At 32.5% G+C, this 576,716-nt stretch overlaps 8 protein-coding genes and 2 long non-coding RNA genes across 22 annotated transcripts; 5 read left to right on the plus strand and 5 right to left on the minus strand.

The window, feature by feature from the left end:
* Positions 1-58,658: 58,658 nt before the first annotated feature.
* LOC127728282 (hephaestin-like protein) lies at positions 58,659-89,647 on the plus strand. The gene is made up of 12 exons (XM_052235592.1): positions 58,659-58,858; positions 61,911-62,098; positions 62,443-62,582; positions 63,107-63,213; positions 67,831-68,002; positions 78,636-78,901; positions 80,203-80,420; positions 81,547-81,667; positions 82,895-83,110; positions 86,291-86,510; positions 87,392-88,329; positions 89,472-89,647. Exons 1-12 carry the CDS (start codon positions 58,837-58,839, stop codon positions 89,495-89,497), a joined length of 2,634 nt encoding a protein of 877 aa, XP_052091552.1. The 5' UTR covers positions 58,659-58,836; the 3' UTR covers positions 89,498-89,647.
* A 70,372-nt stretch (positions 89,648-160,019) lies between these two features.
* Positions 160,020-300,634, minus strand: LOC127728273 (transcriptional activator GLI3-like). 12 transcript variants are annotated; one of them, XM_052235560.1, is made up of 23 exons: positions 300,540-300,634; positions 293,743-293,906; positions 267,024-267,071; positions 264,511-264,555; positions 250,745-250,856; positions 214,814-215,086; positions 213,308-213,428; positions 208,224-208,399; positions 206,700-206,735; positions 205,416-205,451; positions 204,399-204,533; positions 199,505-199,708; positions 185,479-185,723; positions 184,487-184,598; positions 182,677-182,819; positions 181,637-181,786; positions 181,086-181,250; positions 180,471-180,632; positions 171,921-172,010; positions 171,204-171,386; positions 170,545-170,668; positions 169,221-169,298; positions 160,020-167,526 (listed from the first exon to the last, which is right to left on the minus strand). In XM_052235560.1, exons 5-23 carry the CDS (start codon positions 250,827-250,829, stop codon positions 164,942-164,944), a joined length of 5,103 nt encoding a protein of 1,700 aa, XP_052091520.1. In that variant the 5' UTR covers positions 250,830-250,856; positions 264,511-264,555; positions 267,024-267,071; positions 293,743-293,906; positions 300,540-300,634; the 3' UTR covers positions 160,020-164,941. The 12 variants fall into 12 exon arrangements, with proteins under 12 accessions (XP_052091520.1, XP_052091521.1, XP_052091518.1 ...); XM_052235561.1 differs by lacking the exon at positions 267,024-267,071 and having other exon boundaries at positions 214,814-215,083; XM_052235558.1 differs by lacking the exon at positions 267,024-267,071.
* Positions 198,191-440,707, plus strand: LOC127728368 (uncharacterized). The gene is made up of 2 exons (XR_007994103.1): positions 198,191-198,637; positions 440,498-440,707. It is a non-coding gene; the product is annotated as an uncharacterized LOC127728368 (long non-coding RNA).
* On the plus strand, positions 334,669-368,048 carry LOC127728327 (elongation of very long chain fatty acids protein AAEL008004-like). The gene is made up of 7 exons (XM_052235674.1): positions 334,669-334,964; positions 345,081-345,268; positions 346,138-346,221; positions 349,885-349,941; positions 361,505-361,610; positions 363,267-363,403; positions 367,702-368,048. Exons 1-7 carry the CDS (start codon positions 334,910-334,912, stop codon positions 367,948-367,950), a joined length of 876 nt encoding a protein of 291 aa, XP_052091634.1. The 5' UTR covers positions 334,669-334,909; the 3' UTR covers positions 367,951-368,048.
* LOC127728328 (uncharacterized) lies at positions 391,762-395,828 on the minus strand. 2 transcript variants are annotated; one of them, XM_052235676.1, is made up of 4 exons: positions 395,717-395,828; positions 394,469-394,882; positions 393,953-394,125; positions 391,762-393,477 (listed from the first exon to the last, which is right to left on the minus strand). In XM_052235676.1, exons 2-4 carry the CDS (start codon positions 394,665-394,667, stop codon positions 392,980-392,982), a joined length of 870 nt encoding a protein of 289 aa, XP_052091636.1. In that variant the 5' UTR covers positions 394,668-394,882; positions 395,717-395,828; the 3' UTR covers positions 391,762-392,979. The 2 variants fall into 2 exon arrangements, with proteins under 2 accessions (XP_052091636.1, XP_052091635.1); XM_052235675.1 differs by lacking the exon at positions 395,717-395,828 and adding an exon at positions 395,023-395,128.
* On the minus strand, positions 411,113-437,667 carry LOC127728304 (activin receptor type-2A-like). Its single transcript, XM_052235645.1, has 6 exons — positions 437,412-437,667; positions 433,694-434,035; positions 428,073-428,205; positions 421,539-422,106; positions 420,238-420,507; positions 411,113-417,592 (listed from the first exon to the last, which is right to left on the minus strand). Exons 1-6 carry the CDS (start codon positions 437,467-437,469, stop codon positions 417,413-417,415), a joined length of 1,551 nt encoding a protein of 516 aa, XP_052091605.1. The 5' UTR covers positions 437,470-437,667; the 3' UTR covers positions 411,113-417,412.
* Positions 440,708-499,106: 58,399 nt separating the features above from the next.
* On the plus strand, positions 499,107-537,952 carry LOC127728296 (membrane-associated transporter protein-like). The gene is made up of 5 exons (XM_052235634.1): positions 499,107-499,135; positions 521,096-522,255; positions 523,968-524,423; positions 536,400-536,575; positions 537,668-537,952. The coding sequence occupies exons 2-5, from the start codon at positions 521,097-521,099 to the stop codon at positions 537,902-537,904; spliced, it is 2,028 nt and encodes a 675-aa protein (XP_052091594.1). The 5' UTR covers positions 499,107-499,135; position 521,096; the 3' UTR covers positions 537,905-537,952.
* A 5,672-nt stretch (positions 537,953-543,624) lies between these two features.
* LOC127728335 (uncharacterized) lies at positions 543,625-547,601 on the minus strand. Its single transcript, XM_052235685.1, has 4 exons — positions 547,500-547,601; positions 546,017-546,127; positions 544,932-545,007; positions 543,625-544,130 (listed from the first exon to the last, which is right to left on the minus strand). The coding sequence occupies exons 1-4, from the start codon at positions 547,546-547,548 to the stop codon at positions 543,695-543,697; spliced, it is 672 nt and encodes a 223-aa protein (XP_052091645.1). The 5' UTR covers positions 547,549-547,601; the 3' UTR covers positions 543,625-543,694.
* A 12,168-nt stretch (positions 547,602-559,769) lies between these two features.
* Positions 559,770-565,050, plus strand: LOC127728300 (uncharacterized). Its single transcript, XM_052235639.1, has 3 exons — positions 559,770-559,929; positions 562,349-563,276; positions 564,152-565,050. Exons 1-3 carry the CDS (start codon positions 559,875-559,877, stop codon positions 565,017-565,019), a joined length of 1,851 nt encoding a protein of 616 aa, XP_052091599.1. The 5' UTR covers positions 559,770-559,874; the 3' UTR covers positions 565,020-565,050.
* Positions 565,051-568,478: 3,428 nt separating this feature from the next.
* LOC127728369 (uncharacterized) lies at positions 568,479-574,901 on the minus strand. Its single transcript, XR_007994104.1, has 3 exons — positions 574,816-574,901; positions 573,795-573,937; positions 568,479-569,526 (listed from the first exon to the last, which is right to left on the minus strand). It is a non-coding gene; the product is annotated as an uncharacterized LOC127728369 (long non-coding RNA).
* Positions 574,902-576,716: the final 1,815 nt, after the last annotated feature.

A 576,716-nucleotide genomic window follows, 5' to 3' on the forward strand; every position in this document is an offset into this window, starting at 1 on the left:
TTCGATTTCAAATAATTAGCTACACTTTGTCTTAGCATTTTATTTAACTGTTTCCTGTATACAAGTTAAAAGCTTTTCAGAAAGCTTATGGAATTTTGAACAACCATTTTATGATTTGGTATAAGTACAATATGAAATAGGAGATGTGGTATGATTGCCCATGAAACAACTCTCCAACAGAGACCAAATGACGTAGATGATATAGCATAGCAAATATAGGTCACCGTATGGCCTTTACCAATAAGCAAATCCAAGACCGCATTGCAAGTTATAAAGGTCCCAACATAACAAAACAGCAATCCGAACAAGCAAACAAAAGCCTGTTTTTTTTTGCCAGCCAATATTTTTGTATATTTTCAAGCGGAATGGCTGAAACTATGTAAAATTTTTTTTCAAATATCGATTACTAGTTCCCAACTAAATCTCTAAATATCTCCGTTTGGAATAAAATTTTTCCCCATATTGACAACTATCTGAAGTCAGTTCATAGGACATCATTTGTATGAAGGCATGGCAATCTATCCTTTATGACAAAGATTGACGTTCGATTGTAGTTGAAGCAATGTATTTGATATAATGTTACATTGTTTTAGGACACAGTTATGTCAACATCAAAAGGTATAGTACTATATTGTGGAAGCTGTGGACTACTGGTTCAAAATAAAATTGATTTCAACAAGTTGCGTTGTAACCACGGTTATGATGATGGGTTTAAATATAACTTATACATGTATTTCTCGTGCTTTTTGATTCAAATTCAAAACTAAAAATATAGAATAAAGAGGTGCAAAAATATAAAGATAAGAGATTAAAGGGTTGCTAAAATATAAAGAAAAGAGAAAAAAAGGCTGCTAAAACATAAAGAATAGAGAAAAAAGGGGTCACCCGTGCTAAAATATAAAGAGGGATTCTAAAATATAAAAAAAAAACAATTATAGAAAAAATTGCCTCCAAATTAATAAAAACAATGCACAAAAACGAATACCCCTACCCAACGCTATCCAGAACCTCCGTGATCATATTCACATCTCTGAACAACTACAAAAAGTCTATGGTGCATGAAACAGATCTATTTTTTCAAAACAAAACAAGCCCAGTAAATTCCAGAAAAAAAATAAAACAATACTACAAAAGTGATAATAATAAATGTACGAGATGCAATGTGAAAATATTGAATACTTGCGTGAATGATACGTTTCAAAAGGATTACAACCGGCAAAAATCTGTCACTTTAAAGCTGTGTTTGTTTGGTACTTTACAGGTACGTTTCTTCTACCTCACAATCTGAAAAAAGTTCAAACTCTTTCTATAAAGTCTTCAGTAAAACTACGGATTTTATGTATTGTTCATTTGATAAAATTATATACTAGTTATTCTTACCAAGGAATTGTATCATTAATACAAACATACAATCAATCAAACAATTGAGAATGTACGTAATAAGCGGCAAAAATGGGCATTTTATTATATTATCATATAAACTAATATTTGTCTAACCATGATATGTTAATGCTATGAATATTTCTTTTTAAAGATTTAAAAAATAGGGAGTCCACGTATGCGTTTCTTGCTATCTAAATCATTAAATATTAAAGATTTATGAATAACATGAAAAGACTATGATTTTGCGGCGTGACGCCGTTACGACGTCATGTTTTCTTTTCTTTTCAAGCTTTACATATTGGATGAAATCAACGAATAAGTTTAATATTTACTTTCTTTACTTTTGACAATGACAAAAATAATTTTCACCGGTGAAATGATTTATTTGACAGACTGTTATATATTTTAAAAGTCGTTCTTCTATATATATACTTAATTACCCTCAAGTTAAGGTCATCATCATACTTATAGTGGAAGGGTTTATTCCTTGACTGTCTACATCCTTTGATCTGCCGACAAAATACAGTTTAGAATATGGTGGCATTCAATAAATTATAGTGGCCGAATAGAATTAAAAACCAATTGCTCAAAGGACATTTGAAGGTCTTTCCACTTAGCACGTTGATAATTGAAAAAATGATAACAAAACTACCGTAGGTTTAAATGAACTTTTATTCTAATATGAAAAAAACTTCATTTTTGTCAATATTTATTCTTGTTTCTGAGGAGTAAAGATAACAATGAAAAGTGAAAATTTAAAATATGATATTGACCTTTAACCTTGACTAAAATATCTTTTGATGACTCAAGGACCTCAAATCAAGCCTCTATCTTTCACGGTTAATGAGTTAAATTTATAAATCACTTGTGTCAAATACAAAAAAGTGAGTTCCCGTGTATCTTCGGTCAAAATTCAATAGAATATCCTGAGGACATAACTAACAATTTGGAAAAATGTATTTATCAATTTCTATTATGGTTAAAAAGGAGTAGTGGTAACAGGAAAAACAGTGTTCGGGTTTAAATTCTATCTAATAGACGTGTTGCGACATTTCTATGGCAACACCGCCTTGTATAGCGCAGCTGCCTTATCCCCCCCCCCTTTCTCTCTCTCTCTCTCTCTCTCTCTCTCTCTCTCTCTCTCTCTCTCTCTCTCTTTTTTTCTCTTTCTGTATATATATATATATATATATATGTCGTAGAGATGTCACCTGTTTAGACGTACTTATCATATAATTATTTCTGTGACTGCATCTTACGATCCTTTACGATAGATAATTTAGCTAATCTGCAATCAATTCCATCTTCATGCCTAATATATCATGTACTGTGTTACAACTCTAGATTCTACTTTTTAGTAAAATTTTATGTATTGTTCATTTGATAAAATTATATACTAGTTATTCTTACCAAGGAATTGTATCATTAATACAAACATACAATCAATCAAACAATTGAGAATGTACGTAATAAGCGGCAAAAATGGGCATTTTATTATATTATCATATAAACTAATATTTGTCTAACCATGATATGTTAGTGCTATGAATATTTCTTTTTAAAGATATAAAAAATAGGGAGTCCACGTATGCGTTTCTTGCTGTCTAACTCATTTAAGTATGAAAGATTTATGAATAACATGAAAAGACTATGATTTTGCGGCGTGACGCCGTTACGACGTCATGTTTTTTTTTTCTTTTCAAGCTTTACATATTGGATGAAATCAACGAATAAGTTTAATATTTACTTTCTTTACTTTTGACAATGACACCGGTGAAATGATTTATTTGACAGACTGTTATATATTTTAAAAGTCGTTCTTATATATATATACTTAATTACACTCAAGTTAAGGTCATCGTCATACTTATAGTGGAAGAGTTTATTCCTTGACTGTCTACATCCTTTGATCTGCCGACAAAATACAGTTTAGAATATGGTGGCATTCAATGAATTTTAGTGGCCGAATAGAATTAAAAACCAATTGCTCAAAGGACATTTGAAGGTCTTTCCACTTAGCACGTTGATAATTGAAAAAATGACAACAAAACTACCGTAGGTTTAAATGAACTTTTATTCTAATATGAAAAAAACTTCATTTTTGTCAATATTTATTCTTGTTTCTGAGGAGTAAAGATAACAATGAAAAGTGAAAATTTAAAATATGATATTGACCTTTAACCTTGACTAAAATATCTTTTGATGACTCAAGGACCTCAAATCAAGCCTCTATCTTTCACGGTTAGTGAGTTAAATTTATAAATCACTTGTGTCAAATACAAAAAGTGAGTTCCCGTGTATCTTCGGTCAAAATTCAATAGAATATCCTGAGGACATAACTAACAATTTGGAAAAATGTATTTATCAATTTCTATTATGGTTAAAAAGGAGTAGTGGTAACAGGAAAAACAGTGTTCGGGTTTAAATTCTATCTAATAGACGTGTTGCGACATTACTATGGCAACACCGCCTTGTATAGCGCAGCTGCCTTATCCCCCCCTTTCTCTCTTTCTCTCTCTCTCTCTCTCTCTCTCTCTCTCTCTCTCTCTCTTTTTTTTCTCTTTCTGTATATATATATATGTCGTAGAGATGTCACCTGTTTAGACGTACTTATCATATAATTATTTCTGTGACTGCATCTTACGATCCTTTACGATAGATAATTTAGCTAATCTGCAATCAATTCCATCTTCATGCTTAATATATCATGTACTGTGTTACAACTCTAGATTCTACTTTTTAGTAAAATTTTATGTATTGTTCATTTGATAAAATTATATACTAGTTATTCTTACCAAGGAATTGTATCATTAATACAAACATACAATCAATCAAACAATTGAGAATGTACGTAATAAGCGGCAAAAATGGGCATTTTATAATATTATCATATAAACTAATATTTGTCTAACCATGATATGTAATTGCTATGAATATTTCTTTTTAAAGATATAAAAAATAGGGAGTCCACGTATGCGTTTCTTGCTGTCTTAATCATTTAAGTATGTAAGATTTATGAATAACATGAAAAGACTATGATTTTGCGGCGTGACGCCGTTACGACGTCATGTTTTTTTTTCTTTTCAAGCTTTACATATTGGATGAAATCAACGAATAAGTTTAATATTTACTTTCTTTACTTTTGACAATGACAAAAATAATTTTCACCGGTGAAATGATTTATTTGACAGACTGTTATATATTTTAAAAGTCGTTCTTCTATATATATACTTAATTACCCTCAAGTTAAGGTCATCGTCATACTTATAGTGGAAGGGTTTATTCCTTGACTGTCTACATCCTTTGATCTGCCGACAAAATACAGTTTAGAATATGGTGGCATTCAATGAATTATAGTGGCCGAATAGAATTAAAAACCAATTGCTCAAAGGACATTTGAAGGTCTTTCCACTTAGCACGTTGATAATTGAAAAAATGACAACAAAACTACCGTAGGTTTAAATGAACTTTTATTCTAATATGAAAAAAACTTCATTTTTGTCAATATTTATTCTTGTTTTTGAGGAGAAGAGATAACAATGAAAAGTGAAAATTTAAAATATGATATTGACCTTTAACCTTGACTAAAATATCTTTTGATGACTCAAGGACCTCAAATCAAGCCTCTATCTTTCACGGTTAATGAGTTAAATAGATGAATCACTTGTGTCAAATACAAAAAGTGAGTTCCCGTGTATCTTCGGTCAAAATTCAATAGAATATCCTGAGGACATAACTAACAATTTGGAAAAATGTATTTATCAATTTCTATTATGGTTAAAAAGGAGTAGTAATAACAGGAAAACAGTGTTCGGGTTTAAATTCTATCTATATACGTGTTGCGACATTACTATGGCAACACCGCCTTGTACAGCGCAGCTGCCTTATCCCCCCTTTCTCTCTCTCTCTCTCTCTCTCTCTCTCTCTCTCTCTCTCTCTCTCTCTCTCTCTCTCTCTCTTTTTTCTCTTTCTGTATATATATATATATGTCGTAGAGATGTCACCTGTTTAGACGTACTTATCATATAATTATTTCTGTGACTGCATCTTACGATCCTTTACAATAGATAATTTAGCTAATCTGCAATCAATTCCATCTTCATGCCTAATATATCATGTACTGTGTTACAACTCTAGATTCTACTGACGAGAAAAGGTAACACTAGGCCACCGAAAGCTGAAATTTTTAGTTCAGTTTAGGTGACCGAGTGATCTAGAGCGCTGGACACAGTGCAGTCGGTGTTGTCTCGATATCCCAATAGCATGTGTTCGAATCCCGGCGAGGGAAGAACTAAAATTTGCTTTCGCAAATTTGCAGATTTAACATTGTTGTGTTGATATTTATAGTAATTATGGATATAATATGTGTTTTCAGCCGTGTATCACATTCACTGGTGATCCAATGGATGGATCTTTCGTAAAGTTGTCACTTGTGTAGACGTACTTTATATATATATATATATATATATGTCAGCAGGGTTTAAGAACATTTGTTGTTCGACCTGTTAGTCAAATGCGTTTTGTTAAAATATACTTTTTCACTTTTTCGGTCTTTTTGAAAATGTTGTTTGTGCTGTATTTAGACCCCTCTAACAAGAAATTTCTTTTGCATGCACACGTATAAAAATTGCGGTTTTTATCCAACGCAATCATAGGTTTGAACGTTGTTTTCAATTTAGACTTGTTTATATTTTTTCGTTTGGGCTTGTATTATATTTGCCTTCGGGCTTATATGATCCGTTCATCCTATTTTGACTCCTCATTACTCAAGAGTCTATCCTAAATTGAGGTAAATTGTATGGCTTTCCAAATACAGTTTCGATTCCTTACATCACTGAAGAGACATTAATTGTCGAAATCCGGATATGGTGTACAAAAACCGTTGCACCTTTTGTTTGTGGTATACCATCTTTTTCGCAAGTTTATTGTTTTCTGTTTAGTATTAAATTTATAATTAAGATCCATTTTTTACATCGGTGATCCGTTTATTTGGCAATCGCCATTAGCAGTCAGCAGGGTTTAAGAACATTTGTTGTTCGACCTGTTAGTCAAATGCGTTTTGTTAAAATATACTTTTTCACTTTTTTTGGTCTTTTTGAAAATGTTGTTTGTGCTGTATTTAGATCCCTCTAACAAGAAATTTATTTTGCATGCACACGTATAAAAATTGGGGTTTTTATCCAACGCAATAATTGGTTGGAACGTTGTTTTCAATTTAGACTTGTATTAAACAAGAAATTTGTTTTGCATGCACACGTATAAAAATTGCGGTTTTTATCCAACGCAATCATAGGTTTGAACGTTGTTTTCAATTTAGACTTGTATATATATATATATAAACAAGTCTTAATTGAAAACAACGTTGAAACCTATGATTGCGTTGGATAAAAACCGCAATTTTTATACGTGTGCATGCAAAACAAATGTCTTGTTAGAGGGGTCTAAATACAGCACAAACAACATTTTCAATAAGACCAAAAAAGTGAAAAAGTATATTTTAACAAAACGCATTTGACTAACAGGTCGAACAACAAATGTTCTTAAACCCTGCTGAATGCCATTGGCGATTGCCAAATAGACGGATGACCAGATGTAACAAAATGAATCTTAACTATTAATTTAATACCAAACAGAAAACAATAAACTTGCGGGAAAGATGGTATACCACAAACAAAAGGTGCAACGGTTTTTGTACACCATATCCGGATTTCGACAATTAATGTCTCTTCAGTGATGTTAGGAATCGAAACGGTATTTGGAAGACCATATAATTTACCTTAATTTTGGATAGACTCTTGAATTTTAATGAGTCGAAATATGATGAACGGATCATATAAACCTGAAGGCAAAAAGAATACAAGCCCAAAACGAAAAAAATATAAACATTTCTAAATTGAAAACAACGTTCAAACCTATGATTGCGTTGGATAAAAACTGCAATTTTTATACGTGTGCATGAAAAACAAATTTCTTGTTAGAAGGGTCTAAATACAGCACAAACAACATTTTCCAAAAGACCAAAAAAGTGAAAAAAATCAGTTTTATGGTAATAAAAACATTTGTGGCATGAAATTTTTATACACTAATAAGCTATATAGGATACTGTTTCAACTTGTTTAGGTTTTGTTTCTAATCAATGTTTTAATAGGAAACCGAACATTTCCAGGGGCTTTATCTAGGAATTATGCAAGTTTTTGATTACGGGCAGTCAAGATCAGCATGGTCATGGCAAGATCAGGGTCAATATTAATTATCATTGGCTGCAAATATTTTAATTGACCAATGAGGATAAAGTGCATGCTAACTCTTCACAAGCGTCTAGTTGCGCCTGCATTCTCGCAATTGCACTGAATGCTACTAGACGCTATTTTTGTTTTGCCAGAAAAGTAAAGATTTTCAATTTTGTCAGAAGAAAATTGTGTTCCTGAAGAGAGGCATTATTCAGTTTTGGACAGAAGATAACTGACGATTTTGAACAGAAAAGATTAGTCACGATTACAGAACTTGTTCAGAAGGTAAAAGCCATCTTAAATATTACTTAGTTTAAAAATATTCGTTTGATAGTATGTACATTCTTAAATTTGTATATTATGGTTCATCGAATTAAAATTTTTGGTCATTCATTTGTACATAGATTAGAATCCTTTTTGATGAGAATCGTGCAGAGGGTCGATATAATTTAGGTTTCGATGGTACCGAAATTCAGGTTGAATTTGAAGGTTTGGGTGGAAGTACATTGTGTCCGGGTCGTAAAAGCATTCAGAAAGAAGAATTTATGCACGTTTTTCACACTTTTAAACCAGTTTTTATATTTATTCAAATTGGCGGCAATGACTTGACACGCGAAAGGAAACCTAAGAATATGGCTCGAGATATCGCGTCATTCTGTGGTTACATAATTACAATGTATGGTGTTAGTCACGTGATCGTTGGGCAATTACTGCCGAGGTATTCCGAAAGGTCGGGTCCCGATTATAACAACAAAGTAAACAAATTGAATCAGGTATTGTCTTCAACTCTAAAATCACGTACAAATATTACTTTCTGGAAACATCGGGGCCTGTGGAAAACACGAAAACTTTGTTGTCAGATAAAGTTCATTTAAATGATGAAGGTATGCACATCTACGCTAAAAGTATTCGTGCAGCTGTCGGTAGTGCACATCGTATGTGAAATAATTAAAAATTAATACAATCAGAATGACATATCGAACGATACGTTTACATAGTTTGCTTATAATAATTAAAAGGCTTTATAGTTAAAGTATTCTATTATCTGTACATGTATCATTGTTTTATTATTCATGAAAAATTATGCATCAGTTATTTAAATCTTTATTTAGTATATATACACATTCTTGCAGACGATCCACTGCTCTTGTTTAATTTATGCAATTATTGTGGCACACAAATGTATCATTATACACATGGTTTTATTTGCCATCATTATGGCTATGGTTATCACAAATGTTAGTGCAATTTTGTAAAATGGTATCAATTTGCACTGGTTTTATATGGTTATATTTTGTATCATTATACATACATATGGTTAACCATCATTATGGTTATGGTTCTGATATACATAGTACACTTCTGTATTTATACACTAACATGTTATTATCATGTATGGTTACAATGTAGTTGTCATATAATATTGCATTATTGGGTGCCACATTGTTTGTTGTGTGAACTTTGTCTATGTAAAATATACAAAGAAATAGTATTAAATAAGTGATACATGCACATTTTCTGATTTTATATTGTAAGTTAACACACATTATCGGGTATTCAAGAATTATTTTGTTTTCTTTAAAGATGCCTAAACAAAGAGCTAGATTGAAAAGAAGAGCTGCTCCTTCTAATCTCACAGAAATGGACCTGGTCATTGGTACTGACTGAAACTACTAATCCATCAAGAGGTCGAAAACGAGCCAGAAACAATAGTCCAACTACAACAACTGCTCCTGTGAAGAAAAGTGCAAGTACAACAGCACAGCCAACATCGGATGGAATAGTTGCAGCAATGATCACTTAGTTGAGGGTTTACATTTAACCGAAAGCAGTGGAGTCAGAATATCAGATGATAGATTGTCAAGTGTGTTTGGTATACGCTCTAGTGCACCACAGGAACCGGTCTTCGGCACTGATTATCAAACAGAGAGACAGAATACATTGCAGTCTACATCCACAAACGCTGTCCACTACTCATTGATACCACCTGTGACTTCAGACCTATCAGTTGCAGGATACTTCACAGCCAATATTCCAACAATTCAAGAAGACCAATCATTAAGTATTGACAATTCTGTTATAGGGCAGACAGCCAGTTACTTATTGAGAAATACTTTACCCTTGGGCTTTAATGTCAGCGAAAAAATCAGAAAGGACATTATGTCTGATAGTTATGTGGATTTTGTCATCCTTTCTCCAAATTTTAATGGCGATGAAGACGATGATGTTCTTTTAGATCGAAAGCAGTTAAAATTTCTACTTACGCAAAGCCAAAGCAGGTATTGACAATCCACCAGTGGACTGCAGCCTTTGATATTTATATGTCAATATATTATGTAAACCATCAAGAACATATTTTAAGCCTTATCAAATAGGCATGTAATGTTAGAGCAATGTCAAAACAATTTGGGTTTAACATGGCAAAAGCATATGATGAAACATTTAAAAAGGTACGCAGAATGATGAAATTTGATTGGGCAGTTGTAAATGATGATCTTTTGCGGACTGCCTTTTATGATCGTTTCAATCATGCAAATATCAATTATGCATCAAATTATAAATCTAATAAACAAAGTTTACAACGGCGGGTTCAACAACAAAGCAGTCATTTCCCACCTGGTTACTGCTAGATCTACTGTAGAATAAGCGGCTGTTCCAGCGACAACTGCAAACATAAGCACCAATGTGTGCAATGTGATAAAAAAAAAAACATGACACAGTCCTTTTTGGGTCTCCTTAACATATTTAAGGTGAAAAAAGAAAGTTATTCTTCGAGAATTGCAGTCTCTTTTAGGTTTATTGAAATTTGCCTGTAGTGTTCTAGTTCCAGGACGAGCATTTCTGAGAAAGTTATTTGATCTAACGATTGGCCATACATGTCCCCACTATGGAATTACACTATATTCAGAGGCGATGGCCGATTTGAGGGCATGATTTGATTTTATATCTAATTACAATGGGAAGTCTTGTTTTTGTTTCAAGAATCATTGAAATTGTATTCAGATGTAGCTGGAGTACATGGGGATATGCTGCTGTTTTTTGCAGTACATGGTTTGCGGGAGAATGGCCTCAAAATATGCTTCAATTAAACATTACAATAAAGGAGATGTTTCCTATTGTTCTTGCTCTGTAAATATGGGGGCATTCATTGTCAAATCATAAAGTATTGTTTTAGACTGATAATCTGGCTGTTGCTGATATTATCAATAAAACTTCATCACGAGATAAAATTTTAATGAAATTGGTCCGCAGACTAGTTTTGGCATCGCGAAAGTTTAATATCCATTTTAAATCAAAGCATATTGCGGGTAAGAAAAATGTAGTCTGCAACCTTTTGTCTTGTTTTTCTTTTCAAAAAGCCTAACACATAGCTCCTTGGTTAAGTCCAACTCCAGTTTCAGTGCCACAGCATCTTTTGAATCTATGACGAGAAAATTATTGCAAGCTTCACTATCATCATACTATGGAATTATATGCGACTGTCATACAAGTGAGAAGTTTAGCTAGCTTTAAAACCAGGTTCAATCCACCATTTTCTACATAAGAAAATGCCTGTACCAAGTCAGGATTGTTACAGTTGTTATCCATTCGTTTGATGTGTTTGAGCTTTTGATTTTGCCATTTGATTAAGGACTTTCCTTTTTGAATTTTCCTCGGAGTTCAGTATTTTTGTGATTTTACTTTTTTCTGCAACAAGAGCATCTTATAATAGGATGTTAAAAGCATACGAACAATTTTGTAAGGAACATTTTCCTTTATCACAGGCATATCCATTCACACACATGATGGTATCTCATTTTATAAGTTTTCTCTTCTTGCAAAATTATAAACCATCTACAATAGCATCTCATGTTTCTGCTATAAGTTATGTTCACAAGTTAAAATGTTTGCCTGATCCTACAAATTCCTTTTTTATAAAAAAAAAAAGATTATCAAGGGTCCACAAAATTTCAGGAGACAATATATTGCTTATTACAAAAGATATATTATCAAAATTATTGTTAGCCGTTTCCCAGGTTATACAGGGTCAGTTCAATCAGTTTTTATTAAAGGCTGTGATGCCCTCGGCATTTAATTGTTTCTTTAGGATAGGAGAAATTGCTGTTTAAAACAAAAATGAAAATTACAAAATTTTACAGTTTTCAGATATTTCTATGGAATATAAAAATCAGGTCCAAATAAACATGACCGTCACAATAATATTCTATAAACATAGCGACTTGCGTGCCAAGACTATTTTATTTACTCGCAATTTTGGTAATATGTTTTGCCTTGTAAAAACTATGATGAATTTTAAAGAGGTGTCAAAACATAAGTCTGGTCCCTTTTTTCAATTCTTGTGTGGTATACCAGTATCATACACTTACTTTAATTCCTCTTTGAAGTCCCTATTAATTTTCATAGGTTTAAGCCCAGAGCTTTACAAGGGTCATATTTTCAGAATAGGTGCTGCAACAAGCGAAGCAGCCAAAGGCACATCTTTATCTGTTATACAACAGATGGGCAGATGGAAATCAAATGCATTGCAAAATTACATTAGAATAATTTTTAAGTATGATTTGGCAGAGGTCAACAAGGCTTGCTCTGCCAAATAAAGTATAGTTTTTTCTTTGTGAATTTAGCTGGTAGAGGTCAACAGAGCTTGCTCTACTTTTTATTCTTTTCTTTTAATTGCATCATTGCATTTATTTAGAGTAAACATTTATGTCCATATGGATAGAGGTCAACAGGGCTTGCTCCATCCATTTTTTAAAATTGTTTGCAAAATTACATGAACATACTGTTGTATTGTATTTTATATGTTTTTGCTTATATTTTATCGATGAATATGTATTTTGTCTGTGATTATATTGTTACACTCTGCGTACCTTACACATATAAGTTACTTCAATATTGGTAATAGGTTGAATACAACATCAAGTTTAATGATTTAAATTCAAACAGTATGACATGGGAATGTAAAGGTCAAAAGAGTTTGCTTTACTTAGGCATGTCTACTTGCCAAACAGTTAAGGTAGAGGTCAACAGGGCTTGCTCTGCCTAATTTGTAATTTTTACTATGTTTTTGATTTTGAATAATATGAATTTTTCTGAATTTTTCTTTTTGTCATAAAAATAGTATCCAAGGATGTCTCGGGTGGCGGTCTCCCCAACTCAGGGACTTGGGGATTGTGGTGGTTATTATTTCCCACCTTTGAAATTGCTGTTATTTATTCAGTTTTGTTTTATTACATAATTGTCTATAACTGTCAGTTGTATAATTCTTTTATGATATTCTGAATAAATGACACTTTTCAAAAATCTTGAGTTAGATACTCTGCAAAGGAACTTGCATCCTTGGTATCGTTTTCCATGTCATTTCTTTGGTCAAGAATAAAAATTTAGCTGACAAAAAATCAGTTTTATGGTAATAAAAACATTTGTGGCATGAAATTTTCATACACTAATTAGCTATATAGGATACTGTTTCAACTTGTATAGGTTTTGTTTCTTATCAATGTTGTAATAAGAAACAGAAAATTTCCATTGGCTTTGTCTAGGAATTATGCAAGTTTTTGATTACGGGCAGTCAAGATCAGCATGGTCATGGCATAATCAGGGTCAATATTAATTATCATTGGCTACAAATATTTTAATTGACCAATGAGGATAAAGTGCATGCTAACTCTTCACAAGCGTCTAGTTGCGCCCGCATTCTCGCAATTGCACTGAATGCTACTATACGCTATTTTTGTTTTGCCAGAGAAGTAAAGATTTTCAATTTCCCACCAACCTACATCCTGAATAATTAGTATAGTTTTATTATATTATTATATCTAATGTTGATTGTATAAATGTTTTTGTTTATGTTTTGTAGTTTGTTTATTGATGGGTGGCGGTATTTATTCCCCACCATTGCAATTGTTGTCATTTATTCAGTTTTGTTGTATAACATAATTGTCCATAACTGTCAGTTGTATAATTCTTTTATGATATTCTGAATAAAGGACCCTTTTCACAAATCTTGAGCCAGATATTCTGCAAATGAACTTGCATCCTTGGTATCATTTTCCATGTCATTTCTTTGGTCAAGAAGAAAAATTTAAATGACAAAAAGTATATTTTAACAAAACGCATTTGACTAGCAGGTCGAACAACGGATGTTCTTAAACCCCGATGACTGCCATGGCGATTGCCAAATAAACCGATCACCAGATGTAGCAAAATGGATCTTATTTATTAATTCATAACGAAACAGAAAACAATAAACTTGCGGAAAAGATGGTATACCGCAAACATGAGGTGCAAAGATTGCTACACCATATCCGGATTTCGACAAGTAATGTCTCTTCAGTGATGTAAGGAATCGAAACGGTATTTGGAAGGCTATATAATGAACTCGATTTAGGATAGACTCTTGAATTTTGAAGAGTCGAAATAGGATGAACGGATTATATCAACCCGAAGCCAAATATAATACCAGCCCTAACGAAAAAATAAAAACAAGTCTAAATTGAAAACAACGTTCAAACCTATGATTGCGTTGGATAAAAACTGCAATTTTTATACGTGTGCATGCAAAACAAATTTCTTGGTAGAGGGGTCTAAATACAGCACAAGCAATATTTTCAAAAAGACCAAAAAAGTGAAAAAGTATATTTTAACAAAACGCATTTGACTAGCAGGTCGAATAACGGATGTTCCTAAACCCTTCTGACTGCCATGGCGATTGCCAAATAAACGGATCACCAGATGTTACAAAATGAATCTTAATAATAAACTCAAATATTCTTTATTTATCTTCCGGCATGTTCATTTTTGGTTTGTATAAACGACTCTTAATGTCATAATTCAACTACATTTCTTACGTCTATGCTTTCGGTGACCATCAGACTTTAGCGTATGGAGGCATCGCACTTTAGCGTCCCCATCGCACTTTAGAGTCCTACATATATATATATATATATATATATATATATATATATATATAAACAAGTCTAAATTGAAAACAACGTTCAAACCTATGATTGCGTTGGATAAAAACCGCAACTTTTATACGTGTGCATGCAAAACAAATTTCTTTGTAGAGGGGTCTAAATACAGCACAAACAACATTTTCCAAAAGACCAAAAAAGTGAAAAAGTATATTTTAACAAAACGCATTTGACTAGCAGGTCGAACAACGGATGTTCTTAAACCCTGCTGACTGCCATGGCGATTGCCAAATAAACGGATCACAGATGTAACACAATGGATTTTAATTATATTAATTTAATACCAAACAGAAAAGAATAAACTTGCGGAAAAGATGGTATACCGCAAACATGAGGTGCAAAAATTTGTACACCATATCCGGATTTCGACAATTAATGTCTCTTCAGTGATGTTAGGAATCGAAACGGTATTTGGAAGGCCATATAATTTACCTCAATTTGGGATTGACTCTTGAATTTTGAAGAGTCGAAATAGGATGAACGGATCATATAAACCCGAAGGCAAATATAATACCAGCCCAAACGAAAAAATATAAACAAGTCTAAATTGAAAACAACGTTCAAACCTATGATTGCGTTGGATAAAAACCGCAACTTTTATACGTGTGCATGCAAAACAAATTTCTTTGTAGAGGGGTCTAAATACAGCACAAACAACATTTTCCAAAAGACCAAAAAAGTGAAAAAGTATATTTTAACAAAACGCATTTGACTAGCAGGTCGAACAACGGATGTTCTTAAACCCTGCTGACTGCCATGGCGATTGCCAAATAAACGGATCACAGATGTAACACAATGGATCTTAATTATATTAATTTAATACCAAACAGAAAAGAATAAACTTGCGGAAAAGATGGTATACCGCAAACATGAGGTGCAAAAATTTGTACACCATATCCGGATTTCGACAATTAATGTCTCTTCAGTGATGTTAGGAATCGAAACGGTATTTGGAAGGCCATATAATTTACCTCAATTTAGGATAGACTCTTGAATTCTGAAAGAGTCAAAATAGGATGAACGGATCATATAAACCCGAAGGCAAATATAATACCAGCCCTAACGAAAAAATATAAACAAGTCTAAATTGAAAACAACGTTAGCAAATATAATACAAGCCCATATATATATATATAGCATCAATGGATGGAGACTTAAGAACACTTTTTGAATTTAATTTTTTACTTGATGAACAGTATTTTTCACTGATGTGAATTTCAACTTTTTTTCTAGGCAAATTTTATATTATAAAATTGAAAATGGAAATGGGGAATATGTCAATGAGACAACAACCCGACCAAAGAGCAGACAACAGCCGAAGGCCACCAATGGGTCTTCAATGCAGCGAGAAAATCCCGCACCCTAAGGTGGTCCTCAGCTGGCCCCTAATTAAAATTGTGTGCTAGTTCAGTGAAAATGGACGTCACACTAAACTCCAAAACATATAAATGAACTAAAATTAAAAACATACTAGACTTACAAAGGCCAGAGGCTCCTGACTTGGGACAGGCGCAAAAATGCGGCGGGGTTAAACATGTTTAATATAGACGATTTGCTATTCTTTTAATGTTCCTTTCGGTCATATAGCTCCTGAAGTATTTATATATATACCGCCCTCAAACATCTTTTAAGTGTTCCTGATGAAGATCAATCCTAAAAGGCGTTTCGGACGCACCACATTTAGAAAGCGTAGTTTTCAGTTTCTAGCACTGAGTGTAGACCGGTCTACCGTTTATACCGCGCTACTGGAATGTTAGTCCCGAAGGTATCAATAGCTTAGTAATCAGTGCAACTAATATAATTAATAACATACATTTCATAAATGTTTAACTGATAAATTAAGAAAGTATTAAGGTTCCCACTCTTTCAGGCTAATTGACATAAGATGCATTTGGTTTTTCTGTTTTTGTTCCTTGAGTCATATAGCTCTCTAAGTTTTTTATTGATACATCCCCTACTTGCATTTGTTTAGTTTTGAGCGTTCCTGACGCACCACATCTAAAAAGTGTTATTTTCATATTCTAGTACGGGATGGATACCGTTGTTGATGAATTGTTAGTCCTCGGGGGTATCATTCGCCGAGTAGTCAGTGCTTTGCCACTGATATGATTCTGATCATGTAACTCCTCAAGTAATATTATTCATTCCTTGCTAGCATTTCTTTAGTGTTTCTCATAAAGGCAAATCCAGACGAATGCTTCGGGCGCACCAAAATTAAAAAGTATTATCTTCTAGCACTGGATGGACAATGTAGTTGGTGGACTGTTAATCCCGAGAAAATGATAAATAAAGACAACAGTAGTATACCGGTGTTCAAACGCCATAAATCGATTGAGAGAAAACAAACTAAAGCCGAGGGAAACACATCAACTATAAGATGAAAACAAAGGAACAATAGGAACACTGAAGTGCAACAAAAACAAACGCCAACATACATAGAAACGAACTCTTTGATAAAAACTGCCATATTCCTGACTTGGTACAGGACATTTTGAAGAAAAAATGGTCAGAAGTTTCTGCTTTGCAAATAAAATGATTTATAATATAAATTTGATAAATTTTCCGCCGATCAATTTTAAGTTATAATGAAAAGTTCAGACTTCCTAAACCAAAGTTGACATCATATGGTTTTGGCTATTCTGTTTATGTTGCTTTTAGTCCAAACTCCTCAAAATTTACACATCCCGCTTTAATTTTGTTTGGTTTTGTAATTAGAATTTACAAAACAATGTTTAGTTGAACATCTTGACGACTCTGTTATAGACTTTTCTTTAGTAGTGTTGGTGTCTAATATAAGACAGGGATATTTTCAGCTGCCTTTTATAATACTAGCGATTTGTGATGTTCTAAAATCTCCTTTTCGTGATTAATGTAGATTTAAAAGTGGTATTCCCATATTTGATACAATTCCAAGTTCCTAATATACAAACCTCACCTGTATACGGGATATACATTTCCCAACTCATTCGGTATTCAAGAGCTGGCAACGGCTACTCAAATTTTATGAAACGTCACCAGTGTCTGACCCAAAGTTATGTAAAAGAACGTCTCGTCCTTATTCTAAAAAAAGGTTCAATGAAAGATACCAAGACCTTATTGATACATATTCCGTATCAACTTCACAAATAATACATGATGGTTTTGAAGTATAGATTCTAGATACTGACATTGTTTATCATCTTAATTTTATGTTATAGTGTTCTTTTTATTTGTCCTTATACAATTTTAACCTTTACTGATTATAGATATAAGAAGACGTGGTTATGAGTGCCAATGAGACAACTCTCCATCCAAGTCAAAATTTCTAAAAGTAAACCATTAAAGGTCAAAGAACGGTCTTCAACACGGAGCCTTGGCTCACACCGAACAGCAAGCTATAAAGAGCTCCAAAAATTACTAGTGTACATTGTATAACCATTCAAACGATAAAACCAACGGTATAATCTATATAAAAAACGAGAAACGAGAAACGAGAAACACTTATGAATCACATCAACAAACGACAACTACTGAACATTAGATTCCTGACTTAGGACAGGTGCAAACAATTGTTTAGTCCATTTTTTGGTAATATATTTTTGGCGTGGCTCGGTACTTATACATCCCGCCATTGTGTTATTGTGCTATTTTGTTTTCTTGCTTTTCATTTTTGCTTATTTACTTTGTCTATAGAGTGTCTATATGCAATTTTGTTATTCTTAGTTGAAATAGTTACTTATTTTTATAGTGATTAAGATTATATTACAATGTTGACTGCTGTACCCCAATTTTTGACATTTTTACCTATAATGTCTCTTTGTTTTGCGCACACATTGTTGTCAATATAATAACATTATATGCGACTGTCATACAAGTGAGAGAATTATTGTTACATTTGCTGTTATAACTGAAAATGTATGATACTAGTTTCTCAAATAAGTTGTAAACTGTTCGCAAACATGCTACTTGAAATACAGGTATTTTACGATTTAAACTGATTTCATTCATAATAAAATAGGGACAGACATATGAAAAAGATTCATATTTATAGGAAATAAAAAAAAACATTACAAATCTTCCAATTGTCATCCTTCAGATATTTGAAGGATACTATTTTTTTCAAAGATGTCAGTATTATTCTTATTTCTTTTGTATAACATACATGCTTTTGGTTTTTAAACTTCTTGCAAATAAGAAAAGTCTGTACAAATGACAAAATAGCATCAGTTTTAGAAGACTCTAACAAAAGATATTCACTACAGAACGTCAAATACAAAGATGTTAATGTTAATTAAAAAAATAACTTTATCGTTTCATTTTTTAAGAAAAATCCATATGATTTTGAAAAAATGATCAATTTTACAATCATTGTATTGTCAGAGGCAAACTGATTCATTTATTCATACTTTTCTTCTTTGTCGTTTTAATTTCGGATTGTTCGGGACATCTATTATATATGATCACCGGTAGTGACCTATTTTTGTGTTGAACTTTATTTTGGTTCTTTTATTATTTAGCCTCCTCAGGAAGGATCTTAATAATCTATTTCTTCTCAACAATAAATCATTATATTTTTAATTTTTTTGAAAAATACCTTACTGTACAGTAATTTCATAGAACAACAGAATTTAGAATTAAGTTTATTTAAATTAATAACTACGTCACATATGTGTATCATTATGTTACTATGTCTTATATCTGCTTAAACATAAAAGGATATTGTCTTTATCAACTAAATTATAGAAATGAAAGAATGTTCCTTTATTGTCCTCCGCGCGTTTTTTGGTGGACATAGAAATACCGGGCTTCCGTCCGTCCGTCCGTACGTGTGTCTATCCGTCCGCTCTCACGTGTACAATTCTTGCCAGATTTTTTAAAAACTTATATCATAGATTAATATCAGCAATGTCTATGATTATTTCAAAAACTAGTGCCGATAATCTATTTAAAAAAAAGTTATGCCCCTTGGAAATATTAATTATATGGAAATTGAATCGTTAGCGCTCTCATTTACCTGTAAACTCGTCCAACGGGTTGAGTGATACCTGTTCTTGATGAGCTGAGTAGTCATCATAAGTTTACACCTTAAACCGAAATTATATTTTTTATGCAGCAGTTCAACGTTAAATAGTGAAACAGAAGGAAGAGTTTAATTTGAACACCCGGTGATATGTCTAATTCGATAGGTCACATTCGGGGGAAGGGGACGAGATTGTAGTTACGACAATTTGAACATATCCGTCGTCATCTGTGAAAGAGATATTCCATAACTGTCAACCAACTCGTGATGGCGTCAGTAAAATTTACGAAGGGATGATTTCAACTTCACCACTTGGAACTCTTGATTTAACAGCTTCCTTGTGAGCAGCAACCCTCTATCAAGGAAATCATGATAGGATAAAAGATTTGTGGAATTTTTTATTATCCACATCTGATTTACGCTACCTCTATATTACTTTTAATTTGAAGCCCGAGTTTTATTGCTGATAAAATAGATGTTAATTATTTAGAAGGAGGTTTGGTGGAGCACTTGGAAGACCCAGCAAGATAACGTTGTTTTTAAGGACACTTATGTATTTTAGGTATACACTACAGTGAAGGAAGATCCAGTTCTTCATCTTTGATTAAAATTCCAATGGAACATAGAACAGACCTATGATTATTTAGGATTTCCTACTTGTTAAGTGTCGTGGGGGTATATGTTGAGTTTCCAAGGTAAGTGTCAATACCTAATTCATTAATCAAACTGTTTATGAAATGGGATTTACACACAAAACGATGTTGTTTGGGGCTTCATCTGCGGGGCAACAACATATTTTTCGTGGAGGTAGGACAGGTGCTTTCAACATTTGGGTTTTTTTAAATTGACGTAGCATTGGTGTTCATATACCCATTCAGTTTTTTAATTCTGATTTGTATCAACTCTTTCGGAATGAATTATGGCTGTGAGGTCTACAGCCTTAATTTATTTCAAAAAGAGTATCTACGTATTCTTTCTCGCGTTTAATCCATTGCCTGGAATAATCCCCGACTGAATCCATCAGTATTTTGAAGTTGTGTTTCCTATTTGTGGATTTAGGCTCACGATATTTGGATAACACATTTCGCAGAGAAGTGTTATGGACAATGTTTAGGTCACCCGTAATAACGTTGCCAGCTGGATTATATATGAATTGGAAACTAGCACAGGTGCAATCAGGAGGTTTAGACTTGAAGTCGTCAATATTGAGATTCTGCAACACGTGTTTGTTTTTGAAAATTTTAGTTGCATCTGGTTCAGTATAGGCATAAGAAATGATAGGTAAAAGTTTCCATATAATTAATGTTTCCAAAGGGCATAACCCTTTTAAATAATTGATCGGCATTGATTTTTGAACTCGTCTAAAACATTGCTGATATAAACCTACAATATAAGTTTCATAAAAATCTGGCAAGTAAAAAGTGGACACCACATAATTAACTTCATTGTATAATGCATGTCCACATTTTACAACTAATTAATTAGGTGGTGTTTACTTTTTACTTAGGCGTTTATTTATTGTTCTGATGATTAAATGATATTTATTTTATTTTACGACATTGTAAATTTCATCAATGAAATAAGTTAATTAATGTTCTATATAATAATAGTTCAGTAAAGATGCAATTATCGAAACTGTTTGGTATTTTTTGTACGTTTGCATAGATAATGCAATGTTGTATGTATCTTCATAAGTATGTAAAGCATTTAGCAAAGTATAGGCATGACTGTATATACAGCGTTAAAGCTATATGTTAGGTGTAGTAATTATATAATGACATTATACGACATAGTCAATTATGTGACATGTAACGTAAGGCATTATGCGATATGCCGTAATTATTGATTGTGTAAAGGAAAGCATTATTCGATGTGCCGCAATCTTCTATAGATTAAACACATACTAGAACAAGAAGATAACCTAGAACACTGATGATTTAAACATTTCTCAGTGGTGCTAGCTTGTAGTATTTCTTTTTTTTTCGAAAGGTGCGAGTCAAGTTCTGTCTCTGTGTGATACGTGTGCTCCAAGAACGGAGGAAATAACTCAGAGAAGAAGAAGACAATCTAGAACTCTCTGATGATTTAAAACATTTCTTCATTGGTGCGAGAGTTTGTAGTATTTTTTTTTCTAGTGGTGTGAGTTCTGTCTCTGTGTGACACGGGTGCTCCGAGAAAGGATGAATTTACTAAAAGAAGAAGAAAACAATCTAATGATTAAACACATTTCTTCGAGTTTGTTATATTTCTTTTTTTTTTTAGTGGTGCGAGTTTGATAAAGTGATGCAAGTTGTTATAATTAGTGAGAGTGTTTGAGTGGTGCGAGTTGACCGTGGGCCGAATTGTCGGGCAGTACGTCGACTGAGCATGCGCGAAAGCGTATAAGACAAGGATCGATAACGGTCTCCGAATTTGGATATTTTCTCAAAGATTGGCGTTTTCTGTGGAAAAAATATTGTTTCAAAGGCAAATTTAGGGAGTACAAAACACTACATTTATACGTCATATCACAAACATTTCCGAATTTGTATGGTTTCAGAGGAGTTGCGGCTCAATGAAATCGGTCTCTTCCTTTAGTAGTATAGAAGTAGTTGTACTAAGTATTCATAATTATTTATGCGACATGTGTAATACATAAGCGTATGTATATGTCTTTTGTAAATTAACGTATTGTAACGTATAGTATGTATTTCAATAGGTCCTGGTCAGAGGGTTTAGTAGTATGATGTAGTTAGTAGAACGTAGTATGGAGATAAACAGCCAACTGGTAGAAGTAGTGGACAGTATAGTATTGAACAACAGTATTGTATGAAAACGTAAACTTTATGGTTTGAAGACTTTAAAACAACCGTCAATAGGGCAGCCGTAACCGTGATGTGAACATGATATGTTGTACAAGTTTTGAAGAGTATTCAGAAACCAAATCCGTAAACCGGAACTATTTTTTTTATGCAGCAGTTCAACGTTAAATAGCAAAACAGAAGGAACAGCTTAATTTGACCATTTATCAGTACTAATTAATTTGATTATTTGTAAATTTGTACTATATTAAATTGTTATTTTATCTAAAGTATTAGTCATTTCTTATATAAGTAGAGACTCTTTCTTAGGCAGCACTCGCCTATCCGTGACACCCCCGTGATCACCCCCAGTTTGTTTGTCTTTTTCTTTTTTAGCCATGGCGTTGTTAGTTTAGTTTCGACTTATAAGTTTGAATGTCACTTTGGTATACTTTGCCTCTCTTTTGCATCGTTAGCGCTCTCATTTATACAATTCTTGCAAATTTTTATGAAACTTATATCATAGCTTTAAATCAACAATATCTCGGACGAGTTCAAAAATAAGTGCCGATCAATTTTTTTTTTTAAAGTTATGCCCCATGGAAATATTTATTATTTAGGAAATCGCATTGCATTTTCTCTCAGGCCGTCATTTCTCTAAGACATTTCTAAACAGTTTTAAAGAAAGAACATCTGTTTTTTAGTTATTGCCCTTGGACTATGGACAGATAAAATATGTGCAACGCACGGGACATTAGAACTCTGTTATTTCTTTTTTGTAATGTATACCCTTATTTCTGTACTATATTCCTTTATGGTTGTGCATGAAAATTTGAGGCGTATAGAAAACGATTTAATGAGTTTTTTTACAACTGGGTGGACGCCACTGCTGGTGGACGTTTTGTCCCCGAGTGTATAAACAGCCCAGTATTTAGCATTTTTGTGTTGACATGAAATATCGTAGATATGTTCATTTTCTGTATATTTAGTTTGTGTATAAAATGTTGATTTACTAGAAAAAACTAATGTTTTTCTACCTCCATTATATTGCCATGGCCCTTTTTGACACATTTTGTTACAGAATTTTCGGTTTTAATGCTCTTCAACTTCGTATTTGACTTGGAACTCCAATTGTTTTGATTCGAGCGCCACTAGTGTGCTTAACGTAGACAAAACGCGCGTCTGGCTTACCAAATTATAAGCCTGGTATCTTTGATGAGTTTTTATTTAAACGAAACTTTTTGTATGATAAAATTAAGAGTTGAAATGACACAGAAGATTTTTAAAGAAAAATTGATATAATCTCGTTAATGACAACATTGTTCAGTCAGTACACAATTGTTTACCATTATAAGTATTATAAACATCTTGTAATGAAGCAAACATCTGGACATTTATATGGATTATAGTTAAACTGATTTACAGGAAAACAATATTCTTTCTTTTCAATTTACTGTTTGAAAAAGACCATTTTCAATTTCACATTCAAACATAAAATAGCACGTTATGCACTGCATTTCAATAAACCTTGGTAACTATGGTGTGTCAGCTTATTGAAATTCACTACATAACATACAAAAAATACTGAACAAGCGAAATCATAATATTTTTGCTTCGAGCAAACTTTTATATCGTCACATATTTCTACATTATGAAAATTTAATGGTTGATAATCATTCTTAAATTGAAACACAATGTATTACATGAAAACAAACACTTTTATTATAGGCATCCGTCATTCACTTTACACGTGTACATAAAGCATGAACCCCTTGAAGAAAAAAACTGTTATCTTTCTTATGATTATCTCCCTTATTTCAAGTAAAATAATAAAGAAACCATATATTTTTTGGAATAAGTGCAAAGAAAGCTATTAAATGAGACAGGAAGTGACATTTACTTAACCGGATGTAGCAAATTATCTTCCTTATTTCAGACAAATGTTTATAGCAACCATAAAATTTTTGAATCAGTATGAAGAAACCTATGACTGGACACCAAGGGTAACTTTAAGTAAATCAGAAGAAGCTTTTTGTCAATTATTTAAATTCAATGAAGAAAGACCTTCAATTGTTCTCTGAATAATTGGGTTTTAATTCTATTTGCTTCCGTTATATGTCTGCCTATTACAAACCCTTTTTGGTCGGTGTGAATAAGTTTTGGAAGAAATATTTTTAATCTTTCTGTTAGTAGTTTTGCCATAATTTTGTAAATGCAATGCAGCAGTGTAAGCGGGCTCCAGTTTCGTATATTTTCTCTGACCTTAAATATCAAATATTTCTTGCAATAACATAGAGAATTCTTCTTGTATGATATTCCAGACCATTATATAAAATTGAGAAACAATCCCGTTCTCCCCTGGGGATTTATTTGTTTTGATAGTTGTTAAAACTTTCATTTTTTCCTCCGCGGTAATATCACGGTCTAGTAATTTTTTGTCGTCATCATTTAGTTTATTTTTTCTATGTGGCTTGTTAAATCTTGAGCACTTTCCAAATGCCATCCGTGTGAGGTAAATAAATTGGAATAAAATTTAACTTGTTCATTTAGTATTTCGTTTCTTTTGTATTTATAACGGACATTTTCTGTGATTATTTGACTTCATAATTAATTTTTTCCGTTTTGCTTTTCGAGATTAAAAAATAGCTTGACGATTTTCCCTTTCGTCCGACAAATTTTTTTTATATTTACCTGTGTGACGTCAAACACGCGATTCTACGCCAGTACTTAAAATCTTTCAATCCTTTATGGGTGGATTTTACATAGATAAATAAAATCGTCTAATAAAAAAGCAAAATGAGGATGTTTAATTTGATGTATGCCTTTTTGTGCTTCTTTGTTACATTTGTTTGTTTTTATAGTGATTGATATTAACACAATGTTGACTGCTGTAGCCCTATTTTTGACATTTTTACCTATTGTGTCTGTTTGTTTTGTTCACGCATCGTTGTCAATATAATAGAATTTGATGCGACTGTCATACAAATGAGAGGTTTAGCTAGCTATAAAACCAGGTTTAATCCACCATTTTCTACATAAGAAAATGCCTGTACCAAGTCAGGAATATGAAAGTTGTTATCCATTCGTTTGATATGTTTGAGCTTTTGATTTTGCCATTTGATTAGGGACTTTCCTTTATGAATTTTCCTCGGAGTTCAATATTTTTCTGATTTTACTTTTTTCCGCCCATCTAACGCGCCCTCATTTTTGACGCCTCTGATTTGTTCTCATAGTAGTTTTTTTGATTAGTGATTCTATTTCTGAGACCTTATTTTAAATGACCCCCACGTGATGCTTTTTAACTTGAGTCTTTCTAATTTTTGTTCAAAGTTAATGATATACTTTTTTTACTATTTATGTTTAAGGTTTTACTTACTTTCATTGTTAACTTTTTAATTTTTGATTTTGTGACATCCAACCTATCTTGAATTTTTTCGAACCTATTTTTCCTTTTTTCCAAGTTTCTAACCAAATTTCAAATGCATTCTTTCAATTCTTCACTTTTTATGGTAGTCATATTCATTATCCAGATACCCGGTCCTCTTTGTTTTTCATCAAGTTTTAATTTGCACGACATAAGATCGTGATCGCTAAAAGAACAATGTGAGATACCAACATTATAAACTTTATTTGTAAAACTTTTATCTCAAAAAATTAAGTTTATTCTAGACTAAGAGTTACCTCTCTGAAAAGTATACCGTTTGTTCTTTGGATATCTGCCGCTCCATAAATCTGTTAGATTATATTGTGTCAATAAAAAAAGTAGTTCTTTTGTACCAATATCATCACATGAATGAGAAGGGTTTTATTTCATTTTTTTTTTGTCAATTGTGCAGTTAAAATTCCCTACTAAAATATTGTAATGATCTACACTATCATCTGTAAAATTACCAGAAAATTTATGAAACGTTTCAAAAAGCCGTTTCCTCTCGATGCCATAATTGTTGCATATATATTTGATATATTTTAAAAAGTAAATTAATAAAGATACAGAAGGAAAATTCAAAACGCAAAGACCTTTTATCAAATGGCAAAATCAAAAGCTCAAACACATTAAACGTATGGAAAACAACTGTCATATTCCTGATATGGGAATTGAAACTCATTTGATTGATTTTCCTGGTCCTGTTGAAAATACAGGGTTCCCTAAGTATTCGACCTGGGCTACTTATATATTTATATATCAGGAAATACTTGAATACAAAAACATGTTATCGTTATAAAAAAAACCATTTCTACCTTCTTTGATAAAGAGTTCCATATTTATTGTTTAATATCAAGTGAATATCCCCTGATACAAACAAAAAGTAATCTACTTAATTAACAACCATTTTATTAGCTATCAAAGCTGGCTTCAGGTTTTCTGTGGAACTACCTACTCAAGGAGCGTTGTGAATCAGACGTGTATACTAAAAGATTTTTAATGGTATCATTCATCTTTTGTGCAGGGCAGGTGTTTTTTTCTAAATAAATTGTTGGTTTCCATTGAAAATTAAGGAAAAAGTAAATACGACATTGAGTTTCCAAAAACATATTCTTGTTCCTGAATGTTATTGAAAAAAAAAATATTTGCCCCGTGAACACAACTCGCCCAATATACACAAAAAGATGACTGTTCTAGCTGTTATCAGGGTGAACGTTTTTTTTATATAATATGTAACTGCATTAGGCATACCCATGTCGATATCAACAAACACAAAAAATCTGAATTGACACTTAACATATTTTTTTTAAGACTGATTTCGGTTGGGCATTTCTTTCCTAAACACTAAAGATTTGACATGGTAACATTCCTATAATATTGGATTACCAATAGAAAATATTCGTATTCTTTTTTTTATCAGCATGTAGTTAATAAAAGCTTTTTGAAATACAGATCAATGAAGTTGTAACCTGTACAAAGGGTTTACTTGGAGCAGACTTATTAACTGCTTTCCAAGTTACTACTGAAATTTTAAGCAGACAAGCACGTTAACTTCATCGAAGGTAGACCAGATATAGGTCTTGGCCTGTATGCATAAAGCTACTTAAGTTAAGATTTTCCTTAGTAAACACTTAAGTTAAGGAAACTCCGCCCTTTTTAACTAAGTGGTATGCATAAAAAATCTTAAACTAAGTATTTCCTTAGTAAAATCTGATTTGGTTTAAGTCACGCCACGCCAACACAACTTAAGTGGTATGCATGAAGCCCCTTATACTAAGAAAACGCCCAAGATTATACTTAAGTATAAGGTACCTATAGAGCTACCTTAACTTTTCTAAAATATATAAAATCAGTCGAATGTATGCGTTTTTTGCAGAACATGGATAAATTAGCTCCTATTTAATTGAATAATAATTATATTCAGTAATATTTAGGTTTGTTTATTGCTAAATGTTAACGATCATTGTTATTTTCGTAAAATCACCTATGATCAGCAAAATCAAGAGATAGCAGAGGGTAGTTTTATAATTTCATTCTACCCTTATTTCTCAATCTTGTTGGTGTGTATTCCGAAAAGTACTCACAGTTTTTACACGCATGGAATTCATGCAATTTTTTTTCTTTTGATTTGTTCTTGCCTGCTTCTTCAAATAACATTAAATGTTATAGTGATGAAATACATCGGCTCGTATTGATTGTTACTGTTAGTTCAAAACTGTATGAAGGAAGGAAGCGATGAGGATCTTTAGGCATGCAAAATCCTGATTTCTTTGGGGTAATTGGTATAATTTTCTTTTATATTGTTTTTTTCTACATATATTTGACAAATTTCCCCTGAATTTGTTTCACTAACCTGGACAAAATCAAAACGTTTTAAGACCTATTCCGTGGAATTTGAAGTTTATATATATGATATATTCATGATACTTAATCCTTATTCAATATTTTTTTGTATTTCCTTATATTTTCAGTGATATATTGCGGTTAACGAATATATTGCAAATGTTGCATAGAAGGAAGACTTTTACTGAAATAAATTATGGTTTATCTGAAAGAAATTTATGTTATAACTTCCGATAAATTTTTGTTTTGGTTAAGAAAATCCATTTCGACAGTTTTAGATAATTGCTCAAATTTTCTAAAATGTAGCAAGAATACATGCAGTTTTGAGTCATCTTTACGCGTTGATAACTTTCAAGTGAAATATTCAGAAATCCTCAAAGATGTTGATAATACCTTACAGTAAACATATGAATCTAATAATGTGTGTTATAGTAATTGAAGGGCTTTTGAAAAATCACAATTGGGACGTTAAATCTGATGCCTCGTGCAAAGAGGTATTGGTAATATGTTCTCGTCTTGATGATGTATGACATCTTTGCCATTGGACTTTAGGTAATCATCAATACATCAATCAATTTCCTGTCAAGCCCGTTTCATCTCTCATTTAGTAACAGTAGAGGGAAGTATTTTTTAATTGTTTTACACACAAACATCCATTTAAACCCAGTTAATAAAAGTATGTATTGTTCAATCAATGTAAATAATCAAAGCAAACTTTTACACGGATGAGTACATGCGATGAGCTACATATATCATACGGTAATTAGAGAAAGGTTCCACCAATTTAAGTATTCCTTAGTTAAGTGATGACTTAAGAAATTTATGCATACCACTTAAGAACTTTACTTAACTAAGGGAATTCTTAGTTAAATCTAAGTTTAAGGAACACTTAACTTAAGATGTTTTATGCATACGGGCACTGCTGTTTTAGGACTGCTGTAGACTTATTGACAAGCCTGTTCAGTACCATCCATTTGGCTATGTCTGCTTTTGACGTTCCTGAGAATAGGTCAGTTCTTGACCAGACCTAAGGGCAGGTCTGCTTTTGATAGAATGCTGTGTTTAAGACTTTACATATCAGACCTTACCTTTGATTATATAAACGATAATCTTATTGTTCTACTTTCCAATACATTAAACTACTATATTCTTTACAGTGTGACTCTATATATGCACACATAAAAATTTCTATTTTCATTTATTCTTCTACAAATACAACTAGAGGCTCTAAAGAGCCTGTGTCGCTCACCTTGGTATATGTGCATATTAAACAAACTTTAAGGACATTCTTGCTGCTTACAATTATCTCTATCTATAATGAACTTGGCCCAGTAGTTACAGTGGAAAATATTTTGTAAAAATTTACAAAAATTTACAAAATTTATGAAAAAATTGTAAAAAATTGACTATAAAGGGCAATAACTCCTTAAGGGGTCAATTGACAATTTTGGTCATGTTGACTTATTTGTAGATCTTACTTTGCTGTACATTATTGCTGTTTACAGTTTATCTCTATCTATAATAATATTCAAGATAATAACCAAAAGCTGCAAAATTTTCTTAAAATTACCAATTCAGGGGCAGCAACCCAACAACGTGTTGCCTGATTGGTCTGAAAATTTCAGGGCAGCTAGATCTTGACCTGCTAATCAGTTTTACCCTGTCAGATTTACTCTAAATGCTTTGGTTTCAGAGATATAAGCCAAAATCTACATTTTACCCCTATGTTCTATTTTTAGCCATGTCGGCCATTTTGGTTCGCAGGCTGGGTCATCGGACACATTTTTTAAACTATATACCCTAATGATGATTGTGTAAAAGTTTGGTTAAATTTGTCATAGTAGTTTCAGAGGAGAAGATTTTTGTAAAAGATTACAAAAATTTACGAAAAATGGTTAAAAATTGACTATAAAGGGCAATAACTCCTTAAGGGGTCAACTGACCATTTTGGTCAAGTTGACTTTATTGTAGATCTTATTTTGCTGAACATTATTGCTGTTTACAGTTTATCTCTATCTATAATAATATTCAAGATAATAACCAAAATCGACAAAATTTCATTAAAATTACCAATTCAGGGGCAGCAACCAAACAACGATTTGCCTGATTGGTCTGAAAATTTCAGGGCAGATAGATCTTGACCTGATAAACAATTTTACCCCTGTCAGATTTGCTCTAAATGCTTTGGTTTCAGAGTTATGAGCCAAAAACTGCATTTTACCCTATGTACTATTTTTTAGCCATGTCGGCCATCTTGGTTCGCGGGCGGGGTCATCGGACAAATTTTTTAAACTATATACCCTAATGATGATTGTGTAAAAGTTTGGTTAAATTTGTCATAGTAGTTTCAGAGGAGAAGATTTTTGTAAAAGATTACAAAAATTTACGAAAAATGGTTAAAAATTGACTATAAAGGGCAATAACTCCTTAAGGGGTCAACTGACCATTTTGGTCAAGTTGACTTAATTGTAGATCTTACTCTGCTGAACATTATTGCTGTTTACAGTTTATCTCTATCTATAATAATATTCAAGATAACAACCAAAAACGGCAAAATTTCCTTAAAATTACCAATTCAGGGGCAGCAACCCAACAACGGGTTGTCAGATTCATCTGAAAATTTCAGGGCAGATAGATCTTGACCTGATAAACAATTTTACCCCATTTCAGATTTGCTCTTTATGCTTTTGTTTCAGAGATATAAGCCAAAATCTACATTTTACCCCTATGTTCTATTTTTAGCCATGGCGGCCATCTTGGTTAGTTGACCGGATCACCGGACACATTTTTTATTTTTTAAACTAGATACCCCAATGATGATTGTGACCAAGTTTGGTTAAATTTGACCCAGTAGTTTCAGAGGAGAAGATTTTTGTAAAAGTTAACAGACGACGCCGGACGACGACGACGACGACGACGACGGACGACGGACGCAAAGTGATGAGAAAAGCTCACTTGGCCCTTCGGGCCAGGTGAGCTAATAATGGATATAAAATTTCTCACCCGTTGATCGACATATACAAAGGCAGGTATCGACAATGGAAAGTTTTTTTGTTTTTTTTTGTTTTGTTTACTTTGAAGGTTTTCCAACGCATTGGAGAAATAATTTTATATAAAGGGATATTAGCAACAATGTTTAAGTTGCTTCGTTTTCCATTTTTAGCAGTCTCCCTTAAATATATATCCTATTTATTACATTGATTTTTCATCATTCATGATCAAGATAATACCGCCATATGCTTTTCATTACAAATATGGTCAGTGTTGTATGATGTGGGCAACTAGTTTTGTTATACAAACAATCCATATATACGAAAACTACTAATGTTTGTGTCGGTTCAGTATTTTGAATATAGAGAGGAAATGCTGGCACTTAAAATATGAAGACACAATTGTGTAGTCATTGTTAACCAATATTACTGTTATTTGTATTATACAATCCATCCTGTGTTAACAATTTACTGATTTATGATGCCACCATATAATTATCATTACAAAGTGCAAATTTGATTAGTTTTGTTGATGCGGGCACACATTTCGGTTATAAAAACCGTTTTGAGATACATATATGAATATTGCTGATTTTAGTGACGGTTTAGTATTGTGAATGAGAAGAGGAAACGCTGGCACTCTAAATTGAAGCGGACAACATTTTGTAGTCATTGTGTGCCAATATTGCAGTCATGGGTATTATACAACCTATCCGGAGTAAACAAATTTACTGATTTATGATACAGATATATAATTTTCATGATAAAATGCAAATGTAATTAGTTAGGGTTGATGGGTAAAAAATATTGTTGTTATACAAACCATACTTAGAGATGTGAACTATTTATTTTCAGTGACATTTTAGTCATTTTAACAAACAGAGGGAAATGATGGCACTCTAAATTGATGCGGACAAAATTTGTAGTCGTTGTGTACCAATAGTGCTGTCGTGTGTATTATACAATAAATTCTTAGTTTACAACTTTACTGATGTACGATACGGCTGCATACTTTTCATAATAAAGTGCATATATTGTCAATCCTGGTCTATTCGGTCAAGGAGAATAGTGGACACTCTGAATTAAAACCGACGATAAATGTCAGTAACTATACACTAATATTGTTTTCATTTTATATCATGTTCCTTTTATACAATCTACGTACCCTGCGTTTTTGTCATTGTTAATCGATGACATGTGATAACCAAGTTTTTGAGCTTACAAATGTACACGGAGGGGTACATTTTAAAAGGATTCAGAACTTAAACATTTTCTATAAAATATAATTGACTTGAAGAATTTGATATTTATGGAATACAAAAAATGCAATATGTATATGTTGAATGCACAGCTTTTATGGAGTATAGCTATTTAAAAAAAAAACAAAAAATGTTTCAACAGTGAAATGCATAAACTATATAATAAATTTTATAGATAAATGAAACACAAATGTAATCTTATTTCTTTCAACAATCTTACAGTTTTGAAGTTCGAAAATTATTGGTTTCTTTTGTGGAAGAAATAGTTGTATCTCCTCAAAAAAGGTTTTGATGTGTATTTACCGGAATAAATCTGTCTGTCGATTGACTTATCTACCGGTGTGCAAAATTGTAAGCACAACGTACCCCTTAACGGCTGGGCAGATATTTGTTGAAAATTTCCACATTGGTATAACACTACTTGGTGATGTGCAGAAAGGATTATTATCCCGGTCTAACATGTTAAAGTTGAGAAAATTTATTCTTCTTTTTTTAATAACTCACTCACAGTTTTTTTTAATTTTTATCTCATATGAACATGGTTATTGTCATAACTTGGCGAGCGTCGTCGTCTATGTACACTTTTTGGAAACATTTAAAGATAGGTCTAAACTTGAAATTATCAGCAATGCAAAATATATTTTTGACAGGTGAGCTATTCAGGCTCTTATGAGACTTTCTATTTTATAGGTTTATAGCTTGCAATTTCAGTTTGACGAAGAAAAACTCTATCCGAAAAATGAAGGAAAGATGTTTTCTCTCGGAAATACTTGACATACAATATAGCTGATTCTGAATATAGTATAATGTTCTACTCTATGTCAATACTCTTATCCCGGAAATATGAGTAAGTAGTCTTTGCTGGAAATTCTACCGACAGCTATTTTTGAAAAACTACAAAAAATGCAATTCCTCCTCCCTCACCAAACTCTCGGCCGCAAAAAGACGCCGATCTATACAGAGATAAACACTTAATAAGATCACAGCTTCATCTGACATATTCATTCTGTAATAAAAACATTTTTTTTTTCATTCTCTGTGGGATACTCAAATAATTTTACATTTTGAACTGCCATTCGTGTGGGGACAATAACTCTTTTTGAACTCAAAACTTTGTTAACAACACGTATTAATATTCAGAGACACTAACTTATATAATGATAAGACTATGCTATACTTAATGCGTGAACCCTTGAGGGTTCACGCATATATATTGATTGTTTTTCGGAATACCCCAAATGCCTACTGTCGTTTCGGAATACATCTTTTTTCTATGGCCGCCTGCGTTATAGGTAATTAATTGATCTAATGAATATGTATTAGCGTTTTACAGTTGTTTTAGAGATAAGTGTTTATCGATGTTGATGGATATTCTACATCAGTAGTTAATTAAGTATTAGATACAGAACAAAGGGTACTAGTAGCAAAAAAACACTGCACGAGAAGTGAGGTCAAGTCCGAGGCGATAGCCGAGAACTTTAACCTGACTACATGTGCAGAAAAACTATACGACTTGTTGTTACCATCCCGTTTCTTTTGTTACTTTTGTTTTGTATCTGACTTGGACGACGTTTTTGATTAGAAAATAATAAATTTTGCATAATGATAAAGACGATCGCATTATTAAAAAGATTGAACATCTGAAAAAAATGTCCATACTGGTTTCTGTACTACGATGTTTGAAGATACTTAGTCTTTAATAATTTTGGAATTTTGCGTGAACACTAGCGCTTCTATGTTCTTAAAGCTGTGTGCGGGTAAAATAATTGCTTATTTCTTTGATACATATCAGTGACGATAAAGTGACAAGCAAAAAAAAATCTTTAATTTATATTTTCGATGACAACAGTCTAATAGTCTAGAAATAAGTCAATGTCCTCATTCAAAGCCCTTTTATAATTTAATAACAGATAAATTGCGAAAAATGAGGGAGGGGGGGGCTTATGGTTTTGCCCCTCACTTTTGCAAGTGTGTGGAGGGGGTATGTTCCTCTTTCCCGGTTCCTACGCCCCATCATTTATATATACCCCTCCACACCAAGAAAAAAACGTACATACGTACAAACAAACAAAACCAAACAAAGATATATGTTTTGCCCCCTCCCTCCCCACTTTGAAAGGGGGCAGTATGCCCCTTCTCCGACTCAACCCCCTCCTTTTTCCCCCCAAAAAAATCAATTCGAATGACATATTTAAGACATTTAAAAATTCAACGACGTATGAAAATGAAATAAGAAAGAGTAATCAGACAAGCGTAAATACAAGATGTATGAATATGAAATCAATAAAATAAAGAAAAAATATATAAATATAAAATAACTGTTTGTCTTTATTTATGGCGAATAACATGTAATGAAAAATAATTGATCTTGTCTCGTTTCAAATATTTTGATCCACATATATTGAAATCAAATTTTTCAGTTTATTTTTATGTTCATACAGTAATGTGATATTCGAGTAGACCCAAGTATTGATCACGTGACGCAATATTTTTTTCATTTTCCATCCCAATGTTCAAAATGGATGGTAGTTTGAGATTGATTTTGCGCTATCACAATTCGACTTAAGCGAATTCCTTTAACATAAAGAGAAAAGAGGAAATCCTCCGTATATTTCGATTTAGCCGATTGGCAAGATTTTAGCTTAACTGCTAAGCAAAACCAAAGGTTTGTACATGGAAACATTTTATGGTTGCATTTACTCTTGCAGTCAGAAACTTCTTAGACACTTTAAATATTTAAGCATTTTGGGACATAGTAAGCTTTTTATAAATATATTTTTATGAATACTTTTCATATAAATTATATATTTATAAAACCAGCTAATTAGGTCACAAGGTGTACGATAAAGTGCCTTTGAACTCACCGAACACACGAGTGACTCCATTCATAAAAAGTGTCCATGTAACATCCATTAATGTACTGTTTTTCTATAGCTTTGCTGGGAGCAAAGTTGTACAAATTAAATTCGCATATGTTAGATTTTCTGAAATACAAGCTGAGTTCACATTGGAGATTAGGCGACCTTCAATGGATAAGCGTTTTTAAGATTATAAAACGGAGCCATTGTGGCGTTATTAAAAAAAGGAGACAAGTCCGTTTATGCAGCAATCAAAATTATACGTCCAGGTAAGAGATGCGAACAAACAAGGAGTTTCTAAAATTGTTCCTATTCTAATTAAAATAGTAAAAATGAAATTATTATTAGAAGGCCATTACTTTAATTGGTGAAATATTGGAACAAACTATCCTTCGTCGTTATCAAAAATACAAAATAAAATAAATAGAAATAAATAAAAGAAAAATAAACTGAGCCTTAGAATCGTTGACATATGTAAAATGCAGATATAAGAGGCTATGTACAACGAAACATTTTATTTTTCAAGTTATATAAATATTTTAGCGGTATGATGTCGATTCTGAAAGAATAATTAAATGTTTGGGCGTGATGTTTCTGATGTCGGAAATAATGCATATGAAATAGCAGTGGTGAAATACTTATACAGGGTCAGAGATAAAAATAACTTTTATGTCTTTTATAGAGCCTGAGTGATGATAGATACATTCAGAGATTAAAAAAAGAATATCTTTATATAGTAAGTAAGCCTCTACATTTTTATCAAACTATTAATAAGGAAACAAAAGCAATCATAAAAGGCAACTCGATGACATCAGGTAGTTACTTTTCTCGTCTGAGTTTTTTTACATTTGTCATTTCGAAACGTTTTATAGCTTGCTATGCTGTATGTGTTTTGCTAATTTTTGAAGGCCGTACGTTGTCGTATATTTGTAACTACTACGTCATTTGGTCTCTAGTGTAGAGTTGTCTCATTTGCATTCATACCACATTTACCTTTTTTTATATAATTAAACAATATTGAATGTTATTTGAAAGCGCAGGTTAACCGAGGAAATTACTACGAAATTTAAAGGCATCTTTTAGGAGTGTTAAATGCAGAAATTATATGTCATACAGAACTAGTTCATCAATGAATATACGTTCAAGTTCTATAGATAGGAAACGTTTAACAGACACACTGAATGATATTCTTTGTGGTACATGACCCCCCCCCCCCCCCCACACACACACACACAAGCACCCACACACACACACAAACACACACACAAATTCAGACTTACAGTTGAAGAAGCAGGTGCACAACTTTATGTACCATCTATAGAAGAATCCGTGCAAATTTCTGGGAATTCCGTCAATTTATTTTCAAGGAGTTTAGGCAATCTGTAATCATAAGCGAATTTAGAGGGTCTAGTTGACAGAAGTTCTGTGTTTGTAAAACGTATGAATACGACACAATTATCAGAAATAACGATTAAACAATGTTTCACTTATATAGAGATTACCATTATCTGAATCAGTTTGAAAATATAAGCCTACAATTTTATTTTATATGCCGGTACTCCTAACACGGAAATAAGGTATGAAGATCGGTATTTGTTGCAGAGAAAATAGTTAGTAGCTATGATGCTTTCTGTTATTTCCCTTTTCTTTCAAAAATGACCCAATATTGTTTCTTATATTCTGCTCAAATAATACCTTTATAAATGCTGTATGTTTTTGTACTCGTATGAAGCAGAATTCATTCAAAACCTTCTAAAAGACAAAAAGAAAAAGCACCTTGCAAAATTCATAATTTAACTTTCAGATATATTGATGATGTCCTATCACAGAATAACCTATATTTCAGTCAGTACTTGCATATCATATATCCCAGTGAACTTGAAATTAAGGATACTTCTGATACTAGAAGGACTGCTTCATACCTTGATCTTTTCCTCAATATTGACAGAGATGGGCGACTTCACACTAAAATCTATGACAAACGGGATGATTTCAACTTCCCAATTATCAATTTCCCATTTCTCAGCAGTCCCTCTGCTCCGTCGTATGGTGTTTACATATCTCAATTGATACGTTATGCTCGTTCTTGTTCACACTATACGGACTGCATATACAGGAGTGTGCTCCTTGCGCAGAAACTGCTCCAACAGAGTTATGAGGAGGAAAGATTAAAAATGACACCGTAAATTTTTGGACACCATCACGAATTGGTTGATCTATACGATGTGTCTGTGTCTAAACTTACTAATGACATTTTTACACGTCTTAGATTGTGGTTTAACATCTATGTCGTCTGTCTTCTAAGTACCGAACGCGACCTATTCCCGAATATGACTGTTTTGCCGAGTTGCTATACGACGTGTCTCGGTATTTATACATCCAACATTCATGTATTTATTTATGATGTTTTTGTTGTGGTTTCGGTTGGATATTGTGTTATGTCTTATCGTTTGTTGTTTGAATTCTGTATTTTCGGTACATTTCACATATGTCTTATTTTTCAGTATAGTCGAGTTACTTTCCATTTTCCATGGATACAGTATTGTGTTAGTCCAAATAATTATGACGTCGTCACAGCATTTATTTAAAATAGCCTTTCAATACCGTCATAGTCTTGATAATTGTTTGGACTAGTATTGTGAAAATAATTGTATGAATGTCAAGATTATATATTCGTTACAAAGATATGTCACTGTTTGTGATGTCCTGTGCTGTCGCTAATGGAAGATGTTTGTTGTTATTCTGCGGTTTACATGTTGTAACGACTATTATATTATTTATTTGTGCGTTTCTCTGTGCTGAGTGTTCTTGCGTTTGTTTCAGTGTTTTTGTTGTTCCGTTGTTTTCCTCTTATAGTTGATGTGTTTCCCTCGGTTTTTGTTTGTAACCCGGATTTGTTTTCTCTCAATCGATTTATGACTGTTGAACAGCGGTATACCATTGTTGCCTTTATATATATAGTAATAAAAATGTTCAATTCCGTTTAACCATATAACTATTCTGAGAACTTAAACTTATTACAGATTTTTGTAGTTCCTGGTCACGGATTAAATTCGTTATCAAATTTATATTTAGGGATTTTATAAAGGATAACTCATTCTAAAATTTTTCATACTGATTTATAAAAATCGTGAAAAAGAATCTGTAATAATGAACTTAATCCGTAATCACGAATAACAAAAACTAGTAAATAAAATATTTGGTAGCAAGAATTCATATAAATCCGTGTTAAAGAATAATAATACGTGATAAAGGATTATACAATGATTGATAAGAATGTTTTAATCTATGATTACATTTTTTTTAGTTCAACGTAGATTCTGGGAGGTGCTGAATAGAATTCCGAAGTACATAGACTAATACCGTGTTCACTCTATGAAATCTGCTCCGGGTCGAACCCGGGATAATAATCCGAATTAATTACCCCAGTTCACACTTAATACAAATTTAAACCAGTTTGGGATTTTCCCTCTAAACAGAAATAGAAAAGTAAGCACCAAATTGTAACCCGCATCTGTCCACTGTCCACTGCTCATGTTTACATTTTCTTTTTCATCGCAGATGCATTATTTCGAATTCTGATTTTTTTATAGTACTCCTGACTGCCTCGGAGGAGTTCCACATCAACAGCTTTCCCTGTTTACGTCACTTTATCCAAACTGCACCAATATTTCGCCCACATAAAAGCCACGGAAATCTTATATGTTTCATCGTTTGTCATTATGCAGGTTTTTCAACATAGATAGATACACGTATATCCCTCTTGCTGCCGCTAATTTAATATGGGTTATATAGTTCGTGACCCAGTAAATACGGTAACTGGACGTCTACCAAAATATGACGTCATTCAATATGTGACGTCACGTAATTGTTACCATTGAAGACCTATTTAATCAAACGTCACTATAGCAACAACCTCACATTAACTTCACTTTGCGTTCACATACACATAGAAGTGAGGTAGTTAACCCGGGCTCGCCCCACATTAACTCCACCTCAAATGAGGGGTAATTTTAATCCGGGTTAAGGCGTTCACAGTATCTAAATTTAACCCGGATTAACTAATTCGGGTCGAACCCGGTTTAAAAAGGCATAGTGTGAACGGGGTATAAATCGTTCTTTAGTTATTATAGAATTGTTCATAAGAATGCTAAATAACATACCGTTAAAGACCTTTATCATAAGTAATTGGTTCGATTCCGTTTAACAGGTACATGATAGTCAAAATTTACCATACATATACAGGTACATGTAAGCGCCGCCAAATTTCAGATAATGTACGTCTGTCTGTTCATTTTTTTTATATTAGGAACATAAATATATCCAATATGAAGTAGAATAGTATGGGGTAAAGTAACTTTTTAAAAATGTACCGATAATTTATTAATTTACCATAAAAACACTCACCCTTAGTGATTTATATCTCAATTTAATATGCAATATCGTTTCTATTTCATCATTAAATACTGGTCCATTTTTACTCGGTATAACACGAAAGTAAACAATACATATGCATGCATACTATTGATTATCATTTTTGCTTAAACCAAATCATGGAAAATAAGTCGATGAATTGAAATAGAAAATTTATACAGAAAAATAAGCATTACAAGGTACATTTTCAGAAGTTTTATACGGCATGTCCGTAATAGCATATGATTTATATAAATACATCGTATATGAAGGTTAAAAGGTATTCTCTAATTCTTTGACAATTTATACCTTTCTGCACTCATTGTATAAAAAATTTAATCAACGTGTGGTTGCCGGTGATCTCAGAAGATGATTGGATGAATTTAAGGGTCATAACCTTTATCAGCTCAAAATATGCTAACAGGTGTTAATGAAATTGACAACTTTGTGAAATGTGGAAGGCACTCGAAGGGGGTTTTGGTTTAACAAAAAATGAAAATGTATTATTTAATCATTTGAGAAACAGATTCTTACATAGTTACTCGTGAATTATCGGATTTATCCAATCTCGATAGTTAAATTATAAATTTTAAAGTCCTCGCCAAGGCTCAGACTTTAAAATTGATAATTTAACTATCTCGATTGGATAAATCCGATAATCCACTGGTATCAATGTAAGAATCTATATGTAATTAACTGGCGCCACCTAGTTTTTACATCCAAGATAATAGGTAGAAGTAAATTTATTTTCTGCTGTCCTGTTTATTAAAAAAACAAAATTGATATAGTGAGAAATGAGTGTTGGCTTTTGGTGTTGAAAAAGTGAGAAATTTGGAGGAAACTCTCTGTGAAGAACAACATTTTCCGTGCAAAATTAAGCAAGGGGTATTCTTCATTCATACTATACATATACCCTTAAAAAGTGCCATTTTTCTATCAAAAAAGCTGCGGCACCATATGTGTTCTGCAGTTTTATTCACACCCAAAGGTGTTGATTATTCAGAATTTGACAGTTTTATCAAGGGATCATTCATAGTAAAAACGCAGGACCCAAAAATGCTACCATTGTCGCCTATGTAAATAATTACTTCATTTCAACATGAACTTGCATTAACATCTGTTGAAATTGTCGGAACGCAATTGCTAGTCAATTTACATCAGATAATAACCTATGTGTTTGAAACGCGTCGCTAGATTACAAAGTCGTTAATGGCTCTTCCTTCACTTTTATTTGTTTAAAGGCTCATTAGCAATGACTGAATGGTAACAGATTTATTTGGTTTAATTGCACATACATTTATTTCGATACATAAAAACAAAAGAAGGGAGTTAAGAGCTGTGGTAAAAAAATATTTGAAAATTTCTGTTGTATCAGTAATATTTAAATTTGGTTTGTGAATAGTTCGTGTAGTTGTATAGTATTTGAAACTGAGGTTTTCCATTTAAGATTTAAAATTACTGGCCGCAAAAAAGTTTTATTTTATCGAGTTAAAGATATCATACTTAAGGATCGTCTGTGTTAGATTTATTATTTTATTCTTCTTTTTTAGATTATCAATGTATGCACAACATATTCTCTTATCCACAACTTAAGTCTAATATCAATTTCTTATTGCTTTTGATTTGATTGATTTGATATATTTTGAACAATATATAAATAAGTACTTATTTATAAAAACTGCAATGCACGTAAGACATTTTAAAGTGATTGGTATGATATATGTAATAAACCCTCTATTGTCAAGAACCAAATCTATATAATAATCAGGAGTTGTGGCATGACTAACAGTTAGTTAAACCAATTGACGTGGATATAAGCAGTTGAACCATAGGTTGTCATCTTTCTTTTAACAATGAGCAAAAGGTCATCATGCGCCGTTTAACAACGAGCAAAACCCATACCGTATAATTAGCGATTACAAGCACCGATATTACAAAATATTAAATAATTAAAACGATTTGTCTGGTGTAAGACAAAAAAATAAACGAAAAACAAATATGACAGACAGCAATTATTTCTGAGTTATTGACCCTTGACGTGGGACAGGCACATACAGAATGTAGCGGGGTTAAACATGTTTACGGGCTCTCAATCCTCCCCGAACCTGAAATAGTGATGTAACAGCACAAATTAGATCAACCTATTAGACCATATAGAAAAAAAAAAACAACGATAAAAATGCGAACTTTACGAACTGTAAACGATGCATTATGAAATATACTGATATATGTAAACTGAACATATATATAGTCTACTCGTCATATTTTCGATTCCACAATCAAAATTGGAAGGACGGTGACTAGATCTAATGAAAATCGAACTCAAAATACCATTAGGAAGCTTAACTTAAACCTGAGATGGAACCTTAGCCGAACTAGTCACTTCTAGCTCGATTTCAAGTCTATATTTATATAGTCACCTCATATTAAATATTTTCATGCAATAAATACTTTCCCATCACAAATGAAATAAAGTTTTATCCTATAAGATATATTTTGTACCGTCGGATTGTTTTTGTCCAATAAGACATAAGTTATTCTCGTAAGATTTTACCTCCAACTATCGGATTGTTTCAAGATACAATATCCTGTAGAATTTTCAATTCTCCTATAGGCATAATTTAATCCTATAAGATTATTTAATAAGGAAAATCCTTCTGAAGAAAAACTAAGAAATTTGATTTATTTTGTCCTAAGGGAAATTACTGTCCTATAGGAGAAACCTGATCCTATGGCAAGCCGTTCTCGTCAAAACTATGTTTAAACCATTTTTTCGAAAAAATTACACACCGAGAATTAAAAAAATCACACTGAGATTTAAGAACCTAAAATAACACACTGAGAAATCGAAATTACACACTGAGATTTAGAATAATGAAAAACACGCACTGAGAATTTAAAATTACACACTGAGATTTTAAAAAGACGCACTGAGATGAAGTAAATTGAAAAACACATACTGAGAATTGTTAATTACACAATGAGATTTCAAAAGTACACACTGAGATTAATATGCAAATTACTTATGAATATTCATGAGATGAACAATTCAACAGATTAATATCTTGGTCTCCCGAACACTTGTCATTATAATGAAATGCGTTTCCTACAACCAACATTCGTAATAAATTTCAAGACTTTACAACTTTTTTTGCTAACTCATATTCATAAGTTTGTTGCCTATAATTCAGATTATTACTGTTAATCTGATTTCGCAAGGTAATCTTTTATATTTTTGTTACGTTCATATGCTACAATAGGCACTTGGGGAAAAAAGTTCACTGCATTGTTTGTATTTTTGCAGATTGTTCCAATGTGTTCTTATAATTTTAATCAAAGTTTTTCACCATTTGGTTATATTTTATAATGAGAGTAAGTAGATATTTTTCTTGTTGTATCGGTCGTTAATAATGTGGTTTTTCTATACGTTGTATTTTTAATGTTTTTTATAAAATATTTAGCGCGAAATTGAAGGACTAACGAGTCCTGTCCCCTAGTTGTTTTAAGCTTGTAATAGATTCAGATTAAGTATGCTAATTGAATATGTGCGCACAAATCTCAGTGTGTAGGCCACAGACCATAAATTAAATTATCTATTAGTTCTTTATAACGTTTTGTTTCATTAAAAAAATGCACCGATTCTTTTTGTCAAATATTTTGTGTGTAAAGTACAGTACTAGTCCAAACATATATCAAACATTCAGAAATATCGCTCCCCAGCATCTTACAAATTTAGCCAATACACATCCATACCCCTATGGACAAGTCAAGAGATGTTCCGAAAACTGTAAATATCACCTTTTTGCACCTGGCCTAATCACTCTTTCCATATCAAAATCAGTTAAAATACAACATCCAAAAGTGTATTTCACCTCTCTTCTTTCATTTCCATCCAAAAAAATCTAAGAAATGAGTGAGGAAGGGAAAGAAAAAAAATTAAGAAAAAATACACTCTAATTAAAAGGAACTATATTCGTAGGTTTTCCATTTAAGATTTAAAATTACTGGCCGCAAAAAAGTTTTATTTTATCGAGTTAAAGATATCATACTTAAGGATCGTCTGTGTTAGATTTATTATTTTATTCTTCTTTTTTAGATTATCAATGTATGCACAACATATTCTCTTATCCACAACTTAAGTCTAATATCAATTTCTTATTGCTTTTGATTTGATTGATTTGATATATTTTGAACAATATATAAATAAGTACTTATTTATAAAAACTGCAATGCACGTAAGACATTTTAAAGTGATTGGTATGATATATGTAATAAACCCTCTATTGTCAAGAACCAAATCTATATAATAATCAGGAGTTGTGGCATGACTAACAGTTAGTTAAACCAATTGACGTGGATATAAGCAGTTGAACCATAGGTTGTCATCTTTCCTTTAACAATGAGCAAAAGGTCATCATGCGCCGTTTAACAACGAGCAAAACCCATACCGTATAATTAGCGATTACAAGCACCGATATTACAAAATTTTAAATAATTAAAACGATTTGTCTGGTGTAAGACAAAAAAATAAACGAAAAACAAATATGACAGACAGCAATTATTTCTGAGTTATTGACCCTTGACGTGGGACAGGCACATACAGAATGTAGCGGGGTTAAACATGTTTACGGGCTCTCAATCCTCCCCGAACCTGAAATAGTGATGTAACAGCACAAATTAGATCAACCTATTAGACAATATAGAAAAAAAAACAACGATAAAAATGCGAACTTTACGAACTGTAAACGATGCATTATGAAATATACTGATATATGTAAACTGAACATATATATAGTCTACTCGTCATATTTTCGATTCCACAATCAAAATTGGAAGGACGGTGACTAGATCTAATGAAAATCGAACTCAAAATACCATTAGGAAGCTTAACTTAAACCTGAGATGGAACCTTAGCCGAACTAGTCACTTCTAGCTCGATTTCAAGTCTATATTTATATAGTCACCTCATATTAAATATTTTCATGCAATAAATACTTTCCCATCACAAATGAAATAAAGTTTTATCCTATAAGATATATTTTGTACCGTCGGATTGTTTTTGTCCAATAAGACATAAGTTATTCTCGTAAGATTTTACCTCCAACTATCGGATTGTTTCAAGATACAATATCCTGTAGAATTTTCAATTCTCCTATAGGCATAATTTAATCCTATAAGATTATTTAATAAGGAAAATCCTTCTGAAGAAAAACTAAGAAATTTGATTTATTTTGTCCTAAGGGAAATTACTGTCCTATAGGAGAAACCTGATCCTATGGCAAGCCGTTCTCGTCAAAACTATGTTTAAACCATTTTTTCGAAAAAATTACACACCGAGAATTAAAAAAATCACACTGAGATTTAAGAACCTAAAATAACACACTGAGAAATCGAAATTACACACTGAGATTTAGAATAATGAAAAACACGCACTGAGAATTTAAAATTACACACTGAGATTTTAAAAAGACGCACTGAGATGAAGTAAATTGAAAAACACATACTGAGAATTGTTAATTACACAATGAGATTTCAAAAGTACACACTGAGATTAATATGCAAATTACTTATGAATATTCATGAGATGAACAATTCAACAGATTAATATCTTGGTCTCCCGAACTCTTGTCATTATAATGAAATGCGTTTCCTACAACCAACATTCGTAATAAATTTCAAGACTTTACAACTTTTTTTGCTAACTCATATTCATAAGTTTGTTGCCTATAATTCAGATTATTACTGTTAATCTGATTTCGCAAGGTAATCTTTTATATTTTTGTTACGTTCATATGCTACAATAGGCACTTGGGGAAAAAAGTTCACTGCATTGTTTGTATTTTTGCAGATTGTTCCAATGTGTTCTTATAATTTTAATCAAAGTTTTTCACCATTTGGTTATATTTTATAATGAGAGTAAGTAGATATTTTTCTTGTTGTATCGGTCGTTAATAATGTGGTTTTTCTATACGTTGTATTTTTAATGTTTTTTATAAAATATTTAGCGCGAAATTGAAGGACTAACGAGTCCTGTCCCCTAGTTGTTTTAAGCTTGTAATAGATTCAGATTAAGTATGCTAATTGAATATGTGCGCACAAATCTCAGTGTGTAGGCCACAGACCATAAATTAAATTATCTATTAGTTCTTTATAACGTTTTGTTTCATTAAAAAAATGCACCGATTCTTTTTGTCAAATATTTTGTGTGTAAAGTACAGTACTAGTCCAAACATATATCAAACATTCAGAAATATCGCTCCCCAGCATCTTACAAATTTAGCCAATACACATCCATACCCCTATGGACAAGTCAAGAGATGTTCCGAAAACTGTAAATATCACCTTTTTGCACCTGGCCTAATCACTCTTTCCATATCAAAATCAGTTAAAATACAACATCCAAAAGTGTATTTCACCTCTCTTCTTTCATTTCCATCCAAAAAAATCTAAGAAATGAGTGAGGAAGGGAAAGAAAAAAAATTAAGAAAAAATACACTCTAATTAAAAGGAACTATATTCGTAGGTTTTCCATTTAAGATTTAAAATTACTGGCCGCAAAAAAGTTTTATTTTATCGAGTTAAAGATATCATACTTAAGGATCGTCTGTGTTAGATTTATTATTTTATTCTTCTTTTTTAGATTATCAATGTATGCACAACATATTCTCTTATCCACAACTTAAGTCTAATATCAATTTCTTATTGCTTTTGATTTGATTGATTTGATATATTTTGAACAATATATAAATAAGTACTTATTTATAAAAACTGCAATGCACGTAAGACATTTTAAAGTGATTGGTATGATATATGTAATAAACCCTCTATTGTCAAGAACCAAATCTATATAATAATCAGGAGTTGTGGCATGACTAACAGTTAGTTAAACCAATTGACGTGGATATAAGCAGTTGAACCATAGGTTGTCATCTTTCCTTTAACAATGAGCAAAAGGTCATCATGCGCCGTTTAACAACGAGCAAAACCCATACCGTATAATTAGCGATTACAAGCACCGATATTACAAAATTTTAAATAATTAAAACGATTTGTCTGGTGTAAGACAAAAAAATAAACGAAAAACAAATATGACAGACAGCAATTATTTCTGAGTTATTGACCCTTGACGTGGGACAGGCACATACAGAATGTAGCGGGGTTAAACATGTTTACGGGCTCTCAATCCTCCCCGAACCTGAAATAGTGATGTAACAGCACAAATTAGATCAACCTATTAGACAATATAGAAAAAAAAACAACGATAAAAATGCGAACTTTACGAACTGTAAACGATGCATTATGAAATATACTGATATATGTAAACTGAACATATATATAGTCTACTCGTCATATTTTCGATTCCACAATCAAAATTGGAAGGACGGTGACTAGATCTAATGAAAATCGAACTCAAAATACCATTAGGAAGCTTAACTTAAACCTGAGATGGAACCTTAGCCGAACTAGTCACTTCTAGCTCGATTTCAAGTCTATATTTATATAGTCACCTCATATTAAATATTTTCATGCAATAAATACTTTCCCATCACAAATGAAATAAAGTTTTATCCTATAAGATATATTTTGTACCGTCGGATTGTTTTTGTCCAATAAGACATAAGTTATTCTCGTAAGATTTTACCTCCAACTATCGGATTGTTTCAAGATACAATATCCTGTAGAATTTTCAATTCTCCTATAGGCATAATTTAATCCTATAAGATTATTTAATAAGGAAAATCCTTCTGAAGAAAAACTAAGAAATTTGATTTATTTTGTCCTAAGGGAAATTACTGTCCTATAGGAGAAACCTGATCCTATGGCAAGCCGTTCTCGTCAAAACTATGTTTAAACCATTTTTTCGAAAAAATTACACACCGAGAATTAAAAAAATCACACTGAGATTTAAGAACCTAAAATAACACACTGAGAAATCGAAATTACACACTGAGATTTAGAATAATGAAAAACACGCACTGAGAATTTAAAATTACACACTGAGATTTTAAAAAGACGCACTGAGATGAAGTAAATTGAAAAACACATACTGAGAATTGTTAATTACACAATGAGATTTCAAAAGTACACACTGAGATTAATATGCAAATTACTTATGAATATTCATGAGATGAACAATTCAACAGATTAATATCTTGGTCTCCCGAACTCTTGTCATTATAATGAAATGCGTTTCCTACAACCAACATTCGTAATAAATTTCAAGACTTTACAACTTTTTTTGCTAACTCATATTCATAAGTTTGTTGCCTATAATTCAGATTATTACTGTTAATCTGATTTCGCAAGGTAATCTTTTATATTTTTGTTACGTTCATATGCTACAATAGGCACTTGGGGAAAAAAGTTCACTGCATTGTTTGTATTTTTGCAGATTGTTCCAATGTGTTCTTATAATTTTAATCAAAGTTTTTCACCATTTGGTTATATTTTATAATGAGAGTAAGTAGATATTTTTCTTGTTGTATCGGTCGTTAATAATGTGGTTTTTCTATACGTTGTATTTTTAATGTTTTTTATAAAATATTTAGCGCGAAATTGAAGGACTAACGAGTCCTGTCCCCTAGTTGTTTTAAGCTTGTAATAGATTCAGATTAAGTATGCTAATTGAATATGTGCGCACAAATCTCAGTGTGTAGGCCACAGACCATAAATTAAATTATCTATTAGTTCTTTATAACGTTTTGTTTCATTAAAAAAATGCACCGATTCTTTTTGTCAAATATTTTGTGTGTAAAGTACAGTACTAGTCCAAACATATATCAAACATTCAGAAATATCGCTCCCCAGCATCTTACAAATTTAGCCAATACACATCCATACCCCTATGGACAAGTCAAGAGATGTTCCGAAAACTGTAAATATCACCTTTTTGCACCTGGCCTAATCACTCTTTCCATATCAAAATCAGTTAAAATACAACATCCAAAAGTGTATTTCACCTCTCTTCTTTCATTTCCATCCAAAAAAATCTAAGAAATGAGTGAGGAAGGGAAAGAAAAAAAATTAAGAAAAAATACACTCTAATTAAAAGGAACTATATTCGTGGACAACCAAAAGCGGGATCATTAATTGTGGTCTTTGGCCTATGAGGGGTCTAAACCTTGATCAATTCTAATAAAACTTGGCATGATTTAAGCTTAGTGTATTATAAAACAGTTTACAAAGTTTCAAAGCCATATGATACCAATTATAAAAAATTGTGGCATTTTTTATATCTGAACTTTGGGTGCAGAATTGTGGCGTTGAATTAGAATAATTTCAACTATCAAATTTGGCTATCTAAAAACCAAAATATACCAAAACTTACACTTTTTAATGTCTCTATGTATAAGTTATCACCTATTAAAAGCAACAGATAGCATACTACATGTTTCAGACTTATAAAAAATGGCCAGAAGTAAATTTCATATGGGCCTGTGCCAAAAAATAGAGGTTTTCAAATGAAGTGAGGCCTTATATGAAATGTAATATTTTTCACTTACCACAATTTTCTGAAGTTGCTTAGTTATAAAAAACCCTTTTACATGTTATAAATGTACTTTTAATGGAAATATAAGTTTCAAATAGCATAACATATGTGAATAAAATGGTCTTCAGCAATGTCAAGCTTAAAAAAACAGGTTGTCAATTTAGGTCGTTCCCCACATTTGCATATTAAAAAGCATATAAATGATATGGGAGATGGAGATATGCTTCTTTTTGCTCAATTCTTGCTCAGATGTGATAAAACATGGAGCCTGGATGTAACAAGACTGTCACTTTCAACTATATATGTAGACAGTATGATCTGATGCAAAGTTATTTACTTTACTTTTTAAAACCGGCATGAAATTTCAGCCTCAAAAGGCCAATATTTTAACCACTAGCTATCAAACAAAAGAAAATAAAGGTAGTCTGTGAAACAGACAAGGTCAAACAATCAGTAATAAGTGCTTTTGATACAGGTTCAGTGAAATCTGCTTAAAGGAATTCAACTTGTATGTGCATAGAACCTCATTTTTCACTTGCTTCATACTGACCGTTAGACTAAGACCATTAAAGCAGCACATTTTGCACTCTTATTCTGATTTTATCTACTTTTTTTGTATGTTTAGTGTTCAAAAATGAGTTAATTATCTACATTAGATACTACAAACACAAATAGAAAATCAGAAAAACCTGTCAAAGAGAAAGTAAGCATGTTACTTTTGTAAAAATATTGAAACAACTGAAAAAGTTCAATTTTGGGCATGTAGGCTGAAATGTCACTTTTTTACAAAATTTCTATCAAATAAAAGTGGAAATCATTTATTCTCATGTAGTTTGACAAGTTAATACCAATAGATCATTCAGGGAAGTTGTCAAAGTACAAATTTAATATTTCCTGAATTCACCTCTTAGGCCACAGACCACAATTAAATTATCTATTAGTTCTTTATAACGTTTTGTTTCATTAAAAAAATGCACCGATTCTTTTTGTCAAATATTTTGTGTGTGTAAAGTACAGTACTAGTCCAAACATATATCAAACATTCAGAAATATCGCTCCCCAGCATCTTACAAATTTAGCCAATACACATCCATACCCCTATGCACAAGTCAAGAGATGTTCTGAAAACTGTAAATATCACCTTTTTGCACCTGGCCTAATCACTCTTTCCATATCAAAATCAGTTAAAATACAACATCCAAAAATTTATTTCACCTCTCTTCTTTCATTTCCATCCAAAAAAAATCTAAGAAATGAGTGAGGAAGGGAAAGAAAAAAAAATTAAGAAAAAATACACTCTAATTAAAAGGAACTATATTCGATCATTAATTGTGGTCTTTGGCCTGTAATTTTGAATTCTCAGTGTGTAGTTTCAATTTCTCACTGTGTGTTTTTCAGTTTATTTCATCTCAGTGTGTCATTTTGAAATCTCATTGTGTAATTTTCAATTCTCAGTGTATAATTTTCAATTCTCAGTGTGTGTTTTTCATTTTTTGTAATCTCAGTGCGTTTTTATGAAATCTCCGTGTGTAATTTTTAATTCTCAGTGTGTGTTTTTAGGGTTTTTAATCTCAGTGTGTGTTTTTTTAATTCTCAGTGTGTAAATTTTTCGAAAAATGGTTTAAACATAGTTTTGACGAGAACGGCTTGCCATATAATCCCTTAGGATGTTTGAATTCTAAAGGAGAAAAAAAAACCCTGAAGGTACTTAAATCTTAAAGGATTATAGCTTTATCCTTTGTTTGAAAACTCCTATAGGATACTAAAATGTTTTACAGGAATATTACTGCTTTTTAACATATCTTGACTTACATCTAGAAATTGACAATGAGGGTCGGTTGAAAACAAAACTTTACGACAAAAGAGATGATTTCAGCTTCCCAATTGTGAACTTCCATTTCTATGTAGCAACATTCCTGCAGCAGCTGCATATTCTATATTGTATTTCCTATCATGATTTCCTTGATAGAGGGTTGCTACTCCCAAGGAAGCTATTAAAACAAGAGTTCCAAGTGATGAAGTTGAAATCATCTCTTCGTAAATTTTACGGACGCCTTCAAGAATTGTTGACCATTGTAGAATATCCGTTTCACAGATGATAGCGGATATGTTCCAAATGTCGTAACTGCAATCCCGTCCCCTTTTCCCCGAATGTGACCTACCGAATTTGACTTATTACCACCGGGTTTGTACTAACATGAGCAACGCGACGGGTGTCACATGTGGAGCAGCAACTACCTACCCTTCCGGAGTATCTGAGATCACCCCAGTTTTTGGTGAGGTTAGTGTTGCTTAATTTTTAGTTTTCTATGTTGTGTTTTGTGTACTGTTGGTCTTTTTCTTTTTTAGCCATGGCGTTGTCAGTTTATTTTCGACTTATGAGTTTGAATGTCCCTTTGATATCTTTTGCCGGCATTGCTTGTATCATGGCAGACATTTTCGTCGAATATGAATAATGTACCTTAAACAAAAATGATGTACCTGAATTGCACTCATGAGAAGTACAAATAATTCAAAGAAAAATCATAGATTACGGCTTTAGATTAGGTTCAACCATAGATGTATAAACCCATAGATGTATAAACCCATAGATATGGGTTTATACATTATACATCTATGGTTCAACTCTTCTCGCGAAATAAGGTTATGGGCAAGACAAGTAATCAGTCAGTTATAGCTACGGAGAGTAATTAACACATCGCCCCATACAGAGATTGATCATTCAATTTTCTTTGAAGTCGGTCGCGATTCCATTGCTTCTATATTTACAGTTTGTTGATAATACTATATGTAGGTCATCTCAAACGATATAAATAAAATAGAAGAAGTGTTTGATCAGACTTGTTTCAATACTGGAACATCCAACATTATAAAGGTAGGTAAAACATTAACTTGGAGGGTAAGGAAACATTTAAATGTATTTTGTTTTTGTAAATAGGAGAAAATGCTAATTGTTTTATTGTCTAATTTTCTTGAATTCCCGACAGCTATTGCTAAAAATATTTTCATTGTTATGTAAAAATTTTTTTTATAGATTACGGCTATAGATGTACTGCGCTTACGACTGTTTTCTGTTCAAATCATGTCGCTCTATTCACAGAAGCGTACTAAAGTACGCGCATGATTGTAAAAAATCAAAAGAAGCAAATGTTTTTTTCGAGACTTCAATCTATTAATTAAATCAATTAACGTCATGTTAACATTAAATAATTAAGAAAATATTTTACATTCTGAAGAAAAGCAAATCATTTTTTCCTGAACTGACATGTATCTCACATTAGGTGATTTTTTTTACGCCGAACGAGTAATGATATGATGAAAAAATAAAACCTGTTCCATAAAAACTGTTCCTTATTACTTGTTAAATATTGTAAAATAAAAAAAAGATTTTAATTACAGTATATTACTACTACTTGGTTTTTACTGCTGCTGAATGACTCCTACACTTGCACTAGCGAACTGTGTTTAAATGAAATCACTTGTTTTAACAAAAATGCTTTAACATTTACTATTTCTTTTTAATTTTAGTCTCACCACCATGATTTCATTTCATATTGTATTATCGATTGTAATACATGGACTCTGTGTTGAATCGAAGTACTATGGTCAACCTGAATATTTTGCCAAAATAGGACAAGGAGCTGAGAGGAATAACCTATTATTTAATAATGGTAAAATTACTTTTTTGTCGCTTAGATATCATGTCTACTTATTCTTTCGTTGTTATTTCTGCTTTATTGATCCTCTTTGAATCGTCAGAACAGAATATACAGGTGTAAATCACCCATTATAGATCTCTCTTTAACCATTCAAAATACGCGATGTCTGCTTGTGCAGATGGGTACAATGATAACGTTTACAAACGTAATTTTGTGAGTAAATTTGAAATATTTGGAACAGTCAAGCAATCTAACATTATAGGCGCCAGATGAGAGCTATAATCTCACACCTTTATCGTCCTCAACATGCATGAAACATTTGCCACTGGATGTTAAGCAACCAACAATCAATCGTTCAAACATCTATCAAACAGTCACTTTTGGGAAGTATTAAAATAGACCCCTCAAGAGAGTTGACCTTTTAAACGCGATTCCGAATTAATCATATTCTGACATCGCCCGTGGTCGGGATCGGACAAATTATTTTAGTGTTTTCAATCGGCAGAGTTATCATTCTTTCGGGAGTTAAATAAAATGTCGGATTCCGGCACTGCAAATCTGAAGAAAACATTATGCAGCACATGCCGAAATACTAATATTTTTGGAATAAGTAATTTTTTTTTAATTAGAATTATGTGTTTTGTGTGAGCTGAATGAAATTATTATCTGAAAGTAGAAATTGAAGTCTAATTACGGCCTGACTATATCCATATTGAGCTTGTCTAAAGTATCCATAGCAACCTTTAATTCCATCATTTGCATGAAAGTCAAAAGCCTTTTAAAAAATATCAAAAATGTTTCTCTGTGTTTCAATCCTACGCTCAATTTAGGAAAACGAAATAATACTTTTTTTTTAAAACAAAAGACCAGCAAAATATCGTAATTAGATTGTGATTTATCTTGAAATAAGACCGGATACTTTTGATCAAAATCCGAAATTTGCTTCTGTCGTGTTACCAAAACCATTTCGGAAATGCAGCAAGGATATAAGTAAGAAACCGATTCTATAAGCCAGTCAAAATACAAGCTTTATAAAAACAACCTCAAATGCATATCAATCAATATATACGGCATAATACGATAAAGGCTGAGACTATAATATTAAAAGGAAAAATACAGAAACTATTTTGCATATAAGCGGGAGGTTTCACTAGCCATAAAATCAGGTTCAACACACCATTTGTTCTTAAAATGTCCTTTACCAAGTCAGGAATATGGCAGTTGTTATCAGACAATTTGTTTCTATGTATGTTGGCGTTTGCTTTTGTTGTAGTTCAGTGTTTCTGTTGTTCCGTTGTTTTCCTCTTATTGTTGATGTGTTTCCCTCGGTTTTAGTTTGTTACCCGGATTTGTTTTGCTTAATCGAATTGTGACTATTGAACAACTGTATAATTCTGTTGCCTTTATTTGGAACCAATTATTTCTTTTTTGTTCATTGAATACCATAAAATTTACATAGCTGAATTTCCGGATTATATAAATCGAACGTTCCGGAAATTTTCTCAAACGTAAGCTCTAGAATATCGTATCAACTGGGAATAATATGCTCTATATGAATGCGCTGCTGTAATGTTGCTTCACGAACGAGAAAGTTTTGGAGGAAGTAGAAATCATCTCTTGTGTCGTTAAGTTTTGTACCCATCCGGCTGACATTGTCAATTTCTATATAAGGGTCAAGATATAAGGAATGATTATTGTCTCTGAAAACAACAAAGAGCACAGAAATATTTACTTAACATAATGTATTATAATTATAAGATCGTTTCATTAGCTTGTTGTGATAAAAGTTGTAAAGCCATTTTTGAATGTATATGATAAAAACAATATCAGCCAGCAAATATGAAAACTTATAGAAGGACACTTTCTCGTGTTTTGTGGCGAGATGTTGCTAAAACTCGAAAGAAACTTAAAGGGTGAATTAGATAACACTTGACTTGCCACTGAATAATGGTAATATAACAAATGCATCTTAATTGTCGATTCCTCATTTTGATTGATGATCATCTTTCATTGTGTCATTCTCCGATTTATAGTGTAATGATCACTCGAAGTTGAAAAGCTATTTTTTTGCTTTTTAAAGTTTTCCGTTTTCAGAAACACGTAATTTGCATTCTCAAATCGGCATTCTACATCCGTTACTTAAAACATTTCATGTAATATTTTGCTGTTTTTTGTTTTTGTGTTTGAACAACTGGTATTTATTATTATATTGAAAATGTTAAGGTTTATTAATTTAATTGATAGCTCCAGTACGTACCTACTACATTGCTGCAATAGAAAAAGAATGGGATTATGCTCCTTTAAAAGAAAATACATTGAATAACGATATGAGGTAAGTTATTTTTCTTTCTAGGACAAACTTATTATAATTATGTATATAATATTTTGTTCAAATATTTCATTTTAGTAAAAGTAATGTCCCGTTGGTTAGTTGTACTTGTTATTGGAATTCAGTCTTAAGTGATCATTTTTATTTTAACTTCATTTGAAAGGTCTAAAACTACAAAGCGTTAACTTTTGTTAAGAGTTTAAGTTAACTCTCAGATTTTGTCGTGATGTAAATTTAGCACTGTTCAGTCATTGTAATTGCAGTCAATTCAGTTTAGTTCAGAAGCTATTCAGGCAATCCAGTATTTTATTGTCGTGTCCAGGTAAAAAAACAAAACAACTAATGAACAGTCTTAATAGAGACTGAACAGAGACTGAACAAATCTAAACTGCCAATGTTATCTCCATATTTTTAGATGTGGAAGCAGATATTTCTGTGTTCAGTAAAGAGTGTTCTGACAGTTCGGTGTCATTATCAGGATAAATTATATTGATTAAGCATCAGATAAGTTATTGTCATAGATATCCCCCTCCTTGCTTCATATCGTCCATCTCGGACCAAGGACACTGCGGCAGAAAATTTGTATGCTCATCTATTTTCCACAATTGAAGCAGAAGACAACAATGCACTTTTAACGTTAATGCATAAAATATAAAGTAAAAAAAGAAGACATGAATTTTTCATTTTTAATTCATACTACTTGAAAGAATTAAATAAAAAACATAAATGTAAAATAACGATAGTTCACGTAAGGCCAAGCAGTACGTCTAAAAATGCATATGCAATACATAAATCTATAGGTCACGTAAGTTCAAGCAATACGACATTGGCAATTAATACACAAAAGTAGTCCGGCAGTTGGCGGAGCATACACGTATAGTACTAGTATACAATTACTGCAGAGCGATATCTGCTAGGTTGTTAATGTATGATAGGAGACCCAATTGGAGGATAAATATGGTTTCCCTGAAGATTGATATGTTTTATTAATAAAATAAAAAAAATACCAAGTATACAACTTTGGTAATATCTACAAATCAAGAACAACGCCTGGTTGAGATAGAACCTTTTTTAAAAAGAGAGGCGAAAGATACCAAAGCGACATTCAAATTCATAAGTCGAAAATCAACTGAAAACGCCATGGCTAAAAAAGAAACAGACAAACAGAGAAACAATAGTACACAAAAACAACAAAGTAAAGACTGAGCAAAATATGACATTTTTTTTTTTTAATTATAAATTTTCAATTATGTGTAACAACATTTCACTAGCACCTGCGTGTGAATATCTATACGTTGATACCTTATTTGTGAGCACTTGTAGAATTTATGAAATATTGCTTCTTTCTTGAAAGACCGCGAATCAAGGATTCTTTATGGTATAGTTGAAAATTATTTACTCAACACGATTTGGTAGACCTTTATAGAATACCTGCATCATATATGGTAGCAGATACGTCTGATATATCATTTCGAAGTTCTTTGCCTTCCTTGGCCTTGGCATGCCTTTTCACTCAATGTGACTTATCACAGACGATGGATAGGGCTTTTGATCTGTTTAAGATTACTGTAACTCGTATTAAAAACTTCAGTAAACCCATGAAGACAACGTCGCTTTTGCTCAAATTTTTATTCAACTGATACTAATATATAGTTTTCAATTTCTTTTGATTGTTTAAAGCATTGCTAAAAGATTTATATACAATGGAGGCAGACAGATTGGCAGCAGGTATAAAAAAGTTATTTACACGCAGTTTACAGACGGAACATTTACAAGGGAAATACCTTCACCGAAATGGAGTGGCTTCCTTGGTCCAACACTTAAAGGAACAGTTGGTGAAAAAATACGTATTCACTTTAGAAATTTTGCAAGCAGGCCATACACTTTACATCCTGAGAGTAACGTTTGGTACAATGATGATAGTGAAGGTAATTATTATTTGAATAATTATATTTCAATTTGATAAGGTTTTGAGTAATTCTACACAACAGCGGAAAAGAATTAAACGATTAAAATGTCTAATGTCTCAAAATCTTTCTAATTTTGAGTATTTCCATACAACTTTTGATTGATTTCAAACTTTAAAGTTTATAGTAATGTCTATACAACTCTAGATTGTCCTAAAATCTTTCAAGTTTTGAGTAAGTCTTTAAAACGGCTGATAATAAAGATAACAATAGCCACGAGTATGTTGACCGTTTTGGAATATTAGTCTTACTCATACCTACGGATGTGTTCGACTGTAGTAATCATAACACCGTCCTCTATTCTTCGTGTAGGCATCACCAAACTAAACTGATTACAGAGTTAGTACTTACATGAGCAACACGACGACGGGTGTCACATAAACAGCAGAATATGTGTACCCTTTCAAAGCACCTTGATCACTCTAATGTATTGGTTGGGTTCGGTTTGATCAGTCTTGCATCGTTTATATCATTATTCTCTTGTCAGTTATACCACTGACATTTCTTACATGCATGCAGAAAGAGTGTGAAAAATATGTGTACAGTATATTTTTTCCAAATTATGATTGTGAAATTTCTTTAATGCAATATTTCCCTCATCAAGATACATGAATATATATATATATATATATATATATATACATCACTGAAGAAACATTAATTGTCGAAATCCGCATATGGTATACAAATTTTTGCACCTCATGTTTGCGGTATACCATCTTTTCCGCAAGTTTATTGTTTTCTGTTTGGTATTAAATTAATAATTAAGATCCATTTTGTTACATCTGTGATCCGTTTATTTGGCAATCGCCATGGCAGTCAGCAGGGTTTAAGAACAACCGTTGTTCGACCTGCTAGTCAAATGCGTTTTGTTAAAAATATACTTTTTGACTTTTTTGTTCTTTTCGAAAATGTTGTTTTATCCTTTACTTTGTACTTATACATAAACAAGTCTAAATTGAAAAGAACGTTCAAACCTATGATTGCGTTGGATAAAAACCGCAATTTTTTTTTACGTGTGCATGTATAAAATTGCGGTTTTTATCCAACGCAATCATAGGTTTGAACGTTGTTTTCAATTTAGACTAATACATAAACAAGTCTAAATTGAAAACAACGTTCAAACCTATGATTGCGTTGGATAAAAACCGCAATTTTTATACGTGTGCATGCAAAACAAATATCTTGGTAGGGGGTCTAAATACAGCACAAACAACATTTTCCAAAAGACCAAAAAAGTGAAAATGTATATTTCAACAAAACGCATTTTATATATATATATAAATATATATATAAAATATATAAACGCCTAAAGGTGTACAAAACAACACCAATATTTAAAATAAGGAAACATTAAATGTAAGTATCTATAAATATTTCGGATAACAGATATATATAATATATATATATATATATAAGTCTAAATTGTAAACAACGTTCAAACCTATGATTGCGTTGATTAACAAATTTCTTGGTAGAGGGGTATATACATATGTATATATTTCCTGTAAAATTTGTGTTTAAATGACACAATTTACTTTCAATAGGTGCTCTGTTTGACGATGGCACATCTGAAGCTCAAAAACGTGACGACCAAGTACTACCGGGTCAATCTTGGACATATGAGTGGGAACTTAGAGCAAATTTTGGTCCGACCGATGATGATGAAAATTGTATTGGAGTTCCTTACTCCTCACATCATAGAGCATATAAAGATAGGGATACTGGTTTGGTAGGAATGATGGTGGTTTGCAAACCAGGTAAGCGGTAATGTTATGAGAGGTATTTGTCAACAAATCCTTTAAACTGAAAAGTCTACTTAAAATTAAAAACTATTTTTCGCTTAATTAGTAGGAAACTTTAAAATTTCAGAAGTAAAATGACGTACAGCATTAAGGAATAACATCACTAATTAATAGCCCCATTGCTTTCTCGGTTATATTCTGCAACTTCAAGACTTTAAGTTAAAAAAAGAAACAGTCCAAACTTTACCTTATCCTGATTTGTGCTGAAAATTCAACATACCTTTAACAGCATATTAGAACGCACTGGTTCCCGGAAGATCGGTAGTACAAAAACAGGAACTTCTGATCTGAGCAACATGACAAATATGCTCTCCAAAATAAATCTATATATTTTCTTACACTTAAAAAAAAACAAGGGTTCTGCAGTGATCCCAAGTCCTTGAGCTTCGATTTGTTACCAACATTATTCAAATATTTCACGTATTGACAAAGAAACAGATATGCATATGCATAAGAACTAAATTGTTTCAAATAGGTAATACTTTCTTGAAGGTTCTTTCTGACCGGGTCATATTTAATGGCTCTTTACCTGAAACGACATAAAAATAAAGCACTACAAACCAGTAAAAGACTGAAATGGCTTATATCTGTACTCGACTGTACTGGTTTTTACTCCACCATTCTGAATTGTTCTGAATGCTACTCGATATTACTCGACTGTAGTCTGAACCATACTTAACAGTCTGAATTTGTACTCGACCTTTCCTCGACCAGTACTTAACCATTTTATACGAGTCAGAACCATAGTCGACCAGGTCTTTACCATTCTCGACCAAGTATGAACCATACTCGACCTAGTCTGAACCATGCTCGACCTAGTCTGAACCATACTCAACCCAGTCTTAACCAACCTATACCTATTTCTGTATATATCTATATCTGTATTTCATCAATTAAGGAACTATTTTCAACAACATTTATTTCCCTTGTCTAGAAATTTGAATAATATAGCATTGAAACCAAAATTTCACAATAAATATCGTATAATGATCAACACAATTATGATCAACACTTACATAATATATATCAGCATAGTCATTTATATCTCTGTAATATTGGCCAAAGGACGTTGCAAACGTCAATCAAACATTTTGTAATTAAATTAATAATCTTGAACTTCATCCAAACTTTGAATTATTTACAAGGCAGCAAATCTTTGTAAAAAAAGTACCTGGATAGATGCACGCTCTATGAAGCTAGTTTTTCTTAGCAAATCATTTTTATTTTTTACCGCATTGTAAATATTTTTAACATTTTAATATTTGCATACCAAATAGTGTGTTAAAATTACGTTGTAAGGCAATTTATAATTTTATTTGTGTAATTGTATTAATCTTTGTACTGATTAATCCACACTCAAATAGATTTGTATGTTATGTGTTGCTATATATATATAATTATTTTAAATATCAGCACAACGATGTTAAATCTGCAAATTTGCGAAAGCAAATTTTTGTTCTTCCCAAGCCGGGTTTCGAACTCATTTTATTGGGATATCGTGACAATACCGCCTGCACTGTGTCCAGCGCTCTAGACCACTCGGTCACCTAGACTGAACTAAAAAATACAGCTTTCGGTGGCCTAGTGTTACCTTTCCTCGTCAGTAGAATCTAGAGTTGGAGCACAGTACAGGATATGTTAGGCATGAACATGGAATTGATTGCAGATTAGCTAAATTATCTGTCGTAAAGGATCGTAAGATGCAGTCACAGAAATAATTATTTACGTCTTAACAAGTGACAACTCTACGTTCTTCCCTCGCCGGGAATCGAACTCATGCTATTGGGATATCGTGACAACACCGCCTGCACTGTGCCCAGCGCTCTAGACCACTCGGCCACCTAGACTGAACTAAAACATTCAGCTTTCGGTGGCCTAGTGTATATATATACAATGTATACCCTCTAATATAAAAATAAAAACAAGATGATCAAGGAAGTTATTTCTGGTCGTATTAAAAAAAAGTATGTAATAAATTAAGTTTTCGGCTAAATGAATTTTCAAATACATGATAATGTTCACAGTGCATTATGTACATCAAAAGTACTTGAACTTTCAACCATTATTCAAATATTTTAAATGGTATTCAAATTTTTTGAAGGTTTCAGATATATTTTATGGTTACTGAAAAATTTTAAACACTAACTTGAGCCTGGTATAAATTTATGGTATCTGTCGAGTTTTTCATATTGTATATAAAGGAACTTAATGAATTTTGAATATGACGCCATTGTTTTGTAAAACCAAAAAATTAATATAATAGAACTTCCATAGCAATTCCTGATAACCTTTTAAAAAAGGAACTTGTTCCAATTCCAAAGTTGCAGTAAATATTTAGGTTGATTATTTAAGTTTTGTCAAATTTAAGGACAAGGCATACAAGAAGCACCTTAATAAGGTTAAATTACCCTCAGTTCAGTTGTGTTTTTCAGGGAAAAGAAAATCTTTTTTTCACCCCTCAGACTTTAAAATTAGATAATATGACTATCTCCTTTTGATAAATCTGAAAATCATGTAATGATGTATAAATCTGTAGATATATCTTTACTTTATTGTGGCTGTTGCCATGTCAGTCAAAAAGATTGTTATATAAACAGTTAAAATTACAAAAAGTAAAGGTTATTTGGTCAAGTATGGTTCAGACTAGTCGAATATTGTTCAGACCTTTGGTCGAGTATGGTTAGACTGCAAAAATAGGCAAAGAAATGGTCGAGTATTAGTCGAGTACAGGTCGAGAATGGGTAAAGACTGTTTTATACTGGTCGAGTAATAGTTCAGACCAATTTTTAATGACAAAGATAAGGGTCAAGTACAAATCAGTACAGTCGAGTATGTTAAAGATTGGAGTCGAGTAGTATCGAGTAAAATTCAGACAAATTCAGACAGGTCGAGTAAAAATCAGTACAGTCGAGTACATATTTAGGCCATTTCATACTTTTACTGGTTTGTTGGTTTGAAGTGAAGGCATATACAGAACATTCTAAACGATTTTCATTTTATACTGCAGGAATTTTACGGAAAGATGGCAGTCGCGTAGATGTTAACAGGGAATATGTTTTGTTCATGGGTGCCGTTAACGAAAGCAACAGCTGGTTGATAGAAAAAAATGTACATCGCTGTGGAAACCCTGCTGAATGTAGATCCTTAGTGAAGTGTGGGAATAAAGACTTTATTGATTCTACTGTATATCAACAGGTAAAATTCTTTAACTGTACCGAATGTTTTAAATTTCACAACTGCAACACGGCAATATGCGCCTTTACTATTGAGTTATTTGTTTGTATTTTCATTTTTATTTCATGTATTTTTGTGAGGATTAGGGAAATGGGAAGATATGGATGTTTTCAAGTTCGACCGAGAAACAGTTTAATAATTCAATACAGATATTTGGATTTACTTGATATTGATACAATAAAATTTATAATGACCGAAATTTGTTCAGGTCTTTAAACAAACTATTCACTGTTGTCATAAGAGCACAAATGAAATGCTACAGAAAATGTGAGTTGCTGACATTAAGAACTATATATTTTTCACAGATAAACGGGTATATTTATGGAAATGGTCCGGATTTTGAAGTTTGTTCTGGAGAGAAGGTGGTTGTTTATGCCTTTGGAATTAACACTGGAATACAAACATTTACAATTTACGGAGGAACACAATCATGGGTAAATAAAAGGTAAATAAAGCCTAAACAAAAGAAAAGATTCAAGTATATTATTTTTTACATGTTTGAATGTTCGCTGATAGATAAATTACAATGTTAATATTGACATTGTGTTACAATTGGTCTTCATTTTTGAAGAAAGTGTTCCAAGGCCTGAGTGTATTAGCTACGGACATATAAATACTATTTGCAAGTACTTTCTTATCCAAAGTTTAAACTCATCAAGAGAAATATTAAATTCACTAAATCTTTTTCAATATGTTTGAATTTCTACGAGGAAATTGTTTGATTATATATCATAGAGAAATGCAAGTTTGTCTCTGATAGAAGAGATTTTTTGAATTGGTTTTCTTTTATTATTTCAGTTTTTTGTTTATTACATGTTTTTATAACGGCAATGGGAAAGCAATCTCAAAATCAAAGTATTTATTTACAAATTATAGTTCATATTATGAATTTGCAAGGTAAATGCATGCGTTTTATTTTTAACAAATGTATAACATGATATGACACAAGATTTTTCATTACCAATGTAGATCTGGGGGCATTAGTATACAACCTGGAATTGCTAAAGTAATCAGTGTTAATCCAGAAGGTACTGGACGTTGGTTGATGGGTAATACCAATCTCCACAGTTTTCAAAGTAAGTATGCTAAAAGTTGTTTGTATGCTACGTTGTAATTGCATTATATTCTAATACATGCACTCGCCACAATAATTCACCCTGTAATAACGTATTTGGTAAAATATTTATTTAGAATGCTCATGAAAAGTGAAATACACGATATATATATATATATATATATATATATAAACACGTGCATAATATGAAGAAGTTGAGACAAGATGTTAAAAAGAATTGTCAGTATAACATATCTTTCAAAGTAAATTAATAATGGAAAGATAAATCGCAAGTTTTTAAGTTCACAATTTGAATAAGTTTAATCTTTTAAAATGACAGAGTAAAAGACAATGGATATTGTCAAACATGTTTCTCTAATTATACGGTATTGTTGGAAGCAGTTCAGTGACAACTTTCTTCTTTGTTTTAAGGTACAATACTACCTGTGACATACTCTGATTGATGGTGGCCATAAAAACTATGTCCACCATGATGGCCCTATATGTCCATCATTATATCTCATGTTGCTTAATTAATACACAAGGTATTAATAAAATACTAGTCGAGGGTAAAGGGAAATCATGATTGCATTTAAGTGATGAAATTGAATAGCTTACCGGTAAAGTGTCTCAGGTACACTGTAAATGTACATGTATTTGATATGTCTCAGGTAAAATATATGTGTTTGTCAAATTTAATTACTGTGATAATAACAAGAAAATCATAAAAATGAAAAATATAATAAAAGTAATTGACCATATATCTCAATAATATTTTAAAAAAAAATGTCTCATGAACTCAGTTTTTATATGTAGCTTATACTGCCATGACTGTTTGTTTTGCTGTTATACCTTTTAAATACCTCTCAATTAAAGTTTAATTGAGTTATTTCTTACATGTATTTTTTGGCAAATGAAGAATAAAAGAATTTCATCTATTATTTATATAATTTAATGCAATTTGCACAGTCTCCAATTTCTCTGGATCTTATAATGATTGCCTTTAAAATGAAAAGGTGTTTCTTAAATATTTTTTTCTAAAATCAAAATTGTTTAGATTTAGAGATACATGTACTGATATCCATTCAACATTAATTAACAACTGTTTAAGATTATCTTTAGGACTTTATTGTTATAAAATTTAGGCAATTCATTTTTTTCTCTATTGACATTTCAAAATATTCCTTACTTCAAAATTTTAAAATATCTTTATTGTCATACAAATATGATTATCTTGTGAAAATAACAAAAACAAACATAATAACGCAAAGAAATAACAATTCTTTAAGGAATGAACACATGGAACAAAATTATAAGACTTCTGTCCTCAGTTCTAATGACTGTTTTATAAAGGAGCCAATATTTTTAACATGTTCCATGAAAGATGGGTTAAGCATTTCTTTCACTTTTTGTTCTTGGGTAAGAGACATAATTATGAGAGGATAAACAATTTTCAAATAGATTATCCCTTAGTTTTGTTTGTTAATTTTACATTCAAGAAGGAAGTGTTTTTCATCCTCCAGCTAGTGGCACAGTTTACATATTCTATTCTTTGGAGGAATTTTATAATAGAGACCTTTTTCTATTTCTAAATGATGGTTACTAATTTTTTACTAAGTGAAGCATTTTCTTATAGAAAAGTCATTGGACGCTAAATAAAATTCTCTATTCAAGTTTAGTTTAAAATTTTTATAAAGTAACAGTTTACTATTTTCATCATAACTTTTTATTCTATTTCTAAAAATATTCTTATATTTTTCTTTAAATTCATTTTTAATCAAGGACTTTAATCTATATATGTGTACTTTATTTTTCCTGGAGAATATTTTTGCTGTTAACTGACAGAAATTAACCAAACTGAATATGTCGTATTTGATTAGTTTTCAATAGTTTCAACAAACAAGACAATTTTTTTTTAAATAGTTCCTTTCATAAGATTAACTATATTTAGAGATGAGGAAATTCTTCATTAGCATTTTTATTGAAGATTTATCTAAGTTTCATGATATACTATAGTATATTCTGAATGTAGGACAGAAAGTTACTGAACAAAAAGTACAATACTAACTTATCTGCACTAGATGGGCATTTGGAAAATTAAAGTCTCTTCAGTGATACTACAGACACAACTCTTGTTTTGAGATTTGAAAAAATTTTTTTTTTTTTCAAAATCATATTTGTAGTTTTCCTGATTAGTAATACATTGAACATCTTTGTAATCAAAATTTTTTGTAAAAGAATTGTTAATGGTCATTTTATTGTTAAGAATACAAGCTTGTTAAATTACTGACTTCATGGTGCCTATTAGCATATCATTTGCATGATTAAAAGTTAATAATAATTCATTTTATAATGAAAAATAACAATTGATTATAATGTACGTGGTGTACAATAACTTTTTTTTCCGAAAAAATATATCATTTCAAGGATTCTCTTTTTTTCAAATGCTAGTCATTTATTTATCTTTGACTTTTTGTCTTATCTACTTTGTGGCTTTCTGTCTGTTTACCTATATTTCTTAACACCATGAAGCCAGTCAAATAAAAACTTTAAATAAGCCACATTGACAGATAGTTTTAATGTATATTTTTTAATCATTATTATATTTTTAGAAGAGGTTTTGTATACCAGTTGTAGTTTTAGAAAAAAAAATTAAATGAAGTAAGTCTTTTGTAAATCACCGAAAGAAACAAAATATCATAAACTGAATTGAAGCTGTTTCATTTGACTTTTTTCCTAGTTAGTCCTTGGGGAAATGTAATAAAAACACCTTACTGTCTACGTCATAAGCTTCCATTATGAAAAAGATTCAAACGAATTTGTTGCAATGTATACACTTGACACTGCTTGAGAAAAGGGAATTAATTTGCATCATATGAACATTTTGAATGATAAAATTAGTATGTACAAAAATGAAAATTACTGCATTTTTACCTATGCATGTAGATGATCTCTAACCTTTGGAAATGAATAAATATATAAAAAATTCTATTTCAATCTTTAAACTAAACTTATTCACATATTGATAACTGACAATTTACCTGTACAAGTAAAGTGTTGATGCAGGATGTCATTTACACACCTTTTTTAATCAATAGATAAAATCAGTGCATCTCTCTATGTCACCTAACTAGATTGACCACCAGCCAATGGTTTATGTCCCCTATAAATGGCCAACATCACAGGTTTTATGACCCCCAATAAATGGTCACCATTTGATTTTCAACATAGCAGATGGTGAAAAATTTTCAGAGTATGTCACAGGTTGTACTGTAGCTAGCTGTCTCATTGGCAATCATGTCACATCTCCTTAGTAATCCTACGCACCAGTAAACCAATTTTGATCTGAAAAGGTCCATTCGATCTGAACAGATCTTGAAAAGATTGAAAAATAAACTATACGTCATTTTCAATTTTTCAGTCATTTTCCTGACCTATCTACTGCGGTAAACTCAGTGTTGTTCGACGATCCGCCTACCGCCAATTACGATATGTTCATTCTATGTTTAGACTGCTCAGTAGCTGTTATTTACCTGTACACATAACCATCATGGTCATTATTATAAATTAGGTAATTGCAAAACTTTCATTTTTTCGAAATACTAAGGATTCTACCCCAGGAATAGATTACCTTAGCATTATTTGGCAAAATTTTTCGGAATTTAAGATCCTCAATGCTCTTTAAATTCTTACTTATTTGGCCTTTTTAACTTTTGAGCGTCACTGATGAGTTTGTTTAAGACAAAACCCGTGTCTGGCGTTCAAAAATTCCATCCTGGTACCTATACTAAGTTTATTTTCATACCGAATTGTCGAAAATGCTTCCGAACAGTACTGAACTGACTGTAAGCGAATTGTCTGAACAGTACTGAAATTACCGCAGTGGATAAGTTTGAAAATTGAATCAAAGACTGACAATTTGTTGATAGTGTAAAAATCAAAATGACCGTATTAGACTGAAATTCATTGACTAGTGAAGTCAATAGTGATCTGATTATCTCATGCATATCGGTCTCCATAGAGATTCTATAATATTCAATTTCACTTTAAAATTAATTTTTGTAGTTTGATAATGGCTGTTTAAAAAAGTAATTATTCGAAAAGGTCTAAAAGTTTAAATTAAATACAAGACTTAATGTATTGGTAGAAAGTTTAGTATAACCATGTTTTTGTTCCCTTCAAAGTTGAAGGTTGTTAACTAAGATATTTGTCTTTTGTAAAGTTTATCTTTAAGTTTAAAGACATCATCTGCTCCTTGATTCTTAGCGGTGTGTGACTTCGAAAATCAATCGTGCCTTTATTTTTGCAAGGAGTGAAAACAATAACAAAAACAATAACTTTTCATACATTATTTAAAATATCTAAAATAAAGGAACAATAAGTCGTTATATTAAATAATCGTATACCTATCGATGCTTTTTTTTAAATTAAAATTTGAAAGGCAGATGGTATACCTCCTTACAAAGCAGTTCTTATAGGCAACGTTATAGAAAATTTCATGCATTATTCAGATTAACAAGAAAAGCACTTTAAAATCACATTTAAATATGCTTCTAACATCGCTACAAAATTACCCGGTAATTTATGATGAACCAGAGGTGTAATGTGTGCCTTTGAAAATAAAATTATTATCTTCTAGATGGTATGTTTGCATTTGTGAAAGTCAACCAATGCCCATGGATAAAACCACTTACAACAATACCTTCCGGTAAAACTGTTCGGATTTATATGGCAGCTGAAGACATTATAACTCGCTCTACACCAAATGGTATATTAGCTAGAGCAGGTCAGCTAACAAAGAAAAGAGCTATGTAAGTAAATATTTAATAATGTAGATTATGTTAAATGTAAAAAAAAACTACAAATAAATCTGTCACTTTGTTATTGAACAATATAATTACATTAGTATATAGAAACAATCTTTTTTATAGCTTAATACAGTATAATCATATTATAGCGTTTAATTTAACTAGTGTTCTAACAACTGGAAATCGAACTTTTTTTCAAAATTTCTGACAAATCATGTGATAGTAGCGGTATTACCTATTTGTGAAATTTTGTATATTGTTTAGAGAAAAAAGAGAAGAAAAATAACAAAGGGCCAATCCAAAATCATATATAAGTAATTTTTTGAGAGTTGGTGTGTTTCGATTGATAAGTTAGGATTCCTGGTTACAATACTGCCATATGCTTTGTTTAACCTTCTTCGTTTAATTGTATCAGTCATTTTAAGACCATTAAAGAATTTCTAATTATGATATTCATAACACAATTTGTGAAAAAGGAGACGACTTCTCAATCCATATGGCAAACTTAACTCACCTTGATGGGTTCATTCTGCACCCCCTACCGTTGCGTTTATGCCTAACAAGTTTTTAAGTAACGTCTCCGATTTAAATCATTTTTTTCTTTGTTGGTATATGCCTGTTCTGAGTCAGAAGCCTGTGATTCAGTGGTTGTCATTTGTAGCTGTATATCATATCTGTGTTTCGTTAATTATTTTGTACATAAATCAGGTCTTTCGACTTACATTTGCCATCTAAATGCCTTTTATAGCTTCTATGCAGTATGGGTTTTTATTCATTGTTGAAAGCAGTACGATGAATTTCTTTCTTTCTTTTATGAACATTTTTCAAATGTCTCCCTTACTTGCAGAGTGAGTGTATTTTTGAGCTCCGATAAATCTTCGATTTTCTGTTGTAAAACAGTCTTGGAGTCAAATTTTTTTTGGATTTTCGTATGCATAGAGGATTTTGCTATGTATTTTCTGTGTTTATAGACTTTCTCAGTCAGGAGATAGTGAGATTCTATTGACATTTTATCTTTGCGACATCTGAATTCAACTCACCAGTTTTTCAAAATGGCCAATATACAAAGAACACTATCGGTTCATTTTTATACTCGTGGTTTTAAGGGGATAACACACGATGAAATAATAAAGGAACTTGAAAAACAAATAAAATTAGAGAGTGTTAAATCCATCCAATTGACTGAAAAAAGCTGTGTTGTTACTTTAAGCAACCTAGATGCTAAAGAAAGGTTAGTACAGTGTGATTTAACAATAAAAAATAGAAGCGTCAAATTTATTGATGTAGACAACACAATAACAAACATAACAATCAAAGACCTTCCATATGAACTAAATGACTGCTATCTAGCTACACAGATGCTTCAGTATGGCAATGTCGTCCCGGGTTCAGTAAAGCGGGGATATATTCGAGGAAAAAATATAGAAAATGGTTCAAGATACATTCAAATCATTAATTGTGTTCCGACAATACCAAACAAAACAACATTTGGGAGATATGATGTCCGAATGTTTGCCGACAATGGTCGTACAGAATGTAAACATTGTAAACAAAGAAACCACCCTTCCTATGCTTGCAACGATAAACCAGATCATAGTAAGCGCTGCTATAACTGTTCAGAAATTGGGCATTTTGCACGAGACTGTCTTAACGAATCAAAATGTTCCTTCTGTAAAAAAAACGGACATGTCCGTAATGACTGCGTTGACTTTAAACACCATACTATGATCAAATCATATGGTAATTATGCTAGCGAAATTCTCGAAGGTAGAGAAGCTCAAGAAAACGACAAAAATGAAAGTCAGTCCACTGACCCCTTACAAGTGGCAACAAACCATCTACAAACACCTGATACATACCACACCAAATCAAAAGGGACAAACGTAATGTTAGGAGCTTCAAATTGTTTGAGAGTGGATCGATTTGAAGACAATTTAATCAATGCCTCTATAAATGGTGCTACCCTAGAAAAAATAGATCAGTGTTTGGGTGCGGCTTTTGAAAACCATCGTGTGAAAAGCAATGGTTCAAATGTAGGCAAGGTCATCATAAGCTTAGGTACTAATGACTTGAGTAAAAACAAACACGACAGTGATCAGGTGAATGTTTTTGCAACACAAGCTATAGTCAAAGTCAAACAAGCATTTCCGAATGCGGATATTGGTGTGTGTGGTATTATTCCGAGAAAAGGGAACAGTAACCATATTCACACAGTAAATGAAACAGCTACACATGTTAATAAATTTTTGGAAAAATTATGTCTCAAAGATGAAGTGCTGACCTATATAGATGTAGAACACATATTCACAAAAAATGGTAACGTGGTTAAGGCGCTTTATGAAAAAACAGATACCAGTGGAGTTCATATCACAATTGAAGGGGCTCAAACAATTCGAGTCAAACTACGTGAATTTCTTCACCCTAAGCTGTCACAAATCCAGCACACACCTCGTCCTGGTGACACCAAGCGCAAACTTAGTGACATATCGCTGACGCCAATGTCTGCAGAGAAAGAGAGTAAACAAAGTAAACAAGGTTCTCCGAATGAATATGAGTGATAATAGACAAACCGAAATTACTATCATATTTGTTACTTTTTAAGTAAATCTATAAAAACAAATCAATCTAAAAATGTTATTTGTACATATGTTTTATTTTACTGAATTGCATTCTTTGAATTATTATTATAGATTATTTTTCAATCTATTGTACTTCAAACTGAGTCGATGTATCTGTATTATTATATTTTTAGGTAGACAATTATAAATGTGTTCAGTAATAGTGTATTGTTATGTGTGGTCAATGACTCGTAAAATTGAAAGTAAACATAAAACGGTAGCGTTGATCGTGAACTTTCAAATAAATCAACGAGGCATAGCGGTGTTAAAATGTAAATCAAATCGTGTACTCTAAAAAAAAACTACTAAAGAATGTCGATCCAAATCATAACTTTGAATGTAAACGGCTTACGTGACAAAAAGAAACGTAATTTAGTTTTCAATTGGTTAGCTAACAAAAAATATGATTTAATTTGTCTACAAGAAACACATTGCACAGTAAATGATATAATACAGTGGCAAAATGAATGGAAGACAAATGGGGGCAATAAAAGTGTTTGGAATTGCGGAACCAGTGATTCGCGTGGTGTCTCTATTTTAGAAACCAAAAGTTGTCCCGGCGAAGTTGTGTTTGATAATACTAACTCGCAAAACGGTCGAATAATAAAATGCAGCATCAAAACGGAAAGTGCATTTTATCATATATCAAATATATATGCCAACAATAGTGGCATCGAGAGGAAACGGCTTTTTGAATCATTTCATAAATGTTTTGGTAATTTTAAAGACGATAGTGTAGATCATTACAATATTTTGGTAGGGGATTTTAACTGTACTCTTGACAAAACAAATGATAGAAATCCTTCTCATTCTCGTGATGATATTGGTACAAAGGAATTACTTTTTTTATTGTCACAATATGATCTAACAGATATATGGAGGGACAGATATCCAAAAGACAAACGGTATACGTTTCAGAGAGGAAATTCTAAGTCTAGAATAGACTATATCTTTTGTGATAAAAGTCTTTCAAATAAAGTTCACAATGTTGGTATCTCGCATTGTCCTTTTAGCGATCATGATCTTGTGTCGTTCAAATTAAAACTTGACGAAATACAAAGAGGCCCAGGTACATGGATAATGAATATAAATACAATAAAAAGTGAAGAATTTAAAAATGCATTTGAAATTTGGTGGGAAACCTGGAAAAATGAAAAAAATAGGTTCGAAAAAATTCAAGACTGGTGGGATGTAACAAAATCACAAATAAAAAAGTTAACAATGGAAGTAAGTAAAACCTTAAACAAAAATTCTCAAAAAAGTTATATTATTAACCTTGAACAGAAATTAGAAAAACTCAAATTAAATAGTATCACGTCTGGGGAGGTTGAAAATAAGATATCAGAAATAGAATCACTAATTAAAAACTACTATGAGAACAAATCAGAGGCGTCAAAAATAAGGGCGCGTGTAAAATGGGCGGAAGAAGGGGAAAAATCGTCAAGCTACTTTTTCAATCTCGAAAAGCAAAACGGAAAAAATAAATTATGGAGTCGAATAAAAACAGAAAATGGGCATTATAAATACAATATAGACGAAATACTAAATGAACAACTTAAATTTTACTCAAATTTATTTAGCTCCGAGGGATGGCATTTGGAAAGTGCTCAAGATTTAACAAGCCACATCGAAAACAAACTAAATGACGACGACAAACAATTACTAGACCGTGATATTACCGCGGAGGAAATAAAGAAAGTTCTAAAAATTATAAAAACAAATAAATCCCCAGGGGAGGACGGGATCATATCTGAATTTTATATAATATTTTGGAATATCATACAAGAAGAATTTTGTACGTTATTGCAAGAAATATTTAATAAAAAAACATTGTCGGACTCACAATATAAAGGAGTCTTAACATTACTATTTAAGGGCGGGGAACGAGAAAATATACGAAACTGGCGCCCTCTTACACTACTGAATTGCGATTATAAAATTATAGCAAAAATACTAGCAGAAAGACTAAAAATAGTCCTTCCAATGCTTATTCATCCCGACCAAAAAGGGTTTGTAAAAGGCAGACATATAACGGAAGCGAATAGAATGATACAGGATATCATAGAATATATTGATGATGAAGATGAAGAGGGTATGATTGTCTTTTTAGACCAACAAAAGGCCTTTGATAGGATGGAATGGGGATGGCTAGACTTCGTTATGAAGGAATTTAATTTTGGAGACAATTTCCGTGGTTGGGTTCAAATGCTATTAAAACGTGCAAAGACGTGTATCAAAACAAATGGTTACGTCTCAAAATATTTTTCAATTTCTAGATCAGCCAGGCAGGGGTGTCCTATAGCCCCTTTTTTATATATATTACAGGCAGAGCCCTTGGCCTGTGCAATAAGGGCAGAAAAAGACATTCAAGGCATTATATTGCCTGGGGAAGAAAATGGGGAGCTACTAGAAACCAAATTGAATATGTTTGCAGACGACACACAATTATTTAATAAAAATGAAATTTCTTTTAGAAAATCTTTTGAAATATTAGACAAATATGAAAAGGCATCGGGTTCTAAAATTAATTACGAAAAGACTAAGGGAATAAATATTGGCGCAAATAAACACAAACGGCCTACTTTTCAAAAGATAAGCTGGACAACAGATAACATAAAAACACTAGGTATTCACCATGGTTATAACATTGATAATGACAAAATTTGGAAAACAATATTAGAAAAAGTACAAAATTGTGTACACGTTTGGAAAAGTAGAAAATTGACATACACGGGAAAAGTCCTTATTGTTAAAAATTTAATTATTTCAGTGTGTGGTTATGAGGTAGAAATAAGAGGTATACCTGAAAAATACAAAAAAGATTTGAATAAGATAATATGGAATTTTATTTGGGATGGTAAAGTGAATCAAGTAGACCGTAAGGTTTGTTGTTTAGATGTTAAAAAGGGGGGCATAGGGATGGTAAATTTGGATAGTTGGATAGAAAGTAAATATATCAAATCGTTATATTCGATATTACACAAGCCATTATCTAGTTGGAATGCAATAGGTAAATTTTGGTTAAAAAAATACGATAAGAAATTTGCAGATGAACTTTTTTTGTGTAGATGTTCTGACCTTTCAGGTCTTGAGATCAAAAACCTACCACATTATTACAAAAGCGCTTTACAATCGTGGTCAAAATTGACAAGTATCACACAGGGTATCTTTAACGAAATGGAAGTAAAGAAACAGCGATTATTTGGAAACTCAAATATTTTATTTCAGGGCAAATCTTTATTTTATTCTTCTTTTTCAAAAAGTCAAATAAAAACTATTGGTGATATATGGGACAATAATACCAAAGATTTTAAATCGTGCAATGAAACATATCAACAACTAATAGATAAACGTAATTGTATTTCGGAATACTCGCGAATTAAAAGTTCCATACCACAAACATTCGTGCAGATTTTAAAAAACAACGATGTTCAACGCACTTTAAAAAGCCACAAAATCAAAATTTCTGAAATCTTTGAATTTCTAAATCCAGATAATAAAATCATTAAAATCAAAGATTTGACATTAAAATATCTACAGTTAAACATAAACATAACTGAGACCCCTAAGTGTCAAACAAAATGGGAAAATTTGTATAGCGAGTATATAGATTGGGAAAAAATTTGGATAAATCTCAGTAAAATGGATATTAATAGAAAAGTTAAAGAATTTCAATGGAAATGTATACACAGAATTATATATACCGAAAAGAGGCTGCAAATAATGCATATGTCAAATGGAAAATGTCACTTATGTGATGAAAATAATAATATTGAAACACTCGAGCATTTACTTTATCAATGTAATAATGTTAAACCATTGATAGAAACAGTTGTCAGAAATTTACAACTTTGTAACCTAATAAATAACGAGACGCTCGTTGAAAAAGATATTTTAATAGGAATCTGTACAGATAATTCGAATAATATAATTGTTAATGCAATAATACTTTATTTTAAATGGGCTATTTGGAAAATACGTAATAAATGCAAATTCGATAAAATTAAACTGAATATGCAGTCTATACAAAGCCTGTTGAAATTGCAAATGAAAAACGAATTAAAACTACTCTTGCTACGCTCGGATATAAAGTATATATGCAGATCAAAAATTGAACTCTTTATCGAAAAAATATAAGAAGATATACTAAGTTCTACTGCTCTAAACTAAAGGTGTGTTCGATTCCATATATAATAATCTTATTGTATTTTAGAAAGAACGTAGTGAACAATAAGTTATTTTTACAGAAAGAAATATTTGTATTGTAATCGATATTTGAATCTATGTCTGTGCATATTATGTATATTAGTAAATTACCACATATATCATGCTTCTTAATACATTAGTACTTACCACATGTGCTTTATCCTTTTATAATCCATACTTATATATTACAGAATAATTTCAATTTTTGTTCAATCACATCAATAATTTCCAATTCAAATTTTCTCAATCAAATATATAGTTTTCACGTTTAAATAAACACATGTTAGTCAGTGAACCGGATATACGATAGTGATTATGTATTACAGTGATGCTTAACAGGTAAAATCGATTGTATTGGTTATTTAAATATATGTATGTAAATCTATTGTAAGTTTAAATTCATTTGATTTTTTCCCTGGTCAAGTGAGGCTGTTAAAATACAGGGGCCCCTAAGTATGCGACCTGGGCTACTTAGGTATTTATATATCAGGAAATGATTGAATAAGAATATTTGTTATCGTTAAAAAAAAAAAAAAAAAAAAAAAAGCCCGGGATTTCGGGATCAGGACCCCTCCGACCCCCCTCCCTCTACAATGTGCTCAATTTAAAGAGAAATTAAACAAATTCGAGGCAAGGTTCACTCAATTCAACATTTTGATGTGCCTTTTTCATAAATCTAGATCGGAGGTAGAAAATATTACATCACACTATCGAAAATAGTTATATGTGTATGTATATTTTTCAATATCATTAAAACAACATATAAATAAACAGAATTTCTACCTTTCTCTGTCTGTTGATTGTCCGTCACCGTACTGGACATTAGATACTATTGAGTCCAAACATTTTTCGCCGGGGTAGTTTAGGCACAGTGTGCATATAATTATCATTATCATATATTGTAACAGACAGTACGTATAATTATGTAATTGTTATTTCCCTTGTTTAAAACTATAAAATTTCATATTTCTTTATTTAATAATTTACATGAAGCTTATTCAGTATATATTTGTTAAATTGAATAGATATTGATATTTTGAATTCATCAGTTAAAGATATTCATTTATATTCTACAGTTTAGTTTTTGCATCGTCGCAAATCATTTATAACCTTCTTTGAAAAACTTATACATTTTATATAAATGGTTTGGAATTATTATGTTGAATTGTCTGAAGACTAATGTTCAGTCCAACGTAATGAAAAAAAAACGTAGGAAAGCTGTGCTGTTCCAATCCTCCCTTTAAGGTTAGTGCATACGCCTTCTTAATACCAGTAAATATTGAAGTCATTGAAAGCTCTACTTCTTAACTGTTTAGATTTTAAGATAAAAGTTGTATTTATTGAACAAATTATATATTGTTTTCACTGAAAAAAAAACAAAAAAGGATTAATGTTTGTGTCGCCTTGACGGAATCAAAAAAGGAGACTTAATAGATATAAGAAGATGTGGTATGAGTGCCAATGAGACAACTCTCCATCCAAGTCAAAATTTATAAAAGTAAACCATTATAGGTCACAGTACGGTCTTCAACACGGAGCCTTGGCTCACCCCGAACAGTAAGCTATAAAGGGCCCCAAAAAATTACTAGTGTAAAACCATTCAAACGGGAAAACCAACGGTCTAATCTATATAAAAAACGAGAAACGAGAAACACTTATGAACCACATCAACAAAGTATGCTTTTTCCGGTGTCGGTGGCGGCGTAAACAATGTATTAGTTTGTGATTAGGTCAGTGTATGTGTAGGCCAATGATATTTTTTATGCAGTTGTATAAGCATGGCTTATCTTATTTGCTTCGAGATTCTTTGTCCCTACCCCTCAGTCATGGTCTATTGACTTTGAGTTGTTTTCTTACTTTACATGTATTAGTTTGTGATTAGGTCAGTTTGAAGGAAACCACTAGTGGTAGGTCAATGAATTTTTGGTATGTAGATGTATTAGCATTTTCTATTGAGACATTAAATGGTCCCACCCCTTCATTGACTATCATTGACTAAAACTTTAACATTGGTTACCAGTTAAAGTTTGTGTTCAGGTAAATGTAAAGTGAACCACTTGTGATTAGTTAATGGTATTTGGTATGTAGTTTTATAAGTATTGTCATTTCTCATTTCTATAGTTATTTGGTCCTGTTACCCAAGTAATAGTTCATTGACTTTGAATTTTTTGCATCGTTTACATGTTTCAATATTGGCATTTGAACTGAATATTTGAGTAATACTATCAATATTACAAACAGGCGAGACATATCTCTGTATCAGTGAACAATTTTGTTAGATAGCTAACACATTTTGAAATTGTGCTTTTAGTATCTTTTTTTACGTAAACACTTAGTATATAATATATTATCACAATGTTTCCTTTCTTTTCTCATTTCTTCTTCTTTCTCTAAAATATCGGTCTTTCTTTATTGAACCATACTATGGAAACAGTGGAAACATTTTAATATTGTAATGCACATTTCAAAATGCAGTTTACTAACAAGTACTAACTAGTTCTATTTGATTATATACTACTAATGCCTAACGAGGCCGGGATAAGATATCGATGTTTTCTGTATCCAACTTACAAAAGTACGATGCAATTTTAAGTTGTTGAAATACTATCACGTTGTTGTTGTTTAATTATTGTGTTTTTTTTCCACACAAATGTACGTGTTGCATCCCAGATCGTGTCGGCGTCCATTGTTACTTTGCTGTATGACTCTTGTTTTCCAAGTATAGACACCGATATTGACGTGTATGATGAATTGTTTCAATATAAGATTAAGTTTTTTGATCTTGCTTTCAGCGACTGCAAGCATTCTTTTATGCGGTATATACTTTGGTCATGGTTTACATGTAAATATGTTTTTGTTGTCCACAATACCGGTATTAAATCGTACGTTAGTGTTAGCACTGATTTTAATTATATCCTTTTCTGTACAACTTTTTTACATTCACCGAACGGAATTAAAAATGGTATGGTATAGTGCTTGAGGCAATTATAGTATAACACTACCATTTAATTATATGCCTGTCAAATATTGAAAATCTCGTCGGTTGTCATACCTAGCAATAGCTTCAGTAGACCTTAGCTTTATCAACATTTTGTGATGGTGTCATCTTTGATAGTTTTTTTTAGGTTTTAACAAACCTTTTCTATTATCGTGGGTGTGGTAGGGGAGGGTTGGCAAGTAGTTAAATTTCTTTATCACAAACCTGTCAACACTGAGGTTGTGCGCACGTGGTAGGTGCGCTCGACTACAATAATGCTAAAAGTGGCGTTTAAAACCAATCAATCAATCAACATATACTCGGGGCGAAGAAGAGATTGCAGAATGTACCATCACTTGTGTATTGTTTAATTGTTGTTCAATATTTGCATGATACTATCAACATTACAAAAAGGCGAAACATATATATGTGTCAACAGTGTATTCAAATAGCTAACAAATTTTGAAATTGTGCTTCAAGTATTGACATAAGCAATTAGTGTTATCCCAATGTTTTATGGGGTTGGTTTTTTTTCGTTTTCTGTTTATTTTCTGTCATTTGCTTGCTTTCATTTACTTTAGTGAAACATTTCTGTTTATTCATATTAAAAATATATTAAAAAAAAAGACGTAAAATGTTTGAACTTAATCTAAATACAGACATTTCATTTCCACATTTCCATTCTTTTTAAGATTTAATTTTCATTTTGAATAAGCATAATCAAACAAACCAATAAAAAATAAACTGAAAGTTCTAATAACTTCTTATAGACAATGGGTCTTCAAAAATATAGCATATGTACATTTATTCAATATACTTAATTTCATTATTTCAGACGAGAACAGAAATTTCTTAATGCAGGAAATATACACCACGGACGATTTACACAGTATACCGATGGAACATTTACAACTCCTGTCGCAAAAACTGCAGAAACAGAACATTTTGGCGACTTTGGACCACACGTTTATGCGGAAGTTGGTGACGTCTTGGAAGTTGTTTTGAAAAACAAATTAAGGAATCGAAAAGCTTCTTTTGTTCCTGTAGGCATTGATATTGAAAAAAAATTTGAAGGAATTTTATATAGAAACAATAGAAAAAGTAAGTTATAACCTATTAGATCTTTAATTATCAAAGTTTAATTCTGATTTCAGAGCACGTGACAGTATCCCTTGATTAATTTTCATCTTAATCAGGTATGTTTAAGTTGACGGCAAATTAAACACATGCCTAAGATGACATATTTTTTATATCCCTTTTGGTCATTTAGTTCATCACGATTTCAAGTACTTATACATCCTTGGCTTTAAAACTATTGGTTTTAGGCATTCCTGATGAAGGTAAAAAAATATGTTTCGGACGCATCAATTTAGAAAGCGTTATTTTCTTTTATAAGCCCTGGTTCGATACCACTGCTTGTTAACTGCTAGGTACCTGACAATACTATTAGATCAGTAGTCAGTGTTATTAGGTACTAACTGTTTAATAGTATCAGCATCAACCATGGAAATCGTATTAATGTCTAAATATATATAGCAACCGAACGCAACGTGCCTTAAAAGAAGCTTCATTATGTTCGCTCGATACAAATCTAACTGCCTTGAGTGATTAAGTTGGTAATGCAACAGTAATAGAATCTGTATGTATATATCATTGTTTTTTACCTTATAAGCATTGGTGCTAGCATTGAGAAAAACGCACTACTCATCGTTTTATCTTGATTTTTTTTTTTTTTTTTTTTTTTGAATTCTTGAAATGGAGGGATGTTATTTGACGTATCAATTGTAAACAAATAAAAAAAACATTGACAGTAGAATTTACATGAAAAGTTCCATTTTGAATCATTTGTATACATCAGAACAGTGACTTTTTGTGCATAATTGATGTATCAATTTATAATAATTTTCATTTTTAAAAACCTCATTGTAACAAGCGATTGGGGCACTCTTTACCTCTCCAGAAAAATGCCAGCAAAAATATCTTGATAGCAAATTCATGGTTTTAAAATTGGAAATTAAGCCTCCATTTGACTGGAGCAGGATAGATATGAGGGAGTAAACGTTACATTGCTACTTGAATAAAAGATGATGTTAAGTAGGAACTACAATTTCATCCTTCAAAAGGACATTGCAAACAATTAGTAAAAGCATTCTTTTCACGGTATTTATTGAACACAAAGACAGGCTTTTATTCCGAACGGTCATAATTTTGTGTTTATTCAAGCAGCAGTGTGCTTCAATACAGACTTAACAGTCGGAAGGAACATTTCGTGGTGACTCTGTTTAATTGGAAAATACATAGTTTAGACATAACATTTTGTGGGCCATTACAAAATGACCCGATGTATCAAGGGTCCCTTTTGCGTGAATTCTATCAAACTAAAACTAAAAAATTTTTTTTAGGTAAGAAATTATGCGGTCGTCTTACCATGCCAGGAGAGACAAAATTATATAGGTTCGTAATTCGGGATAATGTTTCGCCAAATTCTAAGTCTGGACAGCGGTGCTTTTCCTCATTCTATCATTCTGCAGGCGAAGGGTATGCCGAAGATGTTAATTTTAGATTGACAGGACCATTGACTATATGTAAACGTGGAGGATTATCATGTAAGGGAAAACAGGTAAATATTAAAGCATGTATTTATTGAAATGTATTTGCATAAACAAAGCAGATCGTGACGACGTTTGATGGATTTATGCACTATAATAATAGAATTGTAGTTTTATTTATCTATCAACTGAACACATAAATTCACCATTTTGAATATGTAGGTACGAGGATATTGATATAATTTGAAGTTATCTTTACAGCTGTCTCTGATATTAATTTAGTAAATGTAGTTATTTTGATATATACTATTTTTAGTCTTGTTTTACTATGGTAATTTCAACTCAAACATGAATGGAATTCGAACAGCGGTCATAGTAGTTCATTATTGGAAAATAATGTTTTCAAGAACTACTGCAACTGTTCATCTTCTTTTTTGATTCATAGTTGTATAAATATATTTATTATTTTTAACTTTTAAAGGAATAAAAGCTAAACATATTATTGATAACACGGGTTTTGTTTTAGAGCTAGATTGAATTTAGTTTAAATGTAGATTTTGCATTCCTGCTGAAAGATGTATATTTGTACGACCGTCCATGTGTGACCGTCCCATGAAAATCTCGCCCCATTTGTTTGAGGAACTACAAATCAGAGCTTCTTGACATTTTGTATCAAGCTATGTGTGAGCATGTTGTAATGTGTTTTTATGTCTATCGATCATAACCTTCCTAACCTTACCGATAATTATATATTCTTGTACATAATGACCATATATGAAATTGCCTCGCTTTTTCACAAGAAAATACAAATCAGAACTTGGTAAAATTATGCATCCAACTTGACGTAAGCATGCATTACTGCATTTCATTTCGATGCATTATCAACTTTTTATTTAACGATTATTCATCTATTTTGACACATACTGGCCATGATTGAAATTTGAGTCACATTTTCTGCTGTTTATTATCCATCTTCCTCTTTACCGAATACTTAAAGCACGGTATCATAAGTAAGCAATAGACAGTTCATCTTGTTAAGAATATAACTATTTACCTCTTTTTAAAAAACACAAAAGAAGTTCCCGGTGATTTACTTATATTTTTTAAAGTAAAATCTCATTTCACTGGTAGTAATAGCTTTCGTAATCTTCCGGAATTAATAGTCAGTCACTAGTGTTGTTGATTTTTGTTTTGTAGGTTGGATTTGACAAACAGTTTTTCCTTCAAGCAGCAGTTTACAACACAAAGACAAGTTTGGGTACTCCATTTAGAGGGATGCATCCTGTTCATAGGCCGACGAAAGTTACACGATTTCCAAGTAAATATCCCATACACGGTGTTGAACTTGAATGTGTGCAAATATTAACAAAGATACAAAGAGAAAATACAAAATTTAAAATAAAAAGTCAGATAGAATCACCATAAGCAAAACAGATAAGCCGAATATGTTTATCTATTAATCAAATCTCCATAGTCCTTCACAAAAAACTTAAGTGGGGGAAACATGAGCCACATTAACATCTTGAAAGGGGACCATGATCTCGAAAAGGGTAAACTTTTTTTCAAATAATTAGTTTAGAGCACCACCTCAGCTTAATGCGTGATCTGAAAATTTGAATGTTTCTACTATGTATTGGTTACTAAATAACACGAAAACACGTTCAAATTTGTCTAATACTCATGGGGTGCTTGTATATAAAAAACGTGCTTTTAATGGTTCGTTCAATTTGGTTTCCAGTTACAATTTTTCGACCCTGAACACTTAACTACCACATAATCTTATCACACAGAAGTTCTCTTTTCTGATCGCAAAGATTCGTTTTTATTTATATAGTATATAGGAAGAGGGAAAAATTGGAACGTCGGGTGACACTTGAAATAACAGTCGTCTAAACATAACAGATATGTTGTCAATAAAAAATCAAGCATTTTGATAGTGTCAGTTTAAGAGATCTTTGATTTGAATCAGAGTACATTTTACAATATCTGATTTATCACTTCCTAAAACAGGATATTTGTTTCTTAGTTGCCAATTCTTGTTCATGAAAAATCTTTAAATTTGTGTTTAAGTTAAGAGTGAGAAATACTTGTTTCAAGTGTAGAGAAGCAACATACTTTTAATAGTATTGCACGACAGACTTAATTTATACATACTCTCAGAAAGTGTTTTTGTCTCCACAACTGATACTGTCGATAGAATATGCAATTGTTCAGTGGTTCTAAAGCCCTGAATTGATAGTACATTAGAAGTTATTTTTTGCAAAGAGATTTCGTGAACAATTTAGAACACTGAGCAAGTATTTTGACGTTGTTTGGAAAGACCTGCATGTAAAAGCCGTGTATAAGATTGACAAAAAAATCTTCTTTGTTTACCTTTCATGTTCGACATGAGAAGATGCGTACATTTTGTAACCATTTTCTAACATTATCAAAAGATGTCTAAATATATTAAATTGAAGGTAACTTGGTACTTGTTGTTTCCTGATCTCTTAAATATATGAAAGGAAGTATACCTAATTCATTTCTAATCTGTATATTTGTATAGCAATAAATGGGTTGCAGTATGGAAATGTCAAAGGACTGGAAATGTGTGCTGGCGAAACAGTCATATTTTGTATCTTAGGATTTGCAGGGTGTAAAGATATGTATCAGTCTATAATCTTTGAGGGTAACAGTGTGGGATATAATGGACAGAATGTCGATGCACTAACTGTTGGGAATGGAGAAGCAGTCACAGTTACCATGACACCGGATAATATTGGTAAGTAAGAGGAATATCAAATGCACTGCAATACATAGTAGTTATCTTAATGTGTGTTGATTTTCTATGAGAAGTTCTTTTAATGTTAAGAATTCTTTTTTCTAAACTAAAGGTATGATATGGAAGTACCATTTATTCTTTTACATTTTCATAGTTTAAAAGTTTTCACATTTTTATAATGTCTATATTATCTTATGTTTTATTTAAAAAATAAAGCAGGTGATCATTTTGAGCTGATGAAAAAAAATATTTCTGAGAATCGTAGGTCCCTTCATGTAAACTGGTTCATCATACTTACACGAATCATATTCTAAAACAAATTTATCTTATACAAGCTCATCCCATGCCCTTAAAACACAGCCTTGACAAGCCACAACAGATACGAACTCGAACTTATGTAAAACGCCTCCAGTCAATTCTATCTCATTTGACTACCCTTAAAATATAAACTACTTTAACCTAAAAAAAGCTTTTTTTTTAATTTTCCTCTATCTTGTTCAATTGTTTATGAAGTTTATGAAGCAAGCAATGATAGAAATAAAAACGTTTGTCAAAACAAAAACAAGTGAGACGAGGACGTACTGTTAAAGAGAGTCGAAAGATATCAGAGGGTCATTCAAACTCATAAGTCGAAAATAAACATACAACGCAATGGTTAAAAAAGAAACAGACAAACAGACAAACAATAGTACACAAAACACAACATAGAAAACTAAAGACCGAGCAACACGATCCCCACCAAAAACAGGGGGTTATCGCAGGTGATTCAAAAAGGTAAGAAGATCATGCTCCTAATGTTTCATCCGTTGTGTTGCTCATGTTAGTATAAACTCGGTGATAAGTCTTATTTGGTAGGTCACATTCGGGGAAAATGGGACGGGATTGTAGTTTCAACAATTGGAACATACCCGTTGTCATCTGTGAAACAAACATTCCATAACGGTCAACCAACTCGTGATTGCTCCTGTAAAATTTGCGAAGGGACGATTTCAACTTCACCACTTGAAACTCTTGGTTTAATAGCTTTCTTGTGGATCATCAGTATATATTTCCTCAGATAGAATTTTCTTTACTTTTCCAAAATTGTGATTTTACCATGCTTTTTTTCAGAAATATGATAAAAAGTATGAGTCACCATTTTAAATATTTAAACTAAAAGTCGTGAAAAATTGCTCAAATTTGCATTGAAAGAGAGGTGAAGGATACCAAAGGGACATTCAAACTCAGAAGTCGAAAATAAACTGACAACGCTATGGCTATAAAATAAAAAGACAGACAAACAACAGTCCACAACCACAACATATTCAACCAAAGACTGAGCAACCATTCTACATGTGTTTAATTTAGTTTATCGGAATTCTTCAAATTGTATTTAAATTTGTCGATGTATACGTAATCAAACTCAAAAAGCAATCACCGGGAGATACTTTCTCGGGAAGTTATTTTTTTAAATTTTTTTAATAGAATCCCAATTATCATTTATTTCATTACAAGGATTGACATTCATAAGAAATTTAAGCTAATTAATTAGTTATTTATTATGTTTGAGGATTTTTTAAACAAGTTAATTCGAGATCAAAGGAGACTAATTTTCCTCATCAAATGAACTTTTATTCACATATTTATTTTCTTATGAAAAGAAAGTGTTTGTTTTTATATGAGTTGTTATAAATGGTCCCTCAATATATCCAAATGCCTGCATGGTATACTTAGCCAGACGTTTTTATTGTTTTGGTGGGTGTAAATTCAAAATTGTTATACGAATAATGATATATTTTTTATGGATACCGATTGATTTTAGGGAATCTGTAGAATCAATGTCTCGTTGTCATATCTCTAGATCTGACGACGATAGGTTAATGCCTACATGCTGTGCTAAGCCATGTAAACGTTACTAATTGTCTCTGGTGTGTACGTTTTCAAACGAAATTTGAATAATGACATTAAATCCAAGGCTCCTTAATTAAAATGATTTATGTGAAAAATAACAAGTACTGGACGGGGTTATGACACAAAGTCAGCCAATATCTACCCGAATTAAAAATCTTAGCCTCTCCTTACTTGTATGATGGTTTAATCCGAAATAATTTTGTCAGATAAAAAAAGCGGCTTTGCTTAGGACTAGAGTTGAAATATAGCATTTGCTAATAATCCATGCAAAATAGAAAGACGTATATTCCCGAGCGTATTATGTACACAAAGAGGGTTGTTGTGTACTCTTATATTTAGTTAGGTGGTATGGTTCCCATGCACCTACTTGTTATAACAGATGTGATCGGGTTGCACTACAGCAGAATTACGGCTTCAGTTGTTAAAGTACACACAAAACTTAATTGGGCTAATTGTGTGTCTTCTGCATAGTTTATCACATTGGCAATCACAGCCCACATCTTTTTATTCAAGAAAAGTCGTAAATCTTGAATATTCTGAAATCAATTTATGATGCTTGATTGAGACGTAGCTATATTTATTGAGATACCGATTGTTCTCTTTGTTTTCTAATCCATAAAATGAACCGCCGATGTCAGGAATTTTGAATATGGCAGTTATTATTTTTGCTCAGTTTGCATATAATTCGAAACATTATCGAACTATGTCAGCCTAATGGACTTTCATTTTTTAGAATTCCCTTTGTATTAAACATCTATGTTATATATATATATATAACCTTTTATATAAATGAGGTAACAGAGGGATAACTTGGAGTGTATACATGTGTAAAAAAAACCAATAGCAATATTTGAAGACGATGATAATGATTGAATGGAATGTTAACGTCCAGTGACATATATTAAATGCAGAAACTTGAAATTGACAATAGGTATTAATATAACCCTACTATTTACAAGTTAGTCACGCTAAGTCGGAATTACAGGTGTTATATTACAAGCTTCACATTATAATACAATATGAATAACACTTGTGCTGATATTTTTATGCGGATATTTGCAGATTTAAGCAAAGAATAAGACCAACTGAGTCTTGTTTTTTTTAAATCCAAGATGGCGGTATACATTTAATTTACGTTAAACATAACATTATTGTTGTCAAACGCCGTCTTCGGGATTGTTTTCCAGCTTATTGCCATTCATATATGCAGTCTGCCTTCCAATGTCAGTACTATAATTCATTCGGTATCGATAAATTCTTTTCTCATCAATTGTTTGTATCAACATTTAGGGATTTGGCTGATTAAGAGTGGTCAGACAAATTTACAAGAAGATGGAATGGTCGCTAAATACATTGTTAAAGACTGTGGACGCAAACCATATGTTCCAAAGTCAATTCGGCCAGTTGGTAAACTATGGAGATATTACATAGCTGCTGTACCTGTTGAATGGGAATATGCTCAAAGAAAAATTCATCCTGTCACACTTGAAGATCTTCGAAATCCAAAAACGTGAGACAACTTTTAATTTTTATAAAACAAAAAAATTGAGATCTATTTATTTAAAATTTATCATCAGCACTGAACATGGAACTGTAAAATCATTAATAGATATGACTTCCACTTCAAAAGATATGAGCACCTGAAATCACCCCCAGTTTTTGGTGGGGTTCGTGTTGCTCAGTCTTTAGTTTTCTATGTTCTGTTTTGTGTACTATGGTTCGTCTGTTGTCTGTTGGTCTTTTTTCTTTTTTAGGCATGGTGTTGTCAGTGTCTTTTCGACTTATGAGTTTGAATGTCCCTTGGGTATATTTCGCCTCTCTTTTAGTACAACACAATTGTATTATTAGTAAATTAATGAAAATACTTATGCAATACTTCATACAAATTTTCCGATCCAAGCCAAAGAAGATACTATATCTTGCATTAATAAATGTCTCCTAAATTTTTGCCAAAATTTCTAACGGGAATAACGATACAGGTATAGAGATTTGTTTTGAAAATTGAAGGAAACTAACAATTGCTTCGCTACAGAAATATACATGAAGAAATAATTGATTTACGACTACAGAGCATTGCGTTGCGATATGTGTACTACTGTTTTTGTCCTAACATTGATTTGTGTATTCTGTTCCTGTTCATTTTGATAATATTACTTTTCATTTATACAAGTGTTTATTCATCCTAGGATTTTAATTTTTAGAGGTTTTTATTGTTTCTTTTCAACTTTGCTATTATGTTTGTTTTCCCTTTGCCAACTACGAATCATGTTTGTTTTACATTTTTTAACTGTTTTCACTCATTTTTCTTTTAACTTTTTAAGCTACATTCAATCTCATGTTTTTTTTACCTTTTCCAACTACTTTCAATCTCAAGCATTTTTTATATTTCAGGGATGGTCATTTATATGTAAGGAACACTAAAAAATTCATTGGAACAACATATACCAAAGCGGTTTACAGAGAATTTACCGACGCTTCATTTAAGCATTTAGTTAAACGAAGTTTTAGAGACTACCATCTGGGAACTATGGGACCATTCGTCCGAGTTCAAGTTGGCGATACCCTTGAAATAGTATATAAGAATATGGTTAATTTTCCAAATACAATCAATATGAGAAATCTTAAAGGCGATAACCACATGGTTCGTGCTCAATCAGAAAATGGTGTTCCACCTGGTCAAACTGCAACTTTTAGATGGTATGTTCCAGAAAGATCGGGTCCTTGTGCAAATGACCCGAATTGCGTTGGGCGATCCTATGATTCTACAACTAATCCTCTGAAAGACTCTAATACTGGCCTTTTCGGACCTTTGGTTGTTTGTAGAAAAGGCGTACTTGATAAGAATGGTAACAGGAATGATAATGTTGATCGTGAGTTTGCTGTTAATTTTCAGACCTACGATGAAACAAAGAGTCACTTTTTCAAGTTAAATACTCGCTTATACGCACCTGGCCGAAAAGATTGTGATGATCCAGCTTTTGTCGAATCAAACCAAATGCACGCAATTAATGGATTCATCTATTTCAATACACCTGCAATGAATATATCTGTCGGAGAACAGGTTTCTTGGTATATTATGTCAAGTGGGGACAAAAATTCTCAGCATTCCGTAAAATTCAATGGCCAAGCACTTACTACGAACGTGTGTGGTAACACCAAACGCACAAGTGTAATAAGTAATGAGGCAGGAACATCTATTACAGCAGAAATGTTAGCTGACCATGCTAGTACATGGCTATTGAGTGACCATGTAGGTGAAAATATGTGGAAAGGTGCAATGGCAACCTATACCATCGCCGAAGATCGTAAATTCCATAAATCCAATTTAGGTAATATTATAAAGAAATAAATATTTAGATACAATATATATATTCATATTGAAAATTTATAAAATTTGTCAACGCTGTGCATAAAATAGGAAAAAATGCACTGAATATTCATATTTAATATTAATAATCACATTTTGTCCATTAAGGCATCAAATTGTTCGAAAGGCCATTTTCATCCATCATTGATATCTTCAACAAATGATATTTAATTTTAGCTTGGTTTTCTGATTAAATATTTCGATAATTTAAGGAAATAAACATGATATGGAGGCGTCTTGAAATTAATAGAGTGGTTATCGCGTTTGACGAATTGAAAATTAAAAAAAATACACTTATAAAATCGATTATTCCGAATTATAACATAATGGAAAGCATACATAAAGAATACTTCTAACTATATGTGAATAATTTTAGATGACTCTTTCTTTACACCATCAAGAGAACTTTTTGACAGATTAAATTGGTTAAGTTTCCGAGACAGAATTTCATATCCTAAACTAATTCTAGTATATGAAATCGTACACGATAAAACGCCTGATTATCTTAAAAAGTTGTATATTCAGAACTCTGAAATTTATGAAAAAAATTTGAGATCGGTCTCAAAAACAATTTGGTAGTTAATCGGCCAAACACGAAAATAATGAAAAAATATTTTGCATACAGTTCTGCAGTTCTAGGGAATAGCTTACCAACGAAGATAAAAACAGCAACATCTGTATGTTGATTTATATCTGAATGCTTTATAAAAAAATGAAAACAACACTTGATAAATTTCGTTCGTCCAAAGCGCTTTTCTGGATTTACCTTCATTAGGAACGCTAAAAGCCGAATATTTGAAAGCCAATGATGTATAAGAACCGAAACATTAGAAGAGCTATATTTCCAAAAGTACAAAAAAAATAGCATATATATCTCCGTCAAGCCACACCGAGATATAGTATTAATTAATACAAATACTATGAATCTTATGTTTATATACTGCTTGGGTAATTATATTTATATGTAATATATCATGTTGGTCTTACTTTATAACCTCCCAATGTAAGATTAGTAGAAACTATTTGGGTTACCCTCTAAAATAAAGAATAATATTATAATTAATATTATGATTATTATGAATAATTTCTTTTGATCTTTTTTAGGTTATAAACAAATGGTCCACATTTGAGCAGTCAAAAACATGAACAAAGTGTCATTTATTTGTCTTTTTTAGCATATTAGGAAGACAACGTATCAAACCAAACAAAATTAAGTTAAAAAAAAAGACATTAAGAGCTTGAAATACAAAAATATCTGGAATAAAATTATAGTATACGAAGGTGACTTTTATTTCATGTAGCAAATCCCAAAATGAGCCTCCTTGTAATTTGTTATATATTAACTCTTCTTAAAACGTTTAAATCACTTGATACGTTAAATTCCAATTTTTCGAAACAATAAGGCTTTCTCTTCACACAAGCATCGAGGGATATACTCAGATTCGAGCACACTTTTTGAAATTGTTGGTTATTACTGCTCTCCAGTTTTGTAAATGCTATTGGCCATTCAACTATTTTGTTTGGCGCGCAACTGATGAATCTGATGTAGATGAAACTCGCGTTTGAAGTACCCAATTAGAGACCTGGTTTCTTTGATGAGTTTTTTATATGAAACTAAGTTATCTTTAATCAAACGATGTATCATCCATTGAAAGAGACACTTTTGGACTCTTTTAAGAATTGGTATATCTGTATCATAGATGACGACGGATTTGTCCCAATGGTCGTATTCACAACCTCTTCCTCTTTTTCCGCGATAGTGGATTTTTGGAAATCACTCTTCACATTATTACAATGAAATCTTGTAAGGTTTTGGGAAAATTGAACTGACACACAATGGATTGAAAAACGAAGTTATAATATTTCAGTGATAAGCAATAGGCTGTATGTTTTTGGTTTTCAAATACAAACGTCAATATTTTAGAAATATTATTTGCAAAATCATATTAAAACAAGCTTATGCTAACAGAAAACCTACTTCAGCACAAAGATATTACTCAGATTGTGACAGACTGTTTATCTTTGGATACATTGAAATAAGCGTCTGTTCGTTGACAAGGGGATGGTTTAGTCTTGGGGAAGGAAATCAACGTGCGTATTATAATTGTGATTTGTCAAATCGTCCCCAGGATAATCGTCCCATACTGAATATTACCGATTTTCCTTTCAAAGTTAACTACTGTTATTATTCGACCACTCTATTTTCACTAAAGCGCACAAATATCATGCAAAAAGAGAGTTTATAAAATTTGATAGAAAAAATTATGAATTTTGTAAAAAAAAAATCTTTTTTTTTTTGTATGTCCGTAAAAAAAATGGTTCAAAGATTTCGAAATTTTAGAACAGTCCATCAACGAGTTATATCGTACGAGACGTGGATACCTTAATAAAACGGAGAATTATACCTGAAATGCGACAAATGACATCCAATGGAAAAACCATTATGAACATCACATACATTCTGAAACACGTGTTGATGTAAACAAACACAAAACAAATATGTGTACTTCCGTACTATCAATAAACATATAACATGTGAAAATGATACTCCATGAAAAATGCCTAGCAGTTGTTTTACCCTATATTTTGGAGTAGCTCGCTATTTCATCACATGTACTAAACTGATTGCCAAGAAAAGCATATAAAATGATGCAAAAAACTGAAAACATCACCTTATATATTTGTTGCGTTCGAAGCGCTTTTCTGCATCTACCTTGATCAGGAACACTCAAGGCCGATTATTTGAAAGCCAAGGGTGTATAAGAACCGAAACAGTTGAAGAGCCATAGTATCAAAAACTTTCTTTATAATGATACATAACATTTGTGAATGTTTCAAAACAAATAAATGAAATGATTAATATGAATAAATGCCTTTTATAAATAAAGGCAACAGTAGTATACCGCTGTTCGAAACTCATAAATCGATGGAGATAAAAACAAATGCGGGTTACAAACTAAAACTGAGGGAAAACTACTTATAAATACTAAAAGCTATCAAATTTTACAAAATTTGTAACGATTAAAAAGAAAATCAAATAACAATATGTAAAAATGAAATAATGAATATATTAAAGGGAGACAATAAACTCATCGATTTGCTAGACTTGTTGGAATTGGAACACAGTAGAAAGTGATGTCATTTTTGTATACAAATCACTTATCAAAAGAACTTATTAACATTGCATTCAAGTTCAAGCTGTTATTCAGATTTCATGTCATCAATATAACCAACAGTCTTTAATCTAAACGTTAGTGACTGCTATCGAATGGTTATCCACAGTGAAGTACATTTGTTCAAACCTATCAAAACAGTGCTCGCACTACTTGATGTTCATAGTTCATAATTAACGTATCTACTTATATGATATATTCTTTGAAACATATTTTGCATCTAACTATCTAGGAAACAATAAAGATCGCATGCTTGCATCAACTAACTCAAATAAAGATTTAATTAAAGCTTGAACATTTTGACATTGTTTTCGTTTTTCATCCGTTCCGATTTTTTAATATTATCACAACTTCCGGTTAAGATTTACTTATTACCGATATCCCGATATGGTCAGGTAGAATCGCTATACAATGTGTAGCAAATGTCATGTCGTTTAGTATGGCATAAAACAAAGTGATATTACTCCTGTTAAGTAAACAACTGTATCATTTAATAGCGATTCCAAGATTAGTGATTTGATTTATACATACATCAGACCGTCAACGGAACTATTGGATGTATTATACCTTTCTAATTTTCCATGTAACATTATTCAAATTGAGTTATCTCCCATTTATCTGTTACAATCAACTAAACAATTGTTCCGTCCATAATTATCTTATCCGTAGCCTCAAACCCATAAAATGTACTACGAGAAAAAAAAACATATCTACATTCATTAAAAATTCAATACCAAATGTCACATTTGAACCTTTACTGCAATGAGCTTCGAATGGTCAAAATAGAAAATATCTGTTCAATGTAAACCGCGACTGACCAGTCCGTGCTATCATACAAAGAAACTTTTAACTCTTAACTATGCTAAGGTGACTTATTATCATGCTAAATAATTGAAATACTATATCAAATATTAACACATGTTTACCGTAGAATAACAAACCCATGTGATACGTATATGTAACAGAATGATAATCCCTTTCCTCATGATTAAGTACGAGCGTTAGCGAATACTAATCATGAAGATAGGAATTGTTATTCTTGTACAAACTTAAAATATTGTAAAGTGCTCCAGGCTCAAATGATCTCTTGATTGCTTTTAATCAAGAATTCGTTTCATTGTTAGTGCCATGTTTATGATTAATGCATGACTTCCTATTTAGGCATTTCATTTATGGTGAGTCATGGTTATGTAGTGACTTTTTATAATATCAGAAATTTTAATAAATTGTGTTTAAGACATTAGATGACACACAAATATAATGAATTTGTAGGTATGGTATACTTTCTCAATTGTGAGTATGATGTAAATTATGTAATCTTTTTGTGAGGAAGTATCGTTTTATTTTTTCACAGTACAAATCAATAAAATCAAAATTATAGTCACAGCTAAATTATATTCCAGTCAATATTGTATTCCAGCTCTTTAAATGGAATACTATTTCATATATCGAGGTAATTAACTAAAATTTTTATTGTTCGAATTAAATGCATATATGAAATTCAAAGGTTCATTTAACCTCTTATCTTAATTTTTATCGGAATATTTAAAAATACTATTCTTTCCAACCGCAGATCCAGTAATCGGAGCTTTTGATGAGCGTATTAGCTAAATATTTAAGTTATAGTCATTCTAAAAGTATTTTTTCTTTCTTCTTTTTGTGTTGCTTTAATATTGATTTTTCTTTTAGTAATTTTTAAGTTTTTAATTATTTAACGATACCAATGTTTACTGCTTCAGTAAACTTCAGTTTATTTTGATTTTTTTTTGGTTTGTTTAACAATTAAATTTTTAAACAATTTAAATCATAAAATTTAAGCCTTTGAAGCTGATAAATTTGCCTTGGCCAGTTCTATCTCATTTATATATATTCTATGTTTTAAAAAGTAGGCCCAAACAATAGAATAATCCCTTACTAATATTAACATGATTTACATCCATTCTTCACAATTAAAACACATCTAATCCTGCAATTGCATTGGTTGACAGTACTTTGCTATATTCTAATGATAGTTAATACATACATTTAGTGTATATATGTGTGACCTTTGATTTGTATTAAACGTAAGTATCTGACATTGGACGATGCAACATGATCCACATTGAATTATCAATAATCTAAACAAGAAAAAAACAACTATGATTCGTTGTGTAAATGGTAAACAGGAGTTTACAGAATTCTGACTTTTTTACGAATATGCCTTGCAAAAAAGCATATATCAAGTAGGATTAAAATATTAAAGGCGAAAATTTAATACAAGACAGAAATATCTATAAAAATATAAAGAATAAGAAGATGTGGTATGATTGCCAATGAGACAAATCTCCACCAAGGCCAAATGACATAGACATTGACATTAACACTATAGGTCACCGTAATAAAAATCTACAACTGCCACTGCTCACCGTGATATACTCAGCTTCTTGTTTAATATTTGACACACTTTCCAAACTTATTCTATGAAATTGAATACAGATTTAAACGAAATTGTTTTCATGCTTCTGAATCTTTTAATATATTTATCATTCAGCGGTTTTTTTTTCATACAATTTGATTTTTCGACAGTGTCGATATTTTTTGTATCCTGAATCAATAGCACATAAGCAGATTGGATGAGGTAATTGTTTTTACTTAAGTTATATAAATATGTTTATATATGAACACACGACTACATGTGTATATTAAACACGTAGTAGCTCGCAAATCAGCAGAACCGTTCATGTGAAACAACATCAGAAAGAGACACGTACTTACATTTTCTTTTTGTGAAATCATCTTTTTATTCAAAAAGTAATGAGTCAATATAACGATGCACCCAGTGTAAATATGATTAAGTGGTGGTGTATCATTAATGATACATAGTTAAGTATTTGTTTAATCGACTTCACTAATAAAATAGAAACGAGAACTAACAAATTTGATATCAATTGCACTAATTGCTGTTTTAACGGGTAATAAAATTAGTTATATCGGAATTTTATATTTATAACTAATGTTTTTGTTCTGAAGTACATAATAAAAAAAGGGAAAAATACTAATGGGGCAATATAATTCATGATTCGAAAAAAAAAAGATAATTCCTTGGCTAAAAACGACGATAAGACAAATAACACTGCAAAAAAGCTAAGTAATGAGCAACGCAAACCATACAAAAAACGGAGGATGAGATAAGTTATTAGACAGGGTCAGCAGTTGCTGCTATGAATTTGTTAAACAAATATAATAATTCGTGATAACTAAATATAATTCGTTTATGCATATTGTAAAGACTTCGTTTTTGCAAATTTTTTTATTACTGGTTTTGTAAAATCGAAATAAAAATTTTTAAAATTGGTTGTTTCAAGTAATTATAAATCGTTCAACGAGTTAATATTTGCTATTTAAATAAATTCTTTAATATTTTCATTAAAAAAATCATTGTTAATTGTCAAATTAAGAAAAAATATAGAAACGAATGAAATCAATTATGATGATTTTTATAGCAATCATTACAAATCATGACACTCGTAAATGAATTCAAATTTCATATTTGATAGATCTTTAAGTTCGTGGGAGGTTTTTTTATATATATCTTCAGACGAAACACATTATTTCTAAACAACATTTTTTTCTTCGTTTACTCAAAAAAAATCCCCAAAAAGTTATTTAAACTGAAACACAAAGCATTTTCGCAATGTAGAAATATGTAGCGGTATGAAAGTTTGCTCCATGCAAAAATATTACGATTTCGCTTGTTCATATAAAAATAAAAAGATGTGATATAATTGCCAACTCTCCACAAGAGACCTAATGACACAGAAATTAACAACTATAGGACACCGTACGGCTTCATAAATGAGTAAAACCCATATCGCATAGTCAGCTCTAAAAGGCCCTGAAATGACAAATGTAAAACAATTCAAACGAAAAAACTAACGGCTTGATTTATGTACAAGTTAATGAACAAAAAACAAATTAATATGATATACAGCAACAAACGACAACCACTGAATTACAGGCTCCTGACTTGGGACAGGCACATACAGAATTTGGCGGGTTAAACTAGTTTGAAGGTGCGCCAACCCTCCCCTAACCTAGGATAGTGGTGTAACAGTACAACATAAGAACAAACTATAAAAATCAGTTGAAAAGGGCTTAACTCATCAGATCGATACAAGGCAGAAATACATCTAACAAAAACACAGAGTGAACGTGGCAGTGTACTTCCCCACAAAAAAGACACTGTTCAGTATTGTTTGTATGTTATGTAGTGAATTTCAATAAGCTGACTCACCAAAGTTACCAAAGTTAAGGGAAATGCAGTGCATAACATGCGATTGTATGGTTGAATGTGAAGTTGAAAATAGCTCCAAAGCGTCGGTGTCATTTTTACCTATAAAATTATCATAGTCAAAACTTCGAAGTATCAGTAAAAACTCATCAAAGATACTAGGCTTATAATTTGGTACTTCAGACGCGCGTTTCGTCTACGTAAAACACACCAATGGCGCTCAAATCAAAACAGTTTGAGTGCCAAATCAAATACGCAGTTGAAGAGCATTAAAAAACCGAGAACTCCGAAAAATGTGCCAAATAGGGCTAAGGCAATTTATGCTTAGGGGTAGAAAAACATTATTTTTTCTAGTAAATCAACGTTTTATACACAAACTAAATTTACAGAAAATTATTAAATCTACGATATTTTATGTCAACACAAAACTGCTGACTACTGTGCTGGTGATATCCTTAGGGAAGAAACGTCTACTAGCAGTGGCGTCAATGATCAATCTTTTCAAAATTATATTGGTTTTTCAAAAAAAAAATATGAGACTATAAATATTATTTTTTTTATCAACATCAACATTTTTGTATTGGACGTCCTGTAGCAAATACTTTTCGAATCATCTGAAACTGATGCTAGTTTGTCATTTACAAAGACTTTTCTTTTTTGCAAGAAGTCCTAAAACCAAAAGAATGTATTTATGCTGTTACATGTTTAGTTATATCAGAAAATGTGACAATAATCTTTCGATCTAAAATAAAAGAGGCACATATGGATGAGCCATAGCCTCTTTTGTTAGATTGACGACTAGATATGTGTTCATACATTCAGAACGACAAAGAAAAACACAATGTACTAAAAGCTTACGGATTTCTATTCATTTGCAGAAACTTGGTGTCGTTGATGATTTATCCTCTCTGTATTACAAATCGCTATTATTCTATCAGACAAATCCTAAGATAAATTGGTTTTTTTATGCAAATATTTTATATGGTTTATATAACAAAGGAACTTTGAAATCGTATCAAATATGGGAAAACCACTTTTAAATCTACATTTTTCATGAAAAGTAGATTTTAGAACATCACAAATCGCTAGTATAAGAAACAGCCGCTGAAAATATCCCTGCTTTATAATAGAAAAATAAAGGTAACAGTAGTATACTGCTGTTCAATAGTCATAATTCGATTAATCAAAACAAATCCGGGTAAAAACTAAAACCAAGGGAAACTAATCAACTATAAGAGGAAAACGACGGAACAACAGAAACACAGAACTACAACAAAAGCAAACGCCAACATTTATACAATCCACCCTGACATAAAAAAAAAATACTGATTTATTATGCAGCTATTTAAATCTTAATAATAATGCGCAAATTTGGTAAGATTTGGATGATGCTGTTAAATATTTTTGTTATACGAGCCAGCCTGAGATATCAAAACTACTAATTTGTTTGTGACGAGTTAATATTTTGAATAAAAAGAGGACAGCTGGCACTCTAGATTGATGCGAACAAAGTTTTGTAGTTGTGTTCCAATATTGCTGTCATTTGTGTTATACAAACCATCCTGAGTTAATAACAATCACTGATTCATTATGCAGCTATATAAATTTTCATAATTAAGTGCAAATATGGTCAGTTTTGGTTGATGTGGTGAAATATTTTTGATATACAAGCCAGTCAGTGGTATCAAATCTACTGATTTTTGTGAAAAGTCAAAATTGATGCAGACAAAATTCTGATGTCATTGTGTTCCAATATTGCTGTCATTTGTGTTATACAATCCGTCTGGAGTTAAAAAAAAATACTAATTTATTATGCGGCTATATAAATTTACATAATAAAGTTCAAATATGGTCAGTTTTGGTTGATGCAGTCAAATTTTTGTTATACGAGCCTGCTTGAGATATCAAAACTACTGATTGTTTGTAACAAGTCAATATTTTGAATAAAAAGAGGACATGCAAGCACTCTAAATTGATGCATACAAAATTTTGATGTCACTGTGTTCCAATATTGCTGTCATTTGTGTTATACAATCCGTCTGGAGTTAAAAAAAAAATACTAATTTATTATGCGGCTATATAAATTTACATAATAAAGTGCAAATATGGTCAGTTTTGGTTGATGCGGTCAAATTTTTGTTATACGAGCCTGCTTGAGATATCAAAACTACTGATTGTTTGTAACAAGTCAATATTTTGAATAAAAAGAGGACATGCAAGCACTCTAAATTGATGCATACAAAATTTTGATGTCATTGTGTTCCAATATTGCTGTCATTTGTGTTATACAATCCGTCTGGAGTTGAAAAAAAAATTATTTATTATGCGGCTATATAAATTTACATAATTAAGTGCAAATATGGTCAGTTTTGGTTGATGCTGTCAAATATTTTTATTATACGAGCCAGTCTGAGACATCAAAACGAGTAAATATTTGAATAAAAAAAGGACATACTGACACTCTAAATTGATGTGCACAAAATTTTGTTGTCATTGTGTTCCAATATTGCTGTCATTTGTATTACACAATCTATCCTGACATAGAAAAAAGTTACTGATTTATTATGCGGCTATATAAATTTACATAATTAAGTGCAAGTATGGTCAGTTTTGGTTGATGCGGTCAAATATTTTTATTATACGAGCCAGTCTGAGACATCAAAACGATTAAATATTTGAATAAAAAAAGGACATGCTGTCACTCTTAATTGATGTGCACAAAATTTTGTTGTTATTGTGTTCCAATATTGCTGTCATTTGTATTACACAATCTATCCTGACATAGAAAAAAAATACTGATTTATTATGCGGCTAAATACATAATAAAGTGGAAATATTGTCAGTTTTGGTTGATGCGGTTCAATTTTTGTAGTCGAGCCTGCTTGAGATATCAAAATTGATGATTTTTCATGACGAGTCAATAATTTGAATAAATGAGGACATGCATGCACTCTAAATTGATGCGGATAAAATTTTGTAGTCTTTGTGTTCCAATATTGCTGTCATTTGTATTATACAATCTATCCTGACATAGAAAATAATTACTGATTTATTATGCGGCTATTTAAATTTACATAATAAAGTAGACAAACGACTTTTTTCCTTAACTGTTATACTTTCTTTCATTTAATTAAAACAATGTATGTCGTAAACTTAATACAGTACCAGTAATTCTATTAAGAAATCTAAACGTAAAATTCATCATTTCCACCACTTTTTATCAATTACAAAATTCAGGCATATGATAGTCATTTAATATTTTGTTAAGGCCCCGCATCGAAGACATTTTCTCGGGCTGATTGTTAATGAATTGATGATATCTTGGAGACAAGAGACATTCACTAACTTGCTATTGTAAAATGCATCATCACCTTATATAACTCATAAAAGAATTTTAACAAGAGTTACATGGCGAATGTTGGTACTAGAGCAGGATCTACTGACCCTAACAAAAAAATAAACATCACCACGATTTTTCTATAGAGTTAGTGTTGCTTAATTCTTAGTTTTCTGTGTAGTGTTTTTTAAACTGTTGTTTGTATCATATTGTTTTTCTATTTGGCCATATTTCTGTTTGTTTTTCTTCTACTTAGGATTTTGAACTTTTCCCTTGGTATGTTCTGCCTCTTTTTTGTATAGAGATTCATTAATATAAGTTGTTTATCAATACAATTTTATATAGGCAATCTTAGCGCGTTTTTACAAAATAATTATCCTGCAAACAAACAAAAAAACAACATATAACTCAATCTAGATTCATTTCTTTGAACCCGCTGCGTCGAAAACTGAAATAAAGAGTTATTTGTTCCTGAACTGACATATACCTCACTGTAGGTGATAATGTTTTATCACAGAACGAGTTATAATATCATGAAAAAATAAACCTGTTCCATTAAAACTGTTCCCAATTACTCCTTTTTATTATCTTTGCGCTTACCAAATGAACGGGAAAGAGGAACAATTGATTATAAGTTTGAATTTATGTGTTCTTAAATTGTATAGAAGATTGTAAAATAAAAAACAACGGTTTTAGTTAAAGTATATTATTACCACTTTGTCGTTACGGCTGCTGAATGACAGCTACACTTACACTAGCGGACTATGTTTAAATGAAATCTCTTTGAGTTTTAACATAAATGTTTTAACATTGCCGAATGACTGCTACACTTGCAATAGCGAACTGAGAAATCTCCTGAAGTTTTAACATAAATGTTTTAACATTTACTATTTCTTTTTCATTTCAGTCTCACCATCATAATTTCATAGTATATTGCATTATCGATTGCGATACATGGACTCTGTGTTGAATCGAAGTACTATAGTCAACCTGAATATTTCGCCAAAATAGGACAAGGCGCTGAGAGGAATTACTTATTAGATGATAATGGTAAAACTACTTTTTTTCGCTGAGATATCATGTTTACTCATTCTTTCATTGTTATTTCTGATTAATTGACCCTCTTTGACACGTCAGAACAGAATATACTATATAATGTATATTTCTCATTATAGAACTCTCCTTATCATTATTAATTTTATCCAGAGCTTTACCAGAATTTTTGCGTTTTGGCGATTTAACCATACAAAATACGCGATGTCTGTTTGTGCAGATGGGTACAATGATAACTTTTGTAAACGTAATTTTGTGAGTAAATTTAAAATATTTAGAACAGTCAAGTAATGTAATATTATTGGTGTCAAATAAGAGCTATACTGTCAAACCTCTATCGTCCTGAACATGCATGAAATATTGCCACTTGACGTTAAGCAACCAACAATCAACCAATCCATCAATCAAACCTCTATTAAGCAGTCACTCTTTGGAAGTATTAAAAGTGACCGCTCAAGAGAGGTGACCTTTTAAACGAGATTTCTAAATAGTCCGATTCCGTCAACGCCGATGGTCGGGATCGGACAAATTATTTTAGTGTTTTCAATCGGCAGAGTTTTCATTCTTTCGGCAGTGAAATAAAAAATGCCGGATGCCTACGCTGCAAATCTGAAGAAAACATTTTGCTAGTACAGGCCGAAATATTAATATTTTTGAAATATGTAACTTTTTAGAATTAGAATCACGAAAAGAAAGTTATGTGTTTTGTGTCAGTTGAATGAAAATTGAAGCATTGGTACCATACTGGATTTATTTTTTCCTTTCTTTCTTTCCTTTTTTGCATACCTAGAATCTGAAGATCTACTATCAGAATCTGAATCTATAAAAGATTCTACCGAAGAATCATTACTAGACGAATATTTCTTACAACTTTTTTTTTTGTAAAAGCAACTTTACGTTTTGCCGATTTACTCTTTCTACATTTTTGTGATTCTTCTGACTCAGACGAAGATGACTCGGAAGTTGAAATAATGGACTGTTGAACAGAACTTAAAATTTCATTTATTCTAAATTCACTTGAAGATATTGGAAAGGTTGTGATTTTACGCTTCTTTGACAATTATTTTAATTGTTTTTCTGTCAAGGCATTCAATATATCGTCTGCTCTTAAATTATTTAAATCGATCTCTGCTTCTTTTTATTTACTCTTCTCCTGTCGTGTCTTTTTTTATTGTTCTCCTGGATTTTAACCTGAACATTTGTACGATATACTAAACGGTGTAATCGATTTGATTACCTTAGGTCTGGCACCCTGTTTTCCATATTCCCTTTGAAAGTTTCTGTCAATTTCACGCTCAGTCTGTGTAATATCAATAGAAAGGGCTTCTGTTTCATTACGAATTTGAGCAGTCTTGTTTACCCGCATTTTGATTATTAGTCTGTAAATCAACCTCAGAATAAAAAATATAACAGATCAGATTGCTGACTTGTAAAATATTCTCCACAGATTGAAAGCCAAAACCGTCCTTCTTTTTAAAATGTGTACGCTTCTTTGCCGCATAGCCATAGAAATAGTTTCCCGAGTAAGGAAAGTCTAAAGTTTAAGGCGACAAAAAAATTAAAACAAATTAGCACAAAAAAAATAAATGAATAAAAAATTACTTTCTAAAGCTAAACAAAATCCACTGGATCAATTAAACACAAACACTTTTGGCGCCAGTTAACGATATATGGACATATTTCAAACGTAAATTTGGAAGTCAAGATCAATTGAATTTCCTGCATTTGATACTTTTACTCTTTTATGATATAAACTATCTTGCATGGGATCCTTATTCCCCTTATGTTAAAATCTTAAATTAAGTCTTTGTTTTACATTCTTATTTACTGTTTATCATTTTATAAGTTTATAAAGTCCTTTATCAGCCTTGAATGTCTGTATCACCAGCAGCTGTTTAGGATATCTTTTCATTTTCTACATAAGGAAATGCCTGTACCAAGTCAGGAATATGACAGTTTTTTTTTCCATTCGTTTGAGCTTTTGATTTTGCCAATTGTTACTGGACTTTCCGTTTTGAATTTTCCTTGGAGTTCTGTATTTTTGTTGATTGACGTTTTTCATGTTTACAACATCGTCTAGTGACCTGGTTCACTGAAAACTGTAAACATCCAGGTGCCACCGAATAGTATGCTGCTAGACAAAAGGCAGAAGATATTCCAGCTCAGATGATGAAGACAAACTGGTTAACAAAACTTCATGGTAAAAAGACAAAATAATAGTACAAAAAGACAACATTGAAAACTTAAAATTGTTACATTCGAGGGAAAGGTGACGGGATGGTGGTTATGACAATTTGAACATACCCGTTGTCATCTTTGACAAGGATATTCAATAACTTTCAACAAGCCCTTGATAGTGTAAGTAAAACTTTCGGAGGGATGACTTCAACTTCACCACTTGGAACCGAATTTAAAAAATCACAATAAGAAACTCAAGCTCTAGAATATCGTATCAACTTGGAAATATATGCTCTATATGAAGGCGATGCTGGAATATTGCTACATGGAAGATAATTTTTGGAAGGAAAGCAGATATTATCTCTTTTGTCGTAAAGTGTTGTACTCATCCAGCGCTCGTCGTCAATTTTTAGATGGAAGTCAAGATATAAGGAATGTGATCTCTGATAACAACAAAGAGCACAGAAATATTTACTTGCGAACATAATGTATTATAATAATAAGATCGTTTCATAAGCTTGTTGTAAAAGTGGTAAAGTTCTTGTTGAATGTATACAATAAAAATAATATATGCTGTAGCTTATTCAGAAACTTATAGACGGAAACTTTCCCATTTTTTGAAAGAAACCTATATGGTGAATGAAAATAACACTTGACTTGCCACTGAATACTGGTAAAATGAAAAGTCCATCTTATTTGTCGAATTCTCATTTAGATTGATGCTTATCTTTCATTGTGTCATTCTCCAATTTATAGTTTAATACTAACTCGAAGTTAAAACGCTATTTGTTTGCTTTTTTAAAGTTTTCCGTCTTCAGAAACACGATTTTGCAAACTTAAATCGGTATCCTACAACCATTACTCCTTACTTTTAATTTTACTTTTTGCTGGGGTTTTTGTCTGTTTGAACAACTGGTACTTAAATTGAAACGAAAAGATTATTTCATTAATTTAATTGATAGCTCCAGTACGTAACTACTACATTGCTGCAGTAGAAAAAGAATGGGATTATGCTCCTTTAAAAGAAAATACATTCAATAAAGATATGAGGTAAGTTCTTTTGCTTTCTAGTACAAACTTGTGATGATTATGCATATGGTAATTTGTTCAAATATCTCATTTAATAAAAGTAATGTCCCATTGGGTAGTTGTACTTGTTAATTGAATTCAGTCTTAAATGGTCATTTTGGTCTTAACTTCATCTGAAAGGTCTGAAACTATGAAAACGTTAACTTTTGGTAAGAGTTTAAGTTAACTTTCCGATAATTTTGTTATGAAAATTTAAAACTGTTCAGACATTTTGATTGCAGTCAATTCAGTATTGTTCAAAAGCTATTCAGGCACTCCCGTATGTTGTTGTAGTGTACAGGAAAAATAACAAAACTACTAATGAACAGCCTGAACAAAGATTGAACAGAGACTGAATAAATCTAAATTGCATGCAAGCAAATTGTCCGGATAGCACATAATAAACTGCAGTGGATGATTCTAAAAAATTGACTGACATAATAAACATTACTGCTCATTCTTATAAGAGCTGTTCGGATCAAAATGACATTTTCATTGTAAAATTGGTTACTAGTGTTGGTTTTCGTATCGGTTCCATCATTCCAAAAGTTTACTATCAGACCAGAATTATGCAATTCTACTTATACTTAATAAAACCTAAGTCTATAAGATGATAAATATTCTTGTTATCCCTTTTTTTGGTTTCGTACAATAAAATAAAATTATATGTTTGACTCTTCAGACATGCTACAATGTCCACTCTTCGTTAAAATATGGAAAATTGCTTCCCTTATTTTAGTTGAATATAGTTGTCTCATTCAACTTAATACTTTTATGAATGCAGAAAATTGTTTAGCATGATTGCAAGCTTTTAATGTATGGTGATTATGTTTGATGCTGAATTGTGTTTTGAGGCAAATGTGTTTCAGTGCATAAACGAACAATTATATTGCGACCATTGTTTTAGAAAATGCAGTGTTACGAATTAACTTGTTAGATTGTTAAACAATTGCATAATTGTTATTTCTTTTTCTTCATATTTTTATACAATTCAAAATTACATTGGAAGTGAAAAGTACAAGAGTCTGTTCAAGTCACATTTATAGTTTGAAATAAATAGTCGGAATAAACGGATTTGCCATTCGGATTATACTTTTAGTTCTGTTATCTACAAATGCTTAATCTCAAAGTGCAGTTATTAAAATATCATATTGAATCATAAATATAAATTGGTAGAAAAGTTAAACAGATACATAATAGATAAATGACACAGGAATTATATGATTCTGTTGTCTGTTTTTCATCTAAAAGTTCAAAATTGTTATGTGTTTAATACTTGCGGCGGGTGCCACATCTGGAGCAGAATCTGCTTACCCTTCAGGAGCACCTGAGATCAACCCCAGTTTTTGGTGGAGTTCGTGTTGCTCAGTCTTTAATTTTCTTTGTTTTGTTTTGTGTATTATTGTCTGTCTGTTTGTCTTTTTCTTTTTAGCCATGGCGTTGCTAGTTTATTTTCGACTTCTTTTTTTTACTTTGAATGTCCCTTTGGTATCTTTCGCCTCTCTTTTGCGAGCTTTATTGCTGAACTGTTAAATGTTAACAAATGCAGAAAAAATACATTTTATTACTACTGAAACCGCAAAACACTCTTATAAAAAATACAAATATTCTTTTTGCAGGACCAGCATTACAACTATTTTTCGACATTCATGTGTAATCCGAAATACCGCTCTTTTACATAAACAATAAGTCTTTAATGGCATTAGATATCAGCTGTATTTGTACGCGGCTCAGAAACAATACAAACTCGAGGTTCAGTGATCATTTCTCCTGTTTCGAACCAAGAACACAAGAAAATACAGCGGATATTTAAAGAAACTAAATAGTTATTGTCCTTATCTTACAATTTATTGTGTGCAATGTTGTAGCTTAAACAGATAAGAAAACTCGTATTATTTTTAAAGGCTAACCTGGGTGTATAAAGCTCAGTGAATCCTTGTAACCTTAAATGAATTGAGTTGTTTTAGCCATATTATGTTCAGCAATGCCTGTGGGTTGGAGCACCTAAGAATATTTTTTTTAAATAGAAGATTTACCTCCTTTTCGGTAAAGGTTTCTTTCCCTTTCCTTCCCTTTTTAGACTTTTATGTTTGGCTTTTAATATGTTTCTTGTAAGATTAAATAATATATCATTATTATGATATATTTGTGGTATTTCAATGTTCTGTCTTTGCTTCCTATAATTCCTTGGAGTAAGAATGGCTCCCATCTTTTTTCCTGACTGTTACCAGAAATTTACGAGGAGAACAACTTATTCTACTGAGAAAATTTTGTAAATATCGCTGTCCTCATTTTCAGAAAGCAGGACACCAGACGGATGTCAAATGCAGTTTTAAGAGTGTTTTTATTTTGTTGGCCATCAATGAATTTTCTGACATCAGTTTCATCCATTTCAAAAAAAGACTGATACAAGTGTGGGTTTTGTGTAGCAGCAGCTTTGTGTGTGTGTTTGAATATTAGTTGATTGATATTCTGAGTTTCTGTGTTCTGTAATTGTGTTTCACTGTTTTTTTGTTGTTTTTCTTTTTGCCAATGTTATCTCCATAGTTTTGGATTTGGATGCAGATATGTCTGTGTTCAGTAAAGAGTGTTCTGACTTGATGTCATTATCAGGCTGCATTATATAGTGCAAAGCATCAGATAATTTATCATCATAGATATCCTCCTCCTTGATTAATATCGTCCAGCTCTCACCAGGGCCACTTAAGGCGAACATTTGGATGCTCATCCATTTTCCACAATTGAAGCAGACGACAATAATGCCTTTTTAACTTTAATGTATAACATATAAATTAAAAAAAAAGGAGACATGAATTTTTTTATTTTTATTTCATACTACTTTAAAGAATTAGTTAAAAATAAATAAGATGTAAAATAAACGATAGTTCACGTAAGGTCAAGCAATACGTTTAAGAATGCATATACAATACACAAATCTATAGGGTCACGTAAGTTCACACAATACATCATTGGCGAGCAATTGGGTTGTTAATGTATGATAAGACACCCAATGGTAGGATAAATATGGTTTTCTTTGAAGATTATAATATAAAAGATATCACGTATACAACTTTGTCTTCATATCTACAAATTAAGAATGATACCTGGTTGAGAGGCGAAAGATACCAAGGGACATTCGAACTCATAAGTCGAAACAAAACTGACAACGCCAAGGCTAAAAAAGAAAACGACAAACAGACAAACAACAGTACTAAAAAAACCACAGTAAACTAAAGACTGAGCAACATATGGCATATTTTTTCTGTAATTATGAACTCTCAATTATGTGTAGGAACATTCCATTAGCACCTGCGTCTGAATATTCATAAGTTGGTACCTTATTTCTTAGCATTTGTAGAATTTATAGAATATTGATTCTTGCTGGAAAGACCGTGAATCTTGGATTCTTCATGTTAAAGTTGAAAATTATTTACTCAACACCGTCTTTATTTGTTAGACCTTTATAGAATACTTGCATAATATAGGTAGCAGATACGTCAGATATATCGTTTCGAAGTTCTTTGTCTTCCTTGGCATTGTCATGACTTTCACCAAATGTGACTTATCACTGACGATATATGGTGTTTTTGTTTGGTTTAAAATCACTGTAACTTGTATTAAAAACTTCATTAAACCAATGAAAACCTCGTCCCTTTTGCTCAAAACTTTATTGAACAGTTACAAATATGTAGTTTTCAATTTCATTTGCTTGTTTAAAGCATTGCTAAAAGGTTTATATACAATGGAGGTAGACAGATTGACAGCAGGTATAAAAAAAGTTGTTTACACGCAGTTTACAGACGGAACATTCACAAGGGAAATACCTGCACCAAAATGAAATGGCTTCCTTGATACAACTATTAAAGGAACAGTTGGTGAAAAAATACGTATTCACTTTAGAAATTTTGCAAGCAGACCATACACTTTACAGCCTGAGACTAACGTTTGGTACAATGATGATAGTGAAGGTAATTATTACATTTCAATTAAATTAAGTTTTGAGTGTAATTCCACATAACAGCTGAAAATAATTAAAAGAGAGGCGAACGATACCAAAAGAACATTCAAACTCACAAGTTGAAAATAACTGACAACGCCATGGCTAAAAACCAAACAGACAAACAGACAAACAATAGTACACAAAACACAACATAGAAAACTAAAGACTGAGCAACACGTTGTGTTCATTGGTGCCGTTAACGAAAGCAACAGTTGGTTGATAGATGAAAATGTACACCGCTGTGTAAACCCTGCTGAATGTAGATCCTTAGTAAAGTGTGGGAATAAAGACTTCATTGATTCTACTATATATCAACAGGTAAAATTCTTTACCAGTATCGAATGTTTTACATTTTACAAATGCAACTCGGCAGTACGCGCTTTTAATATTGAAGTATTTATTTGTATTTTCATTTTTATTTTATGTATTTTTGTAGGGATAAGGGTAGGTATGGATTCTTTAAAGTTCGACCAAGAAACCGTTTAAGAATTCAATACAGATATTCTGATTTATTTGATATTGATACGATAAAATTTATAACGACCGAAATTTGTACAGGTCTTTGAACAAAGCATTTACTGTTGTCATAAGATTATCAATGGAATGCTACAGAAAATGTGAGTTGCTGGCATTAAGAACTATATTATTTCACAGATTAATGGGTATATTTATGGAAATGGTCTGGATTTTGGAATAAACATGGAATACAAACATTTACAATTTATGGAGGAATACAATCATGGGTACATAGAGGGTAAGAAAAGCCTACAAATATAACAGATTCAAAAATATTATTTTTATTATATTTCAATATATTCGCTGAAAGGAACTATTATGATGTTAATATTGACATTTTGTTACAATTGTTAATCCTTTTTGAAGAAAGTAGTCCAAGGCCTGAGTGCGCTAGCTACGAACATATAACTACTATTTGCAAGTACTTTCTAGTCCAAACTTTTAACACATTCAGAAAAAAATCAAATTAACTACATATCAGACAAGGTAAGAAGTTTAAATAGATATAGCAGTGTCTTCTTTTTAATCATACTGGAATTACCTCTAGGAAATATTTTGATTCTATATCATACATATGTCTGAGAAAGGTTAGTCTCTGAAAGAAGAGATTTTCCAGATTTGTTTTCTTCTTTATCATTTCAGTATTTTTTTATTGAAATACGAAAAGCAGGGACTGTTTTTTTAACGACAATGAGACAGTAATCTCAAAATCAAAATATGTATTTACAATTTATAGCTCATATTTTATAATTTTCAAGGTCAATGCATGCGTTTTATTTAAAAAACAAATGTATAACATCTTATGAATAAAGATTTTTCATTACCAATCTAGATCAGAGGACGTAAGTATACAACCTGGAATTGCTAAAGTAATCAATGTATAACCAGAATGATACTGGACGTTGGTTGATGGGTAATACCAATCTCCACAGTTTTCAAAGTAAGTATGCTAAAGGTTGTTTGTATGCTTAGTTATAATTGCATTCTAATATATGCACTCGACACAATAATTCACCCTGTAATAACGTATTTGGTAAACAATTTTATTTAGAATGCTCATGACAAGTATAATACATAACAAAACCGTGAATAATATTAAGAAGTTGAAACAAGATGTTAAAAAAATTGTTAGTATAACATCTATAAATGTAAATAAATAATGGAAAGATAAATCGCTTATTTTCAATTTCACAACTTATATAAGTTTAATCTTGTAAAATGGTAGAGTAAAGGACAATCGGTATTGTCAAACATGTTTTGCTTATCATACGGTATCGGTTTTGCTCGTCATTGCAAGGAGTACAATGACAATTTTCTTAAAAGACTGAACAATAAACTATACGTTATATAAAATTTTCGGTAAATTTTCTCACTTATCTACTGCGGTATATTCAGTACTGTTCAGACGATTTGTTTATCGCCAATTTAGATCTGTTCATTCTATGTTCAGCAGCTTCTAGTTACCTGTACAAACAGCATGGTCATAATTAAAAATTAGGTGTTTGCAAAACTTTGAATTTTTTAAAATACTTAAGATTTTTTAACCAATAGATATAGGAAGATGTGGTATGAGTGCCAATGAGACAACTTTCCATCCAAGTTACAATTTATAAAAGTAAACGATTATAGATCAAGGTACGGCCTTCAACACGGAGCATTGGCTCACACCGAACAGCAAGCTATAAAGGGCCCCAAAAAATTACTAGTGTAAAACCATTCAAACGGAAAAACCAACGGTGTAATCTATATAAAAACGAGAAACGAGAAACACGTATGAACTACATAAACAGACGACAACTACTGTAATCAGATTCCTGACTTAGGACAGGTGCAAACATTTGCAGCGGGATTAAACGTTTTAATGGTACCAAACCTTCTCCCTTTTCTGAAACAATAGTATAACATCACAACATAGAAAAACACACTATAAAATATCAATTGGAAGGCTTAACTCAATCAAAAAACGTAAATTAACACACAATGAACGAATAAATTTGACCTGTGACACCGGAATGCAAACACACAGTTAATAAACAATTACAAGGGATAAATAATTAAAGTCAAAAGTAAATAAACAGGTTTAAACAAAGTTAAGTATGATATCACTGTGAAATTTCAAACAATTTATAGAAAATCATCACTTTTGAGGAAACCTGCATCATATTATACACAGGTAAATGAAAAATGAATAGATTACCTAAGCAGTATTTGACAAAAGCTTTCGGAAATTTGGGTCCTCAATGCTCTTCAATTTCATACTTTATTTGGTCTTTTTAACTGTTTTGATTCGGGCGTCACTAATGAGTCTTTTGAAGACGAAACGCGCGTCTGGCTTGCAACATTTTCATCCTGGTATCTATGATGAGTTTGGTATAATACCGAGTTGTCGAAAATGCTTCTGAACAGTACTAAATTGACTCTAAGCAAATTTTCTGACCAGTACTGAATTTACCGCAGTGGAAAAGCTTGAAAAGTGACTGAATGACTTACAATTTATTGTTCAGGCTTTTCAGATGATGCAATGACCGTTTAAGACTAAAATTCATTGACTAGTGACGGCAATAGTGGTCTGATAATCTCATGCATATCGATCTCCATAAAGATTCTAAAATATTCAATTTCACTTTAAAAGTAATTGTTGTACTATGATGATAGCTGACTAAAAATGAAACTAACAGAAAAGGTTTAAAAGTCCATATTGAATTCAAGACTAAATGTATTGGTAGAAAGTTTAGTATTACCATGCTTTTGTTGCCTTCAAAGTTGAAGGTTGTTTATTAAGATGTTTGTCTTTTGTAAGTTTATCTTTGAGTTTAAAGACATAACCTGCTCCTTGATTCTTAGTGGTGTGTGACTTCGAAAATCCATCGTGCCAAAATATGGCAAGAAGTGAAAATATTAATAAAAAAATCATACATTATTCAAAATATCTAAAATAATAGAACAATAACGCGTCATATTGAATAATCTTATAACTATCGATGCATTTTTTTAAATCTAAGATTTTAAAGGCAGATGGTATACTTCCTTACAAAGGCAGTCGTTATAGGCAACATTTTAGATTATTCCATGCATTGGTCAGATTGACAAGTAAAGCACTTAAATATCACATTTGAATGTGAATTTTACTCTTCTTAACATCGCTACAACATTACCCTGTAATTTATAATGAACCAGAGGTGTAATGTGTTCCGTTGAAATTAAAACTATTTTCTTCTAGATGGTATATAAAGGCAACAGTAGTATACCGCTGTTCGAAACTCATAAATCGATAGAGATAAAACCAAATCCGGGTTACAAACTAAAACTGAGGGAAACGCATCAAATATAAGAGGAGAACAACGACACAACAAAAACACAACATTAAAATGTAACACACACAGAAACGAACTATAATATAACAATGGCCATTTTACTGATATTTTGGTATGTTTGCATTTGTGAAAGTTAACCAATGCCCAGGGATAAAACAACTTACAACAATACCTTCCAGAAAAACTGTTCGGTTTTATATGGCAGCTGAAGACATTATTGATAGCCCCATACCAAATGGTATATTAGCTAGAGCAGGTGTGCTAACAAAGGAAAAAGCAGTGTAAGTAAATATTTAGTAATGGAGATTATGTTTAATGTACAATAAAAAAAGATTGCTGTAAAACTACAAAAATCTGTCACTTTGTTATTGAATAATATAATGTGCATAAATATATAGAAAAAATCTTTTTTATAACTTAATACAGTACAATTTGTATTATATCGTTTCATTTGACTAGTGGTCTAACAACTGGAAATCGAACCTTTCTTCAAATTTTCTGACAAATCAAATGATAGTAGCCGTATTATGTTTTATATTTTTTAGAAAAAAAAGAGAAGGAAAATAACAAGGGGCCAATCAATAGTCATATATAAGTCAATCAAAAACAATTAATACCATGGCCAAAAAGAAAAACGACGAAACGACAAACAATAAACAACAAACAACAATAACAAACACTACACAGAAAACTAAAGATTGAGCCACACGAACATATTCAAAATAAATCGGAGAGTAGGCTACATTTATTTGAGAGTTGTTGTGTTTCGTTTACAGTAATGATTTCTGTATACAACACTGCCATATGATATGTTTATGTTTCTTAAATTTTAAGACCTTTTATAGAACTTCTTATTGTGATATTCATAACTAAATTTATGAAAAAAATCCATATGGCAAACTTTATTCACCTTGATGGGTTCAGTCTGCATCCCCTACCGGAATGTTCATGCCTAACAAGTTTTTAAGTAACGTCTCCGATTTAAATCAACGTTTCTTTCTTTGTTTGTATGTGCCTGTCCCAAGTCAGAAACCTGTAATTCAGTGGTTGTCATTTGTTGATGTATATCATATTTGTGTTTCGTTAATTGTTTTGTACATAAATCAGGCCGTTAGATTTGCATTTGTGTTCTCAATGCAATTTATATCTGCTATGCGGTATATGTTTTGGTCATTGTTGAAGGCAGTACGATGACTTTTTTTCTTTTATGAACATTTCACAAGAATGATTTTTTTTTGTCTTGTCTTGACGGAGTCAAAAAGCGAAGCTTATGTATGCTGTTCAGGCGTCGGCGACGGCGTCAACAATGTATTAGTTTGTGATAAGTTCAGTTTATGGGGAACCACTAGTGGTAGGTCAATGATATTTAGTATGCAGTTGTATTAGTATTGGTTAATCCCATTTCTATGAAGATTCGTTGATCCCGCCCCATTAGTCATGGTCTATTGACTTTGAGTCTTTTACCCTATATGTATTAGTTTGTGATTAGGTCAGTTTAAAGGGAACAACTAATGGTAGGTCAATTATATTTGGAATGTAGATGTATTAGCATTGGCACATCTCATTTCTATTGAGATGTTTGTCTCCGTCCCCTTAGTAATGGTTATTCATTTGAATATTTTGCATAGTTTTCATGTTATAGTTTGTGATCCGTTTAAGAGAAACCATTAAGGTTAAGTCAATGATTTTGGGTATGCAGGTGTATTAGAATTTGCAAGTCTCTTTTCCATTGAGAAATTAAATGGCCCTAGATCAGAGGGCGTAAGTATACAACCTGGAATTGCTAAAGTAATCAATGTATAACCAGAATGATACTGGACGTTGGTTGATGGGTAATACCAATCTCCACAGTTTTCAAAGTAAGTATGCTAAAGGTTGTTTGTATGCTTAGTTATAATTGCATTCTAATATATGCACTCGACACAATAATTCACCCTGTAATAACGTATTTGGTAAAATATTTATTTAGAATGCTCATGACAAGTATAATACATAACAAAACCGTGCATAATATTAAGAAGTTGAAACAAGATGTTAAAAAAATTGTCAGTATAACATCTATAAATGTAAATTAATAATAGAAAGATAAATCGCTTATTTTCAATTTCACAACTTATATAAGTTTAATCTTGTAAAATGGTAGAGAAAAGGACAATCGGTATTGTCAAACATGTTTTGCTTATCATACGGTATCGGTTTTGCTCGTCATTGCAAGGAGTACAATGACAATTTTCCTTTTTTGTTCTAAGGTAGCTAGTTGTCTCATTGACAACCATGGCACAACTCCTTGGTAATCCTACGCACTAGTAAACTAATTTTGATCTGAAAGGGTAATTTGTATCTGAACAGCTCTTAAAAGACTGAACAATAAACTATACGTTATATAAAATTTTCGGTCAATTTTCTGACTTATTGCGGTATATTCAGTACTGTTCAGACGATTTGTTTATCGCCAATTTAGATCTGTTCATTCTATGTTCAGCAGCTTCTAGTTACCTGTACAAACAGCATGGTCATAATTAAAAATTAGGTGTTTGCAAAACTTTGAATTTTTTAAAATACTTAAGATTTTTTAACCAATAGATATAGGAAGATGTGGTATGAGTGCCAATGAGACAACTTTCCATCCAAGTTACAATTTATAAAAGTAAACGATTATAGGTCAAGGTACGGCCTTCAACACGGAGCATTGGCTCACACCAAACAGCAAGCTATAAAGGGCCCCAAAAAATTACTAGTGTAAAACCATTCAAACGGAAAAACCAACGGTGTAATCTAAATAAAAACGAGAAACGAGAAACACGTATGAACTACATAAACAGACGACAACTACTGTAATCAGATTCCTGACTTAGGACGGGTGCAAACATTTGCAGCAGGATTAAACGTTTTAATGGTACCAAACCTTCTCCCTTTTCTGAAACAATAGTATAACATCACAACATAGAAAAACACACTATAAAATATCAATTGGAAGGCTTAACTCAATCAAAAAACGTAAATTAACACACAATGAACGAATAAATTTGACCTGTGACACCGGAATGCAAACACACAGTTAATAAACAATTACAAGGGATAAATAATTAAAGTCAAAAGTAAATAAACAGGTTTAAACAAAGTTAAGTATGATATCACTGTGAAATTTCAAACAATTTATAGAAAATCATCACTTTTGAGGAAACCTGCATCATATTATACACAGGTAAATGAAAAATGAATAGATTACCTAAGCAGTATTTGACAAAAGCTTTCGGAAATTTGGATCCTCAATGCTCTTCAACTTCATACTTTATTTGGTCTTTTTAACTGTTTTGATTCGGGCGTCACTAATGAGTCTTTTGAAGACGAAACGCGCGTCTGGCTTGCAACATTTTCATCCTGGTATCTATGATGAGTTTGGTATAATACCGAGTTGTCGAAAATGCTTCTGAACAGTACTCAATTGACTCTAAGCAAATTTTCTGACCAGTACTGAATTTACCGCAGTGGAAAAGCTTGAAAAGTGACTGAATGACTTACAATTTATTGTTCAGGCTTTTCAGATGATGCAATGACCGTTTAAGACTAAAATTCATTGACTAGTGACGGCAATAGTGGTCTGATAATCTCATGCATATCGATCTCCATAAAGATTCTAAAATATTCAATTTCACTTTAAAAGTAATTGTTGTACTATGATGATAGCTGACTAAAAATGAAACTAACAGAAAAGGTTTAAAAGTCCATATTGAATTCAAGACTAAATGTATTGGTAGAAAGTTTAGTATTACCATGCTTTTGTTGCCTTCAAAGTTGAAGGTTGTTTATTAAGATGTTTGTCTTTTGTAAGTTTATCTTTGAGTTTAAAGACATAACCTGCTCCTTGATTCTTAGTGGTGTGTGACTTCGAAAATCCATCGTGCCAAAATATGGCAAGAAGTGAAAATATTAATAAAAAAATCATACATTATTTAAAATATCTAAAATAATAGAACAATAACGCGTCATATTGAATAATCTTATAACTATCGATGCATTTTTTTAAATCTAAGATTTTAAAGGCAGATGGTATATCTCCTTACAAAGGCAGTCGTTATAGGCAACATTTTAGATTATTCCATGCATTGGTCAGATTGACAAGTAAAGCACTTAAATATCACATTTGAATGTGAATTTTACTCTTCTTAACATCGCTACAACATTACCCTGTAATTTATAATGAACCAGAGGTGTAATGTGTTCCGTTGAAATTAAAACTATTTTCTTCTAGATGGTATATAAAGGCAACAGTAGTATACCGCTGTTCGAAACTCATAAATCGATAGAGATAAAACCAAATCCGGGTTACAAACTAAAACTGAGGGAAACGCATCAAATATAAGAGGAGAACAACGACACAACAAAAACACAACATTAAAATGTAACACACACAGAAACGAACTATAATATAACAATGGCCATTTTACTGACATTTTGGTATGTTTGCATTTGTGAAAGTTAACCAATGCCCAGGGATAAAACAACTTACAACAATACCTTCCAGAAAAACTGTTCGGTTTTATATGGCAGCTGAAGACATTATTGATAGCCCCATACCAAATGGTATATTAGCTAGAGCAGGTGTGCTAACAAAGGAAAAAGCAGTGTAAGTAAATATTTAGTAATGGAGATTATGTTTAATGTACAATAAAAAAAGATTGCTGTAAAACTACAAAAATCTGTCACTTTGTTTTTGAGCAATATAATGTGCATAAATATATAGAAAAAATCTTTTTTATAACTTAATACAGTACAATTTGTATTATATCGTTTCATTTGACTAGTGGTCTAACAACTGGAAATCGAACCTTTCTTCAAATTTTCTGACAAATCAAATGATAGTAGCCGTATTATGTTTTATATTTTTTAGAAAAAAAAGAGAAGGAAAATAACAAGGGGCCAATCAATAGTCATATATAAGTCAATCAAAAACAATTAATACCATGGCCAAAAAGAAAAACGACGAAACGACAAACAATAAACAACAAACAACAATAACAAACACTACACAGAAAACTAAAGATTGAGCCACACGAACATATTCAAAATAAATCGGGGAGTAGGTTACATTTATTTGAGAGTTGTTGTGTTTCGTTTACAGTAATGATTTCTGTATACAACACTGCCATATGATATGTTTATGTTTCTTAAATTTTAAGACCTTTTATAGAACTTCTTATTGTGATATTCATAACTAAATTTATGAAAAAAATCCATATGGCAAACTTTATTCACCTTGATGGGTTCAGTCTGCATCCCCTACCGGAATGTTCATGCCTAACAAGTTTTTAAGTAACGTCTCCGATTTAAATCAACGTTTCTTTCTTTGTTTGTATGTGCCTGTCCCAAGTCAGAAGCCTGTAATTCAGTGGTTGTCATTTGTTGATGTATATCATATTTGTGTTTCGTTAATTGTTTTGTACATAAATCAGGCCGTTAGATTTGCATTTGTGTTCTCAATGCAATTTATATCTGCTATGCGGTATATGTTTTGGTCATTGTTGAAGGCAGTACGATGACTTTTTTTCTTTTATGAACATTTCACAAGAATGATTTTTTTTTTGTCTTGTCTTGACGGATTCAAAAAGCGAGGCTTATGTATGCTGTTCAGGCGTCGGCGACGGCGTCAACAATGTATTAGTTTGTGATAAGTTCAGTTTATGGGGAACCACTAGTGGTAGGTCAATGATATTTAGTATGCAGTTGTATTAGTATTGGTTAATCCCATTTCTATGAAGATTCGTTGATCCCGCCCCATTAGTCATGGTCTATTGACTTTGAGTCTTTTACCTTATATGTATTAGTTTGTGATTAGGTCAGTTTAAAGGGAACAACTAATGGTAGGTCAATTATATTTGGAATGTAGATGTATTAGCATTGGCACATCTCATTTCTATTGAGATGTTTGTCTCCGTCCCCTTAGTAATGGTTATTCATTTGAATATTTTGCATAGTTTTCATGTTATAGTTTGTGATCAGTTTAAGAGAAACCATTAAGGTTAAGTCAATGATTTTGGGTATGCAGTTGTATTAGAATTTGCAAGTCTCTTTTCCATTGAGAAATTAAATGGCCCTAGATCAGAGGGCGTAAGTATACAACCTGGAATTGCTAAAGTAATCAATGTATAACCAGAATGATACTGGACGTTGGTTGATGGGTAATACCAATCTCCACAGTTTTCAAAGTAAGTATGCTAAAGGTTGTTTGTATGCTTAGTTATAATTGCATTCTAATATATGCACTCGACACAATAATTCACCCTGTAATAACGTATTTGGTAAAATATTTATTTAGAATGCTCATGACAAGTATAATACATAACAAAACCGTGCATAATATTAAGAAGTTGAAACAAGATGTTAAAAAAATTGTCAGTATAACATCTATAAATGTAAATTAATAATAGAAAGATAAATCGCTTATTTTCAATTTCACAACTTATATAAGTTTAATCTTGTAAAATGGTAGAGTGAAGGACAATCGGTATTGTCAAACATGTTTTGCTTATCATACGGTATCGGTTTTGCTCGTCATTGCAAGGAGTACAATGACAATTTTCTTTTTTTGTTCTAAAGTAGCTAGTTGTCTCATTGACAACCATGGCACAACTCCTTGGTAATCCTACGCACTAGTAAACTAATTTTGATCTGAAAGGGTAATTTGTATCTGAACAGCTCTTAAAAGACTGAACAATAAACTATACGTTATATAAAATTTTCGGTCAATTTTCTGACTTATCTACTGCGGTATATTCAGTACTGTTCAGACGATTTGTTTATCGCCAATTTAGATCTGTTCATTCTATGTTCAGCAGCTTCTAGTTACCTGTACAAACAGCATGGTCATAATTAAAAATTAGGTGTTTGCAAAACTTTGAATTTTTTAAAATACTTAAGATTTTTTAACCAATAGATATAGGAAGATGTGGTATGAGTGCCAATGAGACAACTTTCCATCCAAGTTACAATTTATAAAAGTAAACGATTATAGGTCAAGGTACGGCCTTCAACACGGAGCATTGGCTCACACCAAACAGCAAGCTATAAAGGGCCCCAAAAAATTACTAGTGTAAAACCATTCAAACGGAAAACCAACGGTGTAATCTAAATAAAAACGAGAAACGAGAAACACGTATGAACTACATAAACAGACGACAACTACTGTAATCAGATTCCTGACTTAGGACGGGTGCAAACATTTGCAGCGGGATTAAACGTTTTAATGGTACCAAACCTTCTCCCTTTCCTGAAACAATAGTATAACATCACAACATAGAAAAACACACTATAAAATATCAATTGGAAGGCTTAACTCAATCAAAAAACGTAAATTAACACACAATGAACGAATAAATTTGACCTGTGACACCGGAATGCAAACACACAGTTAATAAACAATTACAAGGGATAAATAATTAAAGTCAAAAGTAAATAAACAGGTTTAAACAAAGTTAAGTATGATATCACTGTGAAATTTCAAACAATTTATAGAAAATCATCACTTTTGAGGAAACCTGCATCATATTATACACAGGTAAATGAAAAATGAATAGATTACCTAAGCAGTATTTGACAAAAGCTTTCGGAAATTTGGATCCTCAATGCTCTTCAACTTCATACTTTATTTGGTCTTTTTAACTGTTTTGATTCGGGCGTCACTAATGAGTCTTTTGAAGACGAAACGCGCGTCTGGCTTGCAACATTTTCATCCTGGTATCTATGATGAGTTTGGTATAATACCGAGTTGTCGAAAATGCTTCTGAACAGTACTCAATTGACTCTAAGCAAATTTTCTGACCAGTACTGAATTTACCGCAGTGGAAAAGCTTGAAAAGTGACTGAATGACTTACAATTTATTGTTCAGGCTTTTCAGATGATGCAATGACCGTTTAAGACTAAAATTCATTGACTAGTGACGGCAATAGTGGTCTGATAATCTCATGCATATCGATCTCCATGAAGATTCTAAAATATTCAATTTCACTTTAAAAGTAATTGTTGTACTATGATGATAGCTGACTAAAAATGAAACTAACAGAAAAGGTTTAAAAGTCCATATTGAATTCAAGACTAAATGTATTGGTAGAAAGTTTAGTATTACCATGCTTTTGTTGCCTTCAAAGTTGAAGGTTGTTTATTAAGATGTTTGTCTTTTGTAAGTTTATCTTTGAGTTTAAAGACATAACCTGCTCCTTGATTCTTAGTGGTGTGTGACTTCGAAAATCCATCGTGCCAAAATATGGCAAGAAGTGAAAATATTAATAAAAAAATCATACATTATTTAAAATATCTAAAATAATAGAACAATAACGCGTCATATTGAATAATCTTATAACTATCGATGCATTTTTTTAAATCTAAGATTTTAAAGGCAGATGGTATATCTCCTTACAAAGGCAGTCGTTATAGGCAACATTTTAGATTATTCCATGCATTGGTCAGATTGACAAGTAAAGCACTTAAATATCACATTTGAATGTGAATTTTACTCTTCTTAACATCGCTACAACATTACCCTGTAATTTATAATGAACCAGAGGTGTAATGTGTTCCGTTGAAATTAAAACTATTTTCTTCTAGATGGTATATAAAGGCAACAGTAGTATACCGCTGTTCGAAACTCATAAATCGATAGAGATAAAACCAAATCCGGGTTACAAACTAAAACTGAGGGAAACGCATCAAATATAAGAGGAGAACAACGACACAACAAAAACACAACATTAAAATGTAACACACACAGAAACGAACTATAATATAACAATGGCCATTTTACTGACATTTTGGTATGTTTGCATTTGTGAAAGTTAACCAATGCCCAGGGATAAAACAACTTACAACAATACCTTCCAGAAAAACTGTTCGGTTTTATATGGCAGCTGAAGACATTATTGATAGCCCCATACCAAATGGTATATTAGCTAGAGCAGGTGTGCTAACAAAGGAAAAAGCAGTGTAAGTAAATATTTAGTAATGGAGATTATGTTTAATGTACAATAAAAAAAGATTGCTGTAAAACTACAAAAATCTGTCACTTTGTTTTTGAACAATATAATGTGCATAAATATATAGAAAAAATCTTTTTTATAACTTAATACAGTACAATTTGTATTATATCGTTTCATTTGACTAGTGGTCTAACAACTGGAAATCGAACCTTTCTTCAAATTTTCTGACAAATCAAATGATAGTAGCCGTATTATGTTTTATATTTTTTAGAAAAAAAAGAGAAGGAAAATAACAAGGGGCCAATCAATAGTCATATATAAGTCAATCAAAAACAATTAATACCATGGCCAAAAAGAAAAACGACGAAACGACAAACAATAAACAACAAACAACAATAACAAACACTACACAGAAAACTAAAGATTGAGCCACACGAACATATTCAAAATAAATCGGGGAGTAGGTTACATTTATTTGAGAGTTGTTGTGTTTCGTTTACAGTAATGATTTCTGTATACAACACTGCCATATGATATGTTTATGTTTCTTAAATTTTAAGACCTTTTATAGAACTTCTTATTGTGATATTCATAACTAAATTTATGAAAAAAATCCATATGGCAAACTTTATTCACCTTGATGGGTTCAGTCTGCATCCCCTACCGGAATGTTCATGCCTAACAAGTTTTTAAGTAACGTCTCCGATTTAAATCAACGTTTCTTTCTTTGTTTGTATGTGCCTGTCCCAAGTCAGAAGCCTGTAATTCAGTGGTTGTCATTTGTTGATGTATATCATATTTGTGTTTCGTTAATTGTTTTGTACATAAATCAGGCCGTTAGATTTGCATTTGTGTTCTCAATGCAATTTATATCTGCTATGCGGTATATGTTTTGGTCATTGTTGAAGGCAGTACGATGACTTTTTTTCTTTTATGAACATTTCACAAGAATGATTTTTTTTTTGTCTTGTCTTGACGGATTCAAAAAGCGAGGCTTATGTATGCTGTTCAGGCGTCGGCGACGGCGTCAACAATGTATTAGTTTGTGATAAGTTCAGTTTATGGGGAACCACTAGTGGTAGGTCAATGATATTTAGTATGCAGTTGTATTAGTATTGGTTAATCCCATTTCTATGAAGATTCGTTGATCCCGCCCCATTAGTCATGGTCTATTGACTTTGAGTCTTTTACCTTATATGTATTAGTTTGTGATTAGGTCAGTTTAAAGGGAACAACTAATGGTAGGTCAATTATATTTGGAATGTAGATGTATTAGCATTGGCACATCTCATTTCTATTGAGATGTTTGTCTCCGTCCCCTTAGTAATGGTTATTCATTTGAATATTTTGCATAGTTTTCATGTTATAGTTTGTGATCAGTTTAAGAGAAACCATTAAGGTTAAGTCAATGATTTTGGGTATGCAGTTGTATTAGAATTTGCAAGTCTCTTTTCCATTGAGAAATTAAATGGCCCTAGATCAGAGGGCGTAAGTATACAACCTGGAATTGCTAAAGTAATCAATGTATAACCAGAATGATACTGGACGTTGGTTGATGGGTAATACCAATCTCCACAGTTTTCAAAGTAAGTATGCTAAAGGTTGTTTGTATGCTTAGTTATAATTGCATTCTAATATATGCACTCGACACAATAATTCACCCTGTAATAACGTATTTGGTAAAATATTTATTTAGAATGCTCATGACAAGTATAATACATAACAAAACCGTGCATAATATTAAGAAGTTGAAACAAGATGTTAAAAAAATTGTCAGTATAACATCTATAAATGTAAATTAATAATAGAAAGATAAATCGCTTATTTTCAATTTCACAACTTATATAAGTTTAATCTTGTAAAATGGTAGAGTGAAGGACAATCGGTATTGTCAAACATGTTTTGCTTATCATACGGTATCGGTTTTGCTCGTCATTGCAAGGAGTACAATGACAATTTTCTTTTTTTGTTCTAAAGTAGCTAGTTGTCTCATTGACAACCATGGCACAACTCCTTGGTAATCCTACGCACTAGTAAACTAATTTTGATCTGAAAGGGTAATTTGTATCTGAACAGCTCTTAAAAGACTGAACAATAAACTATACGTTATATAAAATTTTCGGTCAATTTTCTGACTTATCTACTGCGGTATATTCAGTACTGTTCAGACGATTTGTTTATCGCCAATTTAGATCTGTTCATTCTATGTTCAGCAGCTTCTAGTTACCTGTACAAACAGCATGGTCATAATTAAAAATTAGGTGTTTGCAAAACTTTGAATTTTTTAAAATACTTAAGATTTTTTAACCAATAGATATAGGAAGATGTGGTATGAGTGCCAATGAGACAACTTTCCATCCAAGTTACAATTTATAAAAGTAAACGATTATAGGTCAAGGTACGGCCTTCAACACGGAGCATTGGCTCACACCAAACAGCAAGCTATAAAGGGCCCCAAAAAATTACTAGTGTAAAACCATTCAAACGGAAAACCAACGGTGTAATCTAAATAAAAACGAGAAACGAGAAACACGTATGAACTACATAAACAGACGACAACTACTGTAATCAGATTCCTGACTTAGGACGGGTGCAAACATTTGCAGCGGGATTAAACGTTTTAATGGTACCAAACCTTCTCCCTTTCCTGAAACAATAGTATAACATCACAACATAGAAAAACACACTATAAAATATCAATTGGAAGGCTTAACTCAATCAAAAAACGTAAATTAACACACAATGAACGAATAAATTTGACCTGTGACACCGGAATGCAAACACACAGTTAATAAACAATTACAAGGGATAAATAATTAAAGTCAAAAGTAAATAAACAGGTTTAAACAAAGTTAAGTATGATATCACTGTGAAATTTCAAACAATTTATAGAAAATCATCACTTTTGAGGAAACCTGCATCATATTATACACAGGTAAATGAAAAATGAATAGATTACCTAAGCAGTATTTGACAAAAGCTTTCGGAAATTTGGGTCCTCAATGCTCTTCAATTTCATACTTTATTTGGTCTTTTTAACTGTTTTGATTCGGGCGTCACTAATGAGTCTTTTGAAGCCGAAACGCGCGTCTGGCTTGCAACATTTTCATCCTGGTATCTATGATGAGTTTGGTATAATACCGAGGTGTCGAAAATGCTTCTGAACAGTACTAAATTGACTCTAAGCAAATTTTCTGACCAGTACTGAATTTACCGCAGTGGAAAAGCTTGAAAAGTGACTGAATGACTTACAATTTATTGTTCAGGCTTTTCAGATGATGCAATGACCGTTTAAGACTAAAATTCATTGACTAGTGACGGCAATAGTGGTCTGATAATCTCATGCATATCGATCTCCATAAAGATTCTAAAATATTCAATTTCACTTTAAAAGTAATTGTTGTACTATGATGATAGCTGACTAAAAATGAAACTAACAGAAAAGGTTTAAAAGTCCATATTGAATTCAAGACTAAATGTATTGGTAGAAAGTTTAGTATTACCATGCTTTTGTTGCCTTCAAAGTTGAAGGTTGTTTATTAAGATGTTTGTCTTTTGTAAGTTTATCTTTGAGTTTAAAGACATAACCTGCTCCTTGATTCTTAGTGGTGTGTGACTTCGAAAATCCATCGTGCCAAAATATGGCAAGAAGTGAAAATATTAATAAAAAAATCATACATTATTTAAAATATTTAAAATAATAGAACAATAACGCGTCATATTGAATAATCTTATAACTATCGATGCATTTTTTTAAATCTAAGATTTTAAAGGCAGATGGTATATCTCCTTACAAAGGCAGTCGTTATAGGCAACATTTTAGATTATTCCATGCATTGGTCAGATTGACAAGTAAAACACTTAAATATCACATTTGAATGTGAATTTTACTCTTCTTAACATCGCTACAACATTACCCTGTAATTTATAATGAACCAGAGGTGTAATGTGTTCCGTTGAAATTAAAACTATTTTCTTCTAGATGGTATATAAAGGCAACAGTAGTATACCGCTGTTCGAAACTCATAAATCGATAGAGATAAAACCAAATCCGGGTTACAAACTAAAACTGAGGGAAACGCATCAAATATAAGAGGAGAACAACGACACAACAAAAACACAACATTAAAATGTAACACACACAGAAACGAACTATAATATAACAATGGCCATTTTACTGACATTTTGGTATGTTTGCATTTGTGAAAGTTAACCAATGCCCAGGGATAAAACAACTTACAACAATACCTTCCAGAAAAACTGTTCGGTTTTATATGGCAGCTGAAGACATTATTGATAGCCCCATACCAAATGGTATATTAGCTAGAGCAGGTGTGCTAACAAAGGAAAAAGCAGTGTAAGTAAATATTTAGTAATGGAGATTATGTTTAATGTACAATAAAAAAAGATTGCTGTAAAACTACAAAAATCTGTCACTTTGTTATTGAACAATATAATGTGCATAAATATATAGAAAAAATCTTTTTTATAACTTAATACAGTACAATTTGTATTATATCGTTTCATTTGACTAGTGGTCTAACAACTGGAAATCGAACCTTTCTTCAAATTTTCTGACAAATCAAATGATAGTAGCCGTATTATGTTTTATATTTTTTAGAAAAAAAAGAGAAGGAAAATAACAAGGGGCCAATCAATAGTCATATATAAGTCAATCAAAAACAATTAATACCATGGCCAAAAAGAAAAACGACGAAATGACAAACAATAAACAACAAACAACAATAACAAACACTACACAGAAAACTAAAGATTGAGCCACACGAACATATTCAAAATAAATCGGAGAGTAGGCTACATTTATTTGAGAGTTGTTGTGTTTCGTTTACAGTAATGATTTCTGTATACAACACTGCCATATGATATGTTTATGTTTCTTAAATTTTAAGACCTTTTATAGAACTTCTTATTGTGATATTCATAACTAAATTTATGAAAAAAATCCATATGGCAAACTTTATTCACCTTGATGGGTTCAGTCTGCATCCCCTACCGGAATGTTCATGCCTAACAAGTTTTTAAGTAACGTCTCCGATTTAAATCAACGTTTCTTTCTTTGTTTGTATGTGCCTGTCCCAAGTCAGAAGCCTGTAATTCAGTGGTTGTCATTTGTTGATGTTTATCATATTTGTGTTTCGTTAATTGTTTTGTACATAAATCAGGCCGTTAGATTTGCATTTGTGTTCTCAATGCAATTTATATCTGCTATGCGGTATATGTTTTGGTCATTGTTGAAGGCAGTACGATGACTTTTTTTCTTTTATGAACATTTCACAAGAATGATTTTTTTTTGTCTTGTCTTGACGGAGTCAAAAAGCGAGGCTTATGTATGCTGTTCAGGCGTCGGCGACGGCGTCAACAATGTATTAGTTTGTGATAAGTTCAGTTTATGGGGAACCACTAGTGGTAGGTCAATGATATTTAGTATGCAGTTGTATTAGTATTGGTTAATCCCATTTCTATGAAGATTCGTTGATCCCGCCCCATTAGTCATGGTCTATTGACTTTGAGTCTTTTACCTTATATGTATTAGTTTGTGATTAGGTCAGTTTAAAGGGAACAACTAATGGTAGGTCAATTATATTTGGAATGTAGATGTATTAGCATTGGCACATCTCATTTCTATTGAGATGTTTGTCTCCGTCCCCTTAGTAATGGTTATTCATTTGAATATTTTGCATAGTTTTCATGTTATAGTTTGTGATCAGTTTAAGAGAAACCATTAAGGTTAAGTCAATGATTTTGGGTATGCAGTTGTATTAGAATTTGCAAGTCTCTTTTCCATTGAGAAATTAAATGGCCCCACCCCTTCATCAGGGATCATTGACTGAAACTTTAACATTGTTTTCAAGTTTAAGTTTGTGTTAAGGTTAATGTAAGGTGAACCACTTATGATAAGTCAACTGTATTTGGTATGCAGTTTTATAAGCATTGGCATTTATCATTTCTATGGTTATTTGGTCCTGCAACTTAAGTCATGATTCATTAACTTTGAATTTTTGCATCGATTTCATGTTTAAATATTGTCATTTGAATTCAATATTTGCGTAATACTATCGACATAACAAAACGGCTAGAGATATCTCTGTGTCAGCAGTTTATTTGAATAGCTAACAAATTTAGAAATTTTGCTTCAAGTATTTCTTTTGATGTAAACAACTATATAAATAAGAAGATGAGACAACTCTCCATCCAAGTCACAATGTATGAAAAGTTAACAATTATAGGTCAAAGTACGGCCTTCAACACGGAGCCAAGTATATAATTTATTATCACAATGTTTTATGTTTTGTTTTTCTTTTCTGTTTTTTGTTTTTCAGTTGGTGTTTAAATGCTTTATTTTTTCTCTTTTCTTCCTCTTTCTCTAAAATATAGGTCTTTCTTTATTGAACCTTACTATGGAAACAATGGATACATTTTAATATTGTAATCATATTTCATAAATCATAAATATTGTAGCTTACTAACAAATACTAACTAGTAGTTATTTAATTATATACTACTAATGCATAACGAGGCCGGGATAAGGTACCGGTAATTTCTGCATCTAACTTACAAATGTTAAAATTTCAATAAAGTAGATGCAATTTGAAATTGTTAAAATATTATCATATTGATGTTGTTTAATCATTTTGATTTTTTATACTGATAGTGCGTGTTCAAAAATTACAGATAAATACTTATTTAAAATGTCTCTACATTAAAATTCCATAAAAAGTCATCAGTTGTTATCCCTAGTAATAGCTTAAGAAGATCTTAGCTTTGTAAACATTTTGGTAGCAGATCTTTGATAGTCTGTTGTGGGTTTTCGCACACATTTTCTATACTCGTGGATCGGGGCGCGTAATTCAACTTCTTTATCACAACCCTGTCAACAATGAGGTTTTGAGTTTGAACCAGCACGTGGTAGGTTGCGCTCGACTATAATAGTGCTAAAAGTGGCGTTAAAAACGTATCAATCAATCAATCAATATATACTCGGGTCGAAGAAGAAATAGCAGAATGTACTATTACTTGTGTATTGTTCAAGTTGTTGAATTCAATATTTGCGTAATACTATCAACATTACAAAAAGGCGACACATATCTATGTGTCAACAGTTTATTTAAATAGCTATTTAAGTTTTGAATAAGCATAATAAAACAAACCAAACAAGAACCAAACAAATGATGATGTTTTAATGATTGCACGATGGGATTGCTTCTAAGCCTTATAACTAAAGATAATACAGAAGTAAGAAATGACCCAGTAAGTTATGAATTTAAAAAGGACAATTAAATAAACTGAAAGTTCCTATGACGTCTTATAGAAAATGGGTCATCAGCAATATCGCATTTGTACTTTTATTCAATATACTTAATTCATCATTTCAGACGAGAACAGAAATGTCTTAATGCAGGAAATATACACCACGGACGATTTACACAGTATACCGATGAAACATTTACAACTCCTGTAAAAAAAACTGCAGAAACAGAACATTTTGGCGACTTTGGACCACACGTATATGTGGAAGTTGGGGACGTCTTGGAAGTTGTTTTGAAAAACAAATTAAGGAATCGAAAAGCATCTTTTGTTCCTGTAGGAATCGATATCGACAAAAAATTCGAAGGAATTTTATATAGAAACGATAGAAAAAGTAAGTTTTAACTCATTAGACCTTTAATTATCAAAATGTAATTATGATTTCAGAGCACGCGACACTGTACCTTCAATAATTTTCATCTTCATCAGGTATGCTTCAGTTGACGGCAAATTAAACATTTGGGAATATCACCATAATGGCGCAGGTTAACTTTGACTAAATGTCTCGGAATCTCCGTTAATAAATTTGAATTGATTTATAAACTAAGTTTCTATTTCTCTCAGACAAAGTTAGCCTAAGATGGCATTCTCTTTTATATCCTGTTTGTTCATATAGCTCATCACGATTTCAAGTACTCATACATCCTTGGCTTTCAAAACTATTGGTTTAAGCATTCCTGATGAAGGCAAAAAAAAGTGTTTCGGAAGCACCAATTTAGAAAGCGGTATTTTCTTTTACTAGCACTGGATCGATACCGCTGCTTGTGGACTGCTAGGTCCCTGAAGATAACATCATATCAGTAGTCAGTGTTATTAGGTACTGACTGTTTATTAGTATCGGCATCGACCATGGGAATCGTATTAATGTCTACATATAAATAGCAATCGAACGCAACGTGCCTCTAAAGAAAGCTTGATAAGGGTCACTGGATACAAAAATTAGTTCTGAAAATTTCAATACTAAAAAATTAACGACACAAATCTAACTGTCTCGAGAGGTTAATGTGGTAATGGAATAGAAACAGTGAAAGAATCTGTATGTATATTTCAATTTTGTTTTATCTAAAAAAAAATGTATGGTGCTAGCATTGAGAAAAAAGCAATATCTATCTTCTTATTTTTATCTTTTGTTTTTTTTTTTTTTTTTGTATTCTTGAAATGAAGGGATATTATTTGACGTATCAGTTGTAAACAAATGAAAAATTAGACGTTGGAATTAAAATGAAAAGTTCCATTTTTAATTATTTGTATACACCTGAACAGTGACCTTTTGTGCATAATTGATGTATCAATAATGTAATTTTCATTTATTAAAACCTCATTGAAAAGAACGATTTGGGCACTCTCTCGCTCTTCATGAAAATCTCAGCAAAAATATCTTGATAATAAATTCATGGTTTTCAAAACTTGAAAATTAGGTCTACTGTATTCCTTTCCTGCAAATTCATGGATAAATCAACGGATGGAATACATCAAACTAGTCAATTATTTAAAGACTGAGGTGTGATAGATATGAGGGAGCAAACTTTACATTGCTATTTGAATAACAGATAATGTTAAGTAGGAACTAAAATGAGTAGAGCCATTAACCCCAATAAACGGTCCCTGTGAAAGTGTATTTTTTAAAACTTTAAAAATTGAAAGAGTAAATCTATTGTGTATGTATTGCTAAATCCATCGTTTTTTGAAAGTATAATAACAGAAATTGTATATCTGCCTCATATATATAAATACATTAGCCAGAAATAGGAATAGATATCATTTTCGTCCATTTTTCTAGAAATTTATCACCTTTTCTGCCTGTTTTCTTCGTTTTATATGTGGCGCCACCCCTAGCCCATCGAACTTTTGTTGTAAAGTTAAAAAAATGGTGTAAAAAGAATATTTCAACAAACCAATTTGTGGGCGAGGTGTGGCGCCATTGTTAATTTTTCAGAAAACTTTCACAAATTTTGAAAATATTGCAAAAACTCAGGTTTTAGCGAAATTCACCTACAATAATGACATTACAAATACATCACTAATGACGCAATTGGTGACAATCTTTTTAAACTGAAACAATAAGATATTTGATCATAATGTTTCATTAAATTCTACAAACATTGCCTTAGTTAATTTTTTTTTAATTTTTAAGGCCAAAATTATGAGTTACTGAACCAACTCCTTTCGTTCTTCAAAAGAGGGGCGAGAGATACCAGAGGGACAGTCAAACTCATAGATCGAAAATAAACTGACAACGCCATGGCTTAAAAAGAAAAAGACAAACAGACAAATATAAGTACATAAAACACAACATAGAAAACTAAAGACTAAGCAACACGAACCCCACCAAAAACTGGGGGTGATATCAGGTGCTCCGGAAGGGTAAGCAGATCCTGCTCCACATGTTGCACCCGTCGTGTTGCTCATGTTATTACAAACCCGGTAAATAGTCTAATTCGGTAGGTCACATTCTTGAAAAGGGATTGTATTTACGACATAAGGGACATATCCGATATCATCTGTGAAACGGATATTCCATAACGGTCAACCAACTCTTGATGGCATCAAAAGGTGATCTGTGGACCTTGCAAGCAATTAGTAAGAGGATTCTATACATGCCGAGCACATGGTATTTATTGAATACAAAGACAGGCTTCTATTCCGACCGGTCATGGTTTTGTGTTTATTCAAGCCTCATTGTGCTTCAATACGAACAATCGGAAGGAACAATTCGTGGTGACCCTTTTTTTTTTTACAAAAGACATAGTTTAGACAAAATATATTGTAGACAATAACAAAATTACCCGAAGTATTGAAAGGTACCTTTTGCGTGAATTTTATCAAACTAAACTGTTATATATTTTTTCAGGTAAAAAATTATGTGGTCGTCTAACCGAGCCAGGAGAGACAAAACTATATAGGTTCGTAATTCGCGATAATATTTCGCCAAATTCTAAGCTCGGGCGTCGGTGTTTTTCCTCATTCTATCATTCTGCAGGCGAAGGGTATGCCGAAGATGGTAATTTTAGATTGACAGGTCCAATTGACTATATGTAAACGATGAGGATTATACGGGAACGGAAAACAGGTAAATATTGAAGCATATATTTTCAGAAATTTATGTGCATAAACAATACAGATTGTCACTTCAGTTGATGGGGCGATGCAGTGTTAAATTATAAATTATAGTTTTATTTGTCTATCAACTGAGCAAACAAATTAACCATTTCCGCATATGTATGTACCAGGACAATGATAAAAGATGACGTACGCTTAAAAACGGTGTCTGATATTAATTAAGTAACTGTCGAGATTTACAAGAATTAGATTCGTTTTTCCATAAACAAATCAGATTGTGACTACAGTTGATGGATTTATTCATTGTTATGATAGAATTGAACTTTTATTTGTCCATCAATTGAACACATAAATTCACAATTTCTGAATATGTTGGTACCAGGATGACGATACAATTCGACGTTCTCTTTAAAGCTGTTTCTGATATCAATTTAGTAAATGTAGAGATTTGTGGTATTGTTGTTTATATTTGTTTTGACATATTGCCTTGTTTTACTGCGATAACGTCAATTTAAACGTGAATGGAATACGAACAGTGGTCATAGTAGATCATTACTGGAAAAATAATGTTTTCAAGAACTACTCCAACTTTTCATTTGTTTTTTCATAGATGTATAGATATATTTATTATTTTCAACCTTTAAAGGAAAAACAGCTGAAAAAAATAAAAATTAAATTAAAACCGGGTTCTGTTTTAGTGCTAGGTGGAATTTGGTTTAAATTTAGTTTTTGCATTCCTGCTGAGGGAAGGTTTGTGCAGTTGTATATTTGTACGACGGTCCAAGTGTGGCCGTCCCAAGAAAATGTCGCCCTATTTGTTTGGGGAACTACAAATCAGAGCTTCCTGACATTTTTTATCAAGCTTTGTGGAGCATGTTGTACCGTGTTTTTATATCTATCGATCATAACCTTCCTGCTTACCGAATACTTATATATTTATGTACATAATGGCCGTATATGAAATTTATTCGCCTTCCCCCCCAGAAAATACAAATCAGAACTTCTTAAAATTTTGCATCCAGCTTGACGTAAGCATGCATTACTGTATGATGCGTTTCGTATCAATGTCTCATCAAGTTTTTATTATACGAATACTCATCTATATGGACACATACTGGTCATGACTGAAATTTGAGTCTCATTTTCTCGGAAACATCAAATCAGAGCTTTCTGAAGATTGGTATCGTTACTCATGTGAGCATGCTATACCATATGATGCGGTTTAACATCCATTGCTCAATAACTTCCACTTTACCGAATACTTAAAGCGGGTTTAGTCTTAGATACATGATTTTTTTTCGTTAGTTGTTTTTGGCTTTGAACTAGCTGTCAGTAACTGCGAGTACTCTCAGGTCTGTACTTAGTGTATTTTTGTTTTTAGGATGTACAAGTACCCGTCCACGTCCACTCTGTGTTTTTGTTAGATCTGTTTATATTTGTATCCATCTGATGAGTTAAGCTTTTTTCAACTGATCTTTATAGTTTGTTCTTATGTTGTACTGTTGCACCACTGTCCAAGGTTATGGGGAGGGTTGGCGCTCACAAACATGTTTAACCCCGCCACATTCGTTATGTGCCTGTCCCGAGTCAGGAGCCTGTAGTACAGTGATTGTCGTTGGTTCATGTCTGTCATATTTGTTTTTCGTAAATTGTTTTGTTATAAATTAGGCCGTTAGTTTTCTGAATTGAATTATTTCATATTTTTCATGTCGGAGCCTTTTATAGCTGACCATACGGTATGGGGTTTTCTCACTGTTGAAGGCCGTACGGTTGCCTTTAATTGCTTACATCCACTTCATTTGAACTTTTGTTGATAGTTGTCTCATTGGCAATCATACCACATCTCCTAACTCTTATATCATAATTAAGCAATATTCAGTTCATCTAAGTAAGATTCGATTTATTTACTTTTCCAAATAAAACACAAAACGAGCTCTCGGTGGTTTACTAACATTTCTTTTAAGTAAAATGTCATTTCACTGGTAGTAATTGCTGTCATAATCTTCAAAAATTGATATTCAATCACTAGTGTTGTTGCTTTTTGTTTTGAAGGTCGGATTTGACAAACAATTTTTCCTACAAGCAACAGTTTTCAGCACAAAGAGAAGTTTGAGAACTCCATATCAAGGGATGTGTCCGACTAAAAGACCGACAGAAGTTACACGACTTCCAAGTAAATATCCCATACACGGTGTATTTAAATTTAAATGTGTGCAAATATTAAAAAAGATATATACAAAGTTAAAATACAAAAAGTAAAATTAAAAACCGGGTAGATTCACAGACTAGCCAAATATGTTTATCTATTAATTGAATCCCCATAGTCCTCCACACGAGACATGAGCCACATTAACATCTTGAAGTGGGATTTTGAACTCTAGAAGGGTAAGCTTTATATCAAAAAATTAGTTTAGAGCATCACTGAAAAGTATTCCATCTACTATATATGGATATGGTGGATCTAATTTACTTCGGTATATAAGGTTTGTATTGCAGACGTCAGGAAAATGATATTAGTTATCTTTAGACTTACATATTATACATTAGTAATAAGATATAAAACGCCGGTTTATTTTAAGTTGAGATTGTTCTGTGTTAAATGGGCGAAGACCCCTTGAGTGCAATGTTCCAACGCCCGTTACAAACACATTTTACGTCCGTTGATTATCGATCCAGAGTAAAAGAGAGGCGAACGATACAAAAGGAATATTCAAACTCATAAGATGAAAATATATTGACAACGCCATAGCAAAAACGAAAAAAGACAAAAAGACAAACAACAGTATGCAAAGCACAAGAGAGAATACTAAAGACGGAGCAACACGAGCCCCATAATGTATGCGTAAAAATTGAGAGAAGGTACATCTAAGACAAAACAATGGCAAATAGAAAAACAAAACACTACATAAAAAATAAACATTGAGCCACATTGCCCCGTCATAAACGAAAGATAAACTCAGTTACTGCTCTACTAGCGGCACCATTGTGTTGTTCATAGTAGGTAAGAATTTGACGAACTTATAATTTAGGATAAGAAGCACATATCAGTCCTCATCTATGGCACAGATATTTTATAACGGTAAATCGAATCATGATTGCATACGTTTTGATTGGATAGTTCATAGTACGAAGTTCAACTTAACTGATCAACATTGTCAATTTCAAGATATAATTTAAGATATGTACCTGTTTCTTTGAAATTCTAAATTAAAAGTCTAATCGGAAAGGGGTGATAAAAATAATTATCAAACTTTCAATAATTTAGTAAAAAAAAACGTAATCTTTATAACAGAAAATTAAGTAAAACGACTATGTTAGCTTGTTTTTTGCCTTTTTCTTGAGAAGTAACTAAAGGAATCTGCCTTCTGTGAATTTGATTTGATTTGATTTTTGGTGTTTTAACGCCACTTTTAAGCATCGCTTTTGGGCTATTTCGTGGCGGCCAGTTTTTATTGGTGGAGGAAGCCGGAGTGCCCGGAGAAAACCACCGACCTTCGATAGGAAAACTGACAATCCTAGTCAATTAAAATTGGAGTCGAGTGCACCCGCACGAGCGGGGTTCGAACTCACAACCTCAGTGTCGACTGGCTAGTGATTACAGTAGTAACTACTTAGGCCACTCGGCCGCCGAGGCCCCGGCCTTCTGTGAATAAACGGACTATGACTTAATACTACATGGAAGTTCTTCAGAATGATATTATACATTCATCTACATTCAAGGCCGTGCGCTTCACAGAGAGTCAAATAGTAAATAATTATGTCACTACCACACCTCAGTTTAAGGCCTGGTCTGAAAATTTGAAGGTCCCTACTATGTATTGGTTTACTAAACTACACCAAAAAAAAAACGTTCAAATTTCGCTTATCGCGGTTTCTATAACTGTTGTTTTTCCATTCGTTCCGTTGGTTGGTAAAGTCTTATGTTTGATTTCGTCAGTTTTTATGGACTTCCCCCTTTCTGCATTTATCTTGGAGTTATTTTTTTTCTAATAAGTACTAGTAAATGATGTTTAGTCTTAAGCGGTCATTTTGATCTTAACATTATCCGATCCGAGAAGTCTTTACAATAGATTATGTAGTAATGTTCATTCTATTAGTCATTTTCAGATTTATCCACTGCGGTATATTCAGTATTGTTCAGACAATTATCTTGCAGTCAATACCGTACTGATCAGTAGCTTTTCAGAAAATTAAGTACGCAGTTATTGTGTACAGGTTAATACAACTACTGAACATATGCTGGGCAGATTTTAATTAACAACACACGAATAGACTGAGCATTAATTAATTTACCTCAGTTGATAAGTCTAAAAATTGATTGAATGAATTATTTGTAGTTCAGTCTTTTAAGAGCTTCTAAGATCAAACTGACCGTTTCAGATCAAGATTTGTTAACGAGTGAAGTGTTCTGCGACTAATTTTTCTTTGCTTTAGACTAGTTCCCTCACTTCTATTTAATAACTTCTTATCAATTTTTGTAATTAAGCATAAAAAAATGAAGGAATTATTTATTTTTTGGAGTGTCTAAAACACATTGGATACTTTGAATAAATTACGCGCTTTTAATGGTCCGTTCAATTTGGTTTTCAGTTATAATTTTTCGCCTCTGAACACAGCACTACCACATAATCTTATCAAGCAGAAGTTCTCTTTTCTGGTCGCATATTCGTTTCCTTGATTTTATATAGTAGGCAGGAAGAGGGAAAAGTTTGTTCCAATTGGAACGTTTGCTGACACTTGGAACAACAGTCCTCTAAACGTAACAGATATGTTGTCAATAAAACATTCAAGCATTCAGTTTAAGAGATCTTCTATTTTGGATCAGAGTACGTTTTACTATGTCTGATTTATCCCTTTTATTTGTTCCTACGTTGGCAATTCTTGTTCATGAAAAATCTTTAAATCTGTGCTTAATTAAAGAGTGAGAAATACTTGTTTAAAGAGTAGAGAAGCCAAATACTTTTTATAGTATTGCACGAGAGACTTAATTTATACATACTCTCAGAATGTTTTTGTTACTCCACAGTTGATACTGTCGCTTGAGTATGCAATTTTACAGTGGCTCTAAATCCCTGAATTGATTATACATTAAAAGTTAGTATTTGCAAAGAGACTTCGTGAAAAATTTTGCAAACTGAGCAAGCATTTTGATGTTGTTTATAAAGACCTGTATGTAAATGCTGTGTATTTGATTCACCAAAAAAAAACTTTATTGTCCTTTCATGACATGATAATATGAGTACATTTTGTAACGATTTTCTAACGTTATCAAAAGATGTCAAAATATTAAATTGAACGTGATTTGGTATTTATTATTTCCTGATATTTTGAAATATATGAAGGGAAGTATACCTAATTCATTTCTAATCTATATTTGTATCGCAATAAATGGGTTGCAGTATGGAAATGTCAAAAGACTAGAAATGTCTGCTGACAAAACAGTCCTATTTAGTATCTTAGGATTTGCAGGGTGTAAAGATATGTATCAGTCTATAATCTTTGAGGGTAACAGTGTGGGATATAATGCACAAAATGTCGATGCACTGCAACACAAGTAGTCATCTTAGTATGTGTTGAATTTCTATGAGAATTTCTGGTAAATGTTAAGATTTTTTTATTTCTAAACTTTAGGTATGATATGAAAGTACCATTTTGTCTTTTACTTTTCATAATTCAAAACTTTTCACAATTTTTATAATGTCTGTATTATCTTATGTTTTATTTGAAAATAAAGAAGGTGATAATTTTAGCTGGTGAGAAAATTGAATTCTGACAATAGTAGGTCCCTTCTTGTGAACTGGTTCATCATGATAACATGAATTGTATTCTAAAAACAAATTTATCTTATACTTGCCCTAAAACTCAGCCTTGGCAAGGCAAAACAGATACGAACTCGTACATATGTAAAACGCCCCCTGTCAGTTCTATCTCATTCGACTATCTTTAAAATATAAACTACTTTAACCTAAACAAAGCTTTTTTTTATTTTCCTCTATCTTGTACTATTGTTTATAAAGTTTTTACAATCAAGCAGAGATAGAAATGAACACGTTTGTCAAAACAAAAAATAGTGAAACCAGAACGAATGTTTAAGGTGGATCATCAGTATATATTTCCTCAGATAGAATTTTCTTTACTTTTTATCAAAATGTTGATTTTACCATGTTTTTTTTTCAAAGATATAATAAAAAGTATTGGTCATCGTTCTACATTTCAACAACAAGTCGTGCCAAATCGCCAAAATTTGCATAGATTATTCTGAAAAAACACTTTTTTGTGAATAAAATGAATCAATGAGATAGAATTTTGAAATATAAAATATGGAAATAAAGGTTTAATAATATGCTTTTAAAAAATAAAAAGACAAAATGATGTCACCGAACTTGTTTTTCTTGCTACAATTCAGATATGAACATTTGTTTATCATTCCTTTATAAAATAGTTACTGTTTGAATTATCTCCCCTTAAATTGCTAAGTTGAAACATTGATTCAAGCAAAACCAAATATTTTGTATTTGTTGAAACAGTCTGAATGATTCAATAAAACACTTATCATCCTTTATTTAAATAAACAGTCTCACACATTAATTGCCAATCTGTCTCAAAATATGCAGATTTAAGCAAAAAAACAAGACCTATTGTGTACTGCTATTTTACAATCAAAGGTGGCAGTATACAGTTAATCTACCTAATATATAACAGTCTTGTTGTCATACGACGTCGTCGGGATTATTTTCCAGACTATTGCCATTTAAATACATTCTGCCTTCAAATGTCAGTACTATAATTCATACAATATCGACAAATTCTTTACTTATCAATTGTTTGTATCTTCATTTAGGGGTGTGGCTGATAAATAGTGGTCAGACAAATTTACAAGAAGATGGCATGATCGCTAAATACATTGTTAAAGACTGTGGAAGCAAATCAAATGTACCAAAGTCAATTTTGTCAGGTGGTAGACTATGGAGATACTACATAGCTGCTGTACCTGTTGAATGGGAATATGCTGAATATCCTGTCACACTTGAAGATCTTCGGAATCCAAACACGTGAGACAACTTTTAATATTTTTTTAAACCAAAAAAATGAGATTGATTTCTTTAAAATATATCGTCAGCACTGAACATAGGACTATAAAATCATTAATAGATATGACTTCCACTTTAAAAAGATATGTTACTACAACTTTCATTTTACAATTAGTAAATTAATGAAAAATATTTATACGAAACTACTGTCATGGAAATTTCCTATTATAAAATAATTTTGGAAATCATTTAAAATAAGGAATGTATCACACATGCAAAGCTCTGATTTTGATATAGGGTTTGGCTATACTGTTAGTCCTTCTGGTTTTATCAGTCCTTTAATGTTTGTATTATGTTTTGGATTTTCAAATATTTAACCTCGAGCTTTACTGAAGAGATATTGATTGTCGAAATGAGCATCCGGTGCTGTAACATCAATACCGTTATAACTATTTTTGACTTTTGTCATCAATATTCGAAATATATAAATTTTTCAGCGGAAATTCTAGTTCATGTGATTTCAAATCTCCTGTTGTGTTTTACCTTTCATAACAGTTTTCACAATCATGTTTGTTTTTTTCCTTTTCGAAATGTTTAAACTTTCAATTAAATCTATTGGGTTTTTTTTAAACTTTTTTCTCTATCATGTTTGTTTTACCTTTTTCCAACTACTTTCGCTATCATGTTTGTTTTACATTTTGTAACTGTTTTCACTCTTATGTTTCTTTTACCTTTTCCAACTACTTTCAATCTCATGTTTGTACTGTTATGTTTGATTTTCCTCTTCCAGCTGTTTTCCCTCTAATGTTTCTTCCACCTTTCCAGCTTTTTTCACTCTCATGTTTACCTCACCTTTCACTCTCGTATTTGTTATACGTTTTCAAACTGTTTTAACTTTTATGTTTTTTTTTCAACAAGACGTATGAGCATAGATCTTCGATAAAATACAAGGATCTTTAAGATGGATGATCTCGCATATTTTGAAATGACTATCTGGTAATCAAATTACCTTCACTTATCTGATACATCTATCATTTTAACCTATTAGTTGGATGTATATCTTCTTCTTCTTCTTTAGGTTTTCAGTAGTCCTTCATTGATCTGAAGATTATTTACTGTTTTGCGCAGCGTGGCCTATATATATATATATATATATATATATATATATATATATATATTTACAAAAACACAAAAATAATTGGAAATAAATTTGCAGTGCGTAATTTTTCAAATTGTGATTAAAACTATGTACATAGGCTAATAATAAGTTAAATGAATTTGTGGAGAACAGCTGGTGTGAGCTGTTCTCTGAAAGTGTCGACTGTAGTGACAGCGACTGTATGGATTGGCAATAAATTCCTCTGGGTTATGGTATATGGAAAAAATGAAAATTTATATGTATCATTTTTGGTTGAAATGTGTCTGAAAGTGAAGTTATGATGTTTGCGGGTTCTACTGTCTGATGGTATGAGAATAGCAGATGGGATTGCTACGATTCGATGTACTATTTTGTAGAACATTATTAATCTTGTGCGCAGTCTTCTTTCTTGTAGTGTGGGCAAGTTTAATAAGTTTATCATGTCTGTCGGACTACTGATGTTATGGTACCTGTTACAGACATATCTGGCAACTCGCCTTTGGACCATCTCGATTTTAGAGGTTTGTTCAACTGAACATGAATATTCCAGTTTTAGTCGGACTAGTGCCAGATATGCCTGAGTTTTGATGTTCTGACATGATGTTTTTAAATTTCTTTTTAATAAGCCCAGAGATTTGTTGCCATTAGCTATGATGTTGTCTGTATGCTTTGACCATTTTAAGTTTGCTTGTAGTGTAATGACAGTTATTTAGCTGAAGTTCAAGTTTGTGATTGTGGAGGATATAGTCATGTTTAAATGGTTTTTTTTTCTTTTGTGAGACTGTAAGGACTGTGCATTTGTCTGGATTGAAAGCCATCAACCAGTCTTGCTCCCACCTAGCAGCTGCATCTAAATCTAACTGTAGTGCATCACAGTCACTTTGAGATTTGATGGTTTTGTAGGTGATACTGTCATCGGCAAACAGTCTGAGCTTACTGGATGATAGGTATTCTGGTAGGTCATTAATGTATACCAAGAATAATACTGGGCCCAGAACTTTGCCTTGAGGGACACCTGAGGTGACTGGAGCCAGGTCAGATGACTCTCCTTCCAGGACAACTGTTTGTGTTCTGTCATTTAAGGAGGCAGAGACCCAGTTTAAAGTTTCATTTTGGATACCGTAATAGTTTAATTTGTAGAGTAATCTTTTATGAGGGACTTTGTCAAAGGCTTTGGCAAAGTCCATTATAATTAAGTATGTTTGAGTGTTGTTGTTATTATTTGCTGCGAGCTCTTGGATGAATGAAATGAGTTGTGTTTCACAAGATCTAGACTGACGGAAGCCATGCTGGAGGTCATACAGTATAATGTTCTTTTCAAGATGGTTGTGATGTGTTTGGTGATGATATGTTCCATAAGTTTACAGGAAATACATGTCAATGATATATGGCGGTTATTTCTGGCTGATATTTTCCCCTTTTTTGAATACTGGTGCTACATTGGCGTGTTTCCAGTCTGTTGGTGTTATGCCAGTTTCAAGTGATGTTTGAAAGATTAGTGTAAGAATCGGAGCTGTTTGATCTTTGAGTTCTTTTAATATTCTGCCACTGATGTTATCTGGGCCACTTGCCTTATGTGGGTTTATGTTATGAAGAAGTTTCTTGAGACCAGGTAATATTTCTAGTGATGTTATCGCGGGTTGTGGGCTTGGATCTTTGTCTGGAATGCTGTTATGTGATTCAGTTGTTTACACTGATTGGAACTGTGTGTTGAGGATGTCTGCTATTAACTGTCCTTCTTTTTCAGGGTAGCGACACCGATGTTATCAAAACGGGAATAGTGCTTTGTATATCTATTCAAACGTAGCGGATTTGATATTGAATTTTTCTAAGAAATTGTTGGGTTTTAAAAATTGTAATTCTTATATTTCAGAAAACCATTTTGATTTCTGTGACCAAATGTAAATACACGCATGATAATTTTAAATCTATTTGCTTCATTACTTCACAAATAAGACAGTACAGAGAAATTTAAAACCAAAGTAAGTGAATAGAATCATAGAGAAATATCTTTCAACACATGAAAGTTCCTGCGGTCAAGACTTTTTTTATATTTCAGGGATGGTCATTTATATGTAAGAGACACTAAGAAATTCATCGGAACAAAATATATCAAAGTGGTTTACAGAGAATTTACCGACGCTTCATTTCAGCATTTAGTAAAACGAAGATTCAGAGATTACCATCTTGGAACTATGGGACCTTTCGTCCGAGTTCAAGTTGGCGATACCCTTGAAATAGTATATAAAAATATGGTTAATTTTCCAAATACAATTAATATGAGAAATCTTAAAGGCGATAACCACATGGTTCGTGCTCAAGCCAAATACGGAGTTCCACCTGGTAAAACTACAACTTTTAGATGGTATGTTCCTGAAAGGTTCGTGTAGCTTCGTTTTTCAGTTTTCTGTGTAATGTTTTGTGAACTTGATTGTCTTTTCATCATCTTTCGTTTTTTTGCCATGGCATTGTTAGTTTATCTCCATTTGTGAGTTCTGAATGTCCATGTATGAGTTTAAAATGTCCCCATGGTCTCCATTTTCATGACACAATATGACGGTACGTATATATCAAGGTTTTACGGCTACCGTTTTTGCATTACTACCACTCTTCAAATATTTTGATTATCTGTTATTAAAGCTGTGTCTTCAGATTTGTTGTGGTTTATTGATATAAACAGTTTACCCATTGAACATAGAAATTCAAGTTGTCTACATTAAAAGTGAATTTCTTACGAATGGCAAATTAATACTTAAAATATATAAGTATTCTTTCATATTTTGGAAACATTTTCACCCAACATTGATATCTTCAACAAATGATATTTAACTTCAGCTTGGTTTTCTGATTGTATATTTTTATTTTTTTATTTTTTAAGGAAACGTTATTTTGAGGAGTCTTGAAATTAATAGAGTGGTTATCGTGTTTGTCGAATTGAAAATAAAAATAAAAACACAAATACAAATACAAATACATTGATAAAATCGATTGTTTCAAATTATAACATTATGGAAAGTATACATAAAGAATACTTCTAATATGTGGATAGTTTAAGATGCCACTTTCTTTACACCATGAAAAGAACGTTTGACAGATTACATTGGTTAAGTTTCCGAGACAGAATTTTATATCATAAACTAATTCTAGTATATAAAATATTAACGATTAACTCCTGATTGTCAGCAAAAGTTGTGTGTTCAGAACTCTGAAATTTATGATTTAGTAAAAGTAAGATCAGCGCAAACTGTAAAGTTATTATTATTATTATTATTATTATTATTATTATTATGTGTAATTTCTTTTTGTCTTTTTAGGTTATTGACATGTCCACATTAGAGCAGCCAAAAAATTGAACAATGTGTCTTTCATCTTAAAAAATGACATCAAGAGCATGAAATACAAAAATATGTGGAATTAAATTATAGTATAAGAAGTTAATTTTTATTAAATGAAGCAAATCCCAAATGTGCCTCCCTGTCATTTTCTATAAATTTACAGATGGATGTATCATCCATAGAAACAAACACGTATAGACTCTATTAAGAATGGGTTGACTGTATGATTTGTCCCAATTGTCGTATTCACAATCCCTTCCTCTTTTCCGCGATTGTGGAGTTTTGGGAATCACTCTTGACGTCATTTAAATAAAATGTTGTAAGGTTGGGAAAAATTGAACAGGCACACAATGGATTGAATAATGAAGTTATAATGTTTCAGTGTTAAGCAATAGCCTGTACTCAACTGTGTGTTTTTTGGTTTTCAAATACAAACGACAATATTTTAGAAGATATGACCTGCACAATCATCGTTGTACAAGCTTATGCTAACCGAAAACCTACTTTTGCACAAAGATAACTGGTTTTCTTTTTCGGCAACTTGAAAAAATTAAATGTGCTCCTTGAGAGTGCCTGAATTTTCGACCTGTTCAATAATTTTAAACCATTTACTTACATTCAGGCTATAAATTGTGTCATGGCAGTTCAGATTTATTCTGAAATATGTTTATACTACGCATTTTAACTGTCATGGATATTCCTATTGAGAACATGTGCAATTATATATGACTTCTAGTGTGTTCGACCGTTTTTATAAGGATACCTCAAAATTTGTCATATTCAATTAGCCGTAAACATAAAATGCAACGGTGTATTTCAACTCGACTTTGGCATATGATGCACGGAACGATACCCTTTCAATGTAAATATAAGAAAAATTAAACGAGAGGATATTTTTGGGTTTACATAGGCCTATCCCCTTAAATAATTTTCACTGCATATCATATTAATGTAGTTTATGTAAAAAAGATTGTGTCGAACTTAAGGTAGTGTACTTTCCTCCGTCACTTTGGGGTAAATGTGATATAACAGTTTTCAAAGTAATCTGCAAATGACAAACGTGAACTGCGCACATGTATATAATCATAATTTCTAAAGAATGAACGATAATGATATTCACCGCATTCATACCATGAAGCAGTTCCATCAAAAATATTTGATATATATACACTGAACTGCAGTCAAGTTTAGCGTTTGATAATTCATTGATAACATTCTGGCGTATCAATAACAAACAACTTGTAACGTCCCATTTCATTGGCCGAAAGATTCAAATACAATAAGAATCGTAGTGGGCACGTGACGTGAATTGACACAAGTGACCCACAATGGAATGTACTATGTTACTACGAACGTAAAAAAAAATTTTTTTTGTAATGCTGTGTCGTCGCCTGAATTTCAAATAGTAGGGTTGAAATATTATACTTGAGATATTTTTTATTATAGTATTAAACACATTTTATCTAGAGGTTAGTGATGTGTAAACTAGGGCCATTAACTTACAAACTGAATAAAAGTCCGAAGGAGGACTTTTATGTAAAGATTGTGAGTCAGCCTCCCAGTTTACACATCAATAACCTTTAGCAAAAATGTGTTTAATTCTTAACCCAAACATTTGCAATTTTTAATTAACAATTTTTGGTATATTGGCTACTATTTACCATCAAATGCACAATTGACATTTCGTAACTAAGGAGTAAGCCGCCATATTGACTTTCTTAAATCCATTAATGTTCGATGAATGCAATAGAATCTAAAATGAAATAACACCTAAATTTACCTCAAAAATTTCATTTTAATGAGATATTATTTAAATTTGAAGCGTACAAGAAACGGAATAATCTTCATCTTCAGAGTTTTCATTGGTATGACGTCAAACTTTCCTATGACGTTAATGCGCCAAGCTCATTCATAAAATGTCGCGGAATTTTATTTTATTGTAAATTTATACATTTCCAAGCTTTAACGTGGAAAACAACGTCAAATCATACATTTAAAATCTGTCATACGTTGTCTACGCTTGTGTGTACGTTTTCATAGCATCAATTGGGAAAATTGGTGACGTTATCCAATTAAAATGAACATTACAAACGATGTTGCATTACAATTCTTTTTATTATTCATTAGAATAGAAATAACAGTTATGTATTTGTTTTTTCAATCTCAATTTGCTTGAACCCCTTGATCCCATGCATCTGTATCGCGCATGAATAGATCACAATGAAGGTTACGAAAATAGTTTCGGTAACATGGTCTATCGAAGTGTAAACCAAGGAAAAAAATACTTACGGACCAATCCAATTCAAGTATTTGTAGATATGCAAATCATATAAGAATTATTTAGTAATGTTCTTTATGCAACAACACAGTTATCATGTACCGGATTATGAAAAATATAAGGATAAATACATGTCCCTATGGATAGAAACAAAACAACAATAATAGTATTATGCAAATGAATGAACACAATTGACGTAATATGGAATGTACTACCATGGTTACTACGAAAATAAAATGATAGAAGCAAAGGCATGTTTGTGTAAAAAAGATTGAAATGTAACTTCGGCGAGGATTTTTCTTTTGCATGTGTGGAAGTAAAAAATAAATAAATACTTTTGAGAAATGTTGTAGTTCATAAAGAACAATATAAATGTATTGTTTTGATTTTAATTGGATACAAATTTGTGTTTTGATTTCGCACTTAGATGAACCTACCGGAAAAATAAGGCTTTACATAACATTTTTAAGCCTGTTTTGTTTTGTGCAAATAGATATCTTTAACAAAAACACAATAAAATTGAAGGTAAATAAATGCAGTATATATAAAAATAAGGAGATGTGGTATGATTGCCAATGAGACAACTATTCACCAAAGTGACATGTAGTATGATTATTTAAAATGAAGTACAAAATCATACATCTATAATAAACTGTTAACGAAATATTAAGAAATTAAGGAAGACAAAATACACGAACAAGGAGGGACTCGCCCTTTTATTGATACATTCAATGAATAAAGAACACACGTTTTAAACTTACTGTTTTTCATTATCAAATAGTGAGTTAATTGAATAATATTTGGTATTCTATGTAAATATTTACAACATATAATATATATAATATATACGTTCGTTTTTCAACTGAGAACAGCAAAACATATAATTATGTATTCATCACCTATATCGCCGGAGTTGCATAAATTACACTTCCTTTCATTGCGGCAAATGTTTTGCCATCTCTATTTTTCTCTAAACAAAGTATCGTGGTTACCTGCTCTGAATTTACTTAGAATTTCGGGATTTTTTTACTCAAAATCAAGTAAACTGAATCAGAAAAAAAAATCTCACTATTCCAAGTCGAATCCCATAAATTATGCCATGAAATGATGTAAATTTAAGTTGTCATTTACAACTAGTCATTGGGATTCCATTTTTCTATTTCTATATGTAGTTTCATATTGATAAAAAAAAAAGGTCTAGTTTAAGTGAGCCTAGTTTAAGGGTTGCCATAGAGGCTGTGATATACTGAGGATAGAATATGAATAGTGAACAGTTTATTTCACAAACCTATTTACTCTATTTCACAGATGACGATGGATATGTTTCAATTGTCGTAACCACAATCCCGTCCTCTTTTCCCCGAATGTGACCTACCGAATTAGACTTATCACCGGGTTTGTACTTACATGAGCAACACGACGGGTGCCCTCGTGGAGCAGGATATGCTTACCCTTCCGAAGCACTTGCATTAACCCCCGGTTTTTGGTTGGGTTCGCGTTGTTCAGTCTTCAGTTTTCTATGTTGTGTTTTGTAAACTGTTGTTTGATTTTTTATATTTTCCGTTTTTAACCATGGCGTTTATTTTCGACTTGAGTTTGAATGTCCCTTTGGTATCTTTCGCCTCTTTCTGTGTTCAGACTGTTCAGGAGCTGATAATTTTCTGTACAAAACAGCAACATACTGAATTGTCTAAATATGTAATGAACAGTACTAGATTGACTTCAAGTAAAATGTCTGAACAGTACTACATTTACTATAAAACAAAATCTGAAAAATAACTGAAATTCCAAACAAGAACTTTTGTAGTATCAGACTTTTCAGTTGAGGTTAAGATCAAAATGACCGTTGAAGACTAAAATTCATGACAGAGAATCTTTGAAAAATTCCTAGATGTATTTACGACCGTCAAGTATAATTAAAAGTAAATAACGGCGTCCATCTATGATAAAGGACGATAAATCGGTGATGGTCTGATACATGTGGTTCCCGCGTTCATAAAATTGAGAATGGAAATGGGGAATGTGTCAAAGAGACAACAACCCGACCATAGAACAGACAACAGCAGAAGGTCACCAACAGGTCTTCAATGCAGGGAGAAATTCCCGCACCCGGAGGCGTCCTTCAGCTGGCCCCTAAACAAATATATATACTAGTTCAGTGATAATGAACGCCATACTAAACTCCAAATTGTACAGACATACAGTTCATGTTTATAGAATTTACAAAATCTGCATGCCGGAACCTTAAAAAAAATGGTATGACTGTTGTTACTCACTAAGTGTGGGAGTATGACCTGCTGTCCCTTTCGAAATCAATTTGGTCTGCGTTTCAGTTTGTTGAGTTTGTTCAGTACATTTTGTATGTTGTACACTGTATTATATTATCTGGCACACAAGAGTCATAAATGATCAGCGATATTATGCAAAACAAAATACAAAAATATGAAAAAAGCAGCAAAGTTAGAAAATTAATCAGTTTGTATGTGTTTATGGATTTAAAAAGGCACTTGCTTTTCCCGTAATTTCAAAATGATTGCTACAACTTACAAAATATTGATCTGTAAAACCATCCATTTGAAGTGGATTTCAATTTCTTTTGAAATATTCCGGTTTTTTTTTACAATAAATGAAAATATTTTTTTTTTTTTTTATGTTCGTTTGTTTCTTTTTAAATTATAACCAGATGAAAATCATAATAGCCTGAAAAAATTCATGATTCTGATTGATTAATTTCAAAAATACACGGATAATACGTTTTTAAACTTTATTTTACATATGATTAAATCATATTTTTTTATGCCGTGTCAGCGAAACATTTTTATAAGCGGAGAATTATATGACCGATGATTCTATTTCGACAGGAGAACACTTAGAATGACAGGACTCAAGTTCATACAAAACTTATATTATAAGTCACGATTGATGACCATAAAACAGACCCCTAACGAATCTTAGGAACGGAAAATAGATTAAATGATACGAGCTATTTTTTCGCCACTGAAACTACATATGATTTTGAAATTCTTCAATCTCTTGGAATAATGATAAATACAATTATTAATAAAGTAATAGACATTTTTATTGCAGAAATGTCCTTTTGACGAGTTTTGCCGCACGCAAATCTGTCAACAATACTAGAATTGACCCAAATGATCATTTTTAGATATAGTTTTTGGTAAAATCTAATATACGAGACAACTTTACATACAATGCTGTTTTGCTTACATCTACCCCATTGGATAAGATATTTGATTACCTTTAACAAATTGTACTATATAATGTGTACGACATCTTAAACGATGTCAGTACAATAGAAGAAGTACTTCATCTGGAATTTTCCAATACTGGAACATTATATTCTGTAAAGGTAGGTAAAACTTGAACTGGAGGAGGGTAAAAAAACATTTTTCTGTAGAGATAAATCTACTTGTTTTATTGTCTGAATTCTTGTTTTTCCGATGCTAGTGTGAGCTTTTCCCATCCTTTGGCGTTCGTCGTCTGTCGTCGTCGTCCGTCATCCGTTAACTTTTACCAAAATCTTTTTTGAAATTAACTAAACTTGGCCACAATCATTATTAATGTATCTGGAAGATAGAGAGAAACTACATACAGGAAAAATGACCAGCAATATAAGATCAACAAAGAACAGATTGAAGTCGTATTCTAGACTACTATGTTGGAGATGTCCATTGTTGAAGATGCATTGATCTAGGTGATCGACACAGGCTCTTTTGAGTCTTTACTTACTTTGAGAAGCATAATTTAACAAGAGTGCACCTATCCTAAGTCAGGAGCCTGTTGTTAAGTTCATAATATGGAACGCCACAGCTGTCTTATGTGGAACTCTGATATAACTTTATGTTGTTTTATTATTACTTGATGATATTTTGTCTTTACTTAATATGGTTTTGACATTACGTAATGATGTTTTGATATAACTCAATATGGAATAGTCATTACTTAATGATATTTCGATATTACACGATATGGTTTCGTATTGACTTGATAAAGTTTTGTCATTACTCAATATGATTTTTGTCATTACTCGATGTGGTTTCACCATTATTTAATGTGGTTGTGTCATTAGTCAATGTGGTTTTAACATTACTTGATGTGAATGTGACTTAACGTTATGTAGTTGTTTCATTGCATGATGTGGTTTTGTTATTTTGTAATGATGATTTGCCTATCCTTTATATGGTTTTTACATTACGTAATGATGTTTCAAAATTTGACGATTTTACACTACATGATGTGTTTGTTTCATTATTTGATGTGGTCCTGTCATTCTTTGATGTGGTTATCCCATTACTTGATGAGGTATAATCACGTGACCAATTCGGAAAAACCTGTTCTATTTTTAGATAGATTTCCATGTTGTATGTGCCTTGGATGAGTGTGGCCATCCATCGAATTAGAGTTCGGGTTACTGTTTGAATTAAACTTTGAGTTAGTCTTCGATTTCGAATTCAAGTCATTATTAGAATTAAAGTTTTAGTTAGCATTGAGTTTCGAGTTGGACTTCGAGTTTGAGTCACATTTAAAGGTAGAGTTCTAGTTACAACATTAAATTTGAGTCACTTTTTGAGGTAGAGTTTGAGTAAGATTCGAATTTAAGTCTCATTTAGATTAATTAAGATTATGAGTTTAAATTCGAGCTATCTTATATGAGTTCGTAATTAAGTTTTCTATCGCGGAACAAGGACTTTTGCTCGGGCTTCCGAAAAGAGGGCTCCGGGGTATGCGTACAAAAGATAAACAATGTTACAGTATACAAAACGCAACATAGAAGTTGAAATAAAGCTAGATGTGGTGTGATTGACACTGAGACAACTATCCACCAGAGTTTAAATGCAGTGGATGTAAGAAATCATATATAGGCAACCGTACAGCCTTCAACACACCGTATAGTCAGCTACAAAAGGCCACCATGCACCATGTGAATAAATTCAAACGAAAAAACAAACGGTCTTATTTATAAATAAAGAATTTACAAAAAACAATGACACACATTTATACAACGACAACAATTAAACTTCATGCTCCTGACTTGGGGCAGGTACATAAAGAAAGTGCACGTGGCGGAGTTTAACATGTATGTGAGCGCTAAATCCTAACCTTACATCGGACTGTTACAGTTGTGTAACAGCACAACTCGAGAAAAAAATGTAAACTAGACAACGTGATGCCCCTGCAATCAACTCATTTAACCGTTTATACCCCAAAAATGACAAAAAAAAGTTCAATTATCTCCCATAAAGAGCAAAAGATAATAAAAATTTAAACCCTGACCACATGCACACCTTCAATATATGTACAAACAGCCAGCTGAGTGAAAACTTCCTAGCATTCAAACTGTAGGAGGAGTTATCTGGAAACGCTCTTCATATGCAAGTGAATTTCCCAAAAATTACAAAGTACAACTATCTCCCAAAAGAGCAAATATTAATAAACATTAAACCCTGACCACATGCACACCTTCAATATATGTACAAACAGACAGTAAAGAGAAAACTTCCTAGGATTCAAACTGTAGGAGGAGTTATGCGGAATAACTATATACCCATAATGGGACGAACAGACGGACGGAAGGAAGGACGGACGGACGGACGGACAGGGGTAAAACAATATGCCCCCCAACTTTCAGTTGCGGTGGCAAACAAAACAGTTTTATTTGGCTGATTCAATAGATCGGTATGACTGGGTAATATAAATCCATCGGGTTGATCTCGGATGCTCCAGAAAGGCACCCGTCGTGTTATTCGAGAAAGTACAAACCCAGTGATTTGGTTTTATTTGGTAGTTTACATTCAAGGAAAAGATGACGGTATTATGGTTACGACCACTGGAACATGTCCGTCGTCACATGTGAAACAGATATTCCAAAAAGTTTATTTTTCAATTAGTGCGAGGTAGATCTGGGAATTCAATTGATTATAAATAAAAGATTGATATTCGTATAAGCTCAAATGATCATTTACGCTAAAAAAAAATTCGGAGAATTCTTATTTTATAGTATTGCTGCTTTGTCGCTTAGTCCGAGTCCCCCTCCCCCGTTTCCCTGTAACTTTAGTGTGAGTTGATTTGAAGTGTTTCATTTGTTAACAATAAAGTTCAAGTCTTTTGATTTGTGTCGAGCCTGCGACATCAATGTAGCGGCAGTGAGACACAACAAACCTATATTTCGTCGTCGATAGTGGCGTCGGCGTCTCCATCTCCATTTTTTTATTTCTATTGAGTTTAACCTTTCATTATACATGTTACTAAACATGTATGCCATCATAATTTTGTACTTTTAGAATATCATACTGTATTTGTTTACCTCGACTATTGTATCTGTATTTATATTGTATGTTTCTCTGTAAACTTGTATTTAGTTTTTAGAGAATAAAGTATCTATGTATCTATCTATAGATCGTTAGGTTTCTAGTTTTTTTACATTTTTCATTTCGAGACCTTTTATAGCTTACTATAGGGTATGGGTTTTGCTCATTGTTGAAAACCATACAGTTTTGTTTTAGTTAAATAAAACCGAATTAAACTGTTTTGACATGATAAATTTGTAAACCTCCATGAAGTGTTTTAAAACTTGTATAGGAGTTACTCCTCAATTTCAAGAAAAAGCATCTACAGAAAAACATTTTTTTTTTCAATTTTGTTTTTACCGATAAATGTATAGATAAACAAACAGCCGATTACAGGCGAGACACATGGTTCCGTGGAATATTTTACAAATTTATTACGAAAATACTGCTTCCGTTTGAAAACATAGGATAAAAACAACAGGACCAAGTGGTTTGGGGATATCCCAATTATGTCCGAAATACTGTAAACTTTAATACTTTTTTTCTTGTTATTGTCTGCCGTTCCCCTTTTAAATACCAAATAACTCTGAACAACCACTCGAACTTGATAGCTTGCTGTTCGGTGAAAGCCAAGGCTCCGTGTTGAAGGCCGTACTTTGACCTATAATTGTTCACTTTTTACACATTGTGACTTTGATGAATAGTTGTCTTATTGGCACTCATACCACATCTTCTTATTTATATGCACATGCTAAATGTCTCGCCTGCTTTTCCGATCAAAAATAGTTTTATGTTGAAGGTCTTTAAGATAAAGGCATATCACTACAAGTATCACATAAAATAAATACTCAATGTAAATGAGGTCAAGGTCAGTGAAGCCTGTCAGCCGGACATCTACACTTTACGATCATTTCAAACAACAAAAATAGTTAACATATTGATTAAAGAAAGAGACATGTAATCATTAAAACTGAACATTGGTCAATGAACCATGAAAATGAGATCAAGGTAAGACGAACTTTGCCAGAATAGCATATACACCATACAATCATTCCATACACCAAATCCATAATTCACCTACTGCTAATAGTATACTAGTATGTGAAACAGACCAATTGGAAAAAAAAAACTGTACGTTGACCAATGAACTATTTAGATGAGGTCAAGTTCATGTAAACCTCGTCAGACAGACATGTACACTTAACAATCATTCCATACACCAAATATAGTTGACCTGTTGATAATAGACATGTTAGATACATGTTGACAATTGAGACTCGAGAGTCTCGAGTTGAGTCTTTAAAAAGGGATCATCTCAAAAGTATGAATTTCATTATTGAATTACTCGGTACATTAATAGTTTTTATAATTAGCTTCTAATAAATGTAAAATAATTTTTTAACATATAGCTGTTTAACAAACAATTGGAAATGAAAGTCATTCCATATTTTCTAAATTAAACATGCTTTTTGGTTGATTGCTTGGTTGGTTGGGTGATAAACTCCTTGTATAATATCAAGTGACAAATTCTTCATATCTATGGGTTGGTTGGTCGTTAGGTGAACTGATTGATTGTTTGAATGATTTATTGATTGATAGTTTGCATAAAAAGAGGCATATTTCATATAGAGTAATTCATTGATTCATTGTTTGTTTGACGTCCAGTGACGACTATTTAACGAACATTCTGTGTTTAATGCATCAACATTGCCACTAATGCCCAAACCCCTCCTTTAAAAAGAGACAGAACGGGGACAACTTCATCGATTACATACACGGGGATGGGTCTCTAGGAAAAAGCAAACTGAAAAAATACGAGGGCATTTTCAGATTCACATAGATATGTAAAACAATTACAAAAAAAAGGTTAAATCCGCTTTTAAAGCAATGAAAACAAAATGCATACATAGCGAAGACATAAAACATTAATTTTGAGAATCCTAGAAAAAAGGGAATTCATAAAGGAAGATTCACGAATGTTTTAGGGTGTTAATCTTCCGATTGAATTATATAGGAAAATGTAAGGATGTTTCTTTCCGGAACGGGAGAAGTGAGGGGTGTTAAATCCTATATTTTCACTGGCCTAGAAATATCATTACTTAAATACAAATAAACATGTTGAACTGATCCGGAAACGTGAAATTTAACGGGATCTAGGCCTTCCCTTTTTGTTCCGATTATTCCAAGGAACTCGATCCCGTGTAAGTTTTAATCGAGCAACTTGTTCCCGACCTGCCCCTTTATTTGAAGGACGGTGAATTTATGATTTCACGAGTGAAGAATTTTTCAATTAATGTTATGCAACCAATTTACTAACCAACCTACAAACAATCATGTTAGAAGATGTGGAAAGACATTCACTCACAAAATTTGTATCTTTATTGGAAGAAATGTGAGAAAAGCTATTGGTGTGCCGAGTTAATCAATAGTTAAATTAATACTTGAGATGATCCCTTATTTAAATGTCTCAACTGTATATACTCGACTTTCAATTGTCAATTGTAAACATGTATATAACATGTCTAATAGTATCTAAGAAACAGACCAAACCACGATAACTTATCTTTGGTCAATGAACTATCAAAATGGGTTCAGCGTATTAAGATGAACCTTGCCAGACGAGCATGTACACTATACAATCATTCAATACATCAAATATAAATGACATATTGCGTATAGTATCGGACAAACAGACCAAACAATGAAAACTTTACATTGACCACTGAACCATGAGGTCACGATAAGATGAAATCTGCCAGACAGATATATATGTACACATTTCAATCATTCCATACACTAAATATAGTTGACCTAATGAATATAGTATAAGAGAATCAGACCTATTTACGTACCTTCAAACTTGATCACTGATCCATGAAATAAGTTTGAGGTCAGGTGACTGTCTGACTGACATGTAGACCTTGCAAGGATGTGTGATTGACATGTAGACCTTGCAAGGAACCCATATATATACCAAATATGATGATCCTTTCACTCATCAGTGAGAATTCAAATGACAAATAAAAACAAGCTTTTTAAGCAGTCGCTGAACAATAAAAATGAGGTCAAGGACAAATGCAGAGGCGGATTTAGAGGGTTTTCCAGGGGGGCCCGGCCCTCCCCCCCTTTTGTGGGAAAAATTGGTTGATTATTTAGGGAATCACTGAAGCACCCCTCATAGGCAGTCAGTTGGCCCCCTCTTATGACAATTTCTGGATCCGCCACTGAAATTACATATGACAGAGGGAAAATGCATACCACAAGGCATCGATATACAGGGTACGAAGCATCCAGGTCTTCTACCTTCTAATATATATAGCTTTATACAAATAATCTACGCTGCTGCCTGATTAGCTTCCCTATGTCTCGCATTTTGCTACTTTCATCACAGGCGAGATAAAAATGTCCTGATTATGCTGGGATTTTGCCTTCTGCAATATCTTTGAAATACACATGAATATTTAGGATGGGAATAAATTAACAATAAATCTAAATTGTAGGCTCTGCAAAGAGAGTCAACTAGAATAAAGGAAGGGAAATTTGAACTGTTGCCGAAAAACGAAGGTATGTTGGATAGGGGCAGAAATTTTACCTTACAGCATGCCATCTGAGAAATTTGCAAGGAGAAAGCGTGTGATTTAACATCCCCTTTTCTACTTGACCAGAAGAAGAACCTTTGAATTTATACATCATGCATAGCTAAACTAGAATAAAGTAATCCTGTGATCACAAATACCTCACCTGCAGCATAACTTTTGAAAATAAAATGTTCACTCTGTCAAAATCAATCTTGTATATCATGGTCAATGATATAGTGTAAATTCTAAAACATTTTGTTAAGTGGAACATTTACTAGCATCCAGCAGTCCCAAGAAATCTAAAAGTTTGTTTATTAAAATATTTAGAGGCAGAATCAAATACAATCCCCATTTTTACAACAAGTAAGGGACTTAACTCTTGAATGATAAATGTCAAAATGGTCAACTTCAAACTTGACATGTACTTTATGATCCATGACATTATGTTCAAAGTTATAATTTTAATCAAACTCTATTTTAATTATCATCTGGAAACCAAATGTGTGACAGGGGCAGACAGACAGACATGATCATCATTATTAGATACTTTGTCTTCAAGGCGGGATATAAAAACACCCAAGGCTCTTTAGTATAAGTTGAACTTCCGGTCCAGGAAGTCCTGCACAACCATAGGGGTTTGTTGTTAATAAAGGCCTTACAACAACTTTTTGGTACAATATATGTTCCATATTGGTTACCCGTATTGTTCTTATAACATCAATTTAATAGAAAATAACATCAGGTTGCAAGATTGTATGCCTAAATGTTTTCCGCCTACCTTTGGGCTTGATTTTAATATTGTTGAGGAGAGAAAGTGTTATAATATACCTTTAAACAGTTAGTACTTCATGTTTACCTCTACTTCTCCTGAGTAACATATAAAAAGTCGTGGAAATGGATTTTACGTACTTTATTTACCAAACTTTGTTTGATCATGGAAGTATAATACTTCCATGGTTTGATCAACAGACTTTTCTATACGCTGCTGTTTTTTTTTTTTCATTTTACTGCTGTCGGGCAGTCGTAATTCCAATTCTAATATATGGGCCATTTACAAATAGTCTTCCAAACGAATCACAATACTGGTATACCATTATAATGTAACCTTTCAAACCTCTACTGAAATTCATGCACAGTATCACAGCTTTATATTAGTACTTTTAGGGTTTAATGAAATTATGGTCCATTCAATACATATTACAAAATGCTAAATACCGTTAGATAGCTTCGAACTGCTTTTTTGATAAATCAAGTCTATCCATAGGATTTATAAAAAAAAAGTTTTAAGATATTAAATATATCAAAACTGTATTTGAACTAAGGTTCAGATATAAAGTAATTCACTTCTTTTAAGATTTTTTCACAGCCTTTTATTTTAATGGTTACAATTTTTTAAGTATTCTACAAAGAGTCTTTGTATAATAAATATCAAAATTCCATTACAATTGAAAAACTTTTCGATTGACCGTTAGAATGAAACAAATACAGAGAAAATTGGCCATACCTCTTTGACCTTCATGAAATGGCATTTTAATTCCTAACTAGACAGGTATGAACCTTTGGGTATAGTAATTTTAGACAGAACTGATTTCTGATCTACTTTAATTAAGAGTTCATTATTCCCAAAGAGATTTTCTATTTCTCAAAACTCTTAAAATTTATTTCATTTTGAATCTTTAGCGTATGTATTTGCTTGCGCTTTTTTGTAAGTAGTTCGATCTACTAGACTATAAAAGGTTGTTCTCCCGCCTTTTTCATTTTTCGAGATTAATTCACACTTAATAACCAGTTCGACAATGTAAAACAGTGACGATGAAGTCCAGCATGATTCTCCCGCTAGTCACCAGTCGGGGGGTCATTTCACAGCTAAACCTAAAGAACAGTAACCAAGTCAAAGTTTTATCCAGCTGATGCTTTATCTCTATTCTCACAGAAATAAGACAGCCCCTTGGTAAAGCACAAGCAGTCAATAATTGCTGAAACAGAAGAAAAGGTAACCTTCTACCGTCCTTCAAGACCTTCTCACACGTCCAGTCCTAAGTTCAAGTTTGAAGGAAACGGCAGACAGCATGAATTCAATTCGTCCCGTCAGGAAGAGATTGACAGAGCATTGTCTTTATTGGAGAGAGGTGCGTACGGTTCGGTTAAGAAATTGCTCCAGCAGAGTCAGAAGGAATTACGACAAAACTGAGACAAGCTGAGTATCGGACAAAGATAAAGAGAAGAGAAAAGGCGAGGAAAAGCAACAGAGATAGTCCTTATCATAAACCAACAGCAGTGAACGAGCTTTTTCGTGGGCCTGGCCCAGCACGTACAGAAGAACCACCTAGGTATAAGAATCAACCACCAAAGCAGGTCTACACCCAGCAGAGGATATTGAAGGAAAAAAGGAAACTATGTGCTATTACTGCAACGGAGAGGGTCATTTCGCTTACAACTGCCCCATTAAGGTCAAACTGCCAACCTCAACAAGACATCAGTCAGCATAATAATAGAGTTTTAAAGTACACATTTTTTTTCATTTGATAAAAATTATGAATATAAAAATTCCGGTCTGCAAATTGATTCATCATTTTATGTCGTTAGTTTAAAGAAACATTATGCCTTTTGGAAATGCGTTTTGAAAACTCACAGTTTTGTTTTAAATGTTATTTCTAGTGGTTATTTAATTCCGTTTTTTAACAGTCCGTCTGCAGTGTATTTGAAGAATAATCATTCTGCTTGTTCGCACGCTTTATTTGTCGAACACGCCATTAACAAGCCGCTTGACAATGGGGCTGTTTTGGAATTAAAAGATCAAATTCCTTTCCGATGATTGTCAACCCTTCAACTGCTTCAGTTAATGCTTCAGGTAAAGAGCGCTTAATTCTTGACCTTCGACATGTCAATGAGTTTGTTGATAAACAAAAGTTTAAATTTGAAGGTGTGTTTGAAGCTTTGCAATTTAAGATAGAACATGGATTGATGTTAAAATTCGATTTAACCAGGGACAGTCTATACTATAGAAAGTCTCTGATTTAACCTAAGGATATCATCATATAGAAATACACAAAGGTCACCAAAAATATTTGGGATTTGCATGGAAATTCGGTAGTTAGTAAAACATTTTGTTTTTCGTGCACTACCTTTCGGTTTATCCAGCGCAGGGCATGGTTTTTTTTCAAAAGTTCTAAGGCCGTTAGTGAAACATTGGCGTTCGCAAGGCCAGAGGGTAATAATGTATTTAGATGACGGCTGGGGCATTCATTCAGATTTCGAGTCTTCAAAACTGCTAGCTTCTCAAGTTAGGAAAGATCTTTTATCAGTAGGTTTTTACATTAACAAAGACAAGAGCGTATGGGAAATATGCAAACAATTATTTTTTTTCTTTTGCAGAAATTTTAATTTTTCGCATTGGCAACACTGAAAAACTTAAGAAAATCGTTTGCATTCAATTGCAGAAGCTAGTTAAAGCATGTCAACAACAAAAATTTACACTTATACCTTCAAGAGATTCCGAGTTTGGTGTAAATAAAGGCAACAGTAGTATACCGCTGTTCGAAACTCATAAATCTATAGAGATAAAAACAAATCCGGGTTACAAACTGAAACTGAGGGAAACGCATCAAATATAAGAGGAGAACAACGACACAACAAAAACACAACATTAAAAATGTAACACACACAGAAACGAACTATAATATAACAATGGCCATTTTCCTGACTTGGTACAGGACATTTTAAGAAAAAAATGGTGGGTTGAACCTGGTTTTGTGGCATGCCAAACCTCCAGCTTTAATGGCAACATCAAACACAACACCAAAACGACAACATCACATGACAGGACCACAATACAAATAAATGGGAGAACATATAGGACAAAGAAACACACGAATAATAGCTAACAAAAGGTACTAGGCTTATAATTCAATACGCCAGACGTGCGTCTCGTCCACACAAGACCATCCAGTCCAGTAAAAGTTACGATCTAGTAGCATTACCAGCTTCGGTTACTACAGTTGCTATATATTTGTCGTATTTGATTCAGAAAGAAGTTTCTAAGTCCGTTTTTCTTAACGGTTTCTATGCTATAAAATGGGAACATGAACTCAATCTTTATAGTGGTTTTTTCCGAGCCTTTCCTACAGTTGATTATTGAAGGCGGCGTAAAATTTTTATCAAAACCAGTGAATAAAAAACAGCCAATTACTGCTGAAATTTTGAAATCTGTTATAGACAAGTATGGCGTTGGTCACGATTTGAAAAAAAAATGAGAGTTTGCTGTCTAATGTTATTAGGTTACGCAGGCTTTTTAAGATATAATGAACTCGCCAATATAAAAGCTACGAATCTAAAGCTATTTCGATCACATTTAGAAATTTATATAGAAAGTAGCAAAACTGACGTTTACAGACAGGGTAGTACTATAGTGATAACAAGAATTCACAATAAGACATGTCCGGTCGTTATGTTAGAGCGTTATTTGCAAGAAGCCGACATATCTACCGATTCAGATCAGTACATTTATAGATCAGTTAGCTACAGAAAGTCTTCTAAAACATACACATTATGCAAAAAGAACAAATCTTTATCATATACACGTGCTAGAGAAACATTGTTTAAAGTCTTATCAGATTTGGGGTTCAATACTAAACAATTTGGTTTGCACAGTTTGAGAAGCGGCGGTGCATCTTTAGCTGCACACAATCGCGTATCTGAAAGGCTATTAAAATCTCATGGTCGATGGAAATCTGATTTAGCTAAAGACGGATACATGAAAGAAAATATGAAGAACAGATTACTGGTCTCAAATTGTCTCAACCTTTAACAATTGTTTACATATCCTTTGTTATCGAACTGGTTGGTGTGCCATCTCAATCCTTTAGATTTGTTTTTTATTTATTATAGAGAAATTAGAAATGTTTTGTATTCGTATGAACGATGTGAAGTAGAATGTAAATTTATTTCATTTTGAAACTTTAGCTTATGTATTTGCTTGCGCTTTTTTTTTGTAAGTAGTTCGGTCTACTCGACTATAAAAGGTTGTTTTCCGCCTTTTTCATTTATCGAGATTAATTCACACTTAAAAACCAGTTCAACAGGTACATTATCGAAACAATTTGCATGTATTAACATGATACCAATTTTTCTAACATTTTGTTTTTTATTTTGTAGATGCATGTTACTGTTCATTGAGGAAGTCAAACGTTTTGGACTCTATTGAAATTCAATGTCAAATATTATATAATTAAAACTGGTTGGTGTGCCATCTCAATCCTTTAGATTTGTTTGTTATTTATTATAGAGAAATTAGAAATGTTTTATATTCGTATGAACGAAGTGAAGTAGAATATAATTGTGTAGATCTTTTCTTTTGTTCCATTTACTTAAGGATCTTGTAGTACAGCATTTCTATACTGATTTTGATACTTGCAAGTACACCCTAACTTAAAGTTAGGGTTTCTTTTCTCTTTTTACTATTCCAATAGTTAAGCTTTTTTGTTTAAAAGGCTTTGCTTGGACTCTTCTTACATGTCTTGTTCATGGTGAAGTAGCAGCAAACAACTGTTCTAATGCCTTTCATTTCCCACAGACGCAGATAGAAACTTGCTACCTGCTACACTCAAGGCAAACAACTATTTTATTGTCATTGGTTCCCAAAGATACTATTCGAAACTTGCTACCTGTCTGCTCAAGGCAAACATACTACCATAAAAATTACTCAGGCAGAAAGAAAACGATATTTTATGTAATAATGATTTACTGTAACAACCATATTGTCTATAGCACAATCTTACTAATGCATTTCTGTTATTACATGAAAATGTGATATAAAAATATTCAAATGACAGAGATCTTAAATGCTGCAAATCAAAATTAAAATTGCATAGCTCCTTTTATATGAACAAAACAATCGCCTTTCAATATAATTTTTTGTAAAATAATATTGGAAAATATTCATGAACTGTTAACAAAGTGGATATATATAAAATTTGTAAACATTGATATGTAAATCATACAACCATACTGTACATGTCCTTTGGATATCTTTCTCATAAAAGGTCTACAGTAAAAACACTCTTAACCTTTTCAATATTTACAGGTCATATCAATCATCAATTTTCAAAAACTAATTTTCAAATCATATATTGTTCAGGTGAAATAGCTTGATGCAGGTGGCTTAAGCCAAAATTTACTTGCTAGTTCCCCATGGTAATTCTTATAAAAATGATCTAGCTCCCTATAGAATTTAAATCTTTACAGTTTTCTGTTGCAAAAAAAAAATATGTACTGGTATTTACCTCTTCCAAATGAAACATTTCTTTTCAGTTGAATTACTGAAGCAACATTTATCTAACTTGCATTAATCATAAAGCTGGTTTGAAAATGCTGGTCTGCAGAAAAAGAAGAATACCCAACAATACTAAAAGACAGTAAAATACAGTTAAAGGTTAATATATAGTTCAACAGTAGATAAGTGTCTAAAAAAAACCCCAGCAACTCATTTTACAAAAAATCTCACATGAAAAAAATACTTGTAAGTCATGATCATTTCAGCATAACTCAAAAGTGTTTCTTTTTTTTTCGTAGGATTTTTTTTGAAATGATTTCCAAGACTAAAAGTATATTTACCTGAAAATTCTTCAAAATGACAAAAAAGACATGTTTTTATAATCTGAAATATTCTTGCACTTATAACACAAGATGTGGATAGACATCTACTGCTATAATGTTTACCCTTGAATGTACAAGCAAAATGCAATATGGCACAATAAAAAAAAAAATCGATTCAATTTGATTGAAATTTTAAAAAGAAAGTTGAAATTAAGATTGAAAGGGACAAGATTATGCTTATTCATGTGAAATAAAAAGAAATCCTAATTTATACAGACTCAAGACTAATCCTCTTTAAATCAATTCAGTATAGAGAACTGTGGTGTTTCCATAGGAAACATAATTGGCACAAGTTAACAATCTTTCAAAACACAGAGTAGTCCTCTTGACGTTTTAAGTACTTTTACAAAAATCTGTATACTAAACTTTTTCTGCATTTCTCACCTGGTAACATAAACCAATAACAGAACAACAGTTACAACTCAGGTGTGGAACATTGTCCAATATAAACAGGATCCTATAAATCATCATTTATCTACATAAGTCAATGATCTATCAAAGAAAAGTCTAAAGAGCTACACATAAAATTAATAATTAAGTTAGTACTTTTGAACTAAGTATGGCACTCTTTGAACACACCTCTAAAAATGAGTATCGGTGAACAAAATAAATGTATTATATGCAAGATATAAAAATAAAGAGTATTTTGCATTTCTGGGTATGTAAAGTGTTATACAATGAGTATCACAAATTGTTTTTTTTTAATATTTAGCCTCAAAAAAACATTATGAGTATCCTTTTTAAATATTTGAGATTCTTGATACAACAACTATTAACATTAAGAGAGTTCCTAAAAGATTGCATTAAAAAACTCAATAAAATTTTTTAAAATGTACAGGTATGAAAAATAACTAACTTTTCATTAATCTTATACTGTTTTAAAATAAGTCAATGTGTGATAACAATTTCATGTTGGAAATTCTGCAACTGCAAAATTTTCTACTCATATGTTAAAAAAATGAGTTCATAATGTCTTATCCATGGAGTTCATAGTGTCTTATCCATGAAATTTATTTAAAGTCACAAGTTGTCAGTATTAAACAGATTATTAACTACTGGTAATATAAGTATTAAGATGAAAGGAATGCGATGATTTTCATCTATTCATAGCCTGTTTTGGTTCTGTAGTGAGAAGCATGTTCTGTAGTTGTATACTACTATGGAAAGCAACAGATCAGAATTTGAGCAAACATACTGAATAAGGACAAACTTATACAAGTAATCGTATAGAACTACCAGAAAACAACAAACTGAAATACTGCTTTAACATATTTTGATGTGATATTTACCTTGTGCATGATAAGCTCAAATGACTTTTTATGATCTCAAACATCTAGCTAAAATTAGCACCAAGATCGATATGCAGTCTGATGCTAGTTTTCCAAGTAATAATTACTGTTTGAAAAAATGAATTAAAAAAATGAATTAAAAATGTCAACATCACTTGGCCTGTCAGGTTTTTTTCTATTATTCAAAAATAGACTGTCACATGACCACCATGTGATCTGTAGCCAGTTCATTCTAACAAGTCACATCTAAATCCTGAATTTTTCTGAAAGGGTTATTTCTATTAATAAATAAACTGTTGACACAGAGATATGTCTTGCTTGTATGAAATTTTGATAGTAAAATACAAGCACTGAAATTAAAATGGCAATACTTTAACATGTAAACTATGCAAAACATTCAAAGTCAATGAACCGTGACTTAGGGTGCATGGCAAAATAATCTTTCTGGAAATGAGACATGCTAAGGCTAATACAACTGCATGCCAAATATCATTGAGTTAACATTAGTGATTCATCTCAAACTGACCTAACTAGTCACAAACTTTTAACAAGTAAACTATGCAAAAGTTTCAAAGTCAATAGACCATGACTGAGTGAGCAGAGCCATATAATCTCCATGGATATGAGATGTGCTAATGCTAATACAACTGAATACCAAAATACTATTAACTCATCATAAGTGGTTTGCATTAAACTTGTAAACTATCCTCAAGTTCCAAAGTCAATTAACCATGGTTGAAGGGGCAGGGCCATATATTCTCCACGGAAATGAGATGTGCAAATGCTAATACAACTGCATATCAAATATACTTGACTAACCATTAGTGGTTCATCTTAAACTGACCTTATCACAATTTTTAATTATACAAAAACTATACAAAACATTCAAAGTTAATACACCATGACTGAGGGGACAGAGTCAAATAATCTCCATGTTTATGAGTTGTGATAAGGCAGATACAACTGTATACCAAATATTACCATTAATGGTTCCCCTCCTAAACTGACAAAAACTAAGCAAAAGGTTCAAAGTCAATAGGCCATGACAGAGAGGACAGGGCCAAATAATCTCTGTAAAAAGGAGATGTGCCGATGCTAATACAAATGCATACCACATTGAGTTTTTTGCATTTTTTTTTAAACTTTACAAGAAATATGATGAACTAATAGGACCAAATACAGTGGTCATGTGACATTCAAACAATTTAAAAAAATGCTTGTGTTGTTTCAACAATATTACCTACAGTAATCATATATACACAAAATATCTGTACAAATGAATATTATCTATAGATGTAAGTGATATGGTATTAATCACATAATGTATATATTTTCATATTTTTTTAGCCTGTTGCCTAATTCAGAAAAATAAATCCAGTCATTCTTGATAGACATTAGACTTTATATATTAATTTCATCTAAAAGTATACCAGTATTATAGCATGTTTTTAAAGCATTGATACTTGAACATAGAATGAAAATCTTCTAATCAACAAGTCAGAAACTAATATATATTTCATGCTTAAATGAATCTGCTTTGTTCTTATTTAGTATAAAATAACAAGACTGGCATTACTTGTTACTTTTAAAATACTTCTTCAAAGAAAAGTATAAGAATTGAGCTACCTTGAGGAACACAAGTAATGGTGGAGATATTTATACCATTCATTATGTCAAGAGCTGAATTATTTTATGTTTTACATGGCTAGAAATAAATAAGGATAAAGTGTTTACAATTTACCAGTTGGAATAATTAGTGAAAGGTGCAATATTGTTGCCAGCATTATTTCCATACACCATTTTTTTAGAGGTATTTTTGTCTAAATTAAATAAATTCAGTGCAAACAATGTCATGAAATTCATTATTTCTTTTTTTTTCATAATATCAATTATCAACAAAAACTGGTAAACTATATGTCTAATAAACCTCAGAAAACTTTCAGCCCTTAGTAAAAATGTATCTGAACTTATTTTTCTGAACTGCCACAATATACATTTAAAAAACATATGATAAAAATTCTGTATGTAAAAAGTTTCTAGTAAAAATCTATTTTGAAAATAATAGCACTTTAATTATTTTATGTACAAAATATATGATAAAAGCTAATTCTCATTAAAATATATATATACTCAAGGTGTCAAAGTTGCATAGTTGTACAGCACCAGTTAACATGATAAAAAAACGCACCAGACTCCATTTATACATGTATTTAACAATAATTAGAGAGCAAAATGTCAGCTCTTGTTCATTGGAAGCACTAACAGAAAAGAGAACATTCACTTATATCTCAACAAAAACTAGGATGATTATTTTCCGCTATATATCATTAACATAACTAACCAATAACAAATTATGAAATCCAAATCATCATTGGGATACCAACGATAAGGTTCTCTTATACAAAATGTATAAAGAAATATTGTCTCCATTCAATCAGTATACATCAGACTTTAAACTGACACAACATTCCATTAAATACATGTTTGAATGTTGTTTTGCCTAAAAATAACACCATAGAACATTTTCAAGTGCTATTATTTCTTTTACAGGAAACAACATCCTCTTCAATATAAATATCTTCTTTCTGACCAAACCGAGATTTTTTTTTTACGATTAAATGAATTGTGTATTTCTAACAAAAACAATAAGTAACTTCACCTAACCTGCAAATGAATTCTGAATATAAAAAAAAACACATGATCAATGTCTCATATTCAAATACTTATTTTCCTGAGCTAACTGAGTCAACACTGAGCTCATATCATTAACAACCATATTATTAGACATCATAGAGTATCGTGAAGATTGAGACTCGGAACGATTTCCTGAAGGAGGTATGTAGGTATTTGTACAAGTATGCTCTGACACTGAACTCATATTGTCTAACAAATTCTCTGATGATATAGAATTAATGTTTTCCATGAAGTCTTCGATGGGTTGAGCTGCATCTTCAGGGTCTGTTGAGCTGGTCACCTTGTTACATCCAGGTGACATTTCCATTGGATTACTGGAATACTGTTGTTGGTTGTTAGCCATTCGTTGATTCATGTTTTGCTGGTTCCACATTGACTGCTGATTTGGATCATTTTGATTGTACATATTTGTTGGATAAATCATGTTACCATGGTTTCCACCTTGATTGACATTCTGAGTCATTTTTTGTTGGCTGAAATTTCCTTGCATTTGTTGATACATTTCTTGATTGTTATAAGAGTTTTGATTGGGTCGTATCATACTGTTACAATTCTTCTGATTGGTTAACATCTCGTTATGCTGTGGCATCATCATCTGATTACGATTCGCTGCTTTTCCCCTTGCAGGAATCTGTGATGTGCTTATATGAGGTACTTGTACTTGGGGGCTCTGTGATTCTCGTTTATTAACAGGGGGTTGAGGGGGTAACATTAAGCCAGATTGCATCTGGTTCACAATAGGTTCATTATTCATATGACCTTGCATTTGCATATTATTCATGACTTGACCTCCAGGCAATTGCATATTATTCATATTTACACCACCATTCATTTGCATATTATTCATATTTCCACCACTATTCATTTGTGTATTCATATTTTGTCCTCCTTGCATTTGCATATTTGTATTTTGTCCTCCTTGCATTTGCATATTTGTATTTAGTCCTTGCATTTGCATATTTGTATTTTGTCCTCCTTGCATCTGCATATTCATGTTATTCATATTCTGATAATTACCCATTTGATTTTGCATCATATTCTGATTACCAGCTGACATTGCCATGCGTCTCATGTTCATACGCTGTTGTGATTTAGGCATGCTAGGTGGCTGTGGTGATCTCTCCTGATTAAATTGAGAATTACTGCCACCGCCCTGCATCATCTGCCATTGATTTATTCCCATCTGCTGTCCATTGCCAAAATTCCTGTTGCCATTTTGTGGCATCTGCATATTCCCTTGCATGTTCCCACCATTCGTTCTGTATTGCAAATTTCCCATATTCATCATTTGCATATTATTCATTGGTCCATTTTGCATTGGTTTAGTTGATGGTGGATGAGGAATCATATTTGATGATGGTGGTGGCATCATATTATTTGATGAATTTTGCGACACCATATTCATGGATGAGTTTGATGGCATAGAGCCAGATGAATGAGAAGGCATTGAATTTTGCATAGAGTTCTGACCTTGAGACATATTTTGCATGTTGTAACCTTGACTTTGATCCCACATTGGATTCATTTGCATACTGCCATTTTGCACTGTATTGTTTTGCATCTGTCCTTGTGAATTATTCATATACATAGCATGATTATTTACATTTTGGTTTCCATAATAACCTGTAGACATTTGCATATTACTTCCATCTGCCATCGGCATTTGTTGATTTGAGCATTTCATAGAGTCCTGACCAGGCTCACAATGGATTTCATTTTCCTGCAATGCTTCCATTTCCTGAAAACTACTAGGTATACCGTGATTATAACATTCATTTAGAAATCGTTGCATGTCATCAGGAATTATCATGTCTTCATTGTCTGCCATTAATTGTTCTTCCAGTGCTGCCTCATGGTCTGCATCAGTTCGTCCAGGAGAACCATACTCATCATTCTCATTCAGACTGTAATCAGTAGCAATACTACTACGTGATGAATGAAAGGTGTTATTTGATCCTGTTTTATTCATTAAACTTTTCATGGACTGTGGTACAGGCAGAGGTTTCATCATGTTCAAACTATGAAATCTTTGTAATTTTTTCAAAGCACTAAAATTTGGATCCAATGTTCTAACAGGGTCACTAGCTCTCCTAATTTCTCGGCCAGGTATCTCATGAGGTAGTGGTGTTTGACAAGGTGTACTAGTCCTTGCTCCATCTAAATCATGTCTTGCAGACAAAAATCGTGCTACTCTTTCTTGAGCATATTTACTTGCGGGACTTCTCAAAGTCATTGCTTGAGATGTAACAACAAGATTAGGATGACTACCAAGCTGTGCTTTTGAAAGCTGAGCAGCAATATCACTCATGTTACTGGTTTCACTTGATCGTCGGCTATTGATCTGAACACCTGGTCCATGAATAGGAATATTCCCTGTAATGTCATACTCATATGGAGAGTTTGTTATACTGAGACGGTTAGAAACCTGCGAGACATCACTAGATCGACGACTTGAATAATGGCTGCTGAGAGGAAAAGGACTAGCATCAGATCTCATGCTGCTCAAATAAGAACTGATAGTACTTGTATTACTGTCCCGACGATTACCATTCACAGGTAGTAATTTATTAACTGGTAATAAATCATTTCGATCTGAAAGTAAAATATGAAAATATGAATAAGGCATGCTTTTTTCTTACACACAAACAGGAGAAGTTTTATTTCTGATTTTGTAATATGGAAATGTTTTTTATTAGGCAAGATATAATCACCTATAAGCTTGTCTATAATATTGTATGTTCTACTCCTCTTCAGCATGCTTTTTTGTGTTCCTTTTCATCTGTCATTGGACAGTAGGTAGATTTTGACTATCTGAACTATCTGCCTTTGTCAAAATTTTCTCTATATATATCGGTTTTGAAGATGTCTTGCATTTTTCACTATGTTTTATTCTTAGCCATGGCAACCATGTTATTTGGTAGGCTGGATCATCAGACAAATTTTAAAAATATATATAAAGCATTCAGAAAATTAGTTTATACAGAATTACAAACAAACCTACCACAAAATTCTTCAAACAGTTTACCAAAGAAAAGAAAAATCAAAATGTCTAATAATGAACAGTAAATTTCAGACTATATTTATACTGTCCTACAGAGCTTATCATCAAAAACACTTAGGAAACATAAAACTTTCAAATAAATCTGTCACTCCAATTATAATTGTGATTGATAATTACCACATGTTTGTTATCTTAAAAACACTTAATGTAATCAAACTTTATATTTTTCATTTGTCACAAACTAATATCTACAACTTATCTATCAATGTCAACAACTTTATGTTCACAATGTAATGTAATGAAATATATCCTTTAATAAAAATAGATCATTATCCAATGAAAATGATATTTGCAATCTGAACCCCCAAACAGGATCAAGTAAAAAATATATACTTATTAATTAATTACATTTCTGTTCAAAGGGAAATAACTCAAAATAAACAAGACCAAATGACATAGAAATTACATTTCTGTTCAAAGGGAAATAACTCAAAATCATATAATAAGTATCCCTTTTGGCTATTGACTCAACGACGAGAAAAGCTAAAATCATATAAATTGAACTTGACCTTCATTTATTCACAGGAAACAACATATCTAAATTTGAAAAGATTTCGTCAAAGCGTTTTCATGTTAATGAACGGACACTGTTTCGCAGCGTCCCGCCCGCCCGCCGTACATCCCCAAATCAATAACCTATTTTTCTTTCAAAAATCTGGTTCACTAGATAGCCCAAGTACGAGTGGCCATATTTTGCTAGAAATAATTCATTTGCAAACATTTAAGCATGAAAATAACTTCAGATATGTTAATTAATATCAGGTATTTAGACTGACACAGCTGTTAATTATATAACCTGTAAACTCTTAGCCACCAAATAACAATACAATGACCACATTTCTAATAAAGGCTTGTTTAGTACAGTAATTAATCATTATGGCTCTGAAAAGTGTGTACATGTAGGAAAAAAGTTTAATCAAAAGACAGTCTAATACATTAAAGCTTTAATTCTAAGATGAAAATCATGCACAAACCCATAGCTTTGTCTATGTAAATGATGATGTAGATAGACTTTTACAAACAACAGAAGTCAAAATTGGCAAATATGGCCATTTTGGAAACTGTACTCCATACAATTCAACCTCATTTGCTAAGTGGGGACATAAAAACACTTATATGTTTTACTAAAAAAAAAAAATTAATCACATATTAAAAAAAAAATTTCAAATGCTTTTCATTGAAAGAGTTCATTTAAAAAAGTAAAACAAGCTGTATCTAAACTTACTTTTAAGATCCGTAATACTTTTGTGCTGTGGTCTTTTCTGTAAGCTTTTCAGATCAGTCAGGTCAGTCATTTGATTAACTATTAAAAATATCAGAATGTTTAAGCAAATATATACACAATACTCATATTGAGATTAGAAAAAATACATGTTGCTGTATAACCACTTGATTTTTGACTTGCAACTGATTTTTACAGTTTGTTAATGTGTTGTGCTGTTACACCACTGTCCCAGGTTTTGGTAGGGTTGAGCTCTCACAAACATGTTTAACTCCACCATATTCTTTATGTGCCTGTCCCAAGACAGGAGCCTGTAATACAGTATTTGTTGTTGGTTCATGTCTGCCATATTTGTTTTTTGTAAATTGTTTTGTTATAAATTAGGCTGTTAGTTTTCTCATTTGAATTGTTTCACATTGTTCATGTGGAGGCCTTATATAAGCTGACTATTCGGTATGGGTTTTCCTAATTGTTGATAGCTGTAAGGTGGCCTATAATTGCTTATTACCACTTCATTTTAACTCTGGTGGATAATTGTCTCATTGGCAATCATGCCACATCTCCTCATTTTTATATCTAGATAACAAACCTAAATGTGAATGTTATTCTCATGTTCCAATTGTGGTTCATTATTTACAATGTCTATTTTTTCCTTTTTAGTTTGCTTCAGAAGTGTACTCTACTTAGTTATCTTGTCTTCTGAGTTGCCCTATTGTTTGTATTACATTAAATTCTTAATTGCAATAAAATATAAAAAATGCTCCCTTCTGCTCTGATCCAAGTATATAATTTCCTTTATTCTTTCCAATTGTCTGTAGGAAACACAAAATTACTTTTAAAAAGGTCATGCATTTTATATTTATCTACATGTGTGTGTAAAACATGGATGTCCAACCTTAAAAGAAATTTAAATATTGCTTTTTTTGCACTAGTCTTTTTGATTTGCTTATTCCAGTGGCCATAGAGACATCTTATTCTGCCTTGTTCTTTATCTCAATTTAATGATACTTTTAATTCTTTCAAAATATGAACTATTTGCTTTTTCTAACTGTTCCTACCTTTTACATTATTTGGTCTCTGGTGGAGAGTTGTCTCTTTGGCAATCATACAACATCTTCATATTTTCATATTAACAGGATTTTTTACAAACATACAAAATGTTGCCATTAATTCCAAAGAATATGATACATATACGTCACCAGTGTCTTTAAATAAAATATAAAAGTCATTTCAATGTACATATAACTCTGTTCTTTAATTCAATTTAATTTCTTTGTTTTGCCAATGCAGCAATTTTTTTTCTGTGATGAATACAAGATAGACTTACTGTTTTCCTGGCTTGTAATGGTAGGCAATTGACTTTTGCCAGATAGTCTGTTTTTAGTCTGCATGGTTAGTTGTGAATTTAATCTATTTGTTCTGGTTACTAATGAGGAACCACTGCCTGGAACCTAGAAAGAAAAATATAGCTTTTTAATAGTGTTTAACATACAAAAAATATAATTCACCATCCAATATTTTCCGCAAGTGTTGTTTAAACCCAACATTTGTTTAAGCTTGCCTCTTTGTCAAAAATATACTAAACAAATAATTTGTTCACTTACTTCAATTTCTCAAATTTCTAAATTGCAACTGGATTTCATATGCCTGTCCCAAGTGAGGAGCCTGTTATTCATTGGTTGACGTTTGTTGCTGTTTATCATATTTGTTTTTCTTTTATTGTTTTTTAAATAAATCAGGTTGTTAGTGTTCTCATTTGAATTGTTTTACATTTGTCATTTCAGGGCCTCTTATAGAATGTTATGCAGTATGGATTTTCCTCATGGTTGAAGGACTTATGGTGATCTATAGTTGTTAACTTCTATGTCATTTGGTTTCTGGTGGAAAGTTGTCTCATTCTTCTTATTTTTATATCAATGAAATGATAACAATATCAAATCAAGAAGTTCACATCATCTGTTACTTTATAATTGACCAGTAACTTACTTCTGCCTCATCTGGTTCTGGTATATCCACTTCCTCTTCCTCTTCCATTCCGTGGTCTGTTGAAATATTCTGCGTGTTAATATGGTCCTCTATCAAATCTGGTTGCATGTTACATGTGACATTGACCTCTGGACTACTCTGTGGCGAAGGCTGTTGATGGGATACAGCACTTCCAACATTGTCCTGTAAATATATCATTCATAACTTGCATAAATTAACATATGATCTGAGTTTCATAACATTTTTGCTTACAAATAATTCTAACCTGTGATGACTACTTTCCTTGAACATAACAGTTGGTACTTCTTATCAAACATATATGAACAATGTTGTAAGGATTTATGCCTTAAAAATATGCTATCTTAATAAAAAAAAATCAAAATCTTATCACATCCAGTTCTAATAAAATCCAATTTCTTCAGTCCTTTTATTTGCTTGGGAAATATGGGAAACATTATAAATTGTGAAAAAAAATATCAAATGTAAATGCAATTCCCTGTGCAATATTCATCTTCAGCCAGGAGAAATGTAATCCTGGAAATCCAATGAAAAAAGGGCTAAAGAAAGATTACTTTGTAGTTACTATTAATTTTAAATGTATTTGTATTTTTGTAAAACTATTTCAATATGAATATAAGTAAGTTCTTAGGACATATTAAAATAAGATTTTCCAGCGTTTGAATCAGTGGTTTTTATTAATGTTACAGCAAAGCATACCTGAGATCTACGTCTCTCTCCAGCAGCTTGAAGTGGCGTGACAGTCAGACATTCTTCCATCTTATTATTGCCTTCTTCTTTTTCTTGGTCCTATAAATAATCAGTTACAGTATTAAAATGCTTATTGTTGAATTCCTTCCTTGTTACATCCTTGGCTTTCAAATACTGTAAATTCAGAAATTATTGCGATGTTTTTATTATTGCGAAAAATGCGACAGGGTTATAATCGCAATAATTTAAACTCGCATTTTGAAATTTTTTATATGAATTAAACAGGATTTTTCTCAATATCGCAAAAAATAAAATCGCATTTTAGTCTAAAATAAAATGCTCCGCAGGGCGCAGCTTGATACGACCGCAGAGGTCGAACCCTGAACAGTTGGGGCAAGTATGGACACAACATTCAAGCTTGATACAGCTCTGAATTTGGATTGTGATTAAATATTTGACACAGCATAGGTTTCTGACACAGAATGAATGTGGTCTAAGAACTTAAAATTTTAAATTGGACATTCACCTATTATGGTCAAATATCCAAAATCTAAATACATGGTTAGATTCAGCATATCAAAGAACCCCAAGAATTCAATTTTTGATGAAATCAAACAAAGTTTAATTTTGGACCCTTTTGACCTCAATGTGGACAAAGTTGATAATGGGGCCCAAAAATCAAAAATCTAAATACATGGTTAGATTCAGCATATCAAAGAACCCCATATATTCAATTTTTGTTGAAATCAAACAAAGTTTAATTTTGGACCCCGATTTGGACCAACTTGAAAACTGGGCCCATAATCAAAAATCTAAATACATGTTTAGATTCAGCATATCAAAGAACCCTAAATATTCTATTTTTGTTAAAATCAAACTAAGTTTAATTTTGGACCCTTTGGACCTTAATGTAGACCAATTTGAAAACGGAACCAAAAATTAAGAATCTAAATACACGGTTAGATTCGGCATATCAAAGAACCCCAATAATTCAATTTTGGATGAAATCAAACAAAGTTAAATTTTGGACCCTTTGGACCTCAATGTGGACCAATTTAAAAACGGGGCCCAAAATCCAAAAACTTAATACACGGTTAGATTGAGCATATTAAAGAACCCCAAGAATTCAAGAATAAAACCCCATTGAAATTGATCAAGAAATAAGCAATTTATACGAAGTATCTTCTTTTGCACAATACTGTGCAATTGAATATTTCTTGCTATTGCCCAATACTGTACAATTGACAATTTCTTGCTATTGCGCAATATTGTGCTATTGGATATTTCTTGCTATTGCGCAATACTGTGCAATTGAAGATTTCTTGCTATTGCGCAATACTGTGCAATTGAAGATTTCTTGCTATTGTGCAATGCTGTGCAATTGAAAATTTCTTGCTATTGCACAATACATATTATATAATAATTTACACATCCTGTTTGGTGTGTATCTCCTACCATATCATTATTATTTGCTTTTAAATATAAATCAGAAATAACCAACTTAAAATGGAAAATTTTAAAAGAAAAAAAAAATGAAAAAAAGAAAAAAAAAAATCCCCCCCCCAAATTTTTTGAACCCCCTTATGATTCATCACCCCCAAACTCAATCCCAGCCTTCCCTTTGTGGTATGGTACCTTGCAGTACAATTTCAGAGAGATCCATACACTTGAACACAAGTTATTGTCTGGAAACTAGAAAAATGCTTATTTTTGGCCCCTTTTTGGCCCCCAATTCCTAAACGTTTCGGGCAATTACCCCCAAACTCAATTCCAGCTTTCCCTTTGTGATATGGAACCTTGTAGTACAATTTCAGAAATATCCAAACACTTACACACAAGTTATTGTCATGAAACTAGAAAAATGCTTGTTTTTTGCCCCTTTTTTGGCCCCTAATTCCTAAACTTTGAGGCAATTACCCCCAAAATCAATTACAGCCTTCCCTTTGTGATATGGAACCTTGTGGTACAATGTCAGAGAGATCCATACACTTACACACAAGTTATTGTCTGGAAGTTACAATAAAATGCTTCGCTGGGCGCAGCTTGATACGACCGCAGAGGTCGAACCCTGAACAGTTGGGGCAAGTATGGACACAACATTCAAGCTTGATACAGCTCTGAATTTGGATTGTGATTAAATATTTGACACAGCATAGGTTTCTGACACAGAAAGAATGTGGTCTAAGAACTTCAATTTTTTTAATTTACCTATTATGGTCCAATGTCCAAAATCAAAATACATGGTTAGATTCAGCATATCAAAGAACCCCATATATTCAATTTTTGTTGAAATCAAACAAAGTTTAATTTTGGACCCCAACTTGGACAAACTTGAAAACTGGTCCCATAATCAAAAATCTAAACACATGTTTAGATTCAGCATATCAAAGTACCCCAAGAATTCAATTTTTGTTAAAATCAAACTAAGTTTAATTTTGGACCCTTTGGACCTTAATGTAGACCAATTTAAAAAACGGGACCCAAAATTAAAAATCTAAAAACACGGTTAGATTTGGCATATTAAAGAACCCCAATAATTCAATTTTTGATGAAATCAAACAAAGTTTAATTTTGGACCCTTTTGACCTCAATATGAACCAATTTGATAGCAGGCCCATAAAATAAAAAATCTAAATACATGGTAAGATTCAGCATATCAAAGAACCCCATATATTCAATTTTTGTTGAAATCAAACAAAGTTTAATTTTGGACCCCAATTTGGACCAACTTGAAAACTGGGCCAAAAATCTAAAATCTAAATACATGTTTAGATTCAGCATATCAAAGAACCCCATGTATCCAATTTTTGTTGAAATCAAACAAAGTTTAATTTTGGACCCCAACTTGGACCAACTTGAAAACTGGTCCCATAATCAAAAATCTAAACACATGTTTAGATTCAGCATATCAAAGAACCCCAAAAATTCAATTTTTGTTAAAATCAAACTAAGTTTAATTTTGGACCCTTTGGACCTTAATGTAGACCAATTTAAAAAACGGGACCCAAAATTAAAAATCTAAATACACGGTTAGATTTGGAATATCAAAGAACCCCAATAATTCAATTTTTGATGAAATCAAACAAAGTTTAATTTTGGACCCTTTTGACCTCAATATGAACCAATTTGATAGCGGGCCCACAAATAAAAAATCTAAATACATGGTAAGATTCAGCATATCAAAGAACCCCATATATTCAATTTTTGTTGAAATCAAACAAAGTTTAATTTTGGACCCCAATTTGGACCAACTTGAAAACTGGGCCCATAATCAAAAATCTAAACACATGTTTAGATTCAGCATATCAAAGAACCCCAAGAATTCAATTTTTGTTAAAATCAAACTCAGTTTAATTTTGGACCCTTTGGACCTTAATGTAGACCAATTTAAAAACGGGACCCAAAATTAAAAATCTAAATACACGGTTAGATTTGGCATATCAAAGAACCCCAATAATTCAATTTTTGATGAAATCAAACAAAGTTTAATTTTGGACCCTTTTGACCTCAATATGAACCAATTTGATAGCGGGTCCACAAATAAAAAATCTAAATACATGGTTAGATTCAGCATATCAAAGAACCCCAAGAATTCAATTTTTGATGAAATCAAACAAAGTTTAATTTTGGACCCTTTTGACCTCAATGTGGACAAAGTTGATAACGGGGCCCAAAAATCAAAAATCTAAATACATGGTTAGATTCAGCATATCAAAGAACCCCATATATTCAATTTTTGTTGAAATCAAACAAAGTTTAAATACTGGACCCCAACTTGGACCAACTTGAAAACTGGGCCCATAATCAAAAATCTAAACACATGTTTAGATTCAGCATATCAAAGAACCCCAAGAATTCAATTTTTGTTAAAATCAAACTCAGTTTAATTTTGGACCCTTTGGACCTTAATGTAGACCAATTTAAAAACGGGACCCAAAATTAAAAATCTAAATACACGGTTAGATTTGGCATATCAAAGAACCCCAATAATTCAATTTTTGATGAAATCAAACAAAGTTTAATTTTGGACCCTTTTGACCTCAATATGAACCAATTTGATAGCGGGTCCACAAATAAAAAATCTAAATACATGGTTAGATTCAGCATATCAAAGAACCCCAAGAATTCAATTTTTGATGAAATCAAACAAAGTTTAATTTTGGACCCTTTTGACCTCAATGTGGACAAAGTTGATAACGGGGCCCAAAAATCAAAAATCTAAATACATGGTTAGATTCAGCATATCAAAGAACCCCATATATTCAATTTTTGTTGAAATCAAAAAAAGTTTAATTTTGGACCCCGATTTGGACCAACTTGAAAACTGGGCCCATAATCAAAAATCTATATACATGTTTAGATTCAGAATATCAAAGTACCCTAAAAATTCAATTTTTGTTAAAATCAAACTAAGTTTAATTTTGGACCCTTTGGACCTTAATGTAGACCAATTTGAAAACGGAACCAAAAATTAAGAATCTAAATACACGGTTAGATTCGGCATATCAAAGAAGCCCAATAATTCAATTTTTGATGAAATCAAACAAAGTTAAATTTTGGACCCTTTGGACCTCAATGTGGACCAATTTAAAAACGGGGCCCAAAATCCAAAAACTTAATACACGGTTAGACTCAGCATATTAAAGAACCCCAAGAATTGAAGAATAAAACCCCATTGAAATTGATCAAGAAATAAGCAATTTATACGAAGTATCTTCTTTTGCACAATACTGTGCAATTGAATATTTCTTGCTATTGTGCAATACTGTACAATTGACAATTTCTTGCTATTGCGCAATATTGTGCTATTGGATATTTCTTGCTATTGCGCAATACTGTGCAATTGAAGATTTCTTGCTATTGCGCAATACTGTGCAATTGAAGATTTCTTGCAATTGTGCAATACTGTGCAATTGAAAATTTCTTGCTATTGCACAATACTTATTATATAATAATTTACACATCCTGTTTGGTGTGTATCTCCTACCATATCATTATTATTTGCTTTTAAATATTAATCAGAAATAACCAACTTAAAATGGAAAATTTTAAAAGAAAAAAAAAAGGAAAAAAAGAAGAAAAAAAAATCCCCCCCCCCAAATATTTTGAACCCCCTTATGATTCATCACCCCCAAACTCAATCCCAGCCTTCCCTTTGTGGTATGGTACCTTGCAGTACAATTTCAGAGAGATCCATACACTTGAACACAAGTTATTGTCTGGAAACTAGAAAAATGCTTATTTTTGGCCCCTTTTTGGCCCCCAATTCCTAAACGTTTCGGGCAATTACCCCCAAACTCAATTCCAGCTTTCCCTTTGTGATATGGAACCTTGTAGTACAATTTCAGAAATATCCAAACACTTACACACAAGTTATTGTCATGAAACTAGAAAAATGCTTGTTTTTTGCCCCTTTTTTGGCCCCTAATTCCTAAACTTTGAGGCAATTACCCCCAAAATCAATTACAGCCTTCCCTTTGTGATATGGAACCTTGTGGTACAATGTCAGAGAGATCCATACACTTACACACAAGTTATTGTCTGGAAGTTACAAAAATGCTTATTGTTGGCCCCTTTTTGGCCCCTAATTCCTTAACTGTTGGTACCATAACCCCTAAAATCAATCCCCACCTTCCTTTTATGGTATTGAACCTTATGGTAAAATTTCATGGAGATCCATTCACTTAAACTAAAGTTAGAGTGCGAAAACCAATGTGTCTTCGGACGACGCCAGATGACGACGACGACGACGACGACGACGACGACGACGCCAACGTCATACCAATATACGACCAAAAAATTTTCAATTTTTGCGGTCTTATAAAAATGTTTATTTTTGGGCCCTAATTCCTTAACTGTTGGTACCATAACCCCCAAAATCAATCCCAACCTTCCTTTCGTGGTATTGAACCTTATGGTAAAATTTTATGGAGATCCATTCACTTAAACTAAAGTTAGAGTGCCAAAACCAATGTGTCTTCGGACGACGCCAGATGACGCCGGACGACGACGACGACGCCAACGTCATACCAATATACGACCAAAAAATTTTTTATTTTTGCGGTCGTATAATGACAAAGTCGCAATATAAAATGCACACAATAATTTCTGAATTTACAGTATTTGGCTTTGAGCATTCCTGATGAAGGTCAATCCAGAAAGCACCTTAGAAAGTGCTTTTTAAATTTTTTCCAGTATTTCTTGGTTGAAAATGTGGGTCTTTGCTTAAGCCATTTTATCAAGAAACACTGAGCAGGATCATTATAAAAATAAATGGGGAATGTGTCCATGGCACTCAAGATGAGTCCCCGCTTGCCTACAACATTATAAAGGGCCCTTTATAGCTAACTGTTTGGTGTGAGCCAAGGCTCTGTGTTGTAGGTTGTACTTTGACCTATAATGGTTTACTTTTACAAATTGTGACTTGGAAGGAGAGTTGTCTCATTGGCACTCATACCACATCTTCTTATATCTAATAACTCAAGAACGGTAAAAGTGACGCTACCAAAATTCTAACTTGATCTGTGTTTTGAGGTAATAAACATTGTGTATAAGATTCATTACGTTTAGTTGAGGCAAACTAAAATTAGAGAACAGAAACTAAAAATTCAGCAATTTTTCCATTTGTAAAGGGGCATAACTCTAGAATGGTAAAAGTGACGCCACCAAAATTCAAACTCGATCTGTGTTTTATGGTAGTAAGCATTGTGTATAAGTTTCTAACAATTGTTTGAGGCAAACTAAAGTAAGAGAACGGAAACCAATTTCGGGACGTACGTATGTACGGACGGACATACAGATAGTCAAAAGTAAAACTTAATGCCCTCTCTGCTACGGTGGGAGCATAAATATTGATAACAAATATAAAAGAATTTGTAAATTTTGCTCTTTAAATTCAATTGAAGACGAAATTCATTTTCATGTGGAATGTCCAGCATCAACGACTATATTATGTTAGATTCTGCTTTAAAATAAGAATTAATTTTAAAAATCTAGAATACAGAAAACAGAAAACAGATTTATTTTGCTTCCTTCATGTGAACATGAAGAAATATGCAACACTGTTGCTTTATTCTGTTATAAATGTTTTACAATTAGAAAACTACTTCTCCAGATATTATTATTGTTCCTTTACTTGTGTCTATTTATGCATATTTACAATCATTTTATATAACATGCACTTTATGAGATCATGATAGGCTAAATACACACAGATTTCATATTCATATTGGTATTCATATAGTGGGTATGTCAAGATTTTGTTTAGCAACCTGGAAAATAGTGTGTCTTCACTGGGTCTGGTTCAAGTATTATATATATATTGCTTAATGTAAGTTCATTACCTCTCAATGAACAAAGTGACTGTTTTTTTCTTCAATTCTGTCATATATTTTGATAGAATAAATTAGCAACAACTGATATGTTGGTGAAAAGTTAGAGGTGGAAAAATTTTATCAAAATGCAAAGGTGAGGCTAAAAAATTAGAATTAGTCAAGATACTCTAAACACACATACTTTTATATTTGACCTTATCTCCTATCTTACATAACTATTATCCTAGGATAAGGAAAAGCATTTCTTCTATTGACATTTTAAGATTTCTCTTTTTGTTACAAAATGTCAATCAACATCTATCTCATGTCCTTTGTTTTTCAACTATCTGCTGGTATATATCTACTTTCATCACATAAAAAAATAAATGGGGAATGTGTCAATGGGACTCAGATGATGCCCCCGCTTGCATATAACGTTATAAAGGGACAAAACTCAAGAACTGTAAAAGTGACGCTACCCAAATCTGTACTTGATCTGAGTTTTGTGGTAGGAAGCATTGTTTCGAAGTTTCATAACATTTATTTGAGGCAAACTTAAGTTAGAGAACGGAAACGAAAAATTCAGCAATTTTTCCATTTGTAAAGGGGCATAACTCTAGAACGGTAAAAGTGATGCCACCAAAATTCGAACTTTGTCTGTGTTTTGTGGTAATTAGCATTGTGCATAAGTTTCATAAGATTTGGTTGAGGCAAACTAAACTAAGAGAACAGAAAGGAATATTTTAGCAATTTTTCCATTTGTAAAGGGGCATAACTCTAGAATGGTTAAAGTGACGCCACCAAAATTCAAACTCAATTTTTTTTTTTTTTTTGTGCTAATAAGCATTGTGTATAAGTTTCATAACATTTGAGTGAGGCAAACTAAAGTTAGAGAACGGAAACCAATTTTGGGACGTACGGACGGACGTACTTACAGACAGACAAGGGTAAAACTTAATGCCCCCTCCGCTACAACGGGGGCATAATTAGAGAGATTAAAATCCAAATGGGTGAAATTTGCCATAAAACTAAGGATACAATCCTCATTCAATTTCTTATATAATCATGATGAAACTTAAACAGAATTTTAAAAGTGAAATCAATTTGATTTTGAACAATTTGAATAATAGATACCTTACCACACAGTCACCACTGTAGTTCAGGTGAGTCACAGATAATTGCAATTTCAATAACTTTTATAACACCATCCATTGTAAGGTAATGATGGTGTTAATGTTGTACCTACCTGATCACCTTCTTCTTTCATTTCTTTCTTACAAGTACCATCCCCTTTGTGCTTCTTGTTGGCATAGAAATCAGGTCCATGGACAGTCTTTACATGTTTCCTCAAAGAACTTGGGTCTGTGTAACGTTTTGTACAACCTATTGCTTTACAGACATATGGTTTCTGAAATACATAAAATTACATAACTGACCAAGGTTTCAAAGAAATATAAGTCAACCATACACTTCCAAGTAAATCAAGGTACTATCAAATAGTCTCTGGAAAAGGTAATTTTTTGCAACACTTTAATATGATTAAGTCACACCAAGATACGCGGGTTATTCTGTGTGCACCACATTTTTGATGTTATTTCTTCATAGACAGAAAAAATATTACAGTCATTCCTTAAATATCAGGAAAATCACTAAATTCTTTGCCCTTGTGTTAGTATTGTTCTCATATCAAGAATAAAGTTCATGTTCAAGGAAACAATTGTGTGAACAGTTTAAACCAATTATAATTTGATGTCCAAGTGTTTAAGCAGTATATTCAACTCATTGAGAGAAAAAAAACATAAATTACTTTTTTATTGAGTTAGGAGTGTCAATGAATGCTATACTACCCCTTAATACTTACAGCATTAGAATGAGTCCTGTTCTGATGTTTGGCTCTGTCTGATGCATTACTAAATGCTTTAGTACACCCAGGAAATTCACACATGTAAGGTTTTTCACCAGTATGGGACCGAAGATGAGTCTTTAGATTTTCTAGCCTTGAGTATGCTTTAGAACACCCTTCAAACTACAAAATAAAATAAATCTAATCAAATTTCAACAACACTTTCTATGTCTATTGGTTCAAAATAGTATCTACATCTGGCTTCCATGTCTTTCATAATGTATAAAAAACTTTTACATATGAACATGAATTAATCGTTTTCATTCAAATGAATTGTTAATCATGCCTCTTGAGTCATTTCCTCTGTATAAAAACAATCATAATAATAATTAGTGTCATATTTCTCCTTCTGTATCGGTTAGGTGATTGTTTTTTTTTTTTTTTTGGTTTAATAGAAACTTTGTGGGAAAAAATCATCTATTCTTCATGTTTGTGTTTTATAAAACATTTGGCAAAGAAAACCTGATTTTAACTATGTACTGTCTTTTAAGATTGACAGGTCTACTTACAGTACATTTATGTGGTTTTTCTCCAGTATGTCTCCTCATATGAACAACTAACATGTACTGAGCTTTAAATGGCTTCTCCTCACGGTTACATTCTTTCCACCGACAGACAAAGGATTTCTTGTTGGCTTGAATGTGGTCTATGTTGATATGCTACAAAAAATAGGAGCATCATAAAATACAGTCCAATGAAACATTGAATTGTCAACAATGAAACATTATATGTCAATTCTGATAGGATATTTTTGTTTCCATATTACATGATTGGTGTTAAGAGTGTTCTACAGGTGTTTGTAATCATTTCTGGTAAAAAAAAATTAAATCTTGCTTATTTTTTTTTAAAACAGCATTTGAATGACAACAACAGAATTGTCTTTTTACGTATTGATCAATAATTTGATGACTGTAATTTTGACTTTACTTCCAATCAAACTAGGGTTAACTGTTTTTGTATACATGAATAATATCTGCTGGAAATAACACAGTATTGATACCATGGACTGATTTTTTCCAACTCTCAAACTGCCCTGAAAATAAACTCATCATAGATACCAGGAATGAAATTTTGTATTTGCGCCAGACGAGTATTTTGTCTACAAAAGACTCATCAGTGACGCTCGAATCAAAAAAAGTTAAAAAGGCCAAATAAAGTACAACGTTGATGAGCATTGAGGTTTAAAAATTCCTAAAAGTTTTGCCAAATACAGCTAAGGTAATCTATTCCTGAGGTAGAAAAGCCTTAGTTTTTCAAAAATGTAAAGTTTTGTAAACAGTTAATTTATAATTATGACCATATCAATGATAATTCATGTCAACACAGAAGTGCTGACTACTAGGCTGGTGATACCCTTGAGGAATAAAAACTCCACCAGCAGGAAATTTATTTGTTATTCCATTCCATCACAATTTTCCTATTACTCAGAAACATTGTTTTTATTTTTAACTAGGACTCTGTTTCGTTTTAACCAGAAACAGTAAAGAAATTTACATATATATCATGACATGGTGACATTATACATTTAAGTAAATATTTTTAAATATACCTTAACAAGATCATCCTGACAATCAAACTCTGATGAACAATTTTCCCAATGACAATTTGTTTCTATAAAATCAGGTTCCCCTTCCTGAGGTATGTGATCTGGTTTCCTGTCCATTTTTTCATCATCATCGAAATCGTCTAGTCCTACATGTTCAATGATATAGAATAAATAATATATATTTTTTTTAAATATTTATAATAACAAGTTTCCTGTCCATTTTTTCATCATCATCGAAATCGTCTAGTCCTGCATGTTCAATGATTAAGAATAAATAATATTTTTTATTTTTTTTTTTTAATATTTGTTATAACAATTTTCGTGCTACATCATACTGTGTTATACTTAATAAATACTATTTCCATTGTATAATACTTCTTCAATAGGCACAGTTATATGTAGTCAATGAAATTGTCTACAATGTGTGTTACCAAATTTTGTTTAAATGTCTGCTTAACAAGATGATTTTGTGGTTTCAGTGATTAATACAAAATTATTTTTCATCTGAACATCCTCTGTTGTCGTATTTATTTGTATGTAATTCTTGTGTTTTAGTGCATACTCATGGCAATTTCAACATTATTCTGCAAATTTACATGCTGGGTCTAAATCAGTTCTGTTAATAAATGAATTATATATTATTATAAACACTATGAATGAAATAACAGATCTTAAGACATATTTCAAAACTCTAGGTACTTTATGCATATGATTTCACCACGTGACCTGTGCCCTTTTGATTGAATTACTTCCCTTAGTTGTAAATTGAAAATATGAATTACATCAAATTTACGGATAATCCAGTCTTTTTCTGTCTTGGATCTAAAACTAACATGTCTCTGAAAACTTCCTTTATATTTACCAAAACATTGTGTAATTCTAAGGGAAAATGCTGAAATTTTGACTATTTATGAAATGGATAAGATGAAATCATCATGTTTTTTAAAAGAATTTGGCTGAAAACTTAAGAAAGCAGGTAAGATAAACGATGTTTTAACTGAAAATTCAACCTGCAAAGTGTTTCTCTATATGTGAACAAATCATGAACTACCTCTTCTTGCACCTTTATTTCTATTATTTTTTTTTTTTTTATTTTTTTTTTTTTAATTTCATACAGCAATTCTACAGTCACGCTTCTGATTTCAAACTGAAAAGGCAGAAAGTTTCAAAGTAGACAATATTCATTTGTACATGAGCAGAAGACAAAAACCATGTAGAATTCACCTATATCCATGCAAATTGTTGATTCAACTTAGGAATTGGCATATTTGCATTTTTATTTAAGGGGCATGTATATTCCTATTGCAAAGGCTGTCATCATGATAAGGCAATATGGCTGCTATGCAAAGTACCCTAAATTTTGCCATATGAGCTGTAGGGAAAAGGTTTTACTGACATAAATTTTAATTTAATAAATAATTAAAGTGTATTATCACAGATTCAGCTTTTCAGACATCCAAAGTGGGAAATTGAATTGCATACTAAATATTCAAAGTTCTAAAGCATATGTGGCAACTTTTCAAATCTCAATAAGTGGGAAATATCCCTCAGACAGAAAAGTTTTAAAGAGAGAGAGAGAGAAATTTTATATTTGTTAAACAAAAAAGTTCTACTGGTAACTTTAGGACAGAATGAGAAACATGGGTAACACTATATGCCCCAGCCACTGAGTCTAGAAATAAGTGACCCTTACTAACCTTTACTACAATTTTCAAAAGAAATAAATTATATATTGTAAATCATATCAAAATTCTTGTTAAGCCTAAAACACAAATCGCTTTATAAAACTTTACTTAGAATAACAAAAACTTACGAGAACCATCATTTTCTTTTTTGACCTTTGACCTTTTAATCTCTATTGTCTGGTCAACAGTACTACTAACTACACTACTTCCTGCATCTTTTGTTGTCGTGGAGATTTGTGGCTGCAAACAGAATTCAGATTTTTCAATCAGAGTTATCTTTCTTATTACAGAAATAAATTTTTACAAAATTTTAAACTGATAGGAGAATAAGAAACACCTAACAAGTTAACAATTATATATCCATGTTTAATTTAAACAATAGACTACTTTAAGGGATAGAAAAGAATGTTATCATTCTTTGTGCAATTCCTCTCTCTAAATAATAAATCTTGCTTTTGAATTACTGTATTCTGTCATAAATTTTACACTGCATAGTTCTACAATTATTACCATTGCATAGATACTTTTCATAAGGTCTTAATTTATTAGAATAAAAGTTGTGTACAGTCAATGTTTTCTTTATAATTTAATACAAATGGTAGGACAGCATTGCAGAAAATGAGCAGGAATTCTTTGGTTCAGTAAAGTTTTTCAACAAACTAAAGAGACCTAATTTAGTTTCCTTTTACATTCTGAAATCTTCAGGTCTTTTGCATTATTCTACCACTGGAATCTTTCAAAATATATCTAATTGGTGAAATTAACACTTTAATAGAAACTCTTGTTGAAAATTTTACAGTCTCCACATCCACTATCTGTATTTCTGTGGTATGGTTCTAGTTAATAATTAAACCATGGCTGGTACAAACTAGTGATGTCAAATATGACCACACAAGTATCATAATAATTCAACATAGTCATCAATGAGCTACACAAATTAACATTTCCTATCAAGAACAAAAATTGTATGTTTTAACATGGTATGTGAGAGTCTTTGCCATGCTCCATTTAGTGTAAAATGTTACAAAAACATTAACTACCATCAGTTAAAGTTCCAGTAAATAGTATGCCATAAATAATTTCACAACCACTAGCTTTACAGAACAAAGTCATTACTTACCGAAAGTTCTGGTTTTGTTGGCATTTGATGCATCATAGGTTGTGAGGTAGGTGGCATCATTGGTGCTTGTGGCATTTTACTGTTGTGGCCCATCATGGGTGGATGCATCATGGGATACATGAATGGCGATCCTGGTATACTACCAGGTTGTCGTAGATATTGGTTATGTGGATTGTGTGGATTATGTGGGTTGTGTGGGTTATGTGGATGTTGCTGATGTGCTGGACTGGCAGTTCCCAGGGATGCTGAAAAAATGTACAAATACATGTTATACAATTCTAAATAACTTTAATTTTCTTCTTTCATTACATCTAATGCAAAATCAATCATTTGATATTGACTGTCAGTCATAATTTAGATTCATACATTTTACTGTAAGAATTAATAATGTACAGAGCAAAGCAAGTTCCAAAGTAACATTCAGTACAGTAAACTGGATTCATGTTATGTAATTAAATTTTTACAGTGATTGTGGATAATCCACTAGGTGCTAGTACATAAGGTGTGCAGAGAAGTATTGTCAACAGACTAATGTACCATTTATACCAGCGTTCCCCACTTGTTCTAACATCCCATAAATTTTCATTAATGAACTTAAAATATTCCTTTTAACCTGCCGTGGTGATTACCTAGAATGGCCCAGAATCAATCTATTTTTTAACTATTAGATCATCTATACCAATGCAAAATGTACAAACACTGTCTGAAGTCTCTTCTGAGCAAAAGGCAGTCAGGTACAACCAAGTTTTATTGTTAAAGTTTAGTCATTTAAAAGCTGTGAATTACTGAAAAAAAGAACCTTATCTGAGAAAATTTCAAATGCACTATATGCAGTTATTTCAGCAACCATTTTTGAATAAGTTCCAGTTATTCATATGAGCAACAGATGGAAATGAAATGAAGTGATTTTATCCTCATGTTTTGGTTTATTTGAGGGATTTTGTTTTTGTTTTTATATAATGAAATATGATCTCGTTTATTGGTCTGTGAATGAAGCAAAACAAAAAAGAAGTATTCAATTATTGAAAAGTCAAGTTTTCCAAAGTAAACTATGTGCTAGAATTTGATGACTCATGAATTCTACTACTCAGAAACCAATGGTTTTACAATTCTATGTTTCTACATCTAAATCAAACAAAGAATGCAAGGAACTGTCAGAAAGATTTTGATAAATGATCAATTTACACTGGGAAATATGTAAATTACATAAACACCAATCTTTGTAAAAACTACCAGACAACTTCTGATGGAAAGCTGATACAAGCCAGCTGATAAGGCTATCTGATATAGGTATATACCAACATGTGGTATGGTATAAAAACTGGGATCAATGAAAATATAGGGCACCTCATTTCTACATAAGCAGAAATTATCTAATCTTAAGAATAAAACTTTTGTAGTCCCTCTGCTAAATTTAGATTTTACCATTCCATCCTGTTCATTATGATATATAGCCACTCTAGATAGTTTACAAACTTTGAAAGGAAAGATTTACTGAGCATTTCAAAATTTGAATATTGACTATTTGATAAATATGGTATCCAACAGGATAAAGATGTAGAATCTGTTTTTCTCTAATGATTTAAATGGATTTGTCTGTAAATTAAGAGACAAATTTAAACAAAGTGTGATTTATCAAAACTGGTCAGAACTGGTTTAAATGCATAAAAAACTAGAGAAAGTATACAAGTTGAAAAACCAAAAATATATAAATGATGTTCTTGTTGTTCAAGACCTTCACCCAGCTCTCATTATAAAGGATAGGAAGATTGGCATATTGATTATCAAGGTTTTTTTTCTTCCCATTTTTGTCTAATGTTCATTTACATGAATATATATCTTTTGCCTTCCAATGAAACATTGACCATGTGTATAAACAATAATTCAGACCAAAAACCACATTTTACAATTTGCTCCACATAATGTTTTTTTTAATTGCCAGCTGATAATGCCATCATCTTGGGATGTAGCATTTTCTTGGCATCCAAATCATCAAAAAGCAATTAGATCTTTGAACTGAATGATAGCTTCTGTTATCTAACTCTTAACACTGCATGAAAATAGAATCACTAAAACAGGCTAATTGACTGTGTATGCAAGTCAAGTTTTGTTTCTGTATTTTTTTTTTTAAAGAATAACATCTAAGATTCAAAATGTCATTATGTTCAATCTAAATACAGTGCTCAAAATTTAAGCAACACATTATCACTTAGCAATTCTCCTTTTATATTAAGGAATCATCAAGATAAAACAGATCTTCGAACCTGTACTGAATTAATTTTATTTTTCAAATTAAAAGAAAAAATGTTTCAGGTTATCCTTATATGTGTGAAAGATATACATAACATTCAGTATTTTTTTTCAAATTTCAATTTATGTATTCAGTGTTCTTCCCAGAAATGTTTTAAGGCGCAAAATTTCAAGGGCACGTATCTCTTTTTTAGAGTGGACTATTGTGACCTGAAGCAAACAGTCATAAATCATGATATGAAATAAAGCACAGTATTAATAAACATGATAAAGAATAAGAATATATATATATATATATGAAATAAATTCATTTTAAACACAAAAAGTATTTATATCACAGTCAATTAAATAAGTCAAAATTTATATATAGTTAATGAAAGAATCCTCCTGTTCTGGGCCTTACAGTGCTGAACAGCTTCAGAAATATTTATTTCTATACTCTCTGTTGCTGTTATCACTTGCTGAAACTTTAGCTTGCCTTGGATTAGGAGAAGCTCTGCTGATACTGATGGTGTATTCTCTTTTTCACTAGAAGTCATTGGTCTGAAAAAACTTTTAATTCGATCATCTGCCTTTTGCTTAACCCCTTTCTTATTTGCGGAGAACATGTTGATTCAGCATTAAAATTGATTATGTTTAATATTTGGTATACAACTTTTTAAAACAAAAAGATTGTAATGAACAGCTGACCAGTTTCTGTAGTTTGACATTACGCTTTCCTGTGTATAATATTGTCAAAACGTTTCTTCTTAGTTGAAAAAATCAAATTTGATATACACACGGATACAGTACAGAAAGGAGCAAACAATGCATTAAATGTTATAAGAGAAATAAAAGGCCTAGGAAAAATCTCAAGAACAAAAGTTCTGCAGATACATAACAGCATGGTGAGATCTATCATTGAATATGCATGCCCAGTTTGGCAGATAACATCAATGGAAAATATGAAAAAACTGGAAGCAATACAAAGAAAAGGATTATCAGTTTGCCTCAGATTATCAGGAACAGCAGGTAGAGAAGCAATGGAAGTAGAGGCAAATATGCAACCAATCGACCTCCGAATGGAAGAAATCTCAGTCCGGGAAATAGCAAAAATCCAATCCAAAAATATAGCCGAACCAATTAAACAACAGCTGGAGGAGTATCTTACCAACAATGATACATATGAACGCCAAGAATCTCCATTTGGTAAGGCTATTAATCAGGCTATGGATATGCTAAAAACAACAAAAGTAGACATAAAACTGATAGAACCAGAGTTTACCTACAAGGCAGGAGTAGACTTTATGCTGATGAGAGCGCCAAGCTACTGGAGCCGATTAGGAAGCTCGAAAAACAGAACTGCAGAACAAACTGCCCAAAGCAAACAAGTAGTACAAGAACTGATAGGAGAAAGCTCAGAGTCAACAGCTATCACATTTACAGATGGCTCCTGTCAGGGAAATCCAGGACCATGTAGAGCAAGAGCAGTTATTTATACTGAGAACCACCAAGGAACTAGCCTAAAAAGACCAGTAGCTAGCAGAGGCTCAATAATCTTAGCGGAACTCGTAGCTATCCTTATGGTCCTAGAACACTGCATTTACACACTTAGAGAACAGTTCACTGAAATAAAGATTCTATCAGATAGCCAGACAGCGGTTGTTATCTTGACTCTCAACTGGAAGTCATCGAACTACAACGACACTATCACAGACATCAAAGAAAGCATTGGGACCCTCCTGAGAGGCGGCATACAAACTACCCTATCTTGGATCCCAGGCCATGCTAATATAGCTGAGAATGAGATAGCGGACCAGTTAGCAAAAGATGCAGCACAGGAGGCCTCAAATCTAAATGACCAGTACAACGTCATAACAATGTCTGATGTGAAAAGTGCAGTCAAGATGTCAACAAAATTAAAATGGCAAAATAGATGGACTAGAAGTGAAACTACATGAATTAGTTCCTATTGTAGGTAAGACCCATCCACTTGATTATCCGAACCCAACTATAGGGAGAATCATGTCGGAATTTAGAACCGGCTACAATAGGCTAAATAAATATTGCCATCAGATAGGCCAATCCGTCACGCCATACTGTGAATGTGGTGAAGAGGAAAACACTGAACACTACCTACTAGACTGTCCGATATACCACCGGGAAAGAGAAGAAATGGAAAGACAGCTGGAGATTCAAAACATCAAAATAGATCTTCAAACCCTGTTAACACCAGCAAGTAAGGAGACATAAGAAAGAACAGCAGATATAACTGGAGAATATGTAAAAAGTTCTGGGCGATTTTAAGATTCATTTATCCCTGAAAACCCCCAATCCTGCGCCTAACAAATTAACCAATAAGTACCGTGTGAATTTACTAACGGAGAAATTAAGTACCAGGATGAAAAAATCCAGCACAAAGAGAACAGTTGTGTCATAATATTGACCTTAGGATCAGGATTAGGATTTTGGCAGGTAGATATAAACGAAACTTGAAAAATTCGTCCAAGCTAACACCAGTGAAAATATTTACTAGTGACATTATACAGATGCTACAGAGATTCCGTACCCGTGTTGATTGTCACATATTTCCCGATGGACGAATTAACGATCGATGTTCAAAAATTATTTTATTTCTAAAATGTGACAGTTGAGAGACGAATTTTACTTGCAAGCAACAATTTTTCATTTTCTAATAAAATAAATCACTCCTCCTTATCTTTAATAAAAGTTTATTTTACTTTTTTGACATACAAATACTCTCATTCATAAATTTCATCATAAATTTCTTTAGTAATGTGTATTCAAATTTATCACATGTATTCATCATGTTCATTGGTCGTGTTTAAATAGATTCTTCTTCTCGACCAATGAAAAAAAATCGTTACTTATATGGTCAAGTGATTGCACGACGATGCGTATAGGTTACAATAAACCATTAGATTTTATGGGCGCAGCCATTTTATGAAGATAACATGGTATTCAGAATTAAGAGTATGGCAAATCCTGATTGGTCGATATGTGCACCCGTTATTTTTTATTATTAGAGACTTTGTGCACTCTGCATTATACCAAAGGCAAAATAATATATTTTCCTGAGCCCTAACGGAACTGAGTTGTCTTTTCAACGCTAGGATGAGTCACGTTTTTTAAGTGCAAAATTGATAGGCAAGGGAGATAAGTACAAATTACGTTAAGAAAAGCAAAGGGAACCTATATTTTTTGGACCAAAAAATACTGTCTGAATAATTTTTCTTTAATTCTAGCAAGGTTTCGTTTAAAAAATTAACTTTCTAAAGTCTGTATCTTGAAAAAGGCTATCATTGTCGCCTATGGGAAAATTAATTGTTTATTGCAATCTAAATACAATGTATTTGCGATCTATTTCTTCAATTTTTGCACTGAAGTTTTTAAAAACTTTCATTTTCTACCAAAAATATCTATCTTCTTGATGATCATTTACGCTATAACCTGATTACATGGTCTGATAAGGCTGGCACAGGTAAAGCAGAGACTTTTGCTAATTACCAGTTATTGCGTAACATTGACCGACCTCTCAGCGGTGTGAAAATTAACACACTGAGGGATCAAGTATTAAGGGACAGCGGCCAATTAAGGCGCTGCGGGATCAACAAAAATATTTTGAAGGCGCTGCTGGACAGCAGCGTCATATCCGCCTGGGGAGAACACTGGTATTTATGACCTTCTGTTTTAATATATTCAGTGTATCAGAAATTTCTACAGCCTAACTTAAGCCCAGTGTATATCAATCTTTTATAAATTACAATAATTTAACACTGTATAACATTGTTGCTGGGACTAAAACAGTAAGTTTATGTATTGGTCCCAGGTAGTGGACACTTTGTTTTTGGTAAGAAACTGTCGGAACTCCCCAACGCTAACCTAACATTACAAAGATGATCATGACTTGACCTTTACTAAGTGACTTTGACATGTAGGAATCTTAAACCCATCTTTCTATTTGAAATTTTTGGTCTACAGTTATTAAATGTGTGTGATCAAAGACAACCCGAGAAATTACATAAGTAAAAATTCTGTTGATTGACAGATCTGATAATAAACATTATCATAAATCATAATCCTTGTCATATATTATTACATTACCATACTTTCACCTATACCTGACTATTATGTGAGGGCTCTTACAACATAGAAATTCAACCATTTTTGTTATTACTATGTTCAAACTTACAATGGTAACTTTAAGTTTCAGTATTTTTCTTTTATAGGGGTTTTAGAAGTCTCGTCTTTTAGCAGTATTTATGGGATTGGTGTTTATTTTTTATGACAATAGCCACAAATTTAATATTGAACTCTAACTGATTTCCATATTTGTAGTCTATAAAGACATTCATATCTTATGATTTATACATAAATATATATTTTTAATTCTTCCGAAAAAGGATAGGTAACTCTGCTTTGTAGTGACAACCCGTGAATAACAACAATAATTTTGCTTTAATATCCTATACTCATAGTTTTAAATTTCTAAATTCTATTGTCAGTTTATTTTTACAAAGTTGTGTTTAACCTATAAAATTCTTACAAAATATAAAAATTTACACAAATTTTTATTGATATGACTTTTTTTCAAAAGAATGATAAAACATACAAAGACAAGTGTAAATAAAATGCTCTGCTGGGCGAAGCTTGATATGACCGCAGAGGTCGAACCTTGAACATTTGGTGCAAGTATGGACACTACATTCAAGCTTGATACAGCTCTGAATTTGGATTGTGATTAAATATTTGACACAGCATAGGTTTCTGACACAGATTGAATGTGGTCAAAGAACTGAAAAATTGGAAATTGGAATACATGTTTAGATTCAGCATTTCAAAGAACCCCTCGAAATCAATTTATGTTAAAATCAAACTTAGTTTCAATTTGGACCCTTTGGACCTCAATGTGAACCAATTTGAAAACCTTTGAAAACCAGTCCCAAAATCAAAAATTTAAATACATGGTTAGATTCAGCATATCAAAGTTCCCCAAGCATTCAATTGTTTTTTTTTAAAACAAGGAAAGATTAATTTTGGATCCTTTGGACCTTAATGTGAACCAATTTGAAAATGGGCCAGATGGACGGACTGACGGACAGACAGAGGTAAAACTGTATACCCCCACTTTTTTAAAGCAGGGATATAAAAATATAACTTCTAAAAATAAAAATTTAGCAATTTTTCCATTTATAAAGGGGCATAACTCTAGAACGGTTAAAGTGACGCCACCAAAATTCAAACTTGATCTGTGTTTTGTGGTAATAAGCATTGTGTATAAGTTTCATAACATTTGGTTGAGGCAAACTCAAGTTAGAGAACGGAAACCAATTTTGGGATGTACGGACGTACGAACGGACAGACGGACGTACGAACGGACAGACGGACGTACAGACGGACAAGGGTAAAACTTAATGCCCCCTCCGCTACGGCGGGGCATAAAAATTAGACTGCAACATTATGTTTATATGTGTAATGATTTTAACTACAATTTCATTATCTTGAGTCTACAGAATCTACTCATGTACCATGTGCATTATGTATTCAGATTACAGATAAAAAGCTATAATAGTTACTGAGAAAATTACTATCACAGAACCCTTGGGAATCAATTACCCATGAACATCAGGTCAAAATCAAGTGATACTTATCCCACTGACATGCACACTTTCAAATGAATACTGAGTTGAAATATCACTTAGTAATTGAAAATGTAACCTTCTCACAAAAACTTACTGTTAAACATCAAACCATGAAATAACCTTACTGTTGGTAGATAATCAAAAATTTCAAAAAATTCTGATAGTGATTTCTAAAAAAATTGCTATCTTTATCTGAAGATAAAATTTAATTCATTCCTAAACACATTACTGGATTAATCATTTATAGCCTCAAAGTAAAGTTAAATGTATCTATCCCTACTTAAAAAGTGGGTAATGGTATTATTCAGCATGTGTGAAATCAATGTTATATCTAAAGTTAGGCCAAGTAGAATTAATTATCTGATACTGACTTCTAAAATATTGATGAGGTAGAGAGGGAGGTTAATTAATTTTTGTATTTATATCTATAATGACATCAACTGATATTTTTAAACACTCTATATATAACTGAATATATATACAGTGTTTAAAAATATCAGTTGATAACTGAATATATATAGCATCAAAGAGTATTTTTTAAAACTACATATTCCTGAATATAAATACAAAAAAGACACCTAAGGAGCAATACAAAAATCATACAAGAAAACTAAGGAAATACAATATCATTGGCCTAAATGTAAAAGATGAAAAGACAAAGAGTAGCCCACATAACAATATACAAAAAAAATCAAGATTGAGCAACACATGCCTGACCTATCAAATACTGTGTTGCATATGTTCAGGTGTTGTTTTATATAGCAAATGAATAACCTGGTTAATGTATGATTTATTTTATTCCACAAACAACCAGTTGTCATATATTGTTTAGACTTTAGTGTTGTCATATATTGTTTAGACTTTTGTGTTGTCATATATTGTTTGGACTTTAGTTTTGTCATATATTGTTTAGACTTTAGTATTGTCATATATTGTTTAAACTTTAGTATTGTCATATATTGTTTGAACATTAGTTTTGTCATATATTGTTTGGAAAATTTAGTATTGTCATATATTGTTTAGACTTTAGTTTTGTCATATATTGCTTTGACTTTAGTATTGTCATATATTGTTTTGACTTTAGTGTTGTCATATATTGTTTTGACTTTAGTATTGTCATATATTGTTGTGACTTTAGTGTTGTCATATATTGTTTAAACTTTAGTATTGTCATATATTGTTTGGACCAATCTGGAAATTTTTTCACACAATTTCAGTCATCATGTCATTTTGAGATAACTTAAAAGTTGGTGCCCTTTTTCAAAAAAAAAAATTGTCGAAATCACACAAGATTCATAGCATCAACGAACTTGATTTGACTGTTTCGTCACATTTGCTTCATGAATTTTCTTGCCATTTTTCTAAAAACGTTCAAGAACAGTTAAGGGAAGGCAACAGTTCAAACATTGGAACGATTTTAATGACTCAAAATGGTAAATTTCTCAGACATCGCTAATGTTTCTTTTGATTTTGAAGACGAAATTAAAACCAGATGTTTTCTGACAAAACTAAAGCACGAGTAATTCTGGACTCGTTTTGTTTATCAAATTGACAGGAAATCACCGGCTTTTTAATTTTTTACCTTTAAAAGTGTTTGAATATTACAGATAATAGTTGCACTTGTTTTATTAAGCATGAAATCATTTTGTATTTTACGATTAAGTGTCTAATCTGCTGAAGACAATTTCACGCATGCGTATTACATAGTAAATAAAGCACTCATGAAAAATTACTTTTTATTTAAGTTTTAATTTTTGAATTAGAATTGGAGATTGTCTTTGCTGAAAAGTAATTAAATAATGAAGACAGTTGTCATGGAGTTTTAATTTCTTTATAATTTTAGTTCCGAGCTTGTGATTAATGTCAGGTATGAATTAAAAACACAGGTAAAAGGTGGATTAGCGATCATAAACCAATATTTCCCTGAGGCATTTATATAGTTATTAGGAGGGCCCTCAGTATTATAATACTATACTGGAGTGGCAGTTTTATTACAGGAAAGGGATACCAAAACAAAAACAAGTGCAAAATGGCGATTAAGAAACCCGATCTCAACAAAATGACCGAAATTATTTCTGTAAAAAAATTAAATTTGTCCTAAATCCCAATTTGTCATTTAGGACAAATAGATTTCAGATTCGGTCATGTCTGGCAAATATGGCCCTTTCCGGACCCTTGGTTTGGACACTAGTTTTGTCATATATTGTTTGGAAAATTTTGTATTGTCATATATTACAGTGTTTTCCATTCGGCATTTAAGCCGGGTGTGCCGACCACCTTCTTTTGAAAGCCGACCACCTTTCCATTTTAGGACGTGGTCGGCTTTTTTTCAAATTCCAGATTTAAAAAAAATTTAAATACTTATCACGCCTCGCTGATTGTTTTCATTGACAAAAATGGTGGATCGTCAAATTTCAATGTTTTCTTTTATTAATCGGGGGAAGAGAAAGGCAGATGACGATGGTGATAAGGAAAATTCTAGGCCAAATAAGTCAACTAAAACGGATAGTTGTATTGGAATTGTTGAAATGGAATAAAAAGTATCAAAACAACGGAAAAGGAACAGAAGCGATCGCGAAGATAAACAGGTTGGGAAAAGTTTACGGGAACCTGTTTGATTTTACATAATGGTGGACAAATTTGCATACAAGTGTCTATCCCCTAAATGAGGGATATCCCTTAAATGAAGGACTTTTGCTCTGGCAAGAGGTTATGTTAATTCTGTTGAAGAAAAGAAAAAAGAAAAACTTAGATTTTTTAACTTAAAAGGGGGACAAATCGTTATATTCGGACCAATTTTTCTAAAAGAAGGTCCCATTATTTTTAATGATAAAGAAGATATAAGTCCAGGAATATTACAAACTTTTTGGACATGTTTTGACCATATAATACCAAATATATGTATAGTACTTTGGGAAAATTTTCTGTAAATAAAATAAGTATGTGCTCATTTGTATCTCAAAAATGTACCCCTCATAAAAGAGATAGTCATTATATTGAGAGGTTACCCCTCATTTGATGAATATGAACAGGACTTTAAATGGCTAATAGTCACAGAAGGAGGATATAACTGCTTTGTGTTCCAAAAATACAGCACTAAAGCGAGGAACAGGACAGAAATAAACTTGGATCGATAAGCTATGCATATGCAGGAGGAGGGAGTCCTACAAAAGCCATATCCGAGATCCGCAAAACTAATTTGTCAAATGAATGGCTAGCAGTGATAGCAGAAGAACAGTTCAATTTTATGAAATGTGTATACAATACTAATCCTTCTTTTTGTGGCCCCCGCCAACAGTAAAAAACCCGGTTGGAATTGTTAAAACAATAAAAAAACACCCGGTTGTAAGTAATTTTTTCAAAACACCCACCTTACCTTAGTGAAAAATGGAGAACACTGTATTAATTAGACTTTAGTTTTCAACTAACTTAAAATGGTGTTCTATAAAATGTATGCAGTTAATGTCTAAAAAAAAAATTTAAACTCAGAACAAAATTCTTATAGGAAATGATAAAGTTGATTAAATCTTTATGATTTTGAATATCTTGTTCTGAAGCAAAGTGTTTGCAGATATCAAATTAACTTCACTCCATTAGAATTCAAGATCCAAGTTCTCCTCAAGAGTTATCATCCTTTCCCCGGTTTGAATGAGATAAAAATTGAAAACATTTTTTACACTTTCTTTTTTCCATGAATACAAGATAACTTCCGATTTTTTAACAACATGGCTGTATCTGAGAACCAGAATACTTACTTTTCATGGTCTTAAATATGTTTACAGACAAAAGCATATTAGTATAAAATACTTCCTGGATCCTTAATGCATAAATTTATGTAATATGCTAAGAAACATAGATTATTTATACTACATACACCTAATACGGGCTATTCCAGAAAATACTATGTCCCTCCAAAGATAAACATTACATATACCAATACCACCAAATGAAGTTTAATCAATTTTGAAACAACCACCAACAATATTGATTACCAACCAACAATAGATTATTTCATAAAGGCCAAAGATGCAAATGAAGATAAAGACAAAAAATACAGAAATGTGTGTCAGATAATTTTCTTGACATAAACAAATTTCTGGTTTTGTATTAATAAATCATGCTTTCTCATCTCAATTTTTAATATTTTTATTCAATAAGTTTCTTGCTGTTTGGAACAAATTATCTATAGGTGAGGCAACCAAAGTATGTTCCAAAGGAAGTATAGATGGTAGAAGGGTAGATTTTGGTTTATATACTATGGTCCTGAAAAACCTTCAACAACATGGGTGGTAAGCTGTAATATGTCCATATTAATCATGGAAAATTCATTAATGGTTATTTCAAATTAATGTGGTAAAACATGGGGGTCTCACAGCATATAAATCATCAATACAGAAACTCAACTAGTCCTGATTTTATAAATCTATACTACTAAAATAACGAGGTCCAATTTGTTAGCCGGCATGATGTAAAAACGACGAATCAAACAATTCAACTTTATATATAACTAATATAGGACAATGATTTTGATTAAAAATTACACCATTCCTGGCTCTTTTGTTTTCAACATAATTTATATTACCAATAATTAACAAGTTCTGGGTCAACAGGTTCAACAGAAAGATTTTGAAAGCAGTGAAAACTGTGCACCTTATAATCAGCCTGACTTTATCAGGTGACAATAGGAATATTAAAAATCCTGGCTAAAAATAAGGCGTAGTTACTTTAATTCAGTCATGGACCTGCTATGTTCTGCTTGAAAATAATAAATAAGGAACGTATGATTCAAGCGTAAAAATAAGTTGTTCTACATTTTATTTAAACAAGAGTGCACACGCTGAAATGTCTTGCCTTCTTTACTAATCATTGATATTATGTTGATAGTCCTAAATATAAAGCTTTATTACAACTGTCACATAAACTTAACATTAACCAAGAAAACTAAACACTGACCAATGAACCATGAAAATGAGGTCAAGGTCAGATGAACCATGCTAGGCAGACATGTACAGTTAACAATTCTTCCATATAACAAATATAGCTGACCTATTGCTTATAGTTTAAGAAAAACAGACCAAAACACAAAAACTTAACACTGAGCAATGAACCGTGAAAATGAGGCCAAGGTCATATAAAACCTGTGCGACTGACATATAGATCATAAAATATTTCCATACACCAAATATAGTTGACCTATTGCATATAGTATTAGAAAAAAAGACCAAAACTCAAAAACTTAACTTTGACCACTGAACCATGAAAACGAGGTCAAGGTCAGATGACACCTGCCGGCTAGACATGTACACCTTACAATCATTCCATACACCAAATATAGTAGACCTATTGCATACAGTATAAGAAAAACAGACCAAAACACAAAAACTTAACTATAACCACTGAACCTTGAAAATGAGGTCAAGGTCAGATGACACCTGCCAGTTGGACATGTACACCTTACAGTCCTTCCATACACAGAATATACTAGACCTATTGCTTATAGTATCTGAGATATGGACTTGACCACCAAAACTTAACCTTGTTCACTGATCCATGAAATGAGGTCGAGGTCCAGTGAAAACTGTCTGACGGGCATGAGGACCTTGCAAGGTACGCACATACCAAATATAGTTATCCTACTACTTATAATAAGAGAGAATTTAACATTACAAAAAATGTTAACTTTTTTTTCAAGTAGTCACTGAACCATAAAAATGAGGTCAAGGACATTGGACATGTGACTGACGGAAACTTCGTAACATGAGGCATCCATATACAAAGTATGAAGCATCCAGGTTTTCTACCTTCTAAAATATAAAGCTTTTAAGAAGTTAGCTAACGCCCCCGCCCCGCCGTAGCCGCAGCCGGATCACTATCCCTATGTCCAGCTTTCTGCGACAAAAGTCGCAGGATCGACAAAAATCATAGAACAAACCACCACCTATATATCATTAAATTCATCAAATTAACAATCACCAAGCAGAAATAGATTCATGTGAAATGGCACCACCTACTTAATTAACTTCTTCAAGATACTACCACCTACATATAACAAAAAATATCAATTGCAGATCGTGGTTGGGACATAGTATTTTCTGGATAAGCCCTAAATATAAAACTTATTTAATAAAACTTACCTGCTGAAAGGTGGCCATAAGATCCACTAGCGCTTGAGCTACGGGAATTATTCTGGTGCATATAGGGTGTGAGATGTAGAGATCCTTCAGAGCTCCGTGTCAGGCTCTGGATGTCAAGGTAATCAGAGATAGGGGAATGAGAAAGTGCTCGTTTTCTACTACTTTTACCAATGATACTGGGTCTAGGACTTGTCAGTCGAGAACCTTAAAAAAGAAATTTCGCATCATTAAAATAACTTTTTTGCAGTTGTTTATTATTTAAAGACCTACAATACAGTGGCAGATAATAAATTATCCAAAGTTAAAAGGCAAAGAAGACTTTAGGTGTCAAACAACCAATTCTGATTTATCTCCTCCAATTTAAAACATGTCATTGTTTACTTATACTAACAAACAAATTTGCAGAAGTGAAAATTTTCATGAAAGAGAAATATATTTGGACCATTATGAGCCAAAATTTATTTGTCCATGATTTTGCTTTCAAAATTGAGGATAAATGCACTCTATAGTATACTTATCTTAGATTTCCAGAAAACCAGGGGTTATTTTTAGTGGTTGATTTCACCAAAAGACTTTAAACATTGGTTGAAAATTGGCATATAGAAAGGTGATACATGTACAATTCAGGATATGCCTTGTTTCTATGAAGTTAAACTTAAGGTAAAATATTAGAGAAAGCTGTGAAAATTGAAAAATTTGGTTGATTATATAGGGGTTTTTAACACCTAATCTCTAATGGATTTCAGGCTGCACTATATCTAGGCAACAAAGTTTGTCTGACTTGCTTAACAATCAAATTAAAAATAAGCTGACTTTATCAAATCCTGTTGCCTAAATGTAAAAGAATTTGTAGGGAAAAAGGGTCAAATATACTGAAGATCAAATTAATAAGTGAAAAAAAAGTTTTGGGGTTTAAGCTTATCAACCATATAAATGAATTCCACTTTTGGGGGCAAACTGAATACGAAAACGAAAGTTTTATTTTGATTTCGATTCACATATAACAGTACAAACATAAGTTCTTGAGAGCTTTTTACTGAATATAAATAACATATACATAACATTAAAACAGAGAGCATGCAGATAAGATATATAAGCTTCTTTAAATTTTTTGAAGATTTTTTTTTGCTTCTGTAAACTTTTTAAAGATTTTCTAGTGTATTATTTGAAAAATTTGTTTTTCCTTTTTTTCTTTCTTAATTAATATCTTTTATCATGAACTATATTAATATCTGTGAAAAAAATCAATGATTCAAGAGTATTTCATTCTTAAATAAATACAATAATAAAATGCTCCGCAGGGCGCAGCTTGATACGACCGCAGAGGTCGAACCCTGAACAGTTGGGGCAAGTATGGACACAACATTCAAGCTTGATACAGCTTTGCATTTGGATTGTGATTAAATATTTGACACAGCATAGGTTTCTGACAAAGAATGAATGTGGTCTAAGAACTTAAAAATTTTAAATTGGACATTCACCTATTATGGTCCAATATCCAAAATCTAAATACATGGTTAGATTCAGCATATCAAAGAACCCCAAGAATTCAATTTTTGATGAAATCAAACAAAGTTTAATTTTGGACCCTTTTGACCTCAATGTGGACAAAGTTGATAACGGGGCCCAAAAATCAAAAATCTAAATACATGGTTAGATTCAGCATATCAAAGAACCCCATATATTCAATTTTTGTTGAAATCAAACAAAGTTTAATTTTGGACCCCGATTTGGACCAACTTGAAAACTGGGCCCATAATCAAAAATCTAAATACATGTTTAGATTCAGCATATCAAAGAACCCTAAGAATTCAATTTTTGTTAAAATCAAACTAAGTTTAATTTTGGACCCTTTGGACCTTAATGTAGACCAATTTGAAAACCGAACCAAAAATTAAGAATCTAAATACACGGTTAGATTCGGCATATCAAAGAACCCCAAGAATTCAATTTTTGATGAAATCAAACAAAGTTTAATTTTGGACCCTTTTGACCTCAATGTGGACAAAGTTGATAACGGGGCCCAAAAATCAAAAATCTAAATACATGGTTAGATTCAGCATATCAAAGAACCCCATATATTCAATTTTTGTTGAAATCAAACAAATTTAATTTTGGACCCCGATTTGGACCAACTTGAAAACTGGGCCCATAATCAAAAATCTAAATACATGTTTAGATTCAGCATATCAAAGAACCCTAAGAATTCAATTTTTGTTAAAATCAAACTAAGTTTAATTTTGGACCCTTTGGACCTTAATGTAGACCAATTTGAAAACGGAACCAAAATTTAAGAATCTAAATACACGGTTAGATTCGGCATATCAAAGAACCCCAATAATTCAATTTTTGATGAAATCAAACAAAGTTTAATTTTGGACCCTTTGGACCTCAATGTGGACCAATTTAAAAACGGGGCCCAAAATCCAAAAACTAAATACACGGTTAGATTCAGCATATTAAAGAACCCCAAGAATTCAAGAATAAAACCCCATTGAAATTGGTCAAGAAATAAGCAATTTATACAAAGTATCTTCTTTTCCACAATACTGTGCAATTAAATATTTCTTGCTATTGCGCAATACTGTACAATTGACAATTTCTTGCTATTGCGCAATATTGTGCTATTGGATATTTCTTGCTTTTGCGCAATACTGTGCAATTGAAGATTTCTTGCTATTGCGCAATACTGTGCAATTGAAGATTTCTTGCTATTGTGCAATACTGTGCAATTGAAAATTTCTTGCTATTGCACAATACTTATTATATAATAATTTACACATCCTGTTTGGTGTGTATCTCCTACCATATCATTATTATTTGCTTTTAAATATAAATCAGAAATAACCAACTTAAAATGGAAAATTTTAAAAGAAAAATTTTAAAAAATGAAAAAAAGAAAAAAAATGAAAGAAAAAAAAATCCCCCCCCCAAATTTTTTGAACCCCCTTATGATTCATCACCCCCAAACTCAATCCCAGCCTCCCTTTGTGGTATGGTACCTTGCAGTACAATTTCAGAGAGATCCATACACTTGAACACAAGTTATTGTCTGGAAACTAGAAAAATGTGTTTTTTGGCCCCTTTTTGGCCCCAAATTCCTAAAATATTGAGGCAATTACCCCCATCATCAATCCCAGCCTTCCCTTTGTGGTATGGTACCTTGCAGTACAATTTCAGAGAGATCCATACACTTACACACAAGTTATTGTCCTGAAACTGTAAAAATGCTTGTTTTTTTGCCCCTTATTCCTAAAATATTGAGGCAATTACCCCCATCATCAATCCCAGCCTTCCCTTTGTGGTATGGTACCTTGCAGTACAATTTCAGAGAGATCCATACACTTACACACAAGTTATTGTCCTGAAACTGTAAAAATGCTTGTTTTTTTGCCCCTTTTTGGCCCCTTATTCCTAAAATATTGAGGCAATTACCCCCATCATCAATCCCAGCCTTCCCTTTGTGGTATGGTACCTTGCAGTACAATTTCAGAGAGATCCATACACTTGAACACAAGTTATTGTCTGGAAACTAGAAAAATGCTTATTTTTGGCCCCTTTTTGGCCCCCAATTCCTAAATATTTCGGCTATTACCCCAAAACTCAATTCCAGCTTTCCCTTTATGATATGGAACCTTGTAGTACAATTTCAGAAAGATCCATACACTTACACACAAGTTATTGTCATGAAACTAGAAAAATGCTTGTGTTTTGCCCCTTTTTTGGCCCCTAATTCCTAAAATTTTGAGGCCATTACCCCCAAAATCAATCCCAGCATTCCTTTTGTGATATGGAACCTTGTGGTACAATGTCAGAGAGATCCATACACTAACACACAAGTTATGTCTGGAAGTTACAAAAATGCTTATTTTTGGCCCCTTTTTGGCCCCTAATTCCTTTACTGTTGGTACCATAACCCCCAAAATCAATCCCAACCTTCCTTTTGTGGTATTGAACCTTGTGGTAAAATTTCATAGAGATCCATTCACTTAAACTAAAGTTAGAGTGCGAAAACCAATGTGTCTTCGGACGACGCAGGACGACGCCGGACGACGACGACGACGCCAGACGACGACGACGACGATGACGACGACGCCAACGTCATACCAATATACGACCACAAAAATTTTTTTGCGGTCGTATAAAAAGTAAAATTTGCAAATCTTCATTAAAAATTTATTATATTCATTGATAAATTCCAAACCTATTTTACTGATAAAGATAATTACTAACGTTCTAATATTAAACTTTCAAATCTGGTATATGATGTGATCTAAGATATTTTGTGGTGAACACATAACATGTAAAATTATATAAATTTAAATGATTTTTTATAATTCTAATCTTAGATACATGATTTTTTTATTAGTTGTTATTGGCTTTGAACTACCTTCAAGTCAGTGTGAGTACTCTCAAATCTGTACATTTGTGTTTTTAAGTTTTTTTGTGCTTTGTATCAAGCCCTTTTCAACTGATTTTTATAGTTTGTTCTTATGTTATACTGTTACACCAACACCACAGTCCCAGGTTAGGGGGAGGGTTTGGTGCCAACAAACATGTTTAACCCTGCTAAATTTTGCATGTGCCTGTCCAAGTTAGTAGCCTGCAATTCAGTGTTTGTCGTTTGTTGCTGTATATCATATTTGTTTTTCTTAATCAGGACGTTAGTTTTCTCATTTGAATTGTTTTATATTTGTCTTTTCATGGTCTTTTATATCGTTACTATGCTGTATAGGTTTTGCTCATTGTTGAAGTCCGTACTGTGACCTATAGTTGTTAACTTCTACATCATTTGGTCTATGGTGGAGAGTTGTCTCAAGTTGTCTCATTTAAATCATACCACATCTTAAATTGTCTATATTAACACTACAATATTCACTTTGAAGGTACTAACTTTCAACGGAACCGGGTAAAGTGATGCTGCCACTTCCTGGAGTAGGTGGGATATCTCCGAATATACTTCGCCCACTTTGTGATGCATGACTAGGTGGGTAATCTCCATATAAGGAGCCAGGGACACTGGGATAGCCTACAAACAGAATGTGACAAATCCAATACATTAATATAGTCCAAAATTAATATAGTCCAAAATTAATATAGTCCAAAATTGATTTTTGTCAGGTTTTATGAACTTCCCTCATTTTGAATTTACAAAGAAGTTTCATGTTTTTTTTCTAATACAGAATTAACTACTTGTTTAGAGTTGATATCATTAGAGTGTATAATTTGGCAGACAATAATCTTTAACTGTCATGTTACACTGAACTTAAATCAAATGTAAGTTAAATATACCAGAAAAACTGAATGTTGGAAAAACATTTACAACTATCATGACATTACCAGATTATAAATTTTAATTTCTTGCATTCTATATCAAGCATCAACAATGTTTTACTTCTTACTAGAGTATGAAAAAGCATGATTAATAAGAATAGTTTTCTATAAATCAGGTATCACTGATATCTGATATGTTGAAATCAGACTAAAATGTCAAGATGAAAGTAAACTTAATACATTAAAAAATTTTAAAACTTTTTTTTCCATGAGACAGCTACTGATATTTGTGCTTTTGCAATATGTATGAAATTAAAGGTTCATAGTTGTCAAATAATATATCTCTATTAAATTATTTACAGCAAATGTTAAATTAAGTATTCTGCTGGTAATCATATTGCATGAGTGATCAAGCCAGAGTAACAATAATTGTTTGGCTCAGATGTGATTGAAAGGGTGTTAGACTTCCTGGTGACAGAGTTTAGCTGTCATGATAATGTTTACAAATTAAAAGTCTTAAAATTTATAATTCTTGGTTAATTTAATTAACCTTAAAAGTCCTGTGTCCTTATGTTTTAACTTTTATTGGTGTATGTATATGTTATAGATCACTTATGCATGCTTCTTGTATTCTTACCTTGATGTCCTATTGTTTGAGAAAGTCTGCTGTATTCTAAGGGATAAAAAAAATTATTTGGTCAATTTCTTCTCAAGCATTATCAAACATTACTCTTGTTTTAACTAATATTATTAAATTTTCAATTTCTTTCACTTGCTATCAAACATGCATGTTAAACTTATTCAAGAACAGGAAAATACATTCTATTTTATTTTTAGCTTGTAATTTTTATCAACCTTTAGAAATATCTTTTTTTTTTAATCTTAAATCAAAATCTAGACTAGGATTTAGTGTAGTTATAATCTATAGAATTTGGCCAAGGTTGCCTAAGACAATTATCGCAAATAAAATAATAGCAAATAATTCATTACATAATCATGTGAATGAACATTTATCATTTTTCTGTATAGTGTCCACTTACAAATTTTTTTTCCCAATTCAGCAATATTTCTGATGTTTATGAAATTGTGTATGGATTAAGAAATCCTTAATCTACATCTATATTGTAAAAGTGATACACATAGCAATTATACTTCCAGATATACAATCTATTAAAACAATTTGGAATACATCTATAAATGTGTAGAATGCACTTAAAAATCAATGAGAAAAATGCATTATTTTCCCCTTTATAATGCTATATATATCTAGAAATTTGGTCCACAGTGTTTTGTTAAAAAAATCTATTGCTGTTTAAATCATTCTAGTTTGAATGATGTATGGAAAAGCATGAAAATTGATTTTTTTCACTCTTTATATTCAGACTTAATTGATTTCAACTGAAACAGGAAACAATATATCTACATTTGAAAAAATTTCGTCAAAGGGTTTTCATGTTAATGAACGGACACTGTTTGGCAGTTGCCCGCCCGCCAGCCCACCGTACATCCCAAAATCAATAACCGATTTTTCCTTCGAAAATTCGGTTAAAATATATCCAGTGACCCACATAAATTTTTATCATTACAACAGAAATGTTCATAGCATTAATATATTATTTTTAAATAAATTCTGAAGACAGGTTTTTGAATAGTGAGAGCTACAAATGAAAAATGTGGAGATGCCAACAGACGCAGAGAAAAAGTACGAAGTATACCATCCACTCTGTGAGTGGGAGTAGAATTTAAGTCAGTATAGAAACTTCCCTTTAATAACAGTATGATAAATTACAAAACATATGCAAGTTGACTTCTCAATGTTTTTTCTTCTTTAGTTAAATTGTAGTGATAGGTTGCTGTCTCACTGACAAGTATCCCAAATCACACTTTATTTAAATTGTGCATTACAGCAGAAGAAATATACCTTGATCCAATAATGCTTGTCTGTATCTGTTATAATCTGGAAGAACACAAAACATTTTCACTACAATACATGTATAAGCAATTTTTTTTCAATTGTTTTGAACATCCTCTTTACACTTAAGTTAAGGCAAGGAATTTGTCTTTCATGCATAAAAATATGATACAAATTGTGTTGCATAAGCAACATTCTTATAATGATAGTCAATAACTAAATAACTAAGTTTTGGAATGGAAATACAAATAAAACATATAGAATATGAAACAATAAACTTAAAAGACCAAAAAGTAGAAATCATCTAAGGTCAACCTTCAACAAGATGAGATATAATTTCAATTTTGTTTAGTGTGTACGAAGTGCTTTTCTGGATTTACCTTCAGCAGGAATGCTGAAAAATTGAAAGCCAAGGAATTATAAATGTTTGAATACTTGTGGAGCTATACGACCAAAAGGGATCTAAAATGAGTAGCCAAATCCACTTTGGGTCAACTTTGCCTGAGGGAATTAGAACCTTAATTTCTTAATAATTCCTAAATTTATGAATGGAGAATTGAAGAAAATTATGGTACACATATGTTATCTAGAGGGCCTGTAACTGGCAATATAATACCTTAGGGAACTTGTCCAACAGCAGTTGAATTAAGACACTAAAAATACTTATTTAGTTTCATATTTCACAACTAATTTCTAAGAAAAAAGATGTATAAAATTAGCCATTGCACAGCAAATATAACCATTTCCTTGGAAAACTACATACATTTTTTTCTGTTATGCTAAAGGTAATCCTTGATCTTTGACCTCTGTCCTAAATGTCAAATATATAATGTTCAATCTATCCCGATCGTTAAGTGATGGGACTGGAGCCTCTAAAATCATGCTGCATATTTTACATTTGAAGTTTGACAGTGTAAGGTTCAACCTCTTTTTTAATATAAAGTCTTGAAGGATGAAAAAGCACGGATGCAAGGCTAGAGCCCTATGACGCCTTTTATGACATATTGTAACCTTGACCTTTGACCTCAGATTTTGAAACAAGCTCATGCTAAGTTCAAGCTTTCCCAATAATGAAGCAGAGATTAAAGTTTGATGAAAATATTATGCATGACTGGGTCTTTTTGTGATCAAAGAAATAATCAGACACATGAACCTTTAAAGACTTTTTTACAAGTTTTATACATATTGCATTTGTAAATCCCATATATGAGATATGTAATGGTTACCAATAAATATCAAAGATTATTAGTTAATATAAATCATTGGAACCATATTATTCTTGCTGTAAAGAAGTAAAGTGTGAGCACTTCAATTCACTGGTGAAGACCAAGCAATAGTCAAGACAAAAGACAGTAATAGCAGTGCTTTTCCTTTGATATATCTGTCATTTCTTTTTTTATTGTTGTAATATGTGAATGCATCCAAAATTATGCCTTTTCAAATACCAATCCTATAACTTCATTGAATGAGAATAACAAACTTTTATATATTCTCAATATATTGCGTCGTTTTCATATTCTATGGATCAGTTACCCGGTAAACTAGCAGGACTGTATCTTCTCTGTCCCAAATGACCTGGCTGATAATAACTACGCTGTAACTGTTCTAGATGGATTCGAGCTGCAAGGTTTGTCACAGGCTCTCCAGGGGATAACTGACTTCTCATACTAAATAAGGATACATCAGAATGTGAGGGGCTGGTTGCTAGACTGAAATCAGAACAAATCAATATTTATAAATTAACTGTTAACAATAAATATCAAAGATTATTGGTTAATATAAATCATTGGAACCATTATATTCTGTAAACTGTTAACAATATATATATATATACTTAGAATTTTTTTTAAATACTAAGGATTATCTACCATAGGAATAGATTACCATAGCTGCATTTTGCAAAACCTTTTGGTATTTGGGGTCCAAAATGTTGCTATTTATTTATTCATCAATGAAAACATGAAACTTAAATATACTTTTGTTTTTACATAAATCAAGCAGTTAGTTTTCTGGTTTGAATTGTTTTACATTTGTCATTTCAGGGCCTTTTATAGCTGAATATGCGGTATGGGTTTTGCTCATTGTTGAAGACCGTACGTTGACCTATAGTTGTAAACTTCTGTCATTTGGTCTCTGGTGGAGAGTTGTCTCATTAGCAATTATACCACATCTTCTTTTTTTTATATTGTAAACAATATTTCTTAATGCTTTGTTTGGTGTGTTATTTTTAAGTCACAGTAGTAGATTAAATCTTTATAGAATATATATCAAACCAACAAACAGTAATCAACCTAATAACTTTGTACATGACATATCCATCAAGTCACCAATTTTCTGCATGTGTCATCAGAGAATATTAACAGGAGGTATAAATTTCATGTAATCTTGTGTTTTTCTTCTGGCTAAAACATATGCTGTGTAGTATTGTCACAAACAGCTATACATGACAATCCGTTATTATCTTAAAGTACATACCAGCATTAATTATGGTAAACAAAAGCTCATATAGAGAAATTAAATCAATACTATAGACTATTTATCCAAGTCTTTTTGTTCAGATATGTTTTATTTATAGAACAATATTTTTTTTAGCCTTGAATATTAATAAATAGTAGCTAAGGTTGAAAAACCGAATCTTCACCCTAAGGGAAGTGCAATATATCAACTGAGGCTATTATTTAACAAGTGAAAGGAATATTAGAACATGTGACAGTTACTCAGGTAGAGAATCAAGGTGATGGTGATGGTGGGGGCTAGTGAAAGTAATATCAAGACACATGACACTTACCCACGTATAGGATGATGATATGGTGATGGTGGGGGCTAGTGAAAGTAATATTAAGACACATGACACTTACCCACGTATAGGATGATGATATGGTGATGGTGGGGGCTAGTGAAAGTAATATCAAGACACATGACACTTACCCACGTATAGGATGATGATATGGTGATGGTGGGGGCTAGTGAAAGTAATATTAAGACACATGACACTTACCCATGTAGAGGATCAAGGTATGGTGATGGTGGGGGCTAGTGAAAGTAATATTAAGACACATGACACTTACCCATGTAGAGGATCAAGGTATGGTGATGGTGGGGGCTAGTGAAAGTAATATTAAGACACATGACACTTACCCATGTAGAGGATCAAGGTATGGTGTGGTGGGGGCTAGTGAAAGTAATATTAAGACACATGACACTTACCCATGTAGAGGATCAAGGTATGGTGATGGTGGGGGCTAGTGAAAGTAATATTAAGACACATGACACTTACCCATGTAGAGGATCAAGGTATGGTGATAGTGGGGGCTAGTGAAAGTAATATTAAGACACATGACACTTACCCATGTAGAGGATCAAGGTATGGTGATGGTGGGGGCTAGTGAAAGTAATATTAAGACACATGACACTTACCCACGTATAGGATGATGGTATGGTGATGGTGGGGGCTAGTGAAAGTAATATTAAGACACATGACACTTACCCACGTATAGGATGATGGTATGGTGATGGTGGGGGCTAGTGAAAGTAATATAAAGACACATGACACTTACCCATGTATAGGATGATGATATGGTGATGGTGGGGGCTAGTGAAAGTAATATTAAGACACATGACACTTACCCACGTATAGGATGATGATATGGTGATGGTGGAGGCCAGTGGTAGAAATACTAGGACACATGACACTTACCCATGTATAGGATGATATGGTAATGGTAGAGGCCAGTGGTAGAAGTACTAGGACACATGACACTTACCAACGTATAGGATGATGGTATGGTGATGGTGGAGGCCAGTGGTAGAAGTAATAAGACACATGACACCTACCCATGTATAGGATGATATGGTAATGGTGGAGGCCAGTGGTAGAAGTACTAGGACACATGACACTTACCCATGTATAGGATGATATGGTAATGGTGGAGGCCAGTGGTAGAAGTACTAGGACACATGACACTTACCCAAGTATAGGATGATGGTATGGTAATGGTGGAGGCCAGTGGTAAAAGTACTAGGACACATGACACTTACACAAGTATAGGATGATGATATGGTGATGATGGAGGCCAGTGGTAGAAGTACAAGGACACATGACACTTACCCATGTATAGGATGATGATATGGTAATGGTGGAGGCCAGTGGTAGGAATACTAGGACACATGACTCTTACCCATGTATAGGATGATGATATGGTAATGGTGGAGGCCAGTGATAGAAGTACTAGGACACATGACACTTACCCATGAATAGGATGATGATATGGTGATGGTGGAGGCCAGTGGTAGGAATACTAGAACACATGACAGTAACCCATCTATAGGATGATGATATTGTAATGGTGGAGGCCAGTGGTAGGAATACTAGAACACATGACACTTACCCATGTATAGGATGATAGTATGGTAATGGTGGAGGCCAGTGGTAGAAGTACTAGGACACATGACAATTACCCAAGTATAGTATGATGGTATGGTGATGGTGGAGGCCAGTGGTAGAAGAACTAGGACACATGACAATTACCCATGTATAGGATGATGATATGGTGATGGTGGAGGCCAGTGGTAGAAGTACTAGGACACATGACACTTACCCGTGTATAGGATGATATGGTAATGGTGGAGGCCAGTGGTAGAAGTACTAGGACACATGACACTTACCCAAGTATAGGATGATGGTATGGTAATGGTGGAGGCCAGTGGTAGAAGTACTAGGACACATGACACTTACACAAGTATAGGATGATGATATGGTGATGATGGAGGCCAGTGGTAGAAGTACAAGGACACATGACACTTACCCATGTATAGGATGATGATATGGTGATGGTGGAGGCCAGTGGTAGAAGTACTAGGACACATGACACTTACCCATGTATAGGATGATGATATGGTGATGGTGGAGGCCAGTGGTAGAAGTACTAGGACACATGACACTTACCCATGTATAGGATGATGATATGGTGATAGTGGAGGCCAGTGGTAGAAGTACTAGGACACATGACACTTACCCATGTATATGATGATGATATGGTGATGGTGGAGGCCAGTGGTAGAAGTACTAGAACACATGACACTTACACAAGTATAGGATGATGATATGGTGGAGGCCAGAGGTAGAAGTACTAGGACACATGACACTTACCCATGTATAGGATGATGATATGGTGATGGTGGAGGTCAGTGGTAGAAGTACTAGGACACATGACACTTACCCATGTATAGGATGATGATATGGTGATGGTGGAGGCAAGTGGTAGAAGTACAAGGACACATGACACTTACCCATGTATAGGATGATGGTATGGTGATGGTGTAAGCGTACTTTCAATCAGCTGTGTATTTATTCCGAGTAACTTTTTTTCACTAGAGAATATTGGATGTAAATAGTGTGAAAGCGTCGATCTTGATATCGTTGTTTTGTTTATTTTAGACCGGATTATTGTTTACATAAATAAATGGGTTAAAATTAAAATGATTTTCAAGGAACCAGTTTAATTAATCTGAGTCAATCCAGTAAATAATATTGATGATGATGAGGAAGATATTTTTATAACTCAAAATACTTTATCAATGATCAGGACATTGAACTTGATATAAACCAAATTTAAAGAGCAGATTTGTTCTTACATAAAGTTTCAATTATAGAAGCATCCTTTGATATTGACATAGAAGATATGATTTATATCCAAGTCGACAGAAAAGCAAATACACAGAAAAACTTCGGCAATCCAATAAATATAAATATCACAATTAGTGATTTTTTAAAAGCATATGATTTTATAGATTTGCATAGAAAATTTATTTAAATCTTATTCGTTAATAAGCATTATTGTGTTATTGTGTGTTCAAAATGAGTGCAATCATTCTGGTACAAAAACACTAGTGTGAACATTCCTTGGATGAAAACTCTCCACTTTTTACATAAATCAACTATGCAAGTTTCAAATACACTAAAAACTATTAAGCCACATTTTATATACATTTCCCTTTCAAAAAACGTTTTTTAGAACCTTATAATGACTGGTGGATGTTTTACACTGGACCCGGATAAAAAAAACCTAGTGAATTTTTGTTGGTGGATAAAAATCACTGGGGATTTTCTTCCTCCAGATAAAGTACACTGGCGGAATCAAACCACTGTTACAATGGTGGGGGGCAGTGGTAGGAGTACTAGGACACATGACACTTACCCACGTATAGGATGATAGTATGGTGATGGTGGAGGCCAGTGGTAGGAGTACTAGGACACATGACACTTACACAAGTATAGGATGATGGTATGGTGATGATGGAGGCCAGTGGTAGGAATACTAGGACACATGACACTTACCCATGTATAAGATGATGATATGGTGATGGTGGAGGCCAGTGGTAGGAATACTAGGACACATGTCACTTTCCCATATATATGATGATGATATGGTGATGGTGGAGGTCAGTGGTAGGAATACTAGGACACATGACACTTTCCCATATATAGGATGATGATATGGTGATGATGGAGGCCAGTGGTAGGAATACTAGGATACATGACACTTACCCAAGTATAGGATGATGATATGGTGATGGTGGAGGCTAGTGGTAGGAATACTAGGACACATGACACTTACCCATGTATAGGATGATGATATGGTGATGGTGGAGGCCAGTTGTATCTCCCTTCCAGAGTTCCAGAATTCAATGGTATAGGAGCATTGACTGGGTAAGGTAATTGGTATGGTAGGTTGAAACCTGAAATATATAATCATACATGAATGCATTGTTTTAATTTAAAATAATGACTTGACAAAAATCAGGTTAATATTAGTACTCAATACTAGATCCAGTCTACTTAGAATTAGGCTACAGCATTCAAATTGAATATCTTGATTTTATCCTCAGTGTTTATAAATGAGTTCTCAAAGTTCTAGGACACACATTTTTTTTTTCTTCAATAAGAAACAGTTAAATTGATTATATTGATTAAAAGAACTTTTTACCAACTTTTTAATACCACGTGAGAAATTTTTCTTTACGTTTTTCTAGATTTTTTTTTCATAAAAAAATAAATGGGGAATGTGTCGGACACAGATGATGCCCCCACTTGCATATGATGGTATAAAGGGACATAACTCAAGAACTGTAAAAGTGACGTTACCCTAATTCGCACTTGATCTGTGTTTTGGGGTAATAAGCATTGTGTAAAAGTTTCATAACATTTGGTTGAGGCAAACTTTAGTTAGAGAACAGAAACAAAAAATTCAGCAATTTTTCCATTTGTAAAGGGGCATAACTCTAGAATGGTAGGCAAACTTATGTAAGAGAATGGAAACGAAAAATTTTGCAATTTTTCCATTTGTAAAGGAGAATAACTCTAGAAAGGTAAAAGTGACGCCACCCGAATTCAAACTGATCTGTATTTTGTGGTAATAAGCATTATGTATAAGTTTCATAACATTTGGTTGAGGCAAACTAAAGTTAGAGAAAGGAAAAAAATTCAGGACATACGGACAGACAAGGGTAAAACTTAATGCCCTCTCCGCTACTGCATGGGCATTAAAAGCATCTTCACTAAAAGTCATGACCCCTTCCTTCCCATTTCAGACATGCACTTTTCAGATAGTTTGGCAACAGTGTTTTTATGGGACAATTTTTTTTCTTCCATATAAGTAGCAATTCAAGCAAAAAAAGTCAATGTTATATATAATTTGTTTGCCACATTAAGTATATCATGAAACACTTACTAAATTTTTGCTCATTTTTTATGGCTGTACAGTGACCTATAGTTGTTTAACTTCTATGTCATTTTGGTCTATGGTGGAGATTTGTCACTTTGGTAATCATACCACAACTTCTTACGTTTATATTGAGAGTTTTTAAGGAAATGTAACACTTGGCCAAGGAAAATGAAGACGATAATATGATTTAGACTTTGATCTTAATTGTAACCCTTACAAATCAATAAATATCTAAGGAACTATAAGTTAGTCATGGAAAACATTTCAGGCTGAGACTCTCTTACCAAACTTTTTTGAATTGTTTAACATTCTGTTATGTCTGGGATTTTTATAGCTGATTATAGAGTATGGGTTTTGTTCATTGTGTCAGCTGTACAGCGACATAAAGTTGCTGTTTACCTGAATAAGGAGATTCAAACAAGCCATTTCTAGGATCAATTAGAGGAGGAAAGCCGAAATATGATGGAGGGAACCTAGGATCCCTAAGGTCTCGTGGATCACGTGTATCTACATTTGGTGGGTGTGGTGTTGGTCCAACACCTCGATCAACTGTCTCAATCTCAGTTTCACGACTCTTTGTGGTTGTGGTGGGTTCTTCGTCAACTCTAGTCAGGTGACAGCTTGGCGGGCGGCTAGCCAACAATGTTCTCCTAGACTTCTGTAGTGTATCTGCTGTAAGATAAAGAGTATATAAATATCTTTGATAACATGCAGTATGTCAAGTAAACATTGTCTCTTTATACAAGTTGTCATTAATTTCCTCAAAACATGCAAGATCAGTGTTCCAGCCAATAGAATATTTGGGACAAAATATCCTGATGACATTTGTGTATTATGCATTCATCATGATTTCAGAGGAGGTTTTGGTGTTGAGATGTTTCATGTTACTTGAGTTTGGTGTTTATTCTCTTACATAAGAAGTTTGCAAATATGTATTTTCACGAGGATTTAAATAACTGTTTACATCTATCAATCAAAAAATCCAAAATATTACAAACTTTATGGGAGATATTCTGCAAAATATGGGATATGTACCAGTATTCTGATATTGTAAAAATGCACACAACTTTTATTACAGGCTAAATTACTCCATCATTACAGGAAAGATGAACCACCTTGGTCTTGATCAGAGTCTATCTTTCAAACTCAAATATATTAAGTTCACCTCTTATAATGTTGCATTGATTTTTTGAAAAATAGATTCTGTTTCACAACATTTTTAAGGAACAATTGTGCCACCTCCACTTAAAAGGACATTTAGTATATGTTAGTAATATAGACTGACCTCTGTTGAGAGAGCAATACAGGTAGTTAATTAGATTAGAATTGAGAATGGAAACGGAGAATGTGATAGAGACAAAAACCCGACCAAAGAGCAGAAACAGCCCAAGGCCACAAATTGGTCTTCAATGCAGGAAGAAAATCCCACACCCTGAGGCGGTCTTCAGCTGGCCTTAAAACCATTATCGGACTAGTTCAGCAAAATGGATGCCACACTTAACTCCTAAACATAAATGAACCAAAATTTAAAAACACATGCAAGACTAACAAAGGCCAGACGTTCCTGACTCGGGACAGGTGCAAAAATGCAGAGTGGTTAAACATGTTTTGTGAGATCTCAACCCTCCCCTATACCTCTAGCCAATGTGTAATAAACCAATGCACAGCAAAATGCACAGTAAAACGCGGTTTAAAAGAATTCTGAGTTCGATGTTAGAATAGGTAACAGAAGAAACTAGCAAATTACATAATTTGGGTTAAGATATTCTCAAAAATTGAATGTCCAAAATTTCAATTTTTACAATCATTTAAAGAAGTACTAATGAAGTACACTTAAATAGAGATCTGTAAATCCACTCTACATCCTTTCTTCAGCAGTCTGCTAAAAGTTTTTATAATTATGACATGAAATGCCACTGCCATCATTTATCATTCATAATCAAAATCTAAATACACAGGGGGAAAATCAGGAAAAAAAAATATATCTAGAAACTTGATGATGCCTTATTTTCTTCAAATAAAATGTCTATATCCTATATTTAACAGTAGGTTAAATAATAATAGTAAAAGTATTTATGTATAGTAGTTACAATTAGTAAAACTGATGAATAAATTAATTAACAATGTATGTAAATAATGGTTGTCAATCACTTTTTATTAAAAGATTTTGAATCAGAATACAGAAGGCCTTCATTAAAAATATTTCGTTGCTTTTGTCCCACTAATCAAATTGTGTATATATATGTGAGTAAATATATTATTTTAAGTAGAACACTGTAAATCATTAAAAAAAACATGGTTGGCGAATTGCTCAGTTTAAGGGAATTTTTTGTTGTTGTATATATGACAGATCAGCAGCTTATTTGCATTCAGAACTTGCCCCATTTATTACTCAGATATTATTTGCCGTTTCTTTCTAACAGTGTTGAAGTTTTTTGTTTTTTTTATAGAAGGCTAAAATATGCTGTGTTTTAAATTGTATTAATGAATAAGAAAAGTCATATAATCCCAATAGGAGGACTTAGTAACAGCCCTGGTTAAAAGCACTACCTTTTTTTTTCTTTCTTTAAACATTTTTTAAGGTAGCTCTTAATACAATTTTAAAGCTTTCTACCTGGGGTATTTAAAGTAAGAAAAAAATTCTTTCACTGAAAAAAAACAGACATTTCTAATCTTGTTATTCAATCTAAATTAAACTTTTAATGCATGAATCATATTTAAATTTTTTGCCAATTCAAATTTTTCTAATTCAGATGTCATTTAAACATGTTTTTGTACTATGAACTTAATCAAGAACGCCATCTAAAATTAACATGAAAATATTAAAATTCTGAGCAAAACATATTGTAATTAATCTTTGCACAGTAAAGATTATAGTGAATTTGTAATTGACAAAAAAATAAAACCGTCAAGGACAGCTAAGGTAAGATAAATAGAGGAGTTCAATGGCACTTTACCTTACAAGATTGTGTTAAATTTCTTCTTGTGGGATTAATGGTGGGGACAAACCAACCTATCATGAGCCAAGCGTTGTAATATTTATGTATTATTCTGATATGACATCAAACATTGAATATCTTCAGTACAACATTGAGAGAAGTCTTTATAACAATTGTCATAAGAAGCCTTCAAGCAATATTAGATCAACATATATTTTAAATATCAACCCTCCTCAACTGTTAGAAATATTGTTGTTGTTCGAAGAAGTATAAATACCTACTTGGGCTTTACCACACTTCAGTACATATAAATAGGGTGTCATGTCACTTTGCTTGGTGAATTTGTTTTTATAATACCTGGAGAATCTGGATAGACCTAATAAATGCTTCCTTACTTCATGATTGGAAGAAATTTCAGATGTAAATACAGTTTACTTACACACAAATTTTTAACTAAATACAAATACTGAAGGTGTGTATGTCATTATATCATTTGTTAGATATAGCAATTGGCCTAGAACACATAACTATGGCCTACAATGTATATGTATATAAAAGGAGATATGCCGGGATATGGTTTTATGAGATAAAATCCCAACTACAGGACAAAAACTAAAAAAAGACATACGGAGGTCAATTAATAGTTTTCAACAATAAAGAAAAGACTACATACCAAAAATCAAGTTCTGAATTGATCCTACTTTAGAATGACTAGTTGTGAATATATATAAGCAAAGATTGGCCAAAACACCATATTCTTTTATGGACAAAGACATTAAAGTATAAATAACAAGATATCAATTGTGAACTATTGCTAACTACATGATTCCCCATTATAAGTATTCAGAAATCTGGAACGTGAATAGTGATGGATGTGAAAATGCATCACAAGTACAGAATGCTCACAAGAAACTTGTTACAAAACTTCTGGAAGCTTTAATCTGTAATACCTGAGAAAAATGTGACAATAATTTCAAACATTGGCAATATGTGTAAGTATATAGGTATTTCAAAAGTAAAATAAGCAATGAGAGTTAAAACCCACCACAAGGATAAGAATGCTCAGTGTCTTGAAGCTTGATACCAAATTTCAGGAAGTTATGATTTGTACTTCATGAAAAAAAAGGATGGATGGATGGATAGATGGTAGGAAAACCAATGGATGGATGGAAGGACAACTCATAAATGGATGGATGAACAGACAGGCAGATGTCAAGCAGTTTACCCTTTAGGGTGGGCTATAATAACAAGACATAGCTCTTGATTTAAAACAGGAATTGAGTGTTGTGATTTGTGGGATACCAATTGTCCTGGATTTCATGGGTATGCAGGTGAACTACATATTTGAACATTCAACAAACTACAAAATATCTATAGGTTTGTATTCAGACTTTAGCAAAACCATGAAATCAAATATCCACAAAATACAAATTTTTCCTCAATCCATGAAAATTGGTACCCACAAAAATAACTGAATCCACAGCATACAAATCAACCCCTTCTGTCATTTCTTTATTTATTTCATTTGAATACATTATAAATGTACTAGTAAAGCTCCCCATCAAGTTAAAGCCAGGTAAATGTGGAGGTACAACCAGATGCCTAGATCTTGTTTCCCAATTAATTCAAAAATGCATCAAATGCAACAAATTGCACTTTCTTCAGCGCAATAAAATGCAGAGATGCATATCAGACAGTAATAGCATGTAACATCAATTAATTTGACATTAAATACACAGACTTGGATAACACATTTCTTCAGGGTTTTGTTCTGTACATAAGAATAGATTTTATGAGTAACTTTTCAGTGTTGATTTTTATTACTCATACAATTGTGTTTATGACAGATAATTGTTTTTCACAACAATCATTGTTTTGGGAATTTTCTGTTCATGTAAATAATCATGCACATCTTTTTTTTAATTTCCAATGCAAACTTTAAAAAAAAAATTGCAAAATACTGAATTTCAATTATCTGGTTAAAAAAGAAAGATGTCAGGTACGAAAGTGATGCAATCATGCAATCAGGGAACTTTAATTCAGTGCACACCTGTACACTGTCATAGAGACAAAACTTATGAGGACCTTATATTAAGCTAAGTTTTCAAATCAGCCTATTTCGGAAAACATTTAGACCAAGGATTGAATTTACTGCTGCTATTCTTATATGATATCATCGTTTATATTATGATGAAAATAGAAAATTCATTCAATGAAGCATACCAATAATCTAACACTTTATCTCTCACAGAATGATGGTTCAGTACAAAGACCTATGGTTACATTGACACGTCAACAGCCAAATATATTCCTAAAAAAAATTTCACAGATTTAGTCATGTGTAGCCTAAAAACCTGTGTGTCTAGTCTTCAAGGTTTTCCAGTCTTATTAAGATTCAGATTAATTGACCAATTGCTGGAAATATTTGATCATGTGTAAGGTTAGTGGTGGCAATACATTATTTAGCTAGACCGATTTTAACAGTGGTCAAAAGAAGTGCTAAAATAATTCATAGGTGCTAGTAAATTGTATAAAACCAATTTATCAACCATCTAATTTTCCATACATCTTTCAATGCATAAAGATGGACCAGAGACAAGGGAGGGACTGCTTACGGAACATAGAAATCCTTTAGATTAATCATCCAACTAATGGTTTTTCCTTTAGATTAACCCTTAATTGTAGAAAAAAAAACTAATGGCCTCATTTATGTGCAAAACAACAAATGAAAAACAAATATGATATCCAGCAACCAGCGACAACCACTGCATAACAGACTCCTGACATGGACAGACACATACAGAATGTTGCAGGGTTAAACATTTTTACACATGCCAAACCCTCCTCCTAACCTGGGACAATGGTGTAACAGCACAACAAAAGAACAGATTATAAAATTCAGTTTGAATATGATTACTTAACCTTTATATTCATAGATGCAACAACAACATTCCATTAGAAATCAATCTCTACCCTCAACCTCCTTCCCCCACAAAAGTAGAAATAGATGGTTACTGTATAGGTTGAACACCATGCATAAAGTAATGGGTTCTAGTAACTTTTAGTACCAATTAAAAAAAGAAAGCCTGTAAGATCATACTGCTTTTGTACAATATGATTAATTTTAGAATGATTAATTTCCAATGGGAAATATTTCATATTCCATGCATGTTAAGGATGACATTAAATACAAAAAAAAATCCTTATTCCACCTTATTTATAGACTTAAGAATAAACAAGCATTCTGTGAGTATTGCATGGCAATACATACTCCCCTACCGGTTAAAAATTCATTGTACTGGAACACAATGCTAACTTGATCTATAACTTGTCATGGTGTAAACTATATAACAAATATCAAGTCAATATCTTCAAGCATGACAAAAAAAAGTGTGGAAAACTGATTATTTGAGTGAATTTCTAAGTCCAAGGACCATAATTTTATAACTCTTCACAAAATCTTCAGACCAGAACAAAATTCAAACTTGATCTGTTACTTGTCAAGATAAAACTATATACCAATTATTAACCCTATATCTTCAAGCATGACGAAAAAAAGTGCGGAAAACTGGTTATTTGAGTGAATTTTCTAAGTCCAAGGACCATAACTCTGAACAAAATCATCAGACCAGAACAAAATTCGAACTTGATCTGTAACTGGTGATGATAAAACTATTTATACCAATTATTAAATCAATATCTTCATGCATGGCAAAAAAAGTGCAGAAAACTGATTATTTGAGTGCGGAAAACTGATTATTTGAGTGAATTTTCTAAGTCCAAGGACCATAACTCTGGACAAAATCATCAAACCGGAATAATATTTAAACATGATCAGTAACTTGTCATAATAAAACTATACACCAAATATCAAATCCATATCTTCAAGCATAAAGAAAAAAAGTGTGGAAAACTGTCCATGGGACATAGATGATGCCTGAGCTTGCATATAACGTTATAAAGAGACATAACTCAACAACAATAAAAGTGACGCTACCCAAGTTCATACTTGATCTGAGTTTTGTGGTAATAAGCATTGTGTATAAGTTTCATAACATTTGGTGGAGGCAAACTTAAGTTAGAGAATGGAAACGAAAAATTCAGCAATTTTTCCATTTGTAAAGGGGCATAACTCTTAAAAGGTAAAGTGAGGCCACCAAATTCAAACTTGATCTGTGTTTTCTTATAATAAGCATTGTGAATAAGTTTCATAACATTTGGTTGAGGCAAACTAAAGTTAAGAGAACAGAAACCGATTTCAGGACATACAGACGTACGGACGGACGTACTGACGGATAAGGGTAAAACTTAATGCCCCCTCCGCTATGGTAGGGGCATAAAAATGAAATAAAGAGGTCAATCAATCATGAATGGCTGCCTCATTAACCACTTTGATAACTGTGGTTATTTTCAGAGCTAATACATGAAGCTCTAATTTCCTTACAGCCATTCTGAAAACACTCCCTAAGTATAAACACCTCTCCCCATCTTTAAAAAAATGTTATACAAACAAACCAGGTTCACCATCATTGAAACAGCCATTTCCTGTCTAAAGAAATGTAATAATCACTTTCTTTATGTTTTTGTAAAGAATTATTAAGATATTTCCCTCCCTTTTATTAAAATAACATATGTCTATTTTATGGCATTTTTATAGGCTTCATGTGTTTGTTATTATGTTCTACTAGGAAGTAAGGCTATTACACTAAATACCTTAATTTCAACATGGAAGTGTGTGAAAACATCCTGTCATTCTAAATTTTTTCAGGATATCATTGCAGCTGTGTTCACTTTTTGTACTCAATGTGGCATTTTTAGAAAAAATCATAAATTCCAGAAAAAATCATAATTTCATAATGAGCATTTCAGGATATGGATTGACCACAAAAAATGTTATCTCTGTTGAAAATTTTGCTAGATTTGCCTAATATCTTCATTCTGCCAAAAATGGAGAAAACTTTAAAGAAATTCCATAACAGGTGTAGTCCAAGATTTCTTGGATATGTGACCACCTGTTAGGGCCAACTGTAGTATATTAGATAACTCTAAAGTCAGAAGGCCTGTGGACATGTTTAAAGGTCAGCAGTAGTCTGAGATGGCTCTGACATGATGACAGCCTGTTTTGGGGAACTTGTTGGGTCAGTGTCAGCTTGCTTTATTTGGGCGACTTGTTGGTGCCACTGGAAGACTTGAATTAAATGTTTATTGACTTTTTATTATGTGGATATCTTGGAATTATTAAGTGCTATGTACTGTGTTAATGTCTGAGTGACATAAACCTCACATATTCGTTAATTGATAACTTATTTCACAGTGTCATGTACATGGAAGTCCTGTTACCAGCCTAGAATATGACAGAATGACAAGGTAACTGAACTATCTTGTTTAGGTCAGTTGGTCCATTCTTCAACATATACAGGATGCCCAAAGGCAAGCTGTCTCCATATGTCACTGACAATATTTAAGACACTTAGTTCTCTATTTTCCCATGCAATGTATTATTTTCAAAGACTCAAAATTTAAAAAGAGGAACATTGCAGTCCATTTTAATGAACAGTTTGAAAATATGATATATTTGTTTACTAGTAATTGTAATAATTTAAGTCCTTTCAGTAATTTTTACACCATTATTAAATCATCTCTCCTTCATTATTTAAATTTATAGTATTGCGTTGTGAAAGCTTTATAGAGTGGAAACAATTTCTGAATACCTTAAAAATATTATTTGAAAAGAGATCTAGAGCAAATAAAAATTGTGCAATTGAATTATTACTAAGTTGCACTTATAAAACCACAACTGTTTTTGATCAGGAACAGTGTTTTTGTCTAAATTTTTAAACGGACCTCTTTCATTTTCATTTTCTTTCTTCATCGTTTAATGTATGCAATATAGGTTATTTTAAGTTCAGTTGGTAAGTGTTTAATCTATTTCCAATGCTCATTTTGGAATAATATCATATTTGACTTTCTTAAAAACATGTGTTGTTAATTTGACCTGCATATAAGATATTCTATATTCCCATGCATTTATATTAGGGATTTACATAACAAGGTAAACCTATATATGGCAGTCTTGTTATAATTGATTTTAACAATCAAAAGCCTTGATACACTGTTCACAGCAATGCACAGCAACAATTTCTAAACATGATCAGCTTTGTAATTCAACAAAGTATATATATTCATCATAGATCTATACCAGGATTAAACTTTTATATGCCAATCACCAGACGTGTGTTTCATCATGAGTGATGCTTGAATCAAACAGTTAAAAAGGCCAAATAAAGTAACAGTTGATTATAAGAATACTGTATTAGCAATGATTAGTTTAGACCAGTACTAGTATATGTAGTTATTCCATGTATTCAGGGGATTAAAGGTTCATAAAAACATGTTGTATGGGCCTTATACCACCAGCAGGTAACAACAGTCTGAGGTTGTTCTTCAAAATGAAGTAGAAAGAATTTAGTCAGTTGCAATATAAGTTAAGTAAACATGAGCTGAACTTGGACCATTAGGTGTATAGATGACATACTTCTGTTGTAATTCTCATATAAGATATACAACCTACTAAACTTTTAAAATATGTATTTTTATGTATATGTGATAAATATGCTTATTTAGGTTGGTGACTTATTTAATTCTACTATAGTGAGAAGTACTAATTTTATGGCATGTAGACATCTTACAATCTGTCAACATGACATAGTACCTTTAACACCATGGTGGAATTTTATTATACATCACACTCAATAATCATAGTACAAGGCTATATCTATGTTTCATAAAACTGAAAGTCTTGTAATTCTTGCATTTTTACTATCACAATACTTTTTGTGTATGTCTTATCTTTTTTTTTCTAATAAAAGAAGTTGGATTTTTATCTAGAAGTGTATTACTTGAATCTCCTTTTCGTGAGAGGTTTTTTTCTACATGACCAATAAATAATAACAGCACAGTCATAATCTGCTGTGTATTTTGTTCCATTAATTTTTAACAAACAATGAGGAATGGCATTGAACAGAGTACTTTTTCAAAGCACAAGACTGTGATAAATTGGTTAAAAACTTTTAATATTAACCAATTAGATCAGTTCTTTTAATTTATTTAACTTTGAATAATTACCAACTTCAATGGAGAACATTTTTCAATACCACATTTTCATTCCTAAAAATATGTTTTAAATCTACTCAGGACAAAAGTTCTTTGGATGTTTTAGATAAATTACACAATTTTGATGGTCAGTAGACTGTATGACTTTTGGACTCTTTACACTCCATTTAACTTCAACACAATCTTATCAAACAAAAGTTTTGCTGTTTAACAAAATGGTTGTTTGGAAAATCTGAATGCTAATTAATTTGCTGCAACTCATATAAGGCCTTCTTCTATAAAGAAGAGAAAGTGTGATGAGATGCTTAAAGCTCTAAATTTTCTCCTTGACAACTTCTATGTACATTTTGGCAATAAAGGTTATTGACATGTTGTAGCTTATCCATGGGCACTAAATGCGCCCATTTAATATAGCAGACTTGTTCCTATATTGTTACGAATCACAGTTTACAGTAAATAAAAACCATATTAATTCCTTTTAATTGATAAATTCAACAACCCTTACATATATCTTGGTGATATTTTTTGTTGAAAAAAACTGAATACTCTCGATATAATAGGGTAGGAATGCCCTTTACTGTCAGGCATCAATCGGTCATTTTCAGCTACCGTTAGCGTCAATTTGGTTAAAATTTTATCGTAAGTCGTCAAAATATCCTTATCGTGATTCATCAGAGGTCTCAAATAATTATCGTTACCTTTATCTTTGGAAAAAATTAAACCTGATTCATCAAAATCAGTCGATTTTTTTATCTTCTAAAAGATAGTGTACATTTTATTGTCATGCACCATAAATTACTGTTAACATCATTTGGCAAGAATTTTTACCGTTATTCGCCATGAAGGTACCCCCATTACGACCCTCATATAATGCAGAAAAAAGAAAAAGAACAGAGTTCCAATGTCCCCCACATTGCACATATTTTATCTATCCAATGTACAAGTGCAATAACTAAAAAAAAGCACTTTTTTTTTTCTATAAGACTTTTTATTAATATCTTAGAGAAATGAAGGCTTCAGAGCAAATGCAATGTGATTTCCATTATATAATTAATATTTCCAAGGGGCATAACTCGTTAAAAGTATTTGATCGGCACTGATTTTCGAACTCGTCAAAGACATTGATGATATGATATAAACCTATAATATAAATTTCATAAAAATCTGGCAAGAATTGTACATATAAGAGCGCTAATAAGGCAATTTTCCATATAATAATATTTCCAAGGGGCATAACTCTTTTAAAAATTTTTGATCTGCACTGATTTTCGATCTTGTCAAAGACATTGCTGATATAAACCTATGATTTAAGTTTCACAAAATTCTGGCAAGAATTCAACACATGAGAGCCCTAACAATGCAATTTTCCATACAATTAATGTTTCCAAGGGGCATAACTCTTTTAAAAATAATTGATCCGGACTGATTTTCGAACTTGTCCAAGACATTGCTGATATAAGCCTATGATATAAGTTTCATAAAAATCTGGCAAGAATTGTACACGTGAGAGCGCTACAAGACCGGACGGACGCCGGTATTTTTATGTTCCCCGCAACGCGTTGCACAGGGGACCACTAGCAGATACAATCTGTGTAAACTTATCAATCCTTTCAATAATCCTATACTCTAAAAGATTATCAATTTAACTGTATTAATATCTTTACATATTGTTTTATCAGTGCAAACATTGATTTTGATATCAATAAATTAAAGCATAACTTAATATAATTGTCATTCAGCTATGAACAGTTATGGTTGTGCATTCTGTCGATACTACTATTTTGGCATTGCACAAGTTCATGTTTTCCTGACTGTTTATGACGTTTTTACGCTAAATCCATTAGATGTGAACTGATTGATATTTTAGACTTTGATACATGAATTTTTATGCTCCCACCGTAGGCGATTGGGGCATTAAGTGTTACCCTTGACTGTCCGTCCCATTTTCGTTGCAAAGCTTAAGCGGGGGCGTTTGTATCCTCAGAAACATTATTCTTTTATTTATTATGTCCCTGCCACAGGCGACGGAGACATTAAGTGTTACCCTTGACCATCCATCTTTCGTCTTTCAACCCGTCCCATTTTCGTTGCAAAGCTGGAACGGGGGCATTAATGTCCTCAGACACATTCTTCTTTTATTTATTAGATGTTATTGGCTTTGAACTAGCTTTCAATAACTGCCAGTACTCTAAGGTTAGTACTTTGTGTCTTATAGTATTTTTGTTAGTTGTTATTATGTGTACTTTGTGTGGAATGAGTCTTTTTCAACAGATTTTTATAGTTTGTTCTTATGTTGTGCTGTTACACCACTGTCCCTGGTTAGGGAAGGGTTGGGTGCTGGCAATTATGTTTAACACCAAAGCATGCCATATGTGCCTGTTACAAGTCAGAAGCCTCTAATTCAGTGGATGATGCTGGTTATCATATATGTTTTTTTTTCAAATAAATTGGACCATAATTAGTCGTGTCTGGGTCTTTTATAGCTTGCTATGCAGTTGGAATTTTGCTCATTGTTGAAGGCCATCTGTGAACTATAGTTGCTAACTTCTACATCATTTGGTCTCTGGTAGAAAGTTGTCTCACTGACATTCATACCGCATCTTCTTATTTTTTATATTTAATGGCAAATTAAATTTTCCGATGATAATGATGGAAAGCTGTTACAGTAACATCCAGTTGCGAAATTTTCTGAAACAATGATGCTAAGTCAAATAAAGCTTTAGGTTATTATTTCAACTTGGGATTATTTTTAATTATGGAATTTGTCAAATACAATCTATAAAGTGATTATTTTCAAGAAAATTTTAAATTTCGCAATTTCTAGAGCCAAACATATTTGTGGACTTTTATTTTCTCCTTTTTCTTGTCCCTGAAAATGAACTATGTGCTTTTACATGCCAACGCAAAAAAGCATAGTCAAATAATTTTCTATCATTTAACCTTGAAGGTATATATTGAAATTCTAAAGAAGAATATCACAATATGTCATACTGACATGGTACCTATTACATGCTGGTTTAAAATATAACAGTCTTCAACTATCTCTTCACATCACTTATGTGATTAAGATTTTCCAAACTGTATTATAACCAGCTAAATTTGGGTTAAAACTTGCCAATTGAAATACTCAAGTAATAAATAAAAAAAAATGAAGTTTTCAACTGAGTTATGACAATTCTATTGGCTTTATATTTATAGGAAAGTATGATTACTAAAAATAACACCAGCATATCAATGAGCAAAAAACTTATTTGTATTCACTGATTATGACATTTTTGTTTGCTTCAGTATAAACAAAGAAATCAGTGAGAAATAAATGATGATTCAAAACATGATATCAAGATGAACTAGAGGCTCTAAAGGGCCTCAGTGTAGCTCACCTATATAGGTCTATAGTCATGTGAATCGCATAGTGTTATATGTCCACTTTTGACAAAAACGGAGATAGCTATTTATCTTACCTCCTATACATTTCTAGGAATATGATTGGTTAAAAGCAACCGTGTGGAGACTGTGTATATTCCATATTGGGTTAGTAGGCGGGGCTTATTTCAATACACGGTTAGCAGTGGTGTCCCTTTATAAATACAACACGGTGTTGAGGAAAAATCTTCAAGGTTTCAACAGATGAAGAAATTGATGATGAACGATTGAAATAAATTCATAAAACACTTTTAAAGCTAACAAATGTTATTGTTGGCATTTGTTTTTGGATAGACCAATGGAAGTATGTTCTTAATACTAAAGGTATTGAAAGACTTGATCACTTTGATAGGCCACTAGTCTAAATATCACATGTTAAGATAGTCAGTAAGATAAATTTGTTACATAGTGTGCTAGTGACCTAATACGATATGGGATCAGTAAATTCCATATGGGGTGAGAGCTTCGTTCGCTCTCACCCCATATGGAATTTACTGACCCCATATATATCGTATTAGGTCACTAGCACACTATGTACCTAATAATATCTGATATCCAAGTGCAATGGTCTATCTCACCATACAATTATAATACGAGATTTCTACACCCTATGAGTTTCTGTCAGAACTACATTGCTTTATCTCCACACTCCAATTGGCTTATTCATTTAGTTAGTTCAGAGAAAAATATTCAAATAGTGTTGTATCTCCACTATTTATCAGGTATTTTTGCTGTAAAATAATTATCTTAGTACATGTAGTACATGTGCTTAAATTGCTTGCATGGTTTGAACTCAATCGATGAGCAATTTTTAGCAAATCCAGCAGTCCAGAATTGGGGATACTACACAGTTAAAAAATCCTTGGTCTATCTCTAATAGAAATATTAAGATAAATTTCTAAAACAACATTGATTGTAGTGAAGTGTTTTATCTCCAGAAAAAGGGATGCTATATTTATCTAAGTAATGCTTGTCTATAAAAAAAACAATGAAACACTAAGAGTAACTCTTTATGTACTTAAATTTGATTCCTATATAACTTTTTATGTCTCGGTCAAATATCTATGACATTGCAGTTTTAAATTTTAATTTAAATTTTACCTCTATATTAACAAATTGGAAATACATCATTATAAGATTCACACGACCCTATGTGCATCTTCAACAATGAACACTCACCAAAATTGTGGACTAGAATAGTTTCTTTTGTTTTAATTTTGCTTAAAATGTTTTCTGTTGACAGTTTCTCTCTATCTTTTCTTTAGTTTTTGCCCAAATACAATAAACTGCTTCGCTGAGCGCAGCTGGATACGCCCGCAGAGGTCTAACCCTGAACAGTTGGGGCAAAAATGGACACAATATTCAAGCTTGATACAGGTCTGAATTTGGATTGTAATTAAATATTTGACATACATCTATCATAGGTTTCTGAATAAATGTAGTCAAAGAACTTGAAGTTGGTTATATGAATTGAATTTATATTCAATTAAAGATTTCTTGCTGTTGTGCAATACACTGTACTGTTGCGCAATACTTAGTAAATCTGTTGTCAGACAATAAACAAATAAAATTTATAAAATTCTAAAGGGAGCTTACATCAATAGATATAAACAGTTCACCAAAGTTTCATACAAATTGCTGAAAGCATTTTTGAGTTTTTGTCTGAAAACTGGAAAATCCCCCCTTTTTTAATGAATAAACCACATAATTCAGAAATGTAAAATCTAAAATTTATAAAATTCTAAAGGGAGCTTACATCAATAGATATCAACGTTTCATCAAAGTTTCATGAGAACCGCTGAAAGCATTTTTGAGTTATTGTCCAAAAACTGGAAAATCCCCCTTTTTTTTATGAATAAAACCCCATAACTCGGAAACGTAACATCTAAAATTTATAAAAATCCAAAGGGAGCTCATGTCAATAGATATAAACAATTAACCAAAATTTCTTGCAAGTTGGTGAAAGCATTCTCGAGTTATTGTCCGAAAACTGGAAAATCCCCCTTTTTTTAATGAATAAAACCCCAAACTCGGAAACGTAAAATCTAAAATTTATAAAAAACGAAAGGGAGCTCATGTCAATAGATATAAACAATTCACCAAAGTTTTAAGCAAATTGGTTAAAGCGTTTTTGAGTTAATGTCCGACATGTTGACGACGGACGGACGGACAGACGGACGGACAGACGGACAGACGGACGTACAACGGTATACCATAATACGTCCCGTAAACGGGCGTATAAAAAAAGGGTAAAAAAATTGTCAATAAAGGGTTATCTTTCCTATAAAAAGTCTACTAACAATTTTGACAAAATTTGACGCAATTGTAGATCTTGTCTTGCTGATCATTTTTCCTTTAAAAAGCGTCTATCTATCTTTTATAATTTTAAAAATAAAATGCTCCGCTGGGCCCAGCTTGATACAACCGCAGAGGTCGAACCCTGACCAGTTGGGGCAAGTATGGACACAACATTCAAGCTTGATACAGCACTGAATTATAATTGTGATTAAATATTTGACACAGCACAGGTTTCTGACACAGAATGAATGTGGTCTAAGAACTTAAGAATTTTTAATTTACCTTTTCAAACCATATCATTATTATTTGCTTTTATATATAAATCAGAAATAACCAATTTAAAATGGAAAATTTTAAAGAAAAAAAAATCCCCCCCCCCTCAATTTTTTTATCCCCCTTATGATTCATCACCCCCAAACTCAATCCCAGTCTTCCCTTTGTGGTATGGTACCTGCAGTACAAGTTCAGAGAGATCCATACACTTGAACACAAGTTATTGTCTGGAAACTAGAAAAATGCTTGTTTTTTTGCCCCTTTTTGGCCCCAAATTCCTAAACGTTTTGGCAATTACCCCCAAACTCAAACCCAGCTTTACCTTTGTGATATGGAACCTTGTAGTACAATTTCATAAAGATCCATACACTTACACACAAGTTATTGTCCTGAAACTAGAAAAAATTGTTTTTTACCCCTTTTTTGGCCCCTAATTCCTAAAATTTTGAAGCAATTACCCCCAAAATCAATCCCAGCCTTCCCTTTGTGGTATGGTACCTTGCAGTACAATTTCAGAGAGATCCATACACTTGAACACAAGTTTAATTGTCTGGAAACTAGAAAAATGCCTCTTTTTAGCCCCTTTTTTGGCCCCTTATTCCTAAACATTTTGGGCAATTACCCCCAAACTCAATTCCAGCTTTCCCTTTGTGATATAGAACCTTGTAGTACAATTTCAGAAAGATCCATACACTTACACACAAGTTATTGTCATGAAACTAGAAAAAACGCTTGTTTTTTGCCCCTTTTTTGGCCCCTAATTCCTAATATTTTGAAGCAATTACCCCCAAAATCAATCCCAGCATTCCCTGTGTGATATGGAACCTTGTGGTACAATGTCAGAGAGATCCATACACTAACACACAAGTTATGTCTGGAAGTTACAAAAATGCTTATTTTTGGCCCCTTTTTGGCCCCTAATTCCTTAACTGTTGGTACCATAACCCCCAAAATCAATCCCAAACTTCCTTTTGTGGTATTGAACCTTTTGGTAAAATTTCATAGAGATCCATGCACATTGAGTGCGAAAACCAATGTGTCTTCGGACGACGACGACACCAACGTCATACCAATATACGATTGCGGTCGTATAATAAGGGCAAAAAAGCAAACACATAAATTATAATTGTTATTTAAGAGCAAGAACTCTAATAAGGAGTCCACTGACTATATCTGCCATGTTGACTTACTTGTAGATCTTGTCTTGCTGTCTATCTATCTATTATAGTTTTCAAGATAATAGGCAAAAACACAAAACATTTATAAAATTCATCATTAAAGAGCAATAATAAGTCAACTGAAGAATATGGACATGAGACTAATTTGTAGATCTTGTCTTGCTGATTTAAAGTTTCTGTCTATTATAATTTTTAAGATATTAGGCAAAAACACAAAAAATTGGAAAAAATCATCATGTAAGGGCAATAATTCTAATAAGGAGCAGTCTGACGACTTCAACCATGTTGACTTATTTGTAGGTCTAGTCTTGCTGATCATTTTTGCTTTTAAAGTTTCTATCTATCTATTATTTCTTTTAAGATATTTAAGGCAAACATGCAAAAAATTGGTCACAACATCGTCATTAAAGGGCAATAAATCCAATAAGTAGTCACAATGAATATTTTGGCCGTTTTACTTGTTTGTAGGTCTTGTCTTGGTGATCTTTGTTTAAAGTTACTCTTTATCTTTAATGGGATTTCAAGATAATAGGCAAAAATGAAAAATAAACTGTTGACACAGAGATATGTCTTGCCTATCGACATAAAATTCAGAAAAAGACAATCTGATGGATAGCAACATTGCTTATTAACTCAGTCACTGGACCATGATCTAGTTGGCAGGGCTAGAAAATGGTCGAAAAACTGTGATGTACAGACAGAAATGTAACTTTATAGAAAATATCGATGTTTATTGTAAGTAGTACCTATCAATATAAATTAAGCAGAAAAACTTAACATTGAAATTGCTAATTAATTCAAAGTCACTGACCATGATCTAGGGGGCAGGGCCTCGAAATAGTCATCAAGCTGATATGAAGTGATAGTAATGCTACTTCATATAAAATATCATTGATCTATCACAAGTAGATCCTATCAAACTAACTTCGGTAAGCAGAAAACTTAACATTGAAAATTGCTAATTAGTTCAAAGTCACTGGACCATGTCCTAGGGGGCAGGGCCTCAAAATAGACGTCAAACTGATATGTACAGATAGTAATGCAACTTCATACAAAATATCATTGATCTATCACAAGTAGATCCTATCAAACTAACTTAAGCAAAAAACTTAACATTGAAAATTGCTAATTAATTCAAAGTCACTGGACCATGTCCTAGGGGGCAGGGCCTCAAAATAGTCGTCAAAATGATATGTACTGATAGTAATGCAATTTCATCAATGATGTATGACAAGTAATTCCTATCAAACTAACTTAAGCAGAAAACTTAACAATTGTTGACGCCGGAGCCGGAAAAGCAATCCCTATGTCTCGCTTTCTGCGACTTTCGTCCCAGGCGAGACAAAAAATTGTATCATTTAAGGACAATAACTCCTATATGAAGTTGTCTGACAGTTTTGAGGTAATTGAGCTATAGACAGAGCTCACCATTCTGAACATTTCTATCCCCTGTCAGATTTTATCTATTTAAAGCTGTTTTCAAAATAATAGACAAAACTTGCATTTTACCCATATGATCTATAAATTTAAGCCATGTCGACCATCTCGTTTTACGTCAACTTTTTTAGCATGCATTTAATTTCAAAAATATGTGCGCACCACAGAAACAACTTTATATTTGGTTAGAATGTGTCAATGGTTATAATAAAGTTTCTCTTAAATTATTTTGTTGTTTCTTGTCTGCGCACGATGTTTCCACAAAGGGCAAAGGAAATATTGACGGAAAACAGCATAAAGTCAGCAGTTTTCTTTGCTTTCATGAAAATGTTGCATATTATGACGTAATTGTGACGTCATCACAGCAAAATATCTTTTGTATTTCATTTATATTTCTTGATTTCATGCCTTTCAAAATATTATGGGCAAGAGATGAGAAAAGTTCAATAGGCCCTTTGGGCCAGGTGAGCTAAATACTGAACCAAAACTGAGAAGTTGACAATCAAAATAAAATGATAATTCAAGTTTTACTGAATATAGGCTTTTTTTAACATTTCAAGTGAAATTTTCAGACAAAAATAGAGGTATACAGTATGTGGGAAAATGTGTTAAAATCCTCATTTTGCAAGTAAAAATTTCTCCTTGCAATACATATATATAACATCTATAATGGTCACTCAAAATGAATCCAATATTAAGGTCAGAATGAGTTCTTCGAAGCTTAACTTAATTTTAGAACGAGTCCATTCAGAGGGTTAAACACTTTTTAAAAGTCCACAAATTCAATTTTTCCACTGAATTTCATTCTTGTTATAGTACTGTGTGTGGTCTTAGGTCTTTTGTTAAAATAACTAGCAGTTAACGTACTGTGAATAGTATTATCATCCATGCTGTGTTTACTACACAAATCACCAGTTTTGTGAGGGAATGGCTGAGTAGAGGACTATGAAAACAGACAATTATGGCAAGAAGAACTTATAATCAAATAAATTATAACCAGAAATTTTACAAATAAAAACATTTTTTTAATTGCATAATCAGCATTCAATTTCAATCTTTCAATGTTATTCCTACTTAAAATGTTCCTGAATGTTAGACAATTCTGGTAGGTACCATTGATCCTGTTAAATTAAGGAGAATATCTAATGTTAAGTTAATAACTTTCATCTACATTCAATAGATTGGTTGTGACGTCTCTCATGTAGAGCCAATATGGCATTTTTGAAAGTTAAAATCATGATTTTAAACATGTTCCCCTGCCTAAGGAGGTACTACTGGTTCACTCAAATCTATAGGGCAACAGTAAGAAGTAAATCCAAATCTATTTGTTACTTTCTATTCAAGCATTAGCAAAAAGATAGCAAGTAGTTCTTCTTAACATAACCAACTCAGCTTTCTATCTATTATGTCAAAATATATGTTTGATCAAATAACTCATTTGAATTGGTAATTTACTTTATCACATCCTGACTGCTCTATGTTTTTAGGCCTAAATGTAGTTGAAATCCAGAAGATTTTTCAACTTTCAACAAAATATCTATTTTCTTTCCTATTTGGGATGTATATGTCAAACCCTTTGTTTAAGAAAAGCTGAAAAAAATTGTTCTATTTCATTTTTTTTGCATGTTTATGCATCAACTTGAATCACTTTTCAGTTTTAAACTATGGACCTAATATTGGGGGCAAAAATAGGGCCCTTCCAGGTTGTGAATAAAAAAAAATTGTCATCAATTATTTACTCAATTGTCCACATGGGCTTTGAAATTGAAATGTACATTTTTCAGCCAAAAAAAGGAATGTTTGTGTAAATGATCCCCTTTGAAACATAATTTTTTATCCTTTTGTACATGAAAATTTATTTTGAGGTTTAAAAATCTTCAAAAATAATCCTGAAAAAATATATGAAGATTCTTTGTACTGTGATTTCATATAATTAAATTTAAAAAAAAGCCTTTTGTTTGAAACTTACATCAAGAAAAAGCAATAGTATTGAAGAAAAGTTATCTTTGTCCTGATCTTTAAATACCCTGCTTCTGTGTGTGTTCCCAGGATTTATGGGCCTCATCAAAGACAATGGACATCTGCTAATGACCTCCTAACAGGTTCATTTTAGGCTAATTAGATTAAGAGATTATAGATTAGTGTTACTTGATAGGTAAACAATTTATAAAATCAAATAGATTTTATTGAATACCAACTGGAAAATGATTGGGTGTTGGTTTACTTCAAAAAACCTGTTACTTAAGTTATGCAAGTACAACCCACTGTAAACAAGTTTACTACATTTACAGTTTACCAATCACTCAAAAAAAATGTTCAATACCTTGATCTTTTACATTGAGTATCTAAAATTCTACATATAAAACCAATCTTACTTTATGACTATACTTGTCAGTCCCTAAAATAAATGACCAAAAACAAAAAGGCATCTTGTGATATTTGTCTAATCTTCACTGCTTTGATCATGGGTTATTTTCTGATGAAAATCTAACCTTTATCATTATATCATCTGATCAACCGAGGATTGAAAGATACTTTTTTTCTTGAAGTGGAACATAAAATTACAAATTATTTGCACATTAATACAGTTCCTGATAAAAGTTTTAAAAAAATGATGTGGACTCATCTGTATTAGAAGTGTCCAGCACCATTAATAGATTGGGGATTTTTTCTACTTTTCTTCAAACAATTTTAATAATTTAAGTATAAATACAAATTAAGGAATAAAAAGAACATGAAAAATTTGGAAAAGCAAAGAGTTAATTTCAAATTTTGAAAAAAAACATTCTATCTTAGATTTCTTATCCATTGAGATTTTTGCCCTTGAAAGTCCCTGAGATATTAGGAAAAAATATATATGTAATTTCAAAAATGTTTTTTTATTAAATAATTGTTATGTTAATTTCAATCTTTAAAAAAAAAACACTTAAAGAAATAAAAAAGATAAAAAAGAGGTAAAGATAAAATATCTAAATCTTCTTTTTTTCAGTTTTGATATAATAAAAAAAATTAATTTTCAGAGATTCGATATACCAAAATTAATGAAAAATAAAAATGGGCAGGTATAATTTTAAACATAATTTGAATATCTATGTTTTAACTGTGTGAATGATAATAAATATAAACCTACCTTTGTATATCTGATCTACCTCAAATTTATTTTCATCGTTGGCGATATACATTTATCCCTCCATTACAATCATCACACAACATAATATGAACTAAAATTCCAAAATATTATAAATCCAAATTTTCAAACTTCTTGACTTAAATATTACACATTTCCACTAATGTCTTATGATATATCTAATATTACACATTTCCACTAATGTCTTTCAATATATCTAATATTCCTTATTGCGGTTCACTTTTTATCAGTATCAACAATTAATCCAACATAATTATCACCTGCATTAAAGATCTGCAAAAAATCCTGTTTTAATCCATTATTTTTAAAACATCATGGTTTGAACATTTAATCAGAGCATATTTAAAAAGTATCCGAAAGCAACAAGTGATGAATTCCTTAAGTTTTCCTGAACTGTGTTGAAATTTATCAAAAAACTTGCAAATACAGGTTACATAATTCAATTGATAAAATACAAATAAAACAACACAAATCACAGAATTTACCAGTTTTTCACCATCTTTTAATTTTTAAGATGATCATCTCTTGACAGTTTCAACTTGGGAAAACTACTATGGTGGGATGGAAGAATTCAATGACTAGGGTGACACAGGTCAAACTCAAGTAGACAATTTTTAATTTTCTTCCCCTCAAAATGGACCAAAATGCAATAAAGCTGTTTTATACTTGATAATATACATTGCTTTCAAGAAAGTAATATTAAAATAAGACAAAAAACAAGATAATGATATCTAAATTCTGACCTTTTTGCCCCACAATGTAAAATGGTATGTTCTGATGACGTTAAACCAAACAGGCCTCACTTGATTTTTCCATAGCTCACAAAGACCACCCAAGTGTACAAGGTATTCATGTGTTTAATACATGTCAACAGTAAGAACATCTATAGTGTTACAAGGGGGTGATCCCTAACAAAATTAGATCTATTTTTCTTAACATGACTCCATAGAAAATTACTCAACTTAATACTAAGGAACTAAACAATCTTGTCTTCATATCTTTAAACTGATTTGTGGGAATAAACTGAATGAATTCTGACAACCTTTCAGCTTTGTTTACAAATGACAGAAGACATATACTTCAAGAATAGTTTTTTTTTGGTCATCTGAGGTTCAAAGATTAGATAGAGGGTATAAATGGGGGGTACATTTTCAGTCAGGTCTAGTCATTTAGCTTAATTAAAACCCATTATAATGATAAAAACTATTAATCACGACAAAAGTAATTTTCAAATCAAAAATCATATACATGTATATCGAAATAAGCATACAATTTCATCCAAGATACTGGTGGTGGTGGTGGTGGTGGGGGGGGGGGGGGGGGGGGGGCTAAGTCTCTGAAGACCAATTAAGTCATTCTTAAACACCTTTCATTTTAGATCATTTAACTTAAGAAACATGCTAATAAATAAGTCAATGTGACGTATAGATCATCTGGTTTTCTACACAATGATATAGACAAATTTCAGCCTGGTCATAATGTCACCCCCTTGTAACCTTTTTAGCAAGAAGGCACAGAAAACAAGCTAAAAGGTTTCACACTGTTTCAAGCGGCTGATACTTGACAATATCTATGCATTGCTGCTCAGTACATAACTTTTATTGCTTGCTAAGCAGTATGTGTTTTGCTCAATGTTGAAGGCTTTACGGTTACCCATAGTTGCTAACATCTACGTCATTTGATCTAAAAAATGTTGAACTGACTGAAATCACTCCAAAAAGTGTTCTATTGACTGACTGCCATGCAGCACTAAAAAAAGTTAACTATCAGACTGACCGACAGCACCAAAAAAAAGTTAACTATCAGATGAAGGCACTAAAAAAAGTGTACTATCAAACTGACTGACAGCACTCAAAAAGTGTTCAATCAGACTGACTGACAGCACTCAAAAAAGTGTTCTATTGACTGACTGCCAGCACTAAAAAAAAGTGTACTATCTAACTGACTGACAGAACTTTAAAAAGTGTTCTATTGACTGACTGATGGCACTAAAAACAGTGTTCTATCAGACTGACTGACAGATTGATAAATAGTGTTCTATTAGACTGACAGCACTCAAAAAAGTGTTCTATCAAACTGACTGCCAGAATGATAATTAGTGTTCTATTAGACTGACAGCACTCAAAAGAGTGTTCTATCAGACTGACTGACAGCACTCAAAAAAGTGTTCAATCAGACTGACTGACAGCACACAAAAAAGTGTACTATCAAACTGATTGACAGCACTCAAAAAAGTGTACTATCAAACTTACTGGCAGCACTCAAAAAAGTGTTCTATTGACTGACTGCCAGCACTAAAAAAGTGTACTATCAAACTGACTCACAGAACTATAAAAAGTGTTCTATTGACTGACTGATGGCACTCAAAAAAGTGTTCTGTCAGACTGACTGACAGAATGATAAAAACCAATTAGACTGAAAGCACTCAAAAAAGTGTTCTATCAGACTGACTGACAGTACTCAAAAAAGTGTTCAATCAGACTGACTGCCAACACTTAAAAAAGTGTACTATCAAACTGTCTGACTGCACTCAAAAAAGTATATTATTAAACAGACTGACAGAACTATAAATAGAGTTCTATAAGACTGCTGGCACTCAAACAAGTGTTCTATCAGACTGACTGACGGCACTTAAAAAAGTGTATTATCAGACTGATGCACTTGAAAAAGTGTGAACTATCAGACTTACTGTTGGCACAAAAAAAGTGTACTTTTAGACTGATTGAGGGCACTCAGAAAACTGTATAACCATAGTGATTAATGGCATTCAAAAAGTGTATTATAAGACTGACTGAAGCACACAGTACTATCAGATTGATTGACAGCACTAAAAAAAGTTTAATATCAAACTGACTGAAGCACACAGCACTATCAGACTGACTGAAGCACACAGTACTATAAGACTGACTGAAGCACACAATACTTTCAGACTGACTGAAGCACACATTACTATCAGACTGACTGAAGCACACAATACTTTGACTGACTTAAGCACACATTACTATCAGACTGACTGAAGTACACAATACTTTCAGACTGACTGAAGCACACAATACTATCAAACTGACTGAAGCACACTATACTATCAGATTGACTGAAGTATGCAGTACTATAAGACTGACTGAAGCACACAGTACTATAAGATTGACTGAAGCACACAATACTATCAGACTGACTGAAGCATGCAGTACTATAAGACTGACTGAAGCACACAATACTATCAGATTGACTGAAGCACACAGTACTATCAGACTGACTGCAGCACAAATTACTATTAGATTGACTGAAGCACACAATACTTTCAGACTGACTGCAGCACATATTACTATCAGACTGACTAAAGCACACAATTCTATCAGATTGACTGAAGCACACAGTACTATCAGACTGACTGAAGTCTGCAGTACTATAAGACTGTCTGAAGCACACAATACTATCAAATTGACTGAAGCACACAGTATTATAAGATTGACTGAAGCACACATTAGTAATTACTATCAGACTGACTGAAGCACACAGTACTATCAGACTGACTGAAGCAAACAGTACTATCAGACTGACTGAAGCAAACAGTATTAAAAGATTGACTGAAGCACACAGTACTATCAGACTGACTGAAGCACACAATACTTTCAGACTGATTGTAGCACACATTACTATCAGACTGACTGAAGCACACTATACTATCAAACTGACTGAAGCACACAGTACTATCTGACTGACTGAAGTACACAGTACTATAAGACTGACTGAAGCACACAGTACTATAAAACTGACTGATGCACACCATACTATCAGACTGAATGAAGCAAACAGGATGTATGCTTGGTGAAGATGCAGAAAATACATTTTCTAAGTCTTTGGTTCAATTCTGCCAGAGATTGAGACAAGAATGTCCAGCACTTAAGGAAAGAGCCTTAGAGTATCAGGAGAGCACCAAGGTAGTATTAAGGATTTATGATACTGAAAGCTAGATGAACAACATGATAAGACACAGCCTGCAGCTTAATCTGAATAAATTGCAAACTCAACCTTTAAGCCATCAACATTCACCTATGTACCAACAACATGAAAAAAATAGCTCTAGCACACATATATTGAATTAGCCATGAATCTAGAAATGAAAAACAATTGTTTTACATGCTTCTATAAAAACCTGTTTTATATATAGCAAGGAAAACTTTGCAAATGTTTTATTGTAACATATTTTAGAGTTGAGCTAAAAGGTACAATCTGGTAAAGGATATTAAAGGATGACAAATCTAGTGTATTGACCTCATATTTTCAAGATTTTTCATTATTTGTGATATAGAGATGATGCCATTATCAAATTTATAAATCCACAAGGTTGAATGATTTGCACATAAGTTTAAGTTGAATAGTAGTTTTACTTTGTGAATTTAAGAAGCACAATATTTACAATAAAAAAACAGAGTTCCAATGTCCGCTGCATTGCACATTTTTTATCTGTCGATGGGCAATAGCTTAAAAAAAAACTTTATAGCTTGAAAGCAAATGCAATGCATTTTTTCCGATATAAATAATATTTCCAAGGGGCATAACTCTTTTACAAATATTTTTACAAGACATTGCTGATTTAAACCTTTGATATAAATTTGATAAAAATCTGGCAAAAACTGAGAGTGCTTACAATGCAATTTTCCATATAATTGATAATTGATATTTCCAAGGAGCATAACTATTTTAAAAATTATTGATCGGCAGTGATTTTCAAAGTTGTCTGAGACATTGCTAATATAAACCTATGATATAAGTTTCATAAAAATCTGGCAAGAATTGTACACATTAGAGTGCTAACATTGCAATTTTCCATATAATTAATATTTCAAAAGGCATAACTCTTTTACAAATATTTGATCGGCACTGATTTGTGAAACTGTCAAAAAAATTGCTGATATATATAAACCTTTGATATAAATTTGATAAAAATCTGGCAAGAATTGTACCCATGAGATCTCTAACAATGCAATTTTCCATATAAATAATATTTCCAAGGGGCATTACTCATATAAAAATTGTTGATCGCCACCAAACTTGTCTTAAGACAATGCTAATATAAACCTATGATATAAGTTTTATAAAAATCTACCAAGAATTGTACATGTGAGATCACTAACAAGATAGGACGGACAGACACCCAGTATTTCTATGTCCTCCGCAACGCGTTACAGGGGGGACAATAATTCTAAAACTATTCAAAATTTTTACGTAGATTTTCATTGTTCTGAATGTCATTCCAGGCCTTCATCTCCCTCCCAAATAATCAATGGAGCAAAGTTATTTTGTTGTATTGCATCATTATTGAGTACCACAGGAACCAAGTGTAAAGACCCTATAAACCCCTTATTTTGTAAGAGAAAAAAAATCCCTTTTATGATGACTATATTTAGCTGTTTTTTGTATAAAATACATGAAAACTCTGCTCAAATTTATTTATTGAACAATCCAAACTGTATTGTGATGTTCCCCAATTAAAAACACCTAAAATAAATGGAGAATGATGCCCCCGCTTGCATACAACATTATAAAGGGACATAACTCAAGAACGATAAAAGTGACGCTACCCAAATTAGTACTTGATCTGAGTTTTTTTAAAAAGTAATAAGTATTGTGTATAGGTTTCATAATGTTTGGTTGGGGCAAACTTAAGTTACAGAACGGAAACTAAAAATTTTGCATTTTTTTCCATTTATACAGGGGCATAACTCCAGAATGGTTAAAGTGACCCCACCAAAATTCAAACTTGATCTTTATTTTGTGGTAATAAGCATTGTGTATAAGTTTTAAAACATTTGGTTGAGGCAAACTTAAGTAAGAGAACGGAAACTAAAAATTTTGTAATTTTTCGATTTATAAAGGGGCATAACTCGATAATGATTTAAGTGACGCTACCAAAATTCAACTTGATCTGTGTTTTGTGGTAAATAGCATTGTGTATAAGTTTCATAACATTTGGTTGAGGCAACTTAAGTTAGAGAATGGAAACTAAAAATTTTGCAATGTTTCCATTTATGAAGGGGCATAACTCTAGAACGGTTAGAGTGAGGCTACCAAAATTCAAACTTGATCTGTATTTGGTGGTAATAAGCATTGTGTATAAGTTTCCTAACATTTGGTTGAGGCAAACTTAAGTAAGAGAACGGAAACTAAAGATTTTGCATTTTTTTCCATTTATAAAGGGGCATAACTCTAGAACAGTTAGAGTAACGCTACCAAAATTAAATCTTGATCTCTGTTTTGTGGTAATAAGCATTGTGCATAAGTTTCATAACATTTGGTGAGGCAAACTTAAGTTAGAGAACGGAAACTAAAAATTTTTCAATTTTTCCATTTATAAAGCGGCATAACTCGATAATGATTTAAGTGAGGCTATCAAAATTCAACTTGATCTGTGTTTTGTGGTAAAAAGCATTGTGTATAAGTTTCATAACATTTGGTTGAGGCAACTTAAGTTAGAGAATGGAAACTAAAAATTTCATAAGTAAAATAATAAGAACAATGTCAAAATGGTAACCCCAAAGGAACGCAAACATAATCAATAACTACCAGTACTTTGCATCATACAATTACTTCTCTACTAATCAAAAAGGACAGTTGGCAACATCATTTCCATGAAATTATCTATTCAAAAAATTTTGAAAGTACAAAAGGTAAACCAGATAAAAACTCATATAAGTAAACTAGCCCAGTACTATTATCCTATATCAGATCTCAGCGTTATATATCCATTTAATACTGATTCCAACAATTCATTTCAGTTTAATGGTCTCAACTTGTTCAAAAGTAAACTCAAAAGTATAAGTAGCTGCACATTTTGGCAAAATAAGGAACATCAAGATTTTTTACAAAACAAGTCACCATGGTATTTAAGCTTAATGTAATAATTTCAATTTTCAGACTCTGTCAAACTTGTATTCATTCTTCCTCTTTTTAAAAATAGGATTCTAGACGCTTTAAATGGTTAGTCATGTACCAGTAATATGTGTAAAGAAAGTAGACCAAGAATTCTTCTATCTAGACATACAACAATTGAATGCTCCAGGATACCTGTTCTCAATTACTCTAGCTGTATAAAGCAAACCTTAGAGGAATTTCATGTTTTTGTTGTCACTCAGCTTGACTCCTTGGACCAAGATCACAGTTAAATAATCAGTCCTGTCTTACTGTAATGGTTTTTAAACACAAAAATAATCTATTTTAACATAATTATAGGTTTCCTCAATGCCTCTTTTAATTTGTGACCCTTTAAAAAGTTTTATCATGATAATTTATTGACACAATAGTACTATGAATGGGAAAACATAATAGCATATTTTGGAAACAATACCATGATGTGGACAAACCAACTTGGATAATTACTTTGTAATTTAAAATAACTGACCCGTTGGAATCCTAGGAACTATTAGGTTAAATTTGTCCTTCAACATTTCAGTTGAGGTTCAATCGTCAGGAATAGACACTCCTTATTTTTCTTTCAACCTTTAACCCATTTTCGGGTGTCTGCGTCATTTAATAATATATTTACTGTAAGATGCCCTGTAATTTAGCCTCATGTTGGCTAAAAGAAGTATTTTCATATGAAACCACACATTGAATTCGATCCGGAGGTTCTGCATACAAAATCTTTTGTAGTTCATAATAAAATTGAATAAGAAGTTTTGATTCAAAGTTAAGAGGATTGTTTAAATCATAGACAAAAATTATTTATTTAAATAGACAATTTTTCAAACAAGGGATTTTGCTTTAAAATTTGATGACATAATTAGTCTATTAGTGTCAGAAATAATTAAACTCCTCAGATTTAGAGAGACGTCACTACAACATAAGAAAGAATCTATAAATACAAAATCATTCTTTTTTTTACCAGAAAAGTTTGCTGTCTTAATTGGAGAAAAACTAATAATTCCATAGACCATGTTATAGTATTATTTTCAGTCTTATTTTCAAAGGTTTTTATCTTACAGAAAACCAAGATGATTCTGATAGCCCTTTAAAAACAAAAAAGTAGAATTGAGTGCTGAGTGAGTGTCAGATCCTTGTATGGAAACGTGATCTGTATTTAAATCAGATTGCTTGGATCCTTAAATATCAGGAATAAAAAAGACTACGGTACATCAAATTTCCTCACATGCCACAAGCAGAGACCTTTATAAGGAGTAAAAATAAAGATAAAACTGCAAACCTCTGATGTAAAGTTAATCATTGTACATCAGAACTAATGAAAATTATTTCTATTGGGTCTCTTTTGGATGTTTTTTGAAACATCACAAAATATATACCTTTCTTAATTGTCACATAATAATGCTTTAAAAGGATTTGTAAATTTTTGTATGTGACTGGATGACTTTTAAATTAAAGGTTTATTTGATCATTGTTCTAATATTCAGATTTCCAAAAAGACAGAGGTGGTTAATAGGATCAAATGTTTGTTCCAACGGACTGGATGGTCTCATTATATCAGAGAATATATAGCCTGCTCCACATTGTAGCTGAGGATAAATAGCATGTCAAACTTTAATAATTTAAATGCTCTTCAAACACCTTAACAAAAAATACTTCAACAATCTGTCTTAAGGAATACCTTGTTGGTTATATAGGCATATTAACAAAGAATTTCGCTCTAAAAACTCTTTTTAGTTATTATCTTTATACATCATTAAGTGTGTCCAATATAATAAATTTCTAAATTTTTTGCTAGAGGCAATTTTCACGAACTGAGATATGGTCTAACAAGGGCAAAATCATTTTAAAGTCATTTTTACGAGAGATTAAACAAATCCTTTATAAATTTTTCTAACAGAAAGATTATATTTAAAAAAACACATTAAATTCATACACCTAAATGTGACCTATCTGCTCATATTGGGATGTATTTGAATGATAAAACCCTGGCAAAAGTACAAATCATAAAAAGTGGCGCGTTTTGTACCGGCTGCTCTTTGATATATTATATGATGATGGGACCTTCGTCTAAAGCTATTATCGCGCAGTGGGTGTAAAAATTCGCATGAATGAACTAAAATTTAATATTTTGTTTACATCTACAGTTGAGCGATAAGTTGTTGAACAAAGGTATCTCTGCAGAAACACCTGGAATTTTACCTGAGATTTTCTGCTTTTCATCTTATTACGTAATACATGTATAAATGCAAACACTAGAGACAGCCACATCTGTATAAATGTAAAACAGCTGTTCTATAGTCCAAAAACATGACATTGGCTATAATTGTTCAACAACATGCAGCAAAATCTAAATTCTAGCGTTAATATTAGACCTTTTTATTCTGAATATACTTCCAGAAGAAATAAATAGATCCAAGCCCTTTCTGAGACCTCTTCAAAGAAAAAATGACAGAAAAACCCTCAACACTACATCATCAAAGAATTGTCAAAATAATGCAATGAAACAAGCATCACAAATAAAGAAAACCTGTCAAAATGAAAATAAAATCTGTAATATAAGTTAAAGAATTTTTGTTGGTTTGAAGTTATTTCATGCTTAACTGAAATCTTTAAAATGTTTTTGTTAGAAATAACATTCATCTACATGTTACTCTGGTTTTCTAAAGCTTTCTTTATTTTTTGAGCCTCTGTATGAGGTATTTGATTATGTGATGATCAGACATTTTTGAAGCTAATAACTTCATTTCTCACCTGAAAATATAATGATTATGAGATGATAAGTTCCCTATATATCTTATAATAGTGTATAATTTGATAATAATCTATATTAAACAACATAAGTTTTTAGAAGAAATTGGGTTTTTTTCCATATCATTGAAATTCGTGTTACCATATGATTTTTATTAAAGATTCCATAAAATATCATTGTCAAGCTCTTGTGGTTTTCAAAATTGGGTTTTTTTCTTACGTTTTTTTCCTTTATAAATATTCATGAGAGCTGTCAATGTTTATAGTAGAACTTGACAGGAATACACAAGACTACAGTGACTTATGCTTCACAGTTTATACTTGAAGGTCACATGTCTAAGGATCCAATTTCCAATTTGATTGACAAGAAAGTAGATTTGGTGAAATTAGATCAGATGATCTAGGTTACCTCAATTATACAAGAATTGACACATGAAAAATAGCTTTCAGCTCCTGTTTTATTTATATTCTGAGAATATGAGTAAATAATCTGATTGATGGCATTTTTAACATCAGCATATTATATGTGTTGGCAAAGGTCTAGGAACTTAAAATTTATTGTCTTGTTCTTCTTTCAAATTTAACTTAAACATAATATCTTCCTTTTTTCATCTTATTTTCAAAAGATCCTATTGAGAAAATTTTGTACATCTTTCCCACTTTAAATACTTAGTACTGTATGACAAGGCAGTACATTCTATTCTCCTTGTTTAATGGAATGAAAAGATTTTACCTAAGCTTACACACTGTATAAGATTTCACCCCCTCAAACCAAAAAAAGTGAAAAAGGTATAAAAGCTTAAAGGTCAGCTCAGATTTCTTTGTATCAAATGAACTTTAATGATGAATAGCAATTTAAGTATCTTATATCATATAGCTTTTATACTTTGGAAAGGATCTTTTAGGGTAAACATATTTGGTCATTTAAATTTGTTTAAATTTGAACTGTGAGCTATTGTTAACTAATGGTAGCCTCCCTATAAGTATTCAGAAAACCATAAGTTGAAGAGCAATGGATGTGAAAGCCAAACACACAGTATAGCATGGTTACATGTATGTAAAATGCTTTAATTTAAAGTTCCTGAAAAAAAAGTTAAGAAAATTCCTACCCTGCCATTGATTGATTGGTGTTTAACACCACTTTCAGCACTATTGTTCTATCTTGTGGCTGTCAGTTTTTATTGGTGGAGGAAGCCGGAGTGCCTGCATTGTTCAAAATTTCAGTTTAGTTTGAGAAACCATTAAAATGAAATTGATTAAATGTTAAAACAGATGACCCAAAGGAGCATAGCTCCTTTTCAGTAAAGTTTTGTTTGTTTCTATCCAGTAGTGCAGAAGGACTTGCAGACTGGTAATGTGTGCCCACTACCTTTCCTAGCTAAGATAGGTAATAAGAGGTGAATAACTTTATCAGTTTTAAAAAGAGTTTGTGCTTCTTTGGTGTCCATTAAGTGGTCATGGGAAAGTTTTGGAATAGAGATTGGTGTTCCATCTGAACCCTACAGAAACTCCTTCATAGTATGGGAACCTTATGACATCAGCATGATGAATATATTTTGTAGTTAGTCCATGATAGTAAAGCTTTTCTTGTCTTCCTACTTGTCACTTAAAGAAAATATCATGATTATTAAATTTTGTTAACTTCAATTTAGAAAGGATTATACTGAAGGTATTAGTGGAAATGGATGAATTTGAAAGAATTTTATGCTGACATCAACCAATAGATGCAAAGTTCCTTATTACACAATTACAGACCAAAACAAAAAATTGTTCACTTTTAACAAAGAACAAACTTGTTTACTTTGATGAATTTTTTTCTAGAAACAACATTGATTGATGTCATTAAAATGACATTGATTTATCAATGCAACTAATGCTTAACAAGCAAAAAAAAGAATACTTAAAAATATTGATTAATTATTCCAAAATTGCAGAATAATTGAAAATGCATCTTTTTAAACCTCATGGATGATCTTGAATATTAAACCTGCATGTTGACCAAAATGGCGAAAAACAATACTTACATTTTAAAAGAAGCTTATGTGCTACCCCTAGTTGCATCTGTTCAATAAGTTATATGATTGTATCATATGTATTGTGCTACCCCTAGTTGCATCTGTTCAATAAGTTATATGATTGTATCATATGTATGTCACTTAGTAACTGAGAACTTTTAAAATTAGGATGAAAATAAAAGGAGAATGTGTCCATGGTACACAGATGCCCCTGCTTGTAAATATGCAAAGGTCAATGTAGCAAAGTTAGAATACGAAAACAGCATATTCAGCAATTTTGACATTTATAAAGGGACATAACTTAAGAACCGTGAAAATGACATCATCCATATTCATACCTGATCTGTGTTTGGAGGTAATGAGCATTGTGTGTAAGTTTCATATCAATTGGATGATGTAAACTAAAGTTAGAGTGCGGAAATGCCAAATTAAGTAATTTTTCCATTTATGAAGGGAGATAACACGAGATGGTGAAGGTGACGCCACCCAAATTTGAACTTGATCTGTGTTTGGTGATAATAAGAATTGTGTATAAGTTTCATAACATTTGGTTGAGACAAACTAAAGTTAGAGAACGGAAACTAATTTTGGGACATACGGAAGGATACCTATTTTTTGACATTACACAAGGTCATGTTTTTCTCTGACTGTTAGTGATATCTTAACACTAAATCCATTGGATGTTGGATGTGTACTGATTGATATTGTCTTAGATACATGATTTTTTTCATTAGTTGTTACTGCCTTTGAACTAGCTGTCAGTAACTGTGAGTACTCTCAGATCTGTACTTTGTGTCTTTTGTGTTGTGATGGATGTATAAATAGCCTGCCACGTCCAGTCTGTGTTTTTGTTACATGTTTTTCTGCTTTGTATTGATCTGATGAGTTAAGCCCTTTTCAACTGATTTTTATAGTGTTCTTGTGTTGTGCAGTTACACCACTGTCCCAGGTTAGGGGAGTGTTGGCCCCTTCAAACATGTTTAACCCAGCCACATTCTTTATGTGCCTCTCCCAAGTCAGGAGCCTGTAGTCCAGTTGCTGCCATTGGTTCATGTCTGTCATACGTGGTATATGTTTTTTTCGAAAATTGTTTTGTTTTAAATTAAGCCTTCAATTTTCTCAATTGAATTGTTTCATATTTTTTCATGTCATTTATAGCTGACTATACAGCATGGGTTTTTCTCATTGTTGAAGGCTGTACAGTTGCCTATAATTGTTTACATCCATTTTATTTGAACTTGTGGATAGTTGTCTCATTGGCAATCATACCACATCTCCTTATTCTTTTAGTTATAGAGATACCTAAAACACAAATTTTATGGCAGAGTTTGCTTCAAACAAAATTTCAGCAAAGTTTTTAATAATAAATCAATATACATGTATTTTGAAGATTTAATACAAATAACTAGTTTATGTCACCTGAGAAATGAAATTTACATGAATGACATGCTTTCAAAGGGAAGTCTATCATACTCCAATAAGCATAAGGGCATCATCACATAAATGTACATGATTGTCTGCATTTTTTTCAGATTAAACTAATTTTTTACTTAAAAAGATGGTAAATCATGCAATATGGGTCATGTGACTTCATTCTTTTGTCACTTAGACACTCTTTTCTATGTGTACCTCTGCAAAGTGTCAATCAACTGTGGGGTATATCAGGGTAGTGGGGATTAAAATAACTTTTTTACTAAATGATGCATTAATTTTTTTATTAAAATAGTAATGGCAAAAAGTGCCTCCCAACACCGACCCTCTCCAACACATAGCATATGACATATTTAATTTTGGATTAGCCCTTAGAACAACAAAGCGTAAAGAGGAGCTGACATCAGCCCCTCATCAACTTTGGTAAAAGAGTAACTTCATTTGTGAAGGAGGGATTGCATTTCAATTTTGTTGGCAGTTTTGCTTACATAAACACTAGCAACAGATTGGTCTGGTTTTTTTTTCTAGGTTTAGTTCCATGTTACTCCAAAAAAAAAATACATACTATATATATAATATGGCAAAAACTGAAAATATTCAATGCTGTTATAAAAATACAAAAAATTGCATTGCAATCTAAAAGTTACTAATTGAATCCCTTTATAAGGAGAGAACAACAAAAAGTTGATTGAATTTTGGCCTCTTGTATCATAGAAATTGCTAAATCACATCGTAAGCATTCCCATACTAAAGATTATAAGACTATTTATAATTCTGCAAATGATAAACTCATCAAAAAATGAAAAAAAATGATATGTACAACAGGCACAAGAACTTGTAAAATGTATAATGGGTGAGATAACAACTACAATGCATATGAGCCTGCATACATTCTGCACTTTTGTTTCAGGAATTTGAACTGCAAATTGTAGGAGGGGAACACACTATAGTCAAATTCATATCCAACCAACTAGCTCTTTCTTACCATGCTGTATGATAAATCCACTTTGCAAAACATGGGCATTTTCTTAGTTGATATTCTAATCCAACTAAGCAATGTAGATTTTCATTATTATTTAAAAAAGAGGATCCAATCAAAGCTGTTTTTATTTTAGTAATTGATGGCCTTTTTCATTGCAGATTGTAGGAATAGATAACTTCCTTACAACCAACTAGCTCTGTCTAACCAAGCCTTTAATCTCCTTATTTTTATATTTATGCTGAATCTGCACTTTATGGCAAAACATTTGCATTTTCTTTGTTAATAATTGCATTTATCCTTTTTGGATTTTTATTACTATTCAAAAAGGAGGATGCAATCAAAGCCTTTTTTATCATAGTAATTGATGGTCCTTTACATTGTTTTTAGTATCAGTGTTACTTTGGGACTTAGTTGCACTTACCATCTGGACTGGTCTGTGAACTAGTTGACTCTTTGGTTGGCGCCAAGTCGATGTCCGTAACGTTTGGACATTCTTCATCTGACATACTTATTTCTTCTCTTCTTCATTACTCCTGAAATGAAACAACACAAAAATTAACAAATACTTCTTGTTTATAAGTGTTACTTAGTAAATAAAAGTATATTAATATAAAAGTATATTAATAAAACTGCAAAGTAAATATTTCATAATTCATTATGTCACTTAAAATAGATATAGGTATAATGTTTAACTTGACAAATGGTTGACATCAGCTCTTGGATTTAAATATCCCAACATCATCAGTTTTTCCTTCTTACTTGTCCTAAAACAAGTAAGTTTGACCATATCTTATTCTTACATATTATCATTATAATTACCATGGATTAAAGTCTGAAATTATAAAAGGCTTGTATTATTGACAGTTACCAGGTCTCTGGATCATTGGGAACAGCCCAGGAAATATCAAAAACCCTTTTTCCTCACTAATCAACATATGATTTTTCAGCAGTTTAAATTAGTATCTTTCTATAATTTACAAGGGGTTGATGAGCTTTCAATTTCACCACTTTTTTTGTTGAGAAACTTTCCTAAAATTGAGAATGGAAATGGGGAATGTGTCAAAGAGAAAACAACTTAACCAAAGAGAAGAAAACAGCTGAAGGCCACCAATGGGTCTTCAACACAGTGAGAAAATCCCGCACCCACAGGCGGGCTTCAGCTGGCCCCTAAACAAAAATGTGTTCTAGTTCATCTCTAGTGTTTTCCAATATATCAATAAATTCATAAATAAGTCAGCCGGTTATTGACATGGCTTTCTTGATCTTTTTATATTTGTTCTAATTGTGAATATTTTTGTTGGGTAATGAATGATAAAATTTGGAGAAGACTTTACCAGTTTTATACTGTAATATCTTGCCTTCTGCTACATTTGACTATTAAAAAAGTATAAAGTTAAAGGTACATTTTAAGAATTATTTGGCACTGTGAATTCAATGAAAATGAAATATAATAATGGTTACATTTAAGGTCACATTTTTACAGCGGATGACAGTGAGGGCATTCTGGTGTATTGCTATCGCCTAGATTTCCATTACGTAACATTCGTTTTGGGTTTTTAACCGATCTATAAACATGATGAATATGTAGACATCATCAAGTGCAAACTAACATTTCTTATCGCTTGTTATAAATTCATTTCTACAATGAATACTCATCAAATACTTTTTAAAGAAGATAAATTAATAATATTAAAATGTTTTCTTGTATGTATATACGTATAAGTAAAAAATCATTAATATCTATGCACATGCATGTGGAAGTGTATATCAAGAACGTTTGCAATCTCAAGGAAGGATAACTCTGCATGGATGATTAAAAATTTTTTGCGGGAAAATATAAATGCCTACTCAAATCCATTCTATTAGAAAAATCAAATTATTACAGAAGAGTGTCCACCATGCACTTGCACTGCACTATTATTAATATAGTAGAATGATATACAAATGCATGAAAATTATATATACATGTAACTGTAATATACAAGTATTAATATAATATATAACAATAAACCAGAGTATATTGATTTGTATCACTACCATATAATAGTCATTACGGTGAGGTTGAATTCCCTGTCATTTATTTATCATCCACGCACGAACTTGTCCCAGAAAAAAATTATATCTGTACATTAACCTCACATTCAGGGATAGAGATGTGATTTTTTTCTGAGACAAGTGCTTGTCGGACCATCCACAAGAACTTGCGGTCATCCGATGTTCAGAACTTTAGTACTTTGATTTTAGCATCTGAAGAAAGGGTTAAGGTAAAACAAAATATAAACAACTTGACTTTATGACAATTTCAGATGAACCTTGTCAGACATATAAGTAACCCTTATCATCATTCTATACACTTGTTATAGAGGACCTATAAAATATAAATCAGAGAAACTGACTGATTTAATGAATTGTTTTTAATTGGCTTTGAACAAGCTGTCATTAACTGTAAGAAACTATTAGATGAGTGCCTTGGGTCTTTTGTTAGTTTTATTTTATCATCTCTTTGAAAATCTGACAAGTAAAGTATTGTTTTCAACTGTTTTTAATAGTTTGCTGTTACACCACTGATCCAGATTAGGTGGAGGTTGCTGTTACACCACTTATCCAGATTAGGTGGAGGTATAACATATTAAACCCTGCCTCATCCCTATTCAAGAGCCTGTAATTCAGAGGTTGTCATAACGGATGCTGTCTGTCATGTTAGTTTTTCATTTATTGTTTTAGCAAAATTCAGGCCTTTGAATTGTTTAACTTTTTGTCATGGTTGATCCTTTTATAGCTGACTATAAGGTATTGATTTTGCTCATTGTTGAAGGCAGTACATGCAGTGACCTATAGCTGCTTACATCCACATCATTTGGACTTTGGTGAATAGTTGCCTTATTGGCAATCGTACCACATCTCCTTATTTTATACTTATCACTTTACATTGAGCAATGAACCATGAAAATGAGGTCAAGATTAACCCTGTGCACCTAACATTGTACACACCAAATATTGTAAATTTATTGTTTATACACTTATAATCTAAAAGAGATGCGAAAGATACCAAAAGGGCATTCAAACTCAAAGCCTTGGCAAAAAAAGAAAAAGACCAAAAGAGGAACAACAGCACACAACACATAACATAGAAAACTAAAGACTGAGCAACACAAACCCACCAGAAACCAGGGGTAATCTCAAGTGCTCCAGAAGGGTAAGCAGATCCTGCTCGACATGTGGCATCTGTCGTGTTGCTCTTGTTAGTACAAATCTAAGATTCCAACGTTATATGGCATAACTTCAGGTTAACCAATGAACCTTGAAAAAGAAGTCAAGGACAGCAGACTTATGCCAGACCCAAAATTCAGACATTAAGGGATCTGTTCACAAGATATGGATTATCCAGCTCTTGAACCTTGTGAAACATGAATCTTAATATATTGTATATATATTCAGTACAATATGAGTATTTCGACCATACCCATATGGTCATGACCATATGAGTATATACTCGTTTGGTTATTAAGGGTCAGGACCATAGAGTAGTAAGACCATATAGGTATTTTTCCAATAAAACTTCCTTCGCAATAACACACAGCTTGTTCTTCAAACCAAAATTGACACAAGTTACTATCTGAAATCCTTTATCTTTTACATATTGTTTGAATCTTTAGTGTATGAATCTTAAGTGTATCTAATATCGTGCCTTCCCTAAAGTCAATTTAAAGTGCCTCTTTCCTGTCGGCTTTTCCATCCTTAAAGTGAAACCGGGCACAGGCATCATTTGGGGCATGGACCTTTCTTCCAGAGTTTAGATTATAATTTTTCTAATTTCATATAATGTGTACTTGTTGTCTTAATTGATGTTTTCTTGTTCCTATTCAAACAAACTTACAATAATAGTAGTTTATACATGCTAAGAACCTCTATTCTTATTTTCCACATATGAATAGAGGGACAGCATGTATAAAGTACTAATTATTGTATAATTGTATGAATAGGAGCATTGACAAATTAAATAACTAAAAATAATTTGAAATATTAAAGAAATTCTAATTAACCAAAAAAAAAATGAATTTAAACACCAAAAATAAAACAACAAGAGTGCACACGCTGAAATGTCTCGCCTACTATACTGACCATCGATTTTATATTGATAGTCCTAAATATAAAGTTTTACTACAAGTATCACAATAACATTTATGATCCAAGAAAATGAGGTCAATGTCAGATAAACCAAGCCAGAAATACATGTACACCCTTAATACAATCATTCCATACACCAAATATTAGATGACCTATTGCTTACAGTATAAAAGAAACAGACCAAACCATGGAAATGAGGTCAAGGTCAGATGAACCCTGCCAGACAGACATGTACACCTTAAAATCATTCCATATAGTATCTAAGAAACAAAGTTAACTAGGAAAACTGAACATTGAACAATGAACCATGAAAATGAGGTGAAGGTCAGATGATATTTGGCATACAGACATATACACCTTACAATCATTTCATACACCAAATATAGTTGACCTATTGCTTAAAGTTTAAGAAGAACAGACCATAACACAAAATCTTAACATTAAGCAACGAACCATGAAAATGAGGTCAAGGTCAAATAAAGCCTGCCAGACTGACATGTACATTGTAAAATATTTCCATACACCAAATATAGTTGACCTATTGCAAACAGATCAAAACACAAAAACTTAACATTGAGCAATGAACTGTGAAAATGAGGTTAAGGTCAAATAAAACCTGTTAGACTGACATTTACATGGTAAAATATTTCCATACACCAAATATAGTTGACCTATTGCATACAGCAAATGTACAGTATTAGAAAAAAGACCAAAACACAAAAACTTAACTTTTACCACTGAACCATGAAAATGAGGTCAAGGTCAGATGACACCTGCCAGTTGGATGTGTGCATCTTACAATCATTACATACACCAAATATAGAAGACCTATTGCTTATAGTACCTGAGATATGGACTTGACCACGAAAACTTAACCTTGTTCACTGATCCATGAAATGAGGTCATTGAAGAACAATAACTCTATATTGAAAGAATCAACTCATATTTGTTTGCAGCCATGTTGGTTGACAGGTGGGATCATCAGATACTTTTTTTTTCAATTCTAGATTTTGACTTTCTTAACCTTTTTGCACTCTTAAAGTTCTTTTTTTTATGATTTACAAGATCTAAGTCATTACTTGCAAAAATTCTCTTAAAGTGTGGTGCAGATCTTCTGTTTGAAGGCTCTGAGATAATAACTTTAGAAAAAGTTGATCACACAAAATGGGTACCCTCTATTGAGAGTGTTATTGAAAATTAGTTTCATCACTGGAAAATTTACAAAAATATCTAAATGTGTGCACATAGTCAGGTGCTTATCTTCAAAGTACAAATGTAATGTATACAATACATTCTTTCGAATCTGAAATCACTCATTAAAAAAAATGTGGGAGGAATTACACAAAACAGATATCCCACACAGCATCCCGACATCCACTGTACCTTATAAGCCAGCTTTACACTGGTGCAACTTGATGAAAAAATGAAAAAAGTCCAAATTTACAACACCATTTTTCTGCTTAACCATTATATCAAACACATAAAAAACAAGTCAAATGATCCTCGAAAATAAAAATTTGAGAAAACATCAAATACCCAACTGACAGAGGGGAGCATTAAAAACCTTTAAAAAATACCTGTAACATTGTCCATTAAAATATTTGTGGACAAATGGCCATCAATTAATGCCTATCCCTTTCTTTAGATCTTCCTCTTGTGTCAGCCACACAATGACTCAACCAGAGATTCCTAAAAGGTTGTACTTGTATTCAGTCGCCATGTGTATTTGTTTGGAGTTATTTATGGGAATAAAGATCCTTAAATCATTTGGCTCAGTATATTAATATATTTAATTATGTACTGGGCTAAAATATAAATTGCATTGTTTGAATGTAAAATCTCTGTCCTAAACCAGACTACTTTAAAAGGCTTGACAGGACAAAAAATTACTAACAAGACAACATAATTTATAGAGGAAATTCTGTTATAGACTCATTTTGTTTTGTTTTATATTTATTATTTTTCTTATTAAATTTCTCTCTATTTTGTTTTATATAAATGCTGTTAACAAAACAAAATATTTTTAAGATAATGAATTTTAGTACAAAAATAGTAAAATAATGAAATAATGTTTACCATGTTAACAGTTTCAAGCAAAAGTTGGACAGAGGGTACAGAGAGCTAAAGTAAACATTAAATCAGTTTTCTTGAATGTTTGCCCCTTCCTAATCATTTCCATCTGGAATACCTGTTTCAATCCTTCATTTATATAATGGTTTTTTAAGCACATCAAGAAATGTTTGAATTATCACCCATATCCTCCATGTTTATAACCCTTTTTGTAAAAATATATATATATATATTCTACATGCAAATACATAGACAATTAAAAGTATGAGACAAACGACAGATCATTTATATTCAAATTAACAACACAATTACACACAATTTTATAAATTTCATAAAAGCATTAGTAAATAGTGTGTGTTTATTAATTTAGTTTGAGTTAGCCACTGAGTAAGTCTTTTCTCATTTTCCTCATCCACATATAGAATTAAAGATAAAAAAAATTTACAGATCTGTCTTTTAATTCTAAAAACTGGGTGTTCTGTGTGCTTCTATGTTAACAAAATGCAGTGCCCATGGCCACAGGAAAAAGTGTTTTATTTTTCTTTAAAATATTGAATAATCATTATAACATGTATAATAAAATTAATAGTCAACTTCATTACATTAAAAAATTTGAATACCAGTAAAATTTCAATACTTTTCCAAACACTTACTGTTAAAATTTCACACTTAATTTATAATAAAAGTAGAAAGAAAACCTGATAAAAAGATAATTGTATTGTTAATACATACAATGCTCGACTATTACTTATTCTAAAAAAATCCTTGTACAAAAATGGAAATTTGATGTCCGTTTACAAAAAATGAAGTAATGAACAATACAAAAAATCTTCATACCCTTTTTTAAATGCACATTTAATAAATCAAATTTCCATATGAAATGATTCAATAATTACACATAGTAGTCCATTGTTATAATGGAGGGTATCATGTACACAGACTTTAATAGTTCTGGACCATTACCACTTACTGCACAACATTTCTGGTGCATAACAATAAATTATTTTAGATATTATAGAGTAAATCAAATTAAAAATGAATTGCATAATCATGATAATTAGATAGAATTACATTTGAAATTGAAATATTACTTACAAACCTTTTTACAAATTGTGTGGTTGAAATTCCAAGTCAAAAGAAGAAACTTGGTAGCACTTAATCCAAGTTGAATTTTTAGAAATTAAAAAATATTTTCCATACAAATTTTCAATTTATGGAGGGCAATTATGAATTCAAGGAATGTGTATTTATTACTGCTGCACTTAAAAATGACTTTTGATAAGATAAGCGTTAAAATTCATTAACAAACAAATCTTCTTATATCTATAAACAAATAATAAATTATGGGTTTTACAACCCTGCACAACTGGTCAGATTTCTACTAATGCATCTGATTACAATAAATTACTGTATATCTAATTATCTTATTTTTGTCAAAATCTAATTAGTTATGCTAATATCAAAATATAAACATAAACAGTTGTATAATATATGTCTGAAATATTTAACTTGTAGATAACATGTGTGGTTTTAAATTATACCTACATTTAATATTTTGAAAATTAATCGACAAGGTGTTCTTCCATGCTCCAGGTAGATCGTATTTAAATCCATGTTTTCTTTTTTATGACAATTAAATCCAGTAGATAATATATTGGGTATAAAAATCACACTTCTGTAGAATATGAGGCCATAAGAATGATGTGTATTACTCCATTAAATCTACAAATAGCTGACAGCTACATACTAGCACATGGCTTTTCTTTATCCTAAATCATATATATATGTTACACACTAACAACTTTTTATTCAATGGATGTCCGAAAAGAATGCACCCATTGTAACACAATTCCTCAAATACTTTTAAAAATGTTTATCCTGCAGATGGAATGACCAGTTAACTGTCTACTCCAAAGAGGAATTATACCTTCAGAGTATTTTACAATCAGATATCACCCCAAGGCACTGCAAATCATACTAAAAATTTCTTCAGTAAGAATCACTGGTGCATGGAATTCAACAATGACAGAAAATACGGACTTTAGAAAAAGAGAATTGTACTATACACAGGAAATACCTTTAGCGTAATGGGCACTGGGTACTTATCATATCAATAGGCGATGGGTCTTAGGTTACACTCAATGTAACGTTACACATCTATTTTTTGTCATAAGAACTTTTTTGTATTGGTTCATTTGAAGTGAGGGTGTAAAGGAGTTAGTATTTCTGAACAAATACCTTCATGGAAAAAAGTTTGTAATCAAATATATGAGTTATCTGAATAAGTTACCAAAGAATTAATGATAACTGTGCATTTTTCAAATTATGTTTTTTTTTTCTAATTTTAACAATTTCAAGATTAGCTTAGAAAAAAATATTCACATATAATCTCCACTAGAAAATTTACATAGTTATATATGAGAAGAATGAATTATTTTTTTTCTACATAAGATAATACGTACTTCCTTTATTGTATCTGTTTTATAAAATAAATGAAAAAGTAGTATAAAATAACACCACAAAAGATATGATTTTGCTGAAACAATTATATAAAAAGATCTTGCTTTTAACAATACTTCTTCAATAACCTGAATAAAAAGTTTTGAGTAAAAGTACAGTAATCTAGGTTATTAGAAAATATCACTTATGGCATAATATTTGAAAATAGTTTTTTTATATAGACTTAAAGGGCAAAAGGATAAGTCTGAAAATTCTCACAACTATCGCATATTAAGAAAATTTTAACTTTAGATTCAAAAATGTTAATTAGATAGATTTCACTTTGAAAAATCTCAAGCTTTTTCCTCATGGATAAAATGTGATTGAGCAAAAAATATGACACTTGCTGTAACCTTGAAATATAATATGATTATATTAGAAGTTTCAAAGTACTAGTTCAATAAAGAGAAAAATTAATTTTCATTATTATTTTTTTTGCAGATGGATAAAATGTCTACCAACAAGTGTGATAAAACTCAAACTATAGCATATACCCTTTTGAACTCAGTTGGAATTTCAACTTCAAAGCTATATTATTTCTAGATTTTACTTATTTCTGGATATCTCAAAATTTGAAATATGCAAAATTGACTCTTAAATCATTTTAAATAAGTATTTTTTTTTAGTTTAAAGTTATGAAGTTTCATAGAAAAACAATTTTTCTTCTTTATAAATGGTGGCACATGATATTAGAGTTTGTTTTTATATATTCTGACATAACTCCTAAATTTTTAAATATAATTAATATCAGTAGTGTTTCAAGATAACTTCAAAATATTTCATTTACATACACATGTATAATTCACATTACATATTATACTTTTCATTATTTTGTCTTTTGGACAATTCTTTAAAATTCTGAAACCTTCCAGGGCACCTTTTAAAATGTAAATAAGGCACCAGTTATCAAGTTTTTACCTTCAAAAGAAAATAAAAGAGAATTCTGACTTAATTATAATTTCATCTCCATAAATCGGGGATAGAAAAACAAACTAATGATAGTTCCAGATTTGTTTATTCAATAAAATTTCAGTCAAAAAAACTTTTTATCAGATCAATATATATTAAATGTTCACTCCTATAAAATTTTAAATTATAAAATTCAAATGAAATGAAATGACATTTATGCCCCATCAGGACCCATAACCCATCCATCAAAAACATATGGAAAACTGTCATTTGACAAAAACAAGATTTGTATTCATAAATACTTAGATTTCCTGTAAGATAGTTGGCTCATACTGTTTTATGGGCTGAGGGATACCAAAGAAAATGAGAAAATTTAAATTCTTTGTTGTTGGAGAAGAAATTAGATGGTGTGGCATATGAGTTACTTCATTGGTTTTTTTTTCACTGCTTTACAGTGATAAATCAAAATTGTGTTGTTAGTATTTCTTCACATATCTAACGGGTGTATTTGACACACCTTTATTCTAATAAGAAGCATGCATAATATTGAAAATAGCTTATGTGTCCTTATTACATTAAGAGCGCATTTGTTTCTAACCCAAACGATGTAAATGATTATGCGCGTAGTCTTCAGTCCATTTGTTTCTTACATTTTTTGGTCAACGTTGACATCGTTCTCATAAACGATGTACGTGCAGTCCCGTAGTCGTTGATCGTTTATCGTTTAGATTTGTAAATGATACATTTGTTTCTGCATCTGTCGTTTAAATAATTACAAGCACGTGTGTTGTTTTCGCAAAGTCCTGGTTATTCATTTCCCGCACTTTGACCTGTTTGTTTACAGTAATCTATTTCTGTCTCACTACGCAAGGTTGAAAAAGTTCATTAAACGATGTATTTGTTTCTAGCAGCTTAACGTTTACTAAACAATAGTCATCAATGACAAAATTTCGGGTTAGAAACAAATGCACTCTAAGAAAGTAATTTTGAAAAGTAAACATTTCAGTACATGTATTTACAAGTTAAAATAAACAGATGCGCCAATAGTGCACCATGCACCCGTTTTGTGCATATTGAAATTGTTGCAAGAATAGAATGGAATATCTCAAATGCATTTAATCATAAGCAAATAAAAAGGATCTGTAGAAAAACAAGTCTGAGGATACTCTTAGGCATATAAATATTGCATCAAATATGACTGTTAAATGACAAACCAGCAAATTTTCAAAATCAAAAGCCAATCTACATTTACTTGTGCTAACAATAGTGATAAGTTAGTAGTAATTTGATCCAAGCATACTAGGGCTAGTGCATGATATTAAAAAAAAATGCCTTTTATTTATCTGAGGGCCAAAGTCACTTAACTCTGGAATGACATATCAGAACTTTTTTTAAATTGAATAGTTTGCTATGTTTACCAATCCCAACAATAATGTAAAGTTTCCAGTATATCAATCCCTGGTACAATATATGTGAAAAATCTACTCAACTCTGACAATTAAAGTCCAGTAACTCTGGAATGATAAACAGAAAAGATTTTTAAATCGAAAGGGAGCTTTCTTTCTTCAACCCCAACAAGGAGGAAATCTATCCAAGAATATAGGAGTTTGTGTGGGAAATGTGAAAAATTGCCTTATAAAATCTTAACTGTTAGAGTCCCATAACTCTGGAAAGACACAGTCAAAAATTTCAAAATTGAAAGGGAGCTTTCTTCGGTGAATCCTTATGTTCTCAAAATTATGTGAGAATTGGTTGGAGCAAATTTGAGTTATCGTACAATGTGTTGATGGACAGACAGACTTTGGTATACCATAAAACGACCGTTTTTCACAGGCATATAAAAATTAGTTTAGAAATTAAACAAGCAAAAATGAAGTACACACATTCAAAATGTTCACTCTTTTGGGTGAAGTAATGTACATTTGTGTTAATGTCATTTGTTTCCATAAAAACAACAACATTTATATGCTAAGTAGCAACAATCATGTTTAAAATTATTGAAAACATAATGAATAAATATTTTTTAACTTCTAGAAAATATAATACAAATTTCTACTCCTGTTTGTTGTTGGAAAAACCACTTTGCAGGGATCTTAAGGATGCACGACTGTAACCAAAAGTCACAACTATTCTCTCACCTAAGACTGTTCCGCTTGTCTCGACCTATTTACACTTAGAAATTATCCATTATGCACAAATCTTACAAATTATAAAATTATATATTCATTTTTATATGGTACAAAATGTATGACTATTAATTAAGAAGAACAATCCAGAGTTCGCTTTGGAAACATATACTCGGCACTATGCTAAATTTTAGTTATGCTTCATTGACTAGTTCACTGGGAAAACAATGTATGAAATAGTGACCTGGTAACAGAATCAGATTATTTATTGAAGCAATAACATTTTTAAAGGAAAGTTTAGTATAACAACTTATGATTTCAGAAATTATAGATAATCAAAATAAACTGAGTTGACAAATGACTTCTAAGATCTGGCACCTTGTTCAAAATTTTTTAGACTTATATATAATTGTTTTAACAGTTTCATGCATTGCCTAAAGATTTGCAGAAATCATCAAAAACTTTCAGAAAAACATGAAAACTATAAATTCATGTAAAATGTCAAGTTTTACAATTTTCAAAATATGACACTATAATTATACAAGCATATAAAATAGATTACACCAAAATGACCCGGAAAAAAATCACAGTAATTAAAAAATACATTTTTTTTCTTGTTATCTAGGTACATTTTTTACAATTTAGGTCAAATTTGAACAAGCCCATGTGTTCATTGTATAAAATGGTATGTCTGGCCTAAGGCAAATCAAAAAGAAACAAATATCTTTATTATCTGCTAAGAAATATGTATTAATCATTTCAATTATCTTACAAAATTTGTTTTAATTATACACAATTATAGCCTCCTCAAAAGTTAATATTCAAAATTATTAAATTGAGAAAAATAATCTTTTCAAAACTTAATAACTTTGGATATTTCCTTTTAAAGGACTTAATTGTATTATTATTCTTAGCTAAATATTAAGTATGGTTGTTAGAGTCCTAGTTGCAGACTATTTTTAGGTCTAAATCCGAACTACAAACAAATTCTTGTGGCCACCACTATTTTTACCAGCGACAACAAATGGAGGTAAATAAGAAGTAATTTTTTTAGACGTGCAAAAGTGTGCCAAATAAGCAAAGGATATTTTTTTTACCAGATTTATATTCCAAAACACAGATTTTGCCTACAAATATGTTGGTGCTGGAAACATTTTTCAATATCATTTTTAAAACTTATAACTATAGCAAGGTAAAATGAATAAAATTGTTTTGTCATCTAAAAATGTACAGTGCTCTTTCTGTTAGGAAAGAGTTACCCAAAAAAAAGCTGGAATACATGCAATATAAGAACAATAATTAACAAAGGGTTTAAGTAAGGGCTATGTGAATTTCTTCCACTTTTAGTACATTCTTGGAATTTTGCTGACAAGCACAATTGGCAGTAGAACATAGTTATGAATGTACAAGCTAATTAAAGACAAAAATACAAAGGTTGCCAAAGTCTGGAAAAACAAAAAGAAGGGACAAGAGAAATGGTTGTAAAAGTGAAGAGGATATATAAGGGTCTTAACAAAAAATCCAAAATTGATCCTCAACATTCACCAATATTTCACTGTTTCAGATGACTTCTTCAAACAGCCCACCATTGAAATACAAAATGTTAGTATTTAGCCTCAGTACTTTTGAATTTGCTTATCAAAAGCAAATGGGTAAAATTTGTACGCTGTAAACTAAACAAGAGTGCCTGCTTTACTGACCATTGATTTTATGTTGAAAATCTTAAATGATAAAAGGTTTTACTACAAGTATCACATAAACTTAACATTTTTAAAGATCCATGACAATGAGGTCAAGGTCAGATAAATCCTGTCAGACAGACATGTACACCTTACAATCATTCCATACACCAAATATAGTTGACCTATTACTTATGGTAATTTAAAAACAGACCAAAACTCATGGAGGTAAATAAGAAGTAATAACTTAACGTTGACCAATGAACCATGAAAATGAAACAAGATACCTGCCAAACAGACATATACACCTTACAATCTGACATTCCATACAACAAATATAGTCGAACTATTGCTTATAGTACTTAAAAAACAGACCAAAACACATAAATCTTAACATTGACCAATGAACCATAAAAATGAAACAAGATACCTGCCAGACAGACATATACACCTTACAATCATTCCATACAACAAATATAGTCGAACTATTGCTTATAGTACTTGAAAAACAGACCAAAATACATAAATCTTAACATTGACCAATGAACCATAAAAATGAGGTCACGGTAAGATAAAGCCTACCAGACTGACATGTACCCCTTATAATCATTCCACACACCAACATCGTTTGGCATAAAGAATTTTAAGCAAATTAAATCAGATGTGATTCTAATGAACAAGATATCAATTGAGTTATGTTTTTAAAGAGTGATCATATCCTATAATGCCACCTTTGAAGAATATGTCCCCTCAATATCTCCTTTCCAATAGTTTACCTGTTGTGCAAAAATCTTCTTATTTCTCTTTAATACTAAAACATCCTGAAAAGAGAATAATAGATATGTAGAATTCCTTTTTTAAGTTGAAATAAAGAGCTTAAAAATCCATATATAAATGTAAGATCCTCCACCAACATTATGTTGCATAGTTTGCAGTATATTATGGCAAGTTCATTTAATTTGCTACAAATAAACATACGGTGGCTTATAACTGCTTACTATCACTTCATTTTAACTCTGGTGAATAGTTGTCTCATTGGCAATCATATCACATCTCCTAATTTTTATAATGTCTGAGTGAGTTTTCGTAAGGCTTGCCATATGAAAAGGCAATATTCAAAAGTAATCAGTGTATGGGATTTCTTTATATTTTGTCAAAATGATGGTTTATTGGGAATATTGATATGTAAGAATTTTAAGCAAATTAAATCAGATGTGATTCTAATGAACAAGATATCAATTGGGTTATGTTTTTAAAGAGTGATCATATCCTATAATGCCACCTTTGGTATTAAGAATACTTCAGAAAATAATGCTTTTGTGGTGGATTTGTTACCAATTTCAAAGTCCCTGATGAAAAATTTACATTTTTTTTTTCAGTTTTTAGACTAGTTCAAAAAATATTAGTGAAACTCATTTCTACTGCTTTTCTGCATTAGGAAAATTAAATAGAACATTTTATACAAGCTGTAAGACATAGTTTATATTTTATACAAGAGGTAAGACATAGTTTATATTTTTATACAAGTGGTAAGACATAGTTTTGACTGTTACCGGTACTTCATATATTTCATGGCCTTATTCCAATGGTAGTGTATTTATTGCAAGACATTCTGGTTGTTTTAACTGGTAGATTCAGAAACATAAAGCTATGGTTACACTATGTAACACTAATGGTTATTTACTTCTTTTAATCAATCTTAAGATCTGCCATCTAAGTTTCCACATGAAATCATAACCATACATCACAAGTCATTTAAACCACATGGACAGGTGACCAAATCACTGAACTGAGGTGACAACCTTACTGTCCCATTAGAATATGATCATATTATTCCATATATCATATACTGAATAAACTTATTGTTTACTTTCATAAAAGGTTTTATATGTCTCCAGACATAAACTACAACCAGTGTCCATTCTGACCAACATTTAAACCCCCAAAGCATAAAATATAGGTGTGAATGTGACTGATACAAATTCCTGATAAATTTTATTGGGTTTGAAAATATGTTGTTTGAATCAGTAGAATTTTGTGTAAAGTAAAGCTTTATTTAGAAATGATTTTTTTTTTTCTTTCACTGGAAAATATACTTCATTAGTAACAAAATGACATTTTAGCTTTTTTTAACTTTTATTATGGTTATCAAAAAAAAATTATGGAAAAAATATCAGAGTGATATACAAACTGAGCATGGACATCTTATTCTTATGCAAATCCTTACAGGACTTAAAGCAATTGAAATTTTACTGCACATTTTAGTACTAGCATAGTGAAATTTAAACAGCAAATGTTTCAGATGATCAAGATTAGTTAAGGTCCTTCAATGGACAAATGAACCAAGAAAGTCAGCGACAAGAGACAGTTCCCTCTTAAATAATTTCATTACAATGTCATTTTTTAAGTTTTTGAATCTGTTTTTTTCTAAAAATTTACATTTATCATTTATAAAAATTCACATTTTTCTTTATAAAAATTTACATTTTTGTGTAAATCAATGGGAAAATATTTTTAAAAAAGGGAGTGACTTTTGTTTTCACCTTTTTTTTATCTGGACAACAAATGGGAAATAATAAATATTTTCTTTACCAAAACCAAAATTTTACAGGAAGTAAACATATGAATTGTCTTTCAGATAAACTGTCATAGGTGAAATGTGACTGAACAAATTCCTGACAAAATTTATTTTAAATTGTAAAACAAGCAAATTTTAGAAATATGAATGAAAAAATGTTCTCTGATATGACTTCAATGTACAAAAACTTGGATGTCTTAACTAGTATTCCAATAAATGTCCTCAAGTTGTACAGGACATGTTTTATCTATAAATGTCCAAAAATACATCTAACTAAATATCATGTATACTATAATAAGTATATCTTTATGATTTATTCTATAATCCTAACACTATAAAACAGTTTATTTGCAATAGAAATGTATATGAATCAAAAGATATGTTGGATATATATGTCAATAAGATAACAACCCAATCAGACACAAAAAATACCAAAAAGACATTCACAGTTGAGCATCCATCATACATTAGAAGACAGTCTTCAATGTATACAACAATTAAAGAGTTTAATACCTTTTTGCCAAAGCTAGTTGTATGTAAAACTTCTGATAATATAAAAGGATTTGCTCATTTTTTCTCCCTATAGGTATTAATTTTTTCAGTGTTGATTCATCAGGCACACTAATATATTCAAAAAATAGAGCATGCTGCTAAGCCCACTCCCATCAGAAAACAGGAAGTAGGTGTCTGACAGATCTTAAAAGCACTTACACATTATAAGTCATCACTGTCAATCTTCAAACCAGAAATTTGGTAGTGCTGAAAAAATGTGTGACAAAAAATATATTACATTGCAAAATTTTTAAATATTGGCAACTAATCAAAGTGGGTGTTTGCCAAATCTGAAAAGCACTCTTACATTTCAACTCATCACTGCCAAGGTGCTGACCAAATATGAAGTTATTCTGTTTAGTAGTACCTAAGAAAAGTGTGACAATAATATGTGTTGGATGAAGTGTAGATACAGTGATAATGACAAAAATATTAAGTTCTTTCAATATATTGAAAAATTCAGAGTGTTGGCATTAACAGGTAATTAGTGTGTGATAAATCTTCACAAATCCTCACACATTACAACTCATCACTGTCATACTGCTGACCAAATATGATGTGGTTCTGTTTAGTAGTACCTTAGAGAAGTGTGACAATAATGTGTTGGATGAAGTGTCAGACAAACTGTGGAACAGACAGACAAGGTGAATGCAATATAGCCCTTACTACTAGAATTTGAGTGTACAACAAGAAGCTCTTTATATCAATGTTGGCTTATTTGTTGATCTTTTCTTGTTGAATTTTAACTTCTGACTGTCTCTACCCATTATCATACCCAAAAATATTTCTTGCTGATTACAGTTTTTTCTCAATATGTTTCAGTTTTCAAGAAAATGGCCAAAAGAACCCAAAATTTGCAAAACTTGTAATTTAAGGGCAATAACTCTTTTTTAGGAATCAATGGATTTTGGAAAAAAAGGAAAGTATGTATATCTTGATATTCTGAACCAAACAAAAATAAAATGTTATGAATATCTCAAGCGGCTGTGAACAATAGACCAAGTACCAAGAACATACAGCCCTAAATAGCCTTGTGAATAATTTTACATCAATTACAAACAAAACTTACAAACTAGACATACAATCACATCAGTACAGGTCACGGTGAAACTATGTTCCTACCTCAAGCATCTGTTGTCAACTTCATAAACTGTTGACACAGATATATGCCTTGCCTGTATGTAACTTTGATAGTAAAATGCAAATGTTAATATTCAAATGGCAATATTTTAACATGTAAACAGTAAAACACTTCAATGAATCATGACTGAAGGTGTAGAGCTAAATAATTTCTATTGAAATGAAATATGCCAATGCTAATAAAACGGTATACCAATATCATTCACTTACCATAAGTGGTTCCCCTTAAACTGACCTAATCACAAACTTGAACATGTAAACTATGCAAAATTACAAAGTCAATGAACAATGACTGAGGGGGCTAGGCCATGTAATCTCAATGGAAATGAGATTGGATAATACTAATACAACTGCATACCAAATATCATTCATTTACCATTAGTGGTTCCCTTTTAACTGACCTAATTACAAACTTGACCATGCTGTTACACCAGACAAAAACAGCACTCCTAAAAGTCAATCGCCACTACTTTGAAGGGGTGAGACAATTACAAAACTTCAAAACTTTTTCAGGTCAAGATCTTATTTGACATCATATAATTTTTTTTTTCCATTGCTAGCTCACAAGGTGCTAAGTCATCTCAATTTTTTTTTACATGTCTTTCAAAGAAGCAATAGACATAATAAGCATTTGACTAGCAGCAAATTGGATAGAAACAATAACCTCCAACACATAAATTGACTTGACGGTTCCTAAAAGGGTGAAAAAAGTGATTCTCCAAGTTTGCCAAATCTAAGTTTACAAATAGACAAGAATAAACTGTAATAAGTGTACAGAAGTACATAAACTTAATAAAATAATAGCTACTGGCTATAGAAGGGTAATCAATGTTATATTAAGATCACACTTTGATTGACATTAGGATGTAGTACAAGCGTCAAATGAAATGATCATGATGTAATTTACTGCTTGTGTCAAAACTTTTAAATATGCTTAAGTCTTTTCCTTGTCCATTAATTTACTTTTATATTAAAATGTAAATAAGGAAACGTTCTGTTCTAATGAATAAAAGTATATTACAAAACCCTTTTTCTACCATCTTTTTCCCCCTCAACATATTGTTAAATGAGAAATTTAAGTAGGTAATTGTTTTGATCACTGTTATTTCAAAGAGTACTATGATCAAATACTTTTTTTATTCACCAAAATACATTTTTCAGTACAAGATAATCTATATCAGGCTATTAAAAATGCATGTCCATAAGGGTGTTAGACATAGGGGAGGGTTTGGCGCCAACAAGCAAGATTAACCCCGCCACATTCTATATGTGCCTGTCCCAAGTCAGGAGCCTGTAATTCACAGTGGTTGTCGTTTGTTGCAGTATTTCATATTTGTTTTTAGTTCACTGTTTTGTACATAAACTAGGCCGTTAGTTTTCTCTTTTGAATCATTTTACATTTGTCATTTCTGGGCCTTTTATAGATGACTACCGTATGTGGTATGGGCTTTGCTCATTGTTGAAGGCTGTGTGGTGACCCTTAGTTGTAAACTTTTCTGTCATTTGGTCTCTGGTGGAGAGTTGTTTCATTGGAAATCATACCACATCTTAATTTTTCATAAGTAAAGAAAAATGGTAAGTAGGTAGTTATATTATATAGACTAAAGAGTGGAACAATTAAAAAAATTCAGAATCCCATAATGAAATCCATTTAGAAATTATTTTCTTTAAATCAAGAAGACAAAAGGACTTATGTTTGTGAATTAACAGGAGCCTAGATTAAATTTAAAGAGTATGAAGTCACTTAAATGGTCCCTTCATCATTTCCTCGAGTAAAATGAAGATTTTTCAAGAACTGATGAGAAATTTTCTACAAGATGCAGGGTTTTCCATCAACTTAAAAACATACATTCCTAGGTCATCAGTCAATTTAAAAATTTTGCTCAGACATTCAAGTAAATGCAAAGAATCATGTTCAATCATTACCAAAGATTTTACTTGTATTTTCATACTTCACCAACAATAATGCATAGCCAAATGTTTGTGGCTTTATCAAATAAGAACCACCTATATAAAATGTGTACTCAAATTACAAATGCCTGTATGTTCAATTCTAAAATCTCCTCTTTCAATGTTATAATTACAAGTCTTTGTATTGTACCATTTCAATAAAAGTAAATAAAGAGTTATTCAATGTTAAGCAAGACTTCCGACGGAGACACAAAAAATCAAACAAAAAACTTATCCTCAGAACCTGATCAGTCTAATTCAATAATGAATGTCAATATTGCCATTAACAAAGTAAATATACCGAGAGTTTTCCTGTCAATAGATTTGACGATTTTCTTTATAAAAGCAAGACAAGGATACTTTTAAACGATGTTAAACCGTAAATGAAGTTATACAATAACTCCAGTGAAGAACAGGAAGTCATCCAAATCCAGTTTAAGATGGTTGATCATCAAAAATGGGAACTTAATTGTAAAGACTAACATTAAACATTTAAATGTTCTATATGTAGTTTAACTTTGTTCAAGGACACACATTTCAAGAGAAATTACGTTTTTCATTTAAAAATTATGTTCCCTTTAAGTCCATTAAAATATCGAAATGAAGAAGACTATATGATGAAGCGATCTAATAGGGCTAATTTATCTCTACTTTAATATCGTTATACCCATATACAAGTCTATTTGTCCAGTCAGTAACAAATTCCTCACAAGTATCGGGTATATTTAAGGACATATGAATCAATTAAAAATACACCTGATACTTACTGTGTGATTATCTTTTCTTTTCTTTCTATTAATGTTTTTCTTTCTTTTTTATCCATTAGATTTTTCATTCAAAGTATGGTAAGCTTTTTCAAACATTAAATAAATTGAAATTTTAAAGAGTTACCCATTTCCGATCAAGTTTTATTTATTTGATACAATTTATCCACTATTAGGAGAAAATATCTGTTCTAGGAGTAGCAGATCCAAGCATCATATACACCCAAGAGGGTGTTAGTCCGATTGGGTGCATCTAATTCAAACCAAGACATTATGGTTCATGCAAAATTATAGATTTCAATAATTCAGAAGGGGGTCCGTCAGCAATTTGACCCTATTTTATTGTAAAGCATGATAAATGTGAGATATCCAATTAGTTTTAATGACATCTTGGTTTAAAAAAAATATTATAGACATAGCAACAAAAAACTGTTAACTATTGATAAACATTATATTTTCTGCTTTTGTCAAAATACAAGCATTATCCAATCCTAAATCCACTCAGGCATTTGAACTTCAAATTTTTATCTCATGGGAAATGTGTCTTTTTATTCCAAATTAAAAATCTATCCCAATGTTAAAAAAAATAAAAGGCTCCCAAGAGCCTGAATTGCTCATCTGGTAACAAAATGCCATTTTTTTTTTTTTTTTATTTTTAACTTTATTGTACGTTATTTGTAAATCTATTGGCTGTTTTGTAAATCTTGTATCAATGAACTAAGTGTTTACAGTTTCAACCTCTCCATTATCATTTTCGAGATAATAGACAAAAGCACAAAACAACAATAAGGGCAATAACTCCTTATTTTGTCATACTGATATTTTTGTAGATCTTTTTTGCTGTTGACAGTTCCTACAGGTATATTACATTTTTTGAGATAATAAGCAAAAACACCATAATTAGTAAAACTTGTTCTCATTTAAGACCAGTAACTCCTTAAGGAGTCATCCAATTGTTTCAATACAAGCGAGTAGTGTCAGAGCAAAAGATTATTTAGTTTACCATCAACCAGTGATGGTTTCAATACAAGCAAGTAGTGTCAGAGCAAAAGATTATCTAAGGGTTACCATCAACCAGTGGTCAATGCAACAACAGCATTAATTATTTTCGAAAATTTAATAGTGAGCATTTCATTTTAAGATTTAGTAAAATCAGAAAGTATGAGACTCATTAAGCTTTAGCTATCATCAATCTATTAACCTAGCATAAAATATGGCTTTCTCAATTCTATAAAACTAAATGCTTCAATCATCTCCTCATAATTTAGAGGATTGCTGAATTTTTGAGAATTGATAGAGACTACATTTAAGATTTTATACTGACCTCACAAGGAACAATGCAGACGTCTGTATATCACAGATCTACCTGAAGTGTCCCAGTCAATCTTTAGTATTTTCAGATCAAACATAATCATTAGAGTCAATATTGGGGTTTAAACTGCCACTGACATAAAATATTGACAATTTTGACAAACATGTATCATTCAATTTGTTATTTTACAGAAATGGATTATTTAAAGTATAATTGACTTAACTGCTTTTCAACTTTATCTTGTAAGAAAATATCCTGCATTATAAGAAAAACAAACCTGTGTGTCCATGCTATAGGTTTGAACCAAAAGGCATTAAAAAGACACCCAACATAAAGGATTTAAGTGAGTTTCAAATATTACAAATCGTACTGAGTTGAGGTTTCTTGAGAAATAAATATCAACATGAAAGTTAGGATGTGAAACAGAACAACCAAGACAAGGTGTTATAAGAACTAGGTTTCAGTATTGTCTCAATACAAACAATATGATACAGGTGGTATCTGGCTCAGCTTCCAAAGTTTTTGACAAGTGGATTTTGTTTGTTTGTTTTACTTGTTGTCATACCTTTGGGCGATCAGATATACAAATTTGTGGTAAATCAAAAGCTCCTTACATGTGTAGTAAGATTGAAACTTGCAGGAAATCTTATGCTACATTTTGATGTTTTTTTTTTTGAAAAATCAAAAAAGAAAAGAAAATTGGAAAGAAGTCTTGTCGTTGCCATAGCGTTTAAGGTTTTTCAGGCCTATAGTATATAGACCTAAATTGACCTTTCTACCATTAATGCTCCATTCAGGATCATATAAACCAAACTTATTCAGTATTATAATAATAGCTCATACTCCCAACCTATATCTTTAATGAACCAAAATTTAAAGTTAGATGATGTTGCTGTGGCATTTCTAGAAATGGTGGCAGTCATTTCTGAATTGCCAGATTACAAAATTCAGGGAAGCTGCGGGAACTCCTTAAAGCTTCTTGCAAGCTGAATATAAAACTTTTCTAGTCCATAATGTTCAGTTTAATTCTTATTAAAAAACCAAAATGCAAGTAGGACAAAATAACTCTTAGTTTTCAAATTCATTTTTCACAAGCATTAGATAAATAAAATTTGTGAATTCCTTTTTCATATATAATCTTAATATTCCCGAATTATGTTGACCGTCGACTAAAAACGACAAAAGCTAAAGCAATGTATGACCATAATAATTATAAAGTTGTGTTGCCCTCTTTTTGTAGTTTTATAAGGAGCAAGTTATCTATTGTCAGTCCTGTCTATTTCTTTGAAAAAAATTGGTAGGTTTCATGCTTTTCTGTTGTTTTTTCAGGAATCATTTAACTTAAAACAATGATTTTAATCTCAACAATAAACATATTGTTTATATAAAGTAGATAAATGGGTTTTAGAAAATCACCTCGAGGTTCTTCTGTTTACACCAGCTTTTTTGGATTACATTATTCTTCTATACTGAAATTATATGATGCACTGTTGGTAAAACAAACAAAAAATTTTAAGTTTTTCAAATATCCCAAATATCAAAATATATATAAATCATGACAATTAATTATAGGTTTCATAACAATTGGATATCACTTGATATCATCTGAGTTGTTTAATTTCAATATAATAATAAACGAGCCTGTGGCGAGTTTATTATTACTATTTAAATTAAATAACAAGAGTCGATTTCAAGCGATATCCTATTCTCACGAGTCGTTAAAGCTATTTCTGTTATGGTCAACACTTTTATTGAGTTGAATTAAAAATTCTGTGAATCACTGATCTAATCTTTCGCACATATCAGCACGACGTCATATGTCCAGTTCCGGCGTCAAACTTAAACATCAGACATTTTAAAACTTTTTATACGCTTCAGAATGTAATAAAATTTGTTAAAAAGAAGATTTCCAGGTAAAAAGTGTGAGTGTTTTTTATATTATTGAAGAAATCCTATATACCTGTTGCCATGGAAGAAATGTACATCGTCTTTACCTCTGAAAGTTATCAATGACAATGGAAATGTCTTAATATTGTCTCATGATGCTGGATAAGACAATCAAATTAACACAGTTTTCATATCATTATTTCGTATCACACTCTGAGCAGTGTGATAGGAGAAATATCTCTTCATGCAAGAAATAGATACCATGCCACAACCATAAGAGAATAAGGCATTCTACACTTTACTAATCAGTATACTTGGTTAATCACAACAGTCATTTAAATAAGTAAACAGGTTCATGCCCACATAAAACTGGTATAATCCCACCACATTTTGTACCTGTATGAAGTCAAGCTATCTGGACCATTTGTTGCTTGTTGCTGTTTGTTTGGCTGTTTAGAGGAGTCAATCGCAGGTTGATATGGTCGTTGTACTGTGCAGTATTTTTTTTTTTCCATTTTTATGTAATGACTAGCCTTTCGATATGAAACAACAGTGTTAAATGTTTATATATGGTAGGGACCATACATTTGCAGTCCCTATTCCCATATATTTTGTACACATTTAATTTCACAGATTGTGTTTTGGACATTCTGTTAAACAGTCTTGAAGAATAGCTAACAAACTGTCTCACTATTAATATCATTACTAATTGCTTTGTGATATATGTACATGTAGATTGGCCTATTGTTTAAACGCTTCACAGCCTATCCAATATGAGTCCAACATTCATTATCATTATACTTTATACTTTACACATAAATAAAAGATGAAATTACAAAAAAATAGAACAAAGACAAACAATCATGAACAATATAGCTCTAAATAGCCTAACTTGGTACAGACATTAAATGTGATGGGGGTTATACCAGATTGATGTGCATACAAACCTAACTTGGTACAGACATTAAATGTGATTGGGGTTATACCAGATTGATGTACATACAAACCCATACCACCTCATTTTGCCTAACTTATAGTCATGTGTCTTTTGTATAGAAAATCACTGACTTTATAAAAGAAGAAACATTTAATGAATGAAGTAAACTTAATCTTAGATTACCACTGAAGCAAGTTCTGACATTAATCAATCAGACCAGACAAGTGGTGTAGTATATTTAAACTATGTTAACAGTCACGGTCTCTTTTTTTTACTTTCATATACAGAAATGGTCCATACCAATTAAATGTATGCAAATTTATGACTAACAAAAAGTAAAATAACAAAAATACCGAACTCCAAGGAAAATTCAAATTGGAAAGTCCCTTATCAAATGGCAAAATCAAAAGCTCAAACACATCACACGAAATGAAAACAACTGTCCTGACTTGGTACAGGCATTTCCTCAAAAATGTTTACTTTCTTTTCCTTCGTGGTGAGGCTTTGTTAAGAATTTATATTTCCAGCTGCATTACTTCGTGCTTGCAGTAATGACTTGGATTTTAATGAACATTATATTTTTCATTACTATACTAGTGTGGACAGATTTCCTTGCTATTTGTATGTAAAGAACCCTAACTACAACTCTTAAAGGGTTTGTGGGTGGCCAGAGTGTAGCAATGCCAAATTTCTGTCCCTATCAAATATACCCTCATTTTCCAGTGGCATTCTATCTCTGTCGACCCTCATTATAGGACCTACCTATTGTATCAATTAATTATTAAGGAAACAACTATCAATTAATCACATGTACGGTATCTGTACATGTAATAAAATCAAAACACAGAATGTGTATGACTGAATAAAGTTTAAAAATAAGTATAAAAATTATTCTAATGATGCTGTTTTCTTCTAACAAAATAGTCTTTTATATCATGTCCGTATTACAAAACCGCTATTTACATGGACTCCTACAGCAACATCTCTTCATTTAAAATACCATGAAGTCGGCATTTCATATGTTCCAAATCTCCATTGTTCAATGACAATGTCCAACTCCTTATTTGCCATTCATTAAAACATTTCTTAATCCGAGTTAAACACCAAGCCAAAAATTTCTACACAAATTACTATTGTAAAAGTCATATGTGAAGAACAATTATCACAAACTCCATGACAGGTCTTTCTTAGGATCACTGTTAGGCTGACATGAAGATAAAAACCTTATACCATGGTTACAAGCAACAATTTCAATGTGTTTCATGCTAAGACTGAAATAATGGAATGAATACTTGAAGCAGTCAAATTGATATGAAAATTGTATTTACTTTACAAGTGCAAATGTTTTATAAGTGTACTTTCAAGAAATTAACAAGGATTTAATTTCATCATAATTTGTCAAAGTTAATGACTTGCAAGCATTCTGAACACTCGTACACTTAAAAAATTGAGTACAAGATTTGGGAGAACAATTGAAAAATCTTTTCCTAAATGAAAGCATGTATTTAAAGATCAAATAGAAATAGGAAATGTCACACTTCAGCATTCAAAAATAGTGTCACCTATTTATATGTTATTAAAGTGGACTCTGAAATGATGACCAACATTTCAGATAACACAAAACAAGGGAAACGGGTCTTTAATATGAAACAAAATGTACATTTTACTCTACCTGGTTTAAAATCTGATTTCATGCCAATCCAATTAAAAACTTGTAAGAAAGGAGAAGTCTAAAGCAAATGATTCAAAATTTAAAATTCCCAAAACACCAATTAAAATAACTAGTAGATATGAATGAAGGTTACCAGTAATTTCGTTCACTAACACAAGAAAATACTATGATAAAAATACCTATTTCTTTGATCATTTTGTAGTCACGAAACCAAATCCGTCATTAACCAAAAAATAATTTTCAATCCTCAAAAAATTATGTATGGATAATATCTAAATTACAAGTTTAAACCATGTCAAAGTATAATAAAACAAATAGTTTTAGGATTATTATACATGTTAGGTTATTTTGTTCATAATCGTCTCTATAATCTACAGTCACTGTCAATGCGGTAGCGATACAAGTTACTGATATACCTAAAGACAGGTAGGTTTAATATACAAAGCTACAAAACACAAAATATATCCCTGTTGTTCTCAAATATATGCCTTTGTTTAGAACTACATCAAAGGGTTAAGTGTAATCATATACCTACATCAAACATAGGAGTTTTGTCAAATGTAAGGCCATTGTTGTATAAAGTGCATGTCTTTCATAATTACCTCCCTGGTGTAATTATTCAGAATGTGTATTGCCTTTAAAGATTTAATTAAAATTAATTTGATTATTGGTATACAATTAATATATGCCATAACTATCAAACTAAAAATGTTGGATAACTTGAGATACAACAAATTTTGATTCCTGGTGATTTAAACTCTAAGCAGGCTGATGATTAATTTGTGTCCCATTAATCAGAAAATAAATTCACAAACAAAGCAATGTTTGCAGAATAAAATTAAAACTACTGCTAATGATGGTCTGAGTGTCTACAAGGAGATATTGCAGTTTTCAATTCTTATTCATAAACTTTGTTTACAAAATGAACTATAGGACTGCATTCCTGCTGACCACCAGACATTTGTCTTGAAAGTTTTATGAACATCATGACTGTAAGGTAACATCTGCTTCATTTTCCATAAGCACAATTCTGTCCTACTTTCGTGCTTATCCAAAAATTCAACTTCTGAGATTTTTTTCATGAGCAACATGATGTGAGTCAATGGTCTTTTGGACTATTGTCTGCCTTTTGGACTATTGTCAGTCTTTTGGACAAGTGTCTGTCTTTCAGACTATTGTGTATCTTTCAGAATATATTACTGGTCTTTTTTTACTGTTGTCTGTCTTTTGAGCTACTGTCTGACTTTCAGACAGTAGCTGGTTATTTTTACTATTATCAGTTTTTAGACAATTGTAGGTCTTTTCAACTATAGTCTGTCTTTCAGATCATTGCTGGTCTTTAAGACTATTGCCAGTCTCTTTTGGCTATAGTCTTTTTTTAGACTATTGCTACTGTCTGTTTTTATACTACTGTCTGTCTTTTATACTACTGTTTGTCTTTAAGACTATTGTCAGTCTTTCAGACTATTGACAGACTTTTGGACTATTGTCTGTCTTTCAGACTATTATCTATTGACAGACTTATGGACTTAATTGGCAGTCTTTCAGACTGTTGCTGGTCTAAATTAATAGTGTGCCTTATTGACTATTGTCTGCCTTTAAGACTATTGTCTGTCATTCAGCAGGCTATTGTCTGCTTTTTTTACTATTGACAGACTTTTGGACTATTGTCTGTCTTTTGGACTATTGTCAGTCTATTGGACTATTCCATCTTTTTTTTTTTGACCAACTTGTCTGTCCTGATCAGTATTTTTCTATTATTTATCTACAAAAATTTGGAACTGTAATGTCAATATTGGTTGATCAAATAAGCTTGAAATCTTTTCCCAAAAGATTCATCTTTTCTTTATGAACTTTGATGTGACAAACAGTTCATGTCAATCATTTCACTTGACACTGGTTTTTAACCTTGCATTTTCAAGACCTTGAGGAACTTCTTCCCTATACATTAGAACCAACATATCTTTAATAATTAGAAATTTTAATTGCTATAAACATATATGAAAAATGTAAGTATGCTCAAGACTTCAGTAACAATTCAAAATTTTAGAGTGAAAGATAAAATAATCATTACATGCCAACCGACTGTACAATGGATATTTATCAAGTTAGCGGCAACCTTTTTTTTAACTAATGACATAGGTTTGCTTTTTTTAAGTACCTGATCTTTTTTATGGCTTTCACATCTGCAACTGATTATCAAGAAATATCTTCAAAAGGGGATCATGAGGGGTAACTTTAATGTTACTTTAGTGTTAAATGTTGGAATGGGATGTCCATCAATTAACTTCTTCCAGGATGCCAATTCTCAAATATTACAGACAAATAATTGTTCATGCATTCCTACAATAATATATTTATATGAATTTTTCCCTACATGTTTGAAGTTTTTATGAAATGTTATTGTGAAGTTATTTCCCAACCAATCAAATGGTGTGAAATTACTATCTACAAAAGTGGAACAGCAATAAAAGTTGATATTCCTAATAATTAATAACATCAATTACTGGGGCTGGAGTTTGTCTAATCATTCTTCAATGTTATATTAATAATAATACATGTCCAAATGACATCATGCCAATCTTACACTATCAGATTTCCATGCTCAGTGATTGAACCACACAATTTGGGTCAAAACTCTATTCTGCCATATATTTTTTAATCATAACAAACATGTGTAATAAGATCAAAGTTGATGTGACCATAATTCCATTGTATACTACCTTTAATCAAAGCTTCAGCCTGATTTAGGACAAAGGGACAAATTGACAGTTGGACAAGAAAACAAAATGCCCCGTGTCTTAGGCAGGCCAAACACAATAAATTGCTTTGCCGAGCGCAGCTGGATACGACCGCAGAGGTCCAACCATGAACAGTTGGGGCAAAAAATGGACACAATATTCGCGCTTGATACATGTCTGAATTTGGATTGTAATTAAATATTTGACACATAATAGGTGTCTGACACAGGATAACTGTAGTCAAAGAACTTAGAATTGGTTATATGATTTGAATTTAAATTAAATTTTTTGCTTTTGTGCAATACATTATGTTGTTGCAAATTGACCCCCAAAAAAAACAAACATTGTACTTTTTTTTAATTGTCCATTAACCAGGAAACCCTTGTTTTTCCCCCTTTTTTGCCCCTAATTCCTAAACGGTTTGAGCCATAACCCCCAAAGCCAATCCTAACCATCCCTTTGTGGTATGGAAACTTGTTGTATAATTTCAGAGAGATCCATACACCGTTCCACAAGTTATTGTCTGGAAACTAGAAAAATGCTTATTTGGGCCCCTTTTTGGCCCCTAATTCCTAAACTGTTAGGACTATAACCCCCAAAATCAATCCCAAACTTTCTTTTGTGGTAATAAACCTTGTGTTTAAATTTCATAGATTTCTATTCACATTTACTAAAGTTATTGTCTGGAAACCAAATGTCTTCGGACGACGATGACGACGTGATACCAATATACGACTGCAAAATTTTTTGCGGTCGTATAAAAATTAACTCATCAAAAACTGCAGGTAAAGAAATGTGCTTACAACAGAATATTGGATAAGAAGCAAATTTCACAATAATTTTTTTTTTTTATTTTCAAAAGACGATTTTCTGGTGGCCACTTTATGAGAAAGAACTGCAAATTACTGCCACATACAAATATGTCATTGTACCGAAAAACTTGTGGTTTTGTGGACAAGTCAATCTGTATAAAAGTACCAAATACAGTTTTAGTTTTCCAAATATAAGTACACACACTTCTTTCCTTTCAGTTGACATTATAATTTGAACTTTTTTCTCATATTCCTCACTTTTTTATGGAAATTTGTTGTTATTTTTTTTTTCATTTAAGTACTCTGGTTTGTTGTTCTTCGTACTAATTTGTTAGTTTATAGTGTTATCATTAATCAGTCTGTACGCTTGTTGCAAATGCACAGAGAGTGTTAAAAACGTCTATTAGGGACTCTGGTTCTACAGGGTTTTTTTTTTCAAATATTAACCAAACTACCCCAAAAAATGCATTGATTTTAGATACAAAATTTAGAAATGCATGATGCTGCCAAATTGTATTTCATGAAATCACCTTTTAGACCATTTTGTAGTTTTTCGAGAAGCAAGTGTCTAAATTTAGTTGTATGAATTATCTATATCATCACTGTATATTAATGTCAAAGTGATTTTATGGATAATCTATACCAGTATGTAGGTAAAAATTCAAATTACATATGACACATCCATTTATTTTTTTATCAAGCGTGATTGCAAAATAAAAAGTTTGGCTAACTAAATGTCCTGTCAGAAAAAGATTAATCTATTTACTACAAACATTTGTAAAAAAGTTTTCTCTTTAAAACATTATAATGTATTTGGTGTACCATGGAGAGCATGAGCACTTCAATTAACCCTCTCCTTTGAAGAGGTAATCTTTTCTTGGTAATTTATCATACTGCCTGCTTACCTTAATATCTAGGTAACATCTGGTAATTTAAATTTCCGCCAAAAAAACTTGTTACTCAAGTTTCATGACAGAAATGTTATACATTTATTCACAGTAAAAGGGATGCAACTCCAATAATTTAGAAATAAACATATCTTAGATTTTCATGTTCATTTATGTTGGGTTTTAAACACATTAGCGTGCATACTGCACACAGACTATTTGTGTATTTTCAAAAGTCTAAAATATCTATGCAGAGAGAACTGAAACTGTTCGAAAAACCTCTGATATCCAAAATGATTTTCCCAAATGCTTGCATAAAATCCACAAACAAGATTTTCCTTCCAGACAGGGTCATAAAGAAATGTTAGTTGAAAAATATTTGGTCTGATTTAACTGACTTCAGTAATCTTTGGCCATCTCAGCATAGAATCAACCTTTCTCTAAATCAAATTACTAAGAGATGTAGATCTGGGTTTTTTTCATGTAACTTCGTTAGATGTAAAAATTAATTGACTAATGCAGAAATATTTGTAAAATGATTAGCTAATAACTTTATAAGAGATAAGTTATTTAGGTTCAGTTAATGGAGTTTATTATCTGCTATCTTTGTACAAATTAAAGAAAGACAGGGTGATTAGTATGCACTTATTGCCTTTCATCAGAAACAGATATCTGCACTGGGTAATAGCATTTTTAACATTGTGGTTGGTGCATATGGTGTTAGCATTAAACGGTTTCTTATAAAAGTTAGGATTAGCTAGTGTGAAATATGTTGTAAGGTTAAACTTATAAAGAAATAAATATTTTTCATAAACTATTGTGTAAAACATAATCTAAGAAAAGTTGATTGCATACAAATTTCAACATCAAAGCAAACAGGATTAAATATTGTACACAGAATGGTCATTATACATAATACATACAGTGGATTCATTTATTTTCGTGGGTATCAATTTTCGTCGATTGTGAAAATCTTGCATTGTTGTGGATATTTGATTTCGTGGTTATGCTGATCGCTGCATACAAAGCCTATAGGAAATTTGTAATTCGTTGAACATTTGAATTTGTGGTTCACATGTACCCAAGAAATCCACAAAAATTGGTATCCAACGAATAATTATGAATCCACAGTATCCAAGTTTATGATATGGACAAGGGATTGAAAAATGTTACTTTTTTGTCACCATCTACGTGAAATAAATTGTACATATTGCCAAGATGTTGACACTTCTATACTGAACTCAGCATTTGCTTTAAAATTTTGTGAAGGTTCAACTTTCTTTGACACCTAATTTCTTAACATAAATTTAACTTCATATAGAAAGTATACTTGTCATCATTTAAAGAGCCATTGAACCTATTTCTACTGCATTTCCTAGCTAGCTAAACAGACAGATTTTTTCTGATATCATAAATAATTCAAGTTAATATGAGTTGAAAAGTTCTTAGAAACATTCTTTTCTCATCCAACCTCTTGATGAAAATATTTAATAGATCTAAATTTTAGAATAACAGAGTAAAAATTTTTATTTAAAAACAATTAATTGGGATTTATCTTGATTTAGAATTAAATTGCAAAATTTTTTGCAACCTATATAAATATGTTATTTAAAAGACTTTTTATCTCAAACTGCCCTGATCTTATCAACTTGAAGACTGCAATGGTGAAATGAAAAAAAAGTAATTGTTTTCATATTAAAAATACAGCTTAGCAAGTAGTTCAATTAACACCTTTTTACACATATTGAAATTACTGCAAGAATGGGAAAATCTTAAATGTTTGCAAATCATTGTGGCAACCCATCCACTAAAAAAAGTATGATGGTTAAAGTCCCTTACTCTGGAATGATAAATCAGATTTTTTTCAAGATTGAAATTGAATTTACAGTATTATTTCTTTCACAAATCCAAACAACAAAATAAAATATATCAAATACTTCAAATTCTTTGTTAAAGTTAAATAGAACACATAACTATCTGTTATTCTTCACATGTGATAACCATTGCAAGCATATGTCATGTATGTATACATTTGAAATTATCACTTTTTCAAGAAAAAAAGATATTGAAAATCAGAGAATAATAGAAAATTTACTTATTTGTTCAAATCTTCAATCAACCCAGGCAAAATATTGAAAATATATAAAATTGAAATAGAATCATGTGCAAAACAGTGTAGCCAGGACCATTGATTGGCGCGCTAAAATATCCCATTGACTGGATCAGATTAGGTGAACGTTCGTCTGTAACGCCCACAACTCACGACGTATTTATATTAACATTTAAACTGTGGGGTTGCCAAAGGGTCTCAGTATATATACGAACTACAGTGCACAGTATATTATATACATATTTTATTTGCGATCATAAAATGTACGAAGTCGTCCATTACTTTGTAAATTGGGTCGATTAAAAAAAAAGCTGAATATGTTTCTGTTGCCAAGGGTTTTTCACAAGTATAGTAGTTAGCAGAAAAGATCATCAAACTATACATTTTATACTGAACTGCGGCCAAGCATAGCGAAAGGTCGTGCAACATAATCAGTCAAACAAACTTTATTAGATTAACTCGTTAAGGAACGATCGTTTTCATTGGTCAATTCAAACCTTCGACCTCACACCTGAAAATAGAACATGCGTACTATAAAGCTGAATGGACTGATCAGTATTCACGTAGCCGGTCAAGGTCGTTAAAAACTTCCATCGTCGTATTCACATACATGATTGTGTTCTTGATTATCCCATGTCAATTCTAGCTTTTATACATGTGCATGTAAAATTTTAAACTTTAATCTTAACAGTCACGTCGAAATATTTAATTCAACTGTCTCCTGTCAATTGGTTCTGGATTAAGGGAGCTACCATTTTATTTTGATTGGGGGTGGGGGACTTGGATGAAACATTTTGTCCTGCATTTTTTTTAGTTGTTATCTCTGTCCTGTCTTTATATTTTTCAGTCTGTTAGGTCCTGACTATATTTATTAGTTTATCCTGATTTTTTTACATAAATCGTCATCCTGCCTTTTTTTTGTCAAGTTGCTCACCCTGCCTTATCTTTTATTCAATGGACTTGATGAATTAACGTTTTACTTGAAATGAAACCGTACTTAATTACAAAAATAACCAAATTACATACTAAAGATATTGCTCGATTTTTATAGTAAATGGGTTTGTGTTATAAACTGTCATGTTCATTATTCATATTCTTTCATAAGTTTTAGGATAGTGTGATTTTTTTTCTGATTTAGTTTACTTGATTTTGAAAAAAAAATCCCGAAATTCTAAGTAAATTCAGAACATGTAACCAGCCATGCTTTGTTTAGAGAAAAAATGGAGATGGCAAACCATGGCACAGTGGAAGGAAATGTACTTTATAAACTCCAGCGATATACTTTCTTAATTTATAATTAACTGTTTTGCTATCCTCGGTTGAAAATTATATATTGTAAATATTTAAATAGTTGCATAGAAAACAATCAGTTTTAAACAGTGTGGTTATTCACTAAATGTATTGATAAAAGGTGACTCCATTTTTGTACAGACTTTTACAGTAGTCATCCTTAATTTCTTAATATTTCGTTTATAAGTTTATCATACATGTATGATTTTGTATTTCATTTTAATACGCACGCATGCCACACGTTACTTTGGCGGATAGTTCAACAATGTTATGCAAAGCTCTATTCTTACGGTATGAAATTAAAGGATAAATTTTCAACCAATTAAAATCGAAAACAGTACATTTATATAGTTCCTTATAAACTACGACATTTCTCACAAGTCTTTATTTATTTTTTAGTTCCACACATGCAAAAATAAAATCTTCGCCGATGAAACATTTCAAACCTTTTTACACCAACATGCCTTCACTGAATTCATTTGAATTTCGTGGTGACCATGATAGTACATTGCATAGTACATCTATATTCACGTGCACACATGATAAATCTTTCGGGGACAATTTGCTCGTTTATGACACGTCATTTCTGAATGACCAAACGCTTAGCTACTTTATTTTCGTTTTATAGCATGAAAACAATAAAAGAGGACTGTGCAACCCATCATAAATTTGAAATGGATCAGTATTATGAGATCCTTATTATAAGTAACTACGACATTGTCAGGATAATAACCTAGCGTCAATATGAAAGAAATTAAAGTAGTTCATACATTCATCCGTATAAAAGCGGCACATGTATTTTATTTTATCCTTATATTTTTCATAGTGCGGTACAAGTGCTGCATGCATAAAGAATATTACTTCACACAAAATTTTAGTATAATATTTCGACCCCACTATTTGAAATTCACAAAATACTTATTTAATTATTTCGACCAAAAATCATTGTTTTTTACATTCATAGTAACGTAGTACATTCCATTGTCGGTCACCTGTGTCAATTCACGTGCACACTACAATTGTTGTTGTATTTAAATCTTTCGGCCAATGAAATGAGACGTTACAAGTTGCTTGTTTGTGATACGCCAGAATGTTATCAATGAATTGTCAATCGCTAAACTTGACTGCATTTCAGTGTACCTATTCAAAAACGTAAATGCAAATTTCACAAGGCTTGATCCAAATAGCCTTTTTACTGTCTAATAACTTGCAAGTACGAAAAAGACAGGAAAGAAGTATATTTTGTCTATATGTTTTGTGTTTGCACACTTTTTAAAGTTGATCATGCACTAATAAAATTTTGACCAGATAAAAGTTAAAAGATGACATAATTGGACAACCGCAATTGTTAAATCGCTTTGACGTCCGAGAAAAAAAGATAATAATCAACACATCCATTGTAACTTTTAAAGCCAGTTAAATCCTTTTTTGCTGAAAGAACGTCCGATATCATAAAAATTCATTATCAAAACATAACAAAAACACAAGTAAAGAACGTTTAAGTATTCAATATAAATCAAAACACAAATGTTATTCCTGATTAGTTTTTCGAATTATTTTATTTAGGCGTTGAGACCCTTTGGTGACCCCACAGTTTAAATGTCTAAAAAATATAGGTCGTGATTTGTGGGCGTCACAGATGAACGTTCACCTAATCTGACCCAGTCAATGGGATATTTTAGCGCGCCAATCAATGGTCTCGGCTACACTGTTTTGCACATGATTCTAATTTATGTATACCATTGGTATCTCGTTTAAAATAGAAAAAAAAAAAAAAAAAATGGGGAATGTGTCCATAGGACACAGATGATGCCCTCACTTGCATATAACGTTAAAAAGGGACATAACTCAAGAACTGTAAAAGTGACGGTACCCAAATTTGTACTTGATCTGAGTTTTGTGTAATAAGCATTGTGTATAAGTTGCATAACATTTAGTTGAGGCAAACTTAAGTTAGAGAACGGAAACGAAAAATTCAGTAATTTTTCCATTTGTAAAGGAGCATAACTCTAGAACGGTAAAAGTGACGCCACCAAAATTCAAACTTGATCTGTGTTTTGTGGTAATAAACATTGTGTATAAGTTTTTATAACATTTGGTTGAGGCAAACTAAAGTTAGAGAACGGAAACGAAAAATTCAGCAATTTTTCCATTTGTAAAGGGGCATAACTCTAGAATGGTCAAAGTGACGCCACCAAAAATTCAAACTTGATCTCTGTTTTGTGGTAATAAGCATTGTGTATAAGTTTCATAACATTTGGTTGAGGCAAACTAAAGTTAGAGAATGGAAACCAATTTTGGGACGTACCGACAGACGGACTGACTGACAAGGGTAAAACTTTATGACCCCTCCACTACGGCGGGGGCATAAAAACCTGTTTAACAAAAAACTAAGAATTTCTTGCACAATATTTGTTGAAATGTCAACTGAAACATGGAAATTTCCTGATTTTTGTATGCAAGTTATATATGATGTCATCATCAACATAAACAAAGGAACACATGTTCAATGTGCAGGTAACAATTTAATTTATTCATTTTTATCCAAATTCTAATAACATATACCTGAAAATTTAATCAAATTGTTTATTAATTCAACAAATAAGATGACTTGAAAGGAGACTCAATATGGTACAAGAGAGGCCCTTAATAAACAGTTATCATTCTGCATCAAATCAGGGCACTTATCTGACAGAATATGATGATATTGGCTGCAGTTTGTATAACCTATGCAAAAATGCAGTAAATGTGATAAACTGCAATAAATCTGATGGTTAAAGTCCAATAACTCAGAACATCATAAAAAAATAAATTGGGAATGTGTCCATGGGACACAGATGATGCCCCCGCTTGCATGTCATATAAAGTTAGAAAGGGACATGACTGAAGAATGATAAAAGTGACACCACCAAAATTCAAACTTGATCTGTATTTTGTGGTAATAAGCATTGTGTATAAGTTTCATAACATTTGGTTGAGGCTTACTTATATTAGAGAACGTAAACTAAATATTTTGCAATTTTTTCATTTATAAAGGGGCATAACTCTAGAACGGTTAAAGTGACGACACCAAAATTCAAACTTGATCTGCATTTGGTGGTAATAAGCATTGTGTATAAGTTTCATAACATTTGGTTGAAGCAAACTTAAGTAAGAGAATGGAAACTAAAAACTTTGCAATTTTTCCATTTATATAGGGGCATAACTCTAGAACGGTTTCAGTGATGCCACCAAAATTCAAACTTGATCTGTGTTTTGTGGTAATTAGCATTGTGTATAAGTTTCATAACATTTGGTTGAGGCAAACTCAAGTTAGAGAACGGAAACCAATTTTGGGACGTACGTTTTATAGTCCCTGTCTCAACTTTTGAGCATTATCAGTTGTTATTTTTAGATTGTACCCAAGTATTTTTCTTTTTCATCTGTTAAAGAACTACAACCAATTAAAACAATGTTATATATTATTCTATTTCAATATTCTGACATCTCAACATCTCAACATTTCCTTTTATTTCTATTTATTTGTAAAATTTGGATATAGTTTAATAAATATTCAGGTCTTCATTTTTACTTGTATAAGCAATCTGTAGGACAATCACCGATAAGAGGGCTTATATTCATAAACTGTTCCATTGTTTCAATATTGCTAAAAGATGGAATACATTTTGACTTAATTGTAACTACAAAATGTATATAGTAACTATTAGTATAAATTGTAACAAATCAAACAAGTAATTCATTTCAATTTTCAAATAAGAAATGAGGGATCCTTTTTGTAAATTTATATGAGTGTAAAAGTGTTGACAGAAGCTCATTTTGTATGATGCAAGGAAGTGCTTGCTTAAATTAAGCCTTCAACTTGTTTTTGTATGCATTGTTTAAATGCTGCTACAGAAATGTGAAGTCATAGATTTTGCATTTAACATAGAAATAAAATGTAACTTTTTTAATGCAAAAAAGTGGCAAATCAAATTACAGAATCATATGAAACTTCTATTTTAATATTATAATTATTAGGATGAAACTTCTAAATGAATATAATTATTAGGATATGCAAATGTGCTCTTTTTTTGTCCCTTTAAAAGATTGATAATAAGTTTTTTTTTTCATTCCTAATGTAACATATAACATATACTGGCCATATCAGAAAAATTATTAACTGATTTATTAAGAAACTAAAATTAAAAGAATTATATTGAACTTACAGAAAATATGCACATTTTTCCTATTACACATGTAAGAAAAAATAAAAAGATTTTTTTTTTGTTCTTAAGTTGCACGTCTTTCTTTTTTTTTTGACAAACAAGAAACTTAAATTAAAAAAAAATGATTCAATTGTTGCATTTCCCAACTATCACATTTTCAATAAATTCTAACGATCTTTGCAATTATCAGATACCAAAACAACATCAATGATAGCCTTTGGTCATCAATGAAACATTCCAGATCAACAATTTCCTGCTTCAAGTTTCAGATTACTTCAGAAGTGACTAATGATGTTATCCTTGTACATTTGAATATAAAAACTGTAGACATCATGATAAACAAATCATTTAGTTCACATGTTAATTTCTGCTATTTTTGATTTCTTTGTATATTTTCTTGACATGTACATCAAAAGAAGATTGATGAGTATAGAGAACTTATTGTAAATGTTTATCAGAATTTAGTAAGACTGATGAATCAAACTTTTGGTTGAGGGGAAATAACTCCAATCCTTCAATGACTCCAAATTTAATTTTATAAAAAATAAACACCTGAAATGGGTTAACATATGATTATTTATGAAGTTTATTGATGCCAAAAACAATTTATTTTAAAGTTTAAGTAATACAAAGTAACCATTAGTCTTTCTGTCTTATTCTAGTTCTCAAGTTATTGTGGCAGCCATGTTATGGAGGATGTAGGACAGGCTGATATCCAAAAGAAATGGAGCTCTTTATTAGAGAAGGAAGAAAAGCCCAAGTTGGTATATTTGAATTGTTTACATGTTTCTATGGGCTTTAAAAGCTTAATGTAGGTGCATGATTTAGGATTTTTTGCATCTTATATACATGTTTTTACTTATATTATAGTATGGTACTTAGAGATATTTGTGAGCTTTTAAATTAAAGACAAATTTTCACAAAACAGTCGATTGTGGTAGGTTCAAATACATGTGGATCTTTTTGGTGCATAAGCATAAATTCTGCCGAAAAAAATTCCACAGAAAGATAAAAGAATGATCTTTATAAAGCTTTAATTTGCATCTCTGACCCTGGCGACAGTTTTTTGTGAAAAAATCCTAAAAATGGGCAATAACCTCACCGAAAAGAGAAAATTGAGTACACGACTACACCTTTTTATGTTCAAGCGTGTTAGAGTTGACTGTTTTGTCTTGAAAACAAATAAAGCAAAAATATTTGATACATCATCTCGCTTCAGATGCTATTATTTTTATATATTTAGGCTACAGGTTGATATAATAATATAATAATTCACAGTACTAAAAAATGAAATATATGGGTCAAGTGCAATACATTTCTAATGAGTCATAATAACAGAGTAGGTGTGTTTGAATGACATTTTTTTACAAAAAGAACTTGACGACAGACTTGACAAGTGGATCTTTAAAATGCATAACTTAAAAAAAAAAAAATTTTTTTATGTGTTATCTCAGGTAATAAGTCTTCAACCTCTGAAAATATTTAGTCTGCCCTTCAACGAAATGTTTAATTAGAATTTTTTAGTATTTTTTTAACTTTCAAAAATTCCCCCTGGCAACCAATCAGAAAATTGCTTTAAGTTGACAAAAGGCCTAAAAGTACATTAAATGATGCTTAATAGCTAGTAGGTACATTTGTCTTTTTAAATACAACTGACAGAATCATAATGAAGCTATGTGTATAAATTTATCTGTTTTCAAGAGCTAAATGGACAGTGTGTCATCCCTACAATGGCTTCCATTTTCACGATTAAAAAAATTAGGTGGCGTAATGTGGAGATAATTTTGACGAAGTAGAATCCTGACTGGTGAGGTGAACTAAAACTTAATATTTTAATTCCTATTAACAACACAAATCCTTATGACTCCTTGGTACTGAGTAGAAAATAGTTATTTTACCAGTAATGATTCTTTCGTTCAACCAGGCTAGCCATAAAAGGTAAAGATCAAGTGACAACAGGAACAAAAATTCTCATTATAGGATACCAGATATCAGCTAATTTTCTTCAAGAACTACTTATAAAAATATAACAGAGAAGGAAACTATTATTTTCATGAACTTTTTAAAAAGTTCAATAATCATATTAGGATAAAAGTATGTTTATTGGCTGTTTCAGAATCTAAAGGATTGTGAGTAATTCAATTGTTCTTACCTCAAAATGAAAATAATGTCACTTCATTGGTTGACTTTCAATTGTTTAGGACATTTCTAACCAATCAAGAGGTTTTGGTGTACACTTTTGAAAATATTACCCAGAATGCACTAGATTCTGAAAAGGACGATAGGGATGAAACTCATTATACAATTATAAAAAAATGGGGAATGTGTCCATGGGACACAGATGATGCCCATGCTTGCATATTATGTTATAAAGAGAAATAACTTAGAAATGTAAATGTGACGCTACCCAAATTCAAACTTGATCTGTGTTTTGTGGTAATAAGCATTGTGTATAAGTTTCATAACATTTGGTTGAGGCACACTAAAGTAAGAGAACAGAAACGAATATTTTAGAAATTTTTCCATTTGTAAAGGGGCATAACTCTAGAACGGTATAAGTGACGCCACCAAAATTCAAACCTGATCTGTGTTTAGTGGTTATAAGCATTGTGTATAAGTTTCATAACATTTGGTTGAGGCAAACTAAAGTTAGAGAAAGGAAACGAAAAATTCAGCAATTTTTTTCATTTGTAAAGGGGCATAACTCTAGAATGGTAAAAGTGACACCACCAAAATTCAAACTTAATCTGGGTTTTGTGGTAGTTAGCATACAGTATAAGTTTCATAACATTTGGTTGAGGCAAACTAAAGTTAGAGAACAGAAACCAATTTTAGGACTTACGTACAGACAGACAAGGGTAAAACTGAATGCCCACTCCGCTACGGCAGGGGCATAACAAAATATCATCTCAATATCTGAAGCTAGGATGTTGAAAATACAGGAGAAAACTTATCATTACAGTGATGTTTTCTAAGTCAAAGAGCCAATATTAGGTCAAAACTAGGTCATAGCATCATTTTTGCACATGATGACTTGTGTTTTTCTGTGATGTTCATAATGTTGTCTGAAAACAACTAAGAAGTACAGCGGCCAATATTTGAGTATAGTTGTACATGGTCAGGAGGTTAAGGCACATTGAGTTAGCTTTCAGTGATTGCAAGCAAAAATTTATATAGTATTATTTAGTTTATCTATTTTTATTATATATAAATACAGGACTGGCTAGCACAAACATTAATCAACGTTAAATCAAACAGTATATTACGTTAATCAATTCCAAAAATTAAAGTTTCCAAGCAAACCAAGTTATGATGCAACATCATGAACACATGAAAAATTTATCTAAATCTGACTATTAAAGTCCAGTAACTCTGGAAAGAAACAAGAGGCTCTCAAGAGCCTGAATCGCTCACCTGTAATTTTTTGCATAAATCTTTCATCAATGATTATTTTGCTTTTCAATATATATTAATGAGTGGCTTAAAAATGCCATTTAAATGTTCTTTGTATCTGTAATATTTTCTTCAAAAGCAACAAAATGCATTTTACCCCTATGTTCCATTTTAGCCATAGTGGCTATGTTTCTTGAGTACATGTACAGGGAAATAAAATACAATATTTATACTAGATACTCTGAAACTCATTCAGCCCAAGTTTGGCAGAAATTGTATCAGCAGTTTCAAAGGAGAAGATTTTTTAAAGTAAGCAAACTAGATGAACAAATTGTGAAAAATTGTCTTTAAAGGACAATAACTCCTTAAGGGGTCAATTGAAAATGTTGGTCATATAAAACTTCTTTGAAGATCTTACTTTGCAGAACATGTTTGCTGTTTACAGTTTATCTTTATCTATAATAATATAATATCTATAATAAAAGTCAAAAACTGCATTTTACCCCTATGTTCTATTTTTAGCCATGGTGGCCATGTTATTTGACGAAACAGAAAATAAAACACAAACTTTATTCTAGATACCCTAATGATCATTCAGCTTAAGTTTGGTTGGAATTGGTTCAATAGTTTCAGAGGAGAAGATGTTTGAAATAGTTTACACCGGACGTACGATGACAACAGACGCCAAATGATGGCAAAAGCTCACATTTCCTTTGGAAAAAAAACACATTTTTTTTAATTGATAAAAAGCTAGCTACCTTTTATCAATTCCAACAATAATGTATAGTTTTGAGGAAATTAATGAGGGCAAGTTAAAGTCCTGTTACTCTGGAACAACAAAGCTAAAAATTTTCATAATCTAAAAAGAGGCAATCTTCAGTTAATCATGAGTTAAAATTTCATGACTATTGATTAAAGCAAATTTGAGTTATTGTACTAAGTGTTGACCAACAGATAGATGAACTATAGTAGACCATAATACTTCTGTCCCATCTGCGACAACAGGCATATAAAAAGTTCACCAACAGACCATGACAAAGGTAACCAATAATAGATTGACAAGATACCATTCTGTCAATGACAGCAGCAGCTCAAAATGGTTTTTAGGGCCAGATGAACTAAAAATGATTTTTCAACAAAAATTTGATTTATGCTCCAACACCTAGATATCATTTATTTCTCTTTATAAAACTGTTATTTTAACTTGAAAAATATGTAAAAATCTGAATGGCCATTTAGATAAGATCTTTACAAAATTAGGTTGCTGGGAGAATATGAAGTATATCTAATAGTGGTCAGTTTCCAAAGGTCAAGTAAGTTCATCACATAATAGAAGCTTAGCTCTTGCATTCCTTTGTCATCCAAGTTTCCATTGATAAGAATCTTTTTCAATCGATATGATAAAAACATACAATCACAAAATATTTTTTTACAATTCAATCTATTGTTTTCATAATCTGATCACATTTCAAAAATAAAAACATGTTTATAAAAATAATTTTAATCCAATGTCTGACTCAAGTAATTATTCTAAATGAATTAAAAAGTTTTATCATTAGTGATGTAGATGAGAAATAGGTTTCTTCATACTTTTTTCATACACATAAACTGCAAAGAGGATTAGGAATATCTAAAGGCCTAAATCACAACTAATAATAATAATATTTACATTTTCACAATACAGTTAGATGCAATATACAGTTCCTTTTCAATATTGGACAGGAATTTTTCTTATCATTTATGACAATTTGAGTATAGCCATTGAAAATATAACTTACTTTAAATCTGTTTATCTAAACATCCAATACACAAAACACATGGGTGAGTACACATTTTAGTGAATTAGTATAACCTCTCTCAAGTTACAGTAACAGACCAGCTGATTTAATTTAGGCCAAGAAAATCTTTCATCTTTGGTTCATATGCCATACAACAGATAAACCTGTAAAAGAAGATAATTAACATTAACCATCTTTTTCTTCAGTAAGTGTAACTTAATTCAGTGTTTAAAGTTACGATGTTTGAAATTATGTTTTTATATTGATAAAACATATTAATTACCAACAAATATAAATCAAAAATAATAAACTAATGATCCTGAAATGATTTTAGATTTTCTAACTTACAAAATATATCGACAAATAAATTTACTTATTTTCAGTAGAACACATATTTTCTATTTCGACTATAGAGAGTTAAACAATATTGGCCAATTCATATATTTCATGAGACTTGGATATCTAAGAACAAGAGTGCACACCCTGAAATGGCTCACCTACTGATCATGTTGAAAGTCTTAAAGATAATGGTTTTACTAGTAATGCAGGTAACACATAAACTTAACATTATTAGTGGTTCAAATGAGGTCAACTTCAGATATATAGTTGATCTATTGACTTATATTATAGTATCTGAGAAAACAGACCAACACACCAAACTTTAACTTGACCAACAGACCCATAAAAAAGAAGTAAAGGTCAGATGAATAAATGCCAGATGCACAAATAATATTCATTCCATACACCAATATAGTTGACCCATTGCTAATACACAACCTGTAGTATTTGACCACAAAAACTTTTAACATTTGACCAACTAACCATGAAATAAAGGTCGAGGACATACAATCTTGCCAGACAGACATGTACAACTCACAATCATTCCATACACCAAACATAGTTGATTTGTTGCTTATAGAATCTAAGAAACTGACTGAACAATGAAACTTAACCATTGATCAATTCAATGAACCAGTAAAATGAGGTTAAAGTGAAAAGTCAGATTAAAATTGTCAGATGGATATTTACACCATATAATCATTCCATATATACACTGAATAAAGTTAACCTACTACTTTTTCTTTCTGAAAAAACAGACCTAACCAGTAACCAGGAAAGCTGAACATTGACCAATTACACATATGAACCATGAAAATGGGTCAAGGTAAGACAACCTTGCCAGACAGACATGTACACCTTATAATCATTCCATACACCAAACATAATTGACCAATTGCTTATAATATCTGAGAAACAGACCACATCACAAATCCTTAGCTTTCTTCTGTCAACCCATATGTTGTATTAAAATTTCTGTAAGGTAAGGTATTTTCAAAATTTTAACTGATTCTAAACGTCTGTAGACTTTTCAGTGCTTACATACTAAGGTTGTCTGGAATTTTCTGTCCATGAAAAACTCATGCAAAGTTTCCAGTATGTTTATTTTTGTTGTTATGATAAGGGATTCAGAGGACAGACAAATCAGAAAACCATTATGGACACAGAATTTGGATTAGGTAGTGACAACATCATCATAAAGGAGCTTACTGTTTCCTGCAAATTTGTATTGTTAGGAGCATATAATTTCCTGCAAATTTGTATTGTTAGGAGCATATAATTTCCTGCAAATTTGTATTGTTAGGAGCATATAATTTCCTGCAAATTTGTATTGTTAGGAGCATATAATTTCCTGCAAATTTGCATATCTGATTACCGAAAAGTATGATGATACAAAACTATACATGCAACAAAAATCTTTGGGAGCTCATCAGGCAGCACCTGCCTCCTATTACATAGTAATTATCTTTTATGGTAAATTGGGGTATGATAGGGATAAAAATTCACGCTGGTGTACTATGAAGTGGGTCTAATACATGTGTATGAAGTTATCCTGTTCAATAGCCGGGAAAAGATTGGCAGAAAGTAAGTAGGTTAAACTTTAATTTCGATTCAGCATATTGACAATCATTTGAATATATATATAAGATCTTATGAGCTTTTCATAAAAAAATTAAAACATACATACATTAACAAATAAATATTTTTAAAAGAATGGACTGACGAAAGCAGGATGAAAGGACCTTCAAGGTGAACACAATATAGTTCCCAGTCAAAGAGTATTTTATGGAAAACAAAAGAAAGGAGCATATAAAGATTATATTAAAGGAGGATAACTACTACAGCTTCTTCTAGACTCTGCTCTGAAATTGTGGAAGATTTATTGACTTTAGAAGAGACAACTTCATAGACATTGAAAAAATAAACAAGAACATTTTGTTATGTACTCCATGTGAAGACTTTTCTATTGAAAGATCAAACAATAAAGTAAAGAAATGGGCATTATGTACATTTACTTAAAATACGCCAGATGATAAACAGTCAATAATATAAAAAGAACATGAAGAAGGAGATGAAGAAGTGGTATGATTGCCAATGAGACAACAACCAAAAATTAGATGAAGTGGATGTAAACAATTATAGGCAACTGTACGGCCTTCAACTAAGAGAAAAACCTTTACTGAATGGTTGGCTATAAAAGGCCCCGGCATGAAAAATGTGAAACAATTCAATTTATAAAAAACAAATATGACACACATAAACCAACTACATTGTACAACCACTGAACTACAGGCTCCTGACTAGACTGTGGTGTTACAGGACAACATAAGAACAAACTGTAATAAATTGCTTCGCCTAGCACAGCTGGATACGACCGCAGAGATCCAACCCTGAACAGTTTGGGCAAAAATGGACACAATATTCGTGCTTGATACAGGTCTGAATTTGGATTGAAATTAAATGTTTGACACATAATAGGTTTCTGACAAAGAAAAACTGTAGTCAAAGAACTTAGAATTGGTTATATGATTTGAATTTATATTCATTTTTTTGCATTTGTGCAATACACTATGCTGTAATAACAATTGTGTATAAATTTCATAACATTTGGTTGAGGCAAACTAAAGTTAGAAAACAGAAACTTAAAATTCAGCAATTTTTCCATTTGTAAAGGGGCATAACTCTGGAACGGTTAAAGTGACGCCACCAAAATTCAAACTTGATCTGTGTTTTGTGGTAATAAGCGTTGTGTATAAGTTTCATAACATTTGGTTGAGGCAAACTAAAGTTAGAGAACGGAACGAAAAATTCAGCAATTTTTCCATTTGTAAAGGGCATAACTCTAGAACGGTTAAAGTGACGCCACCAAAATTCAAACTTGATCTGTGTTTTGAGGTAATAAGCATTGTGTACAAGTTTCATAACATTTGGTTGAGGCAAACTAAAGTTAGAGAACGGAAACGAAAAATTCAGCAATTTTTCCATTTGTAAAGGGCATAACTCTAGAACGGTTAAAGTGACGCCACCAAAATTCAAACTTGATCTGTGTTTTGAGGTAATAAGCATTGTGTATAAGTTTCATAACATTTGGTTGAGGCAAACTAAAGTTAGAGAACGGAAACTAACTTTGGGACATACATACGGACAGACGTACGTACGGACGGACAAGGGTAAAACTTAATGCCCCTTCCGCTACGGCAGGGGCATAAAAATGTCTATGTGATCACTATCTGACCATGGGTGGTGGGATAACTGTACAGTTTAATGTAAGTTGTATATAATTTAAGATCTTAAAATTATGTATCCCTTTTGGATAGTCCAAATAATTATGACGTCTTGAAAGGATACTTTAATTTTTTGCTGTGACGACCTTTGAAAGTATCTTTATATGTAATTCTGCAGTTTTCATATAGATCTGGTCCCAAGATGATCCGGTATAAGTCGATTTGTCCCAAGTTGTTTCAGACCAAGTCGATCTGCCACAATTTATAAAATATTCAAAAGGGACAAAATTTATATATATTTGACTTGGTTCATATACATTATTAAATTTCATCCTTTGATGCATATTCAAATTTTATAATTTCCATTAGAGAGGATCATTTAATCAAATATTGTTTATAATATTTTAAATATTTATTTTAAGATTTTAAATATTTATTTTAAGATTTCATATCGAAATATGTTATTTTTTAAATGTAAAATATTTATATTCAAATCAATTTATCACCCTAAGGCCAAACATAAAAATATGTTTGCTAGCTGTTCCCCTTCCCAATGGTTCAGAGTTTGGTAGGTAGGTAGGTAGGGAAAGTATTGTATTTTTTTCAAGAAAGAATTTTACCTTTGTGAATATAGGGGAAACAAAAATCCATGTATAATATTTTCAAATTATCTGGTCTCCCTTCTGATTCTGATCACTTGTCTGTTTTTTGCTCCTGTTTAGAAATAAAAGGTGTGTGGATATGCTCATTTATAATGTATAAGAAAAACATGAGCTTTCACCTCTCTAGTATCTATATAAAAGCAGGGCTCATACTACTTCAGAATCACAGGGAAATCAATTTGAGACCTATTCTGTTTATGATATATATTCATTGTTTCTCATCAAAAAATATATATAGATTAAAAAAATTTTAACAAATTTATATGGAACTAAAAACAATACATTTGCATTAAAATATGTACTTGTAACTAAGGGGATCTAAACAAATGTGGATTAATGCATGCTGAATGCTTTTTTTTTTTTACTTTTGGGATCAGCTGTTCCATTTGTGAGTCTGTATTCATTATCGTAAGAATACAGATTTCTGTCATAGTTGGTCTACCTCTGATCTGTGGTTTTCACGGGCGGACGAGAAAAATTCACAAAAATAAATATCTTTTACAACCAATTTGGAGAGGAATATGAAATTTTTAATTCAAGAAATAGATCACACATTAAATAATTAAATCGATGAAGTTACAAGATTGTTTTAGCTGAAAATATCATAATCTTTAGTTGTAGCTCCAGTAACAAGTGCTGGAGGTGAAAGAAATAACTTCAATTTGTTTGAATTTGAAATAAAATATAATCAATCTACAAAGTTAATGGTTTCAACATGCTTCTAAAGAAATTATTTGTCTTATTCTTCAACTTCTTCATTTTATAAATAAAAAACTGCTATTTCATCAATTTTTGTAAAATCAGAAAATTTTAAACAGAAAAAACAAAAAAATTATGAGGGGCCAATTAAATAATTTGTTGGATCATTTTTATTAATAGGTCTGTCAGTGAACGGTAAAACTAAAACATTTTTAATTTAGGCCTAAATGAGTACAGATGATTATGCAGTATAAAGCATTTACATTGATTATGATTTTATTAGAAGTTTCACTCCATTAACATGAATCAAATACATATGTCATAAAACCCTCGGATTTTTGTAGTAATTGCATTCATTATTTTACTATGGGGCAGGAATGACTTGGAGCCGAATCGACATGGGGCCAGATTGGTTTAGGGCCAGAACTACCTGATACCATGCTGCAGGTATCAGGTTTGTTCGCCCTGATTACATGTTCACCCATAGGGTCTGTTCACTCTAGGTTTGTTCACCCTACTTTTATAAAACAATATTAATATAAACGGTATTAAGGTTTAATAAACTTGTTTAGATTTTATATGGTAAATTTTAAATAAAAATATATATTTCTCAAAATTCATGAAAAAAAACATGGAAATATTTATAATTAATGGCTTGTTTTGAAGCATTAACATGATTGATTGGCTTCATTGTTACATTAGTTTTTTATTTAGAATTACTTTTCATGACTGTTGATTGTAATTTAGAATGCTGATTAGAATTATTACGATGTCTTTGATCTCACTGATTGTTGTATGAATTGTCTTTGGTGGATTAATGATGAAAATAAACTAGTCAGCTTGGAATGAGTAAAATGACAGGGTGTGCCATCTTTGCAAATCAATAGATATAGGTGATGATCATAATACATGTGTATGTCATGACATGTAATATTCTAAATCAAGACAGATAGTTGTTACAACACTCTTGTACTTTTTGTCCAAATACATATTATATAAATTTCAACAATAAATGAGCTCAAGTAACTAATGTATTCTTGAAAAACTGTGTAGATTTATAAAAATTATAAATGTGAGGGTCACTCCTCCTGGTTAGTTTGACATTCAATACAAATGTGCTTTAATATTTAATGTAATTGTTCATAAATATATATATATTCTCTGTAACTATGTAATGAAAAAGAAATAAAATAAAAATTGCAAGACAAGAAAGGAAAATTTTTGTATATAAATAAATACATACAGCTGAGCTAACATTGTCCTCAGTTATTTTATATAAATACCAAAAATTCATTCTACAGTGAAAATCAAGGGAAAATGATTATCTTAGTAGCAGCAAAACAACATAAACATACAGCGAAATTTTCAACAAACTTTAACATATACTATTCAATAAATATTCTATCATTATGAAACAAGACAACAAATTACAATACACCGTATCGTTATTTGTCTGCAATTAATGGACATTACAGAGGTTCCCATAAAAATTTTGACGTCACAAGAGAAAATGTCTGACGCCACATAGAAAAAGAGATTGTTGTATAACGTCAAGAGTTGAAGTTTCGCAGATTCCCAAAAAGCGATAAAGACTATAAGAATCAGGGTGAACGGACCCAGGGCAAATAGATATATACTAAGCCTAAGGAGAGTGTGAATCTGGGTGAAAGGACTCAGATTTATTTTGCACACCTCCAGATAGGAGGAATGTTGTACCAACACCAAAATTCTCCTACCACTATTTGCATTGTTCAAAACAAATTTTCCATAGTAATTTATAGTATATAGTAATTATACACACATATTTAAAATTAACACAAATATAGTGCTCCTTAGAGAGGAGGAAATTACAGGGAACAGAACAGAAACAGACCCTAATACAAATCCTTTGTAGTAACCGGCTGAATCCAATAGAGTTAATTTGAGATTCAGTCAAGACCCGCCAGATTTCAAGGGACTTAATGCATATATGTCTAGGAAAATGGCCTTCTGGAGATTGAGGTGGTAGGCGTAGTTGGACCAGGATCCAGGCTAATCAGAATATAATTTTCAATGCTGAACGAAAGAAGAACGACTTATGTTCCGGCGCTGAAGCACTTCTACCCAGTTGCATATAATATGTTTGTTATTATTACAGGGGCGGTAGCTGTCAGTGGCGGATCCAGAGGGGGGCGTAGAGGGCGTACACCCCACCTTTGCTTGACCTTTTTTTTTTGTAAAATTATTAATCAGATTAGACTTAGTGAACTTTACCATTTCCCGGCAGTGTATTTAATTCAAGTTTTATGCAACAATTCTTTACTTATAAAGATATTTTTCGCTCGTATTTACTGTAATATATTATTGATTATGTTGAAGTCATGTGATTCGCTACGGTGGAGTTGATCAGTACGTCGAAAAAACGACACTCAGTCATGCACTTTGAAATTCAAATTACAGTAACACATTGCTTAGGCGGAAGATGACAAGCATGACGCCTTCAAAGCGACAAAGGATTGAGCAAGAACGTATTGACTTTTATTTCACAATTCCACTCAACAGAAAGTAATACTCTATTACACTCTCATGAAAAAAAAACTGTTCCAAAGCAATATTATTCACCTACGAAAATATGTGTAACCCCACACGCCCCAACCAATTAATAACATTGCTGAATAATGACCCCCAGTCAGTAAGCTCTAGATAGATATAAAGTCTAAGGTACGGACCATTTGATTTGATAGGGCAGTCTGAGATATTTTAGAGAAAAAAAAATTACCCTGGTTTTTGCCTTAAACAAAAATTCTGGCCGTATCTGTATTGAAAACAATTATCGTGTCCCCTTTTTTGAAATAAGAAAAAAAAATCCAACAAAATTATTCAGCATTAACCTGCCTGCTGGGTGTGGCCTTTATGTCTCCATTTGTCGACCGTCATTCACAACTTCGTTGTCATTTGATTTTCAGACTCATTCGTAGCCTTTGGTTGATTTGGAACCCCCCACTTCCCTTGTTGGGTGAAACATTTCAACCAAACATTTGGATAAAAATTGCTTGTTTGTCTTTGTTCGTGTCGGTCGTATTATAATAAACTTCATTGAATAGCCGTATATCATGTTTACAACAAGAAATCTGTGAGGTTATGCTTATTAACCATACAACAAACGAGAATTTTCCATGTCCATTTTTTACTGACAAATCCCACATCAAATATATTAGTACATAGCTTTGGATCCATTCAATCATTTTATAATAGACAATTCAGAATGGGGAGAATGCGGCATCAAAAATGTCCAACCCTAGCTTACACTTTAACTATAAAATATACATGCCCCACGTCAGGAATCGTTAAAAATGTGCATTTTACACTTATTTTTTGTTTTTTAGCCCCAAAAAGGTAAAAATAAAATTTCGCCTCGTTCCGCTCGGCGAACTTTACATACTACGCGCCCCCCCCCCCTTTTCCAAATTCCTGGATCCGCCCCTGGCTGTCGTTAAATAGGCACTTTAAATTAGGTACGTGCCTACACATAATTTTTTCACAAATATTTTTTTTTAATATTAATTTGAAAAAATAATGACAACGTTATCCGTTATCTGTAGATCAAGGACGTATAACTAACATACGTCCTTGTGTAGATGCACGTGAAGTCGCCAAAACTCTTTTAATATTGTATATTATATTCTACCTTATATAGAAACTAAAAACTAGAACTTTGGATCAGATCATTTCACTTCTATCAACAAATACTCGAACGAACCTCAACATGCTCAAAACCCTGACATTTTATTCTTAGATACGATGATTTTTTTTATTAGTTGTTGTTGGCTTTCAACTAGCTTTCCACTTGGTCTTCGTCCGACCTACAATAAAACCCTTGCCAAAGTAGGGCGTCCGTTTGGCTGTGCGGGATGTAAAAATACGCAGTCACGTCTGGTCAGAATGGGGACGTTAAATCCGATGCCTAGTGTAGAGAGAATGCCAGGCCCACGCTTTGTGAACACTTGCAACGACTCTTTGAAGGGTCCGTAGGTGGTCTGCTGAAATGCAAAATTCTGTTTCTATCCAATAAACCCTCATTTTCTAATGGCATTTCCAAATTTCCAGACCTTCATCCTGGACAACCCCTATGACAGGACCTACCTGTTTTATTTATTGTAAATTTGTTTTTGTCCTAAACATGCATGAACTATATTATATATTTTGTAATATATAATTGCGAAAATCATGTGTTACTGACTTTTACTTGTATTATGTACTGTAGTAACATAATAAGATAAGAGAAATAAAATAGAAATTCATTATTTTATTAAAGGATTCATAATCATCCATTTATATAATTATATACAAGTTTCATTCAAATAAATATTGTACAATAGTGATGGAAATATTAAATGATAATTGGAGTAGAATAACTTGGAATACATGGAAGTACTAAATAAAGCATTTTGTCAGAACATGTGACACAACCATATAGAATAACACATATTTCATAAATACTTTCATGTGAATTTAATACACCGTATTTGTTCACTATCCAATCTAGACACTGAATAACACGTTTTGACATGATTTATCTGTATTAAAATTGTTTAATTCTTTAAAGTATTTTTTTAATTATTTTTTTTTATACTTAGTTCAACAAAATTATGTGAATTAAAATTGAATATAATGAGATTCATAAATAAATATGACGTTGTATACTTTATTTTTTTTTTTTTTTTTTTTTATTTAATGTTTGTTTGTTTTTTAATTTAATATTTAGTGCAACAAAATTTGCAAGTATTAAGTGTTCTACTAGTATTTTATTATTTATCGATATAAGAATATATCTTATGGTATAAGAGCCAATGAGACAACTCTCCATCCAAGGCACAATTTGTAAAAGTAAACCATTATAGGTCAAAGTACGGCCTTCAACACGGAGCCTTGGCTCACACCGAACAGCAAGCTATAAAGGGCCCCAAAATGACTAGTGTAAAACCATTCAAACAGGAAAACCAACAGCCTAATCTATATAAAAAATGAGAAACACTTATGAACCACATCAACAAACGACAACCACTGAACATCAGGTTCCTGACTTAAGACAGGTACAAACAAATGCAGCGGGTTTGAACGTTTTAATAGGCGCCAACCTTCACCCTACCTGAAACAATAGTGTAACGCCACAACATAGAAAGACACACTATAAAATAGCAATTAAAATGGCTTAACTCAATCAAAAGACATATTAACAAAAACCTGTGAACATTCACTGAACGAATAAATTTGATCTATGACACAATGTAAATACAAAATTAATAAAACAAAGGGGTTAGATTTAAAACAATATCAAAAAGACAACCATAACCTTGGATAAAATGCCGCCAAATAAAATAAGGTACACAGGTAAATAAAAATAATTTTGTTGTAAGGTATGCATGGAGTACGGAAATAATTTTTACAAAATAAATAATTTTGTTGTTCCTAGTACGAGAACAAAAGTGAAAATTTATCGTCATATCAAACACTTATCAAATGTGGTCTATATTAAAAATAGTGAGACTAGATATAACACTGAAAAAATAAACATTAGATAACAAAAATGCATTACAAATTGTATCAACAGGTCAAATTAACACGAAAGTATGATTTGAGAGTACTCGCAGTTACTGAAAGCTAGTTAAAATCCCAAAACAATTAATAATAAACAATCATGCATCAGAGACTAAAATCAACTAAAACACATCCCAGGGATTTAGTGTTTTAACGACATGGACAGTCAAAGAAGACAAGACTTGTGCAATGCCAAAATAAAAGTATCGACAGGCAGTAGGATAGTTAGGAGTTAACCTGTTAATAAATATGTATAATGTAATTTATTTTCTCTAATTCTTCGTCAATTTATCCCTTTCTGCACCCATTGTATAAAAAAAAATTAATCAACGTGTGGTTCGTTTGATCTCAGTTCTTCATTGGTTAAAATCCGATTATGACGTCGAACTTTCTTGCTTTCCTCTGCATTTCCTATTGTGACGGCATGAAAAAAGGCGACCATGCCTGATGACGTCACATAGAAAGAACACATCTTTTTGCAGATCATTCGAAAAGAGGGAATAAATTTGCCTGCGTATTGTTTGAAAATCATTAGATAAACAGATTCCACCACAAAATCTCGTGTAATACGATATTTATCCACTCTCGACAGTTAAATTTTAAATATTTAAAACGCTCGGCGAGCCTCGTGTTTTAAATTTGAAAATTTAACTGTCTCGAGTGGATAAATATCGTATCACACTCGATGCAGTGGTAGAATCTATATATATACTTAGTAGTAAATACAGATAAATTGTATGTGTAATATAATCATTAGCAAGCGTGCTGTATCAGCCACCCGTGATGATATCGATATCAGCACGGTTGCAAAGGCTTTATCACACCTTTTTAAAATCTGTGTGACGTCACGTCATCGATTGCAGTCACTGTTGCAAAGGCTTTATCAAACACCTAATCTGTATGACGTCATGTCAAACCTATAATCTGTATGACGTCATTTCAAACCTCCCTACCTGTATGACGTCATGTCACATAAAAACATCTACGTGAGGTATATGTATATAATAAAGTGTATATGATATGGCTTTTTCAATATCACACACCGTATCAACCCTCAACCAATATAATCCCTCGAGCAGAGCTCTTGGGATTATATTGGTGTCTCGGGTTGATACGGATGTGATATTGAAAAAGCCATATGATATTCCCTATATATAGATAGAGTATTCTCTATATAGAAAATACACGTGGATGTGTATTTATACATCCCAAAAACCCGTTTGAAAAGAATACAAATTTAGTTATGTTCTAATTTGCTGATGACAAAATCGATATTTGTGCCAATGTAAACTATATTCAAAGATCTAAATTAAATTACAACATTGTTAAGATAACCTTTACTAATAAGTTTGTTTAAAGGTTCGATGAGTTTACACGGATCACATAGTGATTTCCGCGCTTTTAGTACAATATTACCGTAAAATTTAGGATGTGAAATACCATTTTTAATAAGTTTTCTACAGGTACAGCCAAATTTACTAATCAAATCTTTGTATCTATGAAAGAATTTAGTAAAGGTTTTAAGCAATTTATGGTAACGAAATCCCTGACTTAATAATTTACCAGTCATGCATTGATTACGTTCGTTAAAATCTATGACATCACTACATACACGGGCATAACGAACGAGTTGGGATATATAAACACCGTATGATGGAGCCAAAAGAACATCGCTGTCTAAAAAGGGAAAAATAACAACAGGGAATGAAAAATCGTCTCTTTTGTCGAAAATTTTAGTATGGAGTTTCCCTTTAAAAATGAAATGCCTAAATCTAGAAAAGGACAACTACTGCTGTTTATCTTAGATTTATTTAAAGTAAGTTCCTTTGAAGTAAATTTCGGTAGTATATTTAGAGAACTCTGGATTATTTAACGAAAAAATATCATCAAGATAACGGTAGGTATTGTTGAATGTATCAACCAAACGTAACAATGACGTGTCTTTACTCAGTTTGGTCATAAACTGAGATTCATAGCAATACAAGAATAAATCTGCTATTAAAGGGGCACAGTTAGTGCCCATAGGAATACCTACTACCTGTCGATACATTTTATCGCAAAAACGTACATATATGTTGTCCAGGAGAAAATTTAAAGCTTCAATCACATCTTCACATTTCCAGTAAGTGTATCTAACATACTTTCCTTTTTCGTTACACAAAAAGACTTTAAACGAGTTACAGCAAATACATTTGCAGTGAGATTTTTCAAAAGACCATTTAATTAAATATGAAAAAGATTGTGTGGAAGTGTAGTGTAGAGAGTAGAAAAATCATAACTGTCAACAGAACTAAAAGGACCATCAAAAGCACATATTTTATCTAAAACATCTAATGAATTTTTAACAGTCCAAAAATAATTAATACCATAATTTTCATAAGCTTTATTACAAAAGTTAATAACAAGTTCTTTGATAGTAGAAAGGGAGGTAGTTAGAAGCACTGACAGATTAGTAGTAGAACACTTACTAGATGCGGAGATGAAAGGGAATTTAAATGGTTGTTTGTGTAATTTAGGTAACCAGTACATAGTCGGGGCTTTCAAATGTTCGGAAGAGGCTTTAAGCTGGGTAGTGGCAGTGATATGCTTGTTTACAATTTGACTCTCTGTGGAGCGTCCGGACCTGATTGTAGACGAATTGATAATTTCGTTTTGGAGAACTACCGTGTAGTATATGCGTCACACCACCACTACATTATTGGATGCTTTGTCTGCCGGTACGAACACAAACCGCTTTGCGAGTACTTGGAGTTTTTTTATTCTAGAAATGGGTATATCATGGACCCTATTATTAATTTCAGAATATTTTCAAAATGAGATATACGAATATCAACAGTATTCATAATTTTATTCAAATAACTGTCTAGAGATTTTTTATCAGACTTTTCACGTTTACACCAATTTTTACAGAAGGCAGACAAAGCGTCTTTAATGACCTGACGACACTGTTTCCAATTTATGTTTTTTTTAGAAGAATACGAAATAATAGGTGGTTCTGTATTATCAAAATATGGAGGTATTTACTATGGATGGCAGAGTCATTGAATATACTAGATAAGTTAATAAAATCAATACCTCTTTCATATATTTTAATTTTAAAAAATTCTGTTTATGATTTTCAGGTTTATCGATACTAGGAAACAGCCTGTGATGATAAAAGGCTGTAATAATACGCTAATAAATTAATACGGGTGTATTCATACAACGGGCTAAAAATGAAATTTTATCACACTCCTGAAAAATAGCATATAATTTACTTATTGGTATATGTAGATATAAGAAGATGTGGTATGAGTGCCAATGAGACAACTCTCCATCCAAGTCAAAATTTATAAAAGTAAACCATTATAGGTCACAGTACGGTCTTCACACCTTGGCTCACACCGAACAGTAAGCTATAAAATTACTAGTGTAAAACCATTCAAACGGGAAAACCAACGGTCTAATCTATATAAAAAACAAGAAACGAGAAACACTTATGAACCACATCAACATACGACAACTACTGAACATCAGATTCCTGACTTAGGACAGGTGCAAACAAATGCAGCGGGTTTAAACGTTTTAATGGTACCAAACCTTCACCCTTTTTCTGAAACAATAGTGTAACATCACAAATTCACAACATAGAAAGACACACTATAAAATATCAACTGAAATAGCTTAACTCAATCAGTTTACATAATACTTGATGTCTACCATTATTTTTTAATATAGATAACAGATCAGCAAGTGTATAATTTATACGATGTTTAATACGTTGATTACGGTTTTTGCGTTTACCATGAGACCTATTATTTCTTAGTCGTTTATCGACAATATTAATGACACGGATAGAAGTTTTAGATATGTTCCCCTGTCACAATATTTTTTCATTGAGACCGAGAGGATAAGCTGTTTGAAGTCTTTTTATCCAAAATAGTTCACGAACTTCACGAGATTTTTCAAATTGCTTGTGTGATTGTCCTGGTTGTTTCTGAACGGTTTCGAGTGGTTGGAATTTTATAAATTTTAGATTATGATTATGCTTATTTAACTGTTGGTATATCAAACTTTTGAATTTTTTAGGTCTTCGAAAGCGGTAAAGGTGCTCTCGATTTCTTCTGTAATATTCTCGTCCCGTCTGTCCGGGCCCCCACATATTGAATACCACACTTAGGCTGGGTTTAAGTTACCACATTTATAAGGTTTTGAGTTTTTCAGGTAATGTCACAGGAAAAGGAGAGTGAAAACGCTCTCCCGTTCACTGTTGACCTAACAGTATTTTGTGAAGTTAATCTAAAACAGGTAAGTCATTTTTTGGCATTGCACGGGAAAATTTGTAGATATCCACGTGCATTTTTGTTTAATGTCTATTTTTTGTCTTTTTTCATATATGCTACAACATTTTGCAAGTATTATGAAAGTGATTTAACATTCTTTTTTTTTTGTCTGTTTATTGTAATTTTATATTTACTACAACAATTTATTTTAATTTTGCAAGTATTGGTTCTTTCCTAATTTTATAGCTGAAATTTTTAATGCTAAAAAATACTGACTGTATTTTACCTGTAATTAATGGTTAATTGTTAAAACAACACCTATTGTATTTTGCATGTAATCATAGGTTGAATATATATTTTGCAAAAGTTGGCATAGGTTGAAGACACGTCATGTGCGCTGATTGAATTTAGTTTGTAGAAAAAATGTTACATAGAACAATAAAGAAGCTGCGATTTTTCGTTAGAGTTATTATTAACATTCTAAAAAAGTCCTTTCTGCAGATATCAAGGCAATCAGAAAATAGGGAAAAAAAATCATTTGAAATGTGTTACCCTGACAATGTACGCACATAAATTACGCAAAAATTGGACTTTAATATATTTTAATCTTATCAAAATAGATCTAAATCGTGTTTATTATTATGTTCTGACTCATAAATACTACAAACTTTCATTTAAACACTTACAACTGCATTATCCTTCAGAAATAAATATTTTAGCATAGGTGTACTAAAAATTCGGCATTTTTTTAAAATGACCCATATATCTATTATCCTCAATCAGAGAGGAATAGATATGAAAATACTAAACAGGGACTGCTTAATTAAAGGGCTTCGCTAATCTACGCTGGACAACGATATTGTAAACTAAAAAAAAAAATAAAAAAATTTCCGATTGTACTGCGCTAATTCATCAGTCAGATCAATGATTTGTATAAGAATAAGAATATTATTCCAATCAAGGGCCCTTGATGGGTAGCATGAAAATATACACACAAATCAATACATTGTGATTTGTAACAGAAAAACATTTTTTACATTGAAATGTAATATTAAAAGTTAAAATAGATGTTATCATGATAGAGCTACATATATTTCTTCATTTTATATAAGTCATGTACATTTAATTCCAGCAGGACCAGAACCATAAAATCATTACAATTATCATTGTTATTACATATATTAATTTACATTTCGTATAACATCTAGACATTTAATAATATAGTTACCTAAATATTTAAGGACAGAAAAATTTTCATTAGTAAATAACCAAACAAATTTTGCCTCATCTGAGAGATATGAAAAATTAGGACAAATACTAAAATGTTGTTCATCTTCAACCAAATTAAGGGTACATTTCTTACAAAGCCTTTGATCTCTTTCTATATATAAAGTTTTATACCTGTCTCTTTCTATTTTGAGATCATGGGCACTGATTCTGATTTTACATATGACACTTCTCATTGAAAATTGTTTGAAGATATATACATTTCTTTAGAAAAACAAGTTTTTAGTTTGAAATAAGTATCCGATTTACTACTTTTGGTATCTGTTCTTTTTGTGTTCCTTACTTTTACAAAACTATTTCAAAGTTTTTGCTTAACTGACTTGATAAAAAAGTTAAGCTTTACCTCTAAATTATGAATATTCAGCTTTTTAAAAATGTAATGTATGGATGAATACCAGTAAACATATTTTTTTTTACACATATAGGTATCATACAGTAAAACATTTTTCAAATTTTTTATTCTAAACCAATATTTGAACAATAATAATACAACTGAAAAATATAAAGGGATTCTATCAAGCTCTCCTAGTACAGCTAAGTTAGAAGACTTTCTGTTTACGCCTAAAATATACTTTAATCATATATCTTAAATTGGATTTATCTAAAAAAAATCATTCATATAAATGTGCTGTAATAAATATTCACTTTCTTTCTGGCATGCTGCAGAGCTAATTTTAAACATACCTGTAATTTCACTGCCATACATTAAAATGGGTTTTATTGTATGGTCATATATATGTAATAGAGTAGAAATACTTGGATTGGAAGATGATAAAGATCTTTGCAATTTGAATACAGCTTTTAGTGATTTTTTTTTGTATAATTCTTCCTTTCCTTGCTTAAAAAGTCCACTAGATATAAATTTTAAATCTAAATACTTATAACTGTTAATACATTCTATAGTATCTTTTTCGAAATAAAAATATTCTTTTAAAAGTTTACCAGGTTTGTTAAATATAATAACTTTGGTTTTAGATAGATTGACCTCTAAACACCATTTAGTACAAACTTTGGACAAACCATCAAGTTTTTGTTGAAGATCCGGCAAATCATTTATAAAAATCTTGAAAAGGTTGGGACTCAAAACATCCCCTTGCTTTACTCCAATTTGAGAATGAAAATTAGGAGTAAGCACATTGTCTATTTTAACACATAATTCACTTTTATTGTACATATCTCTCAGAATTGTATATTATCATGATAAAATTACCAGTAAATTAAATGTTATCTGTACACAAAACTTTGCAACTAAAATTGCTGAAAACCGTTTTCCGTCGGGGGCTTTGCCCCACTGAACCGCTTACCAGGGTTCTGCCCTGGACCTGCTGGGGTCCTTAAGCGGCCCCAGACCCCCTGCCGCAATGTGTGCCTACAGTTTATTTGATACCTAGCTACGCCCCTGCGCGGAACACTAAAATTAGAAATTCTCATATGCCAGTTAACTCATTTTGAAAATGTGTGAAAAGGGTATATCTTTTGGCCTGATCGTCATATTTCGCTTTAAACAGTCTCTGTATAGCATTATTTATGTTTATTTGTCATTTTCTTGCAAGAACTTGGGTCTATAAATTATGTTAATGCAAATTCCAAACTACATTATTTTTTAATAGTATAATAGTCCCAGGTATTTCAGAAATGCCAATATATACTTTGTTTTATCAAATTTTATTCTGGAAAAAAACAAAATTTCTACCGAATTTTCTTACTTTACGAATAATAAATTGCTATAAGGAACAAAAGGTACTTACTGCGCAATAAAGAGGGGACTGTAATAACTGTATTCAATTTGGTTATTTGTGTCGTTGGCATTCATGGCTGTTTGTTATTGAGTGACACATACCCATCATCTCAATTTATTTATTTGTATTTTATTCGCCTGATAACTGAATAATCAGAACTTAAAATGAAAATTGGAAATCAAAATGAATTTGATTATTTTAACAAGTAGTTTCTGAAATCTACTTTCTGTTATTTGTGTCTTAACATATTTCAACATAATTGAATAACCAAGTAAATATACAATATTAATAATATCATATATTATTTTCGAAATATCAACCTTCACAATTATATGTATATATATATATATATTAGCGCTGGACACAGTGCAGGCGGTGTTGTCTCGATATCTAGAATAGGTTGGTTATGCAGACAAATACTAGTATACGCATAGAGTGAGAGTTTAGCATACGCCAGGGTGGTATGCAGGTATACAGACATAAGAAATACCATTTATAACATCAATTAAAAGTTCAGCATACACCAGGCATACAGACATGAGAAAAGTAAATTTATTAGTTAGTCTACTGAGATGAGATTTCAACATACACCAGGTCCGTTAGCCGGAAAAGAGACCTGACAAATGCAAGTCAGAGAAAAAAAACTTCACTGAAACAGCTGAAATGAAAAGGTGTAAATGCTATTTTAGATATATATTGCAAAAGTGGAATAAAAGTGTTACAAAAATGCAGAATGAGCAATTCATGAGAGATTTATTTATTTTTTCTCTGACTTGCATTTGCCAGGTCTCTTTTCCAGCTAACGGACCTGGTGTATGTTGAAATCTCATCTAACTAATAAATTTACTTTTCTCATGTCTGTATGCCTGGTGTATGCTGAACTTTTAATTGAGGTTATAAATGGTATTTCTTATGTCTGTATGCCTGTATACCACCCTGGCGTATGCTAAACTCTCACTCTATGCGTATACTAGTATTTGTCTGCATAACCAACCTATTCTAAATACATGTTTGTAGTGGCAAGTCTGTATGCCTGAATGCTAAGCATTTGATATGTACAGTAGTGGCATTTCCCATTTCTTTATGTCTGCATAACCAACCTGTATCAAAATAAGGAGATGCTGTATGAATGCGAAAGATAAAACTCCCCCATTAAAGGTGGAATAACATGAATATATAAGCAATTACTAATGCATAGCCTTCAACTCTTGTTTTATTTTGAAAGCTCTCAATTTTTACATCGCGATGACCTTGAGGTCATCCCGATGTATTGCTATCGCCTAGATTTCCATTATGTAAATTAGTTTTGGGTTTTTAACCGATCTATAAACATGATAAATACGCGCACATAAACGAGTGCAAAATAACATTCCTTATCGTTTGATATAAATACATCTCTTCAATGAATACTGATAAAAATATTTTTGTTTACAACATAAATTAATAATATGAAAATGTTTTGTAGTTAGATATATATATATAAGTAAAAAATCATTGATAATATCAATGCACACGTACCGAAAAATTGTGTTAAAGCATGCGGAAGAATATCTCAAAGAACGTTTTGTGAAAATACCGTCAAGGACCGGTAACTCTGTAATTGATTTTGCGGGAAAATATGAATGCCTACTCGTATCCAATCTTAGAAAAATCGAATTTTTACAGAAAAGTGTCCACCATGCACTTGCATTGCACTATTTTTAGAATAGTAGAATAGAATGATATACAAATGGATTCAAATCATATATATATACAATGTATGTAACTGTTATTTTAATATAATATAAACAACAACTCAGTGTATACTGATTTGTATCACTACAATATAATAGTTATTACGGTGAAGTTGAATTTCCTGTCATTTATTCATCATCCACGCACGAACTTGTCTCAGAAAAAAATATATCTCTGTACATTAACCTCAGTTTTAGGTAAAGAGATATGTTGTTTTTTTCTGAGACAAGTGCTTTTGACCATCCTCAAGAACTTGTGGTCATCCGATGTTCAGTACTTCAGTACTTTGATTATATATTATCACGAGTCATGAGCTGCAACAATCAGGGGTTTATTCCTGTATATCAACCCGCTCTGCGATAAACTCTTGTGAAAACAAAAAAAAATATTAAGTTGAATTCATAGGTATGTTTGTCAGCATACCGACCCATACACTTTTGAACATTAAAACTTTGCATATTAACTTGACCTTTTCAGTTCATGGAATGCATGCATACAAAACTTGTGTACGGTGAACTCTTAATTTTATTTACTTGGATATACCAGATCTGATTGCCTGCATACCGACCTGTGTTCTATTGAATTATAGTTTAACACACATATAAACATTTTAGTATGGGCATACCAGTCTAGCTGGTGTTCAATGTGCTGTGATTTTACAATATACCTAGTAAAATTGTGCCTGAGGGTTTGTCTCCAGAACAAATTTCTGCACTTTTTGTGGAACTTATTGCATATTTAGCAAGCTTAACGGACCCTTAACGGTTTGCATTCTAAGCATCCGTATGTTGATTTTATATTTTTTTATCATGTTCATAGTTAGTACCTCCAATTGATGGATATTAAATGAGACTGTCTTATATTCTTATATAGATGGCAAAATGCATACTAAATAGATTCAGCAAAGTTTATGTATATATGCAGCAGGACAACCGGAGGTGCATGTTTTGCCAAAATATGATTCAGTCGTGCCCAGTAGTTCTATTTGTTATTCAGGTTGTGCACTCTTGGAGACTGGTGGTACATATAGGTTTGTTGTATCTCACTGTCGCTACATTAACGTCGCTGGTACGACACAAATCAAAAGACTTGTACTGTATTTTCAACAAATAAGACACTTTAAATCAACTCGCACTAAAGTTAAAGGGAAATGGGGGGGGGGGGGGGACTAAGCGACAAAGCATCAATTCTATAAAATAAGAATTCTCCGGGTTTTTTTAGCGTGTATGTTCATTTGAACATATGAATATTAAACTTTTATTTTTATTAATTGCAGTTTCTGATATACCACGCACTAATTGAAAAAAAAATTGAAATAAATCTGTTTCACAGGTGACAACGGATAGGACCCAGTTGTCGCAACCACAATCCCGTCATCTTTTCCTCGGATGTAAACTACCAAATAAAACCAAATCACTGGGTTTGTACTTTCACGAATAACACGACGGGTGCCACAAGTTGAGCAGAATCCGCTTACCCTTCCGAAGCACCCGAGATCACGCTGATGGATTTATGTTACCCAGTCATACTGATCTATTGAGTTGAGCCAATCAAAACTGTCTTTATATTTTCTTCTTATGCTATTATACACTAGGTTAGGTTAGGGTTTAGCGCTTACATACATGTTAAACTCCGCCGCGTGCAATTTCTTTATATGCCTGTCCCAAGTCAGGAGCCTGTAGTTCAATGGTTGTCGTTGTTTCATGTGTGTCATATTTGTTTTTCGTAGATTGTTTAGCTATAAATTAGATCGATAGTTTTCTCGTTTGAATTGCTTCACATTTTCACGTGGTGGTCTTTTGTGGCCGACTATACGGTGTGTTGAAGGCTGTTAGGTTGCCTATGATTGCTTGCATCCACTGCATTTAAACTATGGTGGATAATTTTCTCATTGGCAATCACACCACATCTAACTTTATTTCAATTTCTATGTTGTGTTTTGTATGCTGTAAAATTGTTTATCTTTTGTACGCATACCTACCCCTGAACCCTCTTTTCGGAAGCTTGAGCAAAAGCCTTTTATTCGCGATAAAAAAAAATAGAACTCATATTAGATAACTCGAATTTCAACTCTTAATCTTAATCTAAATGAGACTCAAATAAGGGTTTACCTCGAAGTCTACGCCAAAAGGTGACTCAAATTCAAAGTTGAAGTCGAATTGTAATTCGGAACTCCATTTTTAAATGTGACTCAAACTCGAAGTTCAACTCGAAACTTGGTATGATGTTGAGAGTTGTCTCATTGGCAATCATACCACATTTCTTTATTTCTATATAAGGTTTTTTTTTTAATGCATTAAATATTACCGAATTAAACTGTTTTGACATGATAAATTTGTAAACCTCCATGAATTGTTATAAAAACTTGTATAGGAGTTAATCAACAAGATCAAGATAAAAGCATCTACAGAAATACATTTTTTCCCCCGTTAAATGTTCCAGTTAATGTACAGTCAGTCAACATTACGCTTTTACACTGACAGCAGAATTATCAGGCGAGACACAGGGTTAATAAGAATTTTTAATTTATTTATTAATTTACAGCTTCCATTTGAGAATTAAGGAAAAAACGGCAGGACCAAATGGTATGGGGATGTCCCCCTTATGTCCGAATTACTGTTAATTTTTTAGTACTTTTTTTCTTATTTTTGTCTGTCGTTCCTCTTTATCATACCTAATAACTCTGAACAACAACTTGAACTTTAATTTGAACTTTAACTTAGTGCATAGCGGTACTCATCCAAAGCGCATTACACAAACGACATATGGAAATCGGTCTAAAAATAGAACATATTTTTTCCAAAATGGTCACGTGGTTTTACCTCGTAGTAGTAATGGGATAACCACATCAAAAATGACATGACCACATCAAATACTGATACAAAGTTTAAACACATCATGTAGTGTAAAATCGTAAAATTTTGAAACATCATTACGTAATGTTAAAGCCATATAAAGAATTGGCAAACCATCATTACGAAATAACAAAACCACATCATGTAATGAAACAACTACATTACGTCAAGTCACATACACATCAAGTAATGTTAAAACCACATTGCCTAATGACACAACCAAATTAAATAATGGTGAAACCACATCGAGTAATGACAAAACCATATTAAGTAATGACAAAACTATATCAAGTCAATACGAAACCATATCATGTAATATCGGAATATCATTAAGTAATGACAATTCCATATTTAGTTATATCAAAACATCATTACGTAATGTCAAAACCATATTATGTGAAGACAAACTATCATCAATTAATAATAGAACAACATAACGTTATATCAGAGTTCCACATAAGACAGCTGTGGCGTTCCATATAATAGTGCAATTGTCAATGTGACGTCATAGATCCATAACTGAAAGATCAAGGTCACTTTCAAATCACTCGTAAATCTCCCTATCTACATCCAAACTACAGATTCAAATCATGTATACTCAGATTCATACATAAACTATCTTACTCCTATCATATATAAGGTCTATGGGCATACTTACCTAAACGGACAGAATTGTATAGCATGCACATGCACCACAAAGAACATAAAATCTAGCTTACCAAATATAAGGAATGTAATTTCTAATAAAGACAGTGATTCTAAAGTATGGAATCTTCAGTGAATTATAACGTGCACTAAATATAATGATTTCTGTATTAGTTTCACCACTGTATACAGTTTAAATCAGAAGTATATGAAAAAAGTAGGTCAAGAATTGACCACATTACTTCTTTTCCAAAATCTGTGGTGTGGCCAGAATGACCAATACGAACTGACCATAAAGGTAAACAAAGTGTGACAATTAGTTTACTAATGAGTTGGACAGATACAGTTACAACTTTGCTCAATAAAGTATAACTGACTAGAACTTCCATACAATTTAAAGTGTGAAGAAATAATAAACTGTAAATCAAAATATCAAATATTGAAGTGAATTAAATAAAGTATAATATCTGGCATGTAATAAGATATAAAATACCAATAAATGAAATGAGTAAAAACATACCCTGACACATTTCCCTCTGCTTCGAGAATATCTTCCAAGACATAACTGAAATCATGGTAACATAAACAAAATATATAACAATGATCTTCCCCCGGTGTGAAGAAAAGACGTCCTCGTCAAATACTGGACAAAACTGAAATACAATATATCACCTAATCATCTGTCTTAGTGATCAGCTTTAACATCACTCTAGAAACTGCATCAGCCATATTGATAAACATTCCAGAGGATGCTGCAGTTCTAAGGTAGTCATCTTGGACCATCCATTCAGGTTTGCACTCTTGGAGATTGGTGGTACAACAAAATCCTTGTACTTGGTTGTAGCTGTTGATGTCTTAGTTCTGATAGAGCTTCCTGATTGTGGCTCTGATGTATCATCTTTTTCTTCGTCATCATCAATATCATCTTCCGTACTATCATCATCATCTGTTCTTATTTCAGGTAAAGCATCTGCTGCCAATTCATGTACTTGATCATCTAGTGATGTTTCGTGCTCTGAACCTCCGGATTCCTAAGGTAAAGAAGCGTCCTCCTCGAATTCAGATTGCTCTTCGGTGATGTCCTGATCGTCATCAGTGTTACCACGAACAGTAGCCTCCTCCTCAACCAATGCATTTTCATTATCTGCTTGGATAACGTCATCCGGTTGAATATCTTGTTGAACATCTTGTTGAGGCTCTTCTACCACGACATAAACCATTGATTCATCCTCACTCTCTGTGTTGGAATCTGTTGAGACTTCTACTACTAGAGCAGGTTTCTTCTTTGGTGATGCTGGTTTTCTTTTACTTTTTCTTGGAATGTGAACTGGCTTCTGGTGAGTTGTGTTCTCGAGTTCCTCGTTGATGCTTCCAATTGGTAGAAGAAGGTTTCTATGAAGCGTTCGTTTGCTTCCATGGTCACTCTCTTTCCTAAATACATAGACAGGTAGTTTTTTGTTAGGTTGATCGAGGATTACATATGGTTCTTCTTCCCATTTATCCTGTAAGTTGTGGGTTCCATCGAGGGCAAGAATCTTCACAAGTACTCGATCGTCTTTATGTAGAATGGCTCCTTAACTCTTGTGTTATAGGCATTCTTCAGTTTACCCTGTGATTTCTCTGCAGCTGATGATGCAATTTGGTAGGATTTCTTTAATTTCTGCCTCAGATCCTCAACATACTTGTTCATACTTTTAGGTTTTCTATCGCTGTCAATCCCAAAAGCTATATCAACTGGCAGCTTTGGGTGTCGACCAAACATCAGCTATGACGGTGTGAAGCCTTTTGTGTCGTACTTGGTCGACTTATAGTCATGGACATTAGGACCAATGTAAGACTTCCAGTCTGTTCTCTTGTCTTTCTCAAGAGTTCCAAGCATGTTGATGAGTGTCCTGTTGAATCTCTCGCATTGGCCGTTGCCTTGTGGATAGTATCTCGTTGTACGTGACTGCTTGATGCCGATGTTATCACATAATTCGTTGACTAGGTGGCTCTCAAAGTTAGCACCTTGGTCGCTGTGGATTCTTTCCGGAAATGCATAATTTACCACGCATTTCTTAAAGAAAGTTTAAGCAGTGGTTTGGGATGTCATGTTTTTCGTTAGAATTATCTGTGCGTATCGCGTAAAATGATCTGTAATACGTACTGGTATCCGCCCTTGGAAACTTTTAACTTCAGAAAGTCCATACAGACGATCTCCATGGGTTGAGTATTTCTTATGCTGGTCAGTGGAGCTCTGTCGTTGGTTGGAGTCTTACGCCATATGCATCTTGGACATCTCTGGATCCACTGCTCAATGTCTCTAGTCATACCATACCAGAAGAAGCGATCTTTGACTAATGATATTGTCCTGTCTCTTTCCTGGTATCACATGTTGTTGTGCAGTGATCTGAGTACAGTTTAGATCTGAGACGCTAACAGTACAATTTGATCTTTGGCAGACGTTGTCAGTAATTGCTCTGTATGGTTACTTTGTCGATCTTGTCTGAATCTGGCTCAACTGAACACTTTTTCGGAGATAACTTTACGCCAACTTCTCGGAGACGCTGGAAAACTCTCTCGAGGTGATCTAGATGTTCATCCAAGGTTTTCGAAAAGATGATTAGGTCGTCTAAATAGATGAAGCAAATTCTTGACATGTAGATCACCAAGGCATTCTTTCATCTATCTCTGGTATGTAGCTGGTGAATTCGCTAACCCAAATGGCAATCGGTTGAATTCGAAGAAACTAAGTGGTCCTACGGTGAATGCTGTTCGTTGCTTGTGCTCTTCATCTATCTCCGCTTGGTGATAACCTGACTTCATACTTAGCACTGTAAATATCTTATTGCCACCAAGCGAATCAAGGATTTCTTCAATTCTCGGAAGTGCGTAGGCGTCTTTAATACAGCTGATTAGTTGACGCTAATCAACGCACATTTGGAGTTTTCCATCTTTCTTCAGGACTAAGAAGACATTAGACGACCATGGTGAATATGAGCGCCTTATGACGCCTGCCGACAGTAATTTCTGAAGATGATTTCTGACTTCTTCTAGCATTGAATGTGGAATGGGTCGGTGTCGTTGTTTAAATAGAGTGTTGTTTGTTAAGTCTATCCGGTGTTTCACTAACGACGTATAACCAATATCTGTGTCGCTCTTTGAAAAAATATCGGTGTATCAAGTTCTTTCCTCGTTGAAGTTCCTCTGGTTTTATATCATCTAGTAGATGTATTTCTTTGAAAGAGGGACGAAAGATACCAGAAGGACAGTTAAACTCATAGATCGAAAACAAACTGACAACGGCATGGCCAAAAATAAAAAGACAAATAGACAAATAATAGAACAGATGACACACCATAGAAAGCTAAAGACTAAGCAACACGAACCCCATCAAAAACTGGGGGTGATCTTAGGTGCTCCGAAAGGGGAAGCAGATCCTGCTCAACATGTGGCACCCGACATGTTGCTTATGTTATTACAAATCCGGTAAATAGTCTAATTCGGTAGATCACATTCGTGAAAAGGGAAGGGTATTGTAGTTATGTAGTTGAAGATATCAATCTGGTTGATATCGTCTTGCTTTACTTGTTCTGTTGTTATGGTTACTTGCTGAAGTATACATAAAAGAGATCTAGGTGCAACGGTAACTGTTCTTGTAGAAATGTTCGAAATGTGAACTGGAATATCATCTCGCTGATTCTGGTGGTATGTGATAACAGCTGGTACAATATCTAAGTCGTTCAGTATTAATGAGTTTGAAGTTGCATAGAGCATGGAAACGGTAGATGGATACGATAGCATCTTATCCATATAACTTTTGATAACTACTTCGATGTTAAGTTGTATGATAATCGGCTTTGTCTCTGCTGATTTCACCAGTGCCAAACGATTATGTTGTCTTTCAACTTCTTTCTCTCTTAAGGTCATACATCTGAAGGCTAGGTAGTATGGTGTCATCAGGTTAGCATCGTGTAGAAAACGTGTACCATGTTCTTGTTTTATGGCCTTCATAACTTCACCTCCTTGAAGTTGTAAGTCAGCTTCATTGTAAAGTAGTCGTTGTCCATCGGCGCATTCTATGTTTAAAAGGAAACTGAGTGACTGCATAGGCGTTGAAGATAAATGTTGAATGTAGAAGCTCTCGCTGATTGTTGATACAGTTGAACCTTTGTTGAGGAGTGCTGTTGTATTAATTCTATTGATTGTTATAATAACGTCATTTTCTGAACCAAGTAGTACTGATGTGGAGGATTTCTGTTCAGTATGCTGTGTTGATTGTTTCGTGGTGAACGTTTGTTGGAGGTTCAGAGCACGCTGTGTCTTTCTTGGATGACCGTGCAGTCTATGGCGTAGTGTCCTGGCTGTGAAATCATTCTGTTTGCGTCTTCTGTGTTGTTCTACTAGTCTGTATATAGTTGTTCCATCTGGGTGGTATGGTGTCCATGATGTATCCCTCCTTGACCATTGAATGTTAGTAGGCTGTTTGTCAAATTTTTTATCTTTCTTCAGAGCCTTGACTCCTTGTGAGAGTTGTTTAACAAAAGCTGAAAGCTGCTGAATTTGTCTGTTTTCTACTGTTGTTGTCGTTGCTTTAATAGTAGCATGTATAGATGGATGGTTTCTTTTTCGAAGAGGTCTTGAGGTTATGCTGGTTCTCTATTTCTGTGCGCCTCTCCTTGCCGATTTCTTCTTATTTTTATACGAGTCGGAGTTCCTTCCGACATGAGTCAAAAACAAGAAGACCAAAGAAGCCAGATCATTTAATTTCACATTCAGATATATTGATGATGTTCTTTCCATCAATAATCCAAACTTTCCTGATTGGGTTCCATTAATATATCTTCCAGAACTAGAAATTAAAGAAACAACAGACACAGCTTCCTCAACCTCATTTTTAGACTTTTACCTCGAATTTGACATAAGCGGTCATCTCAGTTCCAGAATCTATGACAAACGAGACGATTTTAATTTTGAAATTATCAACTTCCACCACCTTAGTAGCAATATACCAACTTCACTTGCATATGGGATATACATTTCCCAACTCATTCGGAATTCAAGAGCTTGATGTTGCTACTCTGACTTTATAAAACGTTACCAGTGTCTGAGCAGAAAGTTGATGAACCAGGGTTATGTCAAAGAACGCCTCGTCCTTTTTCTAAAAAAGTTCATCGGAAGTTATCAAGACCTTGTTGATAAATATTACTTATCAGCTTCATAAATAAAACATGATGGTCTTGAAGTATAGATTATAGGTACTGACGTGTTGTTTATCATCTTAATTACGTGTTATAGTGATCTTTTATTTGTTTTTGTAAATTATTAACCTTTACTGTTTAGTCCAGTTTTGGTAATATCCTTTTGGCGTGTCTCGGTACTCATACGTCCCGCCATTGTGTTATGGTGCTATGGTCAGTTTTTGTATTCCTGTCTTTCATTTTTTGCTTATGTGCTTTGTCTATATGCTATTTTGTTTTTCTTTGTTGACATATTTGTTTGTCTTTATAATGATTAAGATTATAACACAATGTTGACTGGTGTACCCCTATTTTTGACATTTTTACCTATTATGTCTGTTTGTTTTGTTCACACATTGTTGTCAATATAATGGAATTCTATGCGACTGACATACAAGTGAGAGGTTTAGCTAGCTTTAAAACCAGGTTTAATCCAGCATTTTCTACATAAGGAAATGCCTGTACCAAGTCAGGAATATGACAGTTGTTTTTCATTCGTTTGATGTGTTTGTGCTATTGATTTTTCTATTTGATTAGGAACTTTCCGTTTTGAATTTTCTTTGGAGTTCGGTTTTATTTTACCTTTTTCTTTTTCTAGAATCAACGCTTTCTCAATTTCTCGTGAAATGGATTCACCAAATTATATTCAATTGTATTCTTATTATGCATAATTTCATTATGTGTGAATTGGCCAATTTCTGTTGACTAATGGAATTAATTTAAAAACTTTCATTCAACTTTTGTTATTTTTATTTGCCTTAACTGGGAATCGAACCACTCCTTGAAGTCTGTTATGCATGACTGATAGCAAACACATAGACGAAACCTCTGGCCCGCAATTTAGATGTCTATCCATGAAAACAAATTAATTTTGAAATATGATACACACAGGTACAATGGACACACCTTTATGTGTGTAACAGACACTCGTATTATAGTTTGAGTTGGTGACTGCGAGGTTTAGATGAATGTGATGTAGTCAAGAGTCAAAGTTAGTACAGATTTGTTAGGTCGGTTTAGGTCCGAATCCCTGTTTTCTCTTTGCTGTCCCAAGTTTCTATATTTTTTCCGTTTTTCTTATTTTGTGTGTTGATATTTTTGTAATAAGAACGGATTTTCCCGTTTATTTTTAGCTCACCTGGCCCGAAGGGCCAAGTGAGCTTTTCTCATCACCTGGCGTCCGTCGTCCGTCGTCCGTCGTCGTCCGGTGTCGTCGTTAACTTTTTTACATTTTGAACTTCTTCTAGATAACCACTGAATGGAATGAAAACAAACATGGCATGAATGTTCCTTATGAGGTGCTGACCAAGTGTTGTTACTTTGTAGCCGATCCATCATCCAAGATGGGCGCCACCGGGGGACTTAGTTTAATATAGGACCCTATGGGAAATACATACAAATGTCTTCTTTTAGAGAACCACTGAATGGAATGAAACCAAACATGGCATGAATGTTCCTAATGAGGTGCTGACCAAGTGTTGTTACTTTGCAGTCGGTCCATTATACAAGATGGCCGACAGCGGGGGACTTAGTTTAACATAGGACCCTATGGGAAATACATACAAATGTCTTCTTTTAGAGAACCACTGAATGGAATGGAACCAAACATGGCATGAATGTTCCTTATGAGGTGCTGACCAAGTGTTGTTACTTTGCAGTCGATCCATCATCTAAGATGGCCGCTTAGGGGGGAGGGGGGGGGGCTTAGTTTAACATAGGACCCTATGGGAAATACATTCAAATGTCTTCTTTTAGAGTACCACTGAATGGAATGAAACCAAACATGGCATGAATGTTCCTTATGAGGTGCTGACCAAGTGTTGCTACTTTGTTGCCGATTTACTGTTCAAGATGACCACCAGGATATTTTATTAAATAACGGGACCAATATTAATCCAAATTTGGCCTCAATCATTATTTGGGTATCTGTTATGATTTTTATCTATCTTTACATGATTTCTAAAACCAAAGTAGAGTCAGGTGAGCGACACAGGCTCTTGAGAGCCTCTAGTTTGGTTTATCATTGGCTATTTCATGTATTTCAAAAGAAAAGATTATAGGCATTTTGTCTATTTTGTTTATAAATATAGAGCGATTTCATCTGTTTTAATACATATCTTTACAAATGCATATTCGAAAATCAATATGAGAGTAAATCGTGAGAAAACAAAATAAACAAGGTAAAAATTCCTTTAATTTAAACCATTTTTAACGTTTTGATGAGGTTACCGCTTATGAGACGATTTTCTGATAAATAATGCTTTAATTGTTAAGCCAACAAGTTACAAACAAAGACAAGATCGTGTGTTGTACTCCAAAAATGTGCACTTGGTACCAAAAAATTTCGAGGTCGATCACCCTCCGACGTCGCGCGGGCCAGCTATTCAACTGTTTTTCATTCTTTTCCAGACAAAGTTTTAGATTATGATAGTGTGACTTCATACTTACTGAAATTTGCTATTAAAAAGATATTTCTAAAGAACATATATACTATTTTTTTTTATTACGTAAAAACCAATCAAGCCTAGGGTACGGCAACTTGCTCTTGTTTACAGATTTACAATACGGCAACTTGTTTTTCATCTGTATGGCAACTTGCTAGTTTTATGATATTTATATGTCGTCCTTTTCAAGAATTTATGCAAATACCTAATTATACATTTGATTAAATCACAATTCGCTTGACGACATTGTAGATTTTACACAATAGAAGGCTACAATGTTCATAGTCCTATAAGATATCAAGCAGTATAATAATAAATCATGTTTTCCAGATGCATATACATTTCATTTCAATATTTTACCCGTACTAAACATTAAAAAAAAAGTTTCATGAAGTGTCCATAATAAAAACCATTTGAATTATATTATTTTTATAGTTTACATTATAATTCCTATATATATATATATATTCGAGTCTACATCAGAAATGAGATGCAATTGTTATGTAGTCAATTTACATTGAACAAATGAAAAATCAGTTTATCTTTTCATCCTGTCATAAAAGGTAGAAAAAAAAATTGTATATTACGTGTTTTCATCTGTCATTTAATAATAATGGCAATTGAAAATCTATTTAGATCCTGATGGTGTATTCTCATAGATTCTTTGGGAAAATCAACGAAATATTAAAGATTGATTTGATAAAAGCGTTAATATAGATATCTGCTCTTGGTGACAGTTTTGTTAAAATACTGAAATCTGTAAATTCTTATCGTGAAAGGGTAAGTCGGATACACTTTGCATATTTAGGGGTGCTTTCGTGCTTTAGTTGTATTTTTTTCTACTTATAACATATGTAAACATTATTGATTTAGCATCTCATTAAAGATTCGAATATTTTCATATATTTGAAGGTAAAATGTTGATTTTTAAACACTATTATTTCACATTTCTATAAAACCTGATATATAGGTCAAGTTCCAGACCTGTATAATGGGATGACCAGACCATTTGATATTCTCATGGGTGGCAGGAGGTTTTTGTTCGGACTGATCATTTAATTTTTCTTTTTTGTACATATTTGTTTCTGGCAATTTTTGTGCTAAAGATTATTCATCATGTTTCTACCTATTGAGTGCAAAGTTATCATTTTATCAGATGCAGAACCAGGATTTTGAAAAGGAGAAAAGGGGGGGGGGTGGTGTCCGCGGGCCCCAAACTAGACAAAGTTTGGAGTGGAACCGGTAAAAAGTCTGGATTAACCATAAATTTAGCTCCATAAAGGTTGCGGGCACCACGCCCCCCAAAATCCGCCTCTGTTTATTTTCAGTTCTTTCCTGACCAAGGTATTTATTTTCATAATTCTCCTCCCCTCCCAGAAAATCAAAATGTCATCCCGTAAGTTTTAAAACAGATGCGTATTTGATATAGAAACACGTGCTGCTGTAACTGTTAATGCAATTACAAGGGGTTCGAGTTGCTCAGTCTTTAGTTTTCTATGTTGTGTTTTGTGTACTGTTGTTTGTTTGTTTGTTTGTCTTTTTCTTTTTTTTTTGCCATGGCGTTGTCAGTTTATTTTCTACTTATGAGTTTGAATGTCCCTTTGGTATCTTTTGCCTCTCTCTTACTTGTATTGAATTATATCATTTGATTTGACGCAATATCAAAGTCGTGTTAGTTAAAAAGTACTACAAAAAGAGAAGTCCGGTGAATGTATCCCACTACCCAGCAACCCCTCCACCCACTCCTTTTAATTTAGGCCAAACAGAATTAACAACAGTCTTCTATTTTTCTATTCTAAAAATAAAAAGTTGCAATTTTTTTCTTTTATTTGTGACTATTTTTTGGTTACCACACATGTATAGTCTGCCATAGTAGTAGTTTGAATGATTAATGTCCTACAACAGAACTATAAATATTCTAAGTCGTCGGTTCCTTTCCTGGATTTTTTTTTCCGAATTGTATTTTAGGCTCTAACCGTTTATTTTTTGAGGGGACATGTTTTTTCTCTCGTGACATTTTTTTTTTTCTTAAATGAAAAACAAGCTTTTTAACATATAAACAATGACTAGAAAATTGTTTCGAAACGTAATGTATTTATTATTCGTTTCCCCCCTTATTTTCAATGGAAACAAAGTATTTTGTAAATTTAAAATCAAACAATACATTTAAAAAAAACACCCCCTCAAAAAATGAATGGACCGCGGTGTTTTATTAAACTTTTGATAATTCGGCCTTACAACAATTAAACAACAGTTGTTAGAAGTATAACTATAAATGAATGTATTTAGAATGATTAGGTTAAAGAAACATTTTTTTTTTGTCTTTCAAGAAAACACAACGTCCGATATGGCTGGTACGCGATATTGACATCTGAATGAAATTAACAGCATACATTTTAGAATATGTTTTGCTTTGTAGTTTATTTCGTATATTTGTAAGCTGGTAGCGCATTGATATGTACACCATATAACCCTGGTTATTACCTATATAGTAATCAATACCATCTTTACATTACAGTATATTGCAAGATGCCGTACAAAAAACATGTTTTGCAATTCACCGTGCAACGCCCTGCAATTCGCCGTACAGTAAGCAATAGCTGTTTAGGTTCATATTCTGTAGAAAACATATTTTTGAAAGCGAATTTCAGCAAATATAAAGTCACACTACCATAATCTAAAAATTTGACTGGAAAGAAAATGAAAAACAGTTGAATATCAGGCCAGCGGGACATCGGAGGTCGTACGACCACGAAATTTTCTGGTACCAAGTACACCGTTTTGGAGTATAACACACAATCTTGTCTTTATTTGCTACTTGGTGGCTATAAAAATGAAGCACTATATGTCAGAAAATCATTTCATCAGCGGTAATGTTTTGACGAGCCTTTACTTTTGGATCTTTAAAATGCACAAGTTAAAAAAAAAAAACTTTTTTATAAATGTTTTCAGTAACTATTAGCCTTCAACTTCTGAAATTTTCTTGTCTACCTTCGCGAAATATTTTCATATAAGATTTGATAGCAGTGTTTTATCAAACTTTCCAAAATTCGCCGTGACAAACAATTAAACAATTACTTTAAGTATTATAAAGACATATGAAGAAACATTTGCCTTTCCGAATATAACTCTCACGTACAGATCGTTATGAAGCAATGAGAATAAAATTAACGAAAAAGCGTCATCTCTACATGGTCTACCTTTTTTTCTTACAGATTGATTTTTCATGAAGAAAGAGGGTTAAATAAGTCAAAATTTGAATGAAATTAACATACTTATGCTAATAATAATTAAAACGAATGATGAATCATTTGGATTTTGGCATTACAGTAGCAAAACATTATAATGTTCGGGGGAATTAAGCAATAACGTTTATATCTTGAGCCAATACAATTACAATTCCTCGTAAAAATCTTTACATTTGTGCACAGATTTTTATTATATTTGCGCGATTCATTTTACAGGTAAAACAGGGAAACTAGATATTCCATTTCTTTACGGTCCTAGGTTTAGCATAACAGTTTTCAATATCTAAATTAGATAAGGTACTTCTCATCGAATTCATTTTTGAACGGACAGTTTCGGTGGTCAGTATATAAAGAAAATTTGGCGTTCGTTACAAGAAAGTTAGGACATAGAAGTTAGATTTTTATACTATTCCGATCCCATCCAACCCAAATAACCTTCATATGTACTACTAATACTTCCTCAGTTCGTATTTACTTGCGCATATTGAATTTTGATGCATTTACAGATATATAAAAATGAGGAAATGTGGTGATTGCAAATGAGACAACTATCCTCCAGAGTTAAAATGAAGTGGTGGTAAGCACTTATGGGCCACCGTACAGCCTTCGACAATAACAAAAAACATTTCGTATAGTCGGCTTTAAAAGGCCCCGACATGAAAAATGTGAAACAATTCAAACGAGAAAACTAACAGCCTCATTTATAACAAACTAACTTACGAAAAACCATATATGACAACGACAACCACTGTACTACAGGCTCCTGGCTTGGAACAGGCACACAAATAATTTCAAAGGCAGGATAAACGTGTTCTATCGATATGGAAAGGAAACCCATCGTTCATATATATATTTATATTTTTTAAGATGTGCGTTCACGCAACTTCACACACTGACTTAATTTATATTCAGTAAAACAAGAAAACAGAATACAATATTCACAATTACGATGGAGAATGTGTCAAGAAGACAGCAACCCGATTATAGAGCAGAACACAGCAAAAGGCCTTCGATGGGTCTTTAACGCAGCGAGAAAATCTAGCACCTTGAGGCGGACTTCAGCTGGCCCCTTAACAATAATGTAATCTAGTTCAGCGAAGTGAACGCCACACTGAAGTCCGAAACATACAAATGAACCAAAACTTTAAAAAAAAAACCCAAGACTAACAAAGGCTAGTTGCAGACTTGGGACAGGCGCAAAAAAGTAGCGGGGTTGAACATGTTTTCTGAGATCTCAACCTCCCCCTAAAACTCTAGCCAATGTGGATTAAACAAACACACAGTTGAGTTAGATTTTTATAGGCTACCGTACGTCGCAATAAATATTCATGTATCACTGTGTCTAAACTACCCCGGCAAAAAATGTTTGGACTCGATGGTATCTAATATCCGGCACGGTGACGGAACATCAATAGATAGAGAAAAGGTAGTTTTCTGTTTATTTATTTGTTATTGTTATGATATCGAAGAATATTTATACATATACAACTATTTTCTATTGTGAGATGTAATATTTTCTACAACCGTTCTAGATTAACGGAGAAATAAGTAAAAATGCACGTCAAAATGACGAATTGAGTGAACCTTGCCTCGAATTTGTTTAATTTCTGCTTAAATTGTTCACATGGTACGGAAAGAAAGGTACGAAAAGAAAGATATTGACATGGAGATTGCAAAACTAGTCACTTTGAGCACCTCAATACTTGTATTTCTGCGTATGGATCGAAAGAAATGGGTCATGTCAAAATGGAAGCACCCGGTTTTGTCAATGTGTACAACCCGGTTTTGTCCTAAATTTCACAAGGCAGAACCTGGTTTTGTCTAAGAAAAAAAAAAGGCATAATCGCATAACATAATTGAATTTCACCAATTAGGAGGAAAAAAGGAGTTTGGTGGCTGGTTGGAAAACGATTTCTTACAGAGGACAACTTATTATTTATTGAATCTGTAAACACTTGAATTCCTACTTTATTGGAACAAAAATAATTATAATTTTGCTTTGCATTTAAAAAAATACTCTAACTGCAAAATAGATAGAAATGAAGGTTATACCGCAAATTGAGGTTTAAGCTTTCTATACGTTTTTTTTTATATGAATTATGTAAATTTTAAGTGTTTAAACTTAAAATTGGAGTTTATGGTCTTAAAAATTGAAGAACGCACATTTGATATGTGATTTTCTTGCACAACAGGATGGTTATCTTTATAAGTACCCCAATCTACCTAGGGGTGTAATATTTCCTATGATCGTTTAAAATAAATCTTCTTAAGGCTAAATGTTCAATATATGGCATGATAATCAAACAAATGTATATATGCTTGCAGAATCGCCATAGAAAATGAATGTTTATGGTGAGAAAAGGATTACAATAATCATGCATTAAAAATCAAATCCATCTATCCCTAATTGTAACTATAATACTAAGTATAAATTAGTATAATAGTCTCAGGCCATCGAGAAAATGCAATAATGATTATTTTATTAATAGTTGTATAAATAAACGGTTCTGTTATCTCTCCATTGTGGTATGATTATCGTACATTGACGTTGGTCAGTATATTATTGACAATATATAGGGACGGATTCAGGTTTTTTCAAAGTGGGCGTAATTCAAACAGCTTACATACCGCAGAGCGTAGCGAAGCGAACAATGTTTTGGACGAATTAAGCTAAAAAAAATCGTAAAAAAAAAGATTTAATATATTTTGGGCCATCAAAGGTGGGGATGGGGGCATGTGACCTATACGCCGCCTGGATTCGCCACTGATGTTATATAACGAAATCGTATACCAACTTAAAATTTTATAAGAAATAAGAAAGCAGGGACACCCGCGAAATTGGATGTATGTGAGTAGGATTATCATGTTTATTCTAAAAATTCACATTGGTATTTTGAAATTGTCGGAATGCGAGACCAAGGGATGTAAGTTCGTGGCGGCTTGAACTATTTGTATGAAGCTTCATATGTCAGAAGTTAGAAGGCCTGACTGCAACATACCTCGCACACAGATCTTTTATGTAACGATGTTTCTATCTGTCATATGTCCATTGCCCTTGACCTCATTTTCATGGTTCAGCGAATTCCTAACAAAATGAATAGCTGATAATGGTTGATATCTATGATCAAGGTTAACATTTCGTGTTCAAGTCCGTATCTCTAATACCATAAGTTATAGGTCAACTATATTTGCTCGTATGGCGCATATGACTATTTAAGTGACCTTGAACTTATTTTCTTGATTAATTGGTAAATGTTCAGTTCTTTTTTTTGGTTGGTTTTAATGATTGTAATGTGTTCATGTCCGTCTGGCAGGTTTCATCAGACCTTGACTTTTTTTATGGTTCCATGAACAATGTTAATTTTATGAGATACTTTTTCATTAAATTATTTATCTTACAGACCTTCAAAATAAATTCGATAACGATCATTCCATCAGTCGCGACATGTCAGTGCGTACAATCACTCTTGTATAAATAATACGTAGTATTTATTTTTTGTTAAAGTTGAAGTTGTTTTGCCATGTCTGATTAGTTTATCTCGTTCGTGTAAGCCTTAATTATGAATTGTTAGACTTTTTTTTTAATTCAAGAACGGTGCAATCTTGTTCGGAATTCTTGGTTGGTTTTAGCTCACCTGACCCCAAGGGAAAAGTGAGCTTTTTTCATCACTTGGCCCCCGTCGTCCGTCGTATTCCGTTATTTTTTTACATAATCTTCTCCTCTGAAATTACTGGGCTACAATACATTAAACAAACCTTATCCACAATCTTATGTCGGGTTTAAAAGGTCTAACGAACTTATGTTTAATTGTTTTTCATCATCATTGGGGTATCTAGTTTAAAAGGTTTTTGATGACCCCGCTTGTCAACAAAGATGGCAGACATGGCTTAAAATAGAACATAGGGGGATGCAAGTTTTGTATATTATTTGAAAACAGCTATAGATAGAGAAAATTTAACAGGGACAGATATGTTCATAATGTTGAGCTGTATCTTTTGTCCATACACATCAAAACTCTCACACGAATTCTTATAGAAGTAAATGTCCTTGAATGACAAATTTCTCTTTTTTTTCCATTTTTGTCTATTATCTTGAAATATATAAAAGCCATAGCAAAATGATCAGCAAGACAATATATACGAATAAGTCGACTTGGTCGATATCCTTGTAACAATCAGTGACGTTTAATTACGATTTTTACCATTTCTTTGCGTTTTTTCCAATTATCTTTCAAACATCTTCTCCTCTTTAACAATTTAATCAAACTTGGCCACACGCTTTATTGACGTATCTGGTTTGAAAACCCACATGATCAGCCATTTGTAAGTTTATTTTTTGTTTCAGGGTACCAGTGTTAACGTTGCTTTTCATAAAATAAACAAAACCGGGTTCTATACATAGACAAAACCGGGTCATTGTGTAGTAAACAACATTGACAAAACCGGGTGCTTCCATTTTGACATGACCCATTTCTTTCGTTCCATACGCAGAAATACAAGTATTGAGGTGCTCAAAGTGACTTGTTTTGCAATCTCCATGTCAATATCTTTCTTTCCGTACCTTTCTTTTTGTACCATGTGAACAATTTAAGCAGAAATTAAACAAATTCGAGGCAAGGTTCACTCAATTCGTCATTTTGACGTGCATTTTTACTTATTTCTCCCTTAATCTAGAAAGGTTGTAGAAAATATTACATCTCACAATAGAAAATAGTTATAAATGTATAAATATTCTTCGATATCATAACTATAACAAATAAATAAACAGAAAACTACCTTTTCTCTGTCTATTGATGTTCCGTCACCATGCCGGATATTAGATACCATTGAGTCCAAACATTTTTTGCCGGGGTAGTTTAGACACAGTGTGTATGTCTTAAGAGCTAACAGGATTTCTCTTGATCACTTAATATAATTTTTGAGAATTCACTATGGAATTGGGGATTTGCTTATGGTTGAATGTCGTACTGTAAACGTTTAAAAATATGTTATCAAATAGGAAGTCGCACGCGTCTATCCGTACGCTCAGCCAGTGATATCTGTAATTTGTCGAGCGATTGTATTTTCTGACCAATTTACACTTTCATATTGATTATGACACTTCTTACATGTTCAAAAGAACTCAAATACTTCCAAATGAATTTCAACTATGCAACGGAGATCATATGTTGGCTTACGGTGGTAAATTATTTTTTTAATATGTATGTTGTTATCAACATATGACAAAATGTTTTAATACATGCAAAATTCATATGACAAATACAATGTTTTCGCAACGAATCGTACAGTATAAAAAAGTGTACAGATAACGAAGCGTACACAATTTGAAAATAAAGACATGTAAAAACATGCATTTTTTTTTTCTAGATAACACAAAAACCTACACTCTTTACAAGTTTGATAAATCTTATCTATAACATTATCAAAAATGTATGCTAGAGGTATAGGGGGAGGGTTGAGATCTCAAAAAACATGTTTAACCCCGCCGCATTTTTGCGCCTGTCCCAAGTCACGAGCCTCTGGCCTTTGTTAGTCTTGTATCATTTTTAATTTTAGTTTCTTGTGTATAATTTGGAGTTTAGTATGGTGTCCATTATCACTGAACTAGTATACATATTTGTTTAGGGGCCAGCTGAATGACGCCTCCGGGTGCGGGAGTTTCTCGCTGCATTTAAGACCCATTGGTGGCCTTCGGCTGTTGTCTGCTCTATGGTCGGGTTGTTGTCTCTTTGACACATTCCCCATTTCCATTCTCAATTTTATTTAAGAGATATGAGGCACGGGAAACTTGAAATTTATAACTGTTGAAAATAGTGAGCATGCTTTTATCAGTGACAAGGTCGTGTGTTTTTTTATGTTTGCCTTTAAATTTATAAAATATTTAAAAAACCTTGCAGGAAGAGATGAGTAATACACCATAGAATATATTGACGCAAAATATCAGAAGAATAAATATTGGAATTTCCTTAAAAATGTAAATTTTTCTCTGTCTGAACTCCGTGGCACACGGTGTAATCGATTCGAACGCGTCAACGTCCGGATACATTTGTATCGGGGTTATATGGGGTGCTACGGGTTAGTGTCCGGGTGGAGTTTTATTTTTTAGTCGTTATAACGACTTAGCTAACTTGTTATAACGACTTAGTTAACTCGTTTAGACGACTTAGCTTATCTAATTCGTTAAAATAACTTAGCTAAGTTGTTATAACGAGTTAGCTAAGTCGTTATAACGAGTAAGCTAAGTCATTTTAACAAGTTAGTTAAGTTGTTTAAACGACTTAGCTAAATTGTTTAAACGAGTTATCTAAGTAGTTACAACGAGTTCGATGAGCTAAGTCGTTTAAACGAGTTAGATAAGTCGTTTTAACGAGTTAGCTAAGTCGTTTAAACGAGTTAGCTAAGTTGTTTAAACGAGTTAGCTTAGTCGTTAAAAGAAGTTAGCTAAGTTGTTATAACGAGTTAGATAAGCTAAGTCGTTATAACAAGTTAGCTAAGTCATTATAACGACTTAGAAATAAAACTCCACCATGACACTAACCGGCTTCCGTAGGATGCTGTTTAGAAATAAGAATATAACATCTGACCAGTTGCTGCTACAGTCAACTCGTTTACTCCATTACTGTTTATTTACCTTGTTAAGAAGTTTTTAACATTAGACCTAATAGCGGACGACTTAAACACTTAAGCAAACATTCTAAAATTGATTGTCAGAGTTCTAATACAACATAGATAAATATACACTGAAAAATAAGCAATGTAATTTTAAAATCTTATTTTTGATAATTCAGTTTTGAAGATTTGTATTCAGGAATTTTTAAAACTTCGCTTTATTCGTGGAAAATTACAACGAAATACTACTTTAAAACTACACTTTTCGAATATTTTTACAGAACTTCTCTACTTTATGTAAGGACAAGGGAATGACAAATTCGTGTATATTACAAATGCATGTAATACTCATTTTAGCATATTCACAAATACTTCATATACGTTCCGTCATATACGGATGCGTCCTCGATACGTGAGTTCTGCAACAGCTTTAGTATTAGTGACTGTTTGTGATGCGTACCCTTTATGGTGTCACCCTTCACAAGATCTGAAGAATTTCCATGTTTCATTGATCTTGCATATCAATGTACGCTTGAGAAATCATGGAGTCATATGTGTGGACACTTGAATATTATATGGTCGATCACAAAATCAAATATTTGATTTCAGCTAGAAATTGCCAAAATGGATGCATTGAATGCAATACAAAATGAATACAAGTATGCCATGAGCTTGGGCGGTAAGTCATAATTAGATTAAATCAACTTATAAAAAAAAGAACGTTAAAAGAAACAAGCAAACCATTTTTGAAAATAATTATATAATCCATGTATGTATCTACACCAGATAGCATGCGAAGCGTAACAGTTTATAACTATTTTTTCTCATAAATGTATTTGCTACGGTGCATTTGTTATGTCATATTTTAAATTCCTTTTATGAAATCTATAGAGCAGAGAATTTTGATTTTTGTTTATCAATTGTACATGCAGATTCATTCACTTCTAACCGTATAACGTAGGAGTTCTTCAGAACATATATAGGATATATAGTTCAGTGCCAGCAGAGAAAAGAAGTAAAGTGTTAATCTCTTCCTCACAAATACTTCGAAATGACAAACATTATTCAATTGAATCTCGAGGAAATTGAAGGAACCATATGAAAACAGTTATAAATTTGTAAATGATTGATTTACTTTCAATTTATATATTATTTTTACCGGGCTTCGACTTATGAAGTCATGCAGAGGCGGATTTTTATTTCTTTTCTTTTCTTTTTTTAGTTTTGGGGTGCTGGGCCGCAGCTACATATATGACAAATGCATAAACTTTTTTTCAAATGCCACTCCTAAACTTGACATGGTACCCCATCCTTTTCGAAATCCTTGAACTGCAACTCGAAGTTAATTAAGGAATGTCTGTAATATTTTTTCTGTCTATTCAAAATAACCTAAAAAATATGGTGCACACACCGCGTAGCATGTTATTTAAAGGTGTGCACCACATTTTTGAGGTTATTTCGAATAGACAAAAAAAATATTACAGTCATTCCTTATAATTTAATTCTAAATTCCATTTTTAAGGCGTAAATCATGAAAAAGTTGATGACTTCACGGTCACATGACAATATTATGTATATGAGCTGATAGACAAAAATCTTTCAGCCAATCAAAAGACGTGTTACAGCCAAAATTAAATTATTTACTAAAATTGAGAATGGAAATGGGGAATATTTCAAAGAGACAACAAACCGTCTTAAGAGCAGAAAACAGCCGAAGGCCACCTTCAACACAGCGAGAAAATCGCGCACCTGTAGGCGGGCTTCAGCTGGCTCCTACACAAAAATGTGTACTAGTTCAATGAAAATGGACGTCACACTAAACTCCAAAACATATAAATGAACTAAAATTAAAAAAACATACAAGACTAACAAAGGCCAGAGGCTCCTGACTTGGGACAGGCGCTAAAATGCAGCGGGATAAGACATGTTTTGTGAGATCTCAACTCTTACCCTATACCTCTAGCCAATGTAGAATAAACAAACACACAGCAATACGTACAGTAAAACTCAGTTTAAAAAAAGTCAGAGACCGATGTCAGAATAGGTAACAAAAGAAACTAAGCAAAATGACAATGATACATAAATTAACAAAGGACTACTAGCAGTTACTGACATGCCAGCTCCAGACCTCAATTATTTTAAATCTACGATGCAAAAGACTTCTTTTGACTTCTATGATAAATACTATGTTTGGTCTTTTCTGTTTACTTATTTATGGAGTACCTTGACATCGCATAAATTCACGACAATCGTTTTGTACCAACCAACTGTCCCTAGTTTAGATAAATGCATTTTCCTTCTAAAAAATTTTTAAGAAACTTGTGTTCTTATGGAACCTACACAATTTTACAGTTCGTGACAAATTTTTGTTGACAAAAGCGTTGAAAATTATATATGATTGGAGGGGACCGGAGAATTAAGTGGCTATAACTTTATAAAGATAAGAAGATATGGTATGATTGCCAATGAGACAACTCTCCACCAGAGACCAAATGACGTAGAAGTTAACAACTATAGCTAATCGCACGGCCTTCAACAATGAGCAAAATCCAAACCGCATAGTAAGCTAAAAAAAAGCCCCGAAATGACAAATGTTAAACAATTCAAACAAGAAAACTAATGGCCTGATTCATATAAAAACAATAAACGAAAATCAAATATGATCAACAGCAAAAACGAAAACAGACATAAAAATTTTACAAACAGAAGTTAAAAAAACAAAAACAGAGGTCAAAAACGGAACCAGGTATAAAATTAAAAAAAACAGACGTTAAAATAAAAAACAGACATCAAAAACGAAAGCAGACATGAAATTAAAAACAGAGGTCAAAAACGAAAACAAACGTCAAGAACGAAACCAGACATGATAAATTCCAAAAACAGACGTTAAAATAAAAACAGATTTTTATTAGGGGTTCAAATTAACATTTGGTATTGGAAGGTCCAGGACCTTTGACACTCCAAACTGAAAGGTCCACAACATAAATCCCAGGTCCTACTTTATTTGAAATATTTCATAACTCAGTAATTTAAGATACAAAATTAATGTGTTTTTGGTCTTAGGTTAGCTTGTTTAATTATATTTGAACTGCATGCAATATTTTGTTAAGTTTACAAATATATTGCCAGGCAACCATATAAATGAAGAACTAAACTGTCAGTGTCACTGAGGTATAACATGTATAATAATAAATGATGTAATTGTCTTACAAGTATATTATGAATTCAAATAATCTTTTTTTTTTGGTATTGGGGAGGGTGTCACTGTGGGTGGGTGTGTTGTCTCAATTATTGGTAATTATACCACTATCTCAGGGCTTACACTACTTCAGAATCATAGGGAGAAGTGACTTCTCTTTTTTTAAACTGATAGGGAGAAGTGGTGAGATTTGAAAGAGAAGTCAGGCTCACTCAAGGCGCTACAATGTTTGATTTTTACTATAATATAAAGGGCTATATGTATCTTTTTTTATATTGTTCAATTCATAACCGAGTATACAATTAAAGTAACAGTTCAAATTCATAGCTGTTTAAGTTCATCATATGTTGCACAATTATATTAGTTCCTCTCTTGTTAGAAACTACCAACTAAATATCTAGCACTAATAAAGAAAGAACTTGTTTTACATAAAAAAAAGACAAGAACGTGATGAATGCTTAATTTTTCCCTTTGGGATCAATATTCTTCATTCATGGGTCCGTAGTCATTATCCATAGAATCCGGATTTCATTCATAGCTAGTCCGTTTCCCGACTCCGATCAGTAGTTTGTACAAATATTTCAATGGCGGACGAGAAAATTTACAAAAATAAATGATGTTTGAAATGCTATTTGTAAGGGAATATGACGTTTTTAATGCAATGAATGGATTACAAATTTACTTAAGGCAACTTTCATCACTTCTAATGGGTTAACAAACTTATTTTGCCGACAGTTAAAATGGTTTGAAGTACGCTCTCGAGGGGTATAACGGCATGTCAATAGTAAATTATATGGCTTTGAAATGACGATACTGATGGTTAAAAAGGTCGGCAAAGTCAAATTTTATTTTCTTTCAAATCGAAGGTCCGTCGGGCGTAGCTAGTAACCAAAATGAAAATGCAATAGTGGAAGGTCACGGACCTCGGACCACCGCTAATTTGAACGATATAAAAACGAAAACATACATAAAATTAAAAAACAGACGTTAAAATTTGAAAATAGAGGTTAAAAAACGAATACAGACATACAATTAAGAAAGACAGACAATAGAGGTCTAATACGAAAACAGACATAAAATAAAAAAATACAGACATCAATAATTAAAAACAGAGGTCAAAAACGAAAACAGACAAAATACAAGAACATGACAACTTGGACAAATCTTAATACATATTGGACCAATCTTGAAGACAACTCGGGCCACCATTAAAGACAACTCAGACCAGTTTAAAGACAACTCGGACCAATTTAAAGACAACTCGGACCAATTTAAAGACAACTCGGACCAGTTTGAAACACTTGCCAGACCAGTGGCTTTTACGTTTAATATGCTTTTTGTTTGTTTTTGTCTAGATTTGACTATAATTGCTGTATACATTTACATGTATATACATTTGAAATTAAATCGAACATTTCAAAGTATAGACTCACAAGAATTTCGTTTGAATATTCTTAAAACGCTTAGGTTATCTTTTAAAGTACATGGATGATTATGTACCCAATTTTAGATTTAATGCATGTTTTTAAACGATGCATTTTAAAATCCTCTTTGCTTGTATAGATAGTTGAATGAGCACGGATATCAATTGGATCTTAATCAAACACATGACACATCATTTCTAACGTGGTAATTTTTTGTATTTTATCAGGAATAAATTATAAGCTGATACATACTAGATGTATATTAAAAATCTCTGTTGATCAGCATGTAATGTGAGAATTAAATGAAAACATTGTCTTAATACTTTCCGTTTCACTTTGTCAATAAGACAGATGAAATGAACAAAAAAATTATCAAATATGACTATTTTGCAATTACAGAGGCAACTATTTTAATTGCTCTTATCAAACTTTATCCACTTTCAGTTACCGACTGTACTCTTACAGCAAAGTTAAATCATGTACCTATTATTTCTTTCCTTATAAAGTAGTTTATTAGCGTATTTTCACGGGCATTTCGTCATGCGACTACTGGTCGTCGATGAATCAATTCAAAATTCAAAATCACATTTACAAAAACACTTCATGTATAATAATACATGAATAATACATGAACGCGAAGTTCTAGAATTTTATTATATATATAGTATACAAACTAAATTTGATCTTGTTTTCTTATAAATTTGACCGTTAGTTTTCTCTTTTGAATTGTTTCATATTTTTCATGTTGGGGCCCTTTATAGCCGACTACGGTATGGGCTTTTCTCATTATTGAAGGCCGTACGGTTGCCTACAATTGCTTACTTCCACTTCATTTGAACTTGTGGATAGTTGTCTCATTGGTACATGCCATCTCCTTATTTTTATATTAAACAAATTATCAACTCCGATTTTAAATCCTTTTCATATATAATTTCAATGTCATTATTATGCAAAAAATAAAATATTCGTTAATAATAAGAATGGTAATAATTATTATTTTCATAATTATTATTTCAATAGTTATTTTTATCATTTTTAATCATTATTTTGAATTAAAAAAAAATGTTCACTTATGACAGCCATAAGAGCATCTTAAGTATGACTATCCTAGGACAGTTTTGCTTTTTCATACTATGATAGTCATAAGATGGTCATGAAATTTGTCCTAAGATATATCTTATGACATATCTTAGGATACTTTCGACCTTGTTACATGAATTAAGCGCGACCTTACAAGTTAAAAATCTCAGTAACAAGAGGTTGGTTAATCGTCTAATATGTTTAAATGAGATGACCCAGCTTAACGTCTATTTTCGTTTTTTTACCTCAGTTTTGATTTTTTCACGTCTGTTTGTTCATTTTTTATGTCTGTTCTTGTTTTTGAAGTCTGTTTTAGGTTTGAACGTCTGTTTTTTTAGATTTTGTTCAATTTTGCCCGAATGACTGCCCACAAAATACATCATGCTTTATTGGAATTCGACCATTGTTTTTTCTTTATGATTCACATAAGATTGTGTGTCACCTTTTGAGTTTCTTCAAAATTACTGCATTTTTTTTTCTTTAACTTAATGCATAGTTTTATCAAGTTAGTTGAACCATTTTTACAGACATCGATTTTTTTCTGATTTTTTCCGCCTGTTGACAATACAATGGATATTTTCGCAGATTTTGCAGTTGAATTGTATCTAATTGCTTTGACGATCCGATACCAGATCTTTCACGATTCAACCGCAATGCTTGATCGCCGTTACTTATTTTTTCACGATCATTTTCTCGATATACCGAATGATAGCCGTGATTTATGTCGAGATACTTAAGGCAAGAAAATTAAAATATTATTTCAGTTTACCGCGAAAAATGAATTATCTTATTGTTTTATAATACGAATTTTCACGATAGCTATCATAGTACATGTATTTATGTATAAGCAATAAAGCGAGGGAGCTCCAGGCTTCCGTACTTATGTTCAGAGGATCCTGGAACATGACGCGAAAGTTTAGGTAGTAAACACGTGAAATGTCACGACTTTTCGTCAAATTTTTAGTGTATACTTTAGTCAATACTTTTCTCTCACAAAAATATTTATTGGTATCTTAAAAATTGATTAATCTTGTCGATTTCTTTTTGTACATATTTTGCAGTGTTTCAAAGTTTATTAATTACGGAAGTACGGAAGCGTATAGGTATGTTTTTTTTTGCTGTTGTTGCTGTTGACTTGTTGCGTAATATCATACCTATCGATATATTTTATGTCGACTTGTGTGGCAATACCGCAATAAATTATGAAAAATATATCGAAATATTGTGTTATATCAAAACAATTCGATATACAAAACATTGACTTGAAGTCGATGTCGATATATTTATGTCGATACAAATTATAATCGAATTTAATTATATCGATTAAAAATGACAATTAATTTATCAATTATATTTATCTCAATATTTCGAGAACAATACCGCTATACGTTTCTTATATTACGATATATCGATATACTAGAAAATGGTTTGTTGCGTTGTTTCGACATATATATAGAATGAACGCGGGTGTTTTACCCAGCTTCCGTTTAAATCTAGTGCGGACAAAAGTATTGCCGTAGGGAATTTTTTATTAACTTTGAGGTAAGGGTGGGGTAGGGTGTCAGACCCCAACTTTGGACCTATTCAAAAAAAAAATTAGGCCGAACAACATCCTGGATTTTTTCTCAAGTAGACTTTAGCTACCCAGATTCCCTTCCACCCTTATATTTAATTCGTATAAAAATCCACATGACAATGCTATTCATAAATATTGCTGAAAATTGACTAAGTCCTAGGTCAGGAACCTGTTGTTCAGTGGTTGTCGTTTGTTGGTGTGGTTAATATGTGTTTCTCGTTTCTCGTTTTTAGCTCACCTGGCCCAAAGGGCCAAGTGAGCTTTTCTCATCACTTGGCGTCCGTCGTCCGTCGACGTCGTCGTCGTCCGTCGTCGTCGTCCGTTGTCGTTAACTTTTACAAAAATCTTCTCCTCTGAAACTACTTTGCCACAATCATCATTGGGGTATCTAGTTTAAAAAATGTGTCCGGTGACCCGGCCAACCAACCAAGATGGCCGCCATGGCTAAAAATAGAACATAGGGGTAAAATGTAGATTTTGGCTTATATCTCTAAAACCAAAGCCTTTAGAGCAAATCTGATTGGAGTAAAATTTTTTATCAGGCCAAGATCTATCTGCCCTGAAATTTACAGACCAATCAGACAACACGTTGTTGGGTTGCTGCCCCTGAATTGGTAATTTTAAGGATATTTTGCCGTTTTTTGTTATTATCTTGAATATTATTATAGATAGAGATAAACTGTAAACAGCAATAATGTTCAGCAAAGTAAGATCTACAAATAAGTCAACTTGACCAAAATGGTCAGTTGACCCCTTAAGGAGTTATTGCCCTTTATAGTCAATTTTTAACCATTTTTCGTAAATTTTTGTAATCTTTTACAAAAATCTTCTCCTCTGAAACTTCTAAGACAAATTTAACCAAACTTGTCCACAATCATCATTAGGGTATCTAGTTTAAAAAATGTGTCCGATGACCCCGCCCGCGAACTAAGATGGCCGACATGGCTAAAAAATAGTACATAGGGTAAAATGCAGTTTTTGGCTCATATCTCTGAAACCAAAGCATTTAGAGCAAATCTGACGTAGATAAAATTGTTCATTAGGTCAAGATCTATCTGCCCTGAAATTTTCAGACCAATCAGACAACACGTTGTTGGGTTGCTGCCCCTGAATTGGTAATTTTAAGAAAATTTTGCAACTTTTGGTTATTATCTTGAATATTATTATAGATAGAGATAAACTGTTAACAGCAATAATGTACAGCAAAGTAAGATCTACAAATAAGTCAACATGAACAAAATTGTCAATTGACCCCTTAAGGAGTTATTACCCTTTATAGTAAATTTTTTACAATTTTCATAAATTTTGTAAATTTTTGTAAATTTTTACAAAATATTTTCCACTGTAAATACTGGGCCAAGTTCATTATAGATAGAGATAATAGTAAGGAGCAAGAATGTTCAGTAAAGTAAGATCTACAAACACATCACCATCACCAAAACACAATTTTGTCATGAATCCATCTGTGTCCTTTGTTTAATATGCACATAGACCAAGGTGAGCGACACAGGCTCTTCAGAGCCTCTAGTTTTTAATAGATTAGACCGTTGGTTTTCCTGTTTGAATTGTTTTACACTAGTCATTTTGGGGCCTTTTATAGCTTGTTGTTTGGTGTGAGCCAAGGCTCCGTATTGAAGGCCGTACTTTGACCTACAATTGTTTACTTTTTACACTTTGTGACTTGGATGGAGAGTTGTCTCATTGTCAAGCATACCACATCTTCTTATTTCTATATAAGTTCCCAAGTTTGGAAAAATAGGGAAAAAATCCTCATATCATTCCATAATATAAGGTGCATAATTCCAACATATGTACAATCTTCCAGTGAAGTTTCTAGGTTTTAGGTGGAAAACTTTAGGAGGAGTTGATTACACCAAAGTTATACCACTTTCATAAATATTGCTGAAAAATGACTAAGTTCCAAGAATAGGTTGAAAAAATAAATCAACGAATTCCATCATAGGAGGTGCACAACTTAAACATATGTTCAATATTTTTGTAAAGTGTATGGGATCTGGATTAAAAAATGTAGTAGGAGTTGATTACACAAAACTCGTATCCTCTTTCATTGAAATTCAAGTTTCAAAGTCTTGAAAAATGAGCCGGCTGGCTAAACTAAGACATTCTCCACGTTGTCCATGATACCAGACGTAGAGGTAGAAATTTCCATTCTTATGCCATAGGCCCGTACGAGTTTTCCAGCATAGGGTGATGGGTACTTGGTATGTCATATAGTCCAAATAACTATTGGCAACTGGCCTAACTAAGAGATTCTCCACATTGGCCAATATACCAGAGGAAGAGCGAGACATTGCAACTAAAATTGCCCATAGTGGTAATGCCTAAACCCGTACGAGTTTGTGAGAAATGGGCAAAAAAAGGGGGGTGGGTATTTGGTATGTAGCATAGTGCAACTTCACATTAGCCGGCTGGCTAAACTAACAGATTTTCCATGTTGGTCATTGTATCATACAATACTTTATTCCCTAAAATCCAATACTACCTGAGGTAGAAGGAGATATTGCCTCTTAGATGGTCTATAGCACTTATGCCCTTATCCGCATGAGTTTGTCAGCATAGGGTTCGGGTACTTGGCATGTCACATAGTCCATCTTAACTATTGCCGGCTGTCGAACTTAACAAAGAGATTTTCCACGTTGGCATAGGTACCGGAGGTAGAAGATATATATTGCCTTTAAAATGACACACAGCACTTATGCCCTAGACTCGTACAAATGTGTCAGCATATGATGAACGGGGGGACCTGATATGTCACATAGTCCAATTTAACTATTGCCGACAGGCCAAACAAAGAGATTTTCCACGTTGGCCATGGTACCAGAGGTAAAAGTAGATATTGCCTCTAAAACAGCTCATAGTACTTATGCCCTAGACGCGTTCGATTGTTAAAAATAAAAAGCGTTATATATAGTTTAAAACATTTGAGTCTTATAATGCTAGTTTGAGTCTACTCCACCCTTACCTCAGAGTTAATAAAAAAATTTCTACGGCAATACGTTTGTCGGCACAAGGTGCAAACGGAAGCTGAGTAAAACCCCCGCCTTCAAAAAGCGCGGCGGTGTCAATCATTCTATAAATTAAAAGTCGATATATGTCGAAACAAGGCTACAAACCATTTTCCAGTATATCAATATATCGTAATATAAGAAACGTATAGCGGTATTGTTCTCGAAATATTGAGATAAATATAATTGATAAATTGATTGTCATTTTTAATCGATATAATTAAATTTGATTATAATTTTTTATCGAAATTGATATATCGACATCGACTTTAAGTCAATATTTTTTATATCGAATTGTTTTGATATAACACAATATTTCGCAATATTTTTCATAATTTATTGCGGTATCGCCACACAAGTCGACATAAAATATATCGATAAGTATGATATAACGCAACAAGTCAATAGCAACAACAACAAAAAAGATACCTATACGCTTCCGTACTTATGGATACGTCCGGAACCATTATGATGCCATTTTTTTATTCAGATCCTCGTGTCAGTGGCTGGTTTATGATGTCATCACCATGGCCATGTTTGATGATTATGTTGATGTATCTTATATTTGTGAAAATTGGTCCAACAATAATGGAGAAAAGAAAACCGTTAGAACTAAAAAATGTATTAATATCATACAATATAGCCTTGGTTTTCCTTTCCGGTTATTGCTTTACACAAGTGAGTACAATGAATTACACAAAGAAACGAGAGCATAGAAAAAGCATAAAACAAATCTGAAGTTGTGTAACGGAAATTATGAAAATATATTTGTTGTACAACCCATAATATAAAAGCTTTACATTATATTTGCCACCAATTTTAAATCATATGATACTTTAAATTTAACCAAAAAGTTGAATATGTTTTATGTTCTTGAATGTCTAAGTTTTACTATAAAACACAAGTATATAGATTTTCTTTTAAAAGAAAATCCTCTATTGCATCCATATCTTTAATACTGTACAATTTTAGTGCTAATGAATTAATTATCTTCCGGTACTCCAATTCGTCGTTAGTTTTTCCGCATGCAGTGACATTTATAACCATGCCATCTCTCGTTATAAACTCGGCAACCGCATGGCCCAACTGCGAAGGAAAAACTCGTAATGAAAGAAAAGGTAAACAAAGTTTAACGTTGAAAGAAGATAATATAAATAGATCCTGATCATTTAACAACTGTTATGACAAAGTTTAATTAGATAATAGAAACGCATGAACAATATAAACAAAAACCTAACAAATATAGCTAGTTATCACATTTTTTTTCACGTGCACCATGATTCTGTGTTGATTGTTTATCAAAGTCACAAAACTGAATGAGCAGCCAAAGTTGGCATAACTGCTTATCTATACATCATACACAACCAAACGGTCATTCCACATTAGCATGGGTTTACTGTCGGGTGAGAGTTGATTGATACATGCCGCTCTCTACTCTTATTTTACACTTACCACTCGTACACTCTCATTTTCCTCGTAGGTATTGACATAGATTAATTGCTTCCACTATTCGATTATATATGTTATTTCTTTCTTTTACTTTCCAGTTTTTTTTTCGAGCATATGTTTTTGGTGGCATTCGATTTGGCTGTGAAACTGTCGACTACTCTGATTCGCCTAACAATTTAGCGGTAAGTCCAGACAGGCAATAAGTTCTCAAAACGAATAAAAATTAACTGCAGCTTTGTATAAAGATATTGATTATTACACGTAATATTTAATCAGTTGTCGTTATGGTGATCATATAATGTCCAAAGAGCACCAAAACATAAACAAGTACTATCTTTAAAAAAAGATATCTGACGCATTCAGATGTGAGGATAGAGTTTAAAAAAATACCATGAATCTTTTATCAGTTTTTTTTTATCATAGTTTAAAAGATGCACACAATTTGACGGCTAAAACCTGACAATTCTGAAAGTTGAGTATGTGTGTTTTTCTTTAATGAATTAATATATATACTGGAACTTAACTAAAGGTATATATAAGTATTTTGTTTCAGAGCTAAAGAAGTATACCTAGCTTTGAAATAGACATAACCATATAGTTGTCTCATTGGCACTCATACCACATCTTCCTATATCTAATAACCATATAATATTTTTAGGTTACAATTTGTAATGCATAACAAACTTGAAACAGTTTAAAACCATAAAGAATGTCAATTAAAACTGTAGGTCGCGTACAACTTATACAATTAGAGATACAACCTATTTCTGTGTGTACATATCGGAGACGGACGGGTGCCAAAGGGAGATGATCAACATAATGCAGCTTTTGACAAGTAATCAAATTTTCGATATATGTATTTTGACATTCTTTATTTCAAGTATAATATTTTGTACTCTTTGAGATTATTATTACGCCTTGGAAGTTTAAGACTGCATTTGCATGTACACAAAGTCGATAAGATATATTTATAGCACTCGAACTATTAATAGCCTATTTGACCAGCATTAGCCTCAATTGTAGATCTAATGAACATGTCAGTGATATTTACCTGCTCATGTATTAAAGGCTAAGCATACAAAATCCAAATAATTTGACAGTGGTGATAATGACACCTTCTTTACCTGATTTTATTTTATTTATCTGGACAATTTCATTTTTAAGTTTGATTTTATGTCTGCAATGTTTTCCTTTTATTGTAGCTTGTATCTTTTTTGTTGGTTTTTGTTCAATTCCTTAATTTCGTCCAATCAGAGTATAGATTGGTGACATCATGCATGCCGTTACAACAGTTAAGCGTCCTTAGTGTCAATTGGAACAAACCGAAATTAAATAGTAGATACGCTTGTACAAAATTTGTCTGATTACGGATTAGCTGAGTCGTGATAACAATTAAAAATTTAACTACACCCTGAAACTAACCGGCTTCCATACTATCGTGCGTCGTCTTCCCGAACAGCTGAAGGAATATGTTTAATTCGTTGTGCAATTAAGAATACCGAAGCACTAACATCACCACTAGCCTTCCTGCTCATCGTTTAAACTTTTCAGACACAAAACAAAATATACAAAATGAATCGATTATTTAACACTGTTGTTTGGTGAGAAGCTCGCGCGATACAACTTTAAAAAATTAGTTTAGAGACCATAAAAGAAGTTTATTCTATGAAATAAGCATAATGTCTCAAAACAAAGTAAAGCAAGTTTGCATAAATTCCAATATTATACTGGATTAATCCATCGCGGCTAATCCTGCAATTTGATTGGTTACCTTGACAGTGGATATGAGCCCATTTCCCCTGTGAACAAAAACGGGAGATATGAATGGTACATTAATATGTTAAAATCAGGACACTCAAGTATAATAGAATTGATCTTCGGGCTTCACAGGGGTTATTCCTTGTCACTGCCCTATATCCTCTTCGCCTGACGGATCAGGAGATATAAAACACTGACAGGGGATATGAGCCCATATCCCCTGTGAAGAATCCGACTAACATATATTATTCCATTACTGAACTTTTTTGAATTTTCACCTTCAATGTTTTTATTCGAATAATTTTGTTAATTGTACAAGTTTAGTAATTATACAATTGTGTGCATAGTATCACAGGCATTTTGCTGATTAAAGGTCACAGCTTTCAAAAACGGAAGAAGCTCATAAAACGTAAGAGTTAAACAAGCTGTAATTTAATTTATCAAGGACGACCAAATATCTCACCCAACACTAATCCTCAACTACACTAATCCTAAACAACACTAATCCTCAGCAACACAAGTCGTGAAAATTGTAAAAACTAAATGCCATTTGAAGAAAAGAGAAAAACTATCGCTCTGAAATCTTGAGAGTCACATTTAGTATCAGAAAATGGTGGGGGAAACTTATACCATTTAAGAAAAAAAAATCAACATAATACAATAAATTAAAAATGTGTGCAATAGCATGAAACAGCAATACCAAAACTCAAGGAATATTCACGCAAAAAAAACAAAAACAAAATCATTAAAATATCCGGCATGTATGCATCTAAAATCTAGTTTGACTTTACCCAGTCATATGTATTTATAAATCCAACATATGTACTACACACTGTAAATATCTCAGTCTTCTGATTGATATCATTTCGTCCCAATGTTTCTAACTTCCTTATCCAATATCTCACGAGGGAGATTACATCTTCCCTGGACAACACCATGTTGGGGTCATTGGTACCGGTAGTCATTCGGACCTCAAATGGCGACTGAGAGAGAAATCTGGCTAACAGTGAGTCATTACTATATAGCCATACATATCATGTAAAATGTCTGTTCCGAACTGACAACATACTGATTACCACATACACATATTATAGGAGATACAATCTCTATAGTCTTGCTTTTCATCGTATAAGACGTTCCAGTGTTGTTGGTGTTGAAAGTCCTGAAGCTAGGGAACGACCATTTAACTTCAAGGGGAGTTATGGTTTTTTCCAAAAAGAATATTCTGATCCCCAATTTGATGAAAATAAATATTGTGCTCAAGCAGATGACAAAAAGTAATATTCTGAATCCATATTTTCCCCATACGTTATAGTGTTAAATTTTGAAGAAAAAAAAAAATTTGATTGATAGCGTCGAAAAACTAAAAAAAAAATCTGAGTCAGGCAAAAAACAATAACCAAGCCCCAACCCCTCTTTGAAGTTAGAAGTTAAATGGTTGCTCACTTACTGATCGTAGACCATCTAACACCAGCTTCCAAATTTGATGGATAATATAAGATAAGATATTTTATTAGTATAAAATCCAAACAGTACAATTATTACTAAAGACCAAAAAAAAAACAATGTTAATATTCACACACACAAAAAATAACTTTCTTCTTTATTTTTAACTGTGTGACAACAGGCCTCTCCCCAAAATAGCATTCATATTATTTTTATTATCATATTCAGAACAGTGATTGGAAAGAAATGTTGCTTAACTCTATTATGTATTATTATATATAGTGCCTGTCATTCATTGATTTGATTAGACTTGGTACTGGCCTCAAGTTTTATAACGTTTATTATTTGTGAACTTGCAATTTTCCCTTTGTATTGTGCCACTTTTTCACCTTCTCTTCGATACCACCTAGATTTTTTTGCGATTATACTTGTGAGTATACTGCAGTTTTACTACCATATGTTACAAATCCCCAAACCTATTTTAGAATTATATGATTTGTGAGTGAATTCTTATACCTCTGATTGAAACGGCATGTATCATATCTGTGTTTTCCTTTCAGTTTTCATAAATATTTCTATGTATGACGAAAAATTATAGTTAGATAGTTTGTTTGTGGAACGCTTTTTAATTTCTATTACAGATGGTTGGAACTGGTTGGATGTTTTATATATCTAAACTATTGGAAATGTTAGACACAGTGAGTGCTATTGTATTAATTAAGATACTTTAAAAGTTAAAAATACAAAACTGGTATTCTTGTACAAAATGCATATAGAAAAGTGTGTATGAAAATAAGTAAAGGCAGTGCACTAGTTAATATTTTTTAACAATACAAGACAATACAATAATCAAAGTATCCAAATCTGGGCTAAACTATTAAAATGAAAATGTAACTATATATGACAAAACATTCAAAACTGAATATCATTTTTATAATTGAACTGATTATAACATATAATCAGAAGTGCATCACTAGTAACTGACTTGTGATGCACACTTACATGTTACAGGCGTTTACTGAATTTAGGTGTACTCTAAAATGCCTGAAATTTTAGGCAATTAAGAAAATGACTAACCTTGACAAGCACGTCTATGTAAAATGACTAAACTTTTAAGTTTCAGGTAATTAATTTGTATAAAAAGTTATATCACTGAGATACACGAATAGGGTAGGAATTTGAATGAGGGTAGGAATATGAATGAGGGTGCTAGCTAGGGACAGAAATGACTTTTTAAAGAACCCGTCAAAGAGTTCTTAACTAGCATAATATAGCGCCGTGTCTACATGAGGCATCACATTTAATGTCCCCATTCAGAAGAGATAGCTAATTTGATTTTTAAAGAAACCATTATTTTATTTAAATGCTTATTGGATTTCGATAATATGCGAATACAAATCTTTAATGTTTTATGGTGTATAACAGGAGTTAATTATATTGTACAGTGTGCAAATGATTACTTGTTTTATTTAGAAATATAATCTTATATTATAGCGAAAAAATATTAATAAAAGTATGTTAAATGGCTGTTAGATATTGACATCGACAGGACACGCACTTCAAACACTTTAGAATTTTCGATGAAGGATTATTTGTGAAATAAATATATATGCACTTATAAAGAAACACAATATGTGGTGAGTCAAATACTATTACAAAAAAGTAATACCTGAAAATGTAGTATGTAATATAAATATGTATAAAATATAAACTATGAAATTGACTTATATAAATAATAGCGATTGTTGGTAAATGAAGGTGTAAACGATATACACTAGTTCAAAGTGTGCCTTTTGTATTCAAATGATAACTATAACTATAAAATCGAGGCACAAGTTTTCTCATAAACATGTACATATATCTACAAAATGAGCAAAGAATAAGCAAATTCGACCATTAATAGTAATTACAATATTTGAGATAAACAGTCAAGTTTGTCTATTCTAAATAATTTTTTTTTGTTTGATTTAGTGATCATTTTGATAAAATCATTCATCTCTTTCCTAGAAAAACGGAGGATGAATGTTTCATTAAATGCTGTTTTGTTGAATTTAATGTCGTTCCGACGTTTCCAAATACTCAATTTTCCCGAAAACACTACAAAATTTCCAATAGAACCATGTGCAAAACAGTGTAGCCGAGACCATTGATTGGCGCGCTAAAATATTCAATTGACCGGGTCAGATTAGGTGAACGTTCGTCTGTAACGCCCACAACTCACGACGTATTTATTATAGACATTTAAACTGTGGGTTCACCAAAGGGTCTCAACGCCTAAATAAAATAATTCGAAAAACTAATCAGGAATAACCTTTGTGTTTTGATTTATATTGAATACTTAAACGTTCTTTACTTGTGTTTTTGTTATGTTTTGATAATGAATTTTTATGATATCGGACGTTCTTTCAGCAAAAAAGGATTTAACTGGCTTTAAAAGTTACAATGGATGTGTTGATTATTATCTTTTTTTCGGACGTCAAAGCGATTTAACAATTGCGGTTGTCCAATTATGTCATCTTTTAACTTTTATCTGGTCAAAATTTTATTTTAGAACGAATGCATGATCAACTTTAAAAAGTGTGCAAACACAAAACATATAGACAAAATATACTTCTTTCCTGTCTTTTTCGTACTTGCAAGTTATTAGACAGTAAAAAGGCTATTTGGATCAAGCCTTGTGAAATTTGCATTTACGTTTTTGAATAGGTACAGTCAAGTTTAGCGATTGATAATTCATTGATAACATTCTGGCGTATCACAAACAAACAACTTGTAACGTCTCATTTCATTGGCCGAAAGATTTAAATACAACAACAATTGTAGTGTGCACGTGAATTGACACAGGTGACCGACAATGGAATGTACTACGTTACTACGAACGTAAAAAAACAATGATTTTTGGTCGAAATAATTAAATAAGTATTTTGTGAATTTCAAATAGTGGGGTCGAAATATTATACTAATAATTTGTGTTAAGTAATATTCTTTATGCATGCAGCACTTGTACCGCACTATGAAAAATATAAGGATAAAATAAAATACATGTGCCGCTTTTATACGGATGAATGTATGAACCACTTTAATTTCTTTCATATTGACGCTAGGTTATTATCCTGACAATGTCGTAGTTACTTATAATAAGGATCTCATAATACTGATCCATTTCAAATTTATGATGGGTTGCACATTCCTCTTTTATTTTTTTCATGCTATAAAACGAAAATAAAGTAGCTAAGCGTTTGGTCATTCAGAAATGACGTGTCATAAACGAGCAAATTGTCCCCGAAAGATCGTATCATGTGTGCACGTGAATAAAGATGTACTATGCAATGTACTATCATGGTCATCACGAAATTCAAATGAATTCAGTGAAGGCATGTTGGTGTAAAAAGGTTTGAAATGTTTCATCGGCGAAGATTTTATTTTTGCATGTGTGGAACTAAAAAATAAATAAATACTTGTGAGAAATGTCGTAGTTTATAAGGAACTATATAAATGTACTGTTTTCGATTTTAATTGGTTGAAAATTTATCCTTTAATTTCATACCGTAAGAATAGAGCTTTGCATAACATTGTTGAACTATCCGCCAAAGTAACGTGTGGCATGCGTGCGTATTAAAATGAAATACAAAATCATACATGTATGATAAACTTATAAACGAAATATTAAGAAATTAAGGATGACTACTGTAAAAGTATGTACAAAAATGGAGTCACCTTTTATCAATACATTTAGTGAATAACCATACTGTTTAAAACTGATTGTTTTCTATGCAACTATTTAAATATTTACAATATATAATTTTCAACCGAGGATAGCAAAACAGTTAATTATAAATTAAGAAAGTATATCGCTGGAGTTTATAAAGTACATTTCCTTCCACTGTGCCATGGTTTGCCATCTCCATTTTTTCTCTAAACAAAGCATGGCTGGTTACATGTTCTGAATTTACTTAGAATTTCGGGATTTTTTTTTTCAAAATCAAATAAACTAAATCAGAAAAAAAATCACACTATCCTAAAACTTATGAAAGAATATGAATAATGAACATGACAGTTTATAACACAAACCCATTTACTATAAAAATCGAGCAATATCTTTAGTATGTAATTTGGTTATTTTTGTAGTTAAGTACGGTTTCATTTCAAGTACAACGTTAATTCATCAAGTCCATTAAATAAAAGATAAGGCAGGGTGAGCAACTTGACAAAAAAAAAGGCAGGATGACGATTTATGTAAAAAAATCAGGATAAACTAATAAATAGTCAGGACCTAACAGACTGAAAAATAGAAAGACAGGACAGAGATAACAACTAAAAAAAATGCAGGACAAAATGTTTCATCCAAGTCCCCCACCCCCAATCAAAATAAAATGGTAGCTCCCTTAATCCAGAACCAATTGAGAGGAGACAGTTGAATTAAATATTTCGACGTGACTGTTAAGATTAAAGTTTAAAATTTTACATGCACATGTATAAAAGCTAGAATTGCCATGGGATAATCAAGAACACAATCATGTACGTGAATACGACGATGGAAGTTTTTAACGACCTTGACCGGCTACGTGAATACTGATCAGTCCATTCAGCTTTATAGTACGCGTGTTCTATTTTCGCAGGTGTGAGGTCGAAGGTTTGAATTGACCAATGAAAACGATCGTTCCTTAACGAGTTAATCTAATAACGTTTGTTTGACTGATTATGTTGCACGACCTTTCGCTAAGCTTGGCCGCAGTTCGGTATACAATGTATAGTTTGATGATCTTTTCTGCTAACTACTATACTTGTGAAAAACCCTTGGCAACAGAAACATATTCAGCTTTTTTTTTAATCGACCCAATTTACATAGTAACGGACGACTTCGTACATTTTATGATCGCAAATAAAATATGTATATAATATACTGTGCACTGTAGTTCGTATATATACTGAGACCCTTTGGCAACCCCACAGTTTAAATGTTTATAATAAATACGTCGTGAGTTGTGGGCGTTACAGACGAACGTTCACCTAATCTGACCCAGTCAATGGGATATTTTAGCGCGCCAATCAATGGTCTCGGCTACACTGTTTTGCACATGATTCTATTTATTTGCGTTTTATCAAGATCTTGATTGTAACTAATAATCATGTTTTTGACCTCAAAGTTAAGCGTTTTATCTATGCACAGAGATAGTAAGTAATCTTTTAATTTCTTCAATGATGTTTTGAATCTTATAACAGTAATAGAAAAGATGCTCTTGGGTTTCCAAAAAAAATTGCCACATAAGTTACATAGGTCATCGGACTTTCGCATTTGGTACAATTTAAATTCAGTGTTATGTATATTATGTAGTGATTTCCATTGAAAAAATATTGTTTGATACAGGCAGCTTGTGAAGCGTTTTCTAAACTGATTGTCAGTCTAGTTCCGTATTAAATGTTCTATGCCATTTAATTTCACATTTTGCACTATAGTATTTTTTGTAATGATTTTAATTGAATTTTTTCTGGGGTAAGTAATAAATTTTCTTTCCATATCATATATTTTGTTATTCTGTATTTTTATGTGCTTCATTTGCTGGATTTTACACAGTCAAATATATTCCTCTTTCAACCATAGTTTTTGTCGAGCCTGCGACTTCTGTCGCAGAAAGCTTAACATAGGGATAGTGATCCGGCGGAGGCGGCGGCGTTAACTAACTTCTAAAAAGCTTAATATTTCAGAAGGCAGAAGACCTAGATGCTTCATACTTTGTATATAGAAGCCTTATGATATGAAGTTTCAGTCTGTCATTATTCTATTGTCCTTGACCTCATTTCATGGCTTAGTGACTACTTCAAAAAAAGTTAAGATTTTTTTGTAATGTTAATTCCTCTCTTATAATGAGTAATAGGATAACTATATTTGGTATGTGCGTACCTTGCAATGTCCTCATGCCTGTCAGACAGTTTTCACTTGACCTCGACCTCATTTCATGGATCAGTGAACAAGGTTAAGTTTTCATGGTCAAGTCCATATCTCAGATACTATAAGCAATAGGTCTACTATATTTGGTGTATGTAAGGTGTACTACCCAACTGGCAGGTGTCATCTGACCTTGACCTCATTTTCATGGTTCAGTGGTTAAAGTTTAGTGTTTTGGTCTTTTTTTACAGTGGATGACAGTGAGGGCATTCCGGTGTTATGTTGCCGCAGACATTTCTACCCACGTGACTTGCGTTTTTGACTGATTACCGAACGTATTTCGTATAATTACGCGGACATTATCGAGTGCAAAATAACATTCAATATTACATATGGTGTAGCATTCTCCTGTTTTCATTGGATATTACGATCACGTGTTTCAAAGGTTATTTTATGTATCCGAAGCCTTGTTTCTATTTTTAAATATATTGACGCTATGTTTCTATTTATATGTATATTGACGGTCAATATAAAAAAATCTTGCTAAATTTAGATTTATGACGTCATGACGTCACACATAACAACCATGGAGGAAGCGCCACAGCAGACGAAAATTTGCAAGTTTATCAAAAGGAGATTTCAAGAATTGTATGTTAAATGCAGACGCTAAGAATCAAACGAGCTATGAAGTTGTTCAAAGAATATTGATATTTTTAATAACATGTTAAAATTCTTTCAAAATACAATTTAAAAATACGCAGAAAGAACATTAAACGCCATTTTTCTAATACTTTTTTTACATATGTAATATATAAATTAAGGACTTTCACTCAGTCAATACGTTATATATGGACCTGTTAGATTTTATTGACACTCGGACTTCGTCCTCGGTCAATATAATCTGAACAGGTCCATATATAACGTATTGACCTCGTCAAAAGTCAATAATTGATAATTATTGCTTGTTATATATTAATTTCATCAATAAATATTCATGAAAATAATTTTAAGAACATAAATAAATGATATGAAAATATTTTCTCGTGAGAAATAAATATATCAATAACAAATCAAGAATACCAAAAATTTGTGTTAACGCATGCGGAAGAATATCTCAAGAACGTTTTGTAACAAATGCGGGTAAATATGAATGCCTACTCAAATCCAATCTATTAGAAAAACGAATTATTACAGAATGGTGTCCACCATGCACTTGCACTGCACTATTATTAAATTAGTAGAATAGAATGATATACAAATGGATGAAAATTATATATAACTGTTATACAAATATTAATATAATATATAACAACAAACCAGAGTATACTGATAACAAATGATTATATCACTACAATATAATAGTCATAACGGTGAGGTTGAATTCCGTGTCATTTATTCATTATCCACACAGGAACTTGTCTCAGAAAAAAATATATCTATGTTTCTTAACCTAACTTTCAGGTATATACATGTGATTTTTTTTCTGAGACAAGTGCTTGTGACCATCCACCAGAAATTGCGGTCATCCGATTTTCAATACTTCAGTACTTTGATTCTAATACTGTCTGCAATAGGTCAACTATATTTGGTGTATGGAAAGATTTTACTATGTACATGTCAGTCTGGCAGGTTTAATTTTACCTCGACCACATTTTCACGGTTCATTGCTCAGTGTTACGATTTTAGTCTGTTTTTCTTAAACTTTAAGCATTAGGTCAACTATATTTGGTGTATGGAATGATTGTAAGGTGTATATGTCTGTTTGGCAGGTATCATCTGACCTTCACTTCATTTTCATGGTTCATTGGTCAATGTTCAGTTTTCCTGGTTAACTTTGTTTCTTAGCTACTATAACCAATAGGTCAACTATATTTGATGCATGGAATGATTTTAGGGCGTACATGTCTGTGTGACAGGTTTTTTCTGACCTTAACATCATTTTCATGATTCATTGGTCAATATAAAATTTCCATGGTTTGGTCTGTTTCTTTTATGATCTTTTATATTATAAGCAGTAGGTCATCTATATTTGGTGTATGGAATGATTGTATTAAAGGTGTACATGTATTTCCGGCTTGGTTTATCTGACTTTGACCTCATTTTCTTGGATCATAAATGTTAATGTGATACTTGTAGTGAAATTGTATATTAATGACTATCAACATAAAATCAATGGTCAGTATATATTAGGCGAGACATTTCAGCGTGTGCACTATTTTCTATATATCCCAGTCGATCTTCAAGATTGATGATATTTTTGAACATTTTAAATGGTTTTTACATATCACCATACAAGGCCATGTTTTGTTGTGATACAAAGATATGATTCTATTCATCTTCACTCCTTGTTAGATTAATAAGTCATTCTTAAAGTCACATGAAACGAGGTTTTTGTAATTATAATGTTATCGAAATTATTGAACCAATGCATGCATATATACTATACAAAGTCCTGTATGCACGTTTTTTTACATTTATTACGAAACTATAACGTCTTATAATTATCGACAAATAATATTTCATTCGGTGATTGATGATTGCAAGCTAATTAACTTTTGAGTGTGTTGCCGAAGATTACCGGATCGTGACATTGATAAATAATCAACACAGTGCACGTGAAAAATAAGTGAATTGATAGAGTCATGATAATTTTTTTTAATATATTTTCCATGCTTTCCCATTTGTTAATCTAACTTTTCCTTAGCAGTTGTTATATGATTTGGTGTATTTAATTTGGTACACCCTACACGCTCACATCTTTTATTCTATATGAGCCATGAAAAAATACAATATATATATAGAATTGTCGATAACCCAGCAAGTATATTGGAAAACGGAATTGATTAATTATTTACATATATTTATGTATATAACCACTTCGACTATATATATATATATATGAACAATGAAAAATAATAACCAACCAAATTTTAAGATCATGAATATACTATTGGGTACAACTTAGATAGAATAAAGTAAACCTAATACAAACAAAACTAAAATATGGTTGACATGAAGGATTTTCTTTTACGAGAAAGTTCACGTTCACTGATTTTATAGTAATACTTAGCCATTCAAGTATATAAAACATATTCAATCTTTTTTTAATTTGTGAATTTTAAATTATTTCAGGTTCTGCTTCAGTCATGCACTTGAACGCTCCTATAAGCAAAAAGATGTTTGTCATAGATTCGTCTATATATCAAACATTTTACCGAAGGCCACAAAAAGTGATTATATCTTCGATTTTAAAGGATACATAAAGATCCCTATATATTACGATTTCTCAAATATTTTTCAAACCAATATGATGTGTAAAGCAGTATAATCAAAATAAGCCAAAAAAAAAATAGATACAAAAATAAAGAAAAGGTTGCCAAAATCTATTGATAATTATGATGTGATAGAATAAACAGTCCAAGGGATTGCTTCACTACAATATTATAGGCATTTTATTTGAAAGGGTTAACGGACATGACCTCTATTGGGTTTGAATGAGAAGCATGTTACGTTTGCAGCAAAAGAAAATGGGAAAATGATATGGCGGATATTACACTCTTGTTGTACAAGATTCACAAGAAGCACAAAGCTTTTCTGTACGTGTTCAGTATATAATTGTCCATAGAATTTTAGGAACTAATAAATATAGATTATTACATTGGTACCAGTGGATTACCGGATTTATTCCGAATGGAGATAGTTAAATTGTCGAATTTTAAAGTCCGAGCCTCTAACTGTGTACAGTACATAATTGTCCATAGAATTTTAGGAACTAATAAATATAGATTTTTACATTGATACCTGTGGATTATCGGATTTATTCCGGATGGAAATAGTTAAACTGCGAGTACTCTCAGATCTGTACTTAGTGTCTTTTTGTTGTGGGGACGTATGAGTACCCGTCCACGTCCACTCTGTGTTTTTGTTAGATGTATTTCTATTTGTATCCATCTGATGAGTTAAACCTTTTCAACTGATTTTTATAGTTTGTTTTTATGTTGTACTGTTACACCACTGTCCCAGGTTAGTGGAAGGGTTGATCACTCGCAAACATGTTTAACCCCGCCACATTCTTTATGTGTCTATCCCAAGTCAGGAGCCTGTTGTGCAGTGGTTGTCGTTGGTTCATTTCTATCATATTTGTTTTTCGTAAATTGTTTTGTTATAAATTAGGCCGTTAGTTTTCTCAATTGAATTGTTTCATATTTTTCATGTCGGGGCCTTTTATAGCCGTCCATACGGTATGGGTTTTTCTCATTGTTGAAGGCCGTACGGTTGCCTATAATTGCTTACATCCACCTCATTTGAACTTTGGTGGATAGTTGTCTCATTGACAATCATACCACAATATTTTTATATAAAGTATCGAGAATGGATAAATCTGATAATCCACGAGTAACTATGTATCTGTTTCTGATTATGGAATACATTTTCGTTTTTGATAAACGACAATTTCCTTCGAGTGCCTTCCACATTCCTGATTTCTGCGCCATACACCTACGGAATTGATGTGCAAAAACTTCATTTATACATCTCTCAATCAAATGGAAGCAAACATTTATAAATGACCACTTTTAATCAAAAACATTGCATTTAATGAAATATATATTCATATGTAATACGTGTAGTAAACAACTTGTACAACAATTTCTGAAGGTCAAACTATTTCCACTAAGTAAAAGTTTTACTAAATAGAGTTGTCAATATTTCTAACACCTCATCCTGAGAGGTGATAAAGGTTATGACCTTTTAACTTAGCCAATCATCTACTGAGATCATCGCCTTCAGCAACCACGCGTTGATTATTCTTTTTAAACAATTGGTCTAGAATGGGTTTAATCGTCAAAGAATTAGAGAAACTGTTTTATAAGTTTAAGATGAATAACAGTAATATAAATTCACATTCTGCAAAGAAGAAAAAGAGACCATATAACATTTATCTTAGAGTTCACACTGTCTCTGGCTTGTATTACACCATTGGATTTATGAAAAAACAAACTTTGAACTACATTTTAATATCAGTCAAAATTATTCCATTTAGCATATTTGAAAGAATAAATTTAATTTTGTTAAAAATAAGATATCTGTGCGGCCTACAAAATACTTTATTTACAACAGATCACTTAGTCAAAAGAAGAATCACCAAATTTAAATGCGTTAAAGAATATTCAAGGGAAAAGCTTGATTTTTCTTTCCAAAACACTATTTCAAACAAATATAACGAAGACTGTCGTAAGAAAAGATACAGATTCTTTGGAAAAATCACGAGATATTTTTACAACTCATTTTTAGAGTAATATGAGGTAGAATAAAACACACTATGCGAGTATGATGAAAGGAAAATTACAATTTGAAACTAAAGTTGGTATTGGTATCGATAGACAACTGCATTTTATAACAGTGGTTTAGATTTAAATTGTAATGATATGTGCCTCGTTTTTTTTTACCATTTGTGTTGTATAAGACAAAAAATAATTTTAATAGAATAAAAATAATGAAAAAAAACAGGCACAAATCATTTAAAATTAAAGATAGAACACTGATATGATAATATGCAGTGGGTTTGACATACATATGTCGATTTTTCGAAATATTATGTTAGCATTTTTAAATACTTGGTATATTCAGATTTAAGTCCGTTTCCAGAGCATATATTTTTTATAACTTAAGTACTTTCATGTACCTTTTGTTATTTCAATGATCTATGCTGAAAAGGACTTGGTTGAGAGCTTAAAACCTACAGTTTTACCCCACCTCATGTTCGTGTGCGCAATGAAGTCAGAGTTCTCGTCAGAACTTGTCTTTCTTTATATCCTATTGTTTTTTTTGTCATTAAAAATAATTTGGTGTTGATAAAATATCTTTGATGTTTCCTGTTAAAATATTACAGGCGATTTAGAGCTTGACAAAGTTTTGTATGTAAGGCAGTAAAGTGTATGCTACGCTCCTTGCTCGTTAAAGAACCCTTGCTAAAGTTCTCTAAGGGGTCCGTAGATGGCCTGGTGCAAGGCAGAATTTTGCATCTATCCAACATACCGCCCTTTACAGTGTTAGTCCTAATTTACCGCCCTTTATCCCTGTCGATATACATTGCAGAACCTATTGTTATAATGAATAATTTGTTATCGTCCTGAATAAGCATCACATTATTGCCATTGGACGTTAAGCAAGCAACACTTACTCAATCATATATTTATATAGACCGTGTACTGACCTCTAGATGTCTTTTGAATTTTCTTGTCGTTGTATTCAATTAATTATTATACTGTAAATCAAAATTTAAGTTGTAATAATAATAATAATAATAATAATAATAATAATAATAATAATATAAAATGGTGATGATGATGTCATTTGTATTGTCTACTTTTCAGGTATTTTTTATTCTCAAGAAAAAGTTCTCACAGGTTTCATTTCTGCATGTTCTTCACCATTTTATTATGCCAATATTTGTATGGATTGGTGTAAAGTTTGCGGGCGGTATGTATTTTTTCCAAATAATTTAGGAACTTAACTGCTGAAATATTTTCTGTACTCGTATTTGAAAATAAAACCTCAAAATGTTATCAACTTAATTAACTTTTGTATATTTTCATATTCAGAGAAGGGACGATAGCCTAGGTGCTGCGTGCAAAACATTTCAGGTCACATGGTACGATTTTCGCTACCTTTTGGCAATTTAAAATATGATAAAAGTTAATCTATTCATGTTTTCTGTCTCATTTGATACAATATCAAGACACGTATCTGGCTATTTGAATCGGAGCTGTTTTCAAAACAAACCCGTGTTTTCACAGCAGTTCAGAGGGTACCATACATTTTATTTGTTTCCTTATTTTAATCCAGGAGGCGGATACACGTGACTTATCATTATATATCCAACTATAGCATACAATCGCTGGCTATCACAAGACGTTTTTCTACAATAAAAGAACAAAAAACCGGGATGATAAAGTTTATACTTTCAACAAGAGCTCTGAATAAAGCAATTCGGGGCTCAAGTATAGTATACGTTTAAGAAGTTCCGGCTCTATTCTTTCGCTGATATTTATAATATTCATACGCTGAGACATAAGCGAGGTTTAAACAATATATTAACAGGCCGACAAGTAACCCTAACCCTAACCCTAACCCTACAGGGCAGCAAGTCGACAGGTCGACAAGTCAGTAGGTCGACAGGTCAGCATATAAATAATTGGTCTCCAACAATTGGGTTATTGAGTCAGCAGGTCGACAGGTAAGCAGGTCGACAAGTTAGCAGGTCGATAAAATATCCTCACTAAGAAACTTTTTAAAAGTCAAAGACCAACCCTAACCGGGTTACCCTAACCCTAAAACAAACCCAGGGCAACAAGTCGACAGGTTATTAGCATATAGATAATTGGTCTTCAACAATTGAACTATTAAGTCAGCAGTTCTACATGTCGACAGGTCAGCAGGCTAACCCTTACCTTAACCCTAACCCTAAAACTAACCCTAACTCTAAATCTAAACCTAACCCTTAAACTAATCCTAACCCTACAGGGCAGCAAGTCGACAGGTCGACAAGTCAGCATATAAATAATTGGTCTCCAACAATTGAAGTATTGAGTCAGCAGGTCTACATGTCAGCAGGTCGACAGGTCAGCAAGTCGACAAGTCAGCAGGTCGATAAAATATTCTCACTAATAAACTTTTTAAAAGCTGTCGACGTGCTGACTTGTCGACCTTGTGACTTGTAGACCTGCTGACCTGTGGACCATTTAACCTGCTGACTTGTCGACCAACTGACTTGTAGACCCGATGACTTGTCGATCCGCTGACTTGTCGACCTGCTGACCTGTCGACCTGCTGACCTGTCGACCATTTAATCTTTACAATACTTTAAATGCATACAATTCACATACAATTAAAAGGAACTACAATTGTTTTATAAAAATGAAACTACAATTACGTATTCTATACTTGATCCCAATTGTGTCCCCTATAATGTATGAACAATTTTAGATTAGGAAGTATGTGCATCTCAAAAACTTTTTTGCAATTATTCTTTATAATAAATACTTAAGGTTTGTTTACAAATGCTGCATATTACATAAAAGAATTTGTTTTCTAAAATCTAGGAACATATAAAGAATATTTGTAATAAATTTGCAGGTGGCATGACAGCATTTTTTCCCACTATCAACTCGCTTGTTCATTTTTTTATGTATACGTATTATGGTCTGTCCGCCATGGGACCAAAATATCAAAAGTACTTATGGTGGAAAAAGTATATGACAAAATTTCAAATTGTAAGTATAGTTACAAGAGATATTTTATTATCAAAGTATTTAAATGTTAGTTTTGGTGGTTTGTAATTCGTCGGATCTGTAGTTTGAGGTTTTTACCTTTAAAATGATCCAACCTAAGACATTTTTTTTCTGTCAGTATCAAATTTCGATCGTCGGATCTGTAGTTTGAGGTTTTTACCTTTAAAATGATCCAACCTAAGACATTTTTTTTCTGTCAGTATCAAATTTCGATCATCACGAAACACGTAAAGATGGAAACTCCATGAATAATAATCCTTTCAATGTCGTGAACTTATAAATATACAATATATGTACATTGTCGGAAAATATAAAATTTATCTGTATGAGCTTTAAAAACAGGACGAAAAGCGAGGCTCGCCGAGCTTTTCTTCTGTTTCGCAGCGAGTAAAAATAAATTTATATTTTCCGACAATGTACATATATTGTTTTTATCCTGAAATTTACACCCAATACTTGAAACTTTAGTTGTTAAATCTAAATCATTGTCTCAATTTTTCAAAGAAATCGACATAGTTTAAACGCGGACCGCGAAGTGGACCCCAAAATGAACTGGTACGCAAAAAGAAATATCCACACTACCGCTTGCTCAACATGAAGAGGGGAAACAAGAGCAAAAATTTATTTGTGTACCTGTTATTTGTACAATACTTGGCTGATTGCAGGATAAATGTACCGAATGCGCCAAATGTATATACGACATTGTCTTGTACTGCCTTTGTGTAGCTGTATTGGTGCAAACTATTTTCAGACGAAAACAAATTGTCGTAAATGATTTACAAGATTGCGTTCTATCAACACACTGTAAAAGAGTGAAAATATTAAATGGATGATGCATGTTCAATATGAATATTTCCAACTACAAAATGGACATTAATTTTCTCAAAATGGCAAATTCAGAGCATCAAAATGAGGCTTATTGACCAATACAAGTAGACGTGGTACTCATCGATACAAAATTCTCCAAAAATATAAACTATAGACTGTTCTGTTGAGAGTTATCAAAAATAAAACCAATCAGTTTAAAAAAAAAACTGTGTTCATTCATTACGTGTATTAATAAAAAGGTTAGTCCCTCCATAGAAACGCATAGCATCAAACTGATTTCTTCATATTTAGTTTAACCGTTTATTATAATGTATGTCATCATATTGTTAACGTTGTACTTCATTTAACATTATCGTACTGCATCTGTTTCCCCTCAACTATTGTATTTGTATTTTTATTGTACATTCTCTGTAAACTTTTATTTAATTTTTGGGTAAAAATTGCCTGAAATGCAATCAAAACCCTTATGATACTGACTTGATATCTATATCTTCACTTGGTTTATCAATAGCTTTGTTAGTTGAAACAAAGTCGTGCAGTGAAGTGATCATTAGACCCCGTTTACACTTGTAAAAAAGATCAATCTTTCCTGAGAACTTAAGATCGATCTTTATTCAAATGTGAACGGGAAAGATCGATCTTCAATCGGACTTAAAAAGTCTACCTCCAGAGGTGGTTCTAAAAAGATCGATCTTATTTGAATCGATCTTTCTTCAAGTGTTAAGTTTTTTAACGCTTAAATCTATCGCGATCGATCTTTCTTCAGTTGAATGTTATATTTAGATATGAAAATAAACCTGCGCATGTTCGGCGGCATAAACACACGTGTTTAAAAACGATGGATGGGATAAGAAAAGTAAACATAGATTCCGCCGTTTTTGGATCATTCTTCTGAATCGATATATTCTATTTCTTATCTGCAAATCCTCATCTTCAAACACAGTGACCGAATGTCTGACGTATGAACCAGAAAGATAATTAATAACTGCATACGAAATTTCAATGATCCAACTATTTTGTCCATGATTTTGCGGTGTGTTATCGTCCGCTCGAGATGCACACGTTATTATACTATTCTATTTTTGCGATTATTTGTTTACGAAATGTAAAGTAATCATGTCAGACCGGTTCTTTTAAGTTGCAGTGTAAACGCACTAGATTAAATAATAGTGACAAAATATTACCTCCCCTGTAAACACTGAAACCTAGATCTTCTCTGTTTGTCCCAATTTAGCAAGGACGCTATCAATTATGGTTAAAAGGAAGTAAATAAAGATGACTGGCGCCACCTAGATTTTACATCCAAGATAATAGGTAGAAGTAAATTTATTTTCTGCTGCCCTTGTAATTAGAAATCAAAATTGAAATAGTGAGAAATGAGTGTTGGCCATTGGTGTAGAAATAGCGAGAAATTTAGAGAAAACTCTCTGTGACGAGCAACATTTTCTGTGCCAAATTTAGCAAGGGGTGTTCTTCGTTTATACTATTTCGAAAATTCCGGAACCGTTGAGTACCCTTAAAAAATGCAATTTTTCTATCAAAAAAGCTGCGGCACCATATGTGTTTTGCAGTTTCAATTACACCCAAAGGTGTTGATAATTCAGAATTCGACATTTTTTTCTATGGATCTTTGATAGTGAAAACGCAGGACCAAAAAAGGCTACCATTGTCGCCTATGTAAATAATTACTTCCTTGTAACCGTTCTGGTAAATAGTAAAAATAGAAATAAGTTGAAATAAAAACAAAACTTCCATTCAGTGGTAACATTTCCCTCCTTTAGTAACAAACGACGAGTACAGCAGGCTTTAGAAGCTTGGTGTAAAATTGATTTAAAATGTTGCTATGCGAGTAAATTAAGTACCAACTTCAATTAATTTTTTACTGTCTGTATACATCTCTGGAACATGCTAATTATTCGTATATATATATACAGCTAGATCAGAGTAAGTCAGGGGGGAAATTCCAAAGGAATCGGTTGTGTGCAGCAAAGATTGGCACTTTTGAAATTAAGTTACTAAGCAAATTCAAACAGACCTAATTTCGATGTAAACACTGCATGTGAATAGATCGAGAAGACCGAAAATACATGTACAAAACTTGAGACGAAATAATAGAAAGATGCCTACTTTATAAAAATAATTATCTTTAATTTCTTAACCTGCACAGACAGACTTTAAAAATTTTATATTCACGAAAAGATAATATTTCTCTAGTGAATATACATGTGACAAGAACAGACCGGTGTGCTCGATAACTTAGGTGTGAAAAAATAAGCATACTTTGGGAAATTGTAACATGCTAAGGACTTTTTGGAACACTCCGAAAATTGGTGACCCGAAAGATCTTTCGAATTAATTTTGTATGTACATGATTTTTTTCCAATTTTTTATAAATATGCAGCAAAGATTAACATTTTTTAAATTTTAGTTTTACAAGCTTATAAAGCAATTATCTCGATAAATACTGAACATAAAACATCGTGTATTTGCATGTGTATTTCTAATAGCACAGTTTAACAAATAATTTCTTTAAAATGTACAATTATTATTTAAAAATAACTTTTGATCAGTATCGTCACCGGTATTGTTTTACTATTGACTTTATCGACTCTATCATAAGAAGAGTGAATTTTCTTTTGTTTTCGTTCACTGGATATCCCACTGATAAGATCGCTTGTGCATATGTAAACGCGAACTGGTCTTTTTAAGATCAATTCAAATAAAGATCGGTTCAATTTCGTACAAGTGTAAACGGTGTCTTAATTAAATCCTATCCAGTCAATGTCATACAATTTATAGATGATATGCTGTACTTTGATATTTAAGTTACAATATAATGTGTATTTGAATAACCATACTTCAAGAAAACATTTTATTATTAAATATTACATAAGTAATGCATGGTGTATGAATCTGTTATAAAAATTGGTTCAACTACAAATGTACAATCATGAACAAAGGAAGATAACTACAACTCAAAGTTTTAATTTGCCTAGCAAAATACAATTCAACGTTTTATTTAAGAATTCTGAGGTGTTGTGAGTAAATGTTTATCAAAGGAGGACAGACAAGATCTTGATAATTATAAAGACAGAAAAAATAACACATAATGACAAAATATCCTTGATGGTTTTTTGTTTAATTAATTCACAACTTTTCTAGCTGGGGACGATTTAGAGATCGACATATTGTACAGACGTCTTTTGTTGAAGACTGTGTCTTTTGACTATTTTTGTCGTTGTACTGCTGTCTCGTCGACACTCCTCATTTTAAAAAAAAAAAAACCTTTTTCGTGAACTTTTCAACAAAAATTAAAAAAAATATCGTTAAGGTTTCTTGAATGCAATAAATACAAAACAATGACAATATTTGAACTGTTTAGAATCGTTACATTTTTATATTGGAAAATGCGTCTATGAAGAGTATAATATGTATATATTTTCGTTTTCCAGATCCAGTTTGTACTAATCTTACTACACTGCTCACAGTTACTGTTTATCGACTGTGGTTATCCACGTTACATGGTATGGATCTTTGTTTTAGGAGCTGCAACATTTCTCTTGTTGTTTTCTAATTTTTACATTCAAGCCTATCTGAAAAATACAAATGAAAAACAACTTAACAATCGTGTTAATGGAAGTGCCATCCCATTAGGTAAACCGTCCATACACACATCAAACGGAAATGTTAAGGACGAGTAAGAATCTTCTGTTTTTATTTAGATTTCTGGTCGCTGAGTTCAAAATATAAGAGATACTTCCTATTTTCATCAGCTTGTAATAAATTGCATTAGAAAATATTTTAGTGTTGATTCTATTTTGAAAATTCTGTGCGTTCAAGGTGGAAGCATTGTATTCCTGCACTTTTGAAGCTCCTAATCTTGAAACATAATCAGATCCTTGTCAGCAGATATTTCAGATTCAGTCATTTATAATAAGGACACTTATTTTCCGCATATATAAATGTTGTATCGACACTATTCCCTAACATAAACTGGTAAATCACACAAGTCTTGTTGACGTTTACGTCAAATCTTGTTTAAATTGAAAATTGAATGCTTAAATATTTTTGTAGATTTATTACGGTATTAAAGCGTTTTCCTAATCTCATTTTGTACAAATTTATGCAGTCAACGCTTTTATAGTCCTCTTAAAATACAAAAAGAAACATAAGGCCACACCAATTTAATGAATAATTCTTTGGATTTTCCCGCTCCTGTTTTGGAGAAATTAACTTTTCAATAAAAAAAAATTACCGCTTCTGCAAATTTTTGGTCCGCATGCCGCTCCAAAATTAGTTGCTCCATGAAATTTTTCCACATAGACGCTTTTCTGTTGCATATAATGCTCCTATCATTTTAAATGCACGTGTTATAAATCGATTTGTAAATAAAAGGTAAAAAAACGGGATGCCAACATGCAATTGTGTCAGCTCATTGCCGTGGACAAGTAGTTATTGAACACAGAGTTATCAGAAATGCTTCTCGTTTTAACTTTAAAGACCTGTTCTAGGATGCAAAAATTAAAAATCTTTCATTAGATGACAACAAACACATCAATATTTGTTAGAACCATCGTCACCCCTGATCCTTGTTTCAACAGGCAAAAACCTATCTATCTTTGAAATGAATTGTAAATTCCAATGAACTTTATAAAAAATCACAGAAGTATTTTTGATGTTGATGAAACCCCATATCCCCTTGTTAGTATTTTGGCTTGCAAGCAGAACTCTTCTTTTTATGTCCCCGCCGTTATGCCCCCGCCGTAGCGGAGGGGGCATTAAGTTTTACCCTTGTCTGTCCGTACGTACGTCCGTCCGACTGTCTGTCCGTCCAAAAGTTGGTTTCCGTTCTCTAACTTTAGTTTGCCTCAACCAAATGTTATGAAACTTATACACAATGCTTATTACCACAAAACACAGATCAAGTTTGAATTTTGGTGGCGTCACTTACACCGTTGTAGAGTTATGCTCCTTTACAAATGCAAAAATTGCTGTATTTTTCGTTTCCGTTCTCTAACTTTAGTTTGCCTCAACCAAATGTTATGAAACTCATACACAATGCTTATTACCAACAAAACACAGATCAAGTTTGAATTTTGGAGACGTCACTTAAACCGTTGTAGAGTTATGCTCCTTTACAAATGGAAAAATTACTGAATTTTTCGTTTCCGTTCTCTAACTTTAGTTTGCCTCAACCAAATGTTATGAAACTTATACACAATGATTATTATTACCAAAACACAGATCAAGTTTGAATTTTGGTGGCGTTACTTAAACCGTTGTAGAGTTATGCTCCTTTACAAATGGAAAAATTGCTGAATTTTTCGTTTCCGTTCTCTAACTTAAGTTTACCTCAACCGAATGTTATGAAAATAATACACAATGCTTATTACCACAAAATACAGAAAAAATTTGATTTTTGGTGGCGTCACGTTTATTGTTCTAGAGTTATGCCCTTTTACAAAAGGAAAAATTGCTGAATTTTTTGTTTCCGTTCTCAAACTTAAGTTTGCCTCAACCAAATGTTATGAAACTTATACACAATACTTATCAGGAGCGTAGCTAGGCCAAAATGATGTGTACTCAATGCCGGGGAAGGAAGTCATACGGCGAGGGGTCTGGGGCCGCTCAAGGTACCAGAAGCTCTGGAGTAAATGATGTAAAATCCTGCATTCTCGCCAGGGGCGTAGCTAGGCCAAAATGGTGTGTACTCAATGCCGGGGAAGGAAGTCATACGGCGAGGGGTCTGGGGCCGCTCAAGGCCCCCAGAAGCTCTGGAGTAAATGATGCAAAATCCTGCATTCTCGCGATTTCCTGGGACTAAAAATGACCTCACAGAAATCTTATTTGAATGAGTAAACAAGTCAACTTTTTAAAATAATTAAATTTGAAAAAAAAAATAATTAGAGAAAGTAAACTTGGTAGAACTTGTTTATATATTAGGTACAATTAAAATATATAGTGCCACCACCATATATTTTAATTGTTACCTAATCAGTCTCAACCCACTATACATTAGAAAATTCAAATTTCTAAGCCAACACCGTGCAACTTAAATGGATTTTTTTATTGAGAAAATACATAAATAAATGGAATCACATTATTCTATGTTTTATTTTATAAGAGAACAAACAGTCTTTCTTTTAGCTTTTAATTCTTAAAGTTAATTCTGAAAGTCAATGACCATTTCCTTTCCTTTCTTCTACTGTACTGAAGATGTCCAAAACCGTGTCTGTTGAAATTTGTTTTTCACGCTATATGTTCAATAGACCAAGCCCAGATAAACGATTGGTTTTCATTGTATTTCTGTAGTCTTCTCATGGTACCGAAAGATCGTTCTGTCGTTGCCGTCGAGACCGGCATACATGCATATACGTTAAGTATATTAAAGTTTCCCGAGTATAAATCCTTGTTTATAATATCATAATTTGGAATTCTTTAACTATATATAAATACGTTTGAAGTCCCGAAATCTACAAGGAAAAGCATCAAATTATTTCAGATTTCTATTTATCAACTTCCAAAACGAGAGTATTTTATTTTTACCAAGCAAGGAGAACAAGCACTTTAAATGAACATGGAGAATAAGCACTTTTAATCTCGAGGCACGTATAGTTAAATCGGGGGAACACGTTGAACGAGGCACCCGTCTTGCACGACCGAACGCAGAATAAAAAAGTAAAAACCCGTTGGTCGTCAAATAAAAAAAAAAACGGCGAAGACGTTGCAAGAAAATTACCATTAACAATCTTAAGTTTAAATTAAGTTTGACTGGACTGTTTGAAAAAATCTGTTCATGATGACGACCTATGTAAGACTATACATATCTCACAGGATAATCATAAGAATGACTTGCTGCTCAAGAACGTCATATTTTATTTCATCAGTTATTTTGAAATCTTCAGAAAAGATGTCAGGGTAAGGAGGCATTGCAGCCGTAACAATTGTGTTCGGACACCCGAGGACTCAGCTATTTTAATTGTCTGCATCAGCAACACAATCACGATTGAAAAGAGTAGACTAGTTTCCGGAACGAAATATAGTTACAAAGTGACTATTAGCATATTTTTATAATACTTTTTAATTTATTCTATTACTTTAGTTTTATTCTTACTAGATTTGCCATATTTTTATTTTTGTCAAATTTTCGATGTGTACGCAACTGCGTTTTTGCGTACGGGTTGCTACGCGCCTGACTTATTACTACAAAACTCAGATCAATAACAAATTTGGGTAGCGTCACTTTTACCGTTCTTCAGTTATGTCTCTTTATAACTTTATATGATATGCAAGCGGGGGCATCATCTGTGTCCCATGGACACATTCCCCATTTATGTTGGGGGGGGGGGGATTTAAAGAGTTCCAACGAGACCAAGGTGATGCTGTATTGTGATTGGTCATAATAATTAGAGGTGGGTTATTGGTTCAACCACTTCTAGTCAAGCTATATAACTATCTTACTCAGGATGTTGTTTTAGTACAAAGCAAGAAATATTCACCTCACTCATTATTTTGATCCTAAATATGCATAAATAGTTCCACCTGGATTTCAAGCAGCCAATAAATAAAGGCAAATGTAGTACTAGTAACAAAATTATTTTGAACCCGACTGTTTATGTTACAGATTAATTACGCGGTAAAAATTTACTTAAAGAAAATTACGCCAGAACTTAGTAGAATTTAAAGGATTTGGTCATCCACTCACTTCTTGACCATTAAAAAGTACTTTAATACTATACTCGATAACTGTTTAGCAGTGTCAATAACGGATCTTGACTATTCAATAGACTGGCAGCTGAAATTTTATAACATAAGGAGATGTGATATAATAACCAAGGAGACAACTATCCAATTGGGGCCAAATGAAGCGTAATTAAGCAATTATAAGTCACCATATGGCCTTCAACCCATAACACGCAGTCAGATGTAAAAGGCCATAAGGACCGTATGATTGATTTAAAGATGGCACTTTAACTCGTCAACATCAAAATTAACCTCTATTTTGTCATGAGAAACAACATATCAAAATTTGAGAATCATTGGTTGAACGGTTGGCAAGTATAATTGCACGGATACGACAAACAGTGTCATTTCCCAATCAAACAAGTAACATTACTACCGAATTGCATAATGAAATCGTCAATATCGAACCCGACCTCAATTTAGTCATCATAAACAACATATTCAAATTTGAAAAGCATTGTTGATGTTCTTAAGTTATTGCGAGGAAACAGCTGGTGCCGCGTCGCCAGCCGTTCTATACCAAAACAATAACCCAGGATTTTGCAATATCCTTTTAAAAAATTGTGCAGTCCAGTCCCGTTGCAAAAAGATGACCACTAACTTGCATATCGTATGCCTTGCTGTTGACTTATTGAAAATTAGTACACATTCTAAACCAGCTGTATTGTAAAATTGTAATTGCTTTACCGTACCTTCTTAGCCATTTAAAATATAATTACTTGACTCTAACTACATATTACTCACGACTGTCAATCGGTATATCGAGAGAAATGATCGTGAAAGAATACCTAACGGTGGTCAAGCATTGCGATCGGATCGTGAAATATCTGGTATCGGATCGTGAATGTAATTAATTGAAATTCTACTTCAAAATCTGTGAAAAATCTGTTGTATTTTCAAAACGCGGAACACATCCGAAAAAAAAATTATGTCTGTCAAAATGATTCAACTTTCTCAATAATACTGTGCAATAAGATAAATAAAATGTGCAGTACTTTATGAGAAAACACAAAAGGCGCAACACAAGTGTATGGGATTTATTAAAAAAAGAACACATTTTGTACCTATAATGACTACATTCCAATATATAATGATATATTTGAAACTGAATCTTTGGTGTGACAGACAAAAACAGTAAAATAAAAGTTTTGTTCCCCCTTAAAACCGTTCATTTTGTTATTAAAAACATCGAATTTTGTTGATTTTTCATTTAAATTGATCGTGAAAGATCGGGCAACGCATTATCGTGAAAGACAATGCGTAACCAGACAGACGCAGGACGTTTGTGCTTTTTTTTTTACCTGTAACACTAAAGGACATTTTCACTTTTAATTTTGATACACCTACACAAAATCCACAAGACATTAATTTGCGTTTTTACCTATAATAGTTGTATACCTGCAATCTTTAGAAAGTTTATCAAAGTCTCACATATTCTTTGAATTTTCATCCGAACAAACGAGAAATTCAGAAAAAAATATTCGGGTAAACCAGACATATTATAAAGAATAAAGTATACGTTTCTGGGGGCGCATTAGATTAGCACGCATTTGGGGATTAATTTCTGTTTACGTTTGCGCGCAGCCTTTGCTTACATTTGCGAATATTTCAGAGTAAATAACATTCTGTTTCATTATTTCACCGATTGGCAATTTAATGAATTGGAATTTATATTACTATTGTGATTATTCTGTTGCATGGATAGTCTGAGGAACTGTACTATCATAGTTTATTTAAGATTGTTTCAATTTGTGAAGACCGAAATTTTATTTTTAAACCACCTGCTGTACCTGTTGAATTTTAGAAAGAGTCATGGTTGTTATAAGGAATTTACTCCCAACAACTCTCTTGGAGTGTTGTCGTTTTCATCTGACACAAGCATAATGGGGAAAGGTTGATGCTTTTTATGTTATGTTGAGAAAGCGCAAATGTCCTTTTTTAAAAAGTGCAAATGTCCTGTCAAAAAGCGCAAACTCCCGCACCGGACCAGACTTAATAATCAGAAAACAATATTTCTTATACCAATTGATATACTAGTTGAAGCTTGTAATTATTTTAATAAGAATGGACATTAGTGCTTTCATTTTTTTCACTTTTTATTAATTCAACACTTTTCCTTCAAAGTCATTGAAACAACTAAAAACGTGTCTAGATAAGTAGATCTCCAAGATAAAAGGGCCTTCAGGAGCGTAATTTTTTGAAAAAAGTAAAAGTATATATGTATCTGTAATGCTTAATGCATCCGCCCTGAAAATAAATGCCGGTGTACGTTTTTTTGTTTTGTTTTTGTTTTGTTTTGTTTAAGGGATGTTACCTTCAGTTATAAGGTGTATAATTCATGCGTTCATCTTATGACAATTTTGGCTAATTTATTGTTTATTTCGTGGCTGCGCTGACATAAACTAAAAAGGTACCAAGATAACGTTATTTATACTCGATTGTTTGATCAGTCTGTTCACAATAGCTATACGTCATTGTACCAACTTAGTGGGGAAATTACCAATCAACGTACCTCGCGATCGATTGTGCATGATGCCCAGCTTGAACTGTAATTTAGCCGATTAGGTTCTATTCTCAATCTTAAATTTGTATAAGAAATCAAAACTTATGAAGGACGGAAAATAGGACTGATATTGCTATAAGGCACCTAGTCGGTTTGGTATTATAAGATAATCAGATCCAATGGCATTGAATGATTATAGCCCTATTCACCAACAAAAGAGAACCGGAATTAGTCATGCAAATCCAATATTTGCTATACCAATTAAAAATATAAATTACCATATAATTAAATAGTGAGTTGAACGTTTTCATAGCATCAGATCTTTCACGATCATTTTCATGATCTTCAAAAAGCGGTACACTATCTTTCACGATCCAAAAAATCAATTTTTTGTAAATATTTCCATTTTTTGCAAAATTTCCGATTATGCTAACACAAAATAACTGTAAGAACCATTTGAATCATTAAAATGGAATGACATTTTTTCAAAGAAAAGTTGTTTAGTCATTCGAATTATGAAAAAAATCTTGTTTGTTTACATATTTAATGTCATTGAAATGTCGAGGAGCAATCTGCCTTTTGTAGTTTTGTAAGAACGGTTTACTTTTAAACCTTGATTTTTCTCAGATACTGACCATTATGTTGAACCATTTTGACAGACAGTTTTATTTTTTTGTAAATTTGTCCGTATAATTCATTATATTAGATTAGTAATTGACCTTGCATATGTCTTCTCGATAAGATTGAATTCACGATCCTATACCAGAGCTTTCACGATCCAATCGTAATACTTGACCACCGTTAGGTATTCTTTCACGATCTTTTTTCTCGATAAACCGAATGACACCCGTGTTACTTGTTGTTCAACATTGGCCGAGCCGGATCCTGGATTTTCTACAGAAATTTTCAATGGAATAGGTGAAGGTTGGCGCCTGTTTGAACGTTTAAACCCGCTACATTTTTATGCACCTGTCCTAAGTCAGGAGCCTGTTGTTCTGTGGTTGTCGTTTGTTGGTGTGGTTCATACGTGTTTTTCGTTTTTTATATAGATTAGACCGTTGGTTTTCCTGTTTGAATTGTTTTACACAAGTCATTTTGGGACCCTTTATAGCTTGCTGTTCGGTGTGAGCCAAGGCTCCGTGTTGAAGGCCGTACTTTGACCTATAATTGTTAACAACTTTTTATACATTGTGACTTAGATGGAGAGTTGTCTCATTGGCACTCAAACCACATCTTCTTTTTTATATATAGCATTCTGAAAATGAATTTAAACAGAATAACAAACAAACCTACCACTAAGTTCTTCAAAAAATTTACAAATAAATGGGGAATATGTCCATAGGACACAGATGATGCCCCCGCTTGCATATAATGTTATAAAGGGATATAACTCAAGAACTGTAAAAGTGACGCTACCCAAATTTGTACTTGATCTCAGTTTTGTGGTAATAAGCATTCTGTATACGATTCATAACATTTGGTTGAGGCAAACTAAAGTAAGAGAGAACGGAAACGAAAAATTCAGCAATTTTTCCATTTGTAGAGGAGCATAACACTAGAACAGCAAAAGTGACGCCACCAAAATTCGAACTTGATCTGTGTTTTGTGGTAATTAGCATTGTGTATAAGTTTCATAACATTTGGTTGAGGCAAACTAAAGTAAGAGAATGGAAACGAAAAATTCAGCATTTTTCCATTTGTAGAGGAGCATAACTCTACAACGGCAAAGGTGACGCCACCAAAATTCAAACCTGATCTGTGTTTTGTGGTTATAAGCATTGTGTATAAGTTTCATAACATTTAGTTGAGGCAAACTAAAGTTAAAGAACGGAAACGAAAAATTCAGCATTTTTTCCATTTGTAAAGGGACATAACTCTAGAACGGTTAAAGTGATGCCATCAAAATTCAAAGCTAATCTGTGTTTTGTGGTAATAAGCATTGTGTATAAGTTTCATAATATTTGGTTGAAGCAAACTAAAGTTAGAGAACGAAACCCAAATTTGGGACGTACGTACGTACGGACATACAGACGGACAAGGGTAAAACTTAATGCCCCCTCCGCTACGGCGAGGGCATAAAAAAAAATGTAAATAAACAGTTTCCAAAATATCATTCCTCATTAATACAATGTCTTTAAAAATCTATAAATCTTGCCTGTAATTTTTTTTCAAAATATTTAATAATGAACATGCTATATATATATATACATAATTTCTTCTCTAAAAATTAGATTTGAAGCTGAATCTATTTTAAACAATGACTCGAACTTACAATTTCTTTTAATTGTGCAATACAGCTCTGAATTTGGATTTTGATTAATTATTTGACATAGCACAGTTCCTGACACGGAATGAATGTGGTCTAAGAACTTAAAAATTTGAAATAGGACATTTATCTATTATGGTCCAATATCCAAATTTAAATACATGATAAGAATCAGCTCATCAAATGACCCTAAGAATTCAATTTTATCAAACATAGTTTAATTTTGGACCCTTTGGACCTCAACGTGGAACAATGTTATTACGGGACCCAAAATCCTAAATCTAAATATACGGCGAGATTCAGCATATCAAAGAACCCCATATATTCATTTTTTTGTTGAAATCCAACTTGAAAACTGGGCCCAAAACCAAAAAGCTAAATGCATTTTTCGATTCACCATATCAAAGAAATTATGGAATTCATTTTTTGTTAAATTCAAACTAAGTTTAATTTTGAACCCTTTGAACCTTAAATGTGAACCAATTAAAAACCGGTCCCAAAATCCAAAATCTAAATACACGGTTAGATTCAGCATATCAAAGAACACCAGTAATTTATTTTTTTTAAATCAAACAATGTTTAATTTTGGACCCTTTGGACCTTAATTTGGACCAATTTGAAAACAGGCCCTAATATAAAAATTCTAAATACACGATTTGATTCGGCATATCAAAGAACCGCAATAATTCAATTTTTGATGAAATCAAACAAAGTTTAATTTAGACCCTTTGGACCCCAATGTGGACCAATTCAAAAACGGTGCCCAAAATCCAAAATCTAAATACACGGTTTGATTCAGCATATTAAAGAACCGAAAGAATTCAAGACTTTGAATTAAACTACATTGAAATTGGTCAAGAAATAAGCAATTTATACAAAGTATTAGAAAAGTATTGTTTTTAGCCCCTTTTTCCTTAGTGCCATAACCCACAAAATCAATCCCAAACTTCCTTTTTTGGCATGGAATTTCATAGAGATCAATACACTTATACACAAGTTATTGTCCGGAAACCAGAAAATCCTAGTTTGTTTGTCCATTTTTTTAGGCCTCTAATTCCTAAACGGTTTGGGCCATAACCCCCAAAATCAATTCAAACCGTCCTTATGAGATATGGAAGCGTATGGTTCATTTTCATAGAGATCTATACACGTATACACAAGTTATTGTCCTGGAACATGAAACATGCTTGTTTTTAGACATTTTTGGCCACTAATTCCCAAACAGTTAGGACAATAACCCCCATAATCAATCCCAGCCTTCATTTTGTGGTATGGAACCTTGTGGTACAATTTTATAGAAATCCATACTCTTCTTCATTTGGAAACCAAATATCTTCGGACGACGACGACAACAATTAACGACGACGCTGATAACGTCATAACATACGACCGCGGTCGTATAAATATACAATATATGTACATTGCCGGAAAATAAAAATAAATATTTGTACGAGCTTTAGAAACAGGAAGAAAAGCGAGGCTCGTCGAGCTTTTCTCCTGTTTCGTAGCGAGTACAAATATATTTTATATTTCCGTTAATGTACATATATTGTTTTTTTTTCCTGCAATTCACATCCGACACTTGTTTAATCCAAATCATTGTCTCTGAATTTTCGAAGAATTCGACAGAGTTTAAACGCGGACCGCCAAGAGAGCCCAAAAATGAACAGTTACCCAAAAATAAATATCCACTTTACCGCATTTGCTCATCGTAGAGAGCGGGGTAATAGGAGACTCTATTTGTACAAGTACAAATAAAGCAAAAAATTATTTGTGTACCTGTTATAGGTATAATACTTGCCAGTGGCTGATTGCAAAATAAAAAGGAATACTTCAGGCTGCCGAAAACTTTTGCTGAAAATCCAATATCTATATTCTTATAATAGAAAAACAAAGGAAATGGGGTATCCATCCATGACACAAAATCAGTACATGCTCAGCAAAAAACACACAATAAGCAAAGGAACAGCGCTTTTATTGCTGGAGCGGAATTCTTGGCAATAATAATAAATTTGGATAGACTTTGTAAGATGTAACAACATCTTATCGGGCCCGATCAAAAAAGAACATACTGGAAAGTAGTACATATTTAAAACAAAATAGTTTCTACACATAGGTGTAAATCTAAAACTATGTAGCATATTTTTGTCAATCAGGTAAATAAGTGTTAGAATATTATTTATAGTGTGTATGTAAAGTACTACTAAGTATTATTTTAAGTTTCTAAAGAAATAAAACCACTAATGCATAGTCGCATTGCTTTCAATGTTAAATTCTACAATTTCATGCATTCATAGCTATTTCGTCTTAAGGATGTACACCTCTGAGGAGCCAAACAATTTTTTTCTTAACCTGATTTTTTGGTTTATATGACTGTAAGAAAGTAACTGATGAAGAAAAAATCATATGGTGGTGCATTTCTATTTTTGCTACAGCCATTTGAAAGTACCCATTTTTATGATTTTCCCATTTTTCATCAATTTTTACCCATTTTTGAGCTAATATCAAGAAAAATCACAATTTTACAATTAAACTTTTTTTCATACTTTCAATAAAGATGAAGTGGACCAATTTGAATAAATTTCGCTAAAAAGAACTATAGGTTGGTGTTAATATTAGAAAGTTTTATAAAATTTTGTTGCTTTTTCGGGTCAAATTGACCATGCTGTTAATTTTGTAAATTTGGGATTTTTTTCCTTTTTTAGAACAAAAAGCATGCTATTTCAACTTCTTTGTTATAAATGATTGAAAAAATACATATCTAAGAATTTTGAAAAGAAAAAATTTATATGGGATGTACATATTTTTGGTAAAATCATTTCTTTGTACCCTCACCTATTTTCGCAACATTTTGGCTGATGACCCTTACCAGATTGGTTATAAAATTTGAAAATTTTATTACTCAAAAACTACTTATTGAAAGTACACAATTTTTCACAGAGTTTAGTTTGATTATAATAGTTTTTATGTTCATTGATATTTTCCACTTGTATCACATGTTTTGGAAATAATTCCCAAACGAGATTTCAACGAGACTGAAACCTCAGAAGAATACATCCTAGTGACAGTCATTTTATGCCAAAACTTTACCTTATCCTGACTTATGGTAAAAAAAAATCAATATCTCTCTTATTGCATAGTAGATGCTTCCTGAATTGCTTACTATCAGGTACAGTTGGTATATATACGTAACGCAATCGTTAGTATTGTTTTGAAGATATCATTTAATGCACGAGATTGTTTTATTTATGATGATTGAATTTAAGAAATTGAATTGCTCATCAGCAAACACAATAACTTAACATTTTATTTAATAACACTTTGTATGTGATATATGAAATTACTCAAATATCTTACTTATTGACAAAGTTACAGTTACTTAGTATGCGTAGGAACTATTTTTGTTTAAAATATATACTACTTTCTTGTACGAATAAGCGGTGGTTCTAAACCTAAACAAATAATCCAATACATCTCTTCTGGTAGACTTGGGGAACCATTTAACCTATCTCTTCTGGTAGACTTGGGGAACCATTTAACCTCAAAAGGGAGTAGATTTTTTTTATATTGGTTTCAAAATTTCTTTTTGAACAGATGGACACATATTCATTTCTTTTTCAAACTACAATCAAATCAAATTTAGTCTTTTTTATCTTACCAAGTCGAAACAAAATTTGTTTTCAATGCTCAGAAAGCAAAAGGAGCGTGTATTCCTATGAAACACAGTAGCTAGCAATGACTTACGAGTGACATAACTTGCACACATTATTTTTAACGGTATAAATATAGGTGGATATTTATAAGACAGAAATCGCTTGTATTAGATATCCTTTAAGCAGAGGGTTTAGATATAAATGTATTTATATCCGGTGCCATGGTGCAGGTTCTGCAGAAAGAGGGGCGTAATTATCCAAAATGTTAAAAATACAAACACAATTTTTGTTGACAATTTTAATCTCTAAAGAGCCCGTGTCGCTCACCTAGACATATGTGTATCTCCAACATTTTAGACAAGAATATACATCATGAAAAATCTCTTTTTTTGTTGATCTTGTATTGCTGATCATTTTTCTGTTTAGAGTTTTTCTCTTTAGCTTTTGCCCAAAACGCAACAAGGGTAAAAATTGTCGTTTATGGGTAATAACTCCTATAAGAAGACAACTGACAATTCCATCTATGCTCCCCTAATAGCAGATCTTGTCTCGTTGATAATTTTCAATTTTGAAATTTTTAATCTGTCTTTTATAGTTTTCACGATAATAGAAATAAACTGCTTCGCTAAGCGCAGCTGGATACGACCGCAGAGGTCCAACCCTGAACAGTTGGGGCAAAAATGGACACAATATTCAAGCTTGATACAGGTCTGAATTTGGATTGTAATCAAATATTTGACATATTATAGGTTTCTGAATAAATGTAGTCAAAGAACTTGAAGTTGGTTATATGAATTGAATTTATATTCAATTAAAGATTTCTTGCTGTTGTTCAATACACTGTGCTGTTGCCCAATGCTTAGTAAATCTGTTGTCAGACTATAAACAAATAAAATCTGATAACTCGGAAACCTAAATTAGAAAATTTATAAAAATCAAAAGGGAGCTTACAAAAATAGATATAAAGAATTTACCAAAGTTTCATAAAAAATGCTGAAAGCATTTTTGAGTTATTGTCCGAAAACTGGAAAATCCCCCTTTTTGTAATGAATAAAACCCCATAAATCGGAAACGTATAGTCTAAAATTTATAAAAATCAAAAGGGAGCTCATGTCGATAGAGATAAACAATTCATCAAAGTTTCTTGCAAATTGGTGAAATTGTTTTTGAGTTATTGTCCGAAAACTTGAAAATCCCCCTTTTTTAATGAATAAAACCCCCAAACTCAGAAACGGTAAATCCGAAATTTATAAAAAAAACAAAAGGGAGCTCACTTCAATAGATATAAACAATTCACAAAAGTTTCATGCAAATTGGTGAAATTGTTTTTGAGTTATTGTCCGAAAACTGGGAAATCCCCCCTTTTTTAATGAATACAACCCCAAAACTCGGAAACGTTAAATCCGAAATTTATAAAAAAAACAAAAGGGAGCTCACGTCAATAGATATAAACAATTCACCAAAGTTTCATGCATATTGGTTAAAGCGTTTTTGAATTAATGTCCGACATGTTGACGACGAACGGACAGACGGACAGACGGTCAACGGTATACCATAATACGTCCCGTAAACGGGCGTATAAAAACGCAAATACTGGGTTAACATTGTCATTTAAGGGAACCAATTCCTATAAGAAAGTTTACCAAAGATTTCAGCAATATCGACATATTTATAGATCATGCCTTGTTGATCGTTTTTGCTGTTTTAATTTCTCTCTATCTATTATAGTTTTCAAAATAATAGGCAAAACTGTAAACAAATAGCATAAAGTAAAGGGCAATAACGCTAAGTCGTTCCGCCATGTATTTGAATTATTACTTTTGTCTTGCCGATCAAATTTGTTTCTTAAATGTTCTCTCTATCTATTATAGTTTTTTTCAAGATAATAAGCAAAAACGCCCCAGAAAAAGGTAAAAATCGTTTTACAGTTTTCATGAAAATTAGTTGCCGTTAATTGGCTGGTAAGATCACAAAAACATTCTTTTAAAACTATAAATACCCCAAGGATGAGTGTGCCTAAGTTTGGTTCAATAATTTGGCCCAAAAGTTTCAGAGAAGTTTTGTAAAAGTTAATGAAAGTAAATTTTATCTAGAGAAAGTAAGTAAGTAAGTAAATTTTATTTAGAGTCGGCATATATTTACAAACAACAATAAGCATTTGCACATATGATTTTAAATAAGATAAATACACATAAGTATCATCAGATTAAGTCAAAACAAAACATGTGTCAGAAGAACTTTTAAAACTGTCACATAAGCACATAGATAACAATTTAAACAAAGCAATGAGGTTATGGACAAATTTTTAAATACATAACAAGAAGAAGCACTATTAATAGCTAGCATATATAGAAAGGAAAGTAGCCAAAAGCATATATATAATAAAGCAGGTAGCAAAATGTAAAGAAGAAAAGGCAGCAAGCAGGAATATAATTCATCCATGAGACAGCAGAATTTGGTATTGACAGGCACTGCAGAATCAAATTTGTCCGCCACACCAGCTAGAAATGTAATTTTTAAACTGATCAAATTTGGCAGTGTATTCCAAAGTCTCATACCTGAAAGAATTCTTACCGTACTTTGTATTTCTAGGTCTTGGTATGTCTGCACAGTTCGAATATCTAAAATTATACGAACTGTATATACATTCTTTAATACAATAAGGTGTTGCACAAAAACAGGACTTTTCTTATTTATTATTTTACAGGTCTCCAATGGAATTGTTCTCATTATTCTAATTTTAAGTGACGGTAATTTTGATTTTTCCAATAAATTTTCATATGTGGTTTCGAAATTATTATGAACAAAACGAAGATCGCGTATCTGAATTTTCTTAATATCTTGTTCCCCACAAAAATGCCAAGTAAGCGGACAGTAAATAAAATTTGACATCATAAAAGAATGACAAATGGTTGGTTTTTCCAAGACGGTTTAAATGTTTCTCTATCCGCCTTAGTACGTTCAATTGCCTTTGCAGCCTTTATACAAATATTTGTTTATATATATATTAAAGTTTAGTTTAAAGTTTAATGGAAGCGGGAAGACGATGAATGTCATGTAATGGTAATTGATAACAAAGGGCCAGGAGTAGATTGAAATTTCGGTTATGTTGACCTGAGATAACTATAATACATGTGTTATATTAATCTCAGTGTTGACCTAAATGTCGATCTCATTTTGCTGTGAATGTTTTGTTTGTTAACAATTTCTCTCTTCCTATTACATATAAAAATAAGAAGATAGGGTATGATTGCCAATGAGACAACTCTCCACAAGAGACCAAATGACACAGACATTAACAACTATAGGTCACCGTACGGCCTTCAACAATGAGTAAAACCCATACCCATGAGCGGATAAAGGGGGGGGGGAGGCATTAAAACTGTCCTTTTTTGGCCCCTTATTATAAAACCGCCAGGACAATAACCCCCAAAACAACCATCCTTTAGTGGTGTGGAACCTTGTGCTTAAATTTTATAGAGATCCATGAACTTATACTCAAGTTATTATCTGCGAACCAAAATGTCTTCAGACGCAGACAACACCATAACATAATACGAACGCAAATAAATTTGCGGTCGTATAAAAATCAGTTGAAAAGAGCTTAACTCATCAGATAGATACAAAGCAGACATACACCGAACAAAAACACAGTGTGGACGTGGCAGGGTACTTATATAACCCCACAACAAAAGACACTAAGTACAGATCTGAGAGTACTCGCAGTTACTGACAGCTATAGTTCAAAGCCAATAACAACTAATACAAAAATCATGCATCTAAGCCTAAAATGTCAATCAGTACAGGGGGCCTCGGTGGCCGGGTGGTCTAAGTAATTACTACTGTAATCACTAGCCAGTCAACACTGAGGTTGTGAGTTCGAACCCCGCTCGTGCGGGTGCACTCGACTCCAATCTTAATTGACTAGGATTGTCAATTTTCCTATCGAAGGTCGGTGGTTTTCTCCGGCTTCCTCCACCAATAAAAACTGGCAGCCACGAAATAGCCCAAACGCGGTGCTTAAAAGTGGCGTTAAAACACCAAAAAATCAAAATCAAATCAATCAGTACACATCCAACATCCAATGCATTTAGTGTAAAGACGTCATTAGCAGTCAGAGAAAAATATGACCTTGTGCAATGCCAAAATACAGGTATCGACAGATTGTAGAGCCATGAATGTTCAGTTGTATATAAAAATGATTTTTAGTTTGGTTTTAATTTACTGATAACAAAATCAATATTAATACCAATAAATTGCTTCGCCGAGCGCAGCTGGATACGACCGCAGAGGTCCAACCCTGAACAGTTGGGGCAAAAATGAACACAATATTCGCGCTTGATACAGGTCTGAATTTGGATTGTAATTAAATATTTGACACATAATAGGTTTCTGACACAGAATAACTGTAGTCAAAGAACTTAGAATTGGTTATATTATTTGAATTTATATTCAATTTTTTGCTTTTGTGCAATACACTATGCTGCGAATTGACCCCCCCCCCCCTTTTTTTGCAAAAATAAAAATATTTGAAGAAATTTTCTTTTTAAAGTCTGAAATCGGAAATGAGAAAAAATTGTCCCCCCCCCAATTTTTTTTTAACCCCCCCCCCTTCCCCCCCCCCCTCTTTTTCCAACAAAAAAAATCTTTCTCTTAAGATATGGTCATAATCTCAATTCAAATTTCCAATGGAGTTTGCAACCATCATTACCCATTTAAATACATCATAAAAGTCTTCAAATAGAAAATGACATACATAATCATGGCTAAAATTAATATTCCTTAATCAGCATTTTTAAATAGTAACTTCTAAAAATAAATTGACAGCTAATCACCTCAAGACAATACAACATTTCTTTATACATAAATTAAAAGCAGTGTAAGGGAGGTAATCCAAACATAACATTGTACTTTTTTTTAATTGTCCATTAACCAGAAAACCCTTGTTTTCCCCCTTTTTTGCCCCTAATTCCTAAATGTTTTGAGCCATAACCTCCCAAAGCCAATCCTAACCATCCCTTTGTGGAATGGAAACTTGTGGTATAATTTAAGAGAGATCCATACACCGTTCCACAAGTTATTGTCTGGAAACTAGAAAAATGCTTATTTGGACCCCATTTTTTATTCCTAAACTGTTGGGACTATAACCCCCAAAATCAATCCCAACCTTCCTTTTGTGGTTATAAACCTTGTGTTTAAATTTCATAGATTTCTATTTACATTTACTAAAGTTATTGTCCGGAAACCAAATGTCTTCGGACGACGTTGACGACGACGACGAAGTGATACCAATATACGACCGCAAATTTTTTTGCGGTCGTATAAAAACTAAACCCAGGGATGCATAAGTATTGAATACATGAGGAGCTAATCCATCTAAAGGTCAACTTTCCTGAGACCATGAAAACAACTACAATTCATTTAGGTTGAAGTGTTATAAGATTTTTTTTTTGAGTTTTCAGTAACTTTTCACCCCTAAAAAAAATCTAAATCAGGTTTCACATTGATAAATATAAAAGAACAGAGTTCTAAAGTCCCTCGTGTTGAACATATTTTATCTGTCCAAGGGCAATAACTGGGTTTTTTTTTGGAGGGGGTACTTTTTTTATAAATATCTTACCAAGTAAGTTGAAGTAAAGGCTTGAGATCGCTTATAATGCAATTTCCATATAATTAATATTTCCAAGGTGTATAACTCTTTTGCAAATATTAGATCGGCTCTGATTTTTGAAATTGTCCGAGACTGTGCTGATATAAACCTTTGATAAAAATCTGGCCAGAAATGTACATGTGAGAGCGCGCGCGCTCACAATGCAAATTTTCCATTTGACTTATATTAACAAAGGGCATAACTCTTGAAAGTAGTAAATCGGCACTGACTTTTGAAATTTCCAGAGACATTGTTGATATAGACCTTTGATAAAGATCTGGCAAGAATTGTACATCTCAAAGCGGTTATATAACCGGAATGGACAGACAGATGAAGGGATTGCTGTGTCCCCAACAGGGCGACACAATTGGGACAAAAATGCGCCAGTTTACTTTCTTAATTGGCAACAGGTTTATTAGCTGAGACATGATTTTGTTATCACACATGCCCTTTTCAATAAGGTTGATACAAAATCTCTTTGTTACTACATGCACTGAGCAACAGAAAACAATGAAAAAACTGATTGTGTTAATGTATTCAAACTTCACATTGGTCCAAAACCAATTGTAAAAAACTTTGGTAATATTTGGGAATTGCATTAATAGACTTGGTTGTACAAAAAGAAATCTAGGTCATAACAAGTCTTCATTCAGACTTATGTAAAGTGAAATGAAAGAGGCCTGGATATTACTATGTTTATATGTATATTTTCAAGATAAAATCCTACAGAATAGTATTAAACTGTAATTTTTGAAAATAAATAAACGAAAGTCACTCTTTTACATGTGACAAAAATAATTACAAATCCTATTTATATGCCTTTTTTAGCAAAATGTTTAGGCTTGAGCAGACAAGAAAATTTTACAAAGAGGGGATAACTGGTGTTGATTTATTTAAGAAAATAAAAAAAAATCATTCACGAAACAGATGAGACAAAGGTATTATATATAATAACTATATACTTTGTTCCTAAATATAATTCATGTAATGTATTGTTTTGCTTATCATATGTACTGTTCTTGGGAGAAATAAACAAGAATGTGTCCAGAGTGCACGGATGCCCCACTCGAAACTTTCATTTTCTATGTTCAGTGGACCGTGAAATTGGGGTCAAAACTCTAATTTGGCATTAAAATTAGAAAGATCATATCATAGGGAACATGTTTACTAAGTTTCAAGTTGACTGGACCAACTTTATTAATAAAATGCTCCGCTGGGCGCAGCTTGATACGACCGCAGAGGTCGAACCCTGAACCGTTGGGGCAAGTATGGACACAACATTCAAGCTTGATACAGCACTGAATTTGGATTGTAATTAAATATTTGACACAGCATAGGTTTCTCACACAGAATGAAAGTCTAAGAACTTAAAAAAATTTAATTTACCTATTCAAACCATATCATTATTATTTGCTTTTATATATAATTCAGAAATAACCAATTTAAAATGAAAAATTTTAAAGAAAAATAATAAGAAAAAAATCCCCCCAATTTTTTGAACCCCCTTATGATTCATCACCCCCAAACTCAATCCCAGCTTTCCCTTTGTGGTATGGTACCTTGCAGTACAATTTCAGAGAGATCCATACACTTGAACACAAGTTATTGTCTGGAAACTAGAAAAATGCTTGTTTTTTGGCCCCAAATTCCTAAACGTTTAGGGCAATAACCCCCAAACTCAAACCCAGCTTTCCCTTTGTGATATGGAACCTTGCAGTACAATTTTATAAAGATCCATACACTTACACACAAGTTATTGTCCTGAAACTAGAAAAATGCTTGTTTTTTTGCCCTTTTATGGCCCCTTATTACTAAAATTTTGAGGGAATTACCCCCAAAATCAATCCCAGCCTTCCCTTTGTGGTATGGTACCTTGCAGTACAATTTCAGAGAGATCCATACATTTGAACACAAGTTTTTGTCTGGAAATTAGAAAAATGCCTATTTTTGGCCCCTTATTCCTAAACTTTTTGGGCAATTACCCCAAACTCAATTCCAGCTTTCCCTTTGTGATATGGAACCTTGTAGTACAATTTCATAAAGATCCATACACTTACACACAAGTTCTTGTCATGAAACTAGAAAATTGCTTGCTTTTTGCCCCTTTTTGGCCCCCAATTCCTAAAATTTGGAGGCAATTACCCCCAAAATCAATCCCAGCATTCCCTTTGTGATATGGAACCTTGTGATACAATGTCAGAGAGATCCATACACTTACACACAAGTTATTGTCATGAAACTAGAAAAATGCTTGTTTTTTGCCCCTTTTTGGCACCTAATTCCTAAAATTTGGAGGCAATTACCCCCAAAATCAATCCCAGCATTCCCTTTGTGATATGGAACCTTGTGGTACAATGTCAGAGAGATCCATACACTTACACACAAGTTATGTCTGGAAGTTACAATAAAATGCTCCGCTGGGGCGCAGCTTGATACGACCGCAGAGGTCGAACCCTGAACAGTTGGGGCAAGTATGGACACAACATTCAAGCTTGATACAGCACTGAATTTGGATTGTAATTAAATATTTGACACAGCATAGGTTTCTGACACAGAATGAAAGTGGTCTAAGAACTTAAAAATTTTCAATTTACCTATTCATACATGTGATGGACTGTGAAACTCAGATCAGGAGATTGGGAAATTTTGGTCAGGAGATTAGAACTCAGATCAGGAGGTTTTTAATCGACATTAATTTTGTTGTAAATGTAACCGTGTGCTGTAAAAATGGTCTTTTAAAGTGTGTTTTCTTCAACTTTCCAACCAATTTATTATGTTTATAGTACCCTTGTATTTATAAAGTTTCTCCATCTTTATATTCTACCTGTTCAATCTAACATTGTTTTTTTCCAGTATGTTCTTTAAATTTTTTACTTCATATTCTATAAAACAATCATTGCAATCAGAACATTTGTTTAGCTGTCTGCAAATAGTTTTTATGTTTTTTTTTTTCTCTTGCAAATGGTTTTTATTTGCAAACTCAGAAATTCATTCTATCTGTAAAGTTAGGGTCATAGTTATTATATAAATTTCAATTTAAGCCTTAAAAGGAAGTATAGAATCCTCAAATAATTTTCAAATTATTATTTTTTTATTTGTCCTAAGACATTTAAAATCATTTAATAACCATCCTTTTATGATTATTTGTTCAATTTATATTTTATTTATATTCTTTTAAAAATTTTCATTATTAAAAGGAAAGTAACTTAAAACAGGATAAATCAAGGGAAGTAACCCAATAAATACACAGTTTTTGTTACACAACGGCAGTTAGCCTGAGGTAAAAATCGTTGCTTACCAGTATGTTTGACACCCAAGCTGACAAGTGAAGCCATATAATTATGCATGTTAATTGATTTACAGGTAAAATATAACTTCAGGTAATGTCAGTTACACCAGATGCCTGAGATGTTATGTTGGGCAGAAATTTTTCATTCATGAAAAATTTCATACACGGGATTTTTTCAACGGGAGGGGGGAGGAGACCCCTGAAAACGGGATTATTGTACTCCCGTCGGGAGGTTCACATGTATGCCTATTCAAACCATATCATTATTATTTGCTTTTATATATAAATCAGAAATAACCAATTTAAAATGGAAAATGTTAAAGAAAAAAAAGGAAAAAAAAAATCCCCCCCCCCCCCCAATTTTTTGAACCCCCTTATGATTCATCGCCCCAAAACTCAATCCCAGCTTTCCCTTTGTGGTATGGTACCTTGCAGTACAATTTCAGAGAGATTCATACACTTGAACACAAGTTATTGTCTGGAAACTAGAAAAATGCTTGTTTTTTGGCCCCAAATTCCTAAACGTTTAGGGCAATTACCCCCAAACTCAATTCCAGCTTTCCCTTTGTGATATGGAACCTTGCAGTACAATTTCATAAAGATCCATACACTTACACACAAGTTATTGTCCTGAAACTAGAAAAATGCATGGTTTTTTTTGCCCTTTTATGGCCCCTAACTACTAAAATTTTTAGGGAAAACCCCCAAAATCAATCCCAGCCTTCCCTTTGTGATATGGAACCTTGTAGTACAATTTCATAAAGATCCATACACTTACAAACAAGTTATTGTCATGAAACTAGAAAAATGCTTGTTTTTTGCCCCTTTTTGGCCCCTAATTCCTAATATTTGGAGGAAATTACCCCAAAAATCAATCCCAGTATTCCCTTTGTGATATGGAACCTTGTAGTACAATTTCATAAAGATCCATACACTTACAAACAAGTTATTGTCATGAAACTAGAAAAATGCTTGTTTTTTGCCCCTTTTTGGCCCCTAATTCCTAATATTTGGAGACAATTACCCCCAAAATCAATCCCAGCATTCCCTTTGTGATATGGAACCTTGTGGTACAATGTCAGAGAGATCCATACACTTACACACAAGTTATGTCTGGAAGTTACAAAAATGCTTATTTTTGGCCCCTTTTGGCCCCTAATTCCTTAACTGTTAGTACCATAACCCCCAAAATCAATCCCCACCTTCCTTTTGTGGTATTGAACCTTATGGTAAAATTTCAATGAGATCCATTCACTTAAACTAAAGTTAGAGTGCGAAAACTAATGTGTCTTCGGACGACGACGCTGGACGACGATGCCAACGTCATACCAATATACGACCACAAAAATTTTTTTTGCGGTCGTATAAAAACTGCAATTTTAGAGTCAAACGTAACGGCCAAGTGCAGGGTTCGATCTTGAAACCCCAGTGTTGACAAGCTTGAGATAGATGACCTTCTTTTTGTAGATCTTATGTTGATTATCATCCAGTTCTGTTGTTTTAGAAGATAATTGCCAAAATTCGCAAAAAAATGTCCTTTTAGGGTTTTCAGCTGTCAATCTATAGTTTCAATTATGTCAACTCATAAATTTATGGGGTTAGCTGTTTAAATTTTCTCTCTATGTATAAAGGTCAGATGTTGTTCTGAAAGAAGTCGATCATTCATTTTTGGAAGAAATAGAAAGTTTGTAGATCCTGCCATTCCAAGTATTACGGCCCTGCTAGATTTTCTCTTCATAATAATTTTAATATAGTAGATTATTCCATCGCATTTTATCTACATGTTCTTTCTTTAGCAATGAGGACTATGCGAGTTGGTTTGCAGCCACAAAACCACATATCCCTGAGGATCTTTCATGCCAAGTTTGGTTGAAATTGGTTCTGTTGTTTTAAAGAAGATTTTTAATAGAATTACATTGACAGATGACAACAACTGATACCAAGTGAAGGAAATAGGTAACATTGCCAAATTGGACAAGCGAGATAAATCAAACTTTAATGCTATAATGACTTAAAGTTGTTAACTTCTACTCATTTGGTCTCTGGTGAAGAGTTGTCTCATTGGCAATCATACCACATCTTCTTTGTTTTATATCAAACAAACTATAGAGGCTTTATACAGCCTGTGTAGTTCACCTAGGTTAATGTGCATCTTCAACAGTGGACACTCTCGAACATTGTAGAATAGAATTCATGCAACTCTTTTTGTTGATCCTGAATTGCTGATAATTTTTTCTGTTTACAGTTTCTCTCTATATTCTGTAGTTTTTCCCCAAACATAATTTGACTTATTTGTAGATCTTATTTTAATTTTGTATTTAATTTCTATTGACAGTTTTTACCTTTTATGGTTGAGTTCTTTGTGATAGCGGCCTACATACTAATTTTGTCACAATGAAAACAAACTATATATTTAACATTTTTATTCAATTTTCAATGATAAATAAATCTTAGAAATGTATAAAAAAATAACCTGCCATTACATTGTAACAAGATAGAGTCTATTACCAATATAGGTAATTAATAAATAATTAATTGTACCATATGTAAATATGATCATGGCCACAAATACCTTTTATTTGTACTTTAGAGTAATCTCCCATTGACCATGTTTCATTACATTATTCCTGAGTGCCATAGTTACAATGTATATATTTACATGTATGCAATGAAAGCAAGATTTTATTAAGAAGTAAATTTTCTTTAATCAAATGGTCTATAAACTTATTGTGTGATAAACTGTGATAAACTGACCTCATTTAAAATTTTCATTCAATCTAAATTCATTTGTAGAAAATTTCATAAATAATTAAGTAGGTTGTATGTACCCTTGAACAAATATTTTCTTCAAGGTTGATTCCAAGTGATTAACATACTATAAAATAAACTTTTAAATATTACTGAATGCAACATAATTAAATTTAAAACCTAGAATAAATTTGCAACATATGGCAACAAAAACTTAACAAAATGATAACGACTACTCTAACAACATAGGATTTAGGCATTTTTAACATATGTCTGCCATAAGAATCCTTTCTTTATAAATCAAATGACAACACAAATCTAAATCATGATGATGCAAAAAATATTCTCTACACATATGATGTTAACAAAAATAATATAATCTTTATATTTTTTATTTCTTTTTACCTTTTAAGATTTAACTTTTTTTCATTTTCTATTTTTTTTCCATACAAATATGTACTGTACAATGAATTATAGAGAATCATTAATGTGTTTGTACATGATGACCATCTGATGCATGAGGCCAAATTCTGAGTGTTTCTCTACACTTAAATCTTTTCTTATATAATAGTATTAAATCTTTTTTTTATATATTTAAATTGTCTTCTTCATATTTTTTTTCACAAATAAATATACCTACAATACAGGTAATTTTACAAACAAACAAACAAACAACCTTCTATAATACATACAAGTTAAACTGTGCTGATTACTTGACAATTTTTTCTTACGTTTTCAATCTTTATCTACTACACAATCTTACATGATTTCATGACTATTTCACAATGAAACAAAACATGTTAAACCACAACAAACAGATCTCAAGATACAAAAGTACCGTAACTCATTCAGTTCTTGCAATAAAATATCTGTTTTCATTATTTTGCTGCTAATTTTTGTACGAGCAAAGCTTTCATGTCTTTAGCCAATATTTCCATTTCTGCTATTTTTTCTCTTAGTTCTGCATTTACAACAACCAAACGGTTTGCTTCATCTTCCATTTCAACAAATTTCATCTTTCTGGTTTCTCTTGATCGTCTAGATGCAACATTATTCTTGTTTCTTCTCTCACGGTACTTTTGATCTGGAGCGACTTTCCTATTGATGCTCTTTGATGTAGAAGTGGATGCAATTTTAGTGGTTTCTACATCAGTATCAGGTGAAGGAGAGAGGCGTGGTTTCTTGGTGACATAGTCATGATCACTGTTTGGCTGCCAGTCTATGTCATCAATTTCACGCTTCACTGACACTGGAGATACCACTTCTTCACAGATGATTGATTCCTCTGGTACTGGTTCAACCACAAAAGAAGGATTGGATAAGGGTTCTATGTGTATAACATTCTGTACCTCCTCCATTTCCTCTAATGGTTGTTCCTGAAACAGATCAGTTAATTAATAATTTTAAAACTAATTTACTTTTTAAATTCAAATTTCTTGCTCATTCAAACATCTGAGTTTTTACACTTGCCAGAGGCAAATTGCCCCCCCCCCCCCTTTTATGGAGCTACATTTATGGATAATCCAGACTTTTTACCGGTTCCACTCCAAACTTTAGTTTGGGGCCAACAGGCAAGCCTTTTTCTAAAATCCTAGATTCGCATCTGCTTGTACCATTCAACAGCCAGATGATTCCAAGAAGTTAGATTTTATGTCATCCAATATGTATTTATAAAACTGCATTTAGTTTTTTTCAGAGTTTATAATGAGCAAGTTTGCATATGTTAATGTAAATTGACGATTCAAGTTAAAAAGCTTTATATGTAGACGAATTCAGTATACAGAAAAAAAGAGGATCTAATTAATAATATTGAGATCAATGTATTTGTAAACATAATAAAACAATACTTACTGGTATCAGGAATTCTGAAAGATCCATGAAGCTATCAAGGAAGTCATCCTCAGACATGTTATGGGCATCGACTGGCATGTCGATGTCCAATGGGAAGTTCATATCTTCTAAGGAAAGACTTTCTTTTTTTATTTCTTTAAAATTGGTCATATCCATGGTCATGTCATTCCACTCTAAAAAAATGAAATTAACATAACATGATCATCTGCCATGCAAAACTTTGTCCTGTTTCATTTCCACTGTTAATCTTCCAATCATGCTCTCCTCACTTCCTCACATCTTTTTGTTATCTTTCAAAAACTACTATGTCTTAGTATACAAGAAAAAGAAACAGTACCTAGGCATTTTAAATACCTGTAAATTACAAATGTATTATTTTTACTTTTTTGCGTATATTAATCTCTATTTTTTTCTATTTGTTCATGTATTAAAGTACTTCAAATAATTTAAATATTTTAAACAAATGTAAATTATACATGTTTGTCAGATCTTATTATTAGTTTGTTAAAACTATACCTTTGTCAAATGGGCCACTTGATTTTTGGTCCAAACGTAGTGAAGTCATTGAAGTGTTGGATGTCGTGGGTAATATCTGTTTCAAATCCCAATCCAAAGACTGTTCCTTCTCCTCCAGGAATTCTGAAGTCCAACAAGTCCACGAGTTCGTCCAGGTTTCTTGGGGCTCTGCCCATACAGCCTGTGGCACTATAGCCATTTTGTTGCTCCGATTTACTGTCGTCCGGTCCGTACATGGTTTAGAAGAGTCCTGTTTTAAAACGGGGGTCTTCTTGTGTCGAATCTTGGCAGTTAAACGCCTAACTATTCGGCAGAAATCTGCTCTCTTTCTCGGATCTGAAAGATCCCTTCGTCTTGACTCAAGTCGCTGAGGACTTTGGCTTCGTGTTTGGCTTTTGCCGGACCTGGCCGGGACTGAAAGAAAATAGAGTAAGAAATAAAACCTGACCAATCTTTTTGATATTTTTGGGTCATATCGCGAAAATATTGTTTTAACTGTTCTTTGATCAATTTGTCTTCGTACAGAAGTGTCCCCCATTACTATAAAAATTTACCTATTGTTGGGTACTGTGTTGCTTGTTCTTACATTCGTCTTAATGCCGGCTATTGCGCGAACATAGGCTCTTATGGTGCAATACTTTCTAAAATAAGATATGATGAAGTGTTTAAAAATACTACCCAATCAGATTACTTTATCTCTATCATAATTTCTATTTTTGTATCAATCAAAACATCGGAACTTGGCCTTTTCTTTGATCGGTACGAATACACCCGAGAATTTTCCGAAACGTCATGTGTAAATTTTCTTCCATGTGACAAAGCAAAAATTGACGAAATTAGAAGTCCTAGTCATTTAGCCAATCCAACAAACCCACAAACCGCAACTGATAATCAATATTAAAGATGAATGTACTAGGAATTTGATTTATTTTCCCTTCAACATTTAGAGTCAAAACTAAACTTATGTAGCGATTTAAAAGTAAAAGTATTTAAACGGTCGGATCTTCGTTTTTTTTTAAATGAACAAACAAAATGTACGACCGTAGGTGAAAAAATAACGGAACAGCCAACCTTTGATCCCCTAGCAGCCAATGGTTTGTTTGTAAACAAAAGGATATTCATAGGACTTGCTTATGCTACTTACCAAATGCTGACTTAGCATAAGCAAGGAATTGTATATTATGATCTATTATTTAAAACGTTGGCGGACCGGATGAAATACACAAACAAATATTTAAAAATACTTACTAAAATGTTTGAGTGTAATGTTGTTATATTCATTCGATCTGAGTTATATTGTAATGCTTCGGAAAAAAATACTATGATTAACTTCTACCGATATTCCTTATATACTGGTGGATTTTCAACACGTCATTTTTAACCGGATTTTTTGTATAGTGACTCTAGAATATTCGTTTGCTAGAAGTTTCTTTACCGAATAAAGAGGGTGTAGATGGGGGTTTACAGAATAGAGGATAATTGGCAAAAAATATAATGAATAGAGAAAAATGGACCAAAAAATAAAGAATAGAGAATAATGAGGTGATATAATATAAAGAATAGAGTATAATGAGGTGCTAAAATTTAACGAATAAAGAATAATGAGGTACTGAAATATAGAGAATAATGGGCAAAATGTATAAAGAATAGAGAAAAATGGCCTAAAAGATTAAAGAATACAGAAATGAAGGACCCCCATTTAGACCCTCCTTAAAACCTATGACTCCCCATATGCTTACATTGAGGCTTTATCCGTGTTGGAGCTATACATGAGGGTCAGGATCGGGGTTCTTTATTTTTGTATTATTAAATTTTTTAGCCGTTTTTCTCTAATTCTTTATAAATTTTGCCAATTATTCTCTATGCTTTATATTTTAGGACCCCATTACTCTCTTTTCTTTATCTTTTTTGTCCTTTATTCTGCAACATTTGCCCATTATCTATTCAGTAAACCCCATCCAGTCGACCCTCATACATAAACATTGATTCTTCACTTTTGTTTGGAATTTATGAATAATTTGAAGCTACATCTGTACTTTATTACTACTAAAATAATGACTTTGAACAAAAATTACTGTAGAAATTAAAAGATATCTACATGTATGGAATATCTGGCAATAGTAGAAAAAAGCTATTTTCAGCCGGTCGCTTTTAAAGTATTTTTAAATTTAAGCAGCTTAACTCACATCCATCTTTAGAGGCTTCTTTTATTTTTATTTTATTGCTAAACTTGTAAATCATGCATTCTTTTCTTCATGCTTATAGCTGCATGCAGACTTTTAACTGAAGCTTATTCGTTTGTTACTTATATAGATAACTATTCCATGGCGAAAGTGTTTTCGCTTGCCAGAGGGATACTGAAGTCAAAAAAAAAGTGTTTAAAAAAAAAATACAAAATTAATTGTCACAATTTTTAAAATTTTACTTTGGTTGGATAAGATGATACATAATCGAAAAAAAAATGACCACTTATGAATACTTCCATTATTGTAGTCCGAAATTTCGGCACTAACAATATGCAGAGACCACGGAACTCCCATGCAATAAATATGAAATATCCGTTAGTTTGATTACTGGCGAATGGTCTATGAAGAAATCTTTTAATTCGTTTTTATACGACCGCAAAAAATTTTGCGGTCGTATATTGGTATCACGTCGTCGTCGTCCGAAGACAGTTGGTTTCCGGACAATAACTTATGTGAACGGACTGATCTGACATTCAAGTAAAAGTAACGTTTTCTGGATACCTTCTTACTTAATGCTAGCGCAGTCACGAAATAACCAAATAAACCCAGGTTCTTTACATAAACAATGAAGACCAGTTCTGCCCTGGACACCTTGTCACACTAGGGGACAAGTGTCTACAACAACCGACATAACGGACAATTCTCTGGGAGGACAAAGCTAATACTTGACCGGGAAATGATTATGACAAGTATAAGCCAGCATTCTAGGAAGGGAAATCTTAAAGAAATAATACCTAAATTATCATATTTATTTCATACCAAAATACACAATAAATATTCTTATATTATGACAGTAAGTTGTACAACAATACAGAAGTTAAATAAAGGGGGAAAATGTATTACTTTAAGTAGGGCTTTTAAATTGTACCATTTGAACCATTTTAGTCCCAAGTCCTAACGTTCATGCTCTCCGGTTACACTTAAATAGTATACCGTAATTTAAATAGAAATCTATGAAATTTAAACACAAGGTTTATAACCACAAAAGGAAGGTTGAGATTGATTTTGTGGTTAAGATCCTAACAGTTTAGGAATAAGGGACCAAAAAGGGGCCAAAATAAGCATTTTTCTAGTTTCCAGACAAAAAACTTGTGGAACGGTGTATGCATCTCTCTGAAATTATACTACAAGTTTCCATACCACAAAGGGATGGTTAGGATTTGCTTTGGGGGGTTATGGCTCAAACCGTTAATGAATTAGGGGCAAAAAAGGGGAAAAACAAGGGTTTCTGGTCAATGGACAATTAAGACAATTTAAAAACAGTGTAAGGGAGGTAATCCAAACACAACGTTTTGATTACCTCCCTTACACTGCTTTAAAATCACGTATAAAGAAAGAAACTCAATTTTTCAAAGTGAAAAATTGGAGGTCACAATTTTTTTTGCTAATTCTTTGTATATAGTCTGAAATCAGATTTAATAAGTATTGCACAACAGCACAGTGTATTGCACAACAGCAAGAAATCTTCAATTGAATATAAATTCAAATCATACATTTGGATTCGAGACAATAACTTTAGTTTAAGTGTATGGATCCCTATGATTGATTGATTGATTGTTGGTTGCTTAACGTCCAGTGGCAAATATTTCATGCATATTCAGGACGAGAACAAGTTCACAATAAATACAATAGGTAGGTTCTGTAATAGATAAAGGGGTTAAGGTCGGAGAAATTTAGACTGCCACGGGAAATGAGGGTATATTGGATAGGGACAGAAATTTAGCCTTGCAACAGGTCACCTACGGACCCCTCAAAGAGTTGTTGCAAGGGTTCTTAACGTGCAAAAAGCGTGGCACTCTCTTTACACGAGGCATCGGATTTAACGTCCCCATTCTGACCGGACGTGGCTGCAAATTTGTACATCCCGCACAGCCAAACGGACGCCCCACTTTAGCACGGGTTTTACTGCCGGTCGGAGGAAGACCAATGGTGACCATACTTCTATTCCCCAGTCACCCTTGGGGGGTGGATCCCTATGAAATATAAGCAAAAGGTTCAATACCACAAAAGGAAGGTTGAGATTGTTTTTGGCAGTGATGGTCCAAACCGTTCAGGAATTAGGGGCCAAAAAGGGTCTCAAAAACAAGCATTTTTCTAGTTTTCAGACAATAACTTGTGTTTAAGTGTATGGAAGTCTCTTAATTTGTACCACATTTTACAAAAAGAAAATTTCTTCAAAATTGGAGGGGGGGGGGTAAATTTTTTTCCCGCCTTAAGATTGAAGAAATTGTCAATTTTCCAAAGAAAAAAATTGGGCGTCACAATTTATTTTGCCAATTCTTTGTATATAGTCTGAAAACAGATTTACTTAGTATTGCGCAACAGCACAGTGTATTCACAACAGCAAGAAATCTTCAATTGAATATAAATTCAAATCATACAACCAATTTCAAGTTCTTTGACTACATTTATTCTGTGTCAGAAACCTATAATGTGTCAAATATTTAATTACAATCCAAATTCAGACCTGTATCATGCTTGAATATTGTGTCCATTTTTGCCCCAACTGTTCAGGGTTGGACCTCTGCGGTCGTATCCAGCTGCGCTCGGCGAAGCAGTTTATTTCATGTGCTATCAGTTGTTTGAAAAACACAGATTTCTGAAATATATAACATATTATTTACCGTATTTCGAAACAGTTTGGCAACTTGTAATCCACAGGCGCTTTGGGAATGGACCCCTTATTTTCTTTTTGTTTTAAATTTTTATTTAGTACATATTCTTCAATGTTATAACCTATTTTCACTTATCTGATTAGTGTGTTCTTGTTCTGATCCATACTATAATGTAAAATATAAGAAAAGATGGGAATCATATTTAAACTAATGTTGTTGTCATTATCGTATGGATATGTGAATAGGTCAAAATATTAAAGAATATTTTATGATAAGTATCAAATCGGCAAAAAATAGAAAAAAAGGGGGGTCCATTCCCCGAGCGCTTGTGTTATGATCCACTTCTATTTAACAAACTAAATTGTATGAGTTAAAATATCAAATGTATATTGTCACTACAAAATCATAAATGGGAAGTTTTAAAAGTAAGACTGCTTTGCCGTAAAAGAGTTTATGGTACCCGACGGAAACTGATTTTTTTTTTCATTTCGAAATTTTTTAGATTTTTCGTTATGGACATTTAAATGATTAATAAAAGTTGTTCGGAAAGTATATATTTGGCAGACATCCAGCTGAAATAAATATTGCCCTACTTCTTTAATCGGTCAAGGTAAATCAAACATTGATGATGAAATACACAGCAATATATATATTTAGATCGATACAGTTATCTTAAATTATCCATTAAGGCAAAGGTAAATCGCCAATGTAGCACAAAAGTTTAACTGTTAGTGCATAAATAATGATACTATCATTAACGTTAATATAAAAGTAATGTACAATTGAACGGAAGATCTATATATATTCAGAATAAGTTCAAAATCTGATGAATTCCATTTCTCCGGAACCGACACCACAGGCGCTTACGGCATGGACCCTCTATTTTTTCCTTTTCCCTTATGGGGCGATGTCTGCGTCAGCGTCCGAAGACATTTTGGTTCGCAGACAATAACTTGAGTATAAGTGTATTGGTCTCTATGTATTAAATTTTAGCACAAGGTTCCACAAAAGTGGCGGATCCAAAAGGGGGGCCGGGGGTTGGACCCCCCTTTTATAAATGGCTGGATCCGCTCATGCATACTACTAAAGGATGGTTGATTTTGGGATTGTTTTTTTTGGGGGGGAGGGGGCTAATCGTCCTATCGGTTTTGTAATTAGGGACCAAAAAAGGTCAGTTTTACTGGTTCATAGAATATAGATTGGTTCGCAGACAATAACTTTAGTATAAGTGTATGGATCTGTATGAAATTTTAGCACAAGGGTTCCATACCACATTAGGAGGGTTGGGATTGATTATGGGGGTTATTATCCTAGCGGTTTTGTAATTAGCGGCCAAAAAAGGTCAGTTTTACTGGTTCATAGAATGTAGATTGGTTCGTAGACAATAACTTTAGTACAAGTGTATGGATCTGTATGAAATTTTAGCACAAGGGTTCCATACCACATTAAGAGGGTTGGGATTGATGAAATGGGGGTTATTGTCGTAGCTGTTTTGTAATTAGGGATCAGAGAGGGGTCAAAAACAATTAGTTGTCTAGTTCACAGACAATAACTTGAGTATAAGTGTATGGATCTCTATTAAATTTTAGCACAAGGTTCCTTACCACAACAGGAAGGTTGGGAATTATTTTGGGGTTATTGTCGTAGCTGGTTAGTATTTAGGGGCCAAAAACAAGCATTTTTCATGTTTCAGGACAATAATTTGTGTATAAGAGTATAGATTTCTTTGACATTTTACCACAAGGTTCCATACTTCAAAAGGAAAGTTGGGATTGATTTTTTGGGGGTCATGGCCCAAACCGTTTAATAATTAGGGGTCGAAAAGGGGCCAAAAACAACATTTTTTTCTGGTTTGCAGGCAATAATTTGCGTATAAGTGTATGGCTCCCTATCAAATTTTAGCACAAAGTTCCATACCACAATAGAAAGGTTGGAGTTTATTTTGGGGGTTATTATAGTAGTTGTTTAGGAATTGGGGGCAAAAAGGGGCTAACAATAAAAACAAATTCTGGTTCACAGACAATAACTTGAGTATAGAAGTGCATGGATCTCTATAAAATTTTAGCACAAGGTTCCTTACCACAATAGGAATGCGGTAGGGATTTATTTTGGGGGTTATTGTCGGAGCTGTTCAGTAATTAGGGGCCAAAAAGGTGTCAAAGACAAGCATTTTTCATGTTTCAGGACAATAATGTGCGTATAAGGATCTCTATGAAATTTTATCACAAGGTTCCATACTTCAAAAGAAAAGTTTGGATGGATTTTGGGGGTCATTGCCCAAACCGTTTAGGAATTAAGGGCCGAAAAGGGGCCTAAAACTAGGATTTTCTGGTTTCTGGACAATAACTTGAGTATAAGTCTATGGATTGCTATTTAATTGTGCCACAAGGTGTTATACCATAAAGGAAGGTTGGGATTGATTTTGGGGGTTATGACCCTACCGGTTTAGGAAAAAGTGGCCCAAAACCATACTTTTGTTATACTTTGTATAAGTTGTTTATTTCTTGACCAATTTCAATGGAGTTTAATTCTAAGTCTTGAATTCTTGGGTTTTTTCAATATGCTGAATCTAACTCTATTAAGATTTTTAATTTTGGGGCCTCTCTTCAAATTGGTCCACATTAAGGTTCAAAATTAAACTTTGTTTGATTTGAAAAAAAAATGAATTCTTGGGGTTCTTTGATATGCTGCATCTAAGCGTGTATTTAGATTGTTGATTTTGGGCACAGTATTCAATTTGGTCCAAATTGGGGTCAAAATTAAACTTTGTTTGATTTCATCAAAAAATTAATTATTGGTCTATTTTTATGTGCCCAATCTAACAGTGTTTCAGATTTTGATTTAGGGGCGGGTTATTAAAACTGGTCCACATTAAGGTCCAAAGTATCCAAAATTAAAGTTAGTTTGATTTTAACAAAAATTTAATTCTTGGGGTTCTTTGATATGCTAAATTTGAGTGTGTATTTAGATTTGGGATTCTGGGTCCTGTTATAAAATTGGTCCACATTGAGGTCCAAAGGGTCCAAAATTAAAGTTTGTTGGATTTCTTCAAAAAATTAACTCTTGCGGTTCTTAGATATGCAGATTCCAACCATTCATTTAGAATTTAATAGTATCTAATCAGAATCTAAATTTAGAGCTGTTAGAAATTTTAAGTTGCGTTATAATTAAAATAGATATATAGCACCATATTCTAATTTTAGAAATTATGTATAAATATAGTTTGAAATTTACTGTTCATTATTAGATATTTTGAAAAGGGTAAGTTTTATAGATATTTTTTAAAGACGCTGTATTAATGAGGAATGATATTTTCGAAATTGTTTTTTTTTTTTCATTTTTTTTTTCATTTCTTGGAGAACTTCATGGTAGGTTTGTTTGTTATTCTGTATAAATCAATTTTCAATGTTATATTTTTTTTTTTATGAAACAAACCCCTTTTAAAACTTAGCTAATATTGTCCATTAACAAATAAATAAATCAAATTCTTGATGTACTAAGATATTATGGTCCATTGATAAATAAATGAATTAAATTCTTGGTGTACTTGGATATGCTGAATCTAACCATGTATTTAGATTTCGGATATTGGACCATAATAGGTAAAATCTAATTTCAAAATTTTCAGTTCTTAGACCGCATTCGTTCTGTGACAGAAAACTATGATGTGTCAAATATTTAATCACAATCCAAGTTCAGAGCTGTATCAACCTTGAATGTAGTGTCCATACTTGCCCCAACTGTTCAGGGTTCGACCTCTGAGGTCGTATCCAGCTCCGCCTAGCGGTGCATTTTATTTTTTGAGGGGGGTAATATTTCTCATTAAATATTCTTCAAATAGTTTATCCGTAACGGTTATTTACTGTACTTTTGCTCTCATCCATTAACAGTAGTTTATATATATACTGCCCCTCTATTCGTATTGGAAATTAAGTACCAGTGGAAAGCATGATACTGTTATTGTAATAATGTATGAATAAGAGTATAATAAGACATTAGATAAGTGAAAATATAAGTTAAAAGGAATATTTACTAAAACACCAACAAAAGAGGGAGAGAGACAAAGGTGTCCATGTCCCAAGCCTGTGTGAAACGCAAATAAAACTCATCTGATTCAGCATTTTTTGTATATCTTATAATGAATTACCTGTAACAGGAGAGTAATCATGCAGAACCGATCCAGACTGCCAGTACTGATCAAAATTTCAAAAATGTGTGAAAGTATTTTCCGTCTGAGGCGCGTGTGGTATGGAACCCCTTTTCTTTTCTCTTTTTCGATTTTGAAGATTATTTAATGAATTTTCGTTAATATTTCAAATTGCCTTATTTTAAGTGTCCTAGCTTGTGCTTATACATATGACCTCGCGATAACAGATGTTTTCTATGGGCAGCATGTCATCTACTACTGCTATTGATCATTTGTATAAGAGAAAGAAGAGGGGCACCACATATACATTAGTTAATGTAGGATCATATAGGTGAGAGTAAGGATACATTCAATAACGCATGATAAGTTGAAATATTAAAGAAAATTTCCTGAAAAATCTAAAACACCAACAAAAGTAAAGAAAAAGGGTGGGTGCATACTTTATTATATTTCCAATGTTTTATATCAAGCCAATTTTGTAAACATAAAAGAGCCTTGATTGTACCAGGATTTGTCTTCATCTTATTTATGCACTACTGTCCATACTTGTCCTATAAGTTCAATTCAGCTGGTTAAACTGTTGAGATATATCATAACTGCTTTGCAGCCAAATAGAAATCTTTGCAGAAACATCTACAGCTCTTTTGATCAACAGGGCCAATGTTAAAACAGTGTTGACCTTTTCAAACTAAAGAGGTTGAACTTAAATGACCCTTCTGCAAATGACATTATTTCAGATGATTATGGAAATATTATACAATTATAGCCTTTGTGTGCGTTCGATACAAGGATATATCGACCCGGCTGAAAGAAGTATATGGACTGAGGACGAAGTCCGAGGTCGATATACTTGTTTAGATCGATATACCGGGCAACCCTCGTATCATTTCAAATTTCAATGACCTGTTGTTTGTACATCTACATAACTAATGTCATTTGAACAAAGTCTGAGGCATTAGCAAATTGACAGTACTTTATTCTTTGCTTGTAGCACAGATGCTTGGGTACATGACTTAAGATATTCTTTTTTTATTGTATGCACTGAATATTCATTTTTTTTATTTCTATACTTAAAACTACTTCTCTTACCTTGTTTTGGATGATTTATCCACTCTGATAAAATCTCTTCTGTTACTGCCCATACTTAAATACAACTGAATACAGAAGCTGACCGATATGTAAAGAACAAGAGGCTCCCAGTAGCCTGTATCGCTCACTGGGTAAACATTATGCCAATGTTCCTTCATTGCAATCAGTTATATAGTTATAAGTTATACAAACTTTCAAGGTCAATAACTCCTATAAGCGGTCAATTGACAAATTTGCAGAAGTTGGCTTATTTGTAGATCTTATTTAGCTTAACACTTTTGCTTATTACAATGTCTTTAACAACTGCAAACAACACTAAAACTAGAGGCTGTAAAGAGCCTGTGTCGCTCACATTGGTCTATGTGCATATTGAACAAAGGACACTCTCAAAGATGGTAGACGAGAATAGAATTCATGACAAAAATCTCTGTTTTGTTGATCTTGTATTGCTGATCATTTAGTCTGTTTAGTTTCTCTCTATCTTCTTTAATATTTGCTCAAAACACAAATGAGGGTAAAAAAAAATCCTCATTTAATGGCAATCACTCATTTTTGTGATTTGAAGTGTCTATTTATCTATTATAATTTTCATCATATAAGACAAAACGCAAAAATAATGGTAAAAATCGTAATTACAGGGCAATAACTCCAGTAAGGAGTTATCGGACAATTTCCTTCATATTGTCTTAATTGTAGATCTTGTCTTGCTAATCATTTTTGCTTATTAAAGCTTCTGTCTATCTATTATAATATTTAAGATATAAGGCAAACAGGCAAAATATTGGTAAAAACCTTGATCAAAGGGCAATAACTCTAGTAAGGAGTCGACTGACGATTTCGACCATGTAGACTTATTTGTAGAACTTGTCTTGCTGATCATTTTTGCAATTTAAAGTTACCTACCCATCAATTATAGTTTTCAAGATAATAGGCAAACATTTAAATAAACTGTTGACACAGAGATATGTCTCGCCTGTCACAATACAATTCAGAAAAAAGGCAATCTGATGGGCAGCAACATTGCTAATTAATTCAAAGTCGCTGGACAAACTAATTGGTAGGGCCTCGAAATGGTTGACAAACTGAGATGTACAGAAAACATTGTAACTTTATAGAAAATATTGTCTATTGTCATAAAACTTAACATTGAAAATATTAGTTCAACTTGATTGAAAGTAACTGGACCATGACCTAGGGGACAGGGCCTTAAAATAGTCGTCAAACTAATATGTACTGATAGTTATGCAACTTTATAGAAAACATCATTGATCTATCTCAAGTAGTTCATATCAAACTAACTTAAGCAGAAAACTTATCATTGAAAATTGCTAATTAATTGAAAGTCACTGAACCATGGCCTAGGAGGCAGGGCCCCAAAATAGTCGTCAAACTTATATGTACTGATAGCAATGCAAATACACGCAAAATATCATTGATCTATCACCAGTAGTTCCTATCAAACGAACTTAAGCAGAAAACTTTAACATTTAAAATGGCTAATTACTTCAAAGTCACTGGACCATGGCCTAGGGGGTAGCGCCTCAAAACAGATGTCAAACTGATATGTACTGATTGTAATGCAACTTCATACAAAATAACAATGATCTATCACAAGTTGTTCCTATCAAACTAACTTGAGCAGAAAACTTAAACAATTGTTGAAGCCGTTACCGGAAAAGAAATCCATATGTCTCGCTTTACGCGACTTTCTTCGCAGGCGAGACAAAAATGGTAAAATTTGTCATTTAAGGGCAATAACTCCTATAAGAAGTCGTCTGACCGTTTTGACTTATATGAACAATTGGTAGAGCTCAACATTCTGAACATTTTTGTTTTGTCAGATTTTCTCTATCCATAACGGTTTTCAAAATAAGAGACAAAACATGTATTTCCCTCCTTTGTTCTATTTTTAGCCATATCGGCCATCTTGGTTGGCAGGTGGGGTCATCGGACACATTTTTTAAACTACATACCCCAATAATGATTGTCGCCAAGTTTGGTTAAATTTTGCCAAGTAGTTTCAGAGGAGAAGATTTTTGTAAAATTTAACAGACAATGACGGACGACAACGACAGACGAAAGGACGCCGAGTGATTAGAAAAGCTCACGTAGCCCTGTGGTCCTGGTGAGATAAAAGGAAAATATGTCTTTTAAGGGTAATAACTCCTATAAGGGGTTAATTGACAATTCCTCAAAGTTGTTTATTGAAGATCATATTTTGTTGAACTTTTTTACTTTGGAAAGACTCTCTTCATAAACTATAATAATTTCCTTAAAAATGCAAAAAAGGTAAAACTCATCATTTGAAAGATATAACTCTATAAGGGGTCATTTGATGATTTTTATGACTTATTTGTAGATCTTATTGCTCTGTACATTTTTATTGTGTAAAAGTTCTCATTATCTAATGAAGTTTTCAAGATAATAACACACTAGAGCCTGTGTCGCTCACCTGCCTCTACTGTGGTTTTGGAAATCATGTTTAATAAGGTTAAAATCAGAATAAATAGTATTAAATACCCTATGATGATTGAGGCCAAGTTTGGTTTAATTTGGCCCAGTTGTTAAATTAAAAGCAGAAGATTTTTGAAAAAAGTTTACAAAAATTACCAAAAAAATGCAGAAAATGACTATAAGGACAATAACTCCAATAATTTGTCAATTGACGATTTTGGTCATGTTGAATTATTTGTAGATTTTACTTTGCTGAACATTATTGCTGTTTAAAATTTATCTTATCTAAAATATTATTCAAAATAACCAAAAAATGCAAAATTTCCTTAAAATTACCAATTCAGGGCAGCAACCCAACAAGGGGTTGTCTGATTTGTCTGAAAATGGTCAGATAGAATTAAACCTGATGAACATTTTTACCAAGTCAGATTTGCTCTTAATGCTTGAGTTTCCAAGATATAAGCCAAAAACTGTATTTCACCCCTATGTTGTATTTTTAGCCATGTTGGTTGGAAGGCAGGGTCATCAGACACATTGTTTAAACTAAATACCCTAATGATGATTGTGGCCAAGTTTTGTAAAATTTGTCTCAGTAGTTTCAGAGGAGAAGATTTTTGTAAAAGATTACAAAAATTTATGAAAAATTGTTAAAAATTGACTTTAAAGGGCAATAACTCCTTAAGGGGTCAATTGACAATTTTGGTCATGTTTGACTTATTTGTAGATCTTACTTAGCTGAACATTATTGCTGTTCACAGTTTATCTGTATCCATAATAATATTCAAGATAACCAAAAACTGCAAAATTTCCTTAAAATTACCAATTCAGGGGCAGCAACCCAACAACTGGTTGTATGATTCGTCTGAAAATTTCAGGGCAGATAGATCTTCACCTGATGAACATTTTTATCCCATGTCAGATTTGCTCTAAATGCTTTAGTTTCAGAGATAAAAGACATAAACTGTTATCACAGAGATATGTCTCTCTTTTTTGTAATTTTGATTATGCAAATGTTGAAATTAAAATGGCAATACTTAACAAGTTAGGCTAATATTCAAAGTCAATGAACCATGACTGAGGTACATGGCTAAACCATATCCATGTTAATGAGATGCGCCAATGCTAATACAACTGCATACCAAATATCATTGACTTATTATAAGTTGTTCCCTTTAAACAAACCTAAACACAAACACAAACAGTAACTTGTAAACTATGTAAAAGTTTCAAAGTCAATGAACCATGAAGAGGGGGTGGAGTTATATAATCTCCATGGAAACCATACTTACAAATGCCAATAAATTTGCATACCAAATATCATAGACTTAACATTAGCAGTTCATCTTAAACTGATCATATCACAAACTAATACATTAACTAAGCAAAAGTTTCAAAGTCAATAGGCCATGACTGAGGGGATGGGGCCAAATATTGTCCATTGAAATGAGATGTGCTAATGCTTATACAACTGAATACCAATTAACATTGGCCTACCACTAATGGTTCCCCTTGAACTGACCTAATCACAAACTAATACATGTTAACTAAGCAAAATTTTCAAAGTCAATAGACCATGACTAAGGGGGCTGAGCCAAATAATCTCCATGGAAATGAGATATACCAATGCTTATGCAACTGCATACCATATATCATTGACCTACCACTAATGGTTCCTCATAAACTGACCTAATCACAAACTAATACATGTAAAATAAGCAAAAGTTTCAAAGTCAATAGACCATGACTGAGGGGGCAGGGCCAATTAATCTCCATGGAAATGAAATGTGCCGATGTTAATACAACTGCATACCAAATATCATTGACCTACCACTAATGGTTCCCCATAAACTGACCTAATCACAAACCAATACATGTAAAATAAGCAAAAGTTTCAAAGTCAATAGACCATGACTGAGGGGGCAGGGCCAAATTATCTCCATGGAAATGAGATGTGCCAATACTAATACAACTGTATATCAAATATGATTGACCTACAACTTGTGGTTCACCACAAACTATACCTAATCACAAACTAATACAATGTTGACGCCGCCGCCACCATCAACAACGCCATAAAACAGCATACCTATGTCTTGCTTTTTGACTCCATCAAGCGGGACAAAAAACTGCATTTTACCCCTATGTTCTATTTTTAGCCATGTCGTCCAGGTTGGTTGGCAGGCTGGGTCATCGGACACATTTTTTTTAAACTAGATACCCTTATGATGATTGTGGCCAAGTTTGGTAAAATTTGTCTCAGTAGTTTCAGAGGAGAAGATTTTTGTAAAAGTTAACGACGGACACCAAGTGATGTGAAAAGCTCACTTTGCCCTTTGGGAAATTTACCAAAAAATTACATTTCAGGGGCAATAACTCTAAAATGAGTTGTCCAATTGTTCTTAAAATTCAACAGGAGATAGACCTGCTGATTAAATCAACCCAAGTCAGATATGATCTAACTGCTTTAGTTATATAAGTAAGCCTAAAATTCAGCAAAACCAAAAAATGACTCCTAAATGGATTGTCTGATTTTTCTGAAAACACAGTAGATAGACCTTGATTTGCTGATCATTTTTATCCACGTCAGATTTGCTCAAGATACATGTATAAGCCAAAAGCAATAGCTGCCATGTTAAATGATAGATCAAATCCCTAAACACATTTTTTAAAGTAGAAACCCTAAGGAAAATCCAGTTAAACTTTTGTAACTTTTGACCAAGTAGTTTTAGAGTAGATTTACAAATAAATGGGGAATGTGTCCATGGGACACAGATGATGCCCCCGCTTGTCTATCATATAAAGTTATAATGGGACATAACTGAAAAACAGTAATAGTGATGCTACCCAAATTTGTACTTGATCTGAGTTTTGTAGTAATAACAATTGTGTATAAGTTTCATAACATTTGGTTGAGGCAACCTTCAGTTAGAAAGAAACAAAAAATTCAGTAATTTTTCCATTTGTAAAGGGGCATAACTCTAGAACAATAAGAGTGACACCCCCAAAAAAACAAACTTGATCTGTATTTTGTAGTAATATTCATCGTGTATTAGTTTCATAACATTTGGTTGAGGCTAACTTAAGAGAACGGAAACAAAAAATTCAGCAATTTTTCACATTTGTAAAGGGGCATAACTCTAGAACGGCTCAAGTGACACCACCAATATTCCGAATTGATCTGTATTTTGTGGTAATAAGCATTGTGTATCAGCTTCATATCATTTGGTTGAGGCAAACTTAAGTTAGAGAACGGAAACAAAAAATTCAGCAATTTTTCCATTTGTAAAGGGGCATAACTCTAAAACGGTTAAAGTGACGCCACCAAAATTCAAACTTGATCTGTCATTTGTGGTGATAAGCATTGTGTATAAGTTTCATAACATTTGGTTGAAGCAATCTATAGTTAAAGAAAGGAAACCAACTTTGGACTGACGTTGGACGTACGAGCGGATGTACAGACAGACAAGGGTTAAACTTAATGCCCCCTCCACTACGATGGAGGCACAAAAACAAGAATGGGTCCATAGTACACGGATGCACTATCATTTTCTTTGTTCAGTGGACCGTGAAATTGGGGTCAAAACTTTAATTTGGCATCAAAATTAGAAAGATTATACCATAGGGAACAGGTGTTCTAAGTTTCAAGTTGATTGGACTTCAACTTCATCAAAAACTACCTTGACCAAAAACTTTAACCTGAAGCAGAATAGATAGAACTAACGTACGTACGGACGAACGCACCAACCGAAAAACAATAATGCCCCTAGGTGGGACATAAAAATTAACAACTGACAGACGGATGCAGGACCCAAAGCCATGGCAAAAGTTAACATGGCCGTGTAGGCCAGGTGAGCATAAATTTCGTGCCGTGTGTTAATAAAAATTCAAACTATCTTGAAACAAGACTTGATTCCATGGCAGATTTGAATAGCTTATAAAGTACACCTCAACATTAAGACTAAATATGAAATTATTCCTTACAGAGGTTGAGTAGTTTTTAACAGAACCTTCCAAGAAGGTCATTGCATTATACCACCACCTCTGTTGTAGGGGTATAAATTTGTTAAGAGCAATCGAGCTCAAATAAAGAAAATTTTATTATATTTAGTTTTATTGTCCACAATAAAACAATTATTACACAATGGCAACATCTCAATAACAAAGATATACATACTCATAAAACATATCTTAATAATTAAACAATTTCAGTCAAAATTCTTTTTGATAGTACTTAAAAAGATTTGTTATAACCTATGAATTGTAACTTTACATGATATCAATTCACTGTAATCAAAAATCACATTTCCTAAATGCTTATAAAAGTTCATCTTTTCAAAATCAATTTGATATCAAAAACTAACACATAACAAATTACACTGTAAAATATATTCAATATACTTTACTACATAATCAAGCAAGTGAAATATTAAAAAAAAAATAAACTGTCTTAGAAGATAAAAAAAATTTAATAATAAAAAAAAATTTATTCTATATACATATAAAACGAACTTGCAACTTAAATGTGTTGATACACAACTGTAATCTATTAAAGAGGAAATACAATAGTTACAAAAAGTTCACACACAAGTATCCAAATATGACAGCCTTTTTCACTGAAATCATACTGCCTACATTTTATAATCAACAATTTCTAAATTACACTTGAATCAATAATAATAATAATAGTATGAGGTATTATTTTTCATTTCTAATTTAACTGGGTTGAGATTTAATATTGATGATAATATAAGCGATTAAATTACAATAGACTTTCTGAGTAAAGCCAAATTTAAAGATGATAAACCTTTAAATTTCAATGCACAATCAGTAAAGATACCTCCCTTCAATATAAAAAAAATAGTATATTGATAAAATTGTATGACTGCTTATTGCAAGCACACAATGGTTTAATATTAAAAGAGTTCATTATCGCATTTTGCAGAATTTCGCTGTCAATGAACTGTCAAAAACTCATTTCAAAGGCTTGTGCATATCAACAAAATTAAGAAGAGCTTTTCTCCCAAGAGATATTAGCAAAACAAGACAAAGTTGTCAAAAAAGGGGTACCTCTATTGAGAGTTGAAAGTTATCTTACGTCACATCTTCAATGTAATGTATATACCTATTTAAAAAAAAAAGGTTTAAAGGTTCTGGATTAAAATCTGTAGGAGTTGATTTCATAAAATTGACACCATCCTTGAAGAATTTTGATGAAACTGAACAGGTTTGTCCATGTAGAAAATGTGTAGAAATTCTCCAATTGTGTACACAAAATGTGCATATCTTACCAGAATATATACAAACATAAATGAAAGTTGAAGGCCTTGGGAGGAAAACTGAAGGTGGAGTTGACTTCACAAAACAAGGTACCCATTATTCCCAGTCCTTTATAGATTGACATATTCTTTTTTGTAATCACTGAAACAATCTTTGAGGTGGATGAGGGAGGTAGGATTCAGTTTTAATGTTCATGATGCAGTCCTCCAGCAGCCTATACAAACATTATATATCAAAATATCATATTCTTAAACTGCCATGGTGGTGTGGCTAAATGATGGGGGAAAAATACAGAAATCATCATTGGTAATTTTTCTACCAACCTAAACCTGGTAAAAGGGAGGCAACCTTCATTTTTATTTACAATTATACAATCTTAAATTTTATTACCAAATTTTGTCAAGTTACAAAAAGCATGGTGCTGTTTTTCTTACAATTTAAATATATTCAGTTACAAAAGTTTTACTTAGGAAAATAATTCAGAAAATGTTTTTAAAGATATTTTTTATATAAAATTATTCATAAAAGACTTGCAACTATTTGGAATTGTTTCAGACTGGAACTTAATGCACTTACTTGACAAAACCAAGGGTAAAAAATAAACAATTGCCATATTAAACGATGTTAAACATTTATTAAAATTTCATTTACTTTCCCAAAACTGTTTAAAAATGAATGAATTGGTCATTTCACTTATCCCACTCTCCAATACATTGATAACTGGTATATTTCATTAAAATAAGAGAAGCAATGGCAATTTTCAGTTCAATTAACATAAAATTAGGGCATAATTATTCAAGGATGTAATTCCTTTCAGGCTACATATTACTTATAAAATATCCAGATGTCTATTCCTGCCAAAAAATAATATCAAAGGGACTGATATTTTTGTCCTATAGTTTTAATATTTAGTACATTTTCAATCTAAAACCGGTCATTTAAAAAATGTTGGTATTTTATATTTCAGCAGCAATCATCTTTAAGTGGATTTGATTAAATCAAAACTCAAATCTTAAATATACTCATGCAAGAACATGAATGATCTTTTTCTTGCACAACACAAACAAAAAGCAGAAGCAGTTTTTCTAAAAAAAGTCTTCAAATTTCTTTTCTAGAAAAATTCTATATTATAATTTTAGAGAAACAAATGTGTACTTTTTCTAGATATATATAGATTCTACCACTACATCGAGTGTGATACAATATTTATCCACTCGATACAGTTAAATTTTCAAATTTAAAACGCGAGGCTTGCCGAGCGTTTTAAGTATTTAAAATTTAACTGTCAAGAGTGGATAAATATCGTATTACACGAGATTTGGTGGTGGAATCTGTTTCTCTAATGATTTTCAAACAATACGCAGGCAAATTTATTCCTTCTTTTCAAATGATCTGCAAAAAGATGTGCTCTTTCTATGTGACGTCATCAGGCATGGTCGCCTTTTTTCATGCCGTCACAATAGGAAATTCAGAGGAAAGCAAGAAAATTCGACGTCATAATCGGATTTTAACCAATGAAGAACTGAGATCAAACGAACCACACGTTGATTAAATTTTGTTTATACAATGGGTGCAGAAAGGGATAAATTGACGAAGAATTAGAGAAAACAAAATATCTGAATGTGTGTTTGGCAGGTGAGAAATAGAGATATACCAGTATATGAAGTACTTTTAAACAGTATATTTGACTAAAGAGCGTTATATTTAAATAGAATTAACAGTGAAAACCTGATTTTACAAACCTAGTGGTTTTGCATAATATTATAGATAACACACATACTTAAAAAAATCCACATTTTACTGGCTTTATGATTATTTACAAGTATTTACATAGCAGTATATACAACTTACAACATATGTATGACAAGTAGAGTGCAATTCATTTATACTCCCACCCCTAAAAAAACAAAAACTCATGATAAATAATATAACAAACTGTCTACACACTTTATCAAAGTCGTTTAAAAACAAACATTTGATCCTTAAAACTATGTGGCACTAAAAACTTTGAAATGTGTTCTTCACATATTAATAAAATTATAGTATGTATAACAAAATTATTAATATGGCTATAAAGGGTAATCCTAATTTCTTCCTTTGTTGTTTATAGTCTAGTAAACATATCTTAAAATTAAAAAGTGACATAAAACAGGCAGAAATTTATTTCTTACAAATGGCCTATTCCTGGAAAATGTAAGATTTAAAAAAAACAAAACAATATAATCTATCTATTGGTACTTCCAAGAAATAATATCAACACTCAAACTTTATATCTTTTCAATCTTTGTCAAAACTATTTTATCATAACATTATTAGCAATAATAACATGATTTGCTATTAATTTAATCTATCAAGATCAAGTGCTACGAAACCACAACATATTTTTTCAAAGGTAAATGATCAATGAAAGACTAAATTTACCCATAATTTTTATCAAGTGCCACAGTTAGCTTTAATCACCGGGATACATATACATTTTCTTTGATAAATCTGCTTGAAAAAAAAACTATTAAAAAAAAATTATTAAAAATTAAGAAAGTCGTTTATTTTATTTGACAATATACAACAAGTAATATAAACATGATTGTGACTTTGTTATAAGAAAAAACCTTCCTTCATGGTAAATACATGAAAGTTTAATAACATGATGAATTTCTATTATATATCTGATTGATGGAGTGTTTGAAATTAGCACTGTGGTCAACAATTCTGAATAGCATAATGTAAACAAAGTGTTAAATGGTGACACATTGTCTTATGAGAAATTTCAACATATCCTAAGCTACTTATTTGGGAATACTACATACAGAAAGTTCATGAGAAAATGCTACCTTCTTGAGTAAAACATTTTTATAAGGGCACTGATAACTATAGACCACACACATTTCATTTTAAGTTCTTTGGATTTTTTCTGCATCAAGTATTTAGCAGACAATGTTTTATTTACATACTGAATATCTGTTTTTCATCAAGAGGAAAACATATCAGAATTCAATTCCATACTGAACATTATTGAAAAAATAAAACAAAATCGTAAGTTATTCATCTTTTTTATTTAAAATTTTTTCCCTACCTGTGCTTATTTCATTAACAAATAACATATCACAGAGAAGGCACACTGAGATTATTTCTTTTCTGCAAACTTAACAGAACTATAACTTGTATATTGATTTACTTTGTGCCTTCCTTGGGTATTAGATATTCATATATGGAATAGACTGCACAAACACGTACAACAATACATCACTGTTAATCTGAAAACATTTTCGTCATTCAACAATCCAAAATACTTAATAAAAAATTGGTGTGGCCATATTTCCTGAATGTATTCTTGTAAAAATAAGAAATTCTGGTGTCATGTTGGACTCAAAATTTCATATAGATAATTATTAGGGCAGTTCAGATTATTGTGTAAAGGGATATTCTAGATAAAAAGTATATGGGTATTGGGTTTTGAATGACATTTAAGAAGGGCAATGCTTAAATTTCTTATCAGGTTTAGCAATGATAGTGAGCATGGGAAAAATTTCTTCCAACTCATATACCATTTTTTTCTGGATAACCCAAACACAATTAACAATAATGTCTATTTGCAAAGAAGCTTTTACTACTTTCCTATTCAAATCCAAAAATATTTATGACTAAATGATTTTAAAAATAAACTTTACCTATACATAGTTCACCTTTTCTTTCTTTGTCTTTTCCATATTATTTTAATTGGAAAAAAAAGGATGTTCTGTTTAAAACATTTAATCCTACACGCATATAAAAATTCAGATAAAATCAGAAGTAAAAAGCCAAAGTTTTTGACACCAAATGAGTCTTTTCATCATTAGACCATAGAAAATACTACAATTAACTCTTAAATATGTCAACAAAAATTTATCACATATCATCTGCCCTGTTATTAGTTTAGTGTGGTAAAATCTGACACTTTTTGGGGGAAAATCCAAGTTTTTGGTAAAATTCATCATGACATAATTTATGACTCCATTTAAAATAGTACACATACATAGGTTTGACTTACATAACATGTTAATTAACATTGTTAACAACCTGACAAGAATGAATTGTAACATAGTCAGCAGAATTTCTTTCTTACATTAAGTTGCATGTGTGTAAAGAGGTATTTAGTCATCCCTGAATTATGAAATAGCTATGATAAAATGATATACAAATATTAAACATGCTAACTAACCTTGTGATTTTTAATAAATAAGTTTTCTTCTATCACTGTATAAAACAAAACATGCTCTGACATGAATTTTACCTCGAAAGCTAGAACATGGTTGTAAGTGCTGATTAGGATTTAGTTAAAGCACTGTATGAAACATAAATCTAACCATTTAGTACATTAATATAATACAATGCCCATATACTATTGATTTCCACTAATATAATAATTATCATTGTATAATACATCATTTTTATACAAAAATTTACAATGAAATGCCATTTGATGTAATTCTACCTATAATCCTAACTCTCCAGTTACTTGTGATTTTTCTTACAATTGTTGTCTTATTTCACGTATATTTTCTTATTGTTACAGTTCATTACAATATAAACTGCAGAATAAATACCTATCAACTTAGGAAAAAGACAATGATGATCTAGTAAACACTAAATTCTTAATCCTTTTTGAAACTTTCAAATGCATTGTTTTTTTCTAGACTGAACTTCCTCTTTACAAATACATTTATAACACATGTCCATTGGAAACATATCTTGAGATAACATGAATTGTCTCCCTTGAATTTTCTCATATCCGATTTTACATCTAGTCAGACAGAAGTCTTAATCAGTTCTGTGTTCTTTTATGAATACATTTGAATACTGATGTCCTTCTGTAGCTTTTATACCATTATACAAAATAGTATTGTGTGCACCTTTAATTCATCAATCTAACTATACAGTATTATTTCTTTTTTCACATGAAAAAAATATGAAAGATTTCAAATTTGATTATTTGTGTTCTTCTTTTGTGTGCCTTTTTAAATCTATAAAACTGTTTTATTTTATTATAGAACTTAAACCAACTGAATAATTAAATACTAGACGTGCACCCTAGTCTTTTATGAATAATGCAAATACAAGAAACCCTTTAAGTTAATCCTTAAGCTGAAATGGAAGATATCTGGTATGGTATTTCCTCACTTGGTGAAAAAATAACAGGTGACACATTTGTCAATCGGCTCAAGGCAATCAAACGTTCATGCACACAATTAGCCGACACTCTGGCCTCAGCATCCTGATCCCAACATTCTTCAATGGTGTTAATCATTACCTCCAGACCCTGTAATTACAAATTATCCATATATTTCAATAAACTGTTGACAATATTCATTTTCTTTCATTTGTTCATATTTTACATGTAGCTTGAAACCAAACACAGTGGAATACTCTAAATGTTAGCAAAAATATGCCATTTTCTGATATATTTAATTAGATGATAAACGTATATTCATTGAAACTTCTGTAATGAATGAGCTTGACCGTATCCTGAGATGTAACTAGCCCAAACCACTGTTATATAAAAGGGTAAGGGTGATTTCTTTCTTTATATTTTTCAGGAACATGTTTGTGTAAAATAAATAGGGAATGTGTCCATGGGACACAGATGATGCCCCTGCTTGCATATCATATAAAGTTATAAAGGGACATAACTGAAGAACAGTAAAAGTGACACTACCCAAATTTGTACTTGATCTGAATTTTGTGGTAATAAGTATTGTGTATAAGTCTTATAACATTTGGCTGAGGCTTACTTAAGTTAGAGAACAGAAACGAAAAATTCAGCAATTTTTTCCATTTGTAAACAGGCTTACAGGGTCTAATCTAGGATTTTTTAGAGGGAGAAGTGACTTCTCCTCCCATGAGAGAGTTGGGAGAAGTGGTCAATTTCTTGGAGAAGTGAAATTCCATTACCATTTCGTATGCATAGTGTTTTCGTGCACATCATTAAGGGAAACATGTTTTATTTGTGCAATAAAAAATTTCCTTGCAGTGTTTTATATGATTATAATATTGTATAAAATGTATGAATTGAAAATTCTAAAGTGCTGTCAACTTGAAATTTATTTTGTTGCTTGCCTAATAATATTATCATGCATTAATCCCATATGCATCTGCTTCAATTTTTTAAGTCCAGAAAAATATGACTCCCAGTTTATGTGATGACTTTTTAATGACTGGGCAATTTAATGTTTATCTTTTGTAAAATATTGACAGTCCAGGACATCATGTCAGCTGTAAGTTGAAAATCTCATGAAAGATTGTAAGCCTATATATAAATAAAAATATTTATCAATCACATTTTTTAAAATATCTCCCTCATTAACAAATTGGTCGTGAAAAACCCACTGCTGATCACAAGCTGGCCATGTGTTGTACATTACTCTTTGCAACCAAGTTATCCATTAGCTGTTTTTCTACCTTTTATATTTCAAATTTTAATCAAAGAATATAAAAAATCTGCCGTTCATTCCCACTCTTAACCTACCGAACAGTAAAATTGATCGTCTCGTGATAAATAAAAAGAAAACAAATCAGCTGAGTGATTACGCAACATCCTCAGATGAAAATCATTGTAAAGTGATAACTAAAACAGACGCTCGGTTTCTCCTTTCAATAGTTTTGAATGTTAAATCCATGGATGTTCAAAGTCTCCGTTGTATTTATTTCATTTAAACGTCGACAGTATTAGTCCTGGGTCGTTTCAAAAATTTCAATTTTCCTTGTCGGTCGCCATTTTTGTTTGGTTTTGTTTACCTGTGAGACTTGTAAAATTCAAGTTGTCTCCCTTAAACCGATTTTGATAGCGATTTGACTTCGCCATGAAGTCAGTCGGACGGCGAGTTTTAGCGATTTTCAAAATTCCTTGGCGACTTAAATTGTCATTTTGCCGGCAAGATTATGGCCTGGTAAAAGTGACACCTCCAAAATTCAAATTTGATCTGTATTTTGTGGTAACTAGCATTGTGTATAAGTTTCATAACATTTGGTTTAGGCAAACTAAAGTTAGAGAACGGAAATGAAAAATTCATTAATTTTTATGTTTATAAAGGGGCATAACTCAAGAATGGTACAAGTGATGCCACCCAATTTCATACTTGATCTCTATTTTGTAGTAATAAGCATTGTGTACAAGTTTCATAACATTTGGTTGAGGTAAACTAAAGTAAGAGAATGGAAACGAAAAATTCAGCAGTTTTTATGTTTATAAAGGGGCATAACTCAGGAACCATAAAGTGACGCCACCCAATTTCGAACTTGATCTGTATTATAGGGTAATAAGCATTGTGTATATGTTGCATAACATTTGGTGGAGGCAAACTAAAGTTAGAAAACGGAAACGAAAAATTCAGCAATTTTTCCATTTGTAAAGGGGCATAACTCTAGAACAGTTATAGTGACGCCACCAAAATTCAAACTTGATCTGTGTTTTATGGTAATAAGCATTGTGTATAAGTTTCATAACATTTGGTAGAGGCAAACTAAAGTTATAGATTGGAAACCAATTTTGGGAAGTACGGACGGACAAGGATAAAACTTAATGCCCCTTCCGCTACGGGCGGGGGCATAAAAATAAAAGCTGGTTATGTAATGTTCATATTTGTTTTTCTGCTTTTCTATCAGAAATAAAAATAAATTGATCACTGTATGAAAATATGTTCATGTATGTAGGGTTTCATTCTTTAATAATTTTTTATAAATCCAAGCAAGACATGCGTACTGAATATAAATGTACTAAAGTATATAGTTGGGCGTAGCCATTGTTTTGAATTTGTCTCTATGGTTACTGATTTAATTTTCATAAAGGTTTTCATTTATATTTCGCAAGGCAACTGCTCTTTAGAATACTTTATTTTTGTCAGAGAATTTTCGATGTCTAATTTCTTTATCAAACTAAATATATGACATTGAATGAATCCTACTAACCGAATGTCTCAGCCATGTTTCCTTTATAGTTGGTCTACACTTTTTCAAGACAACATATTCTTGCATGTCTTCTAAAGTAGGATGAGTCCCCACTTCTTCTTCAAATGGCAGCTGATAGTTGTCTATTTGACCTTCAGCTACTGAACATCTAGATACAAGCTCCCACAGAACCAATCCACATGCATACATGTCTATCCTTAGGAAAGCATCACGATTAAAACAAATAGCTCCCTCGAGGACCTCTGGTGCCATATATCTTCTTGTTCCAACCTTCAAGTGGAGAAAATTCAGTTATTAGGGAAAGAAATCAATTCCATAAATTTTTTTTAAGTTCATCATATATTACCTCTAAATCATCAATAAAGAATCAATTTTGTTGAAAATTGTGTATTTTCAACTATATAACCTAGTGGCATGTCTATATCATGCAGATTTTGCACAACCACAAATTCATCAAATAAACTGTTGACACAGATATGCCTCACCTGTAGGCATAAAATTCAGAAAAAGACATATCTGATGGACAGCAACATTGCTAATTAATTCAAAGTAACTGTACTGGTGGGTAGCTAGGGTAGGGCCTCAAAATGGTTGACAAATTGAGATGTACAGACAGCAATGTAACTTTATAGAAAATATTGTCTTTTGTAAGTAGTTCCTATCAAACTTACTTAATCAGAAAACTTAACATTTAAAATTGCTAATTAATTCAAAGTCACTAGACCATGGCCTAGGGGGCAGGGCCTCAAAATTGTCGTCAAATTGATATGTACTGATAGTAAAAATAATAATGCATCTTCAAACAAAATATCAAAGATCTATCACAAGTAGTTCCTATCAAACTAACTTAAGCAGAAAACTTAACAATTGTTGACGCTGTCACCGCAGCCGTTGTCGGAAAAGCAATCCCTATGTCCAGGTGAGTCAAAAATGTAACCTTAACATTATCACTTTATCATTCTACCTCTGAGAGGACGTGGAAAAATCTATTATTCAATGCATTGTAATGTAACACTGTTCTATAGTTACATGTGTATTCCTTTTTTTTTTAATAATTCTCTCTCAGACTCGTACATCATGTACATTAAATTTGTATTCATTACAATTGTAAATTGCAATCAAGAATGGAATTTATAAGTCTTTATTATGTTAAAATTAAACAAACTAAATGTGTACTCATTTGTTATCCCTTCTTGCAGTCATGTTTTTGAATGTGAACACTATATTATCTGGTTTAGCAAATAACATTCAGTAAATCCAATGTTTTATGTAAATGATAAAAAAAAAGTTTATTAACATACCAAACCATGAATTTCACCAGCACTTTTTCCCGCATCAAACTTCAGAGCAAGACCAAAGTCAGCAATGCAAGCTGTTAGATCAGATTTCAAAAGAACATTCTTGCTTTTGAAATCTCGATGAGCAATTGATGGCTTTGCCTCAGAATGACCAGCACCTGGTATATCATCATGTAGATAAGCTAAACCTTTAGCCATGCTCTCACCAATCTTCAACATGTCCAACCAGGTTAACTTGTGACCTTTCAGGTAGTCACATAGTGAGCCAAGATCATGAAACTGAGAAATTAACCATAATTTATCATCACGTTTTTCTGCAGCAATAAATCGCAAAACATTATCATGCTTCATATGAGGTAGTTTATAAATATCTTGTTCCATCATCCATGACACCTTTTCTTTCATAGGAAATATTTTGACTGCCACAGCCTCTGTTGCCATTGTGCCTTTGTATACTTCACCAAAACGCCCATGTGCTCTAAGTTCAATCAACTGTACAGGCTTCAATGGTTGAGGTGATGGTGGAGTACTTTGTACAGGATCAAATGTTGGAAGCTGCTCATGCCCAAATCTATAAAAAAAAACAATCAAACTTTAATTATACACAGACATTGACACATATATATGATAATAATTTTTATCTAACTAACATTCCTTGACTAATAGTAACTAATTTATGTACTTACTATTGAAATTATCAACATGGACCTAAAGAAAACAATTTCTGAGCTTTATGGGTCATGCATAAAGACCCAAATATCCTCCAACATATTTTGTATTTCATAACTGTATTAGAGAAAAATTATTGAAATAACACCATATTTTCAAAGACAGAATTTAAAGGAGAAATGTGGTGTACCATGTACATTTTCTGTAAAGGGGTTGTAACTGTGAAACATAGTCAATACACTTAGCAATGTTCCAGCTTGAATCTCAGGGCAGAAGGGTGCTAGTTGTCTGAAAGGGCACTTTATTGTTATAACCCAGATTTTAAGGGCAATGTTGGACAGTGTATAAATTACCTTGAATATTGCTAGGCTCAGCTGGAGAACATTAGTTGTATTTAAACCAAATTCAGAAATTAATGTGTTCTTGATGTTGGTTCCAGTAAGAATTTTTTTTATCAAATTATCATACCATGAAGCAAAGCATATCATTTTGATGTTAATCTAAACAAACTTGTACATTTGGTAAGGAAAATAATCTTCAGAAATTTCAATGTTTTATAACTTATACCAAAATAAACAAGTAGTTTTGAAAGATGGAGTTATACATGCAAAATTGAATGTTAAATATAACTCAACATGCAGACATCTTATACGTTCAGGTATTTCACATCCAATCTTTTATGGTAATATTCTTTACAAAGCACAAAAATGTCAGTATTCACCTCAAAAGCTAACAAAACCTTTAAACAGACTTATTAAGAAGGGATATAGTTACGATACTGTTGTCAGGTCATTAAAGATTGCATATTTTGGCTTTAATATTGATTCACTTATAGGGTCTTTGCATCGGAATTAAACATATTTATTCTAAAACCAGTTGTTGGCATGACACGGGTTATGTTCTTCTCATATATTTTATGATGGTATAATACTAAACCCCTAACAGGAGGGATTGTGCCTGATATTCATATGATGAAGACATAATCTTTCAATCAGTTTAATTGAGGTCTTAAGCTGGCATGTCAGTAACTGCTAGTAGTCTGTTGTTATTTATGTATTATTGTCATTTTGTTTATTTTCTTTTGTTTCCTATTCTGACATCGGACTCGGACTTCTCTTAAACTGAGTTTTACTGTGCGTACTGTTGTGCGTTTGTTTTTTCTACATTGGCTAGAGGTATAGGGGGAGGGTTGAGATCTCAAAAAACATGTTTAACCCCGCCGCATTTTTGCGCCTGTCCCAAGTCAGGAGCCTCTGGCCTTTGTTAGTCTTGTATCATTTTTAATATTAGTTTCTTGTGTATAATTTGGAGTTTAGTATGACGTCCATTATCACTGAACTAGTATACATTTGTTTAGGGGCCAGCTGAAGGACGTCCCGGGTACGGGAGTTTCTCGCTGCATTGAAGACCCATTGGTGGCCTGTGGCTGTTGTCTGCTCTATGGTCAGGTTAACGTTGTTGTCTCTTTGACACATTCCCCATTTCCATTCTCAATTTTATTAATGTAATTAAATTATCTACATTTAAATTAATTGTTCAAACATATAGTATACATGTATATGTTATTGAGAGTTATTTATTATCATTTGAATTGTTACAAAAAAGTATTTTTTTTAAGTGCACACCAAAGTGGTCCTCAGTAAGGAGTTTTATAAATATAACAGGTGAGACAGGAGATGATCATATTATATTGATGCAATAATATATTGCAGAAGGTATAAACAGTTACTTTTTTCTCCATCATTGTTAAAAATTAATTTGTTGAGTGCTCCTATGTCAGGAGGATTATAAAATACAAGAAGTAAAACAGGAAGTGAATCTTGTTATGTTCAAAGTACAAATTTCATTGATTCTTCTTTAAATTTCATACTCATGGTTATGAAACAAAACATTTTTCCAATTAAGTCAAAACTATGTATGCCTTTAAAATTGTTTAAGATTTTATTTTTTATGTTATGCCTACTGAAATAATTTTTTTACGGTGTACATGCTGTACATAAACATTACAAATGGATAACATGTGGACATTTCATTCTGTATTAAATATCTAGTATTTGTTCAATTATCTTAAATCCACTAATTAGCAGTAAACAATCATTAACAAAGGTGATAAAACTGCCAAAGCATTAGGTATTTAACTTAATCCCATTGTCAGTTAATTAGTGTTACACAATCAGGTAACAATTTTACCGGAAAAGCCGGTAGGCATGAAATTTGGAAATTTTATTTTTTTGAAAAGGCAGAGGGGGGCATTCTTTTACTTTGGAGGGCAGAAGGGCGGGCCGCCCTTCTATTTAGGGCAGGCGGGAACACTGCTTAGTTGTACCTCTTAGACTGACCTAATCACTAACTTTAACATGTAAACTATTTAAAAATTTCAGTCAATGGACCATGACTGAGGAGGAACAGTGAGGTTTGGGTCTAAGAATCACTTATAGAAATGAGATGTGCTAATGCTTATTGACCAGGATACCAAATAGCATCGACTAACTATAAGTGATTTCTCAAAATTGACCTAAACGTAAATTATCCACAAGTTCTTATATATATATGTCAATGGACCTAGATGAGGTGGGACCAAATAATCTCTATGGAATTGAAATGTGTCTATGTTACTACAACAGCTTACTTAGTGGTTACTTTTATACCAATTGTGGTTACTTTTAAATTTACTTATCACTTACTCTTACAATTGTTGATGAAGCCATTATTGGAATCAACATACCTGAGTCTTGTTTTAATAATAACAGGCGATACAATATATGTCATACAATCCATGTTTACTTTACTTTTTAGGCTTTTAAAGCATTTTTATTGTAAAAAGTATATAAATGTATGAAAGTATGAACATATATATAATATATACTTTGCATATCATGACTATCTTTACAAAGAATTTACTGAAACTTCTGCCATCACTGAGACAGGTGACAGGTAGAAAAATTTGTAAGGGTTCAGCGGAACCCAGTGTCTCGCCTACTTTTGCTGTTAGTCGCAGGCTCAACAAAAATGGGGAAATAATTATTAAAAATGTTCCTTTAGATACTATCTTTTGATTATAAGAAGCTTCTGTTTAAGTTTGGTAAGAATCCAGGATGGTTTATGAATCTAATAAATGTTTTATAAACTTTAACTGCAGACTGTGTGTAATGTTAACAGGCAGAAAAACTAAGTCCATTTATGAGTAAAATACGGATAAACAGGATTTTTTTTTACAAAATTTACTTCTGGATACTATCTTATGATCATAGACAAGCTTCTGTCCAAGTTTGGTAGAAATCCAGGATAGTTTAAGAAAGTTATTAAAATTTGAAAAACTTTAACCACAGAGTGAATGTAATGTTAACTGGCAGAAAAACAAAGTCCATTTATGAGTAAAATGCAGATAAACAGGATTTTTTTTTACAAAATTTACTTCTGGATACTATCTTATGATCATAAACAAGCTTCTGTCCAAGTCTGGTAGAAATCCAGGATAGTTTAAGAAATTTAAAATTTTAAAAACTTTAACCACAGAGTGAATATTTGTGGACGCCGCTGAATGTAGGAACGCTATGTCTCTCTTTTGCAACAAAAGTTGCAGACTCGACAATGATGGAAGTGCCTTTTTTAAATTACTTGGCCTTTAAATGATTTCTTTTTAAACTTTAAAAGGCAATGTCTATTAAAACTTCACATTTACTTATTTTGAGAGTATTGTTAAAAGAGTGCAAACAAAAACAAGCTTATCCAGATTTTCTGATAAAATTTAGAGAAAAAAAAAGAAGTATCAGGCTATGATGGAGATTACAGCACCAAGGGTCCGGAAACAGTCATATTTGCCAGTCATGTCCTAAGATGAAACTATTTGTCCTAAATGAGTAATTGGGATTTAGGACAAATTTTATTTTTTAATCGCATTTTGCACTTGTGATCACTTGTTTTTGTTTATAATCCCTTTCCTGTAATAAAACTGCCACTACAGTAGTTTGATAATCCTGAGGGCCCTCCTAATATCTATATCAATGCCTCCGGGAAACATTGGCTAATGATCGCTAATCACTTTTTACCTGTGGTTTTAATTCACACCTGACAGTGATCACAAGCTCAGAATAATATCTTTAAAACATTAAAGTTCCCTGACAAGTGTATTCATTATTTATTTACTTTTCATCAAAGACAGTCATCAATTCTGATTTTAAAAATTAAATCTAAATTTACGTAGAAAAAAGTATTTTTTCATGAGTAACACATGTGCTTTATTTATTATGTAATACACATGCGTGAAATTGTCTTCAGCAAATTTAATATTTAATCGTAAAATGCAAATTGATTTCATGCTAAATTAAACGAGTGCAACTATTATCTGTTATATTCAAACACTTTTAAAGGTAATAAAATAAAAAAGCCATAAAAAGCCGGTGATTTCCTGTCAATTTGCAGTGATCGGGAAGGACGTGCGCCTTGCGCCAATCGACCAGAAATGGCGCATAGAGTGACAAATGTAAGCGCCCGCGTGGCGCATGATATTTTTCACTTCGTTTTGAAACGTTGAGATATCGTCAAATGGATTTCCGATCGTATTTCGTGCCGCCATGTGTGAGTACACAACTGTGTAGTGTTTACTCCAATGATAGGAGCACCTATATATTTTTGGGACGTCTCGGGTGTTTTCCTATGGTAATAATAGCAACATGCGGTATGACTGATTACCCAAAAAACGTAATTAACCATCATTCATGATATAATTATTTATAAACAACTTTAAATTTGTGAAAATTGGCTAGTACAGGCGAGAATTCTTCTCTAATTATAATCTTTTAAGTAAGCTTGCTATTGTTTCGATTGAAAAATCCAAAAGCCTTTTTATGAATAGCATAGTATTTGTCTCCATAAAAGGGGCTTGACTGTCCTTGTCAATTTTTTTTGGTCTTTGGCTCGTTTTGACATTTTGTAAACATGCCTTCAGCGAATTGTTGTTGTGTCTTATCAATTAACGTTGCTCTCTACTGTTATTCTTGTCATTGTGATGAAGCAATAATAATACAAGTGCAGAGAAAATGCCAGAAACGTCCTCTAATACGGAACGTCTGGAATAAGTATGGTATCGACGAAGACCCAAATTTAATGTAAAAAAAACATGAACATGAACAAGGGAACAGTACCAGTTTTAACATTGTAAATAAAGGTTATCGTAAATATTGCCCGGTTTGGAAGAAGTTATTGTATATTCATTGAAATTGAAATTACAAAATCACAGGAACAATATCCATGATATTAATTAGAATCATACTTGTAAGTACAGTGAAATATACACTTTTTTTACTTTTTTTTATTGTAAACGAATGGCCCACACATTTGACATCATGGCCCATTAATTCTAAAAATGGCCCATTGAATTTATTTTTGGGGGGCCCTGGGCCCATAGAGAAAAAATCCTTCCAGATCACTGAATTTGGTAAACAAAACAAATCCCGGAAATGAATCCGGAATTATTCGTACTTTGAAATATCGCAAACTTCCGGTTTTTACTTTTGTCAAATCTAAAGAAACGTAAGCAATGTCTGAGAAATTAACCATTTTGAGTCATTAAAATCATTTCAATTTTAGACTGTTGCCTTCCCTAAACTGTCCTTCATAGTAATGGTAAGACATTTACTTAGTAAATGCGATGAAACAGCAATACAAGTTCGTCATGTTCGTTGATCCTATGAATATAGTCAAGTTGATATCGACAATTTGAAAAGGGGCACCAACTTTTCAAACATCTCAAAATGACCGAAATTGTCTGGAAAAATTTCCGGATCCTTGTACAGCTGATTTTCATGATTTTTTTTTATATTGATAAAATGTCTGTGAAGATGCATATTGTTCTGACAAATAACTTACCTATCTTTATAATAAAATCTCCACATGAAGAAAATCCCTATAATAATAAAGACTAATATGGCTATAGGTACTAGTGAATACAATACTGTCTCTCTAACACTGTCGGGTTTCTCTGTTTCTACCGGTCTAGCTCCTACAAAACACAATGACTAAGTGAATTTTAAATCATTGAGAAAAACTATACATGTATATATGTTCTTTGTCTATATTAATCCATTTTTATGATTGCTATTTTTTCTGTTTGAATCTGCAGCAATGAGGTTTTCAGGATTTTTCCAACTGTATTAGTTCATGTTCTTTTTCGACTTGTACTTCAATCATTCTTCATATGATGAAAGTCAATCCTGTCAGTTGTCAGGTCTATAGACAATAATGATTGATTGCTTGTATACTTAATATACAGTGACAAATATTTCATGCATATGTATACAAAAGTAGGACAAAAAATACCTTCATGACTAGTAAAATATATTTCAATTGTACATTTTTGAGGATTTTATGCAGAGTAGTTTTTTATTATTGTAAGCTTAAGGAAGAATCTTCCATAACCACAAGGTTTTTTGCAGACATTGGATTAACTAAACAAAATACTTCAGGTCGCTCTCATATTCAATCTCTCATGTACTTGCAAGGGCTTGAATAAGGATAGCAAATGTTTTCAGACAGGTTCAATGTATGTACAGATTTTGATATAAACTTCTGTATACAAAACATGTCACTAATCCAGGATTTTGATTGGTGCCCTCTAGGAGAGATCCAATCAGATACATGTAGCAGCTTGATTTTATCGAAATAGTTAAATCCAGAATTATGATAAACATGATAAATGGGACAACTTTTCCTTTTCTATTATTAATTTTTCACACGGTTTGCTCCATTTTATGTATTTGAAGTCTCCAGTTGGTTCAATATGTGTGTGTTGGCAGTGTTGTCAGTGATTCTAATGAAAACATAATATTTGCATTGCTAAAAACTTCTAAAGAAAGTATAATCTCATGCAAGGTTGGCAAAAAAGCGGTCAATACTAGTATTGACCATGCCGGCGGTAAATACTGGTAAATAAGGTGAAATACTGGCAAATACTGGTCAATACTGGCAAATAATGGTCAATTGAAATATTATTTGATAGGACTTTACTATAAAAACTAGTCCCTACCTCAGGTCAATTACTTGGTAAATGGATAGATATATATATAGTCACAAGGCAGAAAGTCACTTATTTACTAAATTGTACTAGGACAAAAAGTCACAATTAATTAGTTCATGAACATGGTTTAATGAAGATTTATCAAATATTAATTTAATCATACAACATATATAGTCATTACCATCATGAAGTCAGTCACTCAAAAGAGACTATATAACATCTGGTTTTCTTAACAGTTATTTTGAAAGATGCAATTAAAAAAATTACAAAAATTGTTTTATATATATATATATATATATGTTATATATTTATCAAAAGAAAACATTTCCTGAATTTAGAAGATTTTTATCATGCTGTTGAATAGTCAGGAATGAATTCATTGTTTAAAACAATGTTCAGAAATCACTTTTATGACCTTTTTCCTGTTATGTCAACATTTATTAGGGGACAGTTGTTATAGTAATTAAACTTTTGACACCTGTTAGCCATATAATAGGTAATGCTCTGATAATCTATATTGCTAGTCACTTGTAATTCTATTTACCTGTAAAATTCAAACCTTTTCAAGAAAAAAATATCTTGATTTATACATGTTAAAATAACTGATATCGCAATTTTATATGTATACCAAAAGTATGCAATATCATTACGCCTAAGAACTAAATTAATCATTTTTAATGTTTTAATAGTTAATAACATACCAATATCATTCATTTGTATAAACTGAATCATGCCAAAGGAATTAAGTTTTTCCTCATCAACCGATGTTTTACTTGTATTGATAGATAATTAAGTCAGTCAAAAGAAGCATGAAAATTTCAATTGACCAGTATTTGCCAGTATTTACCACTTGGGGAGTATTGTCCGGGGCGGTAAATACCGGGTGCGGTAAATACCGCCCAACCTTAATCTCATGAATTGGTAAAATCTTTTACTATTATTTTTGACAAATATAGACATTTTGACTTGGATAGAGAGTTGTCTCATTGGCACTCATACCACATCTTCTTATATCTATTTAATGATTCCATCAAATTGATTTCAGCAGAAATTAAATAAAAAGTTGTATTTACGGTAGTATCATTTAATATAAAGCTTGTCAGTATAGGAATTTCATTTTAAATCTTTCTTTTTGACTTACTAGAATCATTAGTATAAAACATAATAAAGATAACAGTTATTTCATTGGGTTGCTGTTTTATTTGTGCAACCCACAACACTCGTTCATTTCCTGAACTGTAATATTCAGATGAACATTGAAAATTTGGCAATTTTTAAAAAATGTGGTATTAAATGTGCCATTGTTAATGAATTCAAAACAGACTGAAAATTTTTCCATGTTTTTTTTTTTTAAATTTACTTGTTGAGTGCTAAATTATCTTTAAAATTTTGTACAATAGAGAATACTTTTAAAGTCCTTTAATATTTATTTACGTAAACATGTACTATTCTATTTCTAAAAAAATAATTGCAGACCCTATATATATATTTCTCTACGGTAATTCTATGGAAATTTATCCCTTTCCGAACCCATTGTATAAAAAAAATTTAATCAACGTGTGGTTGCCAGTGATCTCAGAAGATGATTGGATGAGTTTAAGGGTCATAACCTTTCTCAGCTCACTGGATGCATCAAAATATGCTAACAGGTGTTAATGAAATTGACAACTTTATGGAAAGTGGATTTTAGTTTAGCAAAAAAGGAAAATTTATTTTTTATTCATTAGAGAAACAGATTCTTACATAGTTACTCGTGGATTATCGGAGGCCGAGGCTCGGACTTTAAAATTGATAATTTAACTATCTCGATTGGATAAATCCGATAATCCACTGGTATCAATGTAAGAATCTATATATATTTAAGCCTCATATCTGTGTCCCATCCTTTTTATGGCATGATAGATGTCTCAAATCTATGTCCTCTCTATCATCAAATCTTTATCCTTTACAAGAAGTCATGCCCTGTGCTACATTGTCAATGATTGTATATGCATGCGCATGTGTTGTCAGAAATTATCTTGATTTAGCTATAGTGATTATTCAGTTTTTAATATTTTATCATTTTTAGATGAAACAAGAATGTGTCCATAGTACACGGATGCCCCACTCGCACTATCATTTTCTATGTTCAGTGGACCGTGAAATTGGGGTCAAACCTCTAATTTGGCATTACAATTAAAAAGATCATATCATAGGGAACATGTGTACTAAGTTTCAAGTTGATCATGTTGATTGGACTTCAACTTCATCAAAAACTACCTTGACCAAAAACTTTAACCTGAAGGGGGACAGATGGTTGAACGAACGTACGGACGAACGAACGCACAGACTGAAAAAACATAATGCCCCTCTACTATCGTAGGTGGGGAATAAAAAATAGTTTTAACAGTAAAAGCAGTCATAATACAGAGTTCTTGAAAAAAAATACACATCAGTCATTTGGGCTGACATTAACCATGTTAAGTTATATATAATAACTTATGTCAGCACAAACAAAATTTTGTCAGTCCAATTTTTTTCAACAGGACTGGGAAAAGTAGTCGAGACTTCTAACAATATTATGGTAGAATAAGCTTTTGTAGTTATTTTGTTTTGTATATTTGCTGAATAAACTTCATATTTTTATTTTAAACATCTTATTGTCTCTGGACATTTCTTATTCTCCCTCATTTTTACTATCAATTCACTCCCTGTCTGACCACTATTAGTAAGTAAATTTTATTTAGAGTCAGCATAATGTAAAATTAACAGCGAACAAGAGCTTAAGAAAGTTCTTACAACATATTATGTATCAGTAAATGTGGGTCATTTTTGTCAGACCTTTTAATTTTTTATCAGTTAAACTAACACTTTTCAAGAACCCTGATAATATAAAAACTTGTTTTTCTCTTTTAAAATAGAAACATTAGTCATAAACTCTTTTTGGGGATTTGTCTAATAAGTAACGAAGCCTACAAGGGCCTAACAGTAAAATAGATTTGAGTACTACTAAATCAGTTCTTCTTTTGTTTTATTGTTTGTTGAATTTTGTAGTTTGTGTGGATCTGATGACCCAAGTTCTTTCCAATTGATTGTAACAGTTTATTCATATGTTGTGTTGTTATACCACAGTCCCAGGTAATTGGAGGGTTACTGAAGCATTTTAACTCTGCCAATTATGTGCGTGTCCAAGGTCACATCATCTTCATGATCTTAGTGACCTTAAATACTTATCAGTTAACATGGTTAACCTTATAAATAGGACATGGATTTGAATACACACATATTTGAGTTTCATGATGTCACAGGACACAGATTTGAGACTGGATAAAAGGCCTCAGATTTGAATGCCATGACATCACAGGACACAGATCTGAGGAAAAGCAGTGGTTTTCCTAGTGTGATGGGGAAGGGACCCAGGGCCCATGCAATTGGGGAAAAAAGTGTGTTAAATTTTGGCTTTGGGAAAAATCTATTGTCCGTTCCCAAGACGAGCACACAGCATAAGGTAGGGGGGTTTGGGGGCATGCCCAACACCCCAAGAAAATTTTGAAAAATTAAATGCAAAATCCTGCATTCTAAGAAGGAATAAATGCATGAATTGCCTACAAAAATAGCTATTTTTTTATAGAAAAGGATTTAAAATAAAAGAAGAATGTGTCTGAGGACATGAATGCTCCACTTAAGCTTTTCACTTGACTGATGTTTTCTAGTTTTCTTATTGGATGGGTCCCAAGACCAACAGCAATATTGCCAAATTCATGAGGAGCATTAACATATCTTCCATCAAACAGTTCACAATATTTACACAAGTTAAAAAAGCTTTTATTAACCATACACATAACTAGTATCCTTGTTTTGGTACACTATGGTCATGATGGTACAACCAGGGGTATTAAAATTTGTTTTCATATTTTAGATAACTAAATTTTCTGGCATCAGAAATTTGACTAGAAGAGGGAGACTGTGACTCAGCATCAGTATCACAAGGATCAGGTTCATTACTACATGTTTTGAGACTCAGATGAAATAGTTTGAATTTAAATTGCATTTGTACATGTACAAAAAATGTAGCATCAGTGTCACTAGGTTCATGATCATCATTAGACCTACATGTTTGAGACTCAGATGGAACAGCTTGAATTTGAATTTTACTTGTTTCAGTTTCAGACGATTGTGGTTAACTGTCTATAGATGCAGTGTTTTGGGAAGGGAATAGAAATGACTTTTTAACATGTTAAAATCCAAATGCTAGTTTTAGCTTCCGAAAAAAAGAGCATATTTCTCTTTGGGAATGGGACCCAAAATGAGGGTTGGAAAATCACTGAAAGGACAGAGATTTGAGGTACAAATGTATGGACAATATTGTACATAGATTTGACCCTTTCTTTACATATATGCAAATTAAAATGTTGTGTATAAATACAAGTACTGTTAAAAATAAACTGCTTTGACACATAGTAGCAACTACAAAAATTTATCTGTCTGAACCTACCTTCAGGTGGTGTTGTACTACCAAAAAATATTGTGTAGTTAGTGTTACATAAATCAGAGTTACAGCAACAAAAATTCAAGGCTCCTATATTTGGATCTTGTTTACATTCTGATGTTGTACATCTTGATGTGTGGCTAGCTGTCCAACATCCTTGATGTTTCACAATGTCCTCAGATCCATTTACTGACTGCCATGCAATAAAACAACTATCATACACAGAAGCACATTTTTCTATTTGAGAACATCGACTTTTGTCTTCATATTTACAACCATCAGGAATGACAGCACATGTTATTATATTAACAGCATCTTCATTGTAATCAGGATCCATTGGAAATCCATCTGCAAGTACAAAAAATAGTGTAACATAAATATATACACGTACATTGTATATATATATTAAGTGCTTAGAAAATCAATCTAACAATGTTTAGATTTGTTTTTTTACTTCCTCCCCTACTGGAGCTTGAACCTGTTATTTTCACTTCTACGACAACACTGCCTAGCATTGCGCAGACTCCTTATCCCCTCCTCTAGCAATAGCTGATAAAAATCAGCTTTTGTTTTGGGAAGTGTATATATATACATGTAACATGTCTAAATATGTCATAAAAATGTGTGCATACTGTTTCAAGACTCACGCTAGTGGTAACTATTAGATATTGATCTGCAAGTACAAAAATGTGTAAAATCTCATAAACTTAAGTTTATAATGCTAAAAAAAACTCACAAAAAAACACTGGTACTTTATTTGAGTTAAAGGTAAAAATTGAATTTGGATTGAATTGGCACCAATCTCATGCATCTTTGAATGCTCAGTTACATGGATTTCGTATAGGATTACTTTCAATTATATTTTGTGTTTCTCTCAAAACAAAATGCAAATGAACAACATACATAAATGAAGTATATGTGTCTATTCATTTTTGAGTTCCACATGAATGGCCAGGTGGGTTTTAAATCATTATCTTTGGAATGTCATTTTGACAAGATTCACGTTTTCAGATTCTTTTAAACAGCTGAAGGATACCATTGATACTATCAATGATGATAGTACTCAGCTAGTGCATACCTGCCAACCATCCCGTTTTGAGCGGGAGTCTCCCGCGCAAACAACGAAATTCCTGAAATCTCCTGCTAGCCGGTCCGCTCCAGCGCGGAGTATAAAAGAGGACCATGGATACTATCAATGATGACAGTACTCAGCTAGTGCATACCTGCCAACCATCCCGTTTTGAGCGGGAGTCTCCCGTGCAACCAACGAAATTTGGGAAATCTCCTGCTAGCCGGTCTGCTCCAGCGTGGAGTATAAAAGAGGACCATGGATACTATCAATGATGATAGTACTTAGCTAGTGCATACCTGCCAACCATCCCGTTTTGAGCGGGAGTCTGCCGCGCAAACGACGAAATTCCGGAAATCTCCTGCTAGCCGGTCTGCTCCAGCGCGGAGTATAAAAGCTACCGCTTTCAAATATTTTTACCCTTACCCGCATTTGTAATTCTCTGGCTTTTTCGTTACTGTCAATAGAAATAAATAATCAGTGATCATTTGAAAACTTTGGTCAGTAGTTTCTGTGTTCGATTTATAAGTAATTGAATTTCATTTCTGCTATGTAAACTCCAACAAAATAGAGGTCTTTGTATGGACAAAGCGACAGTGTAAAAAAGAAGAAAAAGATAACTGCAAATCGAAATGTCAAGCAGATTGAATGAAAGATTTTCAATTTTTACGACCAAATTCACTTGACAATAAATCTTCATTTTGCAAATCATGTTCAATCAACTTTTCGGTTTCTTCTGGTGGTCTGTACAACGTCTGAAAGCATGCTTAGTGTGATCCTCACAACAAAATCAAAATATGGAATGTCATTAATTATGCGACTCAGAGGTATTGAAAAAGGCAAAAAAATAACACTTTGTACAGATTAAAACCATGAATTGAAGAAATAAAGTATATTTATTAACTCTTATTGGTGCTTTAATTTTGTAGATGAATAAGTAAACAGGTCATATATTTAACTTGAAAATGTTGTTCGCACAAAATCTCCCCCTCAGCTGTTATAGCGATCTCCCTCTTTGAAGGTTTCAGAGGTTGGCAGGTATGGTAGTGTAACCAGGATGTGTCCCATAAATGCACTGGTTTCTGATATGGTGCATACAGACAGAAAATCATGCTTCCAGGAAGTATGTACACACCTTAATGAGAACTCTCAGAGTTCGCGAAAATGGACGGTCCTGTCGGTCAAAATGAGGTTCGGACCAGTATTTTGAAGGTTAGTGCCGGTCCCGATGACCGATGTAAAAAAGGCTGTTGTAGTGCATATTTCGACACTTTTTTACATCGGTTATTAGATGTACAGCAACTGTTTCCAATAAGTGTTTACATCGGTTATCAGATGTACCCGCTGCCAATTTCCGGTACTGGTTTACGGAAATTATTATAAACAAACCAAAGCGGCGATTTACACGTGGCCTACTAAATTTGTTCATAGAGCCATCCCTGGCAAACAATCGGCGATTGAACCCTTCAATGGAGCAAACAAATACTGTAACAGCCGAGAAAGCGATTCAGATGATGAAATGGATAGTGAAGATGACTTTAAATAAGAACAATCAGAAGACCTGAACTGGTCCTTCATTGTTAATTTGCCTGTGGGTGCGAAGAATCAAACTAATATTAATAAAGTTATTTTTCGATAAAATATGTTATTAATTTTATTTCAGAATAAAATTGACAGATTTTGTAGGACTGGCTAAAATTTTGTAGGACTGACAAATAATCATGCTTTGTCAGTCCCATGACCAACGGGTCGAAATAAGTTTTCGCGAACTCTGAACTCTTTGAGTTAATCTTTAGAGACATACTCTTATCTCAAGATCTTTGTTTTTATTTCTTTAACCCCACAATCAAACAATATGTAAGTCAGGAGTTGCTTAAATTATTTCATCACTGTATGAAATATAAACATTACATCTGGACATGGTACACTAGGAATGTGCTCCATCTGTAGGCATTCACGTAATTGCAAGCTTTAATTTCGTCTGTTCAGGAATTCAATACAGGGCAATCACTGCCAATCAGAATTGCCAATACATGTGAACTACGTTTTGAGGTTGTAAATTTATAAATTTACTTCATATTTAAACATGGAAACAGTCTTGCTGCTTAGTTTTAATTTATTTTTTTTGTTACATTTTTAATTTTAATTTTTCCATTCAAGTAGATTGCACCAGAATTTGGCAGAAAGTGAAAGTCCAGCACACACAGCAGGTGCAGGATTTCTGCTGGCCAGTTAAAAACCTGGTTTTGCTGTAACCAATTTTAAAAGAACAATACTTTCCATTAGAACTTACCAGTTTAATCAATAGTGTAATTGTTATAAAATTGCATCAAGCCATGATTTTGGTAAATTAGCCAGGCAACTTTTGAATTTTCTTACAGAAGTAAAGTGTCCTTAAATTGTACAATTTTCTGATAAAAATAGCTTGGTACACATTTTAGATTGTCATGATTTGTCATTGCAAGAAGTAGGCAACTATTGAGTATTGACTATTGTGATGTTTCTGTACAATTCATCAACTGGGATTTCTGCGATTAAATACTCCCCTTGCACGGGCAAAAACTGCCATATAGTATGTGGTGGCGAGAAACTACCCTCTTACATTATGCTTTCCTTTAAGTAATAAATAAGTAACTTTCTTATCAATATTCTTACCACAATTTTTTGCAACTGCAAGTAGGAAAAACAACAGACGGAGAGTCGCCAACATCATGGAGGAGCAGAGTAATGTTCAAGATTCGACCTTAGAAAAATTGTTAAAAAGTAGGACTATGATTTAAAATAAGATAGTGTTTATGTGCTTCACAAAAACTTTTTGATTTTTTATAACGCTCTGTGTGAGCCATATATAACATGTAAAATGTCACTAAAATTGTTTGTTTTTCTTGTCAAAATGGCGTTCTCATCTAGTTCCCGGATGTTGCATTATAATATCCAAAGTCGGATACCAAAGGCTTACTTCGGATAGGAAAACTTCAAATATAACGATTTTATAAAATAGACTTTTTAATACTAGCATTTCTGCCAACCTTTTGAAGCAACAGGGTGGGAGATCTACATCTTTCCAGCTCTTAAAAAGACGAGAGGGGATAATGCGTAACGACTCTTTTAATAATTTTGTGTTATGATACAAACTTCTTTACTGAGTATATCTCCAGTCAGCAAATACGAATCAAATTTATATTATCTATATATGGATTCCATATTATTTAAAATATCATTTTTGATGACATTGGATATTGGATGTCTTATTACTGATTTTGCAATACAGTTAAAATATATCAAAGAAAATACTAACAATTTCACTTGAAAGATTTTATTGTTTTATATCAAGTATATTTACACCAGAGACATATATAATACATGTATGTATTAAATGTCTCTGTTTACACAAAGGGATAAGCTCTATAAATCTGTTCTCAAACAAGATGATATAATTTTTTTTAACATATTAAATTAATTTAGACATCATTTTGTTTCAAAGTTAATTCTATCAAAACAACTCAAATGACGGAAGGGTGTGAAAATAGTAACTCTAAATAAGAAGATGTGGTATGAGTGTCAATGAGACAACTATCCATCCAAGTCACAATGTGTAAAAAGTAAACAATTATAGGTCAAAGTACGGCCTTCAACACGGAACCTTGGCTCACACCGAACAGCAAGCTGTACTTGAAGGACCACCAAAAGACTAGTGTAAAACAATTCAAACAGGAAAACTAACGGTCTAATCTATATAAAAAACGAGAAACGAGAAACACTTATGAACCACACCAACAAACGACAACCACTGAACAACAGGCTCCTGACTTAGGACAGGTGCATAAAATGCAGTGGGATTAAACGTTTTAACAGGCGCCAACCTTCACCCTAACCTGAACTCGTTTGTTTTATCTTTCGTGGGAGATTTAAACCTCCCTCGTAGATGACAGGTTCAAAAGGAGAGATTTCAAAACTTTAAAGGAAAAGTGGTGGCCTCACTTCTATGGAACTTATGCGTTGGCCGGTACTGATAATACATATTAAGTACTACTAGCCTCTGAACTGTGCCAGTGACATTCAAAATTATGTATTATAAGGTCACGATGTTTTAAAGATTAATGGAACCAAATTGTGTTATTCTGAAATAGACGTTTGCAAATGTTTCATGCTGTTTTGAAACATTTTGGTCGTGTTTGAAAAGAAAGAGATACACCTGAAAATTTTCAGTCTGGTCACAGTATTAAATTAATCACACCTATTCTAGGCTACACAGTAAAATCATGGTAAACCAATTCAGAACTCAGATTTCTACAACCGGACGAATAATTGTATCATCGGAAAAGTGTTTGAGACATCATTAAGTTATATCTAAAATTTCTGTGAAGCGTTAATTGTCTTTCCGTCGTGAACCTCCACAAATTAACCTGTACTATTTACAGAAGTCATTGCTGATGCCAAAGACCATAAAAGAAAATTTTTATAGCTTACAAAAATGCTTCCTATTCCTTTGATGTTGTGCTGCATGACTCGTTGGTGTTAAAATTGTATAAGTTTAATCTGGCGGGAAGGACGAGGACTGGTTTAGTATATAGTTAAGTCTTCGGATCAACAGATGTGAGATAAAAGGCTAAAAGGGAGGATGAGTTGTCAAGAGCAGTACATGAACAAAAAAGATTTTCACAAGTTGGTTTACGTGCTCCTACACTATACAAACGTTTACATCTTTCCGTTAGAAGATTGGTATAAGAAAAAAACTTTGTTTTGGAATCGGTACAATATATGTTGGCAGTTCATAATATGCTGATGATATTGTATACATTACTGGTGGAAGATGCAGACAAGTGAATACTAATGAAAAAAATTGAAAACAACATGTTTAATAATTTCATGCGTCCGAAGATCTTTTCTGGATTTACCTTCATCAGGAACGATCAAAGCCAAACATTTGAAATCCGAGGGATGTATAAGTACCGAAACAGTTGAAGAGCAATATGACAAAAATACCTAAAACAAATAGCCAAATTCATCTAAGGTCAACTTTGCCTGAGGGAGTTGAAACCTTAGTTTCTTTATAATTTCAAAATTTAACAACGGACAATTTTAGAAAGGTTTGTTATAAATCATGTCAGCACCGAAGTACTGACTACTGAGCTGATGATACCCTCGGGGACTGATAGTCCACCAGCAGAGGTATCGACCCAGTGATGTAACAAATTGAAAACAACATGTTTAATAATTTCATGCGTCCAAAGCGCTTTTCTGGAGTGAGTTTGGATGTGTCAAGTTCGCTTATTCCAATTGTACTAAACTGTAAACAAGAGTGCACACGCTAAAATGTCTCGCCTTCTTTACTAATCATTGATATTATGTTGATAGTCCTAAATATAAAGCTTTATTACAACTGTCACATAAACTTAACATTAACCAAGTAAACTAAACATTGACCAATGAACCATGAAAATGAGGTCAAGGTCAGATGAACCATGCTAGGCAGGCATATACAGGTAACAATTCTTCCATACAACAAATATAGTTGACCTATTGCTTATAGTTTAAGAAAAACAGACCAAAACACAAAAACTTAACACTGAGCAATGAACCTTGAAAATGAGGTCAAGGTAAAAAAAAACCTGCGTGACTGACAAATAGATCATAAAATATTTCCATACACCAAATATAGTTGAACTATTGCATATAGTATTAGAAAAAAAGACCAAAACTCAAAAACTTAACTTTGACCACTGAACCATGAAAATGAGGTCAAGGTCAGATGACACCTGCCAGCTAGACATGTACACCTTACAATCATTCCATACACCAAATATAGTAGTCCTATTGCATACAGTATAAGAAAAACAGACCAAAACACAAAAACTTAACTATAACTACTGAACCATGAAAATGAGGTCAAGGTCATATGACACCTGCCAGTTGGACATGTACACCTTACAGTCCTTCCATACACCGTATATACTAGACCTATTGCTTATAGTATCTGAGATATGGACTTGACCACCAAAACTTAACCTTGTTCGCTGATCCATGAAATGAGGTCGAGGTCAAGTGAAAACTGTCTGACGGGCATGAGGACGTTGCAAGGTACACACATACCAAATATAGTTATCCTATTACTTATGATAAGAGAGAATTTAACATTACAAGAAATCTTAACTTTTTTTTCAAGTAGTCACTGAACCATGAAAATGAGGTCAAGGACATTGGACATGTGACTGACGGAAACTTCGTAACATGAGGCATCCATATACAAAGTATGAAGCATCCAGACCTTACACCTTCTAAAATATAAAGCTTTTAAGAAGTTAGCTAACGCCGCCGCCGCCGCCGTAGCCGCCGCCGCCGCCGCCGGATCACTATCCCTATGTCGAGCTTTCTGCGACAAAAGTCGCAGGCTCGACAAAAAGAGATCATCGCGAGAGTACCAGTATATATGCCTAACACCGTAGTAGATGTCCAATACTGGATATAGCTGTCTAGAAAGCTAGGTTCACACTGCCGATCAGATCAACTCGATGATCCTGATTGCCCAAAATTCCACGATCAAGCGCAACCAAATGCTTGATCGGGCCTCTTTACGACTTCTTCCCGACCGCTATACGACCACACACGACTCCGACTCGAACCTTCACGACCCCAACTCGACCATTTACGACTCCAACTCGACCATTTACGACTCCTTCTCGAGTGAACCCGACCACTAATTGAATATCTATTTGATTATTCCGACCAATTCACGATATTTACACGATTTTTACTCGACCAGCTCGATTATGTCAACTATACTCGCTCTCGACCAGACCTGATTGACCTGATCGTATAGGGGTTGTAGGGATAGTCGGGATTGGTCAAGTATGGTCAATTTCAGTATAAAAAGGTGTGAGTTTTTCGGTTATCATTCAATAGATTACAGAAACTCGGTGCTAAATCATTTATTAACAATATCTATACATGGAGATAGAGCAGCTGTATTTGTGGGCTAGGTGGTTAGAGCTCCATAGAGACAGGTTCATAGCTGTGACGTGACGGAGCTTGAAGGGGAGCGGAGAAGACGAACAAGAAGGCGTAGACAGCAACGGCGCAGGGGAATCTGTGTCAGGCAGTGGCTGACACGGAGACCACTGTATGGACAGTACGAGAGACTGTTGCAGGAGCTTAACAGAGAGGACTCCAATGGTTATAAAAACTTCCTCAGAGTTGACGCTTATATATTTGGGGTGCTTTTAAACCGTTTTATCTTAAAAATGTAAAAATTGTTTTATAATAAAGGTTATTTATATATATTTTGTTTTGTGTAAAGTTGAACTTTAGCTTTGGTTTATGAATTGCTTTTTTCGGCGTTTTAAGAAATATAGTTTCTTGGTTCCACGTTGATTAGGAGATCCTTTGAGTTAATGAAATCTCTAAAATAATGATAATGATCATGATAATTTGAATCGTTTGTATTTACTTATTAATAAAATTTACTGCTCTTATCGTGAAAAAAACACCACCAACTGAGACTTGCCATCGCATTGGTACCTATGTTAAGCAATACGACAGATGCATCGTGTAATGCAGGATCTGCTCACCCATCCGTAGCATATGAGATAACCCTATTTTTTGGTTGAGTTTCAGGTTCCTAAGTTTTTAGTTTTCTATGTTGCATTGTGTGGATTGCTGTTTGTCATATCGTGGCTTTGTCGTTTTGTTTTCAACCTATGCATTTAATTGTTTCTTTTGTATCTTTCACCTCTTTTTATAACTTTAATACAAATCAAAGTTCACAATTTAAAGTTCACATCAAGTTACTGAATGTACTGAGATTGAGATCAAGTCACATTTCACACCTTCTCTTGAGGCTTGGAAATGCTGTTTCGGTTGTTGATCTGAGACGACAGCTACTATAATACGTCAAGTGTGTCTTCAAACGACTCATGACTAAGCTATGTTGTTGGCTAGCTGAAAATCCTGCTGAATTTTTTGTTGCCTGAACTGCTGCTGCTGCATTGCTGAACCAGTAGCTGTCGATGGTTGAAACTGTCTTCTATGTGTTGTTGATGTTAATTTAGGAAGGGTAGGCATAGCAAATAATGGAGCTACTGTCTGCTTAGCTGCTTGTTGGGCTGCCAGACGTCGCTTTTCTTCTAGGCTCTCATCCGCAAGGTCTAGAGCAAGCCTTGTGGAACGTGTGACGAATAGGTTCATCCTTTGCTGGTCCATTTGGCGCACCAAGTACACCAAGAACTGTCCAGTCTGTGCAGTTGAATCCTGTGCACATGTGATGGCACCACGCACGGACTCTAATTTGGACGTCAGTGAGCCCGAGCTGCTTTTGGATTATTTCCAGGTGCAGTTGCGGTTGAGGATACTGACAAGTCAGAAGCGGCATCAATACCATCAGTGTCCTCTGAGGTAAGTTCCTTCCTCTTCTCAACAAACTGTACAAAACAAAGAGAAGAAATCAAATACAGTACATTACACAGGTTTGTTGGTTAGTTTGAAGTAGTCCAATACGGAAAATACAAGGACAACTATGTTTGAAATTAAGTTTTGTAATTACTTTGGATCATTTTTAGTTATGTTTGAAAAGAGAAAATTACAGAAAATTATTTTTAATTTAAAGCAGTGCAATATGTAAATTACAAAAATAACTGTTAAATATCAAATTTTGTAATTACTTACTTTGGATCCTCTTTGGTTGCGCAGCTGCACAAGGTAAGGACGCAGGAAACTGAAGCTATCCATAAGCCACTGCTGTCTTGCTGTGTGTTCTGCTACACCAAACCCTGACTTGCTGGATAACTTCACCAGCTTTGAGAACTGTGTCCTCATATTAAGATACCATATTGATGACAGGTCACCAGCTTTAAGACCAGCTCTTCCTCCTTAGCTGCCCATGTCCTGTTCTTCTTCTCAATTAACTTAAAATCAGCTGAGGATTTATCATAGAGGAATGTGTTCTCTCTAAGCCATGCAACCAAATCTTCCTCCTCCTCATGAATGAGTGTGCGACATACGGACTTGGGCTTAGAAACAATCTGAAAGATGAGAAAGCAACATTCATATATCATATGTAAAAATCAACATTTTACTGTATGCCAAAATAGAAACGTTACATTCCAAAAAGCAAATTTGTGTATTCATAAAAATATTACATAGACTGCATATAAAATTATAAATCGTTAATAAATTATTATATTTATAAAAGAGTTACCTCTTTCTCAAGAGAACATGGCTGCTCGTGATCTAGGTGCCTGGTATGCTTAGAAGGAGAATCAATAACGGGCGTAGTAGGTGTAGGAGGTGCTGGTTCCTTACTAATTGTCTTTGTCTTCTTAGCCCTTTTAGGGGTGGCAGTTGGTGAGGTTGTAGTATCATATTCAATTGATACAGCTGGAGAGTTGACCTTCCTTCCTTTTCGAGGTATCCTAGATGTTGGACTAAATAGTAGACAGATGTGATCTCTTCGTGATTTTAGCTAATGATGAGATTTAATCAGATCTGCACACCCTTTTATGTAATCTTGTAGCAGTCATGTGTATTCGTGTATGGCCGCGAAGAGATCGAAAAGTGGTCGACTTTGGACGAGTATAGATCTGGGTATTGGTCGAGTCGGTCTAGGATAACAAATGATAGTAGTCGCAGTGATCGGAAAGCGTTCGGGAATAGGTCGAGTAAATCTGGATCACAGATCAAACAGTTGATTGATCGGCCATGATATTAGTCGAGCAAAGGTCGAAAATGATCGAGTACTGATTGGTAAAATATTTGTATTCCGACCAAACTCGATCTCTACACGATCCTTTCCCGATCAATTCGTTCGCTACTCGACGAATTCCCGATCTCTTCTCGAGTGACTGGCTTCTCGATCCTTACTCGAATTGTTTTGACATGTAAGAAATTCTCGGGTAGAAAGTCAGATCGATGACGAGCAAGGTAGATCACCCCGAAACATTCTTGTCGATCGAGTCCGACCAGTCTCCCGATCGCTTAATCGGTCTTGATCGGATTGATCGAGTTGGTCTGATCGGCAGTGTGAACCTAGCTTAAGGGAAGCAATGTCAATTTAGACAGGCCGAGATACTAGATATATAAATATAAGTGTATAAATGGCTTGTTATAGTCATGGTACACTGTACAGTACACAGTCAACCTTTGTAAATTTATTGTATTTTAGTATTGGATGTGTGTGTGTGAATTTTGCGTAAACGAATAGTATAGGATTTTGTTTAGATTTAAGTGACATGCAACGTGCTTTTATTTTATAATGACTTCCGTGGTGCATTGAATTTCATAGTGATGTATACAGTGATTTTATACTTTCATTTTTGATCAAATACATGCACAGAGCCACCTACAATTTCTTGTACGTACTAAAACCCGTTTAGAAATTAATTTTAATCAGACACCTTTTTACAAAATAATGCACTTTTTTTAACATGAGACTGAAACATCAAAGTTTAGATATTCACCCCTATAGTCATGTAATTACAGGGTCACTCAACATCGCTCAATACCAAGAGGTTGTAAACTGTCTGAAAAAAGAACAAAAATATCGTCTTCCATCGAAAATAAATAGGAAAGAGTCCGTCAGGTCATTAAAGCTGCTCTTTCATCCTATTGCAAAAAAAGTGTAAGCGGGAGAAATCGAAGAAAAACTTCACTTGATTCCTATTTAAATGAATTCATGTCTGAATATTGTGGATATTCGCATAACACATTGCGAACATAATATATAAATTGATAAAAGGGTTAGTAATACGCCCATTTCTAAGAATAAAAACAAACTTCAAGATCTTGCAAATCGTATTTTGTTCGTATCGGCTGACAACACTGAAATTATAAATTCTTTTACATTCAAGGCCGTACGCTCCACATAAAGTCAAATAGAGAACAATCATGTCGCTACCATATATCAGTTTAAGGCTTCCTCTGATTAATATGTATTAGCTATACCTAAACTACCACAAAATCCCTCAACTATATATCGTATCATCTCGGCTTCTGGTACATGTTCTACAACTAATCTTTCTGTCCTTCTAACTAGTTTCCTTACTACAACTAAAGAATTTGTTATTAACTTTTGTAATAAACACGGTAAAGGATATGACAAATACTGGAATAAATTATTTTTGGAGTGTAAAAAAACTATTTGGATGTTTTAGATAAAAATGTGCTAATGATGGTCATTTCAATTCGATTGACTGTTATAACTTGAGGACTCTCTACACTACACTTCCACGAAATCTTTTCACACCGAAGTTTTCCTATTTAACCAAATGGTCCTTTGAAAATCCCTATTATTTCTTACTGGGACTGCGTTGCAATGGTTAACGCTGTAAATATTCTCCTGGACAATATCTATGTACGTTTCGGCAAACAAAAATTATCGATAGGTTGAAGATATTCTTATTATAAGCAACAAGTGCACACCCTATAAGAGCAGACTTATTCCTTTATTGTTATGAATAACAGTTTAACTCAGTAAAGATCCGCCTGAATTCCATTTAATTGATAAATGAACTAATAGCTGACTATGCGGTATGGGTTTTACTCATTGTTGAAGACCGTACGGTGACCTATAGTTGTTAATTTCTGTGTCATTTGGTCTCTGGTGAAGAGTTGTCTCAATGGCAATCATACCACATCTTTTTATTTTTATAACACCTAACGTTACATTTATGATATTTTTGCTTTTAAATAATCAAGAATTCTCTAAGTATACCGCGGAAATTTATCTATAGGGAACTTACGTTAAATTAAATTTAATTCATTAATATAAACAGCAACAATTGACCTTTTTTAAGATTTAAATATTTCAGTTTCACATGAAAATCTCTAAAAAATACGACAAACTCGACTTTTGTAACTCGCAACTCGACTTTTGTAACTCTCAACTTGACTTTTGTAACTCGAAACTCGACTTTTGTATTTTTTGTTACTCGCAACTCGACACTCGATAACAAGTAAATCTCATCAATTGAACACCGTAGCAAAATGTTTGAATATGGTTTTATGGGTACTAGTACTAACATTGATGCTGTTTTTCATAAATTAAAACATAACTTAAAATGAATTGCCATTCATGCAGATGTTCTACATCCTGTCGATATCCGATACTTATATTTTGGCTTTTCACAAGGTCAAGCTTTTCTGAAAAATTTTTATGATGTCTTTACACTTAATTCGTTGGATGTGTACTGGTCGATACTTAAGTCTGGGAGCACATGATTTATTCATTAGTTGTGGTTGGCGTTGAACTATAGCTTTCATTAAATGAAACTGTGAAACAATTCAAACGAGAAAACTAACGACCAAATTTATAACAAAACAATTTACGAAAAAAAAATATGACAGATATCATTATTAATTATACCACATCTTCTTGTTTTTATATAATAACATGTTAACCTGCGCCACATTCTTCGTTTGTTTGTCCCAAGTCTGTAATTCATGGATTGTTCTTGATTGCTTTATGTTATGTTATTTTTTTTCGTATATTATTTCACTATAAATGATAATCAGACTGTTTGTTTTCTTGTTTGAATTGTTTCGCATTTTGTCATGTTGGGGTCTTAAATGCAGGAGGGGATGGATGGGAGGTATACTCAATTTCTGTATTCTTTTGATTTTTAATATAAAAATAAGGAGATGTTGTTTGATTGCCAATGAGACAACTATATATATATATATATATCCACCAAAGTTCAAATGAAGTGGATTTAAGCAATTAAAGGCAATCGTACGGTCTTCAACAATGAGAAAAACCCATACCGTATAGTCGATTATAAAGGTCCCCACATGAAAAATATGAAACAATTCAATTGAGAAAACTAACGAATTAATTTATAACAAAACAATTTACGAAAAACAAATATGACAGACATGAACCAACGACAACATGTTTGTGAGCGCTTAACCTTCCCCTAACCTCGGACACCGGTGTTACAGCACAACATAAGAACAAGCTATAAAAATCAGTTGAAAAGTACTTAGCTCATCAGATCGATACAAAACATAAAAACATCTAACACGCCAGTTTTCTTTATCACTAACGCTTATTCTGTAAAATTCTCAAAAACATATTTTACAATATAAATTTTCTGTAACAAGATAATTTCTTTATGGTGTACATCCTTCATTTCTGTAATCAGTATTGTATTACTTTATTCTTTCATTTTCCACAGTTATTCTTTATATCTTTGCACCCCATTATTCTCTATTCTTTATACTTTTGCACCCCATTATTCTCTATTCTTTATACTTTTGCACCCCATTATTCTCTATTCTTTATACTTTTGCACCCCATTATTCTCTATTCTTTATACTTTTGCACCCCATTATTCTCTATTCTTTATACTTTTGCTCATTTACCTCTATTCATTATTTGGCCATATATTGATTGATAAAGGACGAGATGATGGCTGAATAGTTGATGATTGATGGCTGTTTCACGTTCAGTGGCAAATTTTAAAATGCATATTCAGGACGAGAACATGATTATGTGATTTGAAATATATGCCCTACTTTGTACTAGATCAACACGCTGAGCCGGATTTTTAAACGTGAGCTAGTTCACAAGGTAACAGTCCGCAGGAAGACATGTCACCCTATTCGGACACATTATTCTGACTCCGAGCTAACCAGTCTTTGCTCTTACTCATTAATGCCGCGTGTTTAGCGGAGAAGCAGCAAATACCAATTATCAAGTCCTTGGTTTGATCCGGCCGGGGTTTGGCTGAATAGTAATAAGTTTACTTTCCTATCATAGTTATGCAAGGCAATCATGTGGTACGTCTCCAAACTTCCGTATCCTTTAAAAACACATTTCATTGTTTTGTATAGCGTAGACATGATACTTTAAGTGATAACTGAGTAGACAGATCAAACGTGGTTACACAAAGAGACCGCAAAAATACAGAAAAATATGTAACGAGTCAAGCCCTTTCCAACTGATTTTTACATTTTGTTTTGGTGCTCCACAACTGTTCCATGTTCAAGGGAAGGGTTTAGCGCTCATATACACGTCGTTCCGTGCACATAAATACAATCATTGAGATGTTAAAAGTGACTAGTCTTGCAATCTCCATGTTACATATCTTTCTTTCTGTACCTTTCTTTCCGTACAACGTGCACAATTTAACGAGAAATTAAACAAATTCGAGGTAAGGTACACTCAATTCACCATTTTGACGTGATTTTTACTTATTTCTCCGTTAATTTAGAACAATTGTAAAAAATGTTTCATCTCACAATAGAAAATAGTTATATGTGTATTTATATTCTTCAATATCATAAAAATTACAAATAAATAGACAAAAATCCTACCTTTTCTCTGTTTGTTGATGGTCCGTCACCGTACTGGATATTGGATACTATTGAGTCCAAACATTTTTTGCAGGCGTAGTTAAGACAGTTATTTTTTTTTTCTTGAGCACCCAGACTGTAGGGTTTGGAGATAAATTTTAACATTTACATCACAATATGATTTAAGTTATAAGTAAAAAACTGGGAATTTATTAGTATAAAATATTAATAATTAAGAGTTGTTATAGAGTGTCTAACAAATATGCACAGAAAGAAGCTAGGTTTAAGCTTTCAAGATCATATGATTATTACCAGAGATGAGTTAGCATATGATATTTTCTAAACAAATAATTAGAAATAATGTATTTAAAATAATATTAGGATGAGAGCCTCAACCTTCCTTCTCACGTTGGTAGAAGATGTATATGTGGCCAAATAATGTCATCATTGTGCTCCAAACATTAAAAGTATTTTATTGAAGGAAACAAAATATAACATTTACACACAAATTATAATAATTAAGTAGCATACTTTACTAAGTTATATTATTTTTATCTAAGTATATATCTCTATTTCTATGAGATGTAGTGTTTAGAGTCTGAACTAAACCATCGGAATTAATATTACAACTAAGTTGATACACTGAATAAACATATGCATATATAGATGAGAATAGTTCCCATGGTATCTTAAATAACAGACAATTTAATTCATTCAAAACAAAATTTTCATCACTTATTTCTATTCTAATGAAGTCATACAGTTGAAGTCATTGATATATTTTCTAAATAGTCTTAATTTGTTACAATGTAGCAGTAAATGCTTTAAGGTTTCATTTTCCGAGTTGCAAAAATAGCATTTCGGAGAAACGTTAAAATAATTTCTTCTTTTTAGATTATCTTTAGTAGGAAGAGCATTATGCACAACTCTATAAATAAAATCTTGTTGATAATTGCTTTTGATATTATTAATATTAGACCATACATCTGTGAAATCGACATAGCTATACTTAATTTCCATTTTATGTTTATGATTATCTATTTCAAGAAGTTTCTTATAAATATTTTCGGGGTTGTAACTTGTAAGTCAATTTTATTCATATAATCCATTAAAAGAGCTTTTAATTTTGTGTAAACTTTTGGTAAGAGCATTGAGTGTTGGTAATTATTATTTCCTAATTCTGAATTAATTTTCCTTAATGTTTAACACTTTGAAGAAGCATGGCATCTAGTTTGCGACTTATATTTGGTAGTTGTTGTCCACCCCTATCATGCATTTGTGATAAAGACTTTCTATTTATATATTCCGAATTACACCTTCCCCAAAAGTAAGTATAAATATATCTATTCATTTGCGCGAGATATTCAGGTAAAGGGGACACCACTCTAGCAACAAATAAGATTTTACTAATGATGTAGGGGGTATTTATAACAATAAGATATGTTTAAAATTTAGCTTTCTATTTTCCCATTTGTTTACTGTATTTTTTATACTATGGATAATTGGTAGCCAACTTTTACTTTTACTTTCCTTTCCAAACCAAATTCCTAGTATTTTAACGCTCATTTAGTTAAAAGCTTTAAGCAAGTGTCTTCTTCTGGAGCATTACAAATATTTAGTATTTCCGTTTTATTTTATTTATTTTTGCTCCTGATGCTTTACCAAATTTTTCGAATTCATTCATAAACAAATAATAATCTTTACTATCTGTTGTAATTGTTGTACAGTCATCAGCATGTTGAAAAAGTTTTATGGGTTCTATCAAATTTGGAATGTTAATGCCTTTTATGTTTTTATTTGTTCTTATTGAACTTGCCAATGTTTCAATAGCTAGAGCATATAAATTCATGGAGAGCGGGCAGCCTTGTCTAACTGATCTTGTAATTAAAATTTCTTCTGTTCGCAAACCATTTACTTGAATCTTACTTTTAATATCTTTATATAGTATCCGCTTAATCCATCTAATAAATTCTATTGGAAGGTTCATTTTCTTTAAAACTTCAATGTTTAATCTTATCAAATGCTTTTTCTTGGTCAAAATTTATTAAGAACCCTTTTATATCGTTCATATTCATGTAGTCGAAAATGTCCGAAATCGAAAAAATATTATCAACAATATTCTTGTCTTCACCCGCTCCTGTTTGTTTTATATCAACCAATTTATTTATTATTTTAGATAATCTTTTAGCTAGAGTTTAGTGATTAATTTATAATCAAAGCATAATAAAGTTATGAGTCTCCATTGTTTTAGGTCTTTTTTATCCCCTTTATTTTTATAATTTAACGTGATTATACCCATTTTCATTGTTTCGGTTAATTCCCCTTTTAAATAGATACTATTTACTATTTCGACAACTTTGTTCCCAATTATATTCCAAAATTTTAAATAAAATTCTTTGTCTAAGCCATCTATACCTGGAGATTTATTGTTTTCGAAATCTTTAATATTATCTAGACATTCTTTTTTGCTAATAAATTGGTTTAAAACTGACCAATCTTCCTCGTTTAATTTATTTAATTCAATTTTTCCCTTGATATTCATCTACAAATCTACCTCTTGTTCATTAAAACCATCAGACGTAATAGCTCTGAATAGAAATCCAGTATTATTTGTATTATTGAATTTTTATCTTCAGTAGGTTGGTTGTTTTTATCAAGGAGTGATTTTATTTCCTTCTTTGTGCCTCTTTTTTCTTCTACTATTTTAAAGATTTCTATGTTTTCAATATCTTCTTTATAAAAACACTCACGGGATCTGATTAATGTTCCCATTTTGTCTTTTGTTTCAATTGCTACTATTTCGTCCTTAATTTTATTTATTATAGTGGAATTTTGATAGGGTTTTGCTTCTTCAACTACTAGTGAATCATAACTTATTCAGCTTAGATTTACTAAATTTTGTTTGGGTTCTTGAGAAATTTATTGTTGTTTCTTTTATTTGTTTTTTTTAAATATCCCATCCTTTAAGAGGGTCATATTTCGGTTTTTCTTCTTTCCATTTTTTTTTTTATAATATTTGATATTAATTTGGTATAGTTTTCATTTTCAAGTTCGCTATTATTCATTTTCCAAAAGCCCCGACCCCATTTTTGTCGCTTTAATTGAATGTTGATCTGAACGATTTTATGATCTGACTTTTTATATGGAATATGTTTTATATCTTTAATTTTATGAATAAATTCATTATCTGCGTAGAACCTGTCAATTCTAGTACGAGAACCCGAGTGGTTGTAACACGTAAAATTTGTCTTGTCTTTATGTATTTCTCTGAATACATCTTTTATTTTTAATACATCTTTAATACTTTAAATTTATCAAGTATATATTTGTTAAGTCTACAATTCATGTTATTTGAATCTAATTTATCTTCTATAAAGTTAAAATCTCCAGTTAATATATATTTATTTTTTGTACTATATTGTTCTAGATTTGAGACATAGTTTAGCAAACTATCATAGAATAACCGTTGCTCCTCCCTCAAACCACATTGGGGTGCATAAAGGTTTAGAAGATTTATTACCATATCATTTTCTACGTAACTATTGTGGATGAGTCTTTAAGAGGTGTTGGAACCCTATGTGATTCAAAAAGTTTTAAATCTTTATTAACTATCATGTTCTTAGTATGGAACTATCCTATTGTTTAGGTCTACTTACAGTTTAAAACAAAGAGTTTCTATAAATGAGTTACAAATGCCCCGAAGCACATTTATCAGCTTGAAAGAATTTGTGATTAAAACTGACTAAAAGTTGAATTTTGAAAAAAAAAAATCAAAATTAGATGAAGTTTACTGGTGCAGTAACATTGGTTACTGGATCCGCGGTTGGTGAGTATAGTAATTTCCAATATTCTGATAAAATTCTAAAAAGGAATTTAGTTTAACTTTTGAATATATTTAAACTATTTTAAAGGCATTGTATTTGAACATTTCCCTGACATAATGAAGTATTTGATGTTTATTTTATTTCAAACCAGAAGCAATACAGCTTATAGGTATATAATAAATATATACATGTATATCATAACAGAACATTCTAAATACAATCGGAGGCAAGACTACATAGTATAAATCATTCAGAGGATTGTCATGAAAATTTTATATCTGTGGCGTTTTTCAAATATTTTCCTAAATTAGACAATTCCGATACATTCTTTGTTGACAATAACTGAACTAATTTAAAAACAGATGCATTTGTATAATAATACCTTTTAATATACAATTTTCTTATATTGTCATATTTTGGACATTTTAAAATAAAATGAAACTCATCATGGTTACATAAATACATAATCTTTCATTTCTTGCTCTTTTTATGAATCTACCATATTCAATATTTAATTTGTGTGAACACAGTCTATACTTAGTTAAAAATCTAATACATTGTGGACTTAAGTTTTTTGTCAAATAAAACTGCAATTGAAAATTATCCACAAGATGTTTATAAATAGTACATTTTGATGATGAATCGAAAAAAATATTTCTTTCCTGAAGAAAATGGTCAATAAGCCTTTGTTTGAATAAAATTAAAAATACTTCTTCGCATACAACATTCTGTGCATACCAAACATGCCCAAAACCTAAGCTAAGTAACATACATTTAACATTATTAACCCATGATGACTTATTTCCTGATACACACTCATCATACATGTCATTATATATAGCACTAAGAATACAATTTCTCGTCCGTAATAGACGAATCCAATATTTTATTATTCTTACTTTACGAGAAATCAATAAAGGAAATCTTCCCAACTCAGAATAAACCATTGCAGTAGCAGTGGATTTCTTAACATTCAAAGTATTTTTACAAAATTCTATATGAAGTTTTTCTATATCAGATGCAGTATGAAAACCCCATATTTCACTTCCATATAATAAAACAGGTGATATATAAACATCAAATAAATACAATTTTGTTTGTACATTTAAACACATATGTTTTATTTTACCATACAGCATTGATAAACATTTTCTTCCTTTGGCAGCAATATTTAACTGAGTTTGATTAAACTTTCCATTATAATGCAACATAACACCCAGATACAAATAATGATCAGCAACTTCAATAATTTCGCCATTATACAACCATTTTTCATCGCTTCTTAATTTACCACCATTTCTGAAAACAACCACCTTAGTTTTGCTTGTGTTTACAATAAGTTTCCACTTTTTACAATAATTATGAAGTGAATTCAACATATTTTGCAACCCATCAATAGTCTCAGAAAATATAACAGTGTCATCTGCATACATCAATAAAAACAATGAAAGTTCTTTTATATCTACTGGCAGACATAAGCTATCAATAAACTCATTTTCAAAATCATTTAAAAACATTGAAAATAGTATGGGTGATAATGGTTCCCCTTGTAATACTCCTTTTTCTACAGAGAAAATGTCAGAAAATTCACCTTTAAACTTTACACAACTCACAGAATTATCATATAAAGATTTAATAACTGAAAATAGCTTACCACTAATACCACATTTTGCAAGCTTGTAATATAGAAAATTTCTATTCAAGTTGTCAAAAGCACTTTTATAATCTATAAAACAACAATAAAGTTTTTTCTTCAATCCCAAATATTTAGTAAGGCAAAAATAGCATCAGTTGTACCATGACCGGGTCGGAACCCAAACTGAGCATCAGTTAAAATGTCCTTTTCGTTAGCCCACAATGTGAGCCTTTCATTAATAATAGTAGTAAAAAGTTTGCAGAAACAACTACTTAGTGTTATACCTCTATAATTATCTGTAACATTTACATTATTTTTTTTATGCACAGGAATAAGTATTCCCTTACACCACTGTTTCGGCATATATCCAGTTTCAAAAATAACATTAAACAATTGTACAATTAAAGGCACAAGAATGTCTTTAAAATGTATAAAATACTCATTTAACAAATTGTCAGTACCAGGCGATTTGTTACATTTTAACTTCAGCAAAACTTTACACACTTCTTCTGGAGTAATAGACGCATCAAGCTCGTTATACACACATTCTTGGTTACCAGCTTCAAAATCATCAGTTATATTAGGACTGTTTTCAGCAGTTAGGTTTTTGAAATGATTATAAAAATCTGACGACTTTAAATTACAATTAGTGTTCTTCTTTCCTTTTTTAAAGACATCAAAAAACTGTTTCGGATTATGTTTTTATAATAGTCAATTTGGTTTCCTTCATATCTCAAGTAATTACGTTTAACGCGATTTTCATACGATTTGTAGTTCTTTTTTGACTCTATCAGAATTTGGCGATTCAAATTATTTCTGTTCCTATTGAAACGCCTAATCTTACATTGATATATATAGTACAGTTCCTTGCATCTGTCGTCGAACCACGGTTTATCTGGCAGTGATTTTTTTATTGCTTTTATATTCGTATTATTCCTTTTAATACAATAACGTTTTTCACAAAACGGTTTGAAGACAGTATTCAGTGTTTCAGTAAGTTTTATAACAGTATTCTCAATACTTTGTTCTGTACACACCATTTGCTCAACATTACTGCTCATTGTGTCCATATGACTAACCAAACTAGTTTTCATTTCCACAATTTTGTCCGGGTCCCATCTGTATGTGCTATGAAAAAAAATATCATCATTTGAATTGTATGTATTTAGACCAGAATCGGCTATTTCAAGCGTTAAACGAACCGGTGCATGATCCGACCACATATTAAAGTCCATAACAACAAATTCGTTTACAAGATTTGAATAGTTTTTATGTATCAATGCATAATCAATAACACTAGATCCTAAGTGGTTATAAAACGTTAATTTTCCTATTTGTCACTTACTGATCGACCATTACATACACGGAGTCCAGTAGATTGGCAAAGACGTAAAAGTTTCCTTCCAAAATTATTTACTGTTTTATCTTCAGAAAATCGAATCAGTTCTTCGTCATCACAATCATAGATAATAAATTTATCAATGGTATTTTTCACCGTAATGTTAAGTTCGTCGTTTTTTATAAAAGATGTAAAGGACTGGACTAAAATATTGGCCGTAAAATAAAATTTATTTATAACTCATATTTTTAATTTATTGATTTGAAATGGAAATAAACAAAAAAGAAAACGCTAAAATATTACATGATTTACATTCATACTCACAATCAGGAAACATTTCTTACCATTTCATTGTACGGTTGTGTCATCTAATGTATAAATCATAATTTATTATATTTTCCAAAATTAAAAGAAGGTCCATACATCACAAAAACTTATCCATAAATGAAATCATTCCTAAAAAGGAAGTCATGCATTAATTACAAACATTGCACTGACAATGAAACTAATTCTTAAATACAACCAATCAAGAGATCATTTAAGCCTTGAGCACTTTACAATATTCTAAGTTTGTAAGATAATGATAATCCCTTTCTTCATGATAAGTATTCGCTAACGCTCGTACTTAATCATGAATAAAGGGATTATCATTCACTTACAAACTTAGACTATTGTAAAGTGCTCAAGGCTGAAATGATCTCTTAATTGGTTGTATTTAAGAGTAAGTTTCATTGTCAGTGCAATGTTTATAATTAATGCATGACTTCCTTTTTAGGCTTTTCATTTATGGATTAGTTTTAGTAATGTAAGGGCTTTCTTCTTCAGTTATACAACAAAACTTTAGGATACTGAAGATAACTTGTTGTTGCGCATGCGTGTTAAAATTAAATTTTCTTGTAAATGCCAAAGAAAAAAAAATATATACAAATTTGACAATTTGTGCATGTATATTACAAAAAACTTGTGATTAAAATAAAAATTATATACAAAAATTTAAATCAGTTGGCAGAGAACACCTTGTGTAAGGTGTGCTCTGAAACTGTCAACTGTGGTTGACTGTACTGTGGCTATAGGTAGCATGTTCCATTGTATGATGGTGTGTGGGAAAAAAGACCACTTACATGTTTCCTTTTTGGTTCGTATATGTCTATAAGTATTTGGATGGTTTTGTCTTGTTCTACTGTCTGTTGGTATTAAAATTTCAGTTGGTATGGCAATGAGGCCGTGAATTACTTTGTAAAATATAATAAGACGTGTTTTAAGGCGGCGTTCAGCTAATGTCGGTAGTTTTAAATTATTCATCATATTTGTAACGCTACTGGTGTTATGGTAGTTGTTACAAATGTACCTAGTTGCTCTTCTTTGAACCATTTCTATTTTTTGCGTAGCATATTGTGTGTGAGGGTCCCATAAACTGCAGCTGTATTCTAATTTAGGTCTGACTATTGCTTGATATGCTCTTGATTTAATGTCTGTGTTTGATATTTTTAAATTTCTTTTAAGGAATCCTAAAGATTTATTGCCGTTTGAGATAATGTTGTCATAATGTAGGTTCCATTTAAGATTTGATTGTAGAGTAACGCCCAGATATTTAGCAGATGTAACGGATTCAAGAATGTGACTATGAAAGATGTCATCATGTAAATATGGTTTCTTTTTATGTGAAATTGAAAGTTTAGTACATTTATCAGGGTGGAAAGCCATAAGCCAATCTGCTTCCCACTTTGCTGCAGCGTCTAGATCTTCTTGTAATTTATCACAGTCTGATTGAGATTTGATTTCTCTATATATGATGCTGTCATCAGCAAAGAGTCTTAATTTGCTATGTGTTAAGTATTCAGAGAAGTCATTAATGTAAATGAGAAATAATATGGGGCCCAGTACAGTACCCTGTGGGACTCCAGATGTAACTGGCACTGATGTAGAAGAAATACCATTTATTACAACTGTTTGTGTTCTATCGGATAAAAAAGCTTGGATCCATTTAAATGTATTTTTCTTTATACCATAGTATTGAAGTTTGTAAAGTAATCGTTGGTGAGGAACTTTATCAAACGCTTTAGCAAAGTCCATAATGATTAGGTCAATTTGAATGTTACTATTATTACTAGATGATAGTTCTTGAATGAAGTCAATTAATTGTGATTCACAAGATCGGTTTTTTCTGAAGCCATGTTGTAGATTATATAAAATGTTGTTTTGTTCTAAATGTGACATTATGTTACTTGTGATGATATGTTTCATGATCTTACAGCATATACATGTTAATGATATGGGTCTGTAATTTACAGGTTTATATTTTCCCCCTTTTTTAAATGCTGGAGCAACGTTGGCATGCTTCCAATCTTTAGGTGTTTCCCCCGACTCTAATGACTTACTGAATATTAATGTAAGTATTGGTGACACTTGCTCTTTTAATTCTTTTAATACTCTACCGTTTATATTGTCAGGTCCACATGCTTTGTGGGGGTTAAGATTTGATAGTAATTTTGTGACTCCTGTTTTGCTAATAGATATTTGTGGCATTTCAAGATGTGGGCTAGTACCTTTGTCTGGGATATTTGTGTTAGATTCATTTGTGAAGACGGACTGAAATTGATGGTTTAAGATGTTTGCTTTTTCTTCTGTTTCAGTGATTAGTATACCGTCTTTTTTAAAGGTGCAATACCTGTGCTATCTATTCTTGTGCTTTTAATATAGCTAAATAAATTTTTGGGTTTTGCATTTGGTGTCATATGTTGGTCAGCATCATTTTCAGGTAAGTCACAGATTATTTTTTCTATGTAGTTCCAGTAGCCTGTACGTAGTTCTTTCTGTACTTGCTTTTTTAAGTTTTTTGAATTTTTCTGGATTTTTCTTTCTCTTGCTATATGCTTTATTTTTGTTGTAAATAAGTTTTCGTAATTTGTTTGTCACCCAAGGTAGTCTATGTTTATATGTTAACATTTTATGAGGTACATTATTTTCAATTGATGTTACAAGGTCCACTTGAAAGGTGTTCCATAATGTGTCGACATTACTTGTTTTATAGTCTTTATCTAATGTTATAAGAGTATTTTCTAAATCAGACTTGATATTATCCCAGTTAGCCTTATCAAATTTAAGAATTTTTCTGGGTACTTCCCTTACTCTTTTGAGCCATGTATCTATATCAATATAAACTATGTCATGATCTGCTTGACCAACTGGTGGTAATGTTGTAATTTTGTTTATATTTGTTGGGTTTGTAGTAAAGAAAAGATCTAGAATTCTATCTTTACGTGTAGCTTTATCTGTCACTTGATGTAAGTTGTGATCATTTATAATGTCTAGTAATTGTTGATGCAATGTTGGTTCAGGTTTGCCTGTAACTACAGATGATATAGACCAGTCAATATGGCCCAAGTTAAAGTCGCCTCCAACCCATATATTCGATGTTGAAGTATTTTTAATTCTATTAAATGATATGTTTAAATTTTCTAGAGATGTTCCGTCATCAGAGGGAGGTCGATAATAAGTACCAATAATGATCTTTTTAGTACCTGTGATGTTTATTTCAGACCATACAAGTTCACATTCGGTTTGTAATTCACAAATTTCTGTGCTTATGAACTCTTTTGTTATTGCTAAAAGTACCCCTCCATGACTTTTGTCTTTACTATTAGGTGTTCTGTCTTTTCTGTATACATTATACAGGTTTGGTGGGAAGAATTCTGATGATGGTGTTGTTTTATTCAACCAAGTTTCAGTTCCCATGATGATATCAGGTTTAACTGAGTTAATGATCTCTTGTAAATCTGTTTTTTTTGTTACAAATTGATTGAAAATTTATATTTAATATTCTAATTGGTCTCTTTATTTTACTTTACTTTGTTTTGCTTTAGTTTTGGTATTTATATTTTGTTTATATCTGTCCTCTTCCTGTACTTTAGGTGAAGAAGAGGCCGTTGGTGCCCCTGGGCTACTTAATACTGAACATCTACTAAGGGTTGAAAATTTATTTTCAGTTTCAACACTATATGTTGAATTAAATATTGCCGTAGAGAAATTAGGCATACCACATTGTAAACATTCCAAGACACATTACTTGCATCCATGAATCTAAATATATTTGATTGTATGTGTTGGCATTTTATGTGAAACCATGTTTCACAGCTATCGCAACAGATCGCTTGGTGTTTCCACGTTACTGCTTTTGAGCGGTTCATTCAACCTATGCCAACATTTTGAAATTTAGGTATAAAATTGTATGAAAAAATGTTGGCATAGGTTGAATAATTTGTAACAGATTAAGAGTTATAAAAACATAAATCGATTAAGGGCTAATCATTTTACAAGAAGTTTAAACTTAGCGTTTAAGTTTACTCATAACATTTTTTGTTACGTGTAATAGTAAAAATGTAGGTATAATTGTATGTGTTGAGGATCTCTATTTCCTTAATAATTAATATAAAATTAATATATAATAAAACAATGGAAAATAAGGATTTCTATACCTTTATTAAATAAAATAAAGATATGATGCTGCATCTGCATAAATAGTTGGTGTCATGTTTGTTATCCTGGAGTCCCTGATTTAGGTCAGCTAGCCTGTTGTCATTCTCAATGTACTTTCTTTTGCATTGAAGACGTTTATCACCTGCTGAGAACTGGATTATTCTAAACTCAATAACTGCCTGCTGTTTCTTTAGTAGTTTAACTTTGTGGTTGTCATGATTGTACCCATTTGGTAGCTTTGTAGGTATGTTATTGCGTGTATTTAATGTATCTGGACAATTACGTGTAGTGCATATCATGTATAATCTATCATCTAGTCAGGATTTAATTATGAACTGGTACACACTGTGGATTAGATTCTGGTTGCCTAGTCTATTGTTAACAAACTGAATATCTATCTATGCATTTGCCATACTGACTTGTAAATGATTGATTTCCAAATTACAAATTAGCGACAAAAAATGTAACCATAAAACTCACTTACAACTAAAGTTAATAAATAAAATCAAACCGACACTAAGTACATTTTTTCTAAAGTAAAACTAATACCGCTACATTGACAACAACACTGCAGTTTAAAGTGTTGTTGTCAATGTAGCGGTATTTGATTTTTTTTATCTGACAACCCTGCATACCATCTGGTATCCACTTAAAGGAACTCTACCAGCACAAAACACAGTCCAAGAGGCGTTGGTTCAGCAGCTCTTTAAAGTAAAACTAAGTAAATAAAGGGTGCACTTTCTTACTGGAATAAATAATAAATTAAAAAATATATAATTTTATTTGATAATCATCTCTTTTATTTACAATTTGCAAAATTAATTTGATTTATAAGTATTTGTTGTTCGTTTTTTTTTTGGGTGGGGGGTGAAATTATGGTATTTTTGTATATAGTGTTGCTTTTTTATTTGCATGTTTCATATTTAGTTTAACAAAATTTATCATAAAAATTCACAAATAAAATAGCGTTTCAACTTTTTTTCTGAAGTATTACGTGTCAAATTTTTGTGTTTTTTTTTTAATTAATAATTAAGTATTTACTTCAACACAATTTTTCAAGTATCAAGTGTCCTTTTTTAACTTTTGTCGTTTTTTTTATATAATTCGTTTTTACTACAACGCAATTTTGCTAATACTTTATTTTTTATTTTAATTTTTTGAAAGATTAAAATTTTAATGCTTAAAAATACTGACTGTATTTTACCTGTTATTAATTACTAATTGTTATAACAACACCTATTGTGTTTTGTTTGTAGGCATAGGTTGAATATACATTTATCAAATGTTGGCATAGGTTGAAGACACCCTTTTGAGCGTGTACCACAAGGCCACTTAGGTGTTTTTGGCCCAGGATTTGTTTCTGTGTCAGATGCATTTGCTAAGAGAAGTATAAATATGTACTTTCTGACTGGTCTACATTTGTTCACTTTCAGTTGAGTTGCAAGTACTCCTGTTACATGAATGTTTGAGTTGTTAATAGCTACTGATGTATTTTTGTTCTCAGTTTGGTGAGTGGAATTTAACTGAGATAGATGGTTTGCTAATAGTAAGATGATGGATAAACTCAAATACGTATAGTACAGTTGCATGATGTCCCTGTTTATGGTTTATTTGTTCACTTTATTATGTATGTGCTAAGATAGAAAAGGTGCAGCCTACCTTTAAATAAGATGTTAATATTGAAGTGGTATGTTAGATCTTCGTCCCTTCGGCTACCAAAGGGTGCTGGTTTCTTATGAAATAGCCTGATTAGTTAAAAGTATCAGTACAGTTGGAAGTAGAAATTTGTGTTGATTTATGCTGTGTGTTTTTTTACTACAACAAATGTATTTTTTTTAATGATAATTTAAAAATAATTCTTTGATGGATGTATATGAATAAATTTTATATATTTACCCAGGTATTGCAATTTTATGTAAAAGCTTTGCTTTTAAACGATCAAAATATCAATTTTAGTGAAAAAATTTCATACAACAAAAATTTCCTGCCATTTTCTTCACGCATGCGCATTGTCTTTCTTATCATTTGGGAAATATTTTTAAAAAAATGCGTTATAGATATTAGGTGACACAACAGAACAAAGAAAATGTAGGGATTGCATATGTTTTCTGATTGTGGGTATGTATGTAAATAATGTAATATTTTAGTGGGGAATTATCCTTTTTTTATTTACAGTTTAAATCAATTAATATATTTAAGTTAGAACTAAATTTTATTTCACAGCCAATATTTTGGTCAGGCTTTTACATCAAATACCATTTCATTATGTCAGGGAAATGTTCAAATAAAACGCCTTTAAAAGTTTTTAATATGTTCAAGACTTAAATTAAATTCCTGTTTTTTTTAAATTTTATCGGAATATTGGAAATAACTATTCTTCCCAATCGCTGATCAAGTGATAAAAGTTTTGGAAAGCTAAAGATTAAGGTTATTATTTTATTTTATAGCTTTTTTCCCCCTTTTTTGCAAATGCTTTGATATTGTTTAATTATTAAGTAATTTGAAGTTATTAATATTTTCATAATAACATTCACGGTACCAATTTTACTGCACAAGTAAACTTCAACTTACTTGGAGTTTTTTGTTTGTTTGACATTCAACTTTTAGTCAGTTTTAAGATTCAAGATTCAATGTTTTATTATATTCTCATTACATATATTTAAACAATAAAATATTCATACAGGTACATAAAACATACCTGTATAACAAGAAACTTTACAAAGATTTATGAGAGACTGTACAAGCAATATTAAAAATCAATTCGATAATGTACATATTATGAAAGGTTTTACACTAGTAATTTTTGATGCCCTTTATAGCTTGCTGTTCGGTGTGAGCCAAGGCTCCGTGTCGAAGACCGTACTTTGACCTATAATGGTTTACTTTTATAAATTTTAACTTGGATGGAGAGTTGTCTCATTGGCACTCATACCACATCTTCTTATATCTATATATTGTATATAATATAAAAATTTGCTTAAGAATATCATTAAAATACAGCATAACCAATTATATAAAAAAACATTTCTTCTGATTAAAATGTTATAGCAGGTTCTCACAACACTTTCAAAAACTTTATCGTTGTTGAATAAGAAAATTAATTTTTCATTATCTGATAAAACGTTAAAATCCACACTGTGATAACTTCAATCTGATAAATGTGCCTCGGGGCAGCTGTAACTCATTTATAGAAACTCTTTGTATTGAACTGTAAATAGACCCAAATAATAGGATACTCCCTTACTAAGAACATGATTTACATTCATTCTTCACAATTAAGAGGCAACAAATCCTACAATTTCATTGGTCGAGAGTGCTTTGCTATATTCTAAATGAAATAAAAAGAGAAACAAATCATGAAAACAATTGTTTAAATTTCAATATCCAATCGATATTGTCTATACTCACAGTCGGTATAGTGTCCGGCTGGGATCGTGTTTTTTCGAGTGATTTTATCTTTTTTTTCGAGTGTGACAACGTTTTTTCGAGTGAATATTATCAAAAATGTAAACAAATAGACTTCATTTCTGGTAAGACGTAAAAAAAGATGCTAGAACCTTATATATAAGATCATAGAAGGTAAACTAGTATTTGAGATAAAAAGATATTATCAACCCTACATTATTTTGTTTTAAAAACGTTCAATTTAGCTTTACAATGCTTTATTTCAAAATATGGATCAAAGCCATTTTTGAACACATACCAACGCAAATGTCAAAAGAAACGCATACATGGAATCTATACTTAGATATACAGACACTTTAAAGAAATTCTTGTTATTGCATTGAAAAGGACATTTTGGAGAGTAAATTAATTTTTATATGTCCGCGTTTTATAGAGAGCAGTCCGTATTTTTTTCGAGTGCGTCCTTGTTTTATCGAAAAAAAGGTCCAAATAAAATCCTTTTCAAAGCACGAAACAATGCATTTCACCAGTTTGATAATGCTGTATTAACACATACATTTCATAAGAGGCATCGTATCGTTCATTTGTATTTATTCAGAAATCCTCATGTTAGTGTACCGAAATGGATTTCATACAGTAAATATTTCGTGATGTAAATAATCTTTATGTTAGCTCAGACATATTGGATTGAGACACAATAGTTTGTAAAGAGGGTAAATGTGTGTTTTTTTTAACAGAAGATACATCCTATATGTTTCATTTACTATGTGTCTTGATGGTAATATGTTTTATCGTTCTAGAAATGGAAATCAAGAACAGTGTTCATATGCTCCTTCTGTGAAGAGGGGTCTGATCAAGCTATGCATGGTCACACAGGAATAAATCACCATCATAACTTAATTTCCATCCGAAATTAAAGGAATAAAAATTAACAATGCATTTTTGTGAGGTGTATGAATATTATATACACATTTTGTTTTTTTTTATATTATTTCAAAAGGATCGTATCAAAGCTTACAGATTACTTATATCGTTATTTATCAAATACATCGGATAAGTCCCCGAGTTTATCATCAGATCAGTAGTCAGTACTTCGGTACATCGGATAAGTCCCCGAGTTTATCATCAGATCAGTAGTCAGTACTTCGGTACTGACATGATTTATAACAATCCTTTCTAAAATTGTTTACCTCCAACGGTAACTGGTGAATAGAAAAATGGTCACTTAGGTCCTCTTCCGACCGACAGTAAAACCGTGGTCAAATTGCGGCGTCCGTTTGACTGTGCGGGATGTTCAAGTACACAACCACGTCCGGTCAGAATGGGGCATGTAGAGAGAGTTTCACGTTCACTGCACATTAAGGGGTCCATATGTGGCATGTTCCAACGCAATATCTCTGTCCATAGCCAATATACCTCAATTTTCAGTGACTGTCTAAATTTCCCGACCTTCATCCCGAACTTCCTGTGTTACAAGACCTACCTATTGGATTTATTGTTAATTTGTTTTTGTCCTAGTAGTGTAAAAAGGGAGATTCTGCAGCACCTTGAATTTTATACTAGAAAATCAGCATGTCACCTCAAAAATGGAACATAAATGAAAAAACGAACAGTTACTAAGTAAAACAGGGTAAGGGGTTAGTGCTATGATTCTCAAATAGGATTAAGAGATGAAGTTCTTTTTAATGTTCAATGTTTGATTATATTTTTTTAACAAAATTATTTTTAAAAGATTGAAATAAAAAGCAAGTATTGTTATAATTAAGATATATAATTATGGGAAGAGCTGACCATTTATATTTTTCTAATGAGTACACTTTTGGATTGCGCAATAGGCCTCCTTCACAGTCTAGTTATTTAGACGAAGAGTATTTAAAAAAAAAAAACAGGAGTCTATTTATGAAAAAAAAAACACTTAAAAGAAAGTGATGGTGTAAGTAATAATACTATGGCTTTCTTACAAGATGATTTTATGAATGACAACGTTTTTGAGGAAAAGGTACAGGAGCAAAATCAAGAAACTTTAAAATGGAAAGAACTTCCCACCGGAGTAAATTACAAAAATTTAGAGGTGATAGAAGTAGATGGTAAGTTTGGCAAAAGTTAAATACTTTCTTTGAAAAATAGAGAAGGGGAAATAATTAGGGTATGGGCTTGTAGTGGACTAAACAAAGAAACAGTACCTTTGGAAGGAGCCTATATGAGAAGTACAGGTTTCAAAATAAGTAAAAAGACTAAATAGGAGCATTTTCTCATATGATCTTGTTAGAAAGTGAAAAAAAAGTAAATTTTTTAATCCAGGAGACTGGACTAAAAAAATGAATACAGTTGTTAAAACAGATAAACTTGACACTGTTTGAAAAAAGAAACGGATATGTAAGGTTATTACTAAAAGTAGTTAAAGAATGTTGAACTTCGTAACCTTATTTTTTTCTCTTGAAAATTGGTAGTAGCGCTAAGGTTCATACCTCGACGTCATATGATAATTTACGTTGCGTTGTTGCTATACAACATTATCAGAAATTAGTCTGACGCTGTCAGACCTTTTTTAGCGGGGCTGTGTGTGTTGGTTTTCGTAATGTTTGTTTTTCGTCGTAGTAAAAGTCTCTATGTCACTAATGTCATCATCATTCAAAGCATTACTAACTGCTTCTTCAATCTTGGATTTGGAGGTTCTGATAAGGTGTACAGTATCTTTATGTTTTTTTTTTATAATACCGTTAATCCCATCATGCCCAACGAATTAATGACCGCTAGTGAACTTAATAAAGGAATGCAAGTAATGATGAGTGCACCGGTTTTACACACAACGTTAAGAACAGAACAGGTTCATATTGTGATAGAAAGTGCCTTGTCTAATCTGTTGTAGGTGTTTAATAATCGAGTGTACTTTTGCATATCCATATCTAGTAGGTGTTCAACGGATCGAATTTTATCTTCTCGATACGTTTGCTTGTTAGAGTCTACTTCATCCATTTATTTTTATAATTTAAAGAAGCATCCCTTACTGAGGAATGTTTTTGAAGGGACTGTTAGAACCTAAAATTAACCCCTGACAATCATAGAACTGTTTACCATCTTTCAAGTACAAACCATTCCGATAGGTAGAAGGGAGTTGACCTGGGGTTAGATATAGACCTTTACAGTGAGCCATTATACAGCACTCATCGCCTCCACGTTTAAAGTAAAGTCCAGAGCAACTGAATGGCTTTGGTCATGGCAGCACTACCTAAACCACTCAGTGCACCCACCTCCAAAGCGGGGAGTACACTCTTTGCTAACATGGGAGAGCTCTCATAGCCAAACCGGCCAACATGGGTAAGAATCCGCCTTCCTTTTGCATGTTTTGTTTGAACTGTTTTACACTCAGCTCCAAAACCATACCACCTTTACCATTCTTTTTTCGTTTGTCAATTTTTTGAATTTGTCGCTGAGTGAGCAACATCTTATCTTCCCCCGTTAAATTAGCATGTGATAAACGAATACTAAAAGGACAACTATTCTTGACTGCTTTTTGTAGTTTATTTGCTTGATCTTGTGTCAAATTCAAACCATATGTATGATAAATCATTTATTTATATATAACGAAGATTTTTTTAGGGAACTGGATTTGGTCCAATTCCTAAAAAACAAACCGTTTTTACTTATTTCCAATCTTCAGTTCTTCTTGTTGTTTTGATGTTTTTAGAGCATGTCATAAATGATTTGGGGCAGGGTGTAATGCCACAGATTGTTGAGGTTATAGGCATGTTTTTTAAAATCGTTTACGAAATTCGGAATGATTTAATTCTCCACCAAATATAATTAATCTACTCCTATGCGCTTCACATACTGAATCGAATTCGTTTTTATCAGATACTTGTTTAAAGATTTCCATGTATAATCGTTTAGATTTAATATATTTTTAATCATGGGAATTGTCTTTGGTGAAGGCTAAACAACATTCAAATGAGCAAAATGGTTCGCTCACAATATATTCACTATTGTCAAGACTGTATTCACGAATTTTATAACCTGACCAAAGTGTTTAAGCATCGGATTGGTAATTCTTATCGATGGGACACTATATCACATGTTCTGAATCAATCTTCGAAACACACCAATAACATCTCATAATTGGACAACTGTTTAATTTGTTTTGTTCCATATAACTTATAGTAATTACATTTTTACACGAAGATGAAAACGTATGGCTAAATGTTCACCTTTTAGATCTATGGGAGTTCCGTCTTGATCCGTCAAAGTAGTACTCATACGATTAATGGTTTTCAGTGTGACTGGTAAATAGACCTAGTTTCTAGGGTTTTGAATGATTTTCATACCAGGTGATACATTTTGGGAAGAAACTGTAGATGGCGGGTTGTTGTGTCCATTGACATAGCTACTACTGATGATATCACTACTGACGAGAATGCTGTTGATGCTGATGATGTTTACAATAGTCTCACCTTCTGTGTAACCGTTTATGGCTAGGTGGTGTGTGTAAATGTTTTGCTATTGTTGACATTGAAATCTACTTGATAGTTTTTTGCTAAGATGAGTTTTGCCCTCAGTGTACTGTGATTGGCGCCGATTCGAATTTAGGTGGGGTGTTTGTTGAGTTGCATATGTCTTTGTAACACATCGGTAATGTTTTCGATAGAGTAAGAACCAGTGTTTTTTGCAATAGTGAACAAGGAATTACCATTATCACTAGAATAACGAAAGGTGTTGTTTCCTGCATGAATATTTGGGACAGAGGAGTAAGTCTCCAGGTTCACCAGAGCCATTTTATAACTCTTTCCATATTTTAAGTGAATGGGTGGATTTAACCAGGTATCGATTTTGTTGTTATTAGCAGATACAATGAAAGATAACGCATGCTTAGATGCTGTATTCTCAACGATTTGTTGTAGTAATTTATTGTCCATCTATTTATACTGTTCATTTTGAGATCACCAATGCAAAGGCCTCGATGTTCGTTGGAACATTGTGCCCGAATTCTGCCCTGATTTTAATGGTAACCACAGACTCTTTCAACTTTTCAGACTGGTGACTCACATCGATGACGAACAAAGGGTATAGGTCTATCAGGTCAGAAGGGTTGATGTTACTATTGCTAACGAGATGATCCATGTTGTAGAACTTTTTACAAAAGTCGGTGGCTTCCTTGTACACCCTAGATACTTGACACTGGGTGAAGAGGGTGTTAAAGTCTACAGCTGGATAACGTTGAGTATTCAGGGTGACATGGTTATTTTGTAATCGACAGTGATCAAACACGGCTGCGTTATGAGTTTGATCGTTACTTTTCTCGGTTTGGAAGGCTACGATAATGTTTCTAGGTTTCTCGCGTCCACTCTTAGCAGAGAGTCGCCAGGTGAATTCTCTACTTTGGGGAACGAATATGGAATCGCACTTTCTCATGCGGAAACCACAGTTAAATTGGCTTTTACTCTGGATTGTTTTGTACAGTTTCATTTTGTTTTCATCAGAGGGAACCACATGAGGAACGAACCAGGATAGTTTACGTAATACGATCCTTGCTGTATCTTCCGCTGCTGCTCTTAACATTGCATTTGCATCAGAGTCTCGCACGAGTGTGAGTTTGTGTTTGAATCCATTAACGATCTTGTCATAATCTGCGAAACCAAAGATGTGTTTTAAAGGTATGGTGAATGAGAGCATTCCTTTGGTTGCAGACTTTGTGGTAATATAACCATGTCTAGCTGCAAAACCAATGTTTTCAGCTTCCGTGTCAGTCGTAGAATCTTAATACCACAATTGGTTGAGACCTCGCGATGTGCTAAAGTCGTCGGGATACGTCAACAACTCCAAGATATTAGTAGCTATACCTGGATCATTTAGGTATTCAATCTGCTAACCGGACAGTTTATAACCGATGCTTTTGAAGAGATACATGATGCCATTGTTGACAAGGGATACCATATCTGTTTTGGCATACGCTGTGTCGTCGTTTTTCAGAAGTAGTCCTTCCACCAAAAGATAACTCTCAGCCGGATGGACAAACAGATCCTGAGTTTCGATGTTGATTCGTATTTCAGCACCGGAACTGTTTAAGGTAGCACTCCACAGTTAGGTGTGTAGTTTCGCATTTTGGCCCCTGTGGATTTTTCAAATATAATAGCTAGTGTAGAATAAAATTCATTTTTGGATAGCTGAAGATTAAAATAGCCTTCATAGTGGGTTTATAGGAACATCAAGATTATGTAATGTATGTAATATGGGCTGTTTTCTGTATGACAGTCCGTATTTTCATATCCATACCAAATATTGGTACGGTAATTATTGTAATGTTTTTTTCCGAATTTTTGTCGCACGAACTTTGCAATTAAATTTTATGAAAAAATGAGGCGAAAGACACCCATTTTTTATTTGATCATTTGGTAGATTTATATCAACAGTTTCTGAAAAGGTATCACTGAAAGGCATTGAAATTCTAGTTTGAACCAAATTTTGGGGGAATATGTGACATTTTTGCCCCCCTTTTTGCAATATTTTATGGTAAATAAATGCAGAATGTTGCCATGGATACACAAAAAAGGAATTATTTTTCACCATTTTAACTTTTAAAAATCAAATCTATGGAAGATACTGATAACATACATATGCACATGTATAACACAAACAGTTAGGTTAATGTATTAGAAAGCCAGGAATAGAAGATGATAAAACATTTTGTGGTTCAATTTTAATGTTTTTTTCTAACTGTGGAGTGCTACCTAAGGATGCTCCAGTTTGGGGCTCGTATTTATGGACTTGATATTCCTGAATACTGTCATCAAAAGACAAACCTCCTGTAATACCTAATACATCATTCATTTATTTATAGCGTATGACGAAGTCATGAATGGTTGCAGTACCACTGCCTGAGATTATATTGTTCAACTTTTTGCTTTTAGATGAGATGATCTTATTCAAACGGGCTTGCTGCTGAGGAGTATTTTTAGATGTTTTACTTACTCTATGAACTACATGATTAACCGCTTTGGTAGCTCCTTTAAGAGCTGCATTGGTGGCAGCACTTATCGTTTTACTTCCCAATGTTTTTGCGGTAGAAGAAGAAAATATGTGTCCAGCTAAGTTGGCGATCGTGTCAAACAAACCACTACCACCATACACATATTTAAGTTTGTATCCTTTCTTAATGTTTAAAATTTATTTATAGAAGTTTAGGTGGCAGTAGACCATTTAGTCTTGCAATTACCACACAAAGCATAGATGGTCTCTGGCTCATCACTAGCTCTTACCTGTTTCGAATGGTACAACACAAATGACAGTGTTTACACTCGAGTATACCTTCTTCGATGCCTGTATAAATATCTTAATTTTCAGCTTCAAATTTAGCATTAAAAATTTCTGGATATCTAGAATTGGACAAAACGATTATTTTGTTGCAATTTAATGTGGGGGGGATTCTTTTGTAAATCACCAATAAGTTGATACACTTCCCATTTTTTTAGTGAAGCAAAATCAATCGTATCGGGTTGTTTAATATTCAATGTCTTAAAAACTGTTTCATAAAATGTATTCATATTTGATTTATAGAAATTTACGATGAATCTGTTTATACTCCTCACTGTTGATGAAACCGCTCTTTTTTTATGTTGGTTATAGATACGTTTGACGATATTGGTTCATTTGTAACTTTTACTCGTTTTAGACCGAGTTGCCGTGAAACCGGTGTTTTTTAAGATCTCACCATAGTACTTCAATTCATCAAACTCAGTCAAATCATCCCATAAACAAACGGTTCCTTTATACCTTACTTCATCCACAAAGAGATCATCTTCATCAATCGTTACCGGTGAATTCCCGATGAAGAGTTCATTGTCTTCAGAACGCAATCCAAATGTGTGGTCAGCATGACGGGTCATACTGAGTTGTAAATAATTTTGTGCTAGAGGACCAAAGTTAATGATGTTTGTAGATGGTTCGATTGGTAATGGATCTGCAAACTCGGGAGGTGGAGCAGGCAATGCAGGTAGCGGTAGGATAGCTGAGAGACCTCCAATCGCCTTAGTGATCTTAGAAGCCGTTTTCTCTTGTGCTTCTACGACGGGTTTAAAAACTTATTAAGATCACGACACAATCCTTGTTTGTCAAGTCGTTGTTGTAAGTTGCTAGCTTAAATGCTACGCTTGATATCGTGTAACTCCTTAGCAAGAGCTTCGTGTTGTTTAGGTTCGGCGATGTTGATAAACGTCATTAATTTATAGCGATGGAACGTTGAACGTTGAACGATGAACGATGAACTTTCTTTAACATTTGAAAAAATGTTGAAACAATGGGGGTTATGCATAGACTTCTTCTCTTTGATTAAAGTTTTTTGTTTTTCCTCTTCTAAAAATGCAAGTGTCTAAGGCATAGGTCTTGGTTCGGTTGACATGGGTAAGTGCATTTATGTCCTTTTTTTGTCATTACACTACATGGTAATTGTTGAGGTTTCCGTCGATGGTAGTTTTGTCCTAGATTCAAATTGTCGATATCATTATCATGGTCAAATACATTGTAGATTTATTCAACGCGACATGTTAAACATAGATTTACCCTGTCGTCATAACGTACAAAGTTATGTTCACACACTCTTCTTGGAGGATCATCATCATCGCTACTACTTCTACTACTACTATCTCTACTATCACCAAACAGAGTCAAATATTCTCCGAAAATCCTTATATAATTCTAGGTACATTCTTTTATTTCTAAACGACAGAACTCGTTTAATTTAGAACTCCTCAAAGGTTAAATCCAAACAATGATCGTGATGAATGTGTTAAAAGATTTTTAGCGTCTTGTGGAAAAAGAAATATAAAGTTACTATTTTCCCGAATTGTTTGGCGTGGAAGTTTAAATCTAACAACACCCTCCCCCCCTCCCCGACTTGAGGAGAAAGTTGTTGAGCAATGTCGTCTTACCGCAGTCTGACTTTTCAATAGTCAGTCCTCTAATCGGTCGCTGCGGAGTGAATTTTTCTGATCGCAATCGTTTCATTATATGAAATATCTTCAACGTCCATTTATTTAAATAAAATAACAATCTTTTGTTTAAAATGTAAGAGGAATACAGAAACGAAAAGTCTCTTTGAAGATACCACAAGTAACGGACGACGACGAAGGGGTGGAATCTGCACTGTGTGTTGATCAAAGAAATCTCAGTTTGTCAGGTCTACCGGTGGTGGTTTCATGAACAAACTACCGGTGGAAATGCATCACCGGGAACACAACTTCACAGGACCTTGTACTAAGCTACATAAACGACTTAATGCGGATAAAACACCAAAACTTTGGTCCAGACCCATAAAAAGAGTGAATGAAGCTGCGTATCGTCATGATCTCTGTTATGCCCAACACAAAGATACAACAACTGGCAACTCGATGTGTGATAAAAATATGTTAAGTCAATTAGTCTCTAACAACAATCCAACCATGAGAGAAAAGATTGACCGCGGTATTGTACGACCTATCATCGGTACCAAATTGCGATTTGGTTTGGGGATTAAAAGTTATTTGGACAGAGGAATTAGCAGAATAATTACACACACCAGTTCGACGTAAACTTAAGAAAAGACGTGTGATCGCTGGAGGTGTGGATGACATTTGGACTGCAAATTTAGTCGATATGAGCTCATTTTCTAGCGATAACAAAGGATTTAAATTTATTTTGAGTATCATCGATGTGTTTTCCAAATACGGATGGCTCATACCGCTCAAAAACAAGAAAGGTGTCACGGTCAGAGATGCTTTCCAAAAGGTATTCACATCATCATCACGTATTCCTTAAAAGTTATGGACAGCTAATGTACTGAATTTTACAACAAAGAGGTCAAGGAGTTACTTCTGAAGCATGATATTGAACTCTACTCTACAGAGAATAAAGAAAAGTCGAGTGTGTTTGAACGCTAGAACTGCGCCATACGGGAGAAAAAAATTAAATACTTTTCAGCTAATTCTACACGCACCTATATCAATTTCTTGAATGATCTTGTTCACCAGTACAACACTCTCAAACAAAGATCCATTTAAATGACTCCCGTGGTTGCACGTCAAAAGCAACATGAAAACAAAGTGTATTTGAACTTGTATGGTGGCATTCCTCCCATGCAACAGGCTAGGTTCAAAGTAGGTGATAAGGCTCGAATCACCAAAACGAAAGGTACTGTTGAAAAGGGATACACCCCTAGGTGGACTGAAGAAGTCTTTATGGTGTCCCATGTGCTAAACACTCAACATCAAACCTATCGTATCAAGGATTTTAATGATGAGGAGATACAAGTTTCCTTCTACGAGCCCCAACTTCAAAAGACGGATCAAGTATTGTATCGCATCGAAAAGGTCTTACGAAAACGAACCAAAGGTGGTGTGAAAGAGGTCTTTGTTAAATGGAAAGGGTACCCTAAGTCATTAAATTCTTGGATCAATCAATCAGACATACAGTAACAACCTTTCAGCAAGCTTTATAGTGAGACTATAAAGGTTACTCTCTCCATTTGAGTTATGGTGGTGAAGGCTTAAACATCTGAGCTATGTCTCTACCGGATACTGAACCACTAACGGTTCTACGTTTTGATCCCCCAGCATTATGTTTCAATTGAACAAACATCCTTAGACTCTCCAGATCTTCCCGGAATTGCTTTTCCACCGCCAACGAGCATTCAACTAGTTCATCGATTTTTTTTTTGCGTGAATTCTATATTCTTATTTACTTTTTTCTCGAGTTCTTGTTGTATGTTCGTTTCATACTTCCATAAAATCCATACTATGACACGGATGTTTCAAGTTGGTAATACAATTGTCGTTCATATTTAGTCTTCGAGCAAACCACTCCTATTTATTACTCTCTTTCCATAAAGTCCAAATTTATCTGTCATTTATTTATAGCATCCAATGAAAACACGACTTCATCAAAAGGTTGACCTTCTGACAGCAATTTCAATACATACAAACAAAAAAGTTTCCGCATACCACTGTTCCTCTTATCTGTAGTTCATCGGTGTTGTAGTCGATCTTATGTTTTAGGTAGTCGACCATCTCGTTTGGTGGTGGTAGCCCATAAGAGTCAAAGTGCACCTTTGTCAATTTATATTTAAACCAACACGTCCAATGTGTTCCCGGACCCATTAATTTACCATGGTATAAAATACCACACTCTTCATGGTGTGGTTTGGAAGGTAAGATATCCCGCATAAATACACCTCTAAAATGAGGTATCTTAAGATTATTCACCGCTTTCTCCAACTCTCTGTTCGATAGGGGTGAGTTGGGAAGAATTACGTTGTGTATTCGGATCATTTATTTTAAGTTTTCTAGCCTCCAAACGAGCGCGAAGTTGCAATCGCTTTTCGATAACATCTATCTTCTGTTTAGAATAGTTAAATCGCTTTTTTTCTAAAGCTATTGAATCTCTATGACAACTATTAATTGTATGTGATCCAACCATTCTTACTTTTATCATCACCTCTCTTTAAGATGTTTGAAGCAAAGAACGTCAATTATAGTTTTTACTTTTACCAAGACACTACAATTTGTGCTCACTTGTATGACATGAGGATGAAGTATTACTAAATGGTCATACGCTGTCATAAGTGTCTGCAAATGCTCTTTTGAAACGTTTTTCTCTGCTGTTCTTCCGCGATTCATAATACAATTAAAAATAACGTCTTGTGAAGCTGTTAGAAGAATAAGCACATCGGGTTTATGCGTCCACAAATTATAGTAACCACCTAACAGTTTAAACGATCCCTCTACCATTCTTTCTTTTGATTGTTCTACGAATATATGTCGACCACACCATAACCCACGTTCTTCTGCGATAATTGGATGAGTAGTATTCGGATCGAATCAATTCCTTTTGTGTGAGTAAAATTTGATACTGTAATGCAAATGCATAATCTAAAATACCTGTTTTCTTATGAGCCATTTCATTGTAAAATTCTACTAAAAGTGTATATTGCTCAACAGGTTCTGGTAAACACAAAGTCAATTATTTTGTTTCTTTTGCTAACAAATCTCTCAATATGCTTTTACCAATTCCAAGGTCCATCAATGGATACTAAAAAAATCATTCTTATTTATAAGTTAGATTTCTCTTTAATTTTACACTCAACTTTTTCTCAGCGGTTGCAAAGCACTTTTTCTAACTCAATTTAGTTTTGAATCAGGATGACACAGTCACAATAGCATAACATAGTAAATAGTAAATAGTCTTTTGATGGTCTAAGACAATGTCATAAAACTATGACAATGTAATTTACACTGTTCAAGAATCACCGCACGTCAAACTTTGTACAAAAGAAAAGTTTTTTTTACTCTTGCAATGGAAATTTTAAAAGCAATGTAAACCTATCAGTTTAGACATTTCTTATCCCGAATTACTTCTTTGTTATCGGCTTAATTTTATCTAAAGTCGGGTTTATATCTAAAAGTTGTGGTTTACTTAAGACTTAGAATAATTCTATTCAGAGTATAATTGAATTAGTACTTGTAATTCGAAAAGCAAAGTAAATTTTCAATTTCAGAATGTCAAAAACTACAGAGTTTTCAAGAACCAAAACTTCATTTATAATTTGAGCAATTGATTTTAAGAGGCTCATCTTTTTGTGTATAAATTGAAAAAAAAAATTAAGCAGGCCTCAAAGTGTGTCTTTCAGATGAAGAACAGCAATAAATGCACTATTCCTTTGAATTTGGTATTGCCAATTGCATGTAGGGGTTTTGCGTTGTGGATTGATTATTTGTACACCATGTTCCTTCTTTTCCAGTCGATAATTATTCCGATTTGAGGAATAATATACATGTACATGTAAATTGAAGTTTGTTCGTCTTGTTTTACATCGAATAATTCATGTGCTATGGGAGCAGTTTGGGCCATATATTATTGATTAATTTAGCCAGTTAAACATACATATTTTTCTTTCGACTCCAAGAAGAATAGACTTGGGGTCTGTATTTTGAAATATTTGGTTGTTTTACTTCTAAATAAAGTAATTCGTTCCAATTGAAATTGTCTTCAGAAAGAAAAACTAAGGTTTCGCTTGCTCGTACTTTTTTCTGTGGTCCATAGAACAATTTTGTTTTTAAATCAATCAAATTTCAAGATTTGAACAATTTCATAACTCCGGGCATAACATAATTTTCGAACTATCAAGTGTAAATTTTACTTGAAATGGTACTTTCACTTATCTTAAAAAACGTATCTAAATCATGTTGCTTCAAAGGTTCAATGGTCACCGTACCAAAAAAATTCAACGCTTCATCATGTCTATAAAAAACTTTAATTTCGTCTTCAACCGGTGCATTTTCAATATCCCTTTTTACCAATTCAGGTAGATCGTCTCTTCTTAGTTAGTTAGAGTACTTAGTTATACCATGGAAGTAATATTGAATATTTAATATTACTTCCATGGTTATACCACGTCTTTTCGCTAGTGTTTTTAGCTCCTTTTTGGTAAAAACATCTTCGCCGGTAAATTTTCGGTGGGTTTCTTCCTCAATGAGCTTTATCAACTTTTCCCTTGTATATTTGCTGTACCCCTTCAAACCCTCATCCTTAGCTATTTGACGGAGTTCCTTCGTGGTTGTTTTTACCTGCATATTTCCTCCAATATCAACATTTTCATCGCTTTCAGATGGTATAAATTTAGATGATGACAGCCTAGATGGACCAGGCATTTCTTAGTCTTCAATTATATTTGAATTCATATTCATTTTATCACTATCATCACTTTCCTTTAGGGTGTTCAAATCCATATTTTTATTATCAGTTGTTATTCTTTTATTTATTTCAATTTTGAATTCTATTTCATTAAATTTCATTTCTTACTCCTTGAAAATCATAACCCTAACCCCTAACCCTATTTTACTTAGTAACTGTTCGTTTACCATTTATGTTCCATTTTTGAGGTAACATGCTGATTTTCTACTATAAAATTCAAGGTGCGGCAGCATCCTCCTTTTTACACTACTCGTCCTGAACATGCATGGAATATTTTCCACTGGACGCTAAGCAACCAATAATCATATATTAAAGGTTGCCCGTTTATACGTTTTAAAAATCATAAATTTTTAAAGTGTTGTTTTTATTTTTTTTATTAGATATTCCATTCTATTCAAATGTTATTTTATTCTATTTTTTTGGGGGAAAAGGGGGATCCTTGAGTAGAATATTTGGTTTCATATTGAATTTTTCTGATTTTTTACTGCTTTTGCTTAGTTTTCTTGCTCCTTTGTTTTTTTGTCACTGTTATCAAATAAAATAAAATATCAGTGATTAAAAAGACAAAGGTAGCATGAAGTGAAATTGAAAAGATTATGAGTCCCTGTACTCTGTTCTAAAAACCATTTTAAAAGAGACCCAGTGATTACTTAGATATCGGAATATTGCAAGGTTATGATAAAAATGTTTTCAGAACAGAAAGTTATCATTAATTGAAACGGGTTAAATTTGATCAACATAGTAATACGTTGTTGGGACTTGTTAAGAATATATGATATTGTCTATCGCTAAATTACAACCTAAAAAAGTCAGGTTTAAGCCCAAGAATGTCTTCTTTTTTATTTACATATAAAAAAAAACGGACCATCTTTTGAAAAAACCGGACGTTTAAATGTTGCTCTCGAAAAAAACCGGACAATATAACACACTGAATTGTAAGTGAACTACAAGGAAATTGTGCGTCGTTTGTGCTCAAAACATGTATAGCATTCAGAATAAGATGAAGAGTCTCGAATAAAACTATTATAGTCGCGAAATAAAAGTAAATCGATCTGCTGGTAAATCACTCGAAAAAACCTGATCTACACTAGAAAAAAATGGACCGATTCATTCGAAAGAAACCTGATTTACACTCGAAAAAAGTGGACCGATTCACTCGAAAAAACACGATCACTCTACCTACCGTGATACTGTCGATATCCACAAATTATAACCATGATAACTGAAAATCGAAAAAGTATTGCATTTATCTCTGTCTTTTATTATCTGAAATTTTACTGATGGAGTTCTTTCAAAATGGTGAACGTTTAAAGAAAGCACACAAAATAGGCGAAAAACCTTCTTATATTTCTCTTTAAATCATCGAATCTCTAATTTCTAATACATAGATTTTTCTTTAAAAACTATATTTTGTTGATTTTTTCCAGTCAATTTTATTTATATCCCTTGAAGTAAATTAACTTATAGTATGTTATCCATTTTATTGATAAACAATTAAAAGGGGGTCACCGAATTCTTTTTACCGAATAAATCATGAACGGAAATGTGAAAGGTAACATTGAACACCATAATATAATAAGATTTCGTTGCCAGATGCGGATCCAGGATTTTGAAAAAAGGGGGGATATAGGCAACGTTAGAAATGGAACATAAAATATAAGTATTAATAGGATGTAGGGCCATATATATAAGTGTTCGTTGCATATGTATTTTACATATGCATATTTAGGACGAGAAGATGAATATGGACTTTGTATTACACCGCAGGAAGACATGTCATCCTACCCGGACACATGATTTTGACTCCGGACCGACCAATCTTTGCTCTAGCTCCTAAATATTGCGTGCTTGGCAGAGAGGCAGCCAATCTTCGATGTGAAACGAGCGAGGATCCAGCCCAAGACTTCCCGCACTCGAGCAGTGGTGTAGCTTTCATTGGCGCAATGAGGCTACCGCCTCGCCAAATTTTTTACCTTAAAGAAAGAGAGATACAGAGAACTATATACCGTGTATTTCATAGTTTAAAGTAGCCTGAGTGACGACTGCTTTACTCTTTACTCACTCATTCCTCATTGTTAACGTCTTGAAAACTTTCTTTCATAAAATGAGCAAGGTAGATGCAAATATCTTTTTTAAGTAACAGACAAAGTAAACCTCGCAAAAAAACTGATTCAAACAAGATGTCATAACTGTGAAACTGATATGATGCTTGACTTTTTGTTTTGACAACGAACTTGTTACTTTTGGTGGACATAGTTTTCAACAGACACTTGACATTCAAGCAAGACTTCATAGTCCACCCATTTATTATCATCCATACATTTGGCAAAAGCTAAACGTATAAAGTTAAAAGACATAGTGGATCTTAATCCTGATATCCCCAAAGCTGTACAAAAGCATTTTAGAGGTCATACAAATAATTGTGTCAATTATTTTTGTTTTGATTAGGACCTGTCTGTAACTGAATACTGAGAATTAAACCTTTAAACAGCAGTTTCATTGAAATATATTGATTTAATGCGCACTAGAAATATTATGTCATGATAAAATTCCACAAGTCTGAATTTTTCATAAACAGGATCTTTTTGCCAGTGTGTGACCTATCAAGAGTATGATCACCTACACCTATTTTGCGATTCATATTTTCAATTAACCGTCCACTTCCTATTGGCATTGACGTCTTTTAACCAAGGTGAGGCTTTGACTGCCAAGATTCAAATCATTTGCCTCACCAGAAATAAAATTCAAGTTACGCTACTGTCGATTAATTGATAGTTGGTTGCTTAACGTCCAGTGGCAAATATTTCATGCATAATTAAGGTGCAGAGAGCGTGGCATTCTCTCTACAAGAGGAATCGGATTTAACATCCCCTTTCTGACCGGACGGGATTGCGTACTTGTACATCCCGCCAAACGGACTTCCCACTTTGGCAATGGTTTAACTGCCGATCAGAACAAGACCAATAATGACTATATTTCTATTCCCCGATCACCCTTGAGGGATTACTGTCGAGGTGAGCGCGCTACACAAGACCAAAAAGACAGTTATGAATATGGAAGATACATATACATGTCCATTTTCACTGAACTAGTACACATTTTTGTTTAGGGACCAGCTGAAGCCCGCCTTCGGGTGCGGGGTTTTCTCGCTGTGTTGAAGATCTAGACACATTGGTGGCCTTGGGCTGTTTTCTGCTCTTTGGTCTTGTTGTTGTCTCTTTGACACATTCCATATTTTCATTCTCAGTTTTATGAACATGTATTAATCAGAACATTTGCAACAAGAACGTGTGGCCTTAAGTCATCGTGTCCCTTCACATGCTCATATTTCCATGTTCGGTGCACCACTTAATCCGGGTCAAACTCTAATTTGGTATATAATTTTAAACGTTTTATTTTTTAACAGAACGGAAGAAATGACCATTCAATATAACATCCCCTTAATTGGTACCATAAATTGGTCATACAACTAAAATGATTATCCTACTTAACAAAACTTCAATCAAATATTTCGTACATGTCCGTTTTTCATACGCATGTGTATAAGTTAAACGCCAAACATTTTAGAAAAACAATTTAAGAGCAATGACGTTAAATTACGCATACGTTTGTACGGGCTCTTCCTAGAATTCATGCATCATTATAATTAACGACCAGAAATAAAAACATTTACTGATTGAGTAAAGTGTAATCATATTTTTTCTTGAAGATGCGTCCTCATAAATTCCATTTGATAAAATTCTACGGAAAGATGACAAAGTACTATCAGAAAGTTGCATCAGTGATCTGAATTCCTACCTTTGACAAAAGTATCTTGATATAAATTATAGAAGTATGCTTGAAAACCAAAGAAGAAGCAGCAAGTCGTGTACACCTTTTACATTCCGGCGTGTTTGAAACTATTGTTTTAATCTTATAACTTTTAAATCAAAAATGAGAATATGATCTCGCTTCAGATTCCATTATCTTTATTTTTTCAAACTTAATTTTGATTTAGTAGCTTTAAGAATTCATCGTTTGAGAGATAAATATATGGGTCAAGTGAAATGACGAAGTAATGATCGGTACATTTGATTACCGGTAACTGAATTAATTATTCCCTTGAACAGTGGGAAATCTAGTGACAAAATATTACCTCCCCTGTAAACACCGAAAACTTGATCTTTTAAATGTTTGTCCAATTTTAACAAGGACGCTACCAATTATAAATTCACGGGAAAACGTTCTGGTAAAAAACGAAAAAAGAAATAAGTTGAAATAAAAACAAAACTTCCATTTAATGTTATCATTTTCCTCTTTAAATAGAAAACGACAAATACAGCAGACTAAACGAACTTGGTGTAAAATTGGTTTAAAATGTTACTATGCGAATGAATTCATGGAGTACAAATTTCAATTTATTTTTTTACTGGCTGCAAACCTGTCTGGAACTTGCTAATTATCCGTATATATATGCAGCTAGGACAGAGAGAGTCAGGGAAAAAATTTCAAAGGAATCGATTGATATGCAGCAAAGATTGGCACTTTTGAAATTAAGTTACTAAGCAAATTCAAACGGACCTTATCCCAATGTAAACATTGAATGTGAACAGATCGAGAAGACCGCAAATAGTTGTACAAAAATCGAGACGACCTTTTCTTAAAATTGTATAAAAAATAGTAAAAGACGCCTACTTTATAAGAATATTTATCTTTAATCTTTTTTAACCTGCACAGACAGACTTTTATATTGTTATATTCATGAAAAGACAATATTTCTATACGGAATTTTCACGTGACATGAGGAACCGGTGTACTCGAAAACTTAGAATGTGAAAAATAAATATATTTTGGAAAATTGTAACATGCTAAGGACTTTGTGGAACACTACAAAAATTGGTGAACCGAAAGATCTTTAGATTTTGTATGTACATGATTTTTTCCAATTTTTTTTTATCAATATGCAGCAAAGATTGGCATTTTTTAAATTTCAGTTTCACAAGCTTCTAATGCAATTATATCGATAAATACTGAACATAAAAAATCGTGTATTTGCATGTTTATTTCTAATAACACAGTTTAACAAATAATTTCTTTAAAATGTACAATTATTATTTAGAAATAACTTTTGATCAGTATCGTCACCGGCATTGTTTTATTATTGGCTTTCTCGACTCTATCATAAGAAGCGTGAATTTTCTTTTGTTTTCGTTCACTGGATATCCCACTGTGCAAGGTTGTAATGTTTTCAATGAAATCATCCCAAGTTTAATAACAAAATATGTAAAGAATTAAAATAGCAGTTTGTGCTAATTTTTAAATAGCATCTATTCCAACAAAGTATGTGTATTCAACGAGCCAAAAATTCACACAGTCAATGCGCCCCTCCGTCATTCTTCAATGCAATAGGCTGAGATACGGTCAGATAGGTTGGTTATGTCGAGTAATGTCATTTTATTAGAAATCTCTAATAGGACAACAAATCTATGTTTTTTTACATGTTGTCATTGAAATGTTCGTAAGAAATCTGCCTTTTGTAGTTTGAAGAAAGAAAAACGGTGAATGATTAAACTTTGATTTGTTTCAAGTCTTGTTCATAATGCTAGATCATTATGATATCTTTATCTTTTCTAACATTTGTTCTTATAATTCAATGATAGAATACTGACATTGCATGTGTATTTTCGGTAAAATTTTCACGAGCCGATCGCATTATTTGACCACCGGTTCTAATTTTTTCACGATAATTTATTTCGAATTGGACGACCGTGAGAATGCCAACTAAAATATTACAAATGATGAACGCAATAAGGCACAAAGTCCTTGAAATATGTTCTTCAACTTGGTTAGGTATTCTGCTTGTTAACTTTTTTTATTCTAGTCCACTGGTTCTCTTGAAAACGGGCGTCTCTCAAACTGAAATATTAGGCCTCAAACTGAAATATTAGACCTCGAACTGAAATATTAGGCCTCGCCGAACTGAAATATCATGCCGGTATCTTTTGGTGATATATTTAATTTACATAAACCAACGTTATAAATGTCGGCTGTCAACAAGTCCAAATGAGTAAATAAAACTAACTAAGCTTATAATATACTAATAGATTAATATCAATCTGTAATTGACCTATGAATGCATGTAGGTCCTTTAAAATATTATTATGAATACTGCGAACTGAAAATATAAAAATTGAAAATTACTATAAAATGCTTTCACCCTTATCACCCTAATCATCTAAAATTCCTTTATTGAACTTATTTCATTCTGCTTGATCTTTTACAGTCTATTTGGTTAATTCTGCTGTTAAATACACTTTTGATACCATTCTTAAACATATTCTTTTAATGCATAAAAACAAACTGATTGCCAGGAACGCCATAAACATTCACGTCTCTTTAATGAACTTAACCTTTTCGATATGCTAATCTGTATTATCATTTACTTTAGAGACAAGCAAAAAAGCCAAGCAATTCCAATTACCAGGAATCTATCTTTATATCACGCTTACAAAACCCGTCACATTGTATATAATGTTTAAAGACTAAGCCTTAAGCAGAAATTGTTCGGTTTGTAAATGTCATTTTGTATATATTTTCTGAGAAATTTGTTCTACAAATATGCAATGTGGGTGGAAAGAAAATTAATAGACATGTTCCTTGTACGAATAAGGAAGTCACAATGACGAAGGATAGTTGAGTCACAAGAAAGCTGAATTTTGAATTAAGTATTCTAATCATCTTTTTTATGAAGGAAAAAAATCCATATCACATCCTCGTCCATCGCTAAATGACCTAAAACAGAATATTTATATTTACTGTTATTGTGAAATATAAAGTATCAGTAGTCTACCAGCAGTGGTAAAGAGCTAGTGTTAGTTAATAAGGAAAAATATAGTCAACCAGCAGTGATATAACCCAGTGTTAGTTAATAAGGTAAAATATAGTCTACCAGCAGTGATATAACCCAGTGATAGTTAATAAGGTAAAATATAGTCTACCAGTAGTGATATAACCCAGTGTTAGTTAATAAGGTAAACTATAGTCTACCAGCAGTGATATAACCCAGTGTTAGTTAATAAGGTAAAATGTAGTGTTCCACTAGTGGTATAACGAAGTGGTAGTAAACAAGGTCAAAGGAAGCCAACCAGGAGTGGTACAACCAAGTGTTAGTTTATACGGTCAAATGAAGTCAACCAGCAGTAATATAACCCAGTATTAGTTAATGAGGTAAAATGTAGCCAACCAGCAGTGATACAACTCAGTGTTAGTTAATAAGGTAAAATGTAGTCAACCAGCATTGGTATAACCCAATGTTAGTTTATAAGGTAAAATGTATTCAACCAGCACTGGTATAACCCAGTGTTAATTAATAAGGTAAAATGTAGTGTTCCAGTAGTGGTATAACCGAGTGGTAGTAAACAAGGTCAAATGAAGTCAACCAGGAGTGGTATAACCAAGTGTTAGTTTATAAGGTCAAATGAAGTCAACCAGCAGTGGTATAACGCAGTGTTAGTAAATAAGGTAAAATGTAGTCAACCAGCAGTGATATAACCCAGTGTTAGTTAAAAATATCAAATGAAGTCAACCAGCAGTGGTATAACCCAGTGTAAGTTAACAAGGTATAAATGTAGTCAACCAGTAGTGGTGTAACCCAGTGTTAGTTAATAAGGTAAAATGTAGTCAACCGGCAGTGGTATAACCCAGTGGTAGGTAATAAGGCAAAATGTAGTCGACCAGCAGTGGTATAATCCAGTGTTAGTTAATAAGGTAAAATGTAGTTAACCAGCAGTGGTATAACCAAGTGATAGGTAATAAGGCAAAATGAAGTCAACCAGCAGTGGTATAACCCAGTGGTATGTAATAAGGCAAAATGTTGTCAACCAGCAATTGTATTGACCTAGTGTTCGTTAAAAAAGGTATAACGTATAGTATATATGCTTCAAAATAGAGATTAGATAGAACCTATTCAGTTTGAAAAATGAAAAATATGATAATTTTAGAATATTTTATGCATATTCAGGACAGGTTCAAATAAACAATCAATCAAAAGACAGGTTTACAAAAAATAGAAGGCATTTGGAAAAAAAGAATGTGTTTAGATAGAGCAAGAATAAAAATGTTGCATTGCAACAGACTATTTACGGACCTATTAAAAAAATTTGATAAAAAGTTGCTGCCACAAAGAAACCTACTGAACCATAGTTTCTTAATGCTAAAAACGAAGCAATTTCTTCGAAATTTTAACAATGTCAGCATTACTCGCTTGACCGTAACGGAATATCTATATTTAAGAATTTTAGGTTATGCTACAAGACATCTGAAATAAAGGTTGAATAAAGGGATTGTGATTGATTTTCATATGATGAAGACATAATCTGTCGATCAGTTTAATTGAGATTTGGAACTGTCATGTCAGTAACTGCTATATAGTAGTCCTTTGTTAATTTATGATGATCATTATCATTTTGCTTAGTTTCTTCTGTTACCTATTCTAACATCGGGCTCGGACTTCTTTCACACTGGGGTTTACTGTGCGTATATTACTGTGCGTTAATTTGTTTATTCCACATTGGCTAGAGTTATAGGGGGACGGTTGAGATATCAAAACACATGTTAACCCCGTCGCATTTTTCGTGCCTGTCCCATGTCAGGAACCTCTAGACTTTGTTAGCCTTGTGTCTTTTTTTTAAATTTTGGTCCATTTATATGTTTCGGAGTTTAGTGTGGCGTCCATTTCGCTGAACTAGTATACATCATTGTTTAAGGGCCGGCTTAAGCCCGCCTCCGGGTGCGGTATTTTCTCGATGCGTTGAAGTTTTTGTTGGAAAAATAAAAAATGAATAAAATGAACTTAACTTTGCTTATCTGAAATCATGCAGCCACCATATGCATGCTATGCGTCTTTTTATTCAATTATACAAATGTTCTGTATCTATTGCCTTGATTAGTTGTCACTTGATAGTCCAATAAAACATCACAGAACTAGGACATTTTTTTCTCATCACTAGCACATTACCAGAATAATTTCTTTGCGAACTTGCACGACTTTTGCAACGAAAGATCGTTACAATATACTTCCCGAAGTATAGGTTTGATGTGTTTGTGAAAAAGTAAACAATAGAATGGTTGTTGTAATGCCATTCTGAATAAAGTTAAACAAACCAACCATTTTAGAATAAGGAAAAAACCATAACAAAAATACCGAACTCTAAGATAAATTCAAAAAGGGGAAGTCCATATAAACTGACAAAATCAAACGTTATCGACCAACGGAACGAGTGAAAAACAACTGTCCTATTCCTGACTTGGTACAGGCATTTCCTGAAGTAAATGGTGGGTTTAACCTTTTTTAAAGCTAGCTATTTTTAACCCCCCACTTGTATGATAGTTGTTTATATTTCCGTTATATCAATTGACAAAATTGAGTGAGCAATCTCAAAAGACATAATGGGTAATGTGACAATAATTGGGATCCAGCCAAAATTGTGTAAACACAGACATACAACACAACTGACTAAAGAATAAAAACAAAATATACAAATAAATCTAACAAAGTTGCCAACTAAAGAGGTAAACACTTTCTCGATAAAGTACAAATTAAGTAAAATATAAATACATGGGTAAACGAAATGGAAACAACACTGTAAAAACCTCTTGCGTCGGAATCGCACCTCAGGACCAAGCTGCATCCAGGAACGCCAAAATCAAAAATCCGATAGCGGGATGCATAGATACCCAGTCACGTCAAAAGTCATTTGACCAAAAGAACACATGATTGCACGAAGACAAATAAAGGGAACAATTGCAGTAAATGATCGAAAAAGATACACAACTTCTGCACCTAGAATCTGGGTGAGAAAAGGACCCACAACCACCGATCAGAACGAAATTACGAGCGCTGAACACTCTCTAGCAGGACAACCTAACTCATTGGTATATTCGTTGACAGTCTATTTTTAACTGTTTGTACATTTATCAATTTTTACAAATATGTATATTTATTCAGCACTTAACTGCGTGATTTTGAAATGATGTTTCCTCATATTTTTGTTTTTGTTTTGAAAAACACTTTTTATTACATCAGTTAGTCTGGAAAATTATAACAAATGTTGCACAATGTGTGATAATCTTTAGATCAAATCGTTTAGATCTCTTGAATACTAATTGTCTAGTAAATAGATTGTATCTAATGTTTCAGAATTAGAACAAATGTCATCAAAATGTCAAGTGGAATTACTTGTTGCTGTCGTGGGAAGACTAAGTAGTTAATTATTATAGTTAAAGTGTTTATAGATAGATATATTGTGTACCAAATAAGATCTTCCGTCCTTCGAAAGAATGTTCTATCCATGTGATGAGATCACTAACAAATTTCTCTGAATACAAATTTACGTAACTAAAATAATACTGCTCTGCATTAAATGAATAAATGTATTAAATACTTATATGTATAAATATATATTATGTTTTATTTTGTGTATGATAATTATTGTGGCTTATCTTTTGCTCTTTCTTGTTAGATAATTATCTGACATGTCGACATAAATAACTGACAAGTCAGCATAAATACTGACATGTAGACTTAAATATTTGACATGTTCACGTAATGACATGCTATACATTTAAGTTGACATGTCAAATACTTAATCGCCTTGAACATGCATGAAATATTTGCCATTCGACGTTAAGCAACCAACCATTAATCAATCAATCAAATATTAAAAAAAAAAAACGATCCGACTTGTTAGTTATTTAAGTCGACTTGTTAGATTTTGAAGTCGACGTGTCAGATAATTTTCCTGACTTCTCAAATATTATAGTTGACTTGTCATATTTTTAAGTCGTCATGTCAGATGATTATATGCATGTAGGAGGCAGAAATATGATGCCATGTATAATAGAAAAAAATAAGCAATCCGTACATGAATTATACAAATTTAGACTGAAAAAAACGGAGGTTTTGTATTCGTCATTACAGCAGAAATCCATAGGTTATTCAACAATATACAGATATCTATACGTCAAGCTCTTAATCGCCCTGAGTCTAAAAAAGTTGTGAATAAATTGAACAGAGTCTATCAAAGACCAAATAATCAATGTTGTGCCATCATCACCAAATTGGATTTAGGTTGAATTAAGAAAGGAAGACGTTTCCTGGCGATAGATAGATTGATTAATTGATTGTTATTTGTGTTTAATGCCACTTTCATCACTATTGGCTATTTTGTAGCGGCTAGGTTTTTTTTAGAGAAAGCCAGAATGTCCAAAATCTTCTGATTTTGACAAGCAAATAAAACTATGGCGGAATTAAACTAGTTTATTTTTATAGTCTAACCCACTTAATAATCAAGATCAATAGCAAAAAAATGTGCACAGAATAACGTACAATAAAAAATAAGCACAGAAAAAACACTTAACTTTATAATGCCGGAATAACAGACAACACCAAATACAATACAAGAAAAACGATGATGAAATATAACGTATCAAACTCTGATTGCAGGACCTTTTAGCGACAAATTTTTAACTACTATAGGGGACATTTTGGCGCAGACATTATAGCCCATTTTGCGCAAGATTAGTCCATTCACCTGTATTTATGATAGCCCATTTTAGCGCAAGAATAGTCCGTTCACCTGTATTTATGATAGCCCATTTTAGCGCAAGATTAGTCCATTCACCTGTATTTATGATTGCCATTTTAGCGCAAGATTAGTCCATTCACCTGTATTTATGATAGCCCATTTGAGGGCAAGATTAGTCCGTTCACCTGTATTTATGATAGCCCATTTGAGGGCGATCAGGCCGTTCACCTGTATTTATGATAGCCCATTTGAGGGCAAGATTAGTCCGTTCACCTGTATTTATGATAGCCCATTTGAGGGCAAGATTAGTCCGTTCACCTGTATTTATGATAGCCCATTTAAGGGCAAGATAAGTCCGTTCACCTGTATTTATGATAGCCCATTTGAGTGCAAGATTAGTCCGTTCGCCTGTATTTATGATAGCCCATTTGAGCGCAAGATTAGTCCGTTCACCTACATTTATGATAGCCCATTTGAGGGCAAGATTAGTCCATTCACCTGTATTTATGATAGCCCATTTGAGCGAAAACTTACCTGGTTGAACAATACTCACCAAACTAAAACCAGGAATAGTAATTTATGTGCAATCTAGACAAAAGAAAGAGAAGGAACAGTTTCTACTGCAAATTTATGATCAATATTGTACAGGGGGTATATCAAGAGCCCATTACGTGCGTTCTCTATGATATAAATTCCAGACTAGAAAGGACTTGTAACATTTGCGTTAACCTTTTAGACTTTTAGTGCTGTTTTTTAATGAACATTATATTTTTTAAACAGTGGTTTCTAAATTCAATTAAAATTGACAATTTTATATTATTTTATTTCTGTCGTTAAATTGGCATTAATAATTTCAATTTTTCCTAAAATGGGTGAAAAATCTTGCGCTAAAATGGGTTATACTTTGGTGCTAAAACGTCCCATTTTTTTTTCGCTATAATGTCCTATCAATGCGCTAAAATGTCCTCCGCCGACTAGTAATACTCAAGATTGATTAATTAAGAACAAGCGAAGGTAGCGACAGTATATGGGCTGTATCAAAGATTTTGCTAAAATTTCGATAACAAATTTGGCACGTTCAACTTTTTTTAACTGAAAATCGAAAAATTAACTAATATACTTGCTAATATTTCATAGAAATTCCTTTAAATAGTTCAACATTGTCAAAACTATCTTTAAACGTCTTTGCTCTAAACCCAGTACATATACTTTTCTTTTTAAAAAAATGCCGATCAGTTGTTGCCAGATAAATTTCCATTTTAATGATATAAAAATAATCATAGGGTTACCGACTTCGTTTAAAAAGTTCAACATTTGTGTAACGTCCCATTTTTTCGCTATAATGTCCTATCAATGCGCTAAAATGTCCTCCGCCGACTAGTAGCACTCAAGTGTTGGGTATACAATACTGAGAATGGTTTCTTGGTGAAAAAAAAACACCACAAAACGTCGAAATAACTAAGTGTAACGTCGTCGCGTTTTAAAGCCAACCACGTTCTACCATCAACACTATAACTGAGTGGTTAATATATCAACAACTAAAATCACGACCCAATGATTATTTTATATAAATCACACAGAAACTTACTTAAAAAATCTATCATATTTGTTTTGGAGACTTGATTATTTTAAGAACGTTTTTCGTCAATTCTTTGTGCTTTCTATATATATATACAAATGCAAATGTATTATTAAAGAATTCTTGCAATAGTATTTCAGAAAATTTAAAGATATAAAGGCATTATTTTTTTCGAAATTTAACATACTGCAGTTGTACGCGAAATCCATCCGTTACATGACCAAATACTGTTACTTGACTTTAACCTTCACAATTTAAGCTTGTCATCCTACATTCTAATATCGATGTCCTTCTATATAGATCCCCATGGTACATTTTCGTCATCAACTGTGAAGTAAATCAAAGTACTGAAGTACTGAACATCGGATGACCGCAAGTTCTGGTGGATAGTCACAGCCCTTGTCTCAGAAAAAATAAAATATCTCTATACCTGAAAGTAAGGTTAAGGTACATAGATTTTTTTTTCTGAGACAAGTTCCTGTGTGGATGATGAATAAATGACAGAGAATTTAACCTCACCGTAATAATTATTATATTGTAGTCATATAATCATGAGACAATCATTTGTTATCAGTATAATCTGGTTTGTTGTTATATATTATATTAATATTTGTACAACAGTTATATATATAGCAGATCATCTTAATAACTCTACCGGCAAATTTTCATCAATTTATACTATCATTCTATTCTACTTTTCTAATGATAGTGCAGTGCAAGTGCATGGTGGACACTCGTCTGTAATAATTCTTAGGTTTGATTTGAGTAGGCATTCATATTTCTCCCGCTAATGAATATGTATTGATGAAATTAATATATAACAAGCGATAAGAGATATTCATCTGCAAACACATTTTTTCGGTACGTGTGCATAGATATTAATGATTTTTTACTTATATATATATATATTTCTCACGACAAAACAATTATATATTATTTATTTATGTTCTTAAAAAATACTTTCATGAGTATTCATTGAAGAAATGAATTTATAACAAGCGATAAGGAATGTTATTTTGCACTCGATAATATCCGCGTATTTATACGAAATACGTTCGGTTATTAGTAAAAAACGCGAGTCACGTGGGTAGAAATGTCTGCGGCAACATAACACCGGAATGCCCTCAAGGTCATCCGCTGTAAAAATGGGTTTCTCGTTATTCGGAGCAAAATTTCAGTTCAGAAAAAATTAAAGAAATTATATTAGTATAACATTTTAGTCTTGCTTTAAAATGTAGCAATACAATGTAAACTGTCTTATTCATAATATCCGTACTATGTTACAACAGAGATTTTTAAAGATGCGGATCCAGATTTTAAAAAAGGGTTTAAGTTGGGGGAAAAGGGACACTCCACAGCCTATGCCATTTAAAAAGGACGAAGAAAGGAGTAGTCCCTACTCGCTCTAGATCCACCAATTTTTAGAAATTAAAATATTACGTTCATTGAAATCTACAACGTCACTGCAAGTGAGAGCATATTTTAACAACTGAGAATTAACCCATCGCTACAATAGAGCTTTGGGAAAATTTTCAATAACAGAAAATTATACCATAGGTATGCACGGTATAATTTTCGTAATTATATCATAGTTTTGATATATCTGGAGCTTTGAGAAAGAGAAAACAAAGAACGAAGAAAGCAATCCCGTGGAACTTAGCCGTAACCGACTTAATTTTCAGACATATGTATATCTTATTTGTTTTTCGTTCATTGTTTTGTACATAAATCAGGCCGTTATTCTTCTCGTTTAAATTGTTTTACATTTTGTCATTTCGGGGCCTTTTATAGCGGACTATGCGGTATGGGTTTTGCTCATTGTTGAAGGTCGTACGGTGATCTACATTGTTAACTTCTATGTCATTTGGTCTCTGGTGGAGACTTGTCTCACTGGCAATCATACCACATCCTCTTATTCTTATATAAGAATAACAGAGGTGACGCGGGGCCACTTGACAAATCTGCCCGCTTTGCACCAGCCGGTATAAATGAATGCCTAGGGTGGGAATCTTACCCACATACGCCATCTCCGTTGTTCTATATATAACAGTCCACTCCCAGAAAAAAAATAAGATACAGTTTGAGCTTTTGATATATATTTAAACGTGGTAGGGTTCAGTTGAAATCTAAGAATGATTCATGTGAAATTAATTTCTTCAGCTTTTTAAATCAATATTTAAAGATAAAAACATTTTTAACTTCATAATTTTGATTAAAAGAAAAAAAAAACATTTGCAGTTAAATTTTCAATCTTGGAATCTAGAACTCTTCAAAATCTCAGAAATCTGTCGTCTTTCGTCCATAAAATCCATGCTTACTCTTGAAAAACCTACAGCTAAAAAGATAATTGATTCAGGCTAACGTCTGTTTCTTCATCGCAAAGCATATCCAGAACATCTTATTCTTTCAACCTTTTTTTCGTGTGTAAAGTTATTCTTTTGTGTGTAAAGTTATCCTTTCGTGTGTAAAGTTATCCGACGTCATAATAAATGCGTCTATCGCTGTTGAAGATTCTTGTCTAACTGATATACCCGCCGTTCAAGAAGTTCGTGCTTTTTTAGATAGTAGGTGAGATTTTAATTGTAAGTCCCGAAAAAAAGGTAAATGTTTAACTGATTTTTATCGACATTATTTATAAGGTAAAAAATATTAATATGCAATATATAATGTTAAACGACTTAAGCTGCGATAGGTTAAAACAGATATTCCATATTTTTGGGATAATTTTTCGGTGCATCGTAAATTATGCCATATGTTTGTTGAAATCTTTGTTGAACGTCAACTATTAACATTAAGAATATATTCATACAAGTGTTTGTATATTTTGGATTGCACAAATTTCAGGTTCTATTCAAAATAATCTCAGTTCAATTATTTCGATTTTGTGTAAAGAATCCACCTGCCATCTTGGGTCTGATTTCAAAATGAAAAAAATACGGGTTTTAAAAAAAACATGATTGAACCATAGTTCGACAGATATCTTAGCTGGCCATAGGTAAAAAAAATATGTATAATAAAAAATTGGTCAATTTATAAACAATGCAAACATAATTCATCTGAATAAATTAACAAAGTTTGCCTAAAGAATTAGTGGATTAATAGACGAAGTATTCTTCCAAAACATTTTCCTAGTTTTGCTAGTTGTCGATATGACCAGTCGTACTTTGTAGAACTTAGTGGTTTTCTATATATTTTTTAAAAATGAGTAAAAAGAATAGTAACATTGTTGCACACTTATCATAATTTCTTTCCTTGTGATTATTTCCAGGTTGTTCGCAGTCTGTTTTATTTTCTAGATTATAAATGCCATTGTCAATCTTATAAGTCCACCGGACAATCACATTATGCTATTGAACAACATTAAAACAGTACAAGTATTCGGATTACAGGAAAACAACAGGGGAACATTGATGTAAATTTGTTATATCTCGCCCCACTCCCTCGATGGGAATCCAAGGGTATAGACAGTTCTCTGAGATAGGGAAAATTTAGACCTATTCTTTCTGAGTGAGGATAATTTGGACTCAATTTAACTGAGTGAGGGGATGAACTCCCCCACAAGGAGTGTCCAAAGTCGTGTGGAATGTATCAAACACGCAACTTCTGTTGGGAGAGTGTCGTGCTCTTTTTACGTAATCTCCCAAGTGTCACGCTCGTTTTACGACCCCCCCCCCCCCCCCCCCCCCCCCCCAAGCATGATTCGTGAGACTAAATTTACCGATTCTACGTATTTCTCCATATATTTCATGTTGAAGTCGATCCCGTATTGTACCATTTTCATTTCATGTTAATCGCTTAGATATAGTGTGGTTGTGTTGATGGAACATAAAACACTAATAATCAATCAATGGTTATATATCTACGAGAGCACATGTACTTGCGTCATTATCCACCTTAGTCAACAACTTCTGTTTTCTAATTACGGATTTTCAAACGCCTCTTTTATAATTGAGACAGTACTTGTTCTATTAAAACGCCTCCAGCAACATTTCGTGTTAATGCAGAATCTTGCCAAATTAAATCTAATAAGTTAATTGAATACAATCGTATCAGACATCCTGATTCCTTATAAACTAATTTAATATTGAAGCTATTTTCCTTTATAGAACCAGATTTTTCTGAGGACAAAATATATCAGATACATGTAAAATGAAAAGTCAAGCAAGTACCTCAATAAATAGTACACTGGCTTATTGTTCGCTAGCTTCAGTCTGGTAATAGTACTATTGTTTTGTTTTAAACTCGTACTTGATTTAGGTTTCATAAAAAAGTTTTGGAACACACGAGTTCTTTTCAAGAAAGGTAAAACAAGTAAGAGGATACCAAGGGGCAAACAAAATCCATATGTTGAAGACGGAGCACTAGTTAATCAAGACCAAAGTAAAAAGACTCATATAGACAATTAACAGTCAGCAATGCACGCAACAAAAAGCTACAGATTGAGCACAACGTTTAATAATAAGTATTGATTTCTTCCTTTTACAATAAGACATCAAATTTCCCTATAAAAAATGGTGTTTCATGTCTCGAGAAATAGGATGCACCATAGCTAAAACTAGAGAACATTTATGTTTTTGAGATATCTTACTGTTGCTGAACCATAAAAATCAACAACAACAAAATTACAACAATAAAAATCGTAAGAACAACAAAACAAAAAACGAACAAAAATACCCCAAACAAACAAACTTATATTACCCCTCTTCCCCTTTAAAACATAAAAGGGTATGAAAATAAAAACAATGAATACGAACAACGGCAATAATAAAAGACAAAACAAAACAAGAATGTCGCTAATCAGTTAAACAAAATTGTCATCTACTATACCGATAATAGCGTCCGGTGTATGGTAACAAAAACAGTATTTCTCTTCTAAATTTAACTCATATATGTTACATTATGTTCAGCGAGGACTTTAATAACCAAAAAGATTAACACTTTAAATCAAGCCACTAGAACAATTTTAAAGGGACCATACTTTGGACATGTACAAATAAAATAGACCTCTCTGGGTTTTCCCAATCATTGAGACTACCGCAATTAAAAATATTTAAAAAAAAACGTCATAAATCTTTTAATCATAATTTTCAATCGTATACTATTTGAATAAAAGCATTTAAAAATAAGAGTTTAAACCATTTCATTCATGACTATTTGATTATTTGATGTTGACATGATAAATGCAGTTGATCATTTTTTCCTGAAGGAATACACCTGTTAGTAACATTTTCATAACGAGAGCACGTATCTAGTTTATCAAACGACATAGACTGGGGAAGACTGTTTGTTATTCCCTAGAATGGGAGGTCGACAATAGAAATAAAAGTACTGAAGTAATGAACATCGGATGACTGCAAGTTCTTGTGGATGGTCACAAGCACTTGTCTCAGAAAAAAAAATCACATCTCTATACCTGAAAGTGAGGTTAATGTACAGATATTTTTTTTTCTTAGACAAGTTCGTGCGTGGATGATAAATAAATGACAGGGAATTCAACCTCACCGTAATAAATATGATATTGAAGTGATACAAATCAGTATCAGAGACATATAATACATTGTATTATATGTCTCTGTCGGTATACTCTGGTTTGTTGTTATATATTATATTAATATTTGTATATTACAGTTACATGTATATATAATTTTCATCCATTTGTATACCATTCTGTTCTACTATATTAATAATAGTGCAGTGCAAGTGCATGGTGGACACTCATCTGTAATAATTCGATTTTTCGAATAGATTGGATTTTAGTAGGCATTCATATTTTCCCGCCAAACTTTCAATCTCCCATGTAGAGTTATCGGTCCTTGAGAGAGAGCGAGGACCGATAACTCTGCATGGGAGATTGCAAACGTTCTTGAGATATTCTTCCGCATGCGTTAACACACATTTTCTTTACGTGTGCATAGATATTAAAGATTTTTTACTTAAATATATATTTCTAACGACAAAACATTTTCATATTTATAATTCATGTTCTAAAAAAAATATTTTTAGGAGTATCCATTGAAAAAAGAATTTATAACAAGCGATAAGGAATGTTATTTGGACTCGATAATGTCCGCGTATTTATCATGTTTATAGATCGGTTACAATCCCAAAAGTTACGTAATGGAAATCTAGGCGACAGCAATACACCGGAATGCCCTCACGGTCATCCGATGTAAAAAATAAATCATCACGTTTATCATATTCAATCGCTTCATAGGATGCCGAATTAATTTCAGAAAAATGTCAAAATAAGGAATACCCTTCTTGTCTCGTTGGCATCCTTAACGTCAAAGTCATATGAATATACCGATTATTGAGGTAAAAGACATAAATAAATTTAATGCATCTTTAACTGAAGTTTATGGAATTGAATTAAATTTTTCTCCTTTCTTAAATAAGGTTTTTGTATAAATTCTAGTTCTAGTTCTATAAAAGCAAGTTGATGGGTAAAGCGCAATAGGTATCTATTTAAATACCGACTGTCATTTGGAATACAAATATACCAAACTCGACAAATACTTTGGGGATTAAAAAATCCAGCACATTGATATTTTATACTTTGGTGTATTCTGTTGCTGAAATGAATTGTAAGATTCTATAAAACAAACTGAATGTGTAACAAATTCTACGTTAGAGTGCTGATGTATATTGGTCATGTGCAAAAACCAACCGTTTTAACCCTTTAACTATGTGATACCTGTTTAATATGTATCCCAAAACACAAGTCCAAGCACAACATCATTAAACAATAGTATCTATGTGATACCTGTTTAATATGTATCCCAAAACACAAGTCCAAGTACAACATCATTAAACAATAGTAACTATGTGATACATGTTTAATATGTATCCCAAAACACAAGTCCAAGCACAACATCATTAAACAATAGTAACTATGTGATACCTGTTTAATTTGTATCCCAAAACACAAGTTCAAGAACAACATCATTAAACAATAGTAACTATGTGATACCTGTTTAATTTGTATCCCAAAACACAAGTCCAAGAACAACATCATTAAACAACCGTTTTAACCCTTTAACTATGTGATATACCTGTTTAATATGTATCCCAAAACACAAGTCCAAGCACAACATCATTAAACAATAGTAACTATGTGATACCTGTTTAATTTGTATCCCAAAACACAAGTCCAAGAACAACATCATTAAACAACTGTAAAAAGGACAGCTCAAAGTAACTAAATTACTTAATCTGCTGAAGCGAGCGAACTCGCAGTTACTGTAAGTTTCATTTTGTAGTTCAAAGCCAATAAAACTAATAAACAAATCATATTCTTTTACATAAATTATTGATGATGATTTATTGGTTTTTAACGTGAGCTGGAATTTTTATGTTGAAAAGGGGTTTTTATAATTGTTAACTAGACCCTATACCTCATCTTGGAGTGTTAAGCCAACGAGAAAAGGTATAACCAACCTTACGAAAGGTATATTTTATATACATGCAGCCTTGTTGGTCGACTGGCCTACAGGGTAATAGATACCGTGCAGACTGTGTTGCCATTTATATTTCAAAAACAAATTAGAGAAAGAAATAGTATACAAATCCGCAATCGTATGCACAATCACAGATATGTTGTTTCAATAACTTAACTTTTAATCGCACTGAGGTAACAATATAATTTTGCGAGTGTAAAAATGCCGTTCTAACATAATGATTGATAGGCTAAATTAAAGATGATTTTTCCCTAAAACTTCGTTACGGAAACAAATATTTAGTGAATAACATTTTTTTCTATTGGTGTTCTTTGTTATAATATGAGTCGGTCATCGATATGAAATTTTAATTTTTTTTCTAGTCTTGGCTGATGATTATGTATCGTTGAAAATAAGTCTAAAACAACAATCATTGTCGCTTTCACGCTTTAATCATAAGTTTATACCTCAGCATAAAATCCAAATATAACTTCTGTAATATAGAAAATGGATTTCAAAACGCATGTAAAAAAATAGGCATTAATTGTTGCTAAAAAGATTCTATGACGCCTTCGGCACCTCTCATATTAATGCAGTTTGTGGCAAATTTAAATTTAGAAATTAATAAACTGTGATAGTAATTGACGATCTCAAAGCTTTCTTAAGTAATTGATTTATCCAGGCTCTTTTGTCATAGAAAGAAAGTTGTATTCGCGCTAGGTGTCGATTATAATTACTATATGAGTACGGAAAAGCTTTATTAGTCAAAATACTGTCACAGATAATCTAAGTTAATTTTATAGTTAATATGAAGCGTACTTTTAATATTTTAACCCACGGAATTTTGCCAGTTTATGAAATATTGTCATTCGAATAACTTTTCTTTGAGGAGAAATTGACTCTGAAAGAGCCTCAAGCATTAGAAAAACCACATTTTAGTTTTGTTTTTTTAATAAGAAATGAAATTGATTTCTTTCTGAAACCATTATTTGCATTATCTAATGGAAAACGTCCCCATGGAATGAGCCTCATTTTATTGATTGGGTGGAATCTATATTGATGAGCTTGGCTCCAAGTTTGTCATCAGAAAAACGGAGGTGAGGAAACACAGACGTTCACAGGTAGGCACTCATATTTTTTTTATTCGTATCTTCCCCGATTACTTAATTGGAGGGAATAGAAATACAGAACATGTCTTATTCAAACATGTGCTTTTACATAATATAATGTTTTCTCTCTAGGTTAGATGAGTGAGTAAAACTGAAGTAAAACATTTCTAAATATCTTCCAGGAACGTGATTTTCAGAATGAAAATAAGGCAAATTGAAAGGTGAACTTCTCTTGCTTATTTCTCTGCTTTATAATTGTCAGATAATTAACTGACAAGTCAGCAAAGTTCCTGAATATATATCAGGTCGACTCTAATATCTAACAAGTCGACTTAAATATTTGACATATTTGACAAGTTGACTTAAATATCTGACATGTCGAATTAAATATCTTAAATATAATTACGCCAACATGTCAGATATTTAAGTCTAATTATCTGACAAGTAGGAGGCACAATTATACCATCGTAGGTCCACTGACAAATAAGAGGCAAAATTATAACATCGTAGGTCCACTGACAAGTAAGAGGCACAATTATACCATCGTAGGTCCACTCAAAAAATCTAACCAAACTATTCAAATCATGATTTTCCTAAAACAAATAGCTGCTATCACAAAGAACTCATTGATTTGTCAGAAAAAGGAAAACCATTATTTTTAATTTTATAACAGGTGTCCTGCGTGATTCGTGGTTATAAAAACTTTTTTCTAATCAAACTTATCAATTTATTATTTTATTTTGTTCAATACTGGACTAATTTATCTTTGCTCGATAGAAAACTGATGGATGAGAGCTTATACGTTGTATTTTGTATGTACACATTAATAGACTAGTATAAAGTATTTACTTTTATTCCAACAAACAAATCTAACAGATATAACGAAAAAAAAATTTCAAAAGTGCTCCAAATGTTTTCTTTTGCGACATGTATACCAAATAGTTTTCTTTCTATCATAACAGTCTATATTCACCTTGATTGCAGTAAGCATCTGCAGCAAAGATCTGCATTTACACTAACTTATTCAACCATATGAATTATTATTTGTATGTTGTGTATATGCCATCATACACATATACATTTGGTGTCCTTGATCACAGTCATGTTCATCCTGTTCAAGCCAATGTTCGTTCCTGTAACAAACAAACAAATCAGAAAATAATTCTGCCAATACAAACTATTATCTTTTAACTAAGTTTCAAGTCAATATAATTGTAAAAAGACATAATCATATATTGTGTGTTTTGTTTTTTTGCTGTCATGGTTTTTTTGAAAAAAAATACTTTTATTATTTTTCCGAACGCAAAGTCTATCTACAGAATTGATTTTGTTTATGCATATGAAAAAAATTTTACTAAGGTGATTTAAAATTATATATATCGTAACAAAAATTTCAGCGATACTTTAAATTATATTTTTTTATCACTAAACAGGATAGATACAGGATTTCACAACCTTAAAACTAAAATCCCATTTGCGTGCCGCTGTGATTGTATTTGTAAATGTTGTGCCCAAAGCAGTCATTTATTTTTGTTCAATTAATTTAATTCGATTTTATATCAACTTTATTAATTGCAAAGATATGTTCCAAAAAATGTACATTTTTGAAATGAATGATATTGGCACTTTATGGTTTAAGTGCAGTATTTAAGCTTTTAAAAAATACAAAATAATGCATTAAGCAGCATAATGTTGTTATTACGAAGCAATGCATTCTTCGTGGTTTAAATGACATTGCTTGGGTTGTGTTTTAATGGTTTTACTTAGATATCGAGTCTACTACAGCTTCATTGCTAAACCAGTTAATCAGAAATCATTTGCTCCCACACACTGTCAGCATTAGCTGTAACACAATTGCTGTCTATAAACTCAAGTTGATCAATCCTTAGAATTCATTCTCGATAAAAGAGATTTATAACCATCAACAGGAACGCTCGGTATTAAATATTTAGGTAGCCGAATGCATGGGACGTTTGTACCGTATAGAATATATCCTGTAATGTTAACCTCGCTTTCGCTTTTAACTGAAATCAAATAAATATAACACGTGAATTCGGCAAACAGGAAGTAAGCGACAGTTTGAAAACTCGGTGATGCTTTCTAAGAATAAATTTTGTACCAAACAATGAAGTAATGACTTTGTTCTAAGATTTCGTATGGCTGCATTACACGTTATGGAGGTCCTTAGCCACTCTGCATAAAGATTTTTTAACAGGTCACCATACATTCTTCAATAATCACAGTGATAAGACTCGTATAAGGTAAGCAATAGAAAATCAACATGGATCTGTTAAAGCTTTCAACTATCTTAATAGTTTGGACCATCAATCATGTTTTTTCGTGGGAGTTCTTATCTGTTCAGTATTTTGTACCGCGGAATTGTCCTGGTTGTTAAGTGTATATGTGATGTATCATTCACTATCTTAACTGCGACACAATTTATTTTGTTTAATTTTTTTGTAACAGGAGTCATTTTATTTACCCTTACGAAATTATCAGGTTAGGATTTCAATATTATACAGACTAGCTTTAGGTCGTTTGATAAATCTAAATGCAAATATATTTGCTGCATATTTGCCTTCTTCTTTAATAAGAAAGGTAAACATGCTAGATATACTTACTGGAGGTGTGATGAGATATTTAAAGCTGTTAATTTTCTCCTCGATAATATTTATGTTCGTTTCGGGAATAAAGTTTGTCGACAGGTTGTAGGTATTCATATGGGCACCAATTGCGCCCCTTAAATAGCAGACTTGTTCTTGTACTGTTATATATCACAGTAAAGATCCGTCTAAATTGCATTTAATTGATAAATTCAACAACGCTTCCCGTTATTTTGATGATATTTTTTCGTTAAATAATCAAGAATTTTCTAAATATACTGCCGAAATTTACCCAAATGAACTTCGGTAATAACTGTCCTTTCCTAGATTTAGATATTTTAGTTTTACACGGGAAACTCTACACTAAAATTTACGACAAAACGGGCAATTTTTCGTTCCCTATTGTTAATTTTCCTTTTCTGGACGGTGATGTTTTAACGGCAATTAAGATACGATCCGGGTAAACTTATCGATCCTTTAAATAAACCTATTCTAAAAAGTTACCAATTCAACACTATAATAAGATCTTTGAATATTGTTTTTATTGGTATTAATATTGATTTTGTTATCAGTAAATTAAAATCAGACTAGATGTTATTTTTATATAAATATGCACATTCATGACTCTGCAATCTGTCAATACCTGTATCTAGGCTTTGCACAAGGTCTGTTTTTCTCTGATTGTTAATTATGTCTTTATACTAAACCAATTGGATGTGTACTGATTGATATTTTAGTCTTAGATGCATGATTTGTTTTATTAGTTGTTATTGGCTTTGAACTAGCTGTCAGTAACTGCGAGTACTCTCAGATCTGTACTTAGTGTCTTTTTGTTGTGGGGATGTATAAGTACCCTGCCACGCCCACTCTGTGTTTTTTGTTAGATGTATTTCTGCTTTGTATCTATCTGATGAGTTCAGCTCTTTTCAACTGATTTTTATAGTTTGTTCCTATGTTGTACTGTTACACCACTGTCCCAGGTTAGGAGGACGGTTGGTGCCTTCAAACTAGTTTAACCCCTCCACACTCTGTATGTGTCTGTCCCAAGTCAGGAGCCTGCAATTCAGTGGTTGTCGTTTGTTGCTGTATTTCATATTTGTTTTTCGTTCATTATTTTATACTTTAATCAGGCTGTTAGTTTTCTCGTTTGAATTGTTTTACATTTGTCATTTCGGGGCCTTTTATAGCTGACTATGCGATATGGGTTTAACTAATTGTTGAAGGTCGTACGGTGACCTATAGTTGTTAATTTCTGTGTCATTTTGTCTCTTGTGAAAGTTTGTCTTATTGGCAATCATACCACATCTTATTTTTATATAGACAAATTAGCTAAAGCCTATCGTATTAGCGAAATTGGTCTTTTGGAGATTAACGTTTTTTACAGAAGGAAAGTTTTAAAAGAGAAAAATGGTGTGTTTACAATAATAATTAAAAATACTTGAACTTAAAAAAAAAATAATTTGAAAAAAAGAAAATAAAACTAAGAATATTGGTAATTATTTAAAAATAATAAAGTCATTTTTCGGACCTCAACATTGTTCAAGACCGAGAGGTTATTAACTTTCCGAAAAAAGGACCTTAGTCCACCGTCGAAAATAAATTAGAAAGAGTGTCGTCAGTATTCCTATTTAAATAAATGTCTGAATATTGTTGATGTTCGAATACCATGCACATTTCGAAAACAATTTAGAACTACATGTAAATAAAAGAGTAAGTAATACGCACATTTCTAGGATTAAAAACCAAATCAAAGTACTCGTAAAGCGTTTTGTGTTCATACCGGCCGACAAAGCAGCCAACAATGTGCGGTGCTACACAATGTATGACGTAAATACTATACGCAATTCCTTAGGAATGAAATTATACATTCATGTATATTCAAGGCCCTGCGCTCCACAGAGAGTCAATTAATGAATAATCACAGCCATGCTTAAGGCATCCTTTGAATGAAAGTCCTTACCATATATTGGCTTCTCAAAGTTCACAAAAACCAGTTCAAATTTCGTTTCATCTCATCTTCTAACTTTCCATTTCAAAGAAGCAACATTCCAGCAGCGCCTGCATACGGAGTATATATCTCCCAGTTGATGCGATATTCCAGGGTTTGTATTTCCTATCATGATTTCCTTGATAGAGGGTTACTGCTTACAAGGATGCTATCAAACTAAGAGTTCCAAGTGATGAAGTTGAAATCTTCTCTTCGTAAATTTTACGGACGCCATCGCGAGTTGGTTGACCTTTATGGAATATCTGGTTCACAGATGACGACGGATATGTTCCAATTGTCGTAACTACAATCCCGTCCCCTTTTCCCATAATGTAACCTACCGAATTAGACTTAACACCAGGTTTGTACTTGCATAAGCAACACGACGGGTACCACATACGGAGCAGGATCTGCTTACCCTTCCGGAATAACTGAGACCACCCCCAGTTTTTTGTGGGCTTCTTGTTGCTCAGTATTTAGTTTTCTTTGTTGTGTTTTGTGTACTGTTGTTTGTCTGTTTGTCTGTTTCATTTTTAGCCATGGCGTTGTCAGTTTATTTTATATTATGAGTTTAAATGTCCATTTGGTATCTTTTGCCTCTCTTCTAGTAAGTGGTTTACGACCTATCTTTCTGTACTGTTAACTAGTTCCCTTACTTCTATTAAAGAACCAACTATTAATTTTTGCAATATAGGATATAAAAATAATGCAACGAACTATTTTTGGAGTGTCAAAAACTCTTTGGATGTTTTTGATAAATTACTTGCTTTTGATGGTCCGTTCAATTCAGTTAACAGTGCTCATAAAACCTTCTTCTGTAATAAAAAAGGGCAAATATGCCAGGTATACTTACTGTTTATATTTTCTTCTTGAAAACATCAATAAACGTTTCGGCATTACAGTGTATCGACAGGTTGTATGTATTCTTATGGGCACCAATTGCGCCCATTTAACAGCAGACTTGTTCTTGTATTGTTATGAAGTTCAGTCTTAATTATATTTAATTGGTAAATTTAAAAACACTGACCTTACCTTGATAATATTTTTGCTTTAAGATTCAAGAATTTTCTATTTTTTCTGCGGAAATTTACCCACATGTCTTTGAATAAATCTAATACAGACAGCAATAATTGTCCTCTTCTATTTGAATATTTCATTATCACACGGGAAACTCTATACAAAAATTTCGACAAAAGAGACGATTTTTCGTTCCTGATTGTAAATTTTCCCTTTTTGGGCGGTGATGTTCCATAAGCCTCTCTTACGGTGTGTTTATTTCATAACTTGTTCGCTATGCCCGTGTCCGTTGACGCATTTTAGGTGTAAGTGACCTAATTTATGTATAACCGATCAATTATTAAGTCAGGGATTTTGTTACCACAAATTAGTTAAACTTTTACCAAATTCTTTCATAGATACAAAGATTTGGTAGTGAAATTTGCCTGAACCTGTAGAGTTCTTATCAAGACTGGATATTACTTGATTTATTTCACTTGACTGGGCGGAGTTTAACTGGTTCGCTTATCATAGACCAGTCCATCTGCACACAGGTGTTTTAGGATAAACTCATCAATGAAGTGTCCAGTTATTGTCATTGATCCGGTTTAAATATGTAAACACTATATGTGTATTCGCAAAGTAAATAGTGAGACAACGCCGTTGATTTTCTTGTAAAACGGAGTTTAAAAACATGTAAAATTTTTCACATTTTGGAAATTGTCGATATGAAAGTATGACTATGACGACGGCAGTTGCAAAATATGCATATTTCGTTATCTTATAACTTTTTGATATACTTTTTTTCCTCCTTTTATTCCGAATGCATTTTTTTGGGGGGACGGAGTAGGGAAAATTTCCGTATGGTAGCCCCACTAACAAAGGTAGCTTCTGCAGTTCTCTTTGTAAAGGCTTTTACCGGGGTGGCCGTCGGTTGATGAATCTGCGACTCGAAAAACTTTGACACGTTGTAAACTATTTCTTTTGACTGAGAGAAAAGTATCTTCTTACGCTAGGCCATGATTCGTAATACAGAATGATTTACCCGAACTTATATAGCAGATGTGCTTAAAAAGAAAATCTAAGAAGCGGTAAAACATACACGCCTAAATCGAAAATTTCTTTTTTTGAAAGCTGTATTATTTTTCTTCCTTAAATATTTAAGGAAGAAAAAATAGGGTGTAAATGTTTTTATTTTTTATATATAATTTTTATGAATCCAGTTTAAAAAGAATAATATAATAGCCGATACCTTGAAATACTAAGCTATAGCACATATAAATGTTATCAATTTTAATCTATTTTATTCGTCCCATATCATACGCTCAGTTCTTTTGTTTATCCGTTTGGTGACACTGATAGCTGATTAGAAATCAGTAATAATGATTTTAACGGCAATCATCCTTATCACACACATCTTCAAATAGGCTGTCCTTATGCGAATTAAAACGTAAGCTCCGCCCGATCAGTTGAGAAAAAAACATTGGTAATATCACATCCTAATGTTTACGGTCATGTTTTTATAAAGCCTCTAAATTTAGAAACGATCCATGTGAACTAATTTATCCTATGAACAAACTTATTCTTAAAGGTTATCAATCAAACTGTAGTAAAATCCTTAAATATTGTTTTTATTGGTATTAACATTGATTTTGTTTTTGACAAATTAAAACATAACTAAACATATATTGCTATATGTGTACAATTATGATAACTAATGTTCCTTCATCCTGTCAATACTGTTTACTTATATTTTGATATTGCACAAGGTCATACGTTTCTCAGACTATTTATGTCGTCTTTACACTAAATCCGTTGGATGTGTATTGATTGATACTTTAGTCTGGGTGGACATAATTTATTTATTAGTTGTGATAAGCTTTGAACAACTAGCTTTCAGTGACTGCGAGTACTCTATTTATGTGTATTGTCTATGGTTTTATGTTAGCTGTTTTTGTACCTTGAACCCATCTTTTGAGTTAAGCCAGTTGCTACTGATTTTTACAGTGTGTCCTTATGTTGTGCTGCTACACCACTGTCCCAGGTTAGGTGAGGGTTTAGCGCTCACAAATATTTTTTTTCTCCCCACATTTTTATGTGTCTGTCTCAAGTCACATTTTAGTCAGGAGTTTGTAGCTCAGTGGTTGTCGTTGGTTCATGTCTGTCATATGTGTTTTCGTAAATTAGTTTGCCATAAATTAGGCCATTAGTTTTCTCTTTTGAACTGTTTCACATTTTGCATGTCAGGGCCTTTTATAGCCGACTATACGGGATGGATTTTTGTTAATTGTTGAAGTACGTACGGTTGCCTATAATTGATTACTTTCACTTTATTTGAACTTTGGTGGATAGTTGTCTCATTGGCAATCATACAACATCTCCTTATTTTTAAACCGTATACCAAAACTTTATCCTGAAATGGGACGGACAGACGGACTGACATACACACCTAGACATCACGAATGTATTACCTTCTATAGTCGAAGGGGCATTAAAACTGAACTTCAATATTATACTCATCAGAAACCAAAGATTAGATAAAAATATATTTCTTAACATCATTCACTACAACATTATCAAAAACTTTTTTTTAATATAAAATACAATCTAAATCGATTTCATTATAACATAATGTAAAATATCAATTGAATTTGAACAAATAAGTAGGTAAAATATATAGGATGTGTATAATCCAGTACTAACTAAGTGTCAATTTGTACCATATGGTGAACCTTTCTATAAATAAATATATATACATACTAGTGAATTGATGTGTTTTCTTTGATGGTTTACAAATGTTTAGATAAAATTCATAGAAAGTGGATAAATAATACAGGCATGGAAGAAAAAAGGTAAGGTCAAATAAAATAATTTAAGTGATATATACTATTACCTCTTCGTGTATTATAATTACAATAATGCAATATCACAATTTGACTAAGTTTGAGTTGTGAATGAAATTAGAAGAACACTATTAACTTACAAAAGGACTTATGCATAGGTAGTCACAGATAACATCACGGACTATATACAGTTCCACTACCATGGATGCCAGCTACCATTTGGAAAGTTTGATATTTCCAAAAATATAGCTTAAAATGGAAAATTCACAATGGCAAAATTGAATGTGTTATAATTTTTCACGTTTCCTCAAAGAAAAATCATTGACGCATCAAGAAATAGATTTCACATTCACAATTTATTTTTAAATTTCATGCTTTTACAATGTATTTTGAAATGTCATATTCACAGCTTTCATGTTTTATAAGTACAATGGATTTTATCGATCTGAGAGTACTCACATGCAGTTACCTAAAACTTGTTCAAACCCCATGTTTAATTAATAATTTTGGATTACAATTTCCCCCCGGGCGCATGACATTTAAGCAAAAAATTAAAAACTACTAGGGGACATTTTAGCGCAGACATTATATAGCGGATCAATCCGTTCACCTGTATTTTCGAAAGCCAATTTATAGCGCTAACTTTTATCAGGCTGAATAATTATAATACTCAAAATAATAAAACCGTGAAAATTAATTTATGCTGGCTTAATGTTTGAGATGTTTGCATTTACAATTTGGTTAGACATGAAAATGAATGTTGTTGAAACAAACACGAGATGAAGGTGCAATATGTGAAGGTTTTGCTAGATATTATCATCAAATTTCAACATAGTACATTAAAATAAAACGTATCGATGAATCTGTACTTCAATCTAGATGAGATAAAGGCAAGTTCCTATCTCAATTCTATGACCAGTATTGTACAGGGGTTATATCAAGAACAATTACATACGTTCACTGGAAAATAAAACCCAGGCTATGTACAGTGGAGATCACTTCTAACCTCTCATCAAATCTGTCAGAATCTGTCAGGAGAACTGTTCTAGGACAGTATGTAGAACTGTCATCCTGACACCTTTTAGACAGTTCTAGCTAGAACAGTTCTAACCTAGAACTGATTTGGTCAGTTCTACCTAGAACTGATTTAGACAGTTCTACCTAGAACTGATCCTGACAGTTCTACCCTAGAACAGTTTTAGACAGTTCTACCTAGAACTGACCAAAGTTAACTTTGGTCAGTTCTACGACTAGAACAGTTCTACGGCTGGAACAAATCTACGATTAGAACTGATTTGGTCAGTTCTACGGCTAGAATTGATTTAGTCAGTTCTATCCATAGAACAGTTTTAAGAACTCTTTGTCTTAAATATAAATAAGTCAAAAGAATATAATATATATTAAAAAATTCTCATCACAGCACTGTTTTAACATTTCCCTAACTGCAGTGACGTCATTTAGAACTGTTCTACAATCCTGACAGTTCTATGGTTAGAACTGATTTAGTCAGTTCTGCTGACAGTTCTACGGTTAGAACTGATTTGGTCAGTTCTGCTGACAGTTCTACGACTAGAACTGATTTGGACAGTTCTACCTAGAACAGTTTTAGACATTTCTACCCTAGAACTGATCCTGACAGTTCTACCTAGAACTGATTTGGTCAGTTCTACCTAAAACTGATTCTGACAGTTCTACTTAGAACAGTTCTAGGGTAGAACTGTTCTTGGACAGTTTAGAACAGTTCTATGACAGATTATTCTGACAGTTCTAATGAGAGGTTAGAAGTGATCTCCACTGTAACGGACTTGTAACATTTGAGTAAACTTTTAGACATTTAGTGCTGTATTTTAATAGACATGATATTTTTTTTTATGTTGTGCTGTCTTTATACCATATGAATTTATTATTCTACAATGAATTAATTCTGACGCTAAAATGGGCATTGATAATTTCACTGGGTTAAAATTTGGCGCTAGAATGGTTTATATCTTAACGCTAAAACTTCAATTTTTTTTTATCGTATTAATGAACTAAAATGTCCTCCGCCGTGGCCCATTATGAACTACAGCTAATATATGTTTTAAATCTTAAAATCGTAGAATTAATTATTTTTTGGTTTTTGAGAAAGGGTTAAAGTTACAGGGAAGCTATTGAAACAAGGGTTCTAAATAGTGAATTGAAGTCATTCACTCGAAAGGTTGAACGTAATAAAATATCTATGTTGCAGGTGACCTCGGATATGTCGCCCTTGTATTAGCCAAGTCCTGTTTTCCTCTATTGTGGAGCAGGACATGCTTACTTCTGAGCACCTGAGTTCAGCCCGGTTTTTACTTAGACTCGTGGTTTTTTTTATTGCCACCTTAGTATCTTCTCCCTTTGAAGATTTACCAAATCCATCTGCTATACAATGTTTTACTAAATCATTTTTTAATGGTATCTTTTGAATAAAATAGATACCGTTAGCTCAGAGAAGATTTTAGCTTGTAGCCAATGATGCAGCAATATATCAAAACCGGTTCACCAAAAAAAAAAACAACAACCAAAAACAACAATATATAGCAGTCATCAAATGCGCTTCAACGATAGACACGCTTAAACACGTATGACAAGTTCAATACTTCCTTGAAACAAAACAAGTTGAAATTGAATTCAGCATAAGATCTGACATCAACAGAAAAATCTGACAATACTTTTTGGAATCATGTTGTTAAGTTAAACTAGTTTTTTGTATACTTTTCTTTCCCTTTTTATCACACAAGTGGATAAAGAAAAAAAAAGAAAAAAATCACAATAAAAATCAAGAACAAATGGAACGCGTGAAACACGCAATATTGTATACCTTTTAGATATTCATGCACGTATTCCATAGACTATAGTTGTGACGTAGTTAATTGTTGACCACATATACATGTATGTATGTTGATCTATCTTTACTTAATAACGGTTCCTGGACAAAATATTTCATTAACATTTGCTCTTCCATCTATTGCCAGCCATTTAAACAGTATCTACGAAAATCATGTTTTGTGGTGAAACATGTAAAGCCGCGTAAATGCGGTAATTTTATAGATATGATTGAATAAAAAAATGTTTCATGCCATTTTCATTTCTCTTATAAAAGTAATTAAAAGCAAAAACACTAATTTTTCGTTCGTTTAGACTAAGGCTCATTAATTATACAAGAATGTATATTTACGGCACGAGCGATGACCTAGATATGCTCACCCTTCCGGAGCACCTATGATCACCCCCGGTATTTGGTGGGGTTCGTGTTGCACAGTTTTCTATGTTGTATTCTGTTGTTTGTTTTTGCCATGGCATTGTCAATTTGATATCGATTGATGAGTTTGAATATCCATTTGGTATCTTTTGCCTCTCTCTTGTAAAGCTGAATTTAATTTTTTTGTTTCCAAATTTAGCATAAATAACTTTTATTTCACATCAATATTTGAATTTAATCCATTTCATTTGTCTGATGGACTCTTTTTCGGATGATTTTATCAATCAATTAGTAGAATTGATACACTTTCAAAATTATTGTATGTAAATGGGTAAGGATTGGTATTGAAAGCTGACGTTGAATGGAAGGGGTATTTGTTATTTTCAGAAGATGAAGTTTCTCGCAAATTTTCAATGTTATCGACTGAACCCATAAATAAATCACAAAAGACATAAAGCTTTATTTAAAGTCGGTATATACAAGACAATGACAAACATAAGCCCTGAAGAGCTTTAAAACCCGACAAAGGCACATCCAACAATACATACATTCATTTGTCGCGGCATTTACCGACAATTTCTACAATCGAAACGTTCCTTCAAAGTCTCAATCGACGGATATGATCGGACTATGATACTAGACTCAGCTACGGAATTACGACTTAATTTCCTACTTTAAATAGTTAAGTTCGAGGTTAGAACTTAACTTAGATTTATCATAGCTAGTTCTCTCTCCATGAAAACTCGGAGAATGTTTTTATTCAACTCTTGAATATGCTACTTGTGTTTATGCTGATGCCAAATGGAAATGGAATGAACGTAATGACGTCACAAGTTTGGGAGATATGGCTGCCTTTGTGGCTTTTTGACATTCTTTACGGGGAGAGATGTTTAAACTATTCTATTTAAGAATTGAATGTTTCTTATATAAATTTATTCGGGTATAAAAGTATTGATCGAAGCACATTTTGTATGAGGCGCGTTTTGTAATTCAGTAGAATTTTGATCGCGTGCGCATTCATTTGGTCAATCCAGTTTTAATGAATATTGGCGGGTGTTACTTTGGAATGTTTTTTTGTCGTACCGATAAAAATTCTACTTGCCAATACAGATTAGTTAAAATCGGCACTAAAATAGCTTTCATTCGTATTTATAAACTATATCCTTGAAAAAAAAACAACCTATTTTTGTGAAAATCGTAGATACTGTCACTTTAATTATTACAGAAAGATAAAAAGACATACTGGAGAAAAAGAAAGTAGACAGCAATTGCTGTGAATAAAATTTCATCTCTTTTCCAATTGCCTCTTCTTGACAGATGCATTATTGTATCAATTAACTATTATTTATCTCTCAACACAAATTTTCTTGGCACTTTGCGCTAAGTTGCTTGATTAGCTCAATAACAAAGCTATCACCTTTCATTCCAAACAATGATATATTGCCGCTTATGTCCGCTGCAAAACTAAGATTAAACCAAATCGTTATTTTGCAATCATTTGTATAAATTAATAGACTTTGTAACAAATGGATGGCAATGAAAAGGTCAAACAGGTTTGTATTGTTCAATCCAACTGAGAAATTTGTTCGATATTTTCACTTATAGGTTGCAGTTCCTATTACGTTCATTGCCTATCATCACAAAATGTTAAGCATGTATAAAAATTGGAAGATATTCCTATAAGCACATGCTGGAAAACATTTGATTGTTTTTTTAAAAGACCAACGACACCAAAGGGACACTACAAAATAATAAGTCGAAAAAAAAAAAACCCAAAAAACGAGGAAAAGATAAACAACAGTTTACAATACACTACATTGAAAACTACATGAGCAACACGAACCCCATCAAAACCGGTGGTGAACTCATGTGCCGAGGATGTGTTATCAGAATGATTCTGCCCCCAAATGTTGCCCTGTTTGTCTTGTTCATGGCAACTTCGGTGATAAGTCTCATTCGGTGATATCACAATCGGGAAAAGAGGACGTGATTGTCACATTGTCAAATTGTAACGACAGTGAGAACATATCACTTGGTCATCTGTGACACAGATATTCCATAGCGATTAGTCAAATCATGATGGCGTCCTTATTTGGAACACTTGGTTAAATAGTTTCACTTAAAGCTGGAATCGTATCTTTTGCGGTAATGTTTCGCTCTTATCCAACCCTAATAGTCTACTTCTAGAATTATGTGAAGACATGAACCAGACCTAACTGTTTCTATGATGCTATTTCTTTCAAGTTCGATTCGATGGATGCATTCAACATAGCCCCCAACTTTTGAACCCACAGGAATGCTGATTGTCGAAAAAAAATATGTCCACCAAACGTAATAAATGTGTTGTCAATAATAAGATTCATGCATTTTGATGACAGTCAGAAAGTGATTTTACAAAGTATAATTTATCCTTTATAAATCAAGTTATTGGTATCGACTTTGTTCATACTTTCTTTTATTAAACAAAGTTGGACTAATTCTTTAAATTTGTATTTAAGTTTAGAATGAGGAATACTAGTGTAAAACGGTAAAGAATCAAATGTTTTTTATACTATTACAGAGGAGCTTTGGTTGTAGGTACTCTAACAGGTATTTGTATTTTTTTAGTATCCACATCTGATTCACACCTCCACTAGAGTAGGTAGTTTCACAGTAACTCTCTAGTCTGGTTTTTGATAAAATAGGTGTTAATGATTTGGAAAGAGATTTCGTCGTCCATTCGTCAAACCAAACAATATAACGTTGATTATAAGGACACCTATAGGTCTATATGTAATTGGGTATCCAGTACAGTGAAATGTTCAGGACTTACGAGTATATTTACTCGTAGGACTTTCTTTTGTGTGAAAAGAGCCATAATTCTTCATCTTTAATTGAAATTCCAAAGGGAAATATAACAGAGATTTGATAACTATGATGCTATTCTCACAAAAGAGTGAGTTTAAAAAGCACTGTAAGTAGATGACAATCTCATATTATTTTCCATATCAAGATCGATACCATACCTTGACCATGAACATTTTAGGCAATGTGACCAGGCTAACATGGGAGGATATAAATGTTGCCAGAACTGATATGGAAACTTATGTGAAATAATCCAAACGTATGCATTTTAAATGCACATACAGTTATTAGAAGTTTTTATGCCAATTAAGTGAAAGCACGAAACAGTTTTAAGGTAGATTGGGTGTCTAAATGTTCAACAATAGATTTTTCTTAAACTTCTATAAAAAGAATTCTTTGTGAATGTACTTTCAAATTTCAATATACAATCTGGAGGTCACGGACTCTGTTTTTCGTTGAAGTACATTGCAATCAACGAAATTACAGTTATTATTCATATGGGTTATATAGGGGAAACTTATTACCTCCTTATTGAGGAAACATTAACCGATAGAATTAGTTAAAATTCAATGAGAGAATTGTTTTTTTACAATTATACTTCCGAAATATCAAATAAATATAGTTGTCTTGAAAAATTAAAAAAAACACACAAATTGTCCTATCAAATTCAATATAATTATCTACGCTTGATTTTAAAAGATTTTTTTTTTTAATTTTGAATGCACTTTAATCATGTTAATATTTTGATAGTTTAATCTTCAAATTTCAAGTTTCAGATGATCCTGTTGTATATTGTATGATACTTGGTAAAATAGTTTTAAACCCAACAAGTATTTTTGAAACATGCCCAGAAGGGACGCTCAGAAAAAATCAACAGATCTTCCTTAAGAAGTGAAGTAATTAGAAATAAGCTTATTTAAAGCAAACTAAATCTGCACTGAAAAACAAAATATGTTATGCTGAATGTTCTAATGAGGAAAAGCGACAATATACAAGTTATCGGTATCAACTGGTATTATGTATACTAAGAACTCAACCAAACTTGATGAATTCATATTTTCCTCATCAATTGCAAATCGACATTTTCCTTAACCAGCGCCTTATAATTAATTGACACGTTGACTTGAAGTATTATATACCGATAATAGACGGGACAAAAGTCTCATCAGTTATAGCTAGTGAAATACGATTAGTGACAATCAACATATCCAAGATTAGTCATCTTAAGTGGGTTGGTTCTCAATAGATATTATTGTTTTATGTGTAATATAGCCAAATAAATTGTTTTTCCAAATGCATGAAAACACGATTTCTTTTATTTACCCTCCTACGAATTTCTTATTGCAAATGTACGAACTAAGATTGTGTGATACTCTAGATATCTTGAATAGATCTTTTGTTACAACTCCTTCTTTGTTGTCATCATTTACATTTGAAAGAAATATTTTCCATTATTTTCCTCGTTGCTGATTGTAATTAGAGGATTAGCGTCTCGGAATGTCTGAAAAAATCTAATAATGTCTAAGTAATCAATCCATTCATTTTGAATAAAAAATCTTTTGATCCGCCAAAAAATATGCAAAAACACAAAAATTTCATCGCTCCCAAGCTTAGAAGTAGAGAAGTTGAAAGACACTACAGAACAAGTAAAATGGTTAATAACGTGTTTGTTGGAGGTGTTTGTCGCCATATATGCATGATTTTTTATGTTAATGTCCTAATACAATTTATCTTAATGAATTCCCGTCTCCCAACTAATTCAACTCTCATCTTTGTCATGTCTAGCCATCCGTTTGGTTTTGTCATATCTGAAATGATACAAAAGCATGTACTCTGTTTTTATCCTGGAGGATGCAATGTATCTACTCTGTAATGATCAGGAAGGAAACAATGCATCTACTTTGTAGTGAATGCATCTACTCTGTAATGACAAGAAAGGAAGCAATGCATCTTCTTTGTAGTGATCCAGAAGGATACAATGTATCCACTCTGTAATGACAAGAAAGGAAGCAATGCATCTTCTTTGTAGTGATCCAGAAGGATACAATGTATCCACTCTGTAATGACCAGAAAGGAAGCAATGCATCTTATTTGTAGTGATCCTGAAGGATACAATGTATCCATTCTGTAATGACGAGAAAGGAAGCAATGCATCTTCTTTGTAGTGATCCAGAAGGATACGATGTATCCACTCTGTAATGACAAGAAAGGAAGCAATGCATCTACTTTGTAATGATCCAGAAGGGTACAATGTAACAATGCATCTACTCTGCAATAATCAGGGATCGATGTAATGTATCTACTCTGTAATAATACGGGGGTATATCATGTATCTACTGTGTAATAATACGGGGTATATAATGTATCTACTCTGTAATAATCCGGGATGGATATAATGTATCTACTCTATAATAATACGGCGGTATATAATGTATTTACTTTGTAGTAATACGGGGTATATAATATATCTACTCTGTAATAATACGGGGGTATATAATGTATCTACTCTATAATAATACGGGGTTATATAATGTATCTACTCTGTAATAATACGGGGGTATATAATGTATCTACTCTGTAATAATACGGGGGTATATAATGTATCTACTCTATAATAATACGGGAGTATACAATGTATCTACTCTGTAACAATACGGGGGTATATAATGTATCTACTCTGTAATAATACGGGGGTATATAATGTATCTACTCTGTCATAATACGGGGTTATATAATGTATTTACTCTGTAATAATACGGGGGTATATAACGTATCTACTCTGTCATAATCCGGGATGGATCTAATGTATCTACTCTTTAATAATACGGGGGTATATAATGTATCTACTCTGTCATAATACGGGGGTATATAATGTATCTCCTCTGTAACAATACGGGGGTATATAATGTATTTACTCTGTAGTGTTCCGGATGGATACAATGTTTCTACTCTGTAGTGATCCAAAAAAGATACAATGTTCCGATAATAGGACACAATTGCGAAAAATTGTCGCTGGTGAGTTAAGACACAGATACATCTTATCGGCCAACCAATTCGTGATGGTAACCATAAAACTTATGTAGTGTCGATTAATTACAGTTGTTGTTCCTAATTTTGTTACTGAAGCCTGTTTAGTGTGGACATGCGCAAGCATTGTATGTATTATCTGCAGTTTATGTATACACCATACGACGGGGCAAAGCGTATGTTACGGATGAGAAATGGGATGTTGACAATTGGTAAGTTCAAATCATCACATTTGTCATTGATTCCATCGGTGTCAATATCGAGGGAAAAATCGAGATATGAAACACCATCAATCTTCGGTGGTATCTTTAATCTCAAATTCACTGGGATATATGAGATGCAAGCACTCACAGAAATATGGGTTATTGCGTAACAGAACACCATCAATTCATCTAAAAATTAAATTACAGAACTTTTTTGTTTTTGAGAGTGTTCCGTATATACTCTACTATGAGTACAAAAACAAGTCAGCAAGTTGGAGTGCACAATAAATACCGATTGCAATACCGACTGTCAGTTGAAATATCTATCCATTATATGTGTCACACCACCAATTCACCCACTACATTTGAGAACATATGGAAAAGTAGCCCTACTCTGACAAAAAAAGTAGTGCTTTTGATGCTATTGTTTACTTAAACTAGCAAATGAAGTTACATGAATGTATTTTTTTCTGATTGAGAAATATATCGTGATCATTTTGAGTCTACATTTACTTGTGCACGAACTTGCAACACAATTCTAGGATAGATGTGCTCAATAGTATTCGAATGAAGAATTTCAGAACCCCATCATTCTACTTTCAGTAGTAGGGAACTTCCCGAACATCATGTGTCACTACAAGACTTCAAACATTGGCGGAAAATTGGCATGTAGAAAGTTGATACATGTACAATTCAGAGTATACGTGGTTTATATGAGAAGTGAAACTAAGGTAAAATGTTTAGAGGGCTGCGAATATTTAAAAAAAAAATAGGTTGAATAATTAAGGATTTTGATTTAGTGGTCAGACCCTCGTTTTACAAAATATCTTACGACTAAAATTGATCGTATTTTTTACAATTCAGTATATTTACGATCAATTTTAGTCGTAAGATTTTTATGAAACGCAGGCCCTAGACCTACACACAACAATACGTTGTTGATAAAAAAAGGGTCCAGCATTTGTATGATATCATCTTCTGGTTATTATTGTTTTTTCACACAGTAAGATATTATGATCTTAAAAAGGAATTTGTATTAACGATTCCCATTTTTGTAGAAAAAGCTCTGTTTTCATGAGACGATGTAGTCGGTCTTTTAATGGAGTATAGGGAATAGTAGCGTAGAGCAAAGAAACATCTATAAGTTTTGATATCATTGCAAAATTGTAAAGATTGTGATTGAAGATTTTGGAGTAGATCTTTAAAACTTCAGATTCAAATTCAGCATCTGATTGACACAACCCGTTGACTATCAAAACGATTTCATTTACGAAATTATAATGTTGGATTTTAATAAGCTGCGAAAATCCCCTCAATATCATAAATTTCAGGATAAATAATTCAAAAGAGTGGAGCCCTACAATTCAAAGATCTGTTCCTCTTTCAAACTATAATATTCAAAACCAATAATGTCAAATTGTTAAAGAAAGCATAAATGAATAGATTTTGAATTAATCAACTTATATCATTTAAAAAAATGATCAGTATGATTCAAAATCTATTCTTAATTGTTTTGTATTCCTCAAACAAGAAGAATAACGTGGTGGCTTCTCCTTTTACTATCATGCAAGCAACAGAGCTCCTTTTGAACTTTTTTTTTAGAATTAATAAACATCTTGTACAATTATAAGAGTCGAGTGGTGTTTCGCTATATAAACATATTTTTTTCCATCTGAAAATTTGAAGCGAACTATGTTTTCATTTAGATATATAAAATGAACACGAAAACGACATATTTTTTATTTCGCGTATTTCACATGACAGTCTTAAACGACTTATGAATTCTATTTTCCTTTCTTTCTATTTTAAACTTACATGATTGAAAATAAAATATGTATATATATATGTTTGGTATTAAATTAATAATTAAGATCCATGTTGTTACATCTTGTGATCCGTTTATTTGGCAATCGCCAATGGCAGTCAGCAGGGTATAAGAACATCCTTTGTTCGACCTGCTAGTCAAATGCGTTTTGTTAAAATATACTTTTTCACTTTTTTGGTCTTTTGGAAAATGTTGTTTGTGCTGTATTTAGACCACTCTACCAAGAAATTTGTTTTACATGCACACGTATAAAAATTGCGGTTTTTATCCAATGCAATCATAGGTTTGAACGTTGTTTTCAATTTAGACTTGTTTATATTTTTTCGTTTGGGCTTGTATTATATTTGCCTTCGGGTTTATATGATCCGTTCATCCTATTTCGACTCGTCCAAATTCAAGAGTCTATCCTAAATTGAGGTAAATTATATGGCCTTCCAAATACCGTCTCGATTCCCAACATCACTGAAGAGACATTAATTGTCGAAATCCGGATATGGTGTACTAATTTTGCACCTTTTGTTTGCGGTATACCATCTTTTCCGCAAGTTTATTGTTTTCTGTTTGGTATTAAATTAATAATTAAGATCCATTTTGTTTTGCATGCACACGTATAAAAATTGCGGTTTTTATCCAACGCAATCATAGGTTTGAACGTTGTTTTCAATTTAGACTTGTATATATATATATTATATATGTTTTTTCATACAAAAATAAAACGAGTGTCGAATCATGTCAAATTTTAATGTTTCAAGCTGTTAATCTCACCGTGTTAAAAAGGTTATTTATAAACTTAACAGGGACTACCAAATATGTGCCATCAATATGAATTTGTCATACACATTTCCAAATTTGAAAAAAAAACATTTAAACTGTATTACTCCGCCAAATGCATATTAAAATAGAAACCTATGTCGAATTATGTCAAATTTGAATGTTCCAAACTGTTAATATTCTCGAGTTTAAAAATTACTAATAAACTAAACATGGACTACCATAGATGTGCCACCAACATCAATTTGTCATACATATTTCCAAATAATGATAACTATGTATAACTTCGCCACATTCTTTATTTACCTGTGCCAAGCCATGGGATGTTAATCCAGTGATGTTTGTTGGTTGCTATCTGTCATTGTTTTTCATTTATTGTTGAAGATTAAATCAAATTATTAGAACCTTTTAAAGCATACTATATGGTTCGGTTTTTTTTTTGTTTAACTTGCATTTGTTATCACATCTTTGTCTACTGGTCTGTAAAGGAAAGTTGTCTCGTCGGTTATGATATCTCCGTGTTTTTATATTGAGATGTCTTAGTGCTTAATCTGCTGATATGAAATTATGCCGTCTTATACTCTATTAACGGTGGCTGTACTTCAAAGCAACCTGTCATGAACAGTACAGGAAGACACATGACACAGCTGTCCAGAAAGTCGATGCAAGAATACAAATGGAACATTGCAAATTCTTATATCAAGCTATAAATTAACAAACAGATTTGCATCCCAAACAAAAAATAGACGAAATTTTTGACAACAGTATAATTTTAAGCTTTTAAGTCTAGCAATAAAAAAAATAAGATGTAATGGACGATTTCTAAATTTGTTAACTTTATGAATAATGAATGATTACCATGTACAAAATTTTGATTGAGAAACCACTTGGTGTTTTTAGTATTTAATATTTAATAATTACTGTGTTGTCTTCTATAGATGTCTTTTGTTATTGTTGTCGTTGGGTTGTGTCGATGACGTGTACCATACAGCTCCTTTTTTATTGCTTTAATTTGATAGTACCAAAAAGGTCAAGTTTAGACACGAAAACCTTTCAATAACTTAACTCAATCTGCTTTCTATGATTGGAATATGAAATACCAGAAGAGCTTCATCATAACAGTCAATTTATCTAATTGAAAGTAATCAGTGGGATTTAATTGGACGTGTTTATTTATGGAGAGTCCTTCAATTTATTTTCTACAATAAAATTGTGTCGCTGATTAGCATACCTACTACACGGAAGAGGATAAGTTCAATTCCGTAGCACTGTTAAACATCGCAAATTGTTTCCGATACGAGGGACTTGAACATCATTTTGTTATTTTCTTATCAGATTAATGCCTAACGTATTTGTATTGAAAGTATAAAGCTGTCATTCAAAAATAAAGAATAAAAGAATTTGCAACTTGTGAATAAACTCCTACCCACCTTTATTGTTAAACATTACGAACGATCGATAAATGTCATCATATGATTGAGATTATTCTTATAATCTGGAAACTTCATGACCATTTTTGCTGACTTCGAAATCTTGTTCAATAACAGTGTTTTACAATAGAACTCATTTATTTTCTCGGAAATTACCGACTGCTAATATAAGATAGTCTGAGAATATACCGGTATCTTATACATGATTTTTTTGTTGTTTCAGTATGTCAATTGGCCTTCTCACGTCAACAATACAAACATTGAAAAGACTGCGTGAAAATGCTGACATCTATATTCAGACGGTTGGCGAAGGAATCGAATCTTTCACAAAGTTTGGAGAAGATTCCTCGTGGATACATAAAAGAAAAAGTCGCATGCAGCTTTTACGACTGAGTGCTGTCGTATGTGGTATAGAATTATGTTACGCAGCAGAAACTGCTTTTGTATCACCAATCTTATTGAAACTTGGTGTACCTGCTTCTTTAATGACATTGATATGGTGTGCTAGCCCATTTCTAGGTTTCTTTCTTGTTCCATTATTCGGATCATTAAGTGATAGATGCAGATTCCAATTTGGACGTAGACGGCCTTTTATTTTATTTTTATCCGTAGGAATTATATTTGGACTTCTGTTAGTTCCAAATGGGGAATATTTTGGATTAAAACTTGGTGACAAAGGAACTGTCTCTATAAAGGATTTCTTGCTGACAAACTGTTCATTACTTAACCATACACTTATGATAAATACCAGTAAAGAATGCGAAGAAGCATTTGACCTTCAAAATAAAAACAGTAATAAGACATTTTTTTCTTATGGCGACGCTAATAAATCTGTACATTCCTCTGGATTTTTTCATTTTATAAAAATACCAGAAAACCATATATATGGAATCGTTTTAACTATTATAGGCGTTGCACTCCTAGATTTCTGCTGTGATGCTGCACAGTCACCATGTCGTTCATATCTACTTGATGTTTGTGTTCCAGAAGATCATTCCGCAGGACTCACTTCCTTCACGATTATGGCGGGATTTGGTGGTAGTGTTGGTTATATAATGGGTGGGATAAATTGGAATGGGACTGGGCAATTAGATGGTTTGGAGGCCCATGTTCGTATTGTATTTGCAGTTGTACTAATATTTTTCGTTCTTTGTGTTGCTTTAACAGTGACCAGTTTTAAAGAAGTTCCCTTAAGTGATAAAAAAGTCACAGTAGAAAAGTTACAAAAGAAAAGAAAGAGGAAAGGAAAGTCAAGGTATCAAAAATTTACCAACGATTCTAGCGATGACGATTCTGAAGACGACACCAAAGGAAAAACATTTGATTATAAGCCAACTTACGGAAGCTTTCCTAAGGAAAATGGAAGATTCGCAAAACAAAATGGTATGTGTCTTAAAGTAAAATATGACATTTGAATAACTAAAAAGTATAAACTTTTATAAAATTTGGATGAGGAAAACTTAAGTTAGAGTGCAGAAACGCAAGATAACTTCCCAAGGATTTGTAAAAAAAATACTCTAAAATAGAAGAAAAAGAAAAAAAAAAAAGTTTTCTGGAAAATTCTTTTCTTTTCCAACCAAACTACAGTATTCTTACAAACAGTTTAATTCACCTCGAGCAATAGTTGGCATCTCAGGGACAACAAACTTGCTATTCCCTCCATAATCAGTCAACAAGTTACACAATGCTAAGAACCACAAAACACAGACAGAGTTTAAATTTTGGGCAGTTAGTCATTTACCTTTCTAGAGATATGCCCTTTTTTTATTCTAATTAGTACAAGCCAGTCAAAAACTGATAAATAGCATACTTGTAAGATAAAAGAACCAATTACTATGACAAGAAATTACAAACCCAATGAACAATATCAAAATGAGAAAACCTGTTGGAAAAAGATGTATCGTGGATACTTACATACAAGGATGGATTTAGAACGGAGAGACAATATAATACGCTTAGAATCAAAATAAGCCGTTTTTTCTTACAAGCTATAAACTATAAAATCCCATGCTTTAAAACATACCCTACTCCACACCTGCTGTATCCACACTTTCTCATTGTTGAAGGCCGTACGCTGACCTATAGTTGTTAACTTCTACGTCATTTGATCTCTGGTGGAGAGTTGTGTCATTGGCAATCATACTTCATCTCCTTATTTTTATATCATATATGATGAATGAATAAAAGGACTGCGCTCATATTTTTTTATAACTATGTCTCTACTAATGTTTTGTTTTATAACTATGTCTCTACTAATGATTTGTTTTATAACTATGTCTCTACTAATGTTTTGTTTTATAACTATGTCTCTACTAATGTTTAGTTTTATAACTATGTCTCTACTAATGTTTTGTTTTATAACTATGTCTCTACTAATGTTTAGTTTTATAACTATGTCTCTACTAATGTTTAGTTTTATAACTATGTCTCTACTAATGTTTTGTTTTATAACTATGTCTCTACTAATGTTTTGTTTTATAACTATGTCTCTACTAATGTTTAGTTTTAAAGTAAATGTACAACGTATAGTATCAACACTTTATTTTATTATTTACATTTTCTTTGAAAAATAATCTTTTTTTTAAATACTAACGAGAGATAAAATTTTGCTTACTTGTCAAATTGTATCTCAGTCTTGTGATGGCTATTTTTCACATATTTATGTTAAAAATAAATAAAAAAACAAAAATAAAACAATACAGGAGCTTCTAAAGAAAAAGGTATTGAATAAAGTTTAATATGGTTAGATAAATTGTCAATATCTAAGCATATCATATAGCCATAACATATCACTTTAAACACTATTCTGTGGACGGATTTCCGGGAAATCTCAATTTAAAGTGGAAAATGCATATTTTCGCCGTTTTTTACATTCGATTAAGTTCTAAATGTATAAAAAGTTTAATCAAAATCCGACACATCGCCCAATTACTTATCTTTGCCACAGTAAATTAACATTCACATATACTGGTCTATTCATTTGGCATTGAAGAATTCATATATTTAAGGACAGAAGTTAGACAAACCCCCATCATTTACTGTTACTGTTATTTGTTGCTGATACATGTATTTAATATTTAGTCTTTTTTTGCAAGGCAATCACTTACCCTACGACAAATCTGAAGCTGTAAACAAATCGGAACTTCAAGGTCTTCCTAGAATCCTAGAAAATGATGAAGAAATAGAGAAAGGCCAAGTCTTAGAGGCTGAATTTGACAGAATAGACGAAGAAATGAGAAGACAATCTATTTTTATATCAACAGAAATTAGTTTGAAAACGTATTTACTGTCCATAGTTCGTATGCCAAAATCTTTGTTGATATTATGCCTAACAAATTTGTTCAGCTGGATGTCACTAGTCTGTTATTCATTGTTTTTCACTGATTTTGTTGGACAAGCTGTCTATGGAGGAGACCCAAAGGCACCAGTTGGAAGTAGGGAACACCAGCTATACGACGAGGGAGTCCGAGTAGGATCGTTCGGAATGTCTTTGTACTCACTTGCTTGCGGAATTTATTCTATATTTATAGAAAAGCTTGTAGAGATGTTTAGTAAGTAAATAATCTAACATTTTAACACAGCAGTATGATGTTCGGTTAGTATGACCCCACTCTGAATTTATACTTTTTAAAAGATTTTGAAAATGACAAGATAATATAGTTGCATCACACTGTATAGCATGTTCACATGAAGCTTGCTACCAAATAGACAGCTCTTATTTGTAGTTAATGAAAAAAAAAATATGGCAAAAATATGGGACGGACGGACATAGGTGACACAGTATGGGACAGACGGACATAGGTAACACAGTATATCCCATCCTTCAGAGTTTGGGTATAATATGTATTCACTATTACAGGAAACTAGTCGAGGAAGTCGCATATAAGATTCTGATAACCACTGTAAATATATATATTTGAAAGTTTAAAAAGTACGAATATCTGTGACCTTGTTAAAGTCACTTTTTTGTTGATGAAATGCTACGCTTCGTTGTATCATATTCTAGCAAACGATACAAGTTGTCAAATTCCTATTTACCGAATATTTGTATAATCTTACCCATAATTGCATTTTCTAAAAAACTATATAAAGCTTCCTGAAATTTTGTTTCTAGCTTCATCTGAGCATGTTATATCGTGTCTGTCGCGCATCAAATTCTTGCATGATAACCGAGTACTTATAGCGGGGTATCTTTAGTGAGAAGTAGCTCGCAGCTCAACTTTTTGATCCTACTTTTCTGTTTATGTGCCATCTTTTATGTCCTTGTTCATTTAAATGGTCATCTGAATGGTAGCTGAACTATGTAGGTTTTTTATTGTATGTTTTACTTTTACGAAAAATGGTCTACTCTTCCTCTACATCTTTTTTATTACTACCTGTAACGTCTATGTTAAATAGGCACCTACGTTTTAATATTTTATTTATATTGTGTCAAATATGAAATTTATTCGTTCATTGTATATTTACTTGTTTTTTGTTTAAATGTCTTTTTGATCAAATTAAGCCATTTCAATTGATATTTTATTGTGTGTCTGTTTATGTTGTAATGTTACACTACTGTCTCATGTTAGGGTGAAGGATGGCGCCTGTTAAAATATTTAAACCCGCTGCATTTTTATGCACATGTCCTACGTCAGGAGCCTGTTGTTCAGTGGTTTTCGTTTGTTGGTGTGGTTCATAGGTGTTTCTCGTTTCTCGTTTTTTATAAAGATTAGACCGTTGGTTTTCCTGTTTGAATTGTTGTACACTAGTCATTTTGGGGCCCTTTATAGCTTGCTGTTCGGTGTGAGCCAAGGCTCCGTGTTGAAGGCCGTACTTTGACCTATAATTGTTAACTTTTTATACATTGTGACTTAGAGGGAGAGTTGTCTCATTGGCACTCATACCACATCTTCTTATTAATATAGATAGGCAAAGGAAAAATGTTTGTGTGCTCGAAAAACTGGTTTAACCCTACAACTTGATGTACCATTACCAAGTCAGGCTTTTTGTACCGTGTGTTGTTCGTTGTTCTTAGTTTGTACAAAATAGTTCAAGGAGGAAAATGATGTAGTGGTTGCTGTAGTACTTTGTAGAGACTAATATATTTGGTAATTTGTTTTATCCTTTTGTGTATTATAGAACATTAATCTTTGAAGTGTTGATATACAAAATGTATTATTACAACAAATTTCTATTTAAACGTCGCCTCAGAAAATTTCTTACATATTTTGGCACTTTAGTAACATATGTCCTATGCAGCAAAACTGGTCTCTTGTGTTATTTTTTAAAGCTTTTCTTATATCAGTATGAAGTGTATTTCATAGTTGACTTGTTGGAAAATTACCAATCATAAATGACTAAATTGTATGCGTTGTCAAATGTTCATGTATATGTCCCAAATTAGGAAGTTCATAATCGTTTGTCTTTTGTTATGATGTATTCTGTCGTTAAGGGAATTCTATGTTGGTGGCACATCTTCGATAATCTCTTACATTATTCACAACTTTTCTAGACTTGGTGCGAGTTATAGTAGTTTAGTTTAAACAGTATTTTATTCAAATACATTGAATTGGATTGCATGGGCAACAGGCAAATCCTGTGTAAGCCCACTCCATAATATAGTAGTTTAACATATTGTACTCTATAGATACCTGTTTACTGTTGACGTCTTGGTCTGATTTAGTCTCATTGACGTATACCTCACATCTCCATTTATTCACACACAAAGAAATCAGTTCCTTTTGACTTTTAATAGGAAGTGCTACCATATTCAATTAAGGAGATGTGGAATGAAGTAGTTAAATTACCAAACCCTTGCAAGCGACCATGGAAACAATAAATTAGTACCAAACTATATAGAATTGATATGTTTACGTGTTCGTAGGTTTGTTATAGGTACGCATGTGTAACTCTTATATGGGTTCATTTCAAGTACTGTCAACATAATTGGAAGTCTACCATAAGTTAACCACATGCTTAAAGGAAGCATGGGCGTAATAATGTCTGATATGTTCTGAAAACAATTCAAAATCGAGACTCATAACGACCATGTTAATCAAATATTTAATTAAAAAAAAATAACTGCATGCAGGCTAAAGAAACGATCAGTAGAAAATGGCTAATTACGAGTGTGATAAAATGCCATACGTTCACGAACCTGACCTTTATCGCTGTATTTATACATTTAGATTGCACATCTCTAAGTAATAAAGATTGATTCTGTAAATCGCGTTTTCACAAAAGGAAACATAATAACAAAGCTATTAATAGTATTGATTTCTATTGTGAACAAAAGCGCTTAACAAATAGATTTGAATTTAATATAAAAAAAAATCAGCGACTAGACTAATGTGTTAACAATTAAATTTGTCACGGAAGTAGACTATTGGAAATTAGTAACAATAGTTTTTAGTGATTCAACACTTTCGTATAGTATTTTCTTTGAGAAACAGATTTTTCTCCATTGGACATGTGTGGCACATAAGTTAATTTATATCAATATAATATGATAACTACTTTATATCTTAAATTTCCACAGATGGAACCTTATTTGATGTAGAATCCATTTCATTTTTACCCCCTCCCCCCTCCCCCCCCCCCCAAAAAAAAAACCCTTTTATCCTTCTTTAAGTTGTTATCTTCTATTATCTCTCTCAGTTCGTCAAAAAAACATGCATACTTTATGCTAAGTCTTGTTTTTGTCCCTTGCTGTTTCCCATTTCACACGTATAACTGCAATCGTATTTTATTGATTTAATAATGTTTTTCTAATCGTCTTCAATATTGTACCACATTTCCTTATTTTGGATCGTTCTGTATGGTTGTCTTACAATTAGTCCCCAACGTTTACTGTTTATACCCTTAATCTTAATTTTACAGTTATGGGTTTAAGTGATTTGAGAGGCGAAATATACCAACGGGATAATCAAAATCATAAGTCGATAACAAACTGACAACGCCATGAAAAGTTGACTTATTGACAATCCTACCACTTTCCTATTTATTTTTATATTGACTGCAGGGCTGTTGCTTATGTTGTGTGGGTGCAGTTGAATTTTACTTAATCTGATCTGATTGATCATTCATTAAATTCAATACCGTTTCCCCCACCACATACTATTATTTTACTAACAATTCTCCAATTTTTTTTATGTTTGCCCTATATAAAATAAGCAGATGTGGTATTATTTCCAATGAGATAACTATCCATCAGAGACCAAATGAATATAGGTTACCATACCCAATAAAAACTAATAAAAAAAATCATGTATCCAAGAAGAAAATCAATCAGTACACATCCAATGGATTTAATGTAAAGATTTTATAAACAGTCTAGGAAAACATGACCCCGTACAATGCCAGAATATAAGTAACGACAGGATGTAGAATTGAAAGTGTTAATAATTGTATAGCAATACATATTTAGTTATTCATTAAATTTATTGATAACATAATCAATGCTTGCACCGATAAAGACCATTTAAAAAGATCTTATAACAATGTTAAATTGATAACCTTTTAGAATAAGTTTATTCAAAGGATCGATCAGTTTACACGGATCGTATCTAAATTTACGGGCTCTATAAACAACATCACCGTAAGAATTAAGATGCGATATCCCGTTTTTAATAAGTTTTCTACAGGTACAGCCAAACTTCCAAACCAGATCTTTGTATCTATAAAAGAAATGAGAAAAGGTTTAAAGTAAAACCAGTGGTAACATAGATTACGTTCACTGAAATTTATCCTGCTATTGGGTGTCTTATCATACATTAACAACCCAACAGATATCGCTAGCCTTTATTTGTATACTATACAGATATCGCTTTAAAGCTCCGCCCATTGCCGGACTTTTTTTGTGTATTGCTGTTGACGAGTGTTGTGTGAACTTTCGTGACCTCAGAATGTGTATCGCAATCGCATTCAAATGACGTAGTGCTCCGTCTGCGATTTATTACGTTCCAGTCTCTGATCCGCAACCCACTTTCTGCACATAGACAAACATGAACAGCAGGATTAATTTAACTCCATTTTTAACGGCGCCAATCTTCAAGTTCAAAACTTGAATGTGTAAATCACAAAATCAACCATGCAACAATGCCAATAATCAGTGAATGCACGGACAGTTCGAAATTTTAGCCTGTGATCCTGGCTCACTACTCGACAGTAGACGAAGTATTAGATTGTGTCAGGAAGCCAGGCTAGAAATTCTGAAGCGTAGGACAAATCAAACACCTTTGTCTTGAATTCTTTTTACTGTTGAAATTAGTTGCTATGTTATAATGAATAATTATTAACTTTGAGCGATGAATTATGGTTGACCATGCGAGATTCTTTTCGGCGTAACTGTCATCAACTGATTGTGTGATTTTTATTAATATTACTACGCGGGCCTCAAAGGATTTTTAATCGAAAATAAATGCAATAAATGTGTATTTTTCTGTCTTTCATAGCAAAAACAATGTACAAATTTAATTGCAGGATAAAGACAATACAACATCATGACAGTGGTTACAAAGCAACTTGTCGAAATCAATTTTATTTTGAACCAGTAGTTCACAACTTCCACAATAAAATACATTACCTTCTGATGTTGATGTAAATTCGCCCAAAACTATTACAATGTCATTATATAATTATATAAATTACATTGTTTCAACTACAATCGCACGCCAATCTTTATCATAAAGGACAGTTGATTGGATAAAAGTGATGGATTGCCACGCCTATATTAAACTGATGTCCTATGAACTGACTTCAGATAGCTGTCAATATGGGGGGATATATTCCAAACAGATATATTTAGACATTTAGTTAGGAACTTGTATTCGATATTTGAAAAAAAAATATTGATATCTCTAATTGTTTCAGTATTAAAAGTGTTGAGTAACGTTGAGCATGAAATTGCAGATTAAGGTTGGGAAGTCGTGTACACCCCCTTTTTTGAGTCAATCCACATAAAGAAAAAGAAATACAAAAAATTTGCATTTTTTTGCGATTTTATAAGAATTGCAAATATTTAACAAATTTAAATTCTCATACAGAATGATTTTTTTTTCTTTTTTCTCAACATTGTCTGCTGAAGAGAGAGAGTGAGAGAGAAAGGGTGTAGGATGGGTGCCATCCCGAATTTCCGGAAAAAACAAAAGCTGAATACCGAAATCCCGAAAAAAACAACATTTTTTCCCGAATCCCGAAAAATTAATCATTGATTCCCGCAAAAATAAAGGCCCAACCCGACGTCCCGAAAAGATCTGTTCTAGAGTTCAGTTTATTAAAATTTTCAGAAATTAAAATCAAACAAAAATATTTTACACAAATTCGTCTTCAGACACGTAAATTGATATAGGTTACTAGCTGGTCTAGATTTTGATAGAAAATAGCCAATGAAATGCATAAACTATCTTATGTCATGGGTCACGCACGGACTGTCTTACTTTATAGGGATGCTTATGCGGCACATCAAAGATAAGATTAATTTTTAATAAGACATTTACCCATTGTACATTAGAATGTATCACAACTTAAATTCACTTGAATAGATTGACCTCTCATCTTGTCGACTTTGAAGCCCGTCAGACAGTTGGCTTATATCCACAGAAGAGACCTTGATGAAATTTGAAATTTAAACAACTTTAATTTTCACGGGAATGAAGATTTTACAAGTACGCTGTAGTGATTAGATCATCAATGAAGCAATTTTAAAAATAAGACGCCAAGGTCGAAACTAGCTCTAGCTCATAATGAAGAAAATGTGAACCGTCTTAAAGCAAGAAGGTCTCCTCATGTACCCGAAGTTTTGTTTATAAACATATGTTGCTGGTGGATAAAGTCGCAATGACTTACAGCAATGTAGGGTCTACAGAGAAATGACGATTTAAGGGTTCGAGGTATGTATTATTTGAATAAAAATATTATCTATGTAGAATTTTTGCTGTCATTTCAACTTGATTCAAACTCTATTATGTATATTTTATTGTTTTATAATTTTTTTTTCACTCCCCCAAAACATTCTATATATATCAACGATTTATTCCCGTGGTCGTCATATTTTAATGATTTGGAACAGCCCTGAAATAAAATAGTTAATGAAATGTCCATCTACCGAGTGCAGAAAACCTCCACAAAATTTAATAACATATGCAAATTGATAGATACAATATTTGGTTCCTTTCCATATTCAAAATATGTCGCATTATTTTAGAATTTTCTTTGTGTTAGAGATAAATTTTATGATACATTTTGTAAGAAATTAAAATTGTATTTTCAGGGTGAAGAAGATACCGTTTTTCCTTATTGCACAAACCACCGCTGGACTGGAGAGATTGACCTGTTAGTTACTGCTGGAAAAGATTCAACGTTTATGAATCGACATGTTCAACACTTGAAAGAGTAATTTTGGCAGTGTTTGTGAAAATAATTTCATCTTTTGTGAAAAATCATAATTCGCTGTTGTCCGATAGTTCAACCTTACAGCAATTTACAGTTCAGTTGCTTGTCATACAACTATTCCCAACAAAATTATGGCACAGAGAGGAAGTAATAACATTAACGGTACCAACTTTTCTGCACCAGATACGCATTTTGACAATTAATGTCTCTTCAGTGATGCTCGAAGCATATCCTGTATTTCGGAACAGAAAAGGAGCTTAAAATATTTACTGAAAAAGAGATAATTGTTAAAGCCCGTGAAATACATGTGTACATCAAATTAATTTTATTATGAAAATAGAAAATTGTGCACTCAGAATTGTGCAAAGGAAATAGTGATGTTATCAGAACTTTTCATTGTTTAAAGACAAATTTTCTAATGGTCTGAAATCAGAAAGCGGCTTTGGCGATAACTTGAAATACAATTTAAAATTTTGGTTTTTTTTTCTTTAAGAGCAATTTTAGTATATATATATTGTGATATCAATAATAGATTTATGTAGAAAATACACAAATGAAAGAATTTGGCTAATATAATAATTCTGTTTAAAAAGTTGACTTGTATTACAAATTGTTCTACCATGAAAAAAATAGTTTTGGAAAGGTGGAATCTTGAAAAGTCTACTTGATACTAAGAATACTGAACTGGAAATATATCATCACTATGAAGGTACACACCTCTTTATCGTGCATAGACAAATGTAAATATTTGTTCATCCTTATTTTGATTTATTGTTGACTTTCCTTGTTACATTTGTCATTGTCGATATTTCATATTTGGCCTGGACGATTGCATTGCATAATTAAATAGCTGTTTCTTTTATGTTTTTTTTTTTATTTATTCTCAAAAGTTAATTTAAATCCTTCAACATGTGACCTCATCATTCTACATTTGGGCGCCCACTAACATGCCTAGCCCGTGTCATTATTTATGTGCCTGTCCCAAGACAGAAGATTGTATTTAGTGGTTGTCGTTCTTTGCTGTGTATCATATTTGTTATTCGTCTGTTGTTTTGTACATAATTCAGGCTTTTGTTTTCTCGTTTGGAATACTTTACATTTGTTATGTCTGGGCCTTTTAATGCTTGCTATGCGGTATGGGTTTTGCTTATTGGTGAAGGCAGTACGATGACCTATAGTTGCTATAACATCTACGTCATTTGGTCCCTGGTGGAAAGTTGTCTCATTGGCAATCATACCACATCTCCTTATTTTATATTGTACTTATACCAAATCACATCAAAGTACTGAAGTACTGAACATCGGATGACCGCAAGTTCTTGTGAATCACATCTCTATACCTGAAAGTGAGGTTAATGTACAGATATATTTTTTTCTGAGACAAGTTCGTGCGTGGATGATAAATAAATGACAGGGAATTCAACATCACCGTAATAACTATTATAGTGTAGTGATACAAATCCGTATACTCTGGTTTGTTGTTATATATTATATTAATATTTGTATATAACAGTTACATGTATATATAATTTTCTACTATTCTAATAATAGTGCAGTGCAAGTACATGGTGGACACTCTTCTGTATTAATTCGATTTTTCTAATAGATTGGATTTGAGCAGGCATTCATATTTTCCCGCAAAACGTTCTTGAGATATTCTTCCGCATGCGTTTACACAATTTTTCTGTACGTGTGCATAGATATTAATGATTTTTCACTTGTGTATATATTTCTAACGACAAAACTTTTTCATACAATTAATTTATGTTCTAAAAAAAATATTTTTATGAGTATTCATTGAAGAAATGAATTTATAACAAGCGATAAGGAATGTTATTTTGCACTCGATAATGTCCGCGTATTTATACGAACGGTTACCAGTCAAAAACGAAAGTCAAATCTCTGTGGCAACAATACATCGGAATGCCCTCACGGTCATCGCGATGTAAAAATGATTGTTGAAAATTCCATAAGCTTTCTGAAAAGCTTTAAACTTTATACAGCAAATAGTTAAATAAAATGCTTATACCATGTACAGCTTAATATTTGAAATCGAGTCCTTTCCCTCCAGGGATTGTAAAAAAATGTCCGGCTTGCAATTGAATGTTTATGTATTTCTCTCTTCCAACATTTCTTTTAAATCAAACAATTTTTGCGAAAAAAACTTAATTCCTACATCCCAACATCTGTTTCACCGATGCGAGTTAAACATATTTTTGTGCATTATAAATGACACCACAGACTTTCTTTATTTAAAGAAAAAGTTCGAAAGTACATAATTATTACCAATTCACCATGATAAAGAAGGTTTATAATGTAATGTCTTTCGGATTCAAATTAATCAAATTTGGTAAGCGATGCAAAATTTTACAAAAACATATAAAATTTGCAGTTTTGTAACAAAATATGCCTTTATCAGCGACAGATAATAATTTAGATTGGGAAACAATATTTAAGAAAATGATGAAGACTGTTTATTAATCAGTTTCCAGTAGGATTTTGCAACTTTTAGATATTTACCTTGCAAGTTAAAAAGAATACAGGGGAAATTGGCCGCATCTTTTTGCATCGAAGAACATCTGGCGAAAACAATATTTTTTTTATTTATCTCATTTTTGTTCATAAAAGACATCTTTGAGTTTTTAGTAAAGATTGACATTTAAGACTAGTATGTGAAATGCATTGCCTCTTTGACAAATGTATATTCACGAACGTAGTGAAATGTATAAATTTTAATCGACAAAGAGAGGCACGTTCTTACAGACTTTTATGCAAAAGAGAACTTTCCCTTTATACACACTATTTTCAAGCAAGTACAATGTAATCTTACATACATCCCTGATCACTCCCCTGTTTTCATATTTAGATGAAATCAATGGATCTCGTAAAATTTACGACTCCAGAATATCTTTCACAGTTGATTAGTATTTGAAACATCGGTACTAAATATATCATGCTGAAATTTTCTTTCTTATGCACCGATTTGTTTTCCATTTTTGGGAGAGGGATGCATTTTTTAAAAACTAAATGTCTTGACAAATGCATTGCTTGTTTTGAAATGGAATGGAAAAAGTAGTTTATTTTTATTTAAAATTATTTTTGATTTAATAAGTTTATTTTCAAAATGTTTCCATTTAAGTTGACTCCGAGATGACGTTCAAAAGACGTTTGTCAATCAATTTAAGACGGCGGGGCAAACGGTCATTGGTATCCAATGAATGGTCCACTGTAGAAAGTGTTGAAGAGCGGTGATGCTCAAAAACATCGAATGACATTGTCATAAATGAATGACAATGTTGTATAAACAACAAAAGGGGCTACTACATAATCACGATTGTGTAATCCTAATTCAAAATAAAGTTGAAATTGACAAGAAGCTTTGCAACCACTGTGATGATGATGGGTGTAATTGTTTAGTGTCTTTAAATATCAGCTGTATTTGTACTCGGCTCGAAACAGGAGTAATAGCTCGCAAACGAGTTGGTAGATATGGAAACCGTAAAATATGGCCAAAGGAAAATCACCGTCCAAAAAAGGAAAATTAATAATAGTAGAAGAAAAATTGTCCCTTTTGTCGTTAATTTTACTATAGAGTTTTCCGTGTGAAACTGAAATATCCACATCTAGGAAAGGACGGTTATCGCTGTTTATATTAGATTCATTTAACGTAAGTTCCCTTGGGTAAATATCGGCAGCATATTTAGAGAATTCTTGATGATTTAACGAAATATATGTTTCTTTTATGTTTTTTCTGTCTTACTCACGTTTTAGCTAAACGACAGTTTTAACTTTGAAGAATCCTTCGGATTTCGTTTTCTGCAAGTGTAAAACTAATTTAATGTCAATGCTTTAAGTTAGACTTTGTTCTTTTTTTTTTACGATTGTCACCCCCAAACAATATTTTCCTCCAACAAACAAATGACAACCAAGAAAGCTTAAGATCGTCAGAAAATGTCGTTATGAAATCATCAAACATAGTCATGATACAGTTAGTTTAAATGTGTTTCTTTTTTCTGTAAGCTTCCTTTTCAATTGAAACTTTATTTAATTCAAACTACATTGGTGGTTTTGATTCATTAGATTTAGTTGAGTTGCGGACGGGTTCTAATTCAATGCAGATATTTTGAAATCCGTCCTTAATTTCCTTATCAAATCCAGTAAAAGTCCTTTGACCTGTGATTTGTGTCATTGGGAAATCCATTCATAGTTTTCATTTTTTGACATTGGAATCATCTTTCTTTTTTCAGATTTTTCCCCGAGTATTGTATCTAATAGCAGCAACACAGAAAGGGCTTACAATGAACAATTAAAACCATCTGAGATCAACTTAAAAAAATGAAAACAACACCTTTTAAATTTCATGCGTCCGAAGCGCTTTTCTGGATTTACCATCATCAGGAACGCTCATAAACGAATTGATGAAAGTCAAGGATGTATAAGAACCGAAACAGTAGAAGAGTTATATAATCAAAAGGATCCAAAAAAAAAATAGCCAAATATATCTACGGTCAACTTTGCCTGAGGGAGTTGAAACCTTAGTTTTTTTTTATAATTTCTAAATTGATAAGCGGGCAATTTTTGAAAGGTTTCACGGTTATAAATCACTGAGCTGATGATACCCTAGGGGACTGATTGTCCACCATCAGCGGTATCGACCCAGTGCTGTAAAAACGAAAACAACACTTTATAAACTAATGTGTCTGAAGCGCTTTTCTGATTTTTATCTTCATCAGAATAACGTAAATTAGAGAGTTTCTATCTTAGTTTTAGAACATTGATATAAACTGGATTTTCGGTAAATATTTAATTTGACCAAGCAAATACCAAAACACTGCTAGTTGCATGGTCATACCCGTTTCATCGGTAACTGACAGTCCCTCAGCAGCGATACCATGAGGAAATTATATTGATATAAATCAACTGCAGTGCCAAGTATTATTATATTATAACCTTCATCAAGTTCGCTCGAGATCATAGTTTTGGGAAGGCAAATTCATTATAACAAAAAGACCTTTACTGAACTTTGCTTATGGGAGAACGAAGATTACTGCAAGGATAAGAAATAATAGAAAAAGGATAGTACTGAGAGTTTCTGATTGGTCCAAAACTATGCTACTTTTGAATATTTATGTTTAATTCAATTTGTATTTTAGAAGCAAAGAAAGTGTACATTGTGGGGCAACTGGTATATACATTTGGAATGATACTTATGGCATGTGCAAGACATCATATAGCCGTTATCGTCCTTTCACCAACTGCTGGAATTATGTATGCTACACTCTTTACGATGCCGTACTTGATATTGGCAAACTATCATACAAAAACACAGGTATCTTTGTAAAATAATTTAAAAAATAGTTATGATGAAACAACTAAAATAAGAAAAACAAGAAAATGTTTTGTGGGTAATATCCTTTCCTTTTTGTGTGTGTGTGTGTGTGTTGTTTTTTTTGCACACGTTGACTTAAAGCCTTGTGAACTTTTCTCATTAATTGAGTGTCTTGTGTTGATCGTCAATGCAGCCACCTAAACTTAATCTTCTCTTCTGAGACTATCAGGTCAATCGAACTAAACTATGCTAGGGTTAAATTAACGTCGGGTCAATTAAACCAAACTATGCCTGGGATATGTTAAGCTCAGGTCAATTGAACCAAACTATGCTAGGGAAGGGTTTAGCTCGGGTGAATTGAACCAAACTATGCTAGGGAAGGGTTAAGCTTACACACATGTATGACCTTGACACATTCTGAATGTGCCTATGCCTTGGACTGTTTTCTGCTCTTTGGTCGGGTTGTTGTCTCTTTGACACATTCCCCATTTCCATTCTCAATTTTATTATCTGGGTATATGGAACTCTTCTTTGAAATTTTATTAAGTGGAGCTATAAAATGGGTGTTGAACACTCCAAGTGTCCTTCCATTACCAAAGTACCATGCATTCATTTTTTTTAATCGGAGAGAAGCTATCGTACATAATTTTTATATGTAAATATTCCAGATTAGCGATAAAGGTTTCTTTGAACTACTTGTTCGTTTTCGTTTTTTACTTGAATTAGATATATACATAGAAAATGAACATAACACTTTAAAAATTTGGTGCGTCCGAAGCGCTTTTCGTGATTTATCTTCATCAGAAACGCTCAAACCCAAGCTAAGAATGTATTAGTACTCGAATAAGTAAGTCCTTTATGGCCAAAAATCGAAATCCATTTAAGATCAACTTTGCATGAGGGACTTACATTTGCCTAATATAACTTATCTTGTCTTTCAACTTTAATTCCATGTCAGCATAGGAGCGATGACTAAAATAGACATTTGAACAGTTTTTCCCCAAACGTTTTCCTCTCTTCTTATGTTGCCAATATAGGAAATATCGCCTTATGCGATTTTAATATAGTCTAGTACATACAACTTTTTTCCAGTTTAACGAATCAACTGTCAAAGATAAAGAAGGACAGACCACCATTCAAGTAAGAGGGCTTGGAACAGACGTAGCTGTCGTCAGTAGTATGGTTTTCCTGGCACAGTTTATCCTTTCCACATTCCTAGGCTCTATAATTGATCTGGTTGATAGTACTGTTACTGTAGTCGTAGCGGCCGCAATTTTGAGTTTTCTTGGTGCAATTAGTGCAACTCAAGTTGTATATTTAGACTTATAGATCTGAATGCTAAGTTAGAACAAAATGACATCGTATTTGGTGTAAGGTCGGAAGAATTGAATACATTAAACAAGTCCTAAATGAAGTTTGGCTTTATTTTTTAATTCACTTTGGATAGAGCGCTTTTCCAGTTAAGCGTCCTCTACAATTTTCATTCATGTTAAGCTGTACTGAATGTATAAATACGCAGCCACGTCAACCAATCATGTCGGTCGCTTTTAAACCCGATGCACATTTCAAAGAGGAGACCTTTTTTAAACGGGGTAGTCATAGAACAACAGAAACCCCTTTTATCTTTGTTTTCTTGGTTTCATTGTGTTGTTGTGTTGCTGCCTCATTTGTCTATACCGTACACTTATATACTTTACACTGTTCACTTTTTTGTAACAAAAGATTTATTTCATTTTCTTAAAAAATCCGCAGAATCTCGTAGTCTTAATTATAAAGTATTTTGGACAAAGAAGTGTGTTCACGAAACTGAGAACATATTAAATAAAACAATCTCAGATGCATTACACCAGTAAAGGTGTTATTATGACGTCTTGTTTCCTAAATATGAATTCAACTTTTCGTGGGTGTAAACGTCGTCATTTTTCATTCTATATTCTACAGTCATAATCTAAATCAGGAAATATCATATTATCATGATAAATCCCGTGTATTGGGTGTTCCTCACCCTAATGTAAGTAGGACTTCCGTTTGTCTGTTTGTCATGTATAAATACGATGACATATCCGATCGGAATGGGGATATGATATTAGATATACCCACTGTCATGCCTTCCTGGTTCTATTCGAACTTGCCAGCGTGACAATCTGTCTCGTGCGTTCTATTCATTGTCAATGTATGTGTCCGTGTTTAATCACGCGACCTACATTTGCGGGAATTTGACTTTTGACTTTTATTACGTTTGCGAGAACAAATTGCATGTTTACGCAAATTTATCTGAGTCTTTATCTGTGCTTTTATCCTGAGAATAACCTGAACTTTTTGTTTAAAATTACTTATATTGATATATAATTTATATAATCAAAGAAGTCTTACTTCGTTTATGTAAACATTAAAAAGCACTACATGTATGTCGAACAGTACAGTTTAATTTTGAAGAAAATACAGTTTCCTTTTCCTGGAAAGGAACATCCTAAGTATAACAACCATATTCTGGACCAAAACACAGTATGTAATCTCGACAGAAACTATATAGAATATAAGTCAGTCCTTGCTGTGGAAAGACTCTGGTCCAATATTTGCACGTTTTGTGCTTCCATTTTGATCAGTCGTCCACATTTTTGGCGGTATTATAGACCCACTGGTGACGTACTTTTCAACTAAGTAGTTGGCGAATAGTTTGCGGCTTTCATTCCCAGTTGGATTTGGCACAACATCCTCTACAAAACTGCCCTAAACTTTCTCCGCTTGAAGGACTGACAATCACAAGTCCTGACCGTGTTTAAACTATTTTTGCACGACCGCAAAATTTTTGCGTCCGTATAGTGTTATCATGTTGTCTGCGTGGTCATCGTCCGAAGACACTTGGTTTCCAGACAATAACTTGAGTATAAAATTATGGATCTCTATTAAATTGTACCACAAAGTTCAATACCACAGCAGGAAGGCTGGGATTGACCTTGGGGGTTATTGGTCCATTTGTTTAGGAATTAGGGGCCTAAAAGGGGTCAAAAACAAGCAGTTTTATTGTTTCAGGGAAATAACTTGTGCATAAGTGTATGGATCTCTATGAAATTATACCACAAGGTTTCATATCTCTAAAGGAAGATTGGGATTGATTTTGGGAGTTATGGCCCAAATCGTTTAGGAATAAGGGGCCAAAGAACTAGGATTTTCATGTTTCCGGACAATAACTTGAGTATAAGTCTTTGGATCTCTATGAAATTATACCACAAGGTTCCATAACAAAAAAGGAAGGTTTGGAATGATTTTGGGGGTTATAGCCCTAACCGTTTAGGAAAAAGGGGCCAAAAGCATTACTTTTTTAATACTTTGTATAAATTGCTTATTTCTTGAGCAATTTCAACGGGGTTTAATTCATATGAAATTGAGAATGGAAACGGGGAATGCGTCAAAGAGACAACAACCCGACCAAAGAGCAGAAAACAGTCCAAGGCCACCAATGGGTCTTCAACACAGCAAGAAAATCCCGCACCCGGAGGCGGGCTTCAGCTGGCCCCTAAACAATAACGTATACTAGTTCAAAGTCTTCAATTCTTGAGGTTCTTTATTATGCTGAATCTTACCGTGTATTTAGATTTTGGAATTTGAACCCCGTTTTTAAATTGGTCCACATTGAGGTCCAAAGGGTTACAAATTAAGCTTTGTTTGATTTCCACAAAAAATGAATTCTTCGGGTTCTTTGATATGCTGAATCTTACTGTGTTTTTAGATCTTGGATATTGGACCATAAAAGATGTAAGTCAGAAACCTATGCTATGTAAAATATTTAACAAATTCAGAGATGTATTGCAGAATTAATAGAAATTGAAAGTAGATTCATAGTTAAAAAATGATATAGCATCATCATATTCTAATTTTAGAAATTATGTATAAATATAGGTTGAAATTCAATGTTCATTATTAGATATTTTGAAAAATAATTATAGGTAAGTTTTATAGATTTTTTACAGACATTGTATTAATGATGAATGCCGATGTTAAAATGTCTTACAAGCTATTACTCGACATTATCAGGCTGCAGACCAAATATAATTTTTGTTAATTTGTATAAGAACTTCGTGGTAGGTTTGTTTGTTATTCTGTATAAATTAGTTTTCAGAATGCTATATATATATTTTTTTCTTTCTTTTTATGAAGCAAACCCCTTTAAAAACTTAGCTAAAATTGTCCATTGAGAAATAAATAAATAAAATTCTTGGTGTATTTGGATATTATGTTCCTTTAATAAATAAATAAATTAAATTCTTGGTGTGCTTGGATATGCTAAATCTAACAGTGTATTTAGATTTTGGATATTGGATCATTGGATCATTATAGGTAAAATCCAATTTCAAATTTTTGAGTTCTTTTCTATTCTGTGACAGAAACCTATGCTGTGTCAAATATTTAATCACAATCCAAATTCAGAACTGTATCAAGCTTGAATGTAGTGTCCATACTTGTCCCAACTGTTCAGGGTTCGACCTCTGCGGTCGTATCTAGCTGCGCCCAGTGGAGGATTTTTTTCTATTTCATTTGACGATTTTTTAAATTATTTGTATGCCCCACCTACGATAGTAGAGGGGCATTATGTTTTTCGGTCTGTGTGTCCGGTCGTTCGTCCGTCTGTCCAACTTCAGGTTAAAGTTTTTGGTCAAGGTAGTTTTTGATGAAGTTGAAGTTCAATCAACTTGAAACTTAGTACACATATTTCCTATGATATGATCTTTCTATTTTTTATGCAAAATTAGAGTTTTGACCAGAATTTCACGGTCCAATGAACATAGAAAATGATAGTGCGAGTGGGCAGGTTAAAGTTTTTAGTAAAGGTAGTTTTTGATGAAGTTGAAGTACAATCAACTTGAAACTTAGTACACATGTTTCCTATGATATGATCTTTCTAATTTTAATGCCAAAATAAAGTTTTGACCCCCAATTTCACGGTCCACTGAACATAGAAAATGATAGTGCGAGTGGGGCATCCGTGTACTATGGACACATTTTTGTTTTTATTTTTTTTTATTAGAAAATTTAATTAATTCCCACAAACGTAGTAATTTTGCAACAGGTAAATTTCGCGGAAACATAACTCTCCGGTTCGATGGCGGTTTGGCCTAGTCCGAGATTACTCTGACGTCCAACGGCTGTTTTGCCAGACAAGCTGGGGCCGTGGGACGTCAGAGCTCGTCCCATATCAAAAAGTGGATATTTGCCCGTCCAAAATAGATGCGCTGCTTCGTCGCTTCTGGTGCCAACGGACGGCCTTGGAATTATATAAATCGGGTATCAATTTGTTCATTTTTCATTTATCTCTTCATTTATGCAAGTTTCACCTACCTGCCACCCTTTACTTTCTCATATTTAGACAGTTTTCACAGTGACCCACCGATTCTGGCATTTTGACTTTCATTTTGAAAGATTGTCATGTGATCACGAGAAAAAAGTAAGGCACAATGGACTATGGGAAATGATGTATGCATATGACCCTAGGTCAATATGAATATATAATCTAACACCTCGCTCATTTACGATGCAAGCAATGTAAATATCCGAAAGCTTCCGAATGTTATCGTGGTTGGCACTAAATGCTTAATACCGATCTCCTGTAAAGGAGGTGAAAAATCGTGGTTGGCTACTAAATGTTAAATAACCATCTCCTATAAAGGAGGTGAAAAAAGTATAAATATTTGCATATTTGAGTCTCGAGGTCGCAAAATCTCTCGTAACTTGACGTCCATTTGAAAATAAAAGTAAAAATGTCTGAATCGATGGATCACTGTGAAAACTGTCTAAATATGAGAAAATAAAGGGTGGCAGGTAGGTGAAACTTACATAAATGAAGAGATAAATGAAAAATGAACAAATTGATACCCGATTTATATAATTCCAAGGCCGTCCGTTGGCACCAGAAGCGACGAAGCAGCGCATCTATTTTGGACGGGCAAATATCCACTTTTTGATATGGGACGAGCTCTGACGTCCCACGGCCCCAGCTTGTCTGACAAAACAGCCGTTGGACGTCAGAGTAATCTCGGACTAGGTTTGGCCCATCAACTATAGTTTTTAATAGGGATAGAAATGTATCATTTACCCCAAAATACAATCTTTTATAACAATTTGCTCTAGGTTTGATTTTTATTGTCTTATTTGTCAAATTGTCTATTTTACAAAAATGTAAGTAACTGAGAAATGAATCCTTCGTGTAGTGTGGAGTTATCCATCATTTTCCGTAGGATATATCATAAATGTATCATTTACTTAATGGTCTGGTAAGGAATTGGTCCTAAACATTATTTTCAGAACTTTTTTTTATTAGATTTTCTTTCCTTGCATATTAATCTGTAATGGTGGCAACTGTGTTAGACAGGGGGATAATCAATTATAAATCTTGATAAACCAAAAGTGTGTAAACACGTGACTTTTCAAGTATGTATTATTGATTTTTTGTTCCAGTTTCTTATTTGTTTTATAAAAATAGGCAGCCATGTTTATCAGCATTTTAAATGAAACAACATTGATCCTTCGAATACCCTTCCACAATTCTCTGAATGGTTTTTGGTCTAATTTTTGGTCTAATTTTCTATGATGTACTGAAAGTATCAACTGTGTTTTGATGACATACAGGGTTTTGTCATTTTCATTAATCCTTATGGAGACCATTTATAAATATATCATTTCCCAAATTCAGACTGTTGTACAACTTCCGCACAAAAACGTTACAAATTAGAATTTTTTAATTGATTTTACCGATAAACCACAATTTAGTAACGATTATAGCAACGATTGATCACCAGTAACGAGTATAGCAACGATTGATCACCAGTAACGATTATAGCAACGATTGATCACCAGGAGCGTTAGAATGTTTTGTAGCATTCTAGGAATAATTGTAACTACTATTGGTTTCAATCGCATGATGGTTTCAGAACATTTTTTTCAAGTTTATAGTAGATATCGGAAGATGGATGCAATGTGATGAGAAAACTCCACACTTGCCGTTTGTTTCATTTTAGTTAATATTGATGATCATGTTTAAATAAATAATCCTAAAACAAATATATCTTTTTATTTGAAACACAAAACAAATGAAAAACAAATTTTAACAATGTGTTTTTACAGTTACGTTCGAATTTCCTCAGCACTTTGTGTGACATTTATATTTAAATTTTCCATTGAAGTCTTCCCCCTATCACTGATAATGTCTAAATTTTCTTTCGATGCATCGATATACGGAATACTAGAACCCATACTAGATGTTTTCGATGTTAAATTGGGAACCACCAGTTCAACATTTTGATCAATATTTCTCGGCAGTGATGTAGTTGGAAATGGTTTATCGTCTGGTTTATTAACGGTCCCAATCTCTATGTTTACATAGCATGTGTTCTGACTCTTCTTGGAACTGGATCTTCTGGTAGGCTTTATCGGAGGAACTGTTCGAGAATTATGTGATCCGTCACGTTCTCGTGTAAAACCTTCTGATTCCGTTTGTTCATAGCCATGGTTTATGTAACTGGAGCGATTCGCACGAATTTCAATTTTCTTTTTCTTGAACCTAAAAAATAACTGCATAGATTAAAATTATATATGTACAGAACAAAACGTCTCTTACAAAGCACCATATTGCATTAAGTCAAAGATATAAAACAAGATGGCAAAGAATACAAATATCCACTTCATTTGAACTTTGGTGGATAGTTGTCTCATTGGCAATCATACCACATCTCCTTATTTTTATAAAGAGCGTTCTTCGGGAAGTCACATAAGATAAAAATATATATAAGACGAACAAGATATGGTTATACAAAGACAAGGAGATGAGTATATATATTCTTTAAGTCTTTGTTAGATCTGGTGTATTGTATTTTAACATATCATCCTATTTTTATATTAAAGTTAATAATAGATAAAAGAAAACATATGCCCGATTTTGCGAAGGAGATGTGAAAATAATTGCTTGTGTTAACTTTGTTATCCGTTCTATGTAGACTTATATGGATATATAAAAAGTAAAAACAGTATATTTCAACTATGAACCGTCTTTTTGACCTTTTTTCTGTTGACATTTGTCTGTTTTAAAGCCTAAACACGTAAAATCTCATAATCTTTAATCATGATATAAATTGTCAGTTCCTAATTCTTCAGTATCATAGAATTGCACCTTTCACACACTTGGGAGTTGACAAAGAAAGATCGCCTCGACAATGATAAGAATAGTTGCAATTATTATTGTATTTGGACTTTAAATTGGACAATATGTTCAATTGAAATCGGAGTACGAGTACCGATACTCTTTTTCCTGTGTTTCTTCTCTTGAAACAACTGTTTATGGAAGAAATAATATTCCAAACTTTACCTGTGTATCACAAACAGTGCTACTAATATGGTAACAAGAAAGATCAATCCTACAGCGGCCAGCAAAATTATTAATCCTGAAAAGACATAAATACTCTCAAACTAGAGACTTTATGTATTTAACTTACTTTACTGATATTTATAGTATTTTTGCTTGGCAGAATTTGGTGTTGATGCCGAATCTTTGATAATTTTTGTTAATTTTTTTCAAACTTTTAGAGACTCTTGACAATTTGGAGTTTGACGTATGGTATAGACACCCACCTATTTTCGAAGGCTGTATGTTTCCATCTAGATGTCTTTTGGTTATTTAATTTGATAGGTTGCTATCCCATTGACGTAAACTCAACATTTTTTTACACATATAAATTAAAGATCAGTAAAATATTCATTTATAGGGGGAAGAGGTAGATTTGTGAAGTATAACTATGCACGACATGACATTATACATAATTGTTTTTATGGTTTACAAATCAAACAGTATTTTGTATATAAAGCGTACAAACAAAACTGTATTTTGTATATATAGCGTACAAATCAACTGTTTATTTTATATATAGAGTACAAATCAAACTGTATTTTGTGTATATAACGTACAAACCAAACTGTATTTTGTATATAGAGTGTACAAACCAAACTATATTTTGTATATAGAGCGTGCAAAGCAAACTGCATTTTGTATTCATAGCGTACAAACCAAACTGTATTTTGTATATATATATCATACAAATCAGACTGTATTTTATACATACAGAGTATAAATCAAACTGTATTTTGTATATATAGCATACAAATCAGACTGTGTTTTATACATACAGAGTACAAATCAAACTGTGTATTTTGTATTCATAGCGTACAAACCATACTGTATTTGTACATATAGTGTACACACCAAACAGTATTTTGTATATATAGCGTACAAACCAAACTGAATTTTGTATATATATATCATACAAATGAGACTGTATTTTATACATGCAGAGTACAAATCAACCTGTATTTAGTATTTATAGTGTACACACCAAACTGAATTTTGTATATATAGTGTACAAATCAAACTGTATACTAGCATTCGTATGACAATACCTTTTGTCCCTAGCCCTTTAGTATTTGGTTCATTACTATCTATCTCCACTAATTCATTTGATGTCATCTCCACATTTGTCGAGATACTATTCTGCGTGGTGTCTGCTAAAACTAGAAATATTTTTGAAAAGTTATAAAACTTCCAGTGGTAAATAATTCATGCATGTTCAGGACGAGAGTAAGTTAACAATAAATACAATAGGTAGATCCTGCAATGGGGGGTCGACCGGGACAAAAGAAGGAAATTTAGAATACCACCGGAAAATGAGGATATATTGGGTATGGACAGGCAACAGGCAACCTACGGACCCCTCAAAATGTTGTTGCAAGGGTTCTTAGCGTGCAGAAGGTGTGGCACTCTCTCTACACGAGGCATCGGATTTAACGTCTCCATTCTGACCAGAAGTGGCTGCGTATTTATACACCCCGCTAAACCAAACGTACGAAAGGGTTTTACTATTGGTTGGAAAAAGACCAAAAGTGCCGGACAGTTTTTCTATTCCCTAGTCACCCATGTTGTGAAAATATTAAAATATTAAAGAAGACTTTGGTCATGACTCAAACAAAATGGTATCAGTTGTAGAAGCTGTACAGTATCAAATAAGTAGTAGCACACAATAAAGTAATATAAATACTATTAAATAACATGAAATTCTAGTATAATAATGTGCACATACTTTACATGTTTAAACAAATTGGAACGGAAGTTATTAGCTAAGATACTTATGTCGCGTGTCGAAGGTTTATACATGTTTTTATATCCTGTTTGTGTTTTAAACTGACTGTTTTCTCCCGAAATATTACAAAGTTTAATTTGGTTTTTTTTTATGTGTCTTTGATATTTTTGTGATATTTGACGAATTTAAAAAAAGAGATAACTAATTGAAATAAAGAGATGAATGAATTTAAAGAAATAGATAAATGAAAAAATCAGTATTTCGTGAAGCAAGATTACTTTGGCAAAACATATCAACGGTTTTATTATTTTCTCATCTTTTATTTAGATGACAGTTGACAATAATTAATAAAATGTTTGAATTAAGTTTTCTAATTTTCCAATTATATATGCTATGCGTGTTTTTACTCATCAAGCTCCTGTTATTAATGGATACTATTTCATGATTATTCTTTTTGTCTGATGATATTTTGAAATAAAGTATCAATTCGTAATTTTGAACAATGATTCTTCTTAAAAATAAACGTAAATGATATGAAATAAATAGATTGCTTAAACTATGCTATATTCGTTTGGCAAATTTCACCTTTATTCTTTATCTATTAAGATGTAAAGAATGGCCTTGAAAAGTTTAGAACATCTTCATTAATAATAGTCGATTATAGCTTCTGATCCATTACTGATGAAGACTCCACAGTACCAAAACAAAATTCAATATATCAGAATGTATTAGTCTTGTCGCAATTCTTTGGTACCAATGTAAGATGTAATTGTAGAATAGAATTAAAGAAAATAATATAGACTCACCCTGTCCTATAATATCAACGGATGCTATAACATACATGTAACTCGCCATTATGGTAAACTATGTAACTTATGACTAAGCGGATAATACAATGTACATATAATTCAAGTGGTTTTTTTTCATTTCAAAGGAAGGATACTTAGCCAAAAGAGGTTTGTCCAAGTTTGGTGTGATTATAAACAAAATACAGCATTACGTACGCACTTTATAAACTCTAAATGTTTATTTTATATTTCCTAGACAGACTATTAAAAATTATTTTCTAATAAGTATTAGAAATTATAGACAACATAAACTTAATAACTTAATAAACAAAATAACTTCAGCATAAGTACCATGTCAACATTTGTTCTGTATTAAACACATTTTCGGTTTTTTACTGTTGGTCTCTGACATTGTAACTGAAAAATAAAAATAATCCTTCCAAAGACAGCTTGAAAATAAGTACCCTGTATCACAAAATACTGGAAATAGTTATGCATTACAAATGAAAAGAAACATTCATGGAAAGCCTTAAAAAAGAAACAAAAAACACCTTCCTCGAATGATTAAAGTTAAAAGTTCGTGCGGAAAAATATCGATCGTCTACAAACCAGAACAGCAAATGGTAGTCCCCTTTCTCCAATACACGTGGTTTTTTTTTCTTCAAATAGAGATCGCACTTATTTCGGAGCAATGTGCAGACTTCAAAGAGGAGCTTAAAAAAAGAATGAGGGCATTCCATGAAACTTAAACAAAATAAACGAGGACCTTTACGCCATTTTCAGTCACTGTAAAATTCCGTTTTTTTTTTTTTAAAAAACAACACTACATAATTCTAGAACGCATTGGAGTGTAAAAGTTAAGACTATGATTCATGTTGTTATTTAAAATGTAAGATTCCTGATGACTTATGGATGATAGAAGATATGTTTTCTTGTTTCAATGTATTGTTAGGTTGCTGTCTCAATGATGTATTATAACATTTACTATTGATGTCAATAACAGATTAGAGGATGATATTGAATGTCGTACTGAAGTGATCTTTTGGCTTAGAAGATTAAATTTGGGCCTCCAAAGGGGTGGTCCAAAGTTATCTAAAACGTTCACGTCATTGTCATTGTTCAAATTGTACTTTGCTTTAAACGTTAGATAGAAATGTTCAACTTAAAACCATTTAAAAATTATCAAGTCAACCTTTTTTATGTGAGATATTTTTTTCAATAAGTCAGCGACGGACATTTAGAAAAATCTTGCTGTGCCAGACTACCAGTATTTTTTAACACCAAAATATCTAAGAGATTACACGCGAACACTGAACACATGTATACGGTAAACAGTTATCGCTCGCTAATAATGGAGAAACGAAACAGACTACCAGTATTTTTTACACCAAAATATCTTAGAGATTACGAGAACATCGATCACATGTATACGGTAAACAGTAATCGCTCGCTAATAATGGAGAAACGAAACAGACTACCAGTATTTTTTACACCAAAATATCTTAGAGATAACGAGAACATCGATCACATGTATACGGTAAACAGTTATCGCTCGCTAATAATGGAGAAACGAAACAGACTACCAGTATTTTTTACACCAAAATATCTTAGAGATTACGAGAACATCGATCACATGTATACGGTAAACAGTTATCGCTCGCTAATAATGGAGATACGAAACAGACTACCAGTATTTTTTACACCAAAATATCTTAGAGATTACGAGAACATCGATCACATGTATACGGTAAACAGTTATCGCTCGCTAATAATGGAGAAACGAAACAGACTACCAGTATTTTTTACACTTAAATATCTTAGAGATTACGAGAACATCGATCACATGTATACGGTAAACAGTTATCGCTCGCTAATAATGGAGAAACGAAACAGACTACCAGTATTTTTTACACCAAAATATCTTAGAGATTACGAGAACATCGATCACATGTATACGGTAAACAGTTATCGCTCGCTAATAATGGAGAAACGAAACAGACTACCAGTATTTTTTACACCAAAATATCTTAGAGATTACGAGAACATCGATTACATGTATACGGTAAACAGTTATCGCTCGCTAATAATGGAGAAACGAAACAGACTACCAGTATTTTTTACACCAAAATATCTTAGAGATTACGAGAACATCGATCACATGTATACGATAAACAGTAATCGCTCGCTTGTAATGAAGAAACGAAATTGTTGGTAATTTTTAAAGTCCTGGGGCCTGGTTTTCGAAAGTATCCTTAGATATGTCATAAGATTGTTATGACTAATTTTATGACCATCTTATGACTATCATATGATATGTCATAGAATATAAATCGAAGCTGTCCTTAGATAGACATACCTTTGATGCTCTTATGACTGTCATAAGTGAACATGATTTCTTTTATTTGAAGTCATTATTAAAAATTATAAAAATATCTAAAAAAAATAGTAAGTATGAAAATGCTGATTATTACTATTCTTATCATGTACGAATATTTTAATATTTTTCATTATAGTGAACATGAAATTATATATGAAATGGAATTAAAATCTTAGTTGAAAATTTGTTTAAATTTAGTTTGTATATATATACATGAAGTGCTAAATAATTGTGAATACATTTAAGATTTGGTACATCGAGTTCCCACTTAACGAAATGACCGTGATCGTTAATAAACTACTATATAAGGAAAGAAATAATTATACATTTATTATACAAAATCATTAGTGAGAAAAGGAGTCAAAATTTTACGTCGCATAAGGTTTAAATTTTATTGACGAAAGTAGAGAAGAATAAATCCTTACTATTTAGTAACACAACAACAACCAATGTCAAAAAGAGAGCATGCTTGCACAAGGTCATGTTTTCTCTGACTCTTAATGACGTCTTTACACTAAATCCATTGGATGTTGAATGTGTAATGATTGATATTTTAGTCTTAAATGCATGATTTGTTTTATTAGTTGTTATTGGCTTTGAACTAGCTGTCAGTAACTGCGAGTAATCTCAGATCTGTACTTAGTGTCTTTTTTGTTGTAAGCGATGAGGGATGGATATATACCCTGCCACGTCCTGTCTGTGTTTTTGTTTGATGTTTTTGTTTGTATCGATCTGATGAGTTAAGCCTTTTTCAACTGATTTTTATACTTTGTTCTTATGTTGTGCTGTTTCACCACTGTCTCAGGTTAGGGAGAGGGTTGAGCGCTCACAAACATTGTTTAACCCCGCCACATTCTTTATATGCCTGACCCAAGTAAGGAGCCTATAGTTCAATGGTTGTCGTTGGGTTGCAGTATGACAAGATAATTGTATTCAGCACCAAAATTTTCAGATATCTCACTTACTATACAAACACCGAATTGTTTTTCTAGATGCTTGTATGTTGGTTTATTTCTGATAATTTCTCCTTTGACAAAAAAGAAACTTTAATTTAATAATTTAGCTATCACATATTTTTGACATTTGTCATCTTCTGAAAAAGTATTCAAGAGTAAGATGGGTCTAACTTTCACTAAATAAGAGCCTACGAGTACACTTAAACGTATATATCCTTTTAACTCAATTAACTATGTACTTAATTTTATTTTTCGGTGACTGTCAAAGTTTTTCAATATCATGAATTCCTTCCAAACGTATGTTTCAAACAGCCATACTAAACTAATAGAAAAGAAAGGATATGGGGTATCCATTCATGACACAAAATCAGTACATGCACAGCAAAAAAACATAAAAAGCAAAAGGAACAGCGCTTTTATTGCTGTTCTTAATCTCAAAGTCACAGTGAGGCCTTCAACACGGAGGAAAAAAACAGTCAGCTCACTGCAAGTTTAAGACTGATACTAGCACCGGTTTTAGAAGAATTCTCTGCAAACTGACGATCACGCCACAACTGTGAATATTGAAGAACAAAGCCATGGAGTAATGTCAATAAAACTGTCATAATTTAGCCCTAAAATCACAATGAAGCGCGCAAAACAACAATACAAATATTTACACAACCATAACGGGGCACACCAAGAAATGTTTTAGATAACTTGGCAGGAAATAACGTATGTATAGGGAAAATAGTTCTGTAAACAATATAGAATGACGCTGTATTTGTTAAGTAGATTTGTAGGTCAATGCATTAGACATGTCAAAAGTATTATGTTTATTTTTAACGTTACATGTTTATTGAATCTGTTGAATAACTTGACTTAATAAAATTGAATGCAAATGCACTTAATTATAATTAAAAGATTTGAAAGTTTTAGAATAATCAGCATTAAGTGTTAGAACATGTACTACTTTGTAGGTCCCTCATACAGAAATAACCCATTCAGTGACCTTGAAACATTGCGCGAGAGCCCCGTGGTGTATGAACTAGCGAATTTACGACAACTGAGCTGTTTGAGTTTCGATTATATTCATTTCAATTATATTGAACTCATTTTATTATACTATTTCCTTAGTCATCCAACTCAAATGCATTCATACTTTGAATATTGGAATTTGTCAGTTTGAAACTATGAGAAAATGGCATCATATATGTCCAGCAAAAACCCTCAAGTCCTCCGTTTGAAAAATGTGCTACCTCACAATATGCGTTCTTTTAAATTAAAAAAAAACCCTCCATCGCTCTATTGTAGGTCTCTAAATTCTATACAATTCCCATATTGAAATAAAAATGTGCTAGTTGTATCAAAAATATTAGTTATGCAAATATCAAATTCTACCTTGCATTGATTACGTTCTTTTCCTATCTTGCATTATCGATATTTAATACGATTTCTGATAATTCATTGTCATCATATATAACGTAGGAAATGACCATTCTGGTACAACAAAACTGTTTAATTCAGACTTTAATTGAGTACAGTTTATCAAATAAACAAGAGTAAAACATTTAAAAAAATATTTAAAATATGTTTACCATATATACTTTGTTTTGACATGAAAATAAGAACATTATTTATTTGTTAAAAAGAAAATAAATGGCAGTTTTTATAATGACATGATTGTAAAATTCAATTAACAATATTAAACCAGGACAACTGTTCAATAAACAGGACACTATCATATTCAGCATCTGGAACCAGGACAAAATATACGTAGTTTTTCTAGTACCTTTTAAGGGGAGACCATCTTCTATTGATTTTATTGTAAGTGTATAAAAATGAGCAACATAAGTATATGTTTTTCATGTCTACATGCTTTGATATGCAGCATTACAATCAAACAAAAAACCCAAGCACACACACAAACAAAGAAATCAACAAAGAAAGTCTAATTGACACTTAAAATGTTCCTTGACTGTGCAATGATATGTTCTATGAACAGACTGACTTAAACTGACGTGTGTATAGAAAGTGGCACCAACCTCCTCAAATGTCGACTGACGTGTGTATAGAAAGTGGCACCAACCTCCTCAAATGTCGAATGTTCTTTCACACAAATCTTTGTTATGTTCCGTTGATATGTTCAGTCTTAAAATGTACAAACAGAATATACAGTGGTGTATATTTATATTAAAGTATGAACATGAAGAGCCATTCATTTTTTAAAATTTATTTATTTACTTTTTTAACCCTACTTTGCAACTATTTATGCATCCTGAGTTTTCAAAATTTTCAGTTTCAATAAAAAAAAACTTTGGACACTCCAATTTCAATTTTTTTTTTCTATAATATATATATATATTTATATATATGACAACTTTTCTCTCAAAATTATGTAACTACTTAACAAACTTCTTTGACATTAACACACTCCTTTGACATTAACACATTCCTTTGACATTAACACACCCCTTTGAAATTGACACACTCCTTTAACATTAACACCCCGCTTTGACATTGTCAGTATAATACGTATGTATGTATCAACTAAATATACGGTACGAATACTGTACATTCTTAATTTTACACATCAACAAAAAATAAAATCTATCGATGGTAAAACCTCCATGTAAAGGTAAAGGTACAACCATCATGAAGAGGCAAAAGAAGACCGTCAATAGTACAACCACCATGTTAAGGTAACCCCGTCACTGGTACATACACCATGTAAAGGTAAAAAGAAACCAACAATAGTACAACCACCATATCAAGGTAAAAAGAATCCGTAAATGGTACAACCACCATATCAAGGTAAAAAGAACCCGTAAATGGTACAACCACAATGTAAAGGTAATCCCTTCACTGGTACATACACCATGCAAAGGTAAAAAGAAACCATCAATAGTACAACCACCATGTCAAGGTGAAAAGAATCCGTAAATGGTACAACCACCATGTCAAGGTGAAAAGAATCCGTAAACGGTACAACCACCATGTCAAGGTGAAAAGAATCCGTAAACGGTACAACCACCATGTCAAGGTGAAAAGAATCCGTAAATAGTACAACCACCATGTCAAGGTGAAAAGAACCGGCAATTGGTACAACCACCATGTCAAGGTGAAAAGAATCCGTAAACGGTACAACCACCATGTCAAGGTGAAAAGAATCCGTAAATAGTACAACCACCATGTCAAGGTGAAAAGAACCGGCAAACGGTACAACCACCATGTCAAGGTGAAAGAATCCGTAAACGGTACAACCACCATGTCAAGGTGAAAAGAATCCGTAAATAGTACAACCACCATGTCAAGGTGAAAAGAACCGGCAAACGGTACAACCACCATGTCAAGGTGAAAAGAATCCGTAAACGATACAACCACCATGTCAAGGTGAAAAGAATCCGTAAACGGTACAACCACCATGTCAAGGTGAAAAAAAAACGGCAAATGGTACAACCATCATGAGGATGTAAAAGAAGACCGTCAATAGTACAACCACCATGTTAAGGTAACCCCGTCACTGGTACATACACCATGTAAAGGTAAAAAGAAACCATCAATAGTACAACCACCATGTTAAGGTAACCCCGTCACTGGTACATACACCATGTAAAGGTAATAAGAAACCATCAATAGTACAACCACCATGTCAAGGTAACCCCGTCACTGGTACATACACCATGTAAAGGTAATAAGAAACCATCAATAGTACAACCGCCATGTCAAGGTAAAAAGAACCCGCAAATGGTACAACCACCATGTCAAGGTGAAAAGAACCAGTAAATGGTACAACCACAATGTCAAGGTGAAAAGAATCCGTAAATGGTACAACCACCATGTCAAGGTGAAAAGAATCCGTAAATGGTACAACCACCATGTCAAGGTGAAAAGAATCCGTAAATGGTACAACCACCATGTCAAGGTGAAAAGAATCCGTAAATAGTACAACCACCATGTCAAGGTGAAAAGAATCCGTAAACGGTACAACCACAATGTAAAGATAAAAAGAATCCGTAAATGGTACAACCATCATGAGGAGGTAAAAGAAGACCGTCAATAGTACAACCACCATGTTAAGGTAACCCCGTCACTGGTACATACACCATGTAAAGGTAAAAAGAAACCATCAATAGTACAACCACCATATCAAGGTAAACCCGTCACTGGTACATACACCATGTAAAGGTAATAAGAAACCATCAATAGTACAACCACCATGTCAAGGTAAAAAGAACCCGTAAATGGTACAACCACAATGTAAAGGTAATCCCTTCACTGGTACATACACCATGTAAAGGTAATAAGAAACCATCAATAATACAACCACCATGTTAAGGTTACCCCGTCACTGGTACATACACCATGTAAAGGTAAAAAGAAACCATCAATAGTACAACCACAATGTAAAGATAAAAAGAACCCGCAAATGGTACAATTACAATGTAAAGATAAAAAGAACCCGCAAATGGTACAACCACAGTTTAAAGATAAAAAGAACCCGCAAATGGTACAACCACAATGTAAAGGTAAAAAAAACCGCAAATGGTACAACCACAATGTAAAGGTAAAAAGGTCCCGGCATTGGTACAACTACCATGCAAAGGTAAAACTAACGTCAATGTACAACCACCAAGTAAAGGTAAACTGAACCAGTTACTGGTACAACCACCATGTAAAGGTAAAAAGTACCTACCAACTGTACAATCACAATATAAAGATAAAAAAAAACTTCAATGGCTCAACCACCAAGTAAAGATAAACAGAACCAGTTACAAAAAAACACCATGTAAGGATAACAAAATATGTAAATGGTACAACCACATTGTAAAGGTAAAGAACCCGTCATTGGTACAACCTCCCAGCAATTTAAGGTAAACAGAACCAGTAACTGGTACAAGCACCATGCCGATAGAACTGATTGTTTCTCGTTTTTTCTATGCTTGTTTCACCCTGAAAGTCCTACTATAAATCAATTATAATATGTTTGACCTGGTCTTCATAACTTTCCACGCATTTATCCAATATGGCATGTCAAACGGTCTTTCAATTTTATGGTATTGATTTCTGTATTTTTTTTTTTAGTTGTCACTGGTTTCTTAATTTTATATTTTTAAGATGAACCAGAACATTTCTATTTTTGTCCCCGAACAGCGCAATGCGGGGGAAATAGAAATCCAGACGTCCGGCCTTTCGTTAGGTCTTGTAAGAACTTTCACTTGTACAATTCTTGCCAGATGTTCATGAAATTAAATCAAAGTTTATATCAACAATGTCTCAGATAAGATGGTTAATCAGTGCCAAACAACTATGTTTACTGGTTTTATATGGAAAATTGCATTGTAAGCACATGCAAGCCTACATTTCTTGTATAAAATTGAGAATGGAAATGGGGAATATGTCAAAGAGACAACAACACGACCAAAGAGCAGACAACAGCCGAAGGCCACCAGTGGGTCTTCAATACAGCGAGAAAACCCCGCACTCGGAGGTGGTCCTCAGCTGGACCCCAAATAAAACTGTGCACCAGCCCAGTGGAAATGGACGTCACACTAACTCCAAAAAATATAAATGATCTAAAATAAAAAAAACATACAAGACTAACAAAGGCCAGGGGCTCCTGACTTGGGACATGCGCAAATATGCGGCGGGGTTAAACATGTTTTGTGAGATCTCAACCCTCCCCTATACCTCTAGCCAATGTAGAATCAAGAAACAAATAGCAATACGCACAGTAAAACTCAGTTCAAAAGAAGTCCGAGTCCGATGTCAGAATAGGTAACAAAAGTAGCCTGGGATCCTGGCCAACTGCTTGAGAGAGGCCTATCGACGAAGTATTAGATTGGGTCAGGATGCCAGGCTAACAAAAGAAACTAAGCAAAATGACAATGATACATAAATGAACAAAGGACTACTAACAGTTACTGACATGCCAGCTCCAGACCTCAATTAAACTGATTGAAAGATTATGTCTTCATAATATGAAAATCAAGTACAATCCCTCCCGTAAGGGGTTTTGTATCATACCATCATAAAATATATGAGAAGAACATAACCCGTATCATGCCAATAACTGGTTTTAGAATAAATGTGTTTATTTCCGATGCAAAGACCCTATGAGTGAATCAATATTAATATCAAAATATGCAATCCTTAATGACTTGACAACAGTATCGTAACAATATCCTTTCCGAATAAGGCTGTTTAAAGGTTTGGTTAGCTTTTGAGGTGAATGCCGAAATTTTTGTGCTTTGTAAAGAATATTACCATAAAATATTGGTTGTGAAATACCCGAACGTTTATATAAGATGTCTGCATGTTGATTTATATTTACGAATGATGTCCTTGTACCGATGATAAAATTTAGTAAATGTTTTGACTAGTTTGTGATATCGAAAACCCTGGTGTAATAATTTTTCAGTAATACAGGGATTTCTTTCGTTCAAATCAAATACGTTGTTACACACACGATCGAATCGAACAAGTTGAGATATATAAACACCATAAGATGGTGACAAAGGAACGTCATCATCTAAAAATGGATAATTAACAATAGGAAATGAAAATCATCTCTTTTATCATGAATTTTGGTATTAAGTTTCCCGTTAAAGATATAGATATCAAGATCCAGGAAAGAGCAGTGTTCATTGTTAGTATTAGCTTTATTTAAAGTCAGTTCGGCAGGATAAATCTCTTTAGTGTACATACCGAAGTCGTCATTATTGAGAGCCAATATATCATCTAAATATCTGAAGGTGTTATTAAATTTTTGAATCAGATGTTGTTTCGATGGGTCTTTGCTGATTTTAGTCATAAATTGTAACTTATAACAATACAGAAACATGTCCGCAATAAGTGGTGCACAGTTAGTCCCCATGGGAATTCCGATAAACTGACGATATACGGAATCTCTTAGCGAGCAAAAATGTTATCTAGTAAAAATTCAAGGGCAGTTATAGAATTAAAGCAGGTCAAATTGACATAGTTCTTTTGTTTGTTGTTACTAAAAAATGACCTAAAAGAGTCATATATTCGCATTCCGACTTTTTAAATGCCCATTTAATCAGGTGTGTGAATATTTTCTTAATTAGATTATGAGGCAAAGTGGTATATAGGTATATTGTATGATTGTTATGACATTTATATCAAAGCTGTATATCAGCAATGTCACAGATGAGTTCGAAAATCAACGCTGATCAATTGTTTTTACAGATGTAATGTCCCTTCGAAATGTAATGTATGTTGCACATTATATTGAAAGCATACTCACACCTACCTTCTTGTCGGATTTTTATGAAATGTATATCAGCAAGGTCTTTGAAAAGTGCCGATCAACTATTTTAACAAGAGTTATGCACCTTAGAAATAGAAATAATATGGACAATAACATTGTTAGCGATTTCATGCCGGCATTTCTTATAGGATATTTATAAAAAAAAAAATAAAAGAACCACAAATATTTTGGAGTTATTGCTCTTGGACAGATAAAATAATTGCATCGGCTGGGGACATTGAAACGCTGTTCCTTCTCTTGTGTTTTCTTCTCTTGGTGTGAATTCACAGGCACTTAATTATCTCTGAAAAAATCACCTGTATACTAAATATGTTAAATAGATATACGAAGATGTGGTATGAGTGCCAATGAGACAACTCTCCATCCAAGTCACAATAGATATACGAAGATGTGGTATGAGTGCCAATGAGACAACTCTCCATCCAAGTCACAATAGATATACGAAGATGTGGTATGAGTGCCAATGAAACAACTCTCCATCAAAGTCACAATAGATATACGAATGAGAAAACTCTCCATCCAAGTCACAATAGATATAGGAAGATGTGGTATGAGTGCCAATGAGACAACTCTCCATCCAAGTCACAATAGATATAGGAAGATGTGGTATGAGTGCCAATGAGACAACTCTCCATCAAAGGCACAATAGATATACGAAGATGTGGTATGAGTGCCAATGAGACAACTCTCCATCCAAGTCACAATAGATATACGAAGATGTGGTACGAGTGCCAATGAGACAACTCTCCATCCAAGTCACAATAGATATACGAAGATGTGGTCTGAGTGCCAATGAGACAACTCTCCATCCAAGTCACAATAGATATAGGAAGATGTGGTATGAGTGCCAATGAGACAACTCTCCATCCAAGTCACAATAGATATACGAAGATGTGGTATGAGTGCCAATGAGACAACTCTCCATCCAAGTCACAATAGATATACGAAGATGTGGTACGAGTGCCAATGAGACAACTCTCCATCCAAGTAACAATTGTAAAAGTAAACCGTTATAGGTCAAAGTACGGCCTTCAACACGGAGCCTCGGCTAACACCGAACAGCAAGCTATAAAGGGTCCCAAAAATGACTAGTGTAAAACCATTCAAACAGGAAAACCAACGGTCTATTTAAAATAAAAAGGAGAAACAAGAAACTCTTAGGAACCACATCAACAAACGACAACCACTGAACACCAGGTTCCTGCCTTAAAGTAGATAAGGAATTTGTTGACAAGTGCCTGTGTGTTATTTGCTAATATTTGTCCCAGAAAATTAATGAAAAAAAACGAGTTGTAACCGTCAAATTAATGCATTGTTATATTGTCTTCTTGAGCTGGAGATTTCAACAAAGTTTAGTTCAGATTTTTGTAATTTGCAAAGATGAAAACGTGACTGTTACATACATTGTACCAGAATTTATAGATTTGACCTGGAATGACATGGAGCTTCCTGATATAATGCAATAAGAATTCTATTCAACTTGCACTGAATTTCAGATCAATGATCCGTATTCTAGTAGTTCTAATTCGACATTTAAACAAAACATAAATGTTTGATTGTCTGTTTTCGAAACACATGATAAAAGCGTCCTATAAACCTCAATTTAGAGACCATTTAAAGGTTATGAAAATATATAAAAGGAGTTTCCGACACTGCATAATCGTACCAGTATACAACATCGGAAGTAAGTTTCCTTTTCCAATTACACTGTAAACACGTCCGCATGGGATTAATGTCACACCAAACATGATGTAAATTTCATTAGGAAGTAATTTGAATAGACAAATATGGCCGCAAATATGATCACAGTAGTATTCATCATGTTTACACAGACAAGCAATGGTAAGAGAGCAATATTCTGGTTAAAAAATAGGCGCTTGCCTCTATACATGCATCCATCTTAGTTCTTTTGCTAGGAAAGTTTCTTTCATTATCTACTTCTTAATTGCATTCAATATTGCCTTTTTACTGCTGTTGTCAACACAGTATCCTTATCTAGGAGTGGAAATCAGATTGCTGATTGACATCAATGAGTGGAACCCAATACCATTGAGCAAGAAAATTAAAATGACAAAACACTAAAATCTCCTTCCTTTATAGCTCTAAATTTCTATTCTTTTGTGTGGTCTACGTTGATATAAAAACAAGAAGATGTGGTATGATTGTCAATGAGACACATCTCCACCAAAGACCATGTGATGTAGATGTAAGAGACTATAAGTTACCGCACTGCCTTCAACATTGAGCAAAACTCATACCGCATAGCAAGCTATAAAAGATCCCGAAATGACAAATGTAAAATAATTCAAACGAGAAAACGATTTATGTATAAAAAAATTAACGAAAAACAAAAATAATATACGGCAACACACGACAACTGCTGAATTACAGGTTCCTGACTTAGGACAGGCACATACAGAATGTGGCGGCGATCAACATGTTTGAATGCGCCAAACCTCCCCTGACCTGGGACAGTGGTGTAAAGACACAACATAAGAACAAACTACAGATCAGTTGAAAATGGCTTAAGTCATCAGATCTATACAAAGCAGAAAAACAACTAACAAAAACACATACCGGACGTGGCAATGAATCTCCCTAAAAAAAACACAAAGTACAGACCTGAGAGTACTCACAGTTACTGACAGCTAGTTCAAAGCCAATAACTAATAAAAAAATCATGTATCTAAGACTAAAATATCAATCAGTACATATCCAACATCCAATGGATTTAAGTGTAAATACGTCATTAAAAGTCAGAGAATAAAATGACCTTGTGCAATGCCAAAATATAGATATCGACAGATTGTACACCGTAAGATGGTGCCCGAAGGAGCATTACCGTCCCTAAAAAGGAACATTAACAATAAGGAAGGAAAAATCGTCCCTAAAAATTAGTGTAAAGTTTCCCGTGTAAAACTGAAATATCTAAATCTTGGAAAAGACCGTTATTACCGTTTATATTTCATTTATTCAAAGTAAGTTCCTTTAAATTCTGCAGTATATTTAGAAAACTCTTGATAATTTAACGAATAAATATTATCAAGATAACGGTAAGTGTTGCTGAATTTATCAATTAAATGAAATTTAGACGGGTCTTTATTGAATTTGTCCATAAAGTGTGATTCATAACAGTGTAACAACAATTCTGCTATAAAAACCTGCATTTACAGCTCTCTCAGGCAAAGTTGACCTTAGACGGATGTGGCTTTTATTTTTATATCCTTCTGGTCATATAGCTCTACAACTGTTTCAGTTCTTATACATCATTGGCTATCAAATATTCGGCTTTGAGCGTTCCTGATGAAGGTGAATCAAAAAGAGTCCTTCGGGTGCATGAAATTTACAAAGTGTTGTTTTCATTTTTTAAACATTTAAACAAACAGTTAAAATAAATAAAAATATAAAATCGTATGGCATATGGTAATTGAAATCATAACTTTACATTCACTAGATATAAGAAGATGTGGTATGAGTGCCAATGAGACAACTCTCCATCCAAGTCAAAATTTATAAAAGTAAACCATTATAGGTCAAAGTACGGCCTTCAACACGGAGCCTTGGCTCACACCGAACAGCAAGCTATAAAGGGCCCTAAAAATTGCTAGTGTAAAACCATTCAAACGGGAAAACCAACGGTCTAATCTATATAAAAAAGGAGAAACGAGAAACACTTATGAACCACATCAACAAACGACAACTACTGAACATCAGATTCCTGACTTAGGACAGGTGCAAACAATTGCAGTGGGTTTAAACGTTTTAATGGCACCAAACCTTCACCCTTATCTGAAACAATAGTGTAACATCACAACATGAAAAGACACACTATAAAATATCAATTGAAATGGCTTAACTCAATCAAAAGACATATTAACACCAGTGAACATGCACTGAAACTAACTGTTTCTATTAAAAGCTCTAAATTGGAATTTAAACTTAAATGTCGTATTTCCATGTGTAACATACCTGTTTACCAAACATCTGTTACATGTTTGTGCATTCAAGGTTCCGAGGAACGATTAAAAATTACTTGTTATTTTTGTACAAAGCCCTTTTGGGTGAATACTACTGGAAATCTGCTGTAATAGTTTGTATCACTACAAAGGATATAAATGAAAATGGGAGTTGGAGTATACGCCAATGAGACAATAACCCAACAACATAAAAACAAAAAGACAGCCAGATGTAAAAAAAACGGTCTTCAATAATAGTCTTTTGGTTTTATTGTTAGATAATTGTTTTCATTACTTTATTTTAGCTGCAACTATTACACCGACTATCGGAGAAACGGGATCTGGTGACATAGATGACCAAAGTATCCCAACAAAAAACTTCACTAATAAATATCATTCAACAGAACAACTTGAAGCCATTATGAGCACATCAGTTAAACCCCAGCCTTTTTCGGGTCAGAATATAAACCATACTATGGAAAATAGTACTAGTGTTGAAGCGTCAGAAAATATTCTATCATCATCAGCTTTTGTGGAAGAAACCACGTCTACCGTTACATCAGACATAGTGACATCAGCTAACAATGAGATCACCATAACGCTCTTACCTTATTCATCCACAACTAAAAAGAGTTTAATCACTTCGCCAATTATAACATCAATCAAAACACAGAGCACAACACCAGATTTAACAACAGAATTACGCAGTGAAACGGACGCAATGAAGAGACCTACGACATATATTCGCAATGAAACTTACATAACGAAGAGTCCGACAACATATCTGCGAGATGAAATAGACATTACCAAGAGACCGACAACATATATGCGAGAAACGGACGTTACCAAGAGACCGACAACATATATTAGCGTGACTTCTTCTTCAATAGAACCATCTATTGTTGAAAATGAAACCACAAAGTCCTTATATACAGACAATACCGTAACCGAAAGAACATCTAATTATACTGTAGAAAATGTTCATTCAACTGAGGATATCTACTCAAATAGTACTTTGGGTTTTGTCAAATCAACAATCACAACAACTAAACCATCGGACATTTCACAGACTGCTTCCTTTTCAGATATCACAACAGCAAAAATGAGCAATGTCAGCAAAAACAAAGAAATAGGAACAGAAGACGATAATCTACTTCTTCATCTCGCTTATATATTACCAAGCGCTTTTGTTTTACTATTGGCAGTTTTAATTAGTGGTGTATGCCTTTACAGGTTTGTTATAAGTAGTATTAGAATAGTGTAAATGCGACTTCACCACTACATAAAAAAAATCAACTTGTACACTCAAATATATCCCTACCAAAAGATAAACAAAGCAGAAAATAATTTATCACAACAAATATAATAAACCAACAACACTAAAAGTTAAAGCTCTCTCTCACAAATACAGGTATCAGATCATATATACACCATAATAGGCAATAAAATGGCATGTTATAATATAACCTTTCTGAATATGAGAATCAACTAATATATAGGATCATTTAATACAATCAAAATAGTTTGACTTAGTATAGCACTTTCCCCTAATATACAGTTTTCTTAAATCTTTTGTTCAAACAACAATAACAGAAAATTACTTTCATAATTACAAAGTTAAGCAACCAACAATCAATCAATCAATCAATCATAATTAGAAAAACCAGAAATAATATTTAAAATTCTGAAGGTATGCCGAAAAAGTTGTACACGCAAAAAATACCAATGTTAATTTCATTATTTGATATATTAAAACAAATAACGCTTAATGACAAAAGATACGAGCATCTTAGGCAATAGTTGTGTTGCTTAATCTTACGATAATATCAAGTTGACAAGTTTACTAAAATCTAACAATATTTATGTCAGCCAAATACATGTAAAAGAGGAACTTATAATGGTCTTATAACTTCAAGTCGTACGTATTACTTATGTTGTATCATTGGTAATATAATATGTTCCTTTTATATTGTCCGTAAAAATAATTACAACGATATCTGTAAGCTACAAGAGAACAAACTAATATTTATTCAGTATATTGTTTATTAAAAACACCATTAATGCAACCTAAGTGATTATAGATAATATTTTTTTAAATTTTGTTTTAGGTATAAAAGAAGGAAAAAAGCAGAGGACATACATGGTGGTTATGTTCAAAAACGTCGCAAAATTTCTTCAACTCCTGCTTTTATGCAACAAAATATGAATGCTTTGGCATATCAATTTCAATCTCGTGATTCAAAAGTACCGTCTGCATTCAAAACAAAACTCGGAAACCAGGGAAATGGTTTTGAAGAAATAGAATTGAGCGAAGACAATCAAATTGCAGAACAAAATTCTGATAAAAATCAAAGAACAGTAGTAATGGAATCAAATTTTAACCAAAAAAGTAAGGACAGAAGTTTTTTCACAACCCTAGTAGAAAATGAACAAAAATATGATACAGATGACACTCCACCACTTCCTGGAAAAGGTAACAAGATTCAAAATGTTACACATGACACATCGGCTTCCCACTACGACGTTCTTCCTCTAAGAGAAAGTTTACCGGTAAAACAACGAAGACAAAATTCAATAGACGAAATACAAGGGTTATCAAGAAACATGTACAAAAACCCAGAATACGATGTATTACCTCTTCGAACATTTACACACAATCAATTACCGACCGACTCCCAAGATAGAACATTTTTAGAAACAACAAAGAAAGATATTAACTCAATATACAGTGTTCCAACAGGAAGGGAAACAAAACTGTCAATTGAAACTTTTAATGTCCCCGATGAAGTGTTCAGAGACGATACAAGTGCATCCGGCAGTAAGAGTGAAACTGAAACTGAACAAGACATGACAGAACTTGATATGTTTGAAAACAATGCTGTTGATAAATTGAAACGTCGTGAGCCAGCTGTACGTGCGCCGTCATTTGTGGCACTACCGAGAGCAGCATCCGGGTCTTTAAGAACAGCATTGTAATAATTAAACATTAAAGTATTTGTTTTTGTTAGTCTATTATCTCATAAACAATTCTGGTTAAACCAGAGAGAAAATGGTAACTTGTGAATTAGTTTAAGATCACGTTAAACAAAATTACCGTATCGACCTTCTTGTGATTGTCAAGATGTTTTGGTTATTATTACTTTAAAGTATATTATATAATTGTGATAAGGACGTTAATTTATCACAAAGGAAATAATGCGTTCAAAAATCAGTCAAGACCGAAACAACCAGAAAAAAAAACCCACTATACAATTAATCAAGAGTTGTATTCTTACGAAATGAAAAACTACAGTAAAATGTAATCTTGAGCAAAAGGACATCCAGGAGAGATACCAGTTGCTCCTAATATGCAAACATGAATATCCTAATCATGTTCCCAATGAAGCAAACGTCAGTAAGAGTCGAATATTAAGTCGACCTAATCAACATGAGGTCAATACAATTTCAGTGTACAACAACCTTAATCCATTTCTCGAGATTGGCTGGATAAACTACAACCTGTCTACAAAATAGTTTTGGTATCAAATTAAATAATTATTTCTATATAGTAACAGGGCGCAACATGGTGCCTCTATTAAATTGGAAATACAAAAAGACATACGAATAAACGGGATGTGGGATAAAAATCGACAAAACAGAATCCCGACAACACAGTAAAATTAGAAAATAATAAAGATTAGCATATCGTCGTCGAAAATGTTTTACAATATGTCAGGCTTTAATTCGACCGGAGTCTTGAACAGTTGTAAATAAATTTAAGAGAAACTTCCAAATATCCGTGACACTCAATGGTCAAAAAGTTTAAGCTATAAACCACATTAAAATAAGGAGATGAGGTTTGATTGTCAGTGAGACAACTATCCACAAAAGAAGTAAACCAACGGCCTGATTTATAACAAAACAATGACAAACAATAAACGAAAAACAAATATGACCCAAGACCACTAAGGGACGTCATCAAAAGTTCAATGTAGGATAAAAAACTTAATTCACATAGTTTTTTCACTGACCCCCCCCCCCCCCCCCTCTTAACTTAATTTGGGAAAAATTGATTGACCAATATGGATATATGTAAAATCGATTTTGGATAAACAAAACTTGCAGCAATTTTAACCCCCCCCTCCCCCCAAACTATTTGATTTAAGTTTTTAATCCTACATTGATCTTTTGATGTCGTCCCTAACTACAACCACTTTTTACAGGCTCCTGACTAAGGACAGGCACATAAAGAAAACTGGTAAACAAGCTGATATTTTGGTCATGGATTTTTTAAAAGCGTTCGATAAAGTTTCACATTTTTTTCTCATAAACAAACTTCATTATTACGAGATACAGGGGGGATTAAATTTATGAACACAAAACTTCTTAAATAGTAGCAAGCAATCATTAGCTTTTTTTGTGGAAAGGGGGGAATCTGACTATGTAACAGTTGTGTCAGGGGGTCAGTTCTTGGACCAAGTCCTTTCCTGTACTACATAAACGATATTCCAACCGGTCTTACATCTAATGTGCGTTTATTCGCAGATTACACCATAGTTTATTCGGCAATAAAATCAAATCCTGATTGGTCCTTATTACAAAAAGATCTAGACAAATGAGCAACATATTGGCAAACTACATGGAAAATAGCATTTAACCCAGATAAGTGGAATGTTATTTCAGTCTCCAGAAATGTTAAAAAAAAAATAGTCTCATTTAACTACACATTGCACAACCACTTTTTAGACATCATTACAACAGCAACATATCCCAGGGTAACCATCAGTTCTAACTTATGGGATGAACACATAAACTACATATACAAGAAAGCTAATATCAATCTAGGCTTGCTAAGAAGGAACCTGAACATTAGCTCAACATCCATTAAAAGATAAGACATACATTTCCAGAGTAAGATCATCACTAGAGAATACTTGCTCAGTTTTCGACCCTTACTTAAAACAAGACTAAGGCATTGAAACAGTTCAAATGAATTGAAAAAAGTTCATAGAGGAGGGCTGCCCGTTTTGTAACCAACATATACAGAAACACCTCAAGCGTTGGTAACATGTTAAATCACCTTGAATGGCACAGCCTCTCTGACAGAAGAAGAGATTGGCGATTAGTAATGTTATACAAAATAAAACATGGAAAACTTACAATAGCTAAGAACAACAAATTCAGCTATTCACATTAAACTTATTGCACTTTTTTAATATTCACTTTCTTCAATTTTTAGTTTGTATAATTTTATCTTTGTCCTATTGTAAGTTATCCTCCTGTGACATAATCTTAAATTTGTTGAAAGTGGTAACTATATGGTAAAAGTAAAAGTAGAGGAATGTTGTCACTCAACCCTACCCTAACCTGGGACAATGGTTTAATAGCATAACATAAGAACAAACTGTACAAATCACATAAAACTAAAACGTCTAAACAGTTTTTTAACACTCCATAACTGATTTATTCCATTATTTTCATATGCTTTATTATAAAAGTTATTAACAAGTTCTTTAATTGTGGTAAGGGAAATTGGTAAAGCTCAGAATCGATCGATGAAACGATATTTGACGGGTATTTTTTTGGTAGTTTGGGTAGCAAATACATAGTAGGGACGTTCAATTATTCAGGTGAGGCCTTAAGCTGAGATGTGGTTGTCATCAGAGTGTTAACTTTATGGCACTTTGTAGAACGCACGGCCCTAGACGTAGATGAATTTTGTTTCATTCTTACGAACTTCCGTGTTGTATTTGCGCCATACCACTAACACATTGTTGGTTGCTTTTTTCGGTCGATACAAACACAAACTGCCTTGCGAGTACTTGAAATTTGCCTTTAATCCTAGAAATGGTAGTATTGAAAAACAACTTCTGACAATATCTTTAAAGGCATTTTAACATGTGACAATCGTTTCCGGTTTACCTCTAACAGTTGAATAAAAAATGATCTCAGAAAAATGAAAAAAAAACAAAATCAGTTCCGAAAAAAACACTCATCTTAATAAAATTGGTATCAAAGACGACAAGCAGTACAGACTACAGTTACAATCAGTTTGCTTATCCCGGCAAACATGCAGACCTCACTATAAAAGTTCTCATTGTCATTTCAAGACATGATTCAGAATCCTGGACCGGTCTGTTCCACTTCTTTTGTGTACTAATCGCAAGTAAGTGAGTGGTATATGTTACTCAAATGTGTCGGCAGATTGACATGATTTACATTTACAGTTTTTATGTAATTTGCAATTCCCTCAGGCAAAAATAAACCTTGAAGGTTTTGGCTATTATTTTGAGAGCCTTTTGAGTTGTATGCTTTCTAGACCTTTGGTTTCGAGTGTACCTGACATACTTTTCCCATACAAATCAGCATCATATTTGTTTTAACAAAGTAAACTATTCACTTTTTTTAGTAACATAATAAATCATTAAAATTCTACAGGTTTAATGACATATATCATCAACACAATAATATTATTATATTTCATTAAATTTTAAACATTGTATTGCGAATATTCTTGTGTAATATGTAATATAATTATTGTACATAAATGTTGAATATTTGAATAAAGATAAAAAAAAACCAAACAGGTGCAGGACATAACATACTTATTTTAGTAACAAAGTATACTATTTAAATTCTACAGGTTCAATACATACTACACTTATTTTAACACAGTAAACTATTTAAATTCTACAGGTTCAAAACACACTATATTAATTACTTATCAAAACCACACGACGTAAAACCTGTAAAACTTCATTTTTCATATCAATTCAAATGTAGCTACATGAATAATTTTGTTTCAAAATGACTGTGCTTCGTAAGCCTATATGGCTGGCTGAAAATATAAATGAGCATAACTTTTGTATATTATATTATGTCAATTCAGGTTTCACTTTAATAAATTATTTATTCATTCCTTCATTCATTCTACAGGTGCAAGACATTATATACTCATTTTAGTAACAAAGTGAACTATTTAAATTCTACAGATATAAGGCATAGTGTAATCACATAATATACTTATTTTATCACAAAAAAACTATTCAAATTCTAATCATAAGATATAGTGTCTGATGACTTAAAATACCTATTTCAAAATTTTACATTAACATACCTACTGCAGATTCAATGTAAAACTGTGTATTGTGTATTTCTTTGGAGACATTGAATGTAAGTATTACAGCTAATTGTTACACTGCGTGGCGGGATTTTGTATTATATGACAAACTGCCTTGTGATTTTCGTGGTACGTAATCAACTTTTGTCTCCCAAATGTCGTTCAAACCAACTTTTCCTGTATCATCTTCGTTGTTGTTATTCTTTCTTATGATGCATACGGTAAAGGCAGCAATCATTAGTAATATTCCCCCTAAAATGGCGGGAACTAATGAAAAGGAAAACGAAAAAGAAAACTCGGACTTTTGCTTCATTGTCTTCATGTGATAGTTTGTTGATATTGTTGCATACAGAATTCTGCCACAGCCGATCAATACTAATACACCTGTTAATGAAAGTATAATACAAATATCACTGCTGGAAATAACTAACCTGTTCCAGAGCATTAAAAAAATACCTTTTGGTCTCTGATGGGTAGTTGTCTCATTGACAACGACACCACATCTCCTTATTTTTATAATGATCCTTTCAACATAATTTTCAAAAGGAGGGTTGAGCATATTTCTGTAAAAGGGAGTTAGTAACCTGTCAAAAGTTTTTACGAAAACCAGAGCCTCGTTTCTTAAAAAGGTGTGTCTGTTAAAACCAGCGAAAGCATATAAAAATGCTCTGTTTCATACACCATCTGGATATGTAGAAACTACATGACAGCATGCCTTGAGGTCATACAGTTTTGAACACGATTATCGTACTCACACTCAGAAATCAACCAATCAAAATACTGTATTTGGTGTTTTTAGCACACATTTTGCACTCCGAATACTAAGTAATGTTTTGTGACCGAAGGCCCTGGCTTTCCATCTTTCTTATTCAAATTCACATTAGTCAACATGCTTTCTGTCAGTGTATGCATAAAAGGATAGAACGAGTCCCCCAAAAAATAGACAATACATCAAACTGACCACGCCAATAAACAACAACCGCCTTCTCCGAGAAAATAGACACCAAGACAACAACAAAAAAAACGAACAACACGTAGCCTGAATTGGTAAAGTCACAAACAAGGGAATTGGTAAAGTCACGAACAAGGGAATTAGTCAAACCAGTTTTACATGCGCACTAACCTCCCCTTTTTCTTATACATAGATCATATGTCGTAAAAGTAAAATGCACAATAAAAAACCTGCACAGTCTAGTTACCAATAGTATAACCACTAACTTACATATCGTAAACCCCGCTTGACTTTCAACAAAATTTTCCAAAAGGGGAAGGCAAGGGAAGGGAAAGGGGTGGCGATGAGGCAGCCGAAATATTTAATGACAATTCTGCAAAGGGACTTTGAAAAGATTTCACGGAACTAAGAACATGATTTTATAAAAGGTGCCGCTGTAATACATCTTTGGAAATATAAAAAGGCTTTTTGTCATATAGCTAGCTCTTCAAGTGTCTTAAACATGCGTGGTTTTCATCAAGTGTGTCGGTCTTAAACATGCGTGGTTTTCATCAAGTGTGTCGGTCTTAAACATGCGTGGTTTTCATCAAGTGTGTCGGTCTTAAACATGCGTTGTTTTCATCAAGTGTGTCGGTCTTAAACATGCGTGGTTTTCATCAAGTGTGTCGGTCTTAAGCATGCGTGGTTTTCAAATGTTTGTGTTTGAGCGTCCTGGTGAAGGTTAACCCAGGAAAACGCGCGGAATTTATAAAATCTTATTTTCATTTTCTCGACTTCTTACATAGCCATCATATGTAGAAACTGAACAAAAGTTTGCTGAAATCCAAAATAATAGTTATAAATCGGTTTTTTCAAAGATATCAATCACATGTGTATTAAAAAGTCTGTAGACATAGAGGCTTGATCCAAAGATGTTTGAAAAAATAACCTTTTGCACTTTCACCGCGTTTTGTTTGAACATCTATAAAATATCAACCACAAAAATTGTCTCCGTTTTAGAAGGGGGGATGTTTTATCTTTTTTAATTGGGTTGAGTACCCGTAGGCGTGAATAGTGGTTAGTTACATATTGTATTCTAGAACAATCTCAAAATTTTACGGAATACGATCATTTTGGAGAAATTTCATCTGCGTGAACAAATAACGCACGTCTAATTTGAAAAAGAAGTAAGGCTGAATAATGTGTATAAACTGGGAACAGTATATTTAACAATATATATGTTCTTGGTATAAACAAGAGACATATATAGTAATATATTTGTCTCTGTGAAAACTGACGAAAGATTGTAACATAGAATTATTTGTAAGGTATTATATCATTTTACAGGATACTACTTGACTCGCAACGAAAACATCATCGTATATAGATATTAAAAATCAACAGACATATACTGGTCCATATACCATTGCAAGGAAGCAGAAGATTGCCATATCCTAAAGACAAGACAAAAACACCACACATAAAACTAAAGGTTTGCTAACGAACCCAACAAATAACCCGGTATGACCTCATTAGCTCCGATATGGTTAAATGTTCCTAATACATTTGTGACATCCTTCCTATTGCTCACAGGTTAAAAATCCGGCGATTAGTCGCATTCCAGAATCTGTGCACACGTAAAGTAGCATTGCTATTGTGAATATGTGCAGATTAAACACATTGTAAAATCACATATTTCGTCATACATTCTCATACATTTTGAGTTTACATACCACTTTATTTGCGACAACTTTAAGACACATTGGTTTTTTTTTGGGAGGGGGGGGGGGGGTTTGTCGACAAACGGCTAAAATAGAACAGTATCACTATTTTGACCCTTTATAGCTGGCATTGATCTATATATACAGTATATGACATTTGTATTTCTTATTTATATACTTTATATAAATCTGTTTTTCAAATTGAGCTCACGTCTTCAATTTTCATAAAGTTTCACTAATAAATTCCGAAATATTTGCAGTGTTATGTGCATACTGTCATGTGATTTTGTGTTATGTGTATACTGTCATGTGATTTTGTGTTATGTGCATACTGTCATGTGATTTTGTGTTATGTGCATACTGTCATGTGATTTTTTTTTTAATAATTGTCAACAGTTTATAACAGAATAGCAAACTTCAATTTTGATGCCACAATGATCTTAAGTTCAAATTGTAAAACCATGAATTCTCGAAAACTAAGATTTAAACAAAACAATGAACATTTCATAAAAAAACAACAAATATTTCAGAGTTGAATGAAACAAATTTCACGAAATCAATTAAGACCTGAATTTATTTCTTTGAAGTCATTAATTTCTGTAAAATTAAAAGAGAATGTATATGTGTATAAGCGTCAAATCTATATCCAGCCTCAAATATGTGTCCTTTCCTCAAATATGTGTCCCGTGACCTCATGAAACTCAAATATATGTAGTCCTTTGTTTATTCAAATATATTTCCTTTCAATAAGGTAGACTTTTGTGGTGACGTCACGGAACTCAAATATGTGTCATTTGGTTTCACCTCATATCTATTTGACCACCAAGGCTTCGTCATTAATTTGACGAACAAAAGAAAGACTAAGGAACAGCGCTAAAATCTCACAAAACTAGTTTATCTCAGATCATTATTTAGTCCTGCCTTTTCCTCGGGCCATTTACATCTGACCTAATGGTATCAGATATTATACTTGATTACTTGTTGGTGTATAACGCTGCATGTAATTGATTGAGGTTACATGTATACTATCGGCAAACAGGAAGTGGTTGCACCGCTGATGTAAAAATTGCTTACACGTTACAACTCATTATTATCAAGCTCCAGACCAAACATGAAATCATTCCTTTCAAAAGAAGCCATGGAAAATTTGTCTTTTCCTTGTTCAATGAGTGTTAATAAGTTTCAAACTATCGGAAAGCAGGCAGGTGCTAAAGGCAGATGTTAAAATGGCTTACAAGCTCGATTACTCAACATTATCAGGCTGCAGACCAAATATAAAACCATTCCATTCCAAATAAGCAAAGATCAATTAAAAAATATTCTTTATACAATGAGTGTTGTAACATTTCAAATTATAGTCAAACAAGATTGATTGACTGCACGGCAGATATAATGATTGCTTACACGCTACTACTAAACATTATCAAGATGCAGACAAAATGTAAAATAATTCCCTACCAAAGAAGCCAATAAAAGCATAACACAAATTGTCCTTGTACTGTGAGTGTTGTGAAATTTCAAACTATCGGCAAACATGAAGTGGCTGCATGGTCGGTGTAAAATTTGCTTACACGCTACAACTAAACATTATAAAGCTCCAGAACAAATATAAAAGCATTCCTTTCCATAGAAACTAAGAAAAGTTTGACGAAAGTTTTCTACGCAAAGTATTTCGGACGGCGCAGGCCTAGTTGGTCTAATTATCAAAAGTGCTGGGCAAATTACAGATTGTGTTTTCGTTGATAATTCAACAACATGAGTTAAATATAACTTGCAAGTTCGAAAAAGCAAGATGAATTCACGGCTTATCATTGACATTTAAGATAAATATTAATATTTTAATTTTTTGTCTTGGCCGTATTTATCGACAGACTATCAGCAATCAACACAGTGCATGTCATCTGATGATACGTGTGTGGTTAAACCATACAAGTTACCCAGTTCATTTAGCACCGTATGTTTACACTCTGTATTAATTTAGTTAGAAATGTGATAAGTACCTGCAATCACAAACATGATTATAGAAGTAACCAGACGCTTGTGTGGCCAATTATGTCTCTCATCTAGAATCAGTACTATCACGCTTACAACTGATATAATTATACTAAGTATCACTTCTACATGAAACTCCAACATCCAAAAACTGAAATTATCAAAAAGAAACAGGAATAATAGTCAAATACAACTCATTATAAAAAAGCATGATTCTTGTCTAACAAGTAAACAGAGACCACACTGAGCATAGCATATCACACCAAAAATTAAGCAAGCAGCAAAGATTTGAATTTGTACATCAATATCAGCATATATACAATAACTCAAAATACATGTATACATGGAATCAAGGAACAATTAATGACTTTGATTGCAACTTGTATGCAAAATGTTTTTATAACTTCATGCAACTGTCATACAACTGAAAGGTTTATCTAGCTATAAAACCAGGTTTAATCCACCATTTTCTACATATGGAAATGCCTGTACCAAGTCAGGAATATGACAGTTGTTTTACAATCGTTTGATGTGTTTGAGCTTTTGATTTTGCCATTTTATAAAAGACTTTCCGATTTGAATTTCCCTTGGAGTTCGATATTTTTGTTATTTTACTTTTTTCAAACAAATTGTATTGTACATGTGCTATAGATATATAGAGTCTGTTAACAGCAACCTTTTCATAACAAATTGTATTGTACATGTGCTATAGAAAACATATATAGAGTCTGTTAACAGCAACCTTTTCATAACAAATTGTATTGTACATGTGATATAGAAAACATATATAGAGTCTGTTAACAGCAACCTTTTCATAACAAATTGTATTGTACATGTGCTATAGAAAACATATATAGAGTCTGTTAACAGCAACCTTTTCATAACAAATTGTATTGTACATGTGCTATAGATATATAGAGTCTGTTAACAGCAACCTTTTCATAAGGTTTTTAACTAGTAATCTGCCATTGTTTCAAAAGTTTGAATTTCAAAAATCTCTTAATTGATATACAAGCTTTTATTACTTACAAGTTAATTCCTTTCTCGTAATGGTATATTTCACTAAACTGGTTGACCTTACAAGAATCTGAACAGGTTAATCCATAGAACAATCCTATATAGACATGATATCCCGAGGTTTTGTATTCCTTTACCATCCAACCTGGAATACATGCTGCTATAGTAATCAAAACTGAAGCTGCTATACCTAAAATAATTGATATAAGAACTTTCATACTAATATTTGAAATTACAGTTTTTGAAAATGCTACTTTATTTGCTGTTTCATCAAATAATACTAAGAAATAAACTCGAATGATTTCCTTTTTCCTGATTATCTTACATCCTTTACATGTACACAAATAATATTAATATGTATTACAATAAATTAACATTAATTTATCACTAATCCATTTGTTATAAAAGGATACAATTTGATTTGAAACCGCTGGTGTGTCTAGTTATATTTAAATAATGTTTTTTCATAGATAAGCCATTGCGTTTTTTAAATCACAAAGTGTTTTGTAAATTCAGTCGAAAGATTTATTCTGCAAATTTACCGGTGTCTTACTCTGTTTTTACTGGAATATGACCACAAATGACCGTCATGTAATAAAGTATATGGTGTATCTCAGCTGAAAATCTGATGATCTCTGATTAAAATTGCATAAATTCAACTGTAAAAATCAACTAAAAACCAACTTATTTGATAAACTAAAACATAACTAAACATGATTCACCGTGTAGAACGCCACGTGCGGGTTGTTGGCTATGTTTGACACGGGGTGGCGGTTTCGAAGCGAAGAAAAACGATCATGATAAGTAAAAGTATCAAATTTTATATTTTGAGAACTGTTAAGGTGGCTGGGGTTGGATTTTGAAGTAGCAAAAAACAATTGGTCTAGATCTTTAATGAAATGTGCAAATTTGAGAGTAGTAAGTAATTCATGTGTAAGACTTTTCATATTAATATAGAAAAGTATGTGTTTTATCATATTTACGGCTGTATTTTCTTAAAAACACAATATTTTTGTTTGATTCATATTTTTTTTTTCAACTTTGATACATAAGGGGAGATAACTCAGATAAAGTAATTTTTATAATGGAAAGTGTTGTGAATTTACCTATTTTAATATGTAGCAAGAAAACAAGTCCGGTGACCCCATTTTTTCTTTTTCTTATCTGAAAGCATGTTATAAGAGCTATCACCTCACATTTTATCTTACAATTCTATGGTGTAGTTTTCTTTTTATCACACAAAATTGGATTTTTCATGCATAATCCTTACAAAATCTGACAATTTTGCATAACCTGCAGCGTGAAAAAAGTCCGGTGATCCATACTTTTTATTATATTTTGGAAAAAAGCATGATAAAAACTACATTTTGACAAAATATCAAAAAATTCTATGGATTTTAATTAAGACCCCCCCCCCCCCCCAATCCACCTTAACACCAAATCATAATCCCATAATCTATTTCCATCAATCAGAAGCAGACGTCCACAGTGCTCTGTTTTCTCAAGCACCCCTCCTCAGTTTTCGCGTTGCAGATTTTGAGACTTAAAATGCAAGTTTCAGGATAAAAACTACTTTTCGGCGACCTATTTATGTATTATTTGTTTTATAAGTTTCGAAATAAAACATAATTGATTAAAAAACTATGTAGAATTACTCCATCATGTAGAACGCCACATGGGGGTGCTGGCTGTGTTTGACACGGGGTGGCGGTTTCGAAGCGAAGAAAAACGATCAAGGGAAGTAAAAGTATCAAATTTTATATTTTATAGAACTGTTAGCACCAAGTATTGGACGGAAGATACGAACCCATAATCTATATGCATATAATCTACAGCAAGCAGACGTACACGGTGCTCTGTTTTCTTAAATACCGGTCCCCTCCGCAGATTTCCGTTTCGTAGATTTTGAGACT

Source organism: Mytilus californianus, unplaced genomic scaffold (genome assembly GCF_021869535.1).
Source record: "Mytilus californianus isolate M0D057914Y unplaced genomic scaffold, xbMytCali1.0.p SCAF_2, whole genome shotgun sequence".
In the NCBI taxonomy this organism is placed as follows: Eukaryota; Metazoa; Mollusca; class Bivalvia; order Mytilida; family Mytilidae; genus Mytilus; species Mytilus californianus.

What these genes read in the sequence shown, in the direction of transcription:
- LOC127728273 (XM_052235558.1), bottom strand. Translation starts at nt 250,829, where the DNA reads ATGTCAGATGAAGAATGTCCAAACGTTACGGACATCGACTTGGCGCCA. An exon ending in TTATGGCCACCTTTCAGCAG is followed by an intron (nt 185,724 to 199,504) that starts GTAAGTTTTATT and finishes ACATTTTTTCAG; the next exon opens with CATCCCTGGGAACTGCCAGT. An exon ending in GAGAGAGACGTAGATCTCAG is followed by an intron (nt 171,387 to 171,920) that starts GTATGCTTTGCT and finishes ATATATTTACAG; the next exon opens with GACAATGTTGGAAGTGCTGT.
- LOC127728300 (XM_052235639.1), top strand. Translation starts at nt 559,875, where the DNA reads ATGGCCGCAAATATGATCACAGTAGTATTCATCATGTTTACACAGACA. An exon ending in GTTTACACAGACAAGCAATG is followed by an intron (nt 559,930 to 562,348) that starts GTAAGAGAGCAA and finishes ACTTTATTTTAG; the next exon opens with CTGCAACTATTACACCGACT. An exon ending in AGTGGTGTATGCCTTTACAG is followed by an intron (nt 563,277 to 564,151) that starts GTTTGTTATAAG and finishes ATTTTGTTTTAG; the next exon opens with GTATAAAAGAAGGAAAAAAG.
- LOC127728282 (XM_052235592.1), top strand. Translation starts at nt 58,837, where the DNA reads ATGATGGTGGTTTGCAAACCAG. An exon ending in GATGGTGGTTTGCAAACCAG is followed by an intron (nt 58,859 to 61,910) that starts GTAAGCGGTAAT and finishes TTTATACTGCAG; the next exon opens with GAATTTTACGGAAAGATGGC. An exon ending in ATATAGAAACAATAGAAAAA is followed by an intron (nt 78,902 to 80,202) that starts GTAAGTTATAAC and finishes AATTTTTTTTAG; the next exon opens with GTAAGAAATTATGCGGTCGT.
- LOC127728335 (XM_052235685.1), bottom strand. Translation starts at nt 547,548, where the DNA reads ATGGCGAGTTACATGTATGTTATAGCATCCGTTGATATTATAGGACAG. An exon ending in CGTTGATATTATAGGACAGG is followed by an intron (nt 546,128 to 547,499) that starts GTGAGTCTATAT and finishes AAATATTTCTAG; the next exon opens with TTTTAGCAGACACCACGCAG. An exon ending in TAAAGGGCTAGGGACAAAAG is followed by an intron (nt 545,008 to 546,016) that starts GTATTGTCATAC and finishes ATGTCTTTTCAG; the next exon opens with GATTAATAATTTTGCTGGCC.
- LOC127728328 (XM_052235676.1), bottom strand. Translation starts at nt 394,667, where the DNA reads ATGGCTATAGTGCCACAGGCTGTATGGGCAGAGCCCCAAGAAACCTGG. An exon ending in AAGTGGCCCATTTGACAAAG is followed by an intron (nt 394,126 to 394,468) that starts GTATAGTTTTAA and finishes TCATTTTTTTAG; the next exon opens with AGTGGAATGACATGACCATG. An exon ending in TTTCAGAATTCCTGATACCA is followed by an intron (nt 393,478 to 393,952) that starts GTAAGTATTGTT and finishes GATCTGTTTCAG; the next exon opens with GAACAACCATTAGAGGAAAT.
- LOC127728304 (XM_052235645.1), bottom strand. Translation starts at nt 437,469, where the DNA reads ATGATGTTGGCGACTCTCCGTCTGTTGTTTTTCCTACTTGCAGTTGCA. An exon ending in AGATTTTATTATAAAGATAG is followed by an intron (nt 422,107 to 428,072) that starts GTAAGTTATTTG and finishes TTTTTTTTATAG; the next exon opens with ATTTGGGCATGAGCAGCTTC. An exon ending in CTGGTGAAATTCATGGTTTG is followed by an intron (nt 420,508 to 421,538) that starts GTATGTTAATAA and finishes CTCCACTTGAAG; the next exon opens with GTTGGAACAAGAAGATATAT.
- LOC127728327 (XM_052235674.1), top strand. Translation starts at nt 334,910, where the DNA reads ATGGATGCATTGAATGCAATACAAAATGAATACAAGTATGCCATGAGC. An exon ending in ATTCGCCTAACAATTTAGCG is followed by an intron (nt 346,222 to 349,884) that starts GTAAGTCCAGAC and finishes TTTCTATTACAG; the next exon opens with ATGGTTGGAACTGGTTGGAT. An exon ending in TATTGGAAATGTTAGACACA is followed by an intron (nt 349,942 to 361,504) that starts GTGAGTGCTATT and finishes TCTACTTTTCAG; the next exon opens with GTATTTTTTATTCTCAAGAA.
- LOC127728296 (XM_052235634.1), top strand. Translation starts at nt 521,097, where the DNA reads ATGTCAATTGGCCTTCTCACGTCAACAATACAAACATTGAAAAGACTG. An exon ending in AAGATTCGCAAAACAAAATG is followed by an intron (nt 522,256 to 523,967) that starts GTATGTGTCTTA and finishes TTTTTTTGCAAG; the next exon opens with GCAATCACTTACCCTACGAC. An exon ending in AAAGCTTGTAGAGATGTTTA is followed by an intron (nt 524,424 to 536,399) that starts GTAAGTAAATAA and finishes TTTGTATTTTAG; the next exon opens with AAGCAAAGAAAGTGTACATT.